The 561,309-nt window shown below is 37.2% G+C and overlaps 2 protein-coding genes across 4 annotated transcripts; one reads left to right on the top strand and one right to left on the bottom strand.

Moving 5' to 3' along the window:
* The first annotated feature begins 80,135 nt into the window (after positions 1-80,135).
* Positions 80,136-471,295, top strand: CACNA2D3 (calcium voltage-gated channel auxiliary subunit alpha2delta 3). 3 transcript variants are annotated; one of them, XM_050312819.1, is made up of 38 exons: positions 80,148-80,963; positions 81,574-81,655; positions 170,653-170,769; positions 207,927-207,986; positions 242,528-242,690; positions 261,592-261,723; positions 263,139-263,199; positions 263,288-263,438; positions 270,555-270,629; positions 278,636-278,725; positions 282,761-282,874; positions 335,320-335,398; positions 339,603-339,736; positions 358,365-358,382; positions 364,951-365,022; positions 365,758-365,838; positions 369,796-369,870; positions 379,943-380,026; positions 384,971-385,042; positions 385,270-385,331; positions 387,202-387,269; positions 389,063-389,108; positions 389,264-389,361; positions 390,120-390,213; positions 390,822-390,917; positions 391,905-392,026; positions 392,580-392,660; positions 428,162-428,223; positions 429,104-429,148; positions 432,444-432,506; positions 435,784-435,854; positions 444,497-444,572; positions 447,069-447,121; positions 448,687-448,742; positions 451,938-452,049; positions 468,197-468,312; positions 469,106-469,185; positions 470,054-471,295. In XM_050312819.1, exons 1-38 carry the CDS (start codon positions 80,845-80,847, stop codon positions 470,144-470,146), a joined length of 3,273 nt encoding a protein of 1,090 aa, XP_050168776.1. In that variant the 5' UTR covers positions 80,148-80,844; the 3' UTR covers positions 470,147-471,295. The 3 variants fall into 3 exon arrangements, 2 of the variants coding, with proteins under 2 accessions (XP_050168776.1, XP_050168777.1); XM_050312820.1 differs by lacking the exon at positions 358,365-358,382; XR_007628662.1 differs by lacking the exons at positions 451,938-452,049; positions 468,197-468,312; positions 469,106-469,185; positions 470,054-471,295 and adding an exon at positions 442,946-442,991 and having other exon boundaries at positions 80,136-80,963.
* Positions 403,135-408,279, bottom strand: LRTM1 (leucine rich repeats and transmembrane domains 1). The gene is made up of 4 exons (XM_050312821.1): positions 408,166-408,279; positions 406,439-406,734; positions 406,138-406,393; positions 403,135-403,568 (listed from the first exon to the last, which is right to left on the bottom strand). The coding sequence occupies exons 1-4, from the start codon at positions 408,170-408,172 to the stop codon at positions 403,135-403,137; spliced, it is 993 nt and encodes a 330-aa protein (XP_050168778.1). The 5' UTR covers positions 408,173-408,279.
* Positions 471,296-561,309: the final 90,014 nt, after the last annotated feature.

The raw sequence follows: 561,309 nt of genomic DNA, 5'->3' as shown, positions 1-561,309 counted from the left end.
CTCAGCACCCCCCGTTAACGGGGAGTCCCCCTCAGCATCCCCTGTCAACGAGGTCCCGCTCAGCATCTCTTACCGAGGGCTCCCCCTCGGCAGCCCCTGTTAAGGAAGGGTTCCCCTCAGCCCCTGTTAGGGGGTCTCCCCTCGCCCCGCGGGGCCGGCCTGAGGCGGGCGGTGCTCGCCTGCAGCGGCTCCTCCCTCAGAGCGGGCGGTTCTGCTTCACCCTAAACCACATTTATTTTAGCAGTTCCTGCGCTGTGTTGTAGTTTCTCTGTCCTGTCCGATAGGCGTTTTAACAATAATAACAGGCAGTTGTTAGTCTGTCAGGGTTTCATAAAAATTAAACATTCTTAGACGCCTGCTGTTATAATGGTAGAAATATGACCGAGCGCAGAGATTATCTGACACTTTTGACTAAGGGGAACTTTTGTTCCTTGTCTTTAATGACAGGTATGTGGCTATGTGTATTCCCGTTATGTTTGTGGGAATGTTCAGCCCAAAGTTAAGCACTTATTTTATTTTTTATAAAACTTTTGCCCTGCAAATAGTGGCAACATTTTCTCTCAGGGAGAATCCGTGCATGCAAAATTGGAGGTAACTATGCAGCTATATAGGTAAATTTAATATATTACTTTTTTTTTTTTTTTTTTTTTGTTTAAGCTAAACTTGTAGACAGGGATGTTTAATTCTGCTGGGCAATGAAAAATGAATGTAAAAGCACTTTACTACTTCCTTTGCAACAGCTATATTTTCCTAATAATGATGAAGTCAAGTCCTTTGCTAAGAGGGGAATAACACAAGAGTATTTTCTGAAGTTGAAATTGTAATATCGTGCCTCTCACAGTGTAGTTGTCCCCCCAGTAAAGAAATTGTTTGCAATTGGCGAGTGTTTACAAATGTTCGATGTTTAGAAATAAACTCTTGTAAACAACTGAAAGCAATTGTGAAAGAACAGTATCTCTAACAAAGTCTGTAAAATAAACATTTATTATTAATGTAAGAGTTGGATAATCTACCACTCAATAAATGGGGCAATACAGAAGTGTTTAGAAAATAGTGCATAATGGACATAAACATAGGCAGTTACGTTAAAATTACTCAGGAACAACACCTGTTTGTTTTCTTAATTAGTCCTGTTCATGGTAATTTTTTCAAATCATAGTCAAATAATAGGAAAATAACTGTACTTAAGGAAAATATATGACAAATGTATACCTTTATTAATATGCTAACCTGGAAATTATGTAGTCTTGCTTTTAAATTATTTTAATAAATATATTTTATTTTCTTTTCACTAGACATTGAGACAAAACAGCAAATTTAAAGAACTATTGCATAAGTTGTAAACACAACATTCACCAAGATGAAAACAAAAAGAGGGAGGACAGAAATGTGAAAGTAATGGCATTAAGCAGATGTAAAGGAGGTATTGTGAATTTTGGGGTGTATTGAAAACACACACAAACAGTCTTGCTCGTAGAGAACCAAACATCAAACTCCAAACTTTTCACTGGACTTTGGACAGAAACATAATAATGAACCTGAATATAACCAGGTAATTATTCCTCCTGACCTCGAGCTCTGTATGCAGTTAATGTTGTCCTGCATGAATTAATGTTATAAGAGTTCAAATAATTAATTCCCTTTTTAAATATATTATCTTTCAGAGGGAATACATTAATCATGCAGAAAGGAACAATGTATTTTTTGCTTTCCAAATGACAGAAAGAACCCTAACAACAAAGAAGATGGCAAATTCTTCAGGTGCTTGGTTGTTTTTTGTTTTTAAATGAGGCGTGAGATAGCCTTGGTTTATTTAATAATAAAGTATATAATAAATGACATCTGAGTGCTCCAAGATTATATAATTACAATGCAACATTTCTCTGTGAAATGTATTTTTGGTGAATGAAACGAAAGAAATACACTTTTTAAATTGAAAGTACTGGTGTGTGCATATTCCTAACCATTTTTTCCCAAGGAAATATGTCCAGGTACTTAACGGTGTTAGAATAACCAACCATTGTATACAATGATACATGAAAATGTTAGTGTTTTTAACTGTTTTTAATGCACTTAGGTATACATTATTTATTTATTTATTTATTTCCATGTTTGTTAAAAGTGAGAACATGGGGTCAAAAATCGGTGTAGCATTGCATTATCAACCTGGTTATCTATCAGCCAGGAACTAAGCAGAGAAGTGGAGTGGGAATGGGAAAAGAGTTACCCACATGCGGTTGGGATATATGGTAGAGCTGGGACAGAAGGTGTGGGCATAAGTTGTGGTGGGAGCTCCTTCCTGGTGGTGCCATGGCCCTGCCATCCCACCCTGAGCAGCTGCTCCTTCCCAAAGGGCGAGTTGGGTGTCTCCAGCTGTTGCTCGTTACAGTTCTTCAGTGACCCCACCTTTGCTTTCAGCCTGGGGCTGGGAAGTTGAGGACAACAGGAGTCCTGCACTTGCACCTGTGCTTAACGAAAACCAGTAGAGGAGGCGTTTTGAGAGTCATCAGTGGAAACACAAACCAGCTGCGCTGCCCTTCTCAAGGGTGAGTGCTCGGAGGAGTAGAGCTAGTTGGGTTTCTGAAGGTGTCACGAGCAGCAGAGCTGGGTAGAGGTGAGTAAGAGCTAAAAGCTAACTGAGATGCTATTTGGAAACTGGGAAGATGTGATTGTTTGATAACAGGCAAAGTAAATATTTGTGCAGTGCCATGAAGAGTAGTGTAGGCCATATGTTAGGTAATTGAAAACCACCAATACTAAATAGGCTTTAAATTTTTTTAATGCAATTTGGTTTAGGTTTTTTTTTTTTTTAGACTCTATTCTAGGTGTAAATTTGTCTGTCTTGATTCCTTGTGAATAGTATATTTGTCTGAGCAACATATTGCTGTGCTTTATCAATGTTTTCTATTTTTTCATGAAAACTAGCAAAACCATGGGTCAGCTATTTTGATAACGTTTTCTTTGCTGAGGGATGACCTTTTAGTTGTGATGCAAGAGAATTAGAAAATTGTGTGCATAAAGAAGTGGTGATGCAGCACAAACAGTGCTTGTAGAAGAGCTGGAATCATTCTTGTAACTGAATTATGTTGATTTAATGTCAGAACTCTAAACAGAATTTACTTGTTCAAGTAGCTTCATTTCTGACTAATTGATTGGAGACCTAATTTTTTTATTCTCTAGTGCCCCAGACAGATATATATTCATGTACTGTGGGCTTTGAGTTAGAGTTATCCTGTGCAGATTTCAATTGGAAGATATATTTGGCAAAATCAGCATCTCTGATCCTGGCATTAAATCAGGTCAAAACCATAAGCACATAATGCTATGAACTACTTTTTCCCCTGGCTGGGACAGCGACGAGCTGTTCTAGTAACAGAATTGGTCTGCAATTGTTTGTTTATACAATATGTTGATACTGAATAACAAACATTACGAGGCTTTAGTTCAGAATTATTACATTTAAGAGTTTGAAAGCAAACATATGCTGGAGGAATGCCTTGTGCTTTTATGTTCCTTCAGATAGCAGCATATCCTTATACACAGAAAACCAGAACTCTCTGTATGTGTTACCTATTCTTAACAGCAAAGACTTCATCCCTCAGTAGAATTAAATCGGTGGTCTTCAATTTAAAGTCGTATGCACGTCTAGAAAGAAATTTCTCCGCTTTTCTACAAGGGGCGAATACTGTGCTACAGTTAATGTCTGGGCACAGAAAGAGCGTGGTCAGTAATCGCTCGAAGCTCTTGAGCATAGTGAAGAAACACCAGTGTTTCAGGCGCGGTTTTTGGGTGGGAATACTCTGAACGTCCAGCGGGTGGCAGCGCAAGTGTGAAGTAACACGACCTGCTTTGTTTAACCACGCTCCAGCCGTCCTGCCACCTCAGTCGGAGCATATTTGCATTCTCCTCTCTTGAGAAATCCTTAGTCCAGTGCCACTTGACACTTATGTAATGCTTAAATGGCAAATTCTTACTGGGCTGGGGACCAGCGTTGACTACACAGATGTATAGTGATTGAGGAATTTGTTAGAAGTTTCATAATGGTAGAGTTTGGGGTAAAGTTGGAGAAATGCTTGTGTGTTTACATGTGATTGGGGAGTTAGTTGGCTGGAGTTTGTTGGCTTCTTTTTTATTTTCTCCACCCCTGCCTTCCTTCTCTGCTTAGTGGAATAACAGACTTCCTATTTTGTTAGTGGAACCACTGGCAATATTTTTTGGTGTGAACAAAAAGAGAGTTGGACATAAGTAGGTGTAATAAGGACATTTTTAAGTATAGGACATAGGAAAAATAATGATAATTACATGGGTCAACTGAAAATGAAAATCAGGTCCTCGAACCTATGCAGTACGTTAATGGCAAAGCCTGAAATGGAACTGACTTGCTTATTCTCATAGTTGTGTAATTTCTTCAGGATATACTTACATCTGACAGGTAGAGGAAACAAAAGCAGTCTCAGGCTCTGTTAGTCTTTTGGTTTAAGGCAAATATTCCTTGCCTTGTTATGCTTTCTGCTAATGCATGAGATTTAGATTTGTCATGTCCCTCATGAGCTTGGACTGTGGATGGATGCGCACACAAGCACCTGCTTTTGCATATTTTCCTTTTTTCCTGAAGTCTTTAAAAGTAATGGGCTCTCTGTTTAGTGAAAAGTAAAATGTAATACACTGAAACTTGAAGAATAAATGCTCAAGTTAGGGATTATCCTTTTTCCTTACTGTTCTTACATTTTAAAATCCTGTTTGTAAAGTTGGCTTGTAAACACATCTACAGCTGTTTTTGCTTCCCAGTTTTTACTTTGATACTGACAGTGTTGCCACTATGCTGTTGTGGTATCTTTAGAAATTAAAAGGAATGATTATCCAGACAAATGGATTTATTAAGACAGGTGGTGTGATGTGAATACTGCCAGACTATTTAGCCCACAGACTAAGGCACTACATCAGCTGCAGGTGGCCATGAGGTTGAACTGTCAGTCTTCTAGTGTGATTTTGGTCTTATCTCTATGCAAAAATTTGCTTGTACTGATTTGTTTAGCACTGTGGTATTAGCAAATCAGGGAGAGGTGCTCTAAAGTCTGGGAAAAGATAAGCATTTGAAGGTAAAAATGGCATCTCAGTACTGAAGAGTAGTCTAAATGTCAGGCATATCATATCTAAGTAAACCTCGCCTCCTTCAAAAGGTTTTACAATGAATGTGTTCTCTGAGATCTGTTAGGGCATATAGTGTGTTTCTGTTTTCTGTAAAAGTTCTATTAAATGTTTATTATATATTAGAGAGTCTGTTTTAGGTGATAGCTTGGTTGTGAATATTCAAAGGAGGAAAAAAAGTTTTAGCTCACTGATGCTGTGGAGCTGCTAGTCCACAGCTGGAACATTCTTATCAACCACAGGGTGGGAGAGGTATGGGCTATGTGACTGAGAAAACTCAAATGTGAAAAGTGGGAAAGGAAGCTGGAAAACTTACATTCCAACAAGATGCTACTGCTTCTCATTTATCTTTGTGTCTGAGATGACTACAACATAAAGTACGTCATGGAGTCCTCTGGCCTCACTGATGTTCAGGTGAGCTTTGTATGGGCAGTGTATTTTTCAAGTTATTTTTTTCTCATTTGTGGGGGTGTTGTTCCTACTGGACAGCTGACTGTTGTTGTGCTCCTACCCTTGCTTTAGTGTGGTTGGTTTTATCAGAAAGTTTCTGTCCCACAGCCTTACCTGGTTGTACTGAGCATTAGTACTATGTCCAGCTGTAGCTCTTGGGAGACTTGCTGAATATTTATGGTCGAGATGTTTATACATGAATTATATTTCTTGTTTATGTTAGCCCTTTTAATATAATTGTCACTATTGTAAAGAACAAACTTGCCTAATTCTTTCTTACTTCTCATACACTCAGTGAAATGGCACTTGTCCCTGTCAATATCTGCAGCTAGGATATGACAGTGCTGTTTTCTGCTGGGCATGCATGGGTTACACCTACATAGACTTAGCAGGCATAAATGTTTCTTCTTGATACACATTTCCTTTCCTGGGTGTTTGGAGCTTTTTGTCTGCATTTGGGGTCTTGCAGTAGGCACCTGAACATGCCACTGCTGTGCCAGGAGTGGATTCCCTCCTGATAAACCAAGGCTGAGGCTGCACAGCAGCTGGAGCCCCCCTGCATTGTGAGCACGGCAGGATCAGCTCTCTGTTCCCATGCTGTGCACACTGAGGACTGGCAGCTGGCAAAGATGGAGTGTGGATGTGCAGTTTTGCCATCAACAGATTTCAGCAAATGAAACGTTGGGTTCTTTTCCCTTCTTTGCAGCAAAAACAGCTAGAAGTGTCGTCTTGTCAATGAAAATTGTATATGATAAGGTCAACATAAGCTGTGAGAACATCCCTTACTGCATTAGAAAGGGGAATGCAAGTAAGGTGACAAATTGAACAAGGCTCTAGTTGTTCCTAGAGGCATCTCTGATACTTGATATACCACTTTCTTTAACTGCTTCAGATTTAAGAACCAAAATAAAAACAGCAGCTAAGGTACTTGTCAGAAGCAGGTGGATGAAGGCAATTTCATAATCTATTTGGTGAATAAAATGGTGATGTGATAACTGACACATTGGTCTGAAGAGATTTTGGAGTCCTGTCAGAGTACTAACATCAATCTTTGTCTTCTGAAAATTTATTACTTCAACTGAATATGTTAATACAATCAAGGCACCTTTAAATGGGTGCAAACAGTGTATCTATCTAGAAAGCACATAGTTGTTGAGGGTGTTTGGGAAGGTGCAGATGCTGTGAAAGCCGGAATGGTGTTGACATGCTGATTCTGTAAAGTTTTTAAAAGCCCACTGCACTGAGGTTGTAGCATTCTGAGTGCACTCTTATAGCTCCCGATGTTGATGTTTCCCTGTGTGCAACGCTGCCATTCTTGGTTTTGCTGAACTTGAAAGGGAAGCTCAGCCATGACGGAAGACGCATTGCAAGACCAGACTGCCTCGTTGGAAATAATGCATTTAAAACTGTGGTTGTCTGGTAGGAAAAATCCCCTATAAGCTATAGGCATAATGTGGCCCAACACACCCCCAAAATAATCCCACATTCCACAAAAGGTTGGTGTGCCTTAATGCACAACATCTCAGGGGTTGCAAAAGCGGTTTGGAGTTTACCAGATCAAATCAGTTAAGGCACATATAAGACTTTTCACTGTGGAGTTCTGTTAATTGGAGAAGTATTACTCAATATCCTCTCCAGTTTAGCTTTTACGTGAATATCACATTTGTTTCTGTCATCATCATGTGATAGAGGACCCTAAAGATTCTGATTTTAAAATACAGCTGACACTCTTTATTATCCTATTTACTGTATTTTCCATTTTTTTTCTTGTTTGGTACAGTCCAATGCATTGTACCTTGTAATCTAGAGCATAATGTACATGGGCTCAGTGCTATCAGAGGCAGAGCCAACCCTAAGTAAGAAAGAATTGAATATACTTATTTCATATTTTTGTTCATTTTCATCAGACTAGGTGACAAAACCACGGTTTCAGTTCTTTACAGTCATACTGGCACAACTTTAAAAACTCTTCTGCCTGACTTAAATAACTAGGTTTTAAACTCAGAAGGAACAAATTCAGGATGTTCAGAAGAATCCCCAGTAACTTCTTTATGTTGAAATTTAATAGCAATTGAATTGTCATGTGTTCTATGCTCAAGGAAGAATAAAAGCCTACCTGTAAAGAATTCATAAGTGCTAATTTTATTCACCAATAACTATGGTAAAAATTAGGGTTCTCCAGCAATCCAACCAGCATGAAGCTGAGATACAGAGTTAGAGAAAAAGAATGCAAGTCAGACTAAGTAATGGCAGAATAAAATTTCTTGTTAAGTTCTTCCATAAAGTAATATGTTGAGTTCTAATTACTGCATCATAAAATAAGACATTATAGCAGGACCGAGGAGGGTTGTAAAAGTTGATTTCTTTTAGAAGCAAAGTCAAGCATAAAAAGTCTGCAGTAATAGATATGTAGTAATATCTAAGTACCTGAAAAAATAAATAATGAGAGAGTTGAAATATATAAAAATGTAAATGGATTAAGCAGCGGAAAGTTTTTCATTTTCCTTGGTAACAAAAATATTTGACAGTGAAAATTAATGGGTGATAACAGGTATCAAGAAGCCCTTTATGTTGTCTTGACAGGCACATCAATGCAAAAGGAGGTTGTTCCTCTTCAAATAATAAACCCACCAAAACCTGCATTATTTTTCTTGGAAAAGGCTTTGGAATCAAGCATTTTATATTTTATGCTTTCATAGTAGAATTCTCACATTCTAAGCTACTTTCAAAGTTAAATTTACTTTCAGAAAAAGTAGAGGTGAGTTGAAAGAGACATGTTTTCCTTGGACATTGTATTCTTCCTATCTTGTTGCCCTGGAACAAAAAAAATAAATCCATGGGAGTCAAAAGGAATTGGATGCTTTTGACTCAGAAAGGTTTTAATTTATGCTCTAAGAACAGTCAAGGATATAAGCAATCATGTCTGAATCTCCAAACAGTAGGAATTAAGCTGAAACATTTGATTAAGAAGCTTATTCCTGCATTTATCTCATATGGTATCTTGTATTTTTCTTCGAAGTGTTTGGCAGCAGGTACTGGAAAGAGCTACAGCAAAGCATTTGATGCCTGGAACTCCTTTCAGAGACTTTCCAGTGATCACTGCTCCCCACTGCTTACCTTGCTGCTGTGAATCTGCAACCTTCCTTGTGGATATTAGAAGCAGTCATTGGGCTTCTGGAATATTTGCTTCTCTCATTCTGTTTGTTACAACTTCATGTTTCTCATCATTAACAGAACTTTCCATATGCTGTCCCAGCAGTGTTTGTCTAAATTGTTTCTAAGACAAGATAACGCTGTGCTGCACTGTCCCACTGGGTGACATGGTCTTGCTGAGAGACAGAGAGCATCACTTAATTGTGAGAGTGAAGTCAGGCACCAGCATGAAAATGCAAGGATTTTAACAAGCAGGTCTCGTGGCTGGCTTCCTTATTGAGCATATACCTCAATCAACTGCTGCCAAAGCAAGGGGGCTGCATTATCCTTTAGAGCTTTCTAAATGATGTCAAATATCGTTTGTATAATGCTTGAGGTGTGACTCAGGAAGGATTTGCTTCCGAACATTTTCTGCCTGCACCGTGACCCTCCAGGCTGGGCTTTGGTGCCGACCCAGCACACCACGTGCATTCCCTGACATGTAACAAGGGATTTGGCTGTTCATGTGGCTGCCAGAGAACAAGGACAAGGATGACAGGCTTGGGGCAACTGCTTTTGTTCATTGGGCAGGAAATCTCCAGGTGTGTGGCAGCAAGGTAAGCAGGAGACAGTTGGTGATGAATTTCTATATTTTCTTGGGTATTTCCTTATTTGAAGACTTGCTCTGCACCCTTTAAACCATTCATAATTTTAAGTCATTAAGGAGAGAGAGAGAAAGGATAAAGATTATTTGTTCTTTAGGGGTTATACTTTCTAACATAATCCTTTATGTTATAAGATTTTCTTCTGGGCTGTTAGCCAGGTACACGAATCACTGTAGTCCTGATCAGAGAGATGACAATTAAAATAGTATGAGGAAAACTTCCAAAGATTTGAACTCACAGTAGATTACAATGCTTTATTAGGCTAACAGATTTTAGAGAGTGCTTGTTTACAGATTGTTCTCTTGAAGCTGTTCAAAATATGCTCTTGAGAGCAAGTTAAAAAAAAAAAAAAAATCAATAGAGAGTGGGTTTGGCCATCTCTTGCTTTTCTGCTGCAATGTGACTGGTCCCATCAGAGCTCACTTGTTTAATGCTAAGAGGCAGAATCCAAGCTCTGGAACCAGTGAGCTGGATTTTGTCACGTTGCTTTCTTTTCTCAATTACAGCTGTTCTGAAGAGACAGAAACTTCACTAATAGCTTCTCAAAGTTCCTTCTGTTACTTTGGGGTTGGAACTTTCCATGCATACAAAACTGATACTGTTGCCTTCAAATTTCAGCTGTTTCATTGCTTGACAGCATCATGTGTTGATTTTGAGTTTTTTTTTCTTTTTTTTTTTTTGCCTCAAGGCTTATTTTCTGAACCTGTTTTGCAGATGACACCTGACTACACTAATAAATTTTTTTAAAATAAAAATTCAATAGTAGCTTATGCAATCTATGTTTTTGCATGGAAATCACATAACTGGACAGTAAGTTACCTAATTTGTATAGAAATTACTAGATTCCTGATTTAATATTGGAAAGCATGTGTCTGGGAACACAAATGTAAAGATCCCTCCTGAGCATTTTCTTGCCAACAATATAAGCTCTGGGTGTCTCTTCCAATGGATAAATTGCTTGTATAGTTCTGTATCTTTCTTGAACCTTTGCTTTAGCAGTTTCTGGCTCATTTAGAAATGGTACAGTATAACATACCCAGTGTGGGAATATATCAGTATTTGGGTACCCAGAAAGTAATGTTTCTGCAAAGTGATTACACAGGAGAGTAAGATTTACTATTAGACTTATATAAAAGGAAAACTTGAAGACAACCTGTTCCCTTCAGTCCCTGAAGCTGTTATTTGAATTTCTTAACGTTTGACATCTCCATCTTTTCCTAGCCATTCTTTGGTTTTGAGGGTCTTAAGGCAAGTCTTAACAGTTTTACAGATAGAAGCAGTGACAGTGCATGGGTTATCAGCATTTAAAGAGCTGAGTTTTTGATCACAGCCTTCTTCCCTCCTTTTCCATTAACTTCCTAATTAGATTTGCATTGCAATTTTCATTATTGCTATCATTGAAATACTTATAGTCAGCTCAAGCTACATATAAAATAAAGATAGAATATTTAACTATGTTGCATTTTTCATTTTAAGCGTGAAACTGAATAAACTTAATACTTCTGGCAAAACCAGTTCCCTTAATATGAATACATTTTCCTTTCTGCCACATGGCCAGACATGCAGAGAGATTCTTTCCACCTGGGTTCCTCATGTCATTTGGAAAGCTAGAATTAAAAGGGACAGAACAGGGATTTCAGCCCTCTCCACTTCATCACATAAACTTTCCCTCTGTGCAGCTGGTACACCGAAAATGAAACTGCTTCAGAACGGGCTCAATAGATATTAACTGCGAGAACAAAAGAACTTTAATTCTACAGTGTGATTTTTGTCCTAGAGAATTAGCATTACTGATATTGGGGGAATCCATGATCATCTTGGTGCATCAATGTAAAATGCATTTCCTTGTGTCTTTCTGTAAGTTTGGTTGCTGTTTTCCCCCTTCTTCTTGTGGCTTTCCTGAAATTTCCATCCCCTGGCTGTAAAGTGTAGATCTTCCCTGCAATATGTGATCTGTAGTAACAGATACCTGGAAAATTATGCAGTTATCCTCACCTCAGCAACTATTCCTTCACTATTTTATGGCATATGCATAGCTTATGTGTGTGCAAAATACTTGGGATAAGCAGAAAATAGAAGTAGTACACGAATTAGAAATTATATATAGAAAGAAGGGAGAAAAGTGTTTCGTGTGCAAATGGTTGGTTATGTATGTGCTACATCTGCTTGTGTCTCCTTGCTGGTGTGGAAACTCAGGTCATCTTCAGAAGTCTGTAGACCCTTCTGATGAAGTCAATGGCTCTTGGAACCTTCATTAGTAACTGAACTTGTTTTCATAACACTTAAGTTGTGACTCTTTACTGATGAGTAGAAGGCAAAAATATCTCTCCTTGGCTCAAGAGGTTACTACGTGTGTTATGTAGAAACAGTTTTCACAGCCTGGATTATGAAAGAAGTTTAATTTTTCTAATTTGTAATCCCTCAGGCAGGGTCACACAAGGCCTTTACGGAGATCTAAAGCCTCATTGCTGTGTTACCAGAATTTATTGCTATTTGAAATCATCAGCTTCTTTGAGGTCCTGGGCCTGCTGTGACTCTGCAGAACTCCTAGAGATTGTTGCTAATGTCTTTTGCAGCAGCTTTCCTGTTCTTTGCATATTGATGCGCTGTGCTCATCTCACATATAACTAGTGCAGCGTTTTGTTGTAAAATGTTGTTGTAAATCACTTTTATGTTTTCAGATGTCTTTGCAAGGTGGTGGAATGACTTAGCAGAAAATATTGCAGTTGCTGACAGCAGATTCTTTCCGTTTAGAGATAATGCTTGCAAAAAGAAAACATAATATGATGGCGTAAGCAGAAAAAAATCTGAAAGTCTTGTTGCCCACTTTGGTTCCTTGACCTTGGATGTAATTAAAAGGCTTCTTATCTTTGCTGCTCAAAAAATGGGTAGATATTCCAATACACAAACTTGACTGATTTTTAGGACGAAAGAGGAAAATGAGCTAGAGTCTGGGAACTTGAAAGGTAACTATATTGATTTTTTTCCCTAAGAAATTTTTATTAAAAATTATCCTCGCTGAGATCTGAACAATTACAGACTTTTCTGCTTTTTAATGTGTTTTTTCTATCCAGTGGAGCAAATCTACTAAGGAAAAAGAAAATCAGGTTTTTTGGTTTATATTTTTCCACTTTGTCTAACTAAAAAGGTATGAATATTGCTTTTATTCTACAAAGTTATCTAATTCACTTGTGAGTAAGTGTCCTTAGACACTCTTGAATAAAAATAAGAATGTTTTAATCTGAAGATATTCGTTGTATCATGGGCAATCCTGTTCCAATTATGTCTGTTTTTCTTTTGTCAGTGATCCTGTTTTAAATATCTGGTGTCTGTGATAGCAACCAGGTTATGTGAACTCTGATTTTTTTTAACACACATCCTGTTTTTTGTGTCTTTATTTTATTATTGTTAACCAAATCAAATCTAAGTGCCATCAGCCGTGATGTGTTTTGCAGCATTCTGACTTAATTCGTGTCTGTTTTCCCATGTCCTTCATTTCCATTGATTGCACAGAAGTGAACAAGACAGTGCTGCTTATCTTTTGTCTTTAGTCTACTCCTTCTTTGTTTCTGGGCCTCTGAAGGAATTAGGGCAACTCACATGCATTGCTGGATAGTTGTGGGGGAGGAACGTCTGAGGGTCAATGAATGTACTGATATATTTAGCCTGAGACTGTAGGGGAAACTTCCCCCCCGATCAGCACAGACTTTTCAGATGGCTGTGGGCAGAGTGGGACTGCAGTGGTACTCAGACTGCTCCAGGATTGCTCTTAATCATCTTGAAATTTCACATTAAGAAACTTCCCAGACTATCCTGATCATGGCAGAACTGAGGATTGTGCAGTTGCTTTTGGGGGAATGGCTGCTGGTGCTTTCTGATAAATCTAGTTCCTTACTGATGAATTTTTTTAAGAATGAGAACAGCACATATATTTAAGCTGAGTGCCAATCACCTTAGGGCAGTAGTGCTAGATGACACTTTCTCTTCTCTTCTTACCATTTCATCCCCAAATTGGTAATAGTCTTTGACAAGCGTTGCTGTGACTAAGTAAAGAGACAGATTGCTTTGTTAAAGGTACTCACAGAATGTGAAAAAAATACTTTGAGGATTACTTAGATTAATAATTCATAGTTAGCTGATGTAGCAGGACAAACAAAGTACACTCAAAGTTCCAGTTATCTGGAGATCATGAATGTCACTGCATCCTTAACATAATGGACAAGATGCTGCTTCAGGACTTTCAGGGACATCGTATTCATTGTTCTCCAGTTTGTCCAATGTAGCAATTAATGTGATTAAGCTGGTGCCAAATCTGCTTAAATACTATTGCACTGGGTCGTTAACTTTAACACTGTCATCATGTTCTCCCTAGTGCATTTACCTTATTTAAGAAAGATACTAATGCTTAGCATTCACTTGGATCAAGAACATATTAGTGCTTCTACAGTTCTCAAGATATTACTCAAAGTGTTCAAGCATTAGGAATTGTATTGGACTAGTGGGGGAAAAATCAACCCTATATCCCTTAGCCACCTGAGACTCCCACTGACATAACAGCTAGTTTCTTTATACCTATAATCTGCAAACCTATCAGTGTTTAGCCAGTCGTGTGTGTGGTTTTTATCTTGATGGATTTTTCACTAGGAATTCTTTAAGGTTGCCTAGAATAAAGAAGGCTAAAGCTGTTCCTAGGCCCTATAAAGGATATAATGCAACATAGTTCAGAAGAATTATCAGATAATTCTCAAGCAGTTCTTGTTATCCGAAAGACACAAGAAGACGTGCTGGATTTTTTAGTGAGAACTATTGGAATTGGCTGGATACAGCTATAGTGGGTGCCTGAAGGTGGGTCAGCAGTGGGTAGTGGGTCTGGACACAGGTAAAATGTTTTTCCAGAAATAACTTAAATAGCCACAAACCCTGCATATAAATTCGTTGGTTTTGGAAAAGTGACTGTCGTGGTTTTGCCCTGGCTCAATTTACTTTTATACTCCCACATACAATTACTATTAGCTGAGAGAAGGTTTATGCAGACAAAAAGAGACTGAATTAAAAAAAGTATGAGTATTTATTATTAACAAACTAAAACTAAAGAATTATATCTACAACAATTCTACTTGAGTAAAAGGTACTATGTATTTACAAAAGATACTCCTCCCCCCACTTCCCTTTATATCAGTCCAAGGAGGAGAAGCAGTCTTTTTCTGTTCTCAGAATTCCAGCTCTCTCTCTCTCTCTCTAGTAACTCTGCAGCACTTTCGTCGCAGTTGGAACTTCTTTATCTCTCTCTTATTCTGTGTTGGCCTCCAGGGCTGGGCCTACCCCCCTCCTGGGTTAAAACCGAAGGCTGAGGGTTACCCAGGTCCTGAAGGGTCTCCTTCCATAGACTTGCAAGGGGACACTTGCTTACTATGGATCTTCTTCCACAGGGTTACAGGGGATAATGGTTTAAGAGTTCACCCCTATTTCCCTATGGAGGTCCCTCCCCATGGGAGAACAGTCCTTGATTGACTTCTCGGCATGGGTCTAGTCTGGATCCCTTACTCGGATCCCAATATCCCACCTGAGCCATTTTCTGCTCCAGCGTAGGTTCTCTCTAGCACCAGCAGCACGGATCCCACACATGGATCCCAACATCCCTACCTGAACCGTTTTGTGTTCCAGCGTAGGTTCTAATACCCGTCAGGGTCATAAATCTTCAACAGCAGCAGCATGGATCTCTCACTGAGATCCCAAGCTTATCTGAGCCGTCTCGCTCCAGCATAAGCATCGATCCCTTCGAGGGTCACAAAGTCTTTAACAGGACTCTGCCTCATCTGAGTCGCTTTTACTCCAGCATAAGGCTTTCTCTCTGTTAAAGTCACAAATCTCTGGTGCATCCACAAGCTCCTCTGTGAGCCGCATGGGGGGTCTCTTCACCCCAACAAATTTCTACAGGTGGCAGGGTTTTATTTTTCAGTCTTTACCCTGCTGAAGGGAGGGAGAGCGAAAAGGGAGAAAAACAGCAGCTCTCCCCCCTTCGAACTTTTCTTCTCTCTCTTGCAACTGCAGCTTTGACCTTGGAAGTTCTCTTATCTCATGGCTGGAATTCTTCTGCAGCGGTTTCTCGTCTAAGCAGTTTGTCTTTTAAACCTTTTTTTTCTTCACTCTCTTAGAAGAGAGAAGAGAGACTTCAGTACTACACCTGCCCCCCCCCGGCCCAAGCCGGGGAGGAGGGGGCCTTGGCCCTCCTCGGGCCCACTGCTTCTCTCCTACATGGCTGCTGCTCCTAATTTCAACTGCGCCACAACCTTCTCTTCCGTTTTCTTAAAGATGTAATTAGCAAAGGCGTCACTGAACTTTTTTGATTGGTTTTTTGTCCGGAAATCACCTGGACAAAACCATCCTCAGCCCCAGGGATGGGCTGATGGGCAAAACCACGACAGTGACTCGTGCTTAGAAGAGTCCCAGTGATCAGAATGAACTGAAATTCATCTTGCAGAGACTTGGGACAAGGTTCTGGTGTCAGTTGCACAGCCAGGAACCTACAGAAACAGTTATTCAGGTAGCAGCTGATGCTGGTGGCTTCTAGTCTTTATTGGATGTCCCTCATATATTTGAAACAAGGAAGTGATTGAATATCACATCTAACAGTCTCTGTGGACTAGAAACTCACTGTAAGAAAAGAAGAAAAAAGAACACATTGATTTTCATTATTACTGTTACTGCTCTCATTTTCCACGTGTGGGAACAAGAATAAGAAAAATGTGTAAAATAAATAAACGTTTTATAATTTTTATATATTTGATCTTAGGAGAATGAGTCCTTGGACTTGAGCTTAAAGGGAAGAGGAAATATACTTGTGTAGCTCTATCTGAAAGAATTCCTAGGAAAGCCTTGTGGAAGCATGTATATCTGCCACTGCATTTCAGACATGATCTTCAAGTGTTCATGTCACTTTACTTGGGAGAGTTTTAAAAATAAAGGCAGATGTTGAAATCAGAAACATGTTGGGTCCAGCCTCCATAACATGTGAAAGCCTGTTAGTAACTAGTCTGGAAATTAACCTGTGAACTCATTTCCAGTAAGATTAGAATACATTTACAGCTCAAGAGATAGGAGATGGGAGCTCTTGACCAAATTACAAAAGAGTGCAAGCTCAAAAAAAGAAACAAAAAGTTAAGAGTCTCATCTGAAAGGCACATAGAAATTGGAATAGTGTATGGTAGACAGGCAGTATTTTATCATGCAGATTGCAGGGTGAACTTGTAAGACAAAGGAGAGATGAAAAGATGGTAGCACAAATCAATAGGAATATGGGAAAGGACGTGCAAAGCTTCTGGCACAGGGGAGGCATAGACCTTTTCCAGCCTCAGGAGATTGTGTATAGGGACTTTAGGGGGATAGGAGTAAAGAAATACGTGAGTAGGTTGACATGACTGCAGTCTGCTGTGCCTGTAACAAAATATATAACCTGAGAAACTGAGGGATTGGTCAGATGTGCCCGAAATGATTTTCAGAGAGAGACAATAACAGAAAAATTTTTGATTGTGAAGTTATAGTCTGCTACCTTTCAATTAAATCTTTATAAATCCTTTTACAGAAATGAGAGTAGACTGTTTTATAAATAGTGAATGGTAAAAGAGTACTCAAAAAGTGAGTTGGGATGAACAGGCAAGGGCACTGTGAAGTCACCCCTAGCATATAGTGTAATGTTCCGTGTGTGGAAAAGCATGTAGATGTCCGAGGGCTTGGATACATGGAATCAGTCACTGTAATTAAGGCAGCTTTACTGAATAAAGATCTTTGTAGGTGAGATTTGTGCCACATTAAAGACAATAAGGGGACTCTCATCAAAGTGGAAAGTGATTATGAAAACATTTATTTTTACTTTTGATGCTACTTTTTAAAGATGTGCAACCTTCTATGAAGTGCATAAAGCAACTCAGTATCTTTCTGGAACAGGCAATTTTGTATTTTTATGTACTAATCTGTATGAATATCTACATGTCCATAATTATGCTTGCTTTCATCCTTCTTCCTTGTTTGTTTATTTTTTCTGAGGTCTTGTATTTAAAAAGTAATTCCCTATGTTTTGCAGTTTGACCTGAGAGGTCAGAATGAAATGCATACAACCCTGCTCCTAGAGAGCTGGTGAAGAATGTAGTGGATTCTATCACTCCTGTGTAGAGTAGGAGAAATGTGTTAATTAACTTTTTTCATAGCTGCATCACTTATTAAAACGTATTCTGGTGAAATGGTTGTAGCTGTGGATAGAAATCAACTTCTTCACTTGGAGCCCATAAACTGGAGTTTTTTGTCTAGGCAGCCTTTGGAAGCAGATGTCTGCAGTACTTTGTATCTTGAAATAAACTGAGGGAACTTTCACAGTTCTGTAGAATCATCTGACTCGATAAGTACCAAGGAAGATGGAGTTTTTCTTGTGCACTAGCCAGATGAATTCCACAGATCCCATATTGCACAGTCTGATCTATAGTCTTGGCAATAGTTTCTAATGCACATTTTATCTTCATTTTTTTGATCTATGATGACCTTTACTTCATTAGTTAATGATTTGAAATTGTGTGATCCATTAGCTGTTTGATTCAGTAGCCATGTACTTCTAGAAATTGTTTCCTGATAGATTCTCTTAGAGTTTTATGTTTTTAGAGAGAGGACAATTTCTTACTTCCTGGACATTTCCAAACTTTTACAGAATTGGGATTGATAATATATAATGCTTAAGCAAATTTCCTGTTAATGACCACTTCCTTGTGAGAAAATTGGACCTCTTCAGTGCAAATCCTATACAAAATACACTTTGGGGCAGAGAAGGTGTATCTGCACTATCTGCAGTAGGTCTTCCTACTGACAATTTTTTTCTATGTTTAAAATGATGAAACATAGGGAATGTTCTTTGGAGATTCACTTTTCCAGGTACTTGGGAAAATATGCTCTTGTTTATCAGAAATTCTCAGTGTCTGTTGGTCCTGCACACCTTAATGAGAAGTGCAGGGGTTTGACCCTTTCACTGGGGTGTTCACAGTGACAGGCTGGGCAGTCAACACCAGTGACTGTTGAAATCACACCTCATGTTCTAAAACTGACTCAGATAATAATTAGTATTTTAATCATTCTGAAGCAGTATGATGTTTTTTAAGGAAACAACGACTTTTTCATGCATCAATCAACTCAAAGGAGTTAGAAATGCCTCACAGGACCCCAGAAGATTTGCTTTTTCTGTGGGAACTGCCTGGAACCTGAAACTTTTATTATGACACATGCCTGTCATGAGCAATGTAGAGGGCAGGTGGGAAGTGAGAAGAGTCTTGTCTAAATAAGGGACCCTGTGAAATCCTCACCTGAGACAAAAGACAGAAAGACTTGTGTGAAGGTACCATGGGATTTGTTTATGGATAAAAAGAGAGGAATCGTTTTATAATGTATCCCTCCAAGATAAAATTGTAGCAGCCTGCTTTGATTGCATTTCAAAGGACTTGTGGCACATTAAACCAGTTCAAGCTTTACACAGTGATCCCAAGACCTTTAGATGTTATTTTATAGTAGGCCCATTTAAAAAACATCCAAATTTTGTGTGTGTATTTTTTCTTTATATGATGAGCTCATTTGTTCCTCAGAGAACACAGAGCTATCTGAGGATAAGAAACTTTAGGTCCCAGAGTAGTGAAAAATAATTCCAAGGATGAATTTTTTAAACCTTTCAGATGGAAATCATGTAAACTGAAAAAACAAAAAGTGCATTTCAAGGTTAAAAGAGATTATTGTAATGAGATGAGTATGCTAAAAAAAAGCATAAATTATGTTTACTAGATGAAGGCTTTTTATTCTTACTAGTGTTGCATTCAGTGTTTGTAATACAGAATCTAGGAAATTCTGCCTGATGCCTGTACTTAAATTAAGGTGGAGTAGTTTATAAGCAGAATAAAATGGTCAGTGTTTCAAGTGAAGAACAAGTAAGATAAAATAACTATAATAAAAGTGAATGAAAGGGATATAATATCTAAATTGTGTGTGTTGCCCTTTCCTTGTGAAGACCATCTCTCCTTGGGGAATTTGCTTAGTTCACAGCTATTGCTGGCATTTTGAACTGCATTTTGACTTTGGTACAAAAGATGTTGGACTATTTGGAGCTTGGTGACCATGTCATGTAAAACCTACATTCAGTCAGTGACATGCAAACCCAGCATAAATATCAGTGTGTATGTATAGATAGCTAACAGATAATTACCAGTGAGCTGTTATCAGGAATAGGAAATTATGGTGATTATGGGAACAGAAAATAACTGCCTTTCTGCCTCTCTTTATAGTGCTAGTACATATTCTTATGTGAAAACCAGTGAGTTCTTTTCCAGGTCACTTTTGCATGTGCTGGTCCGTTCTGTGAAAATCTTAGAAAAATGAATTCTGAAAAATGGAGATTTTTCATGCCCTCATGGGCAATCCATATTTGACCTTTTCCAGCAAGTTAATCTCCATTGCAAAGCAAATTCATTATAGGTCAGAGACTTTTAGCCATAAAACTAGTAAAGGCAATGCAGCATCTACAATAGTTTCTTCAGCAAGAGTGGGGTAGCATGAAACAAATCAAGGATGCCCTATGGTAGTTTGTTGCATCTCCAAATAAGAAATAGATTTTTTTCTTTCTGGAAACTTCTCCTGTGGCATGGCTTGTCTTGCCTGTGTTTCCAGAGGGTATCATTACAGATAATGCACTTTGGTTTGCATCTTGGGATTTCAGAATTTTGCAGAGCAGCAAAATTTGATTGTTATGCTCTCACTAAATCCTTCCAAACTCGATGATGGAAGTGATATCAAAGCTGTCAAAGACCCAAGCAAACAAAAACCATAACTGTTAAAAGGCAAAGTGTGTGTTTGTGTAAGTAATGCTGAACTTGAAGACTACATCCACGAAACATCCTCCTACTTGTGGGCTATAATGCAAAATAACAGTGATGGAAAAATAACAGAATGGTCAGTAAGGTAAAATCATCAGTGTTATTTGAACAGGCCCATTGTAATGATGCTCTTTCATGAGAGCATTTAGATGTAATGTGAGGCTCTAATAGTTGTTGATATACATTTCAAACATGAATATGCTCTTTCTTATCTTCACTGAAATGACCTTTTACATTTTTCTACTCTCATCAGTCTCTTTGCTGAAAGACTCTGCATCTTGCAAAGTGTGTTTCAGCCTGTAGTTAATGCAGTTAATGCATCTGTATTCACTGCTTTGGCAGGTGCAGATGCAGTTCACTTCAGACTCTCAAGGATAGTGATCCAGTTATTTCTAAATGTGCAGATTGGCTGGGGCATCACTTATCCAACTGGCAGATTCTCTACAACAGGTTTTTGTTGCAGGGATCATCTCCAAATTCCTGACTGATAATCTGTGTGTAGTACATGCTGTAATAATTCCATTATAGCATGCGCTGTGGAAGAAACTCCAGCTCTTTTGGCACAAAAGAGCTGCAAAACTATGTGGTTCTCACCATGCAATTAGGCTGTGAAACCCTTCTATCGAGTTGTAGATTCGATGAGAATTCAAAAAGTGGCTATGCAAGTTTGTGAAAGAAAAATTCTTGAAGGATGAGGAAGCACAAATATATGAACTCTGGGTCAAGAAGTCTGAGCTGCAAGCTGGTGGAGGTTGGGAGAATATTCTTTGGAGTTACCGTTCCAAGTTATTTTTCAATTTTTTTTTCTTTATATTCACTCTTGGCACCTGTTGGAGCTGGAGTACTGAGTTGGCTGGCTGGCTTAATGCAGAGATTCTTATGATAAGTTCTTACAATCCTTTAAGGATTTTTTTTATTAGAAAAATTAAAAGTACTTAGCAGCAAGGTGTTTTTAAAATGTCTTATGGGTAGTTCACACTTAGCAGAAGAGGGGGGTCAGTGGTAGCCTCCAAACTGAGGATAAATATGTTTATATATTCTTGATTCTAAATCTCTTTGTTGCTGTCTCCCTGATTACTGAGCTTTCTAGGGTTCTATCAGCAACCTTAGGCTACCTGATTAGAACTGCTGTTGCCTCACTTTTAAGATGGTGAGTGATAGCTGAGTCGCTACTCAGTGGAATGGGAACTAAAGTGACTAGTTTAGTTTATTATGTGGAAAGATAAGTAATTGTAGCACAGATGGAATTCAACTGTATCGTTCCATCTCCTTCCCTATAGGTGCTTGGACTTGTCTCAGCATATTGCCTGGTTTCATCAGTGTAACAAATCCAAAAAACTGTCAGGTTTCCATTATCACCATCTCTTTGGCACAGGAGGTAGATTTTAAGTAGATGATTCATGAGAATGCGTTTTTGGAAAGGGCTGTGCTGAAATGTGTGTGACAGATGTCAAAGAAATATTGCTGATATATTTTAAGTGCTGCTCCCAATTGAGGCATCCTTGAAAGTGTAAATATCCTATAACAACAAGGAAAAAATCCTTCTGTACTCATCAGGAAGTACTTTGTATATGGTTTTCTGGAGCCAGGCTGAACATTTATGATTCTGACAATAGACAGACATAGAAAAATAATATTGAAGTTGTCCTTCTGAACAGCATTCCAAGGCACATTGCTGTGCTTCCATGCTACTTTGCAGCTTCTATGCAAAGATGATTTCCTCTTCATCACCTTTTGTCATTTCTTAGCACTGTAAATGGGACACTTATTTTTGCAAAAATGTTTGTGTCAAAGGCACAGAAGTTCACAAGTGCTTTGTAAATGACAGTTATAATGGCAGATATGCAGGGGGAACTCCCAGCATGTCAACCAAGTTTCCTTGGATATACATGTGTGGGTAGGACCAGCTTGTAAAAGTTATTCAGATGGAAAAATTGTCACAGATACAAGACTTCATTAAAGCATATAAATAATTACTTAAAAGTCTTGTGGACTGAAGTATCACTGTGATGGAGATTCTTAAAAATTAAAACAAAAGAAAAACAAAGCCCAAACTCCCCAAATAATTTAGGAATTCCAGACAGGGTTGTAAGATAACAAGGATTAAAACCAGTCCACAGAGATGGGAGTGAAGGGAAGTGCATGTCAGCCTAGGAGAAGGACCCTTTTGCTCTTGTGGCTGCTCTCTAAGAACCATGAAAGCAAAGAATTGAGATTAATCAGTTTGACCAGACAGAGAAAGATGTGAATGGCTCTGAGATCACTGCGTGTTGGCAAGGATGCCAAGCACCCAAGGAGAGTGGAAATAGAAGGGAAAGGGCCACTAAAACTCTGCTAAGACTTTGTGATTTAGTAGGTGATTCCATGAGCTGAGTATGTTGAGTTTTTGCCTGTATTGGAAGAAATTCTTGCAAATTAACGTATCTGAAATTTCTTTATACTTACCAATGTTCACTGATTATTCTGACTGTAAATGGTAGGGAAATGTAGGGAAATCTGAAAGGTGACTTTGCTGTATAGTTTTCATCGTCAGCACAAAATCATAAGTGATAGAAAGAAATATATGCTAGGAACTTAAGCATATAATAACATTGGAATCAATGATTTCTGCCCAGAGAAATGACCTTTTATACAGCAGCCAGTGTTCTGTTCTATAAATATTTGATGAAACGTTTTAGACTGATCTTGTTGTTAACAAACAGGATAAATGAGTGTAAGTGTGCTGTGCTGCCTTGGGCTCTCTGAGCAGTGCTGTCCATACTGCTGGACCTTCTAAGAGGCTGGGAGAGGCTGTTGGGGGAGCTGCCATTGTGAACTTGCCTTACCCACTTTTGCCGTTGCAGTAAAATAAGAAGTGATGCCATACCTATGTATGTGTGCCTATGTGTGTATCTATCTCTATTTGAAAGACTTAATTCTTGCTTTTCTGATTCTATAATGATGAAGTTAAAAATCTATTTCTGTGTCTTCATGCAGTATAAGACACGCTCCAAGCAATGGCTGTAGAAATTCTTTCCTCTTGGTTTCTGCCTGCAAATTCAAATGAATTCCATGATGTGATACTGTCAGCTAGTTTTGTGCTTTCATGTGTTTGCTCAAAAAGACGTGCACTTTTGATGTTGTTCTACTTATGTCTCATCAAAGGTTTTGTAGCAGCTGCATTTCATGGTTCTCTGCAAAACCACCTGGAAAACATCCATCGTCTGAAAGTGATATTCTTAAGAGTGCCTTGCAGACTCAGATTTGCAGGTTGCTGAATGCTGCTAAATTGAAAACGACCCTATTTGAAAGGAAATGGATGCCGTCAATCCTTTAAGAATATCAAAAGCTACAGTACAAACAGCTCACAAAATGTAATGGGTGTCTAGAGATCCAGCTGTAAAGCTGCAGTGCTAGTGCAATCTGTTGAATTTTAGTCACATACAGTAAGATTTTGCATATCTCTCTTAAAATGGTTTTATAGTGAATGGCTATTTTAAACATTTACTGAATATGTGATTACCTGTGCTTTTTGAAGGAGGTAAGACCTGCATTTAAAGGAATTGTAGTTAAATATTCCTATTACCTTCGTGTCTTCCTCTTTCAAGTTGGCAAAGTGAAAAGCATACGCATTGATTTACATCTGCTTATCCAAACATACATGCATTTAAAGGATCATTGAAAAAAGGATCATTGCTGCTCTTCAATATTGGTTAGGAGAGTATTTAAAATACGGCTTTTTTAAAGGGAGATAAGGACTACATTATTCATGCTCATGATGAAGTTACTCATGAAGTCCACAAGGGTCTGTTCATGTACCTGTCTGTATAATTCTACATATGCATAAATTATTAATAAAAAGGGTAATTAGTGATACTAACAACAAATTTTGTGTCCTCACTTATCTTAAACAGTGAAAACGTGATTTGACTGCTGAGAGCTTGAGAAGCATCTTTTAGTAGTGTATGATGCAATAACATAATAATTTTTTTGAAGTACTGGGTAATGTGAAGAGGAAACCCAAATATAATTCTTCAGTGATCTGTGAATTGGCTATTGGCAATCAGAGGAAAAGAAAAATATCTCAGAAGTGTTCTTGAGGGTTCTCCAAAAGTATCTCCAAAGGATGAAGGTTTACACTGGATTATTCCAAGTGGCTTTAGAAAATACTCATTGTGATGAAACGTCTATGCTTGCTCAACAAACCCATTTTGAAAAAAAATCTTGATTAAAAGTATTCTCATGTCCCATCTTATTCCTTTAAAGTAAATTAGTCAAAGAAAGTTAAGGTACTTAAATATCCAAAATTAACCGAAAATATCAAGTACAATGAGAAGCTCTGATGTTTTTGCTTTGTTTTGTTCTGTAGTAATCTGCTTTTCCTTTCCATCAATCATTTCTAGTGGCACTTAATGCTGTGATTCATACCATTAATTTATTCCAAGAATTACATAGAGTGTATGTAATAATTAACTACTACATCCTGTAGTATTGGTTTCACTAACTGCTACATGAAAGGACAGATATCTCCATACTGATCTGACATTTTTTACTGTTCAGGTGATATAAAGGAGCCAGATGCTGGCTGTAATTAATCAGTAGAGAATTGTTCTGTTGATGGAAAGCTCTCAGCTGGAATAAAGCACACAAAGCTGCCTTCTGCACCAAACACTTCTACCTCCCTGACATCAGAAGAGGGACAACATTTTGATCCATTAATCCAGCTGATGTGTAATGTCTTATGAAAAACATGTGTTGCTAAGACATGAGGTTGATGTTGGCTTGCCCACAGAATTATGGAGCTGTAATTATTTGCTTGTTTTTCATCTGCTGCACTGGTCAGATGAAGAATGTAGGAGATAACATAATGCAAGAAGAATTTAGACACCATCATTTTTCTGAGTAATGGTTATTCAATTAAATAATTCTAGGAAGTTTTAGAAAGATATGAAACTAAGTCCTTTGAACTGTTTCTCCTCATATATTGACAAGGATTTGTGAGGTTCTCATTAATAATAAGAAGTATAATGAAGAAGTACTTTAAGTGCTTCGTTTTAAAAAGGAAAGTATTGTTTTGATTTTACACAAAAGAGCAGCTAGTAAGGTGCCCTTCTCTCAGAGCCACTCAAACAAATAGCATGCATATGTTTTTTGTTAAACTGTTTCCCCTGGTTCTGCATTTACAGTACCTTTTAAGAAAAGGAAGATAAATTCATACCAGAAAATAGAATGAAAAAGGAAATCTTTATTCAAAGCATGAAAGTAAAACACTTTGTGGAGAGTTTTTTTGATTATTAAAAAAGAAAAAGCGTGAGGTTTAATCCTTCTGTAGTTTTCTGTAATCTTCCTTCCTAATTGCAGAAAAAACCCCACATATCAAAGAAGTCATTGCTATGGGGAGAGGATTGAAATGCATAGTTTATTTCACGTATTGATTGTGAAGATATTTTAAATGAGAACTTCTCGCCGTTGGCAGCCAAGAGGCAACACTGAGACTGTAGGAGCCCGCAGCTATCACTGCTAAGATGCACCAGCAGCGCCGGTCCCGCGGGTTCCTCCCTGCGCTACCCCCTGTCCTCCGCTGGGTGACACCACAGTACGCGGGAAGGGCGCACTGCTCCTGAGAGAGCAGGTGGGAGAGCACAGGGAATGTGGGAATACTAAAAAACCATGTTTTGGAATACAGTTCTGCAGTGAATTATAGAAAACGGGCCCTTCTAAATGAGCCCCATCTTCTAGGTCTGAAGCTTTAAGTGGCAGCTGATCTTTCTTCATTCACCCCAGAATTTAGAAATGCGTGCTGATGGTTATTCTTTCTACGCTGATCTAGCACTTATGACAAACATGTGCAAGGGAAGTAAAACGCTCCATGTCCTCATATTATTACTGGTTGATTTTTTTTTTGTTTTTTGTTTTTTTAGCCTCAGCTACACTTAGAGCTCATTAAAGAGCTAAGTGAATGAAAATCTATGGCTTATGATACAGTTATGGACCGTTTGTGTAGTAGTCTAAGAATCCATATTGAGTCCTTGACAATACAGATTCCTGACAGCTTCTGTGCTTTCACTCCCACCTGCTATAAATACACAATGGAAAAATTTAAGTGTTAAAAATGTCAAAGTGTTTCCCAGGCTGCTGCTGCGATGAACTGAATGTGCCAAAGGGGGTCACAGGTGAGAGTGGAGAATTGGATCTGCTGCTCCATAATCTTATTGCCTCATAGTAATGTTAATGGTAAATTGCTGTAATAGTGATATTGTACATCCTGACAGGGCAAACGAGAGCAGTGCAAAGGAAAAGACTACTCATTTAATCACTGAGACTGAAAAAAGTATTAAAACTAGGGTTTTATTTCTTAATGTGAAACATTTTTGAACTGCCTTTGTAGTTATTTCAATTTAGTTTTATGCATTTACCCCGCTGTTAAAGCAGCTCATAGATGCAGGGCACAGCTGAGTAGCACTGTTGGGTTTGCTTCTGTCTTAGGGCTGGTAAACTGATAAACTCTTGGAACTTCTAGTGCTGAATAAAGGAATCTTTCAGTTTGGCATGGACTACTAGGTTCATTCATAGCTTTTACATGGAATTTCGTGTTTGAAAAAAATCTACAATGAGATAGTATTTCTAAATCCTAACATGGATTCACGTAGGAAGAACACCAAATGTTCTGATGTAGGTGTTTCCTCATCCCTCATTGACTGGTCTTCATCAGTCTCTTTTCTAAGGGAAAGGCAATCTACCGTGTATTAACTTCCCTGTAGGGTCTGCCATCGTTTTGCCTCCCTATTGCAAGGGTAAACCTAATGCATAGAGGTGTTGCTGCAGTCCAGTGGAATTTGCAAGAGAGTTATTGTTAAGAAACATTCAATTCTCTCTTTTACAAGTGTACATCATGTGTTTTTCATTATATATATTTGCAAGGATAGGAAAATACAGCTTATAAATCACTTGCTCAGCTCAAAATCCCTTCCCTATTCTTTGGTCACCTTCTTGCTGCTTTTGCCATGCAGTTTTGTTTCCTTTTGTGAACTTAATCGATTAGGAGAGAGAGAACATGGAAGAAAATATGCTTGTTCATATCAAAACATTTCTCCTTGTGCTTCAGCAATGCTTATACCAAAACAATACTCTTGTGTTTCATGAATATTCCTGTAAGTAAAAAGCAGTTTTTATCTAAGCATAGTTGTTAATTTTCCCTCTGAAAGCTTGGTATAAACTCATTAAAAATACACAGTGATGTCATGGTGGTACTGTTGTGTACCATTGGGAAGCCTTTAATGATTGGTTCCTAAGATATTCTTTGCTCTGTGTGCTGTGAATTGGTGTGGGTGAGAATAATTATTAGTTTCAGTGCAATCTGTCCCAGTGCCCTTTTTAACAGAAGGTTCAGACTGCAGTGTCTAATTGCTGGATAGATGGATTTATAGTGAGTTGTGGTCTACAGGGCATAACATTTAGTGGATACACCATGCCTGCTTCTGCAGCTCCACAGCTGCATCCTTCCAGCTTTTACAGATGATGAATGCTGTCATTTCTGGTCTCTCTGAATGAATCAAGAAAGAAACAAAATCTTGCCATTAGTCCCATCCCTCGCTTGTATTTTCTGGCTCTGGTATTCAGCGACACTGGAATTATTTTAGGCACCTTTTTTTTGCAAGTACTTTTCTGTCTGTATTCAGTTGGGTGTCCCATGAGACACATTTAATGCAAAAAGTGTCAGTTGTAGTTTGTCTTGTTGTATTAGTTATACTTGAGACTTTTAGTAGGGCTGTGTTTATTAGTGTATCATTTTGTTATCTCACTAAGAGTGTGTTAGGATATTTCATTGCGTAGTCAATATTTTTGAAGTATGTGGAAATACATCTGAAGGACACTTTTTTTCATTTCTATTTTTCTGTTAGGAAAGCTGAAGCGTAAAATCAGAAAGGTTCACTCAGAGTACACAAAAAGGCTGTTGTCCAGCTAGAAATAACCCCAAGTTTGGGCTCTTAGGCTCCTACTTTAGTATTCATTACTGATCCAAATCATATCCTATTTGAAATAAAAGGGAATCAGGATATTATTTTCTCCTCTGTTTGTTTAAATATAAAATATTACTCTTATTCCCTGTGCTAAATACAGATGAGTGTAAGTTACTGAATCCACAATATGAAGACTGAGTTCTCTTCTTGCTTGCAATGAATTACTTTTTGTTTGTTTTGTTTGTTTGTTTTGTTCTGTGAAGTTACAATTAGGAAAATGTATTATTTCTACTCAACGCTGATTTTGCTCTTGACATCATGCAAAATCTCAAATTCCCATTCCCTCTGCTGGGATGCTTAGAGCACAGAGGAGAGAGACTTTAAGAAACTTTTTGATTAGTTGGTGGTTCATCCTAGTAGTAGTACAAGTGTTTTTCTTGTGTTCCCAGGTATTATTAAATGGTCAGTACAAATAACTTTGTTTTAATTGGATAGAATGTATTTTACTGATACTCAGCAGATGAAACTGTACCATTAAAACTCATTCTGCTACAGAAAATCATGCCTGGATTTAGACAAAGAAATGCTTTTTTTTTCTTTTTTCTTTTTTTTTTCCCCTATGTTCCTGTTACTTTATTTTGAGTACTATTTAGAGTACTAGAAAGGGTGAAAAAAATGTCTAAGTGGTATGTTTTGGGAAGTGATCAAAAGAATGAAATGAGTGTGCTGTGAAGAATCCATGACACTTGCATTGGAAGGCAACCTCTTGGGAGCTGCAATCTGCTCCTGGAGCACATTGCTTATAAAGGAGCACACAGGGTTGCTTTACAGGGTGTCTTGGCTCATTAGCATTTATTTCTATGACTGCATCGTGGCCATCCTGAATCATCCTGTCAATATGCCCCTTGCCTGGGATGTTTGGATTTGAGACATTGATCCTTAGGAGTCCACTTGGATAAAGAAATACTTCCCCTTTCCTTTCTTGAAAGGGCACTATTGAAAGTAAACGTGGGCACACGCAGGCTTGGCTGTCTTTATGTTTGCTTTCTTCTTCAGGCAAACAGGCTTTGAATTCCACAGTTCCGATGCTATCAAGCTTCTTGAATTAGTCTACTTTTGATATTCTCTGCTTATAACTTTGCCTCTTCTTACAAAAAGTACGTGCCCAGATTGAATGTATGTTAAGCATAGACAAATTATACCTGAGTTAAGTAATTTCAGTTTTCATAAATACACCAAATAATTTTTAATATAAACCAGGTCATGATTTGTTACAAAAAAATAATAACATTGGAGGCAAAAAAAGATCCTTCCGTTGTGGAATCGGCACTAATGATTATGTCTGGTTGAGCATAGTTCTAGTGGTTCACTGGAATGTGTTGGTATAAAGATGTACCACAACATGGAACAGTGCTGTGCAACATGTGTTAAAAATATGCTTTAAAGAGAATTACTACAATTTAATTTAATTATATTCATAATAGACATTCACATAGCTTCCTGGTTGTAACTAATTAGCTGACATGGAGCCCAAGCACATTTTTACTAAAGACAAGGACAATTGTGGCATGTATATGCACATACATAGGAAATATGGAATACAACCACCTATACTCTGTGGTGCAAATAGCCTTCTTTTGGTTAAAAAAATGACCCTACCAAAAAGGCTTAGTGTACAAATATATATGTATATGCATACGCATACATTGCTATATGTATATATTCATAAAAAAGAATTCTACATAAAATAATTCCCGTTTGTATTTCACTGTTGATCAACGTGAACTGCTTGTATTAGTATTAAACAGCTTCTTCCTCAAGTCTTTTTAATGTATTTCCACATTTTTATGATGTTCCTATAAGGTTCTTGAGGTTACAGGAGACTGTCATCTTAGATCTTCACTTTCTGAAAGCCCAGTCAAGTCAGCTGCTAGTTTTTATTCATTATTTCATTAATATTCATTAATATTTCATTCATTATTTCCTTAATATTTCAGCTTTCTCAGCTTTTAGCTCGCACTTCTGAGATAGGTTGGTTTGCAACTCTGGCAAGTTCTTCAACAGCTGCTGCTGATTAGTCAGCATTTTGCAGATGATTGTCATTGTATAGTATGGTAGTAAAAATGTTGTACTGAATAATGTCATATATATTCAATAAACTTAGAACTTTTGCAAGCAACATAAACCTTATAATGGTTCCTAAAATAAGGATTTTTCTAAATACCTTTTCGTCTGTTATACCTAGAAAATATATATGTAATATGTACTGAGGCTTCTTTTAAAAATTTCTGTAGTCAACAGCCATAACCGCGTTTTCCAGTTCTGCTTTGCTGGGTTTGGAAGCCTCCTCTGTGTTGAGGTGAAAATGCTTTCATTTTCGGCTTTTATCACGAGGAAGGGTTTTATTTTATGAGAAGGTTTATGTGTGTGTGGTGCTTTTGCAATGAGCTGTGAAAGTAACTCTGAAATTTCTCTAATAGACCATTCCCCAATCTTAGGATCCGAGCTGACAACACCTTGGCCCTGGTCCTGAGCTGCACTGCAGGCTCTTTGCACCGTGCCAGCAGTGCAAGGTGACTCCAAAGCCAGTTTAATTGGCCATGGAGGGATGTGCTCAACACAAGGATTCTCCCTGGAGGCTGTACAGGGAGTGCTTGGGCTGCTCTCAGGGAGCTGCCGAGCTGAGTGCAGGAGCCTTTGGGAACATTGGCAGCCAGTGTAAATCCGATTAGACTTTGGACAGCTATGATTTATGGGAAAAGACCAGACCAATAAATGTGCAGCCAGTCCACTTCTCAGCCTGGGTTTGTGGAGAAGTGTTTACAGGGGACTCATGTGCTACACAGAATGATTTGAGGTTTTATTGTGTATGGAATCTATGCTATGTTAAAGACATGGTAGTTTCAATTAAAATTCTAGGACTAATAATTTAATCAATGTGTTTCTAGGGTTTTTTCCTGCATAATTATCATTGTGATAGAAATATCCCAGTCTGTGAATTTAACTTCAAGGCTATTTACGCTGTACAACCTTGTTCCACTGGAGACAGTTAATAGGAGATGAAGAACAAGGGATGTGCAGTTAAGATATTTGCATGAAATTGTTAGGGGAGTTGTGGGAAGCATTTTAATTTTCTAATTTTTCATAAATTATTCATTTTTTAAAAATAACATCACAAATTTGAGCACAGCTAAATGGTACCAGGCTTTACCATACATCACAGCTTTTGCAATCACAATAGAAAATAGACCTTTTCAGATTCTTATGTTTCCTTCAGCCATTTCTTCACTGAGAAAGATGGTAAAGGGAAATGTTATTTTCATTTTTCTCTTGTCTTTCTCCTCCTCCTACCTAGAAAATTATGGCACTGAGTCAGGTGGGTAATGCAGAATAAAAAGAATAGCTTCTGTTTACATTCTTGTATCTAGTTTTCAGAGCTCTTTTTATATTTCAAAATTATTTTCGTTGATAGTTCTGAGTGTATGTTTTGCATACTGCTCACACAGCACTTACTGATGATTCAATACCATTTGCCCTTATCTGAGAAGGTATTGATAATTATTTTCCTGGGTTTTTTTGTTTCTTACCTACTTTCTTTTTTTTTCTTTTTAAGATTCAAATCCTCACAATAATTTAATGATTTCTTCACATTCCTCAATGTGTGCAAAAGTAATAGGGCTACATACATGTGTAAAAGGTTATGTACATTCTTTATGTGAATGGATGAAGTATCAGAACTGAATGAATTGCTGGCTTCCCCACTACTGTGTCAAAATAGTGACAGTGGAATTGTTGGGATGGTCACAGCAGGCCACTATTTCAACTGCTTTTACTTTGGCCTGAGTTGGACACTGGCTCACAGGAGTGTCAAATAGTAACTGAGTTGTTGGTATTGATCCACACCGTGGCAAACAGATCAAATCCTTTGGATCACCAAACCCTCTTTGGAACAGGCAAATTACAGGTTTGTTTTAGCAGAAAGAGCAAGGACTTAAAACAGGCTCAGAGAGCTACCCTGGGATAGGTGCACCCAGTGACAGGTATGTTGGCAAAACCTCTCAAACATAACTTTAGTTTTACATTCCTGCTAAAATAAAGATGAGAAATACTCTTCCCACAAGAAATACAAAGGCAGATATGAGGTGGAGATGAGGGTGATATTTAAAGAAACATGTTTATAAAGAGGGAACCCTTTATGAGAGTCTGATTTATTTACATAACAAGGGATGTAAAGTTTCAGAGCCAAGTGATACAAATCTTTGCTTTGTCTTTTAATGAAGTACCCTATGAAAAACTTTATTTCAGAACCCTGTGTTTCAACTGTACGTTTGTGACTGGATTTTGAAATTTTAAAATTTGAGTGATACAACATGAGAGGTTATTTCTCTGATTGCTGTCATGGCATTAATATCCCTTGGTATTTCTACCATTTCTATAGGTTTTTAAAGCAGTCTTGTTCTGTATGTTTTGTCATTTCTGTATGAAAACATAACTGGAAATTTTGATAATAGGTTTTAAAACCACATATTTTGTTGATTTCTTTATAATGAACTTAGAGCACATTTTGCCATTTCATTTTATTTTTGACTTCTGCCAAAAATGGTTATGTAGAGTTTTCTCTGATGTATGTATTTACCATGAGCCTTATTTGTTAGTCCAGTTAAGACAAAGCATTTATCTCCTGGACAAAAAATAAACGATGGTAGCAATGGTGCTTAGCATTATGAGGATAAAAAAGAGTCTCCAGTTAAAGTGTCCCATTCAAACAGCTTGGCTAGCATTTCCTCTCTCATCTCAAATGCTAATTGGACTTCAAATTGGAGCAAATAGTGCAGCAAAACAATGTAATGTCACCTGAAAAATATGCCCCTGCAACATTTCCCGGTGGGGGATGCAGCTATGCATGGCATGTGAAATTAAAGGTATGTCACATCCTGGCATATCAGCGGTGTCATTTCACCCACACTGGAGCGCTGCAGACTGGAGGTGACATGCCACAGCGGAAAAGCCAGCATATGACAAGCTCTTCATTTAAACGAGCGTGCCAGATGCTGGGAAATTGTGCAGTCTCCACTGATGGTTCGTATAATCAGTTTCTGTGCCGTTGTGCTCTCTCAAATGTGGTGTTTTGAAACACCATTTAGGCACAACGATGACTCTCTATACTTTAGGTGTGCATCTGGAATAAAAAAGTAACAATAACCCTCTCCCCCACTATCCTTCCCCTACATCTGTAAATCATTGAAATCAACCGTTTGTTTCAGAACTCCACATTTGCCAAGGAATATCAGAAATTCACATAATGTCCCAAGTGCCAGATTTTGTATCTGGATCTCTGATTTAGATGAATAATGTGTAAAAGTTCATGAGGTGTGAAACTGCATATAGATAGCTCCTCACTGGTTTATGCACATGAGGACACTAAGGTTTCTTCCAAGGTCAGTTCAATTTATGCTCACCAAATCCTATCAGAAATGTCACTTGCCTTCAGACATAGCAAATGACTAAGCATTTTATTAATGTTAATTTACTGTCCCACCATACTCACTTTTGAAATCCTGATATTAAAATACAATGGATGTGAAGACTCATACTTCCTTAAAGATGTCATGATATACTGTTATTGTAATTTAAAAGTAAGGACTGCTATCTACTGGGGCAATCTTAATCATCTTAATCTTCCATATACTTAAGAGCTATGAGCTAGATTTAATATTAAGTTTGGTTCTAAGAACTGGTTTAAAAAAATAATCTCAGTGGCTGCTGACATACCTATGCATTTTTTTTTTTAGTAGTTTTTTCAAATCTATTAATCTGTTCTTTATTTGGATTCATCCATCCTATTACTGGAAATCATGTTTATAACAAAATATATTTTATTTTCTTGTTCAAAACAGTTAGCTGACCACATAAATTGGCAAGTGAAATTTTTCACTGAAAACCATATTGCAATAATAGCACCATCAGACCTAGTACCTGTAACTGGTGGATAAGTGCAGGCTGTTCTTAATGCCACAAGCAGGGGTTGTTTTTAAAGCATGCAGCTATATGCTAAAGAACTTAATGTCTGGATTTGATTAAATTAGTTTGGATAAAAGTGTTCTATTACAGAAAGTGAAAGTTGTCCAAAAAGTGTGATCAATGAATAATGAGATACATGAAACTATGTGTTGGAGTGGTCCAAGGAGAAGAGCTGATATCCTTTATTTAATTTTAATTTCTTATTTATTATATTTATTTTTATAGTTAATTGGTTCAAGTGTATTCCAGAAACAGAAGGTTATTTACATTTGAAAAATGTTGAGCTATTCAGTGCAAAATGATGCCTGTGTTCGTGTGCTCTGTGCCATGATGGCTTCCACATTTAAGTTTTACATCCCTTGCTGGTAACTCCTCAAAAAGTGTGAGGATTAGCATGAGTAATAAAGATTTATGTCTACCTTGATCCAGGAATGTTCTTTTGTGGAAAAGGATAAGACATGTCATGTCTTACTTTCCAGCAAAGCTGTACAGGGAAGCTTTTCTGTGTAACCAATCAGGTCTGTGTGTCACTGAATCTGGATACTACCAGAATCCTCAAATGATACTCTTAATCTTTAGTCACCATTCTTCTTTGTGACTGCTAAGAAGTTGTGAAATTGAGTGTTAGTCTTTGCTGCTTTTCCATTCCCCCCCGCCCCATAATCTCTGAGAAGCTGTTGATGAGAACAAATACTTCTGAAGTGGTGTTTATGAATTTCTGGCTGTGGCGTGTTTTGGAGAACAGGACATGAGGATTAAATCAGTAGCTAGTACAGCGTAACAAAGGACCAGATGAGACATTCTTTGTCTCATGTTGACTAAAAGATAAGTTGCTACGTACAGTATTATTTCTGCACTGGAATTTCTACAGGCACTTAGTTTCAAGTAAGTTCTGCAAGAACATCTACTTTGAAGTCCAAACACTATCCATGATGTGATAATGAGTAGCATTGCAATGTTTCAACCTTAGGCTAAGACAAAAATCATAAACACGGTGGGTGGACAAATTTAGTTCATTTTTAGTGCTATTTAGATATCCAGAGAACACTGACCTGCATAAGTTCCCAAAAGTCATAAGGCAAAATTGCTTTGAGAGAACTTCCCTCCAGATTTCCCATTTTGGTGTTATAGTCATTGCTGGGGCTCATCCCTAATGTGCAGTCATTTTGAGTGAGGTACTTCAGGCACACTTTAAAACAGCAAGTTCTTCATGTGTCAATGATCCTGATTTACAGATTTACCTATGAATTCTCTCTTTTTTTCTAATTTTTTCTTTTTTTCCCTGTCTCCCTGAAAGTATTTGTATTTGTTAAGCACAAATATACTGTATTTCTAGTCATGAGATTAAAAATGTATATGTGTTGTTACTTGAGATGTTCACATCTTTCCTGTGGGTTTACTGAAGGGGAGAAAAGTTGGCTAGAGTTTTAAGAAATATTTATACATGTGAGCTGGAATCTTGCTAGCTGCACAAAGAAAGACTCTGCTTCTAGCTTACAAGAGGCATTTTTAATGCCAAGTTTAATTAAGACTTAAAAATTGTGCTAAAGTACTAAGGAACACGAGATTCTGATAAGAGGGAAAAATTTTATGATGCTAGAATAATTCCTTAAACTCTTTCTTCAGTATTTGAATAATTAGCAAAACATGTTACAAAATAAATATCAGGGTAGCCCCTTTGAAAATCACAGTAAGAAATGTCTTAAAATTCATGCAGAAGTAAAGCATAATTCTTGGGATGAGAAAATACATATGTTGATAAGAAATAATACCAGAAGTCATGTAATAAAATTGCTATTGCTGATACTTTAATCACTATGTACTCACCACAGTGCATTTAAAACTGCATCAGAATTTCTGCAAAAAGAATAAATGTTTGCTTCACTTTCTTGACCATCTGAGTGGAATTTCAGAGACATACTTCCAATCTAGAGTTGCATAGGATATAAACTTTTTCTGTTTTACCTTTTTACTCAATTAAAATTATACAAGAATGAGCTTTGCATGCCTAATGCAGAGCAGCTCAGAAGATTAGGAACAAAGCAGTTCTGTAGGACTAACATGTGCTTCAGATATGTGAGTGCAGAAACTTGCTTAGCCACAAATGGTTTCTGTCATGTTCAGCTTTTATCTTGGAAATTCTTGAAGGGAATCTGGATTAACATAAAGAGAGTGTTTATGAACCATCTCATCGTAATTTTAGAAATTTCAGTGCTGAATAACACACTAGGTTTTATTATCAAGCTTCATGACTGAGCCTTTTTAATTAATAAATTTGCCACATATACTTTTGTTTGCATTCATTTTCTTGTATGTCAACTATTTTTTTGGTCTAGAATTTGAAAAAAGGGGTTAAAATATCAATAAAATTCTAACCATCATTATATCATCCAAAATAACAGATAATTGCTGGTTCTCTATATTTTCAAGTACCTTTTGTACTGGACATGTCTAATAGGATGTTCATTATATATTGCTGTGAATTCCAATTAATTCCAAATTAATCTCGAATTGAAAATATATATAACCCTTCATTTGGATTTTGTGGTAGGATGAAGCCTTGCATATCTCTTGTAAAAAAATTTGGCATTCAAGAGAAATCAATCACAAAGGAGTAAGTATGTATAATATACTTTATATACTGCATTAGTCTTTGAATCATCTTGATGGAAAATGTTTTAAAATATGAAATATTTGCATTGATACAAAAAAATTTGCTAAGATTTTTCTGAAACAGGGTTTATTTCTTTCCCACATAAAAAACACAGGGCAAATGGGATACAGTGGAAGAGCTGATAAAGGGTTTTTTGTTTCATTCAAGTTATTGACAGCTTTTATTACAGCTTTATATCACTACACGAGTGTGTAGCATTTTTCTCTTTCTTCTTGCTCCTGTCACAGCTTTTAAGCTATTTTCCTTCATATAGTCTATGATTCCAGTACTCTTCTATTAAGATGGAGAGTCCTTGTAAGGGAAGCAGGGTTGACATCAGAGATGACACCACAATTTCTTTAAATGCTTCTGCCAGTAATATAAAAAATATTTGGTATAAAAGAGTTATTTTGGCAAAGAGCTCTCTTGGAAGTTTGTCTGCTCTCCAGTTCAAATATATTCTTACCTCCTTTTCTTACGTATAGATTAATTATAACCTGCCTTTCTCTAGACCTGACATGACACTGGACAAAAGTGGCATTACATCTTGTTGGTGGTTTGGATTTAAAAAAATGGACTCTGCCTGAAATCGTTAAGAGTTTATGGAGCGTGGAGGATTTTTAATTCATTCTTTGACTTGTGTGTCGAAGAGCCAATAATATATTTAATGAAGACTTCGACCTGCTTTGTACTGACGACTGTGAAGTGAATGTAGATTTTCTTCCATTACAAAATTGATAACAAGTCCTTCCTCCTTGCTGTCCTCCACAAATTACTCCCCATTCCTAAACTTCTGTTTCAAGAAGTCCTTCCTGCTGTGAGAAATGTATTAGGTTAGTTACCTAATACTTCCTAATCATGACAGGGATAAAAGAACACATGGAATTTGGGAGGAGGTGCAGATGAATTCTGTCACAGGCACAGCAGGAAGAGGCAGAAGCCTCTGAGAAGGCAAAGTATGCTGTGAGACAAGTGTCTTTGGGTGTTCAGCACTTAGAGGCATGCCAGGACTATCCAGAGTGCTGTAAGATGCTTTTTCCTTTTTTTTTGACCTGTGCTCTCCTCTGTGTTTGCCAGACCTTTCTGACAGCAAAAAACATGAGCTATGACTAGACCTATGGCAAGTTAACTTTCAGCCACTGGACGGTTAAGGATATTCTCTGCCTCTTCCAGGGAGTTCTGCTTGACTACTCTCTATGCAAATATAGAGTTTCATTTTGGAGAACTGGTTATTACAGAGAATGATAGTTGTATGAACTCCTCAGATACAGTTCTTGCATGATGACAATGATGTACCATACAAAGATGACCAGACAAACAGCATTACTAGCACAGCAGGACTAGCTTTTAATTTGATTGGTCCTAGCTGTAGGAATGTCCATCTTATAGTAAGCCTACTGTGTTCATAAGAGTTTACTTTTGGAAAATGGAACTCTTTGCTTTCTGTGCAACTTTGGTTTTGGATTTATTACATTAATAATATCTGCTGAGGAGTTGTGCATGCTAATATTTTTATTGTCCTGCGCTCTCAAAGATCTGTGTTTGATCTGCAGTGACACGAGTGTGATTTGATGATTCACTGGAGTAAAGAGGCATATTTCTGGGAAGAGAGAACACAGTCTTTATTGTTTGGTTTTCTTTCGAGGAAAATATTTTTTATTTCTTACCATCATCTCTATTTTCAAAATCAAAAAATGTATATATTTGAAAGCATATGGAAAAGGAATAAAATATCCGTATTGTCAATTCTTGAAGAGAAGCCAAAGTCTTATTAACTGTATTATGTTTGTTTTGCCTTTAGTTGAAAATATGTCCCTAGGATGTTGAAAATACATGTAGACTGAAATTTTGAATTTCTGTAGTAATTTTATTAGTTGACAAGAGTATTGAGGTAAATTTAACTTTGGAAGCCTGAAATCAGGTTCCAAGTGCACAGATTGGTACCTAAATATATTTGGCCTGATTTTCAAAAGGTTGAGTATCTGTCAGTCATAATGAAGGAAGGGAAACTATTCCCATGGGATGGACCCCAGAGACTGGTTTTAGACATCGTATTGGAGAGCTTGGACTTTTGGCTTTAAATTCTATAATATATACAATAACTTTGTTTCTTTCTTTGGTGCCACATCTACATTTTTCTCTTGAGCTTTGTTAAATGTTGTGAATGAAAAGTTTTTAATGAACTTTTTATGCAGTTTTGAAATTTGTGACTGAAATTCACAGACTCAGATGATGAGGTGTTTAAATCCAAGTGCTCTGTAAGTGCCCCTTTACTGAATATTTATGAACTTTTCAGATGTAAACTGAGCTAGATGGAATAAATGTCACTTTGAGTTAGCCCTGGACAGGAATTGTGTCACAAACCTCTGTTCTATTGGAAAATGCCACATTGCTAAGTCTGGATGTTTAGTGAAAATTTTGCTGTAGCCTGTTTTCCTCTGTTTGTCACAAAGGTGGAGACTGAACAGATCCAAGGCTTGTCTTCATCTCTCTACCCCCACTGTTTCCCTTGTATCAGCACTGATAAACACGTAGCCACAGGGACAGCATTTGTGAACAGGACAAGTTGATCTGACTTGTCACTGGGTTGTCGAATATCTAATGCCTGTACCAGGAGATAGAATCGTGTGGCAGGGAACAGTAGAGATGACTGGACCTGCCCTTTTGGCTGAAATGTGCTTAATCTAACAGTGAAGTGATACTCCATAATTTACTGATTTAATATTATTATTACTGTGCAAATAGTTCAAGTGTTAGTCATTGTTGTGGTTCCATATTTTAGTACAGAACATTAAACACACAATGCTGCACTAGTTTGTATCCACCTATTTGCATCTAGAATATTTTCTAGTTTCAGGGAGTTTTTTAGCAAGATTTCAGAAGCAAAGAAATGATTATACATAGAAAATACTCCCTGAATTTTAAGTTACTTTAATGGCTCTTGAAAGAAAGATTTGAGAGGTTAATGAAGATTCTGTGAATATTCGGAGTGATGGCCATTAAAAGGTGACAACTGATGTGGTAATTATATCTTTTTATGGAAAAATTCTCTCTGTTTATCTGATCTTTACAGAATTCATAGTGAGTTTCTGAGCCCCAGCTCAAAAAGGTTTTAGAAGCTGAGGACCCGTGACTTGAGACCAGTGAATGTCTTACTCCTGTTGTTGACTCTGTAGTCCTGTTGTCTTAATTACTTAAATTTTTCAATGAGTAACTGCTCAGCAATAGGAAAAGATACTATTGTTTTAGTCTTCAATAATTGTTTCTCCAGCAACTTGTGTGAACTGGGAGTATGCTGATTTGATGTATATTTTGGGCATATTCAGGCAACTCTGTGTGAATTTCAGAGGCTATGGGAAAACAGAAATAATGTAAAAATATAGAGATGTAAAGTGTTGTGAGCACATGGAGATTTCCCTCCTTTTTTTCACCCTAAAATACGTTTTCCTGTACAAGTTGTAAAATACTTGAATGCATACACTGTTTATCATCTCTTCAGTATCTGGCTGCATTTTTCTCCCTGCAGTTGTGAAACAGTCACATTACTGAAACCTGGCCAAACAGCATAGGGAGGTTGTTAGAAAATGGAGGTTCTTTACATAAGTAACATATTAAGATGAATATATAATTAATAAAAATTGTATGAGAGGCTACATCCTCTTTAAATCTACCATATATTATTCATGTTTCTTTGCCTTTTCATTAGTTAACCTATTATTATAATTATCTCTCATCTTTTGTGGCAAGCTTTTTACTTCAGAAATAATTGCTCTAAAAATAATGCACTCCCCTAAAATATTCAGATCGTTTAAGGTGAATTCTTTTGTGGTGATGCAACCTGATACACCTTGGTGAAATTTTGTAGATGTGGCATTTTATACGTTAGGGAAAAACAGGCTGACTGCATGAGAAAAGGAGTGGTGAGTCAGGAGAGGGAGGTATGAGTGACCTTTTCCTTTTTTGTTCTTTGTGTTCGTTTTAGACTTATGATACAGAGTCATCATTTTCAGAGGAGAATAAAATTCTGGGCTAATTAATTCAGCATAATGTATAAATGCTTTATGAAGTTAACAGTAGTAGATAATTTTTTAAATAATTGGATGTAAGATCTTTGACCGTATTCAAATTATAAAAAAATAATATTCACAAGTCACATAAACGTTTCTCTTAGGGTCTGTCAATCAGCCATCCTACAGTTTTTGGCCAAAAAGCTGTCTGATGTGCTTTGATGTGGGAGTTTGTGTAGTATCCAAATGTTCGAAACAAAGCCTGAGTGATGCAAAACATAGTCCGCATTTCCTTTTCAATATTTTTTTTGTAATGATATAATTTTGTGTCCTCAAAAATAATTATGACACCCTGAATGGATTTAGAGGTGGAAAAGCTCTAAATTAAAACTACAAATGAAAAGGGACTGAAGGCTGCCTATACTTTTCCTCTGTGTTAATGGTTTCAGAAGTGTGTGTGTGTGAATCAGCCCCAGCTTGAGAGCTCAGCTTTGCAAAATTCCAACCATCCTTTGCAAACACCTGGAGTACTTGTGACAGCAGAAATTGTTTATGTGGCCAAATATAAGAAGGAAGTTATTTTTGACCGTACAGCCTGATATTTTTACACCTGATGAATAGCTCTGGTGAGTGGGCTGTCACCCAGGCATCCTCAGCCATTGCTGAAGCTTCAGACCAAGGAAACACGGTGGCAGGACCCGTGTTAGGTGTAGCCGTGAGAAATACTACTTAAGATCAGGTGTGCAACTGTTTGTCCTCTGGGAGGGGATGTTATCCAAGTCCCTCATTTACTAATAAAATGTTATATAAGACAGTGTGACAATCCTAGATAAATGAAGGTCTTTCACATTTACAACTCTCTTATATCCAACAGGTCACGGTTTCCCTCCAGAGGAGGAAGCATGGCCAATGCCTGGTCTTGTATCAAAGGTGCCATCAACAAGCTGTTTGTCCAGTTCTGAGATTAATACTTCTATCATGTCTGTTTGTGTTAGCTTTTATGTTCAGCCCAAAAATAAGGCACTTGTCCTTTTTCCAGTTTCCCTGAAAAGATCAACAGATAACAAGTTCTGATTGCAGCTCTTGTTCATCTGGTCTTATTTTCTAGAATAAGGCAGGACACTTCCCATATGTCCTCCTGTCACAGTAGCTCCCAGTCTGTTGGCCTGCACATACTAATGCCATATAACAGTGTAAGTAATTAATGCAAGTAGTGAGAATGCCTCTCTGATTTGCTTTTATATCAATCATTCAGGGTTCAAACGCCTCAATGAAAATTGCAAAGTTTTTTAAAATTCCTCTGTGTGGCGACTTAAATGGTAGAATATTTTAGTTACAGAGAATGAATTCCCTGGTAGTTTCAGAAGTACTTGCCTTGATAAATCTTGCATATTTAACATTAGGAATAACTCAGAGAAGGAATTTGGTATAAGCAAGTCAATCTGTAGAAAAAAGTGCAAGACGTGAAGTATCAGATGGCTCAAGGTAAATTTATGAATCCTTTCATCTGTCTGTGTTTCAGCAGGAATCCACAGCGGCAGATTTTCTGTAGAGTGCATTAAATGCATTTTTGGTCTTCTCATTCAGACACAACTTTCTGCAGAAAAGATGAAATAAACAACAAAGTGAGAAAGGGCAAATGTTGGTAGGTGATTTGATGTGCTATTCCCTTGCTTAGGGACAAAGAGTAACAGTAAGGAAATAAAAGTTACCATTTAGGATGTCTCGGGAAAATGAAGCATTTCATGTTCACCCCATCACAGACTCATCTCCAATACTATTTTTCAGTGTGTGAAAGGTGCTTAGAGGCCTATTCCTGTGAAATGCACTTGCCTTTAACATTCACTAGTGAAGAGGCAGGTAATGAGAAGAAAGTTTGGAACAATTAAATGAACTGCAGCCCCTTGTTCCCTTATCCATTAAGGGAAGAGCATTACAGGAAACAGCTATGGTGAATAATAACTCTGGAAAACTAAAAAGAGAGCTGACATTAGTGATAATGCACTTTCTGCCTCTAGAAGGTAATATCTCTGCAAAGCAAACAATTTGAAATACACTCAAAAGCAGAGAATAAATACAGTGAGTGAAAATGCTGGATGGCAGACTGAAGCAAAATAAGAGTTTGGAATGAAGTCATTGACAGTAGGAGAAGACATCAATTGGTATATAAGTGCTACTGGGATTTACATATAACATTAAAAAGTTTGGGAAATGCAACTCAGCCCAGCTTGTATGACAGAATCATTGGAAACAATTTACAGAAGACAGCGATGTAGCTATTGATTCCCCAAAATGCCTCATCAAAGTTGAGAGTATTGGAAATTGAACGGGAACATGTCATTGTGTGCTGGATTTTGGCCTCCACTGAGTTACTTGGGGTTTATGGTCACTCCTAAGCTTACATATAGGTCAGGTTAAAGTTTGTTACATCTGCTTCTGTAAAATGAGAGTTACAAGTGAAGAATGACAGAATGGCTGTGTGCAAATGACCCAAAGGACACATGTAAATGGTCTACTGAAGGAAAGCAGGTTTTACTGAATATCTTTATGTTCTGAATGTGAAGATTATGTGATTTTCCCCTTAACCTTTTTTCAGGGCTGTCGATTGTTGATATTACAGTGATTTAATACACCAGGAATACAAAGATGACTAAAACAAAACCTTAGAAAATATCACTTAGTTCTTCAAAGTGTATTTTTGCCTAATAGTTGCATCTTCTAATTAATTGTAGGTCTAACTTAAAAACAATTCATATCAGTGCTCTCTGCATGGTACTTTATTCATATTGGTTTCTCATTTTCTCAAAATACTCCAAATGGAGAAAGGGGATTGTTATCACAATGCTGCCTCTATGCTGTTAATCATTTATCAAGCCACCATAAGATTATGTTGTTTAAATAACTCATGGAATTCCAAATTCCTGGGGATGCAGTTGGTAAACATAGGGATGTGCATTATTTATGTACCCCTATGTGCACCTGCACACAGGACAGAGACATCCAAGGTAGCATTTGAAATATGTCTGAATAAGTTATTAGTCTGACTAGCTTGGATGTTTGATTTAGAAAGAACTGATGAATTTGTCATATTGATATAGTAATTTTCCTTTTAAGTGTATGTTTTATATCCATAGGGAAATATGTGAAATTGCCAGGGCAACCATGACTTTTTTTGAAGTTCTAGGATAATTACATACCTACAGTTCAAAATATGTGGCTCTGTATGGGGTGAAAAGGATTCTATCTAGGGTCATTTTGACAAAGTCAGGATAAATGCCATCTAATATCCCATGGAAGGCTGTGATTAGATATATACTGACTGACCTCGTAGAATCTCTTGTCAGGCAGGTGAAGGTGTTACTGGGAATCTGCTTCAATGTAGTCACATGGTAGGGTCCACCAGGATTTGCTTTCCCTCAACTAATCTAATTTGCTCCTACTTCTTTCTATCGCAGCCAGGACAAATGTGGTCATCCTTAGCAGGCAGAGCAGCCCCAAGCTCTGCTGTGGTGCTTTGCAAGGGTGCAGACCTGCCAAGAGGAGCACTTTGGGATTTCTTTTGCAAGTTTGTATTGCACACAAAGAAACTCCTTTCATACATAGTAGTGTTCTAGTGCTTCTAGGGAAAAAGTAAAGACATGAAAGGTGCCCGGGCAGTGAAGATGGAAAGCTGGAAATTGTGAACCTCAAATGTGTCCTGTCGTGGGAGCTGTAAGTCATTCTCCAGCCGTCCTTGGCTGGGGGCTGTGATGCAAACATGTTTGTAAATTCAGGGACAGGCTGCTACCAATAAATGTAAGCTCAACTACTGTAATAGATCTTCCTGATACCAATGCCACAGAGATGATAAGACTCTCCAGATTTCATAATATTTGGTTTCCCCAAACCAAGTAAAGATTAGCCATGCAAATTTACATAAGGATGTATGAAGCAAAACAGCAGGTGTGATTACACTCATGTATTCAGTCTAGAAAACATAGACATAGGAATTTTAAAGTTAAATATTTTGGCAAATGATCACAAAAAAAAAAGTCAGTAGATGTAAAAACTCAGGTTAGAAAAAATAATATTTTATATAATATAAACATTTGCTTTAGTTTTTTGTGGTTTTAACAGAAAATACTGTTGTAGGGCCATTGCCTAAATATGCATCACATAGCTTTATACTAATGAGAGCACATATGAGTGACTCTGTTCTCATTACCTTCTGCTTCTTCATGCAGCAATATTGCAAGTTGGAGCTGCAGACCCAAGCTCGGTTTCTTAATCCTAATATGAGTAGTCTCAGTATATGATTGTATATACAATGTCAGTTGTACTTAGACTCAGGTAAGGTGGGATTCTATGATCTATACAAAGATAATTATTTTAGTGAAAAATTTAGAAGGCTGTCTTGAGCTGAAATGAATTCTCCTGTTGGAGAAGACCGAGACCTTTATCTAATTCTCTTCAATTAGCTTAGTTCTGTACAGGTTAGAAACTAATTGACTGTTTTGTTCAAATCTCAAAACTGCAGTAGAGCTGTTTCCTTGCGCTTTTTTTCCTGTTCTTTCTTTTGAAGGGTGGAAATCTTTTTGGCTGCTGCTAAGCAATGAATGACACTGATAAAACTTGGCTATTTTCAATAAAGTAGAACAAGGTCAATTTAAATAAAGAATACCTTATGCTAGTCAAAATGCTTGAGGATAGAGGAGAAGGGAAAAGGAAAGAGACATCGTGGTGGAAAGGATTCGGATACTTTGTTTTCAGGGTAAGTTCAATAGCTCTGCAAGTCTAAAATTAGAAATGTGTGCAATATTGAGAAATTAGCAGTAAGAAAGGTGGGCAATCTAACTCCACTATAATAAAATGATTTGTCAAGGTTAGATGTCTCGATTTAATGCTGCTTGAAATATCTTTAAAGTACTTAAGTGAAGCTGTGAGCAAATCTGAAATCACTTCACTGTAGTGAAGGTTTTACAATGAAGTAGAAGATGATAAGTCAGTGCGGGAAAGCACATCACAAAGAATGTGTATAGATCCTAGTAATGGATTTTTAAGGCTAGAATGTGTAGTAAAAACTGGAAGGACTTGATAAAAAGGAACCTTGTCAATAAATGTTCTCAGTTTCAAGCTGGTTTTGCATGACTAGCTCCAATGGCTATTACACTCAAACAATTTCAGAGGTTTTGAACTGAACCTGAAATACACTGATGCAGCACTTAACTGAATTCTGTCACAGGTGTTCATGCCTTTAAATGCAGACCTTTAGCAATCAGCTTCACTCCTGGGTCAGACACTCACTCTTCTTGTGTTTGTACAAAAGCTTAGTGCTGTTTATTGCAAGTGTGTTTTATTGTAATATAAAAATGAAATAACAAGTATTTTGCCTTGCCATAGGATTGTGCTCTCAAGAAACCTCTTAACAATGTATTAAAATCAGGATAAATGTATGTCTACAGTGAGCAGTGGAGTATTAATGCAGCAAACAACACACAGGCTAACACTTCACAGAGGAGGACAGAGTCAAGGTTTAGCTTCCATGCAGTAATGACCTGAACTCATTATGAAGAGCAGTTACTTTGCAGGATATCAGTGGAGCTGTGCTGCTTTCAAAGACCCAGGGAAGATCTTAGGTGGTACTTTTGACTGTGAGTTGTTTCTCTACCTGTCTGGTGCTGAGGATCAGTCCCATCGGCTTACACTGAGTATGCTTTGGATGTGTGGGTTTCTCTTGGTCAGTGCAGGGACTAAATCACAGTGTTGATGTGAGTAACTAGACACAAATCCCTGTTTTGCCTAATTTGATGTCAAGAATTTGAAATGAGGTCTTGACCCCACAGTACAGAAATGGTAACTTGCTGTGTACCCAATTTTTTCAGGATTTCCTTGCACAGAGGTAAGCTGTGTAACCAAAGGAGAGGGTTTGCAGCTTTGTATCCTGCACAGAGGAAGGTGTTTGTCTTTGGATACCTTAGGGCATAAATCTCATATGGATTTGTTTAGTTTAGGGGGTTCACAAGAATGATGTTTGTGGTCATCAGGAACCAAGGGGTGCTCCTTACTCCTGGCCAGAAAGATGCTAGTTTGCTCAGAGTACAAAAAACTTCTTTTTCCAGACTGGCACCTGTTACCAACACCATGTTTGCAAACCAGCTGAAGACATCTGTGCTAAATGCATCCCAGCCCTCAGGTCCTTAAAGACCATCTAAGTGATTTGGTTTGGTGCATTACCTCAGTGAAGACAATGCCCTACAATTTCCTAATGTAATCTTGGTTTGCAACAGCATTGGGGATTAGTAGCAAAACATACCAATGTCCTTTTAGCTGTGGTTTAATACAGGGTTTTAGTTTGAAGTCTGAAAAATAAGTGAAATGAGTATAAAATATACTTTTGTTATATATTTAACCAACATTATCAGTTGTTCTGTACCACTCATTAGGAGTACTTCTGGTATGTCTTCTGAGTCTAGAGTCTGTAGAAATTATAAAATAAAAGCTGAAATGACCATTAAGGTCTGGTTGAATCTCTTCCCTTTCATGTTCTCCCTCAAGGAATTAGATTTTGGATACAAATGCAAGTACTCTTACTGCTGTGCCTGACCAGATGCAGAAAGCAAACTAGAATTAAAACTTACTAAAAAAGAATGAAGGAATTCCAGGATTTCCCCAAAAATAGGAATTACTGGACAGGAGGAGAAAGAAGCATGAGAGATTTACTTCATTAACTTCTCTCTTTGCCTTCTCTCCTACAACGTTTGGTAGGTGGAGGCTTTTAACACTGCAATATCTCCTGAGGAACCAAAGGCTGCATAACCTTGTGTAAGAAACTGCAAGTGGCCTAGTGCAGCATGTGCACCCCTTTCATCTGGCTCAGAGCAATCTCTCACTCATCTCGGTGTCTCTCTCTCTCTGCTTTTGTCAAATCTTTTATCAGTGTTTATATCAAAGTATTTGAATATCATCTTTTTACAAATATTTTCCAAGGATGGGTTTAAATTAGAATCACCAATATTATAAGTCTCTTGTGTTTCATGAAGTGGGTGAGACTCACTGTGATTTAATCAGGTTTTTCTTTCCTAATGCATCAGTTTGCACAGAGATAGTTCCCATCTGTGCATCTTTTCTTTTTCCCTTAGGGAATTTAGCAGGAAACCTCGTACACATTCAAACAGCACAGCGGAGTTTACTGATTTGTATTCTGGTCACATCATAAATAATCCTCTCAATGCTTGTTCCAATATATAGTAAACACATTTGGGAAAAATACACGCAACTGTGTTGAGTGGAGTTGATTTGGGATCACTAGAGTACTATTAAACCAGCATATTTGTAGTTTCTTCTTATGCTTAAAATTTTGTCATTAGCTATAGCTGTGTGGAAGAGGGAGACTTTTAAAACTGCCTGATACATAGTAATGAACTCCAATATTTCTTTTAATTGAATAGACATTTTCTTTTCTGGATAACGTAAATTAATTTTATTTCTTACCTTTGTACCTTGCAAGCACATACAGAAGCTATAAAATGAAATGCCAAAGCAGAATCAAATGCTTGAACACATTTAGGAAAAAATAACAAAGAACCAGAACCCAAGAGCTGAACAGGGAAAGTCTCAGTAGCTTTGAAAAGCAAGGCTGCATACAAGCAATTTTAATTTTTTTTCAGTGGGTTTATTTACAGGAAGTTTTGTTTTTATGTTAAATATATTAGCAGTTGCTCCATGAGTTGAACAAAAAGGAAAGTAAGTCAGAGGTGGTTAAATGAAGATTCCTTATGCTCTCATGGATCCAGCAAGCTAAATACTAAGGATAGAATTGTGCAAGAATTAAGGTAACACATCCATTTAAGCTTGTACTTGGGCAACTTGTGAAGTTGCTTAATATGCACATGTCACACAACAAAGTTTTTCTTCAAGTCAGGAGACCTGAACACTGCTGAAATACTAGGATGTGTGTTTTGTGTGTTTAGACAGGGAATTCAGTGCTGGCATAAGGCAATAATGGCTTCAGGTATTTTAATTAGAACACTTGCAGCTGAAAAATATTTACAATTTTCTCAGTTTATTTGGACCTAATTTATATCTGTTACGTAGTTTTAGCACATCCTATTAACAGCCTCATGTGTTGAGATAATCCATATTCTTGAGCTTGGATTACTCATGTCCATGACAGTAGTGCCTAGGGACCAACACATAGCAGTGGTAATGGTAGAGATAATGTATTTTGATATTTTATCACACATAAGAGTTGTCTGTCTACCCCCAAAGTACCTCATCTGGCTCTTCTGTTAGATGTAAATACTTTTTTAGCCTGTAAAGAAATAGGAATCTAGTTCTGTAGGACAGTCAAATTGCACCTCTCTAGAGTAGTAAATTACTATTACAAACAAAATCATTACCTAAAGAACAAATATGAAGGTTTTTTTCAACAAAAGCAATTCTTCATTGTTGTAGATCATGGATACAGTAATTCCTGGAGGTTAATGTGTTATTTCTTAAGCACTCATAATAGTACATTCACTTAATAAGGAGAAAATTGAATTCAAGTTCACCTTACAGGAAAAAAAATTGCAGAGATAAAATTTGCAGTAAATAACTAAATAAGTAAAAGGCAGTAAATCTTTTAACAAATTCCAAAAGGTTTAACAAACACCACCACTCACAGGTGGTCCTCATTGAGTGCTTCATTATCCTTCCCAGCTGGGACCAATCAACACAGCAGGTTCAGGTGCTTCAGGGACAACAGCCCAGGTTTATAAGAGGTGGTGTTGGGTGCGAAGGAAGAGCTGCAGTGGAAGACAAAGCTGGAGTGTAGAGAATGCAGAGTGCAATACTGAGGAGTGGTTGAAGTTCTTCTGTTGAGTCTTCTTACTGTAAGAAGAGTGTCCTTGGGATCTGTGAGAGGACAGATGCGGGGCCTGCGTGTCGGGTGAGTAAAGGTTTCTATCCTCATCTGTTGTGTGGGTGTACAGCCCTCCTGATTTGTGTTCATCCGGATTTTGTGGGTCGAACTGTGTGTTGTGGAGTTGGGTATGAGCAGTTTGCAGTCTTCTAGTAGCCTTTGTAGTATGTATGTGTGCAGTGAGTGTTGGACCTGCTTGTTGAAATCCTTCTTTTTATTTATAAATAAAATGCAGTAAGATGATGTAGAACTCCTAGTTTTGCACAGAAACAATAGACTTAGAATCATAGAATTAACTGGGTTGGAAGATACCTCCGAGATCATCGCGTCCAACCCTTGACCCAACCCCACTGTGATTAATGTACAAATGAAGTGCAGTGCTGAGTCCCAGTCTGCTGGTACTCAAGTTTTTGTAGGGAGCAATGCAGGTATATCAGTCTCAGTACCCAGCTCTTCACTCCTGGGTTGCTGTCAAGATGTTGCTCACAATGGTATAAGTGCTGTGCCTGTCTGGGTGGTTTATCTTGGGAGTTTCTATGTTGCATTTACTGTCTTATTAGTCTTTAGCTGTGAATACATGCTGCACATCAGACTTTCTCAAAAGTTTTTAAAGGAGCATTAAGGCTGATGATACAACACTTTTTCACTTTTTGCTTCTTTTATTAACAATATCAGATTTCCCATCCACATGAGGTATCTCTGTCTACTGGCACTGCATGGAACTGGACCTAATTGCTCAGTTTCCACTTACACCTCCTGCCATAAAGCTCTAGAATTACATATAACTGAGAATCTGTGGGCTACTTCTAAAGTGTGATTGAAAGGTACCTGAGGAAAAGCTAACTACTGTCAGTAAACTTGTACTTGCCATGTGGGGAGTCTAGTTGAAAACAGCTGAAAATGACTGCTCTAGACAATAATGCACCTGAATTTCCTTCCTAACTTCTTCATAACTGTAAGTTGTTTGGCTTGCATCAGAATCCCCCAGGGGATCTTGTCCTTCTCCTGCCTATAACATTCCTGCTGAATCATGTAAGTGCTTATTCTCTGACTTAGCACTCTCTGCCCTTCTGGTCTCCAAAATCTGCTGTGAAACCTTTTTTGTTCCTCCTTTACACTGTTTTTATACAGTTTGTTTGCTCTGTTTAACTGCCCATCCAGGTGGTTATGTAGTTACTCCCTTGGAGTTCTGATATGAAAAGCTTGTCTTGCAATTAGTAGTAATTACTTTTGCACAGTGGCATCTTGCTGGAATGCATCACTCCAGATTTAAGAACTGAAGTTCAACTTTGATTGTTTACAGGAATTTACAGGAATCTTTCTTGTGCCAGTACAGAGATAAGTGTTTTTTTTTCACTCTCTTATGTTTTCTAAGTTTACTACTGGACATGGACATATCTGAATTCCAAGTGTTGGAAAATTTCAATGGTGCAACAATTCCAAGTTCATCACAAGCCAATTAGTTGATGCAGTAAGCACCAACAATTTTCTTTCCCCCTCCCCAGGCTAATTACATCTCCTCCTAGGAAGATCTATTCTAGTTTGGGTCCTACTGATGTGGCAATTCAGCCTGGATTGCTGCATTATTGTTATGTTCAGTTATTATCCTCTAACTCTTGTACTGCTGAATCACCCTGTCTTATCTACTGGTGTCTTTGCTTGTGATCAGGTGGTCTAGTGACCTTGGTACCTACAAGAATTTTACTTTGATTGCTGTAGGAAATATGATGTTAAAAAGATAGTGAAGATTCTTCAGAGCAAAGCTGCAAAGCTGTGATTCACTTACTGAGCAATACACACTGGACAAAGAAAAGGATTTGAAAACAAAGAAGGTCTAATAATACCTTGCTTATGCCTGGCATTTCACTCCAGTCCGTAGATAAATATGACTTACCTTTGGCATCCCTTGCCCTGTTCTCTTGGGGCCCAAATTCCAATCTGCTCGCTGCAGGCTGGCTGTTAGATTGCTGCAGCTGACAGCTGCAGAACTGGGGACTGGCCGTCCAGCCAACAGCAGTGAGTTTGCAGACGTGCTTATGCTCTGCATTTCTTATGCAATCTTAAAATAAAAATCTGTGGGCAGATGATCCCAGTGGTGACTGAGTTGACATATATCTGCTTTTAGTATGTCAGATAAATACATACATATGCTGATTTAGTAATCTATTATAAAAAAAAAAAAAAGTGGTGCTTGTTCTGTCTTGTTTTGCCTTGCCCTTTCATAATCATCTCTTTTTTTTGGTTAAATGAAAGAACAAACTCAGGGAGGGGAGGGGGAGGCAAACAGGATAATATAATTTGTTAAATTATGGCAATGTCTTTAGGAGTACATGCTAACATACCTCACTGTCACTGTCTTAACATCAACAAATACCATGTACTGGCATTTCTTCCAGGACAGTAATGTATAGCATAGAGAAGACCGGACAATGTGCTAAATTTTAAGGATAGAAATAAAAGTAAGATTATTGATTTACTAAGGAAACTGTTCAGTTCTGTTCAACAATTAAGAAGTTACTGATGAGAAATCATCTTCAACACCTCTCAAGTACATGAACTTCATAGCTACCATGTACGTGTGCTTGTAAACATCTGTGCTAGTGAAAACATAATTTCATAATGTAACTTTTCTTCATAAATGTCATCATTTCATATCACTAAAAATTTGAGGGAAGAAAAGCTTAAGGATATGGTCAAGTGAAACTACCAGTATTTCTACACTACATACATATTAGTATGTATTTGTCATGGAATCCTTTGGGTTGGGAGGGTCCTTTAAAGGTCACCCAGTCTGTTTAGTCAAAACAGCTGGTGCCTGTCCTGGTTACAGTGGAGAAGGATGCTGGTACATGAAGAAATTACAGAAGGAAAAAAAAAAAAAAGGCAAGTTCCTTGGTGTATATATCTTGTGGATTTGTTTGGAATGTTGATCATTCTAGTTAGATTCCCTCTCCCTTCAACCTGTAGGCTTCCCCTCTGCAGTGCAGCAAGGGTACCAAATTCACACACTGCTACCTGGAGGGTCCAGTGTGGTTCTCTCTGTGAAGAGCAGCAGTAACAGCAACAGGGAATGTCCTACAGTTGTTTTGTCATTTCCTGGTTTCAGTAACCACTTCATTAAGCAGCTGATACAACAGCAATATTGGGACAGTCCCTGGGGTAGTAACAGATCTCTGGATGCTCATATTAGGTCACTGAAGGGTTGTGGTCAAGCTTCTGGAATCGGAGAGTACCCACAACTTTATGGAGCAAGGGAAAACTGATTTGCACGTGACTTAAAGACCAACACTCTTAAGAAGTAGTTAATACGCTTCTGCATCTACTTACCTCTTATTTTTTTTCTTTCTCTGCAAACTATAGAGACAACATGATTGAAAATTCTTTAAGGGTGTATGTATAGATGAAATTTAATTTCTTAGAAATGAAAGATCCCTTTAAAAATAGGAGTGTTTTAAGGAAATCTTTGTGGTGTTGAAATATACAGAAATGATTGTGAAAGTCAAAGTTTATTCATCTTCATTTCCACCCTCCTTCATCACTGTGTTTTTTTACCTAAAATGAGAAATGGATGCGTCTGTCAATTTGATAGCTTTGTAGATATTACATAAAAGAATATCTGTTCAGATACTTAGTATTATCTTTGGTGAATCTGGCTGTATATTCCTCAACGCTTTGTTCATTGTTCTTTGAAGTGACTCAGTAGTGTGTTATTTCTTTGTTTAGCATGGCTTGTAGTAAAATGTTAATTTCAATTTAAATCCTGTTTTGGACTCTTAAGAGGAACTTTGAAAGCTGTGTGACTTCTGAATGATACCAACTCTTTGGGGCACTGACTCCTGCCCTACTTGGAGCTTTTACTTTTCTCTGCTGGTTAGACAATCTATACTGATGAATGGTTCCAGTCTTCGTCTGAAAATAAGTAATTCCTGTCTATTGCCTGGTTTTGGGTTTTCCGGATTCTCTATGTAATTTGTTGTTGTGTTTCTATTATATTGGAATTCTATACTTGGTTTAAATTGATTCCAGAAGAACATAAAGTGTAAAACAATTGAGTTCAATAAAAGAAAAATGTTCTTCTCAGTGATCAGTAAAGCACAAAGGTGATGCTTATCTGTAGGAGCACCAGATACATGTGTTGTACTTATAAGCGTCAAGGGTTTTTCCATGGATTTTTGAAATATCATCTCCTTTATTATAGACACTCTACTACTCAGAAATCAACTGTGACATTGTACATGTCTAAAATAGTAGATAAAAGCCTATCTGGCATAACCACCCATTCCAAGAATTAGATTTAATAATATGCTTCAAACCTAAGGGTTTTCTTGGATGACAGTATTGGAGAATTTATCAGGTCCCCTTTTTCTAAAGTTGATCTTCAGTGCTTATGATTCTGGAAACCTGTAAACCACACATATCATAGGCTTTTCAATTATGAAGTAGTCAAATACTTTTGTTCTACTTGAGGGCTTGAATAGCTGTTGAAAAGTATGGTGAGCTGTTTTCTTGAAGGAATATTTTGATTACTTGAAAAGAAAACAGGAAATATCGATAATGAGTTGAAACTTTGCAGGCTGAACCTTTATGTTTAAGAATAGTGCAGCAAGCCCTGTAGTGGTGGAACCATTAGCTGGACTTTTCAGGAAATATCACATTTTGTGGAGAAGGATAATGCTTTCCCAGGTGCAGAAATGACTAGCTAGTTTTATTCCATTGCTTCCAATTTTCTACTACCCTGAAAATATGCTTGAATCTTTTTTCTTTTTTTATAAGTGAAGGTCTATGGACCAACACTAACCTGAGCTGAAAAAATTATCTTTTTTTAAGTGCAAGAGGGAAAAAGTGTTATGGGCTGTAATTTGCTTTGAAAAGGAAGTAGGTTAAAAAGGTTACAGTATGCTCTTTTATTGTCACTCATAAAAGCTAAGCTATTACTGGGAGTTATGTGAAAAATCATGTTTGAGTTTGGCAAACAGCATTATCTATTTGTCAAGGTATTGCAAGGGTTTTTCTAGGTCAGAATTAACATCTTGGCAGCCTTGCAGATATCTATCTTTATTTTCATGCATATTTTTAAAATGAAAAGGTCCTCTGCAATGTTTGTAGTCTGCATGGCTTTAATACAGACGTGGGAGATGCACATACACATCACAGCATTTGGTGGTGGATAGACAGCTTTACTCAGGAGAAATCTTGGCTTGTTAGAATTTTGTGAGTAAAAATTGGGGGTTAATTTCCTTAGTGAGAAATTGCAAAAAGGAATTAGACAAAGAAGAGTGGGAAAAGAATTAAGGTATTCCGGGGATTTCTCATGACTGAGACGTGAAGATCGTGTATAATGAAAAGCACCTTGGTAAAGCTCTGTGCTCTTGGACCTGCAAGTGCCAGCACGGGTGTGTTTTCCATTCAGTTAAGCAACATGTGTACTTGAAATGGCTCTTCAAGTAGGAAAGAGAGAATGGCCAATAACTGCAATACATTATTTTAAAGGTCCCACAGCTGCTGTTATTGATAACTTTTAAAAATTTCATTATGTATACAACGTTATGTTATTAACCTCGTCTACTCAGTATTCCTGTTTATAGTTTGCATACTGTATGGTGTGATAGGTGATAACAGGCTTGTGTCTCTTCACAGAAAGAAACTGTGAGGGTTTTATTGTTATTTTTTTTAAGCTCTACATAATTTATGTAATTAGTAACTACAATCTTATACCAAGTTGAGGTTGGTATGAGTTGAATTATGTAAGAGCCTTGATAACTAATCAAGATAGTTAGATCTCAACTTTAAATGGCCAGCATAAAACAAACAAACCCCCCAAACAATAAATGTAGTAGAATTTTATGATAACTCCTTGGAAACCATGATTGAAAACAGAGTTTGCAGATGGTACTGAAATAGAAAGAGCAAATATTGAGCAATGCAGCTAAACATGAGGAGGTTTTTGTTCATAACTACTATGTGTGAAGTGGACTGTTCATTTGGTACAAATGCAATAGCAGATGCTGAAAATGTCTCTATTATGGCATTATCACAATGAGCCAGTATTTTTACTCTTGATGTGTTCAACTGACTTGCGTGTTAAAAATTACTGTAATCATAATTTGTGTCACCATGAGTTATTACAATGCACAGTTCTCAAGTTCTTGCAGTACCCACGAATTTTTATTTTCATTGATATCAATGTATTAATAGTGGTTGAAATTTTACAGCAGAGCAATGAGCCCCTTGTTGTCCTTCTGAAAGATGATTCTAATTTGCATGTATTATGTTCTTTGGTTCAACATGTTACTTATTGGTATTTTGAACTTCTGTTTCTTAAATCCACAAAGGCAAAGAAATGAAGGACTCTCAGCCAGACTTAATTTTATATATATATATAATATATAATCTTGCTTCAAATGCAGTTAAAAAGTATAATTTGTGTTTCAATGATTGAGGATAAGAAAATCCTTGATCCACAGTAAGTATTTTCACCTGTTCTGCCTCAGTTAGCATCGTGAAGAGCTTGTTTGCCTGATATAACACACCTATTTCTAGAGTAACAGCTTCTGGAGATATCACTTGCTCACACTTGACCTCTCAAAACCTGTCTGTATTTTCAAGTCCTTGTCTTGCTGTAACTCACAAAAATAACAGCAGAACTAACGTTATCTATACATTTTCTGTTTTGCATATATTATATAAAAATGCTCTATATAAACTTTCTGTTGTTTGTAGGACACTTGTACTATAAATAGCTATCTGTTCTTTGACAGGAATAGGTGCTGTTCCAAACATTACCAGTTCATTTGAGGTCTACAGCAAAGCTTTAAGGGAAACTGGATGAAATCCTGAAATGCATCGCTGATTTCTGTGTTCAGTGTGCAGGCAATATTAAAACAAGAGCCAGCACCTTCTGACCTCCCTTATGCAGCTGAATTAACAGTTTAAATCAGATAGATTTTCCATTAGCATCAGGTTTTGGGCTGGAGGTACTGAGTCACGGTATTTTGTATCTGCCCTGTGAAAAAGGAAAAACATTGTTATTGAAGAACTGCTTTTAAATTCCTGCATCTTGAGGGTGGTAATCTGAAAAGAAAACTCAGCTAACTCAAACACAGTGTAAAGAGCTGTGGTGTCAAGGTTACCCAAGTGGATCTGTTTTGTCCATTACTTACACAGAAAATGAAGCCAAGGGAATTGGATGCTTACCTTGTTTTTTCTCTTCCAACAGCAGTTTCGAGTTTCTCTTATCCCTGCCTTTGTCTTGTACTCTGTAGGGATTCTTCCCAGATTAAAGGGGTCTGAATTTTGAATACAGTTTGCTTTTTCTATTTTCCAAGACTACTGCAGTTGAAAACTGAATGAACCCAGTAATTTTTATCAGTGCTGTCTTTAATTTGAACTGCGAGTTAACCACACTTAAATTAGTAATTCCACTGCAGACCTGAAGAGTCTTTTTGGAGCTATGAAAAAGTAAAAATGGGGGGAAATAAAGTGCAGGTTTGTGTTTTGGGAGAGCAGCACCAGTTGTATGTCTTGCATTCCCAGGTTTTGGGTCCTTGCTCTTAAACTCTAGTTCTGGTTTTATGCGAATTGTAGACCTCAGTTTTGAAGTTTTCAAGCTGGTGATAAGAATTTCTGCCTGACTAAGATATCTGTGATATTTCCCCCTCTGAGTTCTCTAGGAATGTAATTAGTGCTGTTAAAATAAATTAGATTGTATTTTCAATTAAAGTTTCTATTTTGAAAACTCAGTAGCTTCAATGTCCTTTTGAATGATTGGAGAAGCTGCTTATTTTGATGTTTCTTCAGTGGAACAATTAAGGATAAATCTCAACCAATTCTCCTTGCTCAAAAAGGGCACACTAAACCATCATTTGGATGGAGAAATGGAGGCTGTTGTGTTGTGCAGTTGGTCTGTAACAACCAGAAGTCTGTCCTGCTTCAGGTATTATTCAGGTGGGAAGGCTGTGAGTTCTGCTGCCTGTTTTTGCCTTTCCCTGCTCCTTTTTTTTTGGTTTTGTTACTGACATGTCATCTGACCAGTGTTCGCTAATTCTCAGTTTAGTGTCCTCTAGTAGCTTTTTGGTTTAGTAGTCCTATTTAAAATTAAGAAAAGAGTTTCAAAATATGACCAGACTACAAATGAAAAGTACAGATTTGTGTTTGTTTCTCTTAATGTTCGTTGTAATGAGGGTGCTGAAATATGTTAAACTTTGAGTGGCAAGCACACATTAACAATCCAGTGAGTCACTAAGCTTTTTCTAATGGTGCAGATTGTCAGTGATTGCTGAATTTTCTGGCTCCTACTGCTTTGGATGATTTCTGCTTTGTGTTATCAAGGGTCAGGAGAAAATTATGGGGCTTCTTTTGTGTTGCTGAACAAAGTGCCATGTTTCTTGACTTCTGAAATTAAATCATTTTGAATTTGCTTTTTTTCCTTCATCTCTTCTTATTCACCTTCTTATACACAGTAGTTTGAATTCCCATTAGAGAAAAGAACGTTAGTAACAGGCTTTCAACTTTGCAGTCCTAGTGAGGCAATTATTAATGGAGGCATTTTGATATACTTCTTTCCATGTCAACCTTAAGCTGCAACCACAAATGGCTTTTCAGATTTATTTGAACTCTTGTCTTTAGTTTTCATGTTTTTGATGAATAGATGCTGCCTTTAGAGTTTCTAAATATATGTTGGACATATGAAAACATATTCAAGGTCTCTTCTTAAGTGAAAAGAAAGACTAAAGCCCATAAATAAGCCATCAGAGCATTGCTTTTGGAGATGTGTCATACCTGTGGTAGAATTAATATTCTGAAACTTCAGAATGTCAGACTGTTTTCGGAAAGACTCTTCCTAATGAAGAGGGGGGAATAAAAAGGAAAAATAAGGAAGAAAGAAAAAACATCACTTCAAAGAGTTACTTTCCTGATTGAGTTGGGGTGAAAAAAATGACTTGATGCTTTGATCCTTCCATCAAATGAAACAACATGAGAAAGGAGGGGGGAGGGAAATATGTGTGGCTTTGCAGAGTAAGGTTATCCTGTTGGCAAATACCACTGAAGATGTTTATTGGCTTCAGCAGACTGTATCGTAATACAGAATAATTTTCAGTCATTGTAGGTCTGCCCATTTCCTTTGTATTACATTTTGGTGGTAGAATGTTAATAAATCAGTGGTAGTTATCGAACCAGCACTAGGTGAGTGGTGATAGATTCAGCATTACTCTGCAAAGAGTAAGGGCTGTTGACTGTACGAGGCTTATTCCCAGTATAAACAAACATTACATTAGATAAATATAAACATTTGTCTAAATACACTGTGAATTTTTTATGAATAGCTCCTACTGGGGAAGGAAAAAAAAAAGTCTAACAGAACTACAGTCTGTAGTTCATTGAAGAAAATGCTACACTTTCCATATCTGCCACCAAATTTGAGCTAAGGTTTACCGTGAACAACTGTGGGGAGAATGGAATTGAACATCTGGCTGGTGTTTTGGATCCTCTACTTACCATTTATGATATGCATAAAACAATTGAGGACTTTGAGGACGGATGGGGTGTAGGAAGAATAACAACTGAAATTGGTTGGTAGAGGAACCCATTTGTGCTGAGTGGTTTTAGGAGCTGGCAGCTGTCAGAGGAGAGGTGTCAGTGCAGGGTGTGTGAATGCACAGAGCTGCTGTGAAAGAAGCAGGGCACTGAGCAGGGAAAATGCTTCCTGTTGCTTAGTTCTTGCTGTCTCCAGGGAAATGGGACTTTATACTGTCTCACTAAAGATGGGCAGGATTGCAGCAAGAGGTTATTTGGCTTTGTCATCAATTTTGCCTGAAAACAACCATCTCCAGGATTCTGTACTTGTTTCTGGCCCAGGAAGAGTTATTTCTATTCTCTGATGTTATGATTGTGAGTTGCTTTTGAAGCCAAGCTTTGCAGCTGACCTTTCAAATTTGAAGTGCTATCTCCTGTAGCAGAATACGACACTCCATTTTCCAAGTAATACTAGAGCATTCAAGGTCTGCTTTTTCTATTTTGAGACTTCGTTTCTCTAACCTTCTTTTAGTCTTCCATAAAGAGGGTAGAAAAGGGGGAAAAAGAGAACAGTAGCAAATGCTTTTAAAGATTCAAAGAAACAGAAAGGCAAAAATATTTTTAATGCGTAATCAACACTAGGCACAATTGCTTTCTTGTAATCTTTATTGTAAGGCTGCAATAAATAATTGAGTTGGATGCATCTCTTCTGTACAGGTTGGTGTAATGCTGTCTGGTATTTCAATCTCATTTTACTCACTCCCTTTAGTGAAAATGCTGACCTTAAAATTGTCATCTCAGACTGGAGCAGTGCTGCTTCTGCTCCACTACCAGTATCTGATAGTGATCAGTGACAGCTGTTTTGGAAAACAATAGAATACAAAAAAAGCCTATAGTGGGAACATATAGAATAATTTTCCCATTTAGGGAGCATTTCTAGTGTATATGATGGCATGGTAGGAAACAAAAGAAGACCCCATGAGGTTCAGTAGCAAAGACATGTTTTTGTGCCAAACAATAAAACACTGATTAAAAAAGTAAAATAATAGAGCTTGTATAAGATATGTTTCTTGAATTATGATAAACATTTTTTTCCACAAACCAGTTAATTTTTAGCTAAAACTAAGCATGATTGGTACATCTTGCAATCAACATTTAAGTATAAAATCAAGGATCAAGTCTTCAACACTTTCTCGGAGTTAAGTCCTGTTAACATAAAAATTTGACTCCCTGAAAAGTAAGCTCATTATTCTGTCAGCACATGCTCTGGAAGCACCTCATGTGCCAACTCAAAGTTACTTATCTGAAAGACATAAGACTGAATAATTGTCTTTTTCTGCATCATGTGGGTCCAGGATGCACAGGACATGCACAAAGTCTTGGCTGGTACAGTTTGTGGTTAGGGCTGTTCAGATTTGTCTGGAACATACAAAACACTTTCCTTGATACCAGTGTATTGTTTTGGAAATGGATATTGACTTTACAGCCTCTTACTGTTTTTATGTAACACGATAAATTGAATAAAAATTATTACTCTGTTGGGTGGGAAATGCTGGCTACTGGTTTTGAGTGGAAAGCAATTGTAATCAGTTCTCACCACGTCAGGCATCTGAAGTGCTAGATGCTTTTGAAAATTCTAGCAGATGTCTAACTCTATTTTTAGGTGCTTCAACAACATTTCAGAATCTGGTCTGAAAAAGCTAAAACCCCCTGAAAATAGAACTAGTATTTTCATGGTGAATTCAGGTACACAGACTATCTGTTTTATTCACATACTTCTGTACATGCTTTGCAAGACTTGCAGGATGTTTTGCTTTCGAACAGTGTGATATCACCAAATACTGTTAATTGAAATAGTAAAAAGGATCCTTTTCCATGCTTTTGATTTCATGGGATATAAAGACTCATAAAAGTGATTTCTGATTTTACATTTATTTTTACCTTTGGTAACACAATCAGCAGCTCTGGATCCTTCTGCATGTTACTTGTCTAGGCTATGTGCTGCTTCTCTGAGTAAGAAGTAGGTCTTCATTTTGGTCACGATAGGAGTGTGTACCTTAAGGCCTCAGACACTTTTCTGCTGTTGTCGTCTCCACGAGTCTTCTTTTCTGGGATACTATTTGCATTATTTTTTTCTTCAACAAAAAATAATTAGGGTATATTCAGAAATGTTCATCTAAACTTAATTGTAACGTTCAGCCAAAATATACTTCAATCTAGGTTTTATTAATTTGCTGGAAACTTCAAATACACTGTCCTGTCCTGTCTATCCAGAACCAGAAAGGTCATGATCAGGTGGGCTTATTGTGTATGTCCACTTTCTGTATTTTGGCCAGCAGAGACTGGAATAGAAAATCTGCAATGAGAGTAAAAGTGCCAAGCACCCACAATGTTGTCTGAATATAAGGTAGTGAGTATTTGAAACTGTAGCTGATGAAGAGGTAACTCCTAAACCTTTTTACTTAACTCTGTTGTCCTTTCCTCTGTTGAGGGTTTCTCAAAATGGTTTCTGTACTTGATCTTACTATAGATGCTCTCAGTTGTGTTTGGGGACTAAGAGTCATTAGGTGACTGCTGTGAGATTTTGTTGCTCTGGTGCAGGGCTGGGTTTTTATTTTTCTTTAGTTACACAGAGTGGTAAGGAACAGCTGAGGGAGCACTTAAAGAAAATTTTGAGAAGTTTTGGCAGACACCTTCTCTTTGCTTCTTCTGTTACTCTTTTCTGGGATGTGAAAGAGGCTTATCAGAGAAATGGAAAATTTCTGGGCCTTGGCATGTGGTGACTGTGACCTTTATGATGACGTTGATTGATGTTCTGGATGACACTCTCCAGAACACTCTGCCAAGCAACCTTGGCCATTGCTCCTCAGAAGAAATAAAAAGCAGAAAAAGCAAGGGGGTGGGGCTGAAGCAGCAAGCTTGCTAACCTAAGAGAAAGTCCTGAAGCTGCTGCTTACTTGCTTGTTGAGGGCTTAAAGCTTTAGTCCCTCAGTGGTGTCTGTACTATCACATGTATTTGTTTTAAGCTCTTTTGCTGAGAGAATAACAAAATAATAATCTACGTATATAGACAGATAAATTGAGCATCTCTTGGGGGATGAGGTCTTCAAGTGAGCTGCTGTTAAGCATCTGTTACCATCTTATTGGCCCTACACCATTCACTTGTTAAGTTGTTTAAATTCTGTCCCACCACTTCTGTTTCCCATTCAGATGTGCTATCACCTGGCCTGCTTGTTTCTAGTAGAATAAGTGGTTTATTCATGAGGACTAAAGTCCATCTAAAAATTTTATTGTTAATGTCTATGAATGGGTGGGATGCAACAGTGATTTAACAGTGAAACAAATTGCTGATGGAAGCGAGGAAGAAGCCATTAAAAATAATGTGGGAGTGGTAAAAATTAGCCAGCCTTGAAGGTTTTTGACATGGTTTAACTCCAGTCAGCAACTGAGCACCACACAGCCACTGGCTAATAATTAGAGTATACAAAACAACTGATGCCCAGTGTAGTTGCTCACTACCTGTTGAGTGATGTTCAACCAGTTCTCAAGTGGTCTGGAATATCCCTTGGGCCAGTTGGGGTCATCTGTCCTGGCTGTGTCCCCTCCCAGCTACTTGTGCCTCTCCCTATTGCCTCCCAGCCTCTCTTTGTTAGGGAGATATTTCCTTAATTGCAAAAGATTCTTTATTGAAATTAGCACAGATTCTTGTTGTATTTTGTTTTCAATTTCTTCTGGGTCTCTCTGTAGTGTTTGAAGCATTGCCTTGCTTGAGTACTTTACCATGGAGACAGTTAAATGATTAAATTGTATTCCAGTTCTGTGAAAATGTGGGAGTCTGGGTAAAGTCATTTAGTCCTGTTCAAAGTGTGTTTTCAATAAATATGTACTGTCTTGTACAAAAGCTTGTCTCATCTACTATGAGACTAGGGCTTTTCTCTACCTTTATTACTTACATAATGCAATCTGTTTTTATTACTAAAGCAAGGGGAATGTTGAGGCAGGATTCAGAAATACAAATGGATTATGTGATACAGTAGATGCAGATCCTTTTGAGTATCCTTTGATTAGCAGCTTCTATTAACATGAAGCCACAGTTTATAGTTCTGGTTTGGAGTTTTTAAGAGAACTTCTGTCATTATATAGTTTTATTAAAGCTTAATCAAAGTCCACAAAACCATAACATTTGGAATGAACATTATATGTGGAAATATGTGTGTATAACCAAATAAAAGCCAAACTGTCTATATATCCTTGAAACCAAACCAAGGTGGTGTCAAATAGTCTGTACTCCTGCCCCTTTGGCTTGATCATTATGGATTTTATGTTTTATACTTTAGGAGGAATTTTTCCAATATACCATGAGAAACTAACAGCTTGTTAGTTAAATAATCTGTAAGGAACTCTGTGTGCTATGTGGTGGTTTGTGGGTTGGGTTTTTTAGTAGCTATAGTAAACAGAAAAGACCTGAAACAGAGTGAAATGGGGAGGAGCATGCAAATGATAACAGATCAAAGCTTTTTCGAAACTCTGTTTTATTTTCACATGTATTCTCTGAATTCATCATCTCATCAGAAAAAGGAAAAACGTGAAATACAACAGAAAACAGAGAGTGGAGGTGAAGGGCAGATTATTTGATACAGAAGTTAAGTAGCACACAGGAGAAGCAGAGAAGAATATTGCACCAAAAGATCACTGATGGATCCAAGGGTTAAAAACCAATCCTGGATCTGTGAAGAAGGAAATCTGGTAGGAACAATATAGTTGGCTTAGTAAAAAATAAGGCTTTGACCATGTCTTGTGCAGTGTGCTGAGGCAGACAATGATGTGGGCCTACCTTGGCAGGAAGCATTTAAGTGAAGTTTAGGTGTTATTACTTGATCCTGAGAACTGCTGCACTGATACACTTTCCTTCATTTTGAAGGAAAGGCTGTGTGTGCACTGGAGGTTTGCTGTGGAAGGGTTGAGCTCTCAGTGCCTGGCTCCCTAAGCCAGCCTGGAGCACAGATGGGCACTTGGCACTGAGACAGTGATGTTTAATGGGCGAATTCGTATCCAGGAGACCTGAATGCCCTTTCCCAAAGGGCTCATATGTAAATTTTTTTTTTCTTTTTTTTCCATAATGGGGGGGAGGGGTGATGGTCATGGAACAGGATGTGGTGACCTCCTGAGGACTGTGTGCTACTGTTCTCTTGAGGCATTACTAGACCTACTGTGCAGTAGGACAGGTGCTTGCTGGAACACAAATGTGCATGGATGTGACTGCACTGCTTGTGTTTAACTGGGTTGTCCTACTGGCACATACATTGTATAGCAATTCCTTTCTCTAATTGACTCTGAGAGTAGGTGTGAAAACATCTGCTACAAAGCATGCATTTTTCTTTTGAGTCTTGAAGAGCTTGAAATAAATCACAGGTAATTTGAGGAAAGACTAAGTTGTCTTCCTAAACATGTCCTGGGTGACTGCAGTGAAATCTTAATAATCACAGAACAATTATAGTGACAGGGCACAAAATAAAAGCTGAAATCGGTGAAGAGAATCAGATAGCTGTTTTGCTTAGATTTGTACCTTTTCACTGCAAGTTTTCCAGCAGTAAAGACCTTTTCAGTTGGTGGCTTCAAAACCTTGCAACTTTTAAATAATATTTCTTTTTTACTGATACTGTGAACTCCTGCTTACACAACAACATGTTTACCCTAACTATCTGTGTATTGAACTGGCACTGATACTCCTGGTTCACATATTTAACATCAGCTGAGAGGTTATTTTGTGTTTTCTCCAATCTCACTTGAGAATAATTCCTTCCCTAAGGGACTCAGTTGTCAAAACTGGAAAGCACAGTGTGTTTCTGACCAGGGTTTTCTTGATCTGAAGTTTACTAGCCTGCTCCTTAGAGACTGACACATTTGATTCGCTGCCTATGAGCACATAACCATTACAAGTATCACTGTTTGCCACTTTACAATTTAATTAACTCAGAGTCGCCAAGTTGTGTTTTTTTTTTTTTTTTTTTTTAAAGTAACCTAAGGCTTCAACTAAGAAACAAGTTAAATATGCTCTGCTAATGCCACCTGCTGATCCTGAGAGTACATATCTGCCTGCAGTTTCTTTTTGTGCCCAGCTTTCATGTGCCACTCTGTATACATTCAATGAATAATTCCTCCTATATTTTGTCATAGTGTTATTTGAGATCCGTAGTAATGAATTAGTTCTGGCTCTTAGTCCCATGTGCAGTAATTTCACTTTAACTCTAGTCCAATTCTTAATTCTGGTTGTTAAAAGCAAACAACAGAACCCAACTTAGTTCTTGTTCTTACTGTTGTGTTCTAGTTCCCTGCATAGTCAAAATGCAGACTTAAATATTTTATAAAGCTGCAAAGAATGGCTTATTGTATCTTACTGTCCCATAACAACTTACTTTTTGTGTCTGCAAATGTATACTCTCTGGGGTTTGTATGTGACACAGTGCAGTTCAGCTGCTTCATTTTTGTGACACAATGTTTTGCTGTTGCAGAGAACTCAGGTACAACATGGCCCTGGTGATCAGGATCACAGGGGTGAAAAAAATGTTTTTGCTGGCAATAGTGTTCTCTTTTCTGATGGATGGCAGGCAGACCTGCCAACAGTACTGTGAGACACGATGCACTGACACTTCCCCCATCGTACCCGCCCCCCATCATTTTCTAAGATGTGTTAGCAGTGGATTGTTTTTGTTTTAAACCTTGTTTTTGAGTTTCTCTGCTTGCACAGTTCAATGAGTTGTAAACAACTGAAATAATCAAATTTTAGAATTACACTATATCAGTGTGTACATAAACAGTAATTGAAAGAACCAGACTGTACAGAGCAAAGGGAACATTTTGAAAGTTTAAGTTACTGAAAGTCTTCTTTTCACATTAGCCTCCACTAAAGGCATGGCTTGGGAGCTGGGAAGGAATTATTGGGATAGACTAGAACATGTCAGGCATGAACTTAAACTTCTGAAAGAGTACTAATGCTATTTTAGGCAAAAAGGAAAACTGAGCTATTAGCACCATTAATTGACTTCTACAGTAGCATCTCCTCAGGCTCCACAGACCTGCCCCTTGAGGGGTGAGTTCTGTATCTTTTGCATTTGCTTGTTTCAACCAGAATTGTGTCCTTCACCTTTGTAATTATGGACATAATACCTGAAACAAGATCTGCTTCTTGGGTTTGGTGAGGTTTTAAAAATATATAATTATTATTTATAACTAAGCTTTTTGCTGCTCAGTCTTAATCATGTACTCTGCTGTTCCTCTCAGGATCCATTTCTTCAGCTCAGTTAATTCAAATGTCTGTTGTCAAAATACTTTAGAATACTTCAGGCTGTTACTGCAGTGATACCTTTGTATTTTAGTTTTGGTTGTGGCTGAAACATGTTTGCATAGAACTAACACCATAAGTTTCTGAGTTTAAAAATCCCTGGTTACAGCTGCTTGAACTCCATTTTGCTTTGGACTAGAACATGTGCTCAACATGTATATGTCTCTTGTCCCCTCCTCTATCCCCCCCATATCGTGCCTCTGAAGTGGACTGGGTCTTAATGCTGTGAAATTCTGTAGCAGCAGTTGAATATAGTTATTAAAGGAAATGTAAGGAGAGAAACTGTCACATTAACAGGACACCAGTCTTTGTGTGGAGACCTGCTGCAACCCACACAGTTACCATGCAAAGATCATGCCATTTTAAAACACCATCATAAAAGAAAATCAGTCCTAAAAGATGGACTTTGTTAATAGGGAAGACTGGAATTAAGAAATGTTACAGAAGGTCTAAGCATATCTGGTTCTTGCTTATCAGTTTAGCAGGGGCTTGATTACTGTTGTATTGGAGCACTTAGGAACATTCTAATTCTGACAAGTAAAATGAAGGGGTTAAGTGGTCTCCTAATATTTAATTTTGAGGAGAAAGGCTCAGAGGTGAGGTACAGAAGGAACTACATCTGATCTGCAAGCACTCCCAGTGAATAATACCTTACGTACAAATGTATGACTACAAGTCCAAGATACAGTAAGACTACACATACCTAACTCTGAGAGTTCACATATGTGCAAAAATTGATCAAATTCGTTCTAATCCAGAAATCAGGGCCCAGCTTGCTGGCTGATTTTATATACATTCTTGAATGTGGCATACTTACTAACAGCTCATCCAGCCTCACTTAGCCTGTGAACTCCAAACTGACTAACTAGAGCAGACTTTTTCTCTGTCAAATTTTCATTAAATTTTAAACTACATATGCAGGTTTGTGGTGTCAGCAAAGAGAAGAATTTCTCCTGGCAGGATTCAGCTTTGGGACTTTGTGTTCTAAGATGACCCTGCTTGAGCAGGGAAGTTGGACCAGATGACCCATGGTGGTCTCTTCCAACCCCACTGTTCTGTGACTTCAGTACTTGTGTTGGTGGATCACTACTCCAGCTCTCCCTGTGGTGTTATTTCTATGGCATAACACCTATTAGGCAGGAGCTGAGGGCTCTGCCCCAGTGTAGACAGGTTTACAGTGTGTGCATAATCTTTAAAGCTTATGATGATCATTGTCACAGCACTTTCAACACAAAGAGTTTCCCTGCCCACAACAAACAACTCTCCAGCTCAGTGCACATCTCTTCCTAACCTCTTGCTGAGCCTTGACAGTCTGGCACAACTGCAGCTTCTGCAGCTGGTTTTCTTTAATGAACTGGAAATGGCATTACACGGGTGCAGCTCGGTGTTAACCTGTGATTGATGTGTTGTTTCACGAGGTAACTTACTGTGTGCGTGTATTAGTGCAGAACAGACACGTCCCACTGCACACAATAGGTTCATTCTTCACTAGATAAATATAATGTGAGTAATTGCAGTTCATTATGTAAATACCTTCGTGTGAGACTTTCATGGAGTAGTAATGGATTTTGCAGAATATTTTTCTCCTATGTAAAATGCTGTTTTTTAAAGCAATATAACAGTGTCCATCAGGAAGGAGCATTCTAAGCCTGCAACTTAGAACATTTTATTATGATTTAGCCTGACTTGATGTGAATTGAAGAGAACCATACAAAAATCTTAGCCTTTCCCTTTCAGTAGTAGGTATTGTTTGGTGTGATAGACTGTGGTGTTATTTTTCTGTTTATTAGGCATCTAGATCATGGAAGGTAAACAGGGTAGAGTTTAAAAGAAAAGAAACAAAGGTAAAGAGATAGGAGGGTTAAGAGGATGTGATGGAGAAGAGGAAGAATTGAGATCTAAAGGCACAATTGCTTGTGGTAGTACCAGGAAAATGACTAAAACTTAGGAAACCTCTTCCTAGATCCTAAATTTATAGGGTTTGTTTCAAGTATTTCTCTCCCTGTATGTGTATATATTAGTGCTGGTACAGAGATAACAACAAATATTTCAATATAATAATAGAAGTGCATTCCAGTGTGAAAAATATGAACAAGTCTTCTGTTGGTGAAGGATCATTAAGAATGAAATATTAAAGAACTAAAAGATATCCCTGTTAACCTGATATTATTTTTTTTCCTGACAATATGGTTTTAAATCCCATCTTCTCACAGCATAGGCAGCTTTCTGCCCAAGCTTTGCATGCTAGTATGTAGAAAAAAACCCAGCCAAATGAAAAAAAGAACTGGCAACTCTTATTTCTCATATTACAGTATTTTTTAATGAAGCTTTTCTACTTGGAATAATATTTCATGCCCCTTGTTTCTAGGCACTAAAAAGTAAATGTGTGAAAATGTATCTTTTTATTGCTGTTGGGTTATTCTGTTTTGCAGATAGAGGAGAGTGTCTTTTATCCTTACACTGTCTGATAACACCAAGATGCACAATAAAGTCATGTCAGTCAGCTCTGTGAAAAGGAAGGTTGCACAAGTTTGTGAAGACAGATCTGTGTGTCGTGGTGAATCCCAGCCAATGCTGTAATGTATCTGGACACCCTGAACAGGCTTCCAATTTACCAATGTTTCTAAAATATCGACATGTGGAGAACGGAAGCCTTTGTGTGTTTTTGCTATAGCTCAGTTCCCTGCATACTGAACAAAATCCTTTAATAAGGAAAATAGTTTGAGCGGACTTTGAAAAACAGCTCAAGTCTATAAATGAATGAAAGGAAAAGCCAGATAACACAGCTGCTTTATGTAATGGTTAACCTGTCTTCAAACAACTCGACTGTGAAATGGTGCAAGCCTTGAGATTATTACTTTTCCCCAATGGCAATTTGTATTCTGGAGCTGCGAGTGCACTACTGTATTTCAGTCTCGGGGTGGGGGTTGCAGGATGCTGGCTGGTGCATATTGTGCCACTTTGTGTTAAATAAGGGCAATTAGGACACTCTAGTTTTTCCTAAATAAATCCCCAGTCACTTCATCTATGATTCTTCAAAATGCATGATGCCAGTTCTCTTGGTAGTACAGTTAAGGCAAGATGCCCAGAAAGATGACATGTGTTGTCTTCAACTACATCAGTTCCCTGGTCTTACATATTTCTTGAAGCAGTAGCTGCTGCTCTAAAAAGTGCTCCTTGAAGTGTCTGCTGTTGTGAGTGCTGCCTTTCCCTGCCAACAGACTGTGTGATCAGATGTTACCCAGGGTGGTATGAACGAGTTCAGCTCTGCTGAAGGACTGTAGTGTCTGTATGCATCAGTAGGTTAAAGACTGGGCATGTACTGATTATATCCAGAATAACCTTAAACATAGTCTTGGGAAATTATTAGAAGGTTTTTATGGACTTGATTTTTGGAGAGCTTATCTTTTCAGAGCTCTGCAGTTTCTCAGCTGTGTGTTACGGCTTTCTTTGCCTGGGAGTAATTAGTTTGGTTAAGCACTAGAGCAGAGTGGGGCCACTAGCTTTATAACAAATGCAAGATCATAATTTCCAGTTATGATTTCACTGATGTAAAGAACTTGTGTAGGGCTAAAGCAAGGCACTTAGTCATACCTGTATTCTCACCAACCTCTTAGACACAGTGCTCCTATATAGACAGACAGGTAGTGCACACTTTCTCTCTTTCTCTATGTATTTCTGTCTTTTCCTAAATCTTAGTTTCAGTCACTTCTTGGCAGGGAAGATGCAAGAGTAGGAGAGCTAGTCATTCCAGCTATTACTCCTTTCTCATAAATAGGAAGCACAGTTTGGATGGGGAAGCTGTCTTGGGATACACTGAAAAGTGTTTGCATTGGGCCCGAGTACTTTGGAAAATCATTATCTGGAAAGGAGAGAATAACCCCAGCTTTGAAGGGCATGGTGCAGCATCTTGATAAAACCCTTCAAGAATGCTGACTTACCAATGATTTCTAATATTCAACCATTTTTTATAGATGTTTATATAAATGTATAAAACACGGATGGCTTGTAGTTCTTTAATCTCCTCATAGGTTTTGTTTTTTCTGCATGTGGGAGATAATAATATTGCAATCATTACTGTGATTGATTATCTGCACTATAAACGTGCTGAGGTATGTGTAATGGTTAGCACATGAAGTAAAAAGTGTGCAGGTATGAAGCATCCCAGTAATGGAGTCTCCGTGTGTGACTATTAGCACAAAACTGTTAAAAGAAGTGTATTGAAGTGTTGCAGTGATAATTATTAATTCTTTTCCTTAATAACAAAAAACCTGCATGTTATTGCTTTCCTTTTGTAACTAAAAAGATATGACTTTAGATTTTTAAAACTTGAAGCTACGTGAGGAGTTTCCCAGGAGAGCTGCCTGGGAGGAGAATTTTAAACAGTGCAAGTAGATGACAACTCAGGTGGAGATTCTCTGGTGACAAAAACAGCCAAGTGAATTAGCAGTGCACTGCTGAGCAGGTCAGTGGTCTCACTGGTGGCAAATGGCAATAGGTGCTCTTAGGAGCTTGTGGCTTTAACCCTTGGTTATGAGTCAAGTGTCACAGGAGCACAGTGCACTGTGTGAGCAAGGCTTCTCAGGGAGTTCTGGCACCTCCTGTTCTGGAGACTGAGCAGCTTCTGCAGTTTGGATTTATGGTAATTTGATACAGAACTGAGCCCAGGCTGTGATTTCAGTGTCTTTTCTCTTCTCCAGCAGTCAGAATATGGGCAGCAGTTTGCAGGAGTCAGAAGGGTATCTGAGGTGAAATAGCCTTCACTACATTTATAAAGGAGGATGGAAGCATTGGATTGAGGGATCAAAGTGATTGGAAAACTATTTAGGGAATTTTATGTGGGGCTTTTTTTTGTGAGAAAATGGGCAGTATCATTCTGTGGTTTGGAAAAGTGGGACTTGCAATAGATAAAGATGAGAAATGGAAATAGAGAGACACAGCAATGGAAAACAAAATGGTGGGGGAATAAATGTATTGGAGTTAAAATAGGGAGCCTTAGTTTTCAAGTATCAAATTATGTATCAGGTTGTATAATGCTCAGGAGAAGCTCTTGGGGTCTGATGTCTTAAACCTTTTTTGTTAACATTGACAAGCTGCCCTGTTGCCTTTTTTCTTTCCAGCAACCCTCACCTAATTCCAAAAATACCAGTTTGGGGAAGGATAAGAATTTCATCCTCCATTGAATGGAGGCAGTAATTACTAGTAATGTCTGAGAGACACAAATGGCACATGTAACAAAACATCCCCTTTGGGTTAAGGGGTGGTGTCACACTGACTCCATTATCTAAATCTAATGTACTAGTCCCAACTGTAGATTAAGTAAAAGTGTTCTCATGACACAAAAACCCCCCAAACAAAAAATAGAAACACACAAAACCCCCAACCTTCAAAACCACAAAACACTGAGATGGGATAACATCCTTCAATAAGAAGTTTGGTTCTGAATTTTGCTTTTTTTTTTTTCTATATATTTCTAAAATCTATCTAGTATTGTGGGCTTCTAAGTAGAATCACAGTATAAACTGACATTTGTGGATGGTGATTTTTTTTCCTCTTCTTTTTACGGAGGGGAAGGATGGCTATATTATGGCCTGAACTTGTTAGTATTAATGTTTAAAATGGAGTGATACATTAAAAAGTAATAAGCACAGCAGTTGGAGTGTGTCTTTTGCAATATTAGTGACACTATGATGGATTAACAACCTGGAAAATAGAAATGCATGCTCTGGCAAATATTTTACCTAACACTTATTAGTATATTTATGGGTATCAATTTTGCTTTTACTTTGCATCTTTTAGGCATAATCATGCTTTAATGTATTGTAAAAAATCCACAACCAGCTGGTAAATCTACTATTCTGCAGCAGGTAAAGTCATGAGCTTTCCATACTATGTAATGTCAAGCTGTATTATTAAATTAGAAGTATAATTTGACCACTATACCCAGGCCAGAATTTGAAACCTCAGAGTAAGAGACTACCTTGTATTTTGGTTTTTTCCTGTGACAGAGTATTATTTTGTGTGGTGCTGGAATCATTCATTATGCCCATGCCCACTTTTTCCCTCGACTAAGGGTATTACAGAAGTGCCTTAATAACAGATTGTTTCATTTGTCTCCAGCAGCAAGGTTTCAGCTAATGATCACTAGAACAAGTAGCCACTTGCACTGGTGGAAAAAGATGCAAAGAAGTTTCACTGAAGAAGTGAAACTTGATTTGCATAAAGTAGCAAGTCGTAAGTAGTTTTTATCAGGTTGCAATTGGGACTTTAAGACAATTAATGAATTGCCTACATTATTCTTGAAGTTAAATCAATTTCAAACTCAGAAAGGTTAAGAAATTTGCTTAGTGCTTCCTACTATTATTTAGACTTAATGAAACCTCTTTGTGTTTTGATAATTCTTGGTGGCTTTTCCTCTGCAATTGTGGTCAGATATTTAAGTCAAATATTCTCACAGGACACTTTATCATGTTGATATATATTTTTTTTCTTTATGCAACAATTTAATGGAGTTCATTACCATAATGTGTTACTTTTTAATCCATGCTATTTCCAGTAGTCTTTTGAGATGACTTTGATTTTTAGGATCAGTCAATGTTCACAATAAATGAACAAGGCTCAACAAAGCGATAGAGTGGAGGTGGATCACAGGTTGGCAACTGCTGCCATAGAATCATACAAAATGAATTTTCAGTAACATCAATAAGTAGCACTCTGTTGACTACGCTGCCAGTTTCTTGATCTGATATTCAGGACTTCATGAAAGTCACGTTCCCGCCACAAAATTTGTACTTGTGATGCAGGAATTAACTGGGGAGTGACAGAATTATAGGCCTCTGAAGTAGCTTATGGCTTTATGTAATTACTCAGCATAGCACTGTTTCTTGGATCAAAGGCCACGTTGTATTTTTCAACTTGGCTATAAGGATGTTATTTTGAAAATAATTAAATGCTGGTCTAAAGTTTGCAGGTTGCTTTCAGCTGAGTGGTTGGAAGCTTAACCTCCCTGATGACAGTGGGTCAATAGATGACACTTCATCTCCCGCTGCTAAAGGCACTCTTCAGAAAGTGGCTGCTCAGGGACAACTTCTCCTTCCTGACCCCTCAATAACATCGCTTTTGGTACCCAGTATTTACGTGTCACTAATCATGCCAAGGTCTGAAGTAAAAGCAATGTGTTTCCTAAACTTTGAAGTCTGCACTTAGGGCTTTGATAAGGGTTCCTTAAAGTGCCTCTGAGGAATTTACATGGTTTGAATGAACATTTGCAGACCATTATAAATGTATCTAGTGGCTCATTCTAGTGTGTAGACAGGAATAGATTAGCACTTAAATATGTTGTGACCTCTAGTCTTCATTTTTTATCATCAGGGAAAGAATGCTAGGTAGGCTTGTTTCCATAGCGTTCTGTCATTATATTAGAGCTCTTAATTACAGTTTCTCATTTTTAAGTCCTATCTTCAGTTTTCAAGGATTTTGAATGCATTTGAAAGCATTAACATTTGCAACCTAGTACTAACTTTGGTAGTAAAAAGGTAATTTATTTGCTTAGAGAAGAGTTCATTTCCTAGCATGAAACACTCAAAAGAAACCAAATGCAGACTTTGTCTTAATAGTTGAAAATTCAAAATAAATGAAGCTTATGTAAAATGGCACTAACAGACTAGAGCTACAGTGGACTGCTGAAATTGGATTTGGTTAGCTATAAACATAATTAGCTTAAAGCATTCTAGCTTGCCATGCAGTGTGAGCTCTCATAGGCTGGGATGTGATAATGCTTTGCTCTTTTGCATTTTAACTCCTTGTGGAGATGTGAAAGCCAGCTGATCGTAGGCTTTGTAGAAGCTAAATTAACCACGGGTTCCTTGGGGGTTTATGGCAAACTGTGAGGTTTATTTGGTGTTGAAGTGTGCTAAAGATAACGTGACAGTAACCTAAAATGCTGCACTCACATCCTCCCAATTCTGAGTGCACACAGTATTTTTAAAAACCTTCAGAAACGTAGGTCATATACACCCTTAATATTCTCATGAATGAAATATTAACCTGAACAGTATATACAAACAAGATGATAATATTGTAAAGTTGCATACAAAATACTGATGTGGTTTAGAATTTTTGTAGCATTTTTATTTCCACAAGACAATAGCTCATGCCCATTATGTGGAATTGTGTTCATTTAATCCAGTGAGTAATGCTACTTGACCTCAATCTTTGTCGTAAGTGGGTTGGAATCGGTCAATAAGTAGGCATTTCCACACCAGTGAAACACTTAGATTTATACACATGGGACCTTCATAAATTCTAAGAATATGTGTACAGATGTGAAGTCTCTATAGAATAGGCCTAATGTACAGTCTCTTTCTCAGATGTACAGATCGCTCGAAACAAGTAAGCCTGTGTTCTCACAGCATGCAAACACTGCTTGATGAATCCTTCCACCGCTGGGTTGTTTCCAAATAATAAATTCAGAACCTTCAGCTTTTGCCTTTCATCTGACAATCTCAAGCTTTGCAAAGCTGAGATGATTTTTGTTATCCCTCTACTTCTCCTGTTTCCGTTTTCCATGTGTAAGTGCACGGTGAAACATTATATTTGCAGTGAAGTAAGGGAAAGTTGCATACAGGATGTTCTATTAAATTGTTCATTGCATGCACTGGTTATATCCCTTCACTTCCTCCTTTTTACCCTCCCAGTGCCTTTCTTTAAGGGAGAATTTTTGAAGAGAGGTATTCTCAAGAGAGAAAAGGAGAAAGGGGGAGAAGGGCCATTTTAATCTCTTAACCACCTCCCTGCCCCCCCCCCCCAAAAAAAATCATTATGGAGAATACATTTGAGGATTATAATCTTGGTATTTAGAACTGCAGAGGAATACAGTACGTAGCAAGTATTAATACCACATCACACAGAGTATAGAATCATAGAATCATAGAATAGATTGGGTTGGAAAAGACCTCCAAGATCATCAAGTCCAACCCCTGATCCAACTCTAATTACTATATCATGGCACTAAGGGTCATGTCCAATCTCTTTTTAAAAACTTCCAGGGATGGTGAATCCACCACCTCTCTGGGCAGGCCGTTCCAATGCCTGATCACCCTCTCTGTAAAGAATTTCTTCCTAACATCTAACCTAAACTTCCCCTGGCAGAGCTTGAGCCCATGTCCCCTTGTCCTGTTGTTGGTTGCCTGGGAGAAGAGACCAACCCCCACCTGGCTATAACTTCCCTTCAGGTAGTTGAAGAGAGTGATGAGGTCACCTCTAAGCCTTCTCTTCTCTAGACTAAACAATCCCAGCTCCCTCAGCCTCTCCTCATAGGACTTGTGCTCAAGTCCCTTCACCAGCCTGGTTGCTCTTCTCTGGACCCGCTCCAGCACCTCAATATCCTTCCTGAACTGAGGGGCCCAGAGCTGAACACAATACTCAAGGTGCGGCCTCACCAACGCAGAGTACAGGGGAAGGATCACTTCCCTGCTCCTGCTGGCCACACTGTTCTTGATGCAGGCCAGGATGCCATTGGCCTTCTTGGCCACCTGGGCACACTGCTGGCTCATGTTCAGCTTCCTGTCAATCAGCACCCCCAGGTCCCTTTCCACCTGGCTGCTCTCCAACCACTCTGTCCCCAGCCTGTAGCGCTGCAGGGGGTTGTTGTGGCCAAAGTGCAGGACCCGGCACTTGGCCTTGTTGAACTTCATTCCATTGGAGCCAGCCCAACTCTCCAGCCTGTCCAGGTCCCTCTGCAGAGCCCTCCTGCCTTCTGGTAGGTTGACACTCCCTCCCAACTTGGTGTCATCAGCAAATTTGCTGATGATGGACTCAATCCCCTCATCTAGGTCATCGATAAAGATGTTAAACAGGACTGGGCCCAGCACTGATCCCTGGGGGACACCACTGGTGACCGGCCGCCAGCTGGAGGCAGCCCCGTGAGTAGTTAGAACTCTTCTATTTTTGCAGTAACTGAGTCTTCTAACATATATGGAATAGAGATAAACTGACGTATTTCCTTTCTTGTGTTCTTTTTAAAAAATTAATTTCCAGTAGAGGTGGCTTCCATCCTCAGCAAGGCTTTTAGTACTTTAGCTTTCTGCGTTTATTACTTCTGTTTAGAAATCATTGTAGATAAGCATCTGAAAAAAGAAATACAATAAACATTTGTGTTAATTATATAATTTCTTCCTACTCTTCTCCCCTTCACCATATGTTCTTTTCTCTCTGTGCCTCTCGACTGACTTTTATTAGGGCTTGATACGTGTCTAATCACACACCTCAAAGTATGCTCTGATCATGCAAATGTGCCCCTGCTTCTGCACTCTTTTAAAAGTGTCAATATATCTGAGGTAGGCAGAGGAAAGAACAACGGGATTAATTCATCAGGTAGTTACTATGTGCATTTCCCTAGGTCTATGTTCCCTACTTCAACCTTTGTGTCACAGACTTTGTGTCTCATATTACCCCTTGCCCTTGACCTGGAATTTTTGTTTGTTTGTGGGTATTTTCTGGTGTTTGGGGTGGATTGATTTGTTTGATTTTTTTGTTTGTTTGTTTTTTTGTTTCCCCTTCCCCCTCCACACCTAATCCCTTGGTTATTTTCCCAAATACCATCCTCTGAAAAACCTTTGGGAATTCATCAGGTTTCTCTGACCATATCTGTGACTTTCTATTACAACGTTGATTCATATGTCCAAATTTTATTTCTGCTTTCAAGGGGAAAACAGCTTCTTTCATTATCTGTGAGACACTAAAATGCACCATTATGCTTGATCATCAAAGACAGTAGGAAATTAGATGCCATCTTTATCCCTTAAAAATGGGGAACCAGGAGCAGGGCAATCCAACTTCTTACACTTACATGGGGAGCTCTGCTTCTGAGACCACTGGCACTTAACTAATTTACCTGAACTTACTGCTAAGATGCACTTTGGTTTCAGAATGTAAATTTGCTTTGAGCGTAAACACTTTCCTTCTCTGGCCAGTTATCTCTACCTACATTTTTTTAATGGGATCAGCCATAATTCCAGATTTAACAGTTATTTAACAGCATAAGGTCATGATAGAAATGCTGCTTTACTTCCAAAAGAGAAATTCATCACTATGCTGCTTTGAAACTTTGCTTTCTGCTGCTTTTGCTCCTGGACCTCACAAGGCTGTACCAAGGTTGCTCTATCCCCAGTATAAAGGATTCAAACCCTTCAGCAGAACTTACCATTTATTTTTTCTATGTTTTCCTTGGTTCTTCCTTATGAAAACTCACTTAGGGAAAGTTTCTGCATCCCGGTGAGAACGGTGTGGGGGAAATGCTGACAATAATTTTGAACTGTCTGTCAAGACTGCAGTGATCTGCATACCAGGAACAGTCAGTAGTGGTCAGGCCAGGATGCAACAGTGTGACAGAGTGTGGTGTCATTTCCAGTGGTTTGTGTGTGTTATGGTACAGCCTTGTTTTCCATTCACTGCATTATCGAGAAGAACTGATTTGCTGCACTGGCATAACCACTGTGCATTAATGAAAGATGCTGAAAGCACTCGATGGTATAGTGCACACAAACATTTGTTAGCACAAAAGAAGGTGGACATGCTTATGCTGTCAAGCAAAAATTTCTTTTTCAAGTGAATTTTTTTACTTAGACTAGCAATAATAGATACAGGATTTCTGTATTAAACAGATGTGAATGTCCAGCTACACACACACCAAATGAATAAATTGTAGATCTGCTGTCATATTGAATATGTGATAGATGTAAATAAAGTCAAGGTCTGGTAAGTGACTTTATCACCTTTTCTAGACCAATGATTAGTGGAGGGTTTAATACATGTTAAATTTCTCAGGTCTGTTGAATGCAGGCACACTGTATGTGCTTTCAAAAAGTTTTGAGGACTTCCAGTGGTTCTTTGAAAAATGAAGCTGTTACTTGTCACCAGGGCACTGGATTGATTTGAAGCAGATAAGGATCTGTGTTAATGTAAAAAGAGTTTGAATCTCTCAAAATGAGCCTTAGAATTTCTTTCTTGTCATTGTTTAGCACATTAAAAGAGCTAAACAGCACAAGCATTGAGGCAATCCACCATTCCTGCTTCATTCTTAGCTTGAGAAGATACTGTTGTTTATATAATACATTCAAAGGGGCCCATAATTTATTATATACTGTTAGTCAGCCATGTGCATTTTTACATTTCTGCCTGTAGGTAAGCTGAACACCTGGTGGCATGTTTAAAACACTGCTGAGAAAATCCTCAGTAACAGCGCAGATAACAAATCTTTCAAGATTGAGTAATACACAAAATAAATATCACTTTTAACAAAATTTTCTGTATTGCCTTCGTATGAAGGTGATAGTACAGAGAGAAATATGATCTATTTACTGTTCCTGGTGGGGATGGTCGGTGGGTGGTAAAAGTTGCAGGGTACTGTGCTACTCTGCTCTATACAGTTCCTGTAAGATAGTCTTTTCTTCTTTAAACTCCTAGTGTCTTCTGAGAAATGAGAACGCTTTTGTCAGCCAGGTGTTGAATAGAGGTTTTGATATTTAAAGCAAACTGTTCAATGCTCTTAGAAATGCTAATGTAGGAAAAAATACAGGTACTACATTTTGAGCTCCAAGACAGAAAATGTTAAACAAGACAAGAACGATATAGAAAGGCAGAGTGAATATTTAGAGGTGTTAATTCTAACTACGGAGGGAAGAAACTAGAATTCTGGAGCGGACACTGGAGCTATATTGTATGATGCAAGGATGACTCAGCCCACGCTCAGATCATCTTCAGGTCTTGCCACACTTATTTACATTAAAGTTCATTGCTATTTTAAATCTGTGCATTTAGTGGAGAAGAAGGTGAGAAAAAAGCAGAGGGAGAAGAATAAAAGCAAAAGGAGGGACGGTAGATTTTAAAACGCAACAACAAAAATACCTGGACCAATCCCTTCGGCTCCCCACACTGCGCTCTCAGTGGAGGAGCTTGTAATCCTATATTTGCTATATCAAGAGGATTCTTCTATGAGCACAAATTAATAATTTATTCATAGGCTGGAGTCAGCCCGCATTGATTTACTTATGCTGCATTTCTTTTCATTCATAAGCCTTCGCTAGTCGGAATCTCTCGGATAGTGACTCGCTGCGGCGCTCCGGCGTGGGAGGAAGCAGCAAAACGTGCCTTTTTGCACAAGGACGTGCTATATATGACTCAATTAAATGTGCGAGCCTGACCTAAACCCGGGGCTCGCTCCGGGAACCCGCCGCTCCCGTTCCTCGGCGATGCTACCTCGGCGGGGACCGCTGCTCTCCTCCCTCCGCCTGCCTGCGCCCTCGGTGCGGCGCCGCGGCCGGGATGCTCCGCGCTCCCGGCAATACAGGGGCTGAGCTCCGGCCATCCTTCGCTTCTCCGGGCTGTGTGACAGACAGATGCTTGTCATGCAGCGGTGCCCTGCCTGAATTGGCCGGGTCTCCGGTGGGTGTGCACGGCCCCCACCCCCCGCCCCTGCCAGCCCTGCCGAGCCCTCCCTGGCTCAGCCCCCGGCAATGTGCAGCGCTCTCTTCTCGCCTTCCTGGAAGGGCTCAACTACACTTTCAGCTCCTCCAGACTTTCTCCGCTTTTGCCGTACAGAGGCACCCTCCCTCTGGTCCAGCTCCTCCTGTGCCTGCCTCTCTGTCTCCGCGCTATCCCGTTAAAAGGCTGCTGCTCCTGCTCCACTGAACCAATGCACTGGCTGACTTGATCTGGGATGAAGGCTGGAGGTTATCGGCGCGGGAACGGAGAAGAACTCTAGGCAGCTTTCCATTTGCGAAGTGAGCAGTAATTGCAAGAAGACAACCTCCCCAGTTGGAATCAATAGTCTGCTTTCTTGCTGCTAAGGGCACTTTGGAGCAGCAGTAGGTCACTGAAGTAACTTCAGCACACTGCTGACTGCGGAGTTGTAAAGAACTACATGCAAGTGGCTGCAGTAGTGCTGGAAAACGCTTTGCTGTTACCAGGGACACAATAGTTTTCAAGTCATTAGAGCTTTGCTCCTGGTCCGCTCCTTCCGTTACACAGAGAGGGTCCTTCTTTGGAGGGATGAGGATGGAGCTGTGATTTTTCTCCAGTGTTGTTCTAGTGGAGGGGGCAAGAGTGGGGGAAAGAGGCTGTAGAAGCAAAACCCTACTGCTGCTGAACTCAAGTTCACTTGAATTTCCCCAAATCTTTCCAGGCACAGAGAGGCACAATGCCAGAAAATCTGAATCTTCTTCGGGCTTTTGGGGGGGTTTTCTTTATCTTCTGGACAGCTTTTAACACAGCCTTAGTGGATGTGGTTGGATCGGAGCAGCAGATCCCCTTGTCTGTGTAAGTGCTTTCATGCTATTCCTCTCAGGACCGTGTTCAAGGATGAGAACTTGACTGCTGAAGTTCTTATGTTTTCGTATTGCAGCTATTTGACTGTTCAGGGCACCTTTGCTCCCCTGTCAGCTGTGTTTAAAGTGAGAGTCTCTAAGGTGCTGAGCACTACTTTGATTTTATTGTAGGAGCAAGTGTTGGTGGAGTATGTGGCCACAGAGTCTTAAGTGCTTGTATTTACTGAAGTTGATGCTGTTAACTCTTTCTCGTGTGGGGAATTTATCGTTCAGATAAATATTTTACCATTTTATCTGCTGCTTTCCTTTCAATGGATGTATGTTATGTTGTGCCAAAGCATGTTTCTGTACAAGTTGATTCTTTAAATTTTAACAGTGCAGGTTGGTAGTTTAATATCAGAGGCCTTACCTTACCACAGTGTCTAGTTTGTGCTTATACTTGAACAGCTTCACTGATCTTTTGCTGTGCTTGGGTTCCTTAGTGAGCTCACTAATGCAAAATTGCTGGGATCCTTCTGAGTGCAGCTGAAGCTATTACAGTCTGGGTTGCTTTGCTATGACATGTGTATTACATTTCTTCCTGTCTTTTTTTTTCTTCACAGTGTAAAGCTCTGGGCCTCAGCATTTGGTGGAGAGATCAAATCTATTGCAGCCAAATACTCAGGTTCCCAGCTCCTGCAGAAGGTAAGGATTTCTTCAGCTGTAATAAGGAAGGTTTTATCAGAGAAAATGGTGGCAGATTTAATTTTTTAAATGACTAGGAAAGCAGTGCTGTACGTGCTTTTGTTCAAGATCTATTTTTGTATTGCATACTAGTCCCTGATGACTCTTACATTGCACTGCACTGTCTGTGGAGTCCTTGGTTAAACTGATATTTTTCTTTTTGGATGACTTTTTTTTTCATCATTAGAAAGTAAACTCCAACACTTCTATTTCTTGAAGCCTGGCTTCAGTCTGGGTTGTGGCTATTTAATCTGGTTGCTGCATTGTGATGATGATGATGATGATGTTTCTGTGCAGAAACAGCTCTTTCTTATGAGAAATATTAACTTCATTCAAGGAGCAGAATTAGTGCATATTGTGTTATTTCCCCCTGTGCTGTATGTTCACTGTATCAGGGAGAAGGCGACTGCACTGCTGTTTGTCATCCCTGCAGTTTTTACAATCCCATTATTCCCCCAATCATCTCAACCCAGTGCTGGGATGTATTACATCATTACAGATAAGGGGAATGAATGTGGTTATCTTCCTGCTCAGCTGCACAGCTGGGTAATAAACTGGTGAAGTATTGCAAAAACTTGAGAAATTGGTATAAGTCCACGTAATTGGGGCAGAGGGTAATGAAAAAGCAGATTTCAGTGTTAGGTATATCAAGAACTTCGTCTACTCTAATTTAAATGTGCAACCTCTAGTAAAGTTCTGTATTATAGATGATTTATTTTTACCACAGTTGCTGAAAAAATAGGAGACCAAGAGGAATACGCTAAAAATAAGACTGTGATTTTGAGGCATTGAATATGTGATCCTCAAAATGCAATATGTAAATGGAAAATCATTGAGACATTCACTAATTAGAGCACTCAGTCAACACATATATTTCTGCTGATCTTTTGTAGACATAGTTTTTAATTCTGAGTAACACTAATTTTATTTTTTGTCTGATTACGAAGGAAATTTTTCCTTGAGCTTATAGCATTTATTTTGAAAGGCTTATATATGTGTGAAATTATGTAACAGACAGTATATGTAGCAGCTGAAATAAAAAGCTTGTGCTATCATTTTAACACGTTTAAGGCAACTAACTTAATTGCCAAAGGCATATGAGTTCCTTAGCAGTATCTGTCTTTTCAGAGTTGTGTACCCAGGACTGTAAAATATGAATTTTACTAAGGTAAAATACGGAGCTATTAAGAACAAAAATGTTTGAGGTCTCTTACTACTTTTCAAGACCTTTAAATGGCTTCACTTCAGCATGCTGGGCAAACTTTCATTTTATTCTGAAAACCTGGACACAATATTTATTACACTTCTAGCTCATGTTCTTTAAAGTCCATGTAGTCTTACATTGTCACGGTTTTGCATGAACACTCTTAATTTATAAAGCAGATGGAGCTTTCAGTTTTGATTAGTTTCTAATAAGGTATTATTAAAAGGCTTTAATTTTTTTATTGGGCCATAACAAACAAGTACCTTTATTTAACTTTGGAACTGTTCCATGCACAGCCATTTTTGTGTAAAAATGGCTTTAAAAATTAAACCTACCAGATACAGATAGCCCAACATTTCCTAGAAGAATATGGTGTACGTGGAATATACCGTGTTTTACAATCGTGCTAAAATCCACTAAGAACCAGTGTGAGATCCTCGATTGTTCTTCTCTTCCTCCTGGTAGATATTGCTGCCATCCCTTCTGTAATGTATTTTTTCCCTCTGAAGTAGTAAGATTGCTTCCTATTGGTTGTTATAATTGAGGGTAATTGGAAGCTATTCATTTTACCTTTTCATCAGCATCCTTTCTGTTTCACTAACAACTCTGTGCTCCTGTTTTTCAGGGTGGACAGTGTATATTCATTATAAGCTATTTTGTTTTTGTTTCTTGCTTTTGTTTTGATATTTCATTATTGAATGGAAAAGACAAAATGCATATTTGGCAGGCGTATTTAGAACCTTTTTATTCCTCTGTCACATCATCTGTTTTTCTTTTTTCTTTTTTTCCCTTCTGGTTACAGTAATTTTTATAAGATCTCTGTTGCTTTTTATTTTTATTTAGAATGCCAAGCATCTCTGTCCGTTTAAGCTTGCTGTTTCCTTCTGTTGGTCATGGCAAACGAGCCTGGATGACAGATGACTTAAACATGTATTTTTGGTATTGTTATGCTTTATATTTCTTCTGTAAGCTTGTAAACCATACCAAACTTCAGGATTTACCAGTATTTTTAACATGCAGAGTCAGTGACAGAAGTTAGCATAATAGCTAAGAAGGTGATAGTACAGGACGGGCTGTAAATGCAAGCACCTTTTTTGCCACCCTCTCTGTCCCCACTAGCCAGGCAAGAAGAATCTGTTTGGTATTTACTGTGGGCTCTGGGTGATCAGAGTCCATGCCATTTTAAAGGCAAGGTTACACTCTTTAGAAGCAGTGAGACTTGTGATATTACTGGAGAAATCCACATTTCCTGATTATGAATTAAGCATCATTAAACAAGTGAAGATATAAAATGTGTGTATGATTATGGCTCTGGGCAGTATAGATTTCTCAATAACCAACTGCTTTGGAGTACCATTTAGTTTAATAAAAGCTTGCTAAATGAAAAATTAATGTAAAGGTTACTTAATTCATTTTGTCAACATACATGGTGAGCACTACTTTCAGAGTGATGCACTTGAAATCAAGACATGATTGACAGTCTCTACTACCCAAATGCTTTGTGCTTCAAGAGTCATTTGACCCATACTAAAATTTCATTGAGCAAATGAAGTTATGAGATACTCAGCAAAGCAAAATTTTGCCAGGTTAGAACTGTGAATATTGATTTAGTCATTACAATTCTGAAGTCTTGCTATGCTGTGAACATCAAATGAGTCACCAGCATTGGTGTCCTCTTGAGTTTATAGAAGATGCATAAGAATACTTTTGTTGCTTTTTGAAACTATTTCAGAAGAAACCAAACCTACTTACCTTACCTTAATTGAATGCTTTGTTATTTTATTTCATTATGATAATCTTATACAAGTAAGTTGTCATGCCTCCTAAAAGTAGCTGGGATATGAGATTTTTCCAAAATTTACTTTAGTTGAAATACAAACACTGCAAGTAGCTTGGAAAATGATAATAATAGTTCAGTAAATAACTTCAGCAGTTGTTATGAGCTTTTAAGCAAAATTAGCACTTAAAAGTGTTCTATTCCTTGCATTCAAAGAAATGGAAGACCACTAAGTGTACTAAAAAACCACACAGGAGGAAGTAGGATGGTATTATTCTTTATTTGCTTGATTTCTGGAGATTGTCATATGGATTGGGCAGCAAATAAGAAGCTTCTTGGTGCTGTAGAGATATTCATGCTTTTCACCTTAGGAAATACTACTGGAGCCTAAGAATTGACTCAGATTTTGTCTCTTAGGTGTTTTTTCCCTCTTTAGACTCTCAAAAGACATCTGCCTTATTTGAATCTCAACACTTGCTTCACATTTCCTTTGTAAACACTCTGTGTTTAGTGAGCCCTGGACTAAACGAGGGAGCACAGCCCAGTGGCAAAGCCAGGCTTTTCATATATTAGGATGCAAAGCAAGGCTTAGGTGCCAGGGAGATCTTTACTTCAACTGCTGTGATTAGAGTTTTGGAAAAACAGACTTTGGGGAGTGCTACTGTTCACATTACAGTTCCATGATAATAATGTGTTTTCAGTGCCACACTGTTGCAAAATAATAGCAGTAATAACACGGAAGCATAAAATGCAGGTAATGTGCCTTCTGTTAACGTTAAAAATGATCGTTGTTATACAGTAAAGCTTTTCTCAAATCAGAGCAGTGTCTGTCTCTGAACATGCAGTGTGGTCTATGCTTTCTCAGGTTCCTTTTGAGAAGACTACTTTTTTTTTCCCTCTGAGTAGTCTGAGCTTTGATAATTCTTGTTTTGTTTTTTTTTTGTTGTTCTGACCAGTCAATATTATTTTAAGGCAGATATAGGAACAGTTTCTAACTGAAAATACCCTTTATTTTTTGGTTCTGCCACAAAGGTTTCTTAGTGACGACAGGCTTGTTTAGGGCTCTCTCCGATTTTCCTTATGTAAGTCGTCTCCTGGAGCCTCCCCTGTTATGTAAGCACTGGCTGCTTGGTCTGAAGCAGTCTGGAGTCTGCATCTGCCTACTCCTTTCAACAGACTCTTCATTGTGTTGGGAGCTCTCAAATCCTTGTGTTCTCTCAAAGCAGGTTTTTCCATCAGGAGAGAATTGCTACTTTTAAAGACGCAGAATTGCATTTTTTCCCACTGACTGGGGGTGCTGCTATATCTTGGGAATTTCTTACAACTGTGGAAATGCCAGTGCAAAACGAACGTAATGGGGTGATTTAGATCAATTAACATTCAGCTGGTGAATCTGATTCATACAGTACATCTATCTTTAGTTCAGAACTGTATAATGGTGACTTAAATTCTTAGAGAAGTTTAGTCCAATTATCTTGACATTAATTGCCTTTCTTTTATTCAGCCTTATGTGGGTTTTGGTCTTTGTAGGCTGTTTTTTTGCTCAAGACGCTGCAACTGCCGCTTTGAGGGAAGGGTCACTAGGATTGAGACATGCAATTGAAAGGAGAGAATGGACTGACTTCTTGGATATCAATTCAAACTTCTGCCAGCTAAGCAATTTCAAAACTGCAAAAATATTGTCTTTTTCCTATTAAAAATAAGAGAAAAAATCATAAAAAGGTCTGGAGACATATGACTTTAATTCAAAAAATGATAAAAAAACCTCCAACCACCAGAACAAATATCAAACCCCCTCCCCCCCCGGCAAAAAAAAAACCAAACCAACAGCAATAACTCTCTTCTCCCCAACAACCAAAACCAACAGTTCCCCAAACCCCAAATTCAAAGCCCCTCCAGCCAGGTAAATAGTGTGGAACTTTACCAAAATCTCTATTCAGAATTAATTCATCATAGTTCAAGCTCCTGAAGTATGTGTTATGTAAAATGTGTCTCCTAGCACTGAATTAAAATCAAACCTTAGAAAATAAAAGAAATGTGCATCTGAGAATCTTAAACCAGAATAATTGTGATGATTAGTGCAAATGATGTTTTGGAACTTGCAGAGCTTGAACCTCCATCCCCTTTAATTCCCACAGATCTTTGGGCTATGTGAATGACAAGGTTATTTTCCATGTCAAACTAATCACAGGGCATTTCAGTGTGTTTGAACTATTTGATGTTAACTGCAGACTTAAAGATGCAAATTCTTCTGGATAGATATTTTAAATTTTCTTTGTTCAAGAATAGAAAAGTCAAACACATTCATATGGTACTAATGTATTTGGTGGGAAAACCTGCTGGGTTCCATACTAATTTTCAGACAGTATATTGATCTGTCGAGGAAAAGATCACAGTGCTATCAAATTTGGGTGCTGTGTTCTCTCTCACACCATAATAAAGAATAACTTTTTGTTCTTTCTTATAATAAACTCCTTCTTTTTCTGGAGTTATTGAAAAATTTTCTTTGCCTTCAGTGAAGTTAGAACTGCATCTTGAATGATCTATACTCTCATCTTCTATTTGAATGTTATACAGGAGTAATAATTTTTTTTGGCATTGGTAATGTTTTTAAAATGCAGTCTAAATCAGCCTGATTATCAAACATCATGTTTTATGTTTCCCTGCATCCTGGTTTAAGCCATGCTGAATCCATGCTCTTCTGCCATCAGCAGTCTATTTTGCAGTATTTTCTGTGTCTTTCTGGGTTTTGCAGGCAGAGCGTGATCCTCTTACTTGTATTATTGAAAGTAAATATGTTCTATTGTTAGTATGTCACAGAAATGTGAGATGGCCTTAGTAAGTTTATGATACATGCATTACACTTCCAGTAATGTCTTTTAATATGGAAATTATTGAGCGGACAATCCAACTGGAAAAACATCAGATCTTGAAAGGAAGCGAATGCTAATTCCCTTGCTTAATGCATTTATGGCTGTTTGTTTTCACATCCTGTATTGGAAAATGCTTACATTTCAAGGTTAAAGGAGCTGGTCTCCATGCAAATTATCTTGACAGTGAAAGTATGTAGAGCCATGAATAGATGCCGTATTGTAGTGGTGATTCACTTTTAAGCAACTGCTAATCAATACTCTACACTTCCAAATGTCATTACCGTTCTGTAGGGTACAATTATTTGTTGCTGATAATAAGTGCTTACACATTGTACAACACAAATTATATATTGATAGGGTAGGCTGTATTTTAGTTTGAGTAGAAGTAGAAGCTTCACTGACAGGTTTTAATGAAATACTCAAATTAATATGTTGTTCTTGTGAAGTTCTGTTTTGTTTTTTCTGTGTATCATGTTTTTGCAAAATTACATGGATGTTTTTGTGATCCTGTTTAGTGTCTGCCAAGTTCATTTGTGTAAAGCTGAAATACTATCTTAGAGTGAATGACCAAATCATTGCAAAATTTATATTTGGAAAGGAAGTCATTGCAAACCCACTTTTTTTAGAATCATAGTTGGAGGGAAGTTGGGAATGGTCTTGGTAGCATTTCCAGAAGTGATGAATTCCAGGGGCAGATAATTTCTGAAAATATCCTACCCTCAGATCTCCCAGACTTTACAGGTGAAATTACCCATGTTATAGTTGATAACCAGTTGTTTTCGAGGACAGTATAAGGAGACTGATTGGTTGAGACAGACTTGTTCATGTGGGAGTGTAAAGGGGCTGCAATGAAAGAAACTATGGCAATATAAATATGTTCTCTATATCCGTGATAGATGAATGAGAACTCTCTTTAAATACAAGAATTAGTTTTTTCCTACTATCAATTTTTTTCCTTTTTATTACTGAAGGAAAACACTGGAATAGCGCAGGACTCTTACAGTTTGTAGATCGGGCTGAACTGCCTTATGGTAGGAAGATGAGCTACATCTTTTATTTTAGACTATAAGTAATGAAAGTAATTGTATTTCTTCTTTGATGTCTGTTAATCTTTGTGCCTTTATGTCCTTAAGGCATAGCTGCAGAGTCCTTTAACTTTCAGAGCAGAAACAGGTTATAAAACCCTTGTTGTCATTGCTGCACAGGTTGGCCAGGCTGGCTGAATGCTTACAATGCTTGCTGCTTTTCCCTTCCACTCCTAAGCACAGAACCAAATGATCTTATTAAAATATATGGCTCTTTACTATAGAAAAATAAATATATTAACTATAATAGACTTGACTTTTTGGATAAAGATGAAGACTGCTCATACCATATCTTGTTGGACTACAAGTCCAACACCTATTTGGTAAGATATCAGCAGGTTTAGCTTTCCAGGATCTCCTGACCTGTTCTTATGTTAAGTGTAACTATGAAGTACAAAGATGATGGACCTTCCCTAGGCCTTGTAAGACAATGTGATGTCCTGATGAGAAAGAAGGAAATGATCAGATGTGAACTCCTGGTTTATTCTTTATTTACCTGCCACAAGTTCTAGTGCTTTGCCATCAACAGTTTTTGACACTTGATAAAGTTTGTTCTTCACTGTTCTTACTCCTGAGCAGAGTTTTCCTTAAGCTGAAGTTTTGCTTCTTTAGGTAGAGCCTGTTTAGTTGGTTGGGTGGAGCCTTCAAGGTATCCAGGTTCTGGCAATGACTCTTAATCAACAGAGTTTGACAGGTGATTGTCTCCAACCATTTTTTTCTGTCTGTCAAGATTCCTGAAAGAACTCTAATACACTTCATTAAGGTAATCAAAGACTTTTCTAAAATATTAGGTGTTTTCTTTGTTAAGCACTTGGTCCTACTCCTGGGTTTTGCTTTTACTTTCCTTAATTTGACCATTTTATTGTCTTTGTCTCTCTCCCTGTCTTTCTCTTTCAAAACACCTTATTTATCATATATTTAAATTTTTCTGTTTTAAAATGGGCATATTTTCTAGAGAGAAATGTTTTCTTCTGAGACTGTTGCCAAATGTTTTCATATAGAATTTTATAGTACAGGAAGCAATTAGAGATAGTTATTGTTATTTATCCTTACAACTAGATTGTGAAATCTTAGAGTACCAAAGTTAAGAAAGTAAAAGATAAAGGAAAAAGTTGTTCTCAGGTCCATAACAAACTAAATCATAAGGTGACCTAATCTAGTTCATAAGATTGGGAATATAATATGAAAAGTGTATGTGTATAATTCAGTATATCAGGGCTTGATGGGTGAATCCTGATTGTTCTTTAGTTGGTTTGTTTATATGTATGATGGACAGTCAGTAGTTTCTTTATTGAAGCTTTGCTCTTAGCTTTTAGGAAAGGGTGGAAGATGCTTTTGAATTTCTGATAGTCTCATGAAATGTTTTCCTTTGGTGTACTCAAAATCTGGTGTTTTCAGACTTGCCTGAATTTTGTACAGGTGGCAGGTTTTGTGTTAACACCATTCCTCTACAATGTGCAAGTTGAGTAGACCTCCTTTGATTAATGTTTTGAATACAGTGATACTGATTTTAAAAATTCTAATTGCACTCTAAGAACTCAGAGTTCTGTGTTTGACACTAATGACTTGGCAAAAGTGGTTCTGGTAACAAACCTTAATTATCCCCCTCTCTACAACTGTCTTGCTGTCTTTCACTGTGGAACTCAGTTTTTCATAATTTCTGGACTTCTGGAATAATTGATTCTGGAAGAAGATTTCAAGGGTCTTTTAGCTTGGAATCCTGCTCAAAGTGAGATCAATGCTGAAATAAGCAAAAATTTCATGGGGCTTTGAATCTGATCTTCAAAACCTTCCAGGACAGCGATGCCACCACTGCTTTTGTTGCCATGTTTGTCTCTGGTCTGGACAAGAAATTAGTTGAGCTGGAAGTTCCCATTTCCATTTGACTGCTGTGTGTCACTTCTCCAGCTGTGAACCTCCATAAATAGCATTGGTTTATCATCTTCATTATCTTCTCATAGGCATGAAAAGGCACAACACTGTCATGACAGGCCTCTCTGAGGCCCCACTCATAGATAATATTAAACCACTTTTTAGTTGCTTCATCAGGTCTGCAATGCTTTTTCTGACCTATTCTTTTAAAATGCTTCACAGTAAATTTGTAGGCTTTTAAAATGATTTCCCTTCTTTTTGATATTCAGGTGGGCTTTTTTCCCCACTCACAATAGGAATATGTAAATGCTCCCATAATTGTAAAGTCTCAGGAGTAATTTCCACTAAGTTGATTGCATGAATAGGAGAAGACTTTTTAATTTGTAATGGTAACATAGGAATTTAATTTCTAATCTAGGGCTAAACCAAACCATTTAGGTCCCAGTTGCTTCATTAGCCATTTCTTTTACTGTCTTTATCACTCACAGTGTCTTAAGTGAACTCAGTGTTGTACAGAAACAGTTTGTCAGCTGGCAAAGGTTTTATGTCTTATTGTCTGGTTTTACATTTATTCTGCAGTAGCTGTCAAGGGACTTCTTTGTGCATTTATACAAGAACAAGGGTTTGATTCACTTTCCTAAAAAGCAGGAATCAAAATTATGCAGTCACAGTGTCTGTAGCCTGTTAGGTAAAAGCACTGTGGAAATGCTGTTTGGAAGGCATTAGGAAAACTTGGTCAGGGCCACAGCAGGTAGCGTTCCTATTATTCCTCTAGGTCACATTTTAATGTTTGGCTATTCAATATACTTTGAATATTTTGTGTCAAGCTATCTTAAAGTCATTAATTTTCAAAACACACACACATGCACACAAAAATCCGTGTAGTATGGGTATTAAAATTTGATGCACTGGGAACACATCATTGGTCACAAAATTAGATAATTATCTTCTAAAGTAACAAAGCTTCAAAGATAAAAAGCAGGAACATTCAAAGTTCGGCTTTACCTTGCAGCTAAATGGCTATCATTTTCTGACAGCTGTATGAAATGTGTGACTGCCGAGCTGTTTGGACATGATGCTATCGGATTACATTAATAGAAATTTTCCCTGATAATGAAAACTGGTAGGAGGCTAAGAGAAAAGCTTTATATTATGACTCGCAGCCATTGACTATCTGCACCCAGCAGATTTATTACCCCCTATGCACATTGTGCCTTTTACAATACCTTCTGCAATTTCTTCATCAAAGTACAACAAGAAAGATGATGATATGGATGGCATGATACAAAAAAAATCTGAGTGTTCACTTCACATTTCAGGCTTCCACCTCTCATTACCAACGGCAATGCAATTTTACAGTAAAAGTAGGGATGAATTCTGACATCCCCCTGAAACTTTCAATGAAAAAGCATTGTGGGAGAGGGAGGGGGTGAAGGAAAACTGGAGAATTTCTGCTGGTCAACTTAGATTTTCATTTTCCTGTTGAATCAGGGCAGCGGAGTCAGATACAGAAATGTCTGGCTCTTATTCTAGGGCTGTGATAACTTTCTTGTTGGCCTACTTGGTGGCTAAAATTCAGAGAAAGCCTTACGTACAAAGTTATTTTAACCTGTAAGGTCATACATAAAAATCTGTTGCATGTGGTGGTGGTAGAATTTCATCCAGAATGCTGGAAACCTTGAATTGAAAGTTAAAACCACAAGCAGGACTCCCTCTCTCCCCAATGGAGGTATCTTTGCCTAACTTTTCTGTGCAAAATGGGCCTGGTAATACTTCCATCTTCCTTAAACTTTTAAACTTTGAGATAGTTTGAATGAGGAGCAACACTATTTTTTTGTAGAGTGTTTAGCATATGGAGAGAATCAGGTGGTGAGGAACATCATTAGCATATGGATATGGAAATAAAGAAAAGTACATGGAGTGGATCAGCTCTGAGAGCTAAAAAGCATCAATTTCAGCACACTTTTTAAATAAAACTTTTCACTACTGAAAAGATAAATGGTTTCCTGTAACAGTCCTGAATAACTACAAAATTGATAGAAACTCACTTATTTCTGCTGTTGGTATTTGGTTTCTGTAGCTGGCAATAAATCTCCATATGGCATTGTGCTGGCAAGTGAGATGGAACCCTTTCTTGTCAGAGAATGAACCCATCTTATGCTTTGAATACAAAACGAAATGCTACGCTGATATTAGAAAGTAATTTTCAAATATTTTATTCTTTCTCTCTTACATTTTTTTCCTGTCCTGGTACTTTTTTCTTATTATCCATTTTCCACGTAACTACAGGTTTGCCCTATTTTTTTTCCATCTAGATCCTTCAGACTTTTTCTGACTTTTTCTGGTTTTGTTTCAAGTAAGACCCAACCAACACACCTCATTGCAGAGTGAACTTCACAGTTCTCAAATGCAATGAAATTGGGAATCAAACAATTTTCTTTATCCTTTTGTGGATATCTGATTATTTCTGTCTATATTGCATCTGCCATAGAAATTTATTTTCATGTATTCTTTGTCACTCTGTCCTCCTCTTTACTGCCATTTGTTTACAGTCATTGCTTTTCTTCCTTTGAGAATTTTTACCCTTAATATATTTTTTCTGTGCTTTGAGCAGCTCTAATCATAATGCTGTAGTGAGGATCTGGTCATCTGAGGAAAATTGTCCAGCAATAAAATGAGTAGTGGCTTAATAATACTTGGATACATAAGAATGGGGGAAGGTGTTATGCAAATGCAAGTGTTGTTCTTAAAATTACCTTTTCATTAACTTATGGTGTTTCAACCTTTAAAAAGAAGAATAAATAGATTAGGATGTACTGGTGCACTTTACACATCGTGAATATACTTAGTTGTACCTTGGGTGGTATGTGCAGGAATCAGGGAGAGAGAGGATTCCCTCCTAAAGGGAAGCAAGTTACAGTGTCTTTCTGATGATACAAATCACAGGGAGGAGTCAGTGTCAGGAAGCCCCTGCAGGTTCAAGAAACAGCTGAAGGTGTGAGAAAGTGTTTGGTTTTTTTTTTTTTTTTTTTTCTTTTCTCTGTAGTTTAATACAATTGGAGAATACATTTGTATGAAATTCAGGCACTATGTGTGCTGGTGATTATTTTTGTCAATTCTATTAAATGAATAATTTTCATATTAAAACTATATGTCACAGTCAGAAGGTCAAGTTTGCTATTTTTGAAATGCACAAATACCACATGATTTAAACCTTATGCCAAGAACTGAAATTAAGAGGAAAGTATGTGCTAAGAAATGCAAATTTCAGTTGAGGAAAGGCTTTGAAATTAAACTGAGTTTAGTAGTGATGTAATTCTGACTTTTCTACTTAGCTTCTCAGATGCTTAAAATTTGAATGCTTTAACATTTTTGAAACATTTGTTGGCTGCTCTGCTGAGGCCCTTTATTCTGTAGAAGCCAGTGTAATAGGAATATAGTTCAGCTATCTTCATAACTTGGCACTAATCCTATCCAGTCCACCTTAGGCATATTATTAATGTAGATATATGTTTGCTCAGTAGAACTTCTTCAGCATTACAAGACGTCTAGGGAATTTTGTCTGAAAGAGGATGGTAGAAAACAGTATTATATGAGGGACTGGGACCTACACTTATGCGTTGGAATAATTCAAATGTTAGTGGATAGTATTCATGAAGAGCCATATTTATCTGATTGCATGCTGCTTATTTATCTTGGTTTATAAATATACAGGAGTCAAATTACTGAAAACTCTAATTATTCTGAACATAATTTGTGAGACAAAACCAGCTGCTAACTCAGCTCTTCTCAAGAATCTTCACTAAAATGCAAAACCTAAAAAATGCTGTCTTGAAAAGTACAAAATCCCATTCTTCACACAAATCCTGTGTCCCTGTTGGATATCTTCCTCTCCAGAGTCTAATAAAAGCCTATGGCTTTCTGAGATGATGGAAGGGACAACAAATCCAGGCCAACTGTGCTGTGGCTTGCGTTGCCTGAACTTCACTTGCTTAAAGCTAATTTTTCAATATTTTAGGACAACTCTGTAATTTGGCAGAGATGGTCCTTTCCCATCTTGGCTGAAATGTTGATATGCTCATTGGTTAGTTGGTGCAACCAATTGAGTTGAATTAAATAATACTCCTGCTTTCAAAACCTTCAAAACACCCAGGGTTCTGGTTTACCCCTGACTTGTTAATTAACCTCATGCAATTCAATTCTGATATATATGTCTGGTTCCACGTATATAAACATGTGGAAAATCCTCCTTTCTGTCTGCATTTTATAAAGGTTTTGATGGCAACTTGTGTGCAAAACTTGCTTTTGTGGGGTGTGTTTTAATTGGTGTGGTGCTCTTTGATTTGTAGTTATGTATGGATGACTGATCTGGTTGACTGAGCAGGTTAATTTTCTGTAGCTTCCCATATACAGCAGTGCTGTCAAAAGGGAACAGTCTTGGAGTGTGGATAATACAGCGTCTGTTCCAAAGGCTTAGGAACATACAAGGTGTTTGCTGGATTAAAGTTATTGTTTCAATCTCATTTAAAAGTCAACTAATTACCATAACATTTGAATGCACATCAGTTCAGGGTCAATTGAGGCGAATGCAGATGGGATTTACTTCGCTTGTTGCTCTGAGTGGCACCTCTGCTGTTGTCTTGTGCCTGAAGTAAGGTCATTTCTGGTAGCATTGTGCATGCTTTTCATTAAAAGTACTTGCAAGAAGTGTTGTGTAGCTCACATATTGTAAAAGAATACCTGACTCTGTGTTGACTGTCTATGGCTAAAATCCTGAGTGCTGATGAGAAATGATGTAAAGAGGAAAAGTGAAGAAAAGAATTGCTGCTGACTGGCAGCTAGTTAAGGTACATGCAGGAAAAAAATGAATTTCCACATACATCCAGGATATATGAATAGGTCGGTGTCTGCTGTGATTGTATGCCACCTTGAAAGCCTTTAAACCAGTACTTGGAATGCTGAGTGTTGTATAAATTGCAAAAGGATTGGATCTGCAATCTGCTAGCTTTCTTTTATATTCACAATAGTCATACACAGTAATGAGACTGTTATCTGTAATGAAACCATATTCTGCTGGAAAAGAGGTGGAGAATGTTTGGGGGTGCAATGTTCTTTAGACTGGAAAAATGTTATGGTTTAAAGGCGAAGAGTAATTATAAATCTTCTTGATGGCTTCACATTAAGTCAAGCTGTAATTTATTTGAACTGCAGAAGTGTATGTACTTTGCCAATTTCTACTTTTTCTCCTTGGTTGGAAGGAGGTTAGAATTGAAAGACAGCTTTTGTTTCCTTGTTTAATTGCTTTAAAGGAAGAGTAACTGGAACAGAATCCCGTTTCTTGTAGGTGAACAATAAAATAATATTTTCTCACCCAGTGATTTCAGAATATGCACTCCCTAATTCTTCTGTTCATTCCCTCCCACAGGATCTGGCAATCCTTCTGTGGCACTAACTCTTCTCCTTCTGTGTGTCATGTATGAAGAATTGCTTTTTTTCCTTTTTAATGAGTGGCTTGATATACAACATATCTTTTGCCGTAAACATTTATTTTTTCTAATACATTTAATTTCCTTCTCCCCAATCCTCCGTCCTTACTTCAGATTTCTGGTATTATATGATAATTGGCTTTTTGATAATACTACTTCTTAAATCCTATTTTCAGATTTACTCCTATGTATTAATTTTTTTATAGACATACATGCATAGTAAAGCCATTAGTACCTTCTCAGCTCTTTGAAATAGCCCAGTACCTTCTCTTAAGCAATATAATATCAAACCTTGATGTACATAAAATCATAGAATTGCTTAGATTGAAAAAGACCTTTAAGATCATGTAGTCTGTCTGTTAATCCAGCACTGCCAAGTCCACCACCGTGTCCCCAAGTGCCACATCTACATGGCTTTTAAATCCCTGCAGGAATGGTGATTCCACCACTTCCATGGGCAGCCTGTTCCGGTGCTTGACAACCTTTTTAATGAAGGAATTTTTCCCACTATCCAGTGTAAACTTCTCTTGGTGCAACTTGAGGCTGTTTGCTTTGTAAACATTTTGTCTCTACCAATGTCATTCCACCTCTTAAATGCCTCTTGGTTTTGACTACATTTAGTCAAGGACTCTTCCTTGAGTGCAGAATGAGATTTCATTTGGAAAGTGTAGATGATCCTCTGCTTGTTCATGGTGAATATTTTCACCTCTTTGGGCCTAAATTCATTCTTTAATTTCTAGTGCCCCACTGATCATTCCAGACAAAAGAAGCTGTGGAAAAACTAGGAAAACATGAAAATATATTTTTTGTTTACCACTCTCAAAGCTTTCTGAAGCTGGAAGAGTTGTTCAGGGAGAATGGGAACAGAAGAAACATTAATTAAAGGAAAATTCTGAAAATTTCCTAACATTCTTTATTTCTCATGTTGTTTCAGTACCAGCTTAGTGGTGGCTTCTTTAGTTTGGTGATAGGGAAATGGGACTCTGAAGACTCGGATCCTGTTGCTGAGTGTGTGTCACCAGGGCTGCTGCGGTCACCTTGAGCAAATGATTCTGTCCTTCATCTCAAAGCAATTTCTTTGAGGCAGTTTAGGTCAGTTTTAGGTTTCAATAGCCTTGTGTCACTTTGCATCTGCTGAACAGTTGCAAAGGTGCTATCTGAGATTTGTTCTTGAATTGCCATCGTACCCCCAGCTTTGCTAACAGGAGGATTGCAGACCAACCTTCCAGCAGGGCTCATTCAGAATCTTCCTGTCACCTATTGCCACTTGCTGCAAAGCCCACAGTTACACTGCACTGGTTTCAAGTTACTCCAGGTATTTGAGAGAGCAGGTCGAAGTCTATTTTCTTTTCCTAGTTTCATTTACTTTACTCAAAAGACCTCCAAGGGTCTGGCTTTTGTTTTAATTCTTACTCCTCTCTATGCATATAGGTCATATGGTGTGACCACTCACTTGGTTAAGCATAGAAATATTTAAATATTTGATAGTGAGACTTTTGAGATTTAAATTAAGCTGTTATATGTTGAAAAATTGGTTTCTTACTAAAATGGAAGAACCTCTTTTTCTGGATCTCATGTGCAATAGTTACACTTATGTTCAGGTAACACTTCGAAGTGAAGAATGGTGACCATCATTATTTATTTACAGTGAGCTTTGAGAGCAATTAAAATACCTTCACACAACAGAAGCAGATTCAGATTGTCAGATTTACAATATCCTTTTTCAGGGTAAGGTACCAGCTTAGGCTGTGCCTGTGGTAGGGTCTTCTAGGCTTTAAATCAGCATTAATAAAATAGCATGTGTGTGATTGAAGAAGAGTAAGAAACACCACAGAATTCCATGGAAAAGGAAATAGAGGAGACATGAAACAGTCTGTTTTAAAGTCCTGTGAACAATGCCATTCTCTTTAAATGAAGGTGGTGGTCTTGAAAAACCAGGCAATTGGATGGGTTTCTATCTGCAACTGTAGCAAATCATATGACCTTGAGCTAATTACTGTGTTAAAAAGGGATAACAATAGCTTTTGTATAGTTTTAGGCCTTTTTTTTTTATTATTATTATTATTCCATATTTAAAATTCAATTTTTAAAGACTATTTACCTGTTCTGTCTGAATTTTTCTCTCATTGCTGCTGACTGATACGTTTTACAAGATATGGTGTACATATATATGACCTTATACCATCCTTTAAAAACAACCCCCCCAAAATCTCAGAAAATCTTGTAATAAATTTGTATCTATTATGTAACTGTGTAAGAAATATTATGAAGTTACATAAAAGAAAATAAAAAAAAGTTACAGAGCCATTTTAATACACCTTATTGTCTGAGATTTTGGAAATTATCACTAATGAGCATTGCCTGCCATGTTGTCTTTACTTTGTTTCCTCTGCCTAAAATAGTCCTTAGAAATCATATAGTAGAAGTGTGATATGGCTTCAAGTTTGGATAAGGATTACAGGAAAAACTTTTTATTAATTTTTTTAGCCTGGATAACCATGTTATTGGAAAACAAGGCTGATAGGGAAAAAACCAATCAAACAGTACAAATTCCTCCCCTGCCATGTATTCATTATACATTCAGGGATTGCTCTACCTGTGCAGGGATAAAAATACCCAAGTACTGCAGCAAGATGTTGTATTGCAGGTGGTGTCTGCTCAGGCATGAATAAAAACCTGCCTAACTCTGGTTTTCTGGAATGTGGAGAAATTGTGAAGAGAGACTTGCTCTGTTGTGCTACAGAAGTATTACCAGTGCTCCATTATGAAACCAGGGACGTGAAGGAAAAGGAGAAAGGCAGTAGGTGAAATTGGATATCATTGTTCATTGCACTAAACCAGCCAAATCTCTTGTCTGTTCTTAGAGCAGGATTTTTTGATTTCTTTTATTTTTATTTTTTTTTATTCTAAGATATCTTCTAGATGCTTTCTTGACCTTTCAAAGAAAAAAATCCTTTGAAGAGGAAAAAAACATCCTTTAAACAACTTTCTTACCATAAAGATGTTGCACAATTGTAAATGCAAATCAAAAAAAAAAAAAAACGGTCTTGAGTGAAACTGTTTGAAATCTATTTTCTGTACATCTGGAAAAATTTTCTTGTTGCTCTTATTTCTTGACACTGAAATTTAGTAAGATTTTCCAGCAAAACTAACAGTGATACCAAAAAAACAAATAAAAAAAAATCATAAATGAAGAAGCGTTCTAGGTAGACCAAAAGGGTTTTAATTGGCTGGATATGTAAATATTTTGATTTCCTCTTTAGAAGTAAAATATTGAATCCAGTATTTATAATTCAGTGTACCATTAGCTCCCTCAAAATGTTCCGTTTAGGAAGCAAAGTTAATTTTTTTTTTATATCTATTGTTTTAAACTAATAAGAGTGTTTATTTAACCTTATTTGCTTATGAACAGCCTTGTGAGCTTAAATGTATTGAGCCAGGTTTCAATACCCAACATTGATATGGCTTATAGTTTGGGAAAAACCCTGGAATTTGACAGCTGTTGAGCTGAAGGAGAAGACAATCCCTAATATTTGACTTGTCTAAACTCAGTTGCTCAGAGAAGTGTTTTGAGGTGTGATGTGATCTGCAATGGTTTGGTGTTATCAAGGTCACTGTCATCTGACCTTTCCTTGCTGTCGTTCTGATCTACAGTTCCCTTCCAATCTGTGACTTGGTATCCTCTGCTGAGCTGCTGTGGCTCATGTATAAAACACTTACTCATTGAGAATCAAAATTAAAATGACCCATACTAAATCATGAAAGTTAAAAAATAAAGCAAAACCCTGGAACAACTTGTTTCCCAGGAGCACACTATGAAAGAGGTCTTAAGTTTAGCTTGGTAAATTTTGCTGTTGCTGTAGAGGCTTCTTTTTTTTACCCCCCAAAGTTTTATAGTCTGCTGGACAAAGTAGTAATTAGGTGCCTAAGCCATCTACATCAAGTACCATGTAGAACTGCTATTCTAGTAGTGCTTGGCTACTGTCTAGGGAACTGTATAGCCTAGAGCTGCTGCTGTGTCGTGTGTTCAGGCATAAAGAGTACTGAAAAATCTGAATGCTAAAAATAAACGTGATGGAGGCAAGAGGACTCCCTCAGTATACCCTTTACCAGGATAATTTTGTGGGGTAGAGGTATAAGAAGCTCTCACTTTGGTTCAGTTTAAACAAATTCAAACTAACACAGAAAATTGTTAAGAAAAGCTGACCTGTGGAATTGTCTTATTGTTAAGGTTTGGTGTATAACTGAGAGAAAATACTGGAAAGGAAAGCAGCTGGAAATGAAGGAGTTTGTAGGTTGGCCCTGCAGCCAAGTGTAGAAGCACACGTGTCTGTGTCTTGCTCTGCTGAGTTGGCTGCTGAGGAGTCTTTTTCCACAAATGCTTTTGAAACAGAATGTCAAGCAAATACTCAAAGGGAAGCAACTTTTAATCAAAATTTTAATAAAATTAAGATTACAGTTTTAATCAAAGGCTGATTATTAATGACTTATCCCATATTTTTTGATGTATGCTGCCTATGGTGTGTCAGACACAGAGACAAATGTATTCCTGAAGATCAGAGTGTTGCTTAGGCACTCATTTCTCATTCCCTCACCTTATTGTTCTGAAAACGGCAATGGCAGCACAGTAAGTGATGTTTTCATATCTCTGTACAAGTTTAGAGACAAACCTTATGGAAAAGTCTGTCTTGTGGAATTGCCAGATTAGTTGAAAGGTATAATGTGCTGGCTGACTGTGATTTGTTTCAGACAAGCTGAAATCTTTGGACACTGTGTTCTTAACTCAGAGTCCTTAGCTCTTGAAGTTGACCTATTTGTACATCATTTTGTGATCCTTGTTGATTTTGTTCCTACTCTGAAAAAAACATAGCAGAGTTACTCCTTTTGTGTGTGTGTGTTCTGATTTTTTTAAATTAATTTGCCTCTTATTCCCACTTTCACATCACATTACGCCTCTGTTAGGGGAGCCCTGTGTGCCATAATCATCAATTAATAGCTGAAATGTTCGTACCTTTTATAAGGTCTGTTTTCAACTCCAAAATATTCTGAAGAGAAATGACCACAAAAGGAGTAGGTAGAATAAACAGAAAATCAAAATATTTTTACACTTCAAACATTTTTGTTCTGTTCTGTGTAGGTGAAAACCAGGTAAATGTAAGTTTCAGAAAACCTGGATTAATACAAAATGCTGTGTTAATAGAGGGCTTGAGAAATTTAAGGATCTTTTGCTGCTAAAAATGAAACTCATAAGTTTCTGTGGCTAACCCAGCCAATAATACTGGTCAACAGCTACCTGTATACAGGTATCTGAATAAAAATGGTATTATGTTTTGTGTGAAACACACCTTTTTACTCGTCAGGGCTTTTTCCCCTCTCTAATTGCTTATTTTCATCAGGAATTTGAGTTTTTAATTTTAGAGCTCGGTGGGGAGTGTGGAGAATTTTCTTTAACAGTAGGTGTTTATCCCTTTGTCTATGCGTGGTTCAGTCGCTTTTTTTCTCTCTCCAAAGGAAAATGTATTCCTCTTGCAAGCAGTTGGCTTTTAGTTGATTGGCTGATACTAAAAGATAAACTGTGGAAGTGCCAAAGGGCATAAGTCACACTGGCAATCTTAGTTGCACTGACCTATACTCTCAGCAAGGAATTGTTGGTGTACAGGTCTCAATTCAGACCACACTTCACTGATGAGCAGATCCTTACCTGGATATCTTTAAGTCTAAGCCTTCATACCTGGAATGAAATTAATGGCAAGGCAAATTGCTCCCAGTCCTTCCCCCTGTCCCCTGCCAAACTTCAGCCCTGCTTCTTTCTGGGTGAGCTGCTTGAAAGGTTCCTATATTCAAATTCCACTTACATGGTTCTATACTGAGCCTTTCTCTTCCTCAGTTATGAAGAAGCAGATTACAGCAACTGCAAACAGGCAAAAATGTTGTTTTTGTGCAAACTGATCAATACTTCATTTTCTACCATTTTGCTAATCTGTTTTGATTGCTCAAGATAACTTGCCCTCCTTCTCGTAAGAGGATGCAAATTTTCAGGCAAATGATTCTGTCCTTCAGAAGGTTCTCTTTAACCACTGCCATGTGTAAGCCAGACTTTTTAGCTCATCTTGTCTCAACTTAAGAAACCCTTCAGCATTTCTGTAGTTGCCTAAGCATCTTTCATCTGTGATCTGTGCCTTTTTTTTTTTTTTTTTTTTGTGCTCCTGGATAGTGCCTGTGGAATTGTACAATTTCTATCTTCACTACAAGTGAAAAATGCCTCCAGACTGTTTGTTTGCTTTGGCTCCCCTAGGCTGAGTGCCAGTCTCTCTTCCCAGCTAAGGTACAGACTCCATGACAATGTCCACACAGCCCTTTGGCAGCTGCCATAGGAGCGGCTGCGGGAGCAGCTTGGCCTGCGGTCTGTTCCTCTGTTCCTTCTCCATCCTGTGGCTGCTCTAGGAAGCAGAGTCCCTGCAGCCTGCCAGGCTGAGTGCTGGGCAGAGCATTCAGCTGCTGAACTGCACTGTGACTGAGGCTGCCAGGAGTGCTCAGGCAGGTGCCATCCTCTGTGCTCCCAAAGGCATCCTCCAGCTGCATTTTCAGATCGCCTGTCAAGAGAGGGCTCATCAGCTCTCAGGAGAACATGCTCAGTGTGCTCTGGCATCATCACCTCTGGAAGACAAAGTGGGTGCTTGTCATTAAACTTGTCCTAATGTCTTTTTTGTCCTTTTTTCCTCTAAGCCCAGCACTCCTTTTAGTCACTAAAGATTCTGATGACTTTGTAGGGAACAGACAAAACCTGATACACAGTTTGCCTCTCACACCACTTGTCCTTTTCCTTCTGTTTTAGTAGCACTGTTGATGTGCTGATGCTTGAAGGTAACCTGCATTGCTACCACATCCTGTTTCAGTCGATAAACTTGGTTAACATAGGAAAAACCAAACCAAATCTCATGAAACCCTCTTATCTTTCTAGGATTTATTACCATTGGGAATAATGACAACACCTTAAGAATATTCAGTTAAGCTTAGAATTTTGGAGTAACTGTTTGTATGCTTCTTTCTTCAGGACTGCTCAGCTTAATGTGGATTTTTCTTAGACCCCAGTTCCATCTCATTTCACGTGTTATGGGTTCTTTATTTCATCAAGTCAGGAGAAGCATTTTAATCTCCTGACACTGCCATAAGGCTCTCAAGGAAATTTTACCTGTTACACTGTTACAGCAGAAAAAAAAAATCACACTGGATCCATAATAAGCTTTTATTAGCTTGACCTATTTAGTCGTTTTTCTTCCTTTTCGTGACAATTTCTGTAATGGAGATTAGGAGAAGTGTCAGTTTATCACCGTGAAAATGGTAAAGCAATTACACAGCCCTTTAAGGCATTGTATTTTGAAGTTTTATGTTTAATGCAAGACTTTCTTCTAAGCTTAAAAAATGGGAAGGAATATCAGGAGTGTTTTGATAATGGTCTGGGATTCTTCTGTGGAACTTTTTTCTTGCATTTACTGTTTTTTGTCACAGGATGGCAGCATGAGTAAGACCCTAAGAAGGTATAGTGATGAGTCCTTTTTGATGTGTTCTAAAGATTTGTACAGGGTTAGATTTGTTACTCTTCAAGGGTAGAGGTCAGCTGTAATTTTGCATCTTATTGAGTGAATAACTAAGTTTCCAAAGCTTGTGCATCATTTTATAATCTGAATTGTAAATTATGAAGGGATGAAGTGGATAAACTTCTCATTTGAAAAATAAAGTTTCCATTTGGATCAGCCTTTTGGATCAGCCTTTTTGAATAGTATTAACTTTTATACCTTGACCTTTTATTTTCCAGGTTAGAACTCGGGGTTCATTTTTAGCATGCTTGTATATGATTTGGAAATCTTTTTTTTTTTCCTTTTTGTTACCAAACTCCAAACTTTTGCCTTGTGCATGTTTCATAAAACATCTACCTGTACCTGAGCCAAATGCCTGGATCCCTACACCTGAAGAAACTTAGCTCTTAGAGATTTGTAGGCCAACCCCCTTTTTAAAATTAGTTACTTGATCATTGGTTTAACTGTAATTGTTTTTATAAGGCACTGTTACTTGAAAGAGGGAATTGATGCGGGGAGTTTAACTTCCTGTGGGTTTTGGGTGGTGCATGTGCTGATATATCACTTAGTGTGATTCTGATTCTGTAATCTCTTTCCTTGCAGACTTCTTTCATATCTGATCTTAATTTGCTGCTGCAGATAATTCTGCTATAAACCACTTAGAGTTGTCATAGCCTCTCACATAAAGCTACATCAACCACAAAGCTAACAATGTCTTTGATCACTTCTGTGGTGTTTATTAGTTGCCTTCTTTTCAGGAATTGCTGGGACCTTTTGAAAGCATCAAAGAATTCTACAGTAATCCTGCATCAAACCGAGACACCCCTTCAGCTGAAGAGGGCTCTGTATTATCCCTCCAGATGCCAGCGGTGCTGGTTCTGAGTCTACTGGAGAGTTCATGAACAGCAGTGTAGTGCTTTTCTGCTACTGTTGGGGATCTAAGCAAACTTATGCTGTAGTGCTCCCAGCTGCCAGTAATTTTAGAGGCTTTAACTATAATGCTCACTGTGCAGATTTACATTTACGAATTCTATTACTTTGTCCATTTTATTCTGTGAGTGGTTTGTGTCCTTCCTATTCATTTTTCTGTGCATCGAGTGTTATTTCAGCTCTAATTTGTTTGACATTCTTGCTAGTAGTATATTTGTATTCACAGAAAAGCATGTGAACAATTTCATCTATTGATGCTGTACAATGTGCCTATTAGATATACAAGTAGCAGTTGAATATATCCCCCAACCATTGTTAGGCCTCTTCAAATGATAATGTGCCCACGTTCCTCTGTGAGGCTGATGCAGCATAAGAATGAGCCTGCAATCTTCAAGGACCTGTGTGTTGTGCTAGCAGTGACCAGAAATTGAAAGTAATTACTTCCATTACTTATGCAGTGAATAGCAGGGAATATGTGTAGTTTCATTATGTTCATTAGTTTTACTTGTAGACCACAGCCATTAGCAAGTCACACCGTTGCAGTTCAAGCGGCTCAGTTGGGGAGCTCATCCCATTCCCGTGGTGGAATCACGAGCAGAAATAGAGTGAAAAGTTTTTGGTCATTCTCCAGGCATTCCTATGCAAAGTGTGGAATCAGCCAGAGTGACTTTTAAAAGCTCAAGTTATTCTCTACCAGCTCCTTCCCTAAAAATGGCTTTGTACAGTGAAACTTATTATGCAATGATAAAAAATACATACACAAATCTTCTTATTGGCCTCTTTTTACAGAGCTATTTCTGCATATTTGGAGGAAGAATGAGCATAAGGAGATTTGCTTTTAACATCCCAGGAAAGAGAAATTATGCTTATTTTGTCCTTTTTGATTAAAGGTACTAATAGTAATAAGTGATATTACATAAAGGTATCTCAATGTAGCTTAACTTGAGAGCTGTGAAGTCCATGTTCTAAGATCCCCTTGAAGGCAAGAATTAAGAATGACAACTTGTTAACATTTATTTCCTGAGCTGAATTTTTAGGCAAGTCTGCATCTTTTACAGAAGCAACTGTATAGAACAGCAAGCATGTGGGTGTCCTCAGCAGGATCACAGTGTGCTGCTACCAGTAATCTCACTAAAAAATAGTAATGAAACAAGGAGGAAAACAAGTTTCTGCTAGTAATGTATATGCTAGTGAATGAGGAGCTTGATACAAATAGCTCAAATACGTCAGAGTTGTGAAATGACACAAGATCATCCTAAGTGGAATGTTAATTGGACAGCTTCTTTAGGCTTGTGTAGCTTCTCACTCTTCAGAGAGAACTGGGAAAATTCATGATGTGAAGTTCTTGAAATGTTTGCCTTGACGTGGTTCTGGCTCAATACATTAAATAGATAAGATAAGCTTAATAGAGAAGGTAAGCTTATGACTGGCTGAATACTGAACTTTGTCACACCATTTTGGCCACATTAGCAAAATGAAATTGCTATTGCAAAACACCTGAATGCTAAATTTTTTCCCATCAATCAAAAATTGAAAAATTCAGCTTGAATTGGTTAGCTCTCCTCCTTAAAGTGGGATGTTGAGCTGTAAAGTGGACTGTGAGGGAGAGCATTTGTCTTTTCAACAAAAAGCAACCAAACATCACCTTCATCACTCTCCTTCGGGTAACTTCCATCTCTAAGTACTTGGACTAGAATATGAGATTTTAAACATTCTATATGATTCCAAAGGAAATTATTGAATATAACTTGGAGTGCAGTATTTTCATTTCAGTTAATGGACATGAATTCTGTAATGTCTGCTCTGTAGTTGGTTGTGTCTGAAACATATACACTGTTGCTAGTTGGCACATGTAGAAAACAAGACTTTATTTCACATTAGCATTTAATATTCTTACTTTGGCATAATTACCAGGTTTATCTTTGCTTTGGCCTATAGCTCTTTACTTGTCTCCACTGACATGTTGTGGTTTTGTTTTTCTGATTTCCTTTTGTACTGAATACCCAGATAATATTTACTCTATGCCCTTTTAAGAAATCATTCTCTCTGTAAGTCACTTAAAATATTTTTATACCCCTTCCCCCAGTGAGAAGTATTCCTATGACTAATTTGGCATTTTGCAGTACTGAGAACTGGATGGGAAAGGGATTGGAGAAGGAAAATAATGGATTTTTTCAAATGCTTCAGCTACTTGGAGGTGGAAACCTCAACAGTGTCTCCTTTGCTTGAAGTCACTCATAATTGAGAAGTAAGGCTCACCTGCAAATTGCCAGCTGCATCTAGGCTGGTTAGTCTGACATTTCTGTTGGGGACAGGGGTTAGGTGATAAGGAGGCATTCAGTATTCCATTAAAAAACAGAGGCAGACAGTTTTATGACCAAGTTAATTTACGGAAAAGGGGAGGAAGAGTTCCCCATCATACAGAGGGAAACAGTGGACTCTTGCTGGTCTACAGTCCAATGAGGGTGAATTCATGTTGCTAATTTAAGAACTGGCCTTTTATGATGACCCCGAAAAGGAATCAAACAAAGGACTTGAAGTGGCAACTTATAACAGATTTGTGCAGGGGGGTATAAAAAAAGTAATGCATGGAAAAAGGAGCTAAGATGGAAGAAATTAAAATGCAGAGAGGGCATCTACGTAGTCTAAAAATGACTGTTGGATGGCAAAAGTGTCTCTTTGTGTGTAGGAACAGATCTTTCATCTGCAGACCTGTAAACCCCCAAACTCTCAACAGCTCTTCTTCTGGCAACTAAGTTCCAGATACAAGAATGAGTATTCACTACGTCCTGCAGTTTCCTAACATGTGAAACAATCCAGTCCTGTTCACTGAGCAATTGTCAGTGTGGATGAATGACAAAATAGGAGAGAGTGGGCAATGCACCTTGATGAAGTTCCCTGCGTTCTTCCCCACCATTTATGTTCAGGTTAATCCTTTAAAAGTAAAAAAAAATAGCCGGGAAATGCTCTCATGTCTTTGCATGGGCAGTTAGCTGCTACAAATAAGAGATTCTTGTATGATATGTAAATATCATACAGGGTTGCATTGGTGTCTGCACTGCAGTTGAAGACATCCTGAACCTTCTTCCTGAAATATAGGAAAAATTATTTCATGTTAGGTAGTATTCACACCTGACTATAAATTGGAAAATGGGATCATCTGTTCAAAGAGAATTATTAGTGATAACAGTGCGACAAACATCTGCAAAATGGATTTAATGCATCATTATGACACTATGTTTCCTATTAAAAAATATTAATGATGAAAAAGGACAGTTAAAATTCTAAAATTTTCTTTCAAATTCCTACCAAAAATTAGTCTCAATGTACGTAATAGAAATCTAAATATTGAATGCAAAGTGATCTAAAAACTGTGAATGCTTCATTTATTTCTAAGTGGAGGGAGCTTTTCATTATATATAATGATCATTATTGGTGACTATATGATGATGATGATTATTATAGGCTTCATGTTTGTCTAAGATTACCTCTTTATTCTACCATAGTTCTTCTGCAATCTCATGTAAATTTAGAAATACAGAATTCAAATATTATTAATTTAAATTTAAAGATTATTTAAAATGATAAAATTCTAGTTCTGTGTATACTGGAGTAGCTGAATGCAAATCAAATCTTTATACTTATAGAGTTTATTGCTGAACATCAAAAGCAAGTTTAACATTCTGCAGATTTTAAATATGGGTGCACTATATTTATTTTGGGGGTTTTGTCTGTGTATGCCTTTGTTTAACCTTTCACAGTCAAACACAGCATTTGACGATTTTTGTTGTGTATGGATTGATAGACAGGAACTCTTACAGCACGTGGGAAGGAACATTTCACTGCTTTCTTTCACTGTAAGAACTGCCATAATGAGGGCTATTGCTGTGTTTTAGGGTAAATCACATGACATGAGACATTTCACACAATCTCTAAAGCTTCTGTTCCTTCTGCATCAGAATCCAGGCACAACATGATGATTAATTTTTTTGTAAATGATATTTTAGAGGATACAGAGTAATAATGACAGCATTCTGAAAGAAAATGGAGAAACAGCTTTTTAAAGCATTTACAGACTTTGATACGTAAAGTGAGTAAAAATCGTGTGACTTCTCTTTGCGTCAGACTTTTAAATGTTCTGTCAAGTTCAGAATTTGCTTGAGCAAAATGTGATTTGATTTGGATTACTGAAACAGCATGCTCAGCTAGTCATAAAGATAACATAAACCATGGAGTAGGTCCTTGCTGTGCTGTTGGGGGTAGTAGCATGGAATTGCCATCTCTGGATGGATACAATCTGCAGCTGTTAACTACTGCCTAAATGATCTGAAGTGTTGAGGTGAATGCAGGTTCTGTGCATGAATGTGGTCTGTGCTGACCATCTTTTATTCCAAAGGGTAAAGCCCAAGGTTGAAAAAGTCACTTCTTAGTACCACGTGTGTCTGTGCATCCCAAGGACCATTGGCAGGATTCTTTTATCGTGTTCATTCACCCATATATCCTCTGGGGGATTACAGCACTAAATTGTTATGCTTTACACTCAGTACCATTAATCTGAAGTGGATAGTTTAACTTATAGTAGGTTATTAGCTGTTCACCTTGAAAACCAGTGAATAAAAATGAAAGGTATCCTGATGTCAAGCATTACTTCTTGAAAGTACAGTGCCTGGATTTGGTAATTATGATAAACAACTGAAAGCAGACAATGCCAGTTAAAGTGCTGGTTTAGGTCAGCTGTTATGTAGTAACCAAAGTAAATTGTAATATCCTACACTTTTAGAAATGGAAGAAGGATATTCCCCACTTCTTTTTTTTTTCCCCTCATCCTCCCACACACCAAGATACTTCAGGGTCTAGTTAACAAGTGGAAATCCCCCCGTGTCCACCATTCTCTTCAGTTTATCATAGTATTGTAGGGTGGATTCTGGAAACTAAAATGCTTACTGAATTCATCAGGCTGCTAGGACAAGAATTATTGACTCTTAAATGTATTGCTTAGTTGTGGGCAGAGGAAGAATTAGCATCATCATTATCAACCTTCAGAATTTCTTAGGAAAGAATTTAGGGTTTTGTGCACCTGATATACCTATTGATTAAAAACATGATGAGGGCATTCTGATAATTGATGTCTTAATATGGTTGATAATCAAAAAGGGCAAGTTTTCCAGAAAAGATAGTCTTTCCATTAAAAAAAGTTTTACCATATATATTTTCAATTATTTTACAGTTAAATCTTTTCAAACTAACTTTTTCTGAGGTCTTATTTGGGTCTAGAAATTGCTTTTTTAAAGCTAATATTAAATTTGGAGTTATAACTCTTTTGGGTTTAAACTGAAATTTTGAATTTAACAGATCTTGTGTTTTCCCTATTTGCAGTTTAATTTCTGTCAAACTTTGTAAAGTCTTTCACATAATTTAAATTCATGAGTTCTGAGACTCATGATTGTGTGTGTCAGTTACAGGGTATGATATTTTACTGTATTGGAATAACTGCATAATAGAACAGTAAATCTGAGTTTTCAGTTAGGTTTTGAATATGTGAGAAAAAAATAATGTTTGAAGGGCAGGGGGCTTTTATTTTGGTTTTCTAATTTGGAGGAAGTAGGAAAGGTGATATAAAACAGGTTCAAGTCTGATTCTACACCCTTCTCTGCTATTTCTCTTCTCTCAGGGGGATGCACTTTCCTGGCTACTTCTTGTCATGATGTATTGTGTGTTGAGACAGAAAAATAGGGAATCTCTTGGCTGGTGTTATGGCAATGATGGCAGTTACTGGATACCAGCTCTCACTGGGAGGATTTTGTAGAAGTTATTTACTTCGGGTTATTAAATCTTTCCCTTATCTGTCTTTTGGATATGGGCACATTAATGTTTGTGAAGTACTTTCTGAAAATCGAGGAAGGTGTTTGAAAAGCGTAAAGCACAGCCATTCTCCCATTCTCTGCCATAGTCTTCAAAAGGGATTAAACTTAAAAGCAGTCTGGTAGGATCCGTTCTGGGAAAGTAGCAAAGGGTTTCAGCTCATTTCACATGGTTCAAAACCCGGGAGAGGCTTTTAACTTCAGTTGTATTTGCAGAGCAAGGCTTTGGAATATTTGTTTGCTGTCTTTTGTACTGGGCTACCAAGTTTTCTTTGACACACTGTTTCCTATTTTGGAGCCTACAGAAGGGTCTGTTATCACTAATAACTAAGCTCCAACTTCTCACAAAATGTTAGTCTCCTGAAAAGTTGTCTCTAGTGGATACCACTTCATTCCTAGTTTTTTTATGATTCTGAATATATTCTGACCTTTCCCCACTGAAAAACCTGATGATGTAGGGGGATGAGAAGCACCCCAAGTTTGCTTTGGAGTTATTGTTGGTTTGCACTCTTTGGAAAGAAGCTTTTGGATATTAGATACAGGCAGTGACTTTGGTGCTTTAGGTGTAGTATTGTGTACATTATAGGTCAAGTTACTGCTCTAAGTTTTTTCAAGGAACACAGTGGGACTGAATTTGGAGAATATTTTATATAGCATATTATAGGAAGAAAACTGATTTTGAAGAACAGATTTGGGATTTCTAAAAATCAACCCCTACCCCCCATTCGGATGAGAGTTATGGGTCCACTATGAAGTACCTTCCATTGAAAGGAGGAAAATACTACTCAGAAAACTTTTACCCTTCAGGTTTCCCATGTACTGTGAAATCAGAGCCCTTACACAATAGGATGAAAAGCAGTTTTCACTGAACACTTGCTGGAGAACCCAAGGAAATGGGACTGTGCTGCTGGCATTGAAGATGGATAGCTGCAGAATATAAGAAATGTAACTTGAAACTGCAGGGCAGAATACAGGCCCTTCATTTGGATTATCCCATTTCTCAATGTTCATCATTTGTCAATGGAATTTTACCCTTTCTGAAAATACATGTTTATGTATTTTTAAGATGTGTGATACAGTGGTTGAGCTAAGTTGTTATAGCAACTGAAATAGTTTGGATATCCGAGGAAAATGTTGTAATAATTAGAGAGTGTTGGGCAAATTCAATGGAAACAAACTTTTGTAGGTACAGATAGCTCTTCCAGGGATAACAGTTCTCAGAGTGATAGCTCCATGGTTTCTGTTCAAGACAGGAAGATCTTCAAAGGCACTTCTTTAGTAGGACTTCCTAAAACTTATCTTGCATCAATTGGGAATTTCCCCAAAAATATTATTCTTCTCCAAAATGTATTTACACCATTCCAGCCCCCCCCTTTTTTTTTTAATTTATTATTTTTTGTTTTATTTTTGTTGTATATATCAGAAACGGAGAAAGCTTGCAGTGTTTGACTAAAGTGAGCAAATCTTTGTTAGGGCAAAAGCTTTTTAAACATTTAATGGTACAGGTGCAGAGTGTTGCAGCTAAAAATCTGAGGACTCTTCTTAGGCCATCAGGTTGAGACTTCTTAAAGAAGTCTAGCACAATTTTAGTAGTTCCTAGGACAATCTCTTGTTACTTTGTTTTTGCCCTTCTTAAAACTCAAATCAAACTGTTTTCCTTTAAAAAGGAAAATGTGGTGATTTTCTTTTTCTTCTAGTTGGTAGATTTAATGTTTCTCTTTTCTTCTTCTTATATTTTAACACTTAAACCCTGGCAAAGGACAGGCAAGTGCACATGCTCCTGGGACACAATACAGCTTAAAGCAGCAGTTACCAAGAACTACTGTCTGTTTTCAGACTTATCTCTTGCTGTATCAGCTGTTGAATTTGAGTGGTACCATGGAGATACAGCACTGCTTGCACTCATCAGCCATTCTGTATTTAGTCCTAATCACAGTGCTTTTGTCCTGTTCTGGTCCTGGCTTAATATTATCACTAGTTCTTATTTCTTCTTTATTGTCTGCTCTAGAAGTGAGATCCATTCAGATGTTGGCCATGTGCAGAAAAAAATCAGGCTTATTTTATGTAATATTTTAAATCCTCTGCTATTTTTTTCTGGATTCAAGATATGCTTTCATAGAAATGGAAATAAGGCCTAGCAACTGAGTTGTATTGTGGACTGAGTTCCATCAGCTGCACAAGATAGTGAATAAAAGATGAAAGAATTTCAAATGAGCTTAAAAATATCTCTTTATATTACTTTGTCCCTTATAACTTTTGAAATCTGTCATACTTTATATTTAAAAAGTGAACTGAAACAGTACTCTTCCTTAGGATGGTAAATTTTAGTGGATTTTTGAACTTGAAAGCTTTAAAAGGCGGGTGGTTTTCTTTCGTGAGCTTAAGATTAGCATTGAAAGCAACAACTCCTTCAAGGAATATAGTTAAATGGGATAATATTCATGTGGCCAGGAGCAATTTTAACTGTGCAGTTGGTTATATGCCTTACAATTGGAAAGCAGAATAATACTGAAATTTTGCAATCCACCAATATATCCTAATACATTCAGTATGAGCTTATTCATGTGTCTACTACTTCCTTAGACTTATGGAGTCCAGGAGCTTGATGGAAAACTAGAATAAGGAAGTGCTACATTGCAGTTGTGTTTGGCTAAATTGCAGTGTTGGCTTTCTAACACTGAGTTGAAACTTGGGAGCTTTGTATTACAAATGCTGTTCAGTTCAACAAATGACATGGTCACTCTTGATATCTGCCTTTTTATAAAAAACAAAATCAGTGGTGCAGCTGGGCCCTAGAGAATATGCTTTGTGCAGAGTGGAAGTCAAAAGTGAGAAAGAGGACAGTAAAAATTGCTGGGAATGGAAACAAACTGAAACAAATTATTATGCTAGGCTATTAATCCATGTTGGACTCAAATCTTGAATAAAATATGCAGTGCTGATTTTCCATCTCAGCAAGGTTACAGTAGAATGAGAAAAGGTAGAGGCAAATCTTTAATATCACGAAATGAACAAGACACCTTTGCAGGGTGAAACTAAGACTAGCATACAAAGGGATTGAAGAGGAGGAAAAGGGTAGTTTGAAAGCTGTGTAAAATCACTGGTGACAGGAAAGAAGTGATCAAGAAATTATTCACAGTTTCTTTTAACAAAGGAGTTGAAGAGCATCATGTGAAATTCAGTTAAAAGTTTTGATATAATGGAGATGCTGTTTCCATTAGATGTAATCTATGTAATTCATTGTCATGGGATATTAATAATGCCAAAGTATAAATAAGTTCAAAAGGCAATTAAGCAAGTGCACTGAGGAAAGTTTATGAAAGAGCATTAAAAATTAAATGAATACAGATGCTACTTTTATCTTGAAGTTCTTACATCACAGATTTTTCAATGCCTAGGAGAATATATGTGGAGAACATCAACACCTTCTTCTTTCATCTTTATAACATTTAAGTATCTGCAGCCGGACACTGTAGCAGTGAATACTGTGTTCATCCAGTAAAACTATTCTTGTGCCCATAATTATTGTAGGATACAGAAAACATACTTTGTTCATTTATGCTAGTTTTGGGTGACGACATAAATTGTGGTGTCTTCAGGGCAATGCAGTTTAGGCATAACTTCTCATGCTGGACAGAAACAAATTCAGAGCGCACCACTGGAGCTCTTAAATATAACCTGACTGGTTTGCTTTCCATTATAGGTTGTGTTTTGTGTGTGTGTGCTTGTTGAGCACAGTGTAGGACTTCAGCACTGTATTGTAACTTTTGGAAGCATTCTATTATTTGATTGCTGCACATTGGGCTAGAGGAGTGATAGTGCTCTTTTCTTGAACTATAAATGGCATCTTTAGCACACATAACAGGAAGAGCATAAAACAGGTAGTTGACAACAATATCAACTAGACCAAATTGTTTCTTCCTGCTGCTTCCTCACGTAATTTGCTGTGTCACTGTAGATTACATTTGTTAGTTCAATTACTTTTAAATTCCTTGATAAAATAATTTGCTAGTGTGACTATTTGGAAAGGTCAATTAAAATTACTTAGCCCAGAGAAATCAATTTACATCAGAAAAACTGTCTGAAGAAACTATTAAGTGCTTGATTTGCTGACAAAACTGGACATACAGTTAGATTTGGAACTCCAGCTGTGGGAGCCTCCATCTACAATAAACCTTCAAGGGAAACCTGCACTCATCAGTTGGGAACACTGAAGCACTGAGAAAGCCTTTGTGAGTTAGGAGTTCTGTGTCTCAATGTCTGCTCTTCTGCCATTTCACTTCAGTTCTTTATTATTTATTGCTTGCAATTTTTTTTTTTAGTTGTAAAACAACTAAAAAGAAAATTGGCATAGTAAATCTTTGATACACAGTCAGCATAGTTTGAAGTCTGTTGTTTTAAATAGACTCTGTACCTGATTAGGTATCAGTAGCTTCTTTGTGTTTTGTCTTTATAGTTAAAATAGCAGAGATGGGAACAGCTAAAATTAATTTTAAAAGAGCACCTTACAATATGTACACCTCTTTCACCTCTTTTACCCTTTGTTAACGGTAAAGAGCAGTAAATCGACTTGAAATTGGGCTGAATTGACACCTACAATACTTACACTGTGCTTATTGTGTGAGAAACTCACTGTAGCATCATTAATCAAGCTGTCAGGTACAATGTGAAAGTCCTACATTCATTACATAGAGAGGAACTCCATGAAGAAATGAATGTGTATGATGAATAGACACTGGACACCAATTATTGTGGTGCTATTAATCACTATAACCATAGTTAACACAGACTAGGAACTGTGAACTTAAACCTCTGTAGGGAAAGAAAACACCTTTGTTGGTATTCATACATAAAACTTTGTGAGCTTTATAATCTTAAACATTCATTTGATGAGATGGCAACTAGAAGTGAATGTTGCCAAGTTAACTTAGGAACACTTATAATGGAAATTATGATAGATGAGAAATTTCCTTGCCAGGCATGCTCTGGGAACACAAGCATCACACTGAATTCTACTATCTCTCATTGCCTTCCTTGTGAGCCCTCATGTTATTTTACAGAAAGATTTCTCTTATTCCTTCTTAAGATGATTTTCTTTTTTTCTGCGACTGGAAAGTTTCTCTTTGTATGAGAATGCGAAAAGGATGTACTTGCAAATGATAAGGATGTTGTGTAATATGTGAGGAGTGTGTTCCCACTGATAAGGAGGAGAAGTCTTTGCACATCTATGTAATGAATATCTATAATTTAAATATCTAACAAATTGTTTTCCTTGTTTGGTAGACATCATCCTGACTTACAGCTTTTCACTGTAAGTAGTTTTGTTGCACGCACTTCTTTGTGGTCTTATGCCTACTTCATGTAATTCCTGGAGCTTTCTGTATGAAATCCAAGTGGTTTAATGAATTTGATGCAAGTAAAAAAACCCCAATCCCTAAAACTGTGGAGGCAGTGGATCTCAAAGTACCTTATTGTTGAGTAGCACTATTGCAGAGCAGTCTCTGTTGTCAAAACGTGTAACACAAAAAAACGTGTATGTTCCACTTGAGACTGCAAAAAATAATTCACAGTCAAATTGCAAATTTTTCAGAAAATGCTGTGAAATCATTAATTTGTGGAAAATAAAAATACTTTCCTTTGAAGTACAAACTGCACAAAATGGTTTAGATCCTGTATCTGTTTGGAAGCTGTTCATGAAATTATTGAATCTCCAAAATAGTACTTATTTTAGCCTTATGTCTTTTGCTGCAACATTACCTTTTGAAAGCCATTTTTTGGTGTTAATTTCCCTCTCTGGATTAATTCTCATTAATTTCAGATGTTTTGAGTATTAAGCAGATATAATTATTTTGATTATATAAACTAGAAAGTGAGATTTGAACTTTTCAGTTCTTCTGCTTCATCCTTCTCTTGCATTTTCGTAGACAACTGTCTGAGCTATGGCAGAAATTTAGAGCTCCCTTTTACCCTGATACATAGGCAACTGTAGTCTACCATTCTCTCTCTTTTTTTCCAACAGGATTGGAATAGAAACCTTGTCTTCTGCTTGACTTGTGCTTTTTAAATTATCACTTGAATCCTAAAGAGTTTTCAGGATTTCTTGTCCTTTTTTTCAGGCAACTGAAATCAAATGTTGTCATCTCAATGTTTCACTGCAGAGAGGAAACGAATCACACGAGACCACTTTCTGTACAGTCAACCACAGAACATTCAGTCAGAGCTGAGCAAAGCCCCAGTCAGAATTAATTGCTAAAATTATATAATTACAGCTGCACTGAATGAGACTAGACCACAGCATCTGTTCCAGTCTCAACTGCATTTATTCTTGCATTTTGGGGAAAAGTGCAAACTAGGAATATAGACTTTTCTGTGCCATTTTATGAATTCCTAAATCAAATAGTGGTTTATTTAAAAGGATATTTCCAAGTGAAATAGAGGTTTTAAAAATACCATATGGTAATAATGTTAGCAAAGGAAGAAAGGAATTATCACTTAACTTGTAACTTAAATGCTGAAGGGTTTTTCGGTATGAAAACCAATTTATAACTTTATCATAAACTTTGGTACATAAGTAGACTAAGCCTTCTCTTTTGAGTTGTGGATGCCAAACTGAAGATATTGATGTGCTCCACTCATCACTTATCCTATGGCTTTGCTTTTCTGGAACCAAGTTGTGGCAGAATTAGTGTTTTTTTGAAAAGTGCCATGGACTGCACACTTAGAAGGGTAAGATTTACTGTTTTTGAAAAAGCAGCAAGAGGAACTGAAGCTTCAAAATGCCCAGTGAGAAAAGGAAAAGCTACATTTTTGTTCCTTGCTTGTGTAACCAATTTTGCTGTTGGATCCATTGGATCTATTTCTAGGTTATCAAGTGGGCAGTAAGGGAATATGTCCTAAACCAGTCCCAGACAGTCCCCTTAAAACAAGAGCTGGGCTTGAGTACCAGAGATAAAACCAGTACGTTCTATCTACTTGCTCTACTAGTTTTTAATCTTGACCAATTTTCAGAATTTACTCTAAAATCATGAAATTGGTATAGACTTTTCCATCAGAACTCAATTTATATGTAATAACTTCTTTCTCCTCAGAAAATGAGTCTTTTAAAAAGGCATCAAACAGCTTGAGATTTGCAATCATGAATAAAGAAGTTTGGCAGACACTGTTCTGCTATGGAAACTCTGGGAGTTCAGTGTTAAAACAGAGCATTTTTTAAAGCTAATTTAGTGTCAAACATTTCAGAAAATTTACCTACATCAAACTGACCAAGAATATGAGAGTTGTGTTCCAAACTAAGAAGTATCTGTGTGTATTTCACAAGCACTTCATTCACAAACTGTGTTCCTTGGTATGCCATCCTCTGTAAGTTGTCTAGTAGCATGTCACTGCTGAATCCTTGTTGCTCCCCTTGTTATGTTGAAGTCACTAGTTTTGAGCCTGTTTCTTTGCACGTATTAGATTTGTTAATACAGTCAGATTTAAATGTTGTCTTTCCTAAAACAACCAGGCAGAATGTGCGAGGCTGTCACTGAACACAAAATACCAACTGAGAACAGCTGCATCAGTTCCATAATTTCATTTACTACTCTGTCTTGCTAAGAAGGCAAGTTTTTTATATTATACACATATAATAAATGTTGACAATATTTGTCAGAAACTTTTTATTAAATGAGACAGAGATAAAATTGGATTTCATTATAAAAAGAGCACTCAAACAACCTCATTTAGAATGTATAGTCTTTTTTTGCAGTGCCAGTCCGCAGAGCTGTTTGGTGATGAGTTGTGGTTATGTGACCAAGGTATCTTACTGACTGAATTCTTAATGTGATTAATTTTCAGCAGCCTTTTCAGGTCTGTGGAAGCATATTTTGATAGTTGCTAAAATGATATTTAACATACTTTCTTGCTCTAAAGCTCGCTTTATGTTCAAGCATTAGGTTCTCTCTTCAGTCTAAGTTGTGTAAGACCCCATTTATTCATGTTCAGCTGTTTTTACACAACAGTGCAATTTAAATTGAAGTCAGAAAGTGATATTAAGATGACAAACAGTAGTTTTAATATAGTAATATTGTTTCTACATATTTTCTTCCCCTCATGTGTTAACAAGTACACCTGAATACATGCATGTGGTTTCCATGCAAGAGCTAAAATCAGAGCTTTTATTAATCCATTACTTACAAGTATTTATCTACTTACTATTATCCACTTCATGTTTTAAAAACTCAATATATTCATTGTGGGACAAAAGATGACATGGCCTCACTATTTTTTTTTCTACTCTGATCCGATTCTTATTGTTATTATATTGGAAGAGGTAATCTAGGACAGCAGTGGATGGTGAGAAATTTAGGGGTTGAGTTTAGTCTTTTATGGTATAGGTGTACTTGTATTTTATAATACCTGTATGGTTTAATCCTAATATTGGTGATGATATTGTAGATGAGTGAGAGGGTGCACTCCTTCTTTTTATTTTGTATTGTCATTTAACATAAATTTTCACAGTACAGTAGCTTCCATATAAATATGGGTGACCACCCTGGCAGACACAATTTCAGGAGCATGTTCCTATCTAAGAGAAGATGCAAATAGATTTGAAAAATAGATAAGAAGTGTCTGGAATTTGAAGGAAGCAGCTGCTGTGTGTGCATTAGCTGTTAATTATTTTGATGGTTTATATATTACAGAGGAAAAAAACCCCCAAACTCTTTGAAAACTCCAGTTCTAAATCTTGTACTGCCCTGCCTGCCCTCGTAAGGATTTGAAGGAGGAGAAGAGCTCCTTCAAGTCTTTGTGCCTCTCTGTGCAAGCATATAGAGGGTTGTCTTAGATTTTCCCTGTTTCTGTGAGTGTACAAAGACTATTTTAGAGGTGTCTTAGAGTGTTGTATGAATAGATGTGCCCTTGTGTGATAAGGGATAAAGATTTGTTGTAACACGATAGGAATCTAAAAGTAACCTGAAATTTTAAAACTGTAAAATGAGCTACCATGCACCTGTTGTCTAAAATTAAGTATTTAAAGACAGCTCTAAGGATGGCAACTGACTGTTTGAGAGGATTTCTCACCTGACTTTTATTTTATTTTTTTGTCCACCCAAATGGTGCTACTGACCATCAATCCCACATCCCACTGTTTCTGGCTTTCAGAGGTTTCAGCACCCATTTATATTTAGCAACTCTATCTTAGTGACAGACTGCTGTGGTGGTGGAATTCCTATTAGTGAAAGGACCCTTTAATCACTACTCCCTTTATGGTGTGTTTAGACATCAGAATAGTTGGCTTTGTCTTTCAGTCTGAGATTATGGCAGTAGCTCAGAGGTATCAGAAAGCTGCAGCATGAAGTTTTCATGGACACGCTCGTTTGGTGCCTGACATTTATCCTCCTAGTCTAAGGTTCTAAGGTTTCTGCTAGGTTTTTCCTTTTCTTCATGGATTATGGAATTAGGTTTTATCTGGGCTAGACAAACTGACAGTAGGCACTTCTACTGTGAAAGTGATTCCTTTTTTAGTCAAGAGGCTGAAGTTGGATATAGGTTTTAGCTTGACTTTATAAAATGGCCTGATGAATAAATGTAATTTGTAGTGTTTCACACATAGTAACTTAGGTGTGTGCAGTTCTATTTGGTTCACACATAGTTGCTTCAGATGAAATATACATATTACAAGAAGTATTTTCTGCATTCTTATTATTTAGTAGTAGAACTTCAGATGGAGCTTCTCAATGAGCATTGACAATTAAAGGGAAACTAAAATATTAAGTAAGGGTTAAGAAATTGCTTGCGACTAACTGGGATTTTTTGGCTGGTTGAGTTTCAAGAGTGAAAGATATTTAGATGAAAGCCTTGTTATTCCATTATGTGGGATTAAATTATACAGTGTCATGTGAACTTCAACAATATCTCTGTAAATTACCTTTGTGCTTTCTGCTCTTTGAGTCTTTGCAGCATCTATATTTATATGCTCCTGTCTGTTCTCAAGGGCCCTTCTTTCATAATGAGGGTGCATCTTTCCTTGTGTGCTATTTGATGCAGTTGTGATTACAGACAAGATGCAGAGGGTTCATCTAATTTGCTTTATTTATTCTACTGCTGAAGGTACATATTTCCATTTTAAAGACATCCTTCTGTGGTTTCATTATGGAGACCTAAAGGTTTCAGTAAGCAAGTATAATTAGAATTTCTTTCCTGTTAAAACAGTGGTTTTCCTGTTGGTGGGAGGCTTCGTTCCACATGTGTCTGGCTGGTGGTTATTACGTGTCAATATTCGGATGTTTATATTGAACTAGGTTGAATTTAGGTCTCCTCAACCTGGTGTGTTGGTCCACTGGAGACACTGGCTTTGGTCCTACAAAACTGTGTTACCTTGGTGTCAAAAGGACAATTTATAGTGTTAATGTTGAGCAGCAAGAAAACCAGGAATGGGGAATGTAAAGGCAACTTATTTCATGCATTGCTTTTGTAATCAGAACAGGTAATATACATATAAATAGAAGAGGAAAAGTTATTCTGACATTTTACTAATTTAAGTGATTGGTCTAGAAATATAAAGTAGAGTGAAAGAAGCAGAAGTTCCTGAAATAATTCTACATTTTTTGTCTTCTGGAAAGCCTTTTATGTAATCCATGATCGTAGGCTGGTTCCTTTCATAGGAGATATGTAAAGTGCTACTATTCAGAACATGAGTTTTAACAAAAGGATCATACAAAAAGATAGGCTGTAATTAAAATGAAACATTCGAACTACTTCTTACAACTAGAACCTTTCTTTAAATGCTGAAATAAGGCTAGAAGGTGAGTGAAGAAATATGTGGCTGTGGTGTGTATTGGTGTTTATTATATCTGTATAAAGAATAAAGGTAATCTAAACAAATTAAATGTGCTTGGAAACTACAGAAAATCCTGCTGAATGTGCTCCATGGGGTGATTAATGTAAACTTCTTGGAGATCTCAAGGACAGCACTTTTTAAGACGTGTGAGATTTCACTACATCACTTAATTTAGCTGCCTAGTGTCCTCGATTCATGTGAGAAAGTATGATCTTGATTTCACTTGAATCATTAATATAAAAGTTAATACTTGAGTACATATGCTCCAGAATGTGCTAATTGTGTTACAAAGTCCTGGACATGTGCAATACTACAAATCATATGAAGAAATAACGTACCCAGAGTTTTGCAAAATTCAGCTTATGTTATTTTGAATATCTGTGAAACACATTGCAAAAAGCTGAAGGAAAAAAAAAAAGAGGGAAGTGAGCTTTGAACAGAAGAGAAATTCCTGTTTTATGCACAGATCATATACTGTGTTCTTTATTCTTACTGACAGGGCAGGCACAAACGACAGATGTGACTGATCAGTTTGAGTGCAGTTGCAGTAGTGTGTTCCCTAATTCTGGGGAGATGTATTTTGATAAATTCCAATTCCCTCTTATTTGAAAATATGCAAGTTCCAGAAGAGATTAAGTAAATTGCATATTTAACAGGCAAAAAAAAGGAAATAATTGAAAGCTTAGAGGAAAACCTTATTACCTGACTGTGTGTATGCTACCATTTTTTGGGAACTGGGAGGGGCCAATGTGGATGGAAGGAGCTCAAACAGTGGGGCTTTAAGCAAACAAACAAAAGCACCCTTAGTCTGGACAGCACCAGAACTCACATATCTGTTGTGCCAAGGTCTAGCTGCAGTGGTTTTAGTGTAATGGTGGGTGATTTCTTGAAAATGCTAGCAAAGAGAAGGCTTTTGAGATGTTAATTTGCTCTTATGCAAATTAACCTGTCAGTGAATGTGGAAGACCCAACTTCTTTTCCTAGAGTGGTTCCTATGGTTTCAGAGGTATGCTTTGTCAGCTGGGAAGCTATGAATATTTATGGTACACAAAAAAAACCTCATCTGTGTTGCAGTTTCTATACTTTTTATTTAATTTTACATTAAAAGATGTCATTTCTATCCATTGCGTAGGTAAATGGCTTCATCAGCAAATCATTTTATGCATGCAAAAGCTGGCCTGATTTACAGAATGCTAAACACAGATGGGGTTGTTCCTAATGCTCTCTAGTAGCTACTGTAGGAAATAGTGCACAGTATATGCCTAATACATTATTTACTGAAGATAAATGCCAGACATGATTATGGTAAATTAGACCTTTTGAATTATTTATGAGACTCAGTGCTAAATGTTTTTCTCCTCCTTGTGTTACTATAAAAGCTGTTATATAATTGTTGGTAAACACTTTTTTTGTTAATTATTCAAGATACAGGAAATAAAATGTTTGGTTAAGTGAATCTGTTATTCACTTAAAGCCATCTGTTGGTATTTTTTTTTTTTCAAATGTATTTCAACATTTATCTCTGCTTTCTGAGGTAAAAAAAAAAATGCATTATTAGATAATAGTCCTTGTAATCTTGTCGTCACCTAGGTAGAGAAATTGAAAAGCAAAGTGCTCTATGGGAAACTTTTTTTTTTTTTAACCATCACACTTTCTAATATTTCCACAATACGTGAGTGGAAATATGTTCCATGTATATGTGGCTGTTCTCCATTGAGTGGATTTGTGGCTAAAGTTTGGTACTTTAGCTTGTGATCTGACTTGCACAATGATCACCCTCTTTTCCATGGAAATTGGAGTTTTTGAGGAAAAGGGGTCTGGACAGTACTGGCATAATATTTTGTGTGTTCCAATCTCTATCTGCTTCGCTGGTTTCCAGTAAAATGCTAAATACAAAAAACTGATCCTGAATTGAGGATTCAATACAAGGAATTCATTCTTCAGCCTTTTTAATATTTGCGGGGTTCTTTTTTTTTTCCTAATTATATTTTGAAATTGAAATTCTAAGATGCCACCATTCCCAAAGGCCAAATGAACATAATCTATTTGACAGCAGACTGGCTTTTGGCAGCAAGGAGCACGCTGACAATGTGGGCATATACATCTTTTGTCAGTTTTTATTTAGCAGGCAAAATATATTTCTCAGCCTGTGAGAATATTTTTGCACCAGTTTTAAAGCTATGGTAGCAATTATGTGTTAAAGTCCCATTCTGCATTTTTGATAGAGACAATGCCCTCTTATTTATTCAAACTGAAGCATCTTTGAAGCTCTCCATAGTCAGTCATATTTATTTTGATACATTTGCTATATAATTTCTCTCGGTTGGGATAGCAAGGCTCACTTGTTCGTAGTTGTTCAGGCATCACATTTGAATCTGCTGTAAAACGTGGTAGTGCTGAGATGTGGAAATGTCACGTGGCTTTGGGAGAGTTAATGCCGGGCAAGTTTTCTGCATTCTTAGTTGAACAAGGTATTTCATGGGGCACACACAGAGGTATGGGTGGGGAAATGCTGCAGTGTGTTCCAGACATGTAATATGCACCCTGTAATATACACCCAGTTCATATTCCCATGTTTCTGAGTGATGTCTGCAAGAGAAAACTGTGAATTAGCGGAAGATGGAGAGAGTTGGTTAGGAAATTATAGGGATAATACACTTCTACCATGAGGTATGTCTACTCAGTCTTTCTTATCAAATTAAAAATCATTAGGATATTTTGGAAAGCTGTTACTGTTTCTTCCAGTTGATTACCTTTCTCTTCCCTACATTTCTCTCTTGGATTCAGCAAGGAAAGTCTAATTTTGTGTAACCTTTTACTGACAAGCTTTTTTTGAAGTATTTTTCTCTTTTTATAAAGCATTATGACAACTGTTGGGTTGTGTTTTTTTCTGGGAAGCTTTTTCATCTGTTAAAGGAGAATGTAAAACTTGGATCCAAATCTAAACTGTATATTTATTTCAGGAAAGCTTTTGTAAGTAATGTTAATATATGCATTTTATTCAATTAAAGAGGTAAAGTGCTAAATGCTTAGCATTTAAATCTGTGAGGAAAAACAGAAAACAGCAGCTTTAATTTAAATTAATTCAAATTTGGACCTGCGTAGGTCCAAATTCTTTCTGTTTGGTTTTTTCCTCCTGTAAACTGACAAGTTAAATGAAGCAGCCACAGTGTGGTTTGGCCTAATTCCTGTGTGCACTTCAGACACGGGTGTTCACTTAGTGTGAATCAAGAGGAGGTAGTTGAATACCTGCTGAGCAATGATTTATGTTTCTCATCTACCCATTTACCAAAGGAATAAGAGAAGAACAGATAATGATTTGTCCATGCATATTCACATCACTTGACCTATTCAAATTTTTTTCATTATCTGTGATCTTTTCTTAAATGCAGGAACTTGGCTGGCTTGAGTTTCAGATGTGATTAAAAAGAATAGTTATAAAACCTGAACTGATATACAATAGAGAACAAAATACCTGTGAGGCTATAGAAAATATTTCCTATCAATCTTGAAGAGCAAATTCAGCCAGCCAGAGTTAAAAGTGGGTGCAGTGAAGTAGTAATTAGTGTTAGTAAAAAAGGAATAGACTGCAATGGATAGTGCACTGGATTTCAATTTCAAATGGTGTGATGGCCTATTTCTCATCAGTAATACTGCTTGTAGAGGTACTGGAGTATAAAGAATCTGTGCCAGTCATTAGATTTGACATGCAATTTATTAATTTCTATTTTCAAAGTACAAGCAATTGGGGGGTGGTGTGGGAGCGAGTAGTGAAGTAGGTGTTAGCTTTGTGAATTTGCACTGATAACCTTTGAAGCAGGCATATTTAAAAATTGCTATAGTATAAAAACTGCTGTCAAATACTATAGTCCCCAGTTTCTCTGAATTTCACGTCAGATGTGCTTATGGGAAAAAAAGAGGCTTGGGGCTATTTAGTTTTCCCATTTTTGGCCTTTCTTTCTCAATCAGGTAATACAGTTTTGGGCATCCTGATCAGTAAAATCACTGTGGTTATACATTCAGTAGTAGTTTCATAAATACTTTGAATTCAAATGATTTCTAGACCTTCACTCTGTGGTTAGCTGTAGGAAAGAGCAGAAAAACATTTTAATAAATTAAGTATTCTGAGCATAAGTCAGTTTGGAATCCATACTATATTTTAAGAGAATTAGTTACATTTCACCCTTTGCTTATTAGAATTTGTATGTTGCTATGAAAATGATTTTGGAAAATGTCCCCACTCATCTGGTTAAATTTTAGCCCTATGAAGAAAAAGTTAAGTGTAACTTTTCACACCCCCCCCCCCCCCATTATCAAATAGAATTAAATATGACCACTCTTTTTTTTCCTCCTAATCCAGTGGCAGCCTGTAGTTTTCTGATAAACAATTAGCGTAATGATTTATCTGGAGGGAAAAGTAAAATGTTTAGAAGGCACCTTATCTGGCAAATTATTTTAAAATTAAATGGTGAAGTGATGGGCCCAGGGGCATGGTGATTCAAAACAGCACCAAGGAATAATTACAGTAGAGTTTGTAAACTAAACAGGCATCAATATTTACAGGTTCAGACAAATGCTGATTTATTGTGCATGGTTAACTTGTGCTTGAACAGAAGTCCGATTGCCAAGACAAAGAGTCACTGCGTTTGCTGTTTGTTTGAAGTGGGAGAGATGAAATTTTTGTGGCTGAAAATATCAGAAATGTCTGAAAGAAGTGGAATGGTTTGTCTCTTGCTTGTCTGTTAAGAAAAAACAAACAAACAGAAGCCCACCACCCCACTGCACACTAGAAAACAAACCACAAAATCAAACAAACCCAAACCAACCCCAAAAGGCCCAAACCCAGGAACTAGGTAGTGACACACTGAAGATCACTTAGGAGATGCTGATTCCTCTCAACTTTCATTTGCTTACGAAGGTGTTGCAGGCACCAGCACGGTGTGTGTTTGGAAACACAGATATTAATGGCTAGCAATGAAATCACGAGTATTTTAAGTGGAAAAAAGCATCAGAGTGCAGTGATGTACTGTTGACTTGGCATTGACACTTATGCTTACCCCAAAGGGTTAACATCTCCCCGCCCCCCCTGCAGGAGTACATCAATAATGCATTTAAAATTCATTACTGGTAATTTTATCGTTGGTAGCCGTTTACTGTGCTTTAATGGACGTGTTGATAAGAGTCTGTCTGCAGACGATAACAGACTTTTTCCTCTTGTGTTCCCGTGGCCATAATCACGGATGTGTTTGTTTACTCGCATGCTCGAGGAGTCTCAGCAGAATTAAGGAGATGGCTGTGACGTGCTCCTGGAGCTGAGTAGCAGCTTCCACCCACATCCTCAATACAGCTGCATTCACCGAGCTGACTGTAGGAATTAAGACTTAGTTCTCAGTGTTCCCCAAATCCCAGGAAAAAAAAAATGGCTTTAGAAGCATCCTGTTGTGACAGTGATAGCACAGAATGATGGGGAGATAAATGGAACTGGGGATATAACTTGCAAAAAACGGTTTTCCAGGGGTGCTTTGCCTATAGAACTAATTTTATGAAAGAAGTCAAATTATTTTTCTGCATATTTAATTTCTTCCTAATGTGGTGATTTCCAGCCCCTTATAGGAGACTGGCTCAGGCAGACACGCTGCAGTGTCACCAAAATGCCAAATATCCTTTTGCTGTCTCCAGGAGTGGGTCCCCACTGGCCACTGTACAGCAGGGATGGCTGGAAGCACAGGCAGCAGTAGCTCTTTGTTTCCCTGGTCCTCCATTCATCATTTCCTAAGAAAGAAATGAGCTTCCTACTCCCCTTGAAGTCCTTGTGGGTAAGCCCTTGCCCTGGCAGATGGGATTTTCCTTTGGAAAACAAATTACCTAGTTCTGCCTTCTCTGTATTTAGTAGCAGAGGTATTTAAGCAGGAGATGAGGGAGACACACTGGCTTCTGCTGGCTGTTGCAGGAAAGAAATGGTCCTGAATTTTTTGTTTCTTCCTTGGAGTCCTCAGTGCCTGACGTTTTTAAACAAAAACTACTGCGTAGTTGATGCTGTTTAACTTTGACAAATATTGAATTTTCACCTATGTTATATCAATGTAATACTATTCAAGCACAAGTTTGGAAGCAGCATCAAGAACCTCACTTTTCCCGCACAAGTCATCTTCGCTGTGTTTTCTGCAAGTGACCAAAGCTCAGATATTGAGTGGCTTTATAAAGTGTTTATTGGTCATGTGTTTCAGATGCTGATATTGCACTTATAGGTGCTTCCACCACATTGAGTAACAAAGTTCTTTGTTTTCTATAGATTCGTAAAAAAGCAACATGTCCTTCTACATCTTGTATAAAGTGAGTAAATTTATGTTCAGCAGCGACTTCAGTATTGTTAGAAAAACAAGAAATGAAAATATTTACAATCCTTTTCTAACTTGTCCAATTAGTTACTGGATTTTATTTTCAGATATTATTATAGTGGAGAATGCCCAAAAATATTTTGTAAATTGCTTTTGGAAGTTTTGTATTAGAATAATTCCAAAGTTCTACAGTTTTTAAATGCAGGCTTTTAAGATTTGGGGCTGTATTTTTTTGGAACATGCTGTTCTGATTGTAATGAAATACTTGAAAGAAAAAGGACAAATAACTCTTTTTGAAGAGTAAGCTGAGAACATGAGACTGCCTTTTTCTCCCTCAGAATGCAGACCATATTCTGCTTTTTCAAAGTTACCTTTAATTCTTTCTTGCAACAGATTTATAGATAATAGAGAAATTCTAAAGGAGATAAAGAATTACAGTTACAGATCCTGGAATATTTTTATTTAATTCACAGGTAAAAGACTATTCCCAGTGGCTGTGAGATTTGCTTGCATGCAGTGCTAGATTAATCTGAGATTGCTTAATGCTTGCTGCCCCCCTGCCCTTAGCTGTTGGTAGAAATTGCAGCTCCTGCAAACTGCAAGAGGAAGTGGAGTAACACCTTGTGTCTTCTGTGCAACTCGATGACTTGCAGCCTGTATTAAAATCCTGAGCTGTAAATTGTGGGGCTGAGGAGTATTGGAATGTCTCGTCCAGCACCCCTTTAGTGTTGCTGAGTGGGCAGCTGGAAGCCAGAATCACTTCAATCTTCTCTCTCCTTTCAAGTTCTGTGTGCAGTGCCAATCTCAAGCCAGGCTGTGTTTGGATGAGAGTGTGGAGGCACCATCTGTTCGAGGTTGTTCTCTTGCAGAAGCCTGAGAACCCAGCAGAACTGAGGGTAGCCTGGCTGCACCTGCACTCACTCAGTGTTCCATGACTGTCATCTTTTACCTGCTGCCAGTGTGTTTCACAGGGTGAAAAAGCCTGTCTTTGGATCTTTGGCTATTCCTAAGGGCTTAATTGGTTTTGGCCATATCACAGTATAAAGTGTATGTCAATGAAAAAATTGCATATATATTCTATGATCTTGATTAACTTAATTTAGTGTGTCACAGTTCCAATGTAAATAAGCCTTTAGATGTATTTGGAATCTTTCCTGCCTTCAATGAGAGGAAAACTGGGACTGCTGTGTATTAAATTCTGCTTCATAAACATTCATGGAAATGCACAATTTTCTGAGCATAAACAGTCCCATTGGCCCCAGCAGAAATGTTTAAAGTGACTAAACTTATTAAGAGCTGACTGATCTAACTGTAAGGCTACAGTCACCATAAAGCTGTGTTTGGTCCCAGAAAACCTAGTGGCAAGCACTGTTAGCTCTATAAAAGCATCTTTGTTCTGTGAATCCTCACCAATTACAATATAAAACAAGCTGTGGATCTAAAGCCCGGAAATTTAAGATGTCTGAGAAAATTATTTGTACTAATAGAAATAGAGCTCACTCTGGAAAGACACATCCAGTGTTCTGTAGTTTAATACAGATGACAATATATGTGGAAAACATGCAGACTCTGTAATAAGGAATAGGAACATGAAATAGGAAGAGACAAGATCTTTTCTACTACGTCTTGAATCGATTTTAACAAAATGAACCTATTACAGAATTACTTTTAGGGTTTATCATTTGTGTGTCTTAATTTCTATGTAAATATGGAAATGCAAAAAAAAAAAAAAAAAAATAGAAAAAAAACCAGTATATAAACCCCAAATCTTAGAAAGATCCATCTCAGACTTCCCAGCTTTCCTTGGTGTGCTCAGCTTTTTGGAACTGAGCGGGGCCCTGTGGGGAATTGGCTGTACCTGAAGTACAGAACAGACAGGACAGGGTCCCTGTGCCAGGGCTGTACCTTTAGCATCAGACAACTCTTTGAAGTGTGGTTGTGGAACACTCTGAAACCTGCAGAAAGAAACTGCTGGTGATAAAACATTAACTGCAAGGAGGCTTGTAAGACAATAGGATGAATGAGCATAAAAGTCCACAAAAAATATATGTTCAATTAGAAACACAACTGTCTTTTGTTTTTTTAACTTATATTTTTGCTAAAATATTATCAGTGCAAAGGAATGGTAACACTTGAAGATTTTTTTAATTTATGCTTGATATTTTTAGCAGTGTGCAATGTTTCCCTTAATCCATTTTAATAGGATTTGCAATCCCTTTTTTGATCAGAAGCTTCAAGCCTTTCTGAAGCTTCACTAAAGCTACAGTTGTGGTAAAGCCAAAAGGGTTGTATGAATTTGGTTTGCAGTCTCTTGATGTAATTTATATACTTTCCTACCAAGGGAAATATCCCTCCACAATATTTCTAGTATGGATCATGCTTTTGTAAGTAAGTGGTCTTCTATAATGATTAATTTTCTGTATATTTGTCTTATTTCCTCAGATTTTATTTAAGAACATTTTGAGATTCATCAGTACATAAAATGAATTTCCAGGGCTAAAATATCAAAAGTGGATCCTGTTTAGAGCACTTTACATTTTATCACACATAATGAAGTGTTAGCCAAATATTTTCTTTAACAATTAACTGCATTTTAATCCTCCTAATCTGGTGTGAACACACAGCCCCCTTTCAACCCAGTTGACTGGACCACATCCAGGCTCCTCCCACCAGTGAAATCAGATGCAATTGGACCAGTTTAGCAATAAGGCACAGAATCATCAGATGCATTAGCAAAAGTATGCTCTCAGTATGATGTAAAACTATCCTATTCACCTGGTTATGTAATTTGCCCGCAACACATTCCTTTTTACAAAGTTTGCTTGAGGTGAAAACCAGTTTTTTTAAAGAAAGGATCAGTAGTAGCCAGTGCTTAAAGAAGGATTTTGCATCTTCTTTGCTCATAATGAGAACTGTATTTAAGATTTCTGACTTGACCTGATTTTCCCACATGTGAAAAAACAAACATTCTTTTCCTGAAGCATTGTGAGTGTCTTAGGCCCTTCATCCACACAGGACAACCTTGATCTAAATGGGAAGTCTTGTAGACCTTTGCATGAGGCCTCCTTGGAGTTATGTTTAGAATCTTGAATAACATTCTCTTTGTATACTTATTTCTCCTTAAATATTTTTTTGATTATCCCCTTAAATATTTTTACCGTTTTATCTGAGAAAAACACAAAGTGCATCACAACTGAGCTTTGATTGCTGGATGATTAAAACCTTAGGTTTTTGTTATTGTTTATCACATGTTGATCATTGATAAATTCAGAACAGTAAAAGCAGAGAATTTTATGATGTCTGTCTGCTTCCTCCCAAATGCCTTAACTAGCAGAGACAGAGGCTTTGGAACAGCAGCAGTACAAGCAAAGGGTGTGGTAATTACAGTGGTGGTGTTTTTTTAAAGCTGCTTTCTACTATTATTTTCTGCATATTCTTGGGCCCAAAAAGCACTGAGATGAATGTCTTTAAAGACAGTGTATTCCCAGCCATGCCAAATACTATGTCCTAGAAATTCCTCCTGTGCATTTGGAAAAATGTTTCAACTGGTATTAAATCTATTTACAGAGAGGATGAACAGAGGAGCAAATAGGGAAAATACTTCAGCAAAAAAAAAATAAAAATTGTAAACTGTGATTAATACATATTTTCCAAAAATTTTTGTAATAACTGCCAGGTTATTACAATAATTCAGATAGGAAAGGCTTTAGTGTCTACTCTGAAACTAGGGTTTTAGTCTGTCCCCCTCACTCTATTTATCCATTTTAGGGGAAAAGTAAATAGGTTATCACAGGGAGAGATTTTTTGGAACCTGGAATCTGCCAAGTGTATTCTTGTATTGCAGGTCACTGCAATAAATTAGAAATTCACTGTGCCCTCTGTCATAGTTGCTGTTGAGCTCTAGTCACATGAACACTGTGAATGCTAGATATTTTCTTAGTTTAAGCCATATTCAAGTTCTGTTTAAGTACCAGATATCTGATACAAATGAATTTTACTGCATATTTTGATAGCTCCAGTCACAGTATATTGTGAGGGTGCTTTAAAATGTCTTCCTAACTGACTGTAGAAGAGACTGCAGACGTATGGCCTCATTAAACATGTGTTAGTTGAGAATAATCTGTGTGAGAGAACAACCTGGCATTGTATTGTCTCAGTAGAACTGACTTTTTGCAAAGGAAAGGAGTTTTAGATTATCACTATTGCAAGTTTCTAGTTTTCACACTTATAATATTTTATATCAATTACTTTTTAATGTGTCATTTGTCCACTTTGTAGAAATTGCCTTAATTTGCCATCATGTTTAAATAATAAATTGAATAATTGTGGACTATAAACTAGTGTTGAATTGGATAAGCTTGGTTTAAAAGGCCTATCTGTTATTCTCATACTGCCCATGATTACTAAAAAGTTTTTAAGAACATAAAAAGGTAAGTGCTGAAAAATCCCAAATTCTGAAACAATAGAATTGCAGTCAATGCACTGGCCATCCCCACCCCCATCCCAGAGCCAGAATAAACCTGCATAAATGGGATTGTGCGATTCTATTGGGAAGGCAATTAATCCCCTGAGAGAGGGAGAGAGCTATTAATATGCAAATGAACTTCATGACACGGTCAGCATATTTTAAAGGGTTTTGTGTCACTAACAGGCATTTCCATTGGAACAAAGCAATTTTAAAGAATTTTCAGGAAAATGAAGTTCTGAGAAAAGGAGTCTTATTAAGTAGAAGATGATCCTTTCTCAAGTGCCCATTTGCTGCTGGTTTCCAACTGGGAGTGCAGCAGTTCAAGCACCAAACCAGGTGGCTCCTGGTGCCAGTGCTGGCAGCCCCAGAGACCCGTCTGTGGGATGCTTTAGCACCCAGGCATTGAATCTTAAACTTCTTTCTCCATCATTTCTTTACCCCCTACAAACACAGAACTGTTAATTAAGGGCACAGACGATACCCTTTTTCTAGGACTAGTGCATTTCTAGTTTGTTATGGGAAGGAGTCACAGGTACATCTGTGCAGATGGATGGTCAGTGTATTTGCAGACTGTGGGAGAGGCAGTGCAGGCACGCAGGGCAGGGAGCTGCTGAGGGTTTCTGATGGCACTGGCACTACCTCATCCCTCTGCTCTTCTCTGTCCTCTCTGTGTTTCCCTCTGCCCTGGGCTATAGCTCCTTCTTCAGGATGAGTCAGCCCGATGTAATCCGAAATCACAAAAATGTTCTTAATCTAGATTATGATGGGATTCAGATGCATTCTGATATCATAATCTTCCCTTGATAAATTTCACTAAAGGATTTGTAAACTATGTCTTTGGTTAACTTGGAGACCACCAGCTCTTTACTGAGACCATCTCCTGCCTTGCTACACAAGAGGTAGAGAGTGGTTGAGCAGAGGCAGTGGAGCTGCTGACTCCATGCCTTTCCAGAAAGGAGCAATCTCCTTTCTCCTTGGTGTGTGTCCCAGCTGCTGGCAGGCTCTGTGCTGTGTTTGGAAGTGAGCAGTGCTCTCAGCCAGCCAGCTGCTGTCACAGCACGATCTGCCGGCCCTTGACAGGGAAATGATGCCGGTGTGCAGCCCTGGGGAGAGAGCGCTGGTTGGAGAGCCTGGAATTTAGAGGCAAATTTGGAGTGTGAAAGGGGAGTGCTGAACTGCAAATCTCTTGACCTCTGCAGGCTCTTTGAGGAAGTATTGATAATTATTTTAAAGTGCTGGATCTAGTACTACAAACCAAGAGTCAGGCCAGATCTTTTGAAGGATAGGCACTCACAGAAACTCTTAAGGAAGGAAGAAAACTGAGTTGTCTGCAGTAATTTAAAGTTGAAGAGGTATGAAAGACATTACCATGCTTACTGAAAGCTCTGGGATTTTCTCTGCTAAAGTAAAGTGGGGAGCAATAGTGTATGGAGGCTTTTATGTTGAGACATTAAAGAAAAGAGCTGTTCTGTGGGGTGGTGCAGGAATAGTTTTGCTCACAATGAGATATTTTTGTTTTCAGTAGCACTGGAAGAAAATCAGTACATTTTATATTCTTCACAGAAAACATCAAGACACTGGGAGTGAACTGTTTGAGATTGTGCTAATTAGCATAGGAAAATAGTGTGTCAACCTAACTTTGTGATTATAGTAATTCCATTAATATTTCTGTGATAGACTGCAGCCTACGTTGGGACAAAGGTCCCAGGAGAGGAAAGACACCAGTACTTAAAAATGTTTCTTTAGTTTGTGAACAGCAGTGAAATTGACTTTATGTTGTGAAAATAAAGGAGATGACGAGAAACTACTGGATATCCCAAAGTACCTGGTTCAGTAAAATGGTCTGTGGATTTGTGTAAAATGCACTGGGCTAATTTTTTACCAGTGGCTTACAAAAAACTGGCTGTGATATAATGTACAGAATGTGCTTATTTCCTAGGTAAGACTTGATGTTTATTTTCAAATCCTCAAAAGTCAGAGAGTGTCTGTGAATTATTTTTGATAAAAATCAGTCGTTATCAGGAAAAAATTCTCTTCTCTGAGGGTGGTGAGGCACTGGAGCTGGTTGCTCTGAGAAGTGGTGGATACCCCATCCCTGGAGGTGTTCAAGGCCAGGCTGCATGGAGCTCTGAGCAACCTGGTATGATGGCATTGTCCCTGCCCGTGATGGGGGGTTGGAACTAGATGATCTTTAAGGTCCCTTCCAACCCAAACCATTCTATGATTTTTTAGAAGTGCATAACTAGTACAGAAGATTTGATTTTTCTTCCTCTTAAAAGAACCCTTGACTTTTTGATTTTTTTTTTTTACCTTGCCATGTAAGTCATATTTTGACATGAAATGACAATTTTGTGGCCTAACACAGTTCAATAATATTCAGCCACATCTAGTTGTTGAATAACACTTATTTAATATGCTATTTGATGAACACTGCCACTATTCCTATGCTTTATAGAAGGAGCAGAGGTATTTTAGTTTATCAAACAATGAAAATGTAAGAAGGAAGAAAAAGCAATTTGAATTATAATGAAGTGGTATAAAATTCACAGTACATTAGTTTTCATCTGTGGGATCCTATAATGAGTATTATTCTGCCAGGCTAAAAATTAATGTTGTGAGGAACTCCCCTCAAGTGCCTTGTGATGTTTCATATCTTTTCACTGTGTTAGCCATCACAGGGTTTGACCCCAAGTTCCCAAATGTATCTCATTAACACAGAGATTTCTGCTTTGGCTTAAATAATTAAATCGTGTAGCTGATTGTCAGTTTGCCAGTGGGATGAAAATATCTAAACTTCTAGTTTTTTACAAAACTACCTTAAGAGCATCAGTCAGAGCAACTTTGTTGACATTTCCTGTGGTCCTGTACAAGTATGAAATTTTTCAAGATCTACCAGCAGAAAGCTGTTTGATAGAACTGGGAGACAGCACCCAGAAAATACATCACTGCCAGTTCGCACACTGAGCGTTGGATTTGAAAAGCACAAAGGCACTTTTCAGTCATTTTTATGTTCTCAGATTAGTTGTGCACATTGTCTTTTGAAATGGAAGATTCAACCCCTTTACCTTCATACAGGTTATTTTTGTGAAAGTCCCAATTAATTTTGGAAGATGATCTCAGTGAGTAGAATCAAAACACTAAGCATTTCTTTTTTAAACTGAAGATGCAAAGGCAAGTCTTTTTAGGGGTGTATTTTCTTAAGAGGTTTGTAGGAATGCATAGGATGCAGCTTTTGCTTTTATTCACACTGTTTCAGCTGTTGGAATTAGTGTCTGGTTTTCTGAGGTTCTGTTAATGATTCAGATCTACATCTGGAGTTATATAAAATGTTGCTGCATCCATAGAAATGTTTCCTTGATGCAAAACATTAGAACTGAATAGAAATAAAATAGCAATTAAATAGAATAATTTTGCATAAAAAGCATCATCACAATTGCAAAATTGCACATTTGAAACCTTAATTTGTGAGACTGAGAGACCATCCTGTACACTGAAAGTTACTGATCTCATGAAGAAAGTTAACCAGAGTTAAGTTTAAATCATAAAGTGTTTTTATATGCAAGCTAAAATGCTTTTTCTTTTGCAACTGTAAGTCAAGGTTCCTTAGTTTACAAGTGCTTGAGTTTGTCAGCTAAATTGTTTTTCTTAGCATAAGTTGCTCATTTGTTATTTTCCTGAGGGCTTTTGTTTGCCCGTTTTCAAAGATAAAGCCTCAAACAGATTCTTGTGCTTCCAGTTGTAAACATCCTTTCTGATCAGTGGATCTAAATGGCTGCTGTGGTTGGGAGCACTTAATCTTTAGGACTGATGGCAGCGGCCCCTGGCTTGAGAGGATGATTAGCCTGGAAAAGCAGATGGATGGGAGGACAGCTGGGGTGTTAAACTACTGTGGTGCTGTGCTGCTTCTGCTGGGTGACTGGCACTGGGTGTCTGTCTGCCCTCCTTGCAGCTGCCCTGGTCTTTCCAAAGTGTTTCCAACCCTGTTGTGGCAGTGCTGATGCTGTTGGTGATGATCTCAGTAGCCATTGCCTAAGAGATCTGCAATTTTCATCTTTCACTGTTAACTTTGGTAAGATGATGAAGTAAAATGTTTCTGATAATCCATGAAAGAGAAAGGAGAAGCTTCTTCCTGTATTCCCAACACATGGTGGTATCTCAGTGAAAACGACCACACTGAAGGCCTTTTTCTTGTCCTTGGAGAATATCAGCAGCTTTGGCAACAAATGGTCACAGTTCTAACAAGAAGGATCACAAGAGCTTTTACTTAGGTGAATTAAACACAGGGTTGTTGCCTCTTTCCCCTACACAGAGTTGGAATTTCTTCTGCTTTGCACTGAGAAAATAATTAGCTCAGCAATGGGTTGGTGTCAGAAAAACACAAAACATTTAATTCTTGCATTTTCAGAATGTTTTGGAAAAGTCAAAATTCAACATTTGCGCTGTCTCCAAACTCACTTCTAGTTTCTCAAGTGACATCTATATTTCCTTCTCAAAATGAAAGGTTAAGCAGGGGATAACTCCTCTTGACCTGAGTTAAAGTAATTTATTTAGCCACTGAACTGAGAAGTCTATTGTTTTTATAACTTCTGTAATCTGAATAACAATAATGGCAACAAATCTGAGATAGAATGAAAATCATAAACTTTTCATACCATGTTTGTTTTGTTGAGTAATTTTTACGTCTCTGTTTAAGAGCATCTCAGAGTTCAATTGTGTGTAGTTACACATGGACAATGAAAAGACAATTCCAGCCCCAGAAGTCTGCAGTCTAAATATAGCACGAGAGGGAACAGCTGGACTCTGCAGCAGCACAGGCACTCTAGGAACGAGTGAAATAATTGTGATTGCTGCAATAAGCAGTGGTCACAGCACACCAGCTGCCTCCCCAGCATGAAGCAAAGTTTCAAGTGGATTAGGTATTCATGACTTTAGCTTCTCTGGTTTACTGTCCTGAAGCTTGCAAGTGAATTTATTACTTGTCAGAGGGGTAAATTATTAGTGGCTGAAATAACATGAGAATGTATCTTGGCAGCGTGGTGGAGCAGAGTCTGAAGATAAGAGGATGACAACAAACCTGTTTGTGTGTCTTTAGAATAAGTGAGATTCTTTGAACTAGCTGAGTTAATCTGCATTTATGTGTGCTTCACAGGAGCACACATGGTGAAAACTGGAACAGGAGAGATTTATAGGAAATGTAATGGAACAGCTTATTTAACATAATGCTCTGGGTGTGGAAGGAGAAGAAAATGCTTTGCAGGCAAAGCTTTGCTGCCACACGAGGTTTGCTGCAGCTCACAGCGCGATGCTGGAGGTACCTCGGTTGGCCGTGTCCTGTACTACTGCTGCTGGAAAAAAGTATGTTTGTCTGTGTCAGATGAAGGCTAAATTTAGTCCTGAATTAGTCCAATTCTGTCCTCTCCTGTCTGATCTGCAAACATCCAGATGTAAGCTGTCTGTCGTGTCATGGTGAGCAATTATCAGTTTTCTCTTCCACACAGGCAGTTTCTGTATAGAAGATGAATAAGACTTGTACTTCCTGAGTGTAGCACCAGGTACACTTACTAACTATTCCTGTTAGTGTTTAAGCATGTTATTTATTTACTATCTCTTTAGTAGTTTAATAAGTAAAATGCCTTAAATAGTATGCCTGTGGGTCTGATTAGACATTTAGATGAACAAGTTTTGTAGTCTTCTGGAAGCACAGAAATTTCTACCTCATGTGTCTGCAAATAGTATTGCATACACAGTCTTACTTAGAAAACTATTCATTTCTTTCAAACAAATCTGATTCACCATATACACATAGCAAAAAATATTTTGTGGCAAGTGCAAGATGACAAATGGAATGTGCTTTTTTTTTTAAATAAAAATTTCTTCCTATACCATCAGTTTTAACACAAGGTATTTCAGCCTCAAAGTAACCCTTGAATTTCTTTAGTTAAATTGTGGTGCCTTAAAAATGAGCATTGAAAGTTATTTTACAAATGTAAGTATAGTATTTGTTTATTCTAATGTCATAAGGGAAAAGTGTAAGACATTAACATGAGTATTCACAATAGATATCGTAAATTACAATGTTCGCCTCTCTCAAACCAAAAATTATAAAAACTTTGTGAGGCTGTAGGGATGGAAAAACAGAGCAGTTAACTGCTACAAGCTATTTCTACTGAACACTGTAACTCAAAGCAAGCAGGGTTGCAGATACCCGTGAAGTCTGCATTCCGAAGAACTACAGGTTCCTTATGCATCTCCTTTTCCCAAAAGGAGGAAATTAGGAGCACCATGGTAAACAACAAGGTCTTGATGGACAGAGCTTTCTCAGGATGTGACTGGCTTTGTTTCATTCCAGTTTTCACAAGTTTCATAAAAAAGCTATTACTATTAATATGCAATATCAGACTGTGATTGGTTGAGTATAAATTACTCCTACCCTGAAATCTAAAATGTTTGTACTGACTTGTGGTAAGAAAATGAGTGAAGCTGGTAAAAGTCTTTCACTGTAAACTTTTAGGCATTTTCAATTTTAGATTAATTGGATTTGCTACTGTGTACTTTTTAATGAGTTTCCAAATGCTGAGACATTTGAGAACAATTGGAAGAGAAAAGTATCTTGTCCTTTTGTGAAAAACAGTAATTCTGCACTTTTTTTTTTTTTTTAAGAATCACAGGTTTATATTTGCATTAGAAGAAATGTTAATGTTGCATTGAAAACTGGATCATTCTGTTACTGCTAATGCACTGTAAACACCAGAGAAAGGTTATACAACTTAGACAGAAAAGGTAGAAATGCCTTTGAAATGGCAGTTCCACTGAAGAGCTCAAACTTCCAAACCGAAATTGTATTGACATTTAGCAATGGAGCTACGGGTTTGCATCAGGAGCAGTTTGTAGATAAGCTAACTTGGAAGATAGTTCTCAGAATCTTTCTGCTTAAATTGGATGTTATAACCCCCTTATTCATTAACGTAATCAACTACCTTTAATAACTGGACAGTAATTAATAGAATGGGCAGATCTCCCCAGATTTTATCCATAACTTTAGTTCCAGTGAAATGGTATGAATTGAAGCTTGGCTAATGAGGAAGCAAGGATCATCCCAGTAGACAGTTTAGGAAGAGAAAAATGTGTGCTTTATAGTAATACTTGTAGTAATAACCTATTGATTTGGAAAAAGGCATTTCTCCTGTGGTTTAGTGTGCTGTCCTTAAAAAGGTAGAGCTTTCTGTAAGGATAAAGTGAAATGGGAAATTAGGAGATTGTGTTTAACATATTTCAGGGCATAATAAAATATTGTACAAGATAATTTTTCTGCATAAAAACTTTTAATAGGTTTTAGTATTTTGTGACTTTGGGTAATATCTGACAACTGTTTCTACTGCACCCTTTTCTAGTTAATTTTCAGATGGGGAGGGTATAAAATTTGCATATCTCCTCCATTCAGCAGGTTCTGTCAACAAGGCTTGCTCCATGTGCATGAGGCAAGAATCCTCCCAGAACAAGTATTTCTTAACATTATTTGCTTTGCACTCCTTAGTATAAAGAAGCTTCAAGAAAAAAAATATGAGCATTTAAAAATCTATTTCAAATCTGCCAAAAGTGCATTAACCAGACTGGCAGGAATACAGGTACTGCAGAACTTAACACTGGTTCCAATATTTGGCCAATCAGGTGAGCAGTCTCAGCTCTTGCAAGTAGTTAAGAGAGAGGTTTGTATTTCAAATGCAATTATAAGTAGGTTTCTGTTCTCGTAGTATGTGTTTACTTATGCACAGAGTAGCTGCTATGCCTTTAATCTCCCTGTTTTGGATAGAGAGAAAGCTAGTTGCAATAATTAGTGTATATATACAAACATATATTTGTTGTGGGCCTTTTGTTGACTGTAACGGTGACTCTACTGTAAAATGCTGGTGGGGTTGCATTTTAACACTCAGGTATGTTGAATAATAAGCTAGGTTTTTAATATTCAGGGTTTTATATCTTACCTGGTCTCTTGGAATACTGCTCATCTATTTAAACTCTCTCTTGCCTCTTTATCACTGTTTTTTATACCTGGCCACATGAAACAAGAACTGGGAAGATATTTCTAATCTGATATAGCACTGTCATATCTGCTCTGCCAAGTTTTTAACCTTTTACCACAACTTAGTTCCCATAGAAGTGGTATTTTATGCCCATTTTACAACAGATTAATTTTGCTCTGGGTGTTGTCAGAGGGTGTTGGGTCTCTCAGTGCTTGCAGTCGCAGTGCCAGCAAGTTTCCCAGTTTTGAAGGTTGCTTATGCCGTGGCTGAGCAGAGATGTCACACATCCTGTCTTGCTGTAGGAACATGATGTGTTTATTGGAACACAGTTGTGTTGTATGACCTGAACCACAAGGAAGTTTTTACTAATTTCATTCATGCATTGATGTGGATTTTCTTCAGTGTTTAATAAGCTACTGGTCAGACAGCATGAGATCCAAATCACCAGTCAGAGTAAGTGTGCATGTCTCTACAGGACCTGTGCCATTAAACAAAGGTTAAATCAACAAAATGTTGCAGGAAGAGAAAATTGTAATTATTAAACCATTTCTGTTCTTTCCATAGCAATAATATAAAATTGAATCTATGACATGAAATCTGTGGAACCAAGACAAATAATTGGAATAATGTTCTGTCCCAAACATCCAAGAATTCCTAAATGTTTTTCTGCTTATTTGTCACAAATTCTGCACATCCGTGCATAGACTGTAGGTGGGAGTTTCTTAGAGCATATCCTTTGTGCTACAGGAGAATTTTAGGATCTCTGTAGCTTCTGTTTCTTTGGATTCCTCTCAGTTGGTGAAACCTCCAGGCAGGAAAATGTAAATAGGTGGTTTGAAACCTGCCTACAAACCTTGGTCTAAGCTGGCTCTTCTGAACTGCAATCTAATAGCAGGTAGTAACACTGAAATTGTCCCTAAGTATTAATTACCTACAAAGAGTTCTGGCCTTTTGAAACGAGCTGAAACTGGAAACACCACGGCAGAAAACAGTTGCTTCAAATCTGTTGAAACAAACCAAATTCCTTTGCCACCTTTTAGTGAAATGTTATGATAAATGCAAATTACTAAAAGTATCTTTCCTTGCTTAAAGACATCATCTGTCTTTACCAATAATAAATGCCAGTGTCAGCGTTTTATGATGCTTGTTAAGATGTAGTTTTAAATGATGGTGCTGTGAACAGTGCAGAGAAGTAAGTTGTGCTTTATTTTTTTCTTATGATATATCAAGAAAACTCAGCTCACTGGCACTTTAAAACCACTTTTTTAGAAGCATGATTTGTTGAAATAGAATGGACTAGCTCTGTGTTAATGGTGGCACACAGGCACCTCGGGCATCATTAGCTCTTTTACTTTGTCAGCTATTTTTAGAGGGCAAGGATTTTGACATTCATTCACCAGCTGTGCATAACTTTTGCTCAAGGAAGGTTTTTAAACCAGATAATTATTATGATGAATTAAAAGTATAAATTATAGAGACATAAGGTTGTATATCCTGAATGCAGAGCACGCATTTGGCTTAGAGACCTGCCCAAGTGGGAGTTTTCCTGTAGGTTCTAGGTGACCTATAATTTATAGTTCTCACAAACACTCTTATATTGCAGTACTTTGAAAGAATACTGTCATAAGAATTTACCTGCATTTTCAGAAAACTCTGTTTTGTTTAGGGTGCTTTTATTCTTGGAGTCTGGGCTTGTATTAGCTCCTCCTGTTATAGTAAGCCCCACTCTGCACCCTTAGCATACAATGAATATGTTCGTATAGGAAGCATGGAAGAAAAATACCTGTTCTCTAAAGAAGATGTGCTATGTTTTTTTTCTGGTTTTGCTTTCTGGGTTTCTGGGGGTAAATTTTTAAACTTAATTTTGTGACTTTTAAGCATACTATTTGGAGAAGCTTTTCCCAAGGTTTCCTTTTTTTTTTTTTTTTGAAGGAAGCAACATGAATGGTAACAGTATAAACTGCTGGTCATTCATCCTTGTGACTGTAGGGTTAAAATATATTTGGTGCACATTAAAAGGTCAATATTTATCAGAAGTGGTTTGGTAGTATCTGACTGTTGTTGTTCTTTCCTGATTAAACTTTACAACACTTGTGTCACATGGTTCATGCACTAAGATTTCTAGACTTTTAAAATACTGCATTTGACAGACTTTGCCAGCTGTTAGTCCAGAAAAGGATTGAAGCATCTTGGATGAAAGTAGATAAACTTTCTGGTGATACCATTAGAGTGGAAATGTAATCCCCCCGAGGAAGAAAACCATGGCAACGTTAGTAACGTGGAATTATGTAGAGCACAACTTAGAGGGTATAAATAGAATAGTATGGAGAAAAGTGTTTAAATATCTAAAGACTTCAAACATGTGATGCTCTCAATGTGTTGGTATTTATGGAGAGCTCTGGATTATAAGGCCTGATCCTAAACATGTGGGGGTAAAAAAACCATTTTCTTGAGCTCGGTGGTTTGTGAAACAGGTCCTATATAAACTTTTGGAGTTTCCTCATTACCATCAATGACAGGCTAAATTGGGGCTGTTATTTAATATTGTAATTGTTCCTTGATGATCTTTGTAAAATTTCATATCTTTTGCCTTGAGCATTATTTCTTCAAAATATTCCATGTTATTAAGTCCGGCTCTAAGACCTTCAGTGAATTGCAGAAGTCACTCTTAAGCAATTAAAACTAAACTGAAGCAGTTCTAGTCCTTTCCACCCCACAGTCAGAACTCAACCATGCTGTTTGCATTGGTGCCTTTGCACGTTCCAGCTTCCCTTTTCATGTATTGAGAGACCCAGATATTTCTGCCAACCTTATCAGCCAAGTATTTTTTTAAAAGGCTTTCAGTTCGCTGCTGTTTCCTAAGCTGCTGCTTTACCTTTGAGAATACTGTAATATTGAACTCAACCTCTCTGTTTAACCTGAGCAAAAGTGGAATGCTTAAGGTCGACCGCTGCATGAGGCTCTGGGAAATCTATTATCAGGCAGAACATTTCACACTTCAGTAAACTCCAAATTAATTACATTGATGGTACATGAATACCAAAAGAAAGTGAGTGTAATTAATGCTACTTCAGCAAACATCAGAGGAAATATTAGTGATTTCCAATTGATGATAATGCTAATCTGTTATATAAAAGTATTTTATTAGAAATGGTATAATGCTGAATCTTGAAGTGCTTGTGTAATGTGCCAGTTTATTAATTTAAATATGTTTTTATTGGCAATTTAAGATGATATCAGCATGCAAATGTATTTTTACACAGTCTTAGTTACATGCAGTTTACTTACAGGACAGTTTAGGTGTGAGGACAGACAAATCTGAAAGCAAACAGGAATGTGTGTGAAGAGGCTGGAAGAGAACAAATCTGCTACCTTGCACTTCTAGGGGGCAGACTTTGGCCTCTTTAGGAGACTGGTTTGAATAGTCCCTTGGAAGGCATGCCTGAAGGGCAAAAGAGTCCAGAAAGTCTGGACATTCTTAAAGAAGGAAATCTTAAAGGCACAGGAACTGGCTGTCCCCATGTGCTAAAAGATGAGTGGGTGGGGAAGACCATCCTGGCTGAACAGAGAGCTTTGCCTGGAACTCAGGGAACAAAAAGAAAGGGGAGTTTACGACCTCTGGAAGAAAGGGTAGGGAACTCAGGGGGACTACAAGGATGTCATGAGGTTATGCAGGGAGAAAATTGAAGAGCTGAAGTCCAACTAGAACTTGATGTGGCTACTGCTGTAAAAGACAGTTAAAGAATGTTTCTAGAAATACATTGGCAACAAAAAGAAGGGCTAAGGAGAATCTTCATCCTTTATTGGATATGAGGGAAAACAGAGGGACAAAGTATGAGGAAAAGGCTGAGGTACTGAATGCCTTCTTTGACTCAGTCTTTAATAGTAAGACCAGTTTTTCTCCAGCCCACTGAGCTGCAAGAGTGAAGCCCCCATACTCAAATGGGAAATGGTCAGCAAACTGCTACACCACTTAGACACACAGACTATGGGTCCAAATTGGATCCACCCCAGGGTACTGAGGGAGCTGGTAGAAGTGCTCACTGAGCCACTTTCCATTATTTATCAGGAGGTCTGGTTACTGGAAAGGTCCCAGTTGACTAGACATTAGCAGATGTGATGCCCATCTACAAGAAGGGTTGGGAGGAGGATCTCGGGAACTGCAGGCCTGTCAGCCTGACCTTGGTGCCGGGAAGGTTATGGAGCAGGTAAATTTGAGTGCCACCAAATGGCACAGGACAACCAGGGGTTCAGGCCCAGGCAAGAGCATCCTGGCCTGTATCATTAATAGCGTGGCAGGAGCAGCAGCAGGACCAGGGCAGTGGCTGTCCCCCTGCACTCAATACTGGGGAGGCCATACCTCAAACCTGTGCCCAGGTTTAGGCCCCTCATGACAAGAAACACATTGAGGTGCTGGAGTGTGTCCAGAGAGGAGCAACAGAGCTGGGAAAGGTCTGGAGTCTGCCTAAGGAAGAGCAACTGAGTGAGCTGGGAGAGTTTAGCCTGGAGAAAAGAAGGCTTGGGGGGGGGACCTTATTGCTCTGTACAACTGAAAGGAGGTTGTAAGCAGGTGGATGTTGGTCTCTTTTCCCAGATAACAAGTTACAGGATGAAAGGAAATGGCTTCAAGTTGTGCCATGGGGAGGTATAGATTTGATATTAGGAAAACTTCTTCACTGAAAGGGCTGTCAAACACTGGAACACAGGAAAGTGATGGAGTCACCATCCCTGAAGGTATTTAAAAGATGCATAGATGTGGCACTGATGGACATGGGTTAGTGGTGGACTAGGCAGGACTGGGTTAATGGATTTAATGATATCAAAGGTATTTTCCAACCTGAACTATTCTATTATTCTATATCTTCTAGGGTTTATAAGGGTTTATAATGCAGCATTAAGAGCTGATGCTACCTCAACACGATCTGTAATTCAGTGACATTTACACAAAAGTATGCCATTAATGGTATTATGCCTTCTATTGTTTACAATCTGAGCTATAATGGATTCCACCCTGCTTATTGTAGAGTACTGCAAGAGCAGCCACTGTAAAACAAGCTGTCGGCATCCAAAATGCAGTTTCTCACCCAGAAACAATGTAATAAGAAAAATAATTAGATTCTCTGATTAGCAAAACACAGTGAAATTGTATAAGGTGGTTTTGAATTTTTTTTGCAGATGTTAGCACTTTATAAATTTGCATTGGAATCTTATTTCAATCACTGCTACTGACTTTCAAGCAACAGTAAGCAGGGTATAGTTAACCACTGAAGCAGAAATTTAGAGTCAATGAGTAATTATTAAGAGCTTTCCAGAATATTAGCTGTTTCAGTTGCTGCAGTGATGGAATAGTCCATTAGATATTTCTGTTTCTGGCAACTCCTGAGAATTGATTTTGATCCGAAACAAGAAGCCGTTTTGATCAATACTGTAATTACTCTTATTGATGGATTGTTTTACAATGATAGTCATCATTGCAATATGTCTGCTCAGGAGGCATCAAGACTGTCCGCTGCATGTGGTAATGCACCACAAATATCTGATTCAAATCAACACACTATTGAGACTGGGCTGACAAGCGTGAAATTAATTGTTCCACTTCATGTAAGACCTGCATTCTTCTTTTGAGAGAGTAATTTGTTGGTGTGTGTAGCCTGGGAACGGTACAGCTTCGGTGCTGTGTTAGGTGTGGCTTTTTTGGTCTTTGTTTTTTCCCCTGCAAGATCAGTTCTTTCACCCTTTTAAGCATAAGCAAAGGAATTTGTGACTCAAGGGCTCTGACAAAATTCATGTCCTTTCAGGTTTTTGAGGATGGAATTGCGTATCTTGGTAAGAGAAAAATAGGCTTTATCATCCAAGCTACTGAAAGGTTTTAAAATATAGGAGTAACACTGAGGCAAAAAAAATCCAAAATCTTTGTATATAAAAGTGTAGCAGAGTGAGATAATGTTTGAATACTGGTTGGTTTATTTTCATCTGAAATATTGCATCATTGCTAGTTTACTTTTTAAACGCATGTTTATACTGAAAATCTTATCTTCAAATTGCTTTGGTGGAATAGGGAAAGAAAATGTTTAGAAACATAAATAGAGATGTACTGTGCCACACCACTATGGTCTATTGATGGCTGCTTGGACAAATGGCTTATCAATTAATGGAAGCTAAATAATACATTTATTGTGATAATGAAGTGACAGTTATTACTACAGTTCCCAGATTGTGTTCCCCTTAATACTTGTGTGCTTCTACTTTAGGGGTGCTAAGTTGCAACTTTAGGTTTCTTTAATGAACATTCATGATATGAAAATACTTGGACTTACAGGTCTTTAATTTTATCCCATTCTGTTTTGTCGTTTTCTTCTCTTTTGTCTAAGCTTTTCTCTCTCAAAGGAGAGGCAAGGGTTATTTATTCCCAACTGGAATGGTGTGTGTGCACCCAAGCATATGTAAGTTTACTGCCTCTGTTTAAATTCTAACAAAACAAATTCATAACTCAGTATGAATATACTGGTTTGAATATGGAAAACATAGGAAACTGTGGAAATCAATGGGCATTCCTCAGTCTGCTGTTCTGTCTAATAGTGTTGGACTTAAATGTTTATGAGGATGATGCTAATATTTCTGCTGTGAACAGCTGAGAATAACCTTCCTGCAGAAGTGAAGAGCCCAGCACAGAGTCCCTGATTCATTTTCAGAAATATAAAGGCTTGTGTCTCTTCTACTTCTTGAAAAAAAAGAGTCCTATCCTAAAGCCACTATTCTCTCATCAGCACAGGTGACTGTCAGCTTTTTAAATACTGCTTATCAGTTGATTTCAGAGGGTTTTTTGAGATGGTAATTTCAGTTCTTTGCATTTACACCTTGTGTGAAGTGGTGGTGGTGAGAGGGTTGTACTCCTGAAGTGACTTATTCATTGTGTTTCAGTGCTACAGCTGCTTTCTTATGATCTTCCAGTGACAGAACACTACCAACAAGATTTTTAGTGTACCCTTAGCAGATGCACAGACGGTTTATTTTTCAAGAATATCAAAGACAAACCTTTACTTGCCCATAAAAGGTTGTTCAAGGACTTATCACACAGATACCAAACCTCATCTATGTCCCCTGTTTCACACTTGTGTCATGCCTCATAGAATCACAGAATGGTTTGGGTTGGGAGGAACCTTAAATTTCATCTAATTCCACCTCTCACTAGACCAGGCTGCTCCAGGCACTGTCCATCCAACCTGCCTTCTGCTGTAGTGATGAGCAGTAACCACAGTAACACACAGTGCTGTTCTGATGTCCCAATTTCCAGAATTCTTAGGCACTGATTGTCTCAGCAGTATCAATCAACAAACATCACAGATCCTGTGTCTCACTGAACCACATCTAGTCTGGCCTGCCCTTGCACCATTGAGCTCTGCTCTTTGTCTTTCAGAGAGGTGCATCCACCTCTCTTGCTTTTGTGGTGACTGAGGACACGGTGCCTGTTGGAAATCCCTGACTCTGGTTGGGCTGGGCAGTGCTGAGCAGCAGTTCCTTGAAATTGTTTTTTACAATGAACTCACTGAAACCTAGCATTTGTCTTTAATTCATCTCTAGGCTAAACACATAAAAAAGCTCTTTGCTGAAGATAGATTATGCCAAGGCAACAAAAATGTATCAGACACTTCTCTAGGTCAGAAACTCAAAGAACTGCTACTTGCTGACTTTCCAAAATATAAGAAATATTTTATTGATCTGTCTACTTCTTAATTACCATAATCCTGTCTGCTTTATTGCTATTATGGTGTGTGATCTGTGATCACTCAAGTTGTATTTTATCTAAGGTATCAAATATAATACAACCTCAGTCAGTTATAGTTTTAAGATTGTTTCTACTTGTATTGATTTTTGAGCTTGTTTTATTAAATTGTAGGCAGAACAAATTCAAAAGCTCGCTTGCTTGATAAATGTCTTACAACTTTAGTTTCTTGTAGGAAAGAAATATCAGCCATACAAAGAAGAAAAAGACAATCAAAGTGTGCGTGGTTTACCTTTAGAGATGAAAGTTGGGAGGTTGCAGGGCAGAATAGCTGGTAGGTAGGACCAAGCATGCTGAAGTACATTTGTTGTTGCCCCAAAAATGTAGATAACAGGTATTTATCCTCAATCTGGACAACTTCATTTGAGCCAAAAATTTTCTGGGCAGAGAACGTGCCCCCTACTTGAATTTCAAGTAATGATTTCCATGTCTGAATGGCAGAAATAAGTGTCCTTGTTGAAGTTCTCTGAGATGCTCACTTTTGGTGGGTCTTGTACTTGAACAGTGTTCAAAGCTGCTTTGCTACTTCAAGTTTCCCTCTTGTCTAAGGGTTTGTGTGGGGAGCAGTATCCACCTAGGGCTTTTTTGTGTATTCTTTTGAAAGTAAAAAAATTATATTAGTTTATGCCTAAACATTGATATGTATGGTTTTAACAAAAACTCCTTATGTCTTAAGAAGTTAAAATCACAAGTTTATTCATGGTAAAAAAATGAGAACTTGCTATTTTCTGAGCTGTGGCAGGCTAATCTATTTACCTTCATGTTGATTTCTAAAAAAACCCAAAAATATAAACAAAACAAAACAAACCACCCCAAAACCCTTTCAATTTGTTTAGTGTTTAGAGCTGTTTGCTATGGAAAAATTCTGTTATCATTTGTACCTACTTTTAATGTAACTACTATCAGAAAAAACTACTATGCAAATTTTCATGTGACAAATCTCTCAACTTTGAGTAGGCTTTTCTAGTCGTTGATTCTTATTTTTATTTACTAACTTTTCATATCCCTTCTTTAGAGAAGGCTATGTATATATAAAATATGATAAGAATGAAAATATTACGTGAAACTGAAATAGTGAGATAATTGGTTTTATTTCTGTACTATCCAGCACAATTCTTCAAATTGATAATTTGAAGAAAAGAGAGAGAGTGTGTCTCTGTGAGCTTTGCCAAGTGTACTTTGACTTCTTTTTCTCTTACATTGTAATACTGCATCTGAAGTCCATTTTGCACTTGGATACATGGGGGAATCTCACTCTTCTTACGTAACAAACTCCCTGCTCGGAGCAAGTTGCTTTAAAGAAATAAAGGCGGGAAGCAGCTATAAAGAAAAACACACAGCTGAGTGAATATTACTGAGCAGGAAATTCTTGGGCAGAGGGAGTTTTGAGACTCCTAATGCTGCCTTCCAAACCAGAAACTTGTCTCCGTTCCCAACAGACATATTTGAAGTAGCAAGTGCTCAGTATATAAAGTGCTTTGATAGGATTAATAGATTTGAGGATTAAGTTTGTCTGTTTCAGAATTGGAAATCACTTTTTCTAAAAAACTCACATGCCTGCATTTGTATGCTAGTTTTCAGAAATTCTCGTTTCTTTCCTTATTTATACTTTAATCCTGGATAATATAAATGTAGGCTCATATAATGCATTGTATGATTGAAAGTTGTTAGAAAAATGGATAAAAATTCTGCCTTCATTCCCTTGAGTCAGCGGTCCTAAATCTGTCTCTCACAGGTACCGATTATTCATCTGACTTGGGCACAAAATAACCCACTGTCAGCTGAGAACTGTCTGTCTGCCTAAAGCTTAGTGATCTTTTCTCCCTTTCTCTATACATTTATTCTCTGAGCATTTGGGAAATAAAGCTGAAGTGACTTAATTTTGAAAATCAGAAAAGCTGCAGTGCTTGCTGAAATTGGGCATGTTAGAACTACAAAATCTAATGGCCACAGGTGTGTTCTGCTGACCAGACCACAGGACCCACACCAGGTCTACACCAGGAATTTGTTTTGCTCCCTGTTTTGTTGCAGAGCTCTCTTTTTGGGCTGTCTTTCAGCAACTTCAAGCAACCAACTTGTTCTCTAGAAGATGAACTGTGGGCTGAGTAGTTTGCTGCAGGATCCTATCTGGGAGCTCTGTGTACTGTGTGTACCACGCTGAGATGGAGCCCCTCCGCTCAGGAGGTGTCACACACAGCAGGTTGTGTGTGCTCAGATGCTCCCCTACACTCAAAGCAGTCAGGGCACCCTCAGCTTTATGCTAGAAAATTCCTGCTTTGATTCCCCGAGTCAGAGCTAATGGATTGTAATAACATGTCAGGAGCAAAGGACCTGTCAGCAGGTGTAGCACAACTGCAGGAGGACTTGGCACAGGCTGGGCAGATTGTCCAGGTGGGAGCAGTCTGTGTGTGCTCTGCTCCCCACAGACTGATCCAGGGATGGGGGCTCCCTGCCTTGGTCTGATCCATCCAGACAGGAAGGATGTAGCTGTCCTGTCACCATGAGTTCTGTCACCAGCAGACCTGCTTGGAGTGCTGTCAGTACTTCCTTTGGATGCAAGACCAATGTGGGTGGAACAGCTACTGGGGCAGGCACAGGTGCAGTTATGGTGAAGTGGAGCCCAGTCAGCAGCTGGGGCAGTGTGGAAAGAATGGAAAAGCTCTGTGGCACAGAAGAATCTTGAGATTTTAAGTGTTTTTATTTTTTCCTTCCTAATGCAGTTTCCTCTTGAACATGCCTGGGTTTGTTTGATCTGTATGTATATGGCTGAAGGTAATGCACATAGTCCAGTGTTCTGCTCTGCACAATTTGAAAATCTTTCATTATTTCATATACTTAGTATCAGAGCTGAAGCAATAGTGCAGTGGGTTTTAGTATAGTACTGCATTTAGAAATAGCTCAAAACTGAAACCTCATTATTTCTCCTTTTTTTCTTTTAGAACGTAATGATTTAGTGCATGATATGGACAAGTTACACCAGAAATTTGAGAAAATATATGCAAATAAAAAACTAAATGTAGGATATAATCTTGTTATGTTTTGAAAAGTGGTCATCTTGCCTAAGCGTGAACTTGTTTCCAACAGAATAATTTCAGGGGGGGATTTATGGAGCAGGCATGGAAACCAAATTGTCGTGCTATAATCACTTCTTTGGATCTGGATCAATACTCCACAGAGCAAATGTAGATGAAGGCCTATATGCAGATGAGTACAATTTCAAGCTAGAATTTTATGATTCTGTGTTTTCAGTGGTTTTTCAGGTAGAAGATGGGTTGGGTGCCCTTTCACACTTGCAGCCCTCAAAATTGCAGGTGAGAGAATTGGAGTCACTGTGGCCATGGGAAGTACAGTATCACTTCCCATAAAAGAATGTATTTTTCACTGGTGATTTGTAATTGTTGAATGAGCTCTTAAAATAGTGATAAAACTGATTTTTATGTTTTGATTAAATAGAACACATGTGAAACACAAAATGTAGTGCTGTATTTTTAGGTTAATAGAAATTAATGACAGCAGTTACATCAAGGTACTGTTTAGTACCCTTTCAGTCTTAGCAGAAATATTGAATTGTCCTTTGGTTGTAGGTTTTTATAGGATAACTGTGTGTTCAAACCTCTCACCTTTTCCATAAGCTGCAGTAAGTAAAAGCTTCGTATGGGGGTTGATTAAATTATGGATTTTTTTTAAATAAAAGCAATATTAATTGCTATGAAATACTGTTTGCTGCAATACCTCTGCAGCTTTGGGGCTTCATGTAGACCAGTCACAGCATTTGTTTGGTTGTAGTAGTATTTTACTCTTTGTATTATATTGTATTTGGATCATATATAAGTCCTATTCTTGCTACTGTTTGAATTACAGATTCTTATATTTCATACTACTTTTACAATGTTTTGGACTCTTTATGCTGTCTGTGTGTGCTTTAATGTTTGAGATCTTTCCGGCAATTGCTTTTCCTTTGAATAGTGTTTGCACAAGTAAGAGCTATGCTGGTGTCAGTTTGATCAAGTTGGTGAAGGAGGGTTTGTAGGGATGTATCATATGCTGTATGCAAATTTTTTTTAGTTTAAAATGATTTAGAACACTTGCATATAATGCATTAAGCAATTCCCTCTGGATTTATGGGGTGGAAAAAAAAAAAAAACCAAAAAAAGATTCATCCCCTCCTACCTGCAGGTTTTTTTTAGACTGATTTAAATATATTTCTTGCATGTCCCTTCCCATCTTCCCCCACATTAGTTTTATGAAATAGGCTAATAAAGTCATGGTTTCTTTCAAGCTGTTTCAATAACATTAGCTTTACCTTGATACCTCATTTTGACAGAGATTTTTGCTTGTGGTTAATGAAAGGTTTTAGTCTGTTAATACAGTGGCTTGATTTGGTAGACTATGTGAATCTTTTGTCCCTGTTTGGTTTATTTTAACTTCCAAGAAACTGAGTAAAGCAAGACATTCTGTATTTCCAAATGGGAACTTGTAGGAGAAGCAAATAGTTTGTGTAGAACTCTCTGTATTATTTTTGGATTGGAGAAATCTGACATCCAAGAAAATTGCTGGTGCAGTTAGATTTTGTTGTTTCTCCATTGGGATGGATTACACACTCGGCTTTAGAACAAAGGAAATGATGATTTATGCAGTGCATAATGGTCCAGGGGTAATGAGTGTGTGAGTGAGTGCTCATTGTGCAAATGAAATTCAGGGAACCATAATGTATAGAATAAATAGTGACAACTGGGAATTAGAGACTCATAATTCCACTGAGGAGTTCTGGGGATGACATAAACTTCAAAGGCAAAGCTTGGGTGGTTTGTGGTGCTCCATCGCTGGAGCCCAGAAGAAGAATTAATTCCTATTCCAAGCCCTTAATTCCAAATTAATGTAATTTTCTTTTCTTGTTCAGCATGTGAACCTCATCTCCTTTACCATTTTAAGTAGTGTGTCTCTGCATCTTTCTGTTATGACACCTGTCCATCTCTGCTGCTCTCCAACATGTTCTCTTTTTCTTGCAAGCTTATGGACAGGAACAGTAATAGCTTTCATTTCCAAACTACTGCAACCTGACATCTCAGTTGGAATGGTTTTATTATTACCTTTTTTTAATGTCCAAAGTTGCCCATTAGCTTAAATTCTTTGACATTGTGTTTAATAAAAGCTTTTAGCTTGATATGTACATGATTTTATGGAATCTAAATAGAAAATAAATGTGTTGTGGTGGTAATTGCGGTTAATTTCTTGTGGAGTTGTGCTGGTTTTAATTAACTAGTGATTGGAAAATATTTTTATGCAGTGCCTTTTTTAAGAATTCCGTGGGGAAAATAAAAATAGGGAATTCATATTGAAAACTTGTTTTTTATTTTTAATTGATATAAAGTGGTGCTTTGCAGAATCAGATAAATATGTATCACAAAATGGATCACTATTTTTACAAACCGACTAACAGATTATGTGCATAAACATTTCACGGCAGACAAACACAAAGATTATTTTATGTTTGTTTGAATGTATTGCAGTACTTCAGAATGACAGGTACTGTGTGCTCTTGCTGCATAAAGAGCATTGCTTCTGAGTCTGTGTTTATTGTTCTTGCATGTGAATTATGAAAAGTATATTTTATTACATCTGTTTCAAGTTTCACTCAAAATTCTTTTCGCCTTTTAAGCACACACAGAGTATATGTACTGAAAAGATAATAATCTATTAAATATATCTTCTGACTTTTTATATTGGTTTTGAAGTTAGGTAAGTTTTTTTAGCAATCAATATAAGAAACCTTTGCCTTTTATGCAGATACAGTACCTGTGATACAAATATTATTACTGGAGTGCTATTATCATCACATCTTTTAGAACTGTAGTTCCAAGGATTTTTGATGTTTGGGATTCCATGATGCAAACTGAGGCTGATGCCAAGGCTTCAGAGCAGAAACTAATTCGTAGTTCTGAAACAAATTGTTCTGGGGGCTAAAATACTGGGGCTTTTCACAGTTTTTGGTTCCTTCCTGTTTTGGAAGACTGAGCCAAAGAAGCAAGGTGAAGCTGACTATGGAAATGTTATTATCCTTGTTTAATACCTTGAGAAGAGAAGCACCGAGTAATTTAGTGACTAATTCAAGGTTATGCAAAACTCTGTGGCAAAACTGGGACTTGAGCCCAATTCTTTCAAGTCCAAGGTTAATATCTCAACCACTAGACCATTCTTCCTCTGAGAATGTATCTTTCACTATAACCCAAAATTTCACTTGTGCTAATTCTACTGCAAAACCAAAATCCCTTTGACTCAGATTTTCCGTAGGTACTCTCAAGTAACTGCTTCTGCAAAGCCTGTTTGACTATAATTGAGTTGTATTTATTGGTAAAATAACTGACGTCTGAAAACAAGTTTAAGCCTAAATAGTAAGGCTTTTTATGCTTTCTGTAAGTTTTTCATTCCTCTGTCACCTAATATTACAGATCATTTTATTATTTACTGCAACTGTTGCTTGAAACTAGACAGATTGTGTCTATCTCAGCAATATTTGAACTACAAAGCATAGTTCTGCGATATTTCTTCTCTCTCTCAATATATATTTATATGTAAAATGAAAGCAAAATTCTGAAGGAATTAATAATAATGTGACAGTTCAGTGTTCTAAAATTTAAAGCCTCAGTAGAGGGACAGTTGACATCTGACTTGATTTATACTGTAGCTCTCACTTTAAAAGTATCTTATTCAAGACAAAAAAAATGAAGCTCGAGTATATGCTGCCTGACTGGATGTTTTATTATAGGACAAAATGATGATTTCTTCAAATGCAACTTGTCAAACTATACTTGACATAATATGGATTTTTTTTTTTTTTTTTTTTTGGAATTCAGCCCTGGAAAAGGGTGGCAAACCAGGACCAGTAACTGGAAGAACAACAAATAATTAGAAGCGCAAACATTATTGGGATACAAATTATTGGGAAAGAAGTAGGATATTAACTAAGTCTTAAATATTGTATATCTAATGTATGTGCTATTTTAGGAAAAAAGTGAACCATTTATTTATGAAAATGTTTTCAAGGGAACTCAGTTTTCAGATACAGCTTCAAAGATCGGATTTGTTAAGATACTGGAGTAGAAATAAATGTAATGGTCCTTTTGGATATTTATTCATTCTCATTCTGTTTGTGCTATATGCTAATACCTGGTCCTTTTAAACTAATTCACATGATCTTAAGTTCAAACATCTTCAGAAGATCTTCTAAATATTTTAGTGAATGAATGAATAATGAATTTTAAAAGTTTATACATTTTTTTCTATACAAGAATATTGAAGAATGTTTACAATTTCACCATCAAACTATTCCTGTAACACAGATTTAATTTGTTTTATGAATGAGGAAATGAAGACAGGAAAGTTAAAATAATTCCATCAGCAGACTGCTGCAGTGCAGGGAAGAGCCGCAGTGCTTGGGAGATTTGTGTTGTCTTCCCAATTGTCATTTAGCAAGTGCTTTGTTCTGGTTCTTAGTGTACTGTGCAAAAGAGAGGACACATTTATCCTTTGTTGTTGTCCATATATGGGTATTAAATCCACCTCCAGCTTCTTAAATCAGAAGGGAATTACTTACATTTTCATGGAAAATACGTAAAAGTTATTTAGAAATTTATTACTGAAGAATTCCAAGGATAACCAGAGATGACCAGCTGATTATGACCTTTACTCATTTGTTGTTATAAAATCTGTAAAATGTTTCTGCTTGTTAGTGAAATTATTATCTAGAAACAAAGACTTTTCCTGGGCAGGATTATAGCCACTGCATGCTAATTAATGGAACAAAAGGATGAGGATTACAGAAGCAATAACAGTAAACTGTCCAGGAACAGTTGCACTGGGACATTATCTTCCTGTCAGCTGTGCTGTTGTGTGCTTTGGCACTTCTTCTCTTGTCATCCCACGGTAACCAGAGACTTTTATGAGGGCCCCATGGAAATATCCCTCATCCCATCTATGTGGCTTTTCTTTTCCAGAAGAAATCCTACCCACTGGGTCAACAGAACCAGATGGGGAGAAAAAAATAACCTAGTGCTGGTGTTCCTAATGGGATGGTAATGGTTCACCAAAAGTGATAAAGGATGGGTTATTTCTGTAACCACTAATCGTGACATAAACTGTTTGGGGTGAAGTGAATCACTCTTCAAAAATATATAGTGGTAACTTGGATATCCTCAGTTCTGTTTTGGCAGGAGATCCTAATGTATGGAGGAGGATATTTTCTCAGCTAGAAGGGTCATCAAAGAGTTCTAAATCTGGTAACTGATAGTTACTTTTTCCTGGAAAGCACGATGGTATGGTGAAAGGTTAGTTTGCTGAAGAATGTTTCTGCTAGTACCAGAGATTAGATATTCTTAGCGTGTTTCTGTTTATACATTCTGCATTTTCTTCAGTTTCTGCTCCACTGTTTTATTTAGTAATACTGTCTTGTCAGGGCTTCTAGTGGCTTCTTAGTGTATCCTATTTCACACCTTGTGGCACCTAAGCCCTGATTTTTAGATTGTTATTTAAGCAATGGGTTCATGCAATTTTCTGTTTGTTGTTTTGGGAATGAGCTTACACACATCACAAATCTTTTCTAAAATGATCATCACTCTTCATTTGAACCAAGAGTACAAATGGGCTGGGATGTGAATGGAGTACTTGAATAAATAAAAGTCAATATTTCTTGACTTTTTTCTCAAACGCAGGATTGACAGAAAAGCTGTAAAATTGACAGGAATCAAATTAACATTATTTAATGTAGGCCGTTATTGCAGAATTATCTGATTCACTGCAAGAAATGTTCCCTTTTGCTTTGTCTCCTATAAATATATAATTTTATTTTCCTTACTTGCAAGGATCTACTGATGAAGTGATTGGCAATATTCTTGTGGTTTGACTCTTAATCTCTGGTTGGAACAGGAAAATTTGAAGAACGAGCCAAAAGCAAATGATGAACGTTGCAGGTTTTTGTTTGTTTTAAAGGCTGGAAAACATTCCCTTCTCAACTAAGGCATTGTTCAGCATAAGTCAGATTAGGGTGTTTTAGAGGTATCTAGAGATGTAAGATGGCAGCACTAAAGCATAAATAATGCTCAGGAATCGACGCAGGCTCTGCAGATATGAATTAATGAAGTGTTGCAGGCAGGCTTGGGCTGTTCCTGTAAAAGCACCTTTTCCATATTCCAATCCCCTCTAGGTGAGTTGAGGTGTAGATGACACGTAACGTGATCAGTGGTGCTGCAGTGTTTGTGCAGGGGATAAGCAATGTGCTGCTTGTGTATTCCCAGCAGCCCAGAGACCGGTCACAACTGCAGTAGGACTTTTCCCCATTTGTGGTGATGGCTGTCCTTGACATTGGGTCTGGAGTAGCATCAGTGTCTCGTCTCAGAAGTGCTCGTGTACCTGCAGCAGTGATCTGGAAGATGTGTTGAACCAGAAGGAGGTGGTGTGGCCGAGTCTTGCTAATTCTCCTAATCAAACTGGTTTACTTGCTGTTCCACCATAGTTGGGGGTGAGAGGAAGAGTCTCCTTCAGCTGGTGATTAGGAACCTTGGAGGTTAGTCCATCTCAGGAAGATCTTGTGGTCAACCAGCTCACTAGGAGGTTGCTATATTGGCTCAGATGCTCCTGAAACAGCAGCATGATGTGGATCTGAGGACAAGCCTTCTAGCTAGCCCAGACTTTAGGATGTCTTGTGGGTGCAGTTGCTCGTCTGTACAGTTTTGGGCCTTATGCCTGAAATAAGAATTCATAAGGTATCATGATTTTGAAAGCATAGTATTGTTACGAAAACCAAATGGTTAAAAGGGAACTATTTTAGAAGGAATTAAAGGCAATCTTTTTTAAAGGGACAGAATAACAGTCCTTATTTTGTGGCTAAAACAGAACTCTCTTGATTTACTTGATGATGCCCAAAAAGAATGGTTGAGTACAAGGTTGATTTTATTATGCCATAAGATTTTCAATTACCAGAAGCCTTCCCAACTGTGATACTGTGATGGGAAAACAAGCTTTTTCAGAGTTAGGAATTTCTATGCAAACACTGCAAGTTAATATAAAATAAATTAGTAGTTCTGTGTAACAGTTTGTGTGCTGATAGTATAAGAAAATTCTAGATTAAGAAAAAACTCAGGTAGTGCAACGTATGATTAAAATGGTGCTTGTGAATTGATTTCAGCCTGTGTTTAAAAAAAAAAAAATGTAGGTGGTATTCTATTCAAGCCTTAAAGATATCTTGCATCTTTTGCCAGTGGCTATTATGCATTCGGGCACCTCAGGAACAAAGAAACGACAGAGAAATGGATGGCCTGGGTTTAACTAAGTAGGTGATGGTACAGATGAGGCCTGATAAGCTTAACACTTCATCTCCGTGCTGCCACTGTGGTTTGCAAGGAGATTAGAACTGTCTGACTGTGAGGAGGGCAAGCTCCACAAATTCACTCATACATGGCAGTTCTGTAATGAGGTGATACTTCATTCCTTAAACTACTGAACTAGAACTGCACAAACAGATGTACGCCTCTGGCAGTCCTGGGCATGCGGCACCGGCTCTGCCGCACCTCCAAATGCAAACACAATGTCCGCTTGCCACAGTTTTATGTTTTTGTGATGCACAATATTCTTGGTGCGTTCCTAATAATAAAGTACAAATTATGTTTTCGCGAAAGAAGGAAACCTGCAAGTAAACTGAGGGTGTTTACAATGCAGGGTGGAGCCTGATAAGAATCTAAATAAGTATTATAATTTTCAGTGGATTAATGTGACAAAATGTCGGGAATTGAGAGTATTCTGCCCTTGGTTATGTGCATCGTATTCTTTCATAACTAACTCCGAAAGCTCACAAAATGGAGATGTGATCCCACCCTGAGGGTTTTCCATGGTAAACACCCCAACATTAAGCTCAGACTCAGAAGTCAGCTTTTCTGTGCTTGGGGGCAGGAGTTTAACAAAACTAGGGAACTACGGGAAATGGCCACTGGGACCCTAATTCACATAGGGACAGCTTTAAGTGCTGACTTGTTCTGCCTGCTGCAGTAGGACCACTTGTGATTTTAACTTCAGTATATGTTAATTATTCTGCTGCTTGAAGGCCTCAGTGCAGTTCACCAAGGTCATTGCTTTGTGGTGCTCCTGTGGAATTTATCAATAGGTTGCCTGGCAGTAACCTGTGATTCTGGTGCCTTTGTTTGATGTTCTGAGCTTTAGTGAAATTGGGTATTTTTATTAAGCAGTGAAGTAGCAGCAGTCTGCTGATGGCAGAACTTTGCTGAACATTGTCATGAAGAATGTATTTTAAAAATGGAAACCCCATTTGTGGAGATGTGCTGTTAATTGTAGCAGTTTAAGGTTTACTTTGTTCCAAAATAGTACTTAAAAGAATTCAAACCCACTGAATATTAAAATTTTGTTCTTTAGGAAGTAACAGCACTCTTTAAAAGCAGAGGACCAGCAGCTTTATCTTGTTTCCTCTTCTAGAGGCTTGCTGCTCTGTGGCCAGTCCATCAGATTAACAGGACTTCCAAATATTTTTTTATTTCCTAAGAAGGGGTTGCCTATATTAGATGCTGATCCCTTAAACCTGACTCTTTTTAATTGAAAAAAAAAATTAATTAACTGGTAGAGCTGACTCAAAGAAACTAAGCCACAGCATAAGCAAGCATAGTTTTCGATGCTAAGGCTTTCCATTTTGGTGTATTGAACCACATAAGGCTTAAAACATTTCTATATGTATATTCACTAGTATTTGTGTTGCAGAAATGTAAGTTTAGGTATCAGTCATTTGTACTAACGAACATCCCACCTAGAGGAAGATCTTTCATTTAAGAAACAAACTTTCAAATTGTAGTACTTGAAAATATCAGCCTGTATGTGCATATACTCCCAAAACACAAGCTGTTTTCTCTGAATATGTGCAAATAAAGTCATATTTTTTTATGTACTCTAAGCATATTAACAGAAAAGATACAGTAAGGAGGTAGCAGTATGTGTTCCTTTTGTAATTAACAACTTCTATGTGATTAACGTGTTCTTCTACTTGCTTCCTCTCATGTGTGAAGGGAGCAAAAGTAAATTAATTACCATTAGCCTGAAGGAGAGCACAATGTATTCTTTACGACTTCATAGTATTGATTTGGCTGTTATTCATGGCCTCTATTCTCTGCTATGCAGATTGATGCATCTTTAATTCATAGATACATTATCATTAAGAGTGGTTTATTGACCAAGCAAAACAAAGCTGTTGCTGGGTCCTTTCTAGTGCCAAAGCTCTGGACTTTTTCTGATAAATGTATTAATTTATGCATTCTATTATAGACTCTGGAATTAGATGGTTCGTTGCTATACACTACGGCAATGACCTATTCTAGTGCTATATGTGATATAATTTTCCTTTTTTTTTTTTTTTTTTTTTTGAGGGATGAACTTTGTTGTTAATGTAATGAATTCCTAAATTACAAAAAACTTTCTGGTCCTTTGAGAATCAAAGAAAGCTGAATAAGCATCTCCATGTTTGTGTACGTACGCTACAGCTGACTGCACATAGAAAAAAGAGTGTGCCCTGCACTTTAACTTGCAATAAGTTTGGTTCAGATTTGATTTGGGTAAAAGTCTTCTCATTTTTCAAAACCAGCACTAAATTGATGATTTTTTGAAATGTTTCCATCCTGATCAAATACTGACATGTAAGTACACAAAAATACATCTATCCTGGCTTGGTAACTTATTTCGCTGTTTAGTTTGTTGGGGTTTTTTGAGAGAGGAAAAAAGGCAGGACTATACAAAACTATACAATTTTCTGAACAGAGGGTCTGAATCTGAACAGTTTTTGACATAGATTTTGATGAAGGTGATATCATGAGGGAGCTATGTACACGGGGAAATAAGGACAAAGATTGAGGCTGCCTGGACTTCAGTCCTCTCTGCAAAATTTTAAATTGCTCAGTCTGTTTATTGACTCTTCTATGATGTTTGGTAATAGCTGTGTATGGTACAGCATGGGCGTATGATACAAAACCCTCACCAAACCAAACCAACAAACAAAAAAAACCCCAAACCAAAGCAAGAACTACAAACAGAGCTCTGACTGTGATTTTGATGCACAGGGCTTTTCCTTAACTAGGTTTCAAGCTTAATTTTTAAAAGTGTGAAGAGGAAAAACTCTGTTGGGGGAAAAACATATTGGGATCCAGCATGCCAGTACTTCAGCTGCCAATCCAAGAACATGTACAACACAGCTAAGTGGCCCAAAGAGAAAAAAGATCTGGGCAAGTTCTGCTGTGCAGGGCATTAGTTTATATCATATTACAGTCTTTCAAAGGCAATTATTAAATATTGGATTAAGTGTGGTTTGGCAGTGAAACTTTAACCCTTTGTTTTTCCTTGTGTGTTTACTGGTTTGTTTTATGGGGCTTTGAAAGAATTCACGATGAATACACTACCCTCCCTAAATGTACAGAAGGGCTGGTCATCCTACACTGTTTCTTGTGAGGTTTTAGAAGTGACTGGGAATCACATATGGAAATGAAAAGCATTAACTGTGTGGCAAAACCACAAATGTGTTTTCACACTTCCAGGCACTGCCAAATGCTATAGTTTGGTTTCCAAATTTTTTTTTTTTTTTTTATGGTTAACCTGCTGAATTCTTCAAGACATCTGCACTCAAGATCATGTGCAGGTGGTCTGATTTTCAGGTATTTTGAGAACATTCTGACATTGCTGGCTTTGATGTGGACTGAGATTTTGAAACAAAATAATTTTTTGTGTTTAGTGATGAAATGAAGAATTTGGAGCCTAAATTTAGATGCCAGAGTTCAGATATTCAGATGTTTTTCTCATTCTTTTGAGTCCCCTTTGGTATGTAATATTCTGATACCTGTCTAAATCCCTAAATCAATATCAATACTTTTATCAGGTGCATACAGAAAAGTGCAATGATGAGACAGTACAGCCGGGGTCAATGCCATGTCCTTCATAGTGACAAACAGTGAAATAAAGCCCATTTAAGAGTTAATGTTGAAGGTCCCACCTAATGCAAAGGGCAGAGGTTTAGAGGTGGTATCCACGCAGACGAATGTTAGTGATAGAGAACACTGCAAAATAAAATTGGTGTCCCAAGGAGATGAGATTGCATTTCTTTTTCTGAGGAATAAAAACCATGAACTATATGAGCAGTGCTTTTGAATCTTGTCACAAGACATGGATACTGCTAAGCAAAGGTTTGTCTTGGAAGGCACTTCATTCTTTTTCAGCAGGCTCTTTGTCCTTTGTCTCTAGATTTCTTGTTGCTCATTTTATTTTATTGCTAGTTTAGTGGCAACCATGGAAAGTGGAAAGACAATTGTGTAATTTTTCTGAGATGGAAAATAAGCATTGTCTTATAAGAGTAGATAGAAATAGTGAAACCCAGAACAACAGCTGGGTGTAAGGAAGGCACGGATCAGCAGAGGTGGAACAATAAGGAGGGAGAGAGACAAACTGTGATAAAAGGAGGACAATGAGAAAAAAACCCACATTATCAAGAAAGTCTGATTGAAAGAATTAGTTTGTGGATGTACCCTGTGTCCTTACAGCACAAAGCAAGCTGTCTCTTTTGGTTGTTCTTGTTTCCAGTAACCATAAAGGCTTTCAGAGAAGACTAATGCAGTTTTGTGTACAAAAGAAAATGCTGTACTATCTCATCCCACTGAGAATTGCTGAAGACAGTAAGTTGTCAGGTTCCCTACTTCTGAATCTTCAGTGGCCTAGAATAGCTATCCAGGATGAAAGGACTGCATTCTCACATTTCTTCAGTGTTTTTTGAGAAGCAGATTAGTTGTACATGCTTCTAATATACTTGCTTTCACCTGAAAGTACAGTGATGGCTTTGCCTTGGCTGAACGTGCGCTCTGGGTCATATTTTAGTTCTGCAGATTTATATCGATGGGTGTTTTGTTCCTCATGTAAAGCAGTTTATGTGAAATACTGTAGTGAGTTTTCAAGAACAAATTTATGGAAAAAGGAGTTCCAGAATGTTCTTCTTCAGTTTAAAAGAGGGCTTTATGTTTTTTTCTGAAATAAAAGCAAAGGTATGTGTAATTACATAGATAGCTTCTGGGAAATATATTTCTAAAGCAGTTTTTAATAGACTTTGTTAACTTGTTCTTAAAACATCCATGCTGGCCTGTGGAGATGTTTCAGATGTCTAAAAGGAATTGCAAGGCAGTAATTAGCTTTTTCAACTATTTTCAATATGATTGAGTTCACATTCATATTCAAGAAAGCTGGTGAGCTGACACTCCTGTAAATGAGTCTACCTTTACCACTGGGTGCTGGAGGCAGCAACCAGGCAAACCTTCTCAAATATGTGTTGTTACTCTGAGCACCGACCAGAGAAACTCTCTTAAAGGGAAATATGGGAATGTATTCCTGTTTGACTGCTTGGAATTAGATTGGCTAACTGGGGTGTTATTTGTAGTGAATTCTTTTTTTTTTTTTTCCTTTTTTTTTTTTTTTTTTTTTTGGCAGAGTCTTATTAGCTGCTTCAAGTAATTACAATACTGCATTAATCTTAGAAAACAAGCATTTGGACCTCCTGGAGTATGTTTCTTTTTATTTATTAGAGACTATTGTAATTTATAATCATAAATGTGACTGCTGTTTTTAATTTTTATTTGTGATCAGACATACTCTATGTTGTAGAGTAGCTTGTATCTTCCCACAGTATCTCAGCTGTTTTAACCAGGTTTGTACTGAAGACTCTTCACATTAATGCTGTTTATTTGGTACATCTACCCATATTTAGCTGTGAAAAGGTTCAAGGAAATGCCTTGTGTGGAGACATTTTACAGACAGAGCAGAGGAATATTGCTAAATCAGGAACTGGGTTGTTTGTTTTTGATCACCATACAGCTTAAAGCTTTAACGCACTTGGTTTTGTAGCACTTGCATATAACAATGAGGTAAAACCAGTAAATATCTTTGTAAAGATTAAATATGCTGGGGATATAATGCCCTTGCAGCAATTTTAATGTGTAAAGTATTTTGCAAGGAAAGCAGTAACTATCCTTGTCAAGTCTGCTGATGATAACAAATTTCCCAGGACAGCTGATCTTTGCCTATAATCTACCAGGTACAGCTTTGACTAGCTAATCACAGTAAAGTACTGTGCAACAAATATTTCAATATTTTGCATTTTGGGAAGTAACTAAACAGGAGTTTGAGGCACCAGAAGGTCCTGAGACACCAGAGTGTTTAGCAAGAGTCAAACATGACAGGCTAACGTGGAGCTCCTTGCAGTCATTTGATGAAGTGAGTGAAAATTTCTCTGCAGAAAATGAGTGTGCCATCACACTGGTCATTGCTGATGGATTTCATCAACACAAAGAGGTTCAGTAAAGGTTAATAGGAGTGTGTAATGTGGTGTAACACAAACTCCCAATTACTGAGGAGTTCTCTAATGTCAAGGTGAGGAGAAGTGTGCTGTTGTGACTCATCTTTCCATGCAGATCAAGCTGAAGTTAACAAAGTTCACTGTGGTTTATTGGGCAGGGCATTGGAAGAATAACCAAGGGAGCTTTTTGTCTTTGTAGTTCTGAGCTGTTTTGTGACATTGGGCACATCACTGAATTTCTGTATAGCCCAATATCCTCATCTATGTGGAGATAATGACAGATATGTCCTTTATAAAATCTTTGAAGCTCTGTGGATAAAAAAATTTATAGAAGCTCTGAAGTAAAATAATTTAGTTCAACGACAAAATAATAATAATTAAAAAAATCTTACAGTTGTTTACTTTTTCTAGGCCTTAGAGCTGTTCCATTGAATGAATGCATTTCAGAGTCAGGAGGGCCCAGATAACAGCATAACAGTGGCACTCTAGTTTAATAAACCCACCCCACCACAGGGTCAGTGTGATAATGCGAAAATACAAAATCTTTCATGAATAAGAGATTGACAGATGAGTCTATCAGAGGAATACACCATCTGTATTTGATATCTCTGCTGTGGTGGTGCCATCTGAGTACCCTTCTGCTCAGTGGAAAAGCTCCGATTCCCACTCACACGGAGTTCCAGAGACGGCTTCTCGTTTGGCTTCGGCTCAGGTTTATTCCGGCAGTGCACGCATGGTTGGCGACCCCTCACTTCTAATGAAGCAGTCAGAGGCTGTGCTGTGTAATTTTAAATCTTCTGTTGGGAATTGCTCTGTCATCTCTCACGTGCCAGAGGGATGTGTGCCGGTGTGGTAGAGCACTGCAAGAGCTTGTGCCATGTAAGGTCTAAACCTTCAGTGGTTTTGTCCCATCGATTTGAACATGGGTATTGTTTTAAAAGAATATCCTCTTATAAAATGCTGTGATAGATTTTCCACATCAAGAGCTATTTATATTCTTTGTTTTACTTCAAAAACTCAAAGCCACATTTTGCTGAAGCCCCTGCTCTGTGCGCAGAGCCTTTCATTTCAACAGAACTGTTAATGGGGTAAGGCAACAACTAATAAGACTTTTTTTTTTTTCGGTTAGCTCCATCTATATTGCAGAGTCTGGGCTTTATAACTGAAAAAGCCCACAATACCAAAACCTATATAGAGTGTAAAGAGGGGTAGTTGTTTTTAAAGCACTATGGATTAATAACATTTATTTTAAGTTTTGTGATACAAACGTAGATGTAAAAATCATTATACAATAAGAAGAGCAATGAAGAAATGAATGGGCTTTAATGTTACATTGTGATCAGGAACAGATTAGTTAAAGAAAAAAATTTCTTTATGTATAGAAATGAAGTATAATACCCTTCTGATGCCTACAATCTAGAAGAACTGGACCTAAAAATTCAAGGCAACTTTGGTTAAGAATGTCAACACAGGTGACGAAATTCATGAGTTCAGTGGTAAAGAACGAACTAATTCAGAACCCTGACATAACTTTTGACTCTGTAACTAAAGAAACAGCAGTAAGAGCTGCAAATTGTATTAGCTGTGAGCTCTTAGCAGCCTTGCAGTCTTGCACTGATTACATTCAATTGTAATTGATTGTCAGGGAATCTCAAATACAGAATTAAAATAGTTCTAATAAGCCCTTTAACTCCTGTGGCCCTTCAGACCAGCACTGGCACTCCAAAGGGAGTCACTGTTAGGACTCACATGGCAGTGTCTGAAGCAACTTTAAACTGTTCCATCACTGCATAGCACAGCCTTTCTACTGGGCCATAGATATTAATTGAAATCAAAAGTTGGTGATTTAATCAAAAGTGTATGTTTCTATGATCTCATTTTATATTTTGCAATGTTGCGACTTCAACATCTGCAAGTGGTTTTTTGGAAGTGGTGTGGAGTAAACATGCATTTATTTTTGTCATGGAAACAATGGATAGATTGGATATTTGATCTTTCATTTGCATGACAGTTCTGCTTTTGCTTTATAAAACATGAAATGTATTTATGCATATATAGATTTAACATGTATGTGACAAAACCTCTCAAACAGCAGCGTTTGTGAAGTGTGTACAACTATAGCCATGAACGCACCTCCCAGGCACATATCCATTCCAAATGGGCAACCAGAGAGATTGCTTTTGTAGTATTATTACAAGATTCCCGTTGAATTCCTTTCTTTAATCAGGATGGCAGTGGTATTTACTGGTTCTGAAAACCCCACGGAGTGGGAAGAATTTTCATCATAAATGGGTGTAGTGCTCTGCAGATGTACAAAGCACCCAGAGCCTTATTGAAAGACTGAGACTAAGGACTGTTTATGCACTTGTAAGTAACTTGAAATATTTTGATATACAGCATAAGGGCAAATATCTTGATTTTTGATAAGACTTGATAGAAGTAGATACAAGTAGGAACATGAAGATAATGTTTCTCTTTGGAGTAAAAACAAGGAGAAAAAAATTCAAGCTGTAGCTGACAGTCTTGCTTCAAGTGTGTAGTTTTCCTGCCTCGGTCACTCAAACTATGTAGGTTTTGGTGCAGTTTAGCTTTATTTTGGTTTTGTTTGTTTGGGTTTTGGTGGGGTTTTCATTTGTTTGGGGGTTTAGTTTGGGGTTTTTTTGTGTGTGTGTTTGCACTTTTTGTTGGGGGTTCAGAGTGTTTGTTGTTGTTTCAGTGCCAAATACTTGGATTGCATTAAAGGCTCCTGACCCCAGTTTTGTATAGATTGCTTTCTGGTTTGTTATTTCTAGATGATCATTTACTAAGCAAGAGAAAAAAACCCACACCTAAACCCGTGGAAAACATTAAGAGTTGTGACAGTGAAATACTGTCTGTCTTTCCCTGGTGTTTATGTGAAATGATCTGGCAAAACAGATACTGAAGAAATAATGTATTTTTTGTGTGCTTTCTCAAATGATAAATGTTCCTGTCTCTCTGGAGAATTTCTTACCAAATGCTGATTTTTGCAAGCACAAAGAATCAGCATTTCAAGTTTGGGGTTTTTTTTTATAATGCAGCACATCAGAAGTTGTATCTACTCCGTCTTCTAGACACTTGGAAATCCACTTATCAAAAAAAATCCAACTATGACTTTAATTTTTCATGCATTTTTGCTTATGCAGGTCAATTATTTATAGCAAAGTTTTAGTTGTTTTCTCTCCCTTTAATAACAGTACACATTTATTACCGCCTACTTTGCAAATTATGAGAATTTTTCTGTATCCCTTAATGGAATAATATTATGGAATATTGAAAAAATTGAAGGGTTTATTTTTTTAATTTTAAATTAAAGCAAAAGTTTTATCATTAGCTTCATAATTTTCACAGCAAAGGGAAATGTCAATTTAAAGCCTTGCTTGGAATAGCTCTTCAGAGTAGCAGTACTACAAGGTAGTTGGCAAGTCTGGAATATAAAGGCCGGCCTGGCTCAGTAACTTGTTTTTTTCACCACTCCATGATAGCATTTTGTTTAATTGGAGCCATACTGGCACAGTGCTGCTTTCTCAAGATTACCTTAAAATGAAATAACTTCATTTAAAAACGAATTGAAATTTATTTGAAAGGGATTTGGTCTTTGCTGCTTTAATTTACTTAAATGAACCCCAAATTTAATATGTAAAAATTTAGTGATAGGGGACTGATGACAGCTGGGGGTCTGAGAACCTCTGCGGTGAAAGGAAGGGAATCCATTATCAATGACGGCCTTTGTTACAATTTTCTTGTGGTTCTTTTCACTGTCTTATGTGATTCAGGTTTCTTGCATTGGCAGTAGTTATAAAACCAACTGCTTTCTAGATTGAATCTGAATTCCCAGCACCATGCAGAGTGAGTGCTGAGAGGAAGCGCACACACACACGCAGATGGGCTGGCACCTCTTCCACCCAGGCACAACTGCTGGAGCACAAGGACAGTAAAAACTGCTGGTTTTGTTTTCCAACCACATAACTTCTCCTGTTTTGGGACCTTTGACTGATGCCTGAAAAAACAGTAGAATTATTTTTATGTGAATGAAAAATACATATTATGTAAACCTCTTGGTTTGCAGGGTCTTGCAGATCAAGTAACCACTCCTAGTTTGTTGCAAATGTTCTTGAAGGTTTCCAACAACTGACTAGACATGCAAGATGTGTGGTCTTTTCAAATCGATCTTAAATAATATCTTCTGTTTCTTCTTTTTTGTTAGAACATTGGCTTTTAAATTAGGAAAAAAGAACTTACATACTAAGAGCAAGCATAATAATAAAATAAAAATTTCTCAGTTAAGAAATCATTCAATCTATCTTGAGTACAAGTCATTTTTTATTTTCAAAAGCACCATTTAATCAAAACTGAGAAGTGTGGCTTTTTAATATGCTCTCATAAGAGCCTAACAGAGTATGTGGTAGGATTTTGTGTGCCTAGAAAATTTTGTGAACTTCAGCTGTACCATTCAGTTTTCAGACAAACAGAGTGAATAATTGCCTGGTTTTCTTCACTTGATGGCAAAGCTTAAATCAATAAATCTGATGACCTGCAAGCAGTCTCTTCCAGTGATGGATTTTAGAATGCTTTCTAAGAACTCAAAGGTCAAGCCTAAAGGAAACCATTTTTATCAGAAGGTGATATGTTGAACAGGATCTGTGCAGCTGGAAATAAGTGATTCAAATTTGTACTTCATTTGTTTTAAATTTTCCAAAACTTCAAATCCTGTGGGATGTTGACAGATTTTGACATCATTAATTACCTGGCAATGCTTTCAATTTACTGATCATTTGCTACAATTTATCACAGTATTTGTTACAATAACATTTACCTCTCTGTCTACTCTGTTCTTTTCTTGGGTATATAATAAAGATATATTTTTCTATTGTAGACAAACCACTCTTATCTCAGGTACTGGCATAAATGGACTTGCAGAGTTGAAATCAGAACTCTGCTTATGGTATTTAAGTGCCAACCAAGAAGAGGGGAAAAAACCAAATCTTCCCTCCTTCCTCAAGGGAGCGAAGTGCAAGTGCTCTGCTTGAGGTTTCTTAGGTTGCTTAGGCAGCTATCAAAGTCTCAGACTAGAAACTCAGCACAGGAAACAGTGTGGAAAAATGAAATTATTACTGAAATTACAGAATATAAAAATCTTATTGCCCTAAATATTTACTGACAACTTTGAATTTATAACTTTATTTTGAAATTGGTTGCAAATTATGTTTTATCAAATATTGCTTCATTGTTAAAATATTCATGCAAGTTTTGACAGAGAAGTATAAATTTTAAAGCAAGTCCAGAGTGTCATTATACCTTGAAAATTAGTTTTCTTGGAAGAAATGGGCACAGCATTCTCTTAAAAGATAATCCTTTCTTCCATCACCAGCCAGGACATGACTGGTCGTGACTTATTCACTGTTTTGATCATTTTAATGTTTGCAATTCTGCAGGCAAATTCTAATGATAAATCTTTTTAATAGTACTGTTTTATTTTACTGACTCAAATATAGTACTGTGGGTTGTCCTAAGGGTTTGGAAGGTGTTTTTGGCACGTAGGGATAAGCCTGGCAAAAGCCAGGTTTGCCTTTCTTCTTCTTTGTGGTGCCATGGAGGTACAGGCTGTGAAGAGGTTGAGGGTTTGGAAATGGGCAGTGATCAGTTCAACATAACCATACACGTTTTAAAAAGAGATGAGCAAACAACAACTGCAGTGAAAGCCACTCGTTCTCAGAGTAGGGGCTGTTCTGGGATGACAAGGGAAAGAAAATGAAAATAATTTCTTCTTACAAGCTTCCTTAGAAACACTGATAAAGAAAAAAAAATGATATGCAGAAAATAGAAGATAAAAATTATTTTGAATATAATTTTAGTGCCTAGACATTCTGAGAGAGATTCACATCATGATGCTGATGCTCATCCATATTGCATAAGGGATGTTTTTATGCTTGTGTTCAGATGAAGACTCACGTTCATGTGATTTGTTTAGGGTTTTCTTTGCATGGAAATGTCCTGACAAGCTTGTAGTGTATGTATTTATAATATAAGCATTGTATGCAGCTTGTGGAATAGATGTCTGCAGGAAGTTCTGCTTAGGAGGAGGATTCTAGGTTGCTTAGACTCAGAGGATTGCCAAGCGTGTCACTGGTTTGAAACAGTTCTTGGATGGGATATTTGTATTTTTTGCTACTTTTTTTTTGGCTGTTGTTTAGTTGTGGGGAGGAGTAATTTCAAATGGTGTGAAGAGGAATTACCATTTTCCTACAGTGCACGAGATATATATTTTTATTATTTTTTTAATGGAGTTCTGGTTCCAATCCAGTTGTTCTCTCCCTGCAGTGGCATCTTGGCAAAAGGCAGTCAGCTGTCACACCAATAAATGTCAAATAAATGAAGAATGTCAGCAGAAGTGTAATATGAAACTAATAATTAGTTGTCAAAATTTTAGCTGGTTCCCTGTGAATAACTTTTCCCTATTTTTTTTTCTTCTTCCAGAAATACAAAGAATATGAGAAGGATGTTGCAATAGAAGAAATTGATGGCCTCCAACTTGTGAAAAAGTTAGCAAAGAATATGGAAGAAATGTTTCATAAGAAATCTGAAGCTGTACGGGTAAGCAGCAGATCAACCTGCTATTTCCTTCTGTGATTTAAAACTAAGCATATAATTTAGGTTTTGCTCTGAAGGCTGTACTAGCAATTGAAGGTGCTGAAGTGGAAATGCTAAAGCATTCAGAAGTATTTTAGGAGCAGTATTCAAGAGAATAGATATAAATTATTTATGCCTTCAATGGGTAAATGTAAGAGAGTGTAACCAGGTTTGGACTACCAGTTTCTAATATGAGTTTGCAAGGTATCATTTGTGTGCAGTAAAACATAACATGCATATGGTTGTGCATTAAAATGTTAGATTTCAAAATGTCCAACCAAAGCAGACTTAATTTCACTTACAAAAATAGTATTGCAGGGAAATATCTGAGTTCAATAACTGTCCTCCAGTTCAAATCAAGAAAAACAAGCAAAGGCTTCAAATGAAACTAAATACAAAATTCCTTTAATTGTGGTAAGTACTACATCACTCTACAGGCAACTTAATAGTGGTCCTTAAGTAACTAGACAGCTTTCTGTACATCTGTAAGTTTTTGTGTGTTTTTTTTGTTTATTTGTTTGTTTGTTTTTTTTAAATCTCCATTCTGATCCTCCTTTTGCAGTAGCTTTTTTGCCTATTAGATTTACCACAAGAGAGAGAAAAAATTCTAACTTCTTTGGTTTACTGTATCGTATAGGAGCTCGTTGTAACTTGCAGATCCTCAGGAATAACTGATCTTCCTGTTGTAGTTTTCATTTTGCATTATTCTTTGCTAGAAACTGAGATGACTGCCTGGAACAGTAGCTCCTGTAACATCACCTGTAACAGCAAACTAACAGGACATTATGGGGATGCTGTTTACCACCAGCTACTCTATTTCAACCAGTCTTGTCTGCTCAATTGAGTTGAAGGTATTTGTGTCTCAACTGCAGAGCTGAAAGCATCACCCGAGGACAGGGATTCCATTTGTGTAACTGTAGACACAATTTCACCTTCAGTCTTGGATTATTTGTTATGGTGCAAAAGGGAGGAAGAAATTTGGCTACATTTTAGAGGTTGAATTTTCTGGGCTGGCAGTGAAGGAAAACATATTTCAACTTGTAAAACTGAGCACACTTGGCAGGGAAGCAGAGAAAGACAATAAACATGGAACCCCGCAATGCTATTTTTACAGTCTGCTTTTCAGAGGGAAAAACTACACTTTAATATGTGTGCAACGGCTTCCAGAAGCCTGAAAAATATTGACTCGGGGGGAATGGTTTTCCTTGCTCCTTAGCAGAGAAAACTGCTCCCCTGAGATCGTAACAATGTGAAAAAATCATTCTTGGAGCTGCACTCATCTAGAGCGAGAAGTGACCAGCGAGCTGCACACTTCCTGGTGAGGGAATAGAATTCCATGAGTGAGCAGTGCTGGTGGGAAAGAGCAGTTTGTGTCTCAATTAGAGCTTCCTAACAAATGTTTAGAACAGGTGTGGTCTCTTCAAACAGATGGTGTGTTTATCTAAGGAGGAAAAAAATGGAGGATCGATATAGGCCACCATGCTCTGAGTGAAAATGGGCCCAAATTCTGTGAAGTTAAACCATGTGTATAATATTGAGTGAATGGATTTTAGTGCTGGAAAAAGTGACTGCAATCCAGAGCCTTCTTTGGAAGGTTTCTATCTTTGGAAAGGGAGCTAAAAGCTTGGTTTGGACAGGGTCACTTCTTTTAAGAAATGATCTGTTTAGTGTACTTTGCAATAGAGCAATTAATTTTTGATAATTACATAAAGTAGTCTCCATCTTGGTTGCTAGAGCTGTAGTGAGTGACCTGTTGTGTTCTAGTAGTGCTTAGTGTTTTACATACTGAGAAGTACAAAAACCTTTGGTATAGTGCAGGTTTTACAAATGTTTCATCTTTGGTACATCATAACTAATTTTCCCCTCATATCTGTGGTGGGGAGATGGGAGTTACAAAACTCCTGTAGACCTGAGATCTCTGCTCCACTCTGATACTGGATCATCTTGCCTCTGCTTTTGATGGAAACTTGTGCAAGAGCACTGAAACACAGAGTTCAGAGTTGTATGTTGGATACGTTGGGGTAATTGCTGATAGTACCCTGCAAATATCTCTCAGCCCTGAAATTATGGTGTTACCATAGTGAGGGTTCAAATCCAAGGGCTCAGAAAACATGTTCCACAGTTAACCCAAATTGTTACCCTACAGTAGTCATTGGATTAGCTTCATGTAGACGTCAATATCCATGGTTTAATCTAAAATATTTTTTAGATAAAAGTTTTAAGTATGTACTTCTTTGGGTTCTAGCAGATATAGCAATCTGTGACAAATATTCAGAAAGCCATAGGATATAAAATGTTTGATTGGTAGAAGAGGCCAAGAAGAAAGAGCAGGAAATATAGAAATAGGATGGCTTGGAAAGGCCATCCTTGTTTTGTTTTGCTTTATACTTTCAAACACATTAACTTGTTCAAAGCTACTATTACATTTGAACTCTCTTCTCCCTCCTCCCCCTTAATATTCTGTTGAATTTTTATCTTTCTGTCTCATCGCTTTTCATAGTGATTAGTTGGTTCAGTGTGATTTTTATCATATTCATCCCCTGTTTGAATTACCCTTCAGTAGGCAATTATCCTATCACAGAATGTCCTATTTTTATGCTGTCAGATACATAAGATAAATGGAAAACTGAAAGTACTAAACCAATTATACAACCTTTTGTCATCTACTTACTGATAGAAACCCTTGCAAGCAACTTTCCCACCTGTCCCCAGTGTTCACTATTTACCACAGGTTTGTGTCAGTTCAGGATGTTCCAGTTAACCATTTCTTTCCCAATACTGCCCTACTTGATGGAATTTCAGGCAGGCAACTTTATATTCTATTCTGAGGTATTTTTGACATGAATAAAGCTAAAACCACTGATGAGCAGTTTTGATTCAGTGTTGCTGATGCTTTGTTTCTATCTTTGACAAAGGTAGATGTATCCATTTGCTTTTAAGATTATGATACTTGAGTTAGAAAAAAACTTACTGCCCATAAGGTAGCAGACACGGAAGTGTTTCCTGCACTGTTCAACAGTTGATTTAATTTTACACCTGAACACAAGTAACTCCTTTGAGAGCCTTGTGTGGTCTGCTGTCACCTGTGGTATTACTGCAGTTGCTTTTCCTGGACTTTTAGTGATTTCACTCATAGGAAATGTGCTCAATCAGTCTTAATGTAAAGTCAGTCATGATTTTTTAATAATTTTTTTTAAGTTTTATGATACTTTAGTGACTCTGCTTATTTGAAACTGAACAGCAATGGAGCACTATGACATGATGCTCAGTAACAAATGACTATGGCAATAAACTTGGTATTGAAAAAGGATGGAATTAAAATTGTTCATTTGGTGCTTTAACACTTCCTAGTTATTGGCATGGGAAAGAAATCCAAGAGTGCTAGAGGGAAGTGAAAAAGAAAACAAAATGAAAAATAAGTAAGTTATTAGGGAATATCCAACAAGCTATTATTAAAACTTTAGCTGTGCATTTGAATTTCTATTTTCATTGTTCTTTCTTTGCAAATAGAGAGATCCTATAAAAATGATGGTTGATATACTGGCAAGATGGCAAATCGAGTGTTAAGGATGATTTTTCTTTAAGGCGACTACCATTGCTACAGCAGAAAATGCAAATAAGAGACCTCTTTTTTATTAACTTTTCCTGCTGTAGCTACCTGGTGTTCATTGTGAAGCTGATTCTCATTATAACTGTACTGTGAAAAGTAATTGCTATTTTACAGTAATTCAATTTCAGTGCATTCATGCATCAGTAAACCAGTGGGGTTTATCTAGAGAAACCTGGGACTCTAAAGCTTTTTATCGTGAAATTCCACACGCAGACAAATGTTCTTCTAAGGAGTAGAATATCAGCATTTACATTTAACAAACATTTGCTATGAAGAGAAATGGATTTTTTCCACTGATGATTTTTACACCAGTCTTTAAGCTGTTGTCAGATAGCATTAGGATGATACTGTTTATGCACAGTTAAGGTAATGTATGTGTTTGAAACGTTTGTGCTTATTCATATGCATATGTGGCTTGCACATTGGAGGATGTGGATGTGTACACATGAGGGTACAGATCTGTAGGCACGTGCTTTTTGAGGTTTATGTGTGCAAGATCAGCAGATGCAATTTTCTGTTGGTTTTCTGCATGTGTATGTACATAGGTATGTAAGCAAAGTATTAAACAACGTGTAGTGCATTCAGATATTTCCAAGCGAATACTCGTAAATTGGTGTCCTGGTCAATAAATTAGTTTTTATTTAAAATAGATGTTGGTGAGTGCAATATGAACTTGGCTTGGTGAACACAGAAATCATAGCAAGTACTTAAAAGATGAGAAAGTTCCTAAACAGAGGAATTTTCTTTGCTCAGAACACTACAGAATATTTCCACAGAGAGAGTTTATGAAAGCTCAGTAGAGAATTCATACTGAATATTGTAGTCAATGAATGTAGCTTTTATTTAAAAACCACCTACAAGTTCTTTTCTCTTTTCTTGAGTGTACTTGGAGTTTAACTAATTTTTAGTGACTAACTTAGTGGTAAGTTCTTCCCCGTTTGTGGCAATAGTGAGGAATATTCCAGGTGAACTTTGAACCACTTTTTGGTGTCTATTTTAAATGTACACTGACTTGAATGCCCACTGTGTATTTTATTACATTGTAGTTTTATTCTGATTTTCTATCACTTTGATCAAGGCTAGATTGGGAATGGCATTCTTGAGAAGAGAAACAAATAATCATTCATATTTCATATTCATATAATAGAAATAGAATGATCTTAAATGTCAAAACTTATTACTTTTCTAGGCTCACTATTTCACAATGTAGAGTAAACACTTTTCCATTATCCACTCAGTTCCTTCATTGAGCTAATTTGCATCTGCAGAATTAGAAGGAAAATGAATATCAATGTGCACTCTTTAAAACTGTGCTGCTCAATGGGGGCTATGCTGACCCCTGATTTATTTTTTTTTTTTAAGTAAGTAGAGTAAGAAAATTGGTGGTTTTTTAGCAGCAGATGGAAATGGAAAAGACATCCCAAAACCTCAACATGAGGTTTATAAAATTACTGAAGGAAAAATTATAAATGGTTGTAGGTGGAGGGAAATTATGGTGAATCAACCAAGTATTACTATAAATAGTTTTAACTGACAGAATAAAGACATAATGAATAAAGGAGAGATGGCTACAGTTGTGTTAATTACTGCTGACAAATTAAAGGTTTTCAGCAATATTTTTGTATTCACATTTAGTATTTTAACCGTAATTGTTGCTGGTTAATTTTGGTGTCATTTAAATTTTGCTCATAGTTCTACTGGTTTCCTTTGTGTGTCAGTGGCAAATTTCTGTTCTTGAAAGCACTAAGAGCTTTGTTTTTGCTTTTTTGCAAATTGGACTACACTGGAAAATGGTTAGTAATCCACTGACAGTCAGTGGGGGGTATTCAGTAGCATAATACATAACCTTGACAGTCATAGTTTGGAGAATATTTAAAGGCTCAGTAAATATTTTTCCTTATTCCTGTTGGACTTCATGGTCACTTTTGCTGAATGTGTAGAATTTGGGATGATCAGCAAATGAAGGATTGGAAAACCTATTCTGCTGCAGATCAGCCAGATCACACATTGCTGCTTTGCTTTTTAGTTCTTTGAGTTTCTCAACAGACTTGTGTATTTATAAACAGATACTGCCAGGAATACTGAAAGGGGAAAAAATGTTTATTTTTACTGTAGTGTAGGTGGGCTTCTCTTCTGCTTAATGTTCATTCCCATCACAGAGCTGTGGTGTGAGAGCTCCGACTGTCCTCAGGTGCTGCTGGTAAACAAGAGAAATGAAAGAGAAAGGTCCATCATTATCTCATGCCTGTACTATGTGTGCCATGGACTAAGGTTAAATGGAAGTTAGGGTGTTTTTTTTTCTGTGAACTTCTCTGAATCATAGCAGGGGGGCCAAGTGCATTGATTAATTATTTAACTCTTATACATCCTAAAATCCAACTGATTAGGGGATGAGATGTGTTTGTCAAGAAGTCCAGGGATTCCTGTGCATCACCCTGTATGTGCAGTGTCCAGGAGCTCCTGTTCCTGGATGCATTGCTGCTATAGTGCAAACTGCTGTGGCTCTGCAAATATGGAGCTTTCATTATCTTGGTGCAGTTTGAAATAAATATCTACAAAAAATAAAGCAACTTCAGTCATCTTTGAATTTTTCTGGTTTTAAAACTCTGGCAAGTTTGTATGCCAGAAGAAAAAAAATAGTCCATGGTCTAGTCAGTCTTAGGAAATTCAGTGAATTCTTTTGGAAGTTCAAATTTAGAAAAGAGAAGTATTTTAAAAGAAAAATAGTGTTCTTAAGATTAAACGGAGGAAAATAAAAACTTGTAGAGAAAACTTAAAAGCATTCACTGCTGGAGACAATTATGGTGGTCTCACCTTCAGTGCCGAGAAAAGAAGCAAAAATTATTTAAAGATAGTGCATTCAACTGTAGAACACTTTTCTGAAAATACAGACAGAAAATCCGGCCACTTCACAGATTAGTTCTTGTATTAGGCTTCATTGCAAAAGTACATAATGTTCAGTCTTTGCCATCAACATAAAATAGCTTTCCAGACAGCAGGAAGGAAACAGTAAAGTAGTTTAGGAAGAAAGAAGTAGGATAAATTAGCCTCATTTATCCTCCTTTCTTATCACTGTTTTAGACTATTAGCATATTTTTACATTAACATTAATTATTTTAACAAAAGTAGTCATGTTGTCCAACTTGCTATTCAATGTGTGATTTCAACTACTCACTTCAAATAGTAATGTGTTTTAATTAAAACTTAATTCCACTTGCACAACTGTCACCTGTTCAATTTTCAATCATAATTCTTATTTCATATTGTAAAAATGTATGATTGAATCTATTTTTTGAATTACAAAAATAAGTACCAGTACTTCTGTCATAAAAAAAAAGATGTTTGGTGTCAGCTCAGTTTTAGAGGGTTTATTGATACTTATTTTTAATTGACTATAAATATTCTCTTGAATAGACGCACTTAGAGCTTACTTGCTGTTCATGTAACATCAGCCTGCTTTCTGAAACCTTGTTCTCATTCAATTTAATGTTTAGATGATTAAAAAGATGCTATCTTCCTAAGGAGAATGCTCAGTTTGGTGTAACTGCATCCTTACAGAGCAGGTTTTCAAGCCACTGCCTCCTTTTTGCATTAAATGAACGATGCCAGCCTCCTCTGCTTTATCTGTGGAGCGTGGGGGAGCACCGGGAGCAATAGTGAGGAGGAGCCTGTTAATAGCTTTCTTGGAGGGATTTAATGAATGGTCATTTATCAATATTTTGAGTAGGAGAGAGACTATCATCTCTGTGTGATTCTTCATTTTGAAGTGCTCAGAAGCATTTCAATGAAAAGAGCCGTAAAGAGAATTCATTAGTGTTTTTTAAGAGCTTTAACTCTTCCCTCTGCTCTCTTCTTGCTTCCGGCGGGTTCTGTGCCAGCTCAGGTGTGTCAGCTGAGCCTGACCTGCCACGGGAGCACCATTGAGAGAGAAGAGCCTCCTACACAGATAACTGAGGGCAAACACCCCATTTATCCTCTTCACTCCCACCTTTTTGAGTTTATTTGACTTCAGTGTAATTAGGTAGGAAGATGCCTGCTTAATCTAAAATACTCCCAGCTTAGTTCATTTGTTATGTCTGTAACAGCTGATTATGTATTCCCAACGTGCCCAGCACTGGTCAGCACAGTTCCTTTGTCTCTCACCTTCTGAATTTTTAACACTTACTGGTTCAGAAGTTATTCTGCCTGATCTCATTTTTCTAGTTACTTTTATCTTCTTGTTTGAATAGAATGATACTTTATAGATTTATACAATAAACCCACTGTACTTCTTCTCCTAGTTGAACAATTTCTTTAAGACTGGAAAACTGAGCAGACTGTAGCAGTGTGTTTTTGAAGTGCACAGGCTCTCTAATTGTTCTAGGCAGCTGCTGCTGAGGATAGGGGTAAAGAAACTCTTCCCAGCTGCATTGAATTTCAGGTGGTCACAAGTTCTGTTAGAGTAAATCAGGACTTCAAGACTATCACTATTGGTGAAACAGCTTTGGGAGGTAAATGCAGTGAGATGAGATGCTTCTTTTTTTTTTTTGTTTTTTCTTGGAAAAGTAGAGGTTTATTTTGAGAGTGACTTAACTGAAAATTTAGTTGATGTTTCCGTTTTGGACTGTATTTTAACAGCTGTGTGAAATGCAGCTGCAATAAAACATCAGATTTGATGGTGCAACCAGAATTTCAATGTTTAATCTTCCTTCTGATGAACACCAAGAAAAAGGCTCAAGTTTTGTTTGTTAGCATTAGACTTCTGAATTGTCTTAGCCTGTACTTTGATGTACTTGCTAGTTGGCAATGGCTCTTGAAAAAAAAGTCTCCTTTCTGGCTTTCTCAGGTGCTTGTTCCTCTCTCCTTTCTCCTTTATTTTCCTCCACTGAGGTGTGGCGAAGCTTTGTGTGGCTGTGCAGAGTAGTCTGAGAGTTGTAAGACTGAATAATTACCAAGTCCAGAAACGCCAAAAAAAAAAAAGCTAAGGGAGGCTTTCTTTCCCTTGGAGTAATTAGAATTTTGTTCATTGTGAAATGAAAAATACTTGTAACAGCAAGGCATAGGCAGGAGATGGGTGATAGGAATGAGTAAGATCATATGATAGACACTCCTGCTTTTTATTTTCTTGTGGGAGTCACAGTGATGACTTCAAACTATATTGAACCATCTCCCTATTTGAATGTTTTCTAAGCTGTCTAATGGCTATGCAGCTGTTTAGGGGAATTGTCTTATCACTGGTGTGTAAGTCACCTCAGGTCTGATGCTGTAGGTGTTACTGGGCTAAATCTGTTGTGCTGTTCATGCTGTACTATCAGGTGAGCATCTCCTCTGTAGGTAAGCAATTTCTTGTATGGTAACTGCAGAAAGCTGAGCTCTGAGCTCTAACCTTGTGTGTCTGGTCAAAAATGTTTCAAATTAGTAACCTGAATCTCTAGAGCTTCAGAAAAAGATGAATAAGACTTAAACTTCCATTTTCCGAGGGAATAAGGCAAAGTGGCTCATACATGGCACGTACTGATTGGTAGGTTTGAGGGTTTTGCTGGGCTAAAGGGCAACATCCCAGGAACAATACAAACCCACTGAAGCCTGAGTCTCATAGTGCTCAAATTCTGATAGTACTCAACCCTGGAGATCAACCAACTTTGGGGCTGAAAGGAGGGGTGGAAAGAATCATACTAAAACAATAGCCCTTGCTGGTGATCAATTTTACCAATTGATCAAAATATGCTTAAAAATAACATGTTAATGGATTTCAAATTACTTCCAAAGATGGACTCTGAATGTGAGGCTTCATAAAAACATCTGGGTGATGATGCTTTCCACATACACAGCCAAAAGCATCTTAATACACTTCTGTAGTAGAATTAGGATTTGTGGCAGGAACAGCCGAGGCCCACAGGCCTGAAAGACAGCTCTGCTGTGCACTTGGGCGAGAGCAGGCACAGAGCCTGGCACCTTTTCTGTTTTGAGGTGACACAAAGTTAAAATTTCCTGGGTACTGGGAGAAGTGTGAATTTTGTTTTTGTGGTATTTTAAACTTGAAAGGAAGAATATTGTGTAGCTCACATTCTCTTAAGCACTGTGCCATTTGGCTCTGTCGTTGGTGCTTGGCAATAGTAAGAGCAAGTGTAATTTTTCAGGTGGCATCTCGATTTCAGTGCCATGTAATTATGCCACATTAACTTTGGTATATGTTTTAAAATTAGTTACTCTGAAGGGACCAAATGATAAATTAAAACTTTATAACTTATTTTACTGTCCACATAAATAGATACAGCTACATATTCTTGGACCAAATGCATTTCTCTGTCATTTAAGCTAACACAGCATATCTTGTATGATTGTTTCTGGCCATGCTGTGCAAGGACTCCAGGAGGACAAACTGAGTAAATCATAACAAAAAAAGGTGTTTTATGGAAGAAATAAACAATTCCAAACTAATACTATAAATTGAAATTTTATTGATTAATCTTTTTTTTTTTATTATGAGGTTTAAATTGCAGCAATTGTTGAGGCACAAAGCACTACAGAAATACTACATTAAAGACAAATCTTGTGCCCTGTATTTTTGATGGGTCATTTCAGAACAATGAAAAATTGCAATGGAAACAGTATATGCAAGCAAAAAGGGAATAACTGCTCTGTAGCTGCGAGTCTTGTTTTAAAAAGAAGCTGGAATTGCAGAAGCAAGCTATGCTGCAGCAAAAGGCACAAGCTATGCTGCAGGAAAATGGAATTAGGCAGCATTTAGAGATTTCATGTATCTTCAAATCACCCTTGCGATATTTATCATAATATTGACTATACACTACAGCCTCCCTGAAAGGATTACAGGACAACTTTTTATACATCAGAAAAAAAATGGGGACATCTTAGGTTAATTCTTTAAATCTGAAGTGTAAGGATAAGACAGTGCTTAAAAGCACTTACTTAACTGGTAAATCTTTGGCACAGGTAGGGAATGTGTCAAAGGAGAACACTGGTCAACATTTTTATTTGCTAATTTATACCTCAGTATTTCATCAGTGGGGTTTTTGGTTTGGGTACCCCTTGGGGCTTGCACAGTACAGGGATTTTTCATTATATTGAAAAAACTGAGTTTTCCCAGTAAAATCATACTATTTATCACCTGTTTCCCATGTCTTGTGGTGAGATGGTAATTTAGCACTTTGTAAATGTGCCAGTAAATTAGTAATTCTTCAGTCATTTATTTTGCATTTACCTTAATTGTGTTACATTTATGGATATTTATGGAGTTTTACTTTTTTACACTTGAAAAGCGGTGTTATTTTTGAGATGGGTTTAGGAAGACTAAATGATCTTATTTTAATGCAAATATTTTTGACATATAAAAGTGGAAATTTTGCCTTGATTTGTGAATTAAGCAATTTTCATTTAAATGTCACTCTGAATCGTTTTAGAAGTGGGAATAGTTATTTTCCTTTTGCTTTTAGATAAGTCCATGCTCATGATCTAGAAATTAAATCACTAGCCTCTTGATCTTTATTTTTGACTGAAGTTCAATAAGGGATTGGATAAATTCATAAAAGATGAGTCCATAGGTGGCTAATTAATTTACTAATGGACAACCTTTAAATCAGGAAGCCCGTAAAACACTGATTGCCACGAGCTTAAACAGTTTACTAAAAAAAAGCCAACAAAGCCAAAGGCTTAAGTTGTTTTCCCCAGCACACACCGCTCAACCCTGCTGGAGGGAGGTTTGGAGCTGTCTTAGGGCTCTTACAGGCTGACATTATATGGTGTGATAACAGATCATTGCTGTGATCCTGTAAACAACTCGAAGAGCTGAACTGAAGAAGTTATGAGATGAATGCTAAGTTTTTAAAAGTAGTTGGAGCTTATGATACACTTATGATGCAGTTCTTGTGGTGTTGCTATACTCTTATTTAAAAAATGGTATTTTGAAAGTGTTGCATGCTTATGGCTTTTGTCTTCTCATTTATCACCTGGTTTTCTGAGCTCAAATCTGTGTGGCATGGTGTCAGACACAGCCTCCTCATGAATCTTCAGCTTTTACTTTGGTGCCCAGAGCAAGAAGTGAAGCACACAGAGAGCACAGAAAACTGGGGTATTGCATGACAAAAGTGAAAGAAAAGTTCCTTAGAATTAAATCAACACAACTCCAAAATATAAAAAAATAAACAAAAAAGCAGAGAGATGCCTTGGGTTTGAAATAGTCTGAGGTCTTCAGGGTTTCTTTTTCTATCTTAGGTTGTTAAAACTCAGCTTTGTTACACGTGAATGTTGATGGATGTGAGCAGATAGAATAGGGGTATATTTTACTGTAATAGTAATCAAATATTGGTCACCTCTTTGAACCAGATCTACATCTCTGTGAGAATACAGAAAGTATCCTGCATTCTGTTCATGGCTACAAGGGGCAGTTTTGAACTTTCCCCCAGTAGCCCGTTCTCCGTTCGAGGACACGATTAACTGGGAGAAATACATTTTATTACTCCATTTCTCTCCCGATGACTATAAAATATCAACTTCCAAGAATTGCCCGCCATTTTTCATGGCTAAGGAAATGGCCTGTGTGGCTGGGCAGCTGTAGCAACGGAGATGAGTTAATTATTTTAGGCAATTCCAAGTGGCAGTCTGTACCAAAGGGATTATCAGTGCCCTGATAGACTTCTTGAAGCCAGAAGCTATTGTAACTCTTGGTTTTAGAGTTTCATTGAAATTATTTAATTACCTTGGTTCTTCCTTTTTTTTTTTTTTAATAAGTACTTGTTCTCATTAAAAAAAATAATATAAAATTCCCGATCACTCTTTTGTGTCTTTTGTACTGAACTCTGAGGCAATTAATTTGCTTGTTCCATGCTATGTCAATACTGTCTGACACTTTCCTTCCCATATCCTCTGTGGTCCAGCTGCCACCCTGCTAACGTTTGCTACGTTTTGAAGAATTTCTCCTGCTTTTCTAATATTTTATTGGTGGCTTTAATTTTTGACTGCTTCTTGATTGTCTTGCTTCTTTTTGTTCAATCCTCTGTAATTTATTTTTCCTTAATCATGCTTAAGTCTACCTTGTTTGCACTGCTGGGTTGCTCATCACGTGGTGCTTCATGTTATATTCTAGTCTCTTTACCCACTGCCTTGCTCCGTAGATAATTTTAAACAATAATGATGTTTTTTTCCTTTCTTCCATAATGAAGCAAATTATTTATCTTTGCCATTGTAAACCTAATGAGATCAGCGCTGACCTGATTTCATCTTTCAACTGTCCATTTATGAATATGCCATATCTTGTTAGACTTATATGTTCATTGTGAGCAAATAAGGAAAACACAAAGTGTTTATTTTGTGATTACCCTGAGGTGAAATTCCAGGAATAGTTTTCATTTCTCTTGTCTGTTTGCTGAAGAACCAATGGCTGTAAGCCCTTATTGGTGCTCATTGCTTTCAGTGCATGAGTTTGCAGGACAAACCGGAACTTTACAGCTGTCAAAAACAATGAAAGAGATGGAAAAGTTACAAGACACATTTTGTGTATAAATGGGGTATTTATTTTGAAGTTAAAGGTTTGAAAAGAAAGTTTCTACCTTTTCAGAAATGCTAGAAATGATGATTGAAATGACGCTAGTTAAGATAAAGGATTGGATTGTAGCTGAAGCTACTTAGATTTTGAATATTTCTTATAAAAAATACTCAAATGAGGGCATAGTAGTTTGGTTTAGTTTGGTAGAACTAGATTTTATATTTAGTCTATCCCTTAAGACAACCACCATTGAATTTCTAATGGTTCCAGCCACTCCCTGTGTCTAGAACCAGGTTACTTTAATTAAAAAATAAATATATAATACAAACCAGTGACTTCTGTATCACATGTTCTTAAAACATTTTTGTGTTACATATTATTGTGACAATCTGTAGGCATACATGTTTTTATTGATAGTATCTTAGAGTTCATGGCATGTAGAGGAGAAACATTATCTCCTGTAACTGTGACACTGTTCAAGTCCAGCTGCTCCCTCTGAGGATTCCCTGAGTTAGAGGGATGTAGGATGTCATTAACACAAACTCTAGGTTTTCTTAATGACATAACTAAAATATTTCATCTAAAATGGCAGAGCTAGGTCAAGCTCAGAAGCCTCTCATATATTATGCATGAATGAACGAAGTCTTAAATAGCTTCATTCCACAGCAGGGATGATGAGAACTGTGGTAGAACACAGTGCCTCCTGTTTCAGAAGGTCCATTGGCATATCCATGCATTTGTTTTGTGCTCATACAAGACCATGCTGTACACATAAATCTTACAGGGCAATATTCAAAACTTTAAAGTAACTAGGAAAAGGAGTCATTCTTTGCACTAGAATAAATAAAGAAAAATTTAACTAAACATTGTTAATTTGCAATGTTGTATTTCACTTGCCTGCTCTCACTTTTATATAGCTCCCAATATATTGTCAAATGTTTTACATGTTATCACATTGGTGGTTAAAAGCTGTGAAATTGTTCCTTTTTCCCGTTCTTTCTTTGGGGAATTTGAGTACTCTGAGCCAAAATTAGCGTTCAGGTCATTACAAAGACACTGCTGATAGTTTATTTCATACTTAATGAATCTTTATTGGCATCTGGGTCTAACCTTGACTCTGCTTAGTGAATCATAACTTGGCAGTCTCTGAGTAGGTGCTCCACTGTCCTATCAAATTCCAGCAGAGGTAATTTGGCCATTCCCTGCAATTTCATAATAAGATGCAGTTTTGTGATTCCTCAAATCATAATAAAAATAAAGTAATAATAATAAATGCGAAACCAAAGTTACATTAGATTTAAACTTAGTAAACTTGATATGATCTTGTTGTTAGTAAAGGTGATGTTCTCAGCTTTCATAATGTTCTCAGTCGTTTTAAAATCACATTTCTCCATCTCTTCATCCTTAAAGATCTCAAGGCTTGGTGTGAACTTCAGAGTTTTTAATCTAAAGTGCAACTTTTTAGGAGAAGAGAATAGAGAAATGAAATTTTTATTTCATAAGATGTAAGGTGTAATAAGTTTAAAATGTACCTTATGTGTGACAGCTGAAAAAGAACTCATTTCCATGTTTTAACTTTATCTTAAGGCAGAGCTGGAGAGCTCCCCATCCCCTTTATGGGGCGTGGGAAGCCCTTTCAGTGCTTCAGCTGTGTTAGACAGTGCTCACTCCTGAAGCTCCTTCTCCTCCTTGCCCAGTAATGCTGGATGGCACTTTGAATTTTTCTGCTCTAACTCCTTTTCGTGCCAAAATAGGTAGCACAGTAGAGAAAAACCCCCCTATTTTATTTGAAAAATGCTGAGATTCTGAGTTGACAGATAATAGAAAGCTTGATATGTTTTTTAAAAGTGAAAATACTGGGAAAGTCTCATTCTCGTTTAAGTAGAAACTCAGGGAAGACGTTTCAAATCCTAGAACACAGATTATTAGTAATTTTTATCAAAAATATATATATGTTTCTAGTAGCTGAGTGCAAATAGTGTTGTACTGGAGTGAATGGCATCGTGATGCAGGAGTGAGGGAAGAGAAAATGTCCTAAGCTTTCCCTTGGTGGTGACCACGGTCTTATGGTCCAGGCAGGTGGTGCAGCAAGTGCAGCCACTGGCTCAGGTATTCAACCTTCAGGATTCTTCAGGTCGAGTTGATACCTCAAAGCGCCCCTCATGTTTTGGTAGCTTTGTTCAGGTCTGTGCTAAAGCTTTTCACCTCGTGCTTTTGGGTGTGCTGAAGTCCACTGTGAACCCCCTGATTTCCCTGGAAGCTGTTTGCCAATATCCTAATTCCCAGTGCAGCTGTGGCTTTAGCAATGCACGAGGTTCGGGTCTTAGGAAGTCAATAATGAACATAGAGAATTTAGAGAAGGGAAGGAAAGGCAACTGCAGGTGTGAATGATGTTATTGCACATGGATTATATACATGTGGGATTCTTCATTCCTGAAAGAAAAAGAACAGAGGGGTTGGGGGGTGCAAAATGAGTCAGTAGCATCGTAAATGGTGAGGACAACTGGACTGCAGGCAGCTGCTCTGTTTTCCAGTGCAGTGCCTTAAGGGGGTTTACTCAGATCTTGTGGAGTCCCAGAGCTGCAGACTGGAAGCTTGGCATGGTACTCCTGGGACATTATCATATACACTTAGATTGTTGTTTTGTGCTTCCTTGGATTTCTTCTTTTGGCCTCCTCTGAGACTGAATGCTGGTCTGGAGGGACTTCATGCCCCTAGAGCACGTACCTGTTCTCAGGTGTAGGAAGGCAGCTGTAGTCTAGCCCTGGTGTAGCTACAGCCTGAAGAGGTCAGACTCAGTAGCTTGCTAGCAAGGAGATAGATTTCTATGTAGAAAGCCAAGTAAATTAAACTGAAGTAAGAAAAATTCAGTGCTGAAAAATTTCTGTTTCAGGGAAGGTGTTTTTTGAGGTCAGCTCAAATCCAGAATCCACAACACCAAAATATGAGTATATGAATGCAGTTACCCAGAGCTTTGGCTGAGTCCAGTGATTGCCTATCATGTATTCAGAGGTCTTGCTCACCTGTACTAGAAATGCCATTCTCTTCTTGCATGCACACACAAAAACCTGGTAAGTTTTTAATCTAGTTAATTTGTGACAGAAGTCAGCTTTATGCTTTTTGTTTCTGTTTTAAATCAATATCTGTTTTTAAACCTGAGGGCTATTTAATTTTCTTTAGTTTTGATGTATGTGCAGCTCTTGTACTGATGGTTTTGAGAGTTCATAAAGTACCTTTTTTTTGCCCTCAGAAGCTTGCCTTTGGCAATAGACACTGTTGTGAAGTGGTCCCCAAGCAGTGTTTTGGATCTCTTTCTCGTTTTAGCAATTAATCTGATTTTTGCCATAGGGCATACATAGTATTTCTGCTCTGTGGATGTTCCTTACAATTCAGAATATGTCGTGATAGGTACTGTGTGATATCGGAGGCAAATGTTGAGAGCAAAGGATTTTGTGGGTCTCAGGTGAAATGTGGAATACTGCAATCGAGAAATATTTAAATGTCTCACTTAAACTGTCAAGCAAAGTAGATATGCAGTGAATGCATATGTTCTGAGAATATCAAATCTGCTCATGTGCTACCTTCAAAGAGATACTTTAAAATAGGAATTGCAGCTGAAATTAATTCTGTATGGCACTTTCTACATCTTTCTGGAATTGGCATCAAATGGGCCTCGGAACAAGACAAAAACTAAGCAGAAACAGAGAGAGCTTCTGGAAATGGTGAAACTCTCACTGGAATTGTGGAACAGCAAAACTAGTAATAAGATTTGGTGTATCTTTTAACTTTAATACTCCTTTCTACTCTATCTGGAAATCACTTAATTAAAAAAGAAAGAAAGGAATACCACCAAGGCGTTTATTAATTTTGGGGCAAGCTGTGTGAAATCTGTCAGTGTGAGTTCACCATATCCCTGATATTCATTTTCTTTGGATTTGAAAATAAACCTTAAACCTTGAGGATGAAATGCCACCCTGGCTCATTTCATTACTTCCAGCGGATAATAAACCAGCCAGAATTAGCATTCCCCCCAGAGCTGTGCTGCTTTCCCCTGGTAGCTGCCTGCTGTGGAGAGAGGCTGGTGAGCAGTGGTCTCTCCCATGCCTGTAGCTCTCCTCTGGCTGATCTCAGCCCTCTTATACCCAGGAGGGATCTACAGATCTTTGGGCTCACTCTTTGGCTTGTTTCTAATGCTTCCATGAATGCAGCTACAGAAGATGTACCTGGGATATTAATCTTTTTGCATTTTAATAAGCAAGGCATACTATTCCTCAACCTTGCCCCTCTATGGTGCACTTTCTCTGCTGCCTGAAGGAGCAGCTTGTTTGATTTTGTTTTCCTCTCTCTACAGTCAGGCTGTAGACACTGAGCTCTGTGATTTTTCTCTTGGATTGAAGGACAGAATTAATTGGCTTTGAAGTTTCCAAACCTGTATTTCTGAAGAGATTTTCAATGAGTGACTCTGGGAAAGGGAGACTCTGTGGAAGCCAAATCACTCTGGAACTAGGGCAACACTGGCTGGATTATACACCTGCTCTAAATTTCTCTGTTAGCACTTGATGTGAAATTGAAATTGGAATGATTTCCGTATCTCTGATGGAACTGGCTCCTCTCAGTGCTGTTAAAGCATCTGTGCAGATGATGATTTTATCCTGGTAGCTCATAGAAAGTACTCTCAAATCTTTAAGTATTTATTTGCTTATTACCTCCTTAGGGAACCCAAATGAATGAAGTAACCCCAGCAGCACTGAATTCTCCAAAAAGGCTCAGCAGCAGTTTGTGTACTCAAACAGCATGTGCTGACTCCCTTGTGCCAGTAACTGCACAGCACTGGTGGTAGAGAGCTGTTTGCTACATACCAGGCAAATTCCTTCACTTTAATCCAGTGTAAATTTGGAACTTGTGAAAACCAAAGATTTGCAATCATTTTTGAGGAAACAATAGATACTACACTTGGCTTTTTTGAGTGGACTCTTAATCAGTAGGCAATGTGAATAATGGGAAGGAACTCATTCTCTTGATCTCAGGGCTGGGGGATTCTGGTGGTGTTTTGTCTGGTGTTCCCAAACTCCTGAATTCTGATTTGCCAAAGGATGAATTTGAGCTTCTTGAATGAATGTGTATTATAACTGATAGTGACCACTCTCTACTTGCCCTCTAAACTCCCAGGATGGACAAATCTGGGTTCTGGCAGATACAGCTGCCAAGATCCCTGACTAAATTCCACACTTGGGACCCTGGAAAAATCAGCTTTCAAATTGCTGATGGAGATTTGCAGATGGATGTGAGTAAATATGACATTCCACTGTGAAGAGCATCATTAGTAGCTTCATTTTCTGTGGTGCAGTGGCACATTCCCCAGTAAAAGCCTGGGGAGGTGGGTTTACTTTTCCCAGGAGCAGAGTGAACTCCAACAGCAATACATGGCAAATAACCACGTTCCTTTTGGCCACTCCAAGTACAAAGCACATTCCTTTGTTCTTGCTCTCTCCACTGTATGTAATGTTAATATGTAGGATAAAAAAACACATGAATGACTGCAAAGTAACAGCTAAAAAGCAACACCAACTCAACATTACTAAAATTAAAAAGAAACAGCGCTCATGTATCTTCCCTTGGGACAAGGAGGAAGGGCTTATTTGTGACAAGTGGGAGGTTAATGTGCTACTGTCATTTAAAATGCTGACACTCCTGCACAGTGTCAGGGGTAGTATGACATCCTGATTCAGGTTTGGGATGTGTCAATTTGAGCCTATTCATATTGACAAGCAAGCTATCTTGCTACTCATTAACATCCCTTGTAGGTTGTTGGTTTTTTTTTAAAGACAGATTGGTCAATAGGTGTAAAATTCTCCTTCTTGCAGTTGTTCAAAAATTTGTGCTGTAATCATATTAATATATGGCTTGAAAACACAAGGTTCCTCTGCATTTGAGTTTCTAGAGTGAAGCATTTTAAAACATTTGCCTTGCAATAATGTGCAAAGACAAAGTAGACTGAATAAAGTATTCTTTGTGGTTGCAAAACAGGAAGTGATGTGAGGAGTGTGTGGTGTTTCATAATGTAAATGTGTTAACTGTTAGATGTAGGTTGATTGGAAATGTTTCTAATATTTGATTTGTCTGTAACATGAAAGAATTTCAAAATTGGTAATGTTGTAGACAATATTAATTGTAGTGGAAGAAATCTGTGTAAAATCTGTTAAATGAACTGAAAACTAAATGACTTCAAGCTACTTTGGGGATGTAAATAGTTAGACATCTCAGCAGAGCAAAACACGTAATTTTTCAAGGTTTGATCTTTATAGATAAACAGTATTTGAATATACCAATTGTCATATAGAACTCAGGAATTTAATATTGCAATATAAGGTGGCTGAAGAGCTATTTTTGTGCAGTACTACCAGTGTGCCTGCAGCAAACAATTAGGTGTCTTACATTGCTAAGGTTGCTTTTTTATCCTTTCAAGTGTTGAACATGAAACAAAATACTATCCATTTCAAAGAAGTTATACTTCCAAATACTTTTACCTCTAGATTTATTAAACCCAAAAGAGAAACAACAACAAAACCCCAACAAAACAACAGAACCCTGAGGTTTATTTCTTAATTTCTGAGGCTGAGTAATACGATGTAAAAAGGGTGGCCTTGCACTGTTTGTTTCAGGGAAGGTGACTGTGCTACCAAGGTTGTTAGAGAATTATGCATTTCACCTTTAAAGTGTTATCTGTCACTGCCACTATGGCTTATCATTAGCATATCCTTTGATACTTCCATAGCATCAGGAAAAACATAAACATAAACCGAAGGACAGATGGGACTCGTAAACAAAACAATATTGTTACAATGTTGGCTCACTTACTGTGGTAATTTTTTCTTCAGTTTTTATGCAATCTTTTGAAATGGAGATAAAATTGTTTTAAGAACCGTGCAAACTTGTATCACAATGTAAATGATTTGGGAAACTAGCCCGAGCCAGTATAGCCTGCATAAATGAAAGTGTTATCTGTGAAACTGCTTGTGAGGATGGGACTGAAAGTGGTCAGAATTATAATATTGGGACTTTCTATTAGGTTCTAACGTAGCTATCTTCCTCAAAATCCTTGTTGAAGATGGATTTGTTGCACTGATTCAGAAGTAGATTTGAAGACAGAGTAGTTTAAAGCCTGATGAAATACTGTGGGACAATAACTTGCTTACACTGGAGGTCATTCTCTCCATGTGATGCTGGAATAAACAGGGTAGGGCTGGAGCTGAAGTTTTCCCTGACTGTTTTTTGCAGATGTTAAAAGTTAATATTTACAACACATGCAAAAAAAAAAAAAAAAGGTAAAATGAAGCCATTATACTATTCTTCCATGTACCTCATTTCATCAGATAGTTGAGCGATGGTGTTCAGTGCAACCTTTATATCAAAAGGGGATCTGAATTAAACTATTAATGCCCATGTTATACCCATGGCAATGCTTCACTGTGCTATTTACTAGTACTGTACTCTCTTACCACTGTGTAAGAGCTTATCCTTTGTTGCTTTGCTGTTTCTGTTAATAAGGAACTGAAATATTTTCCCATATATATCAGTGGAGATCCCTGGCTTTCAGTGGAAATCCCTACAGAGTGTCTGAAGAAAAAAGCAATGTCCCAACTTTCAAAAGCTGAGGATATAATTGCCATTTACACGGTCTGTTACACATTTGTATAATAAAATTGACCTTGCAAGTTTTATTAGTGTATGACTTAGCCATCATTCATACTTCTTAAAGATTCATGGGAAAAGTCTTACGCATTTTTGTTTGAATATCATTTGGCAAACAGTTCAAACACCTAGTAGGGAAAAAAAAGGGACTTAAATAACTTGAGAATCAGACTAAGCAGGATGTGCAAACCCTCCAACCCCCAAGTCCCCAAAATCCCAAAACAACTCAAAAATCTATTCCCCTCCCCCCACCCAAAATCTCTCCCGAAATTCAAAACCAAAAGAAATTCAGAGTTGAGCCTACCAAGATAATGATGCTGTTCTAAGCCCAGCTTTTATACCTGAGTTCTAAAGAAATGTTTCTTTACCTCCTCAGTCAGTTGAAAACTATCCAGGTGAGGATATTACAGACATTAAGCCTGACCACCAGGACATGATCTTAAAGAGACTGTAAAAGGCACATTCTTCAGCAAGCGGTGCAATACATGCAGTGGGAACGTGGCAGTCCCCATATGGAAGTCCTGCTGACAGAAACAAAATAGTTTTTAAGCAGCATGTACTGTTATACTGCTCCAAAGAGCTGTGAATTGTGTGGTGTGGAAGCCTGGAAGCCTGTATCATATCCCTCTCCCATCTGTGCAGGATGGCTATGGTGCCAGACAGGTAGTAGGCTCTGCTGTGCTCTGCTACCCTTCATCTGCTTTCATGACTCCCACTAGGAAAAGCAGAATTTTATAGTGCTGAAATTTTACTGAAATCAATGAAATTCCATATGGCATGAGGTTAGTCACTTGTTTTCAGTATAGCTAGTCTTTAAAGGGAGTGAGCTTTTAATTGTGAAGATATTTAGGTTCTTAATATCAGAAGTAAAGTAGTGTTCAAGTTCCCAGTTTTAATAGATTATGTGTACAATTAAAAAGAAGAGCAGCACCACCACCAAAAACAAAACAAAAAACCTTTCCAATATTTGTAGGAGATACCTGTGTTTTTAACGTGCTGGTGTAATGTAACTGATTTTCAAAACAGCATTTTAAGCTCAAGAATCAAAATTCTATTCTCCTTTTCTGTGAAATGAAAGGATTATTTTTTGTTAATTTTTTAAAACTGAAATACAGCATATATCTCTTTTTTATGTTTGAAAATTTTCCCCAAACTCAAACCAACCAAATAACCATATAAAGACTTCCTTTCCCACTCTTGTTATTGATAATTCAGTGAGAAGATTACTCACACCTGGTGCTTTTGTTACTCCTCAGTATTCTGATTGCCTCTTGAAGCTCTTCACAATTTCATTCTTCTTCAAATGGCTCAGCTGTCTGGAAAAAGGCCGATTGCTTTTGTGAATTTTAGCATTGAGAAACTCAGTAAAATACTCTTTTGATCTTTCTGTAATTGCATTTGTTTTAACAAAAATTTATCTGCATTTCTCTGTTCATTCTTTGATTTCTTCACATACTGATGTTGCAAATTAATCTTGCTCTATTGGTATTAACTTAGTTCATCTCAGCTGTTCTGTGCAAGTTCTGGCTTTTACATTATCTGGTGAAAACAAAAACTTGGAGAGCTGGGGTTTTTTTTCCCACACTGCTGACTTACAAACTTTGACAAGTTTTCTCAGCCCTCTATTGTCCCATTTTGGCCCCTCCCGTGTCCTCTGTATTACTTCACTTTTGGACCTCTGAGCATATTTCATACACATGAATTGGTCCATTTGCACCTCTATGGACTCTTCTAAAGTCTCAAATAATTTCTGATTTATTCCTCAAGAATTTCTGCCGATGTTTATGTTGCCTGTAAAGGAGAATTTAAACTGAATGCTTTTGCATTTCTGAGATGGAATCCAAACATTCCATACGTTCTGTTTATTTATTTATTTCAGTAATTCTTTTGCCTGCTATCTTTTGCCTACTATCAAGATGATAGTTGTGAGTTAGGCTGCTCACCTGAAGTTCTTTTGGTCCCAGATAATAACATTTTGGGATTTCCTTTGTTACTAAGCCCAAACACTCAAAGCACCACATGAAAAATCTTTTGTTTCCAAGGTCAAGCACTGAAAAAGTAGAAAATGCAGGAGTTAAGTTTACCAATAGATTATTTATATTATTAAATAATTTTCAATAATTTAATGATCTGTCTTTAGGTCTTCTGACCCAAGAGCAGACCTACTTATAGGTTAAATCAGTGTGCAAAAATTTTTGTGTTCCTTCCTTCATATTTTTATTTTTAAACAAACGAGTTTTCTCATGTGACACTCAACTTTGTGTGCCAGGGCTATCTACTTGTAGTGTCCTCCAGGAAAAAATCTCTAGGTCTGATTTCTCTGATTCTGTGCTAAGAAACCTTGTATACAGCAGCTCTAAAGGTAGGATTTTTTTCAGGTTGCCTTCAGTTGAACAAAGATTTTTGGTCTGTGGTTTGCTGGATATAAGATGTTAAAATAATGTAATAAAAATGTTCACTAGAACAGTATAATTGACATAGGAGGCTTTTTTGTTACAGATTATTGCCAAAAGGTGGCAGCCTTTGTCCCCAAAATTCTGTACTCTCTAGGAAATGTTACGTATGGCAAACATAATTTATTCCTGGCTACACCTGATAATAAAAATCACTTTTTAAGTAGACATGGAGGGTAAACCCCTCTATATTTGAAAGTTTAAGGGTGACATAGCTATAGTTATATTTTATTTTGACAGTGGAATGTTAAATAACAAGCCTTGGAAGAGAGCAGTGATGGGGAAAGAGCACTTCACAAGTAGACTGTTAATGAGCAAGACCTGCTCAGGTTTCAGATTTGGTTAGTGCCTTAAGTACTTGAGTTTTTGGAGATGCTGTAAGGGTCTGAGGCATTAGATCAGTAGGTTTCTGTGTTCATTAATCAACACCATGAAATGCATAAAAAGAATCCACGTACATAAAAACTCATGGTGCAGTTGTTGATTTTTCTTTCCAGGTGTTCAGGTAGATCCCAGCAAAGCTCAGATCATTTCCTTACAAATTACTATGAAAAAGACAATTGAAGATACACGATAGCCTTGCTAAAGATGTGCAAAAATTTGGCTGTATGTTTTGTGTTTAAAATAGTAGTTCTTTTAGTTTTGTTGTTGTGATTTTGGTTTCTTTTTACATAATGAGAGAAGGTATCAGGCAAACAGATTTTATTCATTTTAGAAAGACTGCAACTTTGCAGTCATATTTAATCACTTTATTCATGTATGTACAGACATTTAAAAATCTGTGATACTATATTAAATATTGAATAGAAAGTAACAAAAAATTTACAAGAAACTATTATTGCCTTTATGGTCCCAGGTAAAACTTGCATCCTGTTTTTGAGGGGAGTTTAGGACAGTGCTGTCACATACAGCTGCACACACCACATTTGGGTAACAGTCACAGCTGGCTGCCTTATCCAGGCCCTATCCAGCTCTGTTGTCCTTCCCCCACTGGCACATCAAATCCTGCTCCTTCCAGGCTGCAGTGACTGAGGGTGGGATTTGAATGCAGAAAGCTGTGCCTTTAAGGACTCCTAAAGAAAGAGCAAAACTTGAAAAAAATCTTCTGCATTCAGGTATGTTTTATTGGAATCTCCTCACAGAGTAAAATGCTGAAAAAGTGCCTGTCTGCTCAGACTCTGTGGAGAGGATTGGCTTTTTGGTAGGGCTGTGTCAGTTAGTTCAGGACATATCTGAGTTGCCCAGAAAACACAGGAAAGTTAGTAACATGCCAAAATTTACTATGTTATTGAGTTAAAAGTGAGGAAAACTAAGGCATTTTAGGAGAACTTGCCAGTGTAATATTTTGGATTCAAAAGTGTTCTTGTAACCCATTGAAGCATGTACAGAACCATGGAAAGAAGAGTGTAAACTGAGCAGCAATTTCTTTTATAAATACCTGTGTCTTTTATATATGTACTGTACCTCTATATTCTCTCTAATTATCTGAATCTTTCTCCTAAGGTTTTCCAGTCAATTGTTATTTCAGATCTCCTACCAATAGTTGCAGCAGACCACTGAGAAATTTTCAGATGCAAGAATCCATTACTCTGTCTTTTTAAAATTTTTATTACTTTTTATTGGCACTTACAGTATTGAGGTCCTATATCATTTATACGAATTGTGTCACGTAACAGAAATAGAAAAATCCAGTTGGTAAGAACTCATTCTGAACCATTTAAGTGTTACACAGAAGTGTTCTCCATTTCAATTTGCTGTTTATTTTTTCAAGGGCCTATGATGAAAGCCTCATTACTGAGTGTGTTTGACTCATCTTTGTATCCTGGTATAATGAAAACAATAATTATAATGGTTTTTTCATAGAAAATATATTTAATTTCATCTTCTTTTGAGTAGAATCACAGAATGGTTTGGTTTGGAAGGGACATTAAAGATCACTGAGTTCTAATCCCCCTGCTATGGGCAGGAACAACTCCTACTATCCCAGGTTGCTCCAAGCCCCATCCAACCTGGCCCTGAACACTTCCAGGGATTGGGCAGCCACAGCTTCCCTGGGCAAGCTGTGCCAGTGCCTCACAGGGAAGAATTTCTTCATAAAATCTAATCTGAACCTGCCCTCTTTCAGTTAAATGCCATAATCCCTTGTCCTACCACTACATGTCCTTGTTAAAAATCCTTCTCCAACTCTCTGTAGCCCCTTTAGGTACTTTGGTATTACGTATTTTTCATGACAGATATTGCAAATCACTTTATTCCGTTTATTACTCTGGAATGAGCTGTAACTGCTGAAAGGTCACGAAGGACTCTATTTAAAAGCCAAATCTAATACATAAGTCTTTAAGAGAGATTGTCCAACAGATTTAATAACCAATAGATGACAAATTTTGCAATCTAACATTTCACAAATACATCAGGTCTATCAAACTCCTTCCAGTGGCATTTCAGGGGGTTTCAGGGTAAGGTCTAAGGCTGACCCTGTGTGTGTCCTGCTGTCACCCCTCAAACCCTGGGCTGGAGGAACTATGACCCATTCCCATCCCTGGCTTTGGCCATGCTGCTGCCAGTGCCAAGTACAGATTTATTGCAGTGTACAAAGTCAAGGTGTTCACAGAGGCTTCAGCCTGCAAAGTGTAGGCATCTTCAGGGAATAAGGATTTAATAAATGGGAAAGCTACTTCCACATGGGATCAGAGAGCTGACTTAGATCTTTCTGGTCTCCTTTGCATCTGTTATTTTTGTGATTCTTCTACACTAGTTGTGTGGGTTTCAGATTGGACAGAGAAGGTAAGGAGCATCAGCAGCTACAGATCTTTAGGGCTTCATGATTTGTTCATGGAAAATAACTGGTTTGCACACGTTTTTCAGGAGCAGAGTTGAGCTAAAACTCAGAGCAGAGCTAGAGCTGCCTGTAGCAACAGTAATGACCTTGGTGGTTTTGTCCATGTTAGGACTTTGAAGGTTGGAGAACACTTGCTGGTTGTAGATAAATGGATCATTGGACAACCCGTGGTGATGGCTGAGGGAGTTGTTCAGCCAACAGAGAAAGCCTTGCCAGAAGTGTGGGGCAGTTCACAATTCTCCTATAATCAAAAATAAATGGAAAACTATTGTTATAATTTACTTGTCTCTGCAAACATAAGGTATTAGTTTTTGTTGGCTTGGTTGCAGTCATTGGTTGTCACTTTTTGAACCTGCAGGTGTTGGTTAGCTCTGTGAAGACTCATATTGTTCCCCAGGTGCATTTTAGAAATACTTTGAGAGTCATGAGAAAAAAATTAATAAGAAAAATGGGAGTATTTTCTGAAATGAGTTCCCTAGGTCATACAAAATCTAGAGGTGTGTCAAACTTAATGGAAATGATGTGCTGTGTCACGTATTTTGCTTTGTTTTCCAAATAAATCTACATACAATAATTAAATGCTGAACATTCCGGTTGATAAAAACTAATTAAGAGGTGAAAGTACAGCAGTCTTTTAGTCACTAGGAGAATACAAGTTACAAGACTTCTCTTAATAAGGAACAAAACACCCAATGGATTTGAACTCATTACCTTTACAAAGTAAAGCAGATAAGGTTTTGACTATGCAATGCAGCCTTTCGTTTGGGTTTGGGAATTTGCAATCTTCCTCTAATTACAAGGACAGCTTAATATTGTTCTTAAGATAGAGTGAAAAATGCTGGCTATTATTGCAGAAATATTTATTTCAAAAAATAGTAAATGAATAGATGGGGTGGAGCCTGTACCTATACACAGACTTCTAAGTCCGGATATAAACATGCCTTTGGCAAAGTGATGCTCCTATACTATGTGTGACTTCATAGGGTATCAGAAAATCCTTCCAGGTACATAGAACTAATGTCTCATTACTAAGTGTGGACAAATTTGTCACTATAGGGTTTCAATGTAGCCTTTTTTTTTTTGTTCTTTTTTGTACCAGACCTGCTAGAATATACAAAATTATGAAAAGACTAAATTATCACTTAGTCTGCAAGTTGCTTTTGTAACTAATTCCAACAACTTCAACAATCAAGTCTTCAGAATATAAAGTAGGGTCCAAGAGACCAAAGAAGCTTGGAATTTCATCTCTGAACTTCAGCTGTTTCCAAGAAAGAAACGAAGGGAAATGCATTTGCTTTATTCTTTTAAACATAATACTGATGTTCTTTTCATTAAGACTCTACAGCACTCCTATGCTTGGGAACAAGCTCTTGAAACTGGCAGGGCTGGGGCCTTGACACGAAGTTTTCTTTGAAATTCTGTTCCAGCTGGATCAAGTTGTTAGCATTTGGAAACTCTGCACAAAGAGGCATATGGCCATTAGAAACGTATCAGAGCGAAACTGTCTGTAAGTGAAATCCTTGAAAATTCCTTTCACTGTGATTTTTTTCAGTACAGGGTCAAACAAGACTTTCCTGCAACTCCACCATTACTTTCTCTTTGCCTGAACCAGCAGCAGGCAGAGGAAAGAGTGTCTTTCTCTCCTGAGGCACTGTCAGTGCATCCATATACCTTCTGGACCCAGGAGAGAGTTTTCTTGTCTCACCTCTCTGTGTTCATGTTAGGGCAGTGAAAAATCGAAGGGTCAGCAGCCAAGGGAGTCTGTTGATGGGTTTAGGAGAGGCTGAGGTAGGTACTGCCACAGGGAGAGCAGTAGTACTGCCACAAGGAGAATAATGAGATGGTTTAAAGAGACAAAGGGAGCAGAATTAAACTGAGCCAGGATTTAGAGATATAACTTGTGCAAGGTACTCTAGATGGGCTCAATGAGGTTGTAAAGGGAATAAGGAAAATTGGAAATAAAAGTTGGCAGAATGAGAAATGAAGAGATATCAGTAGGGACCTGGAAAAGAGTGGTCATGAACATACTTGGGAGTGTGAACATCAAGGCTGTTATGAAGAAGGAAGAATAATTGTTAGGTGCCAGAGAAGAGGTGAAGTATGAAAAATTTTAACATTAGAGTTTGGGACATAATGTGACCTTGATGAGCTCATGGTCGGTTAGGGAAGGAACAGGAATAAGCTGTGGTTATGATTGAAGGCAGAATTTGGTACATTGCAGCACTGAATTGGTCCGTAGAATCCATGCCTATATAACCTGAGATGTAACTGGATTTCTAAGTCTCAGGTAAATGGTTGTAAAATCTGCTACTGATGCAAGCAGTAATGGATACAAACTGTGTTCTTCACATCTTCACTATAATACTATATTTGCCTCAATATCTGGCTTAGAGACTTCATATGCATTAGCGAGTTGGGAAGATTTTAGTAGAAATCTGTTTCATTTTCCTTTCGATTTTTTAAATTTTTCCTTTCAGTTAATCTATTGGCAACTGAAATCCTGACCCTGTGGAGAGCAAAAAACAATGGTCTGACTGACTTTGTGTGAGAGGGACATGTCTCGGTTTGAAAGCAAAGAACAAAGCTCAGTGTTTTGTGATTGAGTGCTGGGCAAGGCAATGGAACTGAGTCCCTGCAAACTCTGGAACTGACCTTTGCTTGGAGTAATAAATCTTGAGGGTTTTTTTGCTGCTGTTGCGTGACAGTAATCTGGTTGGAAACTGAAAGGAGGACAGTATATCATAACTGGTTTGGTTGAACTAGACTGCAAATCACAAGCTGAATTTGAATTAACTTGGGGCATTGAGCAGAGGTGAGGAAAAAGCTGAGTGAGGGAACAAAGCAATACAATTGGTTTCACTTGGTGCTTCTAAATGTAAACAGAACAGAAACACCTTGACTAGTCCCAGGACTGCTGTCAGGACAAAGAGTTGCCTCAAGTCTCTTCTCCCCTGTGGAGTGAGCGTGGGAATATTTCCATTTCTCTGTAGCTCATTTATGTTGTACATATGGTGTGGGATTAATCTCCCTTAAGTTCATTCATATAAAGTTAAACATCTAGTGAAGAAAAGTGTGAAGGAAAAGTTCCGAAGATCTTGCTGTATTTTATGAGGTATTTTAGAATGGACATGCAGCACCTTTGGAGTTTTCTGTCTCTAAATATGAAGGATGTTTGGGTAACTTCAGTGGAGAGATGATTAACTTTGAAATAGCTGAGGTTAGAGGTGATAAATCCTACCTGTGGAGAATTTTGCATTAAATGAACTTCCATGAAAAGAGTTATCCGAAATCTTTCTTGAACAATATCTGCCAAGAATCCAGCAATGGTGCCAAGAGCTGTCAGAGCTGAGAGAAACCCATTTTTGCTAAGACATATAAGTCCCCACTGTCTTCAAATGCAGGAAAGACAGTCTGGCATTATCCAAACAGGAGAGTGATTGTGACAGTCAGGTAAAAACTATGACCTGTAGTACCTTAAATGTGAAAAAAACTAATAGATCAGATATTTTAATCTACTGATTTCAGCACAGGGGAGAGGATAATAGTGATACTTACAGGTCAGTGCTGACTAAGTATATTGAAACATATAAATATCCACACAGGTGATATTTAGATACATACACAGCACTACTTCCCTTGATTTCGGAAGGTGTTTTAAAAAGTAACATTTTGATTAGATTTTTAAATTTATGTGGGGGAGAACAACGTATTATTCATTGAAAGCAAAACTTTACAAAGCACGTTGCCACGTTGCAAGTGAAATTAAAAAGATGTATAAAGGTATTTCCAGAGAATTACACAACCTTGGGTGAACACATGGTTGCTGCAAAATCCTGAAGAACATTTCTCTTGGCCCTGAGGCAGGAGAGGTGGCTGAGGGAGCTGGTTGTTGCTGTACCCCAGCCAGGCAAATCACATTTTAAATATCCCTGGAACAGCTCTAAGTTGTGTCTGTGGCTGAACTGATTCCTTGATGTCTGGGACATGAGGAATTAAAAGTATGGAATAAAACCTGATTTAGCACTTCATTCTGTTCTGTGCTAGACACAATAATGTGGTAGGACCAGATTTGATAATCTGCATATTTTATATCTGATATGTTGGCTTTGTGCAGCCTTTTGAGCGCTGAAGAACTTGGTACAAGACAAATGTGTTATCTTCTTCATCTGGAGTCTTCTGTCCGTGCCATGGCAATCTTCAGATGCCATAATTAAATATAGTGTTGACCTAGTTAAGTTAGAAATGCATCTAATTACTCCAGGATTGTCTTAGCCACTGTTATGCAACATGTGAGTTTCATGTACTTTAATCCCTTTACAGTTTTATTTCTGTTTGTCCAGCTCTGTGCCAAGCTGAACTCTTTATGTTGCTTCAAAAAGCCAGCTAGCACTCTAACAACAATCAACCTGAAAATCTGCCAGTTTTGAATGAATATAAGTGGATAATTGAAGTTATTTGCAATAATTGCATATGCTAAGCTTTTAATTTATTTTTATCCTTTATTTATAATTTCTGCTTTGATTATGCTTTGCAGCACTTACTGTGGCTGAGCATTGTCTAGTTGGGTTGCAGTGGAATTTGATAGTGTTCATAGAGTAGTCATTTTTTTGTATGGCATTATTTGCAAGATTGATATCTATCTTAAGCTACAAGCATTAGGAACTCTAATATCAAGATAATTGGCTCTAAATAATTTTCAGTTCGTCTTAGTCACAGCAACAGCAATTTTAGTGCTAAAATTTCCTAGAAATTACCTCACAGCTGAGGAGAACAAAGTGGGGAATAAAACATGGGCTTTCTAAAGAGAAGAAACTGTCTGTTTGTGTGTCCCCATCCTCAAGGATTAAACTAGCCAAATTGCTGGTTGGTTGTCATTGTCCTGTCTAGAACTACCTGTGTTTCTGAGAAGAGCAAATGTTCCTCCAAGGTCAGCATCAGAGTCTGATACCTACATTGCTTCTCCATTGGTTACAGCAAACATGTCCAAAGCTATTTGCTATAAAATTGAGGAGTGAGAGGCCTGTTTGCATATCGGTGCATCCATTGCTATCCTCTATGAAGCTGCCTTTGAGCAGAGGAAATAATTGTGATACTGATGAACAACATCAAATATTCTCTGTTGGCTTCTTTGCCTTGTCCACTAAAAGAGCTGTGAAAGAAGCAAAGCCCAGCACCCCGATGGGAGTGAGGAGGACCTGTGGCAGAATTAGCACCCGTGCCAGAATATTACCTAAGCTCGCTTAATGCTAATAAATCTTCTTCTTTCCCAAAACAGTCCAAGCTTTTCAGAAGTTTTCGAAGCACCTGTAGCCTTACAGCTTTCCTGGAAAGGAAAAGCCTCTTTTCCCTTCTGAAACAGACCCCAGAACAGGGAAGTCATAGGAAGGTACCTGGGTAATGTTTTGAGTTTGGTAATCTGTTGCTGAGTGCTCCCACATGCGCAGCGTGGGCTTCTCACAGAGGAGCCAGTGAAGAAAATTGCTCTGATGATTGAAAAACGAGTTCTTGTTTCTCTCTCAGGAATACCCTCAACTGCTGAACTGTGTTTAAACAGTTATCTGGCTTCACTTTAGGGAATATTTTTGGCAATATTCGCAGCTCAATTACTATAAATTTTGATTGGAAATTAGATATTCAAATCAATAATAATAATATAATAATAATAATAATGGCCAGTCTTCGCGAGCGAAGATCTGGGGAAGGTCTTTCCACCTTCCAGCCTGCGCATTGGATTTTTTAGGTGAGACACAGTGTGCGCGGAACTGAGCCCACCCTTTAATCCTAAGGTTCATCTGCCGGGGCCAAGCGAGCTTGGACGGTGGCAGCGAGGTCCTTAGGACGTAGGTGGGTTGCCTTTAAGGGCTAACGAGCCCCACCTGCCCGGGAGTGGCCCTGACCGGGAATCGAACCCGGGTCTCCGCGGTGATAGCGCGGCGCCTTTACCACTAGACCACCAGGGGCTCCAGAAATCAATAATAGGGTTATTAAAAAAAAAAATTGCACTGAATATTTCGTCTGAAGAAGGGTGGCTATTGGTAGTTTTAAGTATTTTCTGTATACAGGAAGCTGCTGGTTTTTGCTTGGTAATGTACCAGAAATCTTGCTACAAAATATGAAAGAAATAAGATTTTAAAAACAGAGATAAGTTTTCTTTGTACAGTATATTTGTATGTTTTTCTTGGGTTTAGACTTCTTGCTGTTTTTTTTTTTAATAAACATTACTTTTAGTTAATTTTTCTTTACAAAACACAAATAAACCTTGAAGGAATATACAGGATTTCTACAGAAACCTCAAACAGATGCTACGGGAAAATAATGAGGAAGTCTTTCAGGGTTCAGGGCTATTTTTTGTCGTTGGTTGAATGCATTCAATGCTAGAATATAAGAACCTCCTACAGGTTTATTTAAAATTTTTATGATGACTGTGATATCCTTGTGCATTTTTTTTCCTATTTTGAAATTAAATTTAATCATATATCATGGAATATAAACTATTTGTCTTATGGACTGAGATGACATCAGTGCTTAGCTGATATTAGTTATAATTGGGGTAGAGCAGTTTTCTATCCTTTTTTTAAAATTTGTTGCAGTTTGGTTTGGAAAAGAGCAATTTTTAGCAGTGTTTATGGTTTTATGTGTAGCAGTTGGTTTATCTTAGAGAAATGGAAAGGAAACAATAAATGTTCTTCAAGATTTCATAGCTAAAAAGAGAGAAGGACATAATTCAATCAGCATTTATGGATAAAGGTTAGTCCCATTGCAGTTCAGGAGTTCAGAAACTGTTTCAAACTTTGTTATGCCTATGAATTTATTTAATCTAACTTCAAAATGGGATTCTAATGAAGAATAATCATTGAAAAGTAATCTGAAACCCTTAAAAAGTATATGACAAAAGATCTCAGAAGCTACATTATATACCTTATACTCTGGATGTTTTTGTAATGTTTTTCCTTGAAATTGTTATTTTTGTCTCTTATTTTCACACTTCTGCCTGTTTCCCCCCTTACTTTCTGTTGGATTCTTTTTCCTGTCACCTATTCTCTTTCACCCTTCCTTTGCTATCTCTATAACAACCTAACTTGAAAGAGACTTTATTGGGAATATCAGTTCACTGAAATTATAATATCATTTGTCAAGAAAATTACCCTATTCACAACTAGCTCAGTGATTTATTAAAAAAAGAAAAATTACTGTGAGGTAACAAAATTTCTTTTTCTTCTCTCAGCTTTCTCTATGTCATTTGTGATACCAGTACCACCTAAATACCAAACATCAACGATGTGGTTTGATGATGATTTGAGGGTTTTTTTTGATATGGTGTTTGCTTGCATTCTGATCCAGGTTTTTATCTATGCTGCAGTGTGATATGCTGGATAAGTCAGTTCATCTTTTTTTTATATATACATGTACTGGGAAAGTTTTAAGGATTAGCTCCTTACCAGAGGGAAACTCAACTGAGCTGTCCCATAAAACATTAGAATAGTTCATTATCTAAAGATTATGTGCTGCCCTTGACTCGCCTGTGTGTGCTCACGCCAACACCTCTCTACATCCAGGGCTAAATACTTCTGAAAACACTCTGCAGTGATGTAACTCTAACAATGCTCACTCTGTTCAGAATTCATTCCATGTAAATGCACACAGATAAGTCACAATTCCCTTCAGGATAACCACAGCTTGGGGAGCATTTGCTTGCTACAGCAAGGGTTTTAGGGTATGGTTACTCAAATGAAAATATATTGGTATTTGTATTAAGAGCCTCATTATAAACTATTAAGTTCAAATCGCTGATTGTGCTAATGTTGAGAATCATTGCTAGATAGCTGTTCAGTCATTAAAATATTTGAAAAGGGATTTTTGACCTCCCTATAAAAATGCTGCAGTATTACATGTGGTTTTTAGATTTTTGCCTCCAGAGTGTTAAGGAATTTCTTCCATAATGCTTCATCCCTTTGGGGACTTCTTTAAAAAAAAAAATTCAACCAAAAAACCCCCCAGAAAATAACAAAAACCCCCAAAACATTTGTGTTCAATTTCTTCATTCTGAGATAATTTGTGTACATCCACTAATATGTCATTTTGTGGATTTAGGCTTATTACTGGCTTACCTTTTCTGTAGCTCTCCCAGATTTCTCATGGTTTCCTTCATAATGGTGTTGAGACACTTAAACCAAACTGTGGGTAAGAGTTGATTACATGGAAAATGCAGCATATCTTTGTTTTATCTACGTTTGGTTTGCCAAAATTTTAATTCCCTTATTAGTTTTGTGAGGGCAAAGCATGTAGTGTGAACATGTATTTGCTTTGTTCAAGGAAAAATGCCAGTCAGTAGATAATTCATCTTTTGGATGAACATCCTACAGGGAATGTTGCTATTAAAGAGTATGTAAAAATATACTTTTAAAAAAACCAAAAAGTAACAATTGAAATCTTAGTGAATAAATCAATAAAGTACCAATCAGTGCTTTTCATTTCTGAGCTGCCCTCTTTACCAGATGTTTCTACTATTACCCATCTTATGCTTCTCTAGTTATTTCTTACATGTGGAGATAAATCTTAGTTTAAATTTATTTCACTGAGGCAAAAATGTAATTGAAACACGTTGGAATCAATACAAACTATATAAGAAACCATGAATTATTTTTCTAGCCTGCTAGGTACTAATATCTAATATCACTGGTATCTCATGAAATGCTGTAATGATTTTTCTTTCGATGAGTAAGTAAATATTTCAGCACAGAAGGAAAAACACGTTTCTCTTTTCGTTGTATTCCTCTCTGTATGAAGAATTTTCTTGATTCTCTGTTCACTTTTTTCCTGTCAAACTCATCAGTCGTGATCTTCTGTATCAGATAAGCACAAAGTAGTAATGCAACTACGGTTTTCTTATAAAGGAGGACACACCTCCAGGAATGAATTGATTTCAAGTAGTTGTTTTACATTAAATGCCTTTTTCATACTTGAAAAATGAGGGCTGTATTGATGAAATCCTTTCAGCAGGTCCCTGGCATGCTAAAGATGGACTTCTGAGGGAGTTCCAATGTGTACAAATCTGTTTCAGTTCTCTCTTCCTCTTCAGAACAGTTAATTTGTGTTCTTTCCCTTTTTCGATTCTAAATACAAAATATTTGTGGGTCAAATGAAGTTTGTTACCCTTTCACATTGTGAGGTCTGCTTTTACTGCTATTCAGACGGTCCAGGACTAGTGGAAATGATTACACAGAACTTCACTGTTTCGTTTGGAATGTTTTTCCACGAATTCCCCTCCCGCAGCCCATTGTGCTGCATCCCTGTTGTTGGGTTGTTTTGCCCCTGTACATGGGAAGGTGAGCTGGTGCATTTTGCCAGCTCAGTTCTGGTTTAATTTGCCCAGCGTTGGAAGCATTTCAGTTCAGTTCCAGTCTAGGTCAAATGGGTTTGCTGTGGCCAGCTGGGTTTTCATGAGACAAGATGTTCAAAGGTGGAACCAGTCAAATGTCAGGGATGTACTCCCTGGTGTACAGGAGGGTGGCATTCACCTGCTCCCTCTTGCTCTTCCATATGAGCCTTGGTATCAGGAGCGTTTCAAGTTTTTAATCTTGCGTTTGAGGTGTGTAATCTGCACCAAAGAAAGAAGTGCTAAAAGCCTCCCCAGTGGGATGTGCTGGGAGGATGCAGGAGCCCAGCAGAGCGCTGAGGGTTGTGCTCTGCCGTGGGTGAGCTGGGAGATGAGGCAGAGCAGTGGGAGCACAGGCTGAGTCGCTGCTGCTCCGCAGCCCTGTGAGCACAACCCCCCCCTGTAACCACCGCGGCTCTGACCTGTCAGCTTTCTGTTGAACCATTTGTTCTGCATTGGCAACCAGAAATATTTTTCTTGGTTCAGGTTCCATTACAGCCCAAGCTGTATACCAATCAATATGGACTCTGATTTAATTTTGATTTATATCCAACAGCTTGATAAATGTGAATACCATTCTGAAAAGGGAAAAAAAGGTGTGCATGGCTTCCTACTCTGGGTGTGAGAGTCTGGACCTCGCTTGCTTTGTGACACAAAAATATTTGGAAATAAACACGTGTACCAGTGTCTGATAGATCAAAGAAAATTAAAAGTAATATATAACCTGTAGATAGTAATTCTTTGTTTAATTTTGATTTGTGTGTATGAATGTTCAGGTAGATTAAAAACCAGAAGGAGGTACTTCCATAGTTCAAATAATCTGAGCTAAAAAGAATTCTGAGTAAAACCTTAGAAAGGATATAAAGTCATTTTACAAGGGAATATCTGCAGCAAACCCCTATAAATTAAATTTTTCAGGCAGCTGTGTTTTGGTGGGATCTTGTTTTTTTCCTATCAGATGATAGTGTTGAAGAACACTACTGCAGGTAGTTTAGTATATTATTAAGTATTTTTATTATTATTAAAAATAGTGCTGAATTGTTGTCATTCAGTAACTATTACTTCTGTAATTGCAGAATTAATAATAATTATTAATAATAATCTTGTGATTATGCACCACGTTAAGGTAGTATGTAAAAACACCTCAAATCTGCTTAGTAAAAAAACCTAGTCTCTATTTTTCTAATCTCATATTTGAAGTGTAATTTAGAAATTACCTTTTTTTTTCCCCAGTTCCTTGAAATCAAGTGCATTATTAGGAAATGCCTCCTATTTTAATGTTAAGTAAGATTTGAAACGGGTTTCTATGTGCAAATAAGGTCCAGTGTGAAAGCAACTTTGTGTTCTTTCAAAAATCAGTTTTGGAACATGAGCTGCAGAATGCTGAGCACTATTTGAAAAAATTACCTTTTTATTTGTTTGTTTATTGATAGCTGAACTGTTTTGAGAGTTTTGTATGAGCAATAGTAGGTACTGAGGGTTTAAAAAGCTTGGTCAGTTTTTATTTTTTTAAAATCTGGATAACTTATTTCTATTAAATAAAGTATCATAGCAGATGAATTATACAATGCTCTAACAATCTCTGCTTTTAAAAAAGGAGAACTCTGTTATAAATATTATCTGTTATTTCAAAAATACACTTTTTGTTTTTTTTTTTTCCTTTTTTTCAGCGTCTTGTTGAAGCTGCAGAAGATGCTTACCTGAAACATGAATTTGATGCTGACTTACAGGTAATTAATAATTACTTCCTGGAAAGTTTATCATCAGAGTACACTCTGATATAAGAGTTTATACAATAGCTTGCTTGAAGAGCTGCTGTAGAAAGCCAAGGATGTGAGTAATAGAAGGATGCTGATTACAGAAAATGGAATTAATGAAGGCTGGCTCAGTGTTTTGACAGGCTATGTTTAGTGGTTGTGTGCTGGGACACCAGGCAGGCGGATTTTCCTCTTTCAGAGGTTCCGTTTAAATTCCCTCGCGTATCTGCGGAGGTCAAGATTTTTAAGCACGGTAATTATCAACTTGTTCCGTCACTGCAGGGACCTGGCAAGGAACTGCTCTGTAGAGGCTTGGATTTGCAGATGGGGTGGGACCCACCGGGATGGGATTAGTATGACCTTGATTCGTGCAAGTGGTTTATGTTTGGATCTGTGTCCGGAGCAGACACTGTTTTTTCTCTCACCTACAAGCCCTTAGAGCTGCACCACTGTCGCGTGTTGCCTTTAGGGATAACTCGGTGAGGGGAGCAGCACTGGTGCAGCTCACAGTTAAAAATCTTTAAAAGAAAAGCCTTTGATTAAATAAGACACATAATTTAAAAAAAAAAAAAAAAAAAAAAAATTCGTTTAAACCCCAAGTAATATAGCCTAAAATTAGAAGTTTAACAGAAATTCTTACTCAATGCTTACATGAGTAAATCTTCCTTACCCTGAATGAATTCCTATATCCTTAGTTTCTTGAATGCCATGCTAGGTGGAGTTTTGTTTACCTTGTCTCTACTTAGATTTAATTTTAAAACCTTCTGTGAATATTTGCCATAAGTCTATTTAAATTTTGGGCTTAAGTATTAAGGGAAACCGAGACTTTTTCCACAGACTTTCCCCCGTATGTGTATCTAAGAAATAAGCAGATCTGTGGGTTCTGTTTTCATATTTTACCATGGTTACGTCCAGTAATCACAAAACCTTTTATTTTAATGAAAATATGACACAAATTACTTATTTCTGTGCAGAAAGGAAAAAAAATAGAGTGACTTTATCAGAGCCTAGGATAAAATAATTGAGTTCAGAAGGCTGTGGTACTGGGGTCTATCAGCCTACGGTGGAGTAAAGATAAAATGAGCACATTGAAAGTGATAATTCACGTTACAGTTGTATGTTTGATGAGTGCTGGCTTCTGTATTCAAATCCTTTAGAGTTCTCTCACATTCCAGCCTTGCAGAGGTGTGCTGCATTTTATTTTTTTTTTTTTGAACTTTAAGCCTTGGAGACAATGGGAGCTATTGTCTGAATAAATCAGGAACACACTTCATGGAAGATCTTTTAGAGGGCTACAGTAAGTGCTTCTTCTCTGCAGGAGAGTTCTCACTTTGAGGAAGTCCTTGGTTTGCTGAGGCTCTGGCAATATTAACACTTTGAGGAAGGCAGTTAAAAACCATTTGTGTCAGCAGCATTAACAGGACAATCAGATCTTTGTGTGGAGCTGTGTTGTTTATTACTGTCACGGTCCATTAAAGCTAATCAATTGTTAATCTTGGTTTCAGCGACCCCTTTGCAACCCTTGCTGGGAGATTGTTGTTCTTTATCAAAATCTCATAATACCATCTGCTCAATATAAAGTAATGGCCAGGATGATTTGATAGTGTACATTCAAGTGGAGGGGGACAGAAGGCTTATATAATCTACAGTGTATACAATTCTGCTCTCAAAAAGGAATTTTTTGGCATTTGTATTGCTTTGGCTGACGTGTGGAAGACAGGATTAAGTGCTTTGAATTAGTGATATGTGATACAGCACCAGCCTGAGCTCTTTGTGCTCAGATATTCTGGAAATTCAGAAAGCACATAAAGAAAGTCCTTTTGAGCTTTTTATTTGTCCAACATCACCTTCTACGTCTTGAGGACAGTATAGATAATATTGTGTTAGTACATAAAAATGATATAAGGGAGAAATAAAATTATATTAATTTTTTATTGACTGTAGAAAAACACTAACTTAAAGAAAATAATAACTGGAAGAGTTCACCTTTTAGACTGCTGCTATTCTCTTCAGCAAAGCTGAAACTGTATCATTTGGTTAGGTTAGACCTGATCCCTTCTGGGCATTTCCCTTAGTATGTTATTAGATTTGTCCTTAGTGATTCCAGAGGTATTCTAATCAATATACTGTAATGCTGTGTAATGGTCTAAGCACTCAACTATCACACCCTGGACTGAATCCATTGGCATCACCAACAAACACCTTATAGTTCTAAACATAAATAAAATTCCCAGACAATTGAAAGAGATAAATCAAAAGGGGTGATGTGATGTTTAACTCATCAGCATTATGTATTGCATATTTGAGTAATGGCTGAACTACGAATCAGTGAGAGCAGACTTTAAAGATTTACTCTCTAATATTTGGGCTTTAGGAGATCTTTTTTTTTTTTTTTTTTCTTCTTAGGGATGTGAACCAAGAGCTGTATTTGTAGCAAGTTACTTCTAAACGTTACTTATGTTTGAGCCTTTAACCCAGGCCAGGGTTTTCTTACCTGGTAGATATGGTTGCAAGTCATTCTCTCTTATTAAATACTATTTTCAAGTTTGTAAGTGGAATCACTATCTTTAGTCATGCCTAATAATGTATTTGGGGATGAAAGATAAATTACTTTTCTTGACTTAATTGTTTGCCGGAGAAAAATTTTTGGAGAAAGATAATAAAGAGGGCAACATCTTCTGTCAGGAGGCAGTCTATTAATAAGTACTTTCAAATAACCTAATGACTGCTAACTGAAATTTAGCCTCCTACTCTTTTACTTTAGCCTCCTACTCTTTGCCTTTGTGCTTGGGTTTGTGTTTCCTAAGATGTGAACTGCCTTGTTGTGGTTCCCAGAACCACTGTCAGGGAGTTTGTGTTCAGGCCCTGGGAAGAGGCTCTGAAGTGGAAAACTCTTCCCTGGAAGCTGTCCTGTACCTAAGAATTTGTTGCACATGCAGCTGATATAATCCCACAGGTTTAGAGGCTCTCTCCTACCACCACATTTCCTAAAACCACTGGAAACTGGACAGATTTTGCAGGGTAAAAATACACCAAGGTGTTGCCCAGCTGCTGCTCTCATGCGGTTGGAAGTGAGGTGGCAAAGCAGGCTCCGAGTGCTCCTGAGGGGTCCATTTGTGTCATTGGATCTGAGCCCTTTGGACAGAGATTGGAGAGTGTTGTTACCACCTGAACAGAGTGAGGATGGGATCTCTATCACAGAGCTCGATCTTTTCTGGGTTTCCGTAATTTCAGGACGTGGATGCTCAGCAGTGAGATCGATGCTGGAGTTCTCAGTGGAGCTGTAAAAATAACTTGTGTTTGGTTTCTTACAAACTTTTTTTAAAAAAATTAATTTTAGAATAAAGATTTATAATACTTGGTTCCTACCCAGTTTTCATACTTCTGACTCCAGTGACAAAAGGAAGTCATACAAAATTTCATTATGATGACTTGTTTATTTGCTGACTGGTTCCATTATAAATACATATCTGCAGGGTAGTTCTTTTATTTTCTGTGTGTTAATTAAGCTTATTAGTTCACTTGACTTACATTCCTGCTGAGCTTTCTCTGCATGTGTGTGATGTGACAATAAAAAAGCAAGGTTATTTTAATAGAATCAAAGCTGGTGCCTGGTTGATGCACCAGAATTACAAGACTTTTTTTCCCTCCTGGTTGTTGTAGTTTCAGTTTCTGTATAAGACAGGATAGATTCAAGTGCCAGTGCCTTAAGATAGTTGAACTTATTTCAGTTTTATGTCCCAAGACTAGAAGTGGATTAATAAAATAGTTTTTAGGAAAAGATTACTTTCTTTTAAGAATACTCCTAAAGTTAATTTAGTGGGATAAAAAAGGAATAATGGTATGAGGCTGCTTTTCATTATTCATTTCCTTTAGATCTATAACATATGGCAGAACCTTAAGGAAAAGGTTTGCAAAACTGTACCAGAGTTAGGTACCTGTCTGCCAGATTTTGCTGTCTGTTAACTCCAAATTGCATTTCGTGTCCTTGAAAAATCTCACCCCTACCCTCAGACTGTATATGATGGCTAAATAAAAAGCCTTGTGAAATCAGCAGATGGAGAGTTAAGGGGTTTCCAGTGGTTTACACATGTGAACAATGTACTTTTTTGTACATAGTAATGATTTTTGAAAATGTACAAATGGTAAGACTTCAAATGTTAGGGAGAAAGCACAAATATCAAAAGAGGGCTGAGGAACAGAATTAGTCCAGTTCATGTGCTTTACAGCTTTTAGGTCTAGCCCTCCAACTATTAATATTGCTCAATAGTTTATTGTTGACCTTCAAAGGGAGCTACCTGAGTTTCAGTAATTTTGAAATTCAGCTCTTAGATCTAGAGCTTAAATATGGATATAAAAGCATAACTTAAATTGCTGCTACTTTAAAAAAAAAAAAATCTAACCCAAATGTTTATTTACTACAATGATGCCAGGCAAAAATTTATAATGATGGATTATTAAATGCTTAGGGATTTAATCAAAATTTAAACAAATAGATGGCAATTACATTGACATCAGGTACTGGAAATCACAAGGACAAAAGATAATTGAGAATAGCTATTCCACACAATCTTATTAAACTCCTATTACAACACAGGCATTACTTTTATGTTGGTATTTCAGAAAAGTCCCTTTGCATATTTATTATCTCACCAATACTGCATGAGGCACATGATAACAAGATTTACAGTCTATTAATATTTTTCTGGCCATTAGAATAATGTCCACAAGTCTCAAGTCAGCTCTTGAAGGGTCCTGAACCTCCACAATGCAATGGGAAGTCTGTTGGACTTCAAGCACTCGGAAGCAATGATTGAAAAGACTTTTTGAAAAGTGCATTTAAAATAGCAGCGCAGCATCTGAAGCTTGATGTGCTTCATGGAGTATTTATCCAAGCAACTTACCTTCTAAAATCAGAAATCAAGCTTTCTACACTCCAAGCCTGGAAACAGCCTAAATTCCTACATTTTAGACTTTCTTTGAAATATTTTGCAGAGCCAAGTGCTCTCAGCTGTGTTTGGATGCAGTACAGGGTGTATCTGTAGCTTGTAAAAAGGCGGGAGGAAGAGCTGGCACCAACCTAAACTGTTAACTTCTCATGGCCCTGTGCAACTCCTGCAGAAGTAGCTGCAAAGCCTGGAAACGTTAGAGTTCCTCAGTTGTAAAATCTGCCTCGGGAGCTCTTCCCTGCGGGGTTTCTCTTTGTCTTAACTCTAACACTTGTGAGACTGCCGTGGGTTCTCCTCTGTGGGTGTATTCATCCAGCTGAAGGCATAGTCTGGATACATCTATTGTAGAAATGCTGCCAGAACCGGCGGAAATCTTGTTCTTACCAAGTTTTCTGAATAGCTTGAAGTTTTCAGTACTGATCAAAAGATAAGGGAGATGAAGGAAAGACAGTAAGCACACAATTCAGAATGTCATTAAAAACCACCTGCAGTACTAAAGCCCCAAACTCTTAAGAGTTTCAATGCAGTTTGATAGTGAAGAGGATGGAAAAAGGGCATGGAAACACGAGCATGGAGTGAGCTGGAGAACCACAAGGCACGTTTAAATTGTAAAAGCATGTGTTAGAGTTTTTATTTGCTGTTAGTTTTTCGTTATTTTTTTCTTTCATAAAATATCTCAATACTTTTTTTCTGAAAATGAAAAACATTCACCTTTTGCAGTTCTTAGATTTGTATTAGTCTTATTGATTTCTGTGAGCTCAAATTAAGGACTTCTTGGCTGCTCTAATACTGCAACACATTGATTTTCAGATTTTTAGCCCTCTCAGTGGAGAGCATTTTAAGCTTGTCTACTCTTTCCTATTTATTTGTTGAAGTTGCCAAGAGGATAACTGAAATGACTGTGGAACTATCGAGACATCAGTGGATTCAGATGTTACTGGTTAAAAAATTCAGTAGAATTCATGCACAAGTAAGGTAACCTTCAGAGGAAGACTTTCGCTTCCCTTTTGCTCTGCATGCATGGCAGGGATTAAATATCAGAAAGACAGTAGTGAGAAAGTGGGGCTATGTACCTTTTGGATTATTTTAATTTCAAAGCTTTTATGTTTTCTGCTTCTGTGGCAAGAGAACAGAAAAAAAGAAACAAAGTTCTGTGAAACCGGGCTAGCAATATTTTAGTCCATCTTCTAATGATGAATGACTTTATTTTTTGCACTTTGGAGTTCTGTAGATTTTTTAAAAGTTTTTTATTTGAGCTTTGAGGGAAAATTTTTGACATTTTAAGACAATTATGATCAATGGATAATTTCCATTACTCCCCCACCTTCCACACATTTTTCTAAGAGCTAACTTCTCTTACTACAAACAAATCAGATGTAAATAAGTGGAGTGATTTTATTTTTACGTGTGCACATAACTTCTGTTGACAAGGAGTGAGTTTGATAGCCAGGCACAGGAAGGCCGAGTTTAACTCACTGTCTCAGAAGCCGAGATGCAGGCGATGATTTTTCAGCCGTTTCGTAATTTTGGTGCCGTTCTGCCCCGTTGAAGGGAGCCATCCAAAAAGAACAGTAATTCTCTGCCTGTCCAGTTCAATAGCTGTCCTGCCTGCACGGGGCTCGACAGCAGAGGAATTGGCAGCTCTGGTCTGAATTTGCTACTGCAGATGATGTGCTCTGCTCCTGAGAGCGTTTGGCACACGCTTACAGAGAGTCATTCTTCTGACTGCAGTTACAGGACTCGTCCTTTTGGTACCCTTAAGCCAGAAGTAGTTTCCAGACGTTTCTGGATTGATTCTTGCCAAGCCTCTCTTGTAATAGCAATGGCTATCTGAAGTGTGTGAGGTGTGTGCTGAAGAACACACTATAAATTCAGTTCTACCCATCAAATACAGACATAGTGCTTTTTGCCTGGTGGTACCTGCTGTAAATAATTACAGAAATCTGAAACTTGGAACTGTCAAAGAACTGTAAGACTGGGCTGATAAAGTTGTTTTCGTGAGACTTTACCTTCTATATTTACTTTGCCCTTTATTATGTTTGCTTGCTACCAGAAAAGAGAAGGAAATAGTTTTCTCATCCCCATGAGTCTTTTCAAAATTTTAAGTTCTCTGATTAAACATTGAGATGCCCCAAAGGTTTTTCTGAGCAAGAGAAACCTCCGCTTTGGAACAGCTCATAATCAAATAGGTGGGGCTCTCAGTTAGGATATGAGAAACCTGTTCAAGTTGCTTCTCTAGTGAATATTAAATTATTTGTATTATGTGAAACAACTGCAGCAGAAGAGTTTGTGAGACGCTCAGCTCAGAAAAACCTGATGGATGGGGCAGTCGTTTTGGATCTCAGAGGCCCTAGTCTGAGTTTCTGTTCTACTTGATTCAGAGGGTAGTTCTGAACTGCAGTACAAGTCTTTTCCTCTCTGGCACAATTCTGCAAAAAAGAAACGTATTTTCCAAAACTAAGAAGATTCACAGGTCACATCTAACAGCAGCAACAAGATGGAGCAGAAAGTACTTACATACATGTAATACATATATACAGTTTTTCCTCTCCCATGCTCAGATCATTAAGTATTTCCAGGTTGCTTTTTTATGTTCTTTGTAGGCATCTTATGAGACTTAGAGACGCTTAAAAGAAGAAAAAGCTGAGATACTTGCATATTAACATCAATTTATGCATTGTTATAAGTAAAACAGAAGTTTTACTTATAGAACAGAAGAAGTTCTATTTAGAATACTGATAAAACAATTGTTTTTCTGCAATACAGAATTATTTCTTTATTGTTTTTGCAAGGCAAGTCTTTGAATTATTCCAGTAGAATAAATAGAGGAATAAACTAGTATTTTTCAGGTAAAAGGATAATGACGTACCAGAAGAAACTAGTCACATAAAACATATATGTTCATTTTCAAGAAGGTAAAAGAAAGAAAAAAAAGAAGAGAGAGACAGTATGAGATGAACTTTTAGCAGAAAATCAATAACAAAACTTAATGCCGCAGCCTTAAAATTAGATTGACATTTGTCATATCAAGCTGGGAGTGAGTGTAAACTTGCAAGAACTTCACATGAGACTCCAAACAATTTACTCTTTCAAAATGTACAGCATTCCTTCCAGGAATGCCCCAAGCAGAGCAGCTTCTGCCGATGTGGTTGCCTTTCCACCCTGTCAAAACAGCATATGAACCGTGCATGCTACAGTTCATAATTGAGCAGTTGGCAGCTTTCCCTGCGTTTCAAAGCAGACTGTTTTTTGGGAAGGTGGGCTCCTCCTGGCCCCAGGCCCCTGCCCTGGGCAGGGATGTCCCAGTAGGCAGAACAGGTTAAACTGGAGGGGAAACTGCCATTTTTGAAGGAAGGATGTGGAGGATGCAGAAGAAATCAGAAACGGTGCAGAAAGGTTAGGTGTCAGAAGGCTGTAATGTGCAGGAAAGAACACTGGAGAAGGAGAAATACTTAATAATGTGTAAGGGCAAAGCTGTTAAGTGTTAATATCTTAGTGTTTCAAGAGTACTGACAGTAATCTTTTTGCAAGTCTCTCTAAAGCCATTACCTTTGCTTATAGTGAGGCTAAAATGGAGAAACCATTTTCAGCTGCTTAAACTCAAAACTTTCAGAGAGCTTAAAAGTAGGTAAACATTCAAATACCATTTAAAAGAAGGTTTCAGGAAGTCAGGCAAAACAGGTATGCTTAGGGAGCGAGGGAGGAAGGCTGCATAGCAGAGGAGGAAAAAGATCACAATGTTATTGAAAAACATACGCTCCTTGAGATTGCTGGAAACCTCAGAGAAACTTGGCTTATCATTGTCAGAGCAGACAGAGATGATGTGTTTAATAACGTGTCGCTAGTAGATGTTTATGAGCCTATCAATTTCCAATTCCAGCTAACCAAGAAAGCAACTAAAAAGCCAGAGAAATGACCATACAAGATGAATTTGGAGTTGCCACTGCTTAATGTTTGTAGTATTGGTGATAGCAAACAGAAATTTAGCACTGAAATTCACTTCATAGCAGGCGGTTGTTTGACATTTTTTGTTCAGGCTTGTGGCCTAGAAACTAGTGGTCATTCCTCTTCAGAAAAAAAAAAAAAAATAATAGAGAGCTTGTCACCTTCTGAAAATGCTTTCTAATTAGCTTTTAGCTTTCTGCTGCAGACAAGGTCAGCTACTCAGTGGCAGAACTCTGAGCCCTGTGCCTTTGCCCTGCCCTCAACACTGAGCAGGTTCACACTGGGAGTCAGATTTACTCATACATTCCTAGTCTTGTCAAGATCTCAGTGAATGTTATAACAAAACTACTCTCCTTGATTGAAGTGATGCCAAAGGCAAGGGACAGATCTGAGGATTTTGATCCTATCAAGATTCATTTTGCAAAGTGCTGTGCTGCTTTGGCTTAGCTTTCCTTTATCCGTGGATATTCACAGCGTATCAGACAGCACAAGGAGGAGGTGATGTACAGGGATTGTTGCTTTTGATTTGTTAAGACTTCTACACCAAAGGTACATTCAGTGTATCATCAAAGCTGTGTGTCTGAGATGTGCATTCTGCCAGGCTCATGTGCTTTCTAAACTCTCTAGGAAACTGTATTTTTAAAAAAATCTATTTGAAACCTCCACGTAATTCTGAATGTATTTTTACTTATTTTGTACGTACATTTAGTTTCTGGTATGTTGAAAGTGCAAGATGCTAAGGTGCTTAGGGGAACAGGCAGTGCTGGAGTTAATGTTATTATTTATAAGGCTCATTGGTCAATGATACTGAGCTCTCCTCCAGGAAAAAAAAGATCCTTAATTCACTCTTACAAAATTCAATGCCTTATTGTTCTCACTTTTCTGAAGTCACTGTTTATAACATTGCTCTCCTCTCCCCTCTAAGGAATAATATAATTTATTGGAGCAGTTCATTCATAGTCTATGTGATATCTATCTTTTGGGACAGAGATACCTTTTGCATGATGTACACACTGTTAGCCTCAAACTCTTCCTGTTTGCTTTATGTGCAAGGGTTTGTAATCAGGAATATTTATGCATCCTGGTACCCAGTTGTGCTGTGCTTGCTGTTTTCTGCTCTTCATAGAAAATTAAACTTTTTTCTTTTTGGCTCACACCTACCTGAAAAGCAAAAGATTTGAGAATATTACCCAATGGATTTATGATTACTAGGCAGATAGCCAGTAATAAGCAGTGATATCTGATACTACAGCCCAGACATTCTTTGCTTTTTTTCCACCTTTTTCCTATTATCTCTAGGTTTAATAAACTATAAATGGGAGACATAAATGGCAGACCATCTTTTCTCCTTTTGTGCCTTTTTTTTTTTTTTTTTTTTTTGAGGTGCTCGGTGATGAGATTAAGTTCAGGATCATATATTCTTCCAACCTAGTATTTAGGAATAGGCAAATTATTGAAAAGGGTGGAAGTGATCTAGGTTTATTCATTTCTGTGGGAGAGCAGCTTTTTTGCTACACAACAATCATTTTAAATGGAAATAACAGTATTACAGATAAAGATTTAATGAATATATATGAGAAAGGCAAGATAGGAGTCACTAAGCGGTTCAGAGCCTTAGATGAGGTCACGTTTCTGACTTGTGTAGTATGAAAGTGAGTAAATCTTAAATGATCACAGTCAAAGTATTTCCAGGGTATTGCACATATTGTAGGGAAAAAAAAAATTACTTTCTTGCCTTTGGCTTATAAGAAAGATATTGAGTGAAAACCAGCTGCATTTGTACCTTAATGTTTCCATTGTACATATTGTTTCTTTGTTTCTGAATCTCACATAATTGCTGACTGCAAAATTAAAATGCCAAGCTCATTATTTCAATCCTAAGATATAACTTGCTTTAGACTTATGCTTTTGTCTCTAATTGTAGTATCTGTGTGTTGAGCTTCATTAACTTGAAACAGAAGGAGCCCCCACTTTTGTGTTAAAGTTAATTAAAGCTGGTAATGGTTATTGTCTGAAAATTTTCTGGGTTCAAGAAGGTTATTTTGCCTCTGTCTCTGTTTTCACGCATCATTTCATCAATCGTGGTTGGTCGATTCATAATATACTGTAGTTGTCTGAATTCAGTGAGCTTTGGGGTTTTTTTAATCATAAAAATACAGCTGAAAAATTTCTAATGGTTAGTTGAAAGCTTCTGCCTGTGAAATAGTCACTGGTGACATTTAAGATTTTTTAAAAAATTATTTGGAAAAACAGAAGCAATTAGTTTTCCATGAATAAAAGGTAACAGCACAAAACACAATAGATAGATCAATGCCAAGGGCCACAGTTAATGACTTTCAGGTCTTTTTATTGTAAAAATTGAAAATTTCAAAAAAAGAGAAATCTGTGATGATGTGTAAAATCTTCAGACTGGGAAGCACAGTCTTCTGAGCTGTACTCTACATACACTTTTGGCCATGGCAGATAGTATGAAATAATCATGCATGTTTAAATGAATGTATAGTTTGGTATTTATGTTTTAATAGTTTTTTTTCACAGTTCTGCACTTAAACCTTAAGTGTATTGCCTGGTTTTGTGGGTTATGCTATGGGAGATGTCCTGCTTAAAAAATACCACAAAAAACCCCACAGAAAACCACTCCTGGTGAAAGACTGTGTCTAAGGTAAGACCAGGGGTTTTGTAACTAAGTGCAGTGGTTCAGTATCTGAACAGATATAATAAAAAAAATAGAAGATGTACTTGCCTATGGGAAAAGCTTGGAAAAAAAGGCAATGGTATGTTCCTTGAAAAATCATACAGGTCAAGTTTAAATAAGTGTTTTGTTTGTGATTCATTAAAAAAACAAAAACAAAAAACAAACAAACAAAAAACACAAGAGAAAGCCCCTCCCTCCCCAGCATTACAGTAAGAGTAATTTGATTTAATGTTACATTTTATGTGTTTCATATTGCAGATTTAAACTATCAGCTATATATCTAAAGCTTTTGGACTAATCAGTTGAGATGTAAAAAAAGGGATTTGAAATCTTATTCTGCATTCAGTTAGTTTTTCAAAACGGTGAGCGTTTGCTCAGAGAAATATTGCTGTGGCTCCAGAAGGTGCCTATCAGGGACATTAGTGAAACATTTAATGGATATTCTGTGCCTGTGTGAAGCTCCTGCTGACAAAGTCAGCTCAAGAGCTTTCAGCATCATGTGCAAAGCAGAATTCTGCAGCAGAGTCGAGCTGAGGGGGATGTGCTGTGTTGGAAGGACCATGGGCTGCCAGTTGGTCTGGCAAAGACCAGCTGGTTGGCAGCAAGGTGAGGAGGTCTGGTACAGTTTGTAGGGCTTGTGTGATCTTATGCTGTGCTTGTGGTTTTTTTGAAGGGGTTTATGGAATTGTGATGAGGTAAAATCATCTGGACAGAGGTCATCTGAGGTGCTGAAAAGCTGTGGGAGGTCTTGTAGGCTCCAAGGTCTTTCCAAGCCTTTCTGCCCAGCCCAGTGGCCTTGCTGCCCTAGCACAGTTGTGAACGGTTCTGCATGTTCTTCTCTCCTTTCTGTCACACTCTCCTTCTCACCAGGGTGCCTGATTCAATTCCTCCTCTCTTCAAATTCTGCTCCCACAGCAACAGCAGCAGTGGAATGGAGAGGCAACCTTGGTAGCTTTTCCTCCATCCCTGGGTGATCTTTCTTTCCTCCCACCCTCAATGTTTCAAGGTCTTTCCTCCCATTCATCATATCCCTATGCAGATTTTCACCTCATCATCCTGTTTTCCTGCTCTGTGTGAGAAGGCAAAACTAGGAGGTGGGATTGTTGTCCAGTCTTCCAGCAGATTTATTTCCTGATGGGCGACTCTCCTGTGGTACCTGTGTAAACCAGCAGTGCTCCTGGTGTGTCGGGGTAAATCTGGGGAGAGACAGAGAGACACAAGGGATACAAAGCTGTCTGATACGCTGTCTCGCCCTTTCTCTTCAGACTGCAGTTCAGCTCTACTTTTGACTGATAAAGCATTTCTGCAGTGACAAATCCTCTGCTGCACCTCCGAGGATGTGTCTGATGCTTTCATTAGCCTTTGCCATGGTTGCCTGGCTCCATGAGAGCACGAGTGTGCTCACCCCTGTGTGCAGGCATCTCTCTGCTCTTGGCTCCAGATAAACCCTGACATTAACTGGTGAATATGGTGAGCGTTGCCTCAGCCTGTGTGTAAGAGAACTCCAGAAGGACAGTATAAGAACTTTGTTTTTTGAATAGGACTTTATAGTGCCATAAACATTGACATCATTGTATATACACACAAATATATAAGGATGAATACAGCAAATACAATCTTGCAAGTTGGCTGGAAAATACATGCTCCAGGCCCAGATTTAATAGGAACTTTCATATTCCAGTCTTGGAATATAAAGCCAGCATTTTTGTCTACTTTGACTTTTGCATTAATAAAATGAGGTCAGGAAATCTGTTAAAGTTTATCTTTAGAAATGTTTTCAACCCAGTCACCTTGTTTTAAAAATCATTTCCGTTTGTTATCTGCACATTTGAGTAGATTGTGTTTCCTTGTGATTGAGTCTCTGAAGGAAAGCACTAACAGATTCCTGTAATTGATTATACTTTAATGATACATAATGGCAAGTTCTGTTTTCCATTATTGTTACCCTACACTCTGAACTGTAACTGCTGTGATACCAGAATGTGTATTGATATACAATTGATTTAGTAACATTTTACCAGTTGAACTGTCTTGCATTAACTAAAACCATGTCTCCACTTTTTCAACAAAAGCGACCATTCCCACATCCAGGGCAGGTACCAGACACGTCTCTGCAGATGGTCAGTTCCCTCTGCTCATTGGAGCTGGCAGAGGACAGCACTGCTGGGGATCGCTGCAATCACTGTCTCTGGCTTTCATGGGTGATTACAGATGGGAGTTGGCTGTTCTTACATTTCCAGTGTTTCACTAATTACATTTTTTTTCTTTTTGATTGTCCTTTTTCAACAAGTGATCCTCTGCTTCTCCCTCCTGCTCCCACCCCTGCAAATCCTCAATGCCGAGTAAGGTGGTTGATGATCTGAGAGTGTCACTTATCTTCATGATCAGTATGACCTAATTATTTACGGATGTCCCCTGCCTATCTGTATAAACCTCTTCCCTCGAGTTTAGGTGGAAAACTCCACCTAAAGAGCAGGGATTACTTTGCATGCATGCATGTGATGGTGTGTGCATTTGTAAGAGCAGTTAAGGCATTTGAGTCCTGTTCCGTGACTCTCACTCCTGCGTGCTCTTTACTTTCACAAATAAATAGTGCAATTCAGTTGCCACTTAGCTGGACTGGAACTGGACATACAGGCTGTCCTAACCACAAGCTTGCAGGGGAGGTCTGGCGAGTGACTCAGCATGTGGAGCTGGCCCAGGTGGGAAAACCAGAGTTTGAAAAGCTAATTTAAATTTTGCATTTTGCAGGTGTTTCAAAAAGCCATAGAGCTGTTGTCTTCTCAGTAATCATAGAACAGATACAGGAAACTTAATAGCTGGGACAGTATAATGGTGTAAAATTGGTCACCTCTGTTCAAAATACTGGATAGAAGCACACAGTGAAGTCAGGCAATGTAGACTGAGGCTTTGTGTTTGCCTTTATTTCAACCTTTTTTTACTGAGAATAGGATGGTACTTAACAATTCTGAGAATGTGTGGCAACAAATCTCATTTGCTGTATTGTAAATCAGCAGCTATATTATCAAAATCCTTTATTTTCCAGAAATTTAAGTTTTCACATATCAGTCACCATATCAAACAGCCAGTGTGATCTTTCTTAACCAAAAAGCTTAGGAAAAAAAAAATAGCCAAAACCCTTCTGTTTGGACTTGGTGAGTGCCAATTTTTGGTAGAATCAATGTACTTTCTAAAAAATCTGTAATAATTTTGTATTTCAGTTTCAAAAATGAAATTTTAGCTTTAAATTTCAGTTAAAGTTCTGAAAACTAAAAAAAAGTCACTTCTGAAGTAAATGAGTAAATTGACACTTGGGTAAGTTGAACTGCAACACAATGGCTTGCCAACACACACAGATTTTGTATTTTATTCCATGTTACATAATTTTTTAAATGTCTTAGATATATACAATGATGTAATTTGTATTACTATTCAGCACTTCAATTCTGTTAAATATAGGTTAAATATTAGTTTAATGGCTTTGTGTCTGACACTGATTACAATTCAAATCCTCCTTGCGTGCTGTTCTGAACTGCTGATGGTAATAACAGCATTTGTAATGTTCACTGTCATTGCTATCCTAGTCATAAACAGTAATATCAATTAATATGTACTTATGCTTCTGTGGTTACTGTGCGCAGGGATTAATAGAGAAATTATTTTTATTATCAGAGAACAGTTTCAAAGAGATAAGAGCTGCAAATGCAAAGCAGATTAGGTTACTTAAATGGCCTTTTCAGTGGTGATATTTGAATGTTTGTAGTATCTCAGCAGTTTTGGAATATACTACACAGTTTAATTTCCTGTATATTTGTGTTCTAACAGAACAATTTTTGGACTGTGAAGTAAAATTTATGCTGTAGTGCTATGTATTCTCAGCTCAACCCCATATTGCAAAAGAAACCTCAACACATTTCTTTGATTTAAAAAACATGAGTTCCTAATTAGTTGCACATAGACAATGGTAGATTTTTCCAACTGCAAAATGATTAATAATACGTAATTAAAATGGAACCTGGATCAAGAACTCATCAAGTCTCCATAATACCATAATACTGTACCCTTTTCCTAGGCAAGTGATCCTCCCCCAGGGGATCTGGATGACCCTAAGGAAATCTGTTCCTGCAAATACACAGTCTTCTCTCATAAGGAATTTTCAAAATTTGCAGTTGAGGAACTTCTTTTCAATAATTCCATATTAAAAGTATGCAAGTCATAAGAGTATTAAGTAAATTTTGGAAAATGTCACCAAACATGTGATTCATACACCATGCATGTGATGTATGAAAGTTCTCTGTTAACATGCTTTGTAGTTGGAAATCAGTGGTACCCAAACATTCACACATGAAGAACAGACCATTGTTAGTCCTATAGCTTTACTAAATCTTTTCTAAAAGAGTGTACAATTTGTTCTTGCAGATTAAAAAAAACCACCCTCCCATCTACTTGCCTTGAAGCTGAATCACCAAAAAAACACAGATCAACAAGAGAATAATATCTTTATTTCTTTACATATTAACCTCCCCACACCCCCGCTCCCCAATTTTGCTGTCAAGGACTCACCAGATGCTCAATTACAGTCCAGACAATTGGAATGAATACTGTAGAAAAGCAGGTCTGGACCATATGGACCATATCCCAGCTGTTCCATGGGAATAAATACCGTAACACTGGAAGCCACTAGATGCCACTCTTGTCTCATCCCACTACAAGTCTGAGAGTATTTATGATTGTTTAAAAAACCCAGCTGTGCCCTCCCACATACAAAGTCCCTTTAAGGATGTTTCTTTGGTATTTCAGATATTTTGCCCTTTTTTTTTAAATTAAAGTTACAATATGACCCTATTGTTTATAGCATTCATTCTGTCCACTGTAATGTTGCACTTGTTTATAAATATTTAAAAGCTGTCCCTAGACATTTTTTTTTGCCACTGGCCCCTTGCATGGGGACCATGTTGTGCTATGCCTCATTTTTCTCTTTGTGTGGAATTTGCAAAATTCTGGCACTGTTCATCTGTGTTTCTGACTGATTTCACAGCCACTTATGGTGCAAGAAGCCCTAAATCTAATTTTTTTTTTTTTTTTTTAAGTTCTGAAAAGAACTTCACCTTTGCATTGTTTTCTATACCAGGAACAATAAGAATCTCATGAACTTCTTGTATATTCAGATTTTGCCGTTGATGACCTTTCTACATTTATCATGACACTTCTATGTGAGTTGCCTGACTGTAGATGCCTATTTCCCAGTTTACATCTTTCAGGATACTGTTAGCCAGAGAGTTGATGAAGAATAAGTATAAAAGTGTTCAGGATATTTGAGACGAAGCAGGAAAAGTTTAAAAAAAAAAGTTATCCCTACAACCTTCAACATCGCAAAAGTTCATCTAAATCTTCAAAAGAAAATACTCTGAAGTTCTAAATAGTTGTATAAGATTCTCTCCTTTCTGCATCTTGCAAAGTATGTGGAATATAGTAGTCACTTCTTTATAGAGAAATCTTTCCAAATTCTGAAATATGTGTTAAGATGATCACCCAAAATTCAATAAGAAAATGTCTCTGAAACCTGCCTGTCTCACAAGAGAAGGAAAACCAAAAGAAATTTGTTATAATATCAGTAACATTGGACAAATAACCCCTCAGATGTTGAAAACATGAGTGGTAGAGAGAAACATATCCTCTTTTGGTTGTAAGGCTGAATTTGTTTCTTTTGTTTGTGTGAATTTAATATAGACTTTGTGATTTTAATACTGTTTTCCATACAGCATCAAACATGGGGTTTTTACAGCCTTAAATATATATGTGTGAGATAACTTCTAAGTACTGTAAACTACTTGTATAGCAGCCAGAGTCAATGGAAGTCACTTGCTTGAAAAATAGACACTATGTATTTTGTAAGTAACCCCTAACAGCTTGTGAATAACATGACTGGGTAACGATGAAAAATTATAGGCATATAAAGACCTCCTGCACACTCAATTAAGGTAGATTTAGATTTATCTGAGTATTCTCTGGCACATGTGGAATGCTGTGAATTGATAGGGAAATGCAGAGGGATACATCCACTGAGAAAGCCCTCTGGTTTGAGCCCTAGAGGTGAGGATTGTTGGTGGGGCTCCACGGAGAGAAATGTGATTGGAACGTCAAAATGCAAAAACACAGGAAAAAGATGTTAGTGCATAAAAATGTGAGACCAAATTATTTAAATAAAGTAGAACTCCCTTTTTTGGAGAGTTTATAGACTGCATGCAAATAAAAAGTATTATTCTGGTCTTTTTAGGAAAAAAAAACCTATTAGTGGTTTATGGAATTAACAACCACACTACATGCAGACCAAAGTCCAGAGATGAGGATGCATGTGGAACCTTAACTTTATTGCTTCCATATCTCTGAATAATAACTGTGCAACTTGAAAGTTCCCTTTTTGTCATTTGCAATGGAATGATTTAATTTATTTAAGTTTCTGTGATGAACACTTAATGCCTTACACATGCAGGGAAGGGTATAGTCGGTGACTCAGCGCCTGAGTCTGTAACTACAGTTCCTGCAGCGAGGAAGCTTTTTGTTGTCATTAGCAAAGGCTGACCTCTCTGTTTGTATACAATGTCTTGACCATGCAATTGTTGAAGGGCAAGTTTAGGGGATGTGGTTAAATTAGGCTGTAGCTTTATTAACTCACTTGGACCATAGCAGTTATTTATTAGAGGTCATTCTGTAGTTCAGTTCTCCCCTACTATCAGATCTTTCCTTTGTAATCTTTTACCACTAAGGTCCTCATTACTTCTCTTTTCTATGAATATTAAATGGTGGCGGTGGTGAAAACAGAGTCTTTGTACCAGCTCCTCCACAGCACATCCTCATCTGGTGTACATGGAGAACATAAATCTCTTACAAAGCTATATTGGCTCATGGAAATGAGAAGAAGCGTTGAGTTTGCTTTTCCCAAGGGGCAGTGGCTTGCAGTTCTCTTTGTCAGGAGTAATTCCATGTCCTCCATTGGACAGCTGCATGTCAAGGGTTTGCAGATGCTGGTTTTGCTCAAGAACCACCATCTGTAGGAGCAGGAGCTCTTGCTTCCCCAGAAGAAACATCCTCCAGGTGAGCCCTGCTCCCCATGATATCCACCCTTGCCTCTCCCAGCAGCCAGAGCATGAAGGCAGCACATGTGGAGTGGGATGATGCTGCTGTGCTGAGAGGTAACCGCTCCAGCTGTGCCTGTGGACAGCGCAGCTCCTCACCCAGGTCAGACTGAGTGCTGCTGCTCTGCTTACAGCAACTCCTCACTGCTCCCAAATGGTTTTGTACTACAGTTTGAAAACCTCTCATGTCTACTCTTGTCACTAAAAGAAAAAAAAGAGAAATATGAATGTCCAGTGCAGTTTTTCCTCTCTGTGGTGATCTTTCAGTAATGTCTCCACACCCTGACATGGGCACATTGCTCACATCAGGAAACTTCTAGTCTGGCAATAAAAAAAACCTCACTAATGGCACCTTTGGAGTAACTAAAAAGGAGAGGGGACGTCCTGTAGTATGAGGTTTCCAATCCTGTAAGTGCATATGAACTCCTGCAATGTTCCTTGCAGTCTGGACTGTGGCTGGCGGGCAGGGTGAGGTAGGGAGGTGCCTGTAGTGCAGGGCTGGCTTGGTGGTGTCACACCTGAATCTGCAGCAGGGACCAGGCCAGCCCTGAGGAGTTCCTGGTGGGAAACTTTGGGCAGAGCACCAGGGTGGGTAGAAGACTGTGCTATACAAGGATGAAAGTATGTCTGTTGTCAGAGTGGCAGCTGTGTGCATATTCTTCCCCCTAATTAACTAGTTTTTTCCCCTCCCCTCAAATATTAAGTCAGGATGTTTTCCTCAGATGTAGAAGGGCAGACATTTTGAAGGAAATTAGTTTTAATCTAATAAAGTCTGTTCCAAGACAGAATTTGCAGTAAGCATAACCTTTTATAAATAAAGCTGAATATTGTACAACACACAGAATTTAAGAGAAGAAGGGAGAGTACATGACCAAATATACTCAAATTTTTGGAGTAAATACTGGGACAAGGAGGTTTATTCCCCCATTAATGCACGTGTATAACTCTGGGACCAGTAAGTGCCAGATAACCATGGACTAAAAATATAAGCAAGTGTTTCTAAGAGATAGTTTTTATTTTCAGAGTTTTTACACTCCTTCATATGCTGAACCTCATTAAAAATAGTTACTACAGAATGACAACAATATAGTATTTGATGAGCTTATATATATAATCACTGATCTATATGCTTTTCAGCTGACACAAGCAATAATCTAGATAGAAAAGGATTAGGGAGTATTTATATTAAAATCAATGTAATTATACTTATCAAAGTAGGAAGCTGTGATAAGACTCAGAAATGTATAAGACAACTTTTATCATTATGATATGCCATTTATAATGTAAGTTTTTTTTTTTTTTCACCTGAGTCCAGTTTTTCTGTGATTATCCTTTGTGATGCTGCAGTGTGAGATGCTGGTCTGTGTGGTTGACTGCAGGGCCATGAGGAGGTTGTTTGCTGTGGTCTTGGGAGCAGGGGGTCTGTGTAGTACAAGGCTCCCTCCGATGTTATAGGCTCTTCTCTTAATAGTGCTAATTAACTGGGGCACAGTGCAGTGTAGGCAAGGTAATGCAGCTTCCAGCTCACCTTTTTTAGTCTCTGATATAAGAGAGTTTCTGGGCTGTGCTGTACAGCGTAGTTTTGCTTAATCATAGCAGAGGTCGCACCAAATTTTGAAGCCAAATGAAAAATCTGAGAATGAAACTTAGATATTTAAGTCACTCAGGCAATTCTTCTTTTCCCCATTTCATTTATCTTTTCAGGAGGTGTGTGGAATTTTGGGCAGAGTAGGACCAAAGTCGTAGTTTCTTTTCCCATGCTTTATTCCCTATATCACTTCTTTTTCTCTGTCATCTTGCTTTTATTTAATTTTAGCATGGTGAAATACACACCAAATTCAGAACCTGAGTATCCAATAGGAATGTATTGCTTTTACTTATTGCAGGTAAGTAAACACCAGTGAGGGCATGTGCTTGCCAGGGCTTTGCAAACCTTATGCTAAAACTTGTGGAACCATGCCAAGCATTGATGGGTTCAGCTATCATTAAAAGCTAAATTTCCATGAGATTTTTCTTAAGGTTCACAGAACTCCTCAAGCAAATTTGAGCCCTGATGCAGTAATCTGAGGACTGATTTATTGCTCTGTCTTAAACTCTGAAGAACTTAGGGTTTCATGTTTTCAGCATTGCAATAAGTAAACTTGGAAGATTTTTTAGATCTGATCCTGAAACATAGCTCAGCACAAAATCCAGAATGAGCCAGAACAGAAATCAAAACTGATTCTTCTCAAACCATGCAGATGAAACCTCCAGTTGTATTTTTTTAAACTGTATACTATGTGCCTTTCAAAGGATTGATAATAGTTTGTTCTTATTTTACAAATATAGGCAAATAAGAGTTGGCAAACAGCCTGGTGAGAAAGAAATGAGAAAGAGAATGAAGGAAAATAGGTACAAAGAAGCTGTGAGCCAACCACCCCCAGAACCATACTGTGAAATGATATGACTAAAATATGTGCATGGTAAATAGTGTGACATTGAAAAATGAAACATTCAATATTACAGCCAGAGGAGAAAAAAGCCAGCTCCTAAAATTGAGTTCTGGCAGTATGTTCAGAGAGTCGAAGAGGCATATGCTTGATTGCAGTTTGGGTGGAGAGAAAAGAGATTCACAGAGCCCTATTTCAGTTCTTTCCGTATTTTCCCACAGTATGAATTAATCACATCAAATACCAATTATATACTTGCAACATTCTGAATTCCTGCATCAACTGTGGAAAAAATGTGAAGATGTTTCCAAGACTGGGGCAGCTCTAACAATGAATCCACCAATGTGCTTTTGCAATTGTTTTCTGTGCGTCATATTCAAACCCAGTTATGTTCTGCAGATTTACCCTTCTGGACTTTGATGGTGATTTACACTCCTAGGGAAGCAGTTGGGTGAAACCATGTCTCAGAAATGTGGCAGCCTAATATAAATAAATTAAACACAGGCGCTTGATTTCAGTGAATCACAGCCTTTTGACGTGTGTAATTTCAACACATGATTGTCAGCAGCAAGTCAACCTCTGTGACTCATGGTGATGCTTCAGCTGTTGGCTTGATAGAAAATGTAAAACGTAAAGTGGGTTTTTTTAGCTATTCTAAGATGCTGCCTGGCCTCCATCCATACAAATGGGACAGATTCATACATACTAACAACATATTAGGAAACTGTCTTATTACTTATCATTCTGAATTAATGATGCCCTCATTATCTTGCCTGTAATCAGTAGGTCAAATGAAGAGTTTCCTCCAGGCTTTGAGGTACAGGCAGGTAGTTATTTTGTTGCTGCTAAAAATAGAAGCAGTGTAGTGTCTGGCCTGACTACAGTGGTGTAATTATTTCAGGAGGTAAATCTGAGGAGGAGTTAAATTCTTTGTGTTGTTAATGTTGCTCTTGGCTGGAATTAGACACTGTTATGCAAGCTACTGCGTGAAGATTCCATCCAAAGGGAACCTGTTAGGGAGCTGAATTGCTGTGATCGTGAGGTGCAGGTGCTGCATTGAGAAATGGCAAGTTTGAACAGGACTGCTTCAGTATGGCCTGTTGGGAGCTGAGACAGGGACTCTGGAGTCCTGCTCCATGTTGTTCTTGTGGTATATATTAGATAGAGTACCAGTGATGTTTTGAGGGGCTGGTAATGCTGTGGGGTATTTTTCATCAGGCAATTTCAGTCCTGCAAATACGATAAATGCAATGATTCCCAACTTAGAGCCTGGGAGTCAAGACTGATCTCTCCCCTGAGATACACAAAATGTTGATTTTGGTTGGTTTTGGTGGTTTTTTTTCCCTGCATTTTTGGCAAAGTGGTTAAAGAACAGTATCTATTGAAACATCAAACACATTTCAACAAGATTTTGTTGGGGAAATATGTAGATGTGCTTGAATTTTCTGATTTGAAGTAAAAGAAATTGCTGTCTTCAAGTGGGATGAAAAATTTTGAGTTTCAGAAACAACATTAAAATTTCCTAACTTCATTAACTTACTAATTTGCCGTTAATAGCAGAGGTTCAGTTATTAAGACTCCAGTGAGGCTGGTGTAAAGTAAGAAGTTTCCCATTTTGTCCAACTTGCTGAATTTTTTATTTTGAGCAGCCTAGTGAGAGATATGTTTGCTGCTTTGGTTTTATCTGATTTCTTATAAACTAGATTTAGGAAGAGTGGAAAGAAACAGAGAATTAATAGAATAAGAAAGAAAAAAAGGGCAAAGCTCTTTACCTGTCCTCTTATAGCACTCGAGCAGCCTGTGAAACACTGGGCAGCAGTGCACTGGGATGGGCACAGGCTGTACAGGAAATACAGGAATATCGGAGCTACTCAGGAGAAAAACATTGATGAGCTAATCTTGCTTTTTCCACAGAGAACTGTACAGGGCTGCCTGTGTTTTGAGGGCTGTCTACTCTTTTTCTGTTTAATATTTGCTTGACAGAGTCCTACCCTCCAGTAACTACTGTGAGGCTCAGGTACAAGAAGCTCCAAATTAACACTTGAACTTTGCCTGGAGGATGCCAGTGTTGTGCATTAATACTTTGAGCTGGGAGCAAAAGCAAGTGGAGTGAATGTTTGGGTCTCGAACTATCAGCACTCTGATCTCTTTCTAAATGTCCTAAGTGCAGACCAGGCAGGTGATTTCTCTTTGGCCACTCCTGACACGAATCCCTGGGAGCTGAAATCTGCCAGAACTGCTGCTGCAGGGAAGCACTAGAAATCATAATTATTTCACTTTCTCCCAGTCATGCAGAGGATTTGGGGAGTGGGTATTAAAATGTGTGTTGCAAACCCTCTTAATTCTTCTGTACACAAAAGTGGTATTGTATCAGGATAACTTCTTAGTCATGTATATGTTCCAAGATAAAGGGACAGCTATTGTTTTCAGCTGCAGCACCCAACATTCACACCAAAATCTCTGCATGGCTGTAACAGAGATGAGAAGCTTTTTTTTTAAATTGAATGTCTCATTTCCTTGAAGTATTTAGGGCTTGTCACTGCCTAACTGAACCCAAGATGCTGACAAATATGCAAGTCATTTGTCAAGCAGTTAAAGTACAGGATATGTATAAGTAGAGACATTCTTCTGATTAGAAAATAATCTTGTATTAATAAGAAGTCTTCCTGTTGTAAAATTCTTTCTAAATACAGTAATATTCCAAATGGAAATTAGAGATATTTCAGGGATGACATTTCATTATTCCCAATCAGCTTTACTATAAACAAACTGCAAATTTTCAGTGTCAGCATATAGCTCAGGTAAAACTAAGCTCATATTTGTACTCTGAGTACCCCAATGCTTCCTGAGGAGTTATCCATGGCATATTTCTGTTTTAAGATGATGTGTGTTACATTAGGCAGTTTGAATGGTATCCATTAGCATAAGCCCTTCTGTCTTTGAAAATATTTTTGTCACTAAAGTTTATAAGTCTGGTTTAGGTCTCTGTGTTTGTTTAAACTACAGATCAGTAAATGGCTGAGATGTGTATTACATTTCAGGGTTTCTTCATGATATATCGTATTTATTGTTGTTCAGATCTCTGTGTGGTCTAGTCACGCTATCTATTATTTCAACAAAGTAGCTAATGACAAGCTGGCTGCTTAATGAAGTGCTTTTGTGGCACCTTATTTAGGGAGGGAGGATCTTTTTCTGGCAGCTGAAGGCTAATGTAACAATATCTAGTGTAATTTTGCCCTTGGAATCTACATACAGTAAGTCATCTGTGCAGTAAACTTATGTCCAGGAAGCCTGAATTAATAACTTCTGGGTCAGCCTCACAAATTTTTCATTATTTCAAATACCTTTTCCTGTTGGTTAAGCCTTTTGTTCAGGATGACACTGAATTGCAGTGATTCGATGGCTTACCACCTGTGTTTTCAGGAAGGACTACAGGTAATTTTTGTCACAGACTCAAAATGTAGGAAGCATGGAAGTAAGAGGCATTAAATATAGTAATTATCCTTGAAAAAAACTATTAAAACAGTAAATATGATCACGTTTTTATGAATATCGTTTTAGCTCTGCCAATAAGCTCAGATTCAACACATTCAAAAGTGGTAAATCCTTTCTATAAGGGAGTATATTGTATTTGCAATAATCTTTATTTCTACAATAAATGTTTAAAGGCAATTTAGGATTTTTCTGCCAATTAAAATTAACAAATTTATATAATCTTTTTACATTCAACTTTTCCCTTCAATGTAGACACATGCAAGGGAATTTATATACCTGTATATCATGTTTTTAATTAAGAAGACAGAAGCAATTAAGAAAAAATGCTATGTTTATGTCTTTGAAAATACCATTCTTCAGATGATGTTCTGGTAACAGAAGATGCAGGATCTTAGATAAACATCTATTGGGAATATAGGGTTCTTCATATTTTTTACTAGATGAGCACTTCAGACTCATTTGTGACTGGATAATAGTGTATTCTCTCTTGTTATTTTCAATTTATTCTTTACTGGAGACAGGAAGGGAACACTGAAATATGAAATTAGGATGTTTAGAGAGAATAACTAAAGAGAGCTGCAAAAGGGTTTTAATTTGTTTAGATGGCTGAGGGGCTGCCTCGTGAGTGATCTTTCCTGCTGAGCTGGGGGAAATGCACAAAAACTCCGTGTGCCCAGTCTGGGCTGCCCCTGTCTAAGGGGACTTCCTCACATCTCAGCAGATATTTCAGCAAGGTCCCTCCTAGGAATGTTTCTTGGGCTCCTCAGAGTCTTTTGGAGACATTATCTCTCCCATTTCTTTAACCTAAACTTCCAATGCTTGTAAACAAGAGAGAGAAGAAGCTGGGCTGTGGGATAGATGCTTCACAAAACTACCAGTTATCCCATCCCCTAGGTGGGTTCAAACTAGAATTTTACATCTTTCGTTGCCTTGCTCTACTCAATCAGCTTTTTTAAAACTGTTTATCTGTTTTAATTTAGAATAGGTAAAACTGCCACACAAACTAGAGCTGGAACGTGGAGATGGTAGTAGTGTTTCTCAAAATCTAAATGGTTTCTTCAGTTGCATTCAGAGAGCTCTGACTTGACCAAAACTCTGAAGTTATGTGTAGGAGTACAACAGCAACACAGTCTATAGCCCAGTGAGTGCACTAGGAAATTGTTCTGTGGTTATGAGACTTTAATATGGTGAAGGAATAATTGTCCAGGCTCCCAGATAGTTTCATGATGTTGCTCTGACAAGCTCAGTTTATATAATGTGTTCTTCTATTGCTGCTGTTACATTTATCATTGTTAGCCTGTCCTTGCTTGATGTGAAAAACGGTTAGAAGTTGAAAACATAAAGAGACCATTTTTGTGTTTCATAAACTTAACTCTTGGGCTCTGCCATTTATTCACATGAATTCAGGATGGGAATAGTGTGCAGGTGTTTATTTTACCCACACAGATATTTTCCAATATCTGAGTTCTTAACCTGCCCCTCTTTCCACCCTCCCTCACCCCCCAGCTCGCTCCCAGGGCAAATATAAACCAGTATTTGATGCAAACCTGCCTCAGATGGTTTATGTGGATTCTGAGTTCCTATATCTAGGATTCATGCTTGCTGAATGAAGTCAAGAAAAGACTTAGTGTGCGATGTGAAAAATTATTTTCTTTGTGTCTTTCTAAAACTTTATTCATACAATTAGTGCAGAACAAAATTTTAAGGAATCAGAGAAGTGATACTTGCATACTCCCTTTGCGAGGTGTTTTTAAACACTTCAAATTCATTTTATGAATAAAATAGATGCCATTGTCCTTCCTCCTGCCTCCCTTCCCCCTCACTCAAGAGACATGTGTTTCTTTTATTAAATTAACTCATCATCATGGTTTTGTTATTTCAACTGTGGGCTTAGCTGACCAAATTTCTGTATTGCTTGAGAGAGTCATTAATCATTTGAAGAGGATTTGTATATGTTCAGTTGCTCAACATCTCATCTCTCACTTTACTCCCAAATAAATTCAATAATGTTGCACGTGTTCTTTTGCTTTCCTTTGTGTAGTCAATAATATTAATTTAACCTCCCGTGTGTTGGTGGGTGGTTGGGAGTAACAAAACAAACATGGGACTGCAGTGAGCACTGTGAAATTTTGTTCTGTTCGACTTCTTCACTGTTTAATTATTTTGATTATCCCCCATTGGTTTGAAAAAAATAAATCTGGTAAAGTGCATGTTTAATTCATCATTCAGAGCCACAGTTAGTGTGCAAATGTTGACTGCTGGATCTGAACTGCTTGTTACTTTCTGTATTTTTGGGAATAGTTATTAACCCCCAGCCGAGCACAATGCTATACGTAGGCTGTGTCCTGTCCCTGGGCACATCTCGTAGGAGGCAGTACAGCTCTTGCTGAGTCCAGAGTGGCATTATATGCGTGCTTTAGGCTGAAGAGCCTGGGTTAAAGTTGCCTCTCATGAGAGACAGAGAAGATTCAGAGCTTGAGAAAAATTTTTTCCTCCTGTTTGGAAGTAGGAATGAAGCACTTAGGGCATACGATTGTAAAAAGGCACAGAGAAGTCAGAAACTTTTCCACTGATAATTAGAAGCAGCCTTGAGGTTGTCATCAACCTGAATGTGTCAGATGAGCTGAACATGCATGAACAGCACTGATTTCACTTGAAAAGTTTTCGTCTTATCTGTTTGTGGAATAGTTTGCTTTTCTCTTTCTATAGCACATTTTAAACTTTATGGATGGTTTGTGGTTTTTTTTACTGTTCTATATTGAACATCATTCACTGGCTATTTTGTGGTGGTAAGATGAAAAAACTTCAGAAAATATTAGTGCATTGATTTTGAAGCAAGTCTGTCATTTTGCTATTTTCTTTGACAGAATATTCTTTTACAGAATTACTTTTAGAAGTTGTTGATCCTGCTTGTTCACTACTTTGGTATTAGCTGTAGGGGTTTAAAGAGAAATGAAGGAATCCTGTGGTTCTAGGTAGCAATAAAAATGGTATTAAAATGAATTAAAATCTTGCAGATTTCTTGCATCTCTAATGATACACAAATGCTATAATTGGTTTAAAAAGGTCAGCCCCATAAAACTGCTTTGAGAAATATTTGAGTTAGTGGAATTTAGAAGAAAGACATCCTGACAACCTGTTGGCCTGTGTTTTGCTGTAAGTATTCTGCTTCTGTGATTTGGCCACATTGGGATGCTACTTTTAATCTAAAAATAAAATGAGACATAGTGAAGATTTTTAATGCTCTGAAAATATTATTAATCTAGTCATGGCTCACTGTGTAATGTATCTCAGTTTTCCTAGTCTGAAAAGAGAGGGTCATCTTCATAATGGCAAACTTGATACAAGTGTGTTCAAAAGTGTTTTAACATCCTGAAGTGTTTGGAAGTACTTATTAGTCTTCCCTTGTTTTCTTTGATCTGGCACAGAGCTTGTCCTTTTGGACTGAAAAGTTTTAGGTTAATTGCTGCTACTTCCAAAGTGTTGTTTAAATAAAGCCTAAAGAACCTCTCATGTTTATTAGCAAGAAAAATGAGCCTTTTCTGTTAGTGTATTTCTGAACGGGAAGCATGAAGTGTAGAGTTCTCTGCCATGCCCATCAGGAGTGAGTTGGGAAGGAGGATCCTCAGCAGAAGTGCAGAGCCCAGGGAACTCTGACTGCACCAAGGCCAGAGTGGGAGTGCAGGAGGGAACATTTTGGATGGAGCTGGGAAGGGGTTGCCCCAGTCCCAGGAATGTTCCTGCTGTGCTCACTCAGCAATATGTGCAAGAGATGATAAACCTTATCAAAAGATAGCACTACTATACTGGCAGATTTTCCAGGTTGGGGTTTTTTGTCTTTTTGTTGTCTCCCAGTGTTCAAATGTAAGCTCAGTGACTGGGCCACGGGTTTTCTGGTGTTGCTGGTTGTTATGTGGGTTTGAAAGGCTCAACCTTCACAAGTTTACCCTTACTGTGTTCTGGTTATGAGATGATTCTTTTAAGTCATGAAATTCTTGATTAAAAATGAAATTTTTGATAAATTGCTTCCATGGTTTACTCCAGCTCTGTAGGACCGTGATCCCTGACTCTGAACTCCCCCTCTATTCCAGTGGGATCTTTTTAGCAGAATCCCACTGGGAGAAGGGAAAAGTTATGGTGTCACCGGAGTAGAGATTTGTTTTGTTCTTTAACAGAAAGTATTCCTCGGAGGTTTTTGTATGTGTGAAAATGAACACACTGAACACTCACATTTCTAGACAGAACAAAAACTTTGGATGTCCAGTAAAGGTGTTCAAAGTGTCAAAGTGTTCAAATCAAGTGTCATCAAATTGTCAAGGTGTTCAAAACGTCAAACTAGAAGCCCATTATGGAAACCTTTCTTCCTTCTTTGTTCTATTTACTAAATTTTAGAGTGACCAAAGAGTTTTTGTTCAGTCCTGTGACAAGAGATTGTTGAGAACTTTTATATATAAAAATAAATATTTTTAAAGCTATTTATCTGTAACGGAAAAGGAGGCTTCATCTGAAACCTGTAATCTGAAGTGATTTTTTTAACTTTAGTGGGTGATTTAAAGTAACCATCATAATTATCTATTACTTACCATGTTCAGTGAATCAGTTAATCCTTATAAGACTTCTGAGACCTTGATGTGTTATCAATTTACATGCTGCTATAATAGATTTTATACTATAATAAAGTATTACTTATTTATCCTCTTTTAAGGCAACTTTAGTAGGATAATCATATTGGGAAGGAATATATAGCCTGGGGAAAGGTCACCTCAATTTGATTGTGTATGAAACAGATTAGTATTTTTTCAAGGATGCAAATAATGTTTCTGTACAACTTTCATAATTAAAGAGGGAATAATGACAATATTTCAAATCCCAGGTGTTTTTTGAGCCTTGCTGTTGAATAAACATGAAAAAAGGGGAGAAAAAAAGGGTTACATGTTCCTACAGAGGAGCAAGGAGGAACCTTCAGAGAATAGTTGGACAGGATAAAGATTGTGTTTTACAATGAGAGATACTATTTTCTCAAATTTAAAAGCTTTTTAAAATTCAGAAGCTTCTGTTGAATGAGGCAGTTTGCTTTTATGACCTTTTATACTTGCTCACTAAACAGACTAAGTTATTGAATACAAGAGCTTTAATCATATCCTTCAAAACATAAATCTTCCTTACTTCCTTACTTCTGACAACTGTCAGAAGAGACTTCTTTGAGCCTTAAAAAATGATGTGTATTCAGACATCTGCCTCTTCCTTGACACGAGTACCAGAGTGGAGACTGTTGCCAATGTGTTATGTACTAGCAAAGCCTCCCTCAGAGTGGATAGCATTTCTCATTTTGGTTTTTACGTATCATGAACATTTCTGCCCTCTTTAGAGATGTGTCCTACTTGACAGAGTCTTGAGAATTTTTTTTTTTTTTTAACTCACTGAAGAGAATAGCTGTTTTGTTGAAACTGTCATGGATAGATATTTCAATTATTGTTCATTTCTAGCTGTCTGTGCTATTTAATGCTAAGTTTTGCTTTCCCCTTTATTTCCCATGTTATTTGCTGCTACTTCCTTTCTCTCTGATGCTCCAGCATTTTGAGGTTCCTTGCAAATGCCATAAACTTTCCTTAATTTAGTATATTTCAGATATATTCAACTTTCTCTTTAGATGAGTTTTAAGGTTGCAGAAACCCTGTGAAAATGGTTCTTGATTAGTGAAGAATTATCAGTGTAACCCCAGTATTGCTCCAGTGCTGACCCATGAGTGCAAATCATTCCTAGTTACATTCTTACACTTTTAGTCCTTATGGCTCTGTGAATGAGACTTTTTTTAATCTCATCTTGTTTTTTAGTCCCCCTCTGTCTTGATAAAAACAATTTCTATGCTATAGGAAAAATATATCAGACAAAAATTGTGGCTTGCATTCTTTCATACTGTTAAAAACCAAAATATTTAATTTTAAAATGCAATGAGATGGACTGATACATGTTTACTCTTATGTGCCAAGTGCTGTCTAAGTTGCAAAGGCAATTTGCATTAGAATGTGTCTTTTAAATTAAACAGCAAATATTTATATTTAAATAAATACGTTATTTACAGTGTTAACAAATATTTGATAAATAATTTAAGCATCGTGAGATATTTGTTTATGAAAAGGAAAATATAAGTGACAATATAGAATGTAACTCACACATACCACAGTTTGTACAATAGCTTTCAATAATATATCTAAATTACTAAAGTCTTGTTTCAGCCAAGTATCCATTGTAATCAAGGTTCTTATTTAGTTGAGTCATTATGGCAAAATAATTGGCTACGCTGGAATGGAAAACTTCAGAGTTTCCTTCTTACCTTGCAGATAATTTCTTCTGTGTAACCTGCCCCCGTGGTTCTCATTGCAGGCCACAAACTTTACACTACCCCAGTTTTTCTTTGATACATTTTTAATGAATTAATTTTTATCATAATTAAGATATGTCCATGGCAGCCATCCTAAGGGATCATACAGCACCCACTTTTTTACTGTGGCTGGAGCTGTCTTTTAAAACGAACTTGCCTTTGCCTGTCAGTGTGAATGATCCTGTAAAACAATTTTGGGATTGATTTCCTAGCAACCCCATAAGTCTCTGCCTACTCTGATTCCAGCACTGTGTCAGAGCAGTCCAGGGTTCCACAGACTGTTAGCACTGTGATTCTTTGGGATGTCTCAGATATGGTCAACTCGTTATGATCCAGTGCTTGTTCTGTTGAGCACTGATCTGTTTGTATTGCCTAAAAATGAAAGCTGAGATTATTATTTATATGTCCCCAGTTTTTTTGGCCTTACTCTGTCTTCTTCATTATGATACAATGTGGAATTTCAAAATGGTAAAACAAACCTGCCAAATGATGCAGATGCTGGTGAGGAATATACAAGGAAAAAACCCCAGTCTGTTTACTTGAGCAAATTTAAATGCACGAGAGTATAAAAAAGCATATATAAAGTATAAATGCTGGTGTTTAGATCTAAAGGTTCAGATGACATGAGTGAGATTTCCCTGCTCACCTGCAAGTCTACATGTAAGGTTAGTTAGTGCAAACTCACCTGTTGGACAAGTCACAGTAGAGCCGGTCTCTGCTCCCAACCTGGATAATTGTCTTGTTATTTATTAAACTAATGACTTTGGCATGTTTTATTCTGTGCACTCAGAACTCACCTAGTTAAGGTGACATCAGAGACTGACCTCCACTGACAAGATTGAACTGAAGTAATTTTCTCTAAGAGCTTAGGTGGAGTATTTGTGTTGTCAGCAAACAGGACTTTATCCTCTTTCTCCCGGGCATTATCTCGAATGCAGTGTCAGAATGCCAGATGGATTTGTTTTAATATTTTTTCTCCAATATTTAATATTCTTCTATCACCTTTCAGCTGTCACACTCAATAATTTCCTCTGAAAAGAAGTGCCCAAAAGAAGCCACTGTGTAACAGCTCTGCTTTAAATGATCTTTTTCAGTAGTGTTTTTGAGCTGTATGTATTACCTGATGTTTAACCCTTAGAACTTTCAGGACTGTGTTAAATATGGGGTTTTTTGTAGGATTCTCATTTGCAAAAAAAACCTTAACAAGCCAAAGCCAACCCCCACAGGTAAAACAGACCCTCTCCCCGCTCAGGAAAATAGTAATTATTCACAGTACCAGAAGGACTATTTTATGCTACAATTTGCTTTAAACCTATGTCCTTAAGGACAGGAAGACAAGCAGTTTGGAAGGAAGATGAAACAATTATCCTCACCCTGATGGAACTCAGCAGTCTAGGGACTGTGAATAGAGAGGTGGATGGCAAGAAAGAAGTATCAAATACATAATTTTATTTATCACTGTACTGCCAGGAGATGGAATATCAACCGTTCTTCCAGACTTAGATAGTATCTGATATATCACAGAAAGCTACACAGCTTACTTCTTTCCTGCTTGGAATTGGAGTAGCACTGCATTTTACAACAGTCATTAGTGCATTGCTTAATGTTAGAAGGAATATTTTATTACTTAGTAAGATGGGAAATGAGTGGAATTTCAAGTCTTCTGCCATGTCTCTGTGTTTTGCAGAACAGATATGTAAAAAGCTGTTGTGCCATGTGGGTGGCCGGCATGCAGTGTACTTCATGATCCATGATAAACCTGGATAATATGCAAAGATAAAGTTTCTCCCAAATAGGATGAGAACTGGTGTTTCTTAGGAATGATCATGTGTCTTCTTCCTTTTGGTTCTGGTATGACAGGGTTCAAATCTGTAACAGTGATGATCCATCAAATGTGAGAGAAAAGGGAAGCATCTGGGTGGGTGTTGGATAATCCTGATAACTTCAGGAATTAGTTAATAGCAGTACAAATGTGTGCTTTTTTTCTAGAACCTTAGGATTCAATAGCTGTATGTATTCATGAGGTGTATGCAGCAGACTATTTGGCTCATCTCAGTATAAACCTGTGGAATAACTTAAAAGTCAGGTGTTTAATCACGTCAGATTAATTTCCGTTAAATTGACTTTCAAATACCGATGTGTCTCAGTCTTTGCTGTGTGTGATTAATGGTAGGGGGAACGCTGAGTTTGTCTGAATATTTCTGTCATAGACACAAGGTCCTCCAAACCTGACATGCAGTGAGCTCCTTTGTACTCTGCTTTCATTTAAAATCCAAATCATGGGTTACCCATTTTGAAAAATCAAAAGCTAAAAGAGCAGGGTAAGGAAAGCTGCTCTCCAAGTAATCTTCCATTTAAGATACTGTTTAAATATTCAAACTTTTTAATGGAAGTGTATAGATTGTAAGATTTTAACTAGTTCTTGTTTAGTAGAATGAATCACACTAAGAAAGAGTCCTGTGAAAAGTCTGGTAAGATTTTGTACTTGCAGGTCAGTTTTAGCTTTGCAAAGAGCGTATTTGTCCTTGTACAGATTGTATCACTGTGTATCATCTATGAATGCATAGATTTATATTTAAATACTATATGCATTTACTCTCAAATTGATAGTTAGGGCAGAAACTAATATTTAAATTAATGTGATTCTTCAAAGATGCTAAACTTTAGTCTCTTTAGGTTAAGGGTTAGGGTTATTTAAGAGGTTAAAAAGTAGTCTGCACTGTTTGTTGCCTTCAAAGCTTGATAGAATTTCTGGTTAAACTAGGTCATAAAGAAATCCATAATTTTATCTAAATTACTTTTGCTTATCTGGTTATACTTTTGTATAAAATAGGCCAAATACTCTTCAGGAATCTTTAACAGAGAGACAATAATATCTTTTTCAAAATAAGTCACTACTAAGTTGATATTTCCATATTAAAGTATGCATAATTTTACAAAACCAACTATGATAAGCATTTCTAAGATTCAGCATAAAGAAAATAATTTAAGGAAATGTCAGTCAGTATACCTTGGGTAAGCAACTACAGCTGTAGTTAATATTGCTGTAAAGTAAAACCACTTTTGGTTCATGAAGGCCTAAAATCAGCAATGATAGTAGTTCTTGAACTGGTGGAAATAAACTCAACAGAGAGATCATTAAATAATCATCCAGGAAAATATTTAAATCTAGAAAGCTTTGTATTAAAAATAGTGTATATATTATTTATGATCAGAGTTTTTGTTGGACTACCCTTAATATTTTCAGGGTGGCCAGAACTGAGATAATATGGGGTTTTCTTGAAATGTATTGACAAATCTTTTTCCAGAAATGTGCCTGTACTAGGACTATGGAGGGAATCTGAGGGATGGTAAAAATTTCATTTTCTACTATTCTAGGTGGAGATATATATCAAGGTTTAATCAGTGGAATGATAGGATAAATTATTCATATTTTTAAGCTGAATGTGTGTTCTGACCACAGACTGCGGGTTTCTGTTGTAGTACGAATACTTCAATGCCGTGCTTATAAATGAACGAGATGAAGAAGGAAACTATCTGGAGCTGGGGAAGGAGTTCATTCTGGTGCCAAATGACCACTTCAATAACTTGCCTGTGAACATCAGTCTGAGTGATGTCCAAGTACCAACCAACATGTACAATAAAGGTAAGAAAAAAAGCTGTTTTATTTAATCATTCCACTGGCTGAATTTAGGAACATCATTGCTTTAAAAATGAAACTGTTGATTAACTGTGTATTATCTGTGTTTTCCAGTTGGCAATAAAAGTGAAATTTCAGTGGAAGAATGTTTAAAGTGTGACAGTTCTGTAATGTATTTTGTCCTGTGGCAATTTAGCAATTTATTATGGTCAATGATTTGCATATTAGACTGTCATGAATTCTGCCATAGAATATGACAGATATGTTTATTCTTATGAATTGTTTTCCAGAATCTTCAATTAATTTGAACAGAGCTTACATTGCCTCTTAGCAGTTGGATTCTCTCTGCACTGAGATCTAGATGTGTCTGTGAAAGACATAGGGTAGATGGGAGGGTAACATTTTATTAGATTTCTACTTTCAAGCTTCTGGGAATGTTTCTAGCTGTGTATGTTTTATTCTGGCTCTATACACAGCTGCTGTGAGTTTTCAGATAATATTTAGAAGGAATAAACTGCATTAAAATTTCTACTCCCCTGCCTATTTACCATAGGTGCTGGATAGCACATAGCACTAACAAACAGCTATGTTAGATATTAGAAGTGATGGACTTAGGTCTAAAAATTGGGAATGCAAACTGAACTCAGACATGCTTAACTCATTTTCCATTTGCCTCTTCCCTTTGATCAGACAGCACAAAATTCTATTTTTACAGTGCTTGTGCAGCACCTATCTATTTATTTTCTCAAACCAGCAGTAAAAGAAAAATTAAGAAGGAAAGCACCAAAGTTTCCCAACAACATCTGCAGTATATTTGTCATTGGTCTGTAGAAGGCTGCCTAATCTCATTATCTGGTTCCTATTCCCTGTTTTAACTATACTAAAAGACAGCTAAAAAGACATTAAATGCTTTCTTCATAATACATTCCAGGCTAGCAGTTGTGGTAATTCATGCAAGAGTATTGTGTAATCACAAATGGAAGGAAAATTAATTCAGATAGGTTGGGCTGGTAAGAAAAGCAGTTGACATGACAGTTTCTCTTCAAAATTAGGATTCTGATTGAGAATCTTGAGAAACCAAAAATCATAATGTCATGAACTAGGGACTGAAAAATAACAACGTTTCCTAGAGATTACTTGAAAGGTTGTGAAATGATCAAGGCAGGAAATTTTGGAAAGATTTGAAAAATGCTTAAAGCTTCTAAAGATACCAGACCCCTTTTTTTGTGCATGTGCTAAGATTTATTTAATCAAGTCTGTCTATAAATTAATGCATTCTAGAATTGCTAAAGAGGAAAAGAAATGGTTGCAAAGGGATATAGAGGTCAGGCAACCACGTTTTTCTCGAGAAGCAAACCAGCCTGAGTAGTTAGTGAGAGCAGTAGAACTAAAGGAACTTCAGTTACATGATATGTTATAATGCTATGTATAGAATATGTTTTATAGGCTGATTATTTATAGTTAAAGACCAAAGTCAAAGGGCTTGTTGCATCTTGTTTTGGCCTCTAATACAGGGACTGTAGAAACAGGGAAGATGGAGCTCTGTGATGATTCCTATTTCCACACCATCTAATTCAAACCATCCCAAACCATCACTTTATTCAGCTGCAGAAGAAAAGCATTTTTTTTTCACTTAAATGTATTCCAACTGCAGAAATCTGGTTTGTTGCTGACATTTTCCTTGCACATGGACATGATAGTCTCGGTTTGGAGCCTGTCAATGTGCGGAAATGTTACTCTTGCCAAGAAGAGGACTGTATACTTACATTTTTTTGTTACCCAATTCTGTAATGCAGAGGGGTGATAACAAGTTAATCAAATCCTAGCCTGAGGGTGCAGGCAGTAGATATTGATAGGTTTACAACTGAGTGTCTGCACAACACCATTTCTCTAGAAAAGGCCTGTTGTTCATTTCCAGGTTATGTTTTAATTTATTGAATTACTAGGCAGAACCACAGCTCAAACAGCTGAAAACAAACAAGTGCGCTCATTGAATAGTTAAACACAGGAATCTTGAGTCAGTATAGAAAAAAAATATCAGCTCTCTATTTGTAAGTTAATTCTCAACTTTTTCTTTAATTTTTGTTTACTTAGTTTTACAGATACTGATAATTTGCATTAAGTTCAGAGAAGAGTGACAGGACACACTGAAGAGTTGAAAATGTGGCTTAAACTGAAAGGCTCCAGGAGCTCAGTTCATTTAGCTTGTTCAAGAGATGACTATTTTAATTAGTTGATCTGCAGTTAATTACTAATACCAGACTCTATAATCTGATTGCCAAAGATTTTAGAAGATCCAGCGGCTGAAACTGGGTTCTATTATTTTGCAAATTGCACAACTTTGAGCTCAGTTAAGTTTTGGGAAAAACTTTGGCCTGGTCAGCTACATGATCACAGTGATCCCTCCCAGCTGTAGAATCCCTGGAGTGGAGGGTCACAGCCCCTAACTGGGCTCTCAAGGAGTTAGGCTGAACAATCACGGTACATAAATACCTTGCTGTTCTTGTATATCTTCTGGCTCATTCAGCCTCTTCATAAAAAAGCTTAAAAACATTGATGGTAACGACAGGACTACCTAATTCTAATTCTAAGGAAATATTTGAGTTTAGAATCTGAAAATAAAAAGCAAAAGCAGATTTCATCACATTTGTGATGAAATCAAGAAAACAAATATCAAATCTATGATATTAAAATGTAACATGGAACATTTTGAAAAATAAAGTAAGAGCCACTAAAAAAGTCTGCCAACCTAAAAGTAACTCTAGTAACTTTTTGATTACAGACTGTATGTACCTACTAATGGTGCATATACTATACTAATGAATATGGGAAGGTAAACTAGAATTTAGTAAAGAATCACAGCTTTGCATTTACAGTACTCTTCATCATCATTGTAAAATATAAAGGTGTGGTCTGGTTATTGATGTGCTTTTATACTTTTCATTCCCCTCTTCTGCACACCCTCGTTCCCTTCTTTCTGCACGTCTTACAGATCACATCGATTAATGTCAAAAATAGAAAAGTTACTGATCTTTGAAATATAAAACCTACACAGCTCAGAAAACTATACTTTGGCATTCCTATAATGTTCATATACTGGAGGAATTAAGAGCAAAGAAAAGTGGATGATGGTACTCTACAGATAAGTGTATTTACCTGTCTGTCTCTACAGACACGCCTCACTTTAGGCCACTTTGCAGCAAAGCTGTCAGTCCATTTAAACTGCACAACATTCTCATGGAATTAGCTTCCTTCATTTTTTCCTGAAAATGACTACTTACTATAAAGTTTTACTTTTGAGATGTTTAAGCATGCATTGGGAGTCTAAATCTGTCACTGCATTTTGTTTCTTCTCTTTGAGCACAAAAGTGTATTTATTACCTGCAGCCTCACTGCCCGTAACCAAAGGATTTGCAAGGCAGTATGTTTTTAAACAATGAATAAATAATTAAGATTTAGAAAGAAGTTCTGTGACAGCTGTCTTAGCAAGCAGTAGCTCTTCCATCCACAAATGTGGCAATTATCAACTGTGTACAGACTTCTGACAGAAAGTAGCAAAAATGTTCTTAGTGAATTAATCATATTCATATAATCATAGGTGAGAAAGGAAGGAAAAAAGTAAAGCATTTTTTCAGTAGAAGTAAAGTCCAATTTTTGAAAGCACAGAACCAGTGTGAACCCAACCTGGACAATGCAGTACCAAGGCAGAAATCCAGGTGTGAGAGCAGGTGTATAAAAGGCACTGTCTCATTCAGCTGTTGGGGTCTTTTTTTAATCGAGTTTATTTATATAGTGGCACAAAGTGAGTTCTCATAGCTCTTATTTTTTATGTCTCCCCTATTATTTTAGAATGTAAGTGATTTGGGACATGCTACTCTCTCAGACATATCTTGCAAATATATTTCCACAGGTACACATTCCTAAAATGCTCATGTGACTTTCTACATGTCAGTCAGTGTATTTTAAACAGCTGTTGTGGAAGATATTAGTAATAATGAAAAATGATTAATGATTTAAAGTTTGCGTGGTTTCAAGATTTGATTTATTATTTTATGAGATGCCAGGAAGTATATTTAGAAGAACCTAGGAATGTGACATATAATTAAAAAGCAGCAGTTGGAATGTGGGCTAGGCTTTCTGGCAATGATCCACGGGGAACATGGCAGTAGGATTGCCACTGGGAAGAGTAGGATTCTATAATGGATTTATGTACACGAGGAGATGATAAAAGAAAACTCAAAACTGATCAGAAGACTCAAAACTGATCTTGCAGATGTTGACAGCATATAAAAGTAAAAGAAAAATAAAACAACATTTTATCCTCTGTTAGTATGAGAATATAGGCAGCCCTACATTCTTAGTCCAAAGTATGTGCTGTATCTGAGATGAAGAACCTACTCGAGTCTTCTTTCCTAAGTCTGTGTCACTTCATATTTACCCATAGTTGTGTTGATGACATATTTCCTGCTAATGAGTTTGCACTCAGCAGCTTTTCAAGTTCATGAAAGGGGCTTATGAATACTTGGATAAATGTGGTTTTCAGTGGAACATAGATGAAACCGAAGCCAAAGTGGGGGTGAATGTGTCTTGGTGACATCCTCTCAGACAATTCTAAGATATGGCACCTGTTGAAAAGCAAAGTACAGTACCAGGAGGGACACACAGCAGGATCTCATCTGCTTACATCAGCATTGCGTGAAATCTAGGAAACACACGAGGGAAATCTCAGTGACAATTGAAAACAACTCCTGTTTTTGAGCTTTTGCACTTGGTCTTTGTTTATATGATAAGGTAAACTTTACATTCATTGTCTGCAGAAAGGGGGAAAGCCCAGGTTCCCTGCTTTTCAGTGCTTCAGACATTTCTAGACAAAAGCACTTGTCCTTGCCCTTTAAACTGTCTTTCCCCTGTACCTTTCTGTTGTTTCCCCTCAGGTCCTCAGATTTGTATGTAGCAAAATTTACTCTCTCCTTCTCCAACTGTTCTTAGTCATTAAAAAGAGCTTAATTCACCAACTAACATTACTGAGTAACTAATCTAAGTGGCACTAAATTCTCCTTTATCAAGTACTGGTGCAAACGAGAGGGTTGGACTCCTTGAAGTCAATTATGTTATTGTTGCAAAATCAGTATTAGATTGCAGTTGTCTCTTCCATTCCTGGGAATGCAAACAGGCAGTTACTCAGATGCATCACAGCAGCACCTGCCCATCTAGACCACTTTTAATCATTTTCCATTTCTGGGGAATCACTCCAGTGTTTCTTGAATGTATCTGGGACTTGAACTTGCAGAATATTTCCAGAATAATTGTAAAGGGTAAGAATTCATAGTGATTTATAGGGATTTATAAGTTGGTGCACTTTGTGGTTTCTCAAAAAGTTTCAAGTCTTTTTGCTACCTTTTGTTGTAACCAAAAGTTAAATAGAATTTTGGATTTTAAAAAGTTTGGTGACAACAGCCTCTGGTTGGGAATCAAGGGTAACTAGTGAGATTGTTAGGTGCATGCCTTTATAATTTGATTACCATGAATAATTTGGATTTTTACATGTATAAAGAATATTTTACTCCTCTAGATACAAAGGAATGCAGTGAAAAGGGAAGTGATGAAGGCCTTTTGCAGTAGAAACAGAACAACAAAACTAAATGGGTTCTAATTGCAACTGGATAAAATAAAACACTGTCTTTACTCAATCTATTTAGATTCAGTGTGCTCAGTGAAATAATTTCTTCACCATGAGAAATTTAGAACCAAGGAGAGACTTCTGTGCCTGGGAGCTTTTTCATGTCTAAGAATATTATTTATTTCTAAACCTCTTCTGTCTCATAAAATCTTTGCTGTAGTTCTGCCTCTATATTTGATCTGGACTAAAATATTACACAGCCAAAGACAACCTTTCTAAATGTTCTTAAAAAATAAAAATACCTTTTAGAATGAGGTAAGTTTTACTTTCCTCACTGAGTATCTGCTACCTCCATTTCCTTTCTTTACCTTCCTAAGAAGACACAAAATGAATGTGGTATTCAGGCCTATTTTAGTGCTTTATTCTCAGGTGAACTTGCATAGTTTCATCTCTGCACTGACTGTTTCATTTGTTCCTGTTTAGGCCTGTACTAACACTTTGACAACTGCACATTATGTTAATTCCCTCATCACATTTTTTTTTCCCTGCTTAGTGAATAACATTTTCTCCGATTTTCAATCCTGAACTTAGATCTCTATTTTCTGTATGAACTCTTCTTGCTTGATCTCCTTTGTGCTTATGATTATGACATGTAGCTTTTTCTGAGATGAACTACATATGGAGAAGTTGTGCAGTGTCTCAAGGCAATTGAATGTATGATGTCAACTGCAGGTTTTTGGAGGATGACAAAATTCTACTTTCTGCCACTTGTTCTCGCTGGGTATTACTGTCCCATTCGAACCAGCTGCCCTAAGCTGTTCTGTAAGCTCTTCCCAGAGCTGGCTTGGTAAAAGGAATCAGATCAGCATTTTTTCTTAGCAGAGTATTTGAAAATAGAATCATTTTGACAGAAGTAGGGTGGGGCTGACCATATGAGAATCTATCTACCAGCCCTGGACAGTAGGCTCTGAGATGTGGTGGAGGAGGTAGACATGTGCCAATAGAGGTAGACTGGGGAAAGGATAATCCCTTTGTTTGGGTCAGAGCAGATGCAGCTTGAGAAATCTGTTTGATTTTGCCTTAAAAAAAAATCAAAGCAAAACAAAAGAGAGAAGAAAGTGAAACAATTTATCTTGGCAATAGAAGGGAAGTAGGCTTATATAAGTTGCTTTAAGTAATGGGAGGTTTTTCCTTTGTTGTCATTTCTAGTTTACTATATATATAATCCTGTTTTACTTGCTAAGTTTTATAATGGAGAAATATTTCCTAGAGGATAAACCTTCATCCCATTAACACAGCTGACAGTGCAATTAAGTGCATTCTACAGCTTTGCAAGGCTTACTTATCCATTGAATTTTCTGTACTTATTTAAAGTAATTGAGCAAAGGGTCCAAACTTATTACCAGATAAAAAAACCCCAGATTTTAAAATTCTAAATACTCTTAACTATTTTAAGTGTATTTTTGTTTTCATCAAAAGTGAATGTCAGAGGAAAAGACATGTATAGAGGGGAAAAGACATATATATATATATATATACACATATATAAAAGATATACATATATAGAAATATCCTACATAGTGGAGAGTGGTGCAGTCTGTTCTCACACCAAAGGATGTGTGATTCACTGGAGTGTTGCAGGAAATATTATGGATACAAGGTAGTTTTGTGACCATGGTTCTGCAACTAACTTGTCAAGTCCTGCATCAGAAGAATTTTAATTTAAGGTGCAGCACAAGGTTAATGTCTCTGTTTTCCTTCCCGTCCAGAGGCAGACAGACTGCAGCTCTGCACTGCCTTCCATTTGTACAGCACACAGCTTTTGAGAACCATGATAGTATTGTACAACAGTATTTTAGTGCTTGCCTACTTTCCCATAGTTTGTTTCCAGTGAGATTCCCTGGGATAGCCTGAGGCACAGTTTCTCAGTTTAAACTCTCTGACTGTTGAAGAGTTTTTGACCTGGCTCAGCAGTGTGGTGCTCTTCAGCCCAGCACCAAGTGCACACCCTGCCCCACAAAGAGTTATGTTCCATCCATTTCCATGGCCCTGAAATTCAGCACTTGCTGAGACTGAAGCCTCTGCCTCAGAGTTCTGTGGAGATCACATCTACATGTTTTTAGCTTGGGCTTTTTGCACTTTACTTCTAGCAAAGCCCTGGGGTGAATATCACAGAAACACTGAAATGCCACTCATTCTGGAGGCACAACCTCATCAGCACCTTGCTGGTGCAAATGAATAGGCTTGTTCTGAGCAGACTTAGCTTTGGAAATTTTTCTTCCTAGGTTGATTTACAATGATGTATGTTTAAATTAGATTGAACAGGAAATGTCTACCCTTGACTCAGAAGAGTTCTTGGGCTCTGTGAAAAGAATTGATTACTGTCTTTGAAGTGCCCAAGGTGAGGTGTTGATTGGTGTGAGGAAAAGTGGGATGTGGTGGGTAACTCATAAAAGGACCATATTAACTGGTTTGCATACAGTGAAGTCTACAGTAATAACTATCTGCCATAAATGGCTTTCTGATTCAGGAAGGCACGTTGAAGTCTCTTTCTGCTTTCCTACTTGTCTCTCAAGCTAAATTTAAATAGCAGTGCCTGAGCATGTGCAGAGTTAATAGCTTTTTTTTTTTTTTTTTTTTAGAAACTTGATATCAAGAACTGCCTCACCCAAAAGGTGATAGGCTCTGCTTCAGGGATGATGTGTGCTCTCTGCAGGGAAAAGAAAATATGTTAGAATCAATTATTGATTTTGATAGTGGTATGTCAAAATAAAGCATAAAATTTTCCCAGAAGTGTAGGGTTGGAAAGTTACTCTCCAGGTTTCATTTATAATGGAGAATGGGGCTTATGCTAATGAACCATGTTTCAACTTTTTCATTATATGACTACATTTTAAACTCAGGAAGTTACATGACCTTTTAGCACAGTGCTTATACTGATTTCTTTTTAATGCTGACATGATTTATACTGGGTACGTTTCTCAGCATTTACCTACAGCTTTTTATGACATTTTGTGATATCTACCAGTACAAAAGGGTGGATTTTCACATCCTTTGATACATTAAGCAAGTTATATTTCATGGTACTGCCATGGGATTTGCCAAGATATTTTGAGTTCACAGTCACGTTTTTGTGAATTTTGTAATTAAGTCTTCGTTCCCTACTATAATGTTTTTGAGAGGGGAGCAAGTGAGCAGCAATATGGTTTAAATCAAGTAATCATAATTGACTTCTAAAAATCTCTCCTTAATAACAGTTCCCTCCTTGCTGCCTCCGACATTAGACTGCAATATATGCACTCTGCTGGTTGATATTTTGGCAGTTTTGGATTTTTCTTATTATCAGATGGGCAAATACCCATCAGCAGCCCAGAGCCTGGTTAGCTTATAAAATCTCTGCTATCACACACTGCCAGGTGCCTTAGCAAATTACTTTTACCTTATTGCGTCATGAGGCCTGGCTCTCTGTTAAGTTGGGAAATACAGGTATGTTACAGGGCAGATCTTTTTTTTAAAGAAGCTGGAGGACAGTTAGTGTATGGCCAGGTGAAAAAAAAATTTTCAAATCATTTTTGATTGAGGTAAAAAAAAAAAATTCCACTGGACTGCAGATTGTCAGGGGCCTATCCAGGTACATCTATATAGTGAAGTAGCAGCCTTAGTGCAAGATGTTGCTGTGTCTTTACTGACAGAGCAGAAGAATCAAGATAGAAAATAAAATTTGTTGGTCAATTACACTGTCTGAAGCTAATCTGCTGCTTTGAAAAACAAAAGCAATAATATAAATTTTAACTTAGTAAAGTCTGTCTGTCTTCCATCTGTTCTTCCCGTCCTGATGCTGTGATAGAGCTGCTGTTCTTGTGGTTTTGAAGTACAGGAAGCAATTTTATCAGTACTTTCCATAACTGCAGAGCTTTTCTCTGATGGATGCTGAAGTCCATGAATATTTTCAAGCATTTCTGTCAACAGGAGATATGGTTTATGTCAACTCAACTAACAAACATAAGGCACACAATATGTTGCTGAGAGTCTCAAGCTGTGTAAATCAAGTATCAAACTGTAAAAATCAACGTTTCTAAAAACTGGTTCATGAATGTAAGATACAATTTAAAGTTCAATAAGAAGTAAAAAGATAAAGAAGTCTTCATTAATAATAGTCTAAATTCATTTTTCTTTAAATTAATACCACACGGAGACTAATTCCATGTCATTGGATTTGAAATGTATTCAAATGTTAACGATTTTGACTCGGTAACAGTGATTGCTCTGACTAAATATGGATTTCTTAAAGAAGTGATTCAAAAGTATTTTACAGGTCTTGAAGTATATTTGGACTTCACTCATTTCAGAGACAGGATGACTATAAATATTTTCACATGGATTTAAGTCCAATTTTTATTATTGTTCTTATTTTCAAAATTCAGTTAATTTTTGTGTTTTGTTTTGTTTTTTTTTTACAAGGTTTCAATACTGTTTTGCAGAAATAGACTTTATCTCTTTGTCTTACATGATTCTTCATAGCATGTGTACTGTCTTTTGTGCCTCTCCTTGTCTCTCTTGTCATTTATCATTTTACTTCCTGTTGAAAGTATAGATTTTCTCACGTGACTTCAACCTTTGTTTAAAAGCTTTGCGTTATTATTATTGTTCTTACTGCTGTGGAAAGCTGGCAATCAATTATTTGCGTGCTCTCACATCGTTTTGTAGATTGCAGAATAGTTTGGCTGGGAAGGACCCTTTAAAGGTCACCTGCTCTAATTTCCCTGCAGTGAGCAGGGACATCTGCAACCAGATCATGCTGCTCGGAGCTCTGTCCAGCCAGACCTGGAAGTTTTCCAGGGAGGGAACATCAACCACCTCTCTGGGCAACCTGTTCCAGTGCCTCACCAACCTCATCACAAAAAAAGTCTTCTTTATATCTAGTGTGAATCTACCCCCTTTTAATTGAAAACCTTTGCCCCTTGATCTGTTTCAAGATATTTATTTTCATGCAGTTGTTTCCATCCTTCCTATGTTTCTGTCTTTATAATCACCAATACTTAAATTATTTGCAAATACTGTGAATGCAATACAACTTTGAATAATTCTGAACTCACAGCCTTTAGTAACAAAAGCATCAGATCTAGTCTGTGCTTTTCTGCTTACCATATTTACTTCTTGAATACTGAAAACATTGCAAAAGGAGATCTCGGACTTCACAGATTGTTTTTAAGTTTTGCTTGAACAGTTCAGAGACTGGTAAAGAATATTACCTGTGTCAAATGGCATTTCCACTGCATGATGTTCACTGCATGTTAAAAGATGAGTTTATGCACTACAAGTCAATAAATGCAGACTCTAATCAAAAGTTTTGCTTGCATAGGAAAAAAAATCTGCTGCATGTAATAGAGCCTTCTCTAAAAGATATTGAAATGTGATGAACCACAACCATTTTTGATTAAGTGAGGTTTTTTCAATTTGATACTCAAAAAGAGCTATGAATATCGTTCGGTCATACTTTCCTATCAATGCCTTCCAACTGGCTGCCAAAATCGAGATTACCTATTTTCTAGAATATTAGAACCAAAAAAAATATCATTTCCCAAGGGATGCAGGAAGATTATAATCTGCAGCTAGCACATATGCAAAACCCTTTTCCTCTAAGGTGTGAAATTAAGAAATAAAATCTTGTCTGTCACTGTTGCATGTGATTTTATGGACTTTACTTCTGAAAATTCAACATCCTGGAGTTGTTATTTAAATAGTCATGGCCACATACTGTCCTGGGCCACTATATTTATATTTTGAAATCCTTCCCCTGAATTGTTTGTCTCCACATTTTAAGATCTCTAGGACAGTGTTTGCCCTGTCTTCCTAACTTTGGACATTGTTTAATGTAAAAGGAACTTTTCTAGTCTAACTGATTTAGTCAAGGTTGCAGAGAATGTCTTATCTTCCCATGTTTCTTTGTTTTAACTCTTGTTGCCTATTGGATAAAGATGCACAGACTTCTCCACTTATTCCATCTGGTTTTGCTCAAATTCTGCCTCAAATCTGATTCCCAGAGTTTCCTCAGGCTGCTGCTTTGTTCTCACAAAGGACTTTAGCTTCACAGATTTATTTTTATTTTTTTTCCCCCATCGATTCTCTGTGTTTAACAGCAAACCTTTTGGAAATGTTGGCATCACCACGCGAGATGTGTGCTGTGCTTTATCTTTCTTGTGTTCTAGTCTGTCCCTGGCTGTGGAGCTAATCTGGATGTTTCTTATACATCCACATCACCATGGCAACTAGATGTCAGATACTGGCTACATGGTAACATCAAGTATTTCCTCTAAAAAGCCCTACTCTTCCACCACTCCTTATTCAGCAGCTGTTGCTTAGTTACTCAGAGTTGGGCTTTGCCTTCTGACAAATGTGAGCCAGCAAAGGTTTGTTAATGAACACTGTCTCAGGTACAACATTAAGAGGCTTTTTGCCCTGACACACCTCTGTCAGTTGTGATGCCTCCCCTACTGCCTTGTTGCTCTCAGGGGCAAGAAAGTGACCATAATCCTGGGTTTCTGAAAATCTTCAGGATTGAATCTGCAAAACCATTTAATTAAATGATTGCATGGCAAAGTAAAAACTAACTTTTGCTTAGTATGGAGTGGAGAAGATTGACATCTGACAAAGAATCATAGAAGTTTATTTAGAGATACATTTTATTCATTTTGTCTACTGTTTTAGAATGCAATAATAATTTGTCTCTCCATCCTGCTACATAACACAGACCCTTCGATTTTTCTTGGATCTGTCTTGTGCGAAGTGGAGAAAAGGTGGCCTGCTCTTCTGGTTAAGTATTAGTGTGCTTGGCCAGAATATAAACTGTTTCAAAATATTGTTTGGCTGAAAACTTGCAAAGACATTTTTGCACTGTGCTTTGTTTATTTAGGTGTCTTGCAGCTTTTATTTGGCACATTCCTGAAGGAGCAAATAGTGTTTAAGAATCCATAACTGATTTTGTGCTGTACTCATCCCAAGATGCATTTGTGCATCTGCTCAGTGTTTTTAGTAAGTTTTAATACTAATACTATCTTCAGAGGTTTTGGAACCAGCTGAACATTTTCATATATTGTATGAGAAGAACTACCATTTTACTCCAATTGTGCAGACAGTCTTTTCTGCAAGGAAGAGATGCTACACAAGGATTATAAAAGCACTACAGCAGTAAGAACCTGTTGATTTGAGAAGATGAGATGATGACTTGTCATATGTGATAAGTGTGCTGTCATACTGCGTTGATATTCCCGGGATTGTAGCAATAGAGGTTTAGTTTATTATAGCCCAGCATGACTGTAATGCATTTAACATGGTAAAACATTTTCTCTCTGAAGGTTCTCATGCCTCCATTTGTTGTATGCAAGAGGCATGATGTGTTGATAGGATGCCTTTAGCATCTTCTGTTCAAAGTGTTATTTGTTGCTCCTTACTGCTCTGTGCTGTGTAGCGAAGTTGACCTGTTTCTGTAACTCCACATCTCTGAATATCAGCACAATAAGAATTAGACATTTACTGTGAAGTGCTAGTTTGCAGGTTTGCATGGTCTTGTACTGTAAATGGTTTTTGTAAAGATTTGTGGACAGGTCTGTCCTTCAGAAATTTCCGTAAGGATGACTTTTACTTCCAGGGCTGTGCCTTGCCTTTGTTGTATGCCACTTTGACAACAGCTCTGATCAAATTGTTCCTTTTGCTATGTTGTGTGTTCAGTATTTTGTAGCACAGTTGGCTTGATTTGGCAGCAGTCACATTTGCTTTCTTTTCCCCTGATTTGCAATGTGTTCCACTGGCTTCCTGTATTGTTTGTTGTGACACTTTTCCTGCCCTGCCACTTGCAGAGGTTTAAATTTCCTGGCTGCTGACAGTCACTGTTCCATCAGCCTGGGCAGAAATTTCTTCTTGCCATGTGTCAGAACTGGATCCCTTTTTTGTAGTATTCATGACTAATTTTGCTTCTGTGATGAAAATGCTGTGGATATAGGGGATGTGTTTGGTTTGCTTAATTCCTCTGCTCTGAGGATTTGTTTTCTCTTTTCCACTTGTAAAACTGTTCCTGGCAGTGGTCTTTCATGTTCTTCACCTTGTCCCTCAGTGATGCCCTGGCATCCTGGGACTCAGTGGTGTGGTATTTTCTTACTGGTCTTTCAGTATTCATAGTGTTCAACTTAAATCATGCAGAAGTGTGGAAATGAGTACGTTTTACTGAAAATACAGAAATGTTCTGGTATCTGCAATCACATTAAGTTATGGAGGATTATCTGTCAGGATTACTGGGTTTTGACTTTAGTTCTCACCTCAAGGCAATCAGTTACTGGGTAGGCAATCTTGTTTGTTTGGACTCATTTAGAGATAAGTCTGACTGCCTCATGTGCCTGGCTCCTTGGACAACAGCTCTATTAAAGGAGCATCTTTCCAGAGCTTTGCTCCAACCTAGTCACAGGTCAACCACATTATGATTGCTTTTAGCTGTTACATCTAATAAGTTAAGCAAGTCCAGCCAGATCAGCAGCTGATGGGTGACCTCAGAGGTCCATTGATTTGCTGTAGGGCATTTTTTATAACTCATTAGATGGCAAACTCTTAGCAGAGACAGAAATGAACCTCTATCCCATAATGGTGGTAGTGAGGAGTTTTCAGCTGTAATTCTGGCTTTCAAGTGAACTGAAGTTGAATCTCAGGCCATCTTGTATAAAAAAAAAAATAAATTATTAAAGCAAAAAAAACCCCAACACCATGAAACAACCCAAACCAACACCCAAATGCACTCATGAAACTCAGCATAAAAATAAACACATCTGGCCATACTTAAATTCTTCTACTGCCACTTCAGAGGAGAAGGGGAAAGTTATTAGGGCAATGTTGGAAGATGAAGGCACTAAATGCCTACTACTATGCCTTTATACAGTCATGTGCTTGAAGTCTTTACCATCCCGTATACTTACAAGGAGGGAATGTGATTTCTGACATTGGTGAATGGTTCCCAGCACATGAAGCAAAATGGACAAACACCAAATTTTATGTCTACAGATGGCCAGATGCTTTGATCTGTGAGATGATGCATCCACATAATCCAGTGGAGTCAGAGAGAGGGGAAGGGAGAGAAAAAAGGGAAGGCAGTTGCCAAAATTGGCATCCAGCCCCAGCTCTTGAATGTGCTGGACCACCCTGAAAAGCATTCATATTAGTGTTTAGTAGTGCAATTATTAGATTGTTGGTATATGTCCCAGCAAAGTATGCTATTTGTTATTCTTTAAAATATGATCAGACTAAATATGTTGTCAGTGTCATAAAAACTAAGCTAATATTGTTGCTATCTCTGAGCCAGAAGAGTGTTGGATTGTGCATTCCTTTTCCAGGGCTTGGCCCTGTAAGCTGTGCTTGTGCTGCTTTATTGTATCACAGAACTGCTGTGCAACGTTAAGGGCTGCCCTGGAGGCTGTCAGATATTACAAAAAGGAACACCATTCTCCCTGCCAGCATCTGTGACAGCTTTCCAGGAGGAAATAATGATTATATCACAAAAGTCCTATAGTGGGGGAAAAAAGCTTAAGAATCATTAGTAACTTCTTTCCTCGCTAATAAAGCAGAGTATGGCAAGAAAGAGAAACACTGCACTTTCTTCATAGTCACCAAATTCTTTAGTGGTCTCTCTTATTTTCTGTAAAACTGGAATAATTAGAATGCAAAATGAGTTGTGTATGTATTAGTTTCGTTCCATAGACTTTTTATAGTCTAGATACTTTTATGGATCCTGTGACTAAAAAACCCAACAAATTCATTACTCTTGGCATGTTGTTGCACATCTTTCAGACTGCACACCATTTTTGAGATTTCAGACCTCTCTCTTCAGGTCAGCAGGATCCGTGACAGCAACTTAATTGCTACATGCATTTGTGCTGTTCTTTGGCACTTTCATTTCAGTTCCATGTCACTGTGCCTATTTGCCTGGGGGTTGGTTTTGTGTGAAATATCAGTAAAAACAGGTAACATCTACACAAACAGTGGTAGAGCAAAATCCCATTTAATTGCAAGCCAGCTCATCTATAAGGCAAGGGAAAGGGAATGTTTTAATTATATTTTAGCCACCAGGAAGAAAAAGCAGAAATTATATTTCAAGACCTGTGGTGAAAGCTATTTACATTTATTATCTTTGAGGCCCATAACATCACATTAACGATTTTGTGTTTATATTAAGCTTTACCTTTTATTCTTTCTTTCGATCCCCAAATTTCTGAATATTCACAAGCATTAATTTACCACTACTGACATATAACTATCTTGGGGTGCAAATGATGTTCAGAATTTTGAAAACTTAATAATACTGTTTCTAAATGAAGTACTAGGGGCAATTTAAACAATTTAGTGTAATTACTAAAACTAGAAATTGCCCAGAACTGCAAGTTTACCATACAGGTTATTAGATGATGAGGCTGTAAAATTTTAATGAGGACATATGGTCAGAAACTCAGTTGTATTTGGGATGGTGCACGTGGACAGGGGTGCACTCACTTCACAGCATTATCAGATTTAGAACAAGGAGCTCCAGTTTTAACCCCTTAACCTGAAGGTTCAGTAGCCAGTAAAGACATCTAATTTCCACACAGGTCTGCTCTTTGTACTGTAGGTACATTTTTTTCCCCCACTTTCCTTTTCTTTGCATTCTAAGGATTCAACTGTTTGTGGCCATGTTTGGGGGTTTTTTTATATAAAAATGGCTGATGCACAAAATGTAACTTGATACATTACAGAAAGAACAGCCAGAATAACAGACATGCAGAGTGTGGGGAGGCAGTGAATTGTCACCAGCTTTCATTTTGAAGGAACCCAGTCAACATAGGTCATGTTTTAATTGTGCCCCTTTATTTACAATCCCTCCTTTATGCTCCTTTCAGTTAAAAACTTCCTGATTTTATTTCCATGGAGTTCTCTAATCTATTGTACTGATATATAAACATATTAGGTGGCTCTTCATAGATGGGCCAAGAAAAGTAATCCAAAATATCCATAGATATTTTAATATGATTTTTTAAAAGTGGTTTATATGTGTATTTTTTATACATAGATATATTTTCTCAAATGCCATTGGGAGGACTTCACATTCAGTTTAATGCTTAAGAGGTGGATGACTAAAGTTGTTCCATGACCTTACGGAGCTGGAGTGTTTATAGAATTCAAAGAAAATTATTATTGGGTTGGAAGGCAGAGTGAAAGTTCTGCTCACGTGAGTGGCACGATAGCCCAGATTCATTAGGAAAGGGCATTAATAGATGGTCTTTGAGGGATCCAGGATGGGAGACATCTGAGGAATTGATGAGAGAGTAAAACAGTAAGATATAATGTGCAGGCTTGGAATGAGGTCCAAAATGTAAATTACTAAGAACCTCTGCAGTTTATTTAAAATATAAATTAACATCAAATTACTCTGGTTTGTTTGGCTTTTCACTGATCCTGCAGACTGAAGGGCACGTGAAGATCTTACAGCCCTCTGGAGGCTTGAGAAATGGTTCATTTTTTTAATTCTAAGCAGGTTTTTCTAACAACACTAGAAAAACAGAACAAGCAAAAAACCCAACCCTCTAAACTTTGATGCTCTTTTCAAAGATGAATTAAACTTACCACCTTATCTCAGTATTGTAATGCTGAGTCAGTGATGCCACAGCAAATTTTAGTGATTTAGATACTCCATTAGAACTTGTGCATAGAAGCAGAATAAGAATATCAGTGTTTGAACCAGTACTGGGAAGTTCCAGTGGACTGAGGAGAGGATTCTCATTTTAGTGCTTCACCTCTCAGTTAATGTCCAGATACTGAACAATGGATTGACATTTTGGAGTGCTGAGGCAGGAGCATATTTTTACAAACTGATGGTAGATCCCAGTCTTGACAGTTAATTTGTGATGTCTTGATCACAGCTTGTTACTGGGGTAACTGCAGACTGGGAAACAATGGGATAATGGATTTTGCCAGCTGAAGGAATACCCTTGGATGAGTGACATTGGTTGGTTTGATATGTGTCTGGTTGGGTAGATTTTAAGTGTATATTTCATCCTCTAGAGAGACAAGTAACTATATTTTACAGGTTTTAAAAACAGCAGCTGTTTGGTTGACCTTGCTTTTTCACATTCCATCTATATAAACCTAAATATTTAGGTGGAAGCAACATGCAAACTTGTGTAGCTGAGATTTCCCGATTTCCCTTTTTCTTCTTTTTTTTTTCTTGATGAATGTGAAGGAAGATAACAATTCACCTTTTTTCCACTCCATTAAAATCACATTCCAAGCAGTCTTCAGAAATCAGTACAGCAACATTATTTTGCAAGCTAATGGATGCTTTATTTCAAATGCTTGAGCAAATGTTACTGTGTATTCATGTATGCACACTTTTGCAAATTAAATAGTGCATCTGTGATTTCAGTTCAGTTTTTTCCTTTCTATCCTGCTGACTTCACATACAGATTGAATTGGGAATATAGCGTATCCTAATTGTTTCTCACCTTTGAAAATTCGTGGTTTGAAATTCAGTAAGTTTTTAAGACATGTTCATTGATTTCTCTTTTCCCACTAATGAACCAAATCCGCAGCTTTAAAATGTACTTGGGCTACCTGTGCTTGTAGGGATTGATAGATGGGGATGTTTTAAACAGAAGAGTTTCAACATCAAGGATTTGCTTTGTAGTTTACTTTCGATAGGAATAAAAGCTAATTGGGTAAATGTTGTGAAATGTGGACTCAGTGTTTTCCTAATAACAATTAGTGTTATTTATCTTGAGATTTTGTTTTTGTGTGTAGATCATAATTCAAGTATGAAATAAAAGGTATTTCACTTTCTGTTCCAACGTGGAAACTTTCAGATTTAGTGCGAATGATCTTACCAAGTTGAAGGTTAAAAAAATATGAAGTGTTTCCATGAGACATTCCATGCGCTTAGGAAAGGTAAATTAAGTAAATAATCTGTTGTTAGATTGACTTATTTTTGTTCTTTAGAACAAGTGATGCAGTAGTTCAAGATAGATGGTCTAACGAGCAATTTTAACTTGTCTAAAAAATGTACCTGGTGTCTCTGTTCTATTTTAACTTCTGTTATTTAAGCAAAAAAATTATTTTGAATCATATATTTGACAAAAGAAAATAAAAATGTTCTACAATAATTTGCTGTCATTAGATTTTTTGGGTATTGAAAGACCTGAAGATGATAGAGTTCAAGGGATTCTACTTAGATAAAATAATTTTTCTTTGTGTGTGTGTTGTTTGTTATTTGTTTTTTTCCAGATCCAGCCATTGTAAATGGAGTTTATTGGTCAGAATCTTTAAATAAGGTGTTTGTTGACAATTTTGATCGTGACCCTTCTCTCATCTGGCAGTACTTTGGAAGTGCAAAAGGATTTTTCAGGCAATATCCAGGTAAGTACAGAAGTTCTTACTTAATATACAATAAAGAATGCTATGGTTGAAAATTTCCACTGACTATTGTCACAAATCCTGACTTCAACAGATATCTGCAGGTTTGGTTTTACTTTATCTAGTTTTCAGAGAAAGAGATTTCTAATCAACATTTTCAGCATTCTGAGGTTTTTCTGCCAATTTTCATTTCTGGGGGTGAAGCCCTCATGATAACTCATGTGCTTATAAATATTCCTATTCAGGTAGGAACATTAAAAATATCTTATAAACAGACTGTGAAGAAGGAGGGCAAAAGGATTAGACCCTTCATATAGGAGTGAATTTAAATAAAGTGCTCTATAAATGCATACAGTTAGACTTCATGATAACTTGTTGTTCAGCTTTTAGGCTTCCACTTAACCCAACATATTTACATTTAAAGACTTAACTTGTTTTAAAGTTTATTTTCTCACCGCTTATAATAAATGAAATTACATCACTTGTATTATTTCCATTGAAATAGGTTAAAACATGTATTTTCAACTATTAGGTTTTATGTTTAATCCTATACCAAATTTACCACATTATAATAAACTAAAAAGTCAAATAAACTGGTTCTCAGCTTCTGTAACTTTGGATCAGGCCCACAGTGGGAACTGTTCCTTTAACTGACGTGGTTTAACAACCCATGTTTTTTTAAGTCTTGAGTTTAAACAAGTTTACTGTAAGCCTGTACGCCTGCAAGTGCCTGAAAGTAATGGCTGCTACATCTGTGTTAGTTTTAGATTGTGTTTCAGTTCCCAAGCTCCATGATATTTCAAGGGTAAAAGAAATATTAGTCCTTGTTTTAGATGCTGTTTCTTGTTTTGTGCTAGAAAATAAGTGTAAAAAAGAAAAAAAAAAAAAGAGGAAGAATTGCCCTGTTAATTTTTTTTTCTTGGAAATGTTTTTATCATATTTCTTTCAACCCACAACCAGGAGATATTACCCCTTCTCAGTGATGTGAGCGAAACATCAGGAGTATGAACTGTGAGGGAAACAGTTGGTGTAACAGGACCTGTTGAGATCAGCCATGGGTAGGAAGTGCTCAGGGTTTGGAAGGGACTTGGCAAGCACGTGGTAAAGCTTGCCAGCACCAAAGGCCAAGCATGGAAACACTTTTGTGAAAGTAGTGCAATGAAAAGAGTAGACCTTCAGAGGTTTTCACCTCATAGTAGGCTAAAAGAGGAATGAGGAAAAAGAAAAAGGTTAATTCTCATGGTCTTATTTTATGAATTTTATTTTTTCCCCAGTATTTCTTATAACATAATGGGTCTACCTGTTAGATTAAAGTATGAAACTCCATTAACCCCTACTTAGCCCCAATACCACAGATACATTCTGAACAGGTACCGTGAAAATGTAATTTTGTCTTGATTATTCTCTTTTTTAAACAGGAATTAAATGGGAACCTGATGAAAATGGAGTCATTGCATTTGACTGCAGAAACAGAAAATGGTAGGCAAGAGATGACCATCAGTATTTAAGAAATTTGAAACGATAAAAAGTTCATATTTAAAAGGAGTTGTTTTGTCTTGTGCCTCAGGTACATCCAGGCAGCAACTTCTCCAAAAGATGTGGTAATTTTAGTGGATGTCAGTGGCAGTATGAAAGGGCTTCGCTTGACTATTGCAAAACAGACAGTTTCATCTATTTTGGATACCCTTGGAGACGATGACTTCTTCAATATAATTGCTGTGAGTGTCTCAGGATTTCTTTCTTTTTTTTTTTTTCTTCCATCATTTCTTGCTATCTGTTACGTTTTACATCACACAAGCCACTTGAAAAATGCTGCAGACAGGTGATGGATAACGTGACATCTGAATCCACTGGACAGACACTGTGTTTTTCCAGTGCAAGATTCTTCAGATGACAGAGATTTCAGACTGTTTGTCCATTACTTGCAATTTGAAACCCCTTAAACAAGTTGTCTTGATTTTGGGGGGTTGTAATATGTGGGGGTTTTTAGTTTGTTTGAACTTCCTGTATGACCTTAATTTTTAAATTCAGGGTTTTTCTGTGTTCTCTTTGCCTTCCACCCGTCTCCCCCTCAGCTACTGCAATACAGTGCAAATTGCAAAGTGATTAATATGTGAGAATTAATAGATTCAGATCCAGCTTTTGCTGAAGCCTGTATGGCATGACAGAATGCCAGCATAGCTCCTCAGTGCTCATGTTTTCCTCAGTGAGAATCTGAAATGTGTAAGTTGTGCAGAGGAGTTGCTGGTGAATTACTAACAGTGAGAAATCAGATCATCAGTCATTAGTTTTCCATGGTACAAGTACATGTTTTAAATCTATGACAAGAGGTTGGGTTTACTAAATTTAAGACTAATGAGATTAATGATGTGGGCAAGGATGGCTTTAACAAGTCCAAAACTAACATCAGAACTAGATTTGGAGGGGAGGATGAATAGGTGTTTTTATAAATTTTCCTTTACTGATATTATTTTGCTAATACTTTAAAAAGAAATAGTTTTATCAAATGCGTAAATCCTAAAAAATGACTTCTTGAATGTAAGGAGGATTTTGACCTTTTTTTTGCTATAAGGGAAGTACCTTTCCTGTGCTGAAATAAATGACCCCAGTGACACCAGTGCAAATCGAGATTCTGTGGAGAATGAACTATGTATATGTGCATATACCGTATTTTTAGCAGATAGCAAGCAGTTCAGAATAGCTTTTGTATTAATCTCCTTGCATGATAATTTCATAATTAGTGGAAACTCATGTAGTATAAAGACATAATTACATGCTGTATCAAAAAAAGGTTTACTGTCCTTCAAAAAATTGTGATTAGCTGTAATCTAAATAACTTCTGCAAGTTGAAAGAATGTTTCAACTAAGTAATTATTAAGATGCCTGACCAGCCATTTCTGTATAATCTCTGTGTTTATCAGTAGTTGTGATAGTTACTGTGAAGGATGTAGGAAGAAAAAAGAAATGTGTTTTTTTAAGTGAAGTTTCTTACATACATAGCTTGAATCCAAACTAATGATTTTGCCTATGTACTACAGTAAAAATACTGTGTAAATACTTTTTAGAAAGCAAGTATGAAAAAACTAATTGCCATTTTTTCCAATTTAACGTTTAATTGAAAGTGAACTGAGTTGTGTGTAAAGCAGCATGGAGTCACAGAATTGTAACATAAGTTATTGCCAATGACACAAACTACTGATCAGTGATTTGGGTGTTGAGAAAAGGAAGGAAAGTCCTAACTGAGCCTTTCTCTGTTTCCCAGGCTGTCTTCTGTCCAACATCCCACTCTGTGCCCCTGTCGCAGCACTTTTGTTGCCATTTCAATCCCTCCCTTCTGGCTGAGGTGCAGGAGCACCTGAGGCAGCTGGTCCCGTGTTGGTTTCCATCAGCAGTTCTGGGCTCAGCAGTCTCTCTCTGTCCCTCCTCACTGCTCATTGTTTCTACTGTCTCTGCTCTTCTCTTTTCTCTTCAGTGGGTCGCCCATGGCCATGGTCCCTCAGGGGTGTCCCCACCCTGGTGTGGGTCACCTGCAGCCCACAGTGTCCAACAGCACACCCCCTTCACCGTGACGCTTTTCCAGTTGTCTTTCCAAATGTTTCCAACCCCTAACGACTCCTTCCATGCGCTACCTGTGCAAAGGCACCACAACCCCCTAGTCTGCTCTTGCCACTGCCCTTTGGGCACCCTACAGGTTGCTCCAGCTAGAGCTGGTGGTGATTGGCACTGGCTGTGATGGGCACAGGGCAGTTCATGGCCCTCTCCCACAAAGGGTTTGGCTCCAGCCCTCTCTTACAGTGCTTTGTTAGTATCAGAAATTCTGGATATTTAGGAAGAAATGTAATTACTGTGGCAGTTACAGAATTTGTCTGAGGTAATTTTTTTCCTCTGTAGGTTCTCTCCTCTATAACCTCTCCTAGGATGGATGTATGTTTGTTTGTTGAAATAACTAGAAATAGTGGCAGAGAATTGTTTTTAGGCTTACCAGCTCAGCTGTTTAATTTCATTAGGACATCGATGGTTTAGTGATTGTGCAAATATGGACCTAAAATTATTCACTGCATTGAAAGAGGTACCACATAAACACAGGGGGAACAAGGAAGAGTGGCAATAAGGGGGTAAAGTGCTGTCCTGTTGCCTTGTAGTTCTCCTGCGGGAAGAGTTTATTAGGGAGTCATTTTGGACTAAGTCAAAGAATCACAGAATATGTTGAGTTGGAAGGGTCATCGAGTCCAACTCTTGGCCCTGCACCAGACACCCCAAGAGCCACACCTGGTGCTTGACTGTGTTGTCCAAACACTCCTTGAACTCTGTCAGGTTTGATGTTGTAGCCTGTACCAGTGCCCAATCACCCTCTGGGTGAAAAACTCTTTCCTGATATCTAACCTAAACCTCAGATTCATGCATGACAAACTTCCTGCTTTGCTGTCTCACAAGGCAAAAATATAACAGTAATGTAAAGAAACCTCAAAATTCCTTTGCTTGAACATGTAACTAATTAGCAACAGAGACCTGTGCTGTGGAGAATGGAGTGGACCTTTCAGTGAGGAAGGGCACAGATAGGCTGAGGCTGAATGTGAATTCCTTTCAAAATGTGGTGTGTTAAATACATTGAGAGGGTACACAGTAAAGCCAGAGTCGCTGTGACTCACATTATCAGCAAAAATTACTTCTGAAGCATTGCTTTGACCAAGTGCCAGCAGGACAAATGAATTCTGTCAAGACCGAAGATGTTTCAGTGATCAAAACACGAGACAACAAAGCCCACACAAGCGGTTGCTTGGTGTGAAAGCACTGAAAATTCCATACAGCTTTTATCTATAGACAGATGTTTGAGTGAGATTATATCTTGCTCTTTGTAATTTCGACAAGGCCTGGTGATGTGACAGCAGTTCCATTTGAAGGTAACATACACACATGTCCATATAAGAAATCCCCTTTGTAACGTAGCTCTGTGCTCCTACAGCAAGTCTCTGTATCTAGAACTGACCAGCTGTGCAGTGTGTGCAAAAACAGATCCTCTCTGCCCAGATGGTGAAACCTTGCTCTTCACACGGCACACAGCTCAGACTGATTGCTCTGAAAGGCCTGTCCAAATTGTTGCTCTGTGGGGACTGCCTGGACATCTGGAAGCCTCAGACAAATGGCCAAGTACCTCCTTCTCTTCCCAGACCAAACTCTGAGGTGGAATAAGTGTTATTATTGTGGGAAATCTGGACAAACAATGTAGTTATTAGATGAAGCAAAAGTCTTGAGCCTGAGTGACTGTGACTGTCAGGGTGGCTTTATTATGCACAGTGACTAATGGAAGAAATATTTGTATGCATCTGTGTACATATGTATACATACATAAATGTATTTATAGCAGAAAGCAGAATTCAGCATATTCCAAAGAATAAACATAAAAGGATGATGTTAAAATCATTTTAGCTTTCCTGGGTAGGTTGTTGCAAAATCCATCTGAAATTGATGGACGAGATGATTGAATTGCAAAAAATTATTGAAACACAAGAGTGATTTTGTGCTGCCTGTGTTAAAATTTCAGGTCAGTTTTTTGGTGCATGAACAGAGATGCCTGCAACAACAAGAGAAAAGGCATATTTTTCCCATTTGCTTTGAAGTGTAATTCCAAGTCAAGCGTTAAACTAACAATATTATCATAAAAGAAGTATTAATTTTGCCGAATGCTGGAATTTTTAAAATTCTTTAATAAAAATGCAAGCTCCCCATTAAATTATCAAAATATTAACTGAGCCAAGAATGTTAATTTTACTGCTTTAGTCACACCATTTTATAAAAATTGATTAGAATAAAAGTATTTGTTAATTCAAAGCACAGTAGTATAGTTCCCTGGTTTAATATGTAGCATTTTCCATCATAAATGGTTTCAGCATAATCTCTGTTTTTCAGTCCTACAGAATAGACTATGGATAAATTTACTTTTTAGCCTGCCTGAATAATGAGATTCTGCACAGGTAATGTGTGAAAAGGCTGGAAAAGGGAACAGCAGCCCTTGGGAACCTCTGTATGATCCCTCCTAGCAGTGGGCTCTGCTTGTGTGCCACTCTTAGCCCATGATAACACCAGTGGAAATACGAGTTCCTTTGGTTCCTTTTCTGGATTGGCTTCACTGTTGGATCTTAGGTTGGGCTGTATTGGATATCTGAGCATGCTTAATATAGCGGGAAACCTTTTGCCTGTGTGTTGTTGCACAAAAAAAGGTGAAATCAATTTATTTCTTGGACCTTGCTCCACACAGCTTAAATATGACAAAGGATAAATATGAAAAAAGCTAAGGAAAATGTGTAGTACTTGTGCAAGTGTCCTAGAACCATACATTTATCTCACTTGTGCTGTCTCTGTGATAATAAATATTTTTATTTATCCATTTTTACACTAGATTGCTTGTGTAAAATAGGGCTGTGATGGCACTTAAAGCATGTCCTCTGTGAAAGCTTGAGCATCCTTCATCCTGCACAACTGAGTAACACTAAAGGCATTGTTGGAAACTACTGGGAATCTCTTTGGGATGTGTTGCAGCTGGCATCCATGGAAACTACGTGGCTGTGGGAATAGCTTGATGATACGAATTACTCAAAATAGTAGTTAAAATAAATCTTATAAAAATCTAGTGGACAGGAATTATGCTATTTAGATGCAAGGTCTGATAGAGTAGGAAGTTGTTTTATCTATCTGCTGGTGGTGATAGGCCTGTAAAAAATGTGGTGGTACTACAGCATTAGGAAATCTCGAGTTTGCTTTTGTGCAGGTGTTTGAAACTGAGCCACTGACTGAGGGAAAGGTAGAAATTTTACTGCCTGTTCACCAACTGCAGACACTCTGCTTGGGGTCATATAAAGAAATGTGTAATGATAGCTACAGGAATCAAACTAAGAACAGACTTAGCTGGAAAGTTGTCCTGATTGAAGAACATGCTGAGCAAAACCTGTGTGAGGACAGGAAAAGGCTTGGGAGAAGGGGCTGGTGTACCAGAGTCTGTTATAGGTTTTCAGTACTTTTTTTACAATAGATTGGAATATAGTCTTGCCTTTGGACTATAATGAGAGATACTGTGTAGATTTGGCATTATTATTTTGCAAAGACTCTCAGGAGACAGATTTGAAGTCAGTTTGAAGAGAGAAACTACAGGGCAAAGTACATCGTTTATCAGATCAATAAACTGTTATGAGACTGAGATGCACGTGGGACACTCTCAGTGACTCTAAAGTGTTCTAGAAACCCTTGCCTTGTATTTTGTATTACCTTTGGAACAATAGATATGTCCACACACTCTCATTTATTGAAATAACATTGATGGGAATAAAATAATTAAGGAAGCATGCAAATCCTCTGCAAAAATCGTGTAAATATCTTTCAAGCATTTTTCCTTGTTTCTCTACAACCAGTTACTATGTTGATGCTGTTGTAAATCATCTCTATATCCAGCAATAATAATTTACTCTGGGTTTATATTTCCTTATAACTGAGGCTTGAGTCTGGCACAGTGCCTCAAGAATAACTTCATGCAGTTCAAATTAAATACTCTTCCCTGTGCAGGAGTAATTATGTAATGATGAACGTGGTGAGTAGAGCACAGTTAAAATGAGTGGTGACAACAGGTGTCCAAGGTGGCTCAGGTTGCAGGGGTTTATGGTGTAGAGAAAAGAGTGATGTTACATTGAATAGAGTAGAATAAACTTGGAGCTACAGGCAGAGACAGTGAGAACTTGCAATGACAGAGAGCCCTGTCTAAGCAACGTCTGTGATGAGTCGTTCATTGCAAGACTTTTTTTATTCCCAATGAGGTGGAGGAAGAAGGGATTAAATGCATGTATTGACCTAAAAAAATAGATTCAAATGAAATATAATCTAATGAAATATTTTTCCTGATTATTTTTGACTTGACTTGGTGCATTGTCTTTTTTTTTGTTTACTGTGGATATTCTGACTCAATGCCTTGTGAGAGGGTGAAACTTCTTAAAGCCTGGATGCAAAGCCAGTTTGATCTGTGATAACTTCTAAAGTGGATTAAATTAATGAGAGGAGGAATTAAGTTAAGGCCATACCTAGACAACTATATGTAGACTCATTGAGGGTACTGCTTTAATAATTTGACCTGTATTGAAAGGTTTCAAAGATTTAAACAATCAAGTCCAAATTTCAGTCAGGCATCCATGAGTCTGCAAGGTCTACTGACTGCAGATGAGACTTCATTTTTTTTTAATGTTTAAGATGCTTCTGAAAGTAGGACTGGGCTATCTAACCTACTTAGACCTTGCAAGACAAGCACATATTTCCTTCAAAGTCTGTCACATCTTCATGACTTAGGGTATAGTAAGCCCCTCTGCTTGACTGAAATTCTGACAATTGTCAAACATTCCCAGGATTGATTCAAGCTTACAGATTTTTTTGGTGCAGTTGTTAGAGTATTAACCTTCTAAAATGTTAGCCAGTGCCTCAAATATTTGTCAGGACTTTTTTTTTTATATGTAGCAAAGAATTGGGAATTTTGAGTGTGTTGTATCAAACATGACTTATTATAATACCCAGATTAGTAATCAAAGGATATTTTTGCTAGCTACTGTATACAGTACCTTTAACTCCACCTGAGTGTTGGAATCCATTCAATTAACTATTCCTTCAGGAGTATAAACCTCTGAAGAATTAAGAATCATGTAAAAGGAAAAAAACCCCACAGCCAGTTTTTTAAAATGAACAAAATCTTTTTGTTCTTGCTTTCTCTGCACGTTTCACTGCAGTTCTAAGTCGTTGAATTATATTGTATCTTCCAAGCTTTTAATTAAATTTTTCATCATACTTTGTATTTCTCTCTGTAGTATAATGAAGAACTCCACTATGTAGAACCGTGTTTGAATGGAACATTAGTTCAAGCAGACAGAGCCAACAAAGAGGTAAGGAATGAAAGTAACAAAACAATGGAGAGATAGGATGCAGTGTGTAAAAATGTGCCATAATGATCTTTTCCCAGGACAATGCATTCCATTATTAGAAGTTATTAATTATTCTCCTCATGCAATTTCAAAGGAGTTTTATGCGACTCAGGAGGAAGAAAAAGAAATAAGCTTCTAGTCAGTTTGGTTGAATTAACTTAATGGAAAAATACAGAAATCACTGAAAATATACTGTTAATCAAGTTTGGTAATTATTTTAAGTAAAATATTTCAGCTGCTTTAAATTGAACTATCATTCTATTATGGAAAATTACTGAGGAAGAGATTACATCCTTAAATCAAACACTGAAGCTTAAACAAAATCTCAAAACAAATGAACACAAATATAGTATTATACAAATAAAAGAGTTTAGCTTTCCAAACAGACCTGTCAATGTAATAATGCACTTATTCAAGAATGTTCTGTGAAAATGTTCAAATTAGTTACATCCTGATGGAATTTTTCAGGAAAAAAACTTACAGTGATTTCAGTGAAACTTTCATTTGAAGAAAGATCTCAGTTTGAATCTGCAGCTTGCATTTTAGTTTATTGCCTACCATCCAAATGCAGTTTCTCTCTTCAGGTGTTACTCTGACACACTTAGGAAGGTAAGGTAAGATTGTTTATGCCATGCAAAATTATAAAATAAGGCAGCTGAAAAGTCTTGTGATTCTTGCAGAGGGAAAGACCTGTAAGCCTTAAGCCAGTAAGCCACTTGTGTTATTGTAGAACTTCCCTGCTAAGGCTTCCTCTCCTCTTAAAGTGATTGGTTCACCTACACTGAGTGTTGCTTATGGCTGGAGAGGCAGCAGTCATGCATCTTTCTTTAAATAGTTCTCTGTTTTTATTAGAGGCAAATAAGAAGAGTTTCAGCTCAGCATTGAATTGTGTTTAACATCCAGTGTGGTGGCTCATTTTTGCTGATGTTGCAAATGAGGTGTTATAGGAAGTAGAAAACACAGCTCAGAAAACACACTGAGAGAAAATGATTTTGGTCTTGTTATGTTGATCTTTACTCCATAGTATTATTCACAAGAGTTCTTTGCATTTTACCTGCATATACACCCACATTCTACAGAAATTATTCTTCATGGGCGACTTCGTTGGTATACTTGATATTTCCCACTGTAGTTATCTAAATATCATTTAGTTACTATGTGGAATGAATTGTTTCTAACAATTTGGTGTTGAAGTCTTGTGTGAACTGTGATGCAGTTTTCTAAATGAGCTCTTTTTTGTGGGTGCAGCTAATGAGTCATATGAAATCTGTGCAAGTTCTAGACACAAACCTAGAGAATCAAATTTATTGCCCACATGTCCTGTCTGGAATTAATCCTGCTGTTAACCTTTCCATCACTCTGCAACTGATCAAAATGCTGATTATCATGCATCCATATGTTACTTAATGTCAGATTCATTTTAATTGATCAAAAAGTTTTTATGCCACCCAGATGATGCTCAGATTTTACGAACAGTGCTCAATTGTTCAAAATAACTAAGTACAATTTCATATTTTATTATTGAGAGCACTCTTTGAAATAATTTCTTGTTCACTAAATTATTTTATTTACTTATTTATGGAATAGCTCTGTGCTTTATTTTGCCTGTAAATTGAATAATACATACAAGGTATTTGAGGGAATAATTAAATATGAACTTCTTTTCTAGTAACTCATATCACTGAGGTAGGTAATGTACTTTCACTGAAAGATCAGAACTAGAGAATAAACTTGAGATAGGTAGCATTTAATTGTTCTGCGTATTTGTATATGACAAAACTTTGTCAATCTTCATTTCTTCCTTATGTGAGCTTACATGTTGTTATTGTTTTCTAGTTAGTGTAATTTACACTAAGGTGGGGCTGGATGTGGGGAGAGACCTCTGATTCTGGGAGAGCCAGGTGTGGTGTTTGCTTCTGCTGAGAGGGTCCCATGTGCCAGCACAGACACATCCTGTGCTCATCCTGAGCCCTCTCCAAGCCTCAGCCTGGCTTTCCAAGGCTCAGGCCTGAGTGAACCCTGTGTTTGCCACCCCCAGCAGGCTCCTGCCCCAGGCACTTGGGCTGCAGCCAGAGCCTATTCTGTTCCATGCACAGCCTGGCTAGGTAAGATGAAACCTGGGAGCATCTTCAGGGAATGGAGCATAAGGATATTTTTTGGTAGGCTGCAAGAAACAGCTTCAGCCTCAGGGCTTGTAGCAGCCTGGGAAATGAGTGTTTCTCAATGGTGTTGGTGCTGAATGGGATTACGGGCAGCAAATGAACACACTCTTTCACATTCAAGGGTGGGTTGTAGAAATTCTTATCCATAATGTGCAGGGAAAGTAACAGGCTTCCAGAGAGTCAGACTTCCAGAAAATCCAATTAGTCCTAAGGAAAAAAAAAAAAAAAAGATAGCTGGTGTCTGGTTTACACATTTTCTCAGTGAAACACTGTCATTTTGCTCCCCTCCACATCTCTTCACTTTTTGAGATGGAATCAGTATTGTAAACAAAGTGTTAATTCCACACATTGGCTCTAGACCACTTACCATTATTTTCTGGACCACAGTGTGGGAAATAATTACTTAAAAGAAAAAAAATCCACTCTCATTAAAGTGCGAAAAAGCATTTAAAGCATTGTAACCCTCTTATATCCACTCTGTGAGTAATGTATCTTAGTTTTCTGTTCCAAGTGTCAGGAAAGGTATTATGAAGCCCACTTCCACCCTTCTCCCCTTGCCCCTTTGTTTCTCTCTGTCTTTCAGGTAAGAACATACACCTGCCACTAGAGTAGATCTGTACAAAGTGCACACAGAGCAAGGAATTTGCATTTCTCTTTGAATGACATTGCAGTAATTATTGATGAAACCGCATTGTTTCCTTCTTTTCCTCTGTATTCCAGTTGCAACTTTACTTAAATTAAGAGTTAAGATTCAACTGGAATCTCTAGACTGAACTCTCTTCTCATAGCTAGAGTAGTTAGGGGTGAAAAGTCAGATTTACTTTTTGGTTTATGTGATATGAATTAGCCAAGTTAGCCAAAGATTCTTGATCCTGGTGCAGGTTTTATAGGGATGGGTGTAGTGAAGGCAAGAATTTGCTTTTAAACAAACCTCCTGTTACCCATTATGGATTACTTGATCAAGACCACTCCTTCGTTAGAGCACTAATAAATATCTGTCTGGTGTGTTTCAGTAATTTTTTAAGGCATATTAGATAAATGTAATATAATTAAGCATTTTAATGTTTTTATGTAATTTTATTATGGGAAGGGAATGAAGGTTGGAGAAAACAGGTTTTCAACCCTTAATCTCCAGAACACTGATCAAGTAACAAACTTTTCTTTAAGAAAGTGTGAGGGTTCTAAGAATCTAAACCTGTTCCCAACCAGCTTAATGGAGAGCCAAGTAACTCAGTCATGAGTTTTAAATCTTCATTTAACGTTATTTTTTTTTACTGCTAGCAGCAACCTACAAGGAAGAGATGCTGACATAATTAATTTAAAATGTTTAGAAATTTCTTCAGGTTTTGATCAAGGTGTTTTATGACTTTTCTGCAAAACTATTGGTTCTGTAAGTACTCATAGTGTGTAGCTTTCAGGCCAGGATTTAATTGCACCTTGAATTTCTGTCAGATACAACTGCAAAATAATCCTCTTTTTTTGGAAACCTTATTGAATGAAGGAAGTTTGTCTTTTATTTATAAAAGACAAAGTTACAATTTCAAATATGACAGTGATGTGAGTGGTGTTAATACATGTGCTGCCACTTTTACTAAGATACAAAATAGGCATCCCATTTCTTCCAAGATAGAGTGTTTCAGTTTTTATTTTACAATAGGAAAATGTAGAAGTTTGTTTTAAGAATAATTATAATGTCAGGTGATATGGCAGGTGTCATGGTTTCTCCACTTCTAAGTTTTTACAGCCTAGCAATTGTCATAAATTTCTATGTTGGCACATACCTGCCCTGAAGGTTCAGTTTAGATATGTGGATACTGTAAGCTATCCCTAATTTGCAGATCTTGCTTGAAGTTTCATTTATCACAGGAATTAAATCTGTAATTACAGTGGGTAGCATAACTGAGGTGGAAATTAATCTGTGAACCTAAATGTGGTTTAGTAATATAAAATATGTAAGGTATATTCGAATTTTACCAGACTATTTTATAATTTGGCATTAGCACTAAACAGCTGCTGCCTTGAAGTATATCAATTTGCTATACACAAATTTAAAAAAGAGTGGGAAATAGTTCAGACACTATTCTGTCACCGTCTGCACTTTCTCCACAAATTACAAACATGTGGAACTGCCTATTTTAATACCAGTTTTCTTGGGCCAAGAGGTTTTCATCTTTGAGAAACTCCATGTTACAATTTACCTACCCCAAAGGAATCGGATGACAATCTGATTTAATGTAACTCCAGATTTAAAGTAACAATATTACAATATACATTCCTCTTTTATATGTTTTTTTAATGTACTATATATGGGTTGAGGACATTTCTCTGTAAACGTTTCCAGATGAAATATATCATCTTCTAGATGCACAGATAGGCACAGTAACTCCAAACTAAATCAAGAACTTACCCCAGTGTAAATTCGAATGACAAAAATAGACAGATGTAGTGTATAACTTCCAAAGGGATTTTATTTTTCTATGCAATTACCAGAAATTAAATAACCAGAAGACTGATTCAGCAAAGAAGCTGAGTGAAATTGCCAATAAGAGGTTGGTAAATACAAATTTTGCATATTGAATTTTATTTAAGCAAATTACTTTTCCATATTTATCCATCCATGTCTGTCAGATCTCACGAAAAGGTTGTCAACAGCATCGCTTGGTTGTTAAAAAAACCCAAACAGTAAAGCCTCACTGAAGTCTACTCTTTTTCTAAAACTGTCTAGCCATTAAGACTTCCAAATCTTTCAGTTAGCCCCAGAGCACTGAAATTTGGTCCCAAGTTTTCTACTGCAGTAACTGATTTCCTTAAGGAGAATTTATTTTTAATGTGAGCATATTGAATCCTGAAGTCTTTGGTTCGGGATTGGTTTTTATGAAAAAAAAAAATCCTGTGTTCCAACACAACACATTAGGAAACAGAAGCGGTTGGGTAATTAGGAGCTAACCTGGAATTGCCCTGTCAATGGATTTTACATGGAATGATGCTTAAATGCATTTTGCAGATGTTATGCACATTCATCTGTTCATGTGGGTAAACTTGCCTGTGACACACCAGTAAATACCACTCTCCCACCTCACACATGCCTCCTGATTTTGTTTTTTCTTTCCTGCTTTATATGCCAATGTAGTCTATCCACAAATCTGATAAATCTTTGCCAAGTATGTCTCAGGAACAGTTGGAGTTACAGCATGCACAGATGAGTATGGGAACTAATAGCAAAGACTTGCAGTAAAACTGACAAAGAAATCTGCAGCAATGTTGGACCCATTAATGATGCTTTTCTTTAGGAAGCTCCCCCTTTTCAGACAATTAATAGCAAATATCATGATTTTCCAATGTAACTGTATTATCTCTGCTGCACATATCAGTTGTGAACTGTTCCCTCTTTGTTATCAGTGGAAAGTCCTTTATTCATAGGTGTGAACCCATGGTCTTGTAACCCCATCTAATTTGGGTATTCCTACTCATCATAAGTGGTACCTTATTCTTTGAAATTATAAATAGGCTCTAATAAAATGCGTCTTAAGCAGAAATAGATGTGAGAATATGATTTTTCATCTTTGGAAAAACACTATCAGTATCCCCCATTCAGTAAACCCCTTTCTGCTTCAAAGAGGCATTTTGTAACTGCCCCTAGGACGGGAACCCATTTCCTGATTCCAGGCCCATGGGATGTATTTGTTGGTTTGTTTCTGACTTAGAGGGTCCTAACAAAGTTTAGAAAATGTAGAAAGAAAAGGAGAGAAGAAAATCAAAGAGATTTGCATACATGGATTCTTACCAGATGTTGGGCTCACTGGGACTTTGTGGTTCTGACAGTGGACAGCGTTTAGAAACAAACGGCAGCACACAAGGGTACAAGACCAAGAGTGTGCATTGCTGGTGTTCTAGTTTGAAACCTTGTAGGTACGTGCAAAGAATTGTCCTGGCTGACACGCACAAGTGGATTTGTATCCTCATTCTCTTCATCTCATGTTTTTCAGACACTTCTACATCATCAATACCTCCACAGCTGAACGTGTCTGTGCTTCCTCACTGCAATAAGACACAACCTCTGTTGAGCTCTGACCCTATAATTTTGTAATCAGACATCAGCGGCTGATTGTCATAATTGTGTGCCTAATTTGCATTCAGAATTACCAAGACTATGCATGTCAATTAGGTGTATGAGTCCACAATTAGATACTGCACATTCTGGTATTGCACATGGAAATTAAGCATACAGTTGCCCGGTAATTGTGCACACAGTTGGACAAATATTCAAGTCAGACTCCAGGAAATTCAGATATTAGTCTGTAAGGGCTCCAGTAGGATATTAAAGAGAAGCTGAGATGAACCAACATTGTGCAGTTTATTACTAAAAAAAACTCTTTAAGATGTAAAGTTTAAAATACACTTTTTGACTCATGAAGAGCAGGGCACTCCTGGGTTTGGGGATCTGTTTGATTCCTGAAAGTTATTGAAAGTGGAATTGAGGTGTATTTTATCTTATTCTGAAATCCCTTGTTCTTCAAACTGATGTTTTAGTGGTTAATGTCCTGCCCTGACATTTTTTCACTACTATTAGGACTGGAATACACTTTTCTGTTTTGCAGTGCTTTTGTAACAGAAGAAATTACTGAGTGGGAGTTTGGAGAGATGTGTGGGCAAGCTGTAGAGAAATTTTGAGAAGAATATTAGTTTGAAACTTTGCTTTTCTCACACACAGATAATGCAATGCTTTTTTAAAATACCTTTTCCAGTACCAAATAAGGCACTATAACATGGCTGGCAGAGCATTGTTGAACATGTCTGAAATGGGGGGAAAAAAAGTGTTTGAAATTTGGAGCTTTTCTCCTTACAGATTTTCCTTAAGACAGCAGCCTGACAGGTTATAGTTGTGTTGATAGTACGCCCTTTAAAGTCACAATAAGGTACCTCTCTTTGAGAGGGTAAACAAGCAACCTCTCTGAAAGTACAAGAGGATGTTTTGATTGTTTGCTAATAAACAGCCTGAGCCAGATGTAGAGTAAACAGTCTGATGAAGCCATTCTTTGTGCTGCCTGTGACATAAAACATGATTTGTTTTGGCACGGATCCAGTTAGTGCCACACGTTGAGGGCATCTGGTATGATAAGGCAGGGAAACAAAGAAGTGTTAAAACTTGCATGTTTTGTGATTTTTTTTTCCAGTGGACATAGAGTGCTTGAAATTCTCAAAAAAAAAAAAAAAAAAAAAGACAAGACAGAGAATGGAGTTGGTTTAAAAACAAATTAAAAACTACAAAGCTCTCCAGTCAAAGACCAAACCAAACACGCATTTGGGTTTTTTTTTTTAACCTTTTGCAGAATCACCTGGTAGCATTTGTTTGTTCTGAAGCCTGTAGGCAGAAAACATTGTTCTTTCTTTTATATTGATAGTGTATGTAATAATTTTTTACCACTTTTACTATATTGTATCAAAAAAAAAAAGGGCACTATTGTATTTCTTCACATAACAACAGTATACTTTTCAGAACCTGTATAAATAGAGCTGTGATGGGAGAAAATATTTGTTCTTCTGGCTGATCATGTGAACTGAATTATACACTGCAGATTATATAATTTAGTATTAATTTTAGATAATCTGTTTATGCTGCATATTCATTCTTGATAATGCATAGGCATTGTGATAATAATGGAATAATAGTTTGAAAGAATATAAGAATTATTACACAAAGTGAGAAGATATGGGTACCACTAAACAGAAACACAAAAAAATTGATATCAACAAGTATGTTGTGACAACATATTGACAAATAAAACTTTCATGTTCATGTTTCAGCATTTCAGGGAACACCTCGACAAACTTTTTGCAAAAGGAATTGGAATGTTGGACATTGCTTTAAACGAAGCTTTCAACATGCTCAATGAAGTAAGTTCATGTTTTTCAGATTTACACTGGGGACACCTTGCCTGCTGTTAAACAATTTTAGTTTTAAAATAATAAATTAGAACTCAAAATTGTGGTGGTAGCAATATATTACTTATAGAGCAAGAATTCTATATAATCTATATATGGTGGAATATATAAACAAATGTACCTTTTTATATGTGTATGTTTTAAGTTGATGTATTTTGTCTCTATATATACACATATACATACATGTGTCATAGTCATAACTAATGAATTAATAGATTATAGAATAAACATTGAGCTGGCCAAAAAGTATTTTTAGAAACTTCATTATTATCACTCATATTTTACCAGTGTTGTTCTGGAAAGCAAAATTTCAGTCAAAAATACAGGTACCTTATCCCTTTTTTCCTTTTTCTTTCTTTTTTCTTTTCTTTCCCCCACCCCCCTTCTCCTTTTTCTTAAGTATAATCAGTTAGTCTGCTGGAAGTTGAAAAATCTCATCTAAACTAAGTAGCAAACTGTCTTTTGATTGAAGGATGTACCTTGCAAAGCAAACCTTACACCAAAATAGTCTCCAGAGGGTTTTTCTTGACAAGTGTGCCTGCCTTTACACCGTACGTTTATAGAATAATTAACGGTTCTAATGCCTTTGTATTCATCTTGAAGGACAATATTGATCAATTCCTTTCCAGGCATAAAATTCTCAAATGAAAAAAGGAGGATTTTCCTCCACCCACTGCTCGTGAGTTCAGCCAGGCAGTGTGGAACTAATGCCTTCATGTGGCGCACGCCAAAAACGGCACTGGGAAAAGGTGCATCAAGTAAAGAACACTCCAGGTTATTTTAGAGAGTTGATTAAGAATTGTAGGCACCAAGTTTAGTCTTAGGAACCAGAAACACAGCAGTAAATAGCAGCAAGCCTCAATGTAAGAGTTGTTCTGTGCTGGTCTCCCAAATCTGGGTAAACTGAAAAAAAACCCCACATTACAGACAGTTATCAAGAGTACATGAAATGATAAATGTTTTGTTTTATGTTGTTTTAAAATCTGTGAGGCAACTGAAGTTATAACAATAAATGTGGTATAAAAGTCTCATTAGATAAACTGATAATTTTGAGAGCAAGCGGAACTGGCATCCCCTGTACTGAATTGGACCCATGAGAGAGATCTGTAAGGTCATGATGGGTCATTGCTACATGTGTGTTCAGATCTGTGCAAGGTGGTATATTGATTGTTTCTATTTATACTATATAAAAAGAAGTGTAGTAGGTTCAAGCCTTCTTGCATGTAAACTTTCAGAAATGCCAGCATAAAAATCTTTTCCATCATACACAGGCATATCAGCAAAGTCTCTGGGAGTTTCTGCTATGCAGTTTAGCCTAGAAAAAAAGCTGCTTAATCTTTCCTTACAAGAGCACAGCAAACCATTTCCCACTTTTTTTCTACAGGATGTGACCTTCGTATGTCAGAAATCTATTCTTGTTAAAGTACGGGTTAGCTAAGGATGTCTTTCCTACATAAAAAAATAAAAAAAAAAGAAGTAGGAAGGGGGGAGGGGGGGAAGGAAAACAAAGGAGAAAGCTTTGTGTTACACAAATAGTCTATTAAGATTTTGGTTGGATTTAAGAACGGTTCAGGGGTTACACTAATTAAACTCAGTTAATTTTCCCTTGCAAATTACCTTTCAGTATTTGCTATGGTTGTTAAGATTTGAAGATGGTTGATACTGATATCTTTGAAAAGCATGTTTAAAGATCCACTTTCAAATTCTTTCCAATCATCAATTTGTGCAGTGTACATTATACAATGTAAGAATGCAGAAGTGCTCGGTACAGTAGTCAGGCCCCTGCTATGTCATGTGACAACTGCAATTATCCCTTTTGGTGACAAATGCACTCTTTGCGGTGATTACCTTTAAAAAACCCATAACCAATTAAATAAAATTCAGTGACATTTCAAAGACTGTTAATCACAACCAAATGCAGTAAATGTCAGGATGCACTGAAATTTTTTCAGCTAACTGATGAATCACTGACTTAATTGTAGTTCATCATAAGGCCCTTGTCATTGTTATTATTATGGAAAACATTTTCATCACTCTTGCTATTCAATAAAATTAAAGTTTTAGACAAATATGAGAAGATATTACTCATCAAAGTATTTGAATTTAATCTCATTCTTCAAAATATTCAGATAAGTATGTAGAATAATGCAGATGCACACAGAGTGATGTTTTAAAATAAATGTATGAAGGCATTCCCCCCTCATTAATTTTTCTTTTAAGATACCTTGTCACTTTCCAAATACCTTGTCCCTGTGAAGAACATATCCCTTCAGAAAGCAACTTCATCTTTATGAGAAAATATGGAATCTAAGATCATGAAGGAATCCCACTTTAAAATTTCTAGTTCTAGTTAAGACTGGAAAAACTGCCATGAGTAAAGAATTTTGTGGATAGTCTGCCCTGCAAGTATCACAGATAAGGGTTTTCAACCAGCCACTGACCAGAATGTACCTAAACACACATTAGTTGCCCATTAAGAAATATTTTACTGAGATTCATTTTGATCAAAAAGAAACTGATCTGGGGGAGAAATGCAGGTGATAGAAATGATTGTTGAATGTGGGTGTGATTACTCAGATACAGAAATGTGAAGGCAAAAGAAAAGAGGACAGAGCACTGCTGGAACCCACCATCCACCCTTTCTACTGCAGGCATTTCTACAAATATGAAATTTTTAGAAGTTCAGAACTTATTTTTAGAGAAAGTGACTTTAAGAGTTTTGGAAGAACAGTTAATATATAAGGGTGAGTAAACTGCTGAAAGCTTAAAGACAGAAGAGTTACTACACCAAATCAGATCATAATAATCCAAATAATTTTTGATGAATACAGAAATGGTCAGAGTCCCTGCAAGGTAATTCATCTTTAAATGTAGGTACTGCTTCTTAAATGGGACCACCTTATTTTGGGCCACAACCAGGCTGGTAAGGTGGGCCAAGATAATTTTGCTTGGTTTTGTCAACATCAAGAGAAAGGGTATAGGATGAGGCCTGACCTCAAATTTGATAATACACATGAAAACTACATGGGAAGAGAATAAAAGGAGATTGTTCTTTCATTAGTATGTATTCAACTTCTAGCCCAGTCTGTAGAGTTGTTTGTAATATCCCAGTTCATTGATCTTTTCATGGATATTTTTAAAGTGTTCATATATAACAATTAAAAATCAAATAATTTTCCAATCTTGCTTTTCTTTTTTGCTAAAAGCCAGATGTTTCACCTAGGTTCATTAAATATATAAGTACGCAGAAAAATAAGAACCTATTCCATAACTGAAACAAATGGAGACAATGGATTCAAAATCAGAGCACCAGCTCCAGAGTCAAGAGATAAAAGCTCATGTTATGACTCAGTCCAATGTGCCTGCTCTTTGACAGGAGAAAATCTCATTTTTATAATGATGAAATTTCCTTTGCATATACCAAAGGATATGTTAATTGCTGTCTAAGTACCTGTGCTAAAGTGCTGCTGTTTATGAGCTTGAATTGCTTATATATATTAATTTTGAGTAGTAGGAGAATTTCAAAATACATAAATAAGAACTTGGTTCTCCCAGATAAATGTTTTATGGAAAACAATGTGTAGAATGTAATCCTGAGTGAATCTGAATGCCACATGAGTAGTCATATGTCTCTATGAATTGTGTATCTTCTTTGCAGAAAAATCATCACTCATTTATTACTTCTGTTTTAACTTGTTCTTTTAAAATGACATTTAAGTCAAACCCCATATAGATGCATCAGTACTTACTATCTATATAAAACAGGGGAATACAGTTTCAATTTGGGGAAGTGATGTATTTGTGTATGTTTCTTATTTTTCAATTCAGTAAGAACATAATATCTATGATAAGATGTTTTCAACCTGAATATTTTCATCTACTACTTATAATACTAGAGATTTCACAAATATATGTTTATTCAGTGTGATCCCATCTATCTTCCTTTAACAGGAATGTGCTGTACCTCATGATTGTTTCCTTTCACAGTTCAATCACACAGGACAAGGAAGCATTTGCAGCCAAGCCATAATGTTGATCACTGATGGGGCTGTGGACACATATGATACAATATTTGCAAAATATAATTGGCCAGACAGAAAAGTAAGTACATTATCACCTTTATTCGATGGAAAACCTGACGCTTCAGATCCAATATAAAGAGCATGTCTATTGAAAAGTCAGAAACAATCTTTCTAACAATCTAAAAATGATTTTGGATAACTGGATGTTTCACTAATGACAAAAATTATGTTTATATGATATTGCTCGAGGATAGAGATGGCCTTTTACTGTAGTAATGAACTTAGGTTCATTAGATATTTAGGCACTATTTCTCTCTAGGGTATGTTTTTGAGCATTATATAATCCTTCCCCTGTGAGACATCATTAAACGAGAATATTTTCTCATTTCTCCCAAAATACACTTTAATAATTCAGTGCTTTTTCAAGCTAAAGATGGGTAGGTACTGTGGACAGTGACTGACTGGAGAAAGAGCAGATGTAGTACTCCATATTTTTAATTTCATTATTTGTCAGAGTGAGGCATAGAGTCGGCAATTGGTAAGATTTTATAAAAAATTTATTTGCTTCCGTTGGTCTGTATAAAGAAATTTGCTCAGAACTAACTTTCCTTGTTATAAAACTTATAAAACTTGTGAAAGTTTTGCAGTAGTGCAGAAACACCCTTTTCTGATGAAGAAGTTCTAGTAGGCCTTGTATCCGTATGTGAAACAATTTCCTCCTACACTTTATCTTGTGCTAAAGCAAGTTTTGAACTATTTTAGGAAGTTTTTGTAGTTTAAGATACCTGCCATGTTACATGCCTGTGAAAACAACAACCAACTCTTTGAAGTGCAATTTGAGCAAGCAATCGATTAATCTCAATGTGCTGCATGGAGGTTCTGTGTTTTGTGGGGAAAAAAAAAAAAAAACCACACCAAAAAAAGTACAGTAGTTTTAATTGTAGGTTTTAGCTCTGCTTCTCTTTTATAAAGTTCTGTTTGTTTTCTGTTCTCTCTTCTCTTGTGTACCTGAACTAAACCTCGTCTATTAACAATTAATGAGCAAGAGAAAATGGGAAATTGGTGACTTTTCTTTTTACTGGTCTTCTAAAAATGTTATGCTAATTACTGTCATTTTGTGGAGTAAAAATTATGTGCAACCATTCTGTTTTCTGTTGGGTAAGAGGTTATTATTCAGAGAATGTAGAGTACTGATTAACTGCAATCTGAAGATCTATTTTGCTCTTCAGATACCTTGCTAGTTCCTCTTATGTAACTTTATTCTCTAAAAGAAGAAAGTTCTTTTTTTTTGTGATTTTACCAGGATGTACCATGAAAAATGTTCTCTTTGAAAGAATGTAAGGATACCTTGGTATTTCTGCATACTCTGAGGAGACCTTTAATACTTTTTGTGTGAATTGATGTTCGTAGAAATGCCTGATAGCAATTTAGTCTACATAGATTTGTTAAATCCTTGTTTGTATTTATACTTATTTCTGAATGTTTTTTGAGAGAAACAAGTCAGCTATAACCTGATTGTGAAATTACTGTTTTAATAGCTGCATGTTCAGATCAGAAATGTTTATAAACAGCAGACAAAAACTTTTCCTCCGTCTTTTTTGAGTAATTTCCAAATGTTTGCACACACCTTTATCCCTATAGAAATGGTCTGAGAAATTTTAATTTCAGCTACAGGCTTCAGTATTTACTCTTAATACTTTAGTCAGTTAAATCTTGTAGTGGTTCAGGATTTCCATGATCAAATGATGTATGAAGAATTTTCATTAAGCAATATACAAATGTAAAGAAATAAAATTTAAACAAATTAAATAGAGCATATGAGCAATATGACTAAATCTAAATAATCTTTGGAGTTTCAATCAGTATTTCTGGCACCTTCTCAATCCTAACAATTTTATCTCTTTTCCAGTTTTATTTATGATTGTGTGACTTTGTTAGCTCTCTTTTATGAAAACACAATGTTGTCCCACTGGGAAGAGGGCTTAAGAGTTAAAGTCTCATGGCCAGTCCTTCTGCTCTTATTCAGTGGGATCCTATCTAATCAAAGTTGTTAAGTCCTCAAATGTTCCATGAGAACATTTTGCTTTTTCTATCAAACACTGATGTCTAAGGAGATTCACAGAATCTCTCAGTAGGATGTGCCTCTGATGTGTTGTATTTTCTTATAAGATGAAGTTAGTTCCTCTCTTAAGAAGAGACCATGGGGAGACTCCTCTCTATCATAAGAAATCAGTAAGGAAGGAATTCTCTGAAACAGTCAGCTAAGTTATTTTCAGAAAACCATGTGTTGTATATCTTTCATGTGTAAATCCACAGCTATATCTGAGATAACAATACTCAGCACAGCTGTTGCAAGAAGCAGCAGGGCAGGTTTCCCTTGGGGAATATTTCTGCAAAGGCCCAGCAGGAAGAATCCTACCTTGTTTAACAAGGACATGGTGTTTAGGGAGCAGCTTTTAGTTCATGTGCAATATTCCACACAGCTCTATAAAAATATTTAATGTATTAATACGGCCTTCTAAATTGCGTATTAGAAAATATGCAGGGGGAAAAAAAATCAAATCACTGTCGTCTTTTCAACCTAAAATGTTTCAGTATGAAAAATGTAAAAGATTTCCATATGTGTGCTTTAATGCATTAGAGCTTTCGATGTTTTTATAGGATTTGTTGTTCTAGAAAGAAAGACTTACTCAAAATGCAATGGCCTACATATTCCTACATATTGGCAATTTCAGTGTGTCTAAAATTTATGTATCCTGTGCACTTCACATTCACTGCTTTTGCATTACACCATCTTTCTTCTCTCCAAAGCTGTTTTTTTTGTATTTATAAGTTACACCTTTGAACTGCTTAACAGGTTATTTTAGTAACATTTTTTGTTCTCTATTCATCAGTGTATTGCCTTTTCATCTTTCTTATCGTTTATATTTTTCCTGCATTTTGATAATGGGGTGGACAGTGATGGAAAAGGTAATAGCTCCTAATTGAGGTAAGTTATTAAGTTTCTGTTTACCTCAATTACCCTGTCAGCAGAGTACCAATTCCAGTTATAAATTATCTAATGTTGGATAATATTAAATATGTTATCATTAGTTGCCACAGAAGCATCTTCTCTTATAGAAAGGAAGAAATTCTTCATATAAATGTGAAAGCTTTACCAGTTTGTGGGTGACAACCTCTAAAAATGGAGAGTGAAATGAACTGTCAGGATGTAAATATCAGTTCATATTTTCTTCCTTTTCCCAAACCATTTCTATATCTGTAAAAGATAATATTAAAAACAAACCAAAAATCCCAACGATGTAAACAGTGATAGGAGCATTTTATTACATAGTATTGTAGATGTATTCTGCCTGAAAACTGATTAAAAATCATCTTCCTTATGATAAGGCATTAAGTTAGAATTTTGTTACAATGATTTTTAAAAGGAATAGTATGGCCCTGCTAAATCACCAAAGTAGCTTAAATGAGTCAGTTGGGTTTTTGGGGGTGAAATCAGCCTGATTTTTTGTATGAGCTAGAGACTTATTACCATCCAAAGACTATTTAAAATTATCTTCTGGACTGTTTCCTTGAAAGAAGAAATGCTTTCATTTTACTGATTTTTTTATGAGTCTCTATCTTCCTAAACAAAAAAACCCACTTCTCCACGTTTTCCTAATATCTTCTGCTACTTAAAATGTAAATCTAGTAGAAGCTGTTTTCATAACATACTATATTTTATTTACATGACTAAGTCTCTGAGTTGGTAATGTTTATTTCCTTAAGGAGCTGATGCTCACACATTATAGATGAATTTGTGTTATTTACATAATTTTTCTCATTCATGAAACCTAGATTCAGTAAACTTGTGTAATTCATTCATGGCAACTCTGTCACATGAAATACCAGAAAGAGAACAATTAATCTGCAAGAGTAAAGACATCCACACTAACATATAAAAGCCCAGATTTTCTGCATGTAGCAGAAATAAGTATTTAAAAAGAATAGTACCAAGAAAGTGTTTGTTTACAATTACAGCTGAAATGTAGTTGCAGTAATTTTATTTTTTAAGGTCCTTTTTCAGGAGAAAGCCTTTTAAGTCTCCAAATATCTTTTTTGAGGTCAGTTGTAACAGAGTCATGCTTTTACTCTATATTATTATAGTTTCTGCTATTATATTCAACTGCACTACTAGAAACAAGCAAAATACCTTCGATATTTCATTAAGAACCTTATTCTAGTTTAAAAGGATGAAAAGACATGAAGGGGGGATGCAGGCAGACAGATAGACTTGACTACAGGACAAGATTACCCCTCAGGTTTGCTCCCAGAAAGTAGTACCACTAATTTCTTTTCTTAAATAACACAGTCCTAGTTCCTTCCTGTTGGAAAATTCCAGCAAGTAGCTAATGGAAAATTCAAGGAAGATTAATCTTGCAATTGTTGCTGAAATGCTGTAGCACATAAAAAAAATAAATTACAATGAGATCAGAGATATTCCAAAGCTTCAAGCTCTGTCATGTTCTCAGTTGAAAGCCATTTTAGTCGCTAATTGAAAATTAGTCAACTTTGAAGAGAAAGTGTCTGCGTAAATATTATTTTACATATTTTGACATTTTACATATAGCAAGACTCTTCTCAGTATGTTGTAATATTGCAAAGGAAAATAATACAGTAAATCTAGTTGTATAAACGTATCAGGAAACACTTTAAACCCCTATTGACTCACAACAACTTCATGAATCTTATTTTCTTATGATCCTGTTTCTCCACTGGCTAAAAAGACCCAGTGCCTCCACATACTGCAGGTTTTTTTCTCTCCTCCATTTCCCCACTGTTTTTATGTGACTATCAAGTTCAGTACTTCTACAAAGCCTGTCTACTCGCTGTTCTGGGGAAGCCCAAAATCATTTTTTCCATAACCATGATTCAGAGCAGAGTCTGAAATCACCTTGAGATCAAGGGGAAATAAGTATGTATTTCAGTTTGGATACAGTCTTCTAGCATTCCTGTTTCATACGGGTTGATGCAGCATTTAAGTGGTCGAGAAAGATGTCAACTTTCTGACTTTTTATGACTTAAAACATCCAGAAATAAACGTTCTGCTCCCTGAGCCTGAGAGCTCTTTGCTTCATGACGTCGTACTAAATGCAAAATCTGGAAAAGAAAGCAAAAGAATAATTTAATCAGTTGAACTATATCCCTCCCTTTGGTTTGTCTCTAAGTCTGAGAAGCATTTGCTTTCATAATTATCTGGAATAGCTATATGCTATGGCAGATATATGCAAAACCAGAAGCACTAATCCCTCACTACGTAGTTAAGTCAAATGGAAACCAAAAACCCACCTAAAATTTCTTCACTTTCTAGAAACAAATCCAGCTAGAGAAAATCTGGGATAAAAATACCTCCATATTCAGTTACTTTGTTAGATATTCTGCAGCCTTTCACTTTCTGGGCAAGTAACAGGGAATAGAACTTCATCTGTCTGTGTTCCATTATCTGAGGCTTCTGGGTAGAATTAATTTTGTGTGGCACAGAAATATTTTCTTTATCCTTATGAACTATTACAACAAGGTAGAGATTTAAGGTGGTTTCTATCACTTCTAAAGTTTCAACTAGTGTGAATATAAAGTGTAACTGCAATAGCATCTTTATTCCAACTGCTAAATGATTGTGATATAGAAAGACCTAACAGCTAATGCTGCCTGTGTCTGAATGGAACTTTTGAAATTACAGTATAAATAGTTCCATGACTTTTAAGTGTTTATACCTGCTCTTACATCAGCTTCACTGGAAAAATTTCACAGTCTGGCAGGTCTCTGTATCTATATACAATACTTAAAATTATAATTGAATCCAGAGGGCAGCACCTAAAAATTTGCTGGATTTAGATTTGATTTCATAATAGTGTATTATATTTGCAGACAGTAATAATCGGTTGGTAACTCCTTAGTTATGTGGGACTTTCATGCATACAGGATCAGTATTTATAGTACAATCAATAATATATAGCATTCTTAAATTTTTAAGAAAATACTTGGTCATTACTGGTAAGAACTGGTCACCTGGTCACTAAAGCTCTTAATTTCAATCTGTCCATTTATATTAGAGATCTACAAAATAAATATTTATCTTTAATAGCTCTGCTTTTTTTTTCAACTTGGAATCCATTTAGTCAGCTTATTTAGTTGTAAACAATCTACTGGTTTCAACTGCTGTATATGAAATGGAAGTCTGAGCTTTGGGTATATGTAAAATTGCCCAAACATTTAGATCCTTCTATGGGACAGGAAAGAATGCTTTCCTTACTCTCTTTTAACAAAGAAAGGTGAAAACATGACATGTTTTTGGTTCCTTTGTCTGAAAACTACCCTAAAGAAATCGATGGATGCTGAAAACAGGCTACAAGAGAATGAGTGGCGGTGCTGTGGCCTTGCGTTGGTGGCAAATCATCTTCTTTGTGTCTACTGTCCAAAAGGTTTCAAACCTTTTTGCACATTTTTATCTAAGTCTGTAGCTGAGGAACCTGCTGATGTTGGCAACACAGAACATTAGTACAGCAAATTGAATGTCTTGTGTGCAATGTTGTCTGGATGTTATTAAATTGATTTTTTTTTTTTTTCTGAAAAGAGTGCTGTACTTTAGAGGTGGATGTTATTACTGCTCCACAAACACTATGCTTTATTATTGGTTATGTCAAGAACAAAAGGTGGTCCAGACACTTTATAGGCCTTTCAAGCTATGGCATAACTTACATTAATTACTTATCTTTTTAGTCTCCCCTATAGTATGATGAAAGAGGGGGTATGAGATCAAACAGAAGTTTTTTATTTTGGGATAAAGAGAAGAGAAACAACTCCTCTCAGAAATCCTGTAGTCCTAGTTTCCTGCCCCATCTGCAATTGGTTTTTTTTGGGAAAAAAAAAAATTAAAAAATGTTTTATTACACATTATTACTTCTCCCTTTTAAAGAGAAGATTAGGCTGGTAGGTTCCTGTTTCAGTGAATGTTTTTTTGGTTTGAAGTATCATAATGCTGTCTACAAGTAGTAATAGTATTTTTACTTGTATTCTTTAATGTGACACCCAAACTTATTAAGACCTCTTTTCTAGTCCAATTTCAATTTAGTTTGCCAGGAGGAAACCTTTTCTGCAGCGCTTAAAATCAAAAGATGGGGAGATGTTTTTTGCGAAGATAAGGTTAATTAAATATTATCCTCAGGGTATGTGTGGATTGCCAGAGGAAGGATTACTGCTTCTTGTGTACAGAGTCCTGTGGTTGGCTAGAATCATAAGGTGGCTAATGCTTTCTGATGTTTGAGGAATTTTATATGGAATGATAATTTGTACACAATGGAAATGCATATCCAATGTGCCATTACCATGCTAACGTTTGTCATATGATCAGAAATAGATACAGAAGTAAATTAGTGATGGGTCACATACAATACCTTATAAACAGCAGGCAGTGAAATTGGAGAATAATCCCAAATCTCAAATAGATTGTCCAAAGCACTCTTTGGAACTCATGAGTATCAGTAACACAAAAATAATTCCTTTTCCTTGTAAAAAAAAAAAAAAAAAGAGAGATAATTTTTTTGTAGTATGTAGATAGAGTTCCAAAATTTAAGATAAAATATGTGTCCATAAAATGTCCCTAGATGACTACAAGTCACTATTTGCATCTGTCATAATACTCCTTATCACTGAAATATGTGGCTGACAGCCATTGCTAACAAGAGAGACCAAAATGTAATAAGCAAATATCATAAGAAAGTGTTATATTATGGATTCTGTTTATTAATTCAGAAAAATTAGTATATATAAAAAAACCTTCACCTGATATTTTACATGCTGTAAGGTCTTAATTTTCAAAAACTCTGTTTTTGTGAAGTTATTATACCAGAAGCAAGGTGGTTAAAATAGGCATAGTAATTGCACAGATATGCCTGTTTTGTTCTGTGGACTATGTCTGTCCTTGAGGTAGTGTTTTATGTGAAGAATTATGTCATCTTCTTGAGGAAATGGTGAGATCATTTATTTCTTGAAGTTCTTCAACAGCACGATAAAAACTGTATTTTAGGTTGTGTGGTTTAAACTGAGCAATGCTGCAATTATACTAAAAGCCAAGATTCAGTTCAGACTGCTTGTTTTTAATTACTTCTCTTTGTAGTGTATGCATCTTAGACACAACAGACAGAAAAGAGATGCTGAAGGCTGTCAGAGCTGTTCTGTTTTAGGTGACTCTCTGCAGTCTCTGTAAAATATCAGGAATGTGTGTTGTCAATTGTGAGTCACCAACAGAAAGGTGACCATAGCTGCATATGTGAAACCCATTTGGCTGCATTTGACAATAAAGAGGTAATATAATCTTCCAATCAATTATTTTGGATTAACAGTAATAAAAAAGTAAAAAAAAAAAAGAAAAAAAAAGTAAATAGTAAAAAATAAAAGATATAAAAAATAATAAAAAACATAAGGTTATGTTGGATGTCTTCCTAAATCAAATGTTTAAAGTTTGGCTTTTGGAAGGAGTTGAAGTAATCTGAATTTGTATTAAAGGTTACGTTAGAGGAGAGCTGTGGTAAAAAATAAGTCGATGCAAGAGACCAAACTAGGGATCTGTTCACTCATTTCTGTTTCCTCCCCCAATAGCCTGAGCCAAGGAGATGTACAAGCTTGCTTGCTCTATAGGTGTGTTCCATTCTTTAGAGCACAAGATACTAAGTGATAGCTTTTCACTGACTTTACAGATAGGGAAGAGTGTAAAATTCCTGTGCTTTAAAAAGCTGACCTTATGGTGTTTTAGGCCTGTTATAGCTTTTAGAATATCCTGCAATAAAATTTCGAGTTTCTGATTATTTATTTACTGTAAGGTGAATCAAACACAGTATTATGTAGTGAAGAAGCATTAATAGCAGTAGAGATTTTTTTATGACTTCCAAGAATGGCTTCAGTTCCATGCAGAAGTACAAGCAGAGGAGACAGTGCAGTTGTGAGGCTTAAGGGGAAAATGGGTTATTGCATCTTTTCCTAACCACTAGGTCAGATCCATTGCTAGTTCTGGTGAGGTCTGGCACTTCCACAGCCTGTAAGCAATTGGCAGATACATTGGAAAACTATAGACCAGCACAAAACCCAACTGTTTTCAAACATTTTCATCTGAGTTCTGAACTATATTTCTACCTAGTTTGTATGATCCATTCTTGGTTCATTCCTGTATCACTTTTCCTTTAATGAAATCTTCATATACTTCTATTTTGTATAACTCTCACTGCATTAAAATAAGCCATAGTGTGTTGTTTCGTTACACACTGAGACTTTAACTTGTGCTGGATATTTACATTAAGTTGAGAAGGTTGGTAAATTGCATGTTTAAATATCAAATCTCAAGAGATGTTTGGAAAGGGAATGTTACAAAGGGAGGAAGTTAAATGTTTGGTATAGTATTCTCTTGCTGGCATCTCATTACATATAGTGAATGGTATTTCTTGCTCATTTTTCTCTGAGAGGCCAAATTCTGCTGGTTTGGAAGTATAACAGACGTTGTTTATATGAAATTATTATTCATATATACTATTTTCCCAGGGTACCTCTGTTATCCTTCGTGGTGTCTGGCTATAGAACAATTCCACAATGAATGCACATATATCAAGACAGTACGAGAGATTCATTCCATGCAGGGCTCATATATGTCTAGCTTAGTATTCATTTCAGTGAAGCACTTACATATGTGAATTATTACATCTCTGTAACCAAAGCAGTGGATTCAGGCATACATTAAAGCTCTTTACTGAATTAAGAACTAAACAAGTTATCCAAACAATCCCATCTTTAGAACTCTGTTGTGGGTCTGCTGATTCTTTCAGAGTGGTTGACTCTGTAACTTTGTTAGTGGTTCTGCATTTTATAGAATACCCATTTAGAGCACACTGTTTGTTTATCTCACTATATTTATACCTATTTTTTCTAAACTGGCATAACAGCATTAACTGCGTTCTGAGACTTCTGCAAAACACGGCAGTCTCTGTAGATTTAACTTTTGTGTTCTGTTCCCATGTGCAGACATCTGCTGCAAAACTGATAAAAACCTATTCTTTTCTGTGAGGTTCTAAATGCCATCATCCCATAATCCTCCCTACTGCCCCTGCCATAATTGTCCCTGTGCAGAACTGACAGAATGAGATTTGCACATCTGAATAAATATGTTCTCTTTCTGTTGGATAACATTGTGCACTGATTTCTGTTAAGATTTCAGTTCAGTCACAGAGGTTTCCCCTTACGAGTTCTTGAAAGCCTTTTACTGGATTTTAACACTGAGGCTGAGTTTAGTGCATTGTTAGAAGACAGAAGTCTTTATTCTGCCATCTTATGTCATTAGACATTCATATCTTGAAGAAACATGTAGGATTTTGAATCATCTGGGACTTGTTATTGAAGAAGGCTTTAAAATCCATTGTAGTAGTAAAGTGTATATGCCAATGGCTGCTGTTCAGCATGTTATTATGAAAATAGGAGCAGCTATAAATACTTACAAAGCATTTTGAAACGTATGTTATACTGAGATTCATAAAACAGAACACCTACAGAGCCTGGACAATTCAAGACAGAAGCCATTTAGGGTTTGTTTTTGTGGAAAATCGGTTCTCTCTCACTGTACGGTCCAGTTCCTTATCTCTTATGTTTCAATAGGATCTGGAAATACTCAGCAGCTTCTGGTAATATTTTTATGTTCACATCACCTATTTTTAAAATAAGTGGAAACAAACTATCCTTTTTTGAGGAAAAATGTTGCCACAAACACCCTTGGAAAGACGACTGCTCTCTGTTGTCAAGATGCCTAAAGGAAAATTTGTGAAGTTTGCATGAATGGAGACAGCAGACATATCTGCTAGGCAAGGTCCTGGGCATTCCTCTTGGCAAGAATAAAATTTTAGAATTTTAGAATACAGCAGTTTTAGAATTTTAGAATACAGCAGTTTTTCCAAGAATATTTTATCAAATGTATTTTACATTTATTCATTATTTTACATCTATACATTCAGTATTTCAACCTTTGATGAGGAAGAATTCTTTTGGTTCTTAAAAATGTCGGAGGCAGTATCAGGTATGGTCTCTTTCTGTACTTTTTAGTTGATTTAATCATACAAGATACTAATAAAACCGTGAAGAATGTTTCATAAGTATAAAAAGCAAAAGATGGAATAATATTGGTCTTTCAATGAATCGTTTTTATTTCAGTCTAAACCTTTAACTCTTACTAAACAAATACGCGTTGTCAATCAATAAACTGAAATATATATTCGGTATGTCAGATAGAAAGCAGTCAGCTTGTTTTCAGCTCCTGTCCTCCTAGACTACTTCTTTCCCAAATAATAAACAAATCATTGCAAAAAAGGAGTAGGTGCAACCTATTGCAAAATATGAAAGACCATCTGAAGGATAACTTCTGCTATTTTCTAGATCCACCTGCCTAGTAGACTTGCCAAGAGTAAAAAATCAGGCCCAAAATTACAAGGAAAAGGTATAATGGAAGGAATAGGAGAGGGAAGGAAGGAAGAGGAAGTAAATGAAATTAGGAATCAGAAGGGGTGTTCTCAGACTGCCTTACACAGATTTCTTTCCTTCTGGGATAAAGTTTTCTGTGGTATTGCATGGAAGGCTGGCTGCACAGAGCTGTGAGTTACCAACACGCACAAGCCTATAAGAAGAGTTACCAAACTGTGGACTGGTGCTACTAAATATGATTTTCCACAAACTGAGTATAAAATTTGGGATTGCAGCTGACCTCCCCTTCTCATGTGCCTTATGCTCCTAGAGACCTGAAGTCTGGGTATGGGCTACTTGCACTAAATCATTTATTCAGTATTCCAATCTACCTCTTTTGAGGTGCTACTTTCCCCAGATTTTGCAGTACCTACAAACATCTACAGGCCTGAGAATGACTGTTTCATTTGCTCTGCAGTAGGTGTGTAGTTGTTTTCAATTAATTTTGAAAATTAAGGGAAAACTTCCTCCACAGTTTGTCTACTCTATTAATTTAATCTCCAAGAGCGAAATTTACTGAGTATACATTTATTGGGTTTGCTCTTACTGTGAAACAGAAAAGGTTGAATTTCCCATAAAATGAGAGTTTTGTCTAAATACTGAAACATCTGTGGCAGGGATGGGTGAAAACTGTAAACATTTGTTTTGGCTAAATTTGCATCACATTTAGGGGGTGAGTTTTCATAAAATATTCACGCTATCAAGTTTTATAGGCACAAAAAATTCATGGAAGACGAATTTCGTCCTCTGTGCAAAAATGACTTTGGTTAGATTATTTTTCTGACTGTCTATTTCTTTTCACTTACAGTTGAAAAAAAGTCCCTCATCGGTTCACCAGTTTGAGGGAGCACCATCAGTGTAACATTTTTGCTGTTGTAGTGCTGGCAATTTTGAACAGAGACCACAGAACGTGGCTAGAGAGTAGGGATAGTCTGAGATTCCCGTTTTTTTCTAGTGTAGAATTTGAGTCTGATCCTATGGTTTATGTTGTATTGGAAAGGCATAAACAGCCTACAACTCAGAAATTAATCTGGATTTTTACTATGGCTAAGTTCTTTTCCCCTCATTCTCCCAATACCTCTGTTCTTGTGCTGTCGTGTCAGCATTACTTTGCCTTTGTTCTGTGCCATGTTGGGAACACAGCCAGTGACATCATCCTGCCATTGTGTGGCAGGGATTCGTGAGGATCTAAAAATCTCTCTTCATAGCTGTGAACTCCTCATCAGGGGAGTTGAGGATGGTTTTAGTATGTTGTTTCTGTCTCCACTGGGTCTTTATTCGGGACATCCAATATCCTAGCTGGGTGTACCTTGCTTTATTTACCAGAAAATCTGTGCTCTCAGCTGTGCTGTCCCTGGAAGTCTGGCGCGTGGGCAGCACACACTACCTGAGGTCTGATCAATAGAACAATACTCTGTGTTTCAGCTCTCCTAAAAGAATTTCTTTAGAAAATAGCTCTACTTTAAAAGATCAATAGGAATTTTCTTCTCTGTCTCCTACACAGGGGAGAATATTTGCCAAGGCAAAAGATCCCGTTAGCTGCCTTGTGAAATAAGTTTTCCTTTTCTTTGCTGGAGGAAGTTTATGGCACTGTCTTGTGTGTTATTCAGTGCAGTCCTGTCAAAAGGAGAGGCTATCTCCCTAACTTAGCATGAATTTCATGATGAGTAGTACCCACAGTACTTATATAGCAAATGGAACTGTTAAGAATTTTTTTTAAAAGGGTGACAGAACTTAGTCCACAGTGGAAGCTTAGCAGTATTGCTTACTAATGATTTTAACAGCAATGATACTATAATTCTAATAATGGTCATGGTAATTTTTTAAAATATTTTGATTCACTTAAGCAACCAGAACCAAATTTGTGCAAAATATTCAAATGTCTACACAAATAGCATGAGAAAACTGTGAGTACAGAGGGTTTAGCACCATATCTGATAATACTGAATTTTTGGCTAAAAATTGTACTGGCTGACTAAGTACATTTTGACATATGGCACCCCATTTTGAAGCAAACTGTTTTATTTAGGCTGACCTAAATTCTCCTTAAAAGGCCATGTATGGAAACAAGTGATGAGCCAGACATCTGAGGATGCCTTTGTGGTGCATCATGTTTGTGCAATTTCAGACAGAAAAATGCACTTGGCTCTGAATTTGTGTGCAGCAAGAGTGACAACTAGCAAACCATTAGATGAGTATGATTGGTGGGGCTTTCCTTATAGTTTTAACAGTGTTATATACAATATTCAGTTGTATTCAAAGGTGCTCTGCTTGCATTTTTTTCAAAATTCTCAAAATTTGTTTCATAATAAAACCATTCCCCAAGTTAGTAGACATGGCTAGAGCGAGGTCAGGCCATTTTTGGTGACATAGCAGCAAGGATGTAGGGAATGTCTTCTTACCCCCCTGCCGCTTCACAGCCTTCACAAAAGCAGCTCATGGTGTCTCTTCTCCAGGGCAAAGAGATGACAATCATTAATCACTGGTAACCAGTCAGAACATACTTCTCAGTTGACAAATACTGAGCCTTTAAGGAAATTAGCCAATTCCTTCCCTGAATCCCTCTGTCAGACTCCTCAATCCATCTAGGGAACTGTCTGATAAGTATTGTGCCACACCAACTTTTAGATATGCTCTTCTGTGCCAAAGACTCACTTTTATAACTCCTAAATATTATCTTTAAGGCTCTCTGCTTAGCAGGGGTGGAGAGGGTCTGCACATGATGTAAACCACCAGGGACTCTCAGGAAAAGGAAAGGAATACAGCAGAAAAGTGCCCACACTGTGTGAAAAAACACAGCTGTTTTTGCCAAGGGATGGAGGTAGATCTTGAGTTCAGTTCTAAGGTGTGGTAATGTTGCCATCTGCCATGGATTTTTCAGATTTCATTTTACTGTTTTTTGTTTTATTTCTGAGAGGTTTTTCCTGGTAGATGTCAATGGTGGAAGGTGTCGATGTGATCTTGCTTGAACTGTGTTTTTGTGGAGACAGGAGGAGGAAAATGGCAGATGGACTTCACATCCTGGCAAGGTTAAGATTGCCATTCACATAAGACATTATTGGCCCTTTCTATATAAATTCTGTGCAAAGTTTGTACAGTGACTCCTCCACCTCTAATTATACAGGTGCACAGTACTCCAGAACATTCTTGGGAGAGCAGTTGACTATAATTTATGGAGTTTCATGGCAATTGTTTCTTTTTTGCTGCAAGGGGCACTGGTAAGCTTTGGTTTCTCTGAAGCGAAATGCTCATCGTAGCACCCTCTGGGAAGCCATGACCCTGAAATAGGGCTGAATCTCAGTGTAAAATTCAGTTGAAATAACATACAGTCTTGCAGAAAACAATCTAGATAATTTTCCTTCATTTAGTGAGAAATAGATGAATGAATGGTTTAGTTATGGTTTGATTTGCTTCTTTTTAAGTGTTGGAACATTTAATAGCCATAAGGGAATAGTAATGTAGAGCAAGCCATATAGGTATGTTACAAACACTGCTAAAGAACTTTTTATTTTCTACTTAATGTACAGATTTAACCTTTCCAAAAGAAACTGGCTCAACAAAACATGCATCTTTTCCTCCGTTCTCCAAAGTGACTTATTAACGGGTTGTTGAGTGGCAAAAGAACCTGGTGCTCATTCCCACATTAATATTTAATCAAGTGCTAACAGCACTACAGTATCTACACGATCCAGAGCTGCTCAGAGGAGCTGTGTCAGTACAAAGTGTACTTGCCCTCTGAGTGAGACTGGATTATGAAAATAGAAGCATAGACAAGATTACTGTGCCATCATAAGCAGATATCTTTGTGCTTTTATTTTGCTCAATTAATTCTGCTGATATTTGCTCTGTGGGCTCTGTGGGTTTAATCACCTGTGCAGTACTGCTCAGATTGTGATATATTTCCCACTAGGGAAGTTTCTTTCATGGCCTGGCTTCTTGCAATACGTTTTCTGAAACACCATTCTGAAAAGAAATTTTTAAAAATTGGTTTATGTTGGGAACGTATGTCTCTAAATTCTGGAAGAGGTACACAAAACATCAGTGAGATTTTAGAAGGAGCTTTTGAAAAACACTGTAATTTTATAGATAGATATTTACATTTATCCTCTGTGTTGATTGAATATAAACATAACTTATTAGACGCTTTCTGAACGTGTAAAAGAGACTTGAGTATGTGTACAGGTTTGGACTCAGTTTTAAGTTGTGCTGTGCAAACTTTGCGGGGTTTTTTGTTGTTTTGGTTTATGTTATTTTGGTTTTTGTTATCATTGTTGGGTTTTCTTTTGGTTGTTCTTTGTTTCATTGGTTGCCTTTTTATTTTTAACTACACGATGTGAGATCTTGCAGCTTGATGCAACTGCCCCCATGTTCCTGGCTGGAGCACTTACTTGCCAAGAGAAATCTGTGCCATTTTAGTAGTTATCCAGCAACCTGGGCATTGGGTCCCTCAGGGACAGTGCCACAAGCAGCACCCCTAGTGAGGTCACTGTAAATTTAAGCACCTTACCACCACTGAACCATTTTGAATGCCAGCAAGCAAAGCTGCAAACAGAGCTGGCAGAACTGGAGGTACAGCCTTGCTGGCTCTTTGTGCCTGTGTTAGAAGCCCTTTGTCAATGGAATATTAAATTATTCCTGTGTTGCTGAAGTGCTCTTTACACGCTCTCAATGTGCATTAAGTAGCTGATGTATTCTGTTCAAATAATGTGTCCCCTTGATGGCAGACACAAATAAGCAGTTCTAGTGTTTCTTTGAGGCTTGTTTGTTGTCATAAGTAGCTGTAATGTTTTAGGAGTGTTGTACTGTGCTAATTACAAAAGTTGGAAAGATCCACAATACAAATATGTATCTGGAATCTGGACTACCTAACAAAATGTAGGGCTCTTAAAACAACCTAGAATCTTCCAAAATTGGACAGGGAATTGTCTCCCTTCAAGACAACTTGAATTTTAATTTTTCTTACCCTATGATTTATAAGTCTCTATCATAATCTCAGCACTAATTAAATAGAATCCAAGAAGTGCTAATATTTTATTGTAATTATCAATTCCATTGCATTTTGCCTGTCTGCACTGTATAAATTTCACCAAAAAAAATGGAAGAAATTCTTTTATGTAAACATGTCACTGTCTAATCTCTTACATTTTTTCCTACAGCTGCTGCAGTCTGTGCTGCTTGTATGATTTTTTGTGACAGTAGTGGCAGAAGCTGTTAATAAATTAGGCCCATAGCCTCTTGATGGCAGTGTATTTCCTTCTTGAGTTCATAGGCTTTACAGAACATTTATGTCTCATTACAGCCAGTACAGCAGTTTATGCCCTAATAAATCAAGGGAGCTTTGCAGAGATGATCTTGACAGTAATGAATCTTTCTGTTGGCATTTCCACTTCACAGACACAAATAATGAAGCAAAACTGCCCCATCTGGCCACTCAGTAAGAGTCAAATCACAGTGGGAAGCTGTTTTCTCAAGCATGACAAAGGTCATTGTGTGCAGCAGGAGTGAGCGATAGCAGGTTGTGCTGTGAGTGACAGTGTAGAATGAAGCCATTTGTGAGCTTTTATCATTATAATTACATTTATTAGCTGTGCTGCCAAGATTCAACCCGCCCTTCTACCAAGTCTGTGTGCTCTTGCATCAAAAGCTACCTTAACTGATTTGTGCAGATTGTTTGGAGAGCTGTTGGTTAGTTATTGCACATAAAATTGATTTAATCAGCTCAATCAACCATTGAAGTGGTATTATTAAAGTCTCACACAGTAATAATTTTTAAATAATTTCTTCAAATTTACTGCCTTAAAAGAACAAAAACTGCCAGAAATGCTGTATACTAGTTAGAAACTAATAGATGCAGCAGGTTCACTCTGCTTTAGGACATACAGCAGAAATGCAGGATCTGTCATCTCAGATTGGCTGGTGGGTCCACCAAGCCTTCTGTCTGGCCTTTGGCTGTATGTGAACAGGTGATACTTCCACCTGTTATAAAATTCTCAGTTTCTGGGACTTTGTTGATATACTGTTCACTTGTTAATAAAGTCCTTGCAGCACAGAACTTGGATATGCACCAAGAATCTGTGAAGATTTTTCCGGGGCCCTTCACAGGGCATCTTCCCCATTCTGGATGTCTGCAGCTCTACATAAACAGTACCACAGCATCTCTGTTTTAAATCATATTTTTCCAATTTTGATCTTTTCCTGCTTGGTAATACTGCTGTGTCTGATTTCTTCTTCTGCAAAGATAAAGCACTTGCTCCTGTTTTAGTCTGGCATTTGTCCACTGCATCAAACAACTGAATTGAAGAGTTTTTCTTCTGTTGGGAAGGAGTTTGCTTTAATTTGTTAATTTTCTTTTATATTTTTTTTTCCCACCTATTTCATGCCCTCTTCCTTCCTTTTCTGTAGCATGTCAGTCCTGCACACGTGCTGTGGTAAGGAAAGGCTGGTGCAGTGTTTAACACTGCTGACATTCTGAACAGAGCCACCACGTGTCACTGAGATGTCACCCTGTCCCCCACAGGGCTCAATGCTCCTTATGTTTTGGGTTTGCACGCAGCAGACCTCAAAGGTCTGTAGGTGCACACAGTCACTGCACTGCCTTGGCAACATTTAAATTCCGAAATTTTATTGTTTCTGGAGGCATAAAGTCAGCGAACTAATTTCTATTCACACGTGGCAATTCTCCCTTCACCTACAGCACAAGTTTGTGCTGTAAAGCACGGATGTATTTACAGGCTGTGTATTGAGGGATCACTCATCCTTCTCAGGAGGCAGGAATGCAGATATCCATTCTCTATTAAAAACATGGCACAACAGGGTTTTTTATTTGGAAAATCAAAAGCTATTTTTTCCAGTTGATATTTTACAAGAGTTATGTTGCAGATGGAGAATGCAATTGCCTGAGTACACCGATGTTTTTCCTTGTCTCTCCTGATACCGTCTCTGTTTGGGAAGTCTTTTCTGATTCAGGCCGTCATCAAAATTCCTTTTTCTTTCTTTTTTTTGCCTAAAAAAATATTTTTTTTTTCATTGTGGGTTTAGTTGTTTTTTGTTGTTGTTTTTTTTTTTCCCCCAAAGACCTCCAACAGTCGTATTTGTATTCAGATTTATTCAAATTTATTCCAGAGCAAAGTAATTTTTTTGCAGGACAGAAGGAAAATTAAGTTCTGAAATTTCTTTATAGTGGCAGCATGCAAACTTTCCCAATTTATACAAGCAATGTAAAGCTTCAGGCAACCTTGTTGCTCTTTAAGAACAAGAATCAAACATACAAATCCTAGGCTATCTGTATGCTTTTCCTGTTCTATCCCTTCTTTTTTTTTTCTTTCCATAAATGAACACTGACAAGTTGAAAGATTATACCTTTCAATTGCTGTCTTGACAGATATTTATCTGTGGCTGTTATTTTGTCTGTCTTGTGATGGGAGTCACTACAAAATTTCACTACTTTTGTGCCAGCATCTGTGAAATGCAGGGAAGGAAAAATACTTTTACAGTTTTTGTGTCATAGCCACAATTTGATTGCTGATATACAAGCTACCTTTTGTAGTGCAGTATCGCTTCAATCTGTTTTTTCTGTGTTCTTGTTTCATTTGGTTTTATTCACTTAGTGCTGATGTGCTGGCCTGTGTGAAATGTATGGAATTAGTGATGCTTTTTTCATCAGCTGTGAAATAAGCTGGTTATGAAGTCTCTATGTAAATTCAGTTACTCTTTTTCTTAGTTCTTTCACTTTCAAAGTCGAAAGAAAAGATCAAAGAAAGTACATAAAATCTGTATTGCGTCAATTCCTTTGGCTTATATCTTTCCTGGCTTTCACTCAAGTATTGCCATTTGTTGACTCCAGTTTTGAGTGAGAAATGTGTTTCTTTTATTTTAAAAAATTATACACTGGTGCCTTAGAGAAAGACCATATTGTTAATGTTCTTAATATAGCTTTTAGATTTTACTGTCCCCAAAAATATTTCGAATCAAAGCAGTTTTCCTTCTTATCCTTTTCCTCATCACATATTGTATTTTATTGTCAGCCTACTTTAACTCAGCTGATCTTTCTTCCAGAATCACTGGTCTTGCTTCAGAGGTGAACATATTTTTATGTCTGTTATGATGTAGCAAGAATAAATATGATTTTTGGAGATTTTGCTGGTTTAAGTCTGCACTTTTTACGCTTAGAGGGTTTTACCAAGTGCCTGTGTCTGTTAGATGCAATAGAGATCTCCTTAGCTATCATTTCATTAGCAGCTTAAACCAATCTGAAACTATGGTGCCACTGTTAGGTGGGATAGCACCTGCAGACACAGTCACTATAATGTGATTAGTGGCATTGTATGGTCATATAATCTCCATTTTATTGTCACTAGTGTTTTGTGTGCCTAGTATGGTAAAAAACCACCAAAACTACCTAAAACTTTTCTGCTCAGAGTGATCAGATGAAAAATGAAGAAAGAATAAGAAACCACATGGTTGATGGCAAGAACATAAGAGTGGTTTAAAGGGGTGTTAAACTGAGCTTTCATGAGACAACTCGGCCAACATAAAAACTGTCAGTGATGTGTGGGGCTTGAGAGAGCAGGGAAGGAGCAAGGTGGGGGTGGGGAAGGAGAAAAAAGCAACCTGTGGGTCGGTGCCCCCGGGAGCTGTGTGTCAGCAACCAGAGCAGACTGGTGGCACTACAACCCTGGGGCCACTTGTTCAAGCCCTATCATTTTCCATCCCAGAACAGTCTGGGGTCAGGAAGGAGCACAGAGACAGGCAGCTAAAAAAAAAAAAAAAAGAGGGTGGGGCAGCATGGTTTAGGTTGTGTAATAATAAAACAAAATGCTTTCAGTATAAATAACTTGATTATTACCACAGACTTCTCATGTTTGCTTCTTTCTGCGTTTATTACATGTATTATTTTTAGTTTTATGAGTAAAGTACATATGTGAGGAACTATACAACTTGGCAACACGGAAACAAGAAAATTAAAGCCATGTTATTATATGGTGAAGATTCTTCTAGTGGAAGTGATCCTGACTTCAGCTTGATCTTCCTTTCACTTGACTTAAATCACATTTCTTTGCAGTCACATTTGAGACCCAACTTTACCCATTCATAAACCTGGATTAATTAGTACTCTTTTTGAGAAGGAGTACATTTAAAAGCTTTAATATAGGATATAAAAGTTTGAAGAAATATAGCAGCTGAAGAGCATCTTGGTCTCCCGTACAAATAATGCATCAGAATTTGGGAGTCTGTTTAAGGTATAATGGATGTCCTTTATCTTTTAGATTATGTTGTTACTAATGGCAGTCTATGGTTTTCAAAAGAAAAACTGTCTGCTGGTAAAGTTAGTAATATTCATGTTGACTTAGGAAAATGATATGTGTGGCTGTTGCATTACGATGGTTTATGCTGTAAGACCTGAAAGTAAAAATATAATCCTTAATTTTTTTGATACTGAGAGATATATTTGCAGCTATGTTAAAAGAACTGTTTGGGAGTTGCCTAATGAAATAATTAAGAAATGGTAGAGTAAAATTAGTCAAAGCTGACAGTGTTTGCAGGAGTACATGAAAGTTTTACGTGGGAGAGAAACTCACTTAATTTAGATTATTTACTGTTGGGATGGGTTCTGTCCTGGGTGTTTTAAACTGAAAGCTTCTGACTCTAAACCAGGTAGAGTGTGGTCTGGACATCACACAAGTGCCGTGTTTGCTCAGTCTTTCATGCTAGAGCTGTTTTGGTTTTATTAAATTAATAATTATTACTTAACAAATTAATAATTTGCTGGTTTACATCAAGACAAAAAGAGAGGGATCGTGAGGAAATGTGTGCCTGGATATCCTTTGGTGATATGAAATACACCTCAAAAGTGTAAGACCAGGAGGTATGCTCTCCAAGAAATATTTTCATCCTTTGTAGAAAGTGAAGGAACAGTACCAGCAGGGGTGATTAGGACATCCTCCTCAGGTTTTAATTTATCAATTAGTGCACTTTGCATGTGAGTATCTGCCTTTCTCTGCTCTTAATCAAGTGGAGGAGAAACATGAAATGCTAAAGATCATTAAAGTTTTACTTGTCTCCCATTTGTGTTCCATTCATAAGTGTTTAACTGTGGATTGTGTACTTCCATTTTGTATATCTTGATTAACTCCTGTTTACCCATACCCTTTAAAAACTAATTTAGCTTGATATGCTCCTTCAAAGTAGTACAGAGCTTGCAGAGTAATAAAATATGTATTTTAAAATTTAAACTTGAAGCATGATACTTTAACACTAACCCAATAGAGTGGCACAACTCTGACTGTTTCTTCCCTCTGAGTGGTCTTTGTCTAAGCCTGGTCTTCCAGGTAACTTCCTCAGTTGCTTTTCACTCCTGATTTCTGTCCTATTACCAACAAATATAATTGATCCTGAGTATAGCATACTTGGGTTCCAGGGCTGATCCTCTCTCTAGGCTGACATACAGAACCTTCTGGTTTAGGATGTGTGTTTAGCTTGGGTTGAAGGTGGTCAACTTGTCAGGAAGGTTAACTATTATATTATCCCCAGATACAATGATTTTACAAAATTCCTACTGGCAGACAAGCAAGATTTTCCACAGCTGACTGAGAGTCATCTTTATACCTCGGAAGAGATACGTGAGATATATCCCAAGGCACAACCAGGTGCATTCAAAACCAACTGACACTGTGCCAGTATGGTGCTCTCAGATATTAGGCTAATGACACACGCAAATCTGATTTTTCTGGGCTGTGTCTATTTGGTAACATGCCTCAGATGCTGCTGTGCAGTAGTAGGAAATGCTAGACTAGATTAACATACTAACTTCACTGTACGCTGGTTCCACGAGCCAAATTGCTTTTCAGTTCAAAGATAATATTTCCATTTAAATTAGGAGGATTTATACCATATGACCTTCTGAAAGAGGTTTATACCATGCTAATCTCTGTTATGAAATCTTAGTCCTAATATTTTAGTTGTTTTAAATATGCATTGGTTTAAGTGGGTCTTTATTAGCAGTATTTATTCCAAGTTAGAAAGCGGATGTCTAGCAAACCGCTCACTGTAAGAATGTTTGGAAATCTATGCAAAGGTTTTGACAACAGCAGTGTATTTTTGTATATCCTATTTAAAGTGCCTGCTGGCAGGAAAACCGTTCCGTTCATCTTCAGGAGATCAGGACGTCAGCATTCCCTTAGCAACAAACACACTGTCGAAAAGTACAATTACAACTTGTGGTGGTATAGCACAAGTTCTAAATATGGCTTGAGGACATTAGGTTAATCACACTAGATCATGGAGAAATTGCTATGTGTTAAGAGCTGTGTGTTGGCAAGAGCTCTTTTTAATATATACTTACAGTGTTCTTTACATTACGGTGTACTTAAGATATCTGAAAAACCACAGTAGTTTCAACCAATTTTACTTAAGAAAAATCAGTACTAGGTAGAGTGGTAATTGTAATTAAGCTAAGATCAAATTAAAAACAAACAAAGTTTTGGCTGTGACCACCAGCCAAAACTGTGAAGATGACTGTGGGGGTAGAGAGCAGAAGGAAGCTGATTTCTAGCTCTGGAAAGCCACTATCTTGTTCAGTTCTTCTTGATAGTGAAAATTATTTTTACGTGATGAGGTATCTTTACATGTGATCAAGACAAGTTTACATCAGCAGGTCCACCTGCTATTTGTAGGTGTTTTAGGGGCTATGCTTGCTGGTTAGAGCAGATTTGATACTCTCAAGACCTGCTGTTTTAGGTTTTGATCCTACCACCCTATTTTAACAAATTTCTGAGAGAATCCAAGTTGTTTATTTCCCATTTCTGACTGGCCATGTATTCTTTAAGCTGTCATTTGAATATGACCTTAGACAGGTGAAGGATTTCTTGGATAAGCTGGCTGATAAGTAGAGCAATTCTGCAAAGACACCTGAAATATAAAGGAAAAAGAAGGAGCATGATGCATGTCTTGTACTGTGGTATTCAGCTAGAAAAGTTTCCTTGGCAATTACTATTAGACAAAAATAGGAAGTTAGAAGAATATTCCTGAAAGCAAGCTTTCTGTAGAACTGATGCTCATAATCTCTAGCTCAAAGCATATATTCAAATAACATTAAGAGGAGTTAATACACTATGGCAAATACACTGCTTGCATATCAGATGGCTTAGTGCTGCATCTGATTAGAACAGCTTTTAAAAATTTTAATCTATTAATAAATTACTTGGCATGCATATTAAGATGTTAATGTTCATAGTTGATTTGATTTTCTGTTAGGTAACACTCATAAAGGATTTTTTAAATTGCTTAAAGGAGATGACTGTGCATCTCACCATTATTTAATTAAAGCATTAGTTCAATCAGTAGAAGTACAATTGCTTTTGTTACCTATACAGACAGGCTTTGTGTGGTTTTTTGCATCTGTTCTCTTGCATGGTTTTTTTTGATCCAACAATTTTTTACCAGACTTTTTTTTTTTTTTATGAGTTTTGTTTGCTTTTCATTTATAGACCTTCGTGATCATCGTGAGGGATGCATGTTAAAGTGAAAACTTAAGTTGAGCAATAAATAAGGGTATGTACATAAAAAAGATCATGCTAGAGTATAAACTTCGTTAGCCTTTCTTTTATGTGACCTTTAAATGGGTAATGGTTCCCTTGGGACTGAAGTGAAAATACTCAGAGATGCAGCCAAGGCAGGTCCTCTCAAGAATGTAAAAGTATCTGCAATAACAGATGTGCAAGTTCTGTCATTTCTCCTCCCATGTCAGAATATGTTGGAAACATTGTTGAATTACTTCATATTAAATGAAGGCAGAGACTTGCCATCTCCTTTTCTTGTTAGCTCAGGTGAGCTTTTGTGAAGACACTGCACTTGGTAGAGAACAAGACTCTTACAGTATTCTATTGGATCTTTTTAAGGGGTACCCTCTCATCTTAAATAAGTTTGGGGAAAATTTTACCCACAAAAAGTCTTACACTTCAGTCAGTTTTTGTTATAAATCAGTAATTTGGCTCCAATTTCTTTTGGATTACATCCTCTGTGAGAAACAGACATTTAATTGAACACTGAGACTAGCTGCAATCATAAAACAAAATAGAGAAGGAACCAGTGCCAGAGACTTCAGACATAGTACACTGGCTGTGAAATAATACACATGGATACAGCATCCCTGTTATATCAGATCTCTTCACATAAGAGCATTGTCTTTTACCTTCCATCTGTAAGGCTTGTGAAGAAATGCCTAAATGGGGGAGTCTTCAAACTCTTTCCATTTTCCTCAAGATTTAGAACTGAGGGTGCATACAGAAGTGGTAGCACTTGGAGATGTCAGCCTGCTGAAGTGCCACTGAGCAGTGGGAAGGTCTTAGACACGGCTGTTGAGCGCTGCTATGCAGTTTGGATCTGGAAATAGATGACAGGTTGCTGGTTCTTAGTGTGTAGTCTTATCTTACATTTTGAACTGATTTCTGTTGTGCTTGGCTGGCTTTTGAATTTAGAGCACAGACTTAACAGAAAAGTGTGTTCCCAATGGGCAAGGAAGACTCTTGAAAGAAAGTGAAAATTTGAATTTTTGTGTATCATTTGTTGAGTGTGCAAAGCTTCACTCCAAACTGTAGAAGAATGCTGGATGATATCACTGTCGTATAATGGAGATGTCAACAACTGCATCTTACTGCTTTAAGTTTTAATCAGCTTTTTAACATGGCTTAGGAATCTCAGTGTCCATTTAGGAATCAGAATCCGAGAGTACGCCGATAAGGCTGTGAAACAGTGTTGATTCACCCCTCTTCCTTTTTCCAGTTTAAGCTCACTTCCTTCTGCTGCATCAGAAAGGAGTGGGAGTGAGAGGAGTGTTCCTCACTGACCTGTTGGAACTGTGGGCTAATGTGCCTGAGCTATTTACCCAGGGACAGTCTTTCCCAGTAGAACTGTGCAGAACAGTTATGCTGCTCTTTAGGAATTATGAATGCTTAACATGTTCACAGTTCTGTACAGTGACTAATTAGTCCTTTTATGTGCATTTAGTGGCATTATCAAAAGCTCTCAGGAGCTTTACACAGTGGATGCTGGTTTTGAGAGTTACAATATCACCTATGTGGACCTTTAGGTACCTTTGAAAACTAGTTGTTGATTCAGAGAGGAAAATCTTATTCTTGCATCTTTCTCTTGTAATACAAATGAAAAAAATCTTTCTTTTCATAGCATAGAATTATGATACTGATGTATTTTTAACTGTAAATGTTTTGAGTTTCTGTAACTTTAGAATTTCTGCATAGTTTAGAAATTTTTAGAACATAATGTATTAATTGACAGCAGTATATTTCCATTCCTTTTGCAAAAGCATCAAACTATAGAGAAAAATCCCATACATACTGACATCCTGTTTTAATAATATATATTTGTTTGAATATTCAGAGTTTCTTTGACCTGTGATCTGGTTTGGGGTTTATCTCAATCTACTGTGTAAGAAGCTGGGTATTAAAACTAATAGTAAATATATGCATGCTATTAGATGTACTAGAAATCAACTGAGTGCAACAACAGTTGAAATAGAAGTGTTGAAATGTGAAAAGAGGAGAGCAGAATCCAAAAAAGGGAGTAAGAGAGTCATCATGACTATAAGGGAAGGATTGAATTCATAGTCATCACTTTGTTGACTGATGAGAGATCCAGGAAGGAATTCCTCTCAAGCTGTCACATCTGTGCAGTATTAACAAGAGAAAAGGCAAGAAACACAGAGCAAGATGCATTTAAAAAGTGGGCTTTTATTTTTACTTGGATGTGTGTGACTCTTGGAAAATCAGTGCACTCTATGCCCTCTGTGTGCTGCCCCTGCACCGAGTCCAGGAGAGCAAAAGTGGTGCTTGAAAACAATGTTTTTGTCACTTTCCATGTGAAACAAAGTATGAGCAAAAAAACCTGGGAGACCACGTAAAGTTTTGACAGTCTGGTGAGAGAGATGTGACAGAATGCAGCTCCTTTTCATGTGTTTCTTAATAAGCATGAGGTTTGCAACAATAATATTATCAGTGCCAACAGCTTAAAATAGCTCTCTTCTGTCTATTCTCTATTTTACTATGGCCAGACATCATATCATCCTGATGGAAAGCAAACCATCAGTGTCTGTTTTTTTCATCTCCAAACTAGAGAATTATTTAAAGAAAATGGCATTAGCTGGCCATTGCTAAGTTACTATTTGTAGTAATTTGTTAGAAATTGCTAATTAGTGTTTTTTACTGATTAGCTGTTATTTTTAAGGAACTCTGCCTAAGTAAAGGATTGATAATGTGTAAAGGAATTATTTTGCAGAGTAGGACAAATTTGTAGTTCTTCAAGGAAAACCTACTTGAATACTTCTATCGCAGAGTTAGCTGCAGTGTGTGCCGTAGAACTAAAAAAGATTTTTTTTTTACTGTTTTGTTCCTCCTTTTGACAATAGAGGAGGCTAGATTCACATAGTTTGTAGATTCATATATTTTCATATTCTTACCTGCAATTTTTCTTAGTAGGAACAAAACTGAGCTTAAGTGAATAGAGGGGAAACATTTTCCTGTGTTGGCAAATCCCATTTCTTCATTGGTAAAGTAAGCAAGCCTTTATGTAATGCTACAGATTTAATAGCATCATTTTCCATGCAATGCTGCACTGAGGCAAAGAATCATAATTTGGTAGCCTTTAGAATTACATTTACTTTAACACTGTCATGTTTCATTGCATAATGTGATACTGTAACTTTGATCTGCCGTCTACTGAAAATGAGAATTTATCAATCTGTTCATTTCGGTCTCACTGAAGACTGAGGAAGGTATAAGTGAAATAAAAAATAAGGCACCAGAAACTCAACAAATGGAGTACCAGAGGGAATATCCAAATTATTTTCTATGGTGTCTTATACTAAAAGTTCAAGAAGGGACGAGTTAAATTTTGACACACAGAAGTTCTAGGGACTTGGGGTAGACTTAAGGATGAGTCACATCCCAGCTTGCCTTTGAAGCTCTTGAGAGGGGATGGCTATCTTAGAGAAAGGATAGAATGCAGCAGAATTTATCTGTTTTCATAATCTTTTGACTCTGTTGCTGTATTTTCTGATAAAAAGTTTTTTAAGAATCCCCAGTCCTTCCAGTAATACTTTGAAGATTTTGTTTAAAAGCAGCTGATGTTTAGTGAGATAATATAATCCATCTTCCTTCTAGATTTTAAACATGTTAAAAAAGTTCTAGTTCTCCACAGTAGCCAAAATAATTGATTCGTTTCTCTAATACCTATGTGTTGTTCTTAATTTAAAATGATGCTTTTAATTCCTGTAGTAGGTTTTGTTTTACTGCCACATACAGCAGAAGGACACAAGGTTTACAACTAGTCAAAAGCAGCATATTCTGGTCAGTAGCCTGGTTTGAAGTGTCACATTGGAGCTGTTTCTGTATTAGCCTAAATTTATTTAGCTTTGTGAGGGAGGTGCTCAAAGTTGAAAGGACAAGCTCCTCATTGTCTCTGGATGCAGAATACCACTGTTCTCTACAACAGTTGGAACACTGCTCACTGTCAAAGAATTTTTCAATTTGTATGTGTTCTTCATTACTTTATAATGTTACAATTATATTCAGGACCAACACATGTTTTATTTGGCTTACCATCATTCTTTGTCATGTTCCTGACTTTTGTCTCTTTTATATGTATGCAGTCATCAAAACAAAAACATATTTTAAAGGCATATCTATGGTAAAAGTCAAATGCTTCAAATTTTAATAGGGATGTCCAAATTGCAACTAAAATGAAATGCTCTGGTTCTCAGTGTCACATAGAAAATTGTCTTTTTTTTTAAAAGAGCACTGGAATTGATCATTTAAAAATTATATTCCTGGTACAACTGAAGTTTTGTTCATTTTTTTTATTAGAAACAATTTTCTCTATAGGCTCTTATGATAGAATTAATAAAATACATCTTGTAAATGTTCTAAAATATATTCTAAATATTTTGATTGCTTTTGAAATTTTCATAGTTGACCAGATCGTAGTGATAATAATGAATGTCACTTCACTTCTATGGAATGTTTGTATCTGTAAGTCCTCAAAATAATTTGTGTTTATTTATCATTTATGGATAGAGAAAGTATGTTGCAGAGAGGTGGAATAATTTGTTTAAAATTCATGAACTTGTAATATAGTAATAGACATGTATTTAACTTTATTATTTGCTTCCCCTGTTGTGGTAACAATGCTACTTAAAATCCTCGTGGCGTGCTGTGACATTTTTGATGTTTAGGAGAGAACTTGTGGTGCTTTGTGAGGGTACAAACAAATGGCAACGTTGCAGACAGGCAGAGCAGATTAAAAGCCTCCTTTTAGGAGGCAGAGCTGCCTGTGCTGCATCAGGCATTGAAGAGTTGGTACAAATCCCGTGGGGACTGTGACTCACCCAGCTGCTCTGCATTAAAGCTTCTACCAATGCCTTTGCCATTATACTGTGCTTTGACCTTGCTAAATTAAAAAGTGCTTGAGTATTTCTTCTACTGTGCAACTCCCTCTACTCTGCCTGAAGGATAAATATGCTTTGGCCCATTCTTGGTTGTTAGGTTGACTTTAGGAGAAGGTAGCTGTGAAAGGTAAATGACGGAGGACTTTGTTTACTTCTGTTAAAAACACACAGGGTACCGATGGCTGTAATTCTGATGGACTCCAAGGGCTTTAAGAGTATATTCCTTCAGTTTTCAGTATTTCAAAATTTCTTGATTTATTTTTACCTAATTTTTTAGATTTTGAGGGTTTATGTATTTTATTCATTTATAGCAGTCATGGAGGATCCCAGGACAGGCAAATATCTCACTCCTTTTCATGCAGTGTGGCACTGGAGTGTTCCCTGCTGGAGCCACACACTACTGCTCTATCCAACTAATTTACTGCCTGTTCCTCTGTGTTGCCTAAGTCCAATCTGAGCTATGTCAGTGAACAGTGTAAACTCTAACAAGCAAGACTTGAGAGGAGACTGTCACACATTTGATGATCAATGAAGGAATACCTTCTAATGCTCTCTAGTCAGCACATTGTGTTCCCTCAGCAGCCTTGGGCATGCCAACTGTCAGGATATTGATTGGATACTTTCCACAGCTACTGTAAGTGCTATGATATTACACCATATAATTTCCAGCTTCTGTTTTTCCGTCATCATTTAGAAAACTGCACATACTCCAGATTGGGATGTTATGGTCTGCTGCCCCATTGGACAGTTTATTTCTTTTTTGGTGGAGAAAACCTTCCAAAATGTCTGTAATCTACAAAGTATGTATACGGTGCATGGCAATGACACTATCACAGTAAATGAAAAATTGGTAGGGGTCATTGCTCCCTTGATAACAAATTAAAATAATGCAAACTTGCATAGGGTAGAGGAAAAGCAAATAACACAAACTGCTTATAAAAGATCAGATTTTTCTTCACTGGTATACTAATGTAGAGCTCAAGCTTTACATTCATGTTTGACATTTAGAAGGAGTAAGAAGGCAGAAGGAAGTGCCTGGTTTAGTGCTTATCAATTGTTGATGGGAAGCTTTATGCTGCAAGAACTTTGTTCATAAAGGGTGGAGGGAGAACCTAATTTTTCTGATTGCTCCCTGAAATACATGAACAAGAACTTGTTTAAAAAATCTATTACAGAAGTTTATGTTAATAAAAAAAGTAGTTAGTAGGAGATTTTCCAAAAGTAAAATTCCTGTGATTAAATACAAAGTAGTTTTAACTAATTCTTTACTCTGTAAAGTGGTCATCAGGTAAATACTGGAGCAAATATTATTTTGTCACATTGAGAATGTAGGATGAAGATGTGAAGGGGATTTGCAGAGTAGTGTGAAAAGTTCCAGACTGTAAAGGCAGGTAATTTTTAAAATTTGTGAATTTGTGGGTTTAATGTATGTTGGTAGCTACTAAGCCTTTCCTCAGCCTTAAAATATTTTTTTTTGTAGTACTTCAAAACCTTTCTTCTGTAGAGTTACAAAAAAAAATTTAAAAATATTCAGTGGCTCTTTATCTTTCATGAGACTTCTGCATATTTGGTTTCTTTTTTTTATTGTATTATTATTTTTTATTCATATTAGTTACAGGTTGTACTTAAGTAGTTATTAAATATTTACATATGTGTTTTGCTTTAAAGGCATTGTTCAGAAATTAGGAACCCTTTATGGTAGATGTTATTAAAAAATCATGGTTCAATAATCCAAAACGAGGTGAATATATTTTAAAAGATACTACTACATTGCTGCAGTCAATGGAAGATTACCCAATGTTCACATATTGATGTCCACAGTAATTTCAATTAATTAGCAAGTAATTTGGAGAGAAATGCAATTACTGTTTTTTAATTACTCATGATTATTAACAACCATTATGAAGCACATATTACATACAAACTCAAGTACAACTGCTGCAGTTTTAACTTTATTTATCTTTTGACATTGTTTCTGTTTTATGTCAAGATGCAGCTGTGATCCTGAAAAGGCTTAAGTATGTGCTTAACTTGATGCACTGGGAATTTTCTGAGAGTCTTCCGTGAAAAGCATTTTAATTTTTGACCTTGTCTGGATACTTGTATTAGACTTGCTCAATTAGACTACTTACTTTCCCTAAGTCCCAACACCTTTTAACCTCACTGCCCTCATGAACTGCCTAAATTTTATTTGAGCTCAAGAGTGCCTAGAAATCAAGTCTGGCATCACATACTCATGACTGCGGGATACTGATAGGTGAAACTATTTCAATCTCCCACATTAAATTATTTTTAAAATAATATTGTGACATTAATGAACCTTTTGGACAAAGTTTTGTGTCAGGAGTCTATGAATGTCTCATTAACCCATGTATCACTAGCATTTTGGCCTCATGATGGGATGAAGGCACTGGAAACTATCCCCTCAGGATGGGAATTGCATCAGAAGCTGATGCAGGATCTGGGATCTTTTTCTGCTTCACCAGATACCAGGCATATGGAATATCTGAGGCCAGCTTAAACCCTTTCTTTGCTGGAAATCATAAAATGAGAAAGAACATGTAATATTTATCTAACTTTTAGAAAGATGGTGAAAAACCAGGCACGTAGCAGGCATTTATAGTAGTGCAGTAATCTGATAGTTTTGTAGTATGACAGTGGTGGTACCTGACTATTGTGATTTTATACACTAGACTCTGTGAGGCACCTCATACCTTTGTCTGCCTAATGATATCTGCACAACACCACCATAAGGACAGATGAGAATTGTCAAACCAGGCAGTGAGTGCTACCAAACACACTTTTATCATTAAAAGTTCATGGGGCATCCTGAATTTTTGCTGAAAAAGTGGTAGCTCAATGGCCTTACACTGTGCCTGAAAAACTTTCTGGATGAACACATAGGAAGGACTGGGTGGTGAATTTGGGTTTGTATGGTGTATCTGAAGGCAGTGGAAAAATTTCAGGAGATAAAACGAAATACTTTTCTGTATCTGTGCAAGACCTCAGGGCCTGAGTTTATGAATTCCAGTATAAAGACCTTGTTCTACTGCCTCTAAAACAAGCAGCACTGTTGGTTAATATTTGGAATAATAACTTGATGTAATATATGTCATTGCCAACTAGAAAATTAGTTTCTACCTCACAGAAACTTTTCCAGCTTTCTTTGCGTTCTAATAATTTGTTTCCTGCAAAAGATTCTCTGGCAATTTATCCACGTAATTTCCTAAGCTTTATTCAGGAGCCTAGAAGCACAATCTGCAGACATTTAGAGAAAATTACTAAATATTGAAATATTTAGTGATACACTGTGACTGTCATCTGCCTTGTAAAGTCCAGGAAAAATTGTCAGGAGAGTTTGTTTGAGGAGGTTTGTTCCTGAAAAACTCACACCATTTACTTCTGTGTGTTCTATTCCTTGGCTTGACCCAAAATGTTGACTTCAGTAAATTTTTGCATGAGGATCACTGTTTGCAAACACTGCTTACATGACATCTGTTCTACACTTAAAACACAGTATAATTGAAAAAATAAAAGGCATTGAAGATCATGGCTTAGAAGTGAGATCTTCTGCTTTTTGGGGGGGCCAACAGCCTGCTGAGAATCTTACAGTTTTTACATATCTTGGCTTTTTTAAATGGAGGGATGAATAAACCCACCAAATTTGCACTTTTTTTTTAATTCTATCTGCATAAGTTCATTTTATTTAACTGCTTTGTACCCCACTTGAATGGGTGATATCTGGAGTGTCTGTCCTATTGTAAATGAAATGGTACATGCAGGTTATGTTAGTGAAGCCAAAATTTCGCATCCAAGTTTTAGTAGAGTATGGAAATTCATAAATAGTTGGCTGTGAAGTTTAGATTAGTGGCCCTCTTGATTCTGAGGTCTCTACAGCTACTAGAGACAAAAATCACCATTAAAAATAATACAAATAAACCTAACACTGAATGGATAAACCTGAACAAAATCTCTTTGATTGGAGCATTTGGGATAACTGCCAGGCTGGACTTGGAGATGTTTATAATAGGTTATGTGTTGATTGAGGAGAGGAGCATGAAAGGTACAGTTTTAGCACCCCCAACCTGTGCCAAAGTATGCAGAAAGTGGGTCCTGCTGTTTGGACAGGGGACAGATCAATTAAATCTTTTAGGACAGGATGCTTTAAAATGCATGTTTGTAAGTTAAGACGTAACCTAAACATTTTAATCGCAAGAGATTCTGAAGATTTATCCACACGGTGAGTTCTTGGTGGGGAATCAACATTAAAGCAGACTCTCCTAGGTCTTCAGCCGTTCATTTCTTTTCAACTATGTAGCTTTTGAATTGGTTGAGCATTTAAAATTCATTCTTCTCCCCTGCTAATTAGAGACTGTAAGGAGATGTGGTGATGTAGCTTTTCTTTCAGTTTGAGATCAGACAGTTTGTTTAATTTATTCAAACACATTTTTGAATCCTTTTAATATAATAAATAAACCTTGACAAAATGTCATGGTTGAACTGTAATCCTTGCTAGAAATACTATTTTGCCTCTCAGATTCCCAAACTCCTAAACAAAATGAAAGTTTAAAAAGGGCTTATTATTTAAAGAAAGAGACAGACACTGACAAAAGAAAACCAAGAATAGATATGTTATTTTCTCAGTCCTTTGCAGATAAAAATTTCCCATGTTTCAGAAGTTTTATCAAACAGTAAATCTGGAGTAAAAAATAGCTATTGAATGTTTTGCTTGTAAAATGACTCTGGATTTAGCAGCACCTTGCTAAGTTAAAGATTTGACCAATGGATATTTTTAGTATGGAAATAGTGCCTGGTTTTCTAGATGGAAGAAATTGGCTGTCTGGAATAGTAGGGATGGTTTTAATCCAGAAGAAATAAAGTAAAATTTTACATGAAATGTACACTTGAAAAAGTATTGCTTGTTTTTCTTTATACCATGAACCTAATTTAAATTTTGACTATCTCACTTTGGGTTATCTTTTGGAAACTAATTTTTTTTGAGAATTGTAATTTTGACTTTGAATTTTATTCCTAAAAGGCCTTAGGGCATTTGACCAGTTTTCTATCATGAGACATATTGTTCTATTGTGATTATCCTATTTAGGATTTCAGATTTTTTTGTGTAGTGTTGTGTTGTGCCATCCAGGTCAGCACAGCAAACACTTAAACAGATAAGTAGTTCTAACCAACTACTTTTTGTCATACATCTGTCTTTTGGAGTGTCAGACTGGTACGTGTTCATACTAACATGCTGCTCTAATGGTCACAAACGTTCCTGGTAGGCACAAACAAATTCTGTTGTTTCATATTATTCTTTCTTTCTCTGGGGTCTAGTAATGAAGTGTATGCATATGAAAAGGCAGTCCCAAATGGGAAAATTTGCTCCTCATTTTCTACAGTCACACTGTGAATAGGATATTAGTCAGGCATATGTAGACACTTTCTGTACATTACTGGCAGAGAAAGGAACAGATTTCAGGTCTTTGAATCCCAGATCCCTGCATTATTCTTTATTGTCTGGGTGTCAGTTTTCTGAGTGATATAAAATTCAACCGGTATCTCCTGAGGCAAAATGTCAATGAATTCACCTATCCAATTATTGAGGCTCCTATAAATTTGTTATTAGATTTTTACTATATAGGTAATAGTAAAATGCCTTGGGCATCCTTGCATAAAATAGCAAAACTAATATTAAGTTGCCAGCAGAACAGCAAACTCTTTTCCTGTCTGTGTGGGTTTGAGGGACTCACTTTGCTCAGTCCCCAGAATAGGATGGCTCTTCTATTATGTTTTTATGAATGTCATTGATTCTGAACAATTTTGGGCAGATGGTGGAACAAGAGTTTCTAATGGAAAATGCTCTGTTGCAATACTCTTTTAAATTAAGGTCAAGGCAGCTTCACCACTTTTACAAGTAGTGTAATCCAGATGAGACTATCAAATAGACATTGTTCAAATTATTTGGGATTGAAAGATTCAACCTTCATTTTGAAGTTAATGTAGAAATTATATTATGTGTTGTCTTGTACTTTTGAACTGAGTCCAGATACTTTTCTGTGTGGAATATGTTGCCATAACCTGGTTTGGGGAAAACGAGTGATGGTGGAAAGAGTGATGTCTGAAACAAATGATTGCAATTCCCTGGCTAGTGGCCCATGTAGAAAGCTTTCTTGGGCTCAGCTGCTGGTTCCAGGGCAGTGGGGGATGTGGTGCAGCTCCCATGTCAGTAATGTGCATAACAAATGGCAGGAATACCCGCTGCAGGAATAGGGAAGGTGACCTTTTCAGTACACAAGCTGACTTCTTCCTTCAACTACACTGGCATTGCTTGAGTCTTGTCCTGATTCAGTGTCAGCCAATGAACTGTCAGCCTTGCTCTAATCTCCCTCTGACAGTGGCCCAGGTAATCAATAGCACTGGCTGGATGAGGAGAGAGTGGGACAACTGACTGGGACTAATGGCTCCATATGCACCATGAGAACAAATAAAAGGAAGAGTATCTTAGAAATCCATGTGCAGCTCCACTGCAGTACTAATATTTTCTGGATGTCCAGAGACCTCCTTTACATCTCTTTTCTAAGGAATGCACTGAATTGTGTTTTACACTTTTATATATTATCTACTTGTAGCCATGCTTTCAGGAAAGGGTTACTTGAGGAAGTATGTTATGAAGTGAAATTATAGAATTCTACGAACATATTTCAGCTTAGGCAAGAAAATTTCTGATGGTGAATAGAAGATACACCACATATCATTGAAAGATGAAGGTAAGAATTAGGAGCAGGAACACTGTAGAAGAAGGCAGTAAAAGCTCACAAATAGTTTTCCAGGGGAAAAAAAAAAAAAGAAAAAAAAGAAAAAAGGTTTTGGAATGGGCTTGCAGGTTGATGTGCAGGTTATATTTGCAGTAGGTGTTACCTGAATATGGTGGGTGCTTCATGTCCACTCTAAACTGCATTTGTAGGGCCACTGGGTTGATCTGAGAATGAAATCTGAAGTGTCAAAGTTGGCAGCTATAAAATGAGAGATGATAGTGTCTGTGTGCTGTTTGTTTCAAATGAATGCATTGTTATTTGAAAGTTGTATTTATTCTTCTGTGAGATTTCTGTACTTGAGCTATCTGTATACGTGTTCTGGTTCAGAAAAACACCCTGACTGTACTTCCTTTATTGGATTTCAGCATGGTGGAGCTCTTCAATGTAATTTAAAGAAATATAGGAGTATAGAGTTTGGTTAAAGTGGATGATCTTTAAGTAAACCTTTTTTTTTTTAAATTAAAATTAATTTTCTAGAAAAGTCTGAGAAAATAAATTCTAATTTCAGAAACTGTAATGGTAACATAATTTTGTGCTTTACTTCAACAATATAGCTAAAGTTAGAATAAATGTTACAAAGGGAAAGATTAAATAATAAAGGTCTTTTTCACTAAATAATGAAGGTCCTTTTCTATCCTAGGCCTCATCTGTCTTTCTCTTCCTTCTGGTGAACCTATGGGGGATTATACAAGTGTATCTCATATCTTTGTAGCACAGGGAGCATCACAGCCTGTGTGGCAATATTGAGAAGTGTCTATTAATAAGAATTGGAATGAATATTTCCGAATTCCATATGCAGGTATCCTTACTCTCATGTCTTCCAAACAGATTAAACAGATAAGAACATCAGCATTCTTACTGTGAATTAAGTTTCCACGTATGGATGTATTCAAGGAGAGCTGTTGTGTTTCAGTTCACATATCTTTATTTCAGATCAGTCTTTATATATAGCAGTCCTTAAATGCTTTGCTTGATGGGGAGAGGAAATAGTACAGACACCAAATGTTTTTCCTGTGGAGGGGAAGGCAGTGGCAAACCCAAAGGAATTGGGGAGTTGGACACAAGAATAGGAAAGGGATGATGGACAGATAGGCAAGCAATTTCAGTGGAGCTACATTTGTTTTCTTGCTTTGGCATCAGCCAGGATTCCTGGAGTTTCATTGCCCCCAGCTGGCCATTTCTTTTTCTCTGGTACCCATCTGCAATTCTTGTCTCCCTGGGTGAGGGATCCATCCTGGGGATATCCCTCCCTTTGTGACAGCTGTCCCTGCTGAAGGGCCCCTGGGACTGTTTCACCCTCAGGTTCAGCTGGGCAGGAATTTAATTCCATGTGTCCAATGTTGTCTGGCTTAATTAACCTACTTCTACCTTGGACTGAATAGCCCCCTTTTCTCTTTTGGCTATCTCATTAAAAGGTTGAATAAAATCTCTGTGTTAATTTGTTACACGTTAGTTTTCCCTTTCCTGAGGCGTGCTTTGTAAAGAGCTTGTATGCCCACATGTTTTCTTCTCCTGTGTTTTTGTGTTTGCCTGTTGCTCCCATTTATATATTCATGACATAATATATATGTATATTTTATATGCTCTCCTATGTATGTATATATGAAATAGATCATAAGTTATAATGTTAGGCTCATATCTTGACTTCCTAATCTTTATTATTATTGCATTTCCTTTGTTTTTCAACTGGGCACTTTCTCCCTGTGTTGCCTGACATTGCATTAAGGATGTTTATTCTATTGCATGACACTAAGAGCTCACAATGTCTAGTTTTCAGTGCATTTTGCAGATTTTGCAACTCTGCCCTTTATGGTTCTCCAAAGTACTATGTTCCTTTGGTTGTAAGCTATTCTCCTCTTTAATCCTTTCTTTCTCTTGTCTTCCAGCTTTCAATCTTGCTTCTCTTGTCTTGACTTTGTGGGCATTTACTTTGTTCTTTTGCCTTTACTTCCCCACTCCAATATTCTCTTCTTTTTTCTGTTCAATTTCTTTTTTTTTTTTTAATCTCCTTTTTATTTTGGAAGTATGCTTTTATATGATTGTATATGATAGTAAAGTCTAAGCACCTATTTTATCCTTAATTCAAGATAATTGATCCTAGTGGTAAATTTGTGTTCTACAGACACCTGTCTCTCAAAAAAGGCACTCACGGATTTCACTGGAGACAACAGAGTTGTAGGTGGTTTGTTCGGGTTCATCTGTAATCATCAGCTGAAATTTACTTAATTAAGGAAATCATGCAAGATTTGACATGGTTGCATTCTCATCTCACATATTGAAGGGTTTTTTGAATTTCAGTAGCATTTCCCCCATCATTAACTGATGCTGTCCTGCAATGTAGAACTGAGATCAGCATATGTGGCAATTTGCTGTTTCCTGACAATTGAAACATTTCCCTTCCTTTCTGCCCTCTGATGAAGAGGATCCATTTCCCCTGTGTTGCCATGCAGGGAAGCTACAACCAGAGAGTACCATGTCTCCTCTGCATCTGGTCTCTCTTAGAAACACAGTCCTGAATTCATGCTGTTTTTTGGTACAGATGGGTTATCAAATTAACCCTCACAGACAGATCTACTGTTATTCATGGGTAAGTGGGTATTATGTGCTGAAGGGACAGCCATTGTCTGAAAATATTTTCTCAGTACAGGCCATTGTCATTCTACTTACAAATAAAATGTTTTCCATTTGTATTTGGACAAGAAATGCAGCATCAAGCCACTGTATTAAAAGTTACAGAATGCTTAGGAGAGTTTTTAGATATTTTAAATTACTCCACATGTTAAAAATGTTCTAGAGTTTGGAATTGCTGATCTGATTAGAGATATTATAATGGGTGTAGGGATGGAGGCAATAAAAAGCCAGAAAAGGGGCTTTTTGAATAGATTCTGAAAAAGATTGCCATGAGGAAAAATCCTTCATCAAAATAAATTATTTTTATCCCTTAACTTTAGGATTCCCCATTTTTCACCACTAACTTAACTTTCCTGTGTTTCTTAATATCAAATGCAAGTTAAATATAAGTGTCCTTATGTACAATGTCCTCATTTTGTTTCTCAGTTCTCATTCTTCCCCTGTTTCTCTCAAACAAGGAGGAAGAAACCCTTTGTTTAGGCTACATGTTCTAAGAGCAAAGAGTGTTTATAGAGTATTCATCTGTTTTTCTTGTCCATGACACATATGGTGACATCACTGCATACTTTTGTATGGTTTGGACAATGCAAAACCAGCAGTGAAAATGGAGAGTGCAAACAGAGCATGTTTTTATAATTAACTACAAAACGTAGAGCATAGTCTGTGAGTCACATTGAAGAAAAAAGCTTACTATAGTTCTGAACTCAAAGCATGGACCTCCCTAAGCTGTTTTTTTCATATTTAGTGTCCAAAGAAGCTCTCCTCGTTCTTTATTGTATCTACTACCAGGTTTAAAATAGTAAAAATATTTCTTTGCAAACACCTCAACTGCTACTGACGATATTTAAGAAATATTAGAACATGAATGAATTTAAATGGATGGGTAAATGTTTTGCCAGCATTATAAAAGGGTTAACCACAGCACCTGGACTCAACCACAGGTAAAATCCTTAAATGACTTTTTTTAGGATGCAGTCAGAGAAGAATTAACAGTTATTATGAAGCAAATCTGGGTTTTGTATTTAACTAGGATGACCATTATGTTACAATGTATGCAGGGTTGTGTGACGTGTTCTGCTGTTGGATGATAATCTCAGTTACAGAGCTCTGTAGTGCACGCTAAAGCTTTTTGCATTTTTTCCTTTTCACAGGTAGAGATGAAATTCATGTCAAGTATTATTGCCATTTCTCTCAGCTACATGAAGCAATTTGATATATGTTTTTATTTTGGTAGTTTGCCTTTGTTGACCCACAATGAATTTGTGGTTCTTTCTGAAATCTCAATCTTTTCCTCTTTCTCTTCTAACTTTATCCTCATCTTTTATCAATGCATTGGAAATTTCCCTCCTAATGATGTACTTATTTGAACTGAATTTAATCCTGTTCACTTCAGGCTGTTTCTCTTGCTCCAAAATGCTATTTTGAACTCTAATTCTGTATTCCAAAGTGCTTGGAAGGACTTCCAGATTTATATTATTTGACGAATTTTTAAGTGTCCTTTCTAGTCAGTCACCTAAATCCTGAATCAAACTATTAAATTACACTCGAGACAGGCCAGATCATTCCCCCCCTTCTACCAAATTATCTTCCTAATACGACAATAACAAATAGGCTTTGAGAGCACAGCTGTCTGAAAAGTGAGTTCACCTTATGTTGGTTTCATTAGGCCTGTGGTCCTTAGAGGTAAAACAACATCACTGAGCAGACAACTGCTGTGGCTTATTTTTCTGTCAGTCCCAACTGGAAGCTCTCATGGATGGTGTAGTCCCCATACTTCTCCTAAAAATACTTGCCGAATTTAAGCAAGATGTTTTTCTTCTTATCTCTTCTCCTGTGTAGTAGAGAAGATACTTGTTATTAAAGGAAATCAGATTGGTTTGACAGAAACACTCTTAGATTGATGTTGGTTCTTTCTTTGCACACTGTTCTGTTGTATATGATTGTGAATTAATTGCTTAATCATGTTTGCTAGGGTCTTTTTGGGTAGCGAAATGTAGCAAGTAATTCTGCAGATTGTTTTCCTTTTTCTTGGGTTTGAAAATATTTAAAAATATGTGTCCCTTTTCTTGTCCTTGGCATTTCCTTTGCTACCCGCAGATCTTAAAAAATATTCAGTAATTTTTTAAAGACTAATTTGATTAATTTCTTGGACACTTCATGGGAAATTTTATCAAGCTTCATTGACTTAAACACATTTATCTACTATTCCTTTCTAAATATGACCTCAGTTCCTAATCCCATGCCCTTTCTGATGTGTAAACTCTACTATTTGATATGATTCCTCTGAATCTACCAGTTTTGCAAAAGAAAATAGTAAATTTTCCAAGATTAGACAAATTGAAGAAATAAATCATAAGGTGAAGAGACCATGCATTTTCCTCTGGCCTATAAATGATATTGCAAGTTTTTGTGACCAGGTTTAATGCAATGGTTAAACAAAGTGCTACACACTGTTCGCTGTCTTTAGGCATTTGTTCTGTATCCATGGACTTATTTTAATGTAAATAGTCACCTCAACAGCTGTGTCCCCTTAAGCACATTTTATTTAGCAGCTGGGTTATACACGTCACTTGGCAGCCATGGATTTTCAATTTTTCCCCATGCCAAGGGGGCAGCTGGAATAATTTGAGTGCTCATTAATTTGGGAGAAATATGAGCTGCAAGTCAGACAACATGAGTCTTCTGTATGGTGTTGTACAAGGATAAGTGGATCAGGGTAGAAGCAATTTGCCCTGTCCCAAGGGGGTCTTCGTTTTTTAATAAGCTGGTTATGAAAATTCTATTTCTTTGCAGTTTAAAGAGTCTAATTAGAGCCTGTAATTTCTCTCGTATAACTGGAATGGATGAAGGTTAACATTAGGCCTCCAGAGTCTTTTCACATTCATTTACAGACTTAAATCAGGTAATAGTTTGTAGCTAATTAGAATGGTGTATTAAATATTTAGTTTGACTTGTCTTAACTGTGGGAACACATGGATGCTGTAGGGCTACAAGTTTTATAAAGTAAAGGTAAATTTAATGTTTAATCAAAGACAAACTTAAAGGCATAGTGATTTTAATACTGAGTGGTATAACTGACAGTCTGAACCATAATTGCCTTTAGTTGGTTGAAATGTCAAGGTAAAGGAATTTGATGTCTATTCCATGTTTTTTTTGTAGTATTTTGATGGTTCAAACAATTCCTGGTGTATATACACAGTGTCTGAAGGGTTAAATGGTTTTCAGGATAGCAGACAGTTTTTATGTTAAATCTCATTTATTTTACTATCCACTAACTCAGCATTTTCAGAAAGATTTTCTTAAAGTAGTTGTAGTGTTTCTACTCACAGGAAGTCCAACAATAAACACACATTCCCACCAGAGTTTGCCAAACAGTGGATCTGCTGTTCCACCAGAGCAGCATCTGCATTTGCAGCTTTTGCTTTGGCTGATTTTGCATTTCAGTGAACTAGTCAAGTAATCTTGAAATTCCACGAGCAAACTTTTTTCCTGTTCGTGCAAGGCAAGTCTTCAGTTTTATTCTCAGGCACAGGATGTGATTCTTTGGGCTGTCCTTTGCAAGGTCAGGAGCTGAACTTTGATAATCCCTTTGATCCCTTCCAACTCATGTTCTGGGAGTCTATGATTCTATTATATCTGCAATTTGCAAAATTCTTTGCATTCTCTGAGTAGATCTCACTTTTCTGTGTTACATTATGAGAATCTTCCTGTTGCTGGTTGGATTTCTAGAACTTGAACTTTTTTCCACTGAACTTTGTATAAAAACTATCATAAAATTCAGTTGTACAGAATCAAACATAGGCTTACCAAGTTGAACTCGGCACCACATTGGCTTTTACCTAAAATGGTTGGTTTGAAGCACAGGCCAAGAGGATTTACATCTCCTTGCAGTGAAGGAAAATTTGCTCTTTTCAAGTCTGCAGGAAAAGAAGACAGATATCCCAAATCATGAAATATACAATTCTGTAAAGCTTTCATGAAACAGATCATATTTTCCTCAACTGGACATTTTTAGTAATGCCTCTCAGTTAAGAGTAGGAGCAGCTATGGTTTAAAGTTTTCTGGATTTATTTTAATGATTTTCTTTTTCTAATGTGTGAAATTTATTCTATGAAGCAATTTTACTGATTAAATACATAGCATCCAACTCACACCACTCTCATGCACAATACAAAATGATATTGCACAAATGTAGCTGTGATGTACCAGAGAGCCCAGGACCTTCCCCTTTTTTAATTATTCTTCTGCACTTTGATATCTACCAAATAATTTTGCCTTTAGTGCTGAGACAACAATTGCATTATGTTAAATTTTAGCTGGTGAAAGTTTTGATGCCTTCCTAGAGCTTTGTAGGACTGATACTTATTTCCAGTAAGAAAACTGTGTGTGCTAATTCCTCTTCCTATGGGTACCTTGTTACTGTCTGTTTACTTCTGTGTTAATGCCATTTGAGTTTAGACTGGAATCAAAACGGTTCATTTTCTTCCTAACCAGTCCAACAGTTTCAGTGAACTGATTTCTTATCCCACAAACTGAGTACAACTCCCCTTTTTCTTGCCTGAAGGTTCACTTTTATCTTCGTCAATTAGTCCAGATAGAGGTGGAGTCCCTTGTTCATTTGTGAACAAGGCTGTGGATCTAAAACCAGAGTACCGAAAGTGGTGAAATATTTCAAAGGCAAAAGGGAAGAATGCTGCTAAAGGGAAGACATGAACAAATAATTGAGACAAAATAAAGAAGAAATATACTATTTGACAGAAGAAAAACAAGACAAAAAAGCATCTGTAACCTCAAAATAGTCAAATTTTTCTGACTCTAAGCTCACTCAGGCCTTAGATTCTTGGTTCATGATCTGTAGCTTTAATCTCAAGTTTCCTTTCCAGCATTTTTTGGATGCTAGAAACTCCATTACAGATTGGTAGAAAATCAGTGATAAAACTTCTAAATATCACCTTATTTTGTTACACTGCTTTCCCAGTTGCCAATTTTTATAAAATGGTTTATGACTGCAATAATCCCCTCAAAATCAGCTGTTATGGGAGATAATAGCTGGTTGTCAGAGCATTTACCACCCCTGACTTCACTTTGGGCCATTATGTAACAAAAGAATGAACTGGTGGTAAGGTTGCCAGGTGTATTAAATTATATGATGAATTATAGAGATTCTGCAGTGGGGATTAGTGTCCAAAAGAGACTAGTGGAGATTGCCAAACCCATTATCTGATAGGATTGCAGGCTGGACAAAATCCCAAGGGTGAAAGGCCAGTGCTTTATCCATTATGTCATCCTCTAATCTGTGTCTGCACCATGCCCAGGGAAGGACACTGCAAGTGAGTTACCATTGTTCTGTGTTACACCCTGGAACTGTGTAATAACAAGTGGAGACACTGGCAGTGTTTGGTTACTTAGAATGTGGTCTGATTTTGATCTTTTTTCAGGGATTCTTGCAAAAAAAAAAAAATTATTTGATATACAAGAAAGTTGAGTAGTAGCAGAAATTGTATGAGCCTGCTTTTTCCAGAGGAGCTTCAGTTAGATCCAAGAAAATTGGTTATGTCATGGCTTCTGCTCTAATCACTTCCTCCCCTCTCCATTCAGACAAATTAATGTTTTTAGGCTGCTATTTTGCATTTAAGGAAGAAAATGTATGTTCTACGTTTCAGCAAATCCTCCAGAATTTTGAAGAATGACAATATTAGGTATAGTTGAATTATGCTTAAGTAGTTGATCTAGGCTTGGCTTGTTAATGGTTTGTAATGACTGATCTAGAATCTTGCATATCAGAGCTGGAATCAAAAATTTCCTTAACTTTTCAGATGAGAGCACAGAATTTGTTCCTAGCTCCAATAAATCTGTTTTATTTTATTTCAAATAGTAAGATTGTTGTGATAGAAAACTGATGTCAGGTAATTTTGAAAGTTAAAAAAGTAGGAGTTAAAATTTTCTTCCCCCTTTAAACCTCATGTAATTGAAGTCATGGTGCCATGGTTGGATTTACCAGTAGAAGGATATATAAAGTAGAATAAATAACATTTTTTAAACCCCAAAAAATATTTCTAAAATAGTTCTTCACTAAGAGTGTTTATCTGGAATATTTTTAACACAACCCATTGGTCTCAAAGTAGCTTGTTATAGTTCTAGCTTGTGCTGAAGGCAACAACTTGGTTTGGGGTTTTTTGAAAGGAGGCTCTGGAATGTAATTTTCTAGACATTGTCTCAACCAAAAAGTTTAATATTGTCAAAATCTGTGAAAATTGTCTTTGCTGAATTAACTTGTTAAACTGCAAAGAAGAATTTAATACATTCAAGGTACACTGTTGTATTACACTTAGTACCTTGTTGGTTGCCTATGTGACTTCATTAACACAAGCTGCACACTAAGCAGGAAAGATGGCTAGATGCTTATTAAACCTGTATTGTGGAGTGTTTTAGTTTTGCTTTTAAATGCCATGTTTTAAATGGTTATTTAACACAATCTGTTTGCTCTACCAAATCTTTACATATAATTCTTTAGTGTTTAGCTCTTACTGCCCTTTGGGATGCCTGTGAAGGAACTGATCTTACTCTGTGTGTCAAACAGGCAAAACTTGTGTGCTATGTAGAAGGCCTGAGGTGTCTAATTCCTTTCAGAACCATGTGAACCATCAGACTCCTTTAGGGAATGATAAGCCTTGTGCTAATGTGTTTTGGACACTTCCTCATCACCTGCTCTATCCTCACACAGTGTAAAATAGCATAATCTCATCTTTCTCTGCTAGCAACATTCCTTATGTATTGGGTGAATTTTGACAGTGGGAAATTATTCTTTGCAAATCTTGAGTTACATTATAGTTTTCTGTAAATCCACAAAGTATATCAGCACATTTTCAGGGCTAGAAGACATATCCTCACCTAATGGCTTGTTTGAATTTTCCGAAAGTAATTCTCATTAGCTCTAGACCCAGAGAGCAGATCTAGAACTGCTCCTCACAGGTAAGTGTGACATAGTCCTGCTGTCCCCTGACCACAAGGGATTAAATGCAGCATGCAGTTCCTTTTCTCCTGCACGTATTTTCTGAGGTAGGTCTGTACAAAGATCTGTTGGGGTTGTGGGTGTTTGGGAAAGCAGCACTCAGCTACTTCAGGATGAAGTGTTTTTCTTTGTTACTGTTTTTGCTTACAATGTCTTGTTTTCCATTGAAATAGACATTAGTTATTTGGGGTTTGTTTCTGCTAACTCTCCCATTGGTTTTTAGGGTACAGTGCATGGTATTTCGGGTATCATTATAATAAAAGACACTGTTATAAAATTGTCTGGGTACAGCGTGCAGTTGCAGGAAGGAGAAAACATGAGGAAATGTACAAATGCAAACTTTCCCAAAAGAGGTATTTTTAATACTATGGGAGAAAAATTAACAATGAGAAACCTTTTACTGAGTAACTTAACATGTAAGGATTCCATTTCATGAGGTAATATCTTCAATTTCATGGCTTCCTTGCACTGAGTGCAGTATAAGTTGAGTCTTTCAGCACCTTATAGGGTAAAGGTCTCTAATAGGACAGAAGATACTGAGGTAGTGCTGTCTTGTGTCATCTCACAGGGCTTTGCAGCCCTCATCAGTAGAATTTTGTGTGCTCATTTAAAGAATTGTCTTCAGGGATCTTCCTGCTAACCTATCAATGCAAATAGATCCTAAGGTCTTCCCCCCACCCCACCATATTAAAAAATGAACTAAAATAGAAAAAGCTATGGAGACATTTAGAGATAAAGTGAAGTTTCAAGAGTGACCCAGTATTTCCATTGCCTTTTCCCATGCATGTTCAGTCCCCTGTGTGTTACGCCCTTTGCATCAACCAGATGCACTGCAGTACACTTGGAATTCATGTGCTTATTTTGGATTGCTTTGTGTGCCTATAGTTTGAAGTTAGAACCTATAACAACATCTCAAATTGATACATTCTACAAATTCATCATTTTTCCCTTTTCAGATTTGGAAACATTTCTTGTGCAAAGAACCAGGGGCCTGTTGAGAGTTTTTTACTGTGGGTCTTACTGATCGTGATGAATGAATCCAGTATGCCTCTCAAAATTCCTTCTGACTGACTCCAAACTGTTCCCTCCAGGAAAATGGGGGGCCTTTGTGCCAACTGCTTAGTACAGGGACCAACATCAGCATTGATACCCCTTTTTCTCATTAGTGTCTTCTAAGGTAGAGGTGCACAAAAGGATGCTGGAGAGAGGGGAGTAGGAGGATGAGGTCATGCAAAGAAGAGCAATATTGAAGACTAATCTGGAAGTGGTGACAAGCACAGTGTAATGTTGGGAGTGAAGCAGTGGAAGGGTAAATAAAACTTCAAGCTTTTTCTAAAGTTAGAAGTAAGTTTCATTTACTTACTTTCAGAATTTAAACCTACAAAAGAAGTCGGAAAATTATAAAGCAGCAGAACCCCAAGGAAGAGAAGGCAGTTATTGAGGCTTAAAGGATGGAGTTAATAAGTTTATCCTGGGTAAATAACTTTAAGAATATTTCCACTGTAACCAAGGATAAGAGGAAATGGAGCATGAAAAAATCATAATCACAGAAAGAGAAACTGGTTTGAAAAAACAGTTTTCAACATAAAATTGAAATAGCAAAAGAGTAGAACAGACATTTACCCTAGGAAATGAAGATGTGATATAATAGTCAATTCTGCCACCAATAATTGCAGATTCTGAAGTTAACTTTTGCTTTTATATATTTATTCATTGTTTTAACCTCTTGGTAGACTTTCAAAAAATGGACGAACCCTCCCTGATACCATTTTTCCAAAAAGAAAATTGGATCTGCCTGGAGGAGATGCTTATGAGAATTTCAATGGGAGACCAGTGGTTTTTATTTTTGAAAATTTCTATTACCAAATGTAAGAGACATAAATAAATAGCATCCCTTTTTTATTATTAAATTCACAAAATTTAGGCAATTAGAGAATTGATTTTGTGAATGCAACATGTAAATCAACTCTGGACTTGCTCTGGTTTCATCTGCTTGCACTGCTGAGGGTTCTAGCCACAGTGTCTCCAGCTGTACTGGGAAAGATGTTCTGAATTGTTGTTCTGCTTAATCTTTATTTCCAGCTAACCTGTGGTCAGCACAGGAATAATTCATTGCTATTTACTGTCTTAAATTCTGTACAAAACATGTCCTAGCTATCTTAAGAACATTCAAGACTCTCCTGTGTGACTGTTCTTCAGGCTTTCTACTATGATACTGTGCAAGTATCTTTTTCTATACAGTTTGGTCAATTCTACAGCACGAAATGCCTGAAGAAGTCTCGGGGGGAGGGAGGGGGTGTCATTTTTTTTCAACCAAGTAACTAATTAACACTCTGAATATGCAAATAGTTCCTATCAGGGCGTCTAGCCATAACATGAGTTGCCTAGGAGAGGCTACTTGAGAGCTCTCACTCTGAGAGCTCCTGTAGCAGTGAAATCAATTCTTTTGGGTGAGGCTCCTTAGCAGTTCAGGCAATCACTCAGTCTCACATCCATCCGTTGTTCCAAACCAGTCCATTTGCTCATCCATGCGAAGCTGAGGCTTTTCTGGACCACCATGGCTTCTAACTATGAGAACTTGAATTTCATGCCTATATCCCACTGAAAACTTCAATTCCACAGCTTTTGCCACGGGACTATTTTTATTTCTTGCTGAGCCAGAAAGGAAAGACTATTTTGCTGAAGGTGTCCATGAAATAGTTTGCAGCTGCAAACAGAGGTTTGCACCGTCAGCTGCAAAAAGTCCCATTTCCCCTCCCACACGGTATTTTAAGTTTCTGGAAATACTGTTTTACCAGCTGTTTGGCATGAAGATATGACTTCACAGTTCCAGTGTGTACAATCTTGCAGATTGACTTGTCTTGCTTAACACAGATGGAAGAAGGTCCCTGTTCTCTTCACTGTGCTGTGAATTTAATGAAGTTTCAGAGGTGAGGACAGTTCAGGGACTGCAGATTAGCCCACGCGTAATGGATGGAACTGCTAAGTGGATATTTCACATGAAGTGGTTAGCACTGAAATAGCTGTCATTTAAGTCATCATTCTTAGGTTTCCTCACTAATGGTTGAGTCTATGCATCTCTGAGATTTTATATAAACCTTCTGTCCAGAGTCTAAAGGTTTAAACTTCAGAATATTCCCTGGCTGTAAAAGCAAGAAGCTTATTATCAGAATTTATTTTCCAGAATTTTAGGGGATGCAACAAAAAGCAGAGAACAACAACCAAATCCAAACCATGATCTGTGCCTAGGTAAGGCAACAAGAATGTGAAAAACCAGAGACTGGAAAACCAGTAAGCAAGCAAGTTAAAAATAGTGATAAGGTGTGCAGTTAAATATCTGCTTTTGATTTAGGTATTTTACTCAGTGTAAGATTTGTGTTCAGTTTTGTCTGAACTACTGAGCTTGGTGGTTCAACACCTTAATATTAATTAATTCTAATTAACTAACTCTTCCTAAATGGGAGTAGTTTCCAGCTCAATTTATGACAATATTTTGCATGCTGTACTTCTCACTAGTTTACTACGGACTGGTGGTTTGGACCAGAACCTACAGTTTTGCACAGAGAAGCTGACCATCATAAAATGCACTCTTGAAATCAGTTGGTTACTTAATATGAATTTGATTCCACAGTTTGGAATCATTTGAGCTTCTGCAGCAATCTTTCAGTAAGAAAGGTAAGTGAATGGAGTGCTCCTTTCCAGAGGTGACCCTTCTAGGTCAGCAATGAGGCATAATAAGAAGCCAACGTATGGCAGGTTTCCACAGCTGCTGTTTTAAAGATAATTAAAATACATCAATCTCAAGTGGTATTCTCTGCTATTCAACACTTGCTTTAGAAAGATGTAGAAAAATATGAAGTGAGAAAGTCACAAGCTCTATTAAAGTTACTAGTTCCATTGTCCTTTCAGTTTCCTTAATATTACTATGGAGCTCTGACTCTGTTTTCTGTGAACATTGGCTTGAAAAATAGTAGTCTATGGCACATCTGCAGGAGATACCTAATGTGCAGAATCAGCAAGTATAGTTGCAAAGATTAAGGCTTTTGCTCTTAGAGCAAGTTTTGCTTTGCATTCAGTGATTCTGACATCTACAACTTTCAGTTTTGTAGATTGATATAAAAATTCAAGACTAGCACTTCTCCCTGAGAATATTTTCTCTCTCCACAGCAAACAGGTCGTGATAAGCCTAATTCTGGTTGATATCATATTTGGCAGGTCAGACATGGAAAGTATTTTAATTCAGATATCTTAAGTATCTTGCAAAGCTTTCAAAATTATCCAGAACCAAAGGGCTCTTTTTTGTCATATTTTTTTTGCCAGAGAGGTGCTTACACCCTCTGATGCAGATTCCTTCTCTGATGAAAATGGTCTCTTGATTCAGTCACAGCACTTGGATATTCAAAGGTGTTTTTCTCATTTGGCTTACACTCAGTTAGCCAGAGCATATGTAGACTATGTAAATGTTGTTACTGGATCTTCTGGGACTGGCCCATAATAACTTTGAATTTTTTCACTCTGCCTTGACTAAAACATTCTCTCCATATGGATTCAAAAGAATTCTTAGTGTCCTAACATCATGTTGTACCATAAGATACCAAACCATAGGTTTATCAGTGTGTATTTTTCACAGTAGAAGTGATTTGGTGCACTTCCTATTCAGTTATTTCACATTCACAAAGAAGAAAAACCGGTGGCAACTATTACAAATTTTACCTGCCATCATATATTTTACATGGTATCTGGGCATATGGATAGATATTAAATCTGGTACCTAATGTCTAGTCAATGTACAATGAGAATTTCAGTGGTAACTGTGATCAGTGTATCTTGTTTTGCACCATATGGAGCCCATCACTGCACTGGTGTTGTCCTCATGCAGCAGTTGAAATAGGTTGAACTTACCCTGATAAGTCCGGGAAAATAAAACTAGTATAAAAGGTGTGTGGAACCAAGGTTGTTTTTAGAAATGGGACTTAGAATGTAGTCTTAGTCATACAAGTTTTAATTCTAATAATTTATTACCTAATTCATTGTTGTGATTTCTGAAAACAGAAAATAACGTGGCAAGCCTTTGTTTTGTAAAATTATTTCTGGTGTGGTTTTCACTGCGAGCTCACAGTGAATTAAGTTTACCTAATGGGTCCAATGAACTGATCAAATGAAATTTCTAGAAGTAGAGAAATAATCAGAATTGGTTTCCATCAGAGCTGATTTTGAGGAGTTTTCTTGCTATTCTGAATGGAGCAGTAAACAATTTTCACAATACCTATTAATGTGTCCTTAAGGCCAATGTAGAAGGAAAACTTTTATGTAACAGTGGCATTATTTTTAACTAAAAATACCTTTCTGTGACCCTCTCATGGTTATTTTCTTACAAAGCTACTATGAATAAGAAATTATTATAAGTACTGAACAATATAGAAATGGTATTTTTAAATGCTAGTGTAGCTTATTATATAAAACACTTTTTATTTCATGATAACACTGGTAAATGTCGTGTATTACATGCACCATAGCAAGTGTATAGAGAAAAATACACAATGACTGGGGACAGGAAAGAAAAGCAACTCTGGTCACTCACCTTCAATTCCAGCTCTCTGTCTAATAGATTTCTTATTTTTTTTTTCAAGTAATTACAAATAATTAGCAGTATTTTTATGATGCTTAAAATATTTTGTAGCAAAACTGCAGATACCAAGGCAACCAGACGTAGAAAATATACTCAGAGAAAAATCATTAAAATCTTTGCAACAGCATTGCAGAGACAGCCCATTCCTCATGATGATCCATGTTACTGATTTGTTGAAATTTTATTTTTTGTAGGTTCCATGGAGTTATTGTGCTGCTTATGCCTGTTGTCATGCTTACTGCTCATCCATTTAGATAAGGCTGGTCTCCTTTTATTAAGAACACGGTCTAGTTTGATTCTTTATAGATTAAAGCAGATCACTAAATATAAATCTCTCAGATGTATTCAGTCTCCCCATAGGCTATATTGGAGCATCATTTTCAGGAAGATAAACTGCGACAGTGATTTATGCTGTATTTTGAGAGTGTAAATCTCACTGTACACTTTCATGAGTCTTTGTAGAATAAAGGTTTTCTTTATTAATGCTTTTCATAGGCACCAACAAAGTATAAAAGTACCGTTCTTTTGTTTAATGCTGTGTTCTTTACAGTCTTAGAGTGGGATTATAAAAAATGTTGGATTCAAACTTGCAACACTACACAGTCAGTGTGTAAATCATGATTGAGTTCCCTGTACATTTGATGTTTAAAAGAGTGGGAATATTTTTATGATTGATGGTCTCTAGGCATGATAATAAGGCAAAACATCATGTATGCCTAGAAACAGGATGTGGCCATTAAGAAAATGGACAAAAGGGCAGTGAGAGAAGAGGGAAACTTTCAGAGTCTTTTAAATCCATTTCTCTGAGGAAAAAAAAAAGGTCCTATGGGAACTTGGCATTAGTTTATTTTACTAATAATAAATTTTGTGAGCGAGGAAAAAATATTAATGGAAAAAATATTGAAATTGAATTTTTTTTTTTTATTTACAAAGGAATTAAATTACATTAAAGTGCTTCCTGTGAGTACTTACCTGTCTCTAAGTTGACAGTGACGCTGTGTCACAGGAATCTTGTAAACTGAGGGGAGTTTGCTTGCCTGGTGTTTCAGATCCTTTATCCACAGCAGCATTTGCTAATTAAGTGCCTGTTCCCAACTTTGTAGTGATTTTCTGAATTAATAAGTGCAGAACAGATTTGTCTGAAACACAAGAGTTTTGCTTTGTACCCCAATGGTTTTAGTTTATTCTCAATTACATATTAAACATAACTTTAGTTAAATGTCAGATTTTAAACACATTTAAAAAGAACAGTCATTCTGTTATATAGAACAAACCCCACATTTTTTTTATGAAGACATTACTACCAGAGATCTTTTTTTTCATGTACTGCTTAACCGGCAATGCTTTCTTAGAAAGGGTCTCTCCATGTGAATGACACATCTGTACCTGGAGTTCTACTGAACATGTTTTAAATGTGGTATTAATTGACTCATCTTTTGCATTGTACTTTCAGGTTCGTATTTTTACCTATCTGATTGGAAGAGAAGCAGCATTTGCTGATAACCTGAAGTGGATGGCCTGTGCTAACAAAGGTTAGTTCACCTTCATCTGTGAAAGCCTTGCTTTCAAACCCCTATTCCTGTGCCTTCCTGCATATCTGATCCTTCTGGAAATATGATGTCACTGACAACTAATGAGAGAGGATGAGCTGGGATTTTTTACAGAAAATTAAGACTTGTATCTTGTAACATAAAATTTGAAGAGCAAAAGGAGTCCAATTTGAAATGTATTTTTTTTCTTAAAATATGTATGAAGCTCTTAAAGTATGTGGTCTTAAATTTTTGTTCACAGAACAAACTAATTTTGAAGCATTTGTTCTATTAAAGCTGTTATTACTAAGAGTTAGTTTGGTTTCTAAGAACATTGGGTACAAGTCCTATTGTGTTAAGCATGGTATGTGAAACACCAGACATCCTGTCCCTTGAGGAACTGACAGTGTAATTGAAAAAAACTGGTTTATGTTGTTTAAGGAAAGAGCATTAAAACATTAAAGATGCTGAAATGCTACAGTAAAAGGATTGACTAATAAAAGTAAGAATGATTCAGGATAAAAAAAAAAACAAACAACCAAAAAAAACCCCACACCACCCTAATTAATCTTCAGGTTTTCTTTTTCCTTTCCTCTTGGAAAAAAAAAAGTTCTTTTTCCATTGTGCCACATTACATTATGATGAATTGCATCAGGTGCTATCCATTTAGTCATTATTTCTTTAACTACTGTTATGTCCAGCTGATGGAAATTACTCAGTTTGAAGTCTTGTCTTAATCAGCTAATATTACACCATAATTTAGTTTAAATAATAGTATAAGAATCCTTTGAAGCATCTTTTTTGAAGACAATTTAATCAACAAAATCTTTTAACTTTTTAGCCCAGCTCCACAAATTCATAAGGATCTAAGTACAGCAACTCAGAAATTAGGACCAGGCAATGGAGACTGGCTTAGAATAGATCATCTGGTCCACGTCTTCGTTATTCCCAGAGGGGGAAAAGTGGTCACCTTTGTCATTCTTCAGGACTACTTTGTTCTTTTCATAGCCATGTTGCTTTGAGTCAGAGTCTTACTCACATGAATCAACTAAACAGCTTAATGACTGTTACTTCTATAAATTTATTTCCCTCTCAGTTTAATAGTTACAATACCTGCTCTCTGATAGCTTATAATACAAAAATCTTCTACCTCTAATCAGTAACTATTTTTTTTTAGCTTTGAAAATCACAATTGGAAACAGCATAAGTCACTATGTCAGACAGTATGAAATTTAGATCTTTTTGTTACAGTTTTCAGCTATAGCTTGTCTATTTTATTTTAGTGAAATAAAGAATTAAAGCACAACAGATGAGGAGTGTAGAAAACTGGTCTAAAGATTGGCTGAATGTCTGGACTGCAGTTTACTCCTTGCATGGGTGGGCCAAAGTATGTTGTTGTCACTGAGGGTCAATGACCCTAAAGTCAATTTTCCTTTCAGTGATTTTCCCCTTGGAAGCACAACACAGATGAAGGCTGTTTGCAGGGTTTCCAGCTGACTGGACTGTGGACAGAAGTCCTTTCCTTCAGAATGGGTCACAGGGGAAATTCATACCACCTTGCAAAACTTCTTTAGCTTCTAGCTTATGATGGTGAAACCTTAAAACACCCCAAGCATGCTTTTCTGCTACATTTTTCTGTATAAGTAGGGCATATCTAGAGGGAGTTTGCTTAATGAAGCAAAACACCAAACCATTTTAAACACATTTTAAACATTCAAGATCCCAAAAATCCCTCTAGAGCATTTTGTGAAATTTGCATTGATTTACCCTTCTGTATCATAAGCAAGTGCACATAAAGGAAAACAATAAAGATTTACTAAGATTCTGAAGCCAGCAAAGGTGAAAATTTCCTACTGCTTCGTGTGCATGTGCCAGATGTTAGCAGTAGTGTCTAGAACTTAGAAGTAAGCAGGAACTACGTTTCCCTCAGCAGTCACTTCCAGCAGAAAGCTGTAAAGATGGGAGTGCATTACTTGCTAACAAAACCATTGAAACTTGTTTTGGTGGGTTTTTGGTTTTTGTTTTTTGGGTTTTTTTCAGTAAAGTTCAGTATTGCATTAGTAATTTGACAGCCTCTGTTTTACTTATTTGTTTGGCTTTTTAAAATATTTTGTCTTGAATCCTCACTGTGGTTGGCATGTCATAAAATGGACAAAGAACAGGATTCATCAGTACGAACGAGCAGAGGCTGAGAGAGCAACGTAGAGAAAAATGTTTCGCATATCGGGGGACTAAGAGTGGCTCCAACTCCAGCAGAGGACAGATCAGCCCCGAGGCAGGTTGTGCCCCAGCTGGAGCAGTTTATACACTATTGTATTAGCAGAGGAGAGTTCTGTACAGGAAGCCCCAGTCACATCCATTCCCATTATTAACATGACCCCAGCACCTCGTGCACGGCGGGCTGTGGCGGGGGTGGCAGGCAGCCAGTCACCGAGCCTGTTCACCTGCTCCAGAGGCCTCTTAGCTGGGGGGAGAGGGGGAAATCTCCATGGGAGTTTTACAGCTGCAGTGAAACAATGGATTGCCTTCTTAGTCACTGCACAAAGAGCATTTTTAAATACTGAAATTTTATTAGTTGCAAGAATGTTGCGTCTATTTTGCACAGTGCCCAGAAAATGAAAGGTGTTGCTCTCCGTGTAAAAACCAAATGGAGGCATCTTGAAAAGTTATGAACCTAATGGTGGACATGTTAGAGAAAAACAAGGCTATGTAGTGCAAAGGCTGTGTAGTGTGGCAAGGCAGCCCACATGCAGAGCATAAGTGTCTGTCTTTTACCACATTATTATACATATCTCATGCTTGTCATTACCAAATCTTACCCATTTCCTTCATGAGTTTTTTCCTGCTGGGGAGGAAAAAAAAGGTAGTGGTGACTGTATGGGGCTCTGAGGTGGCATAATTCACACACCAGGGAGCCGAGAAGCAGATGTTAGAATGCAAAAATTTAAGCATGGGTTTGCTACTATTGCTTACAGGGTCTCAGCAGCTGTACTTGAGAACTTCAGAGCAAGAACTTCTTTAACTGATGATTAAACCGTTAAACCTCTGTATGGGAACAGTAAGGTTTTAATTCCATAGGGTACCTCTGATCTCTAGATAAGAGAGAGAAAGTTTGCAGTGTAGGAAGCTATTCTTGGGAGGTTTGACATTTGCTACAGATAGGAAGAAACACAATTGTCAAAAAGTCTAAATATAAAGAATGTACAGAATCAGGAAGTTCTGGCATTCGGACTGCAGGACAACCTTACAATCTTGCCAAAACTGGCCCTCTCTAGACAAACACAGCTCAAAATTTCTTTGCAGTTGAAATGATTTCTGCTTAAGCTTAATGAAGCTTAATATTCCAGGTCTACAGAAGCTGTGAGGCTGTCAAATGATTAAAATTGTAAAGTGGCCTTTCATGTTTGTCTTTTCTCATTAACAGAAAGTGTATGAAGGGAAGTGATGCATTTAAATGAGGCCTGATGAAACTGTATCCTTGAAATTTGTCAGTCCTTCATCACCCTTGCATGATGTGGGCTCCAGATGCCAAGTTTGTGATGTATGAAGATATTTGACATCCAAGCACTGAAAAGGAAGTGGTGACAGCTCAAATAGCTGAGGCCTCTGCTGTCCTCAATGCCGTCAGGTTGCAGGAGATGTTTTAAAGGATTAACAAAGCTGTGATCACTAAAATAAGAAATTCTAGTTGCAGTCAACATTTTCTGTGACCTACCGTATTTGTAAATAACATATTGCTTTTTTTTTTTACAGTCACACTGTGTATGGATGAGTGTTTTATAGCATATGCAACTACTGTCCTGTTACTGTAGTTCTAATCCATCATGTTTCTTGGAACTGGATGAGACATTGTTGCACAAAGATAACATCAGTTCTAAATTTTAAAGTATGCAGCATTAAAAAAAAGCCCCAAACCATTAAACAACAATAGTTCTGAAAATAGAGGTTTAGTACAGACAGTGCAGGGTTTCATAGAAGTGTCAGAAACTCTGTCCTTGAGGACTGGCCAAAGGTTTCACAGACTTCTGCTTTCACCAGTTATTATTGTTTGAGGGTGCTTCTTGTGAAACATTCGTTTTTTGGCATTTCTTTTCTGGAAATAAATAAACAGAAAACACGACAGACAGAAACCGTATCATACTCCTTATTGCAGTCTTCCTTAGTTTGTTCTCTCTGGTTTAAAACTTTGAATTGTGTGTTTTCACAGGGTTTTTCACTCAGATCTCTACCTTAGCTGATGTGCAAGAGAATGTTATGGAATATCTTCATGTCCTCAGCCGGCCAAAGGTTATTGACCAAGAACACGACGTAGTGTGGACGGAAGCATACATTGACAGCACTGTAAGTCTGCATGACAAAGCTTTTAATAAAGGCTTATGGCAAATAATGAAGAATTAGGAACAAAAATGTCGTGGTAGAAACCCTCATTATGCACCTGATTTCTGTTGCTGGTATCTGGTAACTCTGTTTAAGAATTGGGACTTTATATCTTTATTCTACAAGCAAAGAATTCAACATTACTGAACTTTAGCAGATATTTCTACATTGTAATTATGTAGAAAATAATGAAACAAACATGACTTCCAGAATAGTTTCAAAATTTATGACCTCTAAACCTACATTTTTTAATAATCAAAAATGAGCATTCAACAGAATTTAATTATATCGAGTAACCATTTTTTCTCTGTTTTAAAACATATCAATGAATATGTCAGCACAAACATAGGCTGACAAGAACCAGTGTTTCCAGTGTAGAAGGGTGGGTCAACATCTAGGAGTCAACTGTGATATGTTGGGGAAGAATATTGAGAAGATTCTGCCTTTTAAAGTGAATTGAATGGGTGATGTGCTAAAATAATTGTCATAAACGTCCAATTTTAACTTGGCATCCTTGTGAAATGAAGTTGGAGCACAACTTTTTATTATGCAGTGACTGAGCTCTCATGATGCTTGTGTAACATTTGTGGTAAATCATCAGATTTGCACGTAAAGGTTGTTCATTTCCATGGGTTGGTCTAAAACAGACATTTTATCTATTTTTTTTTTCTTATTAGGTTTCCTTTGTCCCAATTAAAATATTTTGGTTTGTAAATTACCCATAGAGCACGACTTTGCAGCAAATGTCTGTCATTTAGTATAAATGATGCCAATTATTCAATATGATGAATAGAAGATCACAGACGACAGGTGGCACAGTTGTTTCTTTCTGTTTTAAATTTTTACTTTCTTGAAGATGGGGCAAGGTGGGAGAATCTCATCAGCTTCATTTTGATATTTGGATTTTTTTGTTGTTTTGCAGTCTGTGATGTTTCTTGAAGGTTCAGTTTTAAATCAATACCAAACTATTGTAGGGAAAAAACCCCTGGGAATAGAGCTTTTACTTCATTTTCACAATTGTTTAGGCCTTTCCTATTCTTCAGTTGTGGCCATGGTTAATGTAACATAAGTAGTAAAACTGCAGTTATGAAGGAGAAACAAAAAGTTAATTGCTTTAGAGGGAATTAACTTATCTCTCTTGCCTTTTTTTTTTTTTTTAAATAACATATTAATCCAGTCTTCCTTTTGTTCTCTTTCTTTTATTGAAAACATGAGATGAACAGAAACTGTGGGTTATTATTGTGCCTTCAGGGAATCCCATGAAATGGGGAGATGACCAGGAGAATCTTGATCTCATTCACTTCTTTTTTTTTAAAATGCTTGAAGTAATCAGTGTGTGTATATGTTGAAGGGAGTTTGTGTATTTGCTAGAGGGAGTGGCAGGAACAGATTCATGGAAGTGGTGTCTTAGTGCAGCTCCCCCCTTGTCCTTTGCCTATGAATCATGCACTGAAAGTGTTGCAAACAAAATCTTCCTCCTTCCTCAACACCAAGTCCTCACCTTTACCTACCAACAAAGTACAAAATGCTGCTTCAGAATTAATTTCACACTTTACTCCTTCTGTTGTCTGTTAATCTGTATTTTTTCTGTCTTTGTAGGGACAAAAATACTCATAAAATTAGTCTTTCACTGATTCTCCTGTAGGTTATGGAAAGGCTAAGGAAAATTAACAACTTAATGTTGTGTGAAATACTAAGTGAATACAGCAGGGGTTAATAAATGCAAGTGAATTTAAGAACAGTAGAGGGAGTGAAGAAAGGGAATCTTTCCTGAGAAAACAGGAAAATAAAAGACAGGGGAGCTGTTACAATGTTGAACAATGGAACCGTTTGAGTCCACACAAAAGGTCGTTTGCTGCAATCAAAATACTTCCAGGTTCTTCTCTATCTTTTCTTGTTTTCTTACTCTCTTGACTAAACTAGTTAATGTTACTATACACACACACATACACTCGTACGTAGTCACATGCACACACTTATTTTAAGGGTCTGAAAACTCCATTCAGCACCCTAACGGGTTGGATGCTATAAGAAAAGATTTTAAAATTAAATACCATGATCTTCTTAGTTGCAAACTACCTTACTCCTCCCTCCTTCATCATTCTTTCCTTTAAAAAAAACCAAAACCCATACAAAACGTATACAAAACTTTGGAAATAGCACTGAAGGGAACCTTGTAATACATGAGACATGCTTCTGCCTCAGCTGTTTTCAGAGACAGGTTCCCTGACCATCTCTGTCTTGGCATTGGAAGTGCCATTTAAATAATCCCCTCTGTCCCAGAACTTGTTGATTTTCACAGCCAGTTTGTGTCCTTGCTCCTCCGTGGCTGCTGCTTGGATCATTCCAGGTTAGAAGGGTTAGTGCATTTCCAGATAGCTTAAATGCTCTTATCACCCAGCTGTGTCCAAGCAACCATGGCTGCATTCTGAGGGTTTAGGGATTATAAAGCAATTGAGTTTAGGCCCTTCTGGATGACTCTTTGTTTCACAGGCAACTGAACTGTCTTCCATTTTTCTGCCCCTAGACTTTGTTCTCTCCCCAGTGTTTCCTGTCTTTCTGAAGAGGTAACCAGAAGGCTCCTATGGTCATTTTTAGTTACCCTTCATCAGAAAAAATTGCTGGGCAGCAGAATCTTCAAGGGAAGTATTATATAAAGGATGTCTCTTGGTATTGTGGGTAATCATCTAAAGAGCACAGAAACCTTTAACTCATTCTTATGGTCACATCTGGAATGGGAAGAAACACTACTACTTTTGCTGCAGGAAGTAAAATGAAGACTGGTCTGGCCCCCAAGTTCCCACTGTTTAAAAGCCTGGGATTGAGAATTTGTTTATTGGGGTGTACAATCTGGCCTACTTGAACCTTCGTTGACTCTTCCTGGTGAAATTTGTTTCTCATAAGTGTACCCAAATATATTCTCTGGATGTACCATTGAGTTCATCTCCTTCAGGCTATTAGTTTCAAGCTGTGAGCAGATTCAGGCACAAATTACCGCGTTGGCTCTGTTCAGTTTCCGACTGGAGGATTTCTTTGCATAAAAAGAGCACATTACTATTTGATTGAATATTTTGAGATGACTGTCTGGTGCTCCAGAATTTAAGAGTTCATTTAAAAAAAAACAGTGTTCTGAGTCATTACAGGTCATGATTCGTAATAATATGAACGGTGAGTGCTTTTGCTCAGTGTTGAAGTACCATATGTTGATTCTTCATTTGCTTTATCGCCACGCTCTCACAGGCATAAATATTCAATTATGGATTTTAGTTCAATTTTAGTTCAGTTCTTTAATTGATGCTATATACATATATATATATATATACCTAATTTCTGTCTCTTTTTGAAGGAGGTGTTTTTTGGAAATATTTCCTGACCAAGACACTGATGCTATTCTAGTAAGGCAACCTGCCCAAGAACCTAATTTTCCCTTATGGGGGAAGTAAGTTGAGATAGCTCCAGTGAACTACAGCCTTTACTCTTCATGAACTTCTTATGGTGGATGTTACAATTACATCATTGCATATATGAACAAAAAAACCTTCAGTATTCATCTTCATTCTTAAAAAAAACGAAGTACTGTGTAGGCATAGTTGGGTGCAGGTTCTTTGGAGAAATACAGCAGGAAGTATAGGAAGCTCATACTTTTAAAATACCTGTCTCATCAGAACCCAAGTGTTTTCTGTATGGAAATTTAAATTCTGGGATACAGGTCCTTTTAACAAAAGAAGAATTCTGAGCCCATTCCAGATAGGCAAGGGAAGCTGTGTACATGATCCTATCTATAATGTACAGAGTTATAACAGAAAGTGCTACAGACTGAGAACTATTATGCTGGCATTTTTTCTATCCAGAACTTTCTGATGAGGTATAAAAATGCTAATTAGTGTTTCTTGCATTCACCCAGTTTTGTGTTCAATGCACAGAAGACCCTTTATTAAGTAACAAAAATAAAATAGTACCCCATTTCCACTAGCTTCTATTACCAGAGGTATCTTCAAACACTTTTGGTGACCCAAGTTAATTGTGCTGTTTTAATAAGTGGGTGTAATTAGCATTTCTGTCACAGTAAAGGATTCTTGGGCCTCTATTTCAAAAAATAATTTCTAGATTTTATTACTGGTATATATTAAAATGCATCAGAGTGTTCAGAGTGTTCACATACATCTGCAGTAAGTAAATATTGGTAATCATTGAAGAACTGAATGTCAGGAAATGTCATTAATCAGCAGCTGGAATAAGAAAATTTACACACAGACAGTAATTTTTAATTTTTTTTTTGTACTGCTTTAATAACTAGAAATCTGTGTTGCTTTTTTCCCAATCCCACTTTGGGTTTGGTTACATGCTGTAACCTTCCCTTTGCTGCCAGCATCCCTTAATCTCTAAGAATTTACAACTCTTTATCAGAGGATGTCATCACCTCCAACTGCCTCTGAGGTTCCCATGAGAATTTCCTTTTCTTGCTTTGACATTTGAGTGAATTGGGTTGGGGAAGAAAAATCCCTTGCATGGATATCATGCCTTCCATCAGGTAGGTTTGTATGTGAAATAAGGTTCTTCAAGCTCTACTTTGTCTCCTACAGATCCGCAGTAGTCTTTTGAAGGCTCTGACATGGGAGTAAAGTAATAAGTAGCCCAGGCAATGCCTTCTTATCAGCACTTCAGTTTGGATTAATTTTCCTGAAAGAGTACAACAGTTCTGCCTATTTCATCCTTTTTGAAGCTGTAGGAACACAACTGAAGTTTGAAGTCAGAGCAATTAGAATCTGCTGTATCTGCACTGGGACCTTATAGGTCTGGGACAGTGCTTGAGACATTAACTATGCTGGTCAATGCAGCTGCCCATGCACACAGGAAAAGCAGATTATGCACATGTTTGTAGGAAGGTGCCACACCCCTTTATGCCAACGATTAGCTTGCTGTCTATGGTAATCCTTACTGACAGTCTAATAAAAACAAAAATTTGAGCCATGACTTCTGAGTTCTCTGGCCCAAAATTTCTAGTTGCCATAATTAACTACCCCTGTTTTCTCCTAAGCAGTTTTAATCTGTTTGTTTTACTGCTGGATCTAGAATAAATTAACTATCATTAAACACGTGAACTGTTTCAAATTCAGTAAGATCTGTGTCAACTGTCAAAACATAATGAGTGCTCAAGATAGTAAATGAATTAATCTCTCAACTGAATAGAATTAAAGCACTCTCATTGCCTTTCAGATGCAGCTCAAAATAACAATGGATGCTGTTCTTTTATGTTAGAAGATGCACATCTGATTTCCTAACACTGGCAGTAGGGTGCTAATCAGAGCAAGGGCTGTTGTGCTATTTATATTTGTGCTCAGACCCCGTGTTTACACACAAGTACAAGAGTCTTGGTGCAACATGTCCCAATAAAATGCACAAATTGAAGTGAAAATTGGGGCATGCACAGGAAAAGAAAGTACATAATCACCTAGTGGGAATATGACTACTTAAGAATGATTGGTGCATTATTCCATGCATACAGTATGTACAAATAAGGGTACCACCTATGCATGCTTATGGACGTATAAATGTCTATCTTTCAGCATTTGAAGTAAACTGCTTCATTTGGTAAATGGTGTGTTTGTGTTACACCTCTGCTAATGCTGGAACTTTTGGTACTGGGACAATTTCCAATGATTGCATTAAGCAAAGAATATTACTACAGGGAGCTAATTGCTAGTTGTCAAAGTCACTAGAAAAACTGTTGTAAGGAAATAGCAATACTTAGTTTAATGAATTAACACTTTTCATGTGTATTGCTCTATATGGTATTTACACTATAAAATGCTATATGTGATACATCAAAAAGATGTTTAAAACATCAAAAACAAAAACAAAAGTCTTGCACTTAAAGAGGAACATAAAATTTCCTGCTGGGGATGTGGAACATGGAATGCCATCTGTATTATATGGCACTGAGAAAACTGATTATGTTTGGACCTCTATTTCATAGCAGATGGGTTCATTAAATTTAATAGCCTCCAGAGCCTTTAGAAACAGTGTTAAAAACATGTGGAACATGCTGAGACACTTCACTTCTCGCCCCACAGTCATTATAACTCTGGCACAGACTATAAATATTACAGTACTTTATTTCCATTGAATCGGATTACTATTATAATTATTTTTCCTAGTGTACATTTACATGAGAAATGCAGAATGCAAATTGTTCTTCCTCAAACTTTGAGATATGCATTTGATGTCTTTAAATGCATTTTGCAGTTCCTTGCACTTGGAGGCTTTTATATTTTTATCTTCTTCCTGCGACATCAGCAAGCAGCTGTAATGCCACAGCAAAGCTGTGTCTTAAGCAGCTCAGTTCCCAGTGTGGTGCAAATAAGACAAGCATTAAGTTAAACCATAGAAGGGAAATCAGGGGAGTGTTACATCTTGGCTTTTCATATTGCTTCTCCTTTCTAGTGTTTTATTATTTTATATGATAGGGTAACTACAGTTTGACCTTGGTCTATGTTCATCTTTTATCACTGGATCAAAGAGAGATTAAATATCTAATTTTGAATCAGATTACTTCCTGTGGAATCATTGCTTTAAATAAAGTAAAATCTCACCTTTTTGAAATATGCTCAGAATTTGATAGCTAAAGCAATATTTTACCATTTACTTTTCCATTTTAAAGGATGTTTCAAATGAAAACGAGGAAGTTTTATCATAAGTGCTTTGACATCTGTCTAACATTCTTCCACATCTTCATTTGCATGTTCTGATGTTTAAAGTAAATTACTGTTTTAACAAATTTTGTCATACTTGATCATGTATTTTTTTTCTAAAATACCCATTTCCCAATAACCGTATCAACTTCTTCTTGTACAATGTAATTATCTTCTGTTTCCACTTCCTTTCTTGCAGAAGGATGTGACCATCCACTGTCTTTTACTGCTTTTTTAAGGTCACTCTGGTTTTTAGGTTGTACTGACCATTTTAGTGTGGATTTTCTCTTTCTTCACATCACTGACTTCAACTCCAGTTTTGCTACTGACCGTTGCTGACATTATTATCAAGACCTATGAATTTTAATAAACCACTAAATTCCTACTACTAGATGATGTATGATGACAGGATTAAATAATGATACCTTCCTCATACGATTTACACTTAAATAGGTAGAATCACCAGTTGCTTAGGAAGAGCAGAGAGTGTAAGGACATTGTAAGACAGGATAGGTCAATGCAATAAGCAATTTTTGGTATTTAGGACAGTATACAGTGTCTACTTCTGCAGGTTTCCCACACAAGTGTCTGCATCTCAAGAATCATTGAGTTCTTGCTTGTGTTAAACTTAATTTCACAGAATTATGTTAGGAAGAAATTTTTCCTCATATCCCATCTAAAACTCCCCTGGTGTAACTTCAGACTGTTTCCTCTTGTTCTTTTGCATGTTACTTGGGAGAAGAGACTGACCTCCACCTGGCTACGCCCTCATTTCAGGTATCATTGATAAAGGCATTGAACAGGACTGGCCCTGGTACTGAGCCCTGGGGAACACCACTAGTGGTCAAACACCAGCTGGATGTAACTCCATTCCCCACCACTCTCTGGGCCCGGCCATCCAGCTGGTTTTTTCACCCAGTGAACAGTGCCCCATTCAAACCACGAGCAGCCAGTTTCTCCAGGAGAATGACATGGGAAACGGTGACAAAGACTTTCCCTCATCCACTAAGCAGATCACCTTGTCACAGACTGAGATCAGCTTAGTCAAGCAGGACCTGCCTTTCCTAAATCCATTCTGGCTAGGTCTGATCACCTGGTTGTCCTGCACATGCTGTGGGATGGCCCTTAAGATGACCTACTCCAGAACCCTCCCAGCACCAAGGTGTCTGTAGTTCCTTCATCCTCCTTCTGACCCTTGTTGTAGACAGGTGTCACAATTTCTAACCTGCAGTCAGCTGGGACCTCCCTGGTAAGCAAGAACTGCTGACAAATGATTGAAAGTGCCTTCTTATATGAAAACTGATTGGATACATTTGAAAAAGAATCCATAGAATTAATAGTGTCAGTAGATTTTACCTGCTGGGTGATCTCCCACTGGTTACTGTGTACAAATTACAGAGAATTGCTCTGCTGTTGAATTTGATTAACAGGCGTATTCATGGCAAAAGGATATTGGTCTCATTTGCAGACACCTGCACGCTGGAGATAGAGCAGCTTGGGACTATTTCCAGCTGTGATCTGCCAATGACATACAGTGCCTTTGACTAAGGGGAGAGAAAATGCTTCTCATTTCCACCTTGTTTCACAGGGAATTTTCTGGTTTTGCTGTGACACAGAAATAAGATCAAAAGCTGACAGGTCACCAACTAGAGAAAGAATTTGTTTCTAGATCCCTTCATGTTATGGTGGATCCAACATTTAGGAGGACATGTCTATTCTGAGTGAAAATAACTACTTAAAGACATTCACAACTAATAGCTGTTTGTCCATCTTTGATCTTACTGCCTTCATTCTGAGTGAAATTGAGTTAATTATAATGAAATTGTAGCTGTTTTGTCAGATACATTACTTTTCTCCAGGCTGTTTTTGTCTTCAGTTTTCATGTAACAGATATTTTAAGGTAAATGATTATGTAGGAAAGCAATGAATTTAGTATAAGGTACTTAATCCCATCCTTTGATCTCATATTTGTCATTCTTTGACTTTCTAGAAGAAAGAAGGCAGTGAAGATGAAATATAATTTATCTGTGCTGCTGGAGAAAAACCCTGCAATAATAAGAAAGACTTATTAAATTATTGGTGCTATTCGAGCTTTGCTGCAGTGGCAGAATTCAGTGCAAAAAGGAAAGGAAGGACAGAGAGTAAAAGTAATAATGTTTCTTTTTGTCTGTTGTTCCGTAGATAGGGAAGTTGTTGGTTATAGTTGAAAGATGATTTAATCAGTGGGCAAATATACAATCTACAGCAACATCTGTACGAGCAGGAGAAAATTTAGAACACTTATAAGTGTTTTCTCAGGATTTCATAAGATCCATTTCACCTGCCCCAGTGTCAGTTTTTTGGGGAGGAAAAAGTAGTCAGCCTTATTATTAGTTTACATTTGCTAGTTCTAGGAAAATCAGTAAAATCCCTGAGGACTCTCTAGGAAGAGCTGCTACATGGACCCTACAGGGCAGTTCTTTTTCTCTTTTTTACACTAATTTCTATATAGTGTAAGTATTATAAGTGAATACACATTAGAAAGTATATACTAATACCAAAAAAACAACACAAAGAGGTTTCTAATATCTTTTTGTTCTGTTGCAGTCAAATAAAGGCCTCAATTTTCAATGTTATTAGGTGTATTCCGGAAAACTGTGAAAATAAAATGAAGGTAAACTACATAAATCAGCTATGTGCTTGCATTCCATATGGGTTACATTTGTTGACTATTCTTCTTCTTTATTTTACCCTCCAGTAAATCAGTAGTATCTCCATTTATGTACCTGGAGTTACAATGATGTAAACCAGAAGATGCATTCATTGTGTCAGTTAAAAAAAAAAAAAAGAAAAAAAAGAAAAAGAAGATGTGGTGAAATCTGATTTTACACTAATGAGGGGTTTATGTCTTTGAAATTTTTCTTGTGTAACCAAATACAAGACAATGGGGTCTATCCCATTTTAAGTCCTAGCATGTCTAAATACTGCCTTAGTGTCTGCAAGCAGCTCTAACTCTAAGATAGGTGAAAGAATTTTGAGAATTTTGAGACCTTTTCTTGTGAGTTTTTGTAGTTAGGAAAATTTTCTTGACCTATTAGACAATGCAATAAGGGAGAAAAGAGTAGAAGGTGACGAGTAACTATGCCTTGGGCCAGAACCTTTCCTTGAAATACATTTCACATGTGATGTATTAAACCATGAGAAACTGCATATTTGAAATTAATTTAGGTCGTCTAGAAATGCTCTCAGATTCCTGATCTTCTAACAGTTTAGAGCCTTAGCTATTGGCCAAAATGACCTTTAGCTTTGAACTTTAAAGCTGTGCAGAGTAAAAACAAAAAGCTCCTTCCAGAATAAAAAAGCAGGAGAAATATAGCTCTTTCTTCTGAGGGAGTGAATCTTTATAGAACCTGATGAGTTCCTGTTGCAGTATGACGAGTCCATAAAATGCTCTGTGGCTTTTTCAAGAAAGTGTAAGTATAAAGTCTTGATGTAAAACTAGAACATGAGGTATATTAACTGTTTACTTATTGGAGGGGTATGAAGATAGAATCTGTTTCTCAAAGCAGAGATAATGAATAGAATGTGGCATTGATTATGTCATTTTATCACTTATAATGGCAGCACCTGTCCACAGACTGATATAAAAGTTTTATAAGAAAAAAGAAAGACTGTATTGTTAGAGTAGGAGTTCATCCAACTAAGAGATTTCACAATGTTAAGTGAAGTGGTTTCTGAGATTTTTTAAAAATTCTTTATTTTATCATGTAGTTTAAAAATGTAACTCCAACAGTTAGAGACTTAAACTTACCCTCTGATCTTGTACATCTCTATTATCTAATCAAATCAGTATCTCTGTTTATACATGCGAACCTGAAACCACGATGTTCCACATCGTGATCACCTTGCTACTGGACTGTTGTATTTTCTATATTAATTTATTTCCAAAATACACATGGGGCATTTGATTCATAAATTTTTATACAAAGCCTGAATGCAATTTTTATGGAGATTTGTTCCTGGTTTTAAGGGTTATGCCTCCTTCCCTCACAAAGTGAAGCAGCACTTTTTCGTGTCTGTCTGAACTCAACTCCTGGGCTTCATGCAGGGTTTTTACGCAGTATTTTTGCACACAATTTGTTCTTTCTTTTTCTTTATGCTTCATCTGAACTTTTGCAACGTGCCAAGATGGACCCATGAGTGTTTTGCCCTTTCAAGGGCAAAAGGATAAACAAGAGAAAAGGTGATCATCTTAGAAAGAGAATGAAGGGGTTTGAAAGCTTTTCATTTAATTGTTGTGCATCAGCTGCCTTTCCTACTGCTTTCTAGTGCCCTTGCTCTATTATCATATCTGTGGATTTCTTCCTCTCAGCAAATGAAATTGTCCTAAGATTTTCTTCATTCTTACTTCCTTTAAAATGCATCCCTTGTTGTTTATCAGCTCAAATAATCTCATGAGCATAGGGTATCTATCTCATTATGGCCTCCAGCAAACTACTCCATACAGAGCAGTTCTGGGCCATTGGTTACTACATTACCTTCCAGGTGTTTTGTACTAGCTAAATGCAAAATCTGTACTCATTCAGAAGCACTAAATGGGAAAAAAAAATATAAAATGTAATAATTTATTTGTTAGGCAACTAAGCAGATTGTTCCCTCTATAAAAATGTTCTGTTTTTTAATTCTAAAAGATAATTGGTTCCAGCACTTAGAGTCCTGTAGTGGTTCCAGTCTTTGCATCAAACTTCTAGAATCAGCTATTTCAAAATATCTTTGGAAGGACTTGTTTCCAAGCAAGTAGGCAAAAGAGTAAGTCCCATTAATTGCAATCTCTCCTCCCCTAAACCCAGTCTCATTTTTCTTTGCTTTGATATTCCTACAATCTTTTGCATCACAGATTCATGTTCTTATGTGATCAATTTAGTCCTTCAGTTATGAAAAGCAGGTAGTAGATTACCTTTATTGTATATACAGTCTTATTGATGAGTTTCTCAGTGATAAGTTTTTCCTTGTGCCTGATTCTTCTGGTCCTGTTCTTGTATATTGAACTTCAGTCATCTGAAGTCAATTAATTATTTCCTATCTTCCCCCTTTGTTTAAGTGTTAAACAGTTCACAGTAGTTTTGCAGGTGCTTTACTTTGTCCTGGTATTAGCCAAAGCTTTCATTTTTCAAATACAAGTTCATTGATTTCATCATAAAGTAAAAAGATCAATAGCTGACATAAAAAGAAGCTTAAATGAAAATAATGGAAAGCAAATTTATATGGGATTAAACATTGTAAATAAGTTCTGCCAGTCCACTGATGTCAGGGCAGTTTTTTTACAGAGTACAAATATTGTTATTGTTAACCCTGTATCCTGAACACAAACATATATATAAACTTTATAGTGGGTCATTTTTTCCTTCATACCTGTAAATAGTGTCCCCTGCTGATGAGAAAATGTTTACTTTTACAGGGAACTGCTGCACATCAAGTAACTTACTGTCTTTACTGTCTGTTTCTCCATTTCATGTTCTATTGTCACAGTCCAAACTGCTCTGATCTTAAATGCTACTCTTTACATGTCATAGAGTAAATGGCAGCAAAAGATTCTTCTGTATTAAATGCAAGATCCACAAGGTTAAACTAAATTTCTGGTTGAATTGTACCTAATACAAATTGTCAAGGCTAGGTCCTAAAGACCTTTCATCATGGTTGATTCCTTCACTCCCGTGAGGTTGTGAACACTAACTCAGCAAGGGAGAAATGACTCTTGGGTTTCTAAGTTGTACCCCTAAAATGCATAGATAGTTTGTGACACAAGGGAAAGGGACAGAGAATAAGGGAATGCAAGAGGAGCCTCGATACACCCTCCGGTGCTTCTGGCAGAGCAGCGCTCTAGACCCGCAGAAGGAATGGTACTCTGTGAAAAAAAGATGGAAAAAAGGGTAGTTTGGGATAATTCAACCATACATGCTCTTACAGCAACTCCCTTTTTAGACCATGTTGGATGATTGAGGCTGTTTTAAAAGAACAATTCCATTCAATACAATTACAGTAATGCTAGAAATCATAAATACAATTAGTAAATCTAATTTTTAGAAGACATTCTGGCTTGCTTTACACATTCATTAGATCAAATGCGCTTTCATCCATCCTCAGAAAGGGATTGTCTTTAGATATTGGTCTCACATTGATATGTAGAGCAAGATTTAATATAGTGCAGGATCAAAACCCCACTAAAGTCATTGCAGGGTTCTCATTGACTCTAACAGGCACTGCATGAGGCTCTTGTTTGGTTTGGCTTTGGGGCTAACATGGACTGTACTGTGGGAGAAAGAGGATGTGTGTTTAGATCCTAAGAGGATTTATGATTATGATTAAGAAATTAATTTGTTTTTTCCTAGAAGGACTGTCAAAGAACTTGTTCTTTTTTCCAAATGTGAAAGGGCATTTATGTGAGAATAGATGAATAAATGAGTATGTGTGTATGCACCTATCTTCTGAGGTTGATTCTTTCCTTCCTTCTCTTCCTTCATTCCCTCTCCTGGTAATTCAGAAAAATTCTTTACAGTATAAAGGCCTTGCTTAGGTTTTTTGCATTGAAATAGAAGTGTGAATTTTTTTTTCTTTTCAGCTCTTGTTTTACTCCAAAGCAGTTATTTTTCATTTAGTAGAGCTATTCCTCTGGGAAGGATTCTCATGCTATTATCTATCGCCTTTCTAAACATCTCATTTAGAAATAATTAACATTAGTAATAATTAAAATGTCACTATCTGTTCTCTAGAGATGGTACAAAAGTATTACGGAGAAAGAGCCTAACTGTATAATTTGGTGCTGTTTTACATCTCACAAGCTGTAATCTACACAAATATGTTGAAAGTTTCCACACAAAGTTCAGAGAGCAGATGCAGACAGATATGACTTAATTAACTGTTTTAAAAGTTGAACACATTTAGATTTTTTTTGTGTTGATGTTTTTCATTTTAAAAACAAGATTGTTAGTGCATTAGAAATTCTTCAGTCATTTATATTAATAAGCAGTTAATTTCAGAAAATATGTAAAGTGTTCAAAAGGTGGAGCCATTTTGTTAAAAAGAAGTTAAGTATATGTAATTTTTTAGTATACTCAATTATTTCTTAGTTTCAACCAGATGCCTTTGCAGCTCCTACGTTTTCGTATTTTACAAGAGTAACTTCTTTTCTCTCTGTCATTTTTAGGAATCCTTTTTTAAAGACAGAACTAGAATTGTAGTTTTCATTTATTCTTTATGACTCTCTTCTCCATAGCAACATTTAGATTTCCTCTGATGGGCATACTTTGCATGCAGTGCACAGTCTATCCTTGACTAAAATGCTGTAGTTTCTGAAAAATATGTGATAACACAGTAAAACAATTATGTGAACAAAGAAGGACTTGCTGTTAAATCCCCTGAAAATTCAAATGCATTTTCCTTAGAGATGTCAACCCAGTAAGATGCAGGTTAATGCCATACTTTTAATATTTATACTGAAACCTTAACATCAGGAACATCCCAGTAGGTGGCTGAATTTTATTTTTTCCTATGTGTGTGCATGTAATTATCTGTGATGCCTGTGGTAGACGGTTCTGGAAAGGGGGGAATAAGTGCATAGATTGTAAAAGAAAAATCACCAAAATCATAATATTTAAATGCTATATCTTATAGCAACTAAACCAGTAGATTTTAAAGCAGAAAGTTTGCATTTACTGCTAAAAACTAAGAGTTTGAACATTCTTTCTGTTCTCTCCCAAGTTTTTTGCCTTTTATGGGAAGAGGTGTGGAAACCTACCTGGCAATTTATGAAGTGCTTTGAATTTCTGTGCAAAGTGCCACGGCAGTTCATATCTTTCCTGAAAGTGTATTTTTAAAAAGTAAAAGTTCTAACCCAGACATCCACTGCCAAATTCAGAGCCAATATGTGACGTGAACGGGAGGAGTCTGAACATTGCAAATCATGAATGTAGCGATGCGTTAAGGTTAAATTTAGTGCAGCTCCCAAAGTATTTACAGAAATGGCTGTACGATCAAAACCATATTCAGACTTGTTGATCATTTACTGACATGTTTGTAGTTAATTCCTATTGATTTTTATTGTATCTGATTATGGAACAATCAAGTCCATAGGGCTGTCAGCCTTTTTCTGCGACTGGTGACATTTAAAAGCTTGGCAGGAGAACAGGTCTGTGGAAATTAGGTCAGTGAATGTAAAATAAGAGTTACTTTTTTATTTTTCAATGCTTTAACATAAGTACATCGCAATAATTATAATGATAACTTCATGCAAATATTGGAAAAATAGAAAATTAAAAGTTACTTTCATAAAGATATATGCTATTTTTATTTCTTTTGTAATAGAAAACAGTTTTCTGATGTAATAAGAAGCTGTTGAGTGTAGTTTAGTCTTGCAGAAGATTTGTTTTTTGCTATTCTTCAAAAAAACATTAAGTTGGATCCTGATCCAAAAGAAGAGTGACTCTATAATTCTGTTTTCCTTTAAGAAATGGTTGGAAATCTAGGACATATAATTATATAGTGTTTTGAATGAATTGTTGAAACAGCTATAAAAGATTTTTAAAGTGTATGGCTTTTTCTTATGGAATTATCACCAAATCACAAAATCAGTCTTGATGAACTTGTTTTGTTAAGGGTGAAAAGAGACAGACTTTTACAAGGCATTTATCAGGACTCCTGGTCCTATAACATATACCTCCTGCTTCTAAAGACAGTATTTCAGGTCACTCTTTGGTATTGAGGGCTTCATTCCTATTGGCCTCACAGGTATCTGATCCAAACAATAGTGCAAAAATCCTTGATGTTGGATCCCTTTGCCTGTCTTGGGTTATTTTACCACGTTGGAAGTGACTGTATTTTTTCTTTTTCTGATAATACCAAACACATTTCCATGAAGAGCCGAAAACAATACTAGATTATTTGCAAATGTGGAAAGCGTGACACTGTGTGCAACGATGGTATTGAAAAACCTCCTGCAGTTATTTATTCTGTGTTACATTGTGTGACAGGACCCCAAGTTGACCTGAATTTGGAAGTGGAATTCTCAACGTGTCTCGCTGGCATCAAGCATATTGTGAACCTCAGGGGGCTTGCACTTTCTGAGGAGTAATATTTTAAAATCCACAATAGAATAAGAAAATGTGAGACAGCGAATGGCCAGGCTTCCTCCCTGCATCTATGCCCCATCATGTGTATTCCTTAGAGACAATCACCAGGGGGAGGAAGAGACACCGCTAGAAAACAAATAGGAACAGGGGGTACTTTGGTATGGTTGGAGCTGAATAAAACCACTGAAAGGGTAGAATTTATCATGGATATAAGCAGAATAGAAAGACCTGCAATGCTTGAGGGCCAGGGAAAGATCACACAGTTTACTGCAAGACTGCCTCCTGGCAGTGTATAAAGCAAACCAGGAATCAGAGGTACCCTCTGGGTTTTACACAGAGACAGGCAGTTTTTAGACTATCCAATAAAGGGTTCAGACCAGAGGACTATTACTATTATTGTTAGGAAAATTATTTGTTTCCTATGGCCTCCCAGAAGGGGTAATGTCAGACAAACCTCCACAGTTTGTTTCAAAGGAATTTGTAGCAATTATTAAAGTGAATTGCTGACATATAAGATTTTGTAACAGCCAAGTTTCAAATCAGCAGTGGAATGAAGATTTATCTGACTGGAACAAAGACAGATTTTTTAAATTTTTTTTTTTTTAAGGAAAAGACTGTGAACCTGGATTTTGAAGCTTAGGTGAAAAGTGTCAAGCCCAGGAAAATGCGTGATGGAATGTAGATCTTGTCTGACTACCTTATTATTCTTAATCAACGTTGTGACTACTAATATTTCAGAAATAGGAAGTATTTTTGATTTTATAAGAGGTTATATAAATTCAGCAATAGATAATACAGATCTCCAATTTGTAAATGCTTATTAATGTGCTCTTGAAAATAATCCAAGTAAATGCAATAGGGATATTCAAAATAGGGGTAGGGATATGTGCAAAAATGTGTAGCATCAGGTCTTCGTGGTAATTATTAATAGGAAATCCTCACTTGCATTCCATTTGACTCCCTCACATATGAGTTTGCTCTGTGTAGTGGGCTTGGGCAAACTGTAGAGTTCTTCAGGGTTTGTTCCCAAACTGGGAGTTTGGACATCAGTCTTCACTGTACCTATCTTTATCTCAGATACCAGTGAAAAGATGCTTGTAAATTTTGCAAGACAAAGATGACATTAACAAAAAAAAAACCCTCAAAAACACAACAACAACAAAACCCCCACAAAAAGTTATTATGTTATAAAGCAAACCAGTTTCAGTGCTATAATAGCAAATAAAAAAGAAATCATGTTGCAATATTCTCCTTTTGTCTAAATGTAAAAAAGAAGAAACTTCCACTTCTCAAAGTTGTTAACCAAGGAAAAAAACTTATAAGTAGTTAAAATTTAAGAAAGGCTTTAAAGTGCTCTAACCTGTTATACAGCATTTAGATCATGTATTTACAGTTCACAGGTATCTGCACTTTCTGCAGCAACCCTTGTATGTGGTTCAATGTAATCAATTATTTAAAACTCCAGGCTTTTAAAGATTATGCTTTAATGTGATCATGGTTTTTATTTTGCTATTGGATTGCTGAAGTTTTAGGATGACAGAATTTCACTTGCAGCAATTCTCCCTGCCATGAATTTTGTTACATTTTATATTGTGAAAACAGAGAAGTTGTGGCTGATTGCTCCCAGTGTTTGTGAATTAGAGATCACGTTACAGTTCCCTTTCATGACATGTTCTGATGTGGATATCTGCTTTCAGCAGAGGACCTTGTGGAAGTTGTTTTTTTCTATTTGATTTATTTCAGAGCAAGGACTAAAGGTCAGTCAGAAGCTGACTAGAGATCTTGAAGGTCTATTTTGCATTTGGCATCGATTCACCTGCCTGTTTTGTCTTCAACTGATGCCTTTAAAGAACAATTTGTATGAGAAAAACAAATTTTCTGAGAAGGTGGATTTAGCACAAGGCTAAATTGCTATGAATGTGGGATTTCTCTACAAGTATGAAGTAGGAGGAGAAGAATTCAGAAAAAGGGAAAACTGTATTGGACCTATAATACTTTGGTTTTCTGACTTCCTCCCCTACAATGGGTTTTCTCTTTTCTAAAGTGAAAACAGAACCCATCCTTCAACTCTTGATAACCAAGGTATTTTATATGTATTGGAGTCTCCTGCCTGCTCTCCCTGCCTTTTATCGTGAGTTGTTGCTTACAGTAAATACTGTGCATACAACCAGGGTTGTCTAAGAACATCTGTGTGATATAAATATGCATATATGCATAAACACTTACCTTTTACTTGCATATATGGGCATATAATCATACTTGTCTTTACAGCACAGAAATGTATTGTTCTATGCATAATGTATTGCATATTATGCATGTATAATAACATGTTTGCATAAGCAGTTACTGACTTTTTCTTACCATTTTGTTTTTCTTTCCTCTGTTATGGAGAATACAGCCTGCTACTTTAATATGATAATCTGCTCTTGATGTCTATGTCATTTAAAATTAAAGCCACCTGTATGTTGAATTATATTTGTGTGCAGGAAGATGGAACTACTTCACAGTTCAGGTGTGATACCATATCTGATGAGAAAACAATCCCTCTCAGTGTCGTGGTATTTAACAAATTGCATGGTGCTTTTGTGATACCTAGTAGAGAAGCTGTCAAATAACTCAGTTAAAAAGCCCTCAGTAAGTTAAATCAATTGGCAATGTAAACATAGTTTCTCTAGTTTCTTTCCTTTATAGTTTGTTTTATATTATACTTTTGATTTTATTAATACAACAGCTAAAGTAGCTGTTCAAATTAATTTAATATATAATGATTGCTTGTTCTGTTTTGTTGTTTTCCAGCTCCCTCAGGCTCAAAAGGTAAAATATTTTAATCCAGTCTTAGTCATTCAAAGCAGTCACCAGTTCTTCATGTTTCCATGGTGGTGTGAGTGTGGTACAGCAGTGATCAGTGAAATAGTTCACTGTGAGGGGCTCTGGACTGGGCTGCAGGCAGGGAGCTCACATCCAGCCCAGCTGAGGAACCTGCTGAGAGCAGCTCTTCGAATGTATGAGCTAGCCTACAACTTTGAAACCACAGGGAGGCTATTTTATCAACAATTTGAAATAATAGTAAGGATTACAAAATATAAAACCACCCTATTACTCCACGTGAAACATCTCTGGATCATTTTATCTCCATTATAGAGACTGCAGAACCCGTGGTATAGCTGGTACCCTTTCACTGATCCCCACTGTATCTATCAGCACACCTCTGAACACATTCAACATTTGACTTCTCTAATAGGTTGCATAGTTTTCATAGAATGTGCTTCTTGCCTTCAAACCATTTCTGCATCGATATGGTATGTTAGCAGAACCACCACTGTACATCATGGTAGCACAGTGATTGTGGTAAAGGTGAAGAATTGCTTGATGCCTGTTGCATCATCCTTATATATTTCACAAATATAATTAATGCTTCCAGAAACTAGAAAAGATTTTGTGGTTTTGGTAAAAAACACATTAAAATGGAAAAAAGGAATGTAATATGCTGGGAAATTGCAATACTTGTCCAAATCATTCTTATTGTTTTTGGTAATGTACCTTTAATAAGGAGTCACAGCAATTAATCAATAACATCATTGATAGATTATGACAAAAGTTCAGTTGTTAATGAAAGCTATAGGTGAAGTGATCTTTAATGAATAGCTTTCAAAGAATGGTGAGGGCCTCCATGGAACTCAAAACTTAACAATGATTAACTAACTTTTTTGTTTAAAAAGCAAGAATATGAGATGGGAGCTTTTATTTTTATAATGCTATGTATATTTGAAATTTTCTTGTTCGTGGAGCTCAAAAAATTCTATTTCAAATCTGCAGGTAATGTGCTATTTTGTGACATTGGGCTATGTCTGTAGTTTGTTCTTGTTTTGATAGTTGCAGAACATGGTACCAAAAATGTTGCCTTTTTTTTTTTTTTTTTTTTTTTTTTAAATTTTGAAAATAGATGATTTAAAGAAATATTTTGTTTACAACTTCCAGGAAAAGTAGAAGGACTAAAAGAGTGGCTAGACTGGCTAACTTGGGCTTTGTCATACTCACCTGCTTGTCTAAACATTTGTGCCAAACACTTCTCTTCGTTTGCAGAGAGAAGAGAGAGTGAGGCTGGAGTGTGCTGCTGCAGAATGATAAACCCAGCCAGGCTGTTTACTAGATTGTGTCATGTAGTACTGTATTACCTATTCTGCTGTCTACAATTCTGAGCTATTAAATAATATTTTGGTACAAATTACTAAAGTTCAAGGGTAGTGAAAAAGCACACAGTTTTCATAGAAGGTCAAAATTGCTGATTTCTGGAGTGTTTACACCTTGAGCAAATGAATGCAGAGCTAAAGCCACACGTTTTGTATATGCATTCATAACTGACTGTGGTCTAGTTGACTGTGTGCTACTTTTGTGCAGAGAAAGAGGAGAGGGGTGAGAAGGAAGGAATGGGATGGGGAGGGAGGACAGACATGAGTAATCCCCAAAGGCTTTTGATAACTTCAGGCAAAAAATATTCCTTTTTATAAGCGTGGCCCGACAGCTTATGAACAAAAGAAGAGAATCTCTCTTGCTCTCTGCAAGGTGAAGGGAAGTGGCACAGCTGATGCATGCCTTTATGAATGACTTAGTCACTGGGGTACGTGTTTTGCCATATGGTGTCTGAACTTGCACTGTATTTTTGTTGGAATCTATGTATCATCTTGCAAATGTTTTCTCTATAAACATTTCAAACAGTCATGTCTCTCTAAACATGTTCACTTTAATCTTTGAGTGATCTGAAAGAAAAATGTGGCATTTCAAGTTTACCTTTACTATTTTATATCCATTATAAATAGTCCATCATCTTGTTGCAATGTGTTATGTCTTATGTGTGAAAGACTTTGGCCACAGTCTTTTCAGTGTTTAGTCAATATTCTATGGTGATTAGCTATTGATTTTGAAGACCTGTAGGTTCTCAAGCAGCAGTTAAATAACAATTAAATCTGTGACTGTTATACTCTCTGCTCCAAGTCAAACCACTGCAAATTCAGAACTGGAGCACAGGTGAAATGAAGTATGAGGAGTTTAAGGTGGATATGTCTGTTGCACCATGATTTTTGTCTTCAAAAGATCTTTGTGATATATCCTATATTTTAAAAAAATAATACAGAACAAAACCAAAAACCAACCAGAAAAAAACCCTCACCATAATTTCAGGCAATAGAGATGCTAATTTACTATGGTTATGTAGCTTTCAGAACAAAATATATCTAGGAAGAGCTAATGTATCTGAAAGAAAGAGCCACTACCAGACAAATGCAACAAATTCATATGAATTTTACTTTCCTCTGTGCTGCTTTTCTGTATGTTTTTAGGTAGCCACCCCACAGGGCTGTGAAAATAGCAGTAAAATAAACTAATAACTCAAATGTACCAATTTTCAGATTTGGTTTCCAAAATGACCTTTATCTTTGAAATGTTTAGGAAAACAGCTTTTTGTATTCATCAAAGAGGAAAAGCTATTCTTCCTTAATAGTTAAAAAAGGTGTTTTGTTTCCTGGTAGGAAAGCTTTACTTGCTTTCTTGAGTATACACAGCAGGAGTCAAAAGCTGTTGCTCTACTCCTGCTGTGATGTTTTGTTCTACTTTGCTTGAGTGAAGAGGTAGACGTGAATAAATTAGGCACACAAATCAGAAGCAAGTTTAGGAACATTTAGGATTTTTTTTTAAATGATTCTCTCAAGAATGGAATCATATTTCCTCCGTACAGAAATGTTTTGATGATATTTGTTGCCAAAAAGTTCCTGACAGCTCTCTTCTCTCTTTCTGTGTTATCCCTTAACTTCTGTAAGTAGTGCTGTGCCCTCCTTTTATCTCGATGCTATCATCTCTCAGCTATTTGGGAGCATCATTTATTATTTCCTGCATCGTTTACCTTATACTTTGAAGAGTTGAATTAACTGTCACTGGGAATAGAAAATAAAAAATTTGCAAAGCTGCTATTTCAGTGAAGTGCATGACTAGTGATTTTAACATTTTTATAAAATGATAGTAGTTAAGTTGAATCTAATGAAGTACAAAATAATTATAAACAGTTTGATTTAGTGTTCCTTTGGATCTGTTTCCTGCTGATGAGGTGCTGTTGTCTCACAGTGCTGGATGTGAGGCCAAACTTGAAGTGGCTTACACTAGGAGGATCTTTATTATTTGTTGTTTCTGAAGATGTATTTGGGCTTGGTCTGCAGGGGAGGTAACCCTCTACAGCAAGGAATTACAAGGAAAATTGTAGAAATTGAAATCTTCTAAAAAGTATTTTTCTCCAGTTATGAAACTATTCCTACTAGGCATTACAGGTCTGTGACTTTCTCAGAGAGTAAGTTCTGTTTCTTTATTCTTAACATCCAAGAGACATTTAGCCTGGGAATGTATTTTTCCTCATTCTTGAATTTTATTTTTTTTTTGAAAGGTTTGTTATTGTTTGCTCAGCATTTTATCAAACTGAGTGTCCATGGCCCTTGTGTAGTTTTCTGCCTAAGACTGTTACCACTACATCTTTTCAATAGAGCAACTTCCTGTGGCAGATCACTGGTGCTGTTTCTTTCATTTGTCATTTTAGATGATGAATGTAGTGATAACTTAAAAAATCCTAGGATGTAGTTGAAAACTGTGTTTTACTTTGGGGATCTGGTTTTACTTTCTCTTGCCAATGTGATCCAAAGTAGCAATTCTGAGGCAAAACGTACTGGTGCAAGTTGGACAACGAATTTGTGGTGTCCAGTTGATGAGTTTGGGAATCATAATGATTGTTTACATTTTCTTTTAGGGAAAAACATATAATAATTGAGTAACAAAGCAGTTTATTACTAAGTACACAATAACATGAACTGTTAGATTTAATACAGTCATTCAGAGACTTTATCATAAGTTAGTGTTTGGGATACTTAACATTTTTCATTGTGTTAACTTCTAATTAAATGATAATTAAAATAAAAATTCTAGCCAGTCCTGAGGATATCAGTGTTTTCTCTGAATATAACTATTATAAGCTGAAGCTTTATCATTGATTAGAGCATATATTACTGGTTTGAGGGTTTTTTCCTCAGAATCACTAAATTTTTCAAACACTTGCATGAGCTCTTAGAACTCTGCTACATGTCAGAAATTGTCAGACTTGAAAAGCAACAATGCAAAATACCTAGATCATTACCTCCTTTGGATTTTTTTAATGGACTCTAGCATTAATTGTCTTAGCAGAAATAGCCAGTGGCTAACATTCTACTATTTCAAAGCGTTTCTGCCAAAATGTCATTGCCAAGCAGATTTGCCAATTGAATTGCCAAAGAATTTGCCAATTCTTCACTGTGTAACAATTTTTGTGAAGCAAATGCTGCAGCTTGAGTTGGTGACTCAGTAAAACGCTGCAAATTCGAGTCATTACTCAGCCAGTTATTTGCTGACTCCACTTATAGTAGTGGCCAACAACCTGCTCGTGTGGCCAAACAAACAAAAAATGAAACAGGCTGGATTATACAATTGCAATTCTATAGAAGTGATTGCAGCAGCCAACTCGAGTTGGTACTTTTAGATATCTCATAAGTACAGGGCAATCATTGTTACATGCTCCCACAGATAGTTTTGAGAGTTAGTGAGCTGTTCTTTTAGAATTTCCAAGGAACTACAGTCTGTGGGTTTTTTTCCTCCATTTAAAGAATTTCAAGTACCCTAAAACTCAACTGACAGTCCCTTGGCCGCATCCTATCCATTAAATTGTTTCTAGTAATCTCTTGAGAGTGAGTGGACTCATAAAATAATACTATTCTGGTACTTGACAAATGCATGCTGTCAGAGAAGAACAACTCTGGGCAATCATATAAAATCTCTAAGCACTTCAAAATGTCACCTCATAATCAGCAGAATGCTTTTTCACTCCCTGATGTGTATGAGTTTGGGACTATTGACTATGATACCTCAGAAGGCTTCTCTCCATGCTAATCATGTCAGTGTGCTTGAATGTTCTACTCTGGCCAAGGAGAGTCAATTCTTACACTAGTTTGGCAGCATTTGAGTTTCAAGTCCAGCCTTAAAACTCCCAATGTTTTGCCAAGTTTTGAGTTTTGTGGTTTTTTTGCTTAGTAACTTACTATTATTCCCTAATAGATCAAGGATTATATTAAGGCTGGACATATTGCTTCTTATGACCAAGAAAAAAAAAAAAAAAAAAAAGGAAACATGACCATAAATTCCACCTCATATCCCTAGCGATTCCTTATCAGATGTAAACCTTCTTGACTCAACCCCATTTGTGTTCCTTTCTGATGTCTGCAAACATTCCTTCTTACCATAAGATAGTGCCCTCCCTCAAAAAATATACTTATTTGGGAAACTGAAATCCTCCTGAAGTAGATTGGGAGCTGCAAGTCGAGAAATTTTCTAGATTTTGTTTGTCCGATTTGTTATTGTGAAATATACTTCATGAGATATCTTTATCAATACAAATGACTTTCCAGAAAGTGTGGGGAGCTGATAGCTGTTGCTTCATTACAATAAAAACCTTGTAAATAATTAAAATGTTGGATAAGCCTCTTCAACTTTAAGCATCTGTCCCTAGGAACAGAGTCTGAGAGTAACTCTCAGCCTCCTGCTTGAGTTGTCCTTCATATGTAGATGGTGAAGATCTACAGGCACACACAGGAGTGCTTGTCTTGGGCATCGCACTTTTAGTCCCTGCCTTAGGGCAGAGATTTAGTCTGCCCAGAGGGCGTGAAGAGAGGTAGTCTGAGCACTATCACTCCCCTGTGGCCCATGGTAAGCATTCTACATTGAGTGGAACCAAGGTCAGAAGATCTGCTTTCTCCCTAAATTGAAGAAATACGTTGAAACCTGATGTGCAGAATCAGCTAATGCTTCATGCCACCTCTGCCCAGCGAACTGAAACTGGATGGAGCAAAGATGCTCCTGGGATCCTCACTGGCTGTCAGCCTTTCTACCTCAACTGGGTTGGCTGATGAGATCTCAGCCTGGACTCCAACAAAGTGCACGCAGCTCATGACCTCTTGTTCTTTGGTGCAAGAAAACAGCCCGAGGCAATTTTGGCAGAGCTGACACTGGGAGAGATGTAGAGCAGACCTCCAGCTGCTTTGCTACAGCACATACTGCTTCCACAATCCACATTTCAGCCCCTTCTTCTCATGGGAGAACTGCAGTAGGAATGAAGATGAGGCATCTTTCCTGTCAGTGGAGGTGGTGGGATGGGCAGAGCTGGTACAATTCAGATGGGGCTGGGGCTAGTTTAACAACATAAGTATCATTTAGATATATTGCTTTATCTCATTTAAAATGAAAAAATGTAATTGAAAAATGCAATCACATGGCTGTAGTTGTCCCACAGTTCTTAGAGCTAGTATTTCTTTTTCAAATATAGCTTGCTGATGATCAGGGATTGGTGTTGATGACAACTGTTGCCATGCCAGTATTTAGTAAGCAAAACGAGACTGTAAGTATTCAGACTTTTTCTGTCATATGGTAATGATGGGACTGCAATGAAATTGCTTTCAGGGACTTAATAACATTTTAGCCAACTCTAAAATTTTTCTTCACTTCTTATTTTGTCTGCAGTTAGTATCCCTTTATTAGCATAAAAATGTGGAAAAACAATTCCAAATAACTATACTGTAGAAACCATAGTAAAATGATGAAATCCTATGTCTAAGAGAAAACATTAGAAGTCTTTGGGTTTTCTTACTTCTGTATTACTTTTATACAGAAAATAATTTATGTAATTTTCCTCTTTGCACTGATATAACTCAGAGTTTAATTAGATTATGTTTACATCTATTTATCTTTAATAGTTTAACAGGTTATTAAAGTTAAGTGTACTTTCCCCTTAATACTTCATCTTTCTCTTTTGTTTATGAAATGACAGGAGAAATTGGGAAAGAAGGGAATAACATTTTTAACAGTAGTTTTAAATTGAAAACCTGTTTTGCATGTGAAAATTTCCTGTTGAAGGATTCGCTCTCAAATGCTTGCATGCCTTTTCTTTGTGAATTGCAGATAAATTAAAAAGGAGCAATATTATTGATTAAATTACTGCTTGATCAGCTGAGTTCCCCACTTTTTAAATGATTTGTCTGTAATCACTTCTGCAGGGTAGCTGTGAGGTGAAATAAGCGGTGAGAATGTTTATTATTACTGTGGTTCTGAGTACATCTTTTATTGTTCTTTTCAGAGGTCTAAAGGGATTCTTCTGGGAGTAGTTGGCACAGATGTTCCAGTTAAGGAGCTTTTAAAAACTATTCCAAAATACAAGGTAATACACAAATGATGAGATATAATTTATACTCAGTATAATACCAAAAATATAATTTATTTAGTATGTTGATATAGTTTACAGTAATGTAGTTCCATTATTTCATTAATTTTTCTCAGGAATTTTAGTTCTGCAATGTCTGAAATCAAACGCAGTTTTTGTATCAAAATTAATATATGACTTGATCTTCACGTTTTTGGGATCAATGTTTTCTAGAAGGTAATATTAAATATTGTCGGTAATCAAATCAATTAAATTATTCAACCGCACAATCTAACCAGAACACCATGCAAAATAAGCAGAAATTCAGGCTGAAAAATTCTGTAACTTTTAATGAAAACCTATCCTTAACCTGGCTTTAGGCTTCCTGTTTGTCTGTAGTACCTCCTGTCCAAATTCTGTGACTCCTGGAATTAAAGCAAGTGGCACATTGCAGGAACTTAGAGAAGTTCCTTCCTAACCAGACAAGTGGTTCCTTCCCTCCTCCCCAGTATTTGCTAGGTATTTCCCTCTACTTAGTTTTCCAGAGACAACTCTACTGTAAAATTTTTAAAAATTAATTATCATTAAAGTTTTTAAAATTTGATACACTATGTCTCTTTTGAAATGTGTTTAACTCAGTAAAAATAAGCTTCAGGTAAATGCAAAGATATAATTACTTTCATTTAAATTTGATGCAATGCATTAGTATGTCACTACTTCTCTATGTCTGAAATGTTTTACTATGGTGCTTTTTAATTCAAAAGTGAAAATTAAATTAATGTTTTCCAGTGAATTCCTAGTGGAATTTTTTTGCATGACAAACAAGCACATAACATAATACTGCAGACAGCCTTTTCTAAGGAGTGCAGATATTGGAATAGCTACTTTTTGACATGCACCCATACTGAGCATATCATACTTTCCTTTTAATTGGCTGCCATGCTCTCATTTACTGATTTCCAAGAGGGTGAAAGAAGAAACTGACTTGTGTATACCTTTGAATATTCTCACATGCATTTGTAGATAATTCTATTTAGACAAAAAAATTCCTCATATCAATTTTAATGCTAATTTGAATACATAAGCAATTACCAAATGATTTTCTAGATTAACATACAGTAACTAGAAAATTTAAATGAAATGAGAATTTGATAAAAATAATGCATAAAATAGTGGCAATAACGTTGATAAGGTGCATTGGATTAATTTCCTGTGACCTGGATCCCACTAGGCCAGGTGTTATGCAAATGGAACAGAAAGGTTGTCCCAGCTGGAAAAAAGTTGGACACTATGGGAAGAGGCAGCAGATGAGTGCACACTGATATTAGAATACAGTGACAGAAACATTGCTGATCAGGACCAATAACAGGGAACACTCTCAGTGCACTGATCAACAAAGTTTGTTAACAACAACTCGTATTATACGTTTGTGTGTGCAGAAATACTGCATCAGTAAAAGGTAGAAGAGAAAGGAGCAAAATGTACTCCTTTGCAAAATTGGAAGCAGTAGAAACAATCTTTGGAGCAACCTTCTAGTGAGCTATGGGAAGAGCAAGTTTCATTTGTAATGGGAAGGAAGAACAGTGTTGTGGTACCTGTAGAAAAAAGACTTGGCTGTGCATGGCTGGATAGGAAAAACCACATCCCAGTGACGTTATTCCTAAGTAATCTCTAAGATTTGGACATAGTCTGAATGCAAGAACTAGAGAGAGTGGGGACCTAAATGACAGGTATTGCAACATAGTAATTCAGAAAAGGAGAAATTTTTAAGACTTGGTTTTCTGTGAAAGCAATATAAAATCCTCTTGCTGAATATTAGACTTTTTATTTGAAGGCACATTTTATACTGTAGGAGGTACTGCAAGTGAGGATTATTACAGGAGGCACCAATATTGTGCAATACAGTTAGATTAGTGAAATCACCTGAGTTACAACTTCCAGTCTCACATACCATAAACAAAGACTGCAATGGCAGGAGCATAATCATCCCTGGGACCCATTCCTGTAGAGGCAACACATGAAATAAAATTCACACAGGGATATAAAATGATTGCTTAGAAAGAGAAATATGCTGACCTGGAATTCTCTCAGCTTCGATGAGGGGGATTTTATGCCAGGGAAGATGGATAATAGCAAGAAGCTATTTTCAGCAGTCGTTATCTAGACTAAACTTCCCCAGATGTCAGTGGCAGTTTCTCTTGAATAAGGTGGAATTGAATTTAGTAATACAGGACTTCCATGTGGCATTTTACAGCAGTTAGAAAAAGGTTTTTTTGTTTCTGAATCTACCATTTGGAGACAGAGTTCAAGGTTCAAAATGGCAATGCTGCTGTAAGTGGTAGTATCTCAAACTAAAGCATTTTATGTGCAGAGACTGTGCAATTTCACATATTGCCCAGAACACAATAAAATACTACCCTTGGAGTCTGGGTATTTTTTCCTGTGAATTATACCACCCACATTTGTTTCCTTACCTGACTTCCATTGCTTGGATGTCATTCCCCAGTTATGAACACAGACAATTATACTTGAGATCTGCTATTTAGCCAACAGCTTATTCCCTTGTCATACTATAATAGGTAAAATATGTCCACTGTTATTATTTTGGTTATCCCCCCTTTATGAAGAGATGCCAAGAACGTATCACCTTCTATTACTTTCACTGAAGTTTATTGCTTTAGGAAAACCGCTAATTTATGAAACAATCTTCTCTATGGCAGATACAGTTGACCATATACAATTATTCACACAGAGACACTATAAATCAACCTGGTGTGTTTTCCCTGTGACCTCACCGCAGTATCGTACTCTGGTTTTGTACTTCCAGAGAATTACAGAAGCTGATAGGCTTGCTCTCCTTTTTGCCTCTTTGAAATGATTTTGGCTTGTCAGCCTTGCTCATGTCGCTTCATGTTAGACAAATTCCTGAGGACCCACTTCAGCAAAGCATTTAAGAATGCCCTCAAGTAAAATAAAAAAGTTTTTAGTAGTGAGAATTCTAAAGTAAACATCAAAGCAAGATAGTTCTGGAATTTTGAGTTTGATTTTTATTTTATTTGCTCTCAATAGCCCAGTGCATTAGGTTGCTTAAAAAAAATAAATATATATATATATGGGATGTTTTATTATGTTACTTCAGAACTGAAGAAAACAGGTGAGAAAGGATAGTGAGATGTGCTCTGTGTGGCAAATGTTACATGGTGAACCTGCAGAAAGATTCTACATAAGCAGCAAGTTTATGCTAAGAAGGGATGTTTGAATGACCACATGAATGATTTGAAGGTACATTTATTGCATTCAGTGGATGCAATCAACTGTGTAATAGGCGTATTGTTAAAAAGACTAGTATTGTTATTTAAATAAGTACAATGCTAAATTTGATTACCAATACTGCTAGACCTCATAAAGCATTTCACTATCCTTCAATAATCTCCAGTTCCATTTAGTACAAATATGTAAAGTTAGAGGAGTTTCTTTAGAAATATACCATCTGTAGCTCCAGATGAACTGGAATTAACAGAGAGCCTATAAATGGGAAAATGTAAATATCCCATATGACAGGTCACTGCTTGCTTGCTATAGCTGTACGTTCATTATCTTTGATTTAAATGGCTCTTTAACAACACCTGTTGAACAGGTGAAGTAAGCTGTGCCTCACTACTCCTGGAAATAGGTGAATTTACTGAATTCCAGTATCTCTGTGCTTTGGCACATGCTATGGTGTGTGTCACAGGCTGTGGCATCCCATATATATGTGTATAAAAAACACATCAAGTGTTACACAACACAGAAACAAGTGACCTGCATAGGAGAGTGTTTGTGACATTTTAAATTGGTGCTACATGCTGAATTCATCACAATGTCATGTTCTCATTTTCACAAAATGTCAAGGATCTTTGCCTATGTTGTAATAAAACACTGTGGATAAGGCTTATGAATTGCTAATTAGTATTTCTTTCTCAATTACTTTTACAGTTAGGTATTCATGGATATGCTTTTGCAATTACAAACAATGGATATATTTTGACTCATCCAGAACTGAGGCCTTTGGTAAGAATACTATTTATTGGTCTATTACATTTTGCTATAGATATTGCATTTGTTTTTTTTCTTAGTGTGAATAATGTAATATAAATGAAAAGTAATTAAATACAATAGACCGGTTACTTTATATGGCTTTATAACACATTATAGTTCTTGATAAATTTACATCTGGTAACAAAGGTTAGCATGGAAAAAAACCCAGGGAAAATAAATATACAGGTTGCTTCTGCAGAAGATGCAGACCTCCATTACTGCAAAATAGCAAAGCCAAAAATTGCTGTAATTATGTTCATTTTACAGTGAAATGGAATGTCGGAATGCTCCAGCACTGTGTAATAACCCCTATTTGTCATGCTAAAGTGTTAAAGTTAATTTAATATATGTGCAGAAATTTCACTAAAGCATATTTTTAAGCAAAATAGGATCACTAGGGATTTTTGTACTAAAAGAGAAATAGCAGCAAAATTTTACCTTTAGTTTCCCTTATCATCTTGTTTGCATTAATCACAGAAAGAAAAATAAAGTGCCTGTTACGCAAATGTTTATCAACTTGACGCCCCAGAGAACTGGTACATTCCTGGTTGCATCATTGTTTAGGAACAGCACTTCCAAGTGTTCCATCACTAGTGACTCCCAGCAAAGCCTTGGTATTAATAGCTCCACTGCTGTACCCACATGGCTGCCATATGTATTTCTCTTGCAGGCACTTCAAGTAATGTCTGATTTCAACAGGGTTTTAGTAGAAAACAAACATTAACTGGGTGGATAATGTAATATGAAAATAAAATTATTGAAAAGCATGATTTATTAAGTCATTAGCACATCTGATGTCTTTGTCCAGCAAAAGAATTTATCTTTCTAAGATTTGGACTAGGAATTATACACTTAATTAACATTTGTATTTGCACTTATTATTTCCCTGTTTATTTTTTAACTGGAGTAGAGTTTATGAAAAGTGCAACAGGGAAACTTCAGTTGGTGAATGGAAAAGTATTTTCAGAGTAACTTCACTGTAAAATGGACAGACAATCTAATGGCAAAGCAGACCATAGTATCTTGGAAGCAATCTTAAATTATTTAATTGTAATTTTTCTTCCAAGAATATCACCCATGATTCTGGATAGTAGATTTTTTTTTACAACTGTAGAGAATATGGCAAATTACTGACCAATAAACAATACAATTCTCAGAAATGGTTCTTGCAAATTATCCCATTGGCTTTTTCACCGTTCGGTGGTGGGTCACTAAATCTACATATCCAGGTACAGACAGCTCAGACCTCAGTCCAATTAACGTGCTCCGGTGGCTGTTCATCTCTACACTCCCTACAGATGATTTGTCATGGTGATGAATTTGTATCTTGTTTTATGGAAATTAGGACCTCTGCTACCCAAACATATAAATATCAGGGAGTGAAAAACTTCCAGCCTCTATAGAAGCAGTTTACTTTTACCATCTTACAGATGGTAATGAAATCCAGGAGCAGTGGATAGCTGAGGGTGTCACCCTCTCCCTTATTTCTGTTATATTTTAATGAGGCAAAAGGTGATTTGCTGTTACTATCCCTCACCCCAGTGTACATTTTGAAGGCACTTATTTCATTACCTTATACAATCATACCTTTTAAAATCAAAATGTTGGGCCGTAGCCCATGAGCTGTCAGCTAGGGGAACTCGTGATATATTCATGGTCTGTTCATTTTTTGGAAGAGTCATTTCTACCTCTGGATTCTGTCAGTAGTGGGTAATGAGAGTCTTCTGTTGACTTCAGTGGAGTTTTTGAGAGTGAAGTGATTGCTGGCCTGGGTCCTTAGTTTAATATTGCAGGCCAAATCCTGATACAGTTGTAACTAATGACAAAACATCTCATGAAATTTGTGACAATAAGAGTGTGAAAATAGGCATATAGGTCTGAAATTAGATAGTTCCATAAAGATATTATCTAAAATTATTTGTGTGTCTTAGGGTTATATTCAAGTTTCATTAATTACTGACTTGATCCACACTGGTTTATACTCCTGTTTTCCTACAGTAATGTAAAATTAGATTACTGGACTCTCAAATTCCTAAACCCAGTGGCCAGTTCTGTTAGTTCTGAAGCTGATGTACTTGTTTTTTAAGGAATAGTCTTCTGGAACACAAAGTAGAGAGGCAGGACAGCAAACAGCAAAGAGTGCTTCCTCTGAAGCCAGATTTTTATCTAACAGTGACCAACACATGGAATCTCTAAGCTGGCTATATTATCTTGGTGATTATCCTATTGGATTTATATTTAAAAAGGCTTTCCTTGGAAATTTCCTCTCTTGTTTCTCCTACTGTTTGGGGTTTTTTTTTTGTTTGTTTGTTTTGTTTCTTTGAATAAGCTTGGCTTTTGGTGAGGACGATCAGTTGGGTGCCCATGGGCAGCTGATGGGAGGGATCGCAGGAAAGAGAGGAAGGTGCTACCTAAATCCTCAGCAGATACTCGCAGAGGCTGGGACTGTTGCTGTAGCAGCCCCCAGACCTTTCCCATTAAATATCCGAGTGCCTGTTAACCTCGCAGAAGCTCGGATTTTGTTCCAGCCGTGTCCCTTTATCCCGGGCGGCGGCCGGGACAGGCTGCGCTGCGGGGCCGGCCCAGGCGGTGGCGCTCCAGCACCGCCCAGGGGCGCGGGGGGAGCGGGACGAGCGGCGGTGTCACAGCCCGGGAACACATCCCGACTGGAATCGGGGTGGAAAATTGCCGTGGTCATCCCTCGGCTCTGTTTCAAAGCCTTTTTTCTTTCCTTTTTTATCTCCCTCATTTTTTTTTTTTTTAATCATGTATCACGACAGTACGCTTTGCTTGTCTTGATGTATTACACCCTAAGTCGCCTTTCTTAGGAAGAGTTCCCAGTGGGAACTCCAGAAGCTATAGCTGATGCTAATAACATTTTTTTATTTTTTTTTATTTTTTTTAGTATTGGTGCATCAGAATGCTCCAATCTGCTGAATTTGATGAAAAGTCTGTACTTTTACAGCGTAGTGGGTTTTTTTTTTTTCCACATGAGAATATTTCCAGTTGTGTGATGTAATTTTGAATTTCATACTGAGTTGAAACCCCCAATTTACTGTTTAAAAAAAATATGTTTGGGAGTTCAAAAACGAATTTTGAGATTTTCGAGGCAGTAACTTGGTTTCTGAGGCTCCTTACCCATGTTGAAATGTAGACAAGAGGACACAGTTTTCCTCAGCAGCGATTATGGCAGATTGAATCACCTGCTTTTCAGTAGCCTCTTAACACTTGCAGTATGCCAGGTGTTACACTACTTAATTTTAAAATGTAAAATATGTCATCGCGCTGTTATAGTTTGCCAAAAAAATTAGTTGACTGAATGTAAAGGGAGAGTAAGAAACAAATACTTTCTACGTCCACTTATAAACAAGCACCACATTAATCGTGGCTGCTTGCTCATCGCTGCAGCTGTCACTGTGCAGTCTGTTAAAGGTTGATGCCAGAGGAGAATTGCTTTTTCAGGGAAGTGTAGTGGGATTACAGAGAAATTAAGGAATGTCACTGGAAGATTAGTGTCTGCCACAGTCACAGATTGCCACCCTTGTGAACCTTATCTGGTGTCGGGGGTTTGTACTGTTGCCTCTCTGCCCCAATGTTTGGTGGCTTTCAATGAATAATAGCAAGATTGCTACTAGGTTTTATGAAGCCTGTGGCTTTTTTGATCCATGGTTCGCAGTGGGATTTGTATTTTTGTTCAGGGAGTGGAAGAGGGATTTTTTTTCCATAATTGCTAGGTTAATTTAGGGTAGAATACTCAAAGATCCTGAACAAGGACCTTGAATTCCTTAATCAGAGAAAATACGCATTTGAAGACAAATGCATATGTTCTTGAATCAAATTGCATCTTTTATTCAGATTCTACCATTTTTTGGATAAAACCAAGGTTAAAAACATGTTCTGATTTATAAATTAATCTCATAACATCCTTGATTATTAAGGATTTTGTAGTACTCCTAAGTTTAAATTGAAATCTTCTATCTCTTCTGTTCTTAGTATAAGCTCTGGAAGGCTTGTAATGGGGGTTTATGAATGGCTGTATGTGAATACTCTGCTTATCACTCTAAATGAATTCAACTGATATAATGCTTTCTATACAAGGATGCATATCTTTAATTTATCAGACTGAATTAGGGAAAGTTACACATAGAAATCAAAGCCCATGTATAATATCACAATGCCCTCACCAAAATATACCGGTGGTTTAGCTGACTGAGTAGGTTACTATTTTAAACTTAAAATGTGGACTGTCACAATATATTGTATTAAGCTACAGGACCTGGAGTATTTGAAGATTGCTAGATCAGTATTAAGTCTTTTGTAGCTGTAAATTCTGGGAAAATTTGTTTCTCCTAATATAGAAAAACAGAGAGATCCAAGTCTCATGGGAAACATTAATGCCCCACTTAAGCAGTGTTAGCCTTTCATAAGCAGCAAATCTCATTTCTCTCTGGGGAGTCCCGCCTGGAACGTAAGATAACCTACACTTACCCTTGCTTTATTCAGCAACTCCATAAAACTCTACAGCTGTAGCTGACAGCAGAATATTTAAATGATTTGAACAGTGTAAATGCCTCACGTTCATTTAAATAACTGAAGAATTCAATCACTTGAATGCCAATGATTATTCCTATTGGAGTTTACATTTCAAAAAAAAAAAAAGACAGCCCATCTGAATCCCTGTGAGAGCATTAAATTGCTATCTAATAAGAAGTGCAAAATTACATATATTTAAAAGATAATTAAAGGTTTGAAGGCTGTTGAATAACTGGTTGTACATATAAATGAATCACTGAAAATTTGTTAGCAATATGTGAAGCTTTCTTTTATTCTTTGCTTTCAGCTTTGAAGTTAGGTATAACCGAGCTCAGGGGTTTAAGTCTGGTAGTATTAAGATAAAGGCAGATGTTTTTAATTATTGCTACTCAAACCCCAAATAATTATAAGCAGCTGCCAATTTTACATAATCCCAAATGACAAATCCTGAGAATGCAAATAAAATCCCAAATAGAGGGGTTGTTTTCTTCAGTGGAGTAAATCACATACATGTCGCATCTCTAATCAGCTGCAGTCCACCTGAGAACGTGAGCTCAGCCGATGTGCTCTTTGACCAGGCTCAAGGTGTGTGACTTAAAGCTGGTTTTTGTATTGACTTTTACCTCACCCTGTACATTTGCATATTGTTCTATCACTTTAATCACTACTGCACCATTTGAAATGCAAACACACGTTATGAGTGTAAGTAGACAGACTAATTTAAATATGTGTGGTGTAAGAACTGTTTTCTTCTCTTGCTTTACTAGAGGGTTCTCCTGTGTGCATGGCAGATCTAATTTTTCCTACTTTTTCTTTGCCTGGAAATTTAGAATTGCATTATTCTCTATTCCCTAGCAAACGGCATGGCTCCTGTTGTCAGCTTTTTTCTGAAGTATTTCTGCAAATTTTACAGTGTGGCAGTTTTTCACTGCCATCTGGCATGAAAAATCAGGCCAAAATAACTGGTTTTTGCTACCAACCATAACCTAGGAACTTCTGGATTAACATCTTAAATATTAGGCTGGTCATGAAAAATCTTTCATTGGAAAGGGAAGTTGTTCTTCCTATTTTCCTAAGAGAATGAAGATCTCACTTTTTTAATATTAAAATAAGGAGGTTTGGGTAGAAAACAACTTTATTTTTTCACTGAACACCTATGAGTGTTCTACAGATTTGAGGTTAAATGCAGATCAACAGGAGATCATTTGAGGTTGCAAACTGGATGTAAATTATGAAATAAAGGTATCACAAATAACAAATAAGGATTGTGTGAGCAGGAAAGAAGTATTCTGAATGAAATAAAGAGCTTAAAAGCCAAGCAGTAGTGATTTAAATTGATATAGGATGCTGCTTCCCATGTATCCCCAGGCAGAATGATTTGTAGCAGCACAAGCTGTATTCATATGTTCAAGTTTGTGTCCTCCAAACAAACAAAAAAGGATCAATCTCAAATCCTGTTGAGATTAATACATTAACCAAATTTTGAAGTACTGATTCAAAAATATGAAGCTTCATCCAATGTTGCTATGTTTCAAAACTGGGGGAGTTTTTTCAGTACCTCATTCCTTACTTCTGCAAATATTAGTAGTTTGTCAAGAAAGACCCATCCCCTGAAATTATTTTACCTCTCTGAGTTTTGGTTGTTGTTTAGTAGATGCTTTCTTACTATATTTTCTTACAGATGATTCCACATGTGTGGCTAAGAAAGTTCACTAAAAGCTAGTGATGCTTCCAAGGCTGCTAGCACAGCAACTTACTCTCTCCTATTTCCCCATTATCCTTATAGAGCACGTCTGAGAAATTCCAATCACCTTAGACCCAAGACTTGCAGCTGTTAAGATGTAGTTTGCTCTCTCCATGATCAGATTGCTACACTCTGACTTTATAAACACGTGGCTGGTCATATTCAATGCAGATGGTTTGGGACTGCTTGTGTTAAAAAAAATAAAATCAAAGCAAAGCGTTTAATAATGACACATATAAATGGTTGTATATGGGGTGGTGAAAAAATGTGATTCAATCCTCAAGCAGTACATGTCACATGTTGTTTGAATCATCCAGTGCTATAACAGTTTGGCCCAGCCTCAAATAAAAGATACTGAGTAAGATAAAGCTCATTCTGATCACAAAATCCGATCCTGTGCTCTTTTCCCAAACAGCAGTGAGTTGGAGCCATCACATAGTTTTGGGCAGACTAAAAGATTCTTCTGTTGCAACCAGATATTTAACTTTTTTCAGTTTTTTTTTTTTTTTTTTTTTCCCTCACAGGGGTTAACTACTATATAATATCACCACACATTTTAGACATCTACTTTAGTCAAAGTAGATTAACAGTACATGTTTTAAATTTAGCTCTATTTCTCATGCACTTAAAACAGAGTAATTTGGTAGAATTCCTAGTTTGTATCTTTCCCAGTGGGTCCCTTAATACTTTGTTTCAATGCTTTATAGTAATCTTGTGGATGGTTTTGGATTCAACTTTCAATCAGTATTTTATACTTCACCCAGGAGCCTCAGAGATAAAAAGTTAGATTAGGTTTGCTACCAGAGAAGAAGATACAACTGAATGCTATTTTTAAAAGCTTCTGTGTTACTGAGAAATTAGTTAAGCAATAAAACTAGAAAGAAATTGGAGAAGAATGGCCATTTCAACAGTACTGTTACAAAGTATTTTAAAAGTGATCTAAGTGCATTTATTTTGACACCCTGGTTACATGAGCACAAATATATGTATATTTACTGCTGGGAATAAGGTGATATCTTCAGGAAAATTAGATTTATAAGAAAAGTTACCCAGATGTACAAATAATTGCCCTTTTTTTAGTATCACATCCTTCCTGGAAGTTGGTTTTTGTTTTCCATGTTGTCCTTTTCTGAACTATAAAATAAATCTATTCTTCACTTGTTGAATTCCTGTGTAGACACTTAAACAGTAGCTCCTAACGTGTAATTGCAGAAAAAGGGGTTAGGTATCTCTATACTTCATTAGTTCCTGTCCTAAATGTGTTTAAGAATTGCACGTTCAGTTCCTTTGAATGCTTATAGAGCTGAACTGCTAGACCACTGGGGTTTTGGCTTTGTTCCTTCTAGTCTAAATTTTTAGAATTCCAATTCCAATTCTGAATTTTCTGCAGAACTTTGAATGTTTTATCCAGCTCTTCTTTTGATTGCTTTTGGCTTTTGGTTTTCGTTCTGAAAGTGCAAGGTGTGAAATCTATATGATTAAAATAAATATGAACCCCAGAATCAGTATGATGCAAATGGTTTGCCTCATGTTTGAAGCCTACTTCTGCTGTCAGACACTCCAGATCAACTACTATTGTCCTAAGTAAGGATTTGCACATGTGTCTGAGAATGCAATAGAGGCCAGAAACTCTTCAACCTCTGTGAATGAGGATGTAATTAAACATTGGAACCAGTACAGGAGCTGTTTGCTCTACTCAAATGATCCCAGCGAACCTCTAAGTAACATTGTTCAGCTCTCAGTATTTCAGAGCCTGACTGTAACCATTTCTATGCTAGAATGACTAAATCAGATCAAAGATTTGTTTGGTTAATTGGTGCAGCCACAGAAAGTAGATGTAGTTACTCGTTGTAAAGATTAAAGATAATATTGATATAGCTGCAGCCACAATGGAAGGCTTGCAAAACAGAGTTACAAAAATCAAGCCCTGCTAATGAACAAGGTGTTATCCTCTCGTGTGTTATTCTTGTGAGATTTAGTTATGCTGCATGCAAATTTTGTGTTTCAGTGTTTGGGTACAGTTATCTTTGGCTATCAGAGCTGTCATGTAGCAAGAAGTAATTGTAGAACTGAACTGCTTGAATTCAAAGTCTAGTATATAAGCATGTGCTGAAAGCAGTTCTTTACATCTCTCTACCCATCTGTTGAATAGTATTAGAATAGAAGGAGACAACCTTGTTGTTACAGGAACGGTGGATTTTAGCAGAGGGGAAAGAAAAGCACAGGAAAGTACTTTTCAATTGCATCAATTCTGACAATGTAGACTAAGACTTACATGAACAGAGTTTTTAGGATTTTTTATTAAAAAGAATGAGATTTGACTCAGGATTTTATCCCACAGAATTTCCCAAAAGGATCATCTGCAGAAATAATTGGAGTATCTAATTTTTTATGAGCAAATGTTAAGGAGGATCCATGAAGCACATGCTAGAAGAAACTATGCTACCAATATTTCAAAATCTCTTTGTGGTTATGATGCTGCAGTCAATATTTTTACAAGTTTGCTGTTCTTCAGGAAGATTTTGTCATGCCTATTTTAAAGTATTGTGGTCCACAAAAGCAACTGTGGGATTCACATGAGAATTTCTAATTCAGAGAGGAAAAAGTCAGGCTGGGAATAACCATCTTAATGCTCAGAGAGCAAGTCTTCCCCTTGATCTCTGTAATCTGCAGAATGTGATTAAGGTCCCTGCACCACTGGCTGTGGTGATGAATTGCTCGTCTCAAACCCTGTCAGGTTTGGTTTATGGTGTGGTTGGTCCTGCCTTGAGGGAGGAGAATCAACTATACCTACTGCCTTACAGGTACATTTTGTATCCTTCTGTGATGCTGTTGTTGTTGAACAGTCAGAAAAGCAATTTGGGGATTTTTCACAGCACCCCAATGTCTCCTGTCATACTTCATAAAAAGACTTATGGTTTGCTTCCACTTGTATACATCATAAAAGATAAGAGACCAGATTTTACATTATGCTGATCCTCTCCCAATTTTTTTTTTTCAAATGTAATCCCCTAATTTTACTTAACCAGTTAGGTTCTTTATTCACAAGTCTTCTTAAATATTTCTTTCTTCCACTGAGACAGGTTTGTTTGGTTAAGCTAGTAGGCTGATTTTGAATGTTCAGCAGAGGGCAGAATTTCCCACGTTATAAACACCTTGGTGTCAAATCAATTTGTCACTAGAATGTTTATTTTAAATGTGTGATTTACAGCGTAACAGTGAGTAGTGATAAAAACCCCATACGCTATCATTGTTAGTATGTTACTTTCCCCCCCCCATGAAGTTGTAGATAAAATGGAGTATCAGCAAATGTTAACACCATACTTCCCAAGACTTGCATCTTATCTTGTTTAAAGTGAAGTGGGTAAACATTTTGTTGATAAGATTATAGTAAATATAACTTCCTGTACAGCTGAAAGAGCTAGTTTGAGACGTTTAACATAAACTGCCAGATCCAAGGTCTGGTGTATTTTCCATACGGGGAGAAGAAGGTACAACTACTGAGTTTGATTTCCCAGTGTGTCCATCAAGAAGTTTTGCATCATGGCAAAAGATCATGCAAAGAATCATGTGATGTAGGCTTTTAGTTCACAGGAAACATTTATGCAGCAGTACAGTGCACTTTTTATGAATTAAGCTACCTACTGTGAAGTGCATTGCACACGATCAATATCCAACAATTTTTTTTCTTTTAAATCTTCTGATACAAAATAGTTGTGCAAATAAAAACAGGATGTGCTAAATGTTTCACCTTTATTTTTATACCAGTATGAAGAGGGGAAGAAACGAAGGAAGCCCAACTACAGTAGTGTGGATCTTTCTGAGGTTGAGTGGGAAGACAGAGATGATGTGGTAAGTGATGTATTTTAAAACTCTCTCAGAAGATATTGTTGCATCTCACTACTGTACCTGGAAATTGTTTAAGTTGTCATTAGAGAGGCCACCTGACTGCTCTCAGGAAGGGAAGGACAATAGACCCTTTTACTTCATTCAGAATTTTACGACTGTTTTGTATTGTTTCTTTCTTACATATGCGTGTACCACAAACACAGACTCTTTGTATATTTGGTAAAACTCATCACCCTTGCAGACTCCATGCATCCCATTGTGTATTTTTGCTGGATAGCAGGAGAGACAGGAATAGAATGTCTCCTTAGGGCTGGCCCAGACAACTGCCGAAACTCAGAGATCAAAGAATGAGTTTAACTTCTTTCCATGAGATCCCTCTTTCCTTAATGGAAGTAAAGAGAGCTGTTTTACTTAATGCACAAAATCAAAACCCATCAGATGAACATACAAAATTGGATTCTTTGACCTGTATACAGAGCACAGTTTCACTCCCAGCTCCTAATTCCAGACACATGGGGAGCTGCAGGAGCATGCATTCTGTGTCTATCAGCTGTTATGCACACAATGCTTTCCATTAACCTCATTTTTCAGTGCTCCATCTACTCTTTATCTTATTCTTTCTTACCTTTCAGGCTTAGCCTTTTCTGCAGTACTGTATCAAAAGCTTTCCTTATGCCCATGGCTTAACCTTTGCCTGGTCTTTCTGTCACTTCCTCAATAAATCTGATTTGTTAGGCATGATTCGTTTTGTGTGAATCTGTGCTGACTGTCCTTAATTAAATCGTAACTTTCCAGGTGTTCCCCTTTCTGTCCTGTAATTTAGTTTTTCCCATAAGTTCCCTACTGCCAAAATCACGACTGCATGTCTGTATTTTTCATAGATGTCTCCTCGATCCCTTCTCAAATATCAGTACTGTGTTAGCTTCTCCCAAGTCCCTCATACCTCTACTTTTCCAGAGAGGTTTTGAATATATCCACCGAAGGTTCCCATATTTACTTTGTCACGTCCCTCTGAAATCTGGGATGGATCACGTACAACAGCCCCTGGAGTCTTGTCAGTCTTCAGATGTACTAATTTCTTGATCCCTGTTCTGACATAAGTCTATATTTTCCTTCTCCCTTACAAAATATACATCTTGCATTCCTCCCTCTCTCCACCCCCTTTGTGAATAGCCAAACAGTTCATCTATGTTTTAAGCAATGTCTGTTCCACCAGGTGATAGATTGTCCTTGGCCTCTCCTCGGAGGCCATTGCGCTTCCTCAGTTAAAGTTTTGTGTTGGAGTGCACACACAAACTCTTTTTAATGTTTGTATGGCTTTGTGCTGTTTCCTATGCACACACTATTTAAGGTTCCTTCATTAGATTTTCAAACAGTGTAGCAGCCTTTGCAGCCTCACTGGGTTCATGTTTTATATCTGGCTTTTTTTCTTATCTTTGATCACATATTACTCAACCAGTTTCTCTGCTAATGACCTTTTGAAATTTCCTCTGTCCTTTCAAATGCTGTTTCTGTAGTTACATACAGCCCTTAAAACTTCATGATTTTTCTTCTTGCTCTTTCTCTTTGGTTTGTTTTCTTTCTTTTCTTTTTATTTCTTCCAATACTTCATCTGCTTAATTCTGACATTTTAATCCCTCATTTTTAATCATATCTTAGCAGAAATTCAGTAGTTCAGTTAATGTAACACTGAACTATTTCTATGACATTGCAAATTTAGTTTTATTTATAATTGAGATTCTATCTGAATACACATGAAGGTCCAGATTAAATTCTCTTTAAGTATTTCCTTTGGTTAACATCCCTATGTTCTGTCACTTTTTCTGAAAATTTCTACCAGAAATTGCATTTTCTCTATCTCTAGGCTGCAAAATTTTTATTTCACATTTTGATGAAAGATACATACATACCTTTTATCTCACTTTTTGCCTTTCACTTATGAAACAAGCTTCTTAAAAATAAATTTAATTACATCATAGAGATAAGCTGCACGTGGCTTTGCTTCACCCAAGACCTTGGATTTGATGTTCTTGGTTTTTTCCAAGCTTGGGTAGTAAAGCATTGTTTATTCAACTGCAGAGGGAAAGAATTAATGTATTCATATAGCTGCTTTTAATAAGATGGACTACTACTGGGATATTTTTCTCCCATGAAACACTAATGTGGAAGCTGATTAAGAGGTTTTCTTACTTTTTACCACATTAATTTAATGGTTATACAGTTTTCCAAGAATACAGAATGATCTCATGCTACAGCAGTGAAACTGAGTTGTTAGCAATTGATTGGAAGATATTTAGTTGAAGAAGCAAGAGTGTTCATTACCCTGAAGAGTTGAAGAAATTGGTCTTCTCTAGTGATCCAGTAAGGAAAAGGTGTCCAAACTAAGGTTATAATTTTTTTTCACCATGAAATAGTGTTATAAATATATCAACTCATTTTCCAGGTTAACAATACCTGCTATCTTGCTGTTAATGCATTTTATTAGAAACAGAAATTTTAGCATCAGCTTATTAAGTTAACAGTGTCTTCCAGCAAGGTTTGCAAATACACAGGACCAAAGAGGAGAAGTTTCAATTTGGATAGAAACCTTTTTCTCATTAACTCACTTAAAATTCCTTTATTATAATTTCTAGCTGAATGAATTTTTTTTTTCCAAATAAAAAAGACCATGAATGAATGTTTTGGGGCTTGGAGCCAATTGAGGCAGTACTTATTTTATGCATTTGAGGAGGGAGATGAAACTGCAGAAGAGCTGAGAAACCAGATTACAAAGCCAAGAAATGCAATCACAGCAAGCAGGGAAAAAAAAAAAAGGAAGAAAAGTAAAACTCCAAATCCCACATGCAGACTTGATCTTAAACACTACTGAGAGTTTGGAGAACTTTTAGTAAATCTATGACTTGCCTGAGGCTTGTGGGAGGAATGGGTCTTAGACAACTGCAGGCACCAATAGGAGAAAAATGAAAACCATGTTAAAGATAAATGGAACTGTTCTGTAAATGTTAGAAAGTAGATGGTTAATTAAGACCAGCTCTCCAAGTCCAAAACCACAAAACTTAAAATAGGAAACTATTTCCAGAATTGCCTATTATGTATTGTTAAAAAAAAAATATCTACAGTAAAATATATGCTTTATTTTACATATGCCTCCAGCTAAAAATTATTCTTTTACACTCACTGACAGAAGAATAAGACTGTTAATTCAAATCTAGATGCCCTAGAATTAGATTTAAAGAGCTGCAAAGTTTGCAGTTTTTGATAGGTCAACCACGCTCAACTTGTTCATGAGAATAAAACCAGATACTTCACTGGCAAGTTTAGTCATTCACTTTTCATTCCATACTAAGAGAACCTGCAGAGTACATTTATAAGTCTATCTTCACAATTTTTCATTAAAACCTGACTGAATTGCCCAATCTGGCAAGAGGTGCTCTGGAACAGGAGGTATTTATTCACAAGAACATGATGTCTAAAATTGTGTTCAGATAGATAACCAATAGAAGAGACATAAAAATGCTCACTTTGTCAATATTATTCTTCATTTTGTATATTGAGTTGATTAGTGATAGTAGAATTTTCCAATTGTAATGAAAACTACAGCTGCAAAAGATTTATAGGCGCTTTTTACCCCAACAAGCAAAATAACTCACTTCTTCCATTAGTAAAACTAAGAGCATTCAAATGAAATATTTCCATATATAGATGGTATAACTGTTAAACAGTAACTTTCTTATTTCTTCCCTGAAGTCCTGAACTGATAAATAGGCAAATTCAAAACCCTAATGTTGACAGTTTCCAAAACAAACCTGTCATTCTTCAGTTTCGGACCAGGTGTGCCAGGGTAGCGTGTCCTCAACCTGCTGGTCATTTTGTCCTATAGACCCAGGGGATGGGTGTTGGTTCTTTTACTCTTCTTTTTGTCATCATGGCATATTCACCTAAGAGGGAGGGTGTGTGTCCTCTGGGAGGAAGACTCTTCTCTCCTAGGGAGCAAATAGGTGTGCTGAGGGAAGAGGTTTTAGAGGTGGTGGGAAAGGGACTTTGCAGCATAGGTTTGGGATGATCTAGAAAACTACAGACTTGACTTGCAGAGCAGCAGGTAAATCATTGTGTACAAACTCTTTTCTGTTTATTTTCTAGTTTCTCTTGCTTCTCAGAGTTGATGGTTTACATAGTAATGAAACTTGGTTTTGAGGGGGGATTTAAAATGTCTCTTGGATGACTTTGAGAGGGAGAGGTCCAGGACAATTCTTAAAGCTGTGACTGACCTAGGGCTTAAATTACAGAGATAAAATTTATTACCTTGCTATGGGAATGTGGAGACCAAAGGACAACTGATGGAGTTGCAGAGCACTGCAGTTGTGTATTCCCAGTGAAACAGGTTACTGATCAAACGAGCTGTCATTCTGTTTTTATGGGCTAGTTCTGATTCCTGGTGTAGTTAGGATGAAGTTTCTGATGCTAGTTTAGGATGCAACCCAATGTAGATTCTTAAGCAGAATGAATAGTGTAGGGTAAGTGGTGTTTTCTCTTATTCTGTATAGTTGTTGGTGTAATCAAACACTGAGTCCTGGTCTAACCAGCTAAATTCAGCTGGGAATCTAGTCCTTAACTTCCCCTGCAGTTACTCCAGAACAGTCAATTACACTGTGTCACAGAAGATCCAGATTACTCCACAGAGAGCTATTTTACTATGAGGGATACTGAAAGCTCCTGTCTTCTGTGCCTTAGCAAGGTGCCTGGAGTTGTATGGCAGGAGTCTTGGCTGATAGACTCAATAACAGAACTTGTAAGGGGGTTTCTCAGTGCCTAATAGAATTACTGAAAATGAAGAAATGAAGAAAATTGAGCACTGCTTAGGCCAAATGAGTGTACTGGAGAGCTCAGTGATAAAAGAATTACAGAAAATGCAAATAAAGGGATTGACACACGTTTCCTTTGTTTCAGCTCCGAAATGCAATGGTGAATCGAAAGACAGGGAAATTCTCCATGGAAGTGAAGAAGACAGTGGACAAAGGGGTAGAATGTCTAAAATATTATTCCAACTAAATATAAAGCAAGCAATAATTTTTGAACAGTTTTTAAGGTTGCTATAAATATGATTCACTGCAATATATGTTTTTTTTTGCCCACTGAATGTAAACATTGCTTCTTTTTTTATCAGGGACTAACCACTTGGTTTTCAATATATTTTTCATAGCAAACTAAATTCTTCCCCCTCCCCTTCTTTCTTGTTCTGAATCTAGAAGCGGGTATTGGTGATGACAAATGACTACTATTATACAGACATCAAGGGGACTCCATTCAGGTAGAGCTGACCATAATAAATGGATGTTTCACCCAACTCATTGGGTTTGTGCTTATGCAGAGCTTGTGAACTCATTAAAAGCTCATCAGGAAAAGTTGACAATGAAATATCCCTGGACAATGCTGAAAATAGCAAGGAGAAGGAGCCTACCAGCATTCCTTTCAGCTTTTCCAGGGATGGAAAGTTTGTGCAAGCTCACACAGGCAAACTCCCAGTGTTTGTCATGGCTTACGTTTCATTGAAAAAATATTCAGTTGAGGTTTACATCGAACGAAAGGCTTTCGAAAGTACTTGGAGAGCTATAAATACTATAATCCATTTAAGTAACTACATATTGAGCCCCATTTTGATTCTTTTTTTTTTTTTTCCCCCACACAACAAGAATGTAACGTAAAATGAGATAGTATTTCACTTCCAATTTGAGGTTTGGATGGGGTTTTTTTCCTCTGAACTACCTTTGGTGTATTTCTGTAACTAAAACTGAGTACATTGGTAATTTTGGCATGCATTTAAGGAGGGGGAAAAAAAAGGAAAAGAAAGACAGGTAGTCACTTTAAAAATACTCATATTTGAATTAGAAATAATTCATTAATAAAAGAGTACCTATGGTAACTTATGCTTAAAGCAGAAGGGTGACAGTTGCAATACTCAACTGAAATTTTCTTCAGTGTAACTGATTCACATAACCTGAGCTACATTGCCACACAGAGAAACTATAGGCACATTTCTCTGACCTCTAATGCATGTGTTTATTCTTGTTGAAATTCATACATGAGTGGTAATACTCAGTGGAGGTTTGGTTTTGTTTTTATCTTGTGGAATTTTTTGTTGTTGCTGGGGGTTTTTTGTTTGGTTGGGTTTTTTGTTGTGTTGGGTTTTTTTTTCCCTTCTGGCACTGTCATTCTTGCCCTATAAGTAAACAGATACATGCATGCAGTGCAAGTTATGATGCTGAGGACAGAAATATTTAGGAAAAAGGTTCTGCTTTTTCAGCATGGTATGTATCTAGTTTTGATGGGTTGTAGTGTAGATTTGGGAAGACTGCAGGGGCAACATTTATTAAAATCCGTACTGTAGTGTCAAAGTTGTTTAGTGTTCAGCCCTTCCCAAATTGAGCTGTTGACTGCAGCTTGTGTGCTCTTGGATTTGGTACCTCTACATGTACTTCAAGTACTGGCAGGTTCTTAGTCTGAGATAATCCCCTTGAATGAATGAATGCCAGAAGGTATTCTGTGTATGTGTTCAATAACAAGAGGCATGAGATCCCCAGCCAGTTCATTAAACTTGGATAGTTTAAGTGGTAGACTAAAAACCAAACCAAAACAGAGTATGTAACTGCTGAGAATTTATGAAGCCAAAGTCAATACAAAAGAGCTATACTAGCTAAAAATATGAAACACAGAAAAATTAGTCCAAGAGGAATCATGATGCTGTTGTCACATTTGAAATTCTTTTCCTCTCAGTAGCTCCATCAATTCCCACACTTCTGTTGTTTCTCAACAGCTTACTCTGATTACAAAAAATTGTCTCCTTCGTTGTAAGGCCATGGGCATGTTCAAGGCTCAGCTGAAGAAATCTCATGCTGGGTGAACAGCAGTGAGCTTAGAAGGGCTCATTTATTAGTTTGCCAGAGAATAATGGTTTACTGCACCTCTAAGCACACATAAATACAGCCAATTGTTGCAACAACATCAGGACTGAAGCTTCATCGAAGAAACTAGTTGAAAAATAAATATGATCTGTGAGGGTTTGGAAACAAACAGTTTTAATCATAGTACATTAGCTGGAAATGTTAGAAATGAGGATAGTTCTGAATGTCTGCTATTGTTTGTCTCACAGATTTCAAGGTCTGCTTTATTTCTCTGCACAGTTTAGGTGTGGCTCTCTCTAGAGGACATGGAAAATATTTCTTCAGAGGGAACGTAACTGTAGAAGAAGGTAAGATACCTACCTTCTCATGTTGCTTACACAGTAGTTTTATTGTTGATTCCGTAGTCCTAAAGCTTGTAGGTTTGTCTGCAGATTCCATAAGGTAATAAGATTTTTTTTTTCTTTTCTTTGTTTTTTTTTTCTCTTATTTGAAGATCTTTTACTTCACAGGATTTTTGTCCTCCTTATATGAAGCATAGTCAGACTATGAATCTTTAGATGTGATCAACTTTCTGTCCCCTCTCAATGTTCCAGAGAATCACTCAGGCCCAATGTTAATTATTTGTGGTGTTTTCTGAATGAAGTAGCCACTAAGAGCACTGTAATTGTTATGGCACTTTTGTTCACAGATTATACATTGTGAAATCTTTCAGAAATATAATTGCTTGGGGCATTATCTACAAGGATTTACATATTTATAACAGTAGTAGAGGCAACCAGGGAAAGAACTGTTCTTCCTTTATGGTTTTGCTTTTTGATAAGACCCCAATTAAATGACTGCAGGAGTCCACTGTGTGTGGTGATAAAAGTTGTTTTGCAACAAGGTTTCTGAAGATGATGGAAGAGTAGAGGCATTTCAGAAGATTGAAGAGAGGGTTGAAAAGTTTTAGAAATTGCTGAGCAAAAAAATGTTTCAATACAGGAATTCTTTCAGATTTTATGCTGAAGTCTCCATTTCCAATTCTTTTCGTTTTGCCAGTGATGTCAAACAAGATACTTAATTTCTCCAGGTCTTTGTTCCTCAGCTGTATTTTGCTACACAAATATGTTCCTGTACTCAAGAGAGATATAAAAAGAAATGCCTTGAAGTCTGAGTCGCTTGAACAGCAAATACAAATCTAGATAGAAAGGGAGCACAGCAGGACATTCAGAGCTGCTTCCTCTCCAAACTGTTCCCAACACACCTCTCACTAATGTCCTTTAATCCAGCCACACATCTCAGCAGTCTGTCTGATATTCCCTCCCAGATGCATCACCAGGAGTGTAAACATAACCATAACTAACAGTTCCTTCTCTCCCAGTCTTATCTTCCCTGATTCTCCATCACTGACACTTCACTGTCCTCCCCAAGGACTACACTTGTAGTTCTGGTTTTGGCTTCCCTGCTTTCCTTAACCACTGTTGTTTTGTCATTGTTTATCATGAACTCTGGCAGGTTAAACACAGACCTTGCCTTCTGATCCCTGTTTTCTTATTGTCTATTGATAAGTTTTTTAAGAGTTTTTAAAATTGCCAAAGTACATTTTTATTGTGCTATATAACTAATGACATAGTTCTTATTTACAAGCATTTGTGTGACCTGTTAGCACAAAACAACTATTCTGAATGATCCCATAAATTGTTGCTTTTGTTCATGGACTGTGTCCTTAGGTTTTCAGGGAATTACTACTTTTTTTTCCTTAGAGAAGAACAACTCACATGAAATGAGAAGTATGTATTTTAGAATAAAACACTTTACTGGCCAAAGAGAGCAAGGGAGTATGAAGAGGAGTCTGTTACCATTTTGTACTTGTCTTTGCTCAAATTTTCTTCTAAACTTTAAATATTTTATGTGAGTAATTTGTATGAGTTAAACATATTAGCAAAAAAAAGTTTTCCTACCTTTTCAGTTTTAGATCTGATTTAGCTGGCTTTTGCAAGTTTGTTAGACCCTAAAGTGTATTTGAACATAGTTTGCAGTGATTTATTCCGTTGTGGTAATAATGCACTTTCCAAAAAGGGTTTATGCTATGAAGTGTATGCAAATACCCATCTGTTACCCAGACTGCTCCCTAAATAACCTATTATTATTACTGTTACAGGTTTACATGATTTAGAACACCCTGATGTATCTTTAGCAGATGAATGGTAAGCCTTAAACAAAGCATGAAATTGGTGTCTGTTACCCTTCTCGGTTTCATATTGTTTGTGCTAGCAGAGCCCAATTCTTTATGTTCGAAGACAAAGAGAGATCATTCTTACACATATAATAACATTTTAACGTCTTGACAACGTGTTCACAGGTCCTATTGCAACACTGACTTACATCCTGAGCACCGTCAAATGACTCAGTTAGAAGCAATCAAACGCTACCTCACAGGAAAAGAGCCATTGCTGCAATGCAAGTATTTTGTTAAATATGTGCTTAATAGGCTTTACTCCAGCTAAAAACTGTTGTACTGAACCTTCTACAAAATGCTTAGTCCAACCAGTGTTAATTTGGAATTTCGTTTGGTTTTGAGCTTTATCCAGGGTATCAATGAAGATGTTGATGATTCAGATTTCTGACTTTTGCAGTAAACAATATGCCTGAAGAAAATATTCAAGTTTCTGTTCAGATGATGTAGTTATACTGTGCAAAATTATCACTCCATCTAGTTTTATAAGTTAAACAGAATTGGTCTGAATCAATCCTTGGATCATGCCTCTAAAGAATATACGAGATATATCATGAGCATCTTAGGGAGGATGGACATGCAATTAGCATTTCTGAACTGCAAAGCAGAATAAAAAATTCAGGTGGATAAGTGCATATTCTGTGCTCCTGCAGAAATGTCTGTTAGTAAACCTGCTTGTTTTAACCTTATGTCATGTGCAAATGGGAGCATTAGATAATATATACATAAAGGAGTTACAAGAAGTGGAGGATCAATTTTTTTTTAAATCTAAATTGTTGTTAGTGCAATGAAATTATGTATGAAAAACTGCATGGTTGTAAAATACTCTGTAATGTTACATAGTAAGTACTTCATAGTGCAAAGCTTTTGAAAGCATATCACAGACACGATAATGTACAGTATAAGAAAACCTATTGTTTAGTCAGCTAAAAAAACCTCTCTATATGCACATAAATTTACTAATTTTAATATATTGTAATAGGTGATAAAGAATTGATCCAGGAAGTTCTGTTTGATGCAGTTGTGAGTGCACCAATTGAAGCTTATTGGACCAGCCTAGCATTGAATAAATCAGAGTAAGCAAGCTTTGTGTCAACCTTATCTATCAGCCATAATATCCACGAAGATATTATATTAACCATTTGATCCCAAATACCACCAATTTTGAATTCAGTCTTAAGTGCTTATCCTGCAGCGTACATCATGATGATTAGTTGTAATTTCCACAATAAAACTAATTAAATTCTTTACTTTGTCGCTTGGGCAACAGTCACACCTATGAATTGAAGCATAGACACAGTACAGAAGTGTTGAATGGACTGGGAGCAATATCTGGAATTCCTACCCATCTCAGAGTCACTGAGTGCCAGTGGCTATTAAATAGTTGATATATAGCTATGCCACACCTTTTTATTCTATGGCTTCCTTATAACCCCTCCCTACAAATCCTACAAAATTTACTGTCTTTGACTTTTCAGTGATTCTTGGCCTAAACACCATTTCTACATTGCATGTTTTACAAAACCCACAGGACTATAACTTGAAAAACAGCAGTTAAAAATAAATCAATAAATAAGGGAACTATGCTTAAGATAATACTTCTCAAAAACTACAGTACACTTGTACTTTCTTCAAACACTAATACAGCTTTATCTTTTTAAAAGCGTTATCTTTGCTATTTCAGAAACTCTGACAAAGGAGTGGAAGTTGCCTTCCTTGGAACACGGACTGGATTGTCTCGTATCAACCTGTTTGTGGGTCCAGAGCAGCTCACTAACCAGTAAGTAACATAGCTATGCTTGGCAGCCATACAAGAAAAGAAGGAAAAAAATGTTTCTATTTCTGAAGCACATCTACTGTTTCTTCAGATAGAACAAGTTAGACAGATTTCGTGGGATCCCTTAAATTCTTTGATCAACTGGAACATTTGGAATAATGAACTGTTTTACACCCGTAGCCCATACATTTACTTTCTCCACACACATACTCCCAGCCTCACATCTTTATAATTCAGAGCAGAATTATGAATATGCTACACCTGCAGATGATGATTTATTTGTTTTTACTATCCCATCTAAAAACAAGTACTTGTAGGCTTTTTCAGAGATTTTGCATCACTGTTGTGGAAAATATTTTCAGTGTTAAATAAAGCCACATGGCAGAAGTGGACTGAGTGAAAGAGTAATCAAGAGATCTCATTACACAAAGGTTTCCTATTTTACTTGGAGAAGATGTAATCTAGTGGAGGTATTATGCATGTAAAAAAAAAGGTCTGCACTTGATATTTATGATAATATAATTTTATGTAATATAAAATTATATGGTGCCTGTCTGACCACAAATACTGTTGTAGTCCAAGTAGCCTGGCAGGTGAGATCAATAGCACTCCAATTTGTTACTGTCAGACAGCAAACCAGAACAGCTGTGTGGACACCATACTTGCTCTTGTCACTTGACACAACTTTTCCTCTGTCAACATTCCCTGAAATTAATGAGGAATAAAATATATTTTCAGCAGTACTTACAGGTACTATTTTTTATTACTTTTTCCATCTTTCACAACTAAAGTGATTGTAAATGAGTCACAATATTTATTAGTGGCTAAATTTAACCCCTTTTTTTGAAAACATGGCATTAGAAGAATTGTCCCAAACCATTTCCTTTCCCTAAAACTTGCATTTTGGTTTTTTCTTGTCTTTCAAAGCTAGAAACTACTGTGTGCCATGCAATAAATAACAAGTGTTTTCTGTCTCTTTTTTTTCTCAAGAGACTTCCTGACAGCTGAAGATAAGGAGAACATTTTTAATGCTGACCATTTTCCACTCTGGTACAGAAGAGCTGCTGAGCAAATACCTGGGAGCTTTGTCTATTCAATCCCATTCAGCACAGGTCTATAACTTTGTCATTCTCTAAATTCTGAGACATATATGATGCTGGAAGGATTCCAAGTATGTCAATACTGAGTGAGCTCTGTAGCTGATCTCAAATGTTAATCTGAAATGTGCATTGAAATCTGCAGCTTCTTTACTGACCCTTTGACCTTTTCAGGGCTCCAAGTGAAACTCCAAGATGTGGGGTAGCACTTTACTTTTAATATTTGTACAGGGTGACCTTACAGCCTGGTATTTTAAGCAAGACATGTCCAACAAAACAAATGTTCACACTAATGAGACGTCCAACCAAAAGTTGTCACCTTTGTTGCCATTTTAGGGGATTCAAAACTCATTTCAGTGTTTTAAGCTTGGTTTGGGGATGCCATTTAAAATGGCAGTGCCTGAATGTTCTGTGCGTGCATATAGAACATGATGTTTGCTCTTTCATTTTCTGAGCCCTAAATCCATGTAGACTGTTATTTCATACCAGGGGAGGAAAAGCTCAATTGCCTCATTCTGCAATATGTTGTTTCAATTATTTTTACTTTTTTTCTTAATAAACCCTGCAGAAACCGCAAACAAGAGCAATGTAGTGACAGCCAGTACTGCTATTCAGCTTCTGGATGACAGGAAATCTCCAGTGGTTGCAGGTACAATTGCTGTAGTTTATTTGGTCTGTTAATTTTTTTTTAAATCAGTTTAAGCATTTCTCACTTTTTGGCTTAGCAGTATTTAATGTAGAAATATGATTTGAGAAGGTATCACATATAAGCAGTTCTAATATTGCATCAATAAACTTTAGCGTGGTTGGTTTTTAGTTAATTGTAAAAGAGACAAGCAGGTGTTGCTTCCATTTCCCTAATAATTGTTTAGTATTGCATACTCAAAATTGTTTGGGTCCCATATTTTCTGTCTAAAATAAAGACAGGGTCTTCAAACCTTCTAAATGATAAAGCATGTAAAATTTTTCTGTGATATCTACAAATGCATAATGCCATGAAAAATAGATCGGTGAACTTACAGTATGAAGCTCATCAGTGTATTTTTTATTTTTATTTCTGTAAACTTTAAAAACTGTGTGCTAGATCTTTTGTTTACAGTATGAAGCATTTTTAAGAATTTACTTTGACTGTTATTTCCTTTCCCTCTGGTATGGTTGCATGTTTTCAGATGGTTTTTTTTGGGAGGGAGACCCTTTTGGATCTGTACAAAGCTTTGTCCATGAAAGTATCACTCAACCAGCTACAGCCATGCAGAGACAAACAAGGATATGCATTATTCTTGTCCTCTTTAAGTTGGAGATCATAAATGTGACTTGTCAGTCCTACTTTTTCTCTCAGAAAACTTTTAAGAAAACCAGTATCTAGTTCAAGTTTTAGGTTTTGTTATAAGGGTGACAATATTCTGTTTTAAGCAAAGTGGATTTGGAGGGAGAAACTGGAGCAGTGGTAAATGGGAGAATTTTGAAGTTTTTATTAGCCAGACTTGGGAGACTAAAGAAAGATTCTGGGTAACATTTTCAAATGCCTCCATTGGAGTTCAAATTTGGCCAAAACATCTCATTTTAATTTGTGTGAAGTAAGTATTCCTTATCCACATTTGGTCTGAGTAGATTACAGAAAGCAGCAGGATGGGATACATATTTCATGTTAAATCACTCTATTCCCTAGAGGGATTTGACTGAAAATAAAGCTGTGCCAGAATGTTGTTTATTACAGATCACTACAAGAGTTTAAAACTGGCAGAGAGAAACTAGGACATTATTGTAAAATGGAAACCTGAGTTAGACCTACCCATGAGCGGGGGGAAAAAAGGAACAAAACAATTTCTTGCTACAAAATCTGTAGTTTCTTATATTTTCCTACCTACATACAGGCTTAGTGCAAGTGGGGAATACTCAACTCTATAACATAGGCAGAAAATCCTAAAATCAGTGAGTCTGCAGACTGAGTGTTGCTGCTGTTTCACCATCTGTACCTACTAATACCAGTTCCCTGTCAGAAAGTGTTTGCTTACTGGCAAAAAACCCATGTAATTTGTTTTTAAAATCCCTCCTGCCTCTTGCAATTGAGATTGTGGTGGGTTTTTTTTAAACTTAAATGAATGCCAATTTCTGTAGAAAGTGTGGAAGGAGAACATAAGGCTTTAATATATAAGTGTAGTAGCATCATATTTATTACTGTTTATACAGTGCTCAATTTAGTTGCAGGAGAGGAAGTGACAGTATTACCTAATGCAGGGATTTTTTTTTTTTTAGATTTAAACACATTTATGGTCAAAACTACTTTAGTTGAGTGTTTTCAATTATCATGTCTTCAAGTTTACATTTGAAATTTTAAGTATCTTCAAACTGTCCCTGTTACATTGTGACAGAGAATAAAAGATAGTGGGATTTTTTTTTTTTCTTCTCAACATGACCTAAAAATAGGAGAATGACCCAGTCCCTAGTGCTGAAATTTCATGAGATTCCTTGAAGATTAGTATTCCTTAGAAATAAATTATTAAAGATACTACACACTTAGATAGTTCTGAGCAAGATATGGGGATGGAAGCAAGAAAATAAGAGTCATCATGGAGCAAAGCAGGCTTTAAAAATTGAAAAATGGTTCCTTCTTGAGATTTTGGGAGTGTTGAGAGAGTATGTGAACCTTCATAAATGTAATTCCCTGTAGATTCATTTTAGTTCAAAAGCTGCAGTACAATGTAGGACCTTAAAAGCCCTTCCTGTTGAAAGAAGCCATCTCTGTTCACAGAAAACATGGAAATTATCCCCTTGGTATGTTTAATTAAAGATAACAGAACTGACATAATCTTCTTAGGGCAAAAATTTATTAAAAAATGCTGAAGAAATTGTCTGATGAAAATTGTCAAGTCCTCTTAACTTTTCCTTATTGAACAAGCAGAACCTGGATTTCAGACCTCATTGGAAAAGTCCACAGCAGTGCTGAGTAAAATACTCTGGACACTTAGTCAGAAGAACAAAAGATTAAATCATACACAGGCAAAGTCTTGAGCCTCACAGTCATTTAAATTTAGAATTTGAAGGAGATGAGGAGAAATAGTCATTTTTGTTTAATACAAGGCTGCTCAGAAAATCTGAAATTAAGTAAAATTTTCCTTAATCCTTTTGTGCCTGTTTTTGTGGAAACCAGTTATTTAAATGAGTTTTGAAGGCTGGAATTCACCTCTTGAGATTGTGTAGTCCAATCATAGTGGACTAGATTGGAGACAATCTTGAGCTAGAGCAGATTACCCAGAACAGTGCCCAGCCAGATCCTCAATGTCTCCACACATGGAGAGGCCTCACCCTCTCTGGGTGTGTTATATTAAATGTAACTAAATGGGAAAAACAGCTGGGGCTTTATTATTTTTGCCACCAATTGTTAAAAACCTAGAATTTAAAAAAACTTTTGTTTCTATGCTACCAAAGTACAAGGAAAGAGAATCTAAAGTGGTTCTATATTTATTTTCTACCAATTTTTTTTATATCAATTTTGTATTGGACTTCCTAATTATCAAAGTTGAAATTAAAGAGCACTGAGTCCTCCTTGCATGCATGCTCTTCTGTGGTCTGTCAATCAAAATCAAATAATACTTTAATTTGTTCATTTTAAAAACATAAAAGCTTTACCAATAGATGGGACCTGTAGTTTCTGAAACTGAGCAAGCCCTCAATGCTCTATATCAACTTAACTAGAATAGTTTATTAACAGAAGCTCACTGTAGCTAAATTAGTGAGAAATGAAACTACTCCTGTTTTCTGAAGATTTCTCTTATTCAGTGGAATTCTGAGAAGAAAAGAAATCCAAGTTTTTCTTATGTACAGGCATGTTTACAGTCATTTTCTATCAAAGAGCGGTGATTGCCTGGGACGTGCATTCAAGCGTTGCCATAGCTCTGTGAGTCTGCCCTGACTCATTCTACTCTGCTGAAGCTGCATAAAAAGAGCAATGGCAGTAATTTCTGTTTGGACAGAAAAGAAAAATCTGCTTTTCTTCATAATTGCAAGATTTTTGATTGGTGTTTTTGTTTTTCTTCTTTATACTGTGTTCCTCGTACAGGTTGTGGCTGGAAGATCAGCCACTCTCAGAATCTTCTGTGGCAAAAGTTACCAAAAGGTCTGTAGCCTTTGTGAGAATGCCAGATTCACAAGGATCAGATTTGCCCTTTATGAACATGTTGAATAATAGTTATACTTTTTTATATAGTCTTTTCAAGGGAATACATTTACTATTAATTTCAGAATGATTAAGGATGGCAGTTTTTTTTTTTCTCACAGACATCACATTTTCTGCTGCCAAGCAGTAAAAACTGAAATGAAAATGAGACATGCTTTCTACCACCCATGATTCATAACTTTACACAGTGTCTTGTCTCTGTGTGGGTGTCTGACAGAGAAGGTTGCAAGGAATCTGTCCTTAAATGCATGGCAGGTGCCTTTAATTCCACAGTAGGTGCTGCCAAAGGTTAGGTTGCTCCCTGTTCTTTGCCACACTAATGCTGTGAGACTAATCGAAATAATTTATCTCATCAGAGATTTCTTGGAAAGAAATATGTACTTATGGTTTAGCAGAATAAAAGAAACACCTACTGTTGATTTCTGCTAAAATTATAGATCATGCTTAAGTGTCATTTTATATATATATATGTATAATTTATGTTTAAATATGCACTAAAATATATTTAAAATATAATAAGCAGATCATTGTAGTCAGATGTGGGAGATGTGACTGAAACTGAAGAAAAGCCTCTTCTGTTCACTGACAGTTTGATTTTAAATGCTTTTACCAAAAATACTTATTACACAAACAAGGAATATTGCGCTTTATTCTGCCAAACAAATTGTTCCAAGTAATGCCATGATACAGTATTTAACTTTTCCAGGATTTAACTTCTCAAAGTTGATCCCTTATTTTTATAACCAACCCATATACAAATTCAAGGTTTTTACTCCAAACCCTGGTTAGAGAGAGCTTTTTTTTTACATATGTCCTCATCCATCACCTTGTTTGTTCTCCCTTTTAAATAATTTTAAACCCCAACTTTAGTATAGCAAAAAATTCAGTTGTTCCATGTTAAATATTCCTATTCAGGATGCTAAAAGCCCTCAGGTATTTCAAATGACACAACTTGAATATTTAGGACCTCTTTTTTTTTTCCCATCCATAAGCTAAGGAAGATGGTAATGATTTAATTCCATCACTGGTTTGTTAAAATTGGCACACAGTTTTGAATGCCTCTATTCTGGCTAGTGGAAAGTGATCCTGATGGTCCTGCTGTTTAAGATATTTCAAGCTGTGCCTTGAGAACAAGAAAGATCCAAAATCTCATATTACTTCTAAAATACAAATCAGTCTTATTGAGACTGGTCACACTTCAGGTTTTCATTCTTCCTGTTTAAATCAGCTTCTATGGAACAGCAATTTAAAAGGAAAATTTGTGAATATACCAGTTTTCAAGTGACTGAGGCTTCTGCTGATATAGGCTCCAAGTAATGAAGATTCTTCTATAATTTAATGGAGAACAATGGTCACATTGTATCCGAAAGTCCATGACACAAAAAATTTTGCTCTTCACTCCCTTTTCCCTTTTTTGTTTTTAATAATATTTTTATGTATGTGATCTCAATACTCCATTCAGGGTTTTTTTGAGTGAATTTAGATGGGGTTTGCATGTACATCTCTATTTCACAAGTTCCTAGAAAATGTTTTGAAAAAGTGACTTCCAATTGCTTAATCAAAAGTAGTTTTAACTTTTGATATTTCTAGGAGTGGCAGACTGTAAATGTTTCACAAGTAGTCAAATCTGCTATTGTTACAGTAGCAAACAGAGTGAATACATCTGCTCTGTACTACTTGGATTTTTTTTTTCTGTTCTTTCTCACATATATTGCTTTTGTGTTACTATATCATTAAAAACATTCAAGTAAATGTCACTGCCATACACAGTCCTTAAAATTTATGATGCCATCTATAAAATTGCATTTTAGTATGAAGGCCTAAGGGAAAATGAATATGTCATCATAATGACACACCAACCAAATTTTTGAGGTATTCTAAAATAGATGTTTTCCTTGTCAGGCAAGACAGTGATTTACTTAATCTTTACTCCACATTATAAGCCACAGAAGATTATATTCAGCAGTAGTGTTTAGCAAATCCCTCAAAATGTTTTTCATGCTTTGGTAGAAAACCACTACTTTATGTTTTTCCAGAGTTTCTTGTTCATTTTGAATATTATCTTTGTATTCATAAATCTAATATTAGTGTACAGACTAATGTTTTCAGTTTTAGGGAAACTGAGCTGTGTATTTGTGTAGTCTAACATTAAAGAACTTGCAGACTTAGGTTGGGAGCCATTACTTGGGAAAGATGGTTTGCAGGTGATGTGAGGAGAGAGGGAAACACCTCCCCAGAATGCTTTGAGCATCTGATGAGAATCCTACCCCTTTCCATTGACTGAACAGTGAAGCTGAAGTTAGATAACATATTCACAACCCTTCACACATTTGCATTAATTTCCATTTATTCTCAATTTCGCTTCACCACACAGAATTAGTGTGTGGAATAGCTGAATAGCAGGGGTTTTAAATATAATTCTCTGCCAGTGTTAACTTGAGAATTTAACCTCAATTTATCTAATTCTAGGACTTTTCTTCACCACTTGCTCTTAGAGAATCCAGGACTCTGACAGATGATTTAGAACAGTATCCCAACATGTGTAGTATTAATGTGTATAGTAAATGGGACAGAGCACCTGTTCTTTGCTTCTGCGCTTCTGCTTTGCTGTTGGGATTTTTTGGTTGGTTGGTTGGGTTTTAGTACTATGTAATTTGTGGATGAGGAAGATCCTTGTGATCTAACAGCAGTGAGATTGATTCTAGGGGCATTTTGCTAAATAATTCTGCTGCCAACAAAATTAATCCCTGATTGCAGAACAGGGCAGCAGATGAGCTGTTGGGTCCTTTGGAAAACTTCAAATAACGCTGTGCAAGTATGAAGCTGCAATCACATATATATAATTGCATTACTACCAGTTTAAGTACTATGGATTGAGTATTTCCCCTCCAGTAGACTATATTTCCACATATTAACAGTGTTTTCTCACATATTGTATTTGAAATGAGGATGAAGCCTAATGCAAAATACTTGAACACACAGTGTACATAGCCCTAAAACACGGGGTAACCCTCTGCAGTCAGTAAGAGAGAGAAACCACAGCTTTCCTTGGAGATAGGTATGTAGTTTGTAGGTTTCATTATTACTGGTTTCCTGCTCCTTCTCCCCTCTTGTGGCTTACTGTGACTGGTTTTGTCCTGTTTGTCCCCTTATCTGGGGAACATACAGTTACTTTTCAGGTAATGTGAACTCAGGACTACCAAGACTCTCTTAGGATTGTTATTACTACGCCAACTTCGGCCAAGTTCAAAGAGCAAAGTTTTAAAAGCAGGCATCCTTTCTGGATGCTTAACTGTGTGTTAAAACCTGTGTGTCCTTGTCTCCTGGGTAGCAAAGATAGATGGTTATTAGGTAACACTTGGTGTTTTTCTGTTCATGTTGTTAATGATAGGTAAGCCATGAATAGTGTCACTAAATCTGCTACTTTGATCAAGAAGAGGGATCCAGAATTTGTTTGGACATTGCATTTCTAGGGAATGATGAAGCTGAATTTTGTTTGACTCTTTGCAAGCTCTGAATGGAAAGACCAATATGCAAGCAGATATGCTTCAGTTTCAGCTTTGAGTCTTTCTATATAGATACTATAGGCCATAATCTGTAAAGAATATTGTTCTATTGTAGTTTTTAATTTCTGTTCTAAAGCAAAATTTTAGAAAGTCTCTTTTTGCTGGAAATATAGCAAGGCTTTTATGAAGGACAGGAATACAACAATATGTGTGCTTTCTCTGTCTTTTCAGCCACCTTGCAGAGTAGTGTGTCCTGATATTTTGTTGACTTTGAGGGGGAAGAGTGTTTTTCACAGAGATTAGAAAAAAACAGTGCTTACTATAATACTCTCACGAGGTTGCTGGAAGAACAATAAAGCTTTCTCGGGAACCTTTATCTGAAAAATAAATCTGTGCAGATGAATTATTTCAGTGGCAGATGTCCATTGCTAAGCTTTACAAATTTAGGGCAGTTCTGTGGGGAATCACTAAATTCAGTCTTGCACTTGTAGTCAATAATTGTTATAGACAATAAATGGTGGCTTTTATCTTTGTTTATCAGTAGCCAAACATTCTGTTTCCTCTACTGAAAAATAAATAATTTTACCTTTATTAGTTGAAGCAATTGAATCAATAGTTTTCTCTGCTCAATGTCTGCTATTCAGCAGATGATGATATAGCTTATCATCAGAAATAACTGGAATTTGTAAATTGCAAACTCATTTGTAAACATGATATGTAGTCTTATAAACCTTAAATGAAAAATTTCCCTGGGATTTTTGTTGGGTTGTTGTTTTTTGGTTTGTTGTTTTTTGGGTTTTTTCCCTCTAGCAAACAGCGTGTTAGAAAGTATGGAATCAGATTTTGTGTGGATTGCCTTGCTCTATCCCCATAGCAGAGGGAACTAACAAAAATATGAAATACTTTGCTTTTTGGCAGAACTCCATATCAATTTACAGCCTTGTGTGTTCATGAAATCCCCAAAATATCTTCAGTGTGACTTGAAATGAGTGCCTTTAAATGTTGTTGCACCCTTCATTGCCTCTTCCTCTTCCTCACCTTTTACCTCTTTTTTTTTTTTTTTTTTTAAATGAATGGTCTTACGGTAAGGAAAACCTGAATGGTTTTTGGTGATAGGACTCTTTTTTTAAAGACTAGGAAGATATTCTGGGTTAATCCTGACTGGGAAATACCAAGTCAATTCTTGTTTTACCTTTGCTTAAAACTATCAGAAATGTGAACTGTTTTTTGCTGGAAGCTGCACTGCTGTATGTGAGCCTTTAGAAACACTGTGGGTGAAATCTCTCTGGCTGTGAGAAATTTATAAGCTTTCATCTTAGAATCTGCAATTTGACTGCAAGTGTGCTCATTTAAAGTTGTCACTGTAGAAAAGCACTGATTTGGCATGGTTCCAAACTCATTTATTGGCCCCTGGGCAATAAGATCGAGTCCTGTCTTACTTCAGGCTTCTCTATCCTAAAAGCTACGTTTTGCTTTGCAAAATATTATGTCAATAAATGGATAAAAGAGTAGAAAATGTAGATTTATATATTTAAATGACTTAGCTCTGAAAGTAGATTATTCATTAAGCTTTACCAAATATTTAGAAGGAAAAAAAAAAACAAATGCCAAGAGATCAAAGAGCCTGAATAAAAATATTCTGAATATTAAGATATAAAAAATGTAAATATTCTAAAAATCTTGTGCTGTTGATGTCTCAGCTGAAATGCAGAAGAACTAAAAAGGTTTCAGGATTTGTAGGGAGAAAAAGAAGTTTGGAGAACGTGGCCTTGCAGGAAAAATTTGAAACAGCTTGTTTTATTTAGTTCAGGACAGAGAAGAATGAGCAGAGCCTAATAATGATATGAAGTACTTAGCAGTTAAAAAAAAAAGAAAAAAAAAAAAGAACAGAAGAACAGACAGTAATTGATTGTTTTCAGTGCCTGCTAGATTTAGATTAAGACTGAGATGCTTAATTTTCTCTGGACATAAAACTAACTACAGATGCAGGAATGAGCTTTAATATTTAGGTTGCAATTATTACTAAGTAGATAAGAGCAAGGGTTACATGACTCCTGCCATCCAACCCATTACTCAGTTCAGGCTGTTATTAGAACAGCTACAGAGCTTCATCTTGGAATCCATCTGTTGGAAGGACAGTGGAGGTCTCCCAATGCCATGACACAGCCTCCCTTTGCCCTTATTGCAGACTGTTACTTGGAGAGTTTCCTCAGGACTGTAAACACTGTTGATTTCTGCATTAGCTACCTAGGGAGGTCTTTATCCCTGTCACTGGAGAGAGTTAGAAACACATTAGACGTCTGTCCTGAATAGCCTGAAATGTATTTTAGCTTGTCTTGGAAAGGTAAATGGAGCTGCTGATCTCTGTTGGTTGCCTCAGAATCATTTCCAACGATTTTTAAAAAATGTGCTTCTGCACATTCAAAATATTCTTTCACTTCTAAACTTCTATTATTCAAATGGGTTTGTCTCTGATTTCACCTGATGGCAAAACAATTCTGTAGAAAGTGAAGGTGGACCCTTGAGTGAATTCAGCTGAATGTTCTCTCTGTGAAAGAAAACATGTAAACGTGAAACTATATTATCCTCATACTGAAGGGCAGCACTGTGATGGGAGCTGCATCTGCAGTCGTGGTATTTGCAAAATGGAACACTTGTGTGTGGATTTGGGAATGACTTCAGAAATGTCTGTAAAAAGCATGTATGCCAGCAGAATATCAGGTAGTGTGTTCATATCTGTGTGCTCATTTCTGTGCTTGTATCCAAAGCTGTGAAGTATTTCTTTTTTCTTTGGAATTTACTCAACTTTTTAATTACTAAGTAATTAAGAAATTATATGTGAGAGTTAACAAGGTACTTCCAATTTTCTAGGTTAGATAATGGATGTAATATTTAATTGTGGCCTCCTAGGGCAGATTTGAAGGTTGATAACGCGTATTTGGAAATGCTTATAACACATTTACATTATCAGTGCCAGTGTATAGATTGGCTGGTTTGAAAACTGATTGTGAATTGTATAGCTCCTAAAAAAGGTAGTAATTTGTAGCTATTTTCTATTTTCCTTTGCAGAAGTGTCACTCCTGTTGGGTACTGATTGTAGCTACACCATAAGTTGTATCTTGGTCTAATACTGCGTCAAGAGATAGTGAAGGATAGTGGAATACTTTAAAGTGCCTGTATCAAGATTTCATTACCTCAAACACTTAGCCTTAAATAGTGGCTTCAGAATATACATATGCAAAATGCAGATAAACTTACATTGTTCTATATGAAGTATTAGTAGATGTTCCAAAGAATATATGTGTTTACCTTATAAAAAAATATAGGAAAAAAAATGAAAAAAACCCCCAGTAATTACTATTAAATCAATCCTGTTTAGACTCCAGGCTTTTTAGCTGAAGTGAGGCCTTTATTTTCAAGAAACCAAAGACAGAAGTAATTCAAGCCAAGGAACTATCAAATGGCTCTTTTTCCTCTGGAGTCCCATGCTGTCTGACCGGGGCCAAATGTTCTTTGTGGTATTTAGCAGTAATTGCAGCATAAGCACAACCATAAACAGCAGCTGCCAGCATCATTAGACACACAATTCCACAGACAACTCCGGTGATTACTACAGTGGCGATGGCGTGGCGCAGGCTGACGGGCCTTGGCTTGGGTTTGGGCTCGCAGCTCGGGCGGCCGCTCTCGCCGTGCTCGCCGTGGGGGCCGTGCTTCGGGGAGCTCCTGTGCTCCCAGCTGTGGTGGTGAGTGCTGGCCAGGTGGACGTGAGCTGTCCTGAGGGGGCACGCCCCAAACAGCTCGTAGGGAACTTTGAGCAGGTCCTTTCCCTTCCGAATCCCTGGAGCCGCGCAGATAATGCCGTCGCTTATTCCTCCTGAAAAACAAAACCAAAAACAAACCCACCACAAAAAATTAAACCAATTATGATATTAAGATTTGATGGTTTCTAAGTTATCTTCATGTAAAAATAACAGAAACCTGAAGTAAATTTATCATTTGCTTCAATTTCAGAATTTTAAAGATTTATAACTGTATTTTAAAGACCATTTTACAGTTAAGTCAGTGGTGAGGTTATTACACTCTAACACTAGTATAAGAGAGTATTTTCAAGAAGCAGTTCATCAGGAATTGAGTTATCTGTGATTTTATGGATGTAAAAGTAAAAGAAAAAAACAATAGTGGTAGAAAATTAAGAATAAGTCATAGGTGAAAACAAAGAGGTATTGTTAGCAGCAAATTTGTTTTGTTGAAATTCACACTGTTGCTTCTTTTTATAAAGAGAAATGGAAACTATACATTTAGAAAGGATTTCCCAGTTGATTGAGATAGTGATTGTTCTGACATCATATGCTAACCATAACAAGGCAAAGAGAAAGTTTTTATGGATATATGAGAAGCATATATTTGAAGGATATATGGATATGTGAGAAGATATATTTGAAGCAAGGCTCATAATAAGAAAATACAGAAAGATATAATGAGTTAAGGTTAATCAACCTATTGTCCTGCTCAAATGTTAAATTTCATGATTGCTTAGACCCAGCTTCCACTCTCTCCCAGAGGATGTTTTTAGTAGTGAAATAGGAAGCCACAGTCCTGGTCAATCACACAGTTGTTCTTCAGCATGTGGAGTGTAGGTCTCAGGTCCCTAATTAGTTAATACACATGGTTTTAGGGGTAGTGGGTCAAGGAGTCCACAAAGCCAAAAACAATGATTACATATTTTTTAAAATTAACTAATCAAATTATCTGAATTTTCTTTCTCTTCCATAGCCAAATAATCCACCTTTCAGCTAAAACCAGGCATAGAAATTTTCATCCTGAAAGGACTTTGAGAAAGTAGCAAATACAGATGGACCCAGACTGAAATCTGGAGATTGCTCCACAAACACTGGTGATATTCCAAGACAGATCCGAGCACAGCAGATCTCTTGGCCTTTAACAGCCAAACCAAAGCATGGTTCCAAATACCTCCAGTGTGTTAGTTTGCATGTAGATATAGATAAAAAAATCCAAATCTTGCAACTGCAAGTCGTTAAAACTGGCCTTCCTTTAAAACTTGTTACTAAAATGAATTTCTAAGTTCCATATCACTGAATTGAATTAATCTGTCAGCATTTGGAAAGATGGAAGGGCATCACTGAATTTCTAAACAACATACGTTTTTGAAATAAGTTACAATATTTATGCTACTTGTAGAGTAATTAAGATAATCTGATATGTTTATCTTGGATCATTACATTCTTCTGCACAGAGAAGCTAACCCCTGCTGAATTTTTTTGTAGGGAATAGTTACAGCATAATAAAAATAAATCCCTGTGATAATGTAATATTTTACCAATCAAAAATATTAAGATTTTAACACTTAGAGGAGCTCAACCTTTTTTCTTTTCTGGAAGGTTGCTTCTGGTAGTGAATTTACCTCATCCAAAGATTACTCCAGTATTGATTTTGTCACTGCATAGCCAGTACAGTTTTTCAGTTGGCCTGTAGAGTTCTGATCCCTGAAAATGGCATTCCATTCAGTCACAGGCCACATGGACCACTTTCACATATGCTGTGTTGCAACCTGCTCCATGTCACTTCCATGTACAGACAGGTAATCAGCAGTTTGGTCACATGGAAACCTCAAAGCCTCATTTAGAAAAAAGAAAATTGCCCTGCTGTTCTGAATTCTCAATCTGAACATACCTCCTGGAAGAAATAAATTACTTTCTTTTAATACTTAACTCCTTTAGAATTAAATCATATTATCTTTTTTAGAGCATAACTCATGAATATTTTTAAAAGCAGGTGTGAGCAAAATATGGCTACTTCTATTTATAAAATCCACTTTTCCCTCTGTGATGCCATTACACATTTCTGTCAGGAAATTGCCAATGAATTTAGTACCTCTTCTAGTTAGCAACAAATTAAGAAGCAACACTAGGTATTCTTAAAATATTAAAGAACTGCTAAGTGATAATTGATAGAGGAACTAGAATCCTGAGTTCTCCAGAGTTTAATTGGCTCTAATATCTCGATGTTTACCATCATGCAACAACTGAAAAGCTTTTAAACAGTAGGTTAGTTTCTAGTAAAAATATACTGGTAGAATTAAAGCAAGTGTATGTGCATGAATATATTTGTTATATATAAAGATATGGATATAAATGCATGCACACACTGCACATGTTTGCAGAACATATCTGTACACGTTGTATGGTTGTGTGAGTGTACTTTCTCTGTGTGCTAATACAAAGTTCTGCTCTGATTCTAGTTTGCCAATTGTATTTATGAAAGCACTTATATTCTGACCTATGCATAAGGATGTATTTTAGTGTGTTTATTTGAGGGAGTGATTTAAGGTGTGGGGTAAATTGTTAAGCCATGGTAGGGAAGATCAGTTAGACATTGGTTAAATGTTCTCATGTGCACTGTACATAGTGAGAAAAATTCCTTACCTCTGTATAGAAAGCTCTCCAGCCACAGTTTCAGGCCAAAGACGTTACAATTACATTGCCAGGGATTATCTTTGAAGAGAACCACTTTGAGATTTGGAAGAGACTCCAGCAGAACTCTTTCCATTTTCTGAAGTTTGTTATGCTTCAAAGAGAGCAATGTTATATTCCCTGTGCTGTTTCCAAAAGTCTCAGGCAAACGTATAATGCTGTTGGATGACAAGTCCAGTTCTTTTAGGTGTGGGAGGAAACTGAAAGTCTTGTTTTCTATATAATGAATCAAATTTCTGGTTAGGTTTAGCACCTGTAGATACCGTAATTTCTGGAAAGCACCGGGTGCCACACTTGAGAGAGAATTATTAGACAAGTCTAAGATTTTGAGTAGCGGCGTTCCAGTGAATGAGTTTGGGTTGATTCTCCAGATACGGTTATTCTGCAACTGTAGTATCTGAATTTCTGGAGGTAAACGAGGAGGAATTTCAGTGAATCCTCTGTTCTTGCAGTCTGCAGTCTTCGAAGCTGTATGGCACAGGCATTTGTCGGGGCATCCATGAGATGCATGTGTTAACAAGATGACACTCAAAACCAAAAGCCAGTTGCCTGTATCAAAAGTGAAAGATTTAAAATGAGTTTAAAATGTTTGTCTTTTGGCAATATACAGGACATAAACGTGGCCAGAAGATATACGGTTCCATAATAAACATTAACTTAGCTTAAAGAGAATGTGTTTCTTTTACAGTACATGAGTAAATTGCAATAGTATTGGAGTACTTTTTTAATGCAGAAGGAAGTTAGAGCTCCCATGGTCTTAAAGTGAAACAGTGACTTTATCTTAAGTACAAATGGTTTTCAGGAGTATTTGCCATCAGCAGAGCAGTGATGTTTGAAGGGAATGTTACAGAGTTTCTAAAATTATTGAATTGAAATGTCTGTCTGTGGTAGTAAAAAATTTAAGGCAACTTGTGTCAGAAGAATTGCAAGTAGAACTTGTATTTTTCTGTGGTTTTACTAATATTACTGCCTAAAAGAATTAAGTCAATGTTAACATAAAAAAAAATAACAAGCTTCAAAGACATTGCTATAAAAGCAATTAACAGTAGTTTTTCAGCAATCCAGATTCTGTAAGTATGTTCTTTAAAGTATCTATGTTTATACTTTTTGCTTAAATTCCCTTATCTGAATACCAGCTGTACTTCCTATAAATACAGGTTGCTACACAATCAACAGACATTTGTCAACAAGCTTCTAAAAAGATAAATCAGTTGACAGAAGTACTTAGTATTTACTATTTATAATTATCTGCTGCTCTCTGATGTTTGTGTGGTTTTAAGTAAAAAAAAAAACAACACTTTTTACCTTTTATATCTTCCTAATGATCTTGACTTAGAAAACAAGGTGCCACTTGAAGCTCTGTTCATATACATATCATGATTTTTTTTTTAAAACAAGAATCAGATGATGTTGAATAATTAGATTTTATTTGACTAGAGAAAGCCAGAATGATAAATCTTTCTGTAACATTGTTTTTGAGATGCCTCAAATAATTATTACTATTTATTATTATTTCAAAGTGCAAAACGTTTTAGCTTGTTGCCACTTGAAACTTTTGGAAATTAACAGACTGATTATTGACTTAGAGAGATAAAACCTTAATTACTATCAGGGAATATCATATTAGTGGAATAACAGTGTATTATTATAGTATGAAATCTGATAAATGTATAAATGAAAGTTTCATTTTGAGACTACAGTTTAAGGCATAAACTATTCACTAATTTTCCCTCAAAATTGTATTTATATTAAAATTATACATGATCTTCTGCAATACCGAATTCTTCCTTGTAGAATTCACTTGAAAGAATTCAACATTCCTGCAAGCAAGGTAAGCAATGCTTTCAGTTCATTACACTGTTCTGGCTTTGGAAACAGACACAGTGTCCAATGTAGAATTAAAATAAATGCTTGCTTGGCAATGAAATGCTTAGAGAACAGAAAAATTACATTATTAATCTGAATGCTTCAGTATCTCACCTTTCATTCTGCTTTGTTGTTCCTCCCCTCCTCTGGAAGAAGACTCAGTCCAGATTTCTGAAGTAGAACAGTAACAGTGTCCTGATTCCCACTTCAAATCTGTAATGTGCTCATCCAGTTTCCTTTCCGTGGGTTTTGGAGGGTTTTTTAAATTGATATCTCTGGCTTGTGTAGAAGTGCAATTACTTCTAGTCAGTTACTCTATCAGCCCCTATTTTTTTCTTTATCACAATCTTCCATTCCATCCCCCACCCCACCCCCCAGCTTTTATGACTCTCAGAGACTTTGTGTCTTACCATGCAAAGAGTGTCTGCCCACGTCTAACTGGACAGCTGTAATGTACAAATAATGCCCTGATAGCCTTGCCTTTTCAATTTATTTAATCTGCATCAACTGCAAAGCACAAAAATAAAGCTGCCTTTTCATATCCAGTATGGTTTCTGAATTCTGGTAGATTATTAACTGCGCTGTGTCAATTTTTGCAAGATCAGATGACTCTGAACGTGGATTCCGATTATCCTGGGCTGTGACTGGAGGCACTGGAGTGTATAATATCACTACAAATAGACCTGTGGGTTGATGACATAGTTTTGACAGTGCCCTTGTTTGCTCTTTTAAGCTTATTCATCTGACATCCATTAGTTGTGCTGACAGGAATTTATTGCATGGGAATACAGAACCGGTGGCTCCTTCTGTAAAGTGGCACACACACTGCTATAGTCACCAAGAATATTGAACAAATTAATTTATTTTCCAAGATATTGGAAAGAAGTAGCAGATGATACTAAAACTTGTGGTTTGTGTGTTCATGTGGTCCTTGACTTGTCTCTTTGTTATTTCCTCAGTATAACTCATTCATACTGTGCCATCTACAGCAATAAAAGGATAAATGACTTCTGACTATGAAGGAACTCAAAGGTGTTGAAAGTAATGAGAGATCTGGTATATAATTAAGTCCTTCCAGGCCATATGGTCAGTCCATCTGTTAGCTGACCTACGGAGAGCGAAGTTTTTCAATCAAAAGCTTTTAGACCTATTCTTAAATGTAATGTAGCTTTCTTGGGTACAAATTCTGCTTTAGATGCTTTTGAAAAGATCACACAAAGCTTGCTTTCTAGGGCAAAATTTATATGCTGTAAGCAATGCTATGGAAGGAATTACAGTAAAGTCAGATCAGAAGGTCCAAACTGCTGCTTAACACATCTGGTCTTTACCAGAGGTTATCCAGGGTCCTGTCAAGCTGTGACTTGGATATTTCCAATTATGGAAATTCTATCACTTCCCTGTGCAACCTACTCCAATGTGTACTTGTCCTCAGAATTAATAATTTTGTCTTGCATCCAGTTAGAGATTTCCTTGGAGCAGCTTGTGTCCCTCACTTCTTGTCCTGTCACTAATGCACCCTTGTGAAGAAAGTAACCCCCTCCTCTCCACAGCTCCCTTTTGGTTACCGAAGGTCTGTGTTTTGCCCTCTGCCACCCTCCCTCACAGGGCAGTGCTGTGACTGTTATTGTTTTATGCTTTGCTGAATTGTTTCTGACACCTTTCAAGAGACCCAAAGAGCAGTGAAGGAGAACATAGAACAACTGGTATTCTGTAAAGTAAACATGATTGCTCATCTTGAGGGTCCCAGGATTACTGCTGTGAGTGGCAGACCATACTATCCTTGACACTCTTGATGAATGACACATCATCCTGATACAGGATAAAGGCTGAGATTCAGTGCAGAGCAATGCTGTAGATGTAGATAACCTGGTACCACAGTCAGTATACTGATTAACCCCAACTTTACAAAGAGAGGGGGAGAGATGCTTAAAGATCAACTGTACCATACTTTAAATTAATGTCAGGTTAATGGAAAAAGCTTTTCTAACAAACATATAAACAGACCTGTCTTAAATAGTACCGGTGGATCATTTTAGAGAAGGTAGAACTAAATGTAAAAAGGACTATAATAAAATATCAGTACCCTTAGAATTTGTAGCCTTGCTAGCTATGAATACTCTTTCAAAGAACAAAGTTAGGTCAGCTACTTGTTGCTTGAGATGACATCCCTCTCTCTTGGAATAACTCAGCCCTTGTACCACTGACACCTCTTTTCATGACTTTTGATTATGTTGCAGGAAATACTAGCTATTATGTTGGTTTTTTCTAGTCTGATAAGACTAATTCATACTTTTAAATTCCCTTTGGTGTCTAAAATTTTGACTCATGAATTCAAAGTTTATTTTTTAAAGTTATTTTCAATTTTAACTGATGTTTCCTGACCAGATGGGTTTACAAACTCCCACAGTAGTTTATTTCATCTAACAGTGGGCTTAAAGAATGTCTCTTAACTGCTTCTCCTATTTTAGGTAAATCTTTGCAAATATAATTGTATTATTTTTAGCATGCACCATGTTAAAGAGATCTTCATAAGACAAGGTCAGTGAAAGTTAAACACTATGGGAGGTTCAGTTCCAGCAATAATGCAGAGGTTGTTTTATTTACTCAGAATCAGGGTATAAGAAGTTATTACTTTTTAAAAAATCTTCATGCTGGGCTCAGATTTGGAAACATATCATTAAATCTGTCAATTGGCTTCTCATGTAGATGTGGCTATTTTTTCCTTGTATTGAGAACTCTGCACATGTTTTGTAAACAGAAGTTTCCCCAACCTATAATCCTTGTCCTATTCCCATTTATTAGCAATAATACTTTGGTTGTGACAGAGAAGTCTGATGTGGTGAAAAATTATACTTGTGTCACAGGTAGAGATTTGCCAGAAACAGAATAACCATGAAATGTACTCCACTTCTGGCCTTTTGAACCACCAGCAGGATTCTTTTCAGTTGTCTGATGTGGTGCAGCAACTGTGTTATTGTAACTTCTTAAATTAGCTTGTGCCTTGTTGTAACAAGGTATGTTTCCCATTGCAGAGAGCGAGGCAGCCCGATGAACTAATACCCGATCCCTGTCGGCTGCTGGGGGCAGTTCTGTCTCCGCTTTGCCAGCAAACTCTTTGTTGCAGCAATTACTGCCATCTGCTTCAAGGGAGCCGTATGTGTAAGAATCATCTCTTTTACAGAAGAACATTATGTTAATTAAACTCTAGCAGAAAGGAAACAATTTAAATATTTCAAATATTTAAAAGCTGCAGGATTTGAATTCCACTGTATTGTATATCGAGTCCAGGCAGACATGATTACATTAAGAAACATTCCCAAGACCACAGCAGACAATTCCAATACATATTCTTTATTAGATTTATGTTCCTTATAGTGGAAAATAGTATAGCATAGTATAGCTTTTGAGTGGGAAGGAATTAAAACTGAGATACTTTCAGGGAAACAGCATTTGCTTTCTACTAACTAACACGTGTCTCCAGATTGGTAAAACAGCCAAGCCCTTGCTGAAGACCTTAAATAAAACTTCAGGCAATGCAAACTCATCTTCATTTTGCTTCAGAACAAAATAAAATTTGTATTTGTTGGTGAAAAAACCCATACCTCTGATGTTAAAAGTCTTCTCCTTTAACTGGCACTTAAAAAAATACAGTAGTCTATCATGGAGAAAGAGCTTATCCTTTCCCAGCTGAGTCAGAATGCTGTGCAAACGAAGATGACAGGACATAAGAAACCCATGAGTCCCCCTTTTATTTCTGCAAGGGCAGTCCTTGTACTCTAAGAGCTCAGGACCCTTTCAGCTTTTTCCTGGCAGAGTACTACATTTTCAAAAGTTGACAGAACAGAGAGGAAGGCCCTGGATCCCAGTTCAGCCTGCCTTTTACAAAAGAAATATAAGCCAATGGATCAGACTAAATTTGGCTCAAGGAAGATTTATAGCTTAAAAACCTGACCATATTTTCCAGAAGAGGTGGGTGTGTGGGTTTCTTCAGACATCCTATTGCTTAGATAGGATATGAGGGGAGTAATAGCAGCTAGAATTTATTAACATCAAATGTTGGTTATCAGGATATATGGTTATCAGGTATAAGGAGACACCATGATGTCTAAAAAGTTCTTTGTGCCTTCCTTGTCCCTTCAGGCGGGAATTAATATTGTGTAGCTCTAGAAAGGAGAAAACAGGCAGACAATTGTGATTTTGTAGAGGGGCAGAGCCCAGTTTTCTTCTTTCCAGTGGCTTGTTTTACCTTACCTAGATACATCTGGTACTTGTTTATACAGTGTGTAATTAATCTATGAAATGCATTGTTGGAAGTTATCCTTGGGCCAGAAGATTAGTAGGATTCATACATAATCTGGAGCTGTAGTTACCTCGTGGGGCAAAAAAAAAATAATTTAGAAGGGATATAAACTTTCACTCATAAGGGCTTTAATCAACCACTAATGGCACAAGTTATGGAGAAAAACCTTTCCCTGTGGGCAGGGTTTTTTTCCATAATTATTATTTATGGGAATTTTTACACCTTCCTCTGACACCTCTAGAAGCGACCAATGTGTGAGATGTAATAGTGGATTAGATGAACTGGAACATACTGTATTCCAGGTGGGAATTTTCGATGGGGGAAGGGGTAGCTGGGCAGCCTGACAGCCTGGTACTTACACAAGCTGCAGACTGGGGAGGTGTGTGCTGCTGTGCCACTGGTAACACTGGGGCTGCTGCTCTGAGCACCTTCTCCATTTCAATCAGAACTTTCTTCTTCCCTAGACCACTGTTCTGGTTTGGACTGGAAAATCCTTTTAATATTCATATCCAGGTCTATACTAACCAGGTCTGTATTCATAATCTGTAAACCAACTCTTTAGGTCCTCTGTCTGCAGTTTTTTCATTTAGGTTTTTTTTCTTTTCTCATTGTAGGAATGTAAGACTTTCAATCCAGTAGGTAGATCAGTAAGGAATTTGTTCTGATGTTATAACTAATATAATGCAGTTAGAAGATACTTTGGTTTGTACTCCTTTTCCTAGAACTAAATGAGCAGAACTATATGAAGGTGAGAAGGGCTTACTTGGCAAATGCTGAAACACCGACCTTACGGTGTGCTTTGGTAGGTAGATAAATTACCAGAGTGGATGCAAGGCCTTCAGGATGAGGAGAAGCACAGGGAATAGAGATGCTGGGCCTCTCTACCTTTACTGTAAGTTAGATGAAGCTGCAGCAAGGGGCAGATTATGTGTCAGCAGAGTATTTGTTCCATCACAAATAGCAGCAGGGGGGGCAGATTCGATTCTAAATCATTTCCTGACTGATGTGTACTACCTGTTATGCATGCTGAGCATCCACAGATGGAATGTATCACCATTATGATTAGAGTTAATTAACAAATTCATTTTGCCATTATTGTGAGTAGGAAAAAAATATTGCTTGACATCAAGCTAACATAAGTGAAAAAGATAAAATAGGAGCAAGAAAGCCACATGTAAAATAAGGACAGGTGTACACTTTGTTTTATCTTAACATTTTAGGTGCTTTTTGTCCACTCTTAAACATGTTAAAGTTGAGATAATTCACTGTTCTTCTAGATAGTTTATTTATTTTTCACCAAAGAAAAGTTTCTTTTTTAAGCTTTTTCTTAGTGGTTTTGTTTCCTTATTTTTATATTTAAGCAGAATTTCTAATCATGGTCACAGCTCACCCTGGACTCAAACTTAAGACCAAAATAGAAATCTCCTGTGCATTCTGAATGGTTGATTTACTAAGCCAGTTCTTGTAAGAACTGGAAAAATTTTTTTGAACAGCTTCTGTAAAAGGGCTTTGAAATGTTCATAGTGTATGAAGAAAGATTGTAAAGTGCAATAAATGTTTCTTAAACTGCTGCTCACCAATTGTGCTACAAAATTGAACTCGTTCTTCATTGATGCCTTTTGTGCTTTTAAAGCAAACTGTAGCAGTTAAGTAAAACTTACTCACTGTAAAATATTGGGAACTCCTGTATTTATGGGCTCAAAAGGACTCTTTCTCTTTGCCTTAGTAGTCACTTGAACACAAGAACTTGTAGAAGCAGGGATGATATATTTGCTGCAGTAAAAAGTCAAATAGTTAAACCTCTTGCAGCACTTTAGAAATAGCCACAGGAGGTTTTTTTTTCATTAATTTATCAAAGTACTAAACAACTTGACGTTAATATTATACAGCTGATAAACACTGGATACATAATTTTCATGGATTTAAGCATCCGTAGAAATTTAAATATACCATTGGATCAGGACCAATGTGCTCAGTAGCTTTGGATTTGAGCTCTGATGGAATATTTCCCTTCGATGATCTTTTGCTACAAGAGGAAAGGTTGAAGCCTGTAGGTCCTGAAAGAAGCTCAGTTGTCTTGCAGGTAAAGTATGATGGACCATCTGTCAACTACGTTACAATGTGCCTGTTACCAGCATGTGACTCTCTTCAGCACTGGTATGTGGCAGTTGTGACTAGCAGACCTCTGAGTATGATGGATCAACAGGACCTGGAATGTCAGGGTTTTTTGCTTGTGGGACCATTTCCCAAGTGGAATAAGGATGCTGTAAACTTGTACCGTATAACTGCAATGAACAACAACGAGCCAGATACCTGTACTTGCTGCTGCTGTTCTTCATTTCAATAGCAGATAAATGTCACAGGGCAGTACAGAGTTTGCTCCTTTTCTGTCCTCTTTGTTCTCTCTGGATTTCTGTGTCATCCCTACTGCTCTAAGAGCTGCAGCAGCAGGCACCAAAAGTCTTCTGAACATCCTAGAGATCACATGGTATGCTGTTATCCTTCTCTCCCCCCTGCCCCCATTTTTAACCTGTCAACAGGTTTTAAACACCAAGGATGTTTTTAAAGCACTTTTTTTTCCTGAGAATGTTTTAAATGAAGTAACAGGGTAAGTCAGGTATATGGATAGATTTCTCATCCCTCAAGTTGAGCTAGTTCTGTTGTTTTCAGACATGATAAATCCTTGGGAAACTTAGCTAGTATAAAGGATAATGATACTTCTGTTTAGAATTTGTGAAATAGGCCACTGAGAGGACTTCTTTGTTTAAAAAAGAAAATACTCTTTCAGTGGGCATTTTATTAATGAGAATTACAATACTGGAAAATCTGGTCTAGATTAGCAAAGAACAGTTACAGTGTATCCAAATGGAACTGGTTGGATAATTAAATTCATTTAATAGGTACTGAAATTTAAACCTCTTGATCCCTCTGACGTAAGCATAACTCTTAAAAGTCGTGGAACTTGATTCTAAAAGTGTAATGTGGGAGAGAAATGTTGAGACCATGATTAAGGATTTCAGATACCCTGGGAGGAAATGTATGCAGGAGTAAAACAATAGGCATTTAAATAAAGAAAAAAAGAAGCGGGGGGGAAAAAAAAAAGAAGAAAAAAGAAAAAAAAAAACAAACTGTAGCTATGAAATATAAAAAGTAGCTTTAATAAAACCCTGTAAAGTGTGCAGCTTATACCAGCAGTAATGAAGCAACATGACTGGGATAACCTAATGGGAAAGAAAGGACATTAAAGATATAAATAATTTAGAAACATCATGTTTTCACTATCCTTACACTCTTTTTACCTGTTCTGTGTTATCTTGTCTGCTTTGACTAGTTGGTCTTCCACATGTCTGTTTTGGTTTCCTATTTTCATGCTCAAAGGTCCTCATTCTGTGATTTCTCATTAGTAGAATATTTTTTTTCAATATTGATTAGAATTTATAAAGTATGTGCACTGTATAATATTTTCCTTCTCTTGGTTTTTAAAAAGGAAAATTGTTTACTGCATTTTAATACATCTTTTAGGAGGATTGTAGCAAATGGCTGATAGGCTGTCTGCTAAGTAAAAAGGAAAATGTTTCAGCAAGATTGGCATAAATTATGAAGTCCTGACAGTCCTAATACTGAGCTATGCCTAGTTTTTGTTTCTACTAACTAAAGTTATCTCTAAGCTTTTAACTGTGGTTTCTGTTTCACTGTCCCCTAAGATGCTGAAGGATGAACTTTCTGATTCAAACCTATGGATTAGTAGAGAGGACAACATTTATAACAACAGTTGAAATGCCCCTGGGCAAGTATAAAGAAAAAGCACTCTATGAAAGTAGATTATTAGCCCATTTAAATGTTGATCTCATCTTTTTGTCTTCCATGTTTATGTCTGACTTTTGTATCAACACTGGGTGATGCTGAAGCATGCAGGTAACACATGTTACCATGTAGTACAATCCCTTTTTATCCAAGGGCATTTCTATTTTAATACTCTTCAATTTATGGTGGATCTCAAAAGTTCCCAACCTGTTTGAGCTTCCTCTGTCCATAAAGCTATAGCTTTCTTGGACAAAAAGGGTGTATTTTGATCTTTCCTTGCTTTCCTTTCCTTCTGCAGTATGTTATTTTGGAACATAATGGCCGAGGTTAGCTTGGTTGCTCATGTTTTGGCTGAGACTTTTCCCTTTTCAAAATGACAGTGTCCAGTTTCTTTCCATCTCTGTGTTTCAGCAGAGTTAGAATAGATGTGCTCAAAGTACTACTGACTTCTCTGTTTCTTCAAGTGCTCATTGGGAGGAGTAGCCTGACTGCATTTAGAAGCTGAAGTTATGCATCGTGCACCTGGTTTAGTGAAATAATAATTTCCACACCTTGGGTTTTTTTAGGTGTCATTAAGATCTTAAATGAATTTTCATTAATTCCTGCTACAAACTTCTTTTCTATAAACCCATTAGAAAGATGAAAAAACAGAACACTGTAATTTGTAGTTTGTGATGATTTGGAGATGTTATGTTCAAACACAGGCACTTAAGTGAACATTTGTGTTTCATGCAATCGTAGTACAGGCTTTTCCTTGGAAACTAAAGATTATCTACTCTACCAGGTGCCATCAGCTGGTCATACATTATTTTCTAACCTTTTATAAAGCAGTAGATCCGATGTTTCTGGAAGAGTGACCTTAACTTCTGGATAAATGGCTTCCCATTCTGTCTTACAGTTTTAAAGGTCAAATCTTGCTATATTTTTCTCACCCAAACTGGGACAACTGTTTTCAGATTGCACCCTAACCTATAATGTTGGCTGTAAGAATATTTAACTATAATTGCTTTCATTCTTAGAATTCAAATCACTTTTGATAGAATGTGAAGTATCCTTCCTCCCCTTTTGCAGCTGGGGAACTGGAGCACAGAATACTAAAGGTGATTTGCTCATGGTTGCACAACAGGTAAACAGCAAAGCCAGGAACAGCCCTAAGCCTTCAGTGCTTCAACCACTAAACCACCCAGTCTTCAGAGGCAGATGTTCTCTGATGGAAGCTTCACAGAAATCCACATTCCATGGGATCATTTGCTTACATGTGAATATTGTAAAACAAGAGCAAGGTTGTCATTTTAAAAAAGATTATTTTATATGCGTTAAGACCAGTATAATATATATGTGTAAGACCAGTTAACACATTTTAAGCAGTGGTGATGCTGAGATTTCCTCTGTTTTTTAGAGATTAAGACGGGCTGAACAATGGAGGGTTTCCCATGGTAAAAGTACTGCTGGAAATTTTTCTTCTGGTAATGTAATTAGGAAGTATTGGCTCCAGTTAATGTAACTTAAACAAAACATGTTGTCCTCGGCAAACTTGTTAAACAGGCATAGCATTGTCTAAAAAGAAAACAGGGACAATATAGTGTTTTCATGGAAACTCAGTTAAAATGCTGATTTGTGGATATGAGCATAATCAGTACTACAGTCTAATCTGATTGAATTAAGTGAAAAAGAGTCTTAGTTATGAAGTCAAGGCAGTATAAAAGTATCTCTACACATGCAAGAGTCATAGTCTTCCATCCTGATGGAATCTTTCTAACTCCATGTAAATTGGAGAATAAAGCAGGGAAATTTGTGTAGGACCCTTTTCTTTTTCCTTCTGTGGTCAAGTGCCCCAATTTTAATACAAAAATCAAGATCACAATTTAAAATAAATCTGTTCAAATACGCTTTATTGGACTCAGTAATAGTTTACTGCATCTCCAATGTGTGTTTTTTTTATTTTCTTTTTTTTTTTTAATGAAAGGGAGAAGGGCTTTTCCCTTAGGGTAGGGGTATCAGCTCTGTATTGTGAGAGAATGGAGAAGATAATCTTTGCTTACCTTATAGACATGCTGAGAAGATTTATTAATTCTGAAAAAGAGTGTTTGTAAAATAGCAGAAAAAAAGATAATTGATTGAATTGACCTATTAGAAAGTTAAATATGCTTTATAAATGTGTTACAGCAGCATTTCCAAGAGAATCTTTGTCATTTAGAAATGTCTACATTTTGAAAAGTGGCATTTCAAAGTTATTTTGATGCCTAGGAATATGATAGAGATGGCAGAAATCCAGTGTGAAGTGTTTCTGGAAAGCCCATCAATATCAGCCTATCTTTGGTATATGCCTTAACAGCTATAAAAACCTGGCCTTTGGAAGGTTAACTTTACTTGTAAATCAATAAGAGGTTTTCCTTTATAGAATAACATAATTTCTGAAAACTCCTGCCAAAAGTCTTTTCGTTGAGTGGAGATTTAAGGCCTTTTTTTGCCTCCAGAGCTCCATTCTGGAAGGTGCTAAGTGTTCTTATCACACGCTGGACATCCCTGAACTCTCCCAGACTTCAGTGAGCACTAGCAGTGCTCAACACCTTCCAGGCAGAAGCCCCAGCTGAATTTGCACCTACTAGGAAACAGTAGGAATAGAAGCTATTTGGTATGATAAATCCTTAGTTTAATGTAATACCAGACAATTACCTCTCAGAAACCCTCCTGATTTATTTCAAGGTTGTTAGATTAAAGGGGATTACATCTGGTATCCATGATTTCTCTCAAAAATTTCTGATTTACGATTCTAAAATATGCCTTAAGGCTGTATTGACAGCTAAATCCTACTAATCATTTGTATATAAATTGTAAGATACTACTTGTTGAAGCATCTGGATAACAGTTTATGTGAAGGGAGTAGGGTCCATTTGTACCTCTATTTTGAAAGTCATGTTAGCACTTACACTCTTTCTAGAAGTTAACAACTCACCCAGAAAAGTTCATTTATAGTCATAATTTGGCACACAGATCTCTGGCAATGATGACATTTTATCACAAAAAATAAAAAGTCTGTCAGTGCCTTTTCATTTTATCAGTCTCGACATTTTTTAAAAGCCTTCTTTCTTTCTTCTTGGAGTATCAATTAAAAATATTTATTAATTATGTATTTGGGCATAAGTTTATCGATAGGTTAGGGGTTGTATTTTGTGGCTTTAAGAAGGTCATTTCATCTTTGTGGAATGAAGCAAAGAAGCTCTTGGCTAATTTTTAGCACTATGAAGACACTTCTTAATTCATGCATAGTCACCAGATCAGACCTAAGCAACCATTTCTTCTGGTGAGTGTGTGGGTTTATATAGCAATTGTGAAGATTATTTCTGAAATATGGTAAGCAGACAAGTAAAATAGAAAATTTTCATTCTGTCCCTGAATGTCTGACCTCTTGGGTGCACATTAACTGTTTTCCAGTTCACATACTTGAACTTCTATATGTTAGATAAAGCAAAAGACATGTTATTTTCCTCAATACAGTTTATTCCTGAGAGGTATAGTTAACATATCTTGATGGTTTCAAAATGATGGCAGTAAATTGTTCTCATGAAATAAAATAAACGTGAAATGTTCAGATTATGGGCTATTTAATCCATAGTTTTAGAGACTGACTTTCAAAGTGAGATGTTTGTCTGTAATATACTGAACACATCTTGAATGATGGTATTTCTTTTTATTTAACACATGCAAAGTAGGAGAAGGTGAAAAAGAAGAAAGCTTATATTTCAGTATGCTGGAGAATCTTTCAGTGTTATTAATCTAAGATTGCTTTCCATTGCAGACATGGTTTAAACCTCTAGTTCAGGATGTTCCAGGAATGCTAGTTTATAGCTCAAATACCAGCTCCTACTTTTGTTGAGCAAATAGGCAGCTGTGTTCTTTTCTACACAGATATTCAATAAAAATGAATTTTTGATCCAAAATTTTTTTTAGAAAAGGCTTCTTTTGCAATTAATACTGTTCATGGAAAAGTTTACATCTGTCTCTTTTGCTGTTAACTGTTTTTTACAATTGTTCAGTAAAAGTTTGATTCATTCAAAACATGAATGAATCAAGAGGGTTGCAAATCCACCAGTGCTGTTTTCTTTGTACTTGCAACTGCAGAATACTGTGATACTACTCAAAACTATTTCAGACACATAAAAAATGTGTGCTCTGAGTCTTTTGGGCACGTACATTTTTTTGTACTTTTTTAAAACTATAGATTACCACCATGTGGTTAAACAGCAAAAAGATGGTTAAATAAAGTAGTGACCTTAGAAAAATAAAAACATGAGAACATTTCTGGAACTTTGCAGTAAATATTTGACTTGTAAAACATCTAAAAGATTTGGTGTTGAAAGGCTGAAGACTTGTATTCATGATGAGGTATTTCTGATGTATTATTTGACTTCAAATAACATTACTCGTATTTTTAGTAATTCAAACTAATATTCTAATCACAGTATAGCAAACAGTTTGTAAAGAATGTCACTGTTTTTATTATAACTTGGTAAATGAGAGGTCCAATACTTATTTCCAGATTATGTGATACAATAGAATGTTGATGTTTTCTCATTTGCTGTCCTAAATCTGGTTTGACTAATGAGATTTCCTATATTCATAGACCTTGTATACCACAATGACAACAGGACAGGGCAAGCAGTTGATACTCAGTGTGTTCTGCAGGAAGAGTTGCATTTTGTAAGTCCCCTCTCTGAGCTAAGATTGGGAGCAGCACAGTCTTCATGTCTTGGTCCCTTGATCTATAATGGGAGGGCATTGAACTGAGAGGGGGCAAATGGACAGAAAACTCCCTCCCAAGCCCATCTTGCAGTGGATGACATAATATTCATCTTTATTGTCTCATCCAAAGTGTTCTGTGTCTGGCAGTAGGACAACTTGTACCCATTCTGCTATGATAGGATTTCAGTTTGGGAGGGGTAAACCTCTTTGGAAATAGCAATAGAAGCTTTGTCCATTTCTGAAATCACCCTTTCTCAGAATGCTGAAATGTGTAGAAACAGATTTTTTTTTTGTCAACGTGCTTAGGTAGTCATCAGAATGAGGTCTGAAAAGGAAATATGATCAAGGTTTCAATGTGTTGAATTATAGCTACAAGTGGAAGCAGAAAGGATAACATCTCCTAAGAGAATCTGGTCACAGTCTCTAAGAGTTCAGATAAGTATCCTAATTTCTGAATGTCTGTCTGAACTCTGAGCTTCTTAGAGTTCCTTAATTGCAAACTTGAAACCACAGCCTTTTGGCTGAGATGGAAATGTAACCTGGCTATGCTACTCTATAGTAAGACTTCAGTTGTGAGAAGTAAAGCCTTATTTGAGAACCTGACAAGTCATGGATAGTCCCTTAAGATTTATAAATGTGCTTACAAATATATACTGTTCCTACTATTCATTTCAGTCATGGGATGTACTTGAATAGCAGGGAAACGCTATAAAACTAAAAGATGGTTAGGGATTTATAAAAACACCCTCGTTGCTTCATTATTTTAGCATTACTGTGGTCTTCACATCCTTGCTTTCAGTCTTTACATGCTTCCTATACCATCAGAATTCAGAAATATTTGTCTGAGTATTGGCCATGCAAACAGATTCTGGAATAAAGTTAAAGCCTCAAAGGAATTCATAAAAGCTCTGCCACCAGCACAGTTTCCCAGTTTCCTTTGTAATGGTTCTTGCTTCCCTCTGCAGGCTGCTGAAGCTTCAAGAGGCTAAGAAAAATACTACCCGACTTTCATCCTTTTTTTTTTTTTTTTTTTTTGTAATGGAATGAGCCAGGTGTCAGTAGGTTTCAGATATTTTCTAAAAGTCACAGGGAGGATACTCCAGACACCAGACAGGGCTTAACTGTGCCCTGCCTCACCCTTTCCAGATTTGGCAATCTAAGCCCATACTTTATACTATCAATGTACTGCTTGTATTTCCCAGGAACAAATCTTTCCAGCAAAGTGCACTCAATGTGGTTTTGCATGTGTAGTGGTAACTGTGGGGGGTTTTGTGTGTTATTTGTTTATTTGTTTATAGTTTTGTTTGTTTGTTCCTGATTTTGTCGGTGTTCTCTTTTTAAGTTAGAGATAGATTCTCAAGTACCTCCCCTGAGCTGTGCTCTTGGTACACAAAGTTTAACATGGGGTAAATTGGTAGATTTCTGTGGGAGCCCTTTGTAATGGTGTTGGCAGCACATCAGCTACTATCTTATGAAGTCTGAAATACAGTATAACTGTCTGAATGATAATTTACAGGTAACCTGTTTCCCTCCAAGTTCCTCAGTGAAGACTTCTGAAAAAGCAATGGACTTTCAGTCCAGAGTGTTGGGGGGTTTTTTATGTTTTCACTCAATTTATATCCTTTTTGTGTTTCCTCCTGCTCCTGCTGCTACTTCATTAGTCCTCCAGAAGGAAGATATGTGTCAGGTAGTCACAGGGAGTCTGGTTTATGATGATGTTCACAGACTGCCCTCCACAGTTCAGTTTGTCAGAGGTTGGCTGCAAACCAAGCCCTTCAGTTTTCCCTGGTGGTTTGAGTTTGGATGAACTTCGGCCTCCCAGCAATCATCATCCTGCTCCCCTTTCAGCTTGGCCTCACATCAAGTTCCCAACATCTCCTCCCTTTCTTCTTGAGCTTGGCCTCCAGGAAATTCCAGTTGCCATTGCCTTCCCTGTATCTTGGGAGTTTCCATCCAGACAACTGCCTCCACTACTAATTCTAAAAAACCTTCTGGAAGGAAAGAGCAGGTTTGAAGTCCACAAATAAAGGAGGCAGAACTTTAGCTTTTCATTGCTCATTTAAGATTTCACTCCTTTACCTGCTGCAGCACAATAGCTCTTATGAAGGAAGGATTCTTTGTGTTATGACATGTGCAAACTTTCCCTATAACAAACTGATAATTACATAGAGATTAAAAATGTCTGTGTATGTCCACTCTTCTGATGTCAAGAAGATAAATGTAATATACCAGTAATAATACAAGATTTTTTCTTGCTTATTTTATAGAATCAAAACTACTTGATAATTTACCGTGTGAGATTTTTTTATTTTACATTATATCTAGGTTAATAAAAGACTCTTTTTTTTTTAACAATCTGTAAATGTTAATGAGGCACTGTAATGCAAATTCAGGTGGAAAAGGTAGGTGCACATTTACATGGATTTCAAAGGAATAAATAAAAAAAAAAAAAAAAAGCAAACTAGAATATTAAAATAGTTTAAGGGTACCTGAATACTCAATAGACACATTGCAGGGTTAGGCTACAAGTTGTAAGAACATTATAAATTTTCACTGAGTTAAATAAAATATAAAATATAACAGAAACCAACCCAACAAACCAACACATTGCAGAGGACAGTTTCTGAAAAATAGTGGTATTTTATCCAAATGCACAGTGTATACCTTATTTTTGCTGGGGTAGGAATTGGGCTTTATCATTAGAAAAACAGAATAAAGTACATAACCGCTCAATAATTAGGCCCATTTTTTATCAGTTTTGCTGATGTAACAGTTGCCTGTAGCAGTTCTGGAGATGACTGGTGTCACCACCCAGCACTGAGACTGCCCAATGCTTTCAATTGTACACTCATGTTTTCAATATATTAGAAAACAGCCAGATTGTTCGACTGAATTTGTTGTTGTTGTTGTGTGTTTGAATCAGGGTCAGACTTTCCAGATAAGAAAACTAATTTTTTTTTTTTTAACAGTATGATAAAATTCTGAGGATCTTCTGTTTGAAGAGAGGAACTGAAAAAATGAGTTGGGGGGAGAAGAGGAAGGAATGGGTAGAAGGGGAAAGATCACTGAGGAGGAGACTGAATGAAGTGTGAAGTTTGGAAAGGGGAAACTGCATTTTACTGTGCAAGTGAAGTGAACCTGGGATTAGAAGCAGTCTGGGAAGTGCACAATTGACAAGTGCTTGTTGGTATTTTTATATATCCTGCATGTGATTTAAGAGGGACCGTCTCTGAGAATACAACTATGCTGCATGATACTGGAACATAAATATATTACTTATGACATAACTGTATTATTGTAGGAGAGTTCCTCTTGGAATACCTCTAACTTGTTAGCCAAGGCTTCTTGGGATTGAAGGGAAAAAATATCCACATTTTCTTTTTAATTATGCTACATAACACCTATGTTTTATAGGGGATTTTTATCATCTTTGGTGGTGGGAGTCTTCCATTAATCTGTACTAGCTGTTCTTCTTGACAGCTGTGGTGTTTATTTCTCAGTATTATGCATTGGGGTGCAATATTCAGTGTCTCATTCTTTTCCTGAGCTGAACACTGAAGACAGAGATTTTGAACTGAAACAGATTTGAACAGAAGAAGTGCAATCAACTTTTTAAAAATATGCAAATGTGTTCTGGAATATTTCAGATTTAGTTAGTAGATATTTTAAAAGATAATAAGAGTTAATATTATTAGGCAGAAAAAAAGAGCACCTTAAGGAGTCTAAGCTTAATATACAAAAGCAATACAGATTAAAAAATAATCCTGATACAATTCTCTATCCTAGATTTCTTATTTTGAAGCCAAGTTAAACCTCATTTAGGATAATTCCATCAGAAAAAGGAGGCCAAAATGTTCTCAAAATGTTAGGCATCTTTTATGTATGAGAAAGAATCTTAGTCTATACCATATTCTGTGGGAAAAGAAATGGAGACCTTAAAATATTTTTGTAACCTTGCTGATCTAGTGCTTTTATATAGTATAATAGTCTATAGATATTTCACGGAATGGAAATCCCTTTAGCTTTTATTACTTTTTCCTATAATTATGTATTTGGAATCTCTTTGTCAGGTTTATAGGGAGATTCAGCTCCTCTCTTGCCTGAAATAAATCAGTCTAATCCATTTTCCTCTCTTATTTTAAGTAGGAAATTATTCTTTTTGCTTAGAGCCTAAGAAGTCTTGCAATTCTGTGCACAGAAGTAATTTGTTGAGGAAGGCTTTCCTAATCTTTCTGTCTGTTTGCTTAACCATGGAGATCTTGAAATGAACTCAAGCATTCCTGATCTATTCTGAATTATTTGTTTTCCTTCATGTTTGCCTGGTATTAAGCAGCCCTGAGCCCTGTAGCAGTTGAACACTTCCCAGTACTTCTATCCCAAAAGCAACCCACTAAAGGAGTGAAATATTACCTTCTGCCATGGAATTGATGCATAGGGAAATTACTTATTTAACAATAATTATCACTCAGCCGAGAATATAACTTTGTCATTCTCAACCATCTGTTATTTCACAGGGTCTGCACTGCAGAATAGCAGCTAATTTATTAAACTAAGGCAAGAAACCTCAGGGATTTAATAACTGTTTTCCATAGACAGCATTGAAGGTATTTAACGGAATCACCTAAGAAAATTTGCAATATTTGTTTGAAATGTTGGCTTTTATGCTACATGGAGAAAGAGTTCTCCAAATCCCCCTCCCATGGATTGTTCTCCTGCACGTCTCCAGCTCCAGCCCCCTCTCCCCTGTGACATTACAGAGGAAAGGCAGCAGTGAAGACAAAACTTTTTCTCCTTGCTTTTGCTACTTTTTCCTGGCTGAAAAAAATAATTTTCTATCCTTTGGCCATTTTGGTTGAACCAAGCCTGCAAATGTTGAAGAATACTTTATGCTTTAGAATGTGTGTCCCACACAAAGATCAAGTCATTTTGTTGTTTGTAGTTTGTTTTTTAATTAAAAATGTGGGTGTTGTCTGAGTATCTTACTGAACAATATTTAGACAAATTTCAGTGCAATTACAGTTTTTTAATCTAACCTCTGTGGTAGCTGTTACACCCAGGAGGCTAAACTAGGAATTAGTGACATGGGACATATAATTTTGAAGTTTTCCTGTTTCCCTTTTCTCCCACATGTAGCCAGTTTATAAAACATAGATTTTAAATATAGAGTGGCTTGGAGCACAGGTATTTTATATTAAAGTTCTTGAGTGCTGAAGGACAAGGGATTGCTCAGAAGAATATATTGGCTCTAAAACCTTTTGAAGTATATTTGAATAGCTCATATAGCATTAAATGACCAAACCAAAAAAAGTCATCTTCTAGTTCCAATGTTCTTGAAAAGCTCAGGAGGGAAAAACCTGCAAAAATGCTTCAGAATCACACCAGGGCTTGAAAAGAAAATTATTTTCCCATACACTAACACTTAACTCTTTTGAAAGTAGAGGCATTCAAATAACTTTTGGCTGAATTTTAGGAAGAATTAGTAATTTTCATTTATTACATACTAGATAGGATATAGATTATTTAGAAGCTACTCATTCCATAACAGGGAAGTTCTTGTGTGAAATTGTGCAAGAAAATCTGTTCTTTTACATCTTCAGGATAATCAACTTGATAATTTGGAAATTGAAATTTTCTCAATTTTGTGAATGGCTTCTCTGCTCTGGGAGGTGAGAACTCCAAAGGGTCAACCTTATCAGGACCATAAATGAGCAATATCTAAGTACAACCCATGCATCTCTCCTGTTAACAGCATTTGAGATTTCCCAGGCTAACATCACACCCTGAAGTGAAATGGTTTCCTTGAGGAAAGTGTGTGTGTTTTGCCTTCATTTCACAAAAAGGGATGTGCAGATCACCTGAGTGCTGGGAGTGAACCTGAAGGCAAACAATAGATGAAGAAAACACATGCTGCATGGCTGTCAGACAGTATCTTCTCATGGGCTGTGAAATTAATTCCTAGATAATAAAATGTAGCTGGGGAGAGTCTCCTCTGGTGTGTATTCAAAAGAACTGGATTTCTCTACTTATGTTCTTAAGCAAAAAACATCCCTGAGTTACAGATAGCAAAAAAATATTTATAACCTGCTAGAATAAGAAAATTGTTGATGTAATTTCATATTCTATTGTATCAGTTCATTACAGATTTCATTTCACATACTTTTCCTTACCTGCTTACACAAAATAGAATATAAGCATGACATCAGCGTGTGTGCATTTGCAAAAGCAAGTGCCAGTAATCTGAATGTAAATATGTTTTTAAATGATTCCTGCTGTGGACCCTAGAGGAGGAATGAATAAATGAAATTTTATTCAGTTTTCCAAAACAACTACTTTTTCCTTTTGTATGAGGCTTTGTTTTTAAACAAAACATTTTATAAATGAATTTGCTAGGAGTTGGGTTTCTGACTTTTAAGGCTTTACAGCTGAAGCTTCTTTGAATTCTCAGTTTAGGCAGGTGAGACCAGAAGAATCAACTACCTATGGAGCTTATGCAAACCACAGTGCCTTGTATCATTCTTCAACAGGAATGTCAGATTGGGCTGGCAGAAACGTTCACTGGTATTTGGGAAAACAATCCCATCTGAAATTATGACAAATGTATAACTTACACCAGTAGTATCTTTAATAACTCTTTTTTAAAATTACAATTTATTAGCATTAATAGCCTTTTTCTTTAAAATTTGAAACCCAGTTACATGGGTCAGATACTTTCCTTTGACAGAACTACACATAATCTTTTTTTTCAAACAAAATTTTAATGCTTCTTTTGTTCCACTGATAAGTCATGGATTAAATGACCTCAGAACAAATCATCACTTGAAATGTTAACCAAATTTTAATGTTGTTTCAGCAAATCTTCATGTATTTCATCACAAAATAGATACTATGAGTTCCCTGCAGTTGATATATATACTGGTACCAGTAAAATATAAATGAGATTGGTATGAACATAAGGATGTTCAGCTTATGGTTCTTTTGTGTTAATTATGGAGACTTATGCATTTTGAATGAGTTTTTTATACAATGTGACGAATCTCTAAATCTCTAACAGCATCTTCCTATTTAGCCAAGCTGTAAAGGGTTTAAAATATGACTGTGTGGTCCCTTCAATTTAATTAGCTGTGGTTTTTTATTTCAGGGCTTACTTTCTCTTTTCATTGTAAGACTTTTTCTTTCTGAGTAATTTCAAATAATCATTTTGAAGGAATTAAGCATGCTTGGTTTATTTATTAATTAATATTTTTTAATTTATGTCTTTCCTAGCTGTAGGTATCCAGATGAAACTTGAATTTTTCCAGAGGAAATTTTGGACTGCCAGCAGACAGGTATATTTTAAATTTTTCTTTGTCATTAAATACACAACAGATTTTGAACTGTGCAGGTGATCTGCAATATTTTGTCACAAGCAAACTATTGTAAAGAAACAATGTATTTGAAGATTAGTGCTAATTTACATTCCGGTTCATCATTACAAAGGAGAATTCAATGGTGAATAATATTTGCTTGATCCCATGTTTACGGAAGCAATTAGAAAGATTATGAATTTTAGACCCCAGTACATTTGTTGGGATGTTGTTTTTCTGCCTTAGAAAAAGTATAAACAGTAAACAAAACCTTGATATTTATTTACTTCCAGTAGTAGCAGAATTATCCCTTCTCACTTATTTAGGTTTTCTGTTGTAACATTCAGTAACTGAAGTATCATATTAATTCACTAAACCAGGTTACTGAATCATAATCTTCAATGAACTTCACTTAACACATTCAGGGGATAGAATTTGTACTCATTGAAGGGGATAATCAGGTACTTTCTAAAGATTAGGAGATGCCACCCCTATTTTGAGAATGGATTGGAATTTCACTGTTCCAGAAAAAAAACCCTAAAATGCAGCTCTGCCCTACCCCTACTGGAAAACCCTCCCTCTGGGAATGATCTCCAAGCTTCCTGCACATGGAGGAGATTGTGGTGTTTAAAGCAGCTGAAATTGTTACCTGTTACTGCACCTTTTCTCTGCAGGCAGGAACAGAACAGGTTTGGTGAACAGGTTTAAAATTTTCCTAGTCATTTTTAGAACCATTTTAGATAAAAGTGTAATCGGTAGCAACTCTTTTATAATTCTGCCCATACGAATTTTTAAGATGTTTATTTTGTAATCTTTGAATGAGAAATGAAAATGTTTTATTGATTTTTGATATCATCTCTAGTGTGCATCTCTCGATGGCAGATGTGCTATAAGTTGTGATGATGAAGTAAGTATTTAATGGATTTGTTTTCCATGTATGTCTCTACTGCACTAGAACATAAAGTTGATGAATTAATTTGAACATCTTGTGTACATAATGATCTCTTGGTGTATTTGGTAATCACCTTTAATATATTACATTATTTAGATACTGAGACTTTTATGATGACTGCTTATAGACATCCACTTAATCACAAGGTTGACATCAGTACTTAAAACATGTTGCAGTAAATTCTGCTTTTGAATCCAGTTTGGGATAATTTGAAGCAGTGCTAAGGCATTTGTTTACTACTTTATTATTAACTTTAAAAAACCATAAGCTGTTTAAAGTCTTTTCAGCCTGATACCACCAGGAGCCATGTGAGCATATGTAGAAATTTAGTAATTCTGAGAACCTTGGTGATTTAGAGATTCCAAACTTTTTCTTAATGACAAAAAATACTGTTGATAGGACTCAATCAAATCACAGCTCCTCTGTTGAGTCTCTTAACTTTCACAGCTTCTCTCAATGACAGGAAAATATCTGTGAACAGATATGGTATAATTTAAAGCATTTTAAAGTAAATATTAAGTAATTAATGCAAATTGAATGGCACAATAATCAATAAATATTAATTATTATTAATAGCAAAAATAATTTTAAAAAAGGAGATTATCAATGTGTGTGATACTTTTGATTTTAAAATATATCCTAGTAATTTGAAATATTTAATTTTTTGAAAGCTTTGAATTTGCTCATTTCTTCTTGGTTTCCTGATGCCTCACATTTTATTTAAATGTACTGTTTTCTTTCTTTTTTATTTTTGGTTTCTTAACCCATATTACATTCCATTACTGTTATTGTATATTGGAGCTGTGAAAAATACATAGAGGACTTGAACTTGATCAAAGTTACTGTAATTCAAATGTGTTCTCAGACCTCAGTCAACATTCTTGCTGTGTTTATTCTGGACTTTATGCCTATGGTTTTACAAGCTCAGGGACTCTCCACCTATGGAACATTCCCCTTGAAATCTGAAGTTCACTGAACTTGAACCTTTGGGCAAACCTGAGCATAGTTCACTTCCAGTACCTGTGAAATATTGTGAATTAAACCTCCTGAATACAGCTCTAGTCAATCCAAAAGCTATTATTTCATGCAATAATCTTGTATCAGAAATCTTTTGTTTGAGATTTGCTAATGTGTTGGATGAGTAAATGTACCCTGCTGCCCTTTGTCAGCGCTGAAATTGTTATAAACTGTTTCTTTAACACAACGTTGAATACTGAAAGTTATTTATCTTGTTGGCAAGTGGTGAATGGATGGTCCTGAATGAGTATTTTTTCCCTTTGTTAATGTTTCTAAAATGGATTGAAATAGAAGCCCTCTTATCTTCACATTTCACCAAATGATGCATATTCCACTTATTTCATTATTCCTTTTTCCAATACTAATGCTAAAAAATTAGTATTTTTTAAATTTCTGAACAATGCTAGTGAATGACTCTGTCTTAGAGATTTGAGACATGGCCACTAATTTTTTAATTGAACCAGCATTTTCCCAAGAGCATGTAACTCACAAACTATTAAATGAAGCCTACACTCTTTCTTGTCCAGCATAACTATTTTTATTTGTTTTCTATGGAGAAATATTGTTTCAAAGCACTGTCTTCAGATTAATCTTTCATGCATGAGGACTGCAGATATGTATCCTCAAAAGAGTTCTCTGTTGACTTAGCTCCTCTCCTAATAAAGTTGGTGGGAGGTTTATGATGGACTTTGGGGACAGCAGTTCTGGTGTTGCCGCCTGCTTATGAAATTCCACCCTTCACACACCATTGAGGTTAAGGAGCTACCTCTTCTGAATGCATTAGCTCTGCTGGGTTCTTTGCCAGCATCAGCAGCTTTTCACATTTCATTTGCCAACTTGGGGCTTTCCAGCAGATCAGAGGTTGGAAATGAGTTGTTTCAACTTCCTTTTTGACAGGTTTTCTGTCGCTGGGGGTGCCTGTAGCTTAGGTTCCCCTATTAGAATGAATATCATGGATTTGCATTAGGGAATAATGTTCATTCTGAACTTTTCCCTGATTTTGGCTTTCTTGTTTTTATAAAAACTCTACCTCAAGCCAGCATTTTTGCAAATCTCTCCTCTTCTATGCCCCACAGAACAGTACTAATATTATGGCCAGAATGAGAATCAAATACACCTAAGCGTTTCTTGAAGTACCGGGCTGCATTTTTGCATCTTGCACAGCTACTACTGCATAGGGCTGCTTTTCTTCCAAAAACAGCAGAGAGATTTTGCTGGATGTGCATAGAAGAAAGTATATTTTCTCAGTATATTTTCTCATATCTCTGCACAGCCCATTTGCAGCAGGAAAGATTTTGAATTAAGAACAAAACCACAAGAATTCCTATTTTGAAAGCCATTCTACTTAGTTTTTTTTATTTTTACACAAATATCACAGAAAATTCAATAAGCAATGATAAAAATGTTTGCTGATTTAGACCAACAACAGAAATATGACAAAGGTTTAACACTGAGGTGGGTATTTGGCAATACTGAAGAGAAACTGAGTTATATCAGTGTTTGAGTTGAACCTTATGTTTAAACTCTGAAGCACAGTAATTAAAACTTTGCCTGTAGCAAGTAATTCACTTGAGGTTAAAACAGTGCATGTGTGTATGCAGGGAAGCACTGATTTGGGTTTACCTTGTTTTATACAGTTTATATGTCTGACCTACGAAAGGCTAACAGTCCTACCTCTAAATCCAGTTCCCAATTAAAAACACAATTTGAAAAGCTTTAAGAGACCTGTGGGGCCTCTTTTACAGAAGTTTCTGGTCCCATCCCCCAGTGAACAAATTAAAAAATATTACCTGGTCCCCTGTTGGGTCTGCAGGCTGACACTGTGTTTTCATTAATACATCGTTAGGGTAATGACACTGTGCTGATGTTTTTCTCCAAACACAGGAGAAGCCATCAGGAAGACCAAAGTTCTGAGCCTTTGCAAACTTAGTTATAAGGAAAACTTTTGAGAATGGCTTACAGAAACACTGACCTTGTTTTTCTTATTCTTGTTTGTAATTATTATATATCCTCCCATTTTGTACACATCTTTGTTTTGTTTTGCATGAAGCAAATGCATAAAAATTAAATCGGATAACATCCCATAAGTCAGGACTCCACTCACTTAGAATTTATGCAAACCATTATAACAACCTGAAGGTTTTACCCGTTTACAATTCACTTAAAAGTACATGATTAACTTATTGATATATCCTAAAATAAAAAATTAAAATGATATTTTATCATTTTTCAGACAATCAACTGTTACCTAATAGACAACAATGGATTTATTTTAGTATCTGAAGACTATAGGCAGGTAAGTGAAAGATTTTTCTTCAGTCTTTTCAAGTAACACATTCATGTAAAAGTACTTATTTCTTAAATAGGCCACCATCTGAAAACGGTAAGGAATCAGTAACATAAAATTAAAAAAATTCCTTCTACAAAGAATGTAAGTTGTTTTTCACAGGAGCTCAATTTCTCTCCCATCGGGGCACGGTCTGCTCCTAAAGTCATAAATGTTCTCTTAAAGGCCTTTTTGCTGCAGAAGTGTCTGTTGTCTGTGAAATGCTTTTACCCCCAAAAAAACTCCCAGATTCTCTATGGCATTTTTGTCACATGGAAAGGCTGGGAAGGGAGGGAGGGAGGGAGGATACCATGATGGGGCGAGGGGGGGGCTGTGTGTGGATACAGAGCTTTTACATTCAAACTTGAGATAATGAGATTTTACAGAGCTGTTATTTGAGGAGTTTGTTTTCTGAAGTGGATTACAGACATTGAAGGATTAAAACTAAGCACTCAGCATCACAACAGAGAGGACAAGGAGCATGATTAATAAGAAGATCAAGTTGCTTATTCTTCTTGGAAAATTATTGAAAAATTAATGTATGATCACTCGATCCTGCAAACCTTATGAAGGAACCATCACCATTCTCATTAACTTTTGCCTGAAAACAGCTGAGATGGTGCCTTAATTATGCCAAAATTGTCTGAAGTTGAATTTCTTTTATGTGTTGGTATTATGAATAGGAATATTCACACTCCTATTTAGCCCTCAGGTGAATTAATCTGTTATGACTGGGTTGGTTACTGAGAAACAGCTTTTGAAAAGACCTCTGGGAGACTTGGAAGAGTGTCTATAGAGGAGATAAGAACTCGAAGTGAATGGCAAAAAAGAAGCTAAACTGAGCATTTTGCTTTTAAATTAAAGGCTTGAATTATTGCAGCCTTAAATCTGACACTTTTGTAAGTAACAGGATAGATATATTTTTCACCTTTGAATAGCATAAAAATAATTACCTGTTTCCTTGTGAACCCTCTCTCTCTTGCTCCATTTTGGTTGGGACTTTGAAAATGATATTAGCACATAATAAACAAGAGAAAGGCAATTTTCTGAAACTGTTGTCCTTCCAACAGAGCATTAACTGTTAAACATACAGCACCGTGTCATGCAATAGTCATTCTTTATGGTATGTCATCTTATATGCAAAACTGAGAACTGACATGGATTATTTTGTTTAAACTTATTGAATTTATTGCTTCCATCCCTTTAGAATGTCAAGCATGTTCTGAATATAATTCCAGGATGTATACAAAAATTAGAAGCTAAAAATATAGCATTGCTTAAATATTAACTGCATTATGTTTGAGGCAGCTTTTTGTTTGGTTGGGGGTTTTTTTGCCTTCTATCTGTTAAATGTATATTTTCTGTTTAGTTGAGCATGATCTAAGAAATACAACCATTACAGAATAATCTTGATGCATTTAAAACATGTTTGTCTCATTATTCCCCCTTTTGTTGTTGTTACTATTTACAGGTAAATAGTTGTGACTTGTGTAAGTGATTTGCAAGTTTATAGTTGGCTATGACCAATAAATATTGGGAAGAAATGTTTCCTTTGATAGTTACCTGATATCAACCATTACATATTCCTGTGAAGGGTATAGAGTGGACAACTGTTGGCCCAGAACTAGGGCTAGAAATGGGTTATGACCTAGTTTTGTAGTTACAATGAATCTAAGATGGACAGCAGAGTTGTGTCTATGTTTATATAACATTATCACAAGATTACAATAGTATATGCTTATTTTTATATGTGTGTATACAGTCTATATTTATTGTGGGTAGAGAAGGGGTAGGGAAGTGGGATGATGCCTTATCAATGATTTGCCTGTCTGGGGTTGCTTCAGCCCTGCTTTTCTATGGACTTTCCAGACATGACCAGAACTGCTCCAAGAATCGTGTTTGTGGGGCAGTGTAATTCTTCATCTGATTTGTAGCTAAATCCTAATGTATTAAAAAAATAATGATAACCTGTGTGTTACTGCTTTGGGGGAGAACTAGTAATTACAAATAGAGCTTTTATGGAAAGAACTGTCACTGAAATGTCTTCATAAGACTGGTGCACAACTTGATAAATCAGGTTTATTACTATCTAAGGTTGTAACCAGGCACTTATGGTTTAGGGGTTTTTGACATTGACTGCCTCTCCAATAGTTAGGATAATCTTTCTTCATCAGTCAGCTAGAGTTATTGAAGCTAGTATTTTTAGTCATGTTCCTTGTGTTTCTAGGAGACTTTACATACCCATATGTTTTGGAAAATGTTCCAAGATTCCCCTGAGGAAAAAAAAAAAAAGGCAATACTTGCTTTTTAGGTGGAGGAATGCCTTTTTTTAGCTAGGGCTGTAACTTTTCTGCCTGCAAACTCCCAGGTGCATACTTGAGGTCAGCTAAGTTCCTTGTAATGGAATTGAGGTTTAGTTCATACAAAACCTATGGAATCCATGCAATTTGAGAGTGTAGTGCCCTTTCCCCCTCATAAATTGTGGGATTTCTCCCTTTAAACAATGAAGAGAAATATCCAATTCTTCTGGGAGTTGGGACTCTAAAATAAAACAGGTCTTCCCAAGGTAGAAAAAATGTTGTACATGCAAGATTTTTCCACTGTCATATGAATGGCTGCAGATGACAGAGTCACTTCCATACTACATACCAAATTCATAACATGAATGTTTGTTTTCTCAATAGAGATTTATTTTTATTAGTCCACAAGTACTGAACAAGGACAAAATGAGTAATTCATCAGTCTGAGTGGTTTTAAGTATGAAATGACTCTGAAAGGAGTTAAAATTTATAGGATTGATGAAATATACTGTTCCAGCTCCTTAAACAGGTCATGCAGGAATTATAAACAACGCTTTTTAATGACTGTTTATGAAATCCTCTCACAACCTGTTTATATCTTTTCTGAGTAACATTTTAATCACAAGGGTTTGTGATCAGATTAGAGTGTTTTCTTTACAAGCTTTAGGTTTGGATGGCTTTTATTTCTGATATTAGAAGTTATATAATGTACCTCAATACATTGTTTAAGCTCCCACATCTGCTCAGGGGTAATAATGTAATCCCAGCCACTTGCAATGGCTGTGAAGTCCTCATCATTTTTTATGTAGCAGTAGTCCTGAAAACCTGTCTATGCAACTGTCAAAGCCACTCTTGTCAGATCCTGGTTTATGCCAGTTTAAATTGACCCCACTCTTGTTTTGTGTTTATCTACACTTTTGGTAATTTCTTGCATCTTCCCTTTACAGACTGGTTACTTTTTTGGGGAGGTTGAAGGGGCTGTGATGAACAAGTTACTAACAATGGGCTCCTTTAAGAGGTAAGATTTTTCTATCTCTTAAAAAATGTTTTAACAACAAAACGAAACAAAACTAAATCGAAGTCATACAAAAGAAAGCCAAGACTGGCAGTGTGGCTGGATCCTCATTTATGTCTCTTTTCTGTATGATTTGAGTGTAACTCGATACCATGCACGTTGAATGTTGAGAGCATTGGAGTCAGCCTACAGTGAGTTTCTTTTTGAAAAAACGGTTTATTTGACTACAATGCTAAAACTGTGTGCCTCTCCTGTTCCCACTGCACTCAAGTGGAAAAGGGACTGGGCCATATCTACTACTGAACAGTTTTAAATGGCTCTTAAACGAATCATTGATGCCACATTACCATTTTGACCTGTAAAAAGTTGGAGATTACTCAAACTAGACAGTGCAAAATGCCCTGCTGTTAAAGGGAAAGTGTGTTCTCCCAGTAATCCATCTTCATTCACATGCTAACTTACCTCTGAACATTGTTGTGACTACGGACCTGGTCTTACTCTCATGATGACAATACAAAATAATAGTGACTTTATGTGTTGTCCTTTGAAATAAATTATGCATTCTAGGGAATTAAGAAGAAACTTTTCCCTTTAACCTGTAACTCAACACTGGAGTCTTCATGGCTTTCACGTGGTCTGAGAATGTTCCATATCCCTTTGTCCTATTACAACATGGGAGAAGTGCTGACAATATATATTGCTCTTTTCCCTTTTATTTTCCTGTGTGTTTCTAGTATAAAAAGACAGACACATCACTGATCCCATCACTCACTGACTGTAGCTATTACATGTGAGGGTGTACACAGAGGCTCTCAGAACAGATGGTTTGTGTGCTTGCTTGGTAAACGAGCTCTCCTAAAGACAGAAATCTTTCCGTGCTGCCTCTGTGCGTTACAGCTGAATACCACTCCCAGTAAATGACTGACCTGAAATGTGCAGATAGCACCCATGGAATCATCCCAAATCCTAGTTTTCTGAGGGTGGCAACCTTTTTGTGTTTAGCACCACATTCTTAACATATGCTGTAGGAGGAAGTGAAGTAATACATATTTATAGGCTGGGTTAGATGATGAAAAGATCTGTTTATACAAGAGATGAAGCCATTTATTTAACGCAAAGAAAAACATACAGTCAAAACTAAGGGATAATACTTTAATTTGTCCCAATTTGTTTTGTCTTGCCCAGCAAAGCATTTCAAACAGAATATGTAGTCAATGACCGATAGTAGTGGGCACCACTGAGAACACAAACTGCGTGGCTCGAGAGTTCCATCTCAACTGCAGTGGGTGCCTCTTTGACCTGGACCATTGGCTTCTGATTTTGCTGGTCTTGAACTCCAAGGCAGTCAGAGATAATGAAGGCACAAGCTCAGTGCAACTGAGACAAAATGTAAACACAATGAGCCAATTTAAACATAGTAAACTGACCATTGCCAATCAGTTAAAGATGGGAGAGAATCAAAGTGGTGTACTTGTGCTAAATGAGCATCCTGCTGTACAGCACATAGCTCTGTGCAGCAAAAAAACCATCCAAACCAGACTGTCTTTGAGCTGTGCTGGATGAGGCCTTGAAAAAAATTATTCCAGCAGCCTGAAGAAGAAATCTTTGCTGGCTCTCAGGAAAAAGACACAGATGCATTTACTATACTTTTAAGATTACTAATTTGTTTGGACGGGGTTGTGTTTTGCTATTCTGAACTTTTTTGTATATGAAATAAGAAGAAAAGAAAAAGAGTGCTTGATGCAGTGGCAAAATCTTTTACCAGTACCACTTCCCTGAGAGCACAATGTGGACATTGCATGCATTATACTTGTCATTGCTGCTCTTACCATGTAGGCAAAATCAGAGAGCAAACTCTGTTCATTAACATTTCTTGCTGATAATATACAGAGCCATCTTTTCTTCCAGTTTGCTTTTTACATGGCACATACTGTCCAGCAGGTGAATTATATAATGCTGCACTTTCTGACCTGGTCTTGCTCCCTTTTTGATTAGTTCAGAAGTAGAAGGTTCTGTGGTGCCTGATCACTGCACAAGTTTGCTAACTGTGGGGATAGGAGTCCTCTCTTCCTTTGGCACCAATGATGTGAGTGGCAGTGCTGATATGTGCTCCCACCTCACTGATTCCCGCCAGCTTTCAGGCTCTCCCTCCACAAAAGGAATGAAATAACCCTTTGTCCATTCTCCCAACTACCACTCATTTGGAGTGATATAGAAGTTCTTTTTAGGACTGTGCTGGAAGTGCTAAACAAAAGGGGTTTGTTTGCTGCTGACTGTGTTTCTTTTCAACCTGCAGCAGGATGAAATTCAATTTTTGTGTTCCCTGTTTATTTTTTAAAGTGAACTTAAATACCTCCTTCCCTCCTCAATTTCTTTAAACTCAGTGCTTCTTTTGAATAATGTGTACATATGTATGTATGTATATTTTCTTAGTTTATGGGTTTTATAATTAGGGAGAAAAATTATATCAGTGCCTCCACAGCAACGTGACATGCTCTATGATTTCATTTAGCAAAATTATGTTTATCTTATACCTTAAGTATTGCACACAATTAAATAATTTAAATATGATTTAAATTTATTATTAAATAAGTTAGAATGTGCTTATGGAAAAGTATCTGCTTCACATAACTTAGAAAAGTTTCTTTATAATTTCTTCAGCACTTTGTTTATATAAAAACAGTGAAAAAAATAGAAAAATTCAACAGTTCCAAGCATGAAAATCTAAAAAACCCACATTAACATCAGGAAAATTAAGGGCTATCAAAGCAATGAGATCCCCAAAGCAATAAACATAATAAATCTGTAAGAGAAAATTAAACATCTCTTGACTTCAAAATGCTTTCACCCTTTCCAGTAGGAGGAAAATGAAGCAATTCTCTAAGACAAATATGGAAGCAGCATCATTTCCTTTTCCAGTTCTCTTTCCACCAGACATCCTCTTGGCCTCTGAAGAAGAATCCATGCTTTGCTATTTAATCCTGTTGTCAGGATACATGAATGAAATGGCATACCCTTGAAATCCAGCTTTCCCGGATGCCGAGGCTCACTCAGTTAAGTTCTTGTTGCTTTGAGAGCTTCTCTTGTTTCTCAGTTTTTCTTGCTCTTTTCCTTTCTCTTTACTCACATGCTTCTTAGGGAGGAACATGCATCCTGTCTGTGCCCTTGGGCATGATGCAGTCCAGATCCTTCTCCTGTGCTCTACAAATGCTTGCACACAGGGGCAGACTTTCATCTCCTTGTCTTGATTCGCGTTATAAGCAAAATACAGTACGAGTTTTGCCTCAAGGTTATAAGAGTATATATAAAAAAAAAAAAAAAAATCACAATTCTTCACTAAGCTACTTGTAAGAAGGACATTCTCAAAGCCAAGTCCCAAGAACAGTAAGTAGTTGCTCACCAGTAGACCTCAGTTTGCACTGAGGCAGCACAGCTTCCAACTGAAGGATTTTTTTCCTGTTTTTTAGGCCACTCTTTCTTATTTAAGCATTTGTTTTATTAAGATATGCCTAAATTTTTGGTGAAGATGTTAAATGGAAAATCGCATTTCAAATTTGTGTTTATTTTTATGTGGATTTATGCAGTCATCGATTTGACCTTCTATTAGTTGGGCAACATTTCTTCGTGTAGATATACACTTTGGAAAAGATCAGTGACAGACTGCAGGGACTATCCAAATTACATGAGTAAGCATTTTTTGTTTAGGCAGGCAGAAGACATTCAAGGTCGGGAAAATGAGTCGACTATTTCCAATAATTATCTTCCATTTTCACTGCCATGTGCACTGCAGGGCAGGTGTGAGTCTTGTTCCCCTCATCCCCAGTTCAAAATGAATAATATGCAATTGTACTTCTCTGAAGAATGACATTCCATTGTCATTAATGAAATAACTGTCAGGAGGGCAACAATGCAGCTACAGGTTGAAAAGTACAAAAGAAGCAAATAATATCTGTCACTTCCCCCTTGTTATTACCAACAGGAACCCTTCTCTGATTTTTTTATTTTTTTACTAGATCTGTATCTGGTACCTGCATTCTGAAACTCCCACATTGCTGTGGGCTATATTTTCTTCTCATATTTTGTTCATGTGTCATCTTAAATTAATGTCTGAAAACTGAGTTTTGGGCATTGTTGGAGTTCATGTCTCTGTAAATATTACCTTTAATGCAGAATCATTTTATACACTTACGGAGAAACATTGGCATGTGTGCTACATAGATGAGTTCTTATTCCATGTTCTGGAAATACAGGTTGAGTTCTAGTTTTTATGCTTGTTATTCTTTGAGCACTTTAGCAACTGGGAATAGCTGAGCAGTAAAAGCAAAGATACATGATGACACGTTTGTTTTGTCAAAATACTGTCATTTATTTTTATTCTTTCCATTGATTTTCTTGGTGGTGAAAGGTATTAGCCTGACAGCTTCTGGACGCTTATAATCTGTCTGTCAGTGAAGGTGGGAGGGCCAGAGCAGCATTAGACCAGGATTTCTCACAGTGTCCTGCTACCTCCCTACAGAACCTTCTCTAGACTGCAGAAACTAGTTTGCTTTTCACCCCATTCAACACTGCCCCTACTTGTGAGGATGCCAGGCCAGCTGCACATCTCATGTCTGAGTTAATGAACGTCTTTCCACCACAAGTGAGCTCTAGTCACCACTAATTTTTACATGGACTACTGAGTAAAGCATACGGTCAATAATTAAGGTTTCTGGATTATTGGTTTCCTTTGCTTGGTTCTTTGGAGCATTTCTTTTCTCTCTAGGGACTCAACATTTACTTCCATAGTAAGAAGCTTATTATTCTTGCACAGTATACAAAAACCAATGAATCTTCAACAAAACATTTGAAATGTTATGCACTGAAGATCTTTCAGCTCTTACAATTGCCAGTGATGGTATTTTACATTAGTAAATCCATAGGTGTGCTAAAAATCTAGCTGAAAGCAATAGAGTACATCTGTTAATATATCCTGCACTGCTGATAGGTCTTGGGAGTTTAATTTTCTTGAACCAGATTCGTATTCAACTGCAAGTACATCACAAAGTAGGAGATTGGAATTTACTGTATCAGGAATTTGACAATAAAAGGGTTTTCCCTAAAGTGTATTTGGCCCATGAAGTTACATAAAACAGTGATGCACATTTAGTTTTTGGTTAGTTAAAGATGATCGTTCATTGTGTTTGTCCTACAACTTATGTTAAAAACAGTTGCTCAGTGGACGTCAGGCGTGGAAATTGACAGCATGGTGATGTCAGACAGGCTCAGGTGTGTCATGTGGAGCAAGAGCAAAGCTCTCCTTGAGGTGCTCTAACACAGGACATAGACTTTGGCATCTAGGTGGACTGGCTGTAGTGAGTTGAATAGGATATGGTTAGCTGCAAACAGTTATTTAAAACTGAAATACAATCAGCTCAGAAAGGGTGATCTGGAAGCCTTTCTTTCTGCAACACAGATTTAAGTCTGTCAGAGTGAGAAGAAAGCCTATTTTCTAAAATCTCAGAAAGACATTAGCAGTAAAATAACATTCTGGAAATGTTAAAAGACACTACAATGTCTTAGGCCGCTACTTTGACCACAAATACTGCAGTAGCTTTTACAAGGAATGGTGCTGGAAAGCTTTTACTTTCCTATAACATTTATAAGAATAAAACCAAAACAACTGGATTTGAATTTGTGAATGACTTGGAACCCAAATATACTGAGCTTTAATACCACTCATAGTGACAGAGAATCGAGAATTGGTTCAATATGTTGCGGTGTTCAGATTGCAACGTGGTTATGGGATTCATCCACTGATCTGTGAATTGTGTTACAGAATTCCCATTTGTTTCTAGCATAAAACAGTCAGGTCTTTTAATATCATTTCATAGTAAGAGCTTCACTGATTTATTTTGCACATTCTGTGTTATAGTTGTTTGAATCATCTTTAGAAACTTTGAGGTAGCTGTTGCACTTGCCCACTTTAAAAGTTACTAAGATGGGAATACATTGTTCTAAACCAAAAACTGATTGCAGGCTTTTGTTCAGAAATCTGTCTGCCATGTACCTTTTTAAAAGTTTGCTCCTTTTGGTTTTTTTCTCCCCCTGGACACATTATCTGTTCTCTCTCATTTGTTCCTGAAGCAGAATCTTCACACTGGAAACACCTTCAAATACATTTACTCAAACTAAACTCATCTAACTAAAACTAATATCATTCACAGGTGATATTCAAGCCTTTCCAAATAACAATTCCTTAGTATTCCACAACCTTAGATTGTTGTATACTCCCTAAAACACAATAAAGCAATCTACAAAACATATAATCTAACATTTTGGGATACAATATTAATTATATTTCCAATTATTTGCGTGAGTACATATTTCAGTCTTTTAAAAACTTTTTATCTTTGAGCATCTAAAGAAACTATTACATCTGTCAGAATGTAATAATTACATAAGAAATGTAATACAAGTATAAATACTGGTGGGGGAAAGGCTTTTATCAATATTTAAAGTTAAGTTCAAATTATAATAGATGTTTCACATGGCACATTATAATAATATTTAATTAACACTGCTTAGCAGAATAATGAAATCCACAGATTGACCAAACAGCTCTGGTGTATGAGGTTGAAATTTGAGACATTGATTATGCTTTCAAAAATGAAACAGTCATCAAATTTAATTGATACATTGCAAATACTTTTACAATGAATGCACACAAAGCAATGCCTTCTATTTGTAATACTAGATATTCAATGAAGCAGAACGGGACCATTTCATCCATACAGAATTTCTTGACTACTCTGCAGAGAGCACATTGACATCTGTAGAACTGCCCTTGCCTGTGCACTTTTCACTTGCCACCATCACTAGGTGGTCCAAGTGGACATGCAATACAGTCCTTGGATCTAGAGGAACAAAATACTCGAGCCAGCCAAGGGTGGAAAGGTTGAGCTGTAGAGATTTACATTACAGGGGCTGGATTCTGACCATGGTTAAAGGGAGAAAAAAATTAAGGAAAATAAAAAAAGCTAGGGAAAGTGGTGTATTACTGCATGCCACACAGGCAGCACAGCTTACACCATGTACTGCTCTGTTTGTCTTGGCAGATCTGTGTGCGCGGATCTGGCTGTGGGCGTGATTCTGCCAAAGATGGTCAGTGTTCAACTTACACCCATGTTTAGGTCTCTAGTTATGCGTTTGTCTACCATGTGCCTCTCTCTGCCAGTCCACAAAACAATGGCTTCCTAGGCGTTTCTATTCTCAGTATAAGAGAAAATGAATAATGTAAGCACTATGACCATGTACTAAATGTTTAGTTGAAGCTGCGAGACCCAACATATTAGATATTTTGCCTGTAAGCCAAAAAGAAAATATAGACAAAATAAAGAAGCTTTAAGTGATGGTTGCTGTCACAAAATCAGACACAAAAAAACCCCAAAACCAAGCAACAGTTTCTACCACAATGGAATACATTTTATTGGTACAGGTTGCAATGTTTCATGGCATGCAGTGCAGAATGCCTCATGGTGATGCTGATTGCATTTCATGACCTGGTTTTGGCAGCTTCTGGGACATCCTTTCCATAGCTGAATTTGTGTGCTCTCCTTTCCTCTTCACTTAGAAGCAAAGCACACATTGCAAAACATTGAAGTCCCATCTCATACATCTTTTAACCATCTCTGTCTAGTTGTGTTCCTTTGTCCCTCTGATGATGCAAAAACCAAATGGATACGTTCAAATAACACTAGTGACTTTTATATATTTACACTTGTTGCAAATTACCAGCTAAAGATTCTTTACATCTGCTATAGATGCTAAGTGCTTTTTTTATGTGGAAGGATATAGTTAATTGATTGTTCTATGGACAGACAGATTTAGAGAAATAATCACAATTATTCCATATACTAGCTCTGAGTTCTGGATTTTACATTTAGATCTCTGAAGTGTTTCAATGATGAGTCAAATTGCAAGCATAAATAAATTTCCCTATGTTTACTATGCATCTGAGGAGGCTTCTAGCATATGTTGATTACAACAGGTACTTGACATGGAATATTTTACCCTTATGAAAAGAAGCAAAGGTACACCCATCCTACTTCAATTATCTGTACCACGAATGCACTGACATTCCACCTCTCTCTCCTTCAGAGTCGATGCCATTTCACAAATTAGCTGTGCACTGAGATGCTGGAACTATACAAGTGCCTTTTTGCTTTTATTGGAGTTCCAAGTGTGGTCTGTTGTGAGCAGCCCCTCAAATGCATAGGCTCTTTCACTCTCCGGGGCTAAATGTGCTGATCTTAGTCCAGAACCAATTGTTTAAGCATTGTGTTGAATGTGTATTATCCTCCTTCTCCTCCTCACATTGTTTATACCATTGTGTTTTACACTGTATGTGTATTTTCCCTGGTTTCTTCCAGTTATGCTTTTGCTTTGTTCTGTAGTCTGATAAAACCCTTACAAAATTTTCGCAGAATTTCTTATCTTTATGCTCCTTTGTGTAACCTGTATTTTAATGATCCCATTCCCTCTTTCCCCTGCTACTGTTACAATTTTTATTTTCCTGTCCACTCCGTGAGCAGACTGCTCCATATCGTCATTTTTATCCCGCTGAGTTTTCTTCTTTTAGTCAAGCACTTTTCTGTTCTTCTCTGTAGAATTACACTTTATGACTACCAGGCCATGTGTAGAACAAACAAAGAGAGTAGCGACAGTGCCCATAGCTTGCTGGACGTAAGTATAGCACATTTTCTGAGCACCTTTCCATGCAGCCATCAAAGAAAATTGTTGCAAATATCTCATGGCCATTACTAGCCTGTTATTTTGATTTGGAATGCTTACAGCTCTTGGGTTATCCAAGTGCTTTCGAGGGATGGTTCATTATAAACAAATGCAAAGTGTTAAGCATTTTCGAGTTCAAATACTCACACAATCATTTTAATGCTGGGCCATCATTTCTGAGGTTCTGTCAGGAGGTTCTTTGCACCATATGAATCTGCCTTCTTAGGAATTTGTGAATTTGGCAGTAGATTGTGCTTTGTCTGGGGGACTGGAATCACATATGCCTTTCCTGTATATAAACAAGGAGTTCAAATTAAAAACTGAGTTGTTGGGGGTTTTTTTATATGAAAGCATTGGTTCATTGGAAAGTCATGCAAGTCAGTGATTTTAACATTTTTTTCTTCCTGAGTATTCAAAAATGTTTTTTAAAGTAAAATTTCGGTGCATTTAAACCCTTGTCTTGCAATCTGGATACAAACCCTGACCCTCTGCAAGGCCTGATTAGAATCAAGCTGGGTCTTGCAAGGGCAACACTTCCTTGTTGCTAAATCCTATATCTAGACAATAACCCCAAGGGTATTCTATAATCATGCATCTGTCTTACTGATTGGTGTAATAATCTATCAGAACTGATCAGGTGGTGTTAGATGGAGTGTAGGTTTTGCATATTAAAAATTGTTTTCACAAATATATGACAACAATAGCACAAAAAAATTCTCAGGTAAAGACAACAGAAGCAAAATATTTTACTAGCCTGGAAAAGTTATCTAATAGTATTTTTAAATGCACAGGGATCTAGCTAGAAAAAAATAAGCCTACACATAGTTAAACTGTTGAATAAATATCAAATTCTGGCAACCTCCAAATATATAGATAGATAGATGCTATTGTTTAAAAACTGCATTTTGGGGTGTTTTCATTTACATGTTTATATGATTCTGTTTTCAAAATGCCTGCAAATTTGCACTTTATCAGTATTTTAATCATCAAAGTCTGAATCTGAAAAAAAGACCATCTTGACATAATAATAAATACTGCACAGTGCCATGAAACCTAAATTATCAGTGAAATAGAACGTGATGCTGTGAAGCACATTTGCATGAAATATCCTAAAACATACTACAGCTCTTAGCAAAATCCTTCCATCCTAAGGCTCGGGGCTTCAGCTCAGTTTGCATGAACACTCAGCAAACTGGAGTATTTATCTTTTAAAAGTGGACTCTAACTAAAAATGTATTGTTCATAAGTAATAATGAATATATTGGTTTATATTAAATCATTTGGCATTATGAAAACAAAAGTATACAACAAAGTTAGTTACTTGGGCATGAAATGTCAGGTTTTCTGATTTGGAATAAAAATAAATAAGATGCCCCATAGTGCTAAAATTGTGGGGGGGTTTTGTCTCTAGGAAAATCTTGTAGCTCCTCATCTTTTCCTATAAGACAGTGTGAAAACCTTTCCTATCTCAGGCGTCCTACGTTCTACTGGGCCTCTTATGGCACTGACTGACATGAGTTTGTTGCTCTCTGAGTTCTCAGCCCTGCACGGAAACACTCTCTGTGGCCCCTGAAAATTTTAAGTGGCCTGTTAGTGCTCACCAGAACAGCACTGCTTCAGAGAGGGCTGGCTCAGGACGGCTAAGAATTACTTTAGATATCTGAGTAGTTCTGTTAATATGACTTCTTGTATGTGCCAAAATGCTCTGTTGATATCTAAAAGAGTCTGCAGAACTTTATGCAACTAGGACACCCTAACATGGATAAGAGAGGCAAGGAGAGATTCCTCTCAAAATTTCTGGCAACTGACTTTTCTGCCTGAGTTTCTTTCACAAAAGATTAATCTTGTTAATATTCTTTTCAAAAATGAAACATTCAAAATGTACTAGAAGTACTGTAAACACAGGATTTTCAAAGGATTTATTGTATTTTTCATGATCCAGAAAAACAGAGGAAGGAAGCAAAAACCTACTTAGAGTGTTTGCAATTGGGCCTTCCATATGACACAGATAATCATTTAGGTAAAGTCAAGCTTCAGAAACTATTCCTAGCTTAATTAGGCTGAGGTATTGAATAGAGATTTACACAATAGAGAGGAAAGCCTGTGAATTGCAGCCCAAGAAAAGCTCATATTATCTACCCGAGCTGTTCCTTCAGCAATAGCCAGGGAAATAGGAACCCCTAGAGGTTAAAGATTTAAGAATCATTTGCAAAACCTTCCTTTCCCCCTCTGATAATCTGTGTATATGATCAGCTGTGAGAAAAAGGAAATTTCATTACTATACATTTTAATAATAAATATAATGTTTCTTCTTCATAAGAAAAAGGGGTTTTTCTCATGTTCCCCATGCATTTGAATATCCATAATATTGTTTTTACATGAAGAATTCAGTTAAGATATAAATGCTGGTTGTTTTGGCATTTTATTAAATGAGTTGCTTCTCTTCAGCCTTATAATGCCTTCTTTGCTGCAGTAAAATGGATTATGACTGAACTTGTCTTGTAAGTAGATTTTATCAAGAACTTAATGAATATTTGTATGGATTACTGAATATTTGCACTTTTGACTATTTAATTATCATTTGTACCTTTTGCATTTTACATATATTGTGCTTTTTTTATTATACAACTTCAAGTATAGTAATGTTTGTCAGAGTTATTTTTCCAATTTTGAATTCTTAAAATCTGAGAAAATTTTGGCTATATAAATGCACAGTTTCACTTTTATTGCATGGTCTTTGCTTATATCTGCATGTCTTTGCTTAGCAGATCACAATATACAGCCCAAATTTAGTTATGTGGTTACTGTTAAATTTTAGATAAATGGCTGGCTATTTGTGATGTTGCTTGGGTGGGCTGTTGTCAGTAGAGAAACCTGATTGCACTGACTCACTGTATTGTTTGTCACTTCATAAAATTCTGTAAGATGGACTTTTTACAGTACATACCAGATAAGGTGTGCTCTCGATGTTGCTGAATTGTTTTATCCCTGCTAATTCTTGTAACATTCCCAGCTAATTCATAATGATCATTACCTTTAAGAGAGGGTGCCTGAAAAATAACAGAGGAATATTACATGGAGAGGAAGAAGCCTTAAAATGTGTCATGTTTTTAACCTACGTGATTTATTATTGTTCTTATCAGAAAGCAGAGCTGTAGTTCTGAGTGAATTTTATCTTTATTGAAATAGAACTGGGTTTTTTTTGTAGTCATTTTCGTTAATTGTAAATTGTATAACCTTTCATCAAAGTTCGGAATAAGAGTTAAAGAGATTTAACTGAGTGGCTACTGCCAGAGGGCAGAGATTGATCTTAAATGCAGCTTTCAAAGTAAATAGAAGGGGAAAAATTGTGTTAAAATGAGACTGATGCTTCATATAACAACTTCAGAAATTTCAAGACACTTTCTATGCTTATAAGTCTTGTAGATTCATGGGCATATGACAAAATGGATGTTGGTTTTACATTCTTTACACTTAAAATAACTGATTGACACTTCTCAGTCCATTCTTCCAAGTAAATCATAGTATATTGAAGTGGGAAAATGCCTTCTTTACAATTTAGTTAGAATTGATTAGACAGTGGTTAATCAGTCTTTTCTGCTCTTAGAAACAAAATAGCTTTATTATTTCAGTTGGTAAATGAATAAAAGAAAGTATTTTATGTGTACTCCTGCCTTGTAGCCTGGACAGTTCTAGTCCTGTGGTGTTTTACCAGAGTCAAAATACCTGCACAATGAAGAAATAATGTTCAACAGTAAAAACAGTATATGCTGCCATGCACTGAGAATTTTAATTGGCACTTCAAATAAGATCAGTATTTAAATTAATAATAGCTAAATCTATGATTTATTGATAGGATTATTTTCAGAATAAGTTTACAGAGGTAAAATGCAACCCAGTGAAAATATGAGAATAGCAGTAGTTGCTAATCCCAGAGTTACAGTAACATGACTTTCAGTTCTATTTTAGCTTTTATTTAAAATAGGATTAACATTATCAAGCTACTACCAGTTTAGTGTTTTGAAAATATGCTGTGGGATAATAAAAACTCCAATAATTTCTCTAGGTTCCTTGTGGAATTTAATCTATGCAGTTGGTGGCACTCCGATCTAACAGCAAAAGGTAAGTGTCATTTTTTTTTCCAGACACGATGGTAGAAATGTCTAGGTTAAATTGGATTTTTGAAATTTGGATGTGCATAAACTGTTTTAGATTAAATAATAAATATCTGATAATAATAGTTTGTCTCCCATGTCAGCATTCTCTTTTTTGTTAATGTTTCCTAAAACACAAGAGAATTAAGATTTCCTATGAATAAGCACAAAGTGCTTCTGTGTACTCTAGGAATACAGTGCACTGCTATAATGGAAAAGTTAAAATAGTAGATAATGATCAAATATATTTTTAAAAACATTTCCTTTCGTTCCAAAACAATCTTTGTGAATAAAACAATTATTATTGTGTTGGAAAATGCCTTTTTAAAAAAAGTCTACAGGAATATACCCACTCAATATAATTTCATACAAAAATAATTTTTAAGGATTAAGACAATTTTTATGCCGAGCAAGACTGGTTAAAACTGTATTTTTGTTTTATGACGCCATTCAAAATATACATTTAAGTGAATTAAAATTCAGTTTACTCAAAGCAATTTTTAACATGTGGAAACTTCATGTGAAATCATGGAATTTTAATAATAATAATGGCCAGTCTTCGCGAGCGAAGATCCGGGGAAGGTCTTTCCACCTTCCAGCCTGCGCATTGGATTTTTTAGGTGAGACACAGTGTGCGCGGAACTGAGCCCACCCTTTAATCCTAAGGTTCATCTGCCGGGGCCAAGCGAGCTTGGACGGTGGCAGCGAGGTCCTTAGGACGTAGGTGGGTTGCCTTTAAGGGCTAACGAGCTCCACCTGCCCGGGAGTGGCCCTGACCGGGAATCGAACCCGGGTCTCCGCGGTGATAGCGCGGCGCCTTTACCCCTAGACCACCAGGGGCTCCGGAATTTTAATAGTTCCCATAAAAATGGGAAGGTTTCAGTGTAAGGTGTCTGTTAGATTTTAGCAGACATTTTATGACATTTTCAGAAGTTGCTCAGAAGTAAAGGGCTAATTTACTGCTCTTCAATTGATGATTTCATAGGCAAATTGTGCTGGTATAATGATTTAAACTGAATTCTTCAGTCTCTTATTTGCACATTCCTTAGCAAAGCAGGGGATAAAATTGCTGCTTTAGGCTTCTAGTTGATATTTGCATTGCCTGGTATCCAGGCAAAATCATATCCTGTCTGAAGTTTAGGTATCAGGAAAATTGAACACACTAATGCCCTGGAATAATCCAGTATTCCCTGGTATAATAAGATGCTCCTAGTATAAAATTTCTATTCTAGAGGAACCAGAAATTATTGGCAAAGCACATGCCAAGCTACTGCCTAATGTGTGGTAAACGCTGCGTAGGGGGACAGGGAGGCTGAGACAGGAGTCTGCTGGAGGTGAGGGTTTGGTAAGAGCCTTCTGAAAATTTAAGTGCATGAACTTAGTCCAGCCTTTCCCACACTGCTGTGAACTGCACAGTGCACTGCAGCTCTGGAGCTGCTGCTTCTGTGACACCAGCAATGAGCATGATGTAGATTGGATGCACACAGATGGAGCTTCGTGGGAACCTGCCACACTGCTTGCTTTGGGGACTGCTTTGTGACAAGCCATGCCTACACAGGTCTCCTAAAAGCCAGGACTGACTTCCCAGTGATTTCAGTACCTCTAACAGGGAAATTGCTTCCCACTCAGTTTGTGACATTAATGGTGTATCACATATTATGAAAATCCTAGAGGGTCCTCACACACCTGCCCATTTATCAAACCCCACCTTGAAAAGTACTTCTGCATGAGATCTCGTAGTCTCAATCACATTTGTAAATGAGAGATAAGAAACCCTAAACCTTGGACTTTCCCATCATCTTCTGGACCCTGGAGAGGTGCTGGAAATCTGAGACCCATGAATCATAGGCAGTCTCTTTGTTATACAAGCCATATGTTGATAAAAATGAGGGTAGACCCAAAGCACAGGTGATAAATTCCAGTCATTCTTTGCAGCAGATAAAGGGAACAGAAGAGAGAGGGAGAAGGTACAGTAGAGCTAGTCAGACAATTTTAAAAAACCCACTTAATTGTTAAATATGTCACAACCATAGTGAAAACTTCCAAAATAACAAAACTTTTCTGACCAACTTTAGTACCTCGTTTGAGATCTGTGCATTTGGTGGAATAATTTTTTTTTATTATATACAAAAGCTGTAAACAGATTAGAAATGCATGTCCTGCTGTGTGATTGCAAATGCAGTTGTGGTGGTTCCCTTGCACTGCACAGTGGATGCACCACTCGCCCTGAGACAGATTATCTCCAATGGAAGATCTGTCCAGCCCAAGAGCCTGTTTAGTGTAATCTATTTTTGTCATACCTCATCTTGTTGTCTCACTTAGTAATTAGTTTAAGATAGGTTTAACATTTGTGCTGATGTGCAAGTATATCTCTGTGTTAAGGAACAATGAAGGTGTGGGGAGGAAAAAGAAAGGGAATGAGGGAGAGGCGTTGTCTGACAAATACTTCAGCGGGAGAGTCAGAAGAGCTGCCTTTAGTTCCCAGCTTTGCTGCTGTCCTGTAGTTTGACCTTGAACCAGTCTCGCTGCTTTCTGGTACCTCAGTATAAGATGTAAATAGTAACTCTTTCTTTTTCCTGCAAGGGCTTCAGACTAAAGGGTCTTAATTATTAGTATTTTTGGAAGCAGATAATGTTGGAATTGGGTAAAGTAACTCTTCTACCTCCCCCACCCACAGAGTTATTGTAGCTGGTGAAACCCTGCAAAGATTCCCAAACTGTAACTGAAAAAGAAGTGTTTTGGCTTCAGTAAAATATACCAAACTTTTCATCAAATAAATGTAAATTCCTGTGAATAAAGGTTAGTGATGCACAGCACCACTGAGATAAAGACAGTAAATCCAGCTTGAATCTATACAGAAAGAATGAAAACTTGTGCATAAATGTAAAGTGGGTTGGCAAAGGCTTAACCATTAATAATTACTTTAATAGTAATGTCTTGCAAAATTACATTCCATGGATAAACTTCTTTTTTTTTTTTTTTAAAATTTAATTGAAAAAAAAATAGTTTTATGCACTGCCTAGGAAATCTCACAGGGTGGCAGAAGCTGAGTAACATTTCCGTTCTCTGTGAGCTCCGTAATACAGCATCTCATGTTGTTCCCAACTTTTTGTGCTGTTCTTCCCATGTTAACATCCAGATATTTTTTTTCCTGTGCCTATAGCGCAGAGGTTGAAACAAACCCTAGAGCCCTGTGACACCGAATATCCAGCTTTTGTTTCGGAACGCACTATAAAGGAGACCACGGGGAATATTGCTTGCGATGACTGTTTCAAGTAAGCCCTTTCAATTTTTTTTTTTTTTTTTTTAATACAACTGTTTGTGACAAAGCAATAAAACTGAATTATTCAAGGCTGTGTTGAAGAATGTACAAGTCTGTTATGTTTTGTATTATGTAATGACCTCTGTCAGGGTGTCATTTCTCTTATGGCAGGGGTCATTTAAAAGTTTGATGCTCTTAAATTAAAGTGCTACCTATTATTTTCTGCCAAAAAAAAAAAAGTAAAACCAGTACAGGCTTATGTTAATTTCAAGTAGTGAATGCTTTAAGACTTTTCCTATTTGCAAGCAGCATTCTAAGGAAGTTGTCTGTAAGATTTAGATGCAAAAAGGTAAGTGCTCTTCAGTCTCCTCAACAGGAGTGAAACCCTGCTGGATAGGTTAGGAGTTCCCTTGTGGTACAGTGAGATCTGCTTGTTTTACTGCATTGCCAAACAGAGTTTCCTTCTTAGAATTATTGGGCTGAAAGAGTGGGAGAGGATTAAATCCATTCTCCAAGTGTTCAGTGCTGGGAAGCTGAGTTAATAGTAACAAATCTCACATGTCAGTGCTGCAATCTTGTCAGTTCTGCCAGTGCTACTGTAAAATCATCCCTTATAGGGTTAAGAGAAGAGAAAGACTTCAGTCTAGCTTTCCTCCTTCACAATTGAAATGTCTTTTCTCTGCATTTGTTGCCTATGTGCAGTGACATTTTGACTGTAGTTCTGGTAGATTTTAATGGAAGAATTGCATAGGTATTGTTTATGCAAATTTCTGTGCTTTGAAAAGTCTCTTAATTGGATTTCCTTTATGCTGAGTAGGTTGTCATCATAAAGGAGATTAGTATTTACAGCAATAAAGTGTCTATCAATATAAATGTCAGGAGGAATTTATAAGTTAAACAAAAATTATTATAACTGTCTCTCTTTCCAGGCTAAATCAATATGCAATTAGCAAATAAAGGTGAAAACTTTGTCACTTTGAAGTCAATAGGTGTGCTTCTGGACTTACTCCTATTTTTTCTCCTTGATATTTTCAATACATTAAAACAGGAAATGGGAGTAAGTACACTGGAGATAAATTTTAAGTGCTAATATTCACTTTTGATTTGCTACTGACCAACAGTTAAGTATGAGAAAATTGTTAATGTCTAGTATGAATAATTGGTTTTATATGGCTTTGCGGGATAGAAGTATGAGAATGCTTTGTAAATTGATGCTTGGGAGCCCTTGAAGTGTAACAATGGGTCCCACTGCCTGAAAAGTACAAACTCAACAAAATCAAGCCGTGCTTTTTCCACTTGACATATCAAATACAATGTAGGTTACACTGCTATGAGTGCTTTGTGCCAGCATTGTAGAATTTAAGCTGCCTTATTTTGTGATAATTTAACACAAGATTACTGAGAAATTTTGCAAAAAATTGTCTTGCATCCCTTGAGGTGCTCAAGACCAGGTTAGATGGGGCTTTGAGCAATCTGGTCTAGTGGAAGGTGTTCCTGCCCATGGCAGGGGGTTGGAATTGGATGGTATTTAAGGTCCCTTCAAATCCAAGCCATTCTATGATTCTGTTTAAATATTGCAAACAGACGTGATTCCATGGAAAGAAGATTAATTTAACAGGACTAGGTTTTCTCAAAGGAGTGCAGATTCTAGTCTGTGTTCTTAGGTAACTTCAGGTCAAAGAAACAAGTTTCAAAAATAATACAATTCTGCAATACTTGGAAAGCACCAAGTTGGAAACTGAGTTTAGTGAAAATTATAGTATTTCAAAAATAATGCACTAAGATCTTTTTCATAGAAAAACATTTTGTGTTCCACAGTGGAAAAAAAAAATAAAAGAAAACCCTGTACGTTACAAACTGATCTCAAGGCACCCATTACTTCTCTCCACAAGCAGTGGCAAAACCTAAAGAAATAATCCAGAAGAACTATTAGATTCTCATGGGAAAATTGTTCGTTATACCATTTACCCACTGTCATTAACAATCTACAAATTGCATCTAAGATTGCAGACTGCATTGGATTCCAAATATTTTTGTTATAACCCAGGACATTTTCCCGCAGAACAGCTCAGGAATTTGACCCAAAGTCCTTTGTAGACCTACATCTTCTGACCCAGTTTCCCGTTTCATGGCTTCAGTACCAATAAATATTTTTACAAGCAAGTGTATTGCTTAATATTTGTAATTTAAGAATGATGGGCTCAATCCATCAGAATTTAGGTTCAGTCTTACATGCAGCGAGTCTGGCACTGACACTGTGTCCAGTGGTTAATCTGTGCAGCATCTGTTGCATACCAGGCTCTGATTCAGATCCCTTTGAGTCAGTGGGATTATTTTCTTTGTCCTGCTTGAGTCACATTATAGATTAATCTATGATATATAATTGCAAATATTTATTCCAAATAGAAAAATATACTTGTAAATATTTAGCTAATTATACACCCCCTGGAATATTGAAAACCTATTTGAAAGGCACTAGGAAAGTTAGTGTATTGTGAACAGGTTTGCAAACAAAAGTTGTGCGAGTGCTCTGCTTCAAGTAAGTTGTGTCAAAAATTACTCAAGTCACTGGCTTTGTTCCTGCAGTGTCAGGCACTGCCACAGAACCCTTGTCTGCAAAAGGAGACTTAAAGTAGTCTTTTAGCAGAAATAAAAATGATGACTGATATTGCTTGAAACCATAACCTGTTACTTAGATAAGGCATTTTGGTGCACAAATACTGTGGTTTTGCTAACAAGGTCACACAGTGAGAGCCCCAGGCTCAGTTTTATTCTGTCCTGGGTGAGCTGTTACTGATCTTATAGAAATACTCTGCACCTCAGTTGCCAAAGTAAACAGTCACCAACTATAGTAATGAAAACTTCCTCCTATAAATGCTTCCAGTCATAAATTCAATCGTGGGTGCTTGGATTTAAATCAAAGGGTCCTCAAATAAATGACACAGTAGAAAGGGCTACATGCTAATTACTTTGTTAATAAGTGGCTCACCTTTTCAGCCACCTCTGGAACCTAAGTCAATAGAATGGCACGTATACACTTAAATAGGCTTCGAGTCAGGCACTAAATATATTCAGACATATAAAATGCGCTCTCTGTATGTAAACTTATCTCTTACTAGCAAAAAATAAATGCTACTTTGGGATAAATTGCAACGTTTAAAAATGATTTTCAAAAATATAGGTTTTATTAAGAAAGCAGGAGCCTGAAAGAAAATAAGAATTAACATAAGAATGTCATTAGGGTCAGGGTTTGGCTGCCCCACCCTGTAATTTGTTGTTATTCAATATCCCAATGATTATTAAATTAATCTGTTATTTAAACAGCAACAAAAAACAAGTCAACCCACATTTTCTAAGCACTGTCAACAAGAGAGAAAAACTGGGATTTTTGAAAAATCTGAAATGCTTTCATATTTTCCAGTAAGCTATTCCACTTTATAACAAAAAAAAAAAAAAAAAAAAACCAAAAAAAACACTAAACTCCATTATTTCTGAAAACTCATAGGATAGACTATTGAATGTCATATCACAGCTTCAATGCCAGAAATAGTGACTGACTAAAGAGAAGTATTTTTTCTTTATCATTGTCAACTGGCACTCTGTGGAGTCACAGCTACACTAATGCACTTAGTACGGGCTTTAAAGGTGTTGTGCTGCTCAGAGATGTGTTTTTGATTAGACATTTAGTTTGAAGTCTTTGACTAAATAAGCATCTCAGTGCTGCTTGTAGTTTTATGAGGTATTACCCCAACATGATAGCCAATTTTAAATGTGTGTCAACCAAAGTTCTTCAGCAATGCTCACTGGTTACATTACCAGTTTTTACCTTCCCGTTACCTCATCATTGCAAATTTTAGTTGTACTAAAATTGTCTAAGGAAACCATCTTAGAAAGTCAAAGTTGTTGTTATAAATTAGAAGGGATGATGGCTGTTACGATATTTGACTGGAGAAATTTAGATGATATTTTATTATATCCTCTCATTTGTTCGTAGAACAAACAAAAAAGTTTTTGTCTATTTGCAAATCTTATTTATGTCTGAAAATTCAAATATTTTCATTAAACTTCATGTAGGAAAATAGTATTAATTTCAGCTATAACTCTGGCTGCCTATAGATCTTCTGTAGGCACAGCAACTTACTTATCTGACTACTTATACTCTAAGTATATATGTTAAAACTTCAAAGGTGCAAGGAACCAGTTGAGTGCATCATTGCCACATATATGTGTTCACTGTAAAAACTATGGGTATACAGATCATGCAGCAGTTGCACATTCAAATGCTTAAAAATTTGCCCTTTTAACCTCTCCTGTTCATGTGTGATGACATATTGGACTTGGATGAAGATCAAAAATCTGGCCCTATTTCCAGTGACCCAGGGAGCAAAGCCCCCTTCTCTTTTAATTGCAGCACTCATGGGTCCACAAGGTCGATACAGAACCCCCAAGAAACTGCTTTGTTTCCAGTTGATTCTTTGTGCAGAATCATAGGACACAAAACAAAGAGAAAAGTAAATATGAGAAAGACATATTCTCACAGGGGAAGCAGGGAAGTATGTGGCTACAATCATCCTAACTCTGGGAAAGATTTATTTGTGTTTTAATTATGCAAGATGAATGTGTTTACTTTGTTGGCTATCACATGTAAATTGCCTGTTAAAATGGATAGGAACTACTTATTTGAATAAACACTGTCCCATATATTATGTCTTTGACCCGTTTGGGTGTTAGTGTGCAGACATTTATTTAACAAGGAAAACCATCAATAAACCAAATTACTTCTCTTACTTTCTTACAGACTGGGCATTGAATGCTGTTTATTGTCAATAAAAGAGGTAAACGGGAATGGAACTGTAGTTCAGGGTGACACTGAACCCTTTATGTGGATTTATAATGGCAAATTTCAAACTTGTCCACTAAATGAGCAGATTTGGCAGTAACAGATAAATAACAATACAAATTAGATTCAGATTGTTCAGGGCATGAGTATATTAGTGTCAGGAATAGTGCAATCTGGAGACATTAAAGTGGTAATGGTTTTTAAAAACCACTTAATCTTGAAACATACCACCATTTGCTAAAATATTTCTGCATTTCTCTCTTGGTAGAAGCTTGCCAAACTGCTGTACTTGATCATGTTTAAAATGTGTAAATAAATACCCAGTTCAATTTACCATGAAATAAATTATTGTTTGCCTTTTCAGATGTAGTTAGTTTACTTCTAAACAAATCATCTTGCCACATAAAGCAACCAAAGCATCAAGGGCCAATTTCTTCTCATTCAGAGGTCTATCTATGTACATCAGAACGTCCCTTTGTATGTCCTGGAGTTGTTAGGGTGGTAAATTATAGTTGGTCTTCTAAAAGACATTTTGGGCTGTATTCCTTTTACTTTATCCATTTTTCATGGCCCTGAAGAAAGGGTTCTCTATATTTCACTGTGCTTTGTTTAGCCTGCATGTTTCTGCATTCTTGCTCTTTCAGCAGCCGTGCCAAGTATCTGTGTGATAACATGCACATGAATGGTTTTGATCTGTGCCCATGTGGAGTCACAGGTGTGCTGTAGGCAAACTGCTCATGGGTGATCTTTACAGTGTTGAACAGACCTTAATTTTAGAGAGATTGTTTAGATGTGCATGAAAGTCAAGGAATATCTTACAAGAGAAATTCCGTATTTTGCGTACCTCAGTGGTTAATTGGGGAAGTCTCAAGAATCGTAAGCTAAATATATAGAATTATCTTGCACTTCTGTTTTGAAAATCAGGTCTTCCAGATCTGCAGAACACTTATGACTGTTAAAAAGTCTTTAAATTTGAGGCAACAGCAGTATTTGTAGAAACTTATTGTAGCCAAAACCCCAAAGCTCTAGAAGATCTAAAAATATTTTTTCTCTGTTCTTTCCTTGTAAAAAGTATCAAATTATACAATTTAAACTTCTAGAATTGTTTATTAAAGGTCTTTATACTTAGCTTAAAATTTTATATTGTGTGTTACCCACACATCTCCACTTGCAGGCTGAGTAACTTGCTCTTCACTTCAAAGGCAACAGTGATTATAACGTTTGTCATGCAGGTGCAATTTAAAGTCACTGTATGGGCAATTTAACTCTACCCTTTGATAATGTATATTTTGAATGACCAGTTCAGGAAACACTGTAAATTACTATTTTCATTTAAGAAAAAAGGTATATAAAATAATAGGGCAAGACATATCTAAGCTACCAGGCAGGTCTGTGCCTGCCAGTCATTAGTCTAACAGTCCTTTGGGCAATTTTCAAGGATGGGGTATTTTTGCTTTCTTGGGTTTTTTGTTTTAAAATAGGCCAAGATTTTCAGTATTCCTTTTTTGTTTTGTTTTGTTTCAGAATTTTTTATTATGCTTGTTGAATTCTAGTTGTTTATACATAGAATGCCACCCTATACTGAAAATAGTCTTTCATGGTTATCTCAGTTTCTATGTATGAGGGTGTTCCCCCAAAATTCAAAACCATGGAGTTTGTTTGTTTGTTTAGTTGACAAAAACTGTGCAAATCTGTACTCAGTTTCTCTGATTTGCTTGGCATTTTAATCATCATTAAAATCGTAGAGAGTGGAAGAATCACTATGGATCAAAGGAGAAAAAGTATATTTAACGTAAAAAAATTCTGACTATAGTAATCTGCCTAAAAGGATATTTTTAATGACAGGGAATAAGTTGAATGAGAAGGAGACTGTATATAAGGAAGAGAAATATGAGGAAAAAGTGGTCTTTTCATGCAGATGTATGCAAATTTTTCTTTGAGAGTCTTCATAGCACTGGCCGTGTGTCCCTCTCTAAGCACTGTAAAAACTTGGTGATACACGGGTTGGCTTCCCTAGAAACTCAGTCTGTTAATGTTGTCTGAAGTTTTTGCTGTAGGTTTTTTTTCTAACAATTAGGATGAGGTCTCTCCTGACTCCCTGCTTTCCTACTTATGTCTTTCAAATGACACTAGAGCTGTTCTCCTTGAGAAGTTTATAAACGCACCCTCTGCCTGCAGAGGTGGTGATCTCCACCCATACACTGTTCATGGTTAGACTCTAAACTCCTATAAAATGCAAATACTTAAAATTTAACTGAATTTTAGTTTTTATACAAGCATTAATAATTGTTAACCAAATGATAGATAGTATCTGATGCAATGAAAGGATGCTTTGTAATGATAAGGGATTTAAAAAGTTGTATGAATGCCAAAATATATAGAACTAATCAATAATATGTATTATTTTTATCAACAATGACTTGGAATAGGAAAAATTATTAAAATTGAGAAACAATGCAATGAATTTTTAAAGCCAGGCACACTTGTGAAGGATAGCTAACATTAGCACACTAATTTTAATTTATAATATTATTATACTCTGATTAAAACAATACAAACATGGCATAGACGTCTGCACATGTAGCAGTTCTCTTTATAAAGGATTTGAGAGGGCTTAATGGATATTTAGAAGTCTTTAACTTAACAAAACCAACATGAATCTTAAGATCTGAGAGCCATGCAAGGAGCATTTATGTATTACATAAAACAGTATCAAGTTTTAGCTGGCTATGGAGAAGATAGCGTGTACTGTACTTAATTCTTTCAGACGTGGCCTTCACAATCATTGCTAAAGTTTATATTTACAGAGATAAATGAACACCCCTTTGCAAGACACACTGTGGGCACATCCAGTGAACAGTTTAGTTCTATGATTTATTGCACTTTTAATGTGAATCTCCTGATCATTTCTGCTTTTTATACTTCAGTTTCTGTTTTGTAGCTCTTGGCTACAGTCATATTGTAGATTAGACTAGACCTAAAGCTGTGGAAAAGAGTAGTTACCAATTCATGCAATTCAAAAATTTACTTTCACAATGTCATATGATATTTGTGAGCCTGCCTAAACCAGAGTATACCAACTGGCTTTTTAATCTTGAAGTTATATTTAGAACCTAGCTTAGAAATCATATAGTATTTTAAAAACATAATCTGAGATGTCTCTCAATACAAACCACAGTTACTTAAGTAGGGCTGCAAAACTCTGCTAAAAACCCATTTTTGCAAACATGCTATAGTAGAACTGCAGTTTCCAGCCTGGGTAACTTCTCTGACCTCTCTATTGTTGGCCTGTTAACCAATGTCACTGCAAAAAAGCAAAGTCCAATGTTTAAGAGACCTCGGATACAATTTGCTTTGTGCCAATTACTGTGTCTCCTCTGTTGTTCATTGTGAGCTTAGAATCAGGTACCCTCTCTGCCTGTGGACACCCACTTATGTAATATTCGGCTCAGGTTTGTTCAGGAGTGTGAATGTCACTCCTGTTGAAAGCTTGTGGAATTTCTGAGCTTGGTTTCTTTGAAAAAAATTTGCAGTCCATTTTAAACCTAGAGATCTGAAGCTGGACTGAAAAGGTTATGGACACTGTCCTCATTTCACAAAGTACCTTTTGTCACCCTAAAGGCTGTACACAAAATTTTTGGATGGTTGTAGTGTTTCTGTTATGCACTTGGTCAAGTACTCATGTTTGAACATCAATTATTTGAGAAAGCATCTCCTGACCGAGAATGAAAGAGGATCTGCATTTCTGGGGTTTCCTGTCTGAAAGCCACAAACATTCAGCACACACAGGAACAGTGAGGATGGCATTGCTCATTTAAATCCTGGATTCTAAACTGTGCTCTGACTAAGTTTGTACTGACATCAAGTTGTGCTGCAGTCAGTCAGGCTCTATTTTGCTAGCATGAGGTCAGGGTCAGATTACAGGCCTGAGGCTGGGAGTTTATCTGCCTCTTTTTATATGAGAGAACCACTAGCTGATTTTTTTATACACTGCTCCAGCTCTCAGAAATGTTGTTATTGGCATATATGTTATTTTTATAAATTACATTAAAGATATTCCATTCTCTGTCATCATTTATTTGGAAAAAAAAACCCACAGAAAACAAGTAGCACAACTTGACTGTGATATAAACATTTCATTCATTCATTTAAAAAATGTGATAAGTGAGAGAAATGTGGGTTGGAAATGTGGCCAGCAGCCTGGAAAGCACATGATAGGAGTTGGGAAACAGCAAAGTAGATATCTGCACTTCAGCTGAATGCTTAAAGTTTGTTCCAGACCATTACGGTTGAACGTTTGCAACCAACATTATGTGAGTAACATATTTGAGTGCAGAGTGCACAATATTTTCCATTTACTGTACCCTGCTGCTGGTATGTTTTTTCTTTCTCTAAAAAATAGGAAAGATCAAATTTGACAGATATGAAATGTAATCGCAAAGTAACTACTCTTCTTAATCCAAACTGCTCAAACTTCGTTAATGGAGGGTTGCACACAAAAAATACACTGAAAGGCCTGGAGGGAAATGGCTGAATTTACAGCGATGCTCAAGCACCAGAGCACTTTGTGAGGGCTGTTTAAGTTGCGTATCATGGAAATTCAGCCTACTTTTTCCCATCCTTTTTATGTGTTTAAGTTGCCAGTTTGAAAATATTACTCTCTCTTTGTTTCAGTTCAAATTACTTGCAGTGAAATTCTTCCATTCTTTGTAGGATTTATCTGCATGAGCAAAACAACTGGTATTTAAAAGATTTTTTCTATTGCTACCTAAAAATGATTGGTATAACTGTGTATGTGCAGGAGTGACGTAGGCTAACACGTGTTATTCTAATCATAATTTGAATGTAAGGCCCCTGTGACTTTAAACAATAGTAATAATGTTCCTCTGGTCATTAAAGAAACAAATGGAAAATATACATATGGGAGGGGTTTGCCCTTAAATCAGGCTGTTAAAGCTCCTGAGCATGGAATTAAAAATGAATCTGAACAGCTATTTAAATATTTATATGGCTAAAATCCCTCCTAAGCCATGTGTTTGTCATGACCATATATTCTACTGTAGAGCATCTGTTGTCATGAGCACAGATATAACAGCAGTGTATTTTTGTAAAATTAAAAGAGAATATTGATTGTAAAATACAGCATATAGATCAATAATTATTACTTATGAACAAGGGTGTTTTAAAGAAAAGTGCAACACTGAAGTATTTCTGGGAGAAAACAAGGATTATTTTTTTAATCAGAAACACACAGCATTGTTTTTAGAGAAGTTGAATGCTTTTCATATTGTTGCTGTGCTCAAATCCTCCTCAAATTACAAAGAAATATCTGCCATTCTTCAGGGCAATGGGAACGTATTTTCTCTAAATTTTTTGGTTCCACAGGCATAGCCTTATCCTGTAAATGCCTTCAGGCTTCCGTGCTGCTTGACATTCAATTTGCTCCCTCAAACACTTTTCAACCTGTACAACTGTTTGAAGAAAATAGGGAAACCTGGTTCTGAAGATTGGAGATTTCTGGATGCTCTCAGGAGGTTCATTACCATTCCTTGTTGCTGAAACAAGTCGTGTAGTGGTGTCACTGGCCACCAGTGAATGGCAGAGTGTCTGGAAGCAAGGAAAAGGCAAATAGTTCAGTGCAAGTGGCCAAGATATTGTGATATTTGGCATCCTAGGTCTGAACAGTCCAGTATGACTGTTTCCTGACCCACCCTCTGTACCCCATATTGCATTCAACAGGTTTGCTTAAAGTTGAGTGAGTCTGGGACTGTGTAAGTGGCTGCTTATTAGTAGGGAAACCTCAGGTATGTGTTCAGTTTATATTCTGTGCAAAACTTAACATCAGTGGAAAAGGAAATGGATTACTTCTCCTGCATGGAAATACAGAGACTAGGCTGCTTAACAAGAATATTGATTTCCTTTAATAGCAGATGCTACAGTCAAATAGTAGAGAGTAAACAACTTAAAGGTTGGGGTTTGCTTAGCTGGACAAGACACATCTTTTGCGTGTTTGAAATAGAATTACCTTGCCTGTTATCGATCCAGCTATGCTAGGAAGGGAAAATGGAAGCCAACAGCATTTCAGGGACAAGATGTTAAGCCTATACCACATATAGATTTTGCATCTTATGATTGAGGTATTTGTAGTGAAGCAACGACCTGCATTAAGAAACCAATTATGTGACTTACAGAAGTATGTAATCCTCAAGTTGACCAGTAAACTGGATAGCCAGGAAGGAAAAAGGGCACAGCTCTACCTTGCTCCTGCTGTGCCTGTTTGTATCAGAGATGCTCCAAAATCCCTAAGCAGACAGGCTGCAGAGGCCTCCTGACAAAGCCACCTCCTGCAGCAGCTAGTGACCTGCTTCCCTCTATCCCTTTCCCAAAGGACACTGCTTGTCCTGTCCTCCGTTTTGGAACATCTCCTTCCTTTCCAGAGAGGTTTGTCCCTCTCCCAGTTGCCTTACATTGCCACCCAGAGGTTCAGAGATTGGAAGATGAAAGGAAGAGGCTCAGTGTGGAGAGAGGGCAGTGCGTCAAGGGTAGTATATATTCTAATTATTTATTCTTACAGGAGAAAGTAATTCTTATAGTAAGACAAAGAACTGACATTTTTGGAATTAGGTGGGGGGGAATTTCATTGTTTTGTTGGGTTTTTTTAAACATAGACTTTGGAAAAAATTATTATGATAACAATACAATATGTATTATAACTGTTGGAAAAATTTTATATATACAAGCAAAAGGAGGAGATTCAAATTTTTTAAAAAACCCCAACCAACCAGATTTGAATGTAGAGTGCTGGCTCTTTTAGAACAGGTGTTGCAGCCTGCACTTAGCTTTAGGTATCACGTTTCACCCTTTTCAGGATGCATTTCTCTGCAGGATCACGATTCATGTGTTAGATAGAAGGACCCTCCTGCAGAGGATGACTCAGATCACCAAAGCCAAGCTCCTGTTCAGAATTATCCTTGAATAGTCCGTGTCTCTGCATGTGCTCTGTCCAGAGCTGGAGGTCATTATCCTTCTAATGTAGGAACTTGAGTTATGTGCATAAAGGCAGCTGATGTGACTGCCCTCCAACATTTGTACTACAGTCCTATTATGATACTTTCCAAATTCCAGGCTGTGTTAAGGAGTTAGAAAGAACTGATTCTCTGTGGGAAGAGTCATTTAGCCTCCAGACACACGTGCTTTCTTATCATGTCTTCATAAGCACAACTTCACCAAACTTAATTATAGTTGCAGCAGTGCTTGAATTCCAAGTCTCTTCCTATTTCATTCCACAATGAAATATTAATTTTCAAGGAGCAAATGAAGTATTGCTTTTTGAACAAATATTTAATATTTCAAAGTAAAACATGAAGTTGGGGTTTTCTTTCCCCAGATCAATTTGTATGATATTTATGAAGATGTTTTTATATGGACAAATACAGAAATAGGTTTGAAAGAAACAGGTAATGTGTGTGCAATAGGACAAAAGTATCATGTAATGATGTGACTCAGAATACAGACTTTATTGCAGATTTACTCTGTTCCTATTTTTTCTTCCTTAACAAAATAGTTTGGCATGACTAGATTTTCATCCTTTTTCTCTCTCTACCCCTTTCAACAACTATTAAATTTCTTCCTTCCTCACCTTCCCCACAAAGTTAAGAAACAGTTTGTTTTCAGGTCTGTTTTAAGCCTCTGAACCTACACATCAAATAAACCAAACTAGTTCCTCAGTGGATGAAAGATGGAGGAGAAATTATTAATAAGCTTCTTATTGACTGAATGGGCTTCAGCAGGAACCCCAACAGTTTATTCTGTTTTATACTTGGAGATATATGCAAAGCTATTTCTGTGCAGCCACTGTCAAATGATGGTGATGATAGCAGTGTAAAGGGAAAGGAATCAAATCAAAAGATTTACACTACTGAACACAAAAAGAGCTTTAGCCTTTAAACATGCAACCTTCTCCATGATATTAAGGCAATTAAACACAGACTTTCTTTTGATTGTTAAACCGGCAAGATGGTCAGCAAACCCCCCTAGCTGGTCCTTGAGACTTGGCTTCCATATTGCCAGCGACACAAATGCCAGCCTAAACCAGCAGGTGTTCCGAAATACTTATTGTAATAGCAACTTTAGAGACTCACAGTGGAGCTCACTAAAACATAATGCCATTTTCATTACTTTGTCAGCAACTTTATTTCCCAGTGCAGCCATGGAAGCTCTTTGCTGGAGTTTTTTTCTCGCTTGCAGCTGAACCTTGGCGTACACAGGGAAACATTTTGGTGGAATGCTTCAGTCCTTGAAAGGCTTTGGTCTGACTGTGTTCGTGCACCTTTTGTTTCCTCTGAATGTTTGGTTCCTGAGACTTACTGGCATGAATGTTCAAAATGAATCTTAAAGATGCATATGCATGTCACCATGGAAACTGAAGGCCCAATTCAAACAGCAGAGCTGCTGCTGGGATGATTGTGTGCTTTATCCAGCTTGGGCATGGAAGCAGTGCCATGTGAATTGTCTGAACAGCCACACAGCAACTGCAGTGGTTACGACTGGCAGAAACTTCTCTGCCGTTGATCTGGTGAGGGCAAGGACATCTCATGACTGTGAAATGATCCTAAATTAAAGCAGCTGAAAGAAGTATATTTGTTTGTGCAAACTATTAATAGAAGAGAAAGATAAAATGGACTTTTTTTTGTCCTTACTCATTTGTTCAACTCATTGTCAGTCTTCAATCCTCTGCCTTCACTTAATGCTTTGCCTATGATCTCACAAGTCAATGACTGGTGAGGACTCAGACTTGGCTTTGCAACTTCATTTCAAGATTATATTTGAGAATTGTGAAAGGGAAAACATTCATATCTTCCTTGGGGAAAAAAAAAATTTTCTTTTAAATTTACCTCTAGTGAGATGGACAGGAAGATAGTTGTTTCACTTTGCAAAATATTAGTTATTATTTTGCTATTTATGGAAAAAAAAATGCTGCAGTGAGCCAAAAGTTTCATTGTTTTGTGCCCCTTAATGGCAGTCCTATGTTCTGTTGTTGTTCCTATGTAGCAGTCACCACAGGGCTAGACACTTCACAAACATCTACACTAGATAAACAGACTGTAGATTTGTAAGAATATTCACTGTTTGGTAGATTGAATCAGTGTAATTAGTTGATACCTCTGATGTAATTCCTAGAGTAGCAAAGGTTTTTTTTTTTTTTACTTAGCCTAATATATTGCTCTTTGCAGTTCCTTTAACTTATAATTTCCATCAATCCATGCATATACTGCATTCCACGAATTGATGAAGTCAAAAATAATGAAGACTTGCAGTAATTAAGTGATACAGAAAATTTTGCTAGACTTGGTAGTGTAGCTATATAGTAATTTACTTGGCGTTGTAGTTCTGTAGTTGCAACTTCATTTCTTCTGCATTAAAGTGTTTTCTTTTTTCATCACAGCTTGGTAAGACGATAGGCAATTTCCCCCCCCCTCAACTTTGAGGAAGCAACAGTCTGTACTGTACAGCCTTACAGCACCCCAGGGAAGGGGGGGAAAGAAGAAATGAAATGGGAAATTTGCCCACCTTTCATGAAGTGGCACTTTAAGCCTGGCTGGGTGGTACATGCTTTTCACAGGCTTCAGTATTCACCTGGGGGACACAAAAAAAGGGTATCACAAAGGGACTTGGATTTGGGCCCACCATAGATAAAACAGAAGAGTAATTATCCCCTTCTCAGCAAAAAAGAGAAATTATTCATTTAGTATTAAATTAATTGCTACAGCACTTCATGCTCTTGGGGTCCTTTTCTGAGCTAGTTTTAAAGATACAATAAATATGAGTTTCAAACTGCACAAAATCCAAATTGTGCCAATTTCTGGGAATAAAAATCATGGTTTTTTCTATCCTTTAGTCTTTGATTTATTCATAGCTGTTTTGAGAAATTCATGCATTACAATTTTGGTGTTATTGTCTGCTAAAGATTTTCCCTCCTTTCCTTTTATTGGCCCCATTTCTCCCACACACAAATCCACAAAGCCACAGATGCTCCATTACAATGATGTCAGTCTTGCTACATGCTCCAGCTGTTTGGTAGGTACATTTATAAAGTTCAGCCTTTTACATTATGCCATAAATGTATATTTCATGTATAAACATAAAGCTAACATATTGCAGATCACTCTAAGTGTAATTTTAATGGAGGTTCAGTAAGTTTAAAAAATACTGAAAAGTGTTTAATCTTTCCGTTGGCAACATTTTTATAGTAAGTTTTCCAATTTTTTTTTTCTTAGGCTAGGTTTGAATATTCCCTGCCCTCTCCACTATTTCATCTTCTGTGATCTTTGGAAAAAGCAGGGAGTTATTTTAGTAAGACAATATGTATTTTAAAGAAAGATGTCTGAGGAAAAATATGTTTCTCTCCACATCTTCTTGGTCCTCAAACCCTCACTTAACATTCTGTACATTTACCAGCAAACCACTCTGAAAAACTCCTAATTCCTGGAATTGCCAGATTTCAATGATATTTGATATGGCAGATACTCTGTTGATATACCATGTAAATTCTAACAGATTATTTTAAAAATTGATCAAGCATTGGATCTGAACCCTTTCTTTGTTTTGTGTCCTGGATTTTAAAAAAAAGTGCTGAACGGTGCCTGTTTTGCTCTGCCTTCTGCTCCTTTTCTCGACGGGATGTGCTTAAGGGTTCAGCCCATAGAAACTCTGCATCTTCTGGGCCACAGGATCCTTCCCTGGTCTCCCCTGGGTGTTTTCCTCCTATAAGCCATGTCTTTATTCTTCTCTTTCCTTTTTATTTGCCTACTTTGTCTTACTTCAAATGTGGTGCTGAGCTATCACCATATTTGTACCATAAAGTCATCATTATTTTAAAATAAATCTCTCCACTTAGGAAGATTTTTGAGGTTTAATCTTTGTTTTGTTGGCTCAGTAATAAAATGGCTCTCAAAGAGGACAGATGAAAGTTGAGATCAGTAGTTCCTGTTGCTCTGAGCACGACCCAGAGTGCATAATGGCCCTAATATCATTGTAGAGGCTAAAGTTTGGGACCATGAGCTATCAGCACATGGCTGCAGAAGAACCTTCCTTATTTTTGGGGTTCAGTTTTGTTCCAGACCATAAACATACAGCTGGGTATCCATAACAGACTGGGCATTGCCCAGTGCCTTCTGCTTCTCCAAGGTGTGAAGGTACGACACAAAGTCTATGATACTTGTGGCAGTATTACAGGCAGCTGCTCAGAAAAGCCTAACAGAACCTGTGGCTCAGAAATGCAGATAATGTCACCATTATTTGTTTTCTTTTTTATTTGCAGGTCTTTTGTTATCCAGCAAATCCCAAGCAGCAACCTCTTCATGGTGGTAGTAGATAATGAATGCTTCTGTGATTCTATCCCACCAATTACCATGGCACCTATAGAAATAAGGTATATCCTTTTGTCTGCAAACTTGTCAGAAAGATTCAAAATGCAAATATCAAAAGATCTCTTATAATGTAAAACTTGCATTGCATGACATCATCACCCATAAAGAGCTGGGTCTTTTTGAAATTAAGCCAACTGAGAATGTGTTCTTAGGGGGTTTTTTAATGAGAATTCATCTTTTTTTTTAAAAAAAAAAAGACCAATATGAATTAAGCAAACACATTATGTGGATCATTAGGTAGAATAAGGTCACAGACATCTTTAGATAGCTGAACATTTTATGAATTAGGCCCTAACAATGTAATTTCGTTGTAAGAATTGAGTTCCTGATATTGGAACTTATAAAACTACATGCCATAGAAATATCTCTTTATTTCAGGGTTAAACCAGATCATTGAAAATGTTTCAGAATCCTGTTTTCCAAAAATATAGCAATGTAACAAAGCAAATATATCACTTTCATTTTAGTTGCCCACTTCCTACTTGGTGCTGTTCTATACTTCAGGATTTGTTTTCTGCCATAAGCTGGAAGTTGCCAAAAGCAGCTTGGAGTGTGCTTTTGTTGCAGCCTTACAGAAAGACAGGTTGGCACTGTAAGTGCACGTGATACTGTCGAAACCATGGACCATGGAGATGAAAGCACTAGAATTACTTTCTTTTTCTTGTGGTAACCACACGTATCACCTTGGAGTTTTGATGGAGAGGGAGGAAGGAGCTAAAAGATTTTCGCGGTATTCATTTCCGAAAACCCCCATAAAAATGCAATTCTCAGAATATCTCTCCTTAACTGCCTTGTACATAATGAATCCCTGAAATGTGAACGTTTAAAATCTCAGAAGATAAGACGACGCCCAGAATCTTGTCATGGATTTCACCCTGAAGTAAGTTTCTATCTACTTTTCCTTTCTTTTGGACTCTGGTAGATGTCTCATTTCTTTAAAAAAACAAAAACAAAAACAAACAAAACCCACAACTATCTTCCAAAATGAAATGTCAGGAAATATTCAGAACACTCAGTATTAACAGCAGTGAGTGACATTGCAAGTGCTGCAAATCTTTTCTGTGTTCACGCAGACATCATGTCTTGACTTGCTACTTTTGCAGACTGTTTCGTATCATGTAAGAGAACATGGTAGGATGTGAGCACAAACTGGCAGCCAGGAATATCTGAGAACTTACTCTGGCTCAAGCACTGACCACAAGATTCCTCATTAGAGGTGGTTGGGAACTTAGTACCGTTAATGTTTCTTTCAGCAACTGGTGGCAGCAGCTCAGCTGTCATGCAATAGTCATTACATTTACATTTAATATTGCTTAGGAGGGAGAGTGATCTGTCTGCTACACATATTTGCTACTCTGTGTTCTGCATGATTCTCTTTGTACATGCCAAGGAGATCTCATAGAGACCGAGATGTGATTACAGTGGCTTGTACAGCGTATGTTCATAGACATTCTTTTTACTCTGGAGTAACTTTACTGCATGCATCTGATGGTGTAATGGAATGTAGAATGAGACCTAAAATATGGTGGGAAGGGGATTGTGTAATCCTTGTTGAGAACACTCACTTTCAGTCTACAACCTCCACTTGTTCAGCTCAAAAGGTGCACCTGTATTACTCTCTCAGTGTATTTACTTCATGAGTTTTGTTGCACCAGTGTTCTTATGCCTATGAAGTTTGGTAAATAATCGTAATTGAGTGTAATGGCTTATATTTGTTTTCATTTGTTTGTTTGTTTGTTTTTCTTTAGGAAAATGCAAGGGAATGTGGTGGTGTCTCAGGCCTTAGTGCTAAACCTTCTCTTGTTCTTCTTGCTCTGCTATTGACGATTTTCTCGAGGTGACATTGACTGATGTGTTCAATTGGCATGCTAACACATGGATAAACTGTGAACTGGGAAATGGTGCAACATAGAGGACATGAAATATAGTCAGAGCATCAGCATTTCATGATTTTAAACTGTTGGTGATATAAATTCTTAAAGATATGTTGAAAAAAGATTTATCTTTTTACTTTGCAAGTCATGCAGATGTGAAATTGGCATATGGTAGTCATGATTCATCAAAAAAGGACTTGGTAGATAGAGGTGACCATTGCTTTGTCCCATTGAAAACAATTTAAGACTGTGTAATTTTTTCAATAAAGTATATTAAAATCACAGTTTCAGAGTGTATTTTAAGTATGCTAATATATATGTTCCAATAATGAATGATGGGAAGAAAATAAAATAAATGGAAGATCTTTTATTATGTTTTTAGCCTGTTTCTGAAAAGATTTAAAGAAGAAACTGTGGAGCTTTTATAATAAGGCAGAATAAGTTTTATTAACAAATAAGGAAACACCTGTGTGTGTATGAAGCTGAGAAGGTAATATGTGGTGCTGAAATATAGTGAAGGTTTGGTTTCTTGAAATAGCCATAAAACATCTTATCTGCATTCAGAAAGTGAGCCAAAGCCTTATTTAAGCCTTGTCCCTAACTTGGGGAAACTTTAGATCAAATTGGTTGATTTGATTGCAGATGGCAAAAGTAAGTACGTCTTACCTGCTTCAATTTATGGGAAGATATGTAAAATAGCCCATATAAAAGGATGACAGTGTTCTGTTAGAGTTCTGCCCTTTAGATGTCAGCTTGTTATGAGAAAATTCATAAGCAGAAAAAGTTGGTCTTACAACATATCTGTGTCAGCAGAACTCATTATTGTTTTTCACTGGGGCTCCCCATCGGTGTGCAAAGATCAAGACCATTATTTTTTTTATTCTAGACCTTATATTATTCTTTGTAAGGGAAATGAAAAAATAAAGAATATATTCCTCTTGCAATTGGTACCAGTGTCCCTGTTGTGGATATATTTGCTGAAGATCTTGATCTTTGAACTATATTAATCTTTCAGTTTATCATTGGAGTTTTATATGAAGTAGAATGCTATAAAAATAACATGGCCTCCAAACAATATAATACATTAAATGCAAAATAAAATGCCACTGTTCTAAATCTGGTGCTTGAAGATTGCTGTTTCCTGGTTGGGAGTAAATATGCTTTTAGCCTTAGATAAACGCTAAGCAGATTTTAACTGGGAATAGGGAGCAAGGCCACTGAGAGGGGCTTTGTTTTAAGGAATACTATCCAGCTTGTAAGAGGAAGAACTAGTAAAATAAAATTTCCACTTCAATGCTTTAATGGGTTCAAATGCACTGGTACTTCCTCTGATTCTGAAACCACACAGGTCTTTGTGTGGACTCTTAATTTTCTTTTCCTCACCTTATTTTTTTTTTTTAAGGAGTGTTTTCCTACAGACTTCTCTGCCCTTGCTTGTTGGTCTCAAAATCACTCACTACGGAATAATTTTCCAGCTGACATTCAGTCAATGTGTTGTCTTAGCGACATGAGCTAAGCAGTTTACTGAGCTAATTGGGAATTCAAGGCATTTTCTCCACTTGGACCCACACAGATATCCTGCCATTCTTTATTTGTTTTTTCTCTGAGCTCCGTTCCCCCTTACCCTCCACTTTTCTCTCAAAAATTCATGTCAGTACTTAATAAATAAAGTATTTTAGTTCCTGATTTTCCCTCTGAGTTTCCAGAATGCATAACACTGAGACCACATAATGCTTTTGTATGTCTGATGCTTGTTCTTTCACAGTGCTGCTTAAGTCAGGAAATGTTTATAACCCACACAATCCAGGTGATTTTTCCTTGTTAGTGGACAGTGGAAATAAAAATCTTTCTCATTAGAGCTATTGAAAAGCTCTGTATGCATCTGTCTGATATATAAATCATCATTGCTTACAAAGAAAGGAAATGCATTAAAGGAGAAAATTTATTTCTACAGAACATAGATGAAAATGCATAATAATAATTCATTGATAATTTTTGAAAGAATTGGGTAGTTCTTTTAATTAGAAAGGAGACAGGGAGTGACAGGGGAGATTAAAATGTAACAGACTAAATTAATATTGTGAAAGAGATTAAAATATGAGTATGTAAATGAATATTGCTCAGGGAAATGTGACAGTTCATTTTCACACATTAAGACACAGTTATAAAGGCAGAATGCATTGGTGTACACCAACAAGTTACTGTGTGAAACAGAATAATCCAAATAAGTTGCTAAGTAAGTGTAAAAACATTTTAATGAGTTCCCATTTCTCTGCTAACAAAGACACCTTTTTAATTTTGTGTTTATACCTTTAGAAGTTTCTCATGCTGTGTGATTCCGGGTTGATAAAGCCAGTAGTTCAGGAGAAATGGACATGAGGCCAACTGACTCACTGAAATCACTTCTCCAAAGTGAAGAGGCTGCAATGCCAACAGCCTGTGTCCGAGCACAGAAACGATTATGATTTCTATGGGACAGAGCTTGCTGACATGGGCTGAAAACATGCCCAGGGCTGGTTGAAACAGTTTTACAGAAAAGCTGATCCCATGCTAATGCTTTGGAATGTTCCTGACTGCTCTTGAGTTTACCGTTTCTGTTTGTCATCATTAGCTCTGAAACACTGAGAAGGTGTTAAGATACCATACCATGAAGTGGGACTGTGCTGTCATACCATAACCCATGGTAGGTCATAGAAAGTGGAATTAAATTCCATAACCTCACTAATCCTAGGTGCTACTCCTCTTGAATCCTAAAACTGTTATTCAAGGTCTGATGCAAAGTCCAGTGTAGTCAAAAGCAAAACATGTGTATTCATACAGCTGCATAGATGTAAACTACACACATGTTTAATAAACAGGAAATTCAGACATCTTCTGTATTTTTTTATCTCCCTGAATCTGAGGACAAATCCAGGAAGAACCAGGACAACTGTACAATCAGTTTCTACGCAGCAAGAGGCAGAGCTGGAAGCTTTAGCTTCTGCAGGGCTTGGGTCTTTTTTTCCTTCTTTACTCTCTTTACTAATGGCATTGATTTGCAACTTATTAGCCCCAGCTGCCTCATCTTCCTTTAATCTTGACAAAGTGAAAGCTGTTTGGGGGCTCGGGGCTGGCCAAGGACACACCATTTTCTAATGGTTTTGTGTGGGAAAACTGTCCATAACTGTCAGTGCGGCAATCTCTCCTTTAAAATCCTGTAAGCTGGAGAGCCTCGGGCAGGTTTCTGCAGCTGTGCTATCTCCTCTCATTGTTTTTGTGTCACTGAGACTGCCTGACCCACTGTGTTTGTCTGCTAGGGCCAGCTCTGCAATATGTGTGCTCAGCGACACAGGTGGTTGCCCGGGGCAAGAAGATATTAGAAGCAGCAGTAATTGTTTCATTGCCTAAATGGCTTCAAGAAACTGTTTCAGGTTTCTGATAGCAGGAGCCCCTGAACAAGGCACCGGCCTGTTTAGCCCGTTGGATTCACAAGGCAAGATAGAGGTTTGGATCAGAAAGTTTGTGATTAGAAGACTGCAGTTATTTCCATGTGTTTCCTGAGCCCTTTATGGCCTCCAAGGGCTTTTATATCTTGGGACTTTCTGTGCCTGAGAAATTCCAACTCATGCAAGTTGAATGTAAATAGACACAACTGGAAAGTTTTCTGTGGAAGAGTGCATCAAAACCTTTCAACCATGGAAAAAAATATTTTTATTTAATTTTCCCACTTGATTATTCTTTTCCCTGAACTGTCCAAGATACTCCCAATAATATGGGGTTTTTTTCTATTTGTTCAAATTCTTCCCCATGGGTCTGAAGGATTTTAGTATGTATTTAGATGACTTGCTATTTATCTGGTGTACAGCAATGTGTTCTCTCTGACAGGTCCAGCTCCCATGTACTCACTGAGAGAGAAATGGTTCCCATGTACAGCGTTTTCAGAATATCTCACTGCAGTTTATCACAATCCAGTCTGAAGACAATTTTCTTCTCTCTTTACCCTTTGGCCCTTAGTCTCAGATCATATTTCTTCCAATATAATAATATTCTTGCTATAATTCCTTGGGAGGATTTATTTCCTCGTCAACAGTCAGACTTACGGTTCTTCCCAAGAATACTTTTTTGGAATTGGATGTTACAACTTGGATATACCAAGTCATAGTCTATTCTTGTGATTCTCTGAGTGGAAGGATATGTTTCCAGCTCTTCCAGACTTCTTTTCCTTCTTCTCATGGTAACTGTGGTCAACTAAGCAAATGTTATTTTACTGTTTGCACTTCAGTACAAATTATAGTCCACAGTTCTGCCTAGCAGATGCTTTGAAGAATTTCAAAGCACAGTGTTAATCTAGGAAGAACCCATTGATTTTCCTTGGATTAGAGTGGGAATGAGAGGTACTTTTGCATTATGGTTGCTTTAGATCCAGGTTAAAAATGGTAAAACAAAGCTATATAACCCTTCAGTAAGTAGCATTAACAAAATGTATGCATTATATTTTAAAACAAATGTGTCCCTTACAGAACATCTGTTCAATGCTAGCTGGCTGCTTAATGGTCAGTTTTAAGAATGTGAAACCTTGCTTACAGAATGAGATCTTATTGAAACTGAAATGAGTGTGAACAAGTCATGATCTTTCAGTGTAAAAGCATTGCATGTCTATGTATGCATATGTAAAATATCTAATTACTGAGGCTTCCTTTATTTCTGTATTTTTTAAAAGGCATATTTAATTAAACAATAATTAAAGGGTGGTAACTATATTTACCAATTATTTTCTCCTAAGTCTGATGGTGCCTTACTTAAGAGTAGCCAATTGAGCTGTGGGTTGATCCAGCCATCCAAGTGGTGAGATGCTGAAACCTTAAGAAGATAATTTCCCTTGCAACAGTTGTAGCAGATTTGATTGTCATCCTTGTGGAAGAAATAACCAGGTAATTGTGTTTGTGTCACTCTACCCTCTAACACCTCGCCAGGTGTCAAAAGCTCAGATTTTTTTCTCTGCTGTGCTGCTAACAGTTTCTGGCAGCATATCGGGTGTCTCGACTATGCAAAGATTTTTAGGTAATTCTCACAAAATTGACAAAATAGTATTAAAAAAAATCAGTGCGGTATCAAAATAAGCAGCATGAAAGCAACTGTGTTCCCTGTGATATTGTCATTATTCATTATAAGTCCTTTGTTATCTTTACATTTAATGGAATCGAGACCGAATTTTCAGTTTATCATGTCACAGTGCTGCAAAATTCAAGATGCTTTTGAAGAGCTGAGTTCTAGTTCATTCAAGTAGTGCAGAGTCTGGTTATCTCTTACTGAAATTCTTTTATCAAAAGGTTATAAGGAGCTGACAGCTAGTAGGGCCTCTGCAAGATCAAACTGGAAACCTGGCTATTTCATTCCAGATGTGGTCTTGAACTGCACTTATATGTGTTTAAAGCAGCCTTGTAAAAGAAGGTTACACTTGACAATTCTGAGTCAATTCTGAACCTTAACACCAGAAGTTCAAGTGGTTAATGCTGGGTTTGTTTGACTATGTTAGGATTTAGTTTGCAGCTTTAACACGCTGGGTATTTCACTTCCAGGAGAAAGGGAAGATCAGATTTCAGTTCATAGCAAAAAGTGTTTTAAATCAGCCATTTAAGTGTCTTAGGCAGAGTGCTAAATGTTTAATAGAGAAAGCTAGTTGGGACTAGCTGGGATAGCTGAATTAATCAAGAATGCTTCAGGCAGACATGCAAATGTGCAGATGATTCCTGAAACAGGAAATACAGAATTGTTTTGTTTTGTTTCTTTGTTAGTGACTTGGCACTGGTCAGTTTGGTTTAGCTGGAAAACGAAAGATTATTTTTCATTTGCCCATGTAGTTTGGGGGGGGGGGGGAAATTAGCTAATTTATAAGCAGCCAGCTGCATTCCTGGAATCTTGTAATATTTCCTCTGAGACATCACTGTGATATACACAACAATTAAGATGGAATCCCAAGTTCCTGACAATATTTTATTATCTTTTATAGTTAATGAAGCTGCTTAGGTACATCTGTTTCATGTCTACAGATGTGAGTGAAATAATAGGGGAAAAAAAATCTGTTTACATAGCTAGTTTCTAAGCATCAAAACCAAAACAGAACCACAATTAATTTGTAATTGCATTACCTCTAACAAATGTTAAAAAGCAGGACATGAAACCTAGTGATAAAGACTCTAAAGCAGACTTATGATTTCCCATCAGCAGGTCTTTGTGGGTTTCAGAAAGGCATTTTGGTTTAAAGTAAACATTATTCCTGCTTTTGCTTCTTCAGTTTTACAAAGTCTAAACCCAGAGAATTTCCAGAACTCCCAGGAAATCTATCCTCTGGAGAAACAGTAAACAAAGAGTATTCTGCATTCTCCTTAAAACATAATGTGATACACTTGAATTCTTACAAGTATGGACTCAATAAGGGATATCTACTTAATATCCTTTAGGTCCACTAGTAATGATATAAGCAGAGATCTCTGTAGGAAGATAAATATTCTGTGAGATATAGGAAGGTCAAGAATTTTTATTTTCCACTGATAAAACTTTTCTTGGCAGAAAACCTCCAGATTTTATTTAAAAGAAAAAACTTTAAAAACTTGGGTTTATGAGAACTCAGAGGGACATTGTTTAAGTCCATTTTTTAACCATGAAATCCTTTTGACATATGGCAGTCATTATGTATTTGCATCTGTCTGTCTTGAAGATTTTTTCTAATAGAAGATACTTAAAAGTTTCACATTTAACATATTTTTCAATAAACACTTGAGAACTTCTTAACAGTAAACAATGATCTTAAACTAGCTTGCCAAGCATGTAAATGATCTACAACTCCTAATACACCAAAGATTGTTGCATATTTTCAGCTCTGCTTTTGGGAGCTCTAGGCAATGCTGTTTCAGATTAGGATAAACCATGAATTTCTTAACTGTTTCAATTGAGAGAAGAAGGCTTTATCGTTCTGATACTCATGGCAGAAAACTTGGAAATTTGTCCTGCCCATTCCTTTCCAAGTACAGCAACCTTATCTTCATTAACATCTGACAGATTTAAGATTAGTGGAGGATACCCCAATGTAAAAAAATGAAATATTCTATGTAAAATAAACAGGAAAAAACCCCTCTATGCTTTATACTGCTTTCCCTGCCTGCCCAGCTTTTGCCTCAGCCTCACACAGGAAAAGTTCCTTGTAGCATGGAATACGCAGAGGAAAGATTATGGCCTCTTGAAAGGGAATAATGACACATTTTCCCCTCTGTCCTGTTGTAGCCATCAATACAAATATTCATGCCACTTTCTTATATTCTTCTTTTTATGTAGACCTACCAGTAAAACTGGCTATGAACAGGGAGGGCATATAAAATTCAGCTTTTTTAGGTTTTAGAGAGTGAAATGAAATTTTGTTTAGACAGCATTTTCACGGTTTTAGTATAAAGCTGTTTTTATGCAGAGGGACACAGCCATACATGACTAGAGGCAATGCCTCAGTGCCAACTTGCAGAAAAGACAACTTGGTGCATATTTGTGTTTGTGACAAGCAGGGTGTCTGATCAGAAGCTACATTTGCTCTTTTGGAGTGATCACAAGCAAGGGCAGCACAGACTGAAAGATGAAGCAGTTGAAGACAAGGAAACAGGGAGGGAAGTTGATCCTGAGTAAATTCTGAATACTAGGAAAACAAAAAGACATGTTTCCCACTGAGCTAGGCTTGGTCTTGGTTCAGCAGAGATTTCCTCTTGAATTCTTTTCCTGTATTGTCCTTCTTTTATGTTTTGGGAGATGGAAATACAGAGAGCTCAGGATGTGAATCCTTTGAGATTTTGCATTTGTGTTTCATTCAGGAAGTAAGAGTAGTCTAGTGCTTGACCTGACTGTAAATACTTTGCCCCAGGAATGCTGCATTGATCAGATCATGATATAAAATTGAGGAGCTCAGCTGTTCAGTCAATTGTGTGCTGAAGATATGGCTCCAAAGAGTCTTACCTAGCAGTTTCACGTTCACCCTATTATACTGCAGTGTCCTGAGAGAAGAGAGGCTGATCACTTAAATCAACACAGAATAAGAAATCAAGTGTAAAATCTCATATGTCTTGCAAATGCTGCCAGAGTCTTACCCATTTTTTTAATAGAAATAACAGTGGTATAGGTACAGGTATATTTCCATATCTTCAGTGAACTTTAGCTGGAGCAAATAAAACCCTCATCTAAAGTATCTCTTATTTCAAGATCATTTGAAAAATACTTCTTAAACTACATGGTGTTTATTAGGCTTATCAGATATCCCATTTTCTCCAAGAGAGGAATCTTGAATGGTGCCTGTAAGACCTGAAATGTAATATGCTAAAAAGTCTGCTTTCTCAAAGAAGAGAGTATTAAACTATTCTTAAAGCCTTAACATAAGTAAGTAACTGTGAAACACTGCAAAATACTCCCAATAAGCCTCCTGGCCCATTTATTACTGAACTTCTAGAAACATAAATTTCTATTACCAACACTGTCTTCTGGAAGACATTTGCAACTCATATAAATGAAAAAACAGGCACTTATCAAACAGACAATGCTTTAACATATCAGTAGATCAGGTTTTGGGTTTTTTTAATGGCTGAATAATCACTGAACAAGCACAATCACAGTATTCATGAAGGAGAAAAGAGAAAGCAAATGGATATAAAATTGACCCATCACTCTTTGTTCCAGTCTTTAGAGACTGCTGGACTCCACATCTGTTTCTTCTCCGTAGTTTTATCATGATAGATCTTTTCTGCTTATGGGGCTCTAGGTCCTTTTAAATCCTTCCATTCTGTGTTTCTATTCCTAATTACGTTTTTTCCGTGAGCTTTGAAAAACAGTCCTAAAACACCCAACAAAGCACCAAACTCTAGCATCACATCAAAAAAAAAAAAAAGAGCTCAAGGAATCTTTTTGGAGTTCGGACTCTGTTATCTCGATAATCAGAAAGATTACTTTGACATTACTGTAGGGACTGTGTGTATGTTTGTATATATGTATTTGCATCTATTATAGTTCTGGAAAATACTTATGTCGTAAAGAGCATTATTTTACTCGTGCAGATATTGATAAGCAACATGTCATCCTGGAACATCCTTACTTTCTGGTTCTGATTACACCCTCTTAACCTAGTCTATACCTATGCACTGGAGTGCAATAATTCATGGAATATTATGGGCCACGTATATTTCAAGCTGGCTTCTCAAGTGACAGCATAACTCTTTTGAATCTCCTGGTCCAGCCTTCAACAGAGAATGTAAATCCTTGTCTCCTGATGAATTTGAAGAGTGTGGCAGCATTCCCTCTATCCATGCACTGTGCAACAAGGCCCCTTACACTTCACTCCATCTATCCTCCCTACATGGTCTGCCTCTAAAGGGCCAAACGTATGGGCTGGGGGGTAGAATTAGGAAAAAACATCTATTGAGAAGCCTCAAATGACAGTTTGGTGGTTTTGTTTTTGTTTTTTTTCAGTTCTCTTTGCTTTCACTTGGTGTTTTTCAAGGATTTGTTGGAGAGAATTAGCTTCAGTTCCTATTTATACATTCACATAATGTGCTTTTTAACACTTGTGCCCTACTTGAAGTGGCCTGGCAGGACTATTCAAAGGTAATTGAATTCCATGGTGCACTTGAAAATGTATGTTCTTGAATGGAACATAGAATACAGTGCTTTAAGTTTTATTTGTCTATTCATCTTTCCTTGAGTTTCAGGGAAAGAAAAGACATTGGTTTTATCTTGAGGATTGACTGTAACAAAATGCTATTTTTCCTTCTGTTTCCACTGAGTTTGCTGTAAGCTTTATTGGAGAGGACCAGTGACACCTACTTAGAGAAATTTTAGCAAGAAATAAAAGTACATATGGGCCTGATTCTGTATTGCACTGCAAGCATTGCATGTTTGAAGTGGCCACTGGTGACTGGAACCTTGTTTTGGGGTTTCTGTTTTTCTTAGCAGAGTTTTAAATCATGTGTTAGCCTCCTGGATCTTCTTAAGATCTGCACTCCTGTGAATTTAATGGCAGTGAATTTAACCTCTTGGTTAACAGAATTTCAAGAAGAAATGCTGTGTATATCTCTGCTGCTTTGTTTTCACCCTTTTTCATGTATACTGTTCTCAGAAAATGACAATTCTTAAAAGGATTGGAGACCATCACTATTCCTTTATTTTATTCAGTTGTCTCAGGTTAATATATGACCTTTTACCTTTACTGAGGAATTTCCCCATATGTCTGCTCAAAGAATTTCCTTGGATGATTCTCTGGGGATTTCATTCCATGTTTTGTAGAAGTGAATTATGATTGGATTAGAAAGGCGTAAATCTTCCTGAGTTTTCAGGAGATTATTTCCTGGATTTCCAAAGTTAGCTGTATGTCATTCTATCTTCACCAATGCCATGGGCCCTGTATCCCTCTTCCAGGTGGAATTGGTTTCTGTCTGCTTGAAATTCATTTGTTTTAAGCTGGAGTTCTTAAATTTGTGCAATCAAGAGCAACTGAGATCATGCAAATATAAGCAAATTGCTTTTGAACAAAACTCTTAAACTGATTCAAAAAACTTACTGCTGAGAAAACCCAGTCCAGCTAATTTTCTAACAGCTTTCTATAAGGTGAGGTATTTGATCCACTGGAATAAAATGAAACATCCAGAGCTTAAGTTAAATAATTGACAGCAATTATTATTAAACAATTGATGGCAAATCATACCTTTTTTTTTCCTTTATTGTGTAAGGCTTATAAGGTATTACATATTGTTAGTATTATCAGTTTGTTATAAAGGGAAATGTGTATTCTTCAAAATTGTCTTGGATGTGTAGCTGGAATTATTTCTGATTATTTTTCTGTTGAGAAAAATAATAGATAGTGCCCAGTGAAATGTTAGCTTAAACATGTTTCTTTAAAAATCAATAGATTTGGGGATTCCAAAAGAATAGATTCTTTTGGAATCAATAGTCTCATAAGTTTTTCAATATTCAATGAATGCAAAAAATCCCAGTTTCTGTGAACCTCTGTCAAAATGCAGAGCAACACTAATTACATGTGGAGGGTCATGTCAGTACATAAGGATCTGAAATGTCAGGAACTTATTAGTGAAAGAAACAAATATTAGAGATGCCAGGTTCACACTGTAGTTGCTTCCTAATTTGAGGAAGTCAAATATTAGAGCTGCTTCCTAAGTAAACCACATAAGCTTATATTTTTCCACAAGGGTCCCCAAGGAGCACTGGGCAGCTGGCACTCTTCCCTGCTCTGAGCCGGTGCTGGTCAGCTATTACAAGTGCTGCTATTTCACTGAGAAGTGAGTAGAGCTCTTGATCAGTTCTGATTGAATGCTGGCACTTTGCACAAGTGTAATTGCCAAGTCCGAGTGTAGCTGGTCCTACCTGTATCACCCACTCTAATTTTAAGTATTCTCTTAATCGTCAGTCTTCATCCCCTTCTGTACAATCTCAGTAAGTGCTGAAGGGCATTTCCTTCCCAAGGAGGCTGTCAGGGGGGACTCCATCAGCTTCCTGCTGCTTTTTCATCCTCTTAACATGTACGTGACTCTGCTGTGTGCAGGGGAACATTCGTCGGCGTGGTTGTACTGGGATAATTTTATCAGTTGTAATTACACCAGTCTGGCCAGTATAACTCCCCTTTTGGAAATATTTAGTATAAAGTAAAGATATCTTTTTCTCCTTAAACAGCTTTCATAGTGACATAAACTAAACCAGAGATAAGCAGTCATAGTCCTCATATGAATGTTGAAGTAGAGAGTTATATTTATAACATAATTATAACAGTTATAATTAAGCCACTATAACTACGTTGGTAAATTTCCCAGTGCAGTGAAGCCCTTAATTAGGAGGTAAAGTCTGAAAGGTTTTCAGTTGGCTGATGCCACCCAGCTTTAAAACAACACCGTGTCCGATTCAGCCAGCAGTGCTTTGTGCCTAGTTCAGTGTGGGGTAAGTCTGAGGTCAGAGGGGTACCTTTATGGGCTGAAACCTGTTCCTAATAAAAATGAAAGTATAGCTGTAGATGGAAGGAATGGGGTGGAGGATATGGGGAAGGGAAGAAACGGTGTAGCCAGCCTGGTGATTTCCACCTTTTTTAAAGGATACTTAGTCAGGATTCTTCTTTGGGTCAGATTTGTGCACAGAAAAAAGCTTGTCTCTTTCTGATGTGGACCAGGAGTCTTTACCACTTCCAGATAAGGTGGCTGCAGTGCAGCCTTGATTAGACCAGAACTCCAGCTGAACAGACTGATAAAGAAGGATGTCGCCTATTTAATAGATGCTGGTGTAATAGCACAAGGTCCTGCTGCTTTGTAATCTGCAGGCTGAACTTAAAAAGACACTAGTTTTGATTTAGAAAGTTCTAAACAGCTTTGGACTATCTAGACTATCTTTGGACTGCTTAGAATGACTTTCCAGTATCATACTTTTGTAGTTAAAATGAGCAAAGGCATTCCCTTTCACTCTAAAGAGAGGAGGCAGGTGTCTATAAATCCTTTGTTAATGTCATTCCTTACTAGAAAAGCCTCAGTGTGCTGATTGATGTTCAGGTCATTTTGCAAAATATATCCTTTTCTATGAATTTTGGAAATAATGTGTTTTGATGGTAATTGGAGCTCTGTAAGGGATAGAAGGAGGGCGAGTTTACCACAGGCTTAATCCCTGGTTGTTAAGGAAGGATGTGAATATTTAAATCTTGTCTGGGTAGTTTAAAAGGTAGAGAAAGATTTTGGGTCAGTGCTTGTTCTTTGTGACAATTTCTATAAATATTTAAACACAAACTGTCAGATGCACTGATAACCTTTGACCACAGAATTGTTTATATTTTAGTTGTATGTAGAATAGTTTAATAAACTGTATATATAAATTATATACACTTAGAGAGCTAGCTGTTATGGGAAACACCCTTTGATTTTTTTCGTAGTAACAAATCAATTCGTGTTCAGGAACAAACATTACACTAAGCATGGAAAAATTGCTACAGGGCTTGGATATTTTTGGAACTCCAATCCTGATTTTCTAACAATAGATTTTGGCCACTGAAAGTGGTATAAAATATCAGTAGAGCTTGGGTCTCTATAGAGAGACCAAAAAAAAAAAAGATAATAAATCCTCTAAATTACTGAACACATTCAGGAGGGAAGGAGGTCTAATCTCATTTCAGCTGGTGCTGCAGAAAGTAATGAATTGGGGAAATCAGAAACTGTAGCAACATTTGTAGATAAAATCTGGCTGATAAACAGGCACACACACCTTCTGCTGATTTGGAGAGAAGTGCGTTGAAGAATCACTGAGATTGATGCAAAGCTTTAGTTCAACTCTTTGTTGCACTCTCAGTAGCTCCTGAAATGAGCAGTGTCAGGTGGTTGATTATCAGTGTCTACACAGCATTTCTACAGTGACAAATTTTGCACTGCTGTCAGAGCTGTGTGATGCACAGTGGTGTTCTGCAGGGAGCAATGTGCTTGGTTTCACTCACCAGCTACAACTTGAGCTACTTTCTCATATCTCCATCTTTCCTCACTGATTGCAGGGCCCAGTTCCGACTGCCTTTGCACAGGGAGATCTGCAGCTGAAGGCAGGAGAAATTTGGCTGCTGTGAGACAGTATGAAGTTAGTCTGATAGCTTTTTAAAGTGCTTCAGGATCCTTTGGGATGAGATGTGCTATATAGCTTTCAATTATTCTGCTTTAAACTGTTCATTTGAAAATGCCTGCTTAAGATTTTGGCACAGCAAAACAGGACTTGCTGAACCAAAGTTGGAGGTATATGGAAAAGGAAAAGTAAGGGGCTTTATTGAAGTTGTCCCAAGGCTCTACAGCTTGAAGTGCTTCTTAGAGAAGTGTGTACTGCCAGGCCACTCTTTTTTCCCAAGCTCTCACAGCTCTAGTAATATGGTTTGAAATGAAAATAAAATACAGAAGCTTAGTTAATATATGCCACTTCCTTCACTGCGTTTAACACACAGGCTGAGTCCTGAACTTACTTGGTCATTTTGATGATTGGCCAATTATGTATAATACACTGTACACTTTGGCTTTTTATTTCCTGTTTAATTCTGGAAAACAATTACAGTACCTCTCTAAGAAGCGATTGTAGTCTTTGTAAATGTCATGGCATATTACACATGCTTGTATTTTGGCAATTGTCACAAAGCATTACTGCTTAAAAAATAATTTATGTGCATTATAGATAAAAGACACAATAGATTTTGAGGAAAGACTGCACCACAGAAATAAGTGATGGCAGTTGTACAACATTATGGGTAGCTGTTAAACTGTATTAAGTTGTGGGCAACATTTGTGGACAAAAAATTTTGGTATAGTTTTGTTGTAACCTTTTGCTTTCCATGGAAATTTTTTTCCTTGGGGGAGAAAAAACCAAAACTTTATTCTAAAAAAAAAACCAAAACAAAATAACTAAAATGCAAACATGTTTGTTTTGAACTGACATTCGGAAACAAAATGAGCAGTTCCTGTTCCACTTAAAGTGTGTAGTTTTGAATTTAATGTAAAGCTGTTTATTAGGATAGAAAATGTTATGTTTTTGTTGACTACCTGTACTTTTTTTTTCCTTACTTTAGAACTGTAATGCTACATAAAGTTTTAAGTGTATGTAAATAGCAGCATGTTTGAATAGGGAAATATAATTCAGATCGGCCTAATTGTTAAGACTGGGAAAAGCAGATGAGGAATAAGACACTTTCCTAAAAGAAAAGGCTTTCTCTATTCAATAAGTTTTCCCCTTCATATTGCAGTGTAACAGTCAGTGGCCCTGCTCCAAAATGCACTACACCAGAAGGTTTGCTCAGATTCCTATACAGCTCCATCAGCTTTGGTAGAAGGGCTTTTTTTGCTAAAAATTAAGTACATGCATAAATGCCTCCTGGAGCAGAGCTGAACTTAGCAAGGGGCTTTACCCCCTCGGAGCTCAGTGCTTCACAAGCCCCGTTCTGTGAGGCTGTGTGCACAATATGTTCCAGAGCCGTGCTCAGTGACTGATGGATCATTTGACTTCAATATGTGCTCACTTTGGATTCTTTGTTCCAAAATGTGGATTTGAATACAAATGAGCCTGAACGCAAGCCAACTGAGGAACCTCTTTCTGTCTCAAACTATTAAATGCCAAAGCATATTCAATTTAAAAAAAAAAAAAACAAACCTAAACAAGGGGCCTGACACAAACTGACCAGAGCTGTAAAGGACATGTGCTTATGTGGTTTTATTTATTTTTCACATGTGTGTAATTGAACATTATCAAAGCAAGCACACAATAAAACACAATGGAATGTCAGCATTAACATCTGTTTGCCCCGTGCTGTTCAGTGGACCCAAACAAGGTCCCCTTTTACAGCACTATCTCTCACACTCTGTTTTCCCCTTAAGAGAAGCAAGTGGGCATGGGTCAGGCTTTGGCCATTGTGCTGTTGGTTCAGGTAAAACACAGTGCCCTCATGGGGGATGTGCCTTCAGCTAATCTTCTCAGACAGACACCCTTGTGATTTGTGTACCCTTTCTGATCTACAGTCACAGATCAAAGGAAAAGGCAGGCTGGTAATGTCAAAGCATACAACTCCCAGACTGTGGAAGTGAAGAACAGCACCTTGAGCTGCAACCGTGAAGGGAATCTGCCATAAATCCTGCTGTGGCAGTAGAGCAGGATAGGTGAAAGCCACCCACTGTGTTTGGCTTGTAGCTGCCACTTGGCTTTCAAAAAGCCTGTTCACTTTTTTTTTTTTTTTTTAAGATACTTTGGAGGTCTCTGTTATAGTGCCCTGTAGTTCTGTATTCTTCTAAAAGCAGTGACTTGTATGCTTTTTGCTAGAGAATGAGAATTTTTTATGAGATGCACATTTATATCAGGGGAGTGACAAGTGTTAGTGGCAGCAGTCAGGACTTTCAGTCAAGAAAGGGAGAAGCTCATTTCCATTCCAAGGTCTGATGCACCATTTAAGCCTTGTGTTTGGACCAAAACCCTGGCAAACTATAGGTAAGCAGCAAAACACTCAATAATCAGGATTATGTAATAAAATTGAAATGGTTTATGGGACCTTGGTGGGTCCTGGGCATGGAGACAAATTTCCCTCACAATTTCCATTGAATTAAAGCATTTGGGGAAAGAGGCAGTGCCTGAATGAAGGCAGAAGTACAGAGAAAGCAGTAAATGGTAGCCTGAGAGGAGCTGGTCAGTGAGCCTGTACTGTCACATAGTGCTGCAAGGGAGCTGCTCAGCAGGGAATGCCTGTTCTCAGAAACTGGACATTTTGGCAACAAGGATTCAGCCTGTATGAAGAAGGTGTAAGCTTACCATGCTACAACCTGCATCCCTTCAGTAGGAAAGTCTGTGGTCACACTGCAAGAAGAGGACATTGAGTGTGAAGCTGGGGCAGGGGGGAGGACAGAGTTAACTGCTCTGGAACTCTCCCATCCTCCCCCCTAACTAAAATCCCACATAAGTGTTGTTTGGGAGAGAGCAGGTAGGAGAGGAAGACTGTTTCTATACTGGGAAAAATGATGCTGGAAGGAGGATGAAACAAGACAAGCCAGAGTCTCAATTCTTTGGTTGAAATCCTTTCAACTTTGCATGAGACATGAGGAGGAATGGTTATTTAGCCACCCTTAGCCCTGCAGTTGAGTGGATGAAGTAACTGAGGAGTACTTGTGGTATCTTGGTGATCATTACAGGTATTTTTGATAATCCCAAAGATGAAGCAGAACCAGCAATCAATTAGGTAGCAGAAAGAAACCCTAATGCTGGAAGTTATGGTGGACTCCAAACTGTTCCAGTGGTACCTTGGAAGTTGTTAAGCTCAGTGGGGTTGGGTCCTTTCAGAAATGTGCAAAGATAGTTCCTACAGGAATTGCCACTCTGTGGTGACGTGGTTAAACAATGAAAACAGACAGGCTGTTGTTCTGGGTGCTTTGTAACAGATAATACTCAAATGATTAATGAGTTACTGGAGCACCAGTAGAGACCTAACTATTATTCTGTATGGCATTCATGAACTGCATGAACATAGCTGCTTGGCTGGAGAAAAACTCAAAAGTCAGAGCTTTGAAAAGCTTAAGCACATAAAAATATTACACTGTTTTGTGTCTCCAGGAAGCACATAGTAATGTGAAATATCCACCACATATTTAAATTGTGTAGGCTTATTTATATATGTGTGTGTGTGTGTATTTATAGGACAGAGAGAGAAATTAAATTATGTAAGCCTACTGTTTTAAAGCTGTTTGCAGATATTCTATAACAATTTTGTAAAAGGAATGTCTAGAATGAGAGAAATGAGCACCCAGTGTCAAAAAAAAAAAAAAATCAGATTGTCAGATACCATGCTGGTCTAAAAACTCAATCTACAAGAACTAATGGAGGAACTGGACCATGAAAGCCAAGAAATGGGGCCTGAAAATAAACTTGATTAAGAAGATAATGCCCAAGATGTACAAAGGAAGACTGATTAGCATAGGCAAGAACATCAGTGAACAAGCAGAGGAATAAATCTCACATAGACAGCTGCTCAGATCAGATCGGGACATATTTAAAAGATGAAAGACAACATAAGGAGCAATTTCTCATTTAGACTGGAAAGGAAGACCTCCAGCTGATGTATTCCTTCTGTAAATGGCTTTTGGCCAAGACACAAAGCTTCATCCACAAGAAAATATGGTAGTTGGTTTGCTTTTATCCTGGAAATCTATAGACAGACCATGACAGGAATTCCATTATGAGAAAGGGACACAAAATGATGAATAAAACAAACTTGATTGTCAAATGCATTTAAAAGTGGAATAGGTAATAGGTTGGGAGCATGAGGGTGGGAATGAAGTTGTGAGTGGTAGCTTATGCACATGTGATAAATGCCTCCTGTACTTCATAGTAAAGCTCAACTAGGATTTTTTTTTCAGTGAAAAGACCTTCAGCCTATACAAACTGTGAAAGCAGCACTAGAGTGCAGACTGCTAGTTGTTTATTAATTTATTAATTATTGTGATGTGAGTGTATGAGTGGGAATAGATCTCTAGATGGTGACTTATTCTGCATCATCTCTGCTCTGAAAGAATAAAACAAAACCTGAAGAAGGGTGGCAGATACATAAGCTACAAGGAAATACAGAAGATACAGACCAAGTTAGCTACAAGTGGGGGTTTTTTAATTATTTTATTTTATTTTAATTTTTAATTGAGAATAGAAGCTCAAATGAAGAGACTAGAAAGAAGAAAGACCTGAACTCATCACTATATTTTACCCAGGGCAAGTAAATAGATACTTTTTGTCCAATATAAATGAATAAGAAGAGATGGAAGACCTAATTTTGTTCAATGTCCTCTTGTCACTGTTGTACAGCATTTTGGTGGGTCTAAGTCCAAATGGACATTGCCACAGAATGGCCTCACAAGCTCCATGTGCCCAAAGACGCACAGGGTTGGGTATTTTCGGGCAGGCACAGGCAGTTGCAGCTGTTGCTATTTTTGTCCTGACTCCTCTCTAATCACTCAACACATTTTAAAGCAAGATATAATGATAGACTATGTTGCCAAGACAGAAAAATCAACAGAGTATCTAAGGGAATATGAAAAGAGATGAAAATTTGAAATGTATCTGGAAGAGACATATAACGGACAAAAACACTTTTGATAAAGGTTGTTCTATAAACTTGGCAATGTCTCTGCTATAAGTAAATATGACTGTCTGCCTGTCTTGCTTTATGTTCAATCTGTCCAAAACTGAGGGCGTGTGGAGGAAATACAAGGACGTCTGTTCTCTTGGTGTAGCCAGCTGAGTTTTCAGGCCTAATCCATTCTGAAATTAAAATTAGCTCAAAGGGTTGGATTCTACCAGGAAGTTTAAAATGGAGAATTTCCTTCATAAATATGGATAAAAAGAAGACAACTTTTTGGATGTTCTACACAGTGACTTCCATTAGAAAAATCAAAATATATCTTTCTTTTCCCAACAGTTTACCAGTGCTCTCCCTGAATTTCAGATCTTATTTTATACATGACTTAGGATAGAAGTCCCAAATCCTTCTTACTACATATGAAGTATCTTTAGGTTTATACTGACACTTTTAACAGTAACCGTTCAATCAGCTTTTATAGCACCCAAGGACAAAATTTCATTAACTTCAGCACTGCTGAATCAAATGTGAGAAGTAGTAAAAACTGTTTGATATAAACAAGTTAGGAAACACCATCACTAAGCACTCCCATTCTCAGGCATAGAAGTTCCAATCCAAAATAAATTGACACAAGTAGAACAACTTGTGTTTCTGATATCAAAGGGTTTTGGTTGCAACCACAAATCACGGTGAATTAGGCATAATCTAGCTATGCTTTTCTTTCCTTCATTGTAAATACTGTCTTTCCATCTCCACTGAGGGCGGACATATGGGGGGACGGGAAGGGGGTGTTATTATTTTTTGACAAATAGTAATATTTAGAATACCTAAAAATGTTTTCAGGCAAACGTAGGACAAATAAATTCCTTTTGTAATTGCAAAAAAAAAAAGTCTTCTGCTGAATCAAGTATTCTGTTTATCAAGCATTGCAGAAGATGAATTATGTGACTTTTCTGAAACAGAACACTGGAATTAGTAAAACTGTATCATTCATGTTTGAAAAACATACTCTGCATCTACACTAGGAAGCCATGTGCTCAGGAGGATAAAGTCTGTAAAACGACATACTTGCATCTGACATTCCAAGGGTCACCCATTAACAGCTCCAGGGCTTTAATGGGGCTTCTGAATCACATTGTCCAGCTCAGGATCATAAAGGCCATGGGTTCGTCCACAACTTCATGGGGTGAAGACCGTCCAAGCAAGTGGGGCAGTCATGTCAGCAGATGCCTATCTGATCTCCAAAGAGTGCTCATGTAAGTGCACAAAAAATGGCTTTTTTTCCTCTTGCTGTTGCTGTTAGACATTCTAGAATAGTTTCAAAAGACAAAACTATACTGTAAAATATATTTGTGGATGTTACTTGCCAAAGTTTTTTATGGATTAACTTCATTACCTCTGTTTGAATTACAGTTTGCTATAACATGATATAAGAGATTGATGGATTACACTGAAACTAGGTGAAAAAGGAAAAAAAGACTGTGGTTTACAAACTATGTAGGAGGTCCATACTAAGTTGACGTGGAAGCTCTTAAATTTTATACCTAAGATTTCATAAGCAATATGTCACATTGTTTCAAGTGATATAACCAATTTTTTTTCCTTCTGATTGGCTATTATTAACTAGAAGTAGTCACATAACTGCATTTCAAACTGGATTTTTTAAATCATGTTGTTGTTGGACATTATTGTGGGAACTCTAAATTTTACAATTAGATGAAGTGACTTTTTAGAACCACCTGAATATATCATGTGAATTATGCTTTCCATGGCTTTGCTGATCCAGGGCTAAAATGTGGGGTTTTTTCCCATGATATGCAATTAACTCCCTCCCTTGTGACACAAAGGAAGATGGCAAAATCCAAATCAGTAGGAACAGAGCTCCACAGGAAAGATGGCTACAGATCCTCAGTATTAAATAAGGCAATTCAATCTTTTTGATATACAGCTCAAACCTGAAAACAACAAAATAATTGATTATGTTTTTTTCTTCAAGTGGACAAATACTTCTTATTCTTCATAGTTTTTATCCTGTTGCTGTTTCCCAAAAAATGGTGTTGTCTGCATAATACACCTGCTTATAATAATAAGCCACACTTACAATTAGAATTTTCTCTAAAGTTTTCCAGAACAAAACCAGCTTTACAGCTGTGTGGATAGATTGTGTGCTCAGAGTATTTAAAGGTACAGTTACTTTCCCAGGTTTTTTAATTCTGGTTCACTTTTTAATTTTGCTTTTTCCTCCAGTGACTATCTGCACATGGCAACTCAGGTAACCCCTGAAGTGCCAATCTCTATTTGTTCCCCACTTGCCCAGACCATGAAAACTCAAATGCCTGGATCCTTGCCTGAGCCATGTGCCTCAGCTCCATCCCAAGAAGATCAGGTTGTCCCCATCTCTGGACTTGGGACACATCCAGGAACACACCTAAGATCAGGACTTAACACACTGCCAGCAGCTGGAAATTTTCTTGACCCAAAAACCGTTCAGATCAACAGATAGACTACTATAGACCTGATTTAGATTTAGGCCTGAACCTGACCAAATGGAGTTCACATATGTTAAGTGGAACTTATATATATATAAAGTATTCAAGGTATAGCAAGCACTGATATTCAATCTTGAGTCAGTTTGGGCTGTTAATGCCTTTATTGCACAGGCATGTGAGATTCAAGCATAAGTTGATCTGGTCACATAAATGACTTTATTTATTTAGCAGGGTTAGAAGCAAATCCTTCTGTTTCAGTTCTAGAAAGACTTTTAATACCTGGAAGTATATCCTTAAAGTCTTTTAAAGCTGTTTTTTTAAGAATATATACATGGAAAATTCCCTTTTGTGCACCTGTGAACCCGGTAATGCTCACTATCAGCACATCAGTATAATTTCATCAATGTAATGTTGTTGAGAGCAAATACAGGGAAATAGTTCCCATTCTTAACTGTGACATATCTACTTTCCCCTCAGGCTCCCCCATTAAATAGCTGCAGGACAGAACAGGAATAATCTCCTGATCCTGTTTCACTATTGGGATTTCTTAGCTGCATTTTAGCTTGGGTATACAATATTAAGGATCTTCCATGGGCTGGAAAGAATAATTCTGAAGTGGGCACACATATGAAGAGTTTTACAGGGTGGAAGAGGCATGTCTGATTCGTCCCAAAGACTGGGTAAAGGCCCACACAGCCACTGGGATACATATTGCAAGTTATCAGGCATCTGAAGATCTCACAGGTAAGGGAGACAAAAGTGATGAAATACTTCAAGTCAAATAAATGACTCTACATCAATGTGAGATTTATAGGAGCATTCACTGTGTTCGTTTTTTCCAGATTCAGTCTTATTCTGGATATTATGCTTTATTTTCCTATGTAAATTGATTTTTAAGGTACTGTGTTAAAATTACTCTAGTAAGTGTAAGGGGCTTGCATTAGTTTCTTTAACTGCTTCATATTTTTATTTCAGCTTGAAACAAGATAACCAAATGGCTGAAATTCCAGTACCCAGCATACACCTATATCTTGTTATGCAAAGTCATCCTCAGGTAAAATCTGTGCCCATATAAAATAATAAAAGTTAACACAAAAAGGAAAAGAGTATATAAAATAGCAACAGCATGTGATACCAATTATGTTACAGCCAAAAATAATACCTCTTGGCATGTTATGCTTAAACTATGTTCTGCTAATGTTCCTTGGGTATAGGCAGATTTTGATTTACACTTAGAAATATTTCTATTTGAGAACCATTAGGAAAATATTTTGAAATTACAATTTGCAAGCATGTGGAAAGAGTTACCTCCCACAATTATGTGAACTACTGTATAGCAGGGCTGCATTAGCTTCCCTGCAACTAATGAACCATGTCATTAATTACAGATATTCAAAATAAAAATTACTCCAATGCAAGACAAATATTTACAATAAATAAAAGGGTCAAGAACTACAAAGTAGCCATTTTATTCTAAACCAATTGTGTTTAATTTTTATGCTCTTTCTCCTCAAATTTAATTTGAAGCAAATTAACTTGATTTCATATGTCAAATCTGACAGCTGTAGGTGTACCCCCAATGAGACTTCCATCAGGGGCTGGGAGCACTGGAAGATTTTCAGTAAAACCGTTAACTGTATTTAAAGATGTGTTTATTAAACTCACGTGACTTGTTCTCAGTATAGGTTTCCCTTGGAAATAGCCAGGAAGGTTTCCCTTTGATTGTCTCGCTGGCAAAACCACCTTCAACTTCCAACCACAGCATCAGGCTGGTCAGACACTGCATCCCCATCACTCCAGAGGAGCTGGGGCAGCACAAGAGGCTGCATGGAGAGCCTGGGGAAGGCAGAGCTCCTGTTCACCAGAGCCATGGGACAAGGAGCCCTTGAGCTCTTCCTCCTCTCCCACTGCAGTAAACAGGACCTGGCAGGTACCACCAGCTTTTTCTGACATCTATGCAGAGGTGATTCTCAGCCTTCAGTAGGAGCTGTGGTCCTGCAAGTCTCTGCATGGTCAAATCACTGCCATGGTGTGAAGGTACAGCAAAAGGCTGTGCCCAGAAATTCAGGCAGGGCCAAAATCTGCTGTGGGGTTTGTTCAATGTGTTGAGGTGGAGAATATGCACAAAATTCCCTTCAGTGCATTAGACAGAGCTTGGCTATTGCCTCAGTGTTTGTTGGTGCAGCTATAAAAGCACCATACCCATCCTGCCTTCTGGAAACAAGGAGCAAAGGTATTTTCTTCCTTATTTCAGCAACTCACTTACTCTGCTATGTGTTGTCTCGGGGGCAGAGTGGGAAAAATGAGTAGCATTTGCTTATAAATCTTTCTGTAAATGAGAGTTTTCCTTGTCAGGCTCTAATGGTAAGCCCTCTCAGGTCCCCCTCTCCTGCAGGGAGAATGGTGGCTGTTGTAGGTGAGACACCATGGGACCTGCACCACACATGATCTGACCTGCAGAATCTACCCAGGGTCAAGCTCTCCTCACTGCCACTGTGCTCATATTCTACTTGTACATTTGGTATTATGTCAAAGGCTGATTTTCCTTGGTTTGGGTGATTTATTTACTTTCTAGCAGATAATATAGAGTCCAAAATAATGTAATAACTTTTTCCTCTGTGAACTCGTTATAATGGCTCGTGTAAATCACATGACATTACCTTATTGCTAGTTACATCATTGAACATTTGGTAATAAGCATAATATAAAATATTTTCTCTTTACTTTCTTTTCTTTTTCCTCTTTGAACTACATCATTACCTCTCCAAAAGTCAGACATGAGGGTAGACAGATGCACTGACTGCAAGAAGATTCCCCAATGAAACAGCCACATAAAAGTCCCCTTAAAATCCACCCCCATGTTTGTAATGAAAGTGTTTGGCATAGTAAAGATAACAGCAGCAGATAAGTAGTTTATCTAAATATATTGCCAAGAACAAAAGCAGTTGATAAGGTATTGCTGCTATCAGGAGGTCAGAAAGTGCCACAGTTCAATCAGGTTCTGTATTATTTTGAGTTAGCACTACTTGTGTTCACAGTGTTTTTTAACAAAAATGTGAAGAACAAGAAGAGGAATTGAGTGGAAGCAAATAGCTCAAGTAGGCTTTGCTGGAATGTGGGAAAGTTGCTAAAAGTCATATTAAAATCAACAAAAGCATTCAATGCATGTCTTGGGGAAAAGGTTGTGTTTAAGAGAAAAGGTCAGCTGCTGTTAAAAAAAAAATATTTGGGCAATATGAAAAATTGCAAATCCTTTCATCAGGAGTTTGGGGCTGATTGCATGAGGGTGTACAGACTTAGCAGTGACAACTTTTACAGCTGAACAATGCTTTTGCAATGAAATCCTGGCTCCATTCAAATCAATGGCAAAATTCCCATCCTCTTCAACACAGCCAGGATTTCATGTATATCTGTCTTTTTTCATTCTTCCTTGATATTTGTATCCCAGCTATCTGGCAGACTATTGTCTGTACAGGTCAAAAGCAAAGCTTTCTATTCATATGTGTCAGGGTTACTGTCTGTTTTCTCACCAAGAGAAAAGAAAGGATGAAAAAGTGTGACACATACTTGCAGTGCTATATCATTCACTTCATTGCTGAGAGTAAAGAATTGTTTGCTGCATCTGCTGGGAGAAGCACAAAATTCAAGCAAAAGGGCTAAATGCTGCCTGTGTGTAATTCCTAACTCCAAGGCTTTTAAAGAGCTCTTATTTTCAGGTTTCCATGTATTAAGTTTCGGGTATTGGTGTCACGGGATTTAACCAGGGGCAGAATTACCTCAATGCTGTCTCCTCTTAAAAATGTTTCCTGAATATGGAAAAGTATTGCATGGGCAGGAAGGAAGGTGACTTTCATCAAACAAATCTGTCATGCAGTGAGACTATTTAACTCATCAAACAAACCCTGGTATTTTTGCCTCTGAATATAAGCATTAACCTAGAAAAATGAGAGAGATTAATGAAAATTCAAATTGAGAGAATGAAAATAAGAGATAAACTGCTGCTTTGCAGATGAATGAATTTTTAAAAATGCGTAAATCCACAGAGCTTGTCAAAATGCACCGAGAAGTGCCCTGGTAAGTGAGAAATGACACGGAGAGGGTAATAAATGTGAATGGGGAGCTTTGTGTTCCCCCAGTGCACTATTTGTACACTACAAAAGCTTTAGAAGAATTGTAATTCTACACTCATTGTTGCTTATCTTGAGAAAAGTATACTCAGTCTGCAAAGTGGCTGTTGCTGTTCTATTTTTAAAGCCCATCTGAGAGCACAGGGACATTGCAAACAAGAACCTTTCGGAAGTATAATGGGGAGCCTTGGAAAAGTAAGGAAACATTCACACAAGTGAAAATCCTTTAACTGTAGTCAAAGCAAGTTAGAAAAGAGTTAATATATCAGCTGACTTTAGTTTGTGGATGCTGTCATTGTAGGTAAAACCAATACCCATGGCAGATAAAATATACATGGTAATACATGTGCATCTACCAAAGGAATAAGTCAATAGTGAGTGAATCCCACATAAAGAATGGATGATTACATTGTATTGATATGCAGAAATAATTCACCTCCAGGCTAGATATGGAGTAAAACCAAGGGTTTTGTATAGAGTCTGTAAATAGGGACATGTTCATAGTTCTGACATTTTCTAGCCTTTTAGGCCTTACTGTTGTTCTCCCAGCCACAGTGCATGAAGTTATGTCAGAAACATTACTGTGCCATTAACTTAGTGGACAGCTGATCTGATAAAATACATTTAAAAATAAGTATGCGACTAAATTCTCAGTTTGGTCATAGTTAAATCTTGCACAATCCATGACAGAGATTGCACAGTCCGTCATTTTCGGTGGGATGCATGGGCATGGTATTTGCTCTGCAAGTGCTGTTGGAAATACTTGTGAGTACATCGTTAATCTTCAATGGCCAGTGGTCATTTTTGAAAGCTGCTTCAGCAAATACTTCTCCTAGCAGTCTCTTTCTGCAGCATATTAGTAGAAATTCAACCCACTGGGGAAGTGCAAACAGCAGGGTTGATGAGCCTGGGATCGGTGCCAGGCCAATGCAGCTACATGGCTTTTGTACCAGCCAGCTCCTATTCTACTGGCTTGGAAAGGAGTTAGGGAGAATGCATCCCTCCATGTAAGATGAACTTAAACATAGCCAGGACACTGAGGCAAACGTTATAGTAACTGCTGGTAAGGGATGCCAAATGTGTCATCTCACTCCTCTTTTCAGCTGGACAGTGGAAGAGAAAAATAAATCCTTTCAGACTAGAAAAATTCATCCTGAATTTCCCTTTTCTAGTTCTTCAAGGTCTCTCTCTTGATTTCATTGTCTTTCTCAAAGCCATGCTAAATGCTGCTTTGTTTACTGCAAATTTGAATCATCAAACTGTCCTTTTTCCTTTGACATATTTGATAATTTCTTTAGATTTGTATCTCTCTGTAATGATTAGAATTTTGTTAAAGTCAGCACCTTAGATTCACAGAGAAAAACTGCAACAAACTTAGAAAGCTCAATGTAAATCTTATTGCCCACATTTAATCTGGAAGCCACTTAGAGGCAATAAACATGGTAACTCCTGTTGCATATTACTATGATACTTTTGAAACTACAGTACAGTCATAATTTAATCTGGTTTACCTCAATTATGTCTTTGTGATATTTCCGGGAAATTCAAGATAGTGACAATTATTAATTCTAGTTTAGGAGCAAAAGCTACCAGTTGTTGCCAGACAATTGTGTGCTGCTTACTTGAGTTTTGGTGTTCTTACTGCTATCTACAAACCCAATTTTTCCACATGACTTTGTGATGAGATCTAAATCTCTGTATCAAATGTTAAAATCCTTGACACTTGCAAAACAGTAAGATTTATGTAATGAGTAGTGGATGAGGAAAATAAGGTTATTCTGACTAGGGAAGGGGAGACACTTTAGTGATCTAATTATTATTCTTCCTCATATGCAGAAGACTGACAAAATTTCCCCACCTTCAAAAACACACACAAAAAATGACGTATTATACATCTTGGGAAATTAGAAGAAGGTGGGAACTTAGCAGGAAACTACTGTATTTCATCCAAAGGGAAATAAACATATTGAAAGGATTATAACAAATATCCACTAAGAGTCGCAAAATCAATTCCTTCAAGGGATAATTAAAGAAATTGTAGAAAGAAATAATTGAAGTGCATAGGAAAAAGGAGCATCTTTAGAAGGACAAGAAGGCAAAAGAATTCCTTTGGTTTCCATGTACCTAGAATTTCTGGTTTTAAAAAGATGCTAGTTCGAAGCACAGAAGAAGGAAATTACAGATCAAGTTATTCCAAGTCTAACATCCCAACTCTGAAATGTGCTCTCTTTCTCCTATTAAACACTAGTCATGAATATGTATTGACTGAGACCTATATGGTCCTTTTCTGTGGGAAAATCAACTTTCAACTGGAACAAAACAATAGTTCAAACCACTTTTAGATGACAGTGCTTCCCTTATCTTTCTTCAAACTCAAAACCACAGAGGTGCAAAATCCCATTTTAAAGCAGTGAAAACCTGTGCTGTGTGCTGGAGTACTTGTGCAAAACAAATCTGCAAGAGGTAGGAATGGGAAGAGAACATCACTGTTGCCTGTTCAGATCAAAGGGAGTAGTTCAGAGATGTTCCAATGGGAGGAGCCTCTCCAGGGCTATTCCCACTCTAACAATTCAGAGTTTATTGGACATGGAGGACTAAATTTACAAAGAGAAGCATATGCTTCCTTCCTTCACTGACTGAATCAGAGCCTGAGTACCTGAAGTAGTAGGATATGCAGAAAAAGCTATTTCTTGCCTTTCCTGTATCTACTTGTAGATATGGTTTGTTAATACTCACAATTAACTACAGGAAATAAAAAAAGAGTCATACCCCTAAGAAGAAAATATTTCTTCTTCTTGCCCTACGTGTTAAGGCTTTTCTGGCAAAGAATTCTGATTTTTCTGCTGCTCTGGCAGATTGTTTGAAAATGAGCGACTGCATTAGCACTTCCGGAACAAGGAGTAAGAGCTGAGAGTGTGAGAAAGCATCGTGGAAGCCTTCCTGCTTGAGACACTTAAAAATTAAATGACTGAAGGTTTCAGAAAATTAGTGAAGTAGACTGACACCTAACTAAAAAGGTAATAAAGCAGATTGCCTAGGAGCAATTTCTGAGTTGCAGTTTTGCCATGCTCTGGTGCTGGCTGGGGCTTTTGGCACCTTAGATTTCCCAGGTAAATGATTCTGTTCCTGCCACTAAGCAGGCTCCAGGCAGGAACAAGCAGGAAGAGGAGGCAAGTAAAAGGTCTTAGAGGGCACCACTCATTGAAGGAATGAGCTCATTTGGTTCCTGGGGCACAGTGAGCAGCACAGAGCAGCACTCTAACCATTCACGAGTGCAATAGAGCTTTGAGCATTTAGGCATCTGTAGTAGCAGGAGCAAAAGAGGCCAAGTTTTACCAAGACTGGTAAAAACTGAACTTTCTCCCTGCCCCCAATATTCTTAGCATAGAAGGGAAGGTAAAATAGACAAAGTATCTGTTTCATATGCCATAGTGCAAGAGAGCTCAGTCCACTGACAGCCTCGTGGGACAGGTCCAGTGGCTCTGGGACCAGGATGTAACAGGTCAGGAGCTTTGAAGGTGAAATTCTGTTGGAGGCAATGAAGTCCTCCAGATCCATTCATCCAATTAACATGAATCTTTATATTTTAAAAAAATAATTCTTTAGGGATTCTGTTAAATCTTATAACCACATATTCAGACCTTGGACATTGTTCATTACAGTTATATTTTTAAGATGACAAGCAGACTTTCAACCTGCTTTTAGCCTCATCTGCTGTGTCTTGCCTCGTCTTGTCTGTGCATTTGAGCCAACAGTGAGGGAACTTTCTTTCCTACTTAAGCAGATGTTTACCTTTCAGCACCTAAGCTGACCTTTTGACTTGGGTTTGAAATTTTGGCCCTGCTGAAATGGGTGGAGGTTTTGGCATTGGTTTTGATAGAGCAAGAATTTCGTTCCAGGTGCTCTGCTCAATAAGGCATATAAAATTACAAAACACAGGCCTTTCCTCTTTCTCAACTTCTCAGTCATCCCAGGTATTACTAAACAATAAACACAAAAATCTGGAGGAAACAAAATGGCATCTTAAAAAAGGCTCCTACATGAATAATTAAAATACCTTTTAATATATATAATAGGTGCACCTATATGCACATGCACACACATATATATGCTGTCAATGGGATCAAAGCTTTTCTCCAGCACTTTAATAGGTGGCATGCACCCTCACTTATCTGCTAAAATCAAAACCTGTACATGCACATGCAGGTGCTGGGAGTTGCTTTTTCATATTGTTGGCACAGGGCCACATAGTAGAGCCATACACCTTCATTTTTTAACAAGCCTGTGTTTTCTCAGGTGTTCATTTATCTCTGTGAAGAAGTTTCTCAGACCTGTAACCTCAAGTTTAGCACGCTAATAGGAAGAGGTGCTCCTGCTGCCAATAAACAGGCCTTTTTCTGTCTTAGATGCAAGGATAAAACAATAGAATTCTTGTTTTATTATTTATAAATATTCTTTGCAAATATAAGAATCATGAGCATGGAATAGTAACAACTGGCATCTGAAAGCAGACTACCAAAGGATGTAGTAGGTTTTCTACCACTGTGAATTCAAATTTTGGGTACTTTTCTAAAAGACAAGTTTAGGTTCAATCTACAAAATGCTGTTACAGAGGCATGAGCCACTGCATGAAATGTATGGTCTGCATTGTAATGGCTCTTTTTGTCTTTAAAAATCCATGATTACATGCTGGTTCTGGCAATAGAAAGATACCATGAACAAAGGCAGAAGGAACTAAGGATTATTTTATTGGAAAAAAAATATTCATTTGAACAGTGAAGCTAAGCCAAGGGAGGTGCATATAATCATCCGTGTGATTAACACAAGCACTCTGCTCAAGTGGGCCAGTCCTTTAATTCACTGGTAAGTCCCAAAATTGCAGCATGAATTGACTAAATTTTTGAGTGAGTGATTGAATTGTTTATATTGAATATCTTTTTGGCAGTTTAGGAAGTGACTCTGCTCTTGCTACTTAAGCCCCATTAGAACACTTGTGATTTTTCTGCAGGCAATATTGTCAGTTCCCATTTCTCTCATTTCTCTGCGTTTTGACAGCAATGAGTCAAATTATGGATTTTTTTTTTCCTTGTCTGAGAGGCCTTTGCTTTTCTGCAGTTGTCTACTTCAAGAGTTCTTCTCCTTTGCAATCAGAAGAGTTTTATTGTTGCCCCTCACAGGCTAGGAACAGGGCTCTGGTTTTTCTTTTGTACATTTATTTGATTCAAAGAGCTGGCTCTTGTTATCTAAACTGAAAGTCACTTTCTCATCCATTAGTCATTTTATGTTAAAGATCAAAAGTCTGGGGGATTTGTTGTTGATTCTAATCTCACAACATTTTCCTTTATTTACTTTTCTTGTAGATTCTCTATTTGGGAATTTGCAAAACTTGCTTTCAATGTCAATTTCAAGTACTTCCCATAAATAAAAACACTGAAGTAACTTAAAATAGTTTCAGAGACTTCCCCCACAATGTCAGATGGGATAGTCTGTAGTTTCCTGGTATTAATCTGTGTTTTTATTTTACATTTTAGTATTTTGTTGACACTTAATTTTTCTAGTCCTTTTGGATCACTGCTGAAATGTATAAGGCCGTGAAAAGAAATTATATCTTTAAAGGATTTTAAACTCCTTCTGATGTCTGCTTACTTTTATGGTACTATGGAAGATGTACCATTTTCAAATTTTATTAGGATCAAAAATCTTTAACTTTTAGTTGTTTCAGAGTTTCCTGACCAAGCCTGAAACGAAAAACAAACAAACAAACAAACAGATTGCTTAAAACTATATATCATTCTAACTATTAAAATGAGAATAGCTTTCAAAGGGATCAGTCGCCCTGAGGAGGAGGACATATGACAGAAACTGCCTTTTGGAAAGGAAAGGAGGAGTATTCAGGTACCCAGGTGTAACCCACATTTTTGTGGACAAGTTAACATCTGGTGTGTCCAGTGCATGGAATAGCAGGAGCCATTAGAGATAATCTGAGGAATAACTGTGGCTAACCCAGCACTGCAGGAGCTGCTTTACACAGGGCTTGCTCTGCGCTTGTTGACGTCCTTGAATGATGCCCGTGGCTCCAAGTCCGACATCCCGTGTCCTGCTGTTGCTCGTGCAGAGGCTGCTGCATCACCTGCAGCAAGTGACACCCACAGGCACAGAGAGGTACTGAGGACACTCTTTTCTAAACATTTGCTGTGACAGGCATTGCACTGCCCAGAGGTCACCTGTGGCTTTAACACCTGCGTATCCCAGGGGGCGTCTCTCCTGGATGGCTCATTCTCTAATTTCCAGTATGGATTACGTTCTTCAAAGTAGGTTTTTCTCTTAGTATGCTCTAAATAAAGCAGAGTGACTACTCCTTGAGAGGGGATTTGACTAATTCTGTTGGCTTATTTTGGTATTTGTAGCACTTCATTTACTCCTTTAAACTTTTGTAAAAGGGATTTAGAAATTATTATTTGTGGTCACAGAGATAATAAGAAAAAAGGTTGTAAATATGTTATAGGCACAATATTTACACTGCAATTCTATGTCTGAATCTCTTGGATACTTTATCTTAAATAGGTGCTGTCTAGTCTGGGAAGGGACAGGTGGACAGAAATTATCACACACAGGTGGTCTGAGATATTGCCTATTGCCAACAGCTTTCCAGCAGTCCCTAAGGTGAGCTGTACTTCCATTGAGCTTTTAGGGGATTTTTAAGTGAGGGCTTTTGTAGAAAATACTGAGGTTAAATTGGAAATAGTTTGCTAAGAAGAAGGGCTGTGACTGTCATTTGAAATATCAGACAGGGATAACTAGCCAGGGTCTAGTTTTGATGGTTTTTAAGTTCTCATACATGCAAGCTCCATTTCTACAGAGGAATTTGCATTTAATTCTCCTTAAACTTCCCCTGAATTTTGTTTATATGTTCTGGTTTTGGCTGGAGTAGAGTTAATTTTTTTCACAGTAGCTGGTATGGGGCTGTGTTTTGAACCATCTATTTGTAGTTTTCAGGTAGTGCCTTTGTAACTTGCTTTATTCTTTCACTGATATGTGTCCCTCCCCAGTAAAAACCACAAAACAAACTAGATTTCATAATGCATGTCCTCTGAAGCACTTTCCTAGGAATTTTGCTGAGCCTAAATGTTTTCACTATGTGTGAGAAAGTAAATATACATGTAACAAAGAGTTCTTCCTTCCCTGGGCAAGAGCGTGTTATATAATGGAAGAAATATTATTCTTGGCAAGATAATTAAAAAGAAATCACACGTTTGAATAGTACCAGCCCACAAAGCACAGGGCTTACAGCTGGCAAGGCAAATAACAGCATCCTAGGACAACTTTATTTTCCACTATGGTAATAGTTACACGGGTGCTATGTCAGGAGCCTTTGGCTTTGATTTTTGTAGTAACATTAATACAACTGAAACCATACTATTCTTTTATTATTATATATTTATTATATATTAATTTTGCAGAAGTAAATTTCTTCACATTTCAACTGGACAGCAACAAGTGAAGTCCACACATACCAAACCCAGAACTGTTTCATAATAGTTTAATGATTTCTTCATTTTTCTGTGAGATTTATTATAACAGCCCCAGCACATGAGATTATATGTTTATGCAACCTCTTTTCTTGTTCTTCTATCTCATTTTATACCATGGTAAGGCTGTACAGTCCAGGTTCCTGCTCTCCTCCTGGGTAGCATTGCCCTACCTAGAGATATTTTAAACACCGATGTATCTGCCATTTTCAGGGGTAATTTGCACTTTTATTAAAGATAGATAAAAAAAGAAGTGTACATTTAGAATCCTGCATGTCAAACATTATGCCCAGAGAGCACAGTGAGTACCAAGGAGCTTCTGCAGGGGAACTTGTTGAGGGAGTGGAGTAGTAACACTGCCAGAAGGAGCCAAGGATGTCTCAGCCTCTTTAATTTTCCATTTTCTCTGCACTACATTATCATGGCCCTTTAATTCAGGTGTGATCACAATATCCCCCTAAGAAAATATCTATACCAAAAAGGAAGAGAAAAACGCCCCACAACTCAAACCTACTTCTTCCCTCTTCTCCTGGGAGTTCTTCCCAACCCAGTGGCACCAATGCTGGACCTGGGGTGTGCCACTGGGCATACTGGGGAGTGATTGCAACATCACCTTCTGGTGGAGAAATCTCTGTGATTGCCTTCAGGAGAATGGTCTGGGTTGGCCACACCTGCCAGCAGCTCCAGAGGAGGCTCACAGCTCCTACCTTCTGGGAAGGCAAGGTCAGTGTAGTCCTTACACTACACTGACATTGTATCTTCCACAACTGTAGCATATTGAAAGTAGTCTGTAAAACAAAAAAAAGCCAATATGAAACCTTTCTGATGAGATAAAAATTGTAAAAATACTCTTTCCCACTCCATTCTATAACAGTGTAATGTCTTGCAGAAGACTCCAGAAATACTGGGAGAAAGAGGAGAGGAAGCACAAATCACCACCCTGTGCAATCTTCTGTCTCCTCCACCACCAGCAGGATGAGCTGATCTCACTCCAGTCTGTACAAAGGCTCAGGACTTCCAAGCTGAGGAAACCTGGGAAGAGATAGTCTGTGATGGAAACCTGAGAGTCCCTGAGTCTGCAGATCATGTAAGAGTTGTTGTTTTCCAGTGTGTTCTATTGTGTTTATGTGCACCAGGCTGGTGGGTTCCTTAGGCACCAATACCCTTTTTGAGGTCACAGTGTATTTTAGAAGGTTTGCTTTTGACATCATGTGGCCAGAGTCATTTGGAGCCTGATCATGCACTAAAGAACATGTCAGGAAACCACAAGACATAATTTCTCTGTGTGGCAATAATCTGCAGGGAGCCTGGATAGCTGTAATGGTACATTGCTGCTTGCTTTACATCTGACTTCGCATTAACTCTTCAATTTGCTTGCTTTGGCTCCCCTGACTGTTAAATACATACACTCAGGGTCACTTTGACATAGTAAAAATTCAGTTTCTGGCATCAACTCCTAAGTCTCCAAACCCTGGAGTTCCTCATGCCAGCCCTGCTCCCACATGCTGCATGGGGTCACATGCACCGTGCCACCACGGATAAGTCTCCATCTCACCTTCCCTTGCTAATTTGCTGTGACAGTGACTAATTCCAGAGGCATTGGTAATGAGCTAGGGATTTTCACCTATGAAATTTACTATGAAATTTACAAGGACTGTTTTTAACTGTTATCATATAAATCATAGTTTTAAAAACACCTCTGTCTACTACTCCTGCCTTTGCTGTGCAAACTCCAGCAAGAAGGGAACAGCTGATTTTTAAATGCTTTTTCTGCTTCTAGAATCCTCTTCTACTAATGCAGAGGCTTTGCCCTTTCTACCAAGTCTGGAGTATTCCACTCCCTATTTCCCTACTTCTTCTCTCTTTCGATCATTTAGATTTAAAGAGACTGGATAAAATCAGGTAGCTGAAACATCCAAAATCTGTCCTTGGAAGAGGGGTTTGTTGTCCTCCTCTCCCCACAAATCAGGATGATGCTTGCAAGCCTGCATTCCTTCTCCCATCCCCAAAAATTTAGATCATAGGGTCTCTCAGGCCCAAGAGAGGCAAAATGTATTGAACAGGGAAATAAGGTCCTCATGAACTTCTGGTACTGGAGGAAACAGTGAGTAATTATTGCTAGATCTAGTTTTTGTTAGGATTTACTGCTGCTTTTATTTAAGAAAATGTGCTTTAGATACTTCATATTCCTTGCTTTCATCTAGTAAAAACAGCCAAAATAATATTCAATAAAAATAGCCTGTTATTTGAAATACATTTCCTTGAATGACTATCATCAAAAGTAAATGAACTTTAACAAAATTAATTCTCTACTTTTCCATACTAAAACCATTCAACCTCAGATTTATGTTCTCTGTGACTTTAAAATTATATTGAAGAGAGGCAGGCAAAGACAAACCAAATATTAACAGCAGGAGGAAGAAAACCCCAAGTATCTGGCAGAAAGCACAATAGATAGAGCCCTTCATACCCAACCTGCTGTTTCACCTTGACTTATAAAATGGAAACCGGCCTTCGATCTGGGTGACCTGCAGAAACAGAAACACATAGCATGGAAAAAAAAAATAATAAAAAAAATAATCAGAGCAGCAATGTAGCTACGTATAGCTGAAAATATTTGGCTTGGCTGCAGTGTCAGCTTAAAGCTTAAGCAGTTCTTGATTTTTCTTCAGGTTGGTTTACGCATCATTAACAAGGACCGTACTATGGTTAACTCGGTCACACAGAAGCTGCTCCCAGGATCTCAATATCTTGAACTATGCTAAAGGTACAAGTCAGAATAAATATACCATGTTTATAATTTATACTTGAAGTGAATAACGCTGCATTGTCAAATCTCAATTAGCCGTGGTCGCTTATTTGGTCTGAGGATTATCTTTGCCACGGACCCTGAGATCTTGGATCTGGCAGATTTCTTAACTAAGATAAAGTGTTGTGCAAACAGGGCTCCTCTGCCCCCCGGGCCAGCCCAGCTCTGGGAACAGCCGGGCAGAGCCTGCTCAGCCTGCTGGGTCCGGCCGGAGGGTCCCATTCCATGCAGGAATCACCGATCGCCGCCGCTCCCACCCCAGCTCCTCTGAGCCTCCTGCCCCCAGGGAAGGTTGGGAATTTGCCGATCATTATTTTGTCTCCTGTCAGGGCCACTTTCTTTGCAATTCTTTGCAATTCTTTGCGGCTGTGGATTGGATTCTTCGTAATTCCACTCCTTAGAGATCTTTCACCCAGACCCTTATGGGAGGGGTAAAATAATGATTGGCAATTATTGCTTTATTATTGGAAAAACAAGCAATGCAGCTCATGAATAGTAAAGGACCATAGAGGTAGTTATTCCTCTCGTCATGAACATCTCTTTGTCAGGGTTAGATGATGTCCAGAGAGCTGCAGACCCTCTGGAAAGCATTATGCCATATCTGCACAACCTGCTGTTACCCACGTAATTGTGATCTCTGTCATAACGTGAAGGTTTGCAATCAAATATAAAATAGGTGCAAGAACACTCATTAGAAGTTCTTATCATGTCATTATATGAGAGAGAAAAGATTTTCCCTTATAACTAGAGACCTGAATTAGGAGTTATAAATGCCTTCTGTAAAATGATCTCAAAATGTAAATGTTTTTCTTCAGATAATGCAGGTACCTTAACACTGATTAAAACCAAAACAAACAAAAAAACTCAAACAAAAACAACCCAACAAGATTTTAAAAAACCCTTTCTAGAATTCTGTTGATAGGTACAATAAGAAATGATGTTTCTGAAGTGAGGAGGGGTTAAGCAAACTCAGCTCTGATGGCTCTATTTCCAGCTCTAATAAAATATTCCAGAGTGTCTTGCAAGAGATGCTATAAATGTGAATATAGAAAAGCTGAACATTCTTTTACACAGGCAGGTCTTTTCCTCAAGCATAAATATTCTTAGTCTGTTTTTTTGGAGATAAAGACTATATCATTACCAGACCAATGGCTGGAATTCTTTGAAAAAGAATTCTTGTAAATGCTGTGTCTCTGAAGCCAAATACTCATAACTTCTAGTGAAAATTTAACTGAATATCCCATACAAAGACCAAATTGTGCTAACTAGGAATTTTCACCATTTATGCAAAGTTAATATTATGTAATGTTGAAAAAAGAGAAGTTTTAAAGCTATTTTCTGTGTAAATAATTTGGAGGTTTTACAATTACATAAATGAAAGTCCCTTCTAGATTTTTAAAATTGTTTATGCACCTAAATCCCATTGAATTAAGTGAGAGTTAGGACCATAAATATAAATGTCTACTTTTATTATGTATTTTTAATTTAAATCTGAGCTTCTTAAGAACTTCTGAAAATTTTCCAACTTTTTTTTTAATTAGAAAGTAAAAAAGTGATTATGCAAGAAATCATATTCCTCAAACAGTGTGTGCATGAAAACAAATGCACTGTCTCAAACTCCATTAAAAGAAAGTCAATAGTATAATATATTACCATCATGTAAAATGTACAAGAATATCTCATAGTCTCTTTAGAAAATTATTTTCAATCAACACTGGGCTTTAAACTACACAGAAAAACAAATAATAATTCAATTAGATCTGGATTTTTTTGAGTTGTTTGTTTGAGGATGTTTGGCTTGATTTAAAGAGCTTTCAGATATTCTTTCCCTTTTCTTATGACAAGTAACATAAAAAATAAAAGATTTCCCCATATAACAGTAGCCACTGGTGTCCTGTGTCAGGGTATTAACCTTTTTAACCCTGTCAGTTGGCTGGGGCCAGGAAATATGGACTAGTCTTTTATTACTCTTCTGTGTGTCACAACTTTATTATGCATCACATTTTTGCTCTTCTGAAGTGTCTATAGCACTAAAAAAATAGTCTTGTAAAGAGAATGCAGTGCTACATGGCTGGAAAGGTATGTAGGACTGAATATCATATATTTTATCAAAGCAATGTCCTTCTTCATCCAGAGCACATTATTGTTGCTCTGTAAAACCTTAACATCAAAAGGCTCAGGGTTCTGTTTCATATTTTGTAAAGGTGATCTCTGAGCAGTTCTATTTGAATTATCCAATAGTTTGCTGTATATCATTTTGTTGATGACAAGAAGGCTGTCTCATACCCTTACTGGTGTCTGTGCAAAGTTGACTTGTCCTTCAGGTCAGTATAAAGCCATATAGAGCTGATTAGCAATAAATATTTCAACTGCTATTAAAGAAATATTAGTTCCTACAGGCAATGCTATTGTCCATTGCTTATACATACTAAAATCTTTTCAGAGAGCTAGTACACATCCTCCATTAAGAATAACACTGAAAATTATACAAGCACTTAAAAATCTCATCATGGTAAGATGGCATCATATTGCTAGAAGAATCAAAGACACCCTTTAATTCATAGAAAAACATTGCTTTATCGCTTAATTGTAAATCTTCAGATTTATATGTTATTTTTAGAAATCCAGATGGTGGTAAAAGAATGCTATCTTCCACTAAATATCATTTTGTTAAATATATAACAGCTTTGGTCATTAATGGCAAGCTGCATCCAATTCTCTTCTCATTTCTGGGGTTACAGATGATGTAATAGCTTGGCTTCTTGCTCCTTCCTCTTATGTCCATTTCTTCCAGATTGTCACCCTTAATTTACCATATAGATGTCACCCATAATTAACCCAGATTGTTACCCATAATTATGCAAAAGGTTCGCCTCCAAGCACTATTTTTTCTGACCACCATAGTAGCAACTGGTTACAGTAACTTGGAGCAAATGTCCTCAAACCACAGCAGTGCTGCAGCACAGCAGAGTTCTTCTGCCTGCTTTGATCCTGACCATCTGCTGCAGACAAGTGGCCCCACCATCACCTTTGGCTGGGGAGAGCTGCCTTCCTCCTGTACCTCCTGCCTGCACTTCCCAAGGATCCCCTGCACCTCTGCCACCACCCTCCCACCTTGGAGCCAGAAATGGGCAAAGTTTCAATCCATCTCTGATACAAAGTTCATGCTTTGATGGAATAACCTGACTGGCCCACACGGCACCACATGAGCTTCCACTTCCCAGGTGAGATTTTTTCTTTCTCCAGTGTGTGTGTGTGTTTCTGGCTCAGCAACCTCCTTTGACTCGACTCCAGTGTCACACAGATAACCTGAGGAAACTCTGACATTTATTCCCCATAACTCTGTCATCCTCCACAGCGGGGTATTGCTGATGGGAAACTTAAATATGATCCAGGGAGCATTCAAATGAGACTTCAGCACAATTAAATGCAATTTTGTTCCCAAAATCTCTCTGTTTCTCCTTAGCAACTTCAGTCCTTTAGAAAACAGTGGCAAAGACTGTGGCAACACTCCCTGCAAGCCATTTTTTTGTGCTACAGTGGGATTTCAGCTTCATTCCAATCCTCTGTGCACCTCTGGCAGCCTTTGGTAGACAGCTTTTTGGGCAGTGGATGTTTTGAGGATGAATTCAGTCAGGAGAGCAGTAAAAAATAAAGTGAGGGGAAGTTTTCCTATTTGGTGAGATGATGCAATACTGCAAAAATCTGGAAATAGATGGACTGAATAGCCTTTTACTTGCCTGATTTATAAGTGAAGTAGACAAAATAAAAAGGAATATACTTTCAAGAATAATCCTGCCTCAGACTTTTCATCTGAAACTGGTTTGAGATGGTCACTATCCACATTTTCCATTTCTTAAACTAATCAGTATTCACAGTTTCCTTTTTTTTTAATGCTTACTACTCAAAATGCCAAATTCTTAATAATTATTAACTCATTCTGATCTGCAATAAAGCCATAGCAATTTCAAACTTTTATATGAAGTCAAAATTCTGGGGAAAAAAAAGTTATTTTTATTCTAGTCTTGCAAAAGATGTCTCGAACTTTAGCCATATAATTTTGCAATATATTTGCTTTTATAAGCCAGTTTGGTTCCTCACTAGTTTGTGTCGTGTCAGTAATACCAATCTGATCATATAGTAAGTATGGTCTGTTCATTTTTAATTAAGAAGAAAGACTCAGCTGATTAAAAACTTTCATTCACAGTGGGTACACCTTAACCACTCCTGACAGCACTTTCTATCACCAGAAGAAACCCTGTAGTGACTGATGTGCCTGTATGGCCCAGAGCAGAGCAGTGTCGAGAGGTCATTGAGGGTCCTAAACTCAACAGCTGAGCTGGAGAGGTTGATGGGTCCACAACAGCTCTGAAACCTTTGGGCTCCTTTTAAGGGATCCGCGGCAGCAGATAATGGATTTGCTCCACTTCATCATCTTTTGTGGATCCCCTAAAAGTAGTCCAAAGACTTGTGAGGAGACTAGTGGAATCCATGTCTTTCTTTTCACTTTTGATAGTTGTGCAACATCTTTTCATCCATGCCGAGGAGGGCGAGCGGTCACGGTCACTGTGGTGTGTAAGCATCCGTAGTTTTGTGCACTGTGTACTTCTACTGGCCTTCCAGAAGCTAAAAATTAAGAAAAGGGCATTATCCAAATCTCTGCCTGAAAAGCTGAGGTTATAAATTAATTTTTCAAAACATTCTGGGGTTAAAAAAAAAAAAATCCCACTGAAAATCTGTTCATTTCAGAGTATCTTTCTTGAAAAACCTTCTTTCAGACTTCTGAGATTTAATCAAGCAACTTTGCGGAGAAAGAATAGTTCACTAAAATCTTGTAAACCAGATAGATAGATAGATAAGGACTAGGCATATCTGGTCTAAATCAATTGCAAATAGAGGCATAATTTAGCTGACATTTCTGATCCAAGGAGTACTCCTTATGCATTGATTTGGTGAGAAGGAAAATTTGTTACCCTTCTTTTTTTTCTGTATCACAGAGCTTGTTTACTTAAGAAGTATGCTTTAAACCTTCATGTTACAATTTAGATGCAAATGGTTTTTTGTGTTTCTTTAAGCACTATACATACTGTACAAATAAATACTGCCCTGTTTTACTATGATAATCAATTTTACCCATACCAAAAAAATGGAATTTCCCTGCTCAGCATTTGTAGCTGAAATATTTTTTTAGCTTTAAGATTTTGCTTTCATTTTTTAACCAAGTAAGTTTTATGGTAAGAGTAATTAAAATTGGAACACATTGGGTTGCAGCAGCCTCTTGGATGGATTTCATGCTTTGCACTCCCCTGCTTTGCCTGGCCTTGCCTTTCCCTCCCTTCCTTCCCCTATTGTCTTTTTCTAGTGCAGCAAATAAAATAGCTTTATGCCAAATATCACACATGGGTTTGGTTTTTTTTTTTTTTACAAAGGTTATCCCTTTTTTGGCATATTTTTCTAATTTACAATATGTTAGTCCATCTTCCTTTTATTCTTACTGTTGGCATAACTGAGAGTTTGGAACTCAGTTCTACGTTGTTGTCCATAGGCAATTAAATACAATCAACTTCCAGTAGTAAAGTTTTGGTCACTTAGTTCAAAATGCTGAAATAACATATCCTGTTTTAAGGTTTTGGTTTTTCTTCAAGACACTAATATGGTGTTCATTATCAAAGGACAAAGGGCACTCAGAATTGTAATAAGGACTTTCTGGTTTTAAATTCCACTACTTGCATTAAAACCACTTACTGCCACTAAGAAAAATGAGTATAACTTCGTGAAGTTTGTGGCAAATAGGCAGTCTTTTGATATCTTATAGCAGAATGTTTCAGTTAATAGGCCTGTACTTGAAAGTACCCTTTCACACCAATGGTTGCAAGTGCATTCTGTGTTTTTGTTTAAGTCTGACATCCATGAAGAGACAACCAAGATCTGTTTCTTATTGTGCATTAAAGAGGATTCTTTGGAAATTGCTGAATAACTTAGCAATATGCTCTGTATCATTTCTACTGATGACAGGAGAGATGTCATCCCTGGTGCATCTGTCTTAAGTATCCTCTTGGATAACTTCTGTATACTGCAATCTGCTTCATTTCTTCAAATAGGAAGTGGTTACAAAAGCTCTGTTAATTGGCAAATACCAAAATATTTTGCTTATTTGCAAGAATAAAAGATGGAGCATGCTGACTCTTGGGAATCAATTCCCAGTAATAAGAACTATTCCACCTACCAAAAAAAAAAAAGAAAGAAAAGAAAAGAAAGGAAAAACACCATAACACTCCTACACTTAATTCAAGAGCAGGGCTGTTTTTGCAACAGAAATATGTTGAAGCATTTCAAGCTTTCGGGCCTTTGCCTGGTGTTTAATGATCACAGCTGTACCAAGTTGGTTTATCTTCCAGTCAAGACAGCTGGTCAGTCCTGGAAATTGACTTTAGTTGTATTTTCGTGTGTAGATTCATTTTATTCTGTTTACCACTTTTGTACTTGAAACAAAGAAAGGGTCCTTCTCAAATGAGGTGCACCTCCAAGGTCTGCCTGTGCATCAGCCCAGACACTGGCTGAGACAGACTCACAGCTGAGGGGGGCCTTCAAATACAGAAGGGACAGATGGGTGGTGAGCATTGGTCAAAAGAAATCTGCTGTGATTTAGAAAATATCCTTTACCAAAAATGAAGTTTTTTTCAACACATTTGAGTCAATGGTGCTAGCTGATGATGCTCAGTCAGCATGTTTGTGTTAGATTTAGCCTGCAAATATTTGGACTGCCCATTACACGGTATCTCAGTGAAGACTCTCTTTCTTAATCAAAAAGCCTCAATTTTAGGGAGCCCCTGTTACATCTGGGGTGGGGGGGGAGGTGCTGGAGGCTGATTTTCTTTATATGCATATACTTTGTTTTCTCTTCTTTTAACATCACCAGTGCAGGCAACATCTTTGTCATCCTGACTTACACTGTGATTTTAAGATGTCATCAGAAACATTTCTTTTAGTGACTGCCAATCGTTAATTGCTTCTCCTGTATGTCTCCATAAACATTACATGTAGATATATTGGTATATATATTCATGTGTTTTATGTTTGTATAAACATAGTGTTAATACTGTGTTTCTCCAGTAGAGAGCTCTATAAATCTAGACCTCCAGAGATACCTTATAATGACTTAAACATTACACCAAACAAGATTCCAAGGGGACATGATCAGGATGTAATAATGGGCCAATGTCAAAAAGGATTTATGATTATTATTCATATGACTCAACCATATGCTCCAGCTACTGCTGTAATCTTGCTTGTCTTGGTCTGACATCTGTAGTGATAATGAGTAAAATTGCATTACACCACAGAAAAAAAATCAAGACACTTAAAAAATAACTAGTGGGCTGCCAGGAGAAACATTGACCTCCTCTGTAGGGTCAAGAGATGGTTTTAAAATATGCTGGATGCTCCTGACAAAGTTGAAGCACTCTGAGGATCTGGCAACCAGCTGTTCTAGCTTTATTAGAGAAGAACTTAGATATAATTGAATTCCCAAACCATATGTATTTATCACTGCAGTTAAACACCCTGCATGATCCAATCGAGTTGACTTTAAAAAAAGGAAGTTACTTATTTCATTTTATGTAGGAGGACAAATGGAGATTGGGAATGATGTGTATTTCCGGGATCACCTGAATAGTCATGGCACCTATCTGTCTTTCCTGGTTAAGCATCAAGTTTTTGAGTGACTACAGTGAAAAGACAGATATCTCTGGTTTATTTCCCTCTAACAGTCTCAGTCTGTCTTGGTTCTTTCATGGAGCAACCCTCAGCCCTGGCTGTATCTGAACCTGCTGCTGGCAGGGGAACAGTAGCTTATTTGTGTCATTTCCAGGCTTCTCTGTTCAGTAGGAATTTAGCAAACATGCAAATACCTTCTGGAGAGATGTGAAGGCACTGAGAACTCCTTCCTGCTTCTGGACTAATATATAGTGTTGTGCAAGGTAAATACAAGAGTGCAGACTTCCTTAATTTCTGTCAAAGTCCATTAATGTTCCGTCACTGACTGCAGCACTTAGGTGGGAGGTGAAAACTCATTTGTTTCTCACTGAGAAAGAGAAAACATAGGTGAAATGGCCTGACGTCAATCCTTGTAATCCTGCAGTGGTGGTTAGCAGATGGGCAGCAAGCAAAAGTCAAAGTAGCTCATGCATAAAGTGGGCTAAATCACAAACCACCAAAGTTGCTGTAAAATCATGGCCAAATATACCACTAGAGGACAAATATTTAGGCAGTGTCAGTCAGTCAGCTAATGTATGTATCAGCATATTAGTGAGGAAATCCCCAGAAGCTCTGTGGGAGTTTTTCTTTTTGATCTGCCACCACCTGCCCTGCTGCTGGCATCGGCACTGCAGCCACCAGGCAGGCGGGAGCAGCTCCCCTGGGACTCCAACAAGTTGCTCCTTAAGGCAAATAACCACTTCATTAATGCAAAGGCAGACTGAGCAATCAGCAGCAGGTGAGGAGAAAAAGGGAACCAGACTAGAGACAAGCTTGTCTGCCTGCCCCAGAACTGTGTCAGCAGAGATCCTTCTCTGCTTGTTAACAGCAGCAAATGTTCTTCATTGCTGTCAGACTTGTACAGTCTCCATTCTGCTTACACTAAACTCTGGTGCCTCTCCTCATCCTGCTGAGATCCTCAGCCAAAAGACATGTTCGACATCTGTGAAGCCTGAAGTCTTGGCTCACGTGAATACCAGCACTGGTAGACTGGAGATGTTGTTTTAAGCACCTGACATCCTCCATCTGTCTTCTTTATTTTTAATTATTTCTTGTCTATGGAGTGACCTAATCAAACAAGCTCCTGTCTGATGTCAAGGTTCTTTCTTTGCTTTAATCTCTTCACATTTCTATATAATTTCTTTTTCCTCTGGAACTATCAAAGAATTTTCTTTTACAAGCCCATCAATGAAAAACAAAGTCTGCATTCTTGAATTCTAAGTCACACATAAACCGTAAAGATGCTGTTTGCTCAGTGTTGACAGAAGCAGTCGTCTGCCCTAATTTACCTTCATCGTATGTTTTTATTAGAGCTGTGGGAGCATGCATAAACTCACCAGGGGGATATGCACATTACAGGGCTCTTTTCTTAAACTCTCGGCTCTAATAAAAACACACAGGCTACAGTTCTGTCCTGTATTGGGACAGCAATACCTCTCTGTCCTGTGTCCTTTTCATATCAGAACAATTGCCTCTGAGAATATTCATTTAGTGAAAGTCATGACAACAGGAGGCAGGAATGATCTTTGAGGTATGATCTTGGGGAATTGTCTCTTCCATTGAAGTTCTTCTTCTCAGTCCTCCAGAGCTTAGTGATCCTTTACCTCTAACCCAAGTGTCAAAGCTGATATCCATATTTTAACCAAGTAATTTTTCAGATGCCTATGGGGACAGAGTGATTCCATGCACTAGCGCTAATGGCTCTCCAACAGTAACTAAAATGGCCAAGCTATTGCTACAGGCTGACATTATTCTAAGCAAGATTTCCATCTCCACTGTGAAATTTTTGAGGCTGTACTGCTAAGGGCCTTTTTTTGAGGCCCAACTGATAAGTATTAGATATGGATGTATACACCCACATGCATGCACATCAAATGGAGACCATGTGAGCTCAGTAAGTAGAAGGGTTTTCACTGTAGCTGATTGGGATGCTTCATACTTAACTTGCAGAAATCACCTAGATTAGAGAAAGGTGTCATTTGATCTTCCATTTTTCCACAGATGCTGCCAAATAGTTTTCTAAATCAGTCCCAAATGTGGCCTGGTCTCTGTGTTGGGCCAGTGTGAATACAGTAGTGGTTTTGTTCCTCCTTGCTACCTTTTCTTCTCCCCCTATGCCTCCTCCTAGACTTTGGGGCAAGAGTATTGAGCCCCAGAATATCACACAAGTTAGACAAAACAAAGCTCCAATGTATGCTACTTGTAATAACCTGCAATGTCTCCCCTGTCATCCCAAATTACTGGAACATGGCTTGTTTCAGCTCTGCCTACCTACTGGAGAGCAGTGCTTCCTCCTCCTCAGCTGCACTGCTGCAGGGTCAGGTGTCAGCTCCTTCTTGCCCAAATGTGCTGGCACTGTGCTCTGCTCACCTCAGGGGTCAGGGGCAAATGGTGCTGACACTGATCACCTGCAGGGATCTTCATGAGTCATGTGGCTTCTCAGAAATGCTTTGGGGCTTGCAGGAAATTGGTTGCTGCCAGCAGGTGAGTCAGGCATACAAGACTCCCCGATACCTGACTAGTGCCTTTGGCAGTGGCATAAAGCAGCCTCCTCTTTGGGAATTATGGGGAAATTTTCCCCTCCATGCCAGGCTGGCAATGCTGCATATTTGGGATCTTAGTTTCAAAACTCTTCCATGACATGCTATGAAAGCCATTTCTGAAAAGATCCTGGGTATGCATTTAGAAAGCTCTCTGCTATCATGAGGAGATAGGTCTCTGGTAAGTAATGACATTGAATGATTTCTTTCTTAATGAAGTTCATTGTAATTTTTGGTGATTTACTTCTTACTTTACCCAGGGGTTTGTCCTGGGTGTTGAGAAACCACTGCAGTCCACAGTGGATGGGCAATGCAAATAAATACTCTGCAGACCCTCCTGTGCAAGACACATATTGTTGCAGTCTCAGGTGACTGTACTTTAGGAGCTAATATACTGTTCCAGCCTTAGAGTTCTTACAGTCCTAGAATAAGCCAGGTACATTGAAACAGGTCTTTGAAAAATCATCTCAACCATGCAGAAACAGCTTAGAAAGCCCTTGATAACGCTTACAGCAAGTGCTAACAGCCAAGTGACCACAAATACTTGAAGGCAGTGGACTCGTCCATTCAAAATGGTGGACCCAGAAGAAAATGTTTTCCGGAATTACATGGTGAGGAAATCCACACTTACCACTTTATTGCAGTCCTGTGTACCTTAAAGAGGGTTGAGGGTGCACAGTGACACATCTGTAACCTCTCCCGGTGTACTTGTTGGCACACTTGAAAGATAAAGGTAGAAAACTATTAGTACTTCAGGTAAATCAATGAAAGTGCAGAGCAAAATGGTAAAATAGATGTTCTCCTGTAAATCAGTGAATTGAAATATAACTTGTACTTTTCCTCCACTTGCCCCCTCGAAGGCTGCATACTGCTTCCATCCAAGGACTGAATCCTCAAATGGAGATTGTGTCATTCTTACATGTGATGTTTTGTGCTCCATTTCTCTTACTGTTGCCTTGCTGTTACATCTATTTGTCTTTTTTTAGGAGGGTTAATGATGGAAAGGAGTTTGATTATTTTGTAGGATGCCCTTTGCTGTTGACATCCACATAATTTTTCTTCTCTTTACCTGATTGAAAAAACCAGCAAGCATGGCAGAATCCCAGAGGTAAGGCCTGGCACAGCGCCAGCGAAGACCCCACCCAAACAGCAAACCAGGTTTTTTATAATACTTTCTTGAAGTGTGAGTATATGAATTTGGAACTCTAAGGGATTGAAAGGGCTTGTTTTGTTTTTATTTGGTTTGCTCAATGTAATTTTTTTTAACAATTTTTTGCCTGCAGCAATATTATTTAATGATGATCTCAGTAGAATTCCTGGTGTCAAGCAGACACTAAGAAAAGAAGTCTTGTTTAATCTTTAATTTTTTTTTTAATCTTTTTTTTAAAAGTATCAGTAGAGCAAAAGAACAACTAGAAAGGCAGATTTCGGGGCCTCAAATGCATTTCTGCTCTAGTTTCAGATGGGAGCTGACTACATGGCTAAGGGCAAGGATGTATGTAGAAAAGAACTTGCATTGTTTTCTGCCTGTGAATATCCAAGGTAAGATACAGACAGTTCGAAGAGAATGACTAGAGTCTCATAACAACAGTTGTCTAATTTATGTCATAGAGTCTGTCTATAGGTTATACTTCTAAATGAGCATTTTGGAGGAAGAGACTTGGAGAATCAGACCATATTCAATAGGACAGCATAAACACAGGGACTCAGGAGGCTGTGGAAGTGGAAAATACAGATATAGTGATTGGCACTATGGTTAGATTAGTGCAGAAAGGTATATGAAAGGGTTATAGTTAAGAAATAGGCAACACTCTTGTGCCCAGCTGTCCTTGGATCATGCAGATGACAACACGGCATCTGGATGTAATGTGGAGGAGAATGGTGTGAGAAAAATCCAGTTTCCAAAGTCTAAAATAGATAATGTCTATTGGTGCCATTGTTTCCTTTTGATGTTTGCTTTTGATAATGTCTGCTGGTGTCACTGGTTCCTTTTTTAGCACACCCAAAGTTCTTTGCTCTGTATGTAGGAATGCTTGAACATTGTCAAAGGTGATGGAAGCAGAACAGCACTTAAAAGTGTATTTGCACCCTGTTAACAAAGGTCTTTTGGAACAACTCAACCTGTTTCATTGCCACTCTACCAAAGATCTCAATCGAGGAGCAGTGGCCAAAACCAGCTCCAGAAAATTTCCTCGCAGTGGCCACAGTGTGAGAATAGCCACTGCCACACTCATATCACAGGGATTTCATTTCTTTCAACAGACCTTTCTATCATCCTTGCAGTGGTGGTTTGTGAAATGAATGAGGTAGGTCCTGCAAGTGAAAACATAAGTAGAGAAGTGACCTTCATAGACAGAGGTATAAAATAAAAAATCCAGCATCACAACAAGCCAACAGTGCAGTGAGCACAGATGGAAGCAGACAAAATAAATTAAAACAATGTTGATACCTGCTGTATTCCCTGGTATCTCAGAGGATATGAAAAGTCTCCATATATTTTTATTTTTCTAGTTGCTTATATTCAGATTTTTACAAGCCCAAAACCTGCCTTATAGATGTTTTCCCTGTCATTTAGTGACAAATTAAGGGAAGGACTACTAAAACTAATTGAGTAGTAATTTAATCATAAATGACACAACAAAACTTTTATTTTCAGTAATAATTTTTTATTCTGTTCTGTGCTCTTTAATTTAAGATTAAAACCACTTTTTTAAACCACCATCTTAAAACTCAAATCAAAAAAGAAAAAAAAAACACAAAAAAAAGCAGATGAATGCTAGTTTCAGGATGTTTTTATTAGAATACTTTTAGAAGAAATTGTTGGTGAAATATTGTTCTTGTAGCTCAGTTTTCCTTACTACTGAGGAAAATCAGAAGCAGAAAAAGAGGTGGTTTCTGGTCACACCACAAGTCTACGGAATTAGGGCTCAGTCTCTGCTTACTGTTAAAACTCGTAAAATGTGTAGGCTCATCGTGGAGTTCAGTGGAGCTGCTCTGATGGGCTGGAAACCACAGCAGCCCTTTCACCCGGGTCACCTCCGACCAGATGTACCAGCCAGTGCTCCGACTTTCCGTACCTGTGTCCTCGGCGCTGCCGGGAAGGAGCCGACACAACCCTCTGTAAGCAGAATTCAGCCACAATGGTGTGTCATGCCAGAAGAGATTTCTTTATTCCGGAGATTGATGTGTTTTGTAATGGCAACAGAAATGCCTTTCCATGTGGATTCTAGCAGGGACACACAGAGCTCAGGAGATCTAACCCAGGAAAGAATTTGAACAGCGCATCGAGGGTAGAAAAAGCAGAAACAGAAAAACGGGGTGGTTTTGGGTCTTTGGATTCTTTTTCTTTTCATTTTACTGTTTTATATACTGAGTTCCTAGAGTTTCTGAGAGTTTGAATTCCTCTACCAGGGATAGAAGACCTAGCAAAGGCAGAAACTGGGCACTTTTGAGTACCTGGTCCAATGTTTTCACTTAATACATGTATGATATTTGACATAAGGCTGCACTGCCAGCTATGCAAGCAGCATGGCATGAATATTTTTGCTTTCTGTGTTTATTAACATTTTTCACACCCTTCCATCACCTGTTGGGGCTTAAACTAAAGTTATAAAAAGCACTACTGCTGCATGAATATGACAAAACTCCAAAGGAGAGTAAAAGCTAGATTACTGCCTTAACAACTCAACTGGCTGAAATATTTTCTCCTCATAATCAAATGGGCCTCTCTTGTTATCACGCTTGAACAAACAGCTTAATAGGTGGCCGAGTGCAAGAGTGTACAGCTCAGTGTAAGAAACTCCTGCTTTGTCACCAGCCACGTGGGAAGAGAAATGTAGATTATGCTGGGAAGTTGGTTACAAAATTGCTCTCAGTCTGACCTGAGGATCAGGTTGTTTCCAGGTTAGTCACCTCTTGGCTGAGTTGTCTATTCCCGTTCCTGTGCTGCCCAGAGCTCCACTTTGCTGGAGCAGTGAGTGTCTCCTCAGGTGGTTGCTGTACCACTGCAATCCCTGGGGCTTGCCTGAGGGATGGGGAGATTGGGGGTGCAGGGACTGGAGCTACTGAGCCAAATAATTCCTGATTTTATCTTGTAACTGGTCGGGACTCTCCCAGTGAGTCTACCCAGGGCCCCAAGGCTCTTGCTGGTGCAGCCAAGGCACTCGTAGGTCTGTGAGGGGCCAGGGCAGGATGGATTAAATGGCTTCTGCTGTGAGATTTTCATAACCATGGGTTGTGTCTGTGGAAGTTGTAACTCAGCTTGTGTGCACCCACATCACTCGGTGCTGTGGGAGCTGCCTTTGCCGCGAGGGCTGAGATTACAGAGCAGTTTCCTCCCCGGCCTTGTGACCGCGTGCGCACGTGTGCATGCTTCCAAAATAATCTCTTCTGGGGTATGAGGGGTTTTTATGGTGGATTTGCTACATGACAGAAAATGCAACAAAATCTTTTGAGATTTTTTGGGTGTCATGAGAGGATAGGAATGTTGCTCGTCCTACTAGTCAAAGAATTCCAACCTCCATCTATTTCAGCAACAGCAAATACAACTACAGTGGCTCTCTTGGTGTTCCTCTTCCCAAGTCTTCTCTTCTCTAGTCATTCTTCTCTTTTCAGGAAGTATTGCTTTCACTTTCCTCACTGCTAAATCAAAAACTATTGCCCTCTGCTCTCTCTCCCTTCTATCAAACCAGTTCTTCCTATTCCTAGAAAATCCTTACTTCTCATTCTCCCTTCAATCCTTTTAGTACTAGCTGCTCCCTTTCTTTGAGCATGCCTCTTTCTTTTCCCAGTGGGTAGAGCTTGCAGTGTCACCATCCCTTGGTAAGACCCCAAAGGAATGGAATTTGGCCCCATATTGACCACCTAGACAGGATCCTAAACTCAGGGTTCACAGGGGAGTCCCTCTGAGGATTTCAGTGCAAAAGGCACTGTTTTGTTCTCTTCCACACCATTTTAAGCAAAGGGCTGGATTACTCACTTGCAACAGTATTTCAGCCCCAATGGTCCCATGGTTTCCATGATGCATTGGCTGAAGTACCCCTGAGAAAAGTCATTTTCTAAGGCCCCTACACTGCTTATTGTTTACTTCTATTAGCATGGTATTTTCATTCAGAGAAGTCAAAGCCCCTGTCTTCACTCTGCCTGTCACTCTGATGAGCAGAGTTGGCCCATCAGAACCTCAGAGGAGGATCTGGTCCTGTTATTTTTTTTTTTACGGTATCTTTCTTTGTTAATTGTGTCTTCTGCACTTAAGCCTGCATGAAGGAATCTGACATTTTAAAGCAATCTCTGTAACATCTCTAAATTAAACACTCTGTCTTGTTTGTTAGTTTGGTTTATCTCTGCTATCATCTACCGTGAAGCTGCAAGCTCCACATCCTTTCAGAAAACAAACATGACTGACAGCAATCATTATACAGAAAAGCTGAAGCAAACCATGCTTTGAAGGAATTTCTGTTGGGATTCATAATAGCATGGAGTTAAAAGAGAGAAAATAGGTTCCTTGGAGCATAAGATCGTAAAATGCTAATTTCAGTGACACAGTGGTGGACTGAGTAAATATAGAAAGGATTTATTATGAAGTTCTTTAGTGTTGTTGGCACTAACAGCAAATTGCTGGGCAACATTATATTGCCAAAATCCAGGAAATAGCACAAACATTGAACCACTGTATTTTCAATGACAATAATGACTGAAGCTTTGGTATTGGTTGGCATCCCCACAAAAGGCACATGTTGGCATGTTCAGGAATGTAAATGATAGATCCTCTGCTTGAAGTTTATAATTATTTAATCAAACCCAGACTGCAGAACCTGGAGGGACATCATGTATCTTTAAAGGAGAAGAAAGAGGGAGAAAGAGAGAGAGAGAAAGAAAGGAAAATCATACTTTGCAAATGATGGAATGTATTGGTCCTCTGGGTGTGCCCATCACGCATCTGTGACTGCTGCAGAATTCGTGGGTGATCTTTTCCGCTTGCCACATCACCATGTACTTAAGCAGCCCTTCGGAAAACAAGTTGCCGAAAATCTCTTTTATGTGCTGGTGGAAGTCAGATCAATTATCTCTATTTCCTTTCACGGAAGAAAGAAAATCTACAGATCAGGACAGGAAACCACTCATTTGATGAACTATTTCTACACTACTGTACACAGACACACATACACAAACCTCCCGCCTCCTCTCCTGCAGACAGACACGCACAGAGCTACAAGGCCTCTCTCTCTGAGACACACACACACAGAAGCACGTTATTTTCAGCTCACATTTCACATGTAGATTACTATTAGGAAATTTAGAGAAGAGTTATTTTGTTTCCATTTCTTGAGGGGGTGTGGGGGGGAAGAGATAATGAACATTCCGTTTTCAGAAATAAATCTGCCGGCACTCTGTGTTCTGGCTGGTAAGAGCCTGAGTAGCAGAGCTCCTCTATGTTCCCAGCCCTGGCTTTGCTGCCGACTCAGCTTTCAATTTAGTCCTAGCGTGATGGAAAAAGAAAAAAGTCTTTCAAAAGCAGTAATTGTGTGTTTCTGGGGAGAGAGAACAAATTACTAAATCAAATTAGCATTACATTTCATTCCTAGACCCTAGGAGATTCAAGGATTTACATAATATACTTTCTTAAATTACGTTGTTAGTGTAAACATTAAGATTCTGCACAAAATCCCTGAGAAGTGATGCAGTGTTAGCTGATGTCATCATGTAATATTTAAATAAAAGAAAAAAGGGAAGAAAGGCCGTAGCTGCATATATCAACACATGATTGCACTATTTTTAAAAACAAAAAGGCAGGATTTTATTATATTCTCAAGGATTTAATGACTTTAATCCGTTCACTCTGCATGTTAGGAATACTTGTATTGTTTTTTCCTTTTCTGTCCTCACAGATGCAAATATTTGCTGTGGGGTATTCCTTGCTGTTGAAGATGAAATCCAGGCCCCACATAAGGCTGAGGAAGAGTTACTATGGATTTCTATGGGATCACCACTTGACTCCAGAAGGCTAAATAAGGGTACTCAATATTATTCCATGGCAAATTTCCAGATCTAGTGACCTCCTCCTTCTTTGTATCACCAATTTATCTGTAATTCTCTCTCACTTTATTGATTTCTTTTTTGCAACACTAAGTTAGGGCCACGTTTCCATGTGGGGCTCTGCAGCCCACCACTGCCCAGTGGGCAGCCGTGCTCTTGCTGACACCACCAGCCATGTGGCACCAGGCTGCCTCTGGTTCAAGCTTTAAAATTCACTCTGCTAAAAAAATGGTGCAATGATCAAAATAAAATTAAAAAAATGGCTCCCACATCTAGGGCATGTGCATTTGATAATTGATCAGAATATAAAGTAGAGAATGTTGTTGTTAATTTTATGTTTGATGTCCGCCAAAGAGCTGCAAATGGTAACAGAAGAAATCAACTAAAGCTGCATTTATGTCCTAAGAACATTTAAAGGATAGTCAGTACTGTTGTAATTGTTGGATTGGAACTATTCATTTGAAGAGCTAAGCCACTGCAGCATGAAGAAACACACAGTTTATGTTTAATTCTTTTAATTTAAAGATGACTTGAAGAGAAGTACAAAATAAAGACAGCTTTGAAACAAGTCAAGAAGCTTCATAATCATAAAATATTAGTGCTGGGTTTTATTTTTACATTGGATTGAGCAGTTCTGTCAATCCTAGAACACCCTGTATATGTCTTCTCTGCTTCATATAACAAATTTGTGCAATGGTGTGCAATATATTCAGGAAAACTAATTACTGAAGCAATTTATGATTAGAAAGTTATTTCTAAAACCAAAGGGAGAGAAACATTTTGTATAATGAGGGCTCACATTCCATACACAATTTCTTTTATTTAATCTACCTGTGTATGAAAATCTATAATTTAAATAGTCGGAACAATAAATTCAGCAGTTGAAAGAAATATGAAAAATATGCAAATTGGGAAACATAGAGTTAAAATTTGAGGCTCTTTATAACTTTTTTGTGGACAATCATCATGAAGGTAAAAGTTGAGTGCATAACATAGTGTGCTACCACTTTAAATGCACCCATCTACTACCTGGCAAATGGACATTTATATAACAGAGCATTGAGAAAAATGAACAATGACTCCTTCTTCTTATCTTTTCTTTTAGGTTTCTTTTCTTGACAAGGAATGTGGAATTTACATTTAAATTTCCTGGGGTTTCTCTGTTTGTCAGCTCTAAGGCCATCTCTGTGATTTACAGTTTTTGCATTTAATGATTTTCTCAAACAAAGTAAGAAACATTCTTTTTTAGTTCTCCTTTTGAAATCTCCAGTACTAATATCAGGTTTTAAATGAAAGATGTATGTTGATTTTTCCATTCAGAGTTCTTTTGAAAAATAAATTAATTACTTATATAAACCAAAATGACTCAAAACAGGGTCACTTGGGAAAGCCTTCACTCATTGATTAATTTGTAAGGATCAGCTGGAAAGGTGAAGGAATATCTACAATATCTGATTATATTCATATGAAAAACATAACCTATGCATGTTTTTTTTCCTCTGTGTTGCAAGAAGTTTCATTTCCTGCTGAAGTTTCTGGGTGCACTCCTTAACTGCTGTTCTTTCGCAAAGCCTGAAATTTCAAATGAGGCAGATCCATTAACCACATTTAGGTCCTCTCTGCAGCTGATTCCAAATCCAGTGAAATCAAGGGGAGACCACGCATGAAGATCAGGCATACCAGCTGTTCCACACTTCTTCTGATGAAGAAGGCACTGCTTCTCTGATGAAGGAGCAACATCCATTCCCACCAGCAGGAATACTACACTGAGCTTGTTTTTAAGTGGCAGTTTAAAACTGGCTCTACTTCTCAATATACATAATTCTCAGTATTTGAAACATGTAGAACATATCTTTTGTATGTCAGCAGGTTCTTTGCTAATAATATGTCAAACTGCATCCCCAGATGTCTTGAAGACACTCTCCAGGTATGACTAGTTATGCATTAATACAAATAGAACTGGGTTTAGTTATTAACTCACTTATGTTCCAAAAATGTATTTCCATCTCAACACTTCATTTTTTCTTTCTTACATTTCACAAACTATATGGTATATTTGTGATTTTTTTTACTGCCATCATTGTGACTATGTCAGCTCTTTTATCCTGCAGTGAGAAAGTCCAAATAATTCCTTTGTGACTGTCCAAGAGGGCTGTATGCACCAGCAGTGTGTATTTTGAGAATTAAGAAAATGTAATTCAGTGCTTAGATATCTTTTGCCCCTAGCTCATTTTCTGATAAGTAGCTGCCAACTTTTAGCCCTGTACTCTCTGTTCTCTCCAGCACTGGAGCTTTGTGTGTGTCAGGGAGTGTTGGCTCCTCCCCGGGGCAGCGCCAGCTGTGCTTGAGCCAGGGGCGTTTCCCTCCTTCTACTTCTCCATCACTGTATATGTCTTCAAACATTGAAGTTGTTGATGGCAAATATGTGGCCTTGTCTGTACTTCAGCAGCTGCAGTTAAATTATATCTCCTCTGTTAATACTCATCTTCCATTTGCCATTTAAGGCAAAATCTTTTCTGCAGAGCACACTGCTTGGCTAAAGCATTTGCGTGTGATCACTACCTGGACTTTTGTCTTACAAGGTCTCATTTGGACAGGCACATATAGAGCACACAATATTTAAATGTGCTGCATTTATTTCAGTTGTATACACAACAATTCATCCATATCTCTGTGTATCAGGGAGTTTTGTGTATAATGTGAATAGCACAACTTTTCCAAACAGCCCTTGTGCGTTGACAACCCAAATCTCCATTCATCCTCTATTAGCAATATGAATAAATTTCTCCAGCCTTTCAACCCAGAGAGCTAAACATGTGGTTGACCAGTGAACCCTTAAATAATGACATGGTCTAGGCTGATGTCACTGGACAAAACAGTGATTCCAGAACAGAGAAATCACCCAATGCAGTATCAACATGTACAAGACTTAAAGCTTAAACTGAAGTTTTTCTATGAAAAAAAGTGTTTCACAGATGAAGCATTTTGCAGAAAAGTGCTTATATAAACAAAAATGTCAGTAGAGAAAAAGCTACACGTTCATGTAATTTTTTTTAGGAAGAAATACATTACAATAAAAAACGTTTCATCACTCTAAACTATCTTATTTTATTTTTATACCATATAACTAATTATATCTGCTTAACATTGTAACATAATACAATGTTGAAGAACATACAATATAGAATATTTCAGTGGCTGTAAACCATAATGTCTTGCAGCTTTCAGTCTCCTGTCATTATTAAAATTTCAACTCATTTTTATGCCTTGCAATAATTTATTTTTTGATTCTAGAACAGCCATTGAGTTGGAAGTTCTGTTTACTCTGATCCTCTTTAGAAAACACAACACCAATATCAGGAGGCAACTCTTTGCAAATTGAGGAATGTAGTCAATATTACATACATATATTCATATCCTGTCTTTGTGCCTCAACTCCCCCCTTTGTAAAATGGAGAAAAATTGACCTTCTGTTGTAAAGCACTTATGATGAATTGTTAATGGAAAAATGTTGTGGTCTCTCTTATCATGCTATTCTGGAGTTTTCTGACCAGGTCCTCTATGGCCAACTCCTCAGAAGTGTGAAACTACCCAAAAGCTGACTCACCTGCTGTACCTTGAGGCTTTTTCCAAAAGTCTTCCCATTGGTTCACCTCACCTTTCCAGCTGGGCATGTATCGTGCTTGCACTCTCCTGACTCAGCTTCTCCAGTAAGGAGTACCCTCATCACCCAGAGCAAGAGGCAGAGCATGCAGTCAACCCTGTTCTTTCCCCAGCGCTGCTGCAGTGTGTGCTAAGGGACAGACAAGATTAGGATCATGGGCTGCCTCTTGGCTGTGCACAGTTATAGGTATACTTTTGGTAAAAAAAAGTGTGAGCACTGGGCAGCACCAGTGCACTCATTTACTTAGACAAAACCATTCCAACTGGAATTACCTTTGGAACTCTTTCAAATACGTACTATGAACTAACAGTGCAGTACAGCAGGCTGATTGCATATGGGAAATGCTTTGCTGCATGCTTAAAATGAGCCCTGTTGATAAACTGAGTACTACTGAATGAACTGGTTTGCACAATCAACCATGGAGATTTTAGCTATCTTCTTGCTCTGGAAGGTAGTGTTATATGGCAGAGAGCACAAGACCCAGCATTGTAGTGCCAAGGGTATCTCATGGGTAACATCCAGAACCTTGGGAGGAGAGGTTATGTGCCTGGGAGTGTAGGATGTGCAAGGGATTTTAAAATCTTATAGAGTTGATATTAAAACTAGGGAAATAGCAAAATTTATGTTAAAGCTCTATTAAATTCTATTCTGCACTGTTTTCCATTATGTTTTGAAAACCCAGTTACTTCAGCAGCCTAGCTGAGAAGAAAAAAAGATTATTTTTCTGCAGGTGGGAGGACTGACGAGATTACAGCAGCTGGGTGTCTATCACGCCAGGCTACATTGTACAGAGCTAAAATGAATCTTCCTACAGAAAGCTAATCAAGGTAGAAGAGAAAAATTGGGTTCATTAACAATCCCTGTCACTGAAAAGTCAAATCATTTTTCACTCTTTAGTTGAGTCCAATTACAGAGATATTACTAGACATTATTTTTCTGTGACAGAGCTTTGACAGTGTTTTTTTTCTTTCTTGGCACTTTGCTTATTGCTCGCTCGCATTGCACCCATTGCTGAGTGGAGATTAACACCTGTTCCCATTTTAACAGCAAATGATGGATGGTGCCATTACTGGCACAGATTTGTGTGAACAAAACTAAGGCTGTGTGCATTAACTTTGTAGTTACAGCAATTACCACAATTACTTTCGAATTATAGCTTGCACAGACCCTGTAGCAAAGCTGAAACACTGAGAACAGCCATCCTCCCATTTTCTTGGAGAGGGTTGTAGGCAAAATGCAAGCTTGCTCCATGCCTCCCTTGAGTCAAGGGAAAGCTATAAAGCACCCCCCTCATTTTGCCCTCTCAGCTGGTGATTTTCATAACACTCCTCCCAAATATATATGTAAGGTTCTCACATTTCAGTTTATAGCTACATTCGACTCAAATATGAAATTGATATTTATAAAGCCTGAATCAAATTTCAAGTGCTTATCTGGATTTTTGAAACCTGACCCATGTGAGTAAATTAATGGGCACAGTTGTACTTTGGCTTTAAATACGTATCAGCTGTACCACTCAGTATAATTCACCTCACCTGGCACTGGCTGTCGAAGGTTTGAGTTCCAGGCTAAGCTTCCCATCAGAGTTCCTTCTAGAGCCGTTGGGAATCAAGGTATGTCACTCATTCCAGCAAAGACGGCTGATATTCATGGCATCAGTTGCCTTTCAGAAGTGCCTACTTCTTTCCTTCGACTATAGAGGGAGCCAAGACAACTGGCTTAGACCAGGAGCCCAGCTTTTATTTAGGATTAAAGTCACAGCCATCTAGATGAGGTGAAGGAAAATTACCATCCCCAGTCTCTTATTGCCTTTGAGCTGAACCAGCCAGTTTGGCAGCTGCCTGTCCCACAGCAGCATGTTCTGCTGGGTAAACTTCTCTAGCAACCCAGAGATACCTCTGAATGTAACTTTTCTGTTTCTCTGGTTGTCAGGCTGAGTTCCTTAAAGTGAGATGCACAAAACTCATAGCCCATAATTTCTGAAATGTGATACTTAAAAATGTAGTTGTACAGAGGTCTAGTAATCTTTTAGACTATTAAAGCTATAGCTAATAAGTACACTAATAATAATTTTCTTGCAGCTAACATCCTTTCTTTGTTTTGTGACATGACCAGAAAAAGTATCTGTGGGATTTAATTTGGTATAAAATGTTCCCTAAAATACTTTACATAAAAATTGTTCTCATAAAAAAATATATTTTTCCAGAAAGAAAAAAACCAAAAAAATTTCCATATCACATTTCTTGGAACCAATTTTACCCATTCATGCAAACCAACCCTTATATCTTCCTGTTGACAGCGCTGTGTTTTCTTTTCTTTGCTTCTCTTTTTTCCTCGTGCATTTGTAGCGTGTGGATCAAAGGTTTATGAATTCTTGTCTTTTCTTGAACCCACAAGCAAAGTAGCAACACAGCCAAGTTTTAAAAGTTTGCAAATCATTAAGAAACAAAGCAGACAAAACACATAGTGTTCCCAAGAGACTTCAGACATGAAAGCAACTGTGTTGTGATGAACGTACACAAAATCTGTTGGGACTAGACTTAGTTGTTTAGTAGGACTTGGAATGCACTATGATTCAGATCTCCTGTTGCAACTTTCAGGAATCAGTCTATATATTTTGCCACAAATCCCCCAAATACTCTCTCTGTAATGGAACTGAACCTGTCCATTACTCTGGACTGAACCTCAGATATTTGGACACTCTGATCTCCATCCAGATTTTAAGTACGTGTCACATAATACGTGTTCTACTTGAAGCTCTGCAGAAGTTTCCTAGGTTTTGGTTTCTTTACAAACTTTATATGAAAAACTGGTTATTGAATTTAGGGGGCCTTTGCCACTGCAGTCAGGATTTCTTGTCTCTTGCTGTTTTCTGCCATGGTCCTCTCATGGTAGACTGTTTCTGATCACATTTTCCCATTGGCTTTACCTGGCTTCACACCAGGACAGTATCAGCAGGGAGCTGGCATGTGCTTTATTCAGGGCTAATGCTTTAACCAGGCTACACTGAGGTACTAAGTCAAATGCCTTCTGAAAGTCTAATACCTGAGTAGTTGCCTTCATCAAAATGTTTGGTAAGACTTATTTCTCCATATAGACATCTTGACTAGCACCAGTTATACTCTCATCCTTTAATCCTGTACTAATTGAAGCCCCTATCAGCTTTTCTGTTACTTTTCTTAGGACTGATGCCACAATAACTGACCTGTAATTACTGGGATCCTTCTGCTTCCACTCTTTGGCTTCTGACAGCATGGAATATTTCTACTGTTCTCTAACAATGTTTGGATTTACAGTGCATGGGATCTTTCATATAAAAATATTCATCTCTAATAAAAAGATTTTAACAGTGATGTCCTGAGCAATGTGATGCAAAGGATTTTATGATCATAGGGCCATATGATAGTATCACATTTTTTCTCCTCAAGTACTAAACAGTAGAGTCTGTGTGTGTGTCTGCATGTGTCTATACATAATATATATAATTTATGTATTTTCTATAATATTAGTAACATTGTTGATTTAAAGAATTTGGTAAAGTGTTCGTAGTATTTTAAGGAATTGCAGGGGGAGAAGCATACACCTGAAAAAATGTCTTATTTTTCTTAGGAACATATATTTCCTTAGCTTTCTTTATCATATTTCTACTTTTTTGTCATTGCTAATTTATGACACCATTGTTCAATGTGATAAGAGGTATTTGTACATCTGTACAAGTAAGAGAAGGTTTTCCATATTATGCAGCAATGCTGTGGTATATTTTGGTGTTTTCTGCCAAAAAAGAGAGACATAATCACAATCATTGCTCATATGTAATGAAATTATCAGAAAAGATGTTCTGGTTGAATTTAATCCATTCTGTGCAGAATAGTGCTATTTTGCAGTCCAGAGCATTTATTCTATTGTGTTCCAGTAAAAACAATCTAAGAATAATAAAACAAAATAAGACACACCCCCCCACTAAAACTCCTCTTTTTTCTCTTTTCCATTGTCCTTTTTCTCCTGTGTTTAAACACGAGTTGTTTGGCAATCTACTTATTCACCTAAACTCATTCACTTTTTATTCAAATGGTCAATATAGATCTGTCACTGCACCAATGCTCACCAACATAGCAGCTTGAAGCTTACCAATGACATCCTGACAGCTAAAGCCTGCATTCTCAATTTAGTGGGGTTTGTATCTCTCCTGTTTACTGCAGTTTCACAAGAGAATTATATTTTATAAATGCCTGGTAATTTAGTTAAAATAAGGAGCTGGATTTATAACAAGAGAGTGCGTTTTTTAAGGTTTGGCCTTCAGATATAAAACAGATGTTTATGGTGCTTTTTTAAGTGTCCAGGAGATCTTGTCACAAGTCTCTGGCTTGTACAGTTATTTTTAAGTTATATGTAAGTGTATATTATTCTTTTTGTTCATATATTAACACAAGTATATTATTTCATAAACGAGTTTTGTTTTCTTATTTTGGAATAACACTTTTGGCAATTGCCCACAGCTCTTCATGTAAATGTGCTCTACAAAGGTGTTTGGATTAAAGAAGTCTGGTTGCAGTTTTATTAAACAAACTGTTAATGAATCTCAAATATTATTTAGCATACCAAAGGCCTTCCCTTTGTAGACCATGTAGTTTATCTGTGGAATCTCCACTCACTTGGGCTTTCTTACTTCTTATATATGCCAAACCCACCTGAGTTGTTTCCCTGTACAGAGCACTGGCTGTAATGATGCAGGTGCAGCCAAGAACTAAAGCCTTCATATTCAGCTTTGTGTTGCCAAATCACCCACCTGGACTGGACTACTGTCCTCACACCATGGAATGCTGCTCTCACTTTTATAGTTGCATCAAAGAAAAACACAAGGTCAGTTTTGTCTCTTAGGACATCAGTCTTTTTCAAGCATTGTTCTTAAAAGAGAACATTTCAGAAAGGAGAGCTCTGGGAATAGTAGCCATTCCCACAAAAATGTTCCCACTAGATTGTGCAGGGTTCACCAGTTCCTGATCTCTTGGCTCAGCTCTTATTCCTGAATAAGAATGGAAAAAAACAAGAGGGATTAGTCCTTAAAACTTCTCAGAAGTCACAGTTTAGGGCTAGACTAACCATTTAGTGTGTCAGTCTCAGTCAGATTCTGCCCCTGTTTCTGCCAATTTAAATCTAGTGCAAGACTGTTGACTTCAATAATATTCTAACCAAGGAAATTATGCTCTGAATTTTGGCCTATTTTTCTTTATGCCATCATTTCTGTTCTCTTTCATCTTGTCTGCTTTGTGTCAGTCTTTCCTCTCCTTTTACATCACCTACTGAGTCCCCTCTGCAGTTCTATTTCAGATTTTGTTTGCCTTCAATCTTTTTCTCATTCTTATAACGAAAATACAAATCTTATCTAGAGTTTTTCCTGGACTAAGCCATGAATATACATAAGAAAGACTATACTACTTCTTTCTGTCTCTTCTGATTACAAAAACAACAACAAACAAGAAAAACATTATGGAGCAGTTAGTGGAGGAAAAGGGACAATTACAGGTGAGCCTAAATTTAGAATTATGAGTTTGAGTCAAAGCCTTCTGAAGACCATGAGAGTCTTTCCACCCACTTCAAAAGGGTGAGAAGCACACCTAGTCTTACCTCGCTCCTTAACCCAGCCTTGGGTATGAGGTGTATTAACTACCCAGAGAAATTGCCTTGAAGATTAAGCCTGCCTTATTTTCAAAGGGAAAGATTGACAAATTTTGCCAGACTCTGGAACTTAATTAAAATACTGGAAAATTTCAAAGTGGCAACTAGGTTAAGATGGTTTTTTGTCCTATATTCCTTCTTGGGTGGATCAAGAGAAGTAAAGGAGAAAGGAACGTCTCTGATTGCTGGAAGTTTTTCTTTCATTCAGATGCCTATGCAAACTCCAGTCACGAAGAGGAAAAAGGATTACTTTGACCTCCTCAATATCTTATGCAGAACTAAATTTATTTGTATATATTGCCCTGTTATTAAACAAAGAATGTGTCTGCTGTCTTTAAAAAAAAAAAGTACCACCTGTCATACTGTTCCTGTGATGATCTTATGTATCAGAGCTATATTTAGAAGCACCTTTTGCTTTAATAGAATGCAAAATGAGTCTGTAATTATATTTTAAATCTAATTAAGTGAAAGATTAGTTGCTCCCCTTTTGACAGGACCAGCCACTCATTTGCTGCACCAAAAGTGTAAGGTAGAGGTGGTGCCCACTTTGATGCCATTGGGTCTCTTAGCTCAAGACAATTGGAATCTCCTGCTTGTATGAAAAACTTTTCCTTTTTTTTTTTTTTTTTTTTTTTAAACTTTGAGGGATGTGTTCCAAAGCAGTAACCATTTTCCAATGTTTCTGATGAAATGGATGTTGTGAAAGGATACTGACTTGAAAGCAATGCCCCATGGCACTGCATGCACCTGGGGGTCCAGAAAGCATCCAGTGAGGTGACCTGGATCATACTGGCTGTGCTCATCTCTACCATAAACAAATTTCCTCTTCCAAGTTATAAGCCTGTGTGTTGGGTTTGTGTGCACAAAATGCAGATATGGTAGGCTACCTGAGGAAGCCTGGGGGGTTTTAGCTTCCAGCTTTTTCCCACTTCAGCACGGGATGTTCAGCCCCTGTGTCCTTGAACTTTGTGGTGACACCTCTATATGAATCTTTTATGCAGCAATTTACGTAAATGTAGATTTTTATACAGTAAAACAAAAATACTGGGGTGTATATAGACATATTTAACCATGTATATTTAGAACTATTTTCTAGCATTGATATAAATTTTCAAGCCTTTCTCTCTGTCTAGATTCTGTTTATACCATGTGCAGATTCACTCTTTTCTTGAGTCAGAAAACCAAAAGAAAAATCAAGACTAAATTGTTTTCTCATCTCAGTTTATAGCATCATCTGATAAAATGGAGGTTTCTTCTCCAGATAAACTGTACAAAAATGTGCACTTTGCCAGAATCTGTTGAGTGCCTGTAAAATGCTTAACAGAAGGCTTGTTGTGACAAAGGAATATCACCCCTAATTGTCAAATCCATTCCAAATAAAGATGGGAGAAGATGAGTGGGTAATGTTTTCTGTCAGCAGTCAGGCCTTTGGAAACCTCGTTGTGGACAATCAGATCTAATTTTGAACTCTTTGTGTTATCAGCCACAGTTTCGTGGATTTTCTTATTTTCCTGGGTTGTGTTCATTCAATACTTTAACATAATATTTGACTTGTGGGGAAGTTGGATGTAACAGAGCAGTGTTTGGGAAGGGAACTGCTCAGCTGATCTCCATAAGGTGTGTGCAGGTCTGGACCAGCCTGGAAAGCAGCAGGGTTGGGCAACAGTGATGTTCTGACAGAAAGATCCAGAGCCAGCAGCCCAGGTATAACAAGGGTTCTTGGAGTTTTTGGAGTAACATCTGTTGGGAATGAACTAAGTTTCTTCACCCTTTCATACTGTCCCACAATAGCAGCATCTTATGGTCTCATTGCCTCAATCCCTTTTCACTTTGTTTTGGAACCCCTTTGTGGCTTGTTCCCCACCCTCTTTTCTTTTTTCAGTACTATGTTGCTTAGAGGTATTGTCTTCCTTTCTCCGAGGTCTTTGCACTTCTAAATGTGGATCAGACAGCCAAGAGAAAACTGGGTCCTTCCAGTTCAGGGACCAACTTTGTTGGTGTTGCAGAACAACCAGCCCTGGAGATTGTTGAAATAAAGGGAGGCTGCACACTCATCTCTGCCTGGATATTTTAAAGGCTTATTTTCAAATAACTCTGTTTTTGGAGAAAAGAAAAACCACAGGATACACTTATGAGGGAAATAATTTCTAAAGCCATGCCAGATCCTCAGCTCTTTCCTGTGGACCGGCACTGAGAAGCAATCTTTAGGCTGCCTGCAGAGGACATCTGGTGATCCTGTGGTGGAGGGGAGTCATCGTGCTGCTTAGCCACTTCAGGACATCTGCTCTTTTTAGCTTTTGGAGAGTGATGGGACACAGCCAGGATTTGCAGTATTTCGAAATAGATCTGTCAGCAGAATAGTCCCTGGAGAATTTTATTTCTGCGGTGTAATTTCAGGTTGGTCCTCTCTCTGCTATTTTCAAATTAACCATAAGGAACCCAGTGTATCTCCAGATGAGACAGCAGAGATGCAGCTTTTGCCACTTCTGTGGACTCTGCCCAAAAATAATTTTCCAGATAGAAGAGACCTCTTCTGAACACTGAATATAATTTTTTTTCCAGGAAATATCTTAGCCAACAATAAGGACAAGAAGTGTGTAGCTTTATAGTCAGAAGGAATCAAGAATTAGGAATCATATTAAGCCATTGAGAGCACAGGGCAGTCAGTATAGCTCTGAACTTTCCTGGACATGTCCTCAATGTGAGATGGTTGCAAGTGCCTGATGTGCACTTGGTGTTTCTGTGTCAGAAACGCCAAAGCTCCAACTATCAGCACTACCTCTCTGGACTTTTGTACCACCTTCTGCTCCACTACTTTTAGATTCAAAGCATCAAAGACTTGATGGCATGGACTTATGCTTTATTTGTTACAAGCCAGATGTACATAGACTTGGTCTTATTGTTCCTACTTGAACAAAAAAGCAGCGTAAATCATGCACACCTCTGCTGTGATGGAACAAAAAAGGGGTAAATCTGCCTGAAAAGTGGGTGAATCATGAATGAATCACCTTCTCCCATTCTCTTCTGCCCTCCTTTTTGGTAAAGACCAAACCTTTATCAAGGAAATAAGATAATAAAAAACACCAAAAGATAAACTCATTGGTATGATCTCAAAGAGGATGATGCAGAAATGTCCATCCTCTCCCATGCTACATGTAGCAGATGTAGAATTAGACAATTTATTTTGTCACATTTCTAACATTATTCTGTTTCATAGGTCTCATAAGCATTTAAAGTGTGTTAATCAGGATTGATCCTTCGAAAAGTCTGATGTTTTTGACTCCTGGATAAGTGAACACTCATGGAGTACGTGATGTAACTTCTGTATGGACAAGATGGACTGGGACCTATGGAATGACATCACCCTTCTTAGCTCAAAATTGAGTTGGTATGTACCAAAAATTTAAAGCTACTTTTATATTTACAATCTAGAATGCCAATAAGGGAGTCCTGGGAAAGTTGTTAGGACAATTGTGTCTAACATATATGATATTCATTTAACCCTGTCCTAAACAGATAAAAATTCCTTGATTTTTACTTTTTTAAGTGTGTTTTGGTTGTTATGCAAAAGAGTAAATTATTTTAATTACGTATCAAAATACATGTAATGTGTTTGAATTCATGAAAGTAAGGCATTAAAATGAAAAGAAACAACAGTGTTTGTGTAAATGTGAATTCCTCCTCAAGCATCTTATGCACTGGGAAGTAAACTGAGCTATGGAATAAGCATGTCTAATGATTAATGCCTTCAAAAAAGATTTGCATTGTTTATACAGTCATTGGTGCAGAATCATTTAATCCAGTAGATCTGATCTCCTGAAATCTTCTTTAGATTTAAGCCTCTTCTGCAGGTCTTCTAGGGACAGATGAGTTTCTAGAGACATAAATTTCAGAATTTAATCACATTTTAAGACTACTGGCACCAGTGATACGCATAATTCACGAGCTTCACATTGCAGACATGTTGAGGCAAATGAGCTGTTGTAAACATGTAACTAGTGACTGTGTACATACAAATCTAGAAGTAAATATTGTTCATACTTCACTGCACAGTGCAAAATGCCTTTTTTTCTATTGAAATATAAAGGCAGCATTTTATGATTTCCATGATGACAAAGAGATATGAGGTTGAATAGTGGACTTCAGTATTTCTGTCATAATGGAGAAGACCACACATTTTACTTTCTACAAGTCCTAGTTTTTAAAATACATAAATCTTAATAGTGATTAAAATTTTAATTAGAAATACATTTTTAGTGATGTTTTCTCTGCTGCTTTTGTTCCTCAGAATCCAAGATGCCTTTCCTGAACTGAGTCACAAATACAGTAGAAGTTTTTAAAGCACTTCATTTGCAAATCTCAACCACAAAAGAGAAGCAGTCACCTGCAAGATACCTGAACTGCCTCGAGGACAGTGGCAATGTCCATGTTTAGAGTGACATGAATGAAATTATTTATTCAGGGCACTCCTACCTTTATTAAAGATCCCTTTGTATCCCCAGTGCCAGCAAAGAGAGACAAGATGCCGGCTGGTACTTTTTCTCTGCTTCTCATTTGTTAATTACCATTCATCTCCTCCATGGCATTAACCACTCCATGAAGCAACACTCTCTCCCAGTACTCCTCTTGTCTTGACACATCAAAAAAGCCACCCATGATTCTGAGAGATGCTGCTGGCTTTTGTAGTCGTGCAGGGCAACAAATGGAACAAAAGGCTTCAAAGCAGGCAAATTAAGAGTGATCTCTAAGATAAACATGTATTATTCAGGAACATTATTTAAATTCCAGGAAGTCTGAAGTCCATACCTCTTGCTTTGTGTCGCCCAGAGCCTGCTCTTTGTCTGCTGTCAGGTTTTCAGTGTAGGACTGGGGGTGACTGACTTTTCCATTCATTGCCAGGCATAACTATTTTCTCACTCTTCAGCAATGCCTTCAGATTTTTATCACAGTCAACCTTTGTGACCATTGCCATGAATTCCACCAGGTCTGAAGAAGAGGAAGATGCTACACATTTCCAGCAAGAAAACTCAAATCACCATTCTTGTGTTTCTGCCACACTCCTCTGTCCCTGCCCAAAGTAACCAAAAAACTTCACCTTCTGAACCTGACTTTATATAGCCTCAGTGATACCTTTTGTATCTATTGATTCACTGTTTCTGAATTTTCTTTATTTCTGTCTTTTCATATTTATTCTCTTGTTCATCAAAGAAAATGGAAGAAGGAAAAAGTAACTGCCTTCAGTTGTTCTGCTGGGACTGAAGATGAGTAAGCTTTGAATTTCACATACCAGTGGCATAAGAAGGGTGCAGGAAGCATGAAAATTTCGTTTATTGAATATGAAAATGTGAATGATTGGAAGAAAGCACAAGTTTACTGCAGTTATCACTTGAGTGGAGCTCACTTTTGACAAGGCTCAGTTAGGGAAGCAGGAGAACAATTGTTTATGCTTTGGGGTTTTTCCCATTCATAGTAGAAAAATATGCAAATTAGAGTTGTGTCAAACACAGGATGTCCATCTCATGCAAGGTCTTGAAATATGGCATTGTTCCAAACTAGAACAGTGTTCCAAAATTTCCAAACGTTCAGTGAAGGAAAATGTCAGAGAAAAATAGTTCAACCCATGTTCACAGAATCATTTTACTTTATTAAAGCTGAAGTTTTCTGTTTTCACTCTGATTTCTTTATCTTTTTTATATGATGCATCTAACCTGATGCTAAATAAAATACCTTATTCAAAACTGACAATACTGGAAAGTGGCATAGGTTAGGGATATTACTTTGAAATCAGAGTTACCAAAATCTTCACAGATGTCTACTGAGATTGTTGAAAAGTTAATTTCAGTAATTTATTAAATACCTAATTGCTCATTTGGGACTGTTTGCAACCATTTACTCAACCATGTTGAATGAGTCACCCATCGTAATAACACCAAGAAGCACCTGATAAATACCCAGCTAGTTCTATCTGAGTGTGGTCTCAGCAGTGCCCAAGGAGACCCATGAAGACATGTGGAGGGGTTATCACAACACAGGCTGAGTGTAGGCCTCTAACCACCCACTGCTTCAGGTCACAAACCTTTTCAGATGAAGGATAAACAGTCCTGCTAGACAACGTTAACAAGTTTCCTTCGTGATTTAAGATGGACTGCAGGTTGTGTTTTCCTAATATTGGATCCTGTCAAATAGCTTTGATTTGGAACCAGCAGGACCCAAGACAGCAGATGTGCCCAGACCATGCCAGGTGAGTTCTATGTGTCCTAGAACAGCCATTGGCCACAATGAAATATTTAATGGCTGTATTATGCTTTTTTAATAATTTCCAGTATTTACCTAGCACATAGCCTGGGTGTGTACCTGGGAATAAGTGTTTTGAAATGATTGAAGCCAACCCTGGGAAAAGGACTGTCCTGCCTCTTCTCAGCTACCACAATGTTGATCCCGTGGTGCTTGTTTGTCTTTGTTTAGTAATCAAACAGGGGGCTTTTTAGTCATTGTGTACTCACTAGGGCATAAGTGGCTCACATGTGGTCCCAGGGCAGCTCCACAGCTGTCCTTCCTGCTGACTGCAAGAGGTATGACCACAGCAGAACCTCAGAGGGCACTGCCCACCCCTTGTCCACACTGCACTTACAGCTTGACCAGCACGGTTTGGTCTGATCTGCGACAGTGGGTGAGCTTAAACCACCACGCTCCTCATCATAATTTGTTGGTCAAGAGTAGACCTCTAAAATGCAAAGCATTAGGTTGGAGAGCTGGTTAACTCCTGCCATTCATTTATCTCCTTACGGAGCATTAATAAACTCCCATCACAAAGAATTATCATTAACTAGGGCACAATTATTTGCTTAAGAAGCCTAATAATCAATCATCAAATTTCTCCACTTGTTTTGTGGCATTGTATTTCATCACTTGGTAGAGTATGAAACATTATCATTCTTTACACAAGTTTGTTAACGGAATATTTATTTGAAGAGGTTTCAGTATAAATAAAGATTTTCTACATATATTTCTTTTAACAGATTTATTTTCATTTCAGCTATTTGCTTTCCTGTGAAAAATTTATGTGAAAAAATAATCCAGAAATGTAAATGGCATGAAAATGGAATTATCCATCAGATGGAAGGGGTGATCACTCCAAGTCAGGTATGTGGGTTTGGGTGGGGTACAGCAAATGGCTTCACTGGTTTATATGTTCAGAGGATTTCTCTCCATGCCCCTCTCTCCCCACTACTGTAGTTCATTTATCCTTTGAGAAAGAAAAAGGAAGGCTGGTATAAATTAGGAATGGTAATGTAAAAGCTTATATGCACTGCGTAAAAGTTTTTCAAATTAATATAGGCATTAAATTGCCAAATTTTTTTCCATATACTGCCAGTATTAAACATGACATGCCTGCTAGGGTTGGTATAAAGCTTTGTCAACATTTTTGGCATAAAAGGTCTCAGCCTGGGGTCAATATTTTCTCGACCAAATTTTGTTGTTTCAGTTGCCTTTTTACACTCATATATTGTAACTCAAACATTTCCAAAAAAATGAAATTTGGCAGGCTACTAGTCCATAATGTGGTCTGATGCCTTTGGGTATTTTTTTAAATGTAAATCATTGAGATATTTAAGGTTTGAGGTTTAAGAACTGTGCACACACTTTAACAACTTCTTTTAAAAATATTTAGTATGCATATTTACTACATATGTATCTTATAGAGACTAGAGATTAAACTGGAGATTACTTGCTAAAATATGCAAACTGCTGTCCATGAATAAACATCCTCATGAACTCCTATTGAAAGTTTCTTGTTTAAAAATAAAAAAAAAAAAAGTTGTTTAAAGCTACAATAAAAGCAAAGGGAAGTAAGATGAGGGGAGGAAAAAGCAACGTTTAAGTAATTTTAATGGTTTAACTTGGCCATGGAAAATAAAGAAGTTCTTTTTTTTCTCCTGGGATCTAATCCAAAGCCCACTGAGGTCAAAAGAAGGCTTTCCACCTATTCCCATGTGTGCTGGATCTGGTCTCTGCTCTGCTGCTCCCTCCCTGTGCTGTGCTGATGGGCTGCAGCAGCAGCCACTCAACTCATCTGCCCTGTGCACTACAGAGGTTTGGGATGGGTTACTGGTGGCAGAGGAACTCTCCTCTGGAGCATCCTTCCTCTGTAAATTTGAGCCAGATATCCATTTTGCCTTGACATATTAGTGCTTACCAGTTATTCCTTACAGTCCTCAAACACTGAAATATGGGAGTCAAATTGTAGAATCCTACAAATGTACCACTGTCCCAGCATACCTGAACGTGTAGGAGTGTTATGTGCCACACAGCACCCTCAGCCTGAGAGTTCAAGATATGAATCTCATTTCAGAGTAATTTTTAGCTTCATCCCGGGAATACATTTGATAATTTTTGTTAGTTACAAATGACAGGACTCGTGTAATCAATGAACACTGGCGCCATTGCATGCAATGCTTGTTAGAATGCAATGCCTGCAGTTCCTGGACAATCTGTTCCTTATAGAGATCTCTGGGAGCTTGTAAACTCTCCCTAAGATGCTGGCAACATCAACCAAACATCTCAGACATATTGTCTTTCTGAACCTGAACTTTTTAATGGTGGTTAAACATGTTGTCTGCTTTAGTTTCCTGTCTATCTTCATCATAAGCCAGCACCTGTTTCCAATAAATTATACACAGAGCTGTATCAGCACCACCTTGGCAGCAGCTGCCACCCTGAAAAGCAGAATGCCCTTGAGGACAATACACCTGTGAACACATACAGTGTTTATTTAGCTGAAAGGCAAAACTTTAAGTTACATAAAGCAATTATCTAAAGCCTAATGCATGCCCATTATTAACACAAAATAACCTTGTTCTTTAAAACCAATAAAAAATCTATTTAAAGGCTTTTTCCAAATCCCAGGGAAACATGTACTAGCGCCATGGATCTGCTATTAGCCCAGGACTTAAATGGTCTGGTGGTGGGAACACGTGTGGGGGAGGCTACATGTGAAGCTACAAAGTAATAGGGCACAGATTTGGAGTTCATTATGCACAGAGATGAGAGAAGAAGCCAAATCACGATCAGAGAGACTGCTGAACAACAGGCTGTTTTTTTCCTTTTAGGTTCCACATTATAAAGAAGCATTTTTTTGCTGAAGTAATAGAACTACTGTGTTTAAGACAGTGTTTGATCTTTCCATCACTATGAGACAGTAGGAAAAAGTGGTTCTAAGAAAAAGGTTTTCTTATTACGAGAACAAACCTTTCATTTCCAGTTCACTACCAGCACTGTCCTTTCATGTAAGAGCAAGCCTATTTTAGCAGTAGTAAGTAGAGTTGTTGTTTGCAGCAGATCATAGGATAATGGAAAGGAAAAAAACCTTGTGATCAAAATAAAACACAAGTCCGAGATAAGTTCTCAAGTTTTGGTAAAGCAAGAAACACCACTAGGAACTAATTCTTAGTAAGAACTCTGTAGCTCAAGTGAAATGTAACACACATTTTCAGTTTAATACTCTTTCTTTACAGATTATTTGGCACATGAATCTTATTAATCATTTAAAGGGGAAGACATTTTCTACCTGGTGTTTCCAAAATTAACACTAAACGCGAAACGTTTATATATGTGTGTGCATGTGTGTACATATTGTATGAAATGCTCATAAAATGCTTACTGTTTAAGTCATATTTTATAATACTGTCATTCCATGTCTGATGCCTCCTGATGCCATTTAAGTGATCAGTCAGAATGCTCTTAGGTGAAAATGTGTTTTAACACTTCTGTTTGGCTAGACCTGAAAGCTGTGGAAGGACTTGCTAATGATTATTTCAGCCTTCTAAGGTGTCATTTTCCTAAAGCCTTACAGTGTTGAATACAAGTACATTGAGAATGGTGGTGCCAGTATGAAGATATTCTCCCACCAGTAATTTTGTAGAATTAAATCCAAAAAGTTATGTCATATTTTATAAAACGCAAAATAGAATTCCAAGAGAATAGCATTAGCTTATTCTCGCAATAAATACTTTGTCTTTCAAAGATTTCTAATAAACATATTTTATTTAATATTTTATTATCAAATAGTTTAAAGTTTAAAAAAGCTATATTTTTTACAGCTGACTTTCTTAAAACTGCTCTATTTTCGTCTCAGAGCAAGTAGGATACATTTCAGAGATCCAAGCTAAAACATATGGATTAAGTCAATGATTCCATTTCTAAACCTCCAAATGACTGTTCTGATTGCTCATGCAAATCTATATATTTGCCAGGTTTCCTAAAGACTTTAATATGAGTAAAATTAAAAGGAATATATTTAATTCTTCTAATGCATGTGAGAATATGATGGAATGATGGTCTCCATATACAGATACAAACCTACTTCTTGATTTTAATTTTCTTGGCTGTGTTTGATTCTAATTGAGTATAAATGCTAGGAGCACCCAGCTAAGATTCCAACCAAAAGGAAATCCAGCTCTGGCTACAGAACAAAAACTATTTATTTTCCCCTGGAGTGCGTAGCTTTTATTAAATGTCAACAAACCTAAACCCATGCTTTATAACCAATGGTGTGTATGGGAAATAAGTCACAAATCACAAATCCTCTGGTTTAGATAAACAGGTTCCAGAGAACTGAAATCTCACACCAGCATTTAAAACCTACCCCTTATTTTCCCTTAACACGTGTGAGATCTCCCACTGGTGACCAAAGAATGCCAAGCTGGGATTTAACCCTGGGGGCTGGATGCAGACCTACGTTTGTGATTGTTCACTACCCTCCAGGAGGAGTTTATCCATTACTTCCTTTCCTGTTGACTTTCATGCATGCTGTTAACTCAGGATGTTACATGTTCTCAAACAGAAAATGGAATTACAAGTGGAAGATGCTGCTGTGGCAGACCATGGCATACGTGGCATTGCAGCCAGTATGTCCAGAAGTGCTGAGACAGCAAAAGCAGGGTGGAGCTGTGAAAGCCTGTTTACCTTCTCCACAACACCCCAGCTGCAGTGTGGTCTTCTTTGTGTTAGCTGTCATCACTGGGTTTCTCGGGGTGTGGTGTTTGAGCCAGGTAAATGTAGGGTTGGCTTTGGTTTCCTGTCAGATGGCATCTAAAAATAGGTATGAAAAGACACGCACCACTTTCTAAAAAGCTAAACAGAAGAAAGCACAAATGAAAAAATTTGGGTACAGTAGACAAACAACCACCAGCAAAGCTGGGTATGTATCAGGTCATCTTCTTGGAGAACTTTTTCTCTCAGGCACAGTAAAGTGGCAAAAGAGCCATTGCTATGAGAGTTTCTTTTATTGCAATGCTTCTTTATTTTTTTAATTAAATTTCTTTTAACTCATGGAGATACACAAAACAATAAAAGAAAGCAATATTAAAGTTCATAGTATGCAAGATTCATCTTGTGTTCACAGGTTTTGTGTAACTCATTTTAAACCGATGTTTGCTTGTTTAAGAATGCACACCTGCACATTACCACTTGTGGTAAATAAGTTTATTAGCAAAGGAATGTCTGAATTCTTACTGGAAATCCCATGTAAATGCAGTTATGTTTTCTGTTAAGAACCCTCTTTGGTAAAATATGCTATCCCGCTTCCATACTCCAGGGGAAAAAAAGGCAGTAAATTATGTACAAACATGCAGGAAAGATGCAGGTGAAAAGATTCACAAGGCTCAAAAATGTCACATGCCTTATGATTCAATGTGTCTTTCCATATATAATTTAAGCATTTGGTTTCATATTATATTCATGTCAGATCAAATGTTCCTCTCAGAGACTAGGACTTTATTAGTGTCTCATTTGTATTTGTTTTTACTTTGAATTAAAACCTAAAGGTGGTGACAGAAGAAATTCTGATGCTTGGCATTGGATTAATACTTGATAGCCATTCAACTTTGTTATTCATCCATTTGAAGGGAATTTCCTTATGCAAAGAAATTGCTCCACTTTGGACAGAGCAATTTTATTTCATCTCTGAACTCAGAAAGAGCAGAAGGGTGGAAAGAAAGTGAGGGGAGGCAAAGGTGGGAAGCTTTGATCCTTTCACCGAGGAGCTGAGGCTGTTCAGAATGAAAGAATCTCTCACCATCTTCAAAAAAAAAAAAAAAAAAAAAAAAGGAAAAGGAAGAGAAACAGAGAGTGAAGTATGACAGGAGACAAAAAGTGAAGCAGGAAGAAAAGCAGCAAAGTCAAGGAGCAATACCAGGCTCTGAAGGAGAAGCTGTGCAAGGAACAGAAGAGGAAACACCCCAGCTTCCTAAATGCAAGGAACTTCCAAAAGAAGGAAAGAAATAACAGCAATAAAAGACATTGAAGTGACTTCTGATTTGCATTGCTCACTACATTTTTACAATATCTAAATTATAAAAATAATTGTGCCATAACTGTCTGAACAGCCCAGAGCTACAGAAAAAAACCCACAAAACAAAGCCTTCAGCAGTAGGACTGAGAGACCCTAATTCTAAAGCAGAGACACCTGGGTGGGTGACAGAGTTTGGGGAAGGGGTAGTGCTGGATCCCACTTGGGTCAGGGTAAATTTGAGAGAAAAGGGATTTAGCAGCAGGTCAATCACTACAGTGTATAAGTAATTATAAACACATGAATTCAGAGCCTGAAAGAGCTGCCATCTTTTTTTTTCCCTACCAACAGCTATCACTATTCAGACATTTGAATAATAGAAACAGAGTGCACACCTACCCACTACAATTTATGTCATCTGCTTTCAACAAGATGTCCTCTTTAAACAAAAAATCCTTGAAAAATCCACGTCAATCCTTCATCTCTTCTCTGGAGAATGTATATTTATATTATTCGTAAGCCAAGAATGGGTCATCATTCACATAGTCAGAAGAAACATTAGATTACTTATACAGTTTGGCCAGCCTTATTTTATTCTCTTCACTTCATTTTTGGACATTAAATGAGTGCCTCTGTTGAGTGTAATAGGACTACCTGGAACCTTACACAGAAAGGAGTGCTAAGAGACTGGGTGAATGTTGCTGCTTATTTTAGCAAGATTCTGCTATTTCTATAAATGAATAATATAAGGACAGTCTTGGGCAAGTCATAGCAAGGTGCTAGTTTTCTTAGTCCTTCTGGAAATACTATTTACAAACACTTAGACCTTTTCTTTGTCTCATTCAATGTCCATGCTCAAAGAGAACAAGACTTCACATTAATTTAGCTGTATATGTTTGTTATTTCAAGTAAAACTCTCAAATCATCAAAAGGCCTCTATGGATGAGGTATTTCAAGAAGGCAGACACAGGCACACCAGATCAAAGCTACAGAATACAGTCTGATTAAACTAATTCTTTTAAAGTGCATCCGATGAAATTTTCTTTGATTCAGGGAACATGAAAACCAAAGTACCTTTGAACAAAAAGTTCCAATGAAATCCAATATTTTTTTATAATTTAAGAAATTCGGGGGTTTTAATGTTTCTTTGCTTTTGCCTCCTTGTATGTCAATTAGAATGGGACAGAACTATTGCATGAAATATATATGGGGTCAAAGCCTAAAGCAGAGCCATCAATAATAATGTCTGCAGAACGTCTGAGCTTTCTTTGAATTTCATGCCACTTTAGAACAAAGATACTTACAACAGTCTCAGCTAGTAGTGACATTTTAGGTTGATTATTAAAATATAAACAGAGACCAAACTTTTGAAGGGCAAAATTTACATGCATTTACAACTATCCCTTTTAATTAACTTGGAAACTTTTTTCTGTTCAGCACTTATCCTGTTCAGCTATTACATCGCTGGCCTCACTTGATTCTATCCTGCCCATCTGACAAGATGTAAAAAGGATCCCCAAGACCCAGGACATGAGAAACATCATGGAAAAGTCACATCATACAGACTGTGACTTATGAAAGAAGTTAGATATGAGTCTTTTGTATGTTTTATTTTAGGTAGAATTGTAGTATATCTGATCACTGTATGCTCAGCTTTAAAGATTTTTTTTATCTCCATCCTTGCATCCTCATTAGTTTTGATACTTTTGGTCACCTACCAGCATGCTGCTATAATTTCTCATCCTTTTTCATTGAGAAAAATGAAGAAACACTTCTCTGGAGATCTGAAGGTCTTGATGCCTCTCCATCAGCTTTGGTTTCCTGACTAGCTGGGTTTTGTTAATCCTCTCTCATACTGCTCAGATGTCATGTCTCTCACTTCCACAACCTCTTGACTTTCATCTTCAAACTGTCCCCCAGAAGCTCCTGACTTCTCTGAACAGACAAGAGTTCCTTGTGGTATTTGTACATTCCTGAATCCCACTCTTGTGTTCCAGTGAAGGCACCTTCTGTAGAGATTCTGCTTCCCTCGAATTAGCTGTGTGGTGTCTGTTGACTGTACTGCGTACAAAGTCACTGATTCCACCTATTTTTCTACTTTCTGTGGAGGCCCAAATCTCATTTCAAAAACTATTAGGTGAAAGCCAAGATTATGAAAAGTTTTCACAACAGCAAGTAAGCTTTACTAATTATGTTTATAAAGATGTGGTAACTATAATCATCATGAAGGCTCTGAGCTTTCAGCAATGGTAAGCACAAAAAATTGAGATAAATAGGTATCAGTGGCTGTTAATGTACTGCCTGGTATAAAATAAGAAAATAAGAAATAAGAAAATGTCTTTTTAAAAGTATATTTTACCTATTTGATAGATATCTAATGACAGTCACCTTGACCACCTGTTGTCCAGCTCTTGCTCATTTTCGGGATATTGATGCAAACATGGGCTTTGGACTGTTTATATTAAACAAAAACCTAAAGACTCACCAAGTGATTGAGTGCAAAGGGACCGAAGAAGCTGTCAGACATCCTCATGTGTTGTCTGTGCTGTAATTGTTTCCAGTGGTCAGCAAAAAACGAAACAGAACCATAAGGTTTTAAAGATTAGGCTTAATGTCTCCCACATAGTCTAATACATGATATGGCCCTTTCCTGGAACCCTGTATGCACTGAAAGAGAGTGATGAAGCAGAAGAATGGGCACTATGCCATTGCATCAGATGAAAGGGACATTGGTGGATATTTGCCATGGGAATACTTGACTGTAAAGCACTTGATCTACTGTCTGTTAACTCATGGGAATGGAACTAGTAAACTTGGGAAACCACAAATAAATTCCCATTGTATATATAATATAATCCAAAACAGAATCTTCTTTGGGAACAATTGCTAATGATACTGGAAGTCATCCTTGTTTAGTGGAAGAAGAGACAAATTTTTTATTTTACATTTCAGTACAGACTTCTATACTGAAAATTTTTACCCGATATTTACAAGATGGAAAGTCTGTCATTAGTGAAATCTTAAATTTTAAGCATCAGCTTACGAGAGGATTACAAAAAATGTATTTTAAAAGCCTGCTTCTGCCACCATTGCAATGATAAGAGGAACCCTTAAAATTACCTAAATGATAAATTACTCTTCCAGAAGAATTCTTGAATGAGCTCATCTTTGTACCCTATGCACCATAGTCATGGTATCTGTTACAAACCAGATGAGCTGAACGTGTACCTTAGATCTTTTTTCTAATTTATGAAACAAATGTGTAGTAAAGAATAAGTTAGCTTCACATACAAACATTTTCACTGACGTCATCTAAAACCATCTAAAGTTTTTGTCACTGTATGTATAGAAATGAAATTATTTTAAAATTCTTCCTTAGTCTGCAAAGTTTTTTTTTTAATCAATCATCTGCAGATACATCATGCTGAATAAGTCATGCATTTCTAAATAGGCTCCCTAGAGGGGTTTTATTCAGTATTTAAGATAAACCATTAAGTCACTGGAAAAAGAATACACAGCTAAAGTATTAAGAAGTCCAGAATAAAATAACTGATGTCAATCTATAAAGAACTTCTCTTTTACTTACTAGACCCCAAACAATGTATAAACATAGACTAGTAAATGATATATCAAATATAATTAATTTATAAAATACATATAAATATTCAAAGAGTGTGGCATTGCAGTTGGGGACATGAAATATAGTGGAAATTTTACATATGCTCTTCTAGAAAGTAAACCAACTGGGCTCAGTTTAATAACTTTTCTATGTTATAATAACAGTTTAATAACAATATAATATTTTTTTTTCCTGCCTTCAGATTGGCTCTTGTTTTAAGTTTTCTTCTCTAACTCTTGAAAACAAGTTTCTGTACTTGCTGTCTAAAACTCAGTATCTCCATTCAGATTTTGTCTCAAAACATCTTTCTTGCCCATTTCTTTTACTTCCACAAGACATAGCCAGAGAATAATGTGTCTCAGCTGCCACAGAATGCATTCCACCAAAAGAATGCAACCAAATTTGACCCAGGGAACAAGATACACCACGCAGTATATAAAAGCCTTAATATTAAGTTGCCAGAAGGGTATCTGGCAAGCTCCAAATTAAATGTCTTTTCAGTCGACTCTAAATACTCTGTTACTCCGTAACCTTCCCGTGGCCCATTACTTGTATGTACTCTAAAGAAAAAAAAAAATTAGTTTCTTGGAAAGACAAGTCTTTTCACAATAACTCCAAGGTGCAGGTGAAACTCAGTTTTCCTGTTTAAATTATGCTCAGTTTTCATTCCCTTCTTTGTCTACATTCTTCTCTCTTTCTCTTTTTCTGTGCTTATTTCCAGATGGATTAAAATCCAATTAAATTCTTTAGAAAAGAAGAGAGAAAAAAGACACGCATGCGTGTCTTCTCAGCTGTTTTTTTAAAACTCTCTCAGCCCTAATAAAAATACTATGGATCTAGGCATTGCAAACCAACATTATTTTTGCTGTAAAATCACCACGTGCGTGTTCTTAAACGTGAGTCCTCTGTGCAAGATCTTTTCACACGTGGAAAAACAGCTGACATTTCATCACTTTCATGAAGGAATAAATAGAAGAATCATGAGAAATCCACTGCTGTTCTTTCTACTCACAGATGCTGCTTCTTCAGTATTAGGATTGTGCATGTTGATATTAATTATGAAAGTCATTTTCTTATATAGTGCCTACTGCAGTGTCTGTTACATGAGTTTAAATTATTTCAGGGTGCCCTGTAGTTTTCACAAACTTCCTACAAAATGGGGAGAAAAACTCATTTCCTAAACCAATCTTCTGCTGAACCTAATGCAACAACTAACCTGCTATGCTGTTCTACAGAATCACAGGATGGTTGGGTTTGGAAGGGAGCTTGGAGGATACCTCATCCAATCCCCCTGCTCAGGCAGGATGACTGAGAGCCATTTACCTCAAACCATGACCAGGTGGCTTTTGAAATCCTCAAGGCATGGAGACTCTACAACCTCTCCTGTCAGCCTGTGCTAGTGCTCGATCAACCTGACAGCAAAGATGTTTCCTGATGTGCTGACAGACCCTCCTGTGTCCAGTGTGCCCATTGCCTCTTGTCCTGTCACTGGGCACCACTGAAAAGAGCCACCCTTTTTCATCACCCACCCTTCAGATATTTATTGATGGTACACTGATGGTGATTTATTATTGATGATATCCCTCAGCCTTTCCTCCTGTGAGAGGTGCTCCAGTCTCTTTGTGGCACTTCCCTGGTGTCTCTCCAGTAAGTCCAGTATCTGCAAGTAAGGATTGGTTCAAAGCAAGGCAGAGCCTAGGTTAAATGTGCTTGAATAAGGCAGCAACACAGTCAGTGAAGCAGAAGGTAAAAAAGCTGAGCAAATAAAAAATATCAAAGAATATCTGTTACACCTTGGATCTTGTACATAAAGCCTTAGCACACAGGAATACAACTTGCCCGGGGCATGTTCTGTTTTGTTTCTGATGTGGAGCAAAGAGGGAAAATCAGGCATCACAGAGAAACAGGAGGTAGGACAGAGCAGAGATGTTTAGAGGAAACATGAATGTGTGGGTGCAGATGTCCGTGTGTCTGTCTGTGTGCATGCCTACAGACAGAGTCTGCTACTGCTAAGGCACTGTAATCTGATGCAAACTGTTTCATATACTAAAAAGCTGTATTAGTAAAAAGATCTTTTCAGAAATAGACAGATGTGGTATCTATGCCAAAAAATGACATTGCAAAGGGATTAACTGTTTAAGTGGTCAAATTAAACACGACAGAAACAGTTAGCTTCCCTTGGCCTGTAGCTCCTCTGCATGAGGCAGCTTGTCTCAAGTTGCCAATAGCTCATTGCTACTAAGGCTAGGAGACAGTAACATCAGGAATTGGGACATTTTCCAGTCTCTCACTGTCTGAACTTATGCCTCGTAGCCTTATCTGTGTTAGGACAGGATCCTGCAGTCTCCCTGTGCCTAAACCTGGGCCGTAGCAGAGCGCTGTCCCAGTGTAGCTATTTCTAGAGCACTGTCCATGCACTTGGCTTAGACGTGTTTATTCTGGCAAAACTGAGCTTTTGCTGTGTAACATGGGTGAAATAAGCTACCCTGGCGAATACAGAGTTCTGTCATAACTAAGTCCACTGCAGGGACTTTTGCTGACACAACAAGGGATAATACTCATCAACTGATATTGTAGTTTTTTGTGGAAGCCTGGCCTAAATCCAAGAATGGGATGTATAACATGCTTATTATTATTATTAGCAGTCTTATTTAGATTAAAGGCCTGGCTTGATATTTGATTCAGGATATTAGGAATAGCAATGTGTGTATAGAAGAAAACACAGGGACATGCAGAGGTGTGCCAGCCAGATCAGTGGCTATCCCAATACAATTGTGGTGTTTCTGGCACTCAGCTTTACTCTTTCAAAGCAAGCTCAGCTATCTTTAGACAGTTCTGCCATAAGATTAATAGATCTCTTCAAAGAGTATTAGCTGGTGTCAGAGAGCTTCAGCTGTTTGTTTGGGTTTTTTTCATTCTTTTATTTTCAATAGGAAAAACCCACTTTCTACATAGTTAATTAGTTGCTTTAATCTCAAGATGCTAAAATGGTAATGAACACACAGCCCCACACAGACCAAAAGGGAGGCACTGAAATATTTACCAGCGCTCCCAAGGAATGAGATCTGGAACCATAATAGACGTACCTAGGAGAATATTAGTGCACAGCAAGCTAGACCATAAGGAATTATTAGGAAAGAAAAACAAAACTGAGAACCACCCTGTACCTGTATTTTGAATATAAGGTACAATCTTGGTGTCCTACATTTCAAAAACAGTAGAACCAGAAAAGGTGCAGAAAAGGGTACCAAAAATTGGCCAGTCCTGTGGATTGGCAGGCACAGAAAGATAAGCTGTGTAGGACATGATCCCCTTGCTATCAGTGATAGGAGAGACAGAAGGTAGCTCTTGATGGACCTCTGATCAACCTTTGCTTTTGGGGGTTTTAACATGTAAATCCTTTATGGAGCTAGATCTGCATAGCCTTGAGTAGCTGGAAGGAAAACTAAAGATCAGGGAGGAAGAAGCAGGGAGAAGAAAACAGAGGGAAAATGTCAGCAATCTCTGAAAGAGCCAGTCAACACAGCTGGAAAAAATGTTCTGGATAAGGAATTGCAGCCGGTAAAAGTGCCAAAGTGCACTTAGATTAAACTAGAGCCGTTCTGAGCAGACTGTCAAAAACATGCCTGCACAAGCAGTATCTTCAGTATCATTCACAAAGCAGCTAGTGTCAGTGAGGCTAACTTTACCCAAGATAATTATGCATTTTTTTCTACTTCTAAGTATTATCTAGATTTACAAAAATAGTAACAGCTAATCTTCTACAGTGTCTATCTGGAATTCAGCTGGACTAACAGACAGGGATTCACACACTCAGCCACCGGAGTTGCATCCAAAGTCTGATGAGCTACAGCAAAGACAGCAGCTGCAGAGCCTACCACGATCCAGGAGCTGCCCAGGTGTCAGATGGCCAAAGCACTAATACAGCAAATTGCTGGGAAAATGCTAAGTACAATACATCATTGATTCTGTATTATTTGTGCTACATTTCTCATTTATGGTGTCATGTCTGACTATTGCTGTAGCTTTGATCAGAGAGGGACCTGGCAAAGGGCCATTCTAACTGTGCTTTGGATCCTTCTTTCTGGGAGCAGCCTTGGTGTGGTCAGTGTCTCCCTGTGCAGGTTGTCTGTTTGCCATGTGTTATCCTTACATATAGACATATGTACACACCGATTAATAGTTAATTCAGTGCAAGAATTTGATGGTGAGACAGAGGACCCCAAGAGAAAAGTTCTTTCCTGTTGAGATAAAGCAGCTACTCTGTTAGCTTAAGCCAGGAGAAACTTTTTTTTATGTTACCCAGAATTGCTTAGACTGAGATTTTCTGAACATCTATGCATTTGAAAAAGACTAAACTATTTGAAAGGAGCTATTAGCATGCATGCTTTAACTTCACTTCTTTTTCATGTTTGGCTCTTACGGAAAAATACCAGATTTTGATATGAACATCTGTTTCATGTTTTTCTAAATGTGAGCTTAGTATGAAAATTAACCCCTGAATTTTTGGTTTCAGCAGACTTCTAGCTCTTCAGAGTGCATTCAGGAGCCTTGTCTCTCTAGTATTGCTAGGAACTCAGCTCAGCCTATGGCAGCTTTGTCTTCTGGAAATAACTTGGCCAATACTGGATGTATTCAAATGTTTAACAACCTTATTTTTCAATTAGTCACCATTAGCAATTGTCACTTCTTTTTGCTGAGGCACTCCAAGAGCAGCTCAGCTCTCACTTTCATGCAACTCCACTTAACTTTTATCCCAAGAAAATGCAGGGAAATAACAACCATATTTGCTCTTTCCAGAAATGTATTTTAGTTACCAACAGGCCTAGCAGATGTTTAGGAATTGTGAAACCACTCTACAGAGCACAAGTCTGAGTTTGATTTAGTGGGCAGTTTGTTCTCGCCACCCCAGAGGATGAAGGCATTAGACACTATCATATTTTCATCTACCAAAACAAAGGCAATTTTCTTTCCTACCAGTTTAGGATACATTAGCTAAAGGTAGTGACAACTAGCAAATATCCCCAAAATGCCGGAGTTCCTTTCATTATGGGTGAGCACCCAAAAGCCAAAGGGTTTTCTGAGTTACACAAACTGCCAAGTCAAAAAAAAAAAAAAAAAAAAAGCCTTTTGATACCTCCTGCTTCAGGCTGGCTCAATAACCACTTAAATGTGTTTTCTTTTTGACAGATTGGTAGTTCCCATTTAGAGTTAAAGGAAGGGTTGTACAAGGGGGGAAAAGACAACTAAATAAGAAGAAAGTATTTTATATATTTTAAACTCTTTAGAATGCTTGACCTTGACCTGGGTGAGTTTCAGATACAATTCAGCTCTCACCAGTTTGTCTGTGATCGTAACCAGCTCCAGCTTATGGAAACAGTAGGTATTTTTTTCTGTTACTATAGGAATAAACATTCTCACCACAGTGAGAAAGCTTTGCACACATTTACACTGAGAAACTCCGGTAGTAACATCTCTCAAAGCTGACAAGACACTGTTAATTTCCCCCTCAAATGTACAACGACGTACAGGGTTTGCGTTTAATACCTGTTCATGTATTTTTTTTACATACTACCATTGTGTTTCTGAGGCCATCAGTGACATCCAGTGGCCAACTAGATTAAGCCTAGACATGTTTTATAGACATCTGCCCACTGCTTTCCTTAGCAAAAAAAAATCAATAGAAACGTTAACCGTGCAATTGACTTCTTTAGTTTAATTCTCTCACAGGTGTGATGGGAATCTCCCTGGAGAAGAGCTCCGAGGATTGGATGCTCACTCCGTTCCCTCCCTTTGAGATGGCTAAACCCAGCTGTTCCATGGGAGGCACAAGGATGTGATTCCAGCTCTGTGTTCTGCGACAGTATCAGTTAAAACTGAACCTGAAGTCTCTCGGGATGTGAGTTGATGCACAACTATAACTAGATTTTTTTTCCTTTTGATGCAGGCAGACATGAATCTCAATATAAGTATGTCCTGTCCATTTCATTAAGGAGATTTAACTTTTACAAATTTATTTTTAATGAGCTACTCTAAAAGTAATTTGTAGTAAAGGCAAAGGAAATATAAATATTTATTCACCCCAAACCATACATCTGAATAACAACAAGTGTGAAGCGCTACAGAACAGGTAAAACACTGCACCACAAATATGTCAGTCATACTGTAGCTAACAGAAATGTAAAAGTAAAATTAGGTGTGTTAACAAATTTCCAACACTGAATTTTAAGCTTCCTTGCAGTGAGCAACCATATTATTAACTCAGTTAATACCTTTCACTGGGTAAAAAAAGAGATGTTCTGGAGAATGGGATGCTCAGTTTCTGAGCTAGCAGGGCAGCACAGGGGTGTCATATCTGGTCCTGGCAGTGCAGCCCTCACTGTGGGTGGTGAAAGTGAATGTCCACCCCCAGACACCCCCTTCTCCTGTCCATCTCTGGGGAGCACCCAGGGCACTGAGTCAGGGGGATTCACCTTATCCACAGGTGATTGTGCCACACGTGGTGAGAGCGAATGGGGGGGTGTTTGCTCTCACCTGGTTGGCCCTTGCAAAGAACAAACCCATTACCATTTTGTTTGTAAAAAATCACTTTAAATAGAAAGGGCATGAAAGAAATGGAAGTTAAGGACCAAAGCTTTTGTTGTGCAGTTCCTGGGCAGTTCAGTTACTGATTTAGCACTACAAAGCACAGACAATAGCGCTATGGTTGCTACCATCGTGTTCCAACACCAGTAGTAGTCATTTTACTACTACCATGACCGTTTTGTGGTGTCTATCATCTTTTACTAGATAGTCAATTTTCCTGTGACCTCTTCCAATAAACTGTTATGTCTGCAATTTGCAAGAAATTGAAGAGCTAAATGCAGTGCTCTGGAAAAGGACATTTGTGCCAGCTACTACCATTGTCATATTTGTGATTTATCTCCCCCCCTCCCCCCCATTATCCTTTCTCCACAGCTGGCACAAACTAAAGAAACGGGGCTGCTTATGAAAAATAGTTGTGGTCATCAGAAACAAGGAGAAAAATAATAAATTCCAGAACTCTAGTTTAGAATAAAGTGGCTCGTTTCTGGGAAACATAGTATGAGTACGAAGTAGCAGTGAACAAGAACTAAATGTCTGTTGTTAATTAGTCCACCAGATAATGAATTAACAATACTTCATGGACTAGAGCATGCAAAGATGGGATCTGTGCTCATCTATACTATCAACGAGGGGGAAGAACATTAATGAAACTGAAACTTACTCTGCATTTGACCAATACTGTTAGAGAAGTAACCACCTCTTTGTTTACAGTACTTTAAATCCCTTTAAGTAAGTAAATAATATGCATTTAAGTGGTGAGGAAAAGCCAAAACCAAACCCATGGTTTCACAAGCTTGCTTATTTGAACTGCACGGAATAGACTTTAATTTAAAAGGTAACGGATGTTTACTGAGCTTTCTTGATTCTTGCCAAGGACAGGCTGACTTACAGGGCAGACAGTCAGGGCAAATCTGCACCTTCTACTTGTAGGCAAAAATTTTTCATCATCTCTTCATACAATCAGGGTTAGATTTCTGCCTCTACTCTTTCCACAGTAGCCAGCAGCCACTTAAATGGCAGCTTTGTGCATCTGGCAGCCAGTGAGCAATGGTGAGGGACTGCAAATACACACTTTTAAATACTTGTAGATGATACATATTTTTTATAAATATATAATACAATATACTATGTATTGCATGCTATATATTATGCAGTGCATATATACACTTCTTTTTTTTATGTCAAGCACTTCAGAATCAGCACTTTAATCAGCCTGTTGAAGGTGTCATTAAAAACATCAGCATTTGGTTTCAGGGTATGAGTTATGCCATTGTCATTATTTTCAGGGCAGTTTCCTCTGACTTCACAGCGAAGAGAAAGGGCAAAGCCTGCGAAACTGCTGCAAACGAAATACAGAGTGTTGGGGATCATTTCTGCAGTAATTCCCACTGAAAGCCAGTAATACTTTTAGAAACTTGCAATTATACATGCAAGGCATCGTTACTGGCAAGTAGCACTGCCCTGAAAGGCTGTACAGTTGGTATTGCGGTTACTGACGGTTTGCTCTGTTCTGCTCTATGGTTTCCTTTCTGTGTATCATGTAAAGATATTCTGATGATGTTTCACCACTGTAATATACAAACAGCATTTTCTATGAGGCAGAAAATTAAAATCTGGGGTGGATACCCAAAGGCATTGAGAAAATATGTTAGCTACTTTATTTATGCAGTTATTTAAAGAATCTCGAAAGAGAACTGGCATAGCTAAGCCCCCAGCACTCATTTGGACAATTGAGTTCAGGATCTTCAACTCACCATCAACTGCATATTCAGCTCACTGCAAGGAGCTTTCACCATATGTTTTCTTTACACTGTGCTGATAACACACAGCAAATGCTCCATGCTGACTGAAGAAGTGGGATTTTTCAACTAATTTTTGCAAGGAAACTAACCATACCTATGTTTTGGAAAATTAACTTTTAAAAAGCTCCTTTACACTTCTAATGATGAGGTTCAGGTCTGCTAAGCTCCTTCTTGTTGCTGGACCTATTTTCATTAATATTTTCTGGCTCCTCAGACAGCTGATCACAGTGTTGGCAGCACTATTTTTCCATCTAAGGTTTGTTTCAGTTTTGATCTAGGTAAGAGCAATTATGGAATTAATTATTGGCTGTACAGCTGTTCCTCCCCACACTCTGCCAAAAGGCAGCCTAGCATACAGTCTTCCCCACACAAAATGCTAGTAACAAAGCAAATATGATGTGCTTAGTCTAATATATACACAGCAACTCCCATCATACAGCCAAAACAGAGTATTACAAGCAAATGCTCTCCAGGAAAGCTGCCATGCACTCAGTGTGCCTGCCCCTCTGTAGGCTTTGGGCATGTGCTGTGAAAACACCTCTGGGATCTGTAATATGGAAAATATAAGAATCAGAGATGCAGACCAGCTTGTACTTAAAAAGCGTTTTTCCCCAAATTGTCTATCCAGTTATCCTAATACTGAACCTGTGTCATCAGTTGTAGTAGAATTATTTCTCAAGCACATTTTTTGTACTGATTGCCCTTTATATGATCCTGTGCATTTCAGCATGCCAGTATGGAGTTCTGCTTGTCCACTTCCTTTGTCGACATGGACACCTTTCTCTAAGAACTAAAGATAAAATTATTTCAGCCTAATTAGTGGCACTTTCCCCTTTCCATCTGCTTCCCTATGTCCTGCCCAACTACTGGCCCACAAGATCTTCCATGCACTTCAGCAGAGGGTCATTTATTGCTATAAAATATCTTCAAAGAGCCCAAATATTCCTATGTGTCCTTGGAAATTTGTGTTCCAGCATGGTCCAGCATGACTTAATTTCACTTGCAAGGTCTGCTGCTGGGCAGCTGCTGCTCTCAAAGCCACCTCTTGCCTGCTTCCCAGCTGAACATGGGGATAATGATCTAACCAAGTGAGTGAGCACAAACCCTTAGTTTGGTTCCTTTGCTTTAATCAAAACAGTGAACATGTACCTTTTTCTGCTAAGACCCAGTGAAAGTGCAAAGCAACTTTGATGCTCTAAGAGGAACTCAGGAGCCCGTGGGACAAAACACAGAGGCCATGAAGAAGCAACCTGGGCTGAATTTAAAGCTCCAGCTTAAACAAATGTCATCTGCTACTGCTGCAGTTCAGCAGAGCTCTTCCTACGGCTCTCACCAAAGACATCATCTCAATCCACAGTCCCCATGGCAGCTCAGCATAAAAGCATCTATCCTTCCAGTGTGCTGCATGTTATTGTCACCACTCCTAAATGGAGAACTTGGGGCCTAGAAGGATGAGTCAGACTTTCAAAGATAGCGCTAATTCTCCATTGTTATGTTTGCAATTTGCAATTCATTGGATTACATAAATCACACCATTAGCAACCAGAAACATTCCCCTGTTGCTTCAGAAGCCAAACACACCAAGGCTTCTGACATTTGAATAGTGGACCCTTACAGTGAATTGCTTGTGTGCTATTCAAAAACCAAAATCATATTTTGAAGAAATGGCAAGTAATTTTAGACAAATAGACTGCATAATGTAAAAAAAATCTGTGAACCAAAAAAAGAACTTGGTATTTGTTGTTAATACTTTCAGCCTTAACCTCTTCAAAACCAAATCCCATAGCTAGGTGTTTGCACTTTGGCTGTCTTCCTCACAGCAGCTTGACTCAACAGCTAGAAGAATTGTTCTTTTTCTTTTTTTTTTCTTTTGAGGATTGTTTTCCTCTGGAAGAATTATAGAAGTTGTATAAGAATTATAGAAGTGGTATAGAAGTATAGAAGTGGTAATAGGGATCTTTCTGGAACCATGTATTTATTTCCTAAGCAAGTATATTTCTATTGTTGTCCTCATGCTCCTGTGTAAGTGAAATCTGAACTGGCCTTGTAATATCTGTGAAACTGTGCTTCCATGTCAGACTCTCACACTGCTTCTAGCTTTCAGTGACTTTCAGTGAGTTGTCCAGTGTCTCCCTGCCAATCTGAAAGTCTCAGTAAATGCAAAGCAACTCTCTGAGGATCATTTTGGAAGCACAAATGCTTTTGGTTTCACTAATAGAGTAGAATCTAAAAAAAAAAAGGTGGGATATTTATTTATACAGCATAAATGAATATAATACTTTTTATCATGCTGTTGGAGTTTTAATTCCCAAACTACATCTTAGAAATTCTGAGCTTTTCCCCTCCTACATTGAAGCATGAATGTTGCAGAAGCAGAGAAACAAATGAGATTTTTGGAGCAAGCTGGTCTTTCCGGTCCCTTCCAACCCAAACTATTCCATGATTATTAATAACTGAGATATCAAATTTCACCCCTTTGGTACATGTAAATTTGCAATTATCTGAATGGCTTCAGCTGAGTCACTTCCAGACATATCTGACACTGGAATGTTGCTTCTCAGCGATATTCATCAGCTGCTTTTACTATCTGTGCTCGTCATTTCAGACACAGAGACAGGGCTGCATCCCCCACACAGCACACTGGACCTGCAATCTGAGCACATCTGCTCTTGTCCAGTAAAGCACAATAAGCTTTTAAATAAGTATGTGCTCAAGACTAGATATGCAGACCAACACTCACAGCTCCAGCAGCCAAGATTACAGGTGAGGTCTGTAGGTGGTAACATCTGCTGGCGGTGGGTGTTTGAGGTGGACTTGACAACCAGACTGTTAACCCTGGGGTTTGATGTTGTTGGTTAGTTGATTGGTTGGGGTTTTTTTTACATCTTTGAAGAATGACAAAAAATTTGTAAAGCCGAACTGGGCAAAGAATTTGCTGGAAAAATAGGAAAATAATGGGAGTGAGCACTTGTTGGGAACCAAATTCTTAACTACCCCAAAACAAAGAAGAATTAAGTTGCATAAAATTCTTTCTTTGGGACCAGACAAGTTTCATTCCAAGTGAAGTGTTTAGAGTTTAGTTTCTTTTTTTAGAGGAATTATTTCTGGCTAGCTTTTGTTGACCTGACTAGATTTTTTTTTTTTTTACTTTTATTTTTGTAAAACAAACTGACTGAAAACTTAATTCACCTCAGCTGCAGAGATCACTTTTACACAGAACTGCTCATGGTAGAGCAGTGGAAGTTCATCTATCATTTCTTCTCACCAATGTAAGAGAAATGGTGGGCTCCACCAAGCTTGGGTCAGAAATGATCACGGCATCTCTGTGTCACTCTGTTCAGGTGTGAGCGCAGGCACTTGCAGTGTGGCTGACAGGGTTGGGCTTACCCACCTGCCCACTCAGTTGCTTTTTAAGTCACAAAATACTGTACCATTTGCACTGATCTCAGACAAAAAAAAATCTCTCTAATCCAGAGAGATTCTGGGACTGAAATGCAGGGGTAGGGATTTGTTTGCTTGTTTTATAAAGGTCCTCACAACCACTCCTTTCTCAATAGTATGCTTAATTAGCCACACTATCTCCTCTGAGGTTTACTGATTTAGTAAATGTATGAGATTGTATCATCTGTTAAAGGGAGATCTGACTCAATAGTTTTTCCCTAAGAAAACTACTGTGAGAATGTATGTACAGATAATCCTAAATATACAATGCTTTCTTCTTCACCAGATAATACACTATACTAGTTGGTCACTACTGCAAACAAATATGCAAAATCAGGAGACACGCATTGCTAAAGACAGGAATAAATTCTGATTAATAAGGAAGAGACAACTACAGGAGATACAAGAGTTAAGTTGTACTCAAAGCCCATCAAGGTGAATGATCAGCTGACCTAAGTGGTTGTTCTTTTTGCTTTGCACTCCAAAATGACTGCACAGGCACTGATTATAATAAAACAAATATCAGTTGTGCTTGCCACACCATGCCAGATAGCAGATGCATCTTAAAAGACAAGTAATTATAACCTTCCAAGATTATTAGATTAGCGAAAGTACAGCTGCAAAACAAAGTAGACACGAACTTAATTACCATGCTAATTTTCTCTTGGTGTGAGAAATACTAACTATATTATAATTCCTTACTTTATACATTTAGTCTTGCCACTACTACTGTTTAAGTTACTAAAGCACTTAAAAAGGTGGAAACTGCATTGCAGTTGTGAAGTTTTATGCTCAAACAGCCTGTGAGTATTACATGGTTACAGACTCTTAAAAATCAAAAAAACTAACTTTTATCCTTTCTAGGGGAATAAAAGCTGGAGCTGCTAAACACTATGGAGAATACAAATATGTTTGTGCAAACTGTGTCCCTCTTCTATTAAGTACTACTGAAATTTTAATAATTGATGCAAAATTAAATGTTTTTGTGAAAAATCTGGGGATTTTCTCCTTCACCGATTAGCATTTTAGCATTGATTATAAAAGAGTCTTTCTAATGAAAGGAAAGAAGGAAGCAGCAGGACATTCACCAAGAAAATGCACAGACTGGGCCCAGACCCCTGAATTTACTGACACTTCTACTCAGGAAAAGTGGA

The sequence above is a fragment of the Myiozetetes cayanensis genome, unplaced genomic scaffold, assembly GCF_022539395.1.
Source record: "Myiozetetes cayanensis isolate MyiCay16 unplaced genomic scaffold, myiCay2020 scf18, whole genome shotgun sequence".
Lineage (NCBI taxonomy): Eukaryota > Metazoa > Chordata > Aves > Passeriformes > Tyrannidae > Myiozetetes > Myiozetetes cayanensis.
The sequence above is the reverse complement of the archived record's forward strand: the minus strand, read 5'-3'. Positions and strand labels throughout refer to the sequence as shown.

Bases quoted from the DNA above. Each gene is read 5' to 3' on its own strand.
- LRTM1 (XM_050312821.1), bottom strand. The intron at 406,394-406,438 runs GTGCTAAACCTA...ATAGAAAACAAG, and splicing joins AGAAATTACGGTATCTACAG to ACTTTCAGTTTCCTCCCACA. The intron at 403,569-406,137 runs GTAAGGAATTTT...TTTGTTTTTCAG, and splicing joins GGAGAGCTTTCTATACAGAG to GAGGAATAAGCGACGGCATT.
- CACNA2D3 (XM_050312819.1), top strand. From the start codon at position 80,845: ATGCCAGAAAATCTGAATCTTCTTCGGGCTTTTGGGGGGGTTTTCTTT. The intron at 282,875-335,319 runs GTAAGTACATTA...TTGTACTTTCAG, and splicing joins ATAATTGGCCAGACAGAAAA to GTTCGTATTTTTACCTATCT. The intron at 452,050-468,196 runs GTAAGCCCTTTC...TTTTATTTGCAG, and splicing joins GCTTGCGATGACTGTTTCAA to GTCTTTTGTTATCCAGCAAA.